Source organism: Schistocerca americana, chromosome 6 (genome assembly GCF_021461395.2).
Source record: "Schistocerca americana isolate TAMUIC-IGC-003095 chromosome 6, iqSchAmer2.1, whole genome shotgun sequence".
NCBI classification, from domain to species: domain Eukaryota; kingdom Metazoa; phylum Arthropoda; class Insecta; order Orthoptera; family Acrididae; genus Schistocerca; species Schistocerca americana.
In genome coordinates this window covers 302,561,156-303,137,871 of record NC_060124.1, presented here as the reverse complement: position 1 = coordinate 303,137,871, position 576,716 = coordinate 302,561,156, and the positions used below count along the sequence as shown (strand labels likewise).

Below are 576,716 nucleotides of genomic sequence, written 5' to 3'. Positions count from 1 at the left end.
ATGAATTTATAGGTACCCGACCATATCGAAGAATTCGTAATGTCTAAGTCTTGATTATATCACAAGAGACGCTATTCAGAAACAATTTGCTACATGAACCAACGGTTGACAGGAGGTCGAACTACATTTCTTTCCAAAATCACATCTTTACAATTACACATCTAAGTTTCCATTCAAACAGTCCAGAGATAATAGGAGTGGACACAGAGACAAAGTTGCAAATATGCTATCACAAAAAATGTAATATTTTGGTGGTAGTTATCTGGCAGAAAATCAGAAATCTGAAGATATTCAAAACAAACTTAAAGAGTATCTTGCTAGTCACAACAGTCATTTATTAGAATACTGGGACCACCACATGTATATACAACTTCTAGGTAATACTAATGCTAAAATGATTTTTAGCTATTCCAAAGTACAGGCAGATGAGAATGTTCTCCAAGATGAGTTAAATTACTTAAATGTTCAGCAAAAATTAGCTGTTGAAAACAGCAGTGACTTTTCTCCTGTCATCATTTGTTATTAGTATACTTTACAGGTGAAACCTGCATTGGCTCCTTGTGACTGTTAATATACATCTTGACTTTATCAGCAGAATGGAATTTATGGAAGATAAAGTATGAATGAATGAATAAAGGCAAAAATAAGCAAAGCACACAGAGAAGTATTTGAAACACAGAAATACAAGACAGTGAATCAAGGAAACCAACCCTTCCTCCCCTAGTTTGTTAGCAGTTTGTAGCAACACTTTTGACAGGTGTCAGGCCTGTAGCAGCACTATTGGAAGTGTCAGATTAAAAAGAATTGCCACTCTTTTTCAGTAATATTTAGAACTTTCTCTTCTAGCTACCTTTAGACTGCATGGCTGTTATTTTTCTTTTTTATTACAGTAGTTCCTTAACAATTACTTTTTTGCAACCCAGACAGTTCTTTTCAGAACGTTTTCAGTTGTATGATTGCCACATAGATCAAGCTTCTGAGAATTTGATGACATGTTATGTAGTATCGAACTTGTAGCTTGTTGTTTTCTATTTTATTCCCACAGGAAGTGTTTTTCATATTCAGGATTAAAAACCTTAGACACAGCTGCATAACCGAACTTCCAGCATGCTGGAGTAACTTGGGTCAGCAACTTCTGTTAATCAGTAGAACGAAAAACCAGTCAAATGTTGCAAATTTTTTACTTTTTATTCACTCATTGACTAGTTTCGGTGCGATGCACCCAGTTACAATGGGTAGAGATAACTTTGCATTGTTACTGTTCACTGCTCAATTTTGACATCTTCGGAAATGTCATTTTCGACTATGTTACGATGATTTGATAATGGGTTCGGCCTTAAACTAGTCAGAGTGCCTGTAAGGTAAAAAATTTGCAACTTTGGAGTGGTTTTCGTTCTACTGATGGGTGTATATGACAACATTAATGACGAATTGACATGGCTAGAGCAAGTCTTCACAATCAGTTTCTTATAAATTTGAAAGACTCCTCATAATATTTGACTTTGCAAAGAAACAAAGTATCGTTGAGTACATCACATTTCAATTTTATTGTGCTACCAAGGTGTGCTACTAATGGCCAGCAACTGGTGACACCACTAATGTCAGAATCTGACACAGAGAGATAACCAAAGTTATAAGAAAGTTGTGTATGTTTTGCATTACATTAATTCAATAGTTCAAAAACACTCAAATTGATCCATCTGTTCCATATTTTGAAGAAATCCTTAAAAACATAGAAAACTGTAATTTTTATCTCCACTCCAAAAATTTGACAGATTGTTTTGTACACATCCATGTTGTCTGTACTTTTCAAACTGGTCCTCAAGAAGTTCAGTTAGAATTTCTCCAGGCAAAATTTATTTTAAAGAAAGTCCACCCACATGGTAATTTGTAATCATAACAATGGAATGTGTAGACGACTTAAAAACAGATAATTTTTTTTGTCAGGTTTCCTATACCTTTTGCCAGCTCTTCCCATTTAACTAGTCAAGACTAAATGTGGTTTAAGGGGATGAATCACTCATTTGTGTTTGAATTAGTTAGAGGTTAGTGCGTTTGATCCCGCTTCAATTCAGTTACACTCCTGGAAATTGAAATAAGAACACCGTGAATTCATTGTCCCAGGAAGGGGAAACTTTATTGACACATTCCTGGGGTCAGATACATCACATGATCACACTGACAGAACCACAGGCACATAGACACAGGCAACAGAGCATGCACAATGTCGGCACTAGTACAGTGTATATCCACCTTTCGCAGCAATGCAGGCTGCTATTCTCCCATGGAGACGATCGTAGAGATGCTGGATGTAGTCCTGTGGAACGGCTTGCCATGCCATTTCCACCTGGCGCCTCAGTTGGACCAGCGTTCGTGCTGGACGTGCAGACCGCGTGAGACGACGCTTCATCCACTCCCAAACATGTTCAATGGGGGACAGATCCGGAGATCTTGCTGGCCAGGGTAGTTGACTTACACCTTCTAGAGCACGTTGGGTGGCACGGGATACATGCGGACGTGCATTTTCCTGTTGGAACAGCAAGTTCCCTTGCCGGTCTAGGAATGGTAGAACGATGGGTTCGATGACGGTTTGGATGTACCGTGCACTATTCAGTGTCCCCTCGACGATCACCAGTGGTGTACGGCCAGTGTAGGAGATCGCTCCCCACACCATGATGCCGGGTGTTGGCCCTGTGTGCCTCGGTCGTATGCAGTCCTGATTGTGGCGCTTACCTGCACGGCGCCAAACACGCATACGACCATCATTGGCACCAAGGCAGAAGCGACTCTCATCGCTGAAGACGACACGTCTCCATTCGTCCCTCCATTCACGCCTGTCGCGACACCACTGGAGGCGGGCTGCACGATGTTGGGGCGTGAGCGGAAGACGGCCTAACGGTGTGCGGGACCGTAGCCCAGCTTCATGGAGACGGTTGCGAATGGTCCTCGTCGATACCCCAGGAGCCACAGTGTCCCTAATTTGCTGGGAAGTGGCGGTGCGGTCCCCTACGGCACTGCGTAGGATCCTACGGTCTTGGCGTGCATCCGTGCGTCGCTGCGGTCCGGTCCCAGGTCGACGGGCACGTGCACCTTCCGCCGACCACTGGCGACAACATCGATGTACTGTGGAGACCTCACGCCCCACGTGTTGAGCAATTCGGCGGTACGTCCACCCGGCCTCCCGCATGCCCACTATACGCCCTCGCTCAAAGTCCGTCAACTGCACATACAGTTCACGTCCACGCTGTCACGGCATGCTACCAGTGTTAAAGACTGCGATGGAGCTCCGTATGCCACGGCAAACTGGCTGACACTGACGGCGGCGGTGCACAAATGCTGCGCAGCTAGCGCCATTCGACGGCCAACACCGCGGTTCCTGGTGTGTCCGCTGTGCCGTGCGTGTGATCATTGCTTGTACAGCCCTCTCGCAGTGTCCGGAGCAAGTATGGTGGGTCTGACACACCGGTGTCAATGTGTTCTTTTTTCCATTTCCAGGAGTGTATATTGTATTGTGTTTTATTGAATCAAGAACTCACGAAATTGTACAGTTTATGCACATGACATTGGACAAAATAAGAAAAAAATTATAAAGTAAGTAGCTGTTGACAAATGATATAATAGTGTAGATGTAAACAGGACACAGAGCCTCCAGTTACATTCCCTGCATGGTTCGTTACGCCTCCTTTTCACATCATACAATCTATCTTTCTTTGCATTCTAAAGATATCTCTATTGTGGGGTGAGTTTCTCAAAAGATGATTCTGTAATGTAACACAGAGTGAAAGCAACATTAATATAGCTGCAGCAGAAATAAGTTGGTGACTGATTTTTTGGATACCCACAGAAAATAACATACAGCTGACAGCTTATTTGAAATATAATCGAAGTTAGTATTGTAAGGTGGCGTGGTCTCCTGACCTTCATTTCCTACATATTCCGTCCTCACAATCGTATTCTGCACATCAAGACGCTTCTTTCGCACCCAAACTCGATAAGGTGGAGTCAATTTTGTATGAATTTATGTAAGCGATATGCAGATCTAATAAGTAAATCGGAAGTGCGCACCGAGGTTGAAAAAGACGAGGCTGGTGTACATAACATGATGCCCACAGGAATTTTCACTCTAAAGAGGCAACCAGCCCGCTGGGAGGGTCATCCCTTCAGAGGGGTGAGTCAACACACACCTAATTCGGCCGGAGCGACCGCCCAGAGAGAGGACAGCTTTTTCCAGAGCGAAGGGACAACGACCCCCATGTCCGACTTAAAAGCAGATTCCGCTATATTGTGTGGGAGCATCCAGAAGACGCATTTTTTGACGGACTGACTGCGTAGTTAAGTTCTCACAGGAGGACAGTACATGCCTAATGGAGATGCTACATATTTCCACATTGGTCGACTTAAACGACACGTCATTCTCCCATTTAAAATAGTAACGCTGATTGGCGGAATATTTCTGTCACAAAAAGACAGAGGAGTGAGGGAAGACAGCGAATGATATACCCTTGCAATTTTTCCAGAAAAAGAGGCCATTCCGTTGTCGCTCTTGGAGCAGGAAGACGTAATGAGAGCGAGTGCACTCGTATGTGTATGCAAAGAATGAGGAACAAAGTCTCTCCTCAGTACTTCACTGGGAGAGCACCTCTGTTGTTAGCGAATCAGAGTGATACTCTGTACTGAGTCGCTCAAGAAAGAGATACTTGTGTTATTTACCAGCATCGAATGACGCAGGAACCAGTCATCGTAGCTCACAGTATTGTGCACTACAGTGTATGCGAGCCCCATCTGTCCTCCATAACAGTACACTCCATTACATTTCTCACGCAACAGCCTTGACCATACCTAGAAAAGTTATTCAAGTTGAGTAGGCGTGCCCCTCAGCCATTCTGCTGAATAAATAACATTCTTAAAGAAAAGGGAAAAAAGAACCTTTCCATACTTTGTAAAGTAATAGCATTCTTATCCATAAGAGGCAATCTACTGTTCCAAAAAGAACCTGGAAATTTATTAATTTATAAGAAAAAGTTTCACTTGATTTCTCAGAATTTTTTTTTGCAATAAATAATATTTTTCGTACGTTTAATGTTTTTCTTACACTAACTAGCAATACTCCAGTATGCAAGTATTCCATTAGTTATGTAAGAATATAGAACATTTTTGTGTCTTTTCTTCACAGCGGAAGACTCCAGAAGATATTTGTTGCTGAATGTTTTTCAAGCAGTTCTTGTTGGTACATTAGGAGCGTCTGTCTGACTTCTGTAATAGTGTGAGGTGTAAATTGTTTCTTGCAGGAGCCAAAGGGTACTTGTTGGATCAATCCATAGAGGAACTTGACAAAATAAAACATACACTCTCATAGTATTCCAGTTAAGATTTTCTTTCAGCCATATACCAAGCAACTTAACAGTACTTATGTTAGAGGGCTCCTACTTGTTTAGGAGTATGCTGGAGATTTCTCGATTTTGATGTCAAGTGCTGAAAGTGATGTGAGCTGTTTCTTGTACATCTACGATAATATTGTTCTTACTGATCCTTTCACTCAGTGATTAAATTTGCTGTACCCACATATATGGTCAAGTTATTAGATGCTCCCAATGTCCTTAATGCTTCCATTGAAAATATTAAATACTAATTTCACATTTTGATTTTCTAGAGAAAAAAGATAAAGTACATTCAGTGACAACCTATAACGATGTTGCAGCAATACATCAGATTCTAAATCATACAGTACCCGTATTTGCGAAAATGAAGCTTCCAAAACAGACTCTGAGCTTCCAACAATTGGATGAAATATGAGAGATTGTCCTCCAGTTGTCTGATTGAACCAATTATTTCTAATATATTTCACTATGTGCGACAGGGTCAACTACAAGAAAGAGAAGTCTTGTGTTACTTGCAAGATGTTGATAAACAGCACTCAATATTGATTTATATGAGAAATATTTCACATCCATCTCATTTACAAAACTGTTGTCACTTTGAACCCTAGGAACTCTGACACAGAACTATCTTCTTCAAAACTGTGTGCAATAGTTGAGCAGCTAGAGTCTGAACAGACAAAATATGTATGAGAACTTTTAATGGAGACGTTATGCCACTTATCATAGATGTGTGAGCAGTAGTAGCTAACTAATGAGAATCAAAGGCATTTCCAAAAATATATCCATCTTTATTACTAGATGCTGTTTAATGTAGATCTCATTAACCATTAATATTATGATCATATCATGGACTGCAAGTGGGGAATCTTGTACATTATGCAAAATAACAAATTGCTGTCAAAATTTTCTTATTCTGGATCAACATTAAAAACAGAACGAAGCTCTGATGTTGAGCTTTGATGGGGAATTAACAAGTTTCTAGATTGTCCCATGAACTTATAGGCAGCTGGAAAAATAATTTGTACAAGAGGAAAGAAAAAGTTCAAAAAATGGTTCAAATGGCTCTGGGCACTATGACTGAGAACTACTTAAGCTTAACTAACCTAAGGACATCGCACACATCCATGCCCGAGGCTGGATTCGAACCTGCGACCGTAGCAGTCGCGCGGCTCCAGACTGAAGCGCCTAGAACCGCTCGGTCACACAGGCCGGCGGAAAGAACAAGTCCTCTGTATTTGAGACGTTAAGAATTGTAAAGCACTTTAATAAGTAGAATCTCCCAATAAGAACATCTAAAATACCTTCTATGATCTCTATTAGGTGCTGGAGATGTATAGTTTTAGATGCACTTCACTGTACTTTCAATATGATGGAAATAATTTATTCTCATAGGAAACTTGTATCTGTTCCGCACGTTATTTACTAAAATTCTTTTATAAAAAACCGGAATTTCCAACTGTTTATTAATACTCACAGAATCAGAACAACTGAGGTACAGATCCTGGTGTCTCAATGTTAACAAAAATTACGCTTTATGTCTTGGTGATGATGGTCGTCAAAGAAGAAAAGTTGATTTTATGCCCTCCCTTTGACTGAGATAGGCTATACTTGTAATTCTGTTTTCACTTTCGTATTGATCAGCTGAATTAAGACTTTCATTCGTGGCTTTCTGAAGGTAACCAGGAAATGCCTGTTGACATAAATCCTTTTATCCATGGTCGTTCGAGATTTACTGTTTAAACCAATGCTATCCAAACAATACTCACCACTTGGAAGTATTTGTAAAAAATCTGCAACAGAACAACGCCAAATCTTTCTCAAAATACACTCCTGGAAATGGAAAAAGAACACATTGACACCGGTGTGTCAGACCCACCATACTTGCTCCGGACACTGCGAGAGGGCTGTACAAGCAATGATCACACGCACGGCACAGCGGACACACCAGGAACCGCGGTGTTGGCCGTCGAATGGCGCTAGCTGCGCAGCATTTGTGCACCGCCGCCGTCAGTGTCAGCCAGTTTGCCGTGGCATACGGAGCTCCATCGCAGCCTTTAACACTGGTAGCATGCCGCGACAGCGTGGACGTGAACCGTATGTGCAGTTGACGGACTTTGAGCGAGGGCGTATAGTGGGCATGCGGGAGGCCGGGTGGACGTACCGCCGAATTGCTCAACACGTGGGGCGTGAGGTCTCCACAGTACATCGATGTTGTCGCCAGTGGTCGGCGGAAGGTGCACGTGCCCGTCGACCTGGGACCGGACGGCAGCGACGCACGGATGCACGCCAAGACCGTAGGATCCTACGCAGTGCCGTAGGGGACCGCACCGCCACTTCCCAGCAAATTAGGGACACTGTTGCTCCTGGGGTATCGGCGAGGACCATTCGCAACCGTCTCCATGAAGCTGGGCTACGGTCCCACACACCGTTAGGCCGTCTTCCGCTCACGCCCCAACATCGTGCAGCCCGCCTCCAGTGGTGTCGCAACAGGCGTGAATGGAGGGACGAATGGAGACGTGTCGTCTTCAGCGATGAGAGTCGCTTCTGCCTTGGTGCCAATGATGGTCGTATGCGTGTTTGGCGCCGTGCAGGTGAGCGCCACAATCAGGACTGCATACGACCGAGGCACACAGGGCCAACACCCGGCATCATGGAGTGGGGAGCGATCTCCTACACTGGCCGTACACCACTGGTGATCGTCGAGGGGACACTGAATAGTGCACGGTACATCCAAACCGTCATCGAACCCATCGTTCTACCATTCCTAGACCGGCAATGGAACTTGCTGTTCCAACAGGACAATGCACGTCCACATGTATCCCGTGCCACCTAACGTGCTATAGAAGGTGTAAGTCAACTACCCTGGCCAGCAAGATCTCCGGATCTGTCCCCCATTGAGCATGTTTGGGACTGGATGAAGCGTCGTCTCACGCGGTCTGCACGTCCAGCACGAACGCTGGTCCAACTGAGGCGCCAGGTGGAAATGGCATGGCAAGCCGTTCCACAGGAGTACATCCAGCATCTCTACGATCGTCTCCATGGGAGAATAGCAGCCTGCATTGCTGCGAAAGGTGGATATACACCGTACTAGTGCCGACATTGTGCATGCTCTGTTGCCTGTGTCTATGTGCCTGTGGTTCTGTCAGTGTGATCATGTGATGTATCTGACCCCAGGAATGTGTCAATAAAGTTTCCCCTTCCTGGGACAATGAATTCACGGTGTTCTTATTTCAATTTCCAGGAGTGTAGTTAAGTTAATGACAAACGTTCCATAAGCCAGCTTTGTAGTAATCTTGTCGAAAAGGGTGTCGAATTAAGATAACATGATCTTGGTACAATATACCTAACTGCTTCTAAAAGCAAATAACAATTATGGAACAATGGGGATAAATAACACATTAAATATTTACTAATACTTGAGTAATACATAAGCACAAAATCATTTCAGGAGGTTGAAGCAATCGAGCAATTTGTCAGCTCCTCTTATTTGGGAAATAGTAACACGTGTACCTTCATTCTTTGTTGAGATTTATAATTTCCCTCGCAGCGGGGACCGCAGAGATTTGTAGCCAGTAGTTTGAACAAGAACAACAAGGCGTATACTATATGAATTATAACACAGTAAAGTGGCAAATACTTTCAACGCAGTTCAAAAATGGTTCAAATGGCTCTGAGTACTATGGGACTCAACTGCTGAGCTCATTAGTCCCCTAGAACTTAGAACTAGTTAAACCTAACTAACCTAAGAACATCACAAACATCCATGCCCGAGGCAGGATTCGAACCTGCGACCGTAGCGGTCTTGCGGTTCCAGACTGTAGCGCCTTTAACCGCACGGCCACCATAAAAATGGTATAGTAGGCATAGAAAACGCACTTGGAAGTTGGAATCACCTCCCGAAACGCGTCGTGTAAAATATGAATAAGAAAAAATCGTGAGTTGCAGCAGAAAAGTGTGTTTGCCACAACCGCAGGCTTTCAAAAAACCATTTATAATAGACATAAGCAGATACATACATCTTACTGCACTGTTATTAGAGGGTTGCACGCTTTGGCTAAAGATGGAGACACTAGTTCGAGAAGTACTTTTTAGTGGGTCGTATTCATTGTGGTCCTTTATTCTGAACAACATTATGCAGCCAATAACGTTAATCAATGTGCAAAAGCGATTTCTGCTCGAGAGAAATGATTGTGGCTTGTGGAACTAACTGCTTCCGAACGCTCCGCCTATAGCTTTTTGTATGTCACCAGAGTGATCTGGCTGCAACCAACCATTTGGTTTCATATGCACTGGAAACTGCGACCTTTGTTTACAACGACAATGGTAGTGTGAGACCAACAGGAATGGAGATTTTAATATAATTATGTGACCGTCAAGTAGACTTATTTAAACTGAAGTGCCGTATCTTGTTTAGCGTATAAGATATTAATTGATAATCATCACAATTTGTAAAATGGTTTCCAAAAGCGCAGAGAATACAAAGACTGAATTTAAATAAAGCTTTTCGTTATCTATGTAAATATCTATGTATGATTTTAATGTTTGGACCATCCAAGAACCTTTATCGATTCCTGCTGCTCTGGCAAAACGTATTTGGCCCGTTGCCTGGTAACAGCGGGTCGGACGTTCGGCAATGGGACAGCGACGTAGTGCTTCATGGGGATAAAGGCTCGCACGTGAGCTACGGCGAGTAGGCTGGTTGAGCGTCGACTGCAGTAGTGTGACTTGTGGGCGACATTTTACTGACGGTTTCGTGTAATGGCCGAGGCACTGATTTGGCTGGCGCGTCCTCAGAGTATCTAGGCGGACATGTTGACAATTAACAGAATGGCCTCGCTGTTGGAAGGAAGTGTCCACTTTCTGCTTAAGGGGCGGCGAGTCTGGGTTGGAGTTTCAGTCCCTGAGTACGCTGCCTTGCCTGGTGGACTGGCGGCTTCTCGTGGTTTTAATTACATCCACGAACAGTCTGGAAACTATGGTAAGCAACTGTTTTATAGCTATTAGGTACGAAGGAGGGGAATTTTAGAAAATTACTGTCTTCTGACGCAGGGTTCCGCCACCCTGATTACAGAAATACAATGTGCTGTAACATTGTGCGGTCCCTACATATGTGGGCGCGTTGGTTATCCTTTGCTCTTGTAATAAGCAGGTCAGTTACTTCCTTTTTAAATTTGTGCCTCACATTTGGTGGTGGTTTGGCTTGTCAGTATATATGCATTAGGCTGGCGAACGGATATTGTCCGTATGTAATTTATTTTGTTTGTGTTTACACTGTGTATGAAATTGCGTGTGGTCTGTGGCACTAACAGAAGTACTGCTCACACTTACCATGACTTGGCTTTCGATTTGTTATGTGCGGCTTCGGCGTTACCTGGTATTTATATTTTGATTCTTGTGGCCCCTCATGCTGCCGGGCATTTGGCGATTTCTCTTTGGTGTATTCTTAATTTTTGTTTTACAGTCTGAAGACTATGTTTTTGATCTGCTTTGGGTATTTTAAGTTCCGGTTTAATTCTGTGCACTAGCCGAAGTAATAATTAAAGGTTTAAAAAAGTTTTGTGTTATTCAGGCAGCATCTTACTGTTCAGGATTCTTGACATTGTAAGAGATTTAAAATCTTGAAAGACAGCCCAGTGGTGGGTGTTGTTTCCTGAAGTTTTCTGTCCAAGAACTGCTTTCAAAGTTTTGAAAACTCATTTGAAACGTAGTTGGCTACCTGAGGCGTACGGTTAAACTTTGATTTTTTTCGTTTTGCTAATATAATCTGACAGCTGTCACAGCTAATTGCGAAATGCTACTTCTTTTATTTTGGTTATATTGGTTGCCGACTAAGATGAGCTTCAAATTGTAATTGTTTTTTAAAGTTGTATTTAAACACATTGCTCACCGTGAAGGCGGTTAGTCAACTACTGTGTTTCTTTCTTTTATTGCCTTTAAAGGCGCGTAATAATTGCAATTGATTTCCATATTTTATTGCTTGTGTCCTCATTATTCTGAGTGTTTACCAGAGCGGAAAAGCTAATAGGATATAAATTGCTCTTCTGAAGTGTGTGCCTGGAACATTAAGAAAGCTTAAAACTGATTGTTGGTTTTGTAGTTTAATCCTATTGTTAAATAAACTAACTGTAACTGTATCAGTTTATTTGATCCAATACGTTAGCATTTACCAACCTCGTTTCCTGTGGTTTCAATTTTAGTGTAACTGCGTGAAAGTGTGAAGGAAAGAACGGAACAATGTTATTATGCAATAGTTACGTGCGGAACACAGCAGTTAAAGCTCTGCCTTCGTAAGGAACTCGGCGGCAGTCGATGATTTGAAACTCGCACGTATTATGATTGCATTGCTACTTGCTACAAAATGAAAAGAAAGAGGAAGTGGTGATGGGCGAAAAAGTGCCTTCGAAGGCGTTATACACTTTGTCGTGCTAACATGCTAAGAGAACTTGCAGCAGAGCCAGATGGCTACCGTAGATTTTTTAAGTACAAATAACGAATCTTTCAACGAGTTAATGAACGTCGTTGCATCTTACGCACACAGAAAAGATACAACTAATACACTCATCTTATTCCACTTTCTACAATGCTGGAAGCGATCCATGAACCAGAAAAGTATTGTAGACAAACGCTATGTAGTTCTGTTATACATTTCTGCAGTAAATAAGACAGGCCTCTCTAACGAACAAATGATCAATTGGAACGCTATTTCCCTACACTTAAACACTTCTGTCGAATGTTTCCACAGCTAATTGTTGCATAAATATTACATATGTATTCAAACTACTCACCTGAATGCACTTCGACAGATGATTTCTTTCATCTGTCTTTCCTGACGGCATATGGCGTCACTGCATCAGTTGTTTGTATGGACGTGTATCACGAAGTCTCAGCAGGGGCTGCTGTGTATTGAACGATAGCTCCTGTACACGGAGCAATAAACTGCGCAATATATCGAGGGAACGTCAATACTTTTAAAGCTCAGCAATGTCCTTCAGTATATTGCTCAAACTGTCAATTCTGCTCTCAGATGGTCAATATTATTTTTCAGTACTGAATATTGCACAATGAATGTTGAGTGTCGGAGGGACACCTAATTAAGTAGCTGGAATAATCTGTATCATACTGTAGCGTTGACTGGAAACTACCGGCAGCTAGACTAGGGAATTAACCGTTCTATGCACTGGCTGCCCATAAGACCATAGAATAACGGCTGCGATTATAGAGGTCTCGTGACCGGGAAACATGGACTGCTGATGATTGTCGTCGCATTGTGTTCACCGATAAATCACGGTTCGGCATTGCCTCGGATGACCATCGTATGTCGGTGACCTGAGGAAATGTACCATCTTCCACTGTTCCCATAGGCACAGCAGTGTTAACCCTGGCGTCATGCAGCGTGGGTGCATCGGGTATGACTTCAGGCCACGGCTGGAACTGATCGATGGGAATCTGACAGTGCAACGGTACGTCAGGACATTCTGCATATGTTACCTTTCGTGCGACAGTATCGTGGTGCCATTTTCCATCAGGACAATGCTCGACCACACCCGGCTCGTGTCTCAATGCACTGTCTCCTTGCTGTCGAGGCACGCATGTGGACAGCAAGATCCCCAGATCTGACCCCGATAGGACACGTGTGATACATTTAATGAAAGTGTCACATATCCCTACAGGAGGTAGCGTTGGTCGAAGCCAGAAGAAAAGTTTCTATAATTATATATCCGGAAGCGAATACCCTTTGAGATATGTGTCGTGCACTTGTTACTTGTGACGAATAACGTGTTTTATTCGATGATTTAGGTCGTCATACTAGATAGCATAGTAAACTACCACAACATGTACACGTGAGCAAATGCCATTCTTGAACAGTCGTGGAGGCGAGACATTAAGTTAGCTTCAGCATCAGTGAATGGGCAGCAATTGGCCTCGGACTCATGGAGCCATACTCTTTATCAAACAGTTTAACAGGCGTCGTGTATCACAGGTTTGTGCTCAGTGAATTAACAGCGTTATTAAAGAGTGTTACCTTACCAGAAAGAGAACGACTGTGGTTTATGTACAAATGGGGCACCACTCCATTTTCTATGGACCGTGCGACACTACCCCACCGCAACGTTGCATCCTCGATCAACTGGTCGTGGAGATCCGGTATCGCGGCATTCCCCGTTCACAAGACTCGAATCTGTATGCAGCTATACAACTCTTTGACATTCTACCCATGGAAATAAAATGTCTAACAGATACAAGTGGTAGTCTCCTTGAACGCTTTCATTTTTGAAATGATGAAAGTAAAAAGACATTTAATATGTGCAAATGTTCTTTTGAACTACGAATTATGGGTCAACGAGACAATTGGTACTGCTTATTTCTAATAACTTTTTTTCATAGAATCATCAAGCAATTCTCACTGCATCGCCAGTGCTATCTACAAAACCTTCTTAGAAAAGAAAGCTAAGTATCCGCTTGTTACAAAACATGCTTTCTTTCCATCACTCCTCTCCAACGCAGCGCTTGCTTCACCCATACCTTGGACTCCAATTTAAAATCATTAAAAGCCAAGGAGGGCTATACAGCAACTGATATATTGGTTTATATGAAGAGGTGAAAGCTTTCTAGTTTCTCTGCAGACCTGCACCTCCAGCTTAAGTGAGGGTGGACTGGGACTACAGGAATTCAACGCAAAATGTGCGGCACTACTCATCAACAGAACTAAATGTGTAGTACAAAGGAACCGCACTAGTCAACTGCTGTACTGTTTCACAAATATGTAGACAAGTGTAAAGTGCTGCGAATACATAGAAAGAAAGATCCTTTATCATTTAGCTACAATATAGCAGGTCAGTAAAAGGAAGCAGTTAATTCCATAAATTATCTGGGAGTCGGTATTAGGAGTGATCTAAAATGGAATGAACATATAAAATTAATCGTCGATAAAGCAGATGCCAGACTGAGATTCATTGGAAGAATCCTAAGGAAATTCAGTCCGAAAACATAGGAAGTAGGTTACAGTACACTTGATCGCCCACTGCTTGAATACTGCTCACCGGTGTGGGATCCGTACCAGATAGGGTTGATAGAAGAAATAGAGAGAATCCAACGGCGAGCAGCGCGCTTTGTTACAGGATTGTTTAGTAATCGCGAATGCGTTACGGAGATGATAGATAGACTCCAGTGGAAGACTCTGCAACAGAGATCCTCAGTGGCTCGGTACGGGCTTTTGTTGAAGTTTCGAGAACATACCTTCACCGAGGAGACAAGCAGTATATTTCTCCCTCCTGCGTATATCTCGCGAAGAGACCGTGAGGATAAAATCAGAGAGGTTAGAGCCCACACAGAGGCATACCGACAATCTTTCTTTCCACGAAGAATACGAGACTGGAATAGAAGGGAGAATCGATAGAGGTACTCAAGGTACCCTCCACCACACACCGTCAGGTGGCTTGCGGAGTATGGATGTAGATGTAGATGTAGGATGATCCCCCGAAATCAGAGCTAGCGCCGGTTAATACTGCCAGTAACAACACTCACAGGGATGCCTCCTAATATCGTGTCGGACCCTCTTTTCCTCGATGTAGTACGGTGGCATGGAGTCAAGTTGTAGGAAGTCCCCTGCAGAAATACTGAGCCATGCTGCCTCTATAGGCGCCCATAACTGCGAAAGTGTTGACGGTGTACGATTTCGTGAAAGAAATGGCCTCTATATTATGTCCCATAAATGTTCAGTGGGTAGCCAATCATTCGCTCGAATCGTCCGGAATGTTCTTAAAACCAGTCGCCAACAATTGTGCCCGGTAACATGTCATCGTTTTTTGGTAGTATCAAGCCCATGAGTGGCTGCAGATGGTCTCCAAGTAGCCGAACATAAACATTTCCAGTCAATAATCGAATCAATCGGTCCAGAGGACCCACGTCATTCCATGTAATCACAGCCCACACCATTATGGAGCCACCACCAGCTTGTCTTGTTGATAACTTGGACTCATGGCTTCATGGGGCCTGCGCTACACTTCAACCCCATCATCAGCTCTTACCAATTGAAATCGGGACAGCTGATCTGGCCAAACGATATGTTTACGAGCCCAAGAGAGGCACTGCGGGTGATGTCATGAAGTCAGCTAAGGCACTGGTGTCGGTCGTCTGCTGCCATAGCCCATTAACGCCAGATTTAGCCGCGCTGTCCTAAAAGATACGCTCATCGTACTTCCAACCCTTATTTTTGCGGTTATTTCACGCAGTGTTGCTTGGCTGGTACCGCTGAGAACTATAGGCAAACGCCACTGCTCTCAGTTCTTAAGTGAAAGCTGTCAGCTACAGCGTTGTCCATGATGAGAGGCAACGCCTGCAATTTGGTATTCTCTTGAAACTGTGGATTTCGGAATATTAAATTCCCTAACGATTTCCGAAATGGAATCTCCCATGCGTCTAGCTCAAACTACCATTCCGCGTTCCAGGTCTGTTAATTCCCGACGTGCGTCCATAATCGCGTCGGAAACCTTTTCACGTGAATCAGCTGACTACAAGTGACAGTTGCGCCAATACACAGCAGTTGTGTACTCTCTGTATGCGATACTACCGCCATCTGTATATGTGCGTATCATTTTTGTCGCCTCAGTTATTCGTTCAATTGACACTCCTACATATTAACCGTTATCGTGAATATGACTATGGAAAATATAACTCACTATGTTATGGACTCTGGCTAATAAGCACAAGAACTTTTTTTTTCAGATATTCTGAATATTCCCTAAATGCATAACTTCTCTTATAAGCAGTGGGAAATGCAGTTCCTTTACAAATGTCGTAACTGTGTCGGAGTACAGAAAGCTTTAGACGACGTGGCTTCCGCATCTCCCTTTAACGCCTCTACCGCTCAACCACTAGCGGTTACCATCGGGCACAACTTCGGATGAGCCTCTAATGCGATTACGAAACGGATTTCCTCGCTGCTAACTCACTTGTTGAAATGAGTTAATGCTCTGTTCCTGTCTCGTCAGGAGAAATTGGGAAATGATTTTTTTCCATCACGGAATTCGTTTCAGCTCAGAACGAAAGTAAAATATGTTGTACTAAACCTACGTGATGTGTGGGTTACATTTAATTTGCTATCAGTAAACTACATGAGGCAGTAACCACACAAAATTCATAACCTTAAATTTACAGAAAACTGATCACAGTTATGATCTCTAGACTCTCAGTTGCCTTTTAAATACGGGCATGATAGTAGTGGGAAAAGGTGGAAATGATACCACTCTACAAAGTTGTCAAATTTATTCAAAATGGCCGTTGTCCATCCACCTCCTCTCCCTGTACGGTAGATGTAGCAATATCATATGATGTCATGACCCCGACTCCGCCCCCCCCTACACCCACCTCACCTCTCCATCCACCACTTTCCCTCTCCCCTCTCCGCCTTCCCCTCCCCTGCCACAGGTGGAAACTGGTGAGAAGAGAGTCTGTGCTGAGCTGCTGGAGTGGAAAGACACAATGTACTGTCTGTGTTCACTTGTGTATTACCCTCTTGTCCTGCAGCTGCCTCCACTTCCCACTGCCATCACCCCAGCTTGGAAAGTGGTGGGGAAACTGCCAATCTGTACTGGAGAGGAAGAACGTAAGGTATCTATTTATTTATTTGTTTTTGACAGGAAATATGGTCAGTTGATGAGATGTTGGTATTGGACAGAGAGGACTTTAGTAGGTGTATTACCTGAAAGTATACAGCAAAGGACTGCACCCATAGCCTCCTACATGGTGAATGGAAGGAGGTAATAATGGACTATCATAGGGGAATACTTTTCAGCAAGTAATGGTGATGCAGTGGGATTGACTGCAGATACATTTGCAACTCATAGAGACTATTGCCTGTGCTGGAGCTGTTTGTGTTTTTCGAAATGGTCAATGAATCCACAGTGCGGGAGAGAGCTTTTCTCTATTCCACAACCCCTGACTGAATGAACCAGAGGTGCTCGCCTTGGTGCATGGGACTGAAATGAGAACACTCGGAATTGGTCTTGCTCCCCTTTCCAACCACGTGTGGGTATATGTTCACCTCAAATTTTGAAGACCGACTGCTCAAGTTCACAGTACCGCCACTAGAGACTGCTCCAGTGCATGATAGAAGCAGAAGTCGTTTTTTTATTTTTGTTTTTTGTTTTTTGCAGTGCATGGTCTTGATGAGACTGAGGCTGGTCGAGAAGAATCACAATGAACAGCCTCCTTGGCGACCATCATGTAAGTACAAGAAAAGTTTTGTTTCATAGTATATTTAGAAAAAAAGAATCCAGTTCTTATTGTTTCTAGTGTTCTGCTGACTGAACTCCAGTCCCCCATCCTGGACTGGGTGCACAGAATGGCGCTTAAGTAGGGGTGTTACGAACCACAGTCCAACATGTCTGACTTGGTGGAGTATGTCCCAAATGATACAGACATCTGGGATAAGATATTGCCTTAGGGAGAGTGGGAATTATGTAATTACTTTTCATAGCAGTAGAGTGTGAATATATTTATTCTCTTTCTCATACACACACTCATACACACACACACACACACACACACACACACACACACACACATCTTTTCACAGCTGTACCATCACAGTATGTTGTGGTGTGTGTCAAACGCAGGTGGTAAAACAATCACAATGGAGTCCCATCCATCATGCCTCACCTGGCATGACAAGACTTGCAGCTGCACATCTAGCTGCACCCGCCACCCTCGCTGAGGATGTTGCCCCCACTACCCTCATAGCTCCACTCTGGCATCCACAAATGACACCGCCATCACCAAAAAAGCCATCTGGAACAGGGGTCGCCGCTCCTGGTACAGTGTGCCAGTCTGCATCCCCTCAGCCAGAATGTGACAGCACACCACCATCTGGAGAAGATGCTGATGATACAGCTTGCTATCCTGCTTCACATCGGCCTGGGTGCTCACACTGGAGCAATGAAGACTGACAGTACCCAGCAACTAGTCATAGTCTTTCTGTAGTTGGCAGCAGTATCTTCTGAGATGCAAGTTACAGGCTTAGGTAAAGTGCTCAGCCAAGTAATACACCCCGACACCTATACACATGTACATTATCCAGTCAATGGTGAGCCCAGCTATATCAAGCTTCCTGATGATGTGTTAGACACTGGGGATGTATTAATGTCAAAAATGAGGATCAGTGTTCCTGTGCTTGGTCACTGCTGGTTTGCAAAAGCAATTACAGTTATAGGGATGATCCATAGCATACATCTCGATACAGCATGGATATTGGTGTTTGTGGGTCTTGTAATTTCGACAGTATCGAATATCCCATAAACTCCAGGATATACCTATTTTTGAGACACAGAATACCTATATATTGATTCATGTTTATACCATAGATAAGTGAAACTCAGATCACGGTAAAGCTTCGTCCATTTCTCGGAATTTGCAGGTCACCATAAGATGCATGTGAGCATGCTGTTATTCTCAGATGAGAAAAATGGGAGGAAAGTAAATTATTATTATTGTTGGATCATGGACATATTTCAGCTCCTATAGACCCTGCTGAGTAAACACAACTGTAAAAACATTTTAAGTGAATAGCTTTTATTTGTGAGAGTTTAATCGTGAATACAAACCTGGGAATGTCAACTGGCAACCTAAATGTACTACTGAGCTCAAAGCCACATCACTTACATGAAAGTGAAAAGAATCGTGTTTCTGTGTGAAACAAGATATTCGTAGGCAAATAAATAAGCAAGTCAATAATTTCACTCTCAGTAGACTTGGTGAGTGCGAACTGTTTGAAAAAAAAACTAACTGCATAAAACAAACTGTAATGTCGACCTGTATGAGAATGTAACCTGAATCACACGAAAATTTCTGCAATGAAATATGGTCCTAGTACAAAAAGAAACCGAGAGAACCTATACTGTGGAAAGGAAACGAAACAATTACGTATTATCAATCTCACCTGCAAAATGAAGGACTGACAGAAACAGCAACGCAGCAGGACTCCGCAACTTCTACAAAAAATAGTGCTAAGAACGAATTACAGTTGGTCCAGGGAAGTTGGGTTAACAATCTTGACACAGAATGCCAATGAAACACATGAATCAACCTTTAAGTACTGAAATTTCAGTTAGGAAAGAACTAATCAAAGAAAACAATTGTAGACTCTAATATGAAAATTCATTTAATCTAAAAATTTCCATGGTACAGTAAATTAACTCAGAAGATAAATCAACAGAATAATGATCAAAAACTTGACTGTGACGAGATTGAAGTGGACCAAAAATACTAGCCTACAAAAATGAAAATAAACTTTTTACCTCATGAAATAATACCTTGTTCTTCATTTAAAAACCTTTTTTATGTCTATATGCTACCCAACCATTGTTCTGAGTCATCATTCCTCCTTTCAACAAATCGACAACTCACATGGCTCCGAAAGTGCGCCCATGCAATATACTGTATACTTAACAAACCGCTGCCTGCTGTGCACCGCAGCTATCCACTATGACTGTCAAGAGATTCTAATGTTGCCATCGTAGACACAAATACTGTTGCCTAACAACTGGTTCTCCGACCACAATTCTTCAAATATATCATTCTCCTTCACAAATATTAACTCATTCAATAACACCATAAGAAACAGCGATCTTACAGCATACTTGCTTAAATGTCTGAATTCCCTTTCCACAAGCGACGTATTAGCAAACCACCAAGTCGATTGTTCTTCAGGAAATTATTACATGTTATAATACTTACGAAGGAAAACAAATACTTAAAGTTTAAGAACGCCAACCACCAGGAGCAAAGCCCGTTCACAGTTCAAGCTGATTTTGAATGCCTTCTCGCTCCTGTGACGTGTTACAAAGGCAACCCCACAACGCCACATACAACCTTCATAGTGCTACCGTTTTCATTAGCTTATCAAGGTCTACGATCGTATGATTCAACTCTTAACCATGACAAATCATACATCAGAGACGATCCTGCAATTTGGTTGCTCACTGAGCATGAGAAATTTTCATGAGAGGTTGAAAAGCTTTACAGCACCAACATTCCCATGACCAAGTCAAAGGAGAAAATGATTTGTACAACAATCCAGTTGACTGTCAGATCTGTAGGCAGCCATTAGACTACAAAGCGGAATCTCCTTGCAAGGAACCTTGTCACCTAACTGGGAAATTCCTTGGTGCTGCACATAACACATTCAAATTGAAGTACGAACTACCACGACACATATCTGTCTTTCTCGACAATCTAAGCGGTTATGATGCGCAGTTTATCACCAAGCATTTGGCTAATTTCGGTATGAATAATGATCATGTCAGTGTCCTGCCTGAGAGTTCCGAACGGAGAAATATATCTCATTCGCTAAATGAATGACTCCAAGAGTAAAGCTCCACTTCCTCGACTTTATATAGACACCACTTTAGAAATTTGTTGAAATATAGCCTCTGGGCGTATGCACATCACCCGAGGTGCACATTCAAATGACGCAAAGTTTCAGCTCGTGACAGGGAAGAAGGTATTTCCACATGAGTATCTGGACTGTAAGGAGATATTCAACAAAACCACATTACCTGCCATGACTCACTTCTCCAGTAACATTACATGAAATGCCATATTAAATGCAGAGTGTGACCATGCTGTTGATGTTTTGCAAGAGTTTAACAACCCAAATTTTGGCAAGTATGCAAGACTGTATATGGACACAGATGTAGGTTTGATAGTGGATTTTTTCGAGAAATTCCGGCGTGTATGCATGACCACATGTTCTCCGGACCCTGCCTTCTATTATACAGCCTTCAGACGCCATTCTCAAGAAAACGAAAGTCAACATTGAGCTTTCGTCAGTTGCTGGCATACTTCTGTCTTTGAGCGAGAGAGGACTTCGCCAACATTTGCATTGACATGCCACGGCGAATAACCCGTGTAAGGGTGAGAGGCTAGCGCATCCACTGACTTGAGCTACATCATGCATCTAGTTGTGATTAACTTGTACAGGCATGTCATCCAACAGTCGCTGCCGATTGGCGGGTTTTGATGGCTCTCCAAAGCTGTATGCAGAGGATTGGGTGAAACTATAAATAGCGTGGCGGCTAATTCTGGTGTAGGTTATGTTGTGGTTGCAGACCTCGCATATCCTAATGGTTTGAATGATGTGCAAAGCGATTTGTAGTTATATCCAGGGCAACTCGTTCCACAGGGTGGGTCCATCCCCAATTTGATGACAACGCTGGGGTACAAGAATTGGTATATCATGCATTATGGAAACCTCCAGCAATGTCTCAGTTTAAGGATGGAGGTAATTGAAGCAGTCATCCTGCTTGAAGGAATATATTGATTTAGATAACGGAAAGAGGGCATCTACGAAAAATGATTTCGAAAAAAACTTATATAAATTGATTATTAATGCAATTTTCGGCAAGACAATGGAAAATTCGAGCAAACTTTCCGAAACTCTTATTAGGTCAAGTCGGAATGGGTTTTATGGCGTAAGGAAGTGTATCACTAGTCCAAATTCCAGATGGGCCACTATCTTCAACAAGAACTTAGCTCCTGTGGAGATGTCTAAGATTGCAGGAGAGTTCATGACACCTGTCTATGTGGGTATGTGCATATTAGGCCTGTCCAAATTTCACTAGTACCGATTCCGCTATGACTCTCCAAAACTTCATTTTGCTGATCCTAAGTTACTTTATATGTATACAGATAGCTTCACTTATTGGGTGGAGAACTGTGATCTGTATAAAGTGATGAAGTGCCACAGTGAAGAGTTCGACACATCTTTACGTACACCTGATAATCCTTGGAGTATTGTCCCACAGAACAAGATGACTATTATCCTAATGAAAGACAACACCAGGTGGGTCACTGATTGTGCAGTGTTTGGGTATAAGATCAAGAGTTATGCATATTGCACATTGCATCTGTGTATGTATACGCTTATGTATGTAGAATGTGCAAGACATGAATAACATTAGTTTTACATTAATTTTGTACGTGAGTACTACTAAGGAGGTGAAATTTAAGATGGATAATAACAAAATGTATGTAATGGTTGCATGGGATTATGCCTATCATGTACTGCACGTTTCACTATGGGAGCAGGTAGCACATGAAAGTGTCCACTTCCAGGGACATATAGCAAACATGTCTAAAATTATTTCTTCTGTGCTTGAGGAGAACCACAAATGTGGTATCTGGGTATAGTTACACACTAACAAATGTGAAAGGAAAGTATATAGATTGTGAGGGAAAAATTCATTTATTTTACTGCTAACTTAAAAGTAGTTTTACATTTTCATAAACAGACACAACGCTATTTTCACATTCTTCTTCTTCAGTCGATGTAGAGGGTGACACCCATGGAATTCCTGGTCTTAAATGGCCACTCACTTGAAGATTCGACATATCCTAGTGATGATCTCCTTGCCTTTGACAAAGATCATGCTATCCTTGTGGTTGAATAATCGAAGTGACATCACCATACCTTTATACGGTATAAGACGATCATCCCGCTAGTTCCAGGGTAAAAATACGTTGAAAACTACCCTGTATTCTGGCATACTTCCATCCTTGAAAAGTATCAGTGATGTAATGTTTGCTGAGAATGTCTCCAATATATGGGCATCTTCTGTGTATTTTATGAATGCAACATCTTCAAATATGAACCATCTACATTCATCATCATAGAAACCCTGAGCATCTGCTATGGTGTTCACACCTTGGGATGCCATTGTGAAATGCTCTACGTAAATTGCAGCACTTGTTCATCTATTGAACTTATTTCACAACATTAGTGAGTGGACAATAGATAATCATGCCATCATGTAGAACTAAAGCATATGCTGCATTGCGTTCAGGAAAATTTGCAAAAGATTCAACTTCAATTTGATCCGTGCATCTATAGGTCCAGGTTTAATCATCTCGTTCTGTTTTGAACAGTTTATTACAATGATTGGCGTCAGCTCTTTGAATTTCTGTGGGTTGAGTAACCATGCTACACTGTATACATCTTCATTCCACTGCAGGTAGAATTCAGATTTCAGGTAGATCCTGGTATTAGATAATCTGCAACTGTAAAATTTGGTGAAGTCATTCCTTCTTCTATTGGTATGATAAGCAAGTATGGTGAACCTTGGCGTCTCCAGTTGAGAAGAGGTTCTAATAGCCCACATTTGTCTGCTTGCAATCGGTAACACTGGGTACTCGAAAACCTCCCATGAATGGAAAGATAATTATACAAAAGCACCAGCATAAAGAACTTTTAAAAGCTTGAATGTATGAGTTGTTATCTGTTGCACACCATATCAGAATAATATCCTGCTTAGCATTTGAAACAATTCGTATCATCCCATAAGCAGTTTTAGTGATATACATGTAGTAAACCTCTTGTACTCTCCTACTGTTCTACCGACTGGCTCGTCCGTGAAGCATCCAGTGTTATCTAAATTGTTCAAATCCGAGAGAGAAGCGAAGATACGTGCTTTAAGAGTTGACGCTATGCCTGCGTTGTGTGCATGGTCAGTCTCAACGCTGTTAAGTTCATATCGTATCTTATGTAACATGAAGACTAAAGCACTATGTGTAAAATTCCATGCCACTCTATAAGTGCCATCCCTTTTCGTAAATAATGTATCAAGGTATACGAAACTCCTGCATGGGAGGCCTAAAGCATCTTGGTGTTGGATGACTTCATCGTTCTTGTTGTGATGTTTAAATATGATGTTGTTAAATATGATGGATGCATGGAGATTATACAAGAAGTATTCCTGATGTATAGCCCGTTCATCATATTCCACCCGGGTACTTATATCGAACATCATCACTCTGAGGTTTCGGATGACTGATTGAAGAAACTCATAGCTATCACCTTGCTGTTCTGTTGTGCTGTGCTGCACTGTGTTGTGCAAGTAAAAAAATGTAAATGACATGTGACTAGGGCGTCCCGTCGGGTAGACCATTCGCCAGGTGCAAGTATTTCGATATGACGCCACTTCGGCGACTTGCGCGTCGATGGGGATGAAATGATGATGATTAGGACAACACAACACCCAGTCCCTGGGCGGAGAAAATCTCCGACTCAGCCAGTAATCGAACCCGGGCCCTTAGGATTGACCTTCTGTCGCGCCGACCACTGAGCTACTGGGGGTTGTGCAAGTTGGTTTTATATCATACCCCCATCCTGTCTTCGTTGACAATACAAGGACACTGGGAAGCTGCTTTGTGTCCCAGATGGTTGATGTACAACGCCGCTGTTTCCGGTCTCCAATCAACGTGGGTTCTTTGTTTTCTCTGAGAGGTTGGGGTGCGTCCACCACAGGTCCTGGCTGGTTGAAGATCGCCGCTACTTATTGGTCTCTACACGGCAAGGGTCACTGCTGATCCTGCTTCAGATGTAGTTGTAGAATGATTTCCTCACCACAAAAATCAATGAGTTGGTATCCTGCTCCATAATACACAACTCCAGACAGACAATGTCTTCACTGTTACTGGGAGATAAATAACGTTGGTTAGGGGTCTCAACGATCTTACACCCTCTTCCAACTGATGGGAAGAATCCGCGAATTGTATGAATCAATCTACTGTTGAGATAAGAGTTTGTTGCACTGTTACACTGCAAATGGATTCCACTTCAGAAAATACATCCACTGACTGGTAAGATCTGTAAAATTTATTTGGGCCCTTCCTTAAAACCGGTCCTTTTGTGAAACGCAGTAGCCATCCTATTGAACCTTACTGGTTAAAGTTAATCATAGCATTTGGTGTCTCTATTTCAGATTTAACTATATTGGTATTTGCACGTAAAACAAACTCTTTCGCAGGCCGTTTTAAAACGTCATTTAAATCGTCAATATCGTATGCACCAGTTTCTATTTCCACTATTTCTTTTCTACCATTAATATCCAGACAAAGTTTCTTGTGAACTTCTGTGATATTCGGAATGCTGTTGTATGTCTCCAGTCCAATCAACGCAATAGTCCACTCCCTATTGCTTAAGCCAAACGGTAAGCAGTAATTCACGTGTAATACTAATGATCGGTCTTTTAATGTCAGAGAATACGACATTGTATCTTAACCTCAACTGGTGCGTGATTGTTTAATGCATCTCCTTGTATATCCTTCGTAAACGTTAGAAAGAATATGATGCACAGATGCCCACACAAGAGCATATTAAAGTCATGGTAGCGACAAAAATTGTCGAACACACGTCTTCTGTCAGTGAGGTATGGTTGTTATTCTTTTGGTGGCTCCAGGTCTCCAAATGACTCAAAATAGTTGACGTTATTTGTATTTTCCTTAACATATGTCACTGGGTTGGTTCCTGGTCACCCAGCAACACCTTAAGTCACAATTTGATAGTCTCTGGATTTGCACATAATGTTTGGATATGTATCTTGCATAAACATACCACAGATTTCCCAACAATCTTGAGCAGATCCATTTTGTAAGTAATCTGTCCAGTAGGACAACTAATAAGCTTTATTTTTATTTATGAAGAGACCTAGTCCTTTCTTGTACAGTTTCATGTATATTCCTTTCCCAATGGCTGCTGCCTTCCATGCAGCTTTGTCTTCTTCCTTCCTCTTTCTGCTCTTGGGTGTTCTGTGCGTTCTTGACCTTTCTGGCAGTAGCCACAGAACCACCAGCCAAGGAACCGCTTCACAGAGAGACCTGTGAGCGCAGGAAGAAGGAAGGGGATAATTCCGCGTGATATGTTGGGTATTGGTAGAACCTGGGATGTTTTAACCAGTCCCTCATGCTTCAGGGGCAACGGCCTTGCCGCAGTTGATACACCGGGTCCGACCATATCACCAAAGTTAAGCACTGTCGGGCGTGGTCTGCACTTGGATGGGTGACCATCCGGGCCGCCATGCGCTGTTGCAATTTCTCCTGGTGCACTCAGCCCCGTGATGCCAATTGAGGAGCTACTCGACCGAATAGTAGCAGCTCCAGTCGAAGAAAAGCATCATAACGATTGGGAGACCCATGTGCTGGCCGCACGCCCCTCCCGCCGAGGATGACACAGTGGTCGAATGGTCCCGATGGGCCACTTGTGGCCTGAAGATGGAGTGCTTCAGCATGCTTTTAGACGCATACATTGCTGCCAGGATACTATTTTTTTAAACACTTCTGCTCTGGCTTCTTCTTCTTCTTCATTTACTTCTTCTTCTTCAGCACACGACCTACATCATTCATAACTGGCTTGAAATTCACACCCAAACCCAACTTAATTTTACCTGACATGGTTTTATCAACTACAAATGCTGCAATGCGTTGACCTATACAAATATCCTTTCTCACACATATTGCCTTGACTTTATCCATAAAATTCGAGCTGCAGCGTGATGTCCTGGGAGATTTTTATGTTTTATGTATGCAAACAAGTTTCATGTTCCAAACACTTCTCATCGTGTAGGTTAATTCCCTTATCACCACAAGCCAAACGTTTTTGAACCTTTGTACCCCAGGATGTGCAATTCAGCTGGAAGTTTGTCAAGAAGATCACCACCTATAATGTTTCTCCTACCGTGAATGTTATGCTGCTGTACTGGTTGTGCTCTGTACACCCCATTGTATGGCAAATCGTCAGCATCAGTTCAGCTGTTTTGTGTTGCACGAAGACGAAGCCATTTAACTAGTGCGCTAATCTCTCGACATCTTGTGACATGCTATATGAGAAACACACGTGGTACTGAGCTATTCTGCATTTTCTGTGTAAAAGCATCCTGAAATTTCAGTGCCACTGCTATTCTTTAAGACTTAAACTCTGGGATTTGTTCTCTGAACTCTGGAAACAGTGAATATCTCACTTGGCCAGTACAGGAGGTACGACTTTCCACGTGCTGTCTTGTGTTTTGAGGTAGGCATCAAATCATCCACATTACATTTCTGTCCATGTGAATCCAACATTTTAATACACATTGTTCTCGTCAGATACTCCACAATACTCGCCTTTACGTGGGTGTATGTTGAGTAGTAATGGCATACTGCTCCATCACTGTCTTCAAATACCTGTTGTATAACTCTCTACTGTGATGGGTTTGGATGTTTTCTGGGAATCGATTCATCCCTGTCTGCAACAAATACTCAAACACCTCTGCAATATACACTCCTGGAAATGGAAAAAAGAACACATTGACACCGGTGTGTCAGACCCACCATACTTGCTCCGGACACTGCGAGAGGGCTGTACAAGCAATGATCACACGCACGGCACAGCGGACACACCAGGAACCGCGGTGTTGGCCGTCGAATGGCGCTAGCTGCGCAGCATTTGTGCACCGCCGCCGTCAGTGTCAGCCAGTTTGCCGTGGCATACGGAGCTCCATCGCAGTCTTTAACACTGGTAGCATGCCGCGACAGCGTGGACGTGAACCGTATGTGCAGTTGACGGACTTTGAGCGAGGGCGTATAGTGGGCATGCGGGAGGCCGGGTGGACGTACCGCCGAATTGCTCAACACGTGGGGCGTGAGGTCTCCACAGTACATCGATGTTGTCGCCAGTGGTCGGCGGAAGGTGCACGTGCCCGTCGACCTGGGACCGGACGGCAGCGACGCACGGATGCACGCCAAGACCGTAGGATCCTACGCAGTGCCGTAGGGGACCGCACCGCCACTTCCCAGCAAATTAGGGACACTGTTGCTCCTGGGGTATCGGCGAGGACCATTCGCAACCGTCTCCATGAAGCTGGGCTACGGTCCCGCACACCGTTAGGCCGTCTTCCGCTCCCGCCCCAACATCGTGCAGCCCACCTCCAGTGGTGTCGCGACAGGCGTGAATGGAGGGACGAATGGAGACGTGTCGTCTTCAGCGATGAGAGTCGCTTCTGCCTTGGTGCCAATGATGGTCGTATGGGTGTTTGGCGCCGTGCAGGTGAGCGCCACAATCAGGACTGCATACGATCGAGGCACACAGGGCCAACACCCGGCATCATGGTGTGGGGAGCGATCTCCTACACTGGCCGTACACCACCGGTGATCGGCGAGGGGACACTGAATAGTGCACGGTACATCCAAACCGTCATCGAACCCATCGTTCTACCATTCCTAGACCGGCAAGGGAACTTGCTGTTCCAACAGGACAAAGCACGTCCGCATGTATCCCGTGCCACCCAACGTGCTCTAGAAGGTGTAAGTCAACTACCCTGGCCAGCAAGATCTCCGGATCTGTCCCCCATTCAGCATGTTTGGGACTGGATGAAGCGTCGTCTCACGCGGTCTGCACGTCCAGCACGAACGCTGGTCCAACTGAGGCGCCAGGTGGAAATGGCATGGCAAGCCGTTCCACAGGACTACATCCAGCATCTCTACGATCGTCTCCATGGGAGAATAGCAGCCTGCATTGCTGCGGAAGGTGGATATACACTGTACTAGTGCCGACATTGTGCATGCTCTGTTGCCTGTGTCTATGTGCCTGTGGTTCTGTCAGTGTGATCATGTGATGTATCTGACCCAAGGAATGTGTCAATAAAGTTTCCCCTTCCTGGGACAATGAATTCACGGTGTTCTTATTTCAATTTCCAGGAGTGTATCTCCACATTTTCCAAGCAAATTTTAAGTATGTATAAATGACCATTAGAAAATATTTGAATCCATTATTCACATGCGAATATTCGTGAATATCTAAACAGCGCCTGTCATAAGTCATCCAAACCCTTAATCATAACATACCTAAAGGGATACGTTCTGTGTGCTGATCTGTGCAGTTCTCCAACTACTGTTGCCATAATTATACGATTATAACTCTCTCTCTAAGCTCAGACGTTACTGAAACAACCTTATTCAAATAAGCACTATTACCGCCAGCAGCTGATGCCATGAGCAGTTCTATCAGCTCCCTGGGATCATCGTAGTGTACATACTGTGGGGGTCCATTGCTGACTCTTTCATACTGGATGTCAATACCATTAACAATGCTATATTCAGCATCTAATATAGGTTTTGTAATGGTTCTGTATTTCGCACTGCAGTGGTTCCCCACATTTCTATGTACACCAGTCTGTTACAGCATTTCACAATATACCTCCAGATCTTCGGGTGAATAATTTACAGTTTTCGTGGGATTTAAGAAACTGAAGTTCGTCAGAACAGTTGTTCTTTGACATTCCCTATCACCTACCTGTATTATTTTTTTCTTTTAAACTTACAGACTGCATGCCCAACATGTGTGGTTTCTCACCACTGACACTGAATATTATGTCTATCCTAGCATCACTGCGACACTTAATGAAATCAGTAATTCCGCCAATCATTGCATAATTTCGCTGAGAGTTATCGAGAGATTCTGTAACTCATTTACAGGTTTCTCTCAGTGTCTGCTCTTGATCCAAATGTCCTAACCTTAACAGCCATAACTTCTATCGAACAGCCTTCCATGCTGCAATGACCTTATGCTTAGTTGACATCTTGTTATATACTAAGCGGACTCTTTTGCAGGATGCACATTATACACATTCCATGCAGTTCTATCAAACTTTAAATTTAAGTCATGTACATTCATTTCAGCTCCATCAACTTTTACGGTTAATTTTTCGGCTTTGTTTCTCAGAATGATCTAGGTATATGTCTCCAGTTCCTTAACCCTTGAGTATAAGTCATTGATCTTTCTCAGAAGGATCTGGGCATAAGCCTCTCGGTCCTTCGTTTTATGTGTAAGAGGCTGAAATTTTGCATGTATTTATAGACGTATTCTGTGTCCATGCACAACTATCCTCAGAGGCTGAGAGCCTGACATATGTGCAAATTTGTCCATGGCGCAACATAAACTTACTTACTCATCGCTTTTTTCATAGCTATATATAAAGAAAGACCTGGAAGTTCTGTCTATACTTACCATCATCAACATCATACTCAACAAGCCACCTAATGGTGTGTGGCGGAGTGAACTTCTGTACCACTAGCCATGTCCTCCAATCCTGTTCCACTCACGAATAGCATGTGGGAAGAATAGTTGTGAAATGTTGCAGCCGGCCGAAGTGGCCGTGCGGTTAAAGGCGCTGCAGTCTGGAACCGCAAGACCGCTACGGTCGCAGGTTCGAATCCTGCCGCGGGCATCGATGTTTGTGATGTCCTTAGGTTAGTTAGGTTTAACTAGTTCTAAGTTCTAGGGGACTGATGACCTCAGCAGTTGAGTCCCATAGTGCTCAGAGCCATTTTTTTGAAATGTTGCAGTGGACAGGTGTACATAGAAAAATGGGAAGCCAGTGCAGTGCGAAATATAGAACCATTATAAAACCTTTATTAAATGCTAGATATAGCATTGATGCTAGATACAGCATTGCTGATGGAACTGGCACCCGGTATGAAAGAGTCACCAATGGAACCACACAGCATGTACACTGCGATGATCACAATGTCTAATAGATCGATTGGGACTCCTCATGGCATCAGCTGCTGCTGACCAGAACAGAAATATCGTAGAATTTTATAGTGGTTTCCCATGAGCAACGTCATCAAATATAAATATGTTGTTTGGCTTTACTTTTTCTGGTGGAGGGAATTCACTGCTTTCACTGAAAGTCATGTACGTTACACCATCTTTTGGAACAGCTGGTACTAGGATTGAAACAGTGTCTTTCAAAATACACACATATGCTCAAAGCAGACACCGTCTGGGTGTGTTAGCAATGACATGACAAACATTCGTTTTCCTGCAGCTGGATATCTGCAATTATATGTTATATATTATTGGGATGGAGTATCCTATTCTTCTTATTCTTCCAGTCTCCTTCAGCACCATCACAGGACCAGCCACAACAAAGTCGTTTTGTTAAGGATACTTTACCAACCCACCATGATATGGCCATATCAGGTTTTGGTGTGCAAGGAGCTTTTATAGAAAATATGTATGTTGCCAGTTGGGCTGCAGTGCTCACATGGTATGTATACACATGAAATGATTCAATGATTCAAATTAACAACGACTGAAGATGTTGACTGTGGTGAAGAGGTGATCCAGAAAGCTTGCTGCAGCTGTGGCATTCTAGGCATTGCAGTGAAAATGCTAGTAGCAGTAACGTTCTTGTGAGACGCATGAACAAAATAAAGACACAGTTTGCAGTAATATACATATTTCATATTCAACAGCCATATATTTGAGTGCACTACAGCAAAAAATCAACCGGTTCTTTCTTTATCTTCACGCTTGCACAGAATTTAGCACATAAAACTCTCTTGTACGCATAGAATTCATAGTGTATTTCTCTCAATCTGATGGGTGTTCCGTTAGCGTCTTCTTTTGACACCATATTTATGCAGTGTTCTAAGTCATCTGCATGTACACTATACATACAGGGATAGTTCACCAAGTCTTTCTACTTAGTTTGAACATACATCAGCCCATGTCTCAGTCTTTCCAACACAAGAGAGAGCAGCGTCTGTAGGCAGAGCAAGTTTGTAATGGCGGAGTGTTGCAATAAATGAATCAGTCTCCAGATCTCACCCTGAGTGTTGCATCATCACACAATGATGTTATAGATAACATCATACTGGCACAGAAAATCTCTGGGAATGGACGATATGGACAACACTTGGAGGTCATCTGTTGATGGATGTAAAGTTCTGCGCAACACATTTCATCCCATTCCAACTCTGTAAGCTGTGCTTTAACATTTTTGATGCAGTCGCAGTCTGTAGCACAACATACCAAACATTGTCCACTGATCCTTCTATACTAATATTTAAGCACTTTTAACCACTAGCAGTTAAATTATAAGTTGAAGTAAAGAGCACTAGAGCACTGGCACAACCTGGGAGCTTCTCATCGACCGCATCATTGCTCTGTTCTTTCAGTAACACCGGAATCTCTGGGATAGCGTGTATGCCAGAGATCAGCACTGACCTGCACCATGTGGTGTAGGAGCCCCAGCACAATTATTTCAAGACTGGCTGCGTGTCTTCTGTACAGAAACTGATGAGTGAAGTGGATAATAGCAGTTTGTTGTCCTGCTTCAACATGCTGGGCAGGTACGCTATAGGATCCCAAGTTGCCAGTCCCAACAGGCCACAGATCGCTGCAGCTTCTGACAAGCCAATGGTGGCTGCTGCTGGCCTGGAACGCTGGAGGTCGTTTCAGGTGCAGAAATGCTGGGGGTTGCTGTCAGTCTGCACATGCCGGAGGTCACTGAACAAAGAGGAGGAATCAATAAGCATTCACAGACAAAGACATGGAGTTGAACAAAGAGATCGAATTAAACAACATGTAAAGCACTTTTGTGCTTCTTCTGTGAAGTGGAGGGAGATGATCTCAGCTGCTGCGGCACTTCATGGATCTTCCACTTACTGACTACAACTGAGAGCGCATCCATCTTATATCCCCTGACCTCAGAATCATGTGACATGTTATAGTGTTCCTGCATTCCTATTGGCCCCCACCAATTTTCAGATATGGGAGGGGGCAAAGTTGCTTTCCTATTGGTTCCCACCAATTTTTAGCCCATTATGTCACACTTTTTAGCACCCTCTGGTGTCAGAATTGTCAACTAGGCCAGTTGGTCTAGGACTGCTGAAGAGGACAAGTCACTGCAGACCACACTGTTTGGCTGCAGGTGGAACTGTTATTAGTTCAGCATATTACTACTATCTGTGTGATGTCCACTACAAAAATGTAGCACATAGGAATAACATCACTTACCTTCTGGACTGGGGGCATTCGCTTCCAAGAGGAAGAGGCAGGTTGATAAGCCAATTCAATGGAGGTGGTCGGCAGTTTGAGCACCAGCAACTGACTGTATGAGTTGCAAACATAACTTGACCCCATCCCACCATATAACCACTATTTGCCAAAAAGTATTCGTTTTTGCTCCTCCATTAACTCATCCTTCCATCCATCAAGGACACTACGGACACAGTCATTGATTATATGTTTACCTGAAATACATTAATTAAACTCCTCTCTGCTTGATGTCCACAGTTCTTCAATAGTACACAATTGTACACACAGGACCTTCCTAAACAACAGCTCAGTGGAAACTGAGCTTTTTCCAGCAGTTCACAAGTAGGGCAGAGGAGGGAGCTATAGGACAATCCACAGTAAATACACTCCTGGAAATTGAAATAAGAACACCGTGAATTCATTGTCCCAGGAAGGGGAAACTTTATTGACACATTCCTGGGGTCAGATACATCACATGATCACACTGACAGAACCACAGGCACATAGACACAGGCAACAGAGCATGCACAATGTCGGCACTAGTACAGTGTATATCCACCTTTCGCAGCAATGCAGGCTGCTATTCTCCCATGGAGACGATCGTAGAGATGCTGTATGTAGTCCTGTGGAACGGCTTGCCGTGCCATTTCCACCTGGCGCCTCAGTTGGACCAGCGTTGGTGCTGGACGTGCAGATCGCGTGAGACGACGCTTCATCCAGTCCCAAACATGCTCTATGGGGGACAGATCCGGAGATCTTGCTGGCCAGGGTAGTTGACTTACACCTTCTAGAGCACGTTAGGTGGCACGGGATACATGCGGACGTGCATTGTCCTGTTGGAACAGCAAGTTCCCTTGCCGGTCTAGGAATGGTAGAACGATGGGTTCGATGACGGTTTGGATGTACCGTGCACTATTCAGTGTCCCCTCGACGATCACCAGTGGTGTACGGCCAGTGTAGGAGATCGCTCCCTACACCATGATGCCGGGTGTTGGCCCTTTGTGCCTCGGTCGTATGCAGTCCTGATTGTGGCGCTCACCTCCACGGCGCCAAACACGCATACGACCATCATTGGCACCAAGGCAGAAGCGACTCTCATCGCTGAAGACGACACGTCTCCATTCGTCCCTCCATTCACGCCTGTCGCGACACCACTGGAGGCGGGCTGCACGATGTTGGGGCGTGAGCGGAAGACGGCCTAACGGTGTGCGGGACCGTAGCCCAGCTTCGTGGAGACGGTTGCGAATGGTCCTCGCCGATACCCCAGGAGCAACAGTGTCCCTAATTTGCTGGGAAGTGGCGGTGCGGCCCCCTACGGCACTGCGTAGGATCCTACGGTCTTGGCGTGCATCCGTGCGTCGCTGCGGTCCGGTCCCAGGTCGACAGGCACGTGCACCTTCCGCCGACCACTGGCGACAACATCGATGTACTGTGGAGACCTCACGCCCCACGTGTTGAGCAATTCGGCGGTACGTCCACCCGGCCTCCCGCATGCCCACTATACGCCCTCGCTCAAAGTCCGTCAACTGCACATACGGTTCACTTCCACGCTGTCGTGGCATGCTACCAGTGTTAAAGACTGCGATGGAGCTCCGTATGCCACGGCAAACTGGCTGACACTGACGGCGGCGGTGCACAAATGCTGCGCAGCTAGCGCCATTCGACGGCCAACACCGCGGTTCCTGGTGTGTCCGCTGTGCTGTGCGTGTGATCATTGCTTGTACAGCCCTCTCGCAGTGTCCGGAGCAAGTATGGTGGGTCTGACACACCGGTGTCAATGTGTTCTTTTTTCCATTTCCAGGAGTGTAAATAAAGGCAGTACCTTATGTGCTCCACCTCTAGGAGCTCAGTGCACACAAGTGGAGGAGGGGAAGGGAGAAGCAGTGCTGGAGGGGGCAGTGGGGGAAGGGGTGAAGTTGGAGAGAGGGAAGGGTGGGCATGGTGATGCCATGTGATGTGGCCACATCTACCCCCCAGGGGGAGGAGATGGAGGACAGTCACCATCTTGAATAATTGCGCAACAATGCAAAGTGGCACAACTGTCCCCTTGTCCCACCACTCCTGTTAACAACTTGATACTCTTAGTGTATCTGTGCAACTGCCCATTTCATCGCACTGAATTTTTTTATCTTAGTTTAAGTACCCTATTCAATGTACATTTTTGCCTATCAAACACTTGAGGCACCATTGAACTGCTTTATTTTGCAACACGGCCATCATTTTCTTAACGTACATACATCTCTGTCTAAAGTGTTAATCTATAATTGCCTGCTCATAATATTTGTCATGAAAAACAATATGCAAACATGTACTTATATTTCAAGGGTGAATGGAAATGAGTTACATGTAGATGTATTTCAAGAGTATATGGAACTGTAATACGTATAGTTCGGTGACAGACAAAGCCAAAACAGTCTACTCTAGAACAGAAGAGAAAGTGACTACGTTTCGAGGATGTGAATAAAATTAGCCATGTCCTTCCAAATGAGCTATCCTGATACTTGCCTGGATCGACTTATGTAAATCACAGAAATACTAAACCAGGATGACCAGATGTACGTTTGAACCATCGTCCTTTCGAATGCAAGTCCAATGTCCTAACCACTATGCTATGTTACTTGGTGGTGGCATGTCTTACAGTCATTGTTATTTTTCAGATACAGCCAGTGAGGGTATACTTGTCTCATCTGGCACAATTACATTATTGAAAACATTGAGCTGATTATTTATTGAAAACGAAATAATGAATGTACATTTTATTTCACTGAACGTTAATGACATCTGCACGTTCACAGCCTGACCTAACCTAAACCTTGAGCTGTACTACGTATCAGTCTGTCATCATACGTAGATTTTTGGCTTTTACATTCATGGGGCTTACCAAGTCACAACCAGACTTCCACATTCCAACTTAAACTAGACCTTAGCTGAAACTACAGTTCAGTCTGTCATCGCAATAATGTTGTTTGCTCTCACATTCATTGGCTTCACCATCCCGCAACCCAAGTATCACATTCACTTTCTGCTAAACTAAACTTTCTGTTTTGCTTTTACATTAGTTGACTTCGCCAACTCACAAACGGACTGGCTGTGAAAAGCTGCTTATCACTGCAAAAGCCACGGGGTCCACAGTAATGTCCCTCTGCAGAGTTGTCACTCCGTGTAGGCATTCCAGCGTCAGTAGGCAAACTTCTAGGTTCTAGTACCGATCCAAAAATTGCTATTAAGCCATCAGGAAGTCTCAACCAATACACAAGCCACTGCAGAGCGAAAAAGATTCATTCTGGAAACTGACTGGTTTGATGCAGCTCGCCACGAATTCCTCTCTGGTGCCAACCGCTTCATCTCAGAGTAGCAGCTGCATCCTATGTCCTCAGTTGTTTGAATGATGTATTCCAATTATGTCTTCCTCTACAGTTTATACCCTCTACAGCTCCCTTTAGTCCCATATATGTTATTCCCTGATATCTTCAGAGATGTTCTATCATCCTGTCCATTCTTCTTGACAGTGTTATCCACATATTCCTTTCCTCGCTCTGTGGAGAACCTCCTCATTCGTTACCTTATCAATCCACGTAGTGTTCAATCCCGTCTCCGGCCATCGCGATTTAGGTTTTCCGTGATTTCCCTAAATCGTTTCAGGCAAATGCCGGGATGGTTCCTTTGAAAGGGCACGGCCGATTTCCTTCCCAATCCTTCCCTAACCCGAGCTTGCGCTCCGTCTCTAATGACCTCGTTGTCGACGGGACGTTAAACACTAACCACCACCACCACCACCACCGTAGTGTTCATCGTTCTGCTGTAGCTCCACATCCTAAATGCTTCGATTCTCTTCTGTTCCGATTTTCCCACAGTCATATTTCCCACAGTTATTACCGCACAAAGCTGTGCTCCAAACGTAGCTTCTCAGAAATTTCTTCCACACACTAAGACCTATGTTTGGTTCTGGTAAACTTCCCTCGGCTAGGAACAACCTTCTTGCCAGTGCTATTCTGCTTTTTATGTCAGCCTTGCACAATCCGACATGTGTTATATAATAAGTTCTTAGACTTTTCCGGTGATTCATTGTCATTTCATTGAACTGGATATATTGGCAATGGTCTGCATCGTCCCACCATGATACTTGGAAACCATAACTCGGCATCTTCATCAGATGTTTCCTGAGCCTGGAAGAGACGGACCACCGGCCGTACATCCGATTCTACGAGATAGCGTGAATTACTTTGGTGCCTATGTAGCGGAATTCCTTAACTTTGTCTACTTTGTGATCCTCAGTTGTGTTTCCTCGTTGTTCTTATTTCTACTGCTTCTCATCACTTTCGTCTTTCTTTGGCTTTCTCTCATTTCGTATTCTATACCCACTAGACATTCAACAGATTCTGTAATTCTTCTTTACTTTCACTTAGGGTAGCAATGTCATCAATAAATCCTATCACTGATATCCATTCACTTTGAATTTTAATGTCACTCTTGGTCCTATCCTTTATTTCAGCCATTGGTTCTTCGATGTACAGATTAAACATCAGAGGCAAGGCCACATCTCTGTCTTACACGCTTCTTAATCCCAGCCCTTCCTTCTTTGTCTTCCAGCCTTAGTGCACCCTCTGGGTTCGTGTACATATTGTACGTTACCCACTTTTCCCCCATTGCTTACCCCTATGTTTCTTACAATTTCGAACCGCTTGCACGTTTTGCATTGTTGAACGCTTCTTCCATGCCCACAAATCCTAGAGGAGAACCTGGATTGGCTGGCCTTTGATTAACTGACTCTTCGGAGTATCCAACCATCGGTCCAACACTTCTTGTGCACTCTTTGCCGAGTAATGTGCCATCGTTATTTGCAGGTGTTCGTCTGAGTTATGCTCCTCGCACATATTCACTTGTCAGACTACTGTAATTCTGGAATTTTCGCTTTGCTGCAGGCTTTAATCTGCCGCTTTATCTGTGAGATTTTTAAGTTTATTATTGTGTTCCTTTTAATTTCAATGTTACAATATAGTTTTATACAGTTTCTTACATTGCGATTACGAAGTGTAAGGGATTTTGAAAGACTAAAAATAGTTAAAAATCAAAAAAAGGGAACTTTTTGTGAGCGTAATCGAACAGAAATTAAATGTTCTGCAAAGAATTGATAAAGGTGAGTCAGTTATTAATTTAGCCTCTGAAATCTGTGTTGGACTGACAAGCATTAAAAACGGGAAATAGAACCGAAATATCTTGAAGATTTTTTGTTAACTGTTGACGGTGAAAATTATTTTAAAATTAGAAAGGCGTGAAAAAACCAAAACTTAAGGTCTTGAATGACGCTGTGTGGGTTTGGATTTGTCAGGAAAAACGTAAGGGGATTCCACATTCAAAGCCCTGTGATAAAAGAAAGAGCTGTTCATATGAACCGGAAACTGGGTCATGAAGAGGATTAACCACAAAAATGTGATGGTTGGCTTCACTGTTGGAAAAATCGTCAGCTATGGACATATTGTGGGCATCGAAGTAACGTGACGCAGCCGCAAATGCAAGGTTTAAGAAATTTAAACAAAATACATTTTCAGAATGAGACTTTCACTCTGCAGCGGAGTGTGCGCTGATATGAAACTTCCTGGCAGATTAAAACTGTTTGCCGGACCGAGACTCGAACTCGGGACCTTTGTCTCTCTCGGGCAAGTGCTCTACCAACTGAGCTACCCAAGCACGACTCACGCCTCCTCCTCACAGCTTTACTTCTGCTAGTACCTCGCCTCCTATCTTCCAAACTTTACAGAAGCTCTCCTGCGAACCATGCAGAACTAGCACTCCTGAAAGAAAGGATATTGCGGATACATGGCTTAGCCACAGCCTGGGGGATGTTTCCAGAATAAGACTTTCACTTTGCAGCGGAGTGTGTGCTGATATGAAACTTCCTGGCAGTTCGCCGAGTTCGAGGCTCGGTCCGGCATGCACACAGTTTTAATCTGCCAGGAAGTTTCAAAATACATTTTACATAATTTTAAATAGATTAACAGTGTGTAAAATTTTCTGTTTCTCTTTAATATAAATGTATTTTTTTTTACTTAATATTGATTTGCAACATCGGTTCGAGCTCTGAAAATGACTTGTTTCATTCTTCTCTGACTATCGGACCTTTCTATCGTTCAGACTACCGCATGGTCCCAAAAGTGACGGTTGATCGAGGTTCTACGGTATGAACGTGTCTAGAGTTTTCTTCAGTCTTGCTTCCATTATCAAGCGCAATGTCAGAACTGCCTCTCTTGTGCCTTTACCTTTGCTATCAGACTTGTACTCGAGAAGTGATTGATTGTTGCTGTGCACGGTAACGAGACCACACGCCGCTTCTCCGACCACAGGCGGTCGGGCGTGGAGTGTGGTAGCGGTGCAAGTGTGGGGGTGGAGGTGGGGGAGGGGGAGGGGGAAACGAACAGTGGCGCACACAGCCAGGCTGATGAATGTGGAGGGGCGAGCGGCAGAGACAAAAGAGCGTGGCTTCCGGTGGCAGCGCGCCCGCCTCAGCTGAATGCGACGCCCGGCGGCCGGCGATCGATGGCACGCTACGTGCCGCCTAGGGCCGCTTTCACTGCCGCCTGCTCGGCTCGGTGCACGCGCACCCGGCCCGCACCTGACAAGGCTGCAGCTGGAGTGGGAAGCCGGGAGAAGAAACGAGCCAGGCTGGGGGGGACCGCGGAGCGCGCAGCCAGCCGTGCCGAGTGTCGGGAAGAAAGGCGGACTCTGAGCGACTCGGCAGGAGCTCTAAATATTCCCAGGACCCCCAGAGTACGACGCGTTAAGGTTCCGCTGCTGACATTTCTCGACAGCATGCATTTGGTAACGCAACCGCTGAGTCGACAGCATTTCGCTCGCGGACTGGAAGCGTACAACTGCCTGCATTCCCAGGCTAGGATTACATGGTGGAGGGTGTGGGAGGGGTGGGGAGTGGCACAGGGGATGATGAGAGGGTGGTTACCATGGCAAACAAAACAACATTTCACTAAAAGCGTATATACAGGGCACGCCAAAAAAATGTATACACACCATGAAGCATCAGAGAAAATTTATTTCCCGTTCTACAATGTTAAATTCCTGGAAATGAAAAGCTTAAAGTCCAATTCGAAAAATAGATGTACTTTGCAAATGTGATTAATGTTCAAACTGGTGGCCTTCAGCATCAATACATTTCTGAGTACGAGTCACCACTGGTTCCGTACATCGTACAAAGGTGTTCAATGAGATTTCTGCGCACAGTGCCTGAATCTCATTCCAAAGTGTGTCCAGGTTACGTGGTTTACGTTTGTACACCTCATATTTTACTATGCCCCATAAGAAGAAATCCAGTGGCGTGAGGCCTGGAGAGCGTGCAGGAAACTCGATTGGTCCCCTGCGTCCTATCCACTGACCTGGCGCATTGTGATCCAGGTATGCTCGTACATCTCTATGATAGTGCGGCGGGACGCCATCTTGTTGGAAGTAAAACTCTTCATTACTGTATAATGCACGAATGACAGGGAATATGGAGTCAGCAAGTATTGTTAGGTACGTTTCTCCAGCAACAGTACCTTCAAAGCGGGAAGGCCCAATGAGTGCCCCTGCAGACAAACCACACCACACATTCACACCAGGCAAATTCACAGCCTTTTCAACTGTAATGTGAGGATTATCTTCAGCCCAGAACACACAATTGTGCCTATTGACAGTTCCATTGAGTTTGAATTGGGCTTCATCCGACCAAATTACGCTACCCATAAATCCCGGTTCGATCTCACCATCTCCTTAACCCATTCACAAAATTCTAACCTTCGATCTGGATCGTCGTCACTTAGCTGTTGGACCAGCCTTGGAATGTACACACGAAGCTTGCCTTTCTTCAGAATGCGTAGCACACTACTAGCACTTACATTACTCTCACGTGCCGCTTGCCTTGAAGATTTTTGAGGCGAACGCTGAAACAGTTGCAAGACCACAGTTGTGGAATCATCACTTGTAGCTGTATGAGGTCGCCCCGATCGACCTTTATGCACATCACACATTGTTCCATGAATTTCGAATTTGTCTCGTAGACGTGTAATTGTTAACCTTGAAGGTGGTTCTGTACCATACTCACTTCTCCACTGTCTTTGAACCGCAGCGACATTTTCAAACTTCCAGTACCACTTATCTGCTTCCGCGCTTCAAAGCTCAAACGCACGTCCGCCATGTTGCAGTTACTTCCTTGCCATTGCTGCCACCTGTTGAAGAAACGTAACATTGCTTTCTCACAGATATTTAACCTTGTAGAACGGGAAACAAATTGTCTATGACAGTTCAAAGTGTGTATACATTTTTTTGACGCACCCTGTACTTTTACATACCGTACAACATTATTCACATTCTTTTACAGTTATATTATACACGACCCAATAATAAGCCTGAATAACCATCTTCTGTAGCGCGAAAATGGAGGAAGAGAGTCGGTGAGGTTCTGGAATGTACTGGTAGGGAAATGGAGCCATGGCGAAACCAGTGGCGTGGCCAGCTCCACTAGGTTTCTCGGGTTGAGGATATATGGCCCGTACAGCACGAACGAGGTGATACCACAAATTCTCGATTGGGTTTTAATGTGGGGAGTTTGGTGCCCAGGGGAATACAGTCATGCCGGTACTCTTAGAACCTCGCACGTACACTGCGAGCTATGTGATACGTTGCATTCTCCTGCTAGTAGATCTGATTGTGCCAAGCATAGATAAACTACATGTATGAGTGGATATGGTCCCCAGAGACAGACGCATACTTGTGTTGAGATTTTGTGTCCTCTAGAATGACAAGACCACCCAGGGAGTGCGACGACAACATTCACCAGACCATAAATATTCCTCCTGGTTCCAGGGAGTTTGCTCTCATAAGTCGATGACCAACTGTCCGATAGAGCATAAGACGTGATTCATCTGAAAAGGCCACCTGTCGACACTCAGTGGATGTCCACTGAGGTACTGGTGTGCCAATTCCAGCCTTCGTCACTGCTGAACAATAGTCAGCGGGTTTGCATAAACAAGGCGCCTGTTGCAGCGGTCCATTCCCAGCAACGTTCGCTGCACGGTCGTTGAGCAGATGCTGTCTGTAGCCCCATGGTTCATCTGGACGGTCAGTTACTCAATAGTTGCTCGTCTGTTCGCCCGTACGCATCTCTGCAGCCGTCGTTCACCCCTGTCATCTATGTCCCGTGCTGCACCACAGTTGCCTCGGCGAGAGTTTCAATTAGCGCCGTTTTGCCACACACCATATACTTTAAGCAGAGTGGCACGAGAACATTTTACAAAATTAGCCATTTCGGAAATGTTTGCAACTGGGCCCAAAGCCAATGATCATGTCGTTTTGGACGTCAGATAAATCGCTCTGTTTTTGCATTAAAACGACGACTGTACACTTTTCCTCATCTTCACCCCCCCTCCCCCCCCCCCCCCCATCACCTCAGAATAAAATGGCTCTGAGCACTATGGGACTTAACAGCTGCGGTCATCAGTCCCCTAGAACTACTTAAACCTAACTAACCTAAGGACATCACACACATCCATGCCCGAAGCAGGATTCGAACCTGCGACCGTAGCGGTCGCCCGGTTCCAGACTGAAGCGCCTAGAACCGCTCGGCCACTCCTGGCCGGCGCCACCTCAACGACACGCTTAATGTACCCTGCGATGCGTGTGCTACCACCTGCCGACGGTGAATGGTCTTGCATGTTGAAGTCGAACACTGCCGGTGGTTACATTAATGTGACTACACTGTGTACTACATTTCTTACAATCACATTTTTTTTCTCTTTGAAATGAAATCTTCCTGTCTCCTGAAGATCAATTTGCATTGCGATAATATTGTAAAGTAAGTTTTTCTTTTGCACTACCTTTACAGAATTAAGTGTGGTCTTTCTGTACTAGTGCGACATCCCTATCTTGAAATGTGAAGCGTTTTGTGTTACCTTTGGCCGCTACGTTTATTAAGGCATCCTATTTACCGTATTCCTGGAAGGAGCACCACAATGGTAGATAAAGTTTAGGAGGTGAGAAAAATTTCCCGTATGTAAAGGCTGTTGTGGCCGTTAGATGCTGCAAATGTGAGGTGTTAAAATAGATTTACTGCATATTTTTAAAGGTGGTGCTATGACCAAAACAAGGAGAAATGTCCGGCAAAAAATGGGCTCTAAAGCCCGTACCTTAACAGCTCTGAGCACTTGTTCGTTGTAACTGCTGTGAAACAGATGTGTTCTGCTGCAAGTTCTTTTGCTAATGTCAAGGACCAAAAGTATGCAGTAAACAAATGACATCACATTATTTTGTTACTGCGAAACAGCAGAGTTTCTAATGTAATCTGCCCGCTACTACGTGTGACCTGTGAGTCATCGCTTGGTGAATTCAGTATGGTGTCCATTCATTGTAAGGCATGACTTTGGCCGTGTGCTAGGGAATTACGCACTTCTGACACTGATGAGGCGTTCCTGTAGTGTGTCTACTTCATCAATAGGGCGTACATCAAAGACTTCACCTGTCCCCATACGCTAAAAAATCCAAAGTTTTGAGATGGGGGAACGACCTACCCAACCTGCTGGACCTTTCCGACCAAGTCATTGACGATAAAATGTCTATGGGGGATATTTTAGGATATACCGAAGAAAATGGACTAGTACTCCATCATAAATGAACCACATCTGCAGCCGTTGTTGGAATGAAACCTCCTGTTGCAAACAGGAAAGACGTTGGGTAACTGAAGATAACTTGTAGCAATCAATCTGTCTTTTAAATGTGTAATATCTTATTAGTCTACTGCCATTAGTTCCTGTCCATACGTTAACAAAAAAATTTGCGGTGATGCCTTGCTTCTTCAACTGCGTGTGGATTCGCATCAGCCACACATGATGGTTATGGAAATTGAATATCCCATCTCGCGTGGAACCAGCCTCGTATTTGAGTGGTATGTTAGTTGTCAAAACTGGATCTTTTCACATCTATGCAATACTCATTGGCAGAACTGCCTTCTGGCAGGCTGAACTTTCAGCCTGATGTTGTAGCCGAAAGGCATGGACCAGGGCCTCTCACAGGGCCTCTCACACACGAAAAATAGCGTACGTGCAGAGCGAGCTGCAGCGAGTGTTTGCAGGGTGCATCGGCCCAACTCTGCTTAATTCGTTTCAGCTCGGCTTAAATGATGAAGCCGCCTAGATGCGCTGCGGTGTGTATCGGTAGACGGCTTATTCAGCACTGAAATAAATAAGCGCAAGACAGTTACTAGAAAAATTGACAACTTTCTCAGAAAAAAAGAAGTTTTCTGAAAATCCATTTAAACTGGAGTGGGAAATTTCTTATCTTTTCGTTAATTGTGAGTATAAACCCAAAACTCTAATATGTGGTACAGTAATTACGTGTGTAAGAAAATCTTTTATTGAAAGGCACTACAGCATATTGCATTCAGAAAAGTATAGTGACATCATAGGAGACGTCAAAGAAGCAGAATTAAAATGTATTGTATTGACCCGGGGACCTAGAAACGAAGGAGAGGCTTCGTCCCGCCGTAGCCCTCAGTGCTTCACAACCCCATCACAGGCCACTGCTGTCAACCCACCCCACCGCCGTCCCACACCGAACCCAGGGTTATTGTGCGGTTCGGCCTCCAGTGGACCCCTCCGGGAACGTCTAATACCAGACGAGTGTAACCCCCTATGTTTGCGTGGTAGGGTAATATGGTGTACACGTACGTGGAGACAGTGTTTGTGCAGTAATCGCCGACATAGTGTAACTGAGGCGGAATAAGGGGAACCAGCCCGTATTCGCCGAGGTTGATGGAAAACCGCCATAAAAACCATCCACAGGCTGGCCGGCACACCGGACCTCGACACTAATCTGCAGGGCGGATGACTGCCGGGGACCGGCACGCCTTCTCCCTCGGGAAGCAGCGCATGAGACCGCGTGGCTAGCCGGGCGGGCAGAATTACGGTAGTTGCAGAAGAGAATTCTGCATTCCCAAATGAGGATTGCACCAGTACCTTAGCATGTTTATTTTGGTTAAGGGTCTTACGAAACGAAATAAAGTTTATTTTACACTCCTCTCAAATGTGCATCCGATTTCGTTTTCGCTTGTATTATTCCTAACACAATCTTTCTTCCCTAAGTTAGGGTGAAGAAGATGAAGAGGGCTCCGAAAGCACTCTTAGAGCTCGTTATAAAGTTACCTTTAGCAAGAGCTGGGAAGCCATTTACGGAAGGACCATTAATTACTTTGTGGGCATACTGGAGACAATGTTATCACACATTAGCGCCCGCGTACAGCTGTATACCTCTTTCCCGTATTACAATTTCTCAGCGATTCAGCGATATTGCTGAGAATATGCATGAACAATTGGAAGCCAAAATTGAAAAGCTGCAAGAGCGCTCAATCGCACTTGATGAGTCCACAGGCATTAGCGACACGGCTCAGCTAGCCTTTTTTTATTATAATTTTAGCGCAGTGTGGACGACAACCTACATGTAACGTAAGAGCTCCTGGATATGAGTTCGATGAAGAAAACTGCTTCTGGAGCGGAAATTTTACAAGCGGTGGTAATGGAAGCTGAAGGAATGGAATTCAGTTGGAAAAAGCTGTTTTCTTTAACGACAAACGGGGCGTGGGAACATGCGATAAAGTAAAAGGATTTATAGGCCTACTGCATAAAAAGTTAAACATGCCGAATTTATACTTTCCGTTCATTGTTTTGCACACCAAGAGGCTCTTTGCGCAAAGGTATCGGTCTTCAAGATGTGGTGCATGTAGTGATGGGTATCGTGAACCATATTCGTTCTCACGGATTCATTCATCATCAGTTCAAAGAATTTTTTATTTCATTTGAAAAAGAGTATCCAGATATCCCCTGCCATGATAAGGTACGACTGTTGAACAAAGGGATTTCCGGAGTTTTTTGACTGCGTCTCATCACGACTCAGTTTCTAGAAGACAAAGGATGTCTGGTGCCACTTTTGCCTGACCCTGAATGGGTAGCTGATTTCAGATTTTTAGAAGACTTTATGGCTTTCCTAAATGATGTAAGTCTGAAACACCAAAAAGGAAATAACTTCATTAACGATAAGTTTGGTAAAATAAAATTTTCCAACGTAAACGTCAGCTCCTCAAAAATAAACTTCCAGTGAAAAATACGCTACATTTCCTGTAGCCAAGTACGCGACATAAAAATTATACCTTCAATAAGGTATCCGGAATTTTAAAAGTACATTATTCAAAACGCTACTATGCTTTTGCCTGACGGCATCTGTGGGGGAAGGAGCGCGCTTTGGAAAATACATAGAGGTGGTACAATCACTTAAAAATGAGTTTGGTGACCGATTCCAGGTAACGTACCGGTGTATCACTAACAGCAAAATAAAGTCGATTTTGTTTAAGGCACAAGTGTACCAATATCGCTTTTAGTACTTCTGAACAATTTGATACATTACCTGCGTTTACTAAAGTTTAGTTATGTTTTTGTTACAGGAAATTACTAACTTGGAGACAAAACTTCATGCATTTATAAAGCCCCTTTAGATAGCTATTGAAAGAGTGTCTCCCAAATTTACATTTCGAACTAATGGACTTGTAAACTGATGATCACGGAAAGAATTTATTTTACAGTACTAAAGATTTGCTCTAATCCTACCAAAATTTGTCGAAGGGAGCATTTCCTAGGCTTTAGAGAGAAGCAACAAAGATTATTTGTATGTTTGATTCCACTTATGTATGTGAACGGTTAGTTTTTGTTCTGTCTTGTAAAAAAACTAGATTATGTGTAGGTATTTTTGATTCTACATCTACATCTACATGGACACTCTGCAAATGTCACTTAAGCGACTGGAAGAGGGTTCATCGAACCAACTTTACAATAATTCTCTATTATTCCACTCTCGAATAGAGCGGTAAAAAAAAAAAAACGAACCCCTATATCTTTCGAGCTCTGATTTTCCATATTTTATTAGGATGATCGTTTATCTCTGCGTAGGTCAGCGTCAATAAAATATTTTCGCATTCAGAGGAGAAAGTTGGTTGAAATTTCATGAGAAGATACCGCCGCAACGAAAAACGCCGTTGTTGTAATGGTGTCCATCCCACATTGTTTCATGACCGACACACTCTCTCCCCCGTTTCGCGAAAATACAAAATGTGCTGCTCTTCTTTTCTCGATGTACTCTGTTAATCCTGTCTGGTAAGCATCCCAGATCGCGCTGCAGTACTCCAAAAGAGGACAGACAAGCATAGTTTAGGTGGTCTCTTTAGTAGATCTGTTACATTTTCTAAGTGTTCTGTTAATGAAACGCAGTCTTTCGTTTGCCTTCCCCACATCATTTTCTCTGTGTTCTTTCCAATTTAAATTGTTCATAACTGTAATTTCTAGGTATTCAGTAGAATTTGCTGCCTTTAGATTAGACTGATTTATCGTGTAATCGAAGTTTAAATGACTCCTTTTAGCACTCGTGTCGATTAGCTCACACTTTTCATTATTTAGTGCCAATTGCCGATTTTCTCGGCATTTGATACCTTTTCTACATCGTTTTGCAATTTGTTTCGAACTTCTGATGAGTTTACTAGACGACAGACGACAGCATCATCTGCATATAACCTAAGACGGCTGTTCAAATTGTCTCCTAAATCGTTTACATGGGTCAGGAACAGCAAAGGGCCTGTTACACTACCATGGGGAACGCCAAAAATCACCTCCGTCGAATACTATGAACGGTGACCTCTCTGGCAGGAAATCACGAATCCAGTCACATAACTGAGACGATATTCCATAAGCACGCAACTTCACTACACGCCGCTTGTGTGGTATAATGTCAAAGGCCTTTTGGAAATTTAGAAATGCAGAATCAATTTGGAATCCCTTGTCAATAGCATTCAACACTTCGTGTGAGTAAAGAGCTAGTGGTGTTTCACAAGATCGATGTTTTCTATGTCCATGTTGACTGCATGTCAATACACCGTTTTGTTCGAGGTAATTCATAATGTTCGAACGCAATATGTGTTCCAAATTCCATCTGCATGTCGACGTTAATGAAATGGGCCTATAATTTAGTGGAGCTGTTGCGTCAGCATACATTTAAAAGAAACTATTTCGTATACAGCCTGAACCAGAAGACTTGCTTTTATGAAGTGATTTAAGTTGCTTCACTACTCCGAAGAAATTTACTTCTAAGTTACTCATGTTGGCAGCTGTTCTTGGTTCGAGTTCTGGAATATTTACTTCGTCTTCTTTGGTGAAGGAATTTCCAAAGCCTGTGTTTAGTTACTCTGTTTTCGCAGCACTGTCACCGATAGTATTTCCATTGCTATCGCACAGAGAATGCATTGACTGCGTCTTGTCTAGGTGTACTTCGCATACGAACAGGATCTTTTTGGATTTTCTGCCAGGTTTCGAGACAAGACATCTCGCACTGAAGTCCGCGCTAAATTTCGAGCTTCTGTAAAATATCGCCAATCTTGGAGATTTTGCTTTCGTTTGAACTTGGAATGCTGTTTTCATTGTTTCTGCAACAGTGTTATGATCCGTTTTGTGTAGCAAGGGAGATCAGTTCCGTCGTTTTTTTTTAAATTTATTTTGGTATAAATCTCCCAATTGTTGTCGATACTATTTCTTTTAATTCAAGCCACACCTGGTCTACACTTACATTGTTAATTTCGGAAGAGTGGAGATCGTCTCTTAGGAAGGTGTCAAATGAAGTTTTATGTGTTTTTTTGAATATCTATATTTTTCGTTTATTTCTCGAGGATTTTGTGGTTACAATATTCATTCTCGCTACAACACTTTGTTCACTAATATCTGATCCACTTTGACGCTCGTTATAGCTCAAGATTATTTGTCGGTCGGAGGTCAAATGTGGTTTCACCATCGATTGTAGTTTAGAAAATGCTCTAAGAATTACTGTCAGTCAGATCTTAGTAGCACAATCACAAATTTTAAAAAAGGTGAAAATAGAAAAGATAATTTCCCGCTGAAACCAGAGATAAAATTATTATTATTATCATTGTTATTATTATTATTTCTTTTGGACCGGTAATCTTGTCTTATCAAAGTAAACACTCCGCTCAATGCACATAAATGTTTCGCAATGACGAAGAAAACAGAGGTGAAGTTTGATAGACGGAAACTGGTGGAGCGAGGGATGCACGCCTAAGGAAAGAGACGGAGAGAGCTATTGCGCTAAGCCGAGCAGTGGGGATTTGCACCGTCGTCAACACAGCGAAGCCGTCTCCTGCAGTGCGCGATGTGCTGGTGGAGACACCATGAGAGGCGCTGGTTTGGACGCTTTGTACATGACATGGGTACAGCAGCTAGAATGGAGGATGATTAACCGGATAGACGATAAAATCCTACGTACACTATTTCCAGGATCTTATATTTGCTGCAATACTCATACCACGAAAAGTCGACTGAATAAAAGGGACTTTCAATAAGTAATACAACACTTTCCTCCTCAGCCAGTTTCGGTTGAAAAAATGCGGAATTTGTAGTCGGACATTGTAGAATATTCCCGCTTCAGTAGTTTCATGAAGTTCCGATAGGTGTTGGTGCTGAGCCTAGCTTTCAGAATGGCGTCTGGAAAATAGGTGCGTTTCAAGTAAAGAGCTGTCATTGAGTTTCTTTTGACGGAAAACCAGAGCATCGCAATAGCCCTAGGAGACCTGGCAGTGAACAAAAGCATGGTGAGTCGTTGGGCTGGCGTCTGCCATCATCAACACGGTCGCGTGAATCTCTCCGATCTCCCTGCTATGTTGGAAAGTGCAGACACTCTCATTCGATGTGATGGGCGGATCGTTGTTCAAGCGGACGTCTCTGTTTGGTAATGTTTACACATTCGTCCACTAATTAGGATACTCAAAGATGTACGTCTCCTGGGTTCCTCGCTGTCTAGCAGAAGACCATAAAGAGCAACGAAGTACCATGTGCGTGGAATTGCTTGCACGTAACGTGGCTCATCCGTTCCAATTTTTGTCGAATATCGTCACAGGTGATGAAACATGGATTCACCACTTCTAATTGGAAACAAAGCGGCAGTCAATGGAGTGGCACCACACCATCTCTCCGATGAAAAAGTTCAAAGCGCACACTCATCCGATAAAGTCATGACAACAGTTTTCTGAGACTCTGAAGGGGTTATTCTGTTCGATGTCCTTCCTCATGGTGCAACGATCAACTATGAAGTGTATTGTGGTACCCTCAGGAAAGTAAAGAAACGACTTCAGCGTGTTTGTCACCACAAAAAGGCAAACGAGCTTCTTCTTCTCGATGACAACGCTAGGCCTCACACAAGTCCGTGCGCTCGAGAGGAGCTCACAAAACTGCGTTGGACTGTCCTACCCCACCCACCCCACTGCCCTGATCTTGAACCTTACGACTTCCATCTGTTTGGCTCAATGAAGGGTGTACTCCGTGGGAAGCGGTATGTGGATCATGGAGAGATTGTTGATGCAACAAGACGTTGGCTCTGACGTCGACCAATAGAGTGGTACCATGCCGGGATGATGGCCTTCCCAGTGAGGTGGCTTAAGGTCGTCACATTGAACAGAGATTATGTTGAAAAATAGAGGTTCGTAGTGAAAAGACTGGAAACCGGATGAAACCATCCTGCTTTCAGAATAAAAAATGAGTTATTACTTCTTGCACCCCCTCGTAATTGTGCAGAAGATACCCTACGTTCTCAGAATGAGATTTTCACTCTGCAGCGGAGTGTGCGCTGATCTGAAACTTCCTGTCAGGAAGTTTCACCCCACGTTCTGCATATTTTTCAGCATATGGGACGGCTAGATGGTTGCTTCCAATTAGCAGATCATAACAGAAGATTACGTCTGCCACTTCCTGTGTGAAATAATGGGTTCCCATTACGCCAGTAAGTCAACGAAAAAACGACCTGTTAAAGAATTCCACAAACTCGTCAAAGCACAAGCTGATTTCATTGGAAATAATGTATGCACTGTGCCTACGTGGACCTGTGAATATGGTTTACAGTAACTATGCTAATAGAGTTTACTGTATGCTGTATCCATGGACAATTGCAGATAAATGTGTTCTAATTTGTTTACTGCGTTCTGCAGGTTGTTCGTGCTAGCAGAGTGCTTGCAGTAGGAGACACATGTTCGATCGTAGTGAGGATGAATGAGTGCTCATAACCCTTACGGTAAGTATTTTGGAGCCCATGGTACAAATGGCTCTGAGCACTATGGGACTTAACTTCTAAGGTCATCAATCCCCTAGAACTTAAAACTACTTAAACCTAACTAACCTAAGGACATCACACACATCCATGCCCGAGGCAGGATTCGAACCTGCGACCGTAGCAGCCTCGCGGTTCCAGACTGTAGCGCCTAGAACCGCACGGCCACCCAGGCCAGGTGGAGCCCATGTTTGCTGGACATTTTGTTATTGTTTTGTTGACCTATAGCACCACCTTTTAAAATGGTAATAAGCTATGATGGGAAGAGATTGGGAACGATATGAAACCACTGTAAAGAAAACTGAAAGTAAGCAGTTCTTATCTGCTGAATTTGATTAGTGGGGAGCGAGTGTGTTATGATGTGTGTTTGCTTCTCTTATCGACAGTAATCATGAGTGAAAGTAACACAGTGTAAATGCCATATATATATATATATATATATATATATATATATATATAGTCCATTTGTTCATTTGTTTCAGGGCCACACACTGCAACACTGCAGTACTTGTGTGTGCATGTACCCGTATATGAAAACAATAATGCTGAAAGATTCAAGTTAGGTTATTTTCTATTTTCTTGTATTCACATTTGTAGTTTTTTCCTTAACCTGAAATGAAGCTGCCCAACTCAGATATAAAGTATATAAAACACAGGATGTGACAGACAGAGCAAGGTTCCCAGAAGCTTGAATGTGAAGTTCAGAGAATGAAATTGCAAGAAAAGTATAACACACATAATGAATTTGGCAGTTTTTTTAACTCAGATACTGTTACAAAAAATTAACTTTAGTGCTTTTTTCTTTCTCAGAAAAGAATTTTCAGATCACAGTAGGTTCGTATAACTCGTCATTAATTCCTTACCATTTTACAGCCTCTGTGTATCACAATGTGTGATATACTTCTTACATATTACACCGTGAAATTATGAAATCATTTCTTTCCTTTCTGAAATTCAAACAGTAAACATGTGTCACAGGGCACTGTCGTTCCTGCATGCAGCACAGTGAACACTCATATCTAAAAACCATTGCATCAATGCATGTTTCTTGAAAGTCGATGTCAGATTTTAACAAAATATAATTTTGTTACTGCAAGACGACAGGTTTACTATTTTCTTGCCATTGTTTAAAAAAACATTACGATAAAGCATGTACAATTAACTCAATCAACAGCCAGAAAATCAAATTAAAACATCAGTCAAGTCACAATATCTGGAGAATGCAAATGCAGCATTTCATATCGAGGTGAAATATCTTTTTTCTAGGTGTTTGTTTGGGGAATGGAATTCAGCAGACTATTCGCTGACGAATCCACCAGACTGCATCAACTGGAGATGACGATTTCCAGTACTTGCCACCTTTTCCCATGCACGAGGTCTTAATGTCCTCCTCATGGGTTAACACAACAGGACTACCTGTTAGTTAACAACAACACGATCACCGATTTTTACGACGACATTTTCATTGTTTTGAGAGGACAGACTACCATTACTCGTGTTTTCACTCAGTTCATTTGCATCGGCCTGTCTGTCACTTGGTTTGCAAAGTTCTTCAACTAAAATTTCAGCTCAGCAGGTGTATTAAAGTAACACCACTAATTTACAGCTTTAAAGCTGTAGTAAAATAAAGTAAAATAAAATGAAATATGATATAAAGGGTGTTAACTAACGTGTAGAAAACCTCTGAGGAATGGACAGACGACTTAAAAAGAAGCAAAACAGTCCAGATATACTCTATTTTGGTCATTTTTTATTTTCTTAGATACAGACATTTTTTGTTGTTGCGAGCTTGCTTCGTTTCTGCCTTTTTATTATTAAATTTCCAGCTTGGTTCTACGGATATTTTTCTTTTCTTCTTGCCTTCTGATGACTACATTAAATGCACAAATATCTACCATTATTCATAACACAAGTTTCTAAATCCTGCATCATGGAATGTCTTACTCACTCCTATATTATAGATCTTTGCTGTATCTGATGAAATACTTCTTGAATACGATGGTGAAGAATTCAACGTTCGCAGTAGGTCTTAAATATACCCTGTCTTTAAAATACCCCCAAAATAAAAAGCCAGTGTACCGAGACAGAGAGATCAATCAGGCCAAGATGTTGCTGCCCCAGAACCTATCCATTAATTAGTAAAACGCTAATTCAGAATTGTTCTAGCTTGCAGAGCAGAATGAGGTCATGCCCTCTCGTGTATGAACTACATATCCCGACGTAAGTGTAGTCCAACGTCTTTCAGTAAAGCATTTAAATATTCCATCACTCTAAGATGTTCCAGTCAATGTTCCATGGAAAATGAAAGGTCCTCTTAATCTGTCTCCAAATAGGCCAGCCCATATATTAACCAGTTGTTGATGGCATGTTTCAGAAACTACGTAAGGATTAAGAGAAACCAACGACAACTGCCACATTCAGGCTTTGAAATAAATCCAAAGACGACAAGATGAAAATTTGTGCTGAACTTGGACTCGAACCCGAATTTCCTTTCTTTCCAAATAGCATTGGCGATCCAACAAAATTCCATGCAAATACACGAGTTTCCTCAATACATCACACTTCAAATGACAGATATGCGAAATACTATGACCAGAGTTGAAAAAACTATACCTTTAAAGAAATGAGCGAGGCTCAATCCAGCGATTCAGCCACTAATGACGTTGAATACTAACCACTTCCTGCTCCCTCCCCCCCTTTTAATCGCAAGACGCGTGTGAACCATTATTTTTTAGGCTAATGCATTAGCAACTTTTTCATAATTATCGAATGTAAAAAAACGCAGCCATTTATCGAACGAAGACTAGCGGTTTCGTAGTCTAACACCTCGATCACTTAAAAAAGAAAAAAAATGTCCAAAGAAATGAAATAAACTGGGAAACAACATGAATGAAAAGGAGCCATAACCACAAAACCACAAGGACCATTTAACTCAACCGATACCTTGACAACGAAATACAAGGCTCAACACATCGGCGAGTAAGTCGTGATACCGGGGCAGGCGCAAACACTTCCAATATTCAATGGTCATATATTGGCGGGAGGCGAGTGGGTCCGTATCGTCCCCTCCGTCTACTATGTAATGAACATAGGGGCTCAACAACCATGGAATTGTGTTTGACTTTGCCGTTGGAAAGTACGAGGATTCTGGACGCAACATGATATCAGCCGTAAACGCAGTCTCAACTGATAGAATTAGAAATACTAAGTGTCTTCTGACAGCTATGTAGCGTGTCTACGGAGCAGCAACGAAGATGCATTGATCCATGATAGTAAGTCCAATAGTAAACAGGCGCTCATTGGTGGATAACAGGTTGTAGACCACTTGATGCCTTGAAGACGCTACTGCCGTTGGTAGAACAGGCTCTATGCAGTCAGTTCCTCCCCAGCGGCCGCCCGCTGTGGCCGAGCGGTTCAGTCTGGAACCGTGCGACTGCTACGGTTGCAGGTTCGAATCCTGCCTCGAGCATGGATGTGTGTGATGTCCTTAGGTTAGTTAGGTTTTAGTATTTCTAGGTTCTAGGGGACTGATGACCTCAGATGTCAAGTCCCATAGTGCTCAGGGCCATTTTTCAACCTCCCCAGCGTATTAACAAAAATGTGGTAGTTAGATGCGCCCTCTTTAGAATATCAATCCCCAAATAACTGACAGCAATATAATTCAGGGACATGTTTTAACTGAAAATTTAATGGGCCGACTCGTCAGGTGGATCAAGACTGCCGGGCTACAGACAATAAAACAATAGAGACGTGAATGCGTGGATTGCGTGAGAGATAGTCAACATGGTGCGCCGAACAAATGACACAGACAATTTCTTTTGTATAACGGGAAGTCCCAAGCCCCCGAGGGAACGCGCACGTGCAGCCATTGGAAAACGTAATGCCTCCATAAAAAACGTCTGGATGGGTGTTTCAGTTTCCGAGCCATCGTCGAGGGAAGGGGAAAGACCTGAGCGTTGTTGAGTGCTTTGCACAAGACGTAGATATCCAGAAGCAGAACTTTCTGAAGTAGGTTAAGAGAACGCCGTTCATCTCCCGGGACTGCAACTTGTGTCTTCCCAGTAACCGACTTCCAATTAAGTGTAGTCATCTTAATTGGAGAACTAACAATTATGACTCCTAATGAAATGACAGAATTATCAAACCTCGTAAATTCATCAACCGATATTTGCCTTCGTTGATGCGGGCACAAGATAGAAGACAAAAGGCATCCAAGGTAACCTTGAGCAACGGAACCTCGGTGGGAGAACGGAGTAGCACCACCACAGCATCCGCGTATGCGTGCGTCGAGGTCGTCTCGCCCAATGATGTCCACCCTTGGAAATGAGAGACGAAACAAAAAGCCACACTGAAAACGGATTTCCCTGAGGAAAACCCCTACAGATGTTAGTCGCGGGTGTCAGCTGACCATTGGTACCGGTTAGATACCCATAAACAGATTAGAGAAAACCCTTCGCGCATCAGTAGTGAACCCAACAGATCCCAGTACCTGCAACAAGAAGACGGGGATGAACAATCGAACGTCTTTTCAAATTGCAAAAACTCCAGAGCACTAGGAACAGAAGTAACAGCGGCCACCGATGCAACATCACAACATTCAGCTACCAGGGTCAGAACAGTCCGATCAAGCAACTTTGATGCTCAGTAACCAAGGCAACAGGCTATTTTCAGTCCTCGCCAAAGTCATACAACCAAAATTTAATAAGTTAATCAGGCAAAATTTACCAGTTGCTGCCTAACCAGATCTTTTAGGAACGAACACAGTTTTGCCGACCTTAAAAGAGCAGGGCAACAAACCTTCTTTCAACAGTTTGTTCAAAAGAAACGTAAAAGTAGTACCCACCAAAGGCCGAAAACACACGTATTACTCTTTTGGTAGACTATCTCCGACGACTCACGAGAAGGCCATACAAGTCGTCTCATTGAAAAACTTCTAAAAATGCAGCATTATGTGCAGGTGCAAGTCTACTCTCCAGAGTCCGAACAAGCAAGTCGGATGACGTATCGGCACCTCATGCAGCCCAACATAGAATTGATGGAAGGCATGCTATATGTCCTATGCCATCACAACATGACTTCCTCGGTCTGCCTTCCTCGTTATTGAGATACGTGATACAAGCACGTCGACGACGAGTATGGTGTCGAACCAGACCATACAGAGATGTTAGTTCATTCACCACCAAGGAACGAGGTTTGGGTCGAATCCTTAACCCTTCCATTTGACGCTGCTTCAACTGTAACAACTGCATCTTTATACGCCTGACGTCCAGAATTCCTACGGGAGACTGATGAATACTATCATAAAGTAGTAAAATTCTTGCATCCTCCGAAATCCCCGTGCTGTATCTGCACAGAATCGTATCAACGTTTTTCGGAGCCTCGGTTTTACCAGTTCAATCCACCATTCCAACGTGGAGGCGTATCGCACAGATGAACGGAGACTACGGTCCCACATTTCCCGGGTCACCTCATCTAGTGAGCGCTTCTCCAACAGCATCATATTCATCATCCAAGGTGATAGCAGTAATTTCACGAACTATCATGCGTGTTTTAAAGTAATAGCCACTACACAGCGGTTAATGAAGCTGGAGGCGATGTTATCGACAGCCGAAATTCTATCACACACCCAATAGATAAATAAACTCTGTCAAGCCCACTGTTAGAAAGCAGCGGTATAATGGGTATATTTGACAAGAATCGGATATTTACAGACCCAAACGTCTTGTAGTCTCAAGAAACGAACTAAATATTGCAATTCCGACCATAAATTAAAATTGGGCGACTGATCCAAAGGACGTAACACACAGTTAAAATCACCAACTATCAAAATTCTCTGTGAACTTTTTCGTAACAAATACACTACCTCTTCCTTATGAAATTGGGAATCGTCCAGAGTGCGTCCGGAACTGGACGATGCATAAAGGAGAATCAACGGGAGGTGAATAAAATACCTCCTACTTCTCTACCATTATCAAGAACTTCACCTCCTTCAATGGGAATGCCCTTCGTAAAATACAAGACAGTACCCGTGGAATATTCGGGACCCACATTAGACGCAATGCCAAAGCAAAAAAAGTAGAAAAGCGAGTGAACTGAACTTCTTGCAAGGACATGACATCCGCACAGGAATCACAAATAAATTGATTCAACGAGGCGATCTGTAGTTCCGATACCACTTGATTAACATTCAAAGAAATAAATTTATAAGCAATACTTTAACAAGGAAGAAAGATTGGGTTTAACATCCTGCCGACATCGAGGTCATTAGAGGCGGAGCGCAAGCTCGGATTGTGTCGAAGATGGGGCAGGAAAGCGGCCGTGCCTGTCAAAGGAACCATCCCGGCATTCGCCTCGTGTGATTTAGGAAAATCACGGGAAACATAAATCCAGATGGCCGGACGCGTATTTGAACCATCTTCCTCCCGACTGCGAGTACAGTGTGGTAACCACTGCGCCACCTCGCTCCCTGCATATTTTAATAAGAAAATCCGAATTCAACAGAATGGGGGGCAGATTATATTCCGAAAGAACGAAAACTATCGGTTCGAATGAATATATATTTTTGACTGCGTTTTGGAAACTCGGAGAGGAAACGGATTACCAGACAGCCACTACAGTAATGATGCACAGGCGCAGCCGTACCGAAGGACAGGAAGTAAGGCATATACTGAACGAAATTGGAGGGGCTCTAAATGTTCCCACGACATCCTGAGTATCACACATGAATTCCCTTCCTATCATATTTGCTATAGAATCCCTTTAGAAAGGCAACTATTGAGTCGGTTGTAGCTGGACTGTGAACTGAATGCGGACCACTGAAAACGCAACTACCTTCAAAGAAACAGGAGAGCGAAGCTGACATAGACATACCTCAAGGTTGTGCGAAAGCGCTGTTCCTGTTCTAAACATAAATTGCAATAAACTGGTAAAAATGGTTTGCACCATCCTGTTTAACTTTTTTCTCCGGAGACCTATATCTCAACACTCTTACGATCGTAGTAACCCGCCATGTACAGCAAGTTGTGTAGTGGAGGTGAAAATAAACCTGCATTTTCAGTACAGTTCAGTAGAGTGCGCAATGTTTCTAGTCATGAACGGGAAACTGGGGCCTTTGCACGCTGGAGAGTCTGTTAACGTATATCGAACGGTCATCTCACTTTATGGTTTAGCGTTGCACTCCAGCTTTTAGCTAAAATAATGAGAAGCATTGAGAAAGTCTCATCGAAGCATTGCATTAGCAGACGTAGGTTGGTTGCCACGAGTGTGGTGGCATTTGGGTCAGAATAAAACATACGTAAGGGGATTGTAAGACGAGGCTAGCGACTCTCAGGGGAAAACTGCACTGCACAATGACAATGCGCATTGCAGGTCGGGCGATGTCACCACACTATGGTAAGTCTCTTCTTATAGGAGCCTTGATTAGTGGCCAAGCTCGCCTTGGAGCGATAAGAATGTGTGTGACTGTTGAGGCAGAGTCAATCTTATCTCTGGGGCCCAGCAGTACCACAACGACACCTGGGCACTATCAGACAGATAGACCACTGGGAATTGCCAGCTGCAGCCATGGGTTCGAGACTAGGCTGTGCCAGCCGCCATTCACACTAACTTCCTCACGGGAGGCGGCGCCACTGCGCCGCCGACGTACCGTCCATACCTTCTGCCGGCAGCACTGAGTTGTTAGTGGACTTGGTGCCTCAGCGGCAGCTTTCGTCCGACTCCTGTCAGAGGCAGAGAGTGGAATCCCACCCACAGCTGTCTCCACTCGCCCCCGCCGAAGACATAGGCAGAGCCGAGAGGTTGCCAGGAATCCACGCCGCTGACGACACGGCCTTGACTTTCGAGAGGCCGAAGGGCTGTCACGGGCTTTCCGTCAACATCGCATGGTGCCTGCTCAGCAGACAAGCCGGAAGTCGCCACACACGCGTCGGAGACATTTAGGGACAACAGTGAGCACGTTTGCCTCATTGAGCCGCGATATGTCACGTGTTGGAATTGAATAAAGGCATTCATTGCTGCCAGCCAACGGCGTTGCACCAGTGATCACACTGGTCCAAGTCAGATCACCGACGTTATGCGCTGTCGGGCTTGGCAAGTAGGGGCTCTGGTCAAGAAAACTTACAACGGACAGGAAAGTGGTGTGATGACCATATCCCTCCATGTCCATATCTAGTGATGTCTGTGGACTGAGGACGACACGGCGGTTGGTCGATACCACTGGGTCTTAAAGGCCTGTTCGGGATGAAGTTTAGTTTAGTTTATTACTGTCAGCAGTGTTTCCAGGTCTAGCAACCTGTCACCACCATCCAGTCAATCCTCTGAGTGCAACTGCTCTCTTCAGAGGGTGTCCGAGTGGTCTTCATCTCCAGGCTATCTTCAGTGACAAGAACGGTTGACGGCACAATAAGCTTCCCGTCAAATATGGGTGCAACACAACGACGTCACTGGAACTATTAGGGTTTAGTCTGATGAGCTCGATTCATTTGGTAGAATTTTATAAACACGTTCTAATGCGACATCAGCAAATTTTTCCTATGTAGGTTCCTGTATAGCACAATCACATTTTAACCGAAACATGATCTACAGCCGTTTCTACTCTTGTTTGCATACAAGTGTACCCCTGCAGATGGGGCTCTAACGCCGCAAATCTAATTGGATTAGTAATAAATATTTATCATTCTGCTCAATTGGTCTTATTTATCACGGTTCAGTTGGCGAGATACTACTGGAAAAATACACTGAAGAGCCAAAGAAACTGGTACACCTGCCTAATATCACGTAGCCCCCCCCTCCCCAAAAGCACGCAGAAGTGCCGCAACACGACGTGGAATGTGCTCAACTAATGTCTGTAGTAGTGCTGGAGGGAATTGACACCATGAATCCTCCAGACCTGTCGATAAATCCGGAAGAGTACAAGGGAGTGGAGGGAACAGCACGTTGCAAGGCATCCCAGACATGCTCAATAATGTTCATGTCTGGGGAGTTTGGTAGCAATTCTGGACGTGCGGCGTGTCGCGTTGTTCTGTTGGAATTGTCCAAGGCCGTCTGAATGCACAACGGACATGAATGGATGAAAGTGATCGAACAGGATGCTTCCGTGCGTGTCACCTGTCAGAGTAATATCTAGACGTATCAGGGGCCCCATATGACTCCAACTGCGCACGCCCCACACCATTACGAAGCCTCCATCACCTTGAACACAACAGCTGACAGTCACGGTCCATGGATTCTTGAGGCTGTCTCCATTCCCGTACACGTCCATCCGTTCGATACAATTTGAAACGAGACTCGTCCGACCAGACAACACGTTTCCAGTCTCCAACAGTACAGTGACGCTGTTGATGTGTCTAGGCGAGGCATAAATCTTTGTGGCCCTTCAGCTCCAAAAGCCCATACTGATGATCTTTCATTGAATGGTTCGCACGCTGACTCTTGTTGATGACGCGGCACTGAAATCTGCAGCAATTTGCAAAAAGATTGCACTTCTGTCACGTTGTACGCTTCTCTTCAGTTGTCGTTGGTCCCATTCTTGCAGGATCTTTTTCCGGCCGCAGCGATGTCGGAGACTTGATGTTTTACCGGATTCCTGATGTTCACGGTACATCCGTGAAATAGTCACGCTGCAAAATCCCCACTTCATGGCTACCTCGGAGATGCTGTGTCACATCGCTCGTGCGAACATCACGTTCAAACTCAAATCTTGGTAATCTGCCGTTGTAGCTGCAGTAACGGACCTAACAACTGAAACAGACACTTGTTGCCTTACGAGGGTCACTCCAAAAGAAATGCACACTATTTTTGTAAAAATACAGTCTTCATTCTGCGTGCGTGAAACTTTTACAGTGTGTAGATACATCCTTTCGGCTTGTTTTCAAACTTAGTTCAACCTGTTCCCGTGAGTGGAGCCGTCACAGCATGTCTTCAAGATGGCTGCTACACTTGATGTTCTTCAGAAGCAACGTGCTGTCGTAGAGTTCCTGTGCTGTGAAAATGGGACAGGGGGGAAACATCCACAACAGGTTGACAAAGGTGTGTGGAGATGCTGCTGTCGATCGCAGTACAGTTAGTCGGTGGGCAAGCAGGTTACGTGATGAAAGCGGGCACGGCAATATTGAGGATTGTCCTCGCAGCGGCAGGCCTCGTACTGCACACACTCCAGACAAAGTGCAGAAAGTTAACGAATTGGTGACAGCTGACAGACGCATCACAGTGAACGAATTGTCACGCTACGATGGGATAGGGGAAGGAAGTGTTTGCAGAATACTGAAAGTGTTGGCGTTAAAAAAGGCTTGTGCCAGGTGAGTTCCCAGGATGTTGACAGTGGTTCACAAAGAAACAAGAAAAACGGTATGCAGCTAACTTTGGAACAGTACGAGAATGGTGGAGATGAATTTCTTGGAAGAATTGTGGCAGGTGATGAAACACGTCTCCATCATTTTTCACCAGAGACAAAGAGGCAATCAATGGAGTGTCATCATGCAAATTCACCAAAGAAATCATGCAAATTCACACAAGAAAAAAAATTCAAAACCACACTTTCTGCTGGAAAAGTAATGGCTCCGGTGTTTTTCGATTCCGAAGGACTTTTGCTTGTGGACATCATGCCAAGTGGAACCACCATGAATTCTTATGCATATGTGACGACACTGAAGAAACTTCAAGCTCGACTGAGTCGTGTTCGACCACATCGGCAAAAGCTGGATGTTTTGCTGTTGCACGACAATGCACTGCCATATGTCAGTCAAAAAACCATGGAAGCGATCACAAAACTCGGATGGACAACACTGAAGCACCCACCTTACAGTCCTGACCTGACTCCATGTGACTATCATCTGTTTGGGAAACTGAAAGACTCTCTTCGTGGGACAAGGTTTGAAGATGATGACTCCCTTGTGCACGCTGCCAAACAGTGGCTTCAACAGGTTGGTCCAGAATTTTACCGTGCGGGTATACAGGCGCTGGTTGCAAGATGGCGTAAGGCAGTTGAGAGGGATGGAAATTATGTGGAGAAATGAAAATATTGTTCCAAAGGATGTATCTACACACTGTAAAACTTTCAAACATGTAGAATAAATGATGGATTTTAAGAAAAATAGTGTGCATTTCTTTTGGAGTGACCCTCGTATATAGGCGTTGCCGACCGCAGCGCCGTATTCTGCCTGTATACATATCTCTGTACCTGAATACGTATGTCCATACCAGTTTCCTTGGTGCTTCAGTGTAGTATCAATCGGACTTCGCCTACGTTGCGTCCTACCACAGGTCCTGTCAGCGGGTAGGAGGGAGATGTGGCCTGTGTGGTCATTCACGATGTCGACAGTACTTTTATCGTAGGCTTAGATCTAATGAGCAACCTTTTCGGAAATACAGGGAGAAAGTCTCCTAGGATGCTTAGCACAGTAATTCTGGAATCCAGAGGAGAAGTTGTGATTCGTAGGACGTGAATAAGGGTGTAAACACTGAAGGTTCAATTAAAAAAAACTATTTTTCCTGCAGTTGAATCTTATTCAGAGAGATGTCTGTATATCTTTGATAATGACTGGGTACACTTTACCACTCGATGTGTTAGTTGTTTCCAGCAGCTCCAAGTTCCTGAGTTCCACATTCAGCTGTCAGAGACAAGCAGTCTCTTTGCAACACGTTCCGACAATAACCACACAAATACCTTAACAACTGGAGACAAGTGCGAGGCAGCACTTGTTCCTCTTCATATTCTAACAGACAGAAAATTGTAACTGTTACTCATTGTGTCCATATGCAGTCAGATACGTTATTAGCAATTGGAGCCAAGTGCGAGACTGTGCTTTTTCTTCTTCTAACAGAAATAAAAATAGTAAATACTACTCGTTGCTGCTAGAGACCAATTCTAAGGTGCTCTTTCTTCCATAAGAGGCAGATAATAACTGTTACCGGGGACTTAATGGAAACACAATTGTCCTCACGGACTATGGGCAGTCTTCTCGATGACTTACTGCAGCAGCGTCAAAGTGTTGTTCTGTAGCAACTTAAATGCTCTGCAGTGGTCCTGCTCCAGGCGACTCGTCTACGTGTACTGCTTCTAACTGCTTCAGCTTCGACTAAACTAAAAATCCTCCCGAACAAGCCATGAAGGCCCAACGGTACCGACCGGCCGCCGTGTCATCGTCAACCTACAGGCGTCTCTGGATGCGGATATGCAGGGGCATGTGGTCAGCACACTGCTCTCCCTGCCGTATGTCAGTTTCTGAGACCGGAGCAGCTACTTCTCAATCAAGTAGCTCCTCAGTTTGCCTCACAAGCGCTGAGTGCACCCCGCTTGCCAACAGCGCTCGGCAGACCTGATGGTCACCCATCCTAGTGTTAGCCCAGCTCGACAGCTCTTAATTTCGGTGATCTGACGGGAACCGGTGTTACCTCTGCTGCAAGGCCGTTGACCTTCAGCTTTGACTGCTTGCTGGTAATGACTAACTTGGCTATCTGCCCATGCCACTTATATACTGATGTTTATGGGCTCTTTGCCGAGTTTCTCTATACTGTCGCTTTCCCTTTACTCTCTTCTATGTTGTGGAAACGTCCAGTCTTTGTCAGAACGATTCTCAAACACATGCAGCCCTACTAAAACCTCCTCATTTACGTCGGCCAACAGGCCACTGTTACTGCTGTTGCATACAAATGTGCAGCGGCCGTGGCTGTGTGAACGCACCACTTTCGCCTCTTTGTGTTGACCTGTCATGGCCCACTCTACATTCTGCCGGCCCCGCATCTTTATGCATCGTGTCTTACAAACATGACATCCGTGCATTGTTTTGACAATTCTGTTAAGTAAAGTTTCTTTCTCTTGCTACCAGCCATGATACTAGCTTCCTTCCCTAGTTTCAGATAGGTAATCTCTAACCTTAAGAGAAATTTTTGTCATCATGACTGTGGCAATGTTCGAGTTTGCGTCGTACTACAGATGTTTCTGCCCAAACTTGCTGCATGAATTTAATTAGGACTGGTCAGACGATTGCAGGTAAGATTCAGTTGGAGTGAATTTCAAAGCAATATAGCTCTATTGTTCAAAGCACGAGAGAAATTTTAGGCAGCGTTTCCATTATGGGAGGCACTACTCCACAATTCTGGATTGTCAGTAGTGGAAATTTCCCTTGTGTATCGGGGCTAAGATGTAACGTGAAAATTACTGAGATGATAAAAGCAGTTGGCTTACTGCAGCCCGCAGCATTTTAGAACAGAATGGCAAGTTGGGAGAAGACATACACAGTCCAGTCACAGTACTGTGGCCACTGATTATGTTCGACGTTAACGTGCAATTCCGCTAGCAGACCACACGTGGCAGCATTAGCAGTGAAGCGTGTAGAGAGGGGGGAGGGGGGGGATGCAGAAAACTGTCGTGTTGAAGAAACGGAGTGCTTTGTCTCATCTCCAAAACTGCATCATCTCTGGCTTTCGGGTCAAAAGTGGAAGCATTTGCGACACGGTTAAATTTGTAAAGTGTTCGCATGCCGTCGTGATGGAAGTACACAGCGAATGGCAAAAGGAAGTTATCCAAAACCGGCGCCTAGGTAACTGTGGTGCACTACAGGGCATAAATGACTGGTGAATGACGGCTACGGAAATTTGTACAGGCAAATAAAAGTGCAACATGTTGAGCAATTGATCACCCAGATGAAACAAGAGGCTTGAAACATTGTCTCCTCAACGTCCGTTCAGCGAATGTTGCTTCCTGTGTGCCAGCACAGTAGGAGCATGGTTCATTCAGCCATGCTAAGTGCCGTTCATTGGTAGCGAAAGCTGGACTCTGGACGTCACTACCGCAAATGGACTCCACAGTTGGCCTTTTCAGATGAGTCACGTACTATGCTTCATCTGACAAACGGACGTTGGCATGTAGAGCGTGAAACATCTGAAAGCAGCACCCTGCAACAAGGAGATAGCGTTGTGGTCTGAGGAATGTTTTCGTGGGACTCTGGAAGGGGAATGGATCAACACAAGCATCCGTCTGCCCTTGAGGACCATTACCATCCCTACATGAAGTTTGTTTTCTTCGGCACGATGGCGTCTACCAGCAGGATAATGCAACGTGACACAGAGCTCGCAGTATATCCGTGGTTTGCAGAGCTCCAGGATGAGTTCAGCGTACTCCCATGGCCACCAAACTCACGGATTTAAACCCAGTCGAGAACCTGTGGGCCGCGCGGGATTAGCCGAACGGGCTAAGGCGCTGCAGACATGGACTGTGCGGCTGGTCCCGGCGGAGGTTCGAGTCCTTCCTCGGGCATGGGTGTGTGTGTGTTTGTCATTAGGATAATTTCGGTTAAGTAGTGTGTAAGCTTAGGGACTGATGACCTTAGCAATTAAGTCCCATAAGATTTCGCACACATTTTTTTTTTTTAAACCTGTGGGACCACCTCGATCAGGCTGTTCCTTCCGTGGATCCTCAACGGAGAAAGCCAGCGCAGCTGGCCACCGCGCTGAAGTCGGCGTGACTCCTCAGCCATGTCGGCACCTTCCACAACCTCAGGGACTCTTTTCGTGCCGCAAAATTTTGTTATTCTGGCCTTCGACAAGTGGTCACATTAATGTTACTGGACAGTGTATTGTGATTGCATAGAAAGCAAAGAAAAATGATTCGAATTCCGAATGCCTTCTGTGGAAAGCTATAGAGAGAGAGAGCTTGGGAGTTGTTAACTATCCGTGAGAGCTGTAGAGATTCGTTTCAAGGGACGACATAGGCTGTAGCGGTTACTAGTTTAGCGACACAATGTAGGTGACTGGCAAATCGTAGTGTCGATGCCAGGAGTGCAAGTCCTCAACCCTTTCGGCCGCCGGTACAATATTCATGAGACGCGACGGAAGTAACTTCAAGGCTGGACTCTGCAAACCTGACTAGACGTCATGGAGGTCAGAGCATGGTGGCAGATTGCAGCGTCAATCTTCACATTACCACAGAACTAATGACCCGAATAGTAACAATTGAGGAACGAATATTTATAGTGGGGAGGGACAATTTTCGAGCGTTGAGGTTGTCTCTCTGCCCATAAGGCGCGAATACGAGGGCTTCTACAAAAAATCTCCATCCGCGACCGCGTAGAACACGAGCAACATCAGCACGGGAACAGCTTCTGCTCGTATTGTGATCTTTAATAAATGTGATTTACGGTACTCAGATAATTTTTCGGACCAAACTGCCTGATGGTCATTCCACAATATATTGGTAGTGTCAAAATTTTGCGCTTAATAAATATATCAGGAGGAATTTGAATGTCTAGTTTATGGACTTGCGAACTGTATGCATGAAATCGACCCATGACTGCGATCATTCGGTTCCTAATTCGATAAACTGTTTCAATCTGACATCGGAATTTAGGTTAATTAATTAATAGCACGCTCTTTCTTTCTGTAGGCTGGAGTAATAGTCAACTTAGCTTCGCCAAAGTAAAAATTAATTGCTATGCAATAGCCTGGGACGTACAGACCATTTAACTGTTATCGAGAAACACAAAACATTGTAGATCGTCCTCGTAGCGGTTGCCGGCTAACGACCGCTACTTACTAACTGTGCGCTTTTAGATACACTGAGGAGATTTCTGCACTGTCGTTTTAGAGACAGCTGGGAGGAATATTTCGACTCACACAGGACGCAACAATCTCCACACAGACATACTTATCACGGCCGCCGACCGTTGTGGCCTAGCGGTTCTAGGCACTTCAGTCCGGAACCGTGCTGCTGCTACGGTCGCAGGTTCGAATCCTGCCTCGGATATCGATGTGTCTGATGTCCTTAGGTTAGTTAGGTTTAAGTAGTTCTAAGTCTAGGGGACTGATGACCTCAGATGTTAAGTCCCATAGTGCTCAGAGCCATTTGAACCATATTCACGGCCGTGGTACGATATGTAGCAATTCCGCCAAGGACCGTATATGCACTACATGACCAAAAGTATCTGCAGACCTATTAATGGACATTAGTATTGAGATGTCAACCCTTCGGCTTGAAAGCTGCTGGGAGCAATTTCAATGATGTGTCTCAATGTCCATGGAAGAGGGGCAGCCCGTTCTTCCTCAAGAGCCGACAACAGAAGTTAGTGATGTTGGACCCTGTGGTCTGCAGCGAAGTCACCTTCTAACTCATACCAAAGTTTCAAGACGGAACTACCATACCATTTCCGAGATGTTATTGTCCACGAATCATTCTCTCACATATGCTGCTTATAGTGCCCATACAAAAACTCATCGTCTCCGAACAGTTTCTCCACTGCTCGAAGTAAACAATGGTGCAAAATGTTCTCGTATTCTTCCGCATTTAGCGTTGTCTTAAGCGCAATAACGGGACCACTCACTAACAACAAAAGCAACTTCCACAGCATAACACAACCTTCTCCGTACTTCACTGTTGGCACTACACATGACAGCAGGTAAATTACCTTGGATTGCCATAGGATGTAACACGATTCATCATTTGAGATAATTCGTTTCCAGTGATCCATTTTCCAGTGGCGTAGTTCTTTCACCACTTCAAGCGTTGCTGAACACTGCCTACGGAAATGTATGGCTTATGAGGAGCTGCTCCACCATTTTTAACACCCTTCGCAGAGTCACTGTGCTAGATGGATTCCTGATACCGTTTTGAATCCTTCCGCTGATTTCATGCGAGATTTTGACGACCCTCCCCTCCAGACGCCTCCTCCTCCCCTTCCTCCCCGCTATGGTCGACGGTCCCTCCCGTCTGTCAAACAGTGAGGATTTTCTTGCTTGGTTGTTACTTAGTGTACGTAGTATTTCTCCTTCACAACCACATCACCAGCACGTGAACGTGGGCAGTTTTAGGACTGAAATGCCTCTGATGAAATTTTAACACAGGTGACATAGAGTTACTCCACGTTCGAAGTCAATGACCTGCTGTAACCGATCCATTCTGCTGTTGCTGCTTCACTACTGACAACAAAACACTCCCCACCTCCTTTTATAATGTTGGTTCCGCCTCTCTAGACGTCTAAGGGTCGATTCCGCTTACATGGGTGAATGCCGATACCTTTGGTCGGATACCGTATACTCTATTAGCAGCAGGGAACACATGCGACGGCTGTTCTTAGCCCAGCCTCTGTTAGACTCCTATCAATTATGCCGATTACTTGTGACCAGATCGAAGCTGTAGATGTACAAATATGAAGATGAAACTTCCTGGCAGATCAAAACTGTGTGCCGGACCGAGACTCGAACTCGGAACCTTTGCCTTTCGCGGGCAAGTGCTCTACCAACTGAGCTACCCAAGCACGACTCACGCCCCGTCCCCACAGCTTTACTTCTGCCAGTTCCTCGTCTCCTACCTTCCAAACTTAATAGAAGCTCTCCTGCGAACCTTGCAGAACTAGCATTCCTGAAAGAAAGGATATTACGAAGACATGGCTTAGCCACAGCCTGGGGGATGTTTCCAGAATGAGATTTTCACTCTACAGGGGATTGTGCGCTGATATGAAACAGAGCACTTGCCCGCGAATGGCAAAGGTCCCGAGTTCGAGTCTCGGTCCGGCACACAGTTTTGATCTGCCAGGAAGTTTCATATCAGCGCACAATCCGCTGTAGAGTGAAAATTTCATTCTAAATATGAAGATGTTACAATGTGTCTGTGGCACAACATAACTATTTTCCCTTTGTGTGGTTATACTTGTTCGTGTGGAATCTAAAGGACACGTGTGGTTTCCATAATGTTTCTCTTCACTCTAACATTGGGACACGGCTGTTCGAAAAATGGCTCTGAGCACTATGGGGCTTAACATGTGTGGTCATCAGTCCCTTAGAACTTAGAACTACTTAAACCTAACTAACCTAAGGGCATCACACACATCCATGTCCGAGGCAGGATTCGAACCTGCGACCGTAGCGGTCCCGCGGTTCCAGACTGTAGCGCCTAGAACTTCTCGGCCACCAGCTGCCGGCGACACGGCTGTATCCAGGCGCATGACATGATTGTATTTTATCCTAACCGACCGACTGGCCACATGGAGACTCTCAGTGCGTGCCTGTCAAACTCTGTCAAGTATTGCTAACTTTGGCTAACATCAAAACACCTGACACTTCTCCACAGCATTTTCCTCTTCATAACATCGTTTATAGCTGTACGTAATTGTGCCTGCTTGGGGCCATTCCTTCCAGGTGATTTTTTTTTTTTTTTTCGTTCTGTGTACTTGGACCAAGCCGAATTTTGGCTGTACATTCAAATATTGTTACAATAAGATTTGGACTGAATAATACTCAACTATCTGTTTAATTATTCACGACTGCAAGATAGTGCCAGAAATTATTCACAGAAGAATGGAACAAAACAAGTAGAGGTCGATCTCGGGGAAAACCAGTTTGGGTAGCAAAGAAATTTATGAACATGTGACTCAGTCCTCCCATAGCGTATCCTCAACGTTTTTCAATCTGAATACTGGGGAAGCTCATATGAAGGAAACCAAGGAAAAGTTTGGAAAGGGAGCTGAAATTCAGGGAGTTTCAGTTTTAGTGATGACACTGAAAATGTGTCAAAGACGGCAAATAACTTGGAAAAGCAGCTGAACAGAATAGATAGCGCTTTCAAAACAGGCTATAATATGAACACAACCAAATGTAAAACGAGAGTACTGGAATGTAGTCGATTTAAATTAGGTAATGCTGAGGGAGCCTAGACTAGTAAGATTAGCACAAGGTTATTATAAATGACTGAAGCGGTTTTATATATTTACTGTAGCTTCATTAATTCAAATATTGTAACAAAATGCAAAACTCATAGAAAATAACTCAAGTAGTTTAATAGAGTGTCAACAGCGAGCAATTAGGCAAAATGGCAACAGGAGCAGTGAAAGTGCATGTTGTGCTTAAAATTCATTCTCATCAGTCTGCCGTAACAGTGCGGCTACACTGCAGGACGAAATTTATCAAAGGTCTGCCAACTGGCAACTCCAGTCAGCAATTGCAAACGCCGTTTAGGGCTTCCCATGCTGCCTCTGGACGGGGAAGCCAACGGGCGAGGAAGAGCGATTGAGCACGTGGGGGTGAGTTTCGTACATAGCCCACAGAAATCGATGAGCAGAGCAAGCAGAGAGCTGAACACATCACAACCGACCGTTCGAAACGTCTTTACGAACCGACTGTAGCTGAAGCCTTACCTCTTGCTACAAGCCTCGACTGTCGACGACAGACGCTTTGAATTTTCCGCACGGCTGCAAAAGCTTATGGAAGAGGATGGGTTTTGTGAGGAAGTCATCTTCAGTGAGGAAGCGACGTTTTCTGTGAATCTCAATGATACCGTACGTATCTGGGAACGGAGAATTCCCAATATATCATGCATCATATTCGACATTCATCAAAAGGTAATGTGTTATGTGCGGTCTCACGGTTTAAGGTTTATGGTCCCTTTTCCTTCTAAGACCAGTACATTACGTGTGTATCTCGACATGAAGGGAAACTGGCTCATACAGTACTACAGCAGGAGACGGACAGTGTGGAATTCGTCTACCAACAGGATGGTGCTTCACCCCTCTTCAATTATAATGTTCATGAATGCTTAAACAGAAAACTGACAGACAGATGGATCGGTCTTGATGGGGTTAATGATCAGCAATTCGTGTCATGCTCTCTACGCTCTCCCAACCGAACCACTTTGCAAATTTTTTTTTGTATGGTGTTTTGTGAAAGATTCAGTGTTTACGCTTCCTCTACCAGCGAACCTACCAAAGCTGCGACTTCGCATCGACAGTGCTTTTGAGCATACTGACAGGGACATGCTGCACCGAACATTGGAGGAACTAGGATTATCGACTTAATATCTGTAGAATCAGCAGGCGGCACATTAGAGCACTTGTATTGTGTGTGTGCAAAACCCTGTGACAATATTTTAAATAACATCAAATGGTTCAAATGGCTCTGAGCACTATGGGACTTAACATCTAAGGTCAAAAGTCCCCTAGAACTTTGAACTACTTAAACCTAACTAACCTAAGGACATCACACTCATCCATCCCCGAGGCAGGATTCGAATCTGCGACCGTAGCGGTCACGCGGTTCCAGACTGAAGCGCCTTGAACCGCTCGGCCACACCGGCCGGCTAAATAATATCGCCACACCATATCTATTAAATACCTTCAATCTTTTATAATACGTTTGTATGTGAGTTTTGTTAATTGGACAGCAAAAAACTGAATATGACTGATGCACAGAGGATATAAGATTCACAAAGGCGATAGCAAGAACAGCATTTGTGAAAAATAGGAAGTCTTCATCATCAAATATAAATTTACGTGACAGGAGCTATTTTGTGAACAGTACTTGTTACATTACAATAAAACGCGGACGATAATCGATATAAAGAAATGTGATGCTACAGAATGTTGCAAGATTGGATAAGTAGATCGAGTAACTAGTGAAAGGGCTTGTGACCTTGACAGAAAGAAGGCTTCAGTTGATAGGACCCATCGTGAAGCATCAACAGTCAGTTTGTTACTGGAGTGACGTTTCTGTGTGTGCGTGTGTGTGTGTTTGTGTGTGTGTGTGTGTGTGTGTGTGTGTGTCTGTGTGTGTCTGTGCCTGTGTGATTTGTTGGGGGGGTTAAAGTTGTAGAGAGACAGACCAAGGATTGACTACAATAAGCAGCTGCACACGGGTGTAGGTTACGATAGTAATGCACAGATGAAGAGGCTTGCACAGGATGGGCTACTGTGGCGAGCGGCATCAAACCAGTCCTCGGACTCAACAACACAACAACGACGCTTCGAACTGTTGCGGTATCATTATTTAGTAATAATGTCGTACCACGGGCAGTAACAACCAAAATCTGATCGAAGAGTGCGGTTTGACCATAAGCAAACTCTGAATACTAACCCGTTTGATTCTTAGTGCATTGGGTATTCAGTAAAATATTTTTGTAAGATTATGGATATAATTCAGAATTGAATTGCGTGACAAGGTCACGGGCGTAACAATTTTCTTTATAGTTGAGATGGATAAGATGAAAAGTTATCCGATACTTCTCGCCTCGTCATATTCTATCACTTATTTCCTTATTAATTATTTAGCATGATCTGAATAGGGCCATTAGGTCCTCTCTTACATCTGAACAGGTTCTCACCAAACATTACCTTTTTACATCACAGTTACCTAACAAATTAGCAATGATAATATAATAAATAATATTAAAATAATTTGGGTGTCTATAATGACAATGTGAGGAAGTTTAAAGAAATTGAAACTGGGGGGGAGGGGGTGGGGGCCGAAAGGAAAAGAAAGGGGGGAAACTAATGTTATCAGCTCCATAAGGACTTTATCCGAAATCAGCGCCGACGTGTGAAAATTTGTGCCGGACCGGCACTTACTAGGCTGACTGCAAATTAGCTATCATGGAGAACACGGGCAGCGGCTGCGGACAGGCGGCACTGGGTAAGGCTGTGGTTCGGCCAGGGAGCGTGCCGAGGTACTCCACGCATTTGCTATGCACACTTCGACCGGGTGGCGCAGTCGTTAACGCAGCTGTGTATTGAGCAGGAGATCCTGGGTTCGAGTCCTCATCCTACACACATTATCACTGATCGCTACTGATTCTGCATAAAGTGTTCCTCCTTCCCTTTCCCTTCTGCCCCGTCAAACTTCAATTTACATAATACGTATCACAGCTGCAGGCTCCATGTGGTGTCTGTTCTTTTGGTCATGTCCGAAAGGACAGACACCACACATTCAAATAATTGATTCACGTGATGGGTAATTAACCCACTGCCTTCAGTGAGGATGTACATTTACATTAGACATCCAACGGGAATCTAAAATTAACGAGCACGAGTGAAATGGACGGGGAGTGTGGATAGGTGGCGATGGGTGGGACTGTGGGTCAGCGTGACGAGACAGTCCGCGCATTTGCGATAAAACCGTGTCAGGGTGGCGCATTTGTTAATGAGACTGCCTAGTAAGCAGGAGCTCCCAAGTCGAGTTCTAGTCCAGCACAGACTTCCACACGTTGCCGTCGATTTCGCATGAGGTCCCCGTGCAGTTGGTATAATTAGTTCCCTCCCTTTTGCTTCCTTTCGCTTGGCCTCCTTCCAACTCAGTTTACATAATACATATCAAAGCTGTGGTATCTGCATGGTGTCTGTTCTTTCAGACGTGTCCAAAAGAACAGACACCATGCTGTCATATAATATTTGAGTAAGTTGTACTGATTATGAACTAATAAAGTTAACAACGTCAGTAATTTTATTATTGCTGCTGGAACTAATAATCATAATAATAATAAAGATAGTGTCAGATATAAAAAGAATTTATAGGTATACAAATGGATCGAGATCTGGGGAAAGGAAATTAAGGAGACTGCACCACCTAAGAACACGGGGAACTGAGGAAGAACTGGTTGGAAAGAAGGAAGTAGAAGTGTAACGAAAACGTACAGGAGCAATGGTAATCATATTGTTGCTTTAGTAGATATGTCATTAACTGCCTTCTGAAGCTCGAGATGTTATTAGTTGTCTAACACAATGCGGAAGGTTATTTCAGATTAGGGTTCCTGCTACTGATATGGAATTCGAGAAAGTGACTGACCTACGGAGTGAGACAGAGAGATTTTTGCTGTGACGGGGACGGTTGTTTCCGCCAAGTTGTTCAGACAAGAGCGTTAAGGTCATCGAGAGACGTCCAGATGACAGTGGAGAAGACACAAACTGTGCAAATCTCTGTACTTGTCTTGCATGCAGCCAATGTAGCTGTGCTCATGATGTTGAAATACGATGAAAGAGTCGAACATCACAGATATAACAAACACAGGCATTCACAGACAGTTCCAAGCGCTCTGAGTTTTCCTGAGAACATCGCTGAAATCAATAATAGAAAGTATTAGTGTTTATGCAAGTTTATATTGCAGATTGCAGTTACTTGTTCAGACCAATTTAGATTTTTATCTCGTATTACTTCTAGACTGTTTTCTGAAGGAGAGAAGTTGGTATTTGTCCCATTCAGGTTTAAATATGGTAGAAATTACTGATAATTTGGGGTTATGACCCTACGATGACCAGTCAGTATCGATTGGATTTTGAATGGATTGAGCTTTAACCCTATATCCTGCGTCCATTTTGGTAGTGCACACAGGTCGCTACTGAGATTCTTGATAGCTTGCTTCAGGTTTATTGGTTTTGCACTTAGATACAACTGGAGGTCATCAACGCACATGCGATATTTGCAATAGGACAAAACTGATGACGCATGATCGACACACAATGAAAAGAGTCTAGGAACTAATACTGAGCCCTGGGGGTTGGGGGGGGGGGGGGACTAACACTACCTTCTTCCATTGTCACTTAATAGTGTTTTACAGAACGATTGCTGGCGAGACGTAAGGTATGCGCGAAACTATTGCACTGCTCTTGGCGAGAAATGTAGGCTGCTGAATTTGTCAAGAAAAAGGTCGAAGTCGACCGTATGAAAGGCTTTGCTGAAATCTAAGATGCACGTAATAGTCGCCTGTTGTACTTGCATGGAAAGTTTCAGGTCATGTTTCAGGTCATCTGCCACATTTATTGAAGCAGAAGTTACGCTGCGATTTTTACGAGAAAGTCATTGGTATTTGTCTAGTAGCTTGTGTATGGTTGAGTTGTTTGCTAGTTGGTTGTGAACCGTATATTCTTAGACCTTGAACAGTGCAGGAAGAATACAAACAGGTTAGTAATCAGAGGTTGCTGTGGCAATGCCCTTTTCATGTAGTGCTTTAACTAGCCAGTGTTTCAAAGCGTCAGGGAAAACACATGTGGTTGAGGACTGGTTGAAGATATTTCAGAATCAGAATATGCCTGATTTCAATATAGAAGTGAGCAGATCCACTACTGGATTCGTTTCATTACTTCTCGAGGACGCTCATTTCGCTGGTAATATTGCAGTTAACGGATACTACAGCTAACGCGGTAGGATACTCACAAGTGTGCAAAACTAAAGTACCGTAGCTCGGACATTCCCTGTGCAGTGCACCTACAGGGAGCGGAAAAGGAAATTGCCAGCACAGCTGGAAGCAGCGCAGTAACAGCAGCTTTCGCGGTGGCTGTGAAGGCATCGACCTTCACGGTTCTCAGCTGCTGCAAGTAATAATGCGTTGTCTGTGGGAAAGCTTCCGGCGCAGTCCGCTAGCGCTCGCGGTGGTGCCACATTTGGCTGCAGTTATCGTAAAGAAAAGGCATTTAAGGAACTTGTTTACACCGTAGTATAATATCTTTAAGGGAAATATAACTATCCGGTAAAGAATGTCTTCCTGAAAATGACAGAGAATTTGCCTGTTAAGCAGCTCTGTCCTGGCGTTCTCCTGAAGTGGTTTGTGGAAATACGGAAAGAGTACTTTTCTTTAATTTTGGTTTTGATGCTGCCCGCCACGAATTTCTCTCCTGTGCCAAAATTTTCGCCCTACTAGCAATTGCAAGCTGCGTCTTCAATTATTTGCTGGATGTGTTCCATCTCCCTCTTCAGTTTGTATCTTATGCAGCTCCCTGTAGTACCATGGAAGTTATTCCCTTGAGTCATAAGAGATTTCCGTTTGTCCTGCATCTTCAGCTCGTCAGTGTTTTGTTATACGTATTCCTTTCCTCACCGATTCTGCGGAGAACTTTCCCATTACTTACCTTATCAGTACAGTTAATTTTCAACATTCGTCGGTAGCACCACATCTCAGATGCTTCGAATCTCTTCTTTTCCGGTTTTCCCAGAATCCATGTTTCACTACGATACAATCCTATTCTCCAAACGTGGTTTCTCAGACATTTCTTTCTTAAACTAAGGCCTGTGTTTGATAGTAGCAGACTTCTCCTGGTCAGGAATGGCCTTCTCGCCATTGCTAGTCTGCTTTTTATGCTGCCTATGTAGCATAATTCCTAAACTTCGGCCAATTCCCAGTTCTGATGTTAAGTTTCACGCTGTTCTCATTCTGCTACTTCTCATTACTTTCGTCTCTTCAGTTTACTCTCAGTCCACATTCTGCACTCATTAGATTATTCATTTCATTCAACAGATAATGTAATTCTTCTTCAGTTTCACTGAGGATAGAAATGTTATCAGCGAATCCTTTCATTGATACGTTTTCACGCTGAAATTGAATCCCATTCTTTAGACTTTTTTTCTTTTCACTATTGTTTTTTCCATATGTAGACTGCACAGTAAGGGCGAAAGCCTAAATCCTTGTCTTACGCCCATTTTAATCCGAGCACTTTGTTGTTGGCCTCCCAGGCTAATTTTTCACCTTTGGTTCTTGTACATATTGTGTACTTCCCGTCTTTCCCTACCGCTATTCGCGTAGCTTAAGTCTGAGAAGGACTCCTCCCCAACAGGTGTCGAGTGGCGCATCCACAGTATTATATCGGTCTGTTGATCAAAGCGTCAATACATAACGACAGTGTGTAATGGTCAACTCCTACTACTCAATGGTCAAATTTCTTAGCAGAACAAGTTGATGTGTATACGTTATCAGTAATATCAAATAATTCGAGCATTACGTACAATCTGACTTCTGCACAACTTCGGTACAGTAATGTGATCAATGTAAACAAGTATTGTAAAATGACTTTTCTAATTGATGATGCATGACTACAGTAGCCTCAAATTATAGTATGCACCTTACAGTATTGAATATATACGTTTTGTGTCAAGTGTGTTATTTCTTTTTAAATGAAAATACATTTAAGATTTTTGACTTAATCTACATCCTTCAGGATTACTTCACTTGGGATCTGTGAAAATATTTACTGCATATTCTCATTTTCTGACGAGTTCTATATCCTGAAGGATCTCCTTAATATGGATCTGCTGGAACGGAAAGTTCATCCAATCTACTCTTCCTAACTTACTGTTCACTTACCCCAGTAAGATCCGCAAACCCCTGCCTGATCTAGGAAGACAAAAGATGTAACTAAGTCGAAACAAGTTGTTAAAAGTTGGCATAATGAGACTCTCGCTACATTCCATCCTGTTGACTTTTAATCTACACATCAGCGGTGTTTCGTGCTGTTTGTGACGAAATAACGATTTAACAAACTTATCGAAACGTTCGCTCGCTGTATTTTTTAGAGTTTTCTGCGCGTTGAAGTCGTTTAGTAAATTTCGTGCTTTAGTTTTCAGCTGACGTTTCTTATTGTTTCTAGTGAAATATTTCGGCAAAATTTTCATTCAGTGTTTTAACTTCGTTGAGTTTTCTAGTGGCCGCTTAAATTCTAGGTTTCAGCTAATAATTTTGTGAAGTTTTGTTGGTAACGGTATTAGTTGTGGTTTAGTAGTATTAATACAAGTAGTTGCTTTCTTAGTAGAGAGGGAATTACGAGATCGCATTGTTAGTTCTATAAATGGTTAACTGAACTTAGGTAACGTAGACGTATAGTTTTTGTCAGTAACTGTAAACTTTAACCATGAGTGAGAAGTGTGGGCTCCGTCGTAGGTTCGTGAGTAATGGATTACGGTGTGGGATTTGTTCAAAGTATTTTCATTGGGATGAATGCAGTGGGGAAGATAGTGGGCATTCTAGCGAGATCCTCCCCTGGGAATGCAGAATTTGTAGGAGATAAAGTTGATAGAGGAACAGGAGCGAAAGATCTGTGCCCTTCAGGTGCAGTCACAATACGCAAAGGGGGAACTAGATAGGTTGAGGAGGGTGAAGGTTGCTGGGGAATGGGAACTAGCAGTTGGCAAGAAGGCAGCTAGGATGAGGAGGTATTCAGACAGTTATACTTTGCCTTTATCCAATAGATTTGACCAACTGTCAGAGATGAGTGGAGAGGAGCCTCTTGCAGCTGTAGGTGTAGGGAACACGCAGCAGTCCTCAGCAGTTAGGAGGCCTAGGTCAGTTTGAAACTCTAACAGAAAGAGGAAGGTTCTGCTGCTAGGAAATACGCACGGTAGAGGTGTGGGCCAGCAGTTGCAGGAAGTGTTGGGAGTGAGAACCAGGTCACCAGCATTGTGAAGCCTAGTGCAGGGATGGCTCAGGTGACTGAGAGCATAGGAATTTTACGAAAGAGAATCAGGTAGTGATAGTGGGTGCAGCAGGAAACAGTCTTGATAGAGACGGGGAATATGATGTAGATGGTTACATGGTAAAGATAACAACTCAAACTGGGGGCACTAATGTGCATTTCGTGCAGCTGATTCAGCGTCATGATCGGCCTCACCTTAATGCGGCTGTTAGCCGCGTTAACATGAGGCTGTAGAAGACGCTGATGACAGAGGGCATGGGTCACATTTCATTGGTGACAGTTGAGTCTATCAGTTGATAGGGTTTAACTAGACAAGGCCTGCACCTCAATAGGTATGGGAAGGGAAGGCTGGCAAAGCTTATAGGTGACAGTGTGGTGAGTGGTGTTGGGATCACTCATGGAAAAATTCCTGTAGAAGATGGTGTTAGAGCTGCACCATTTTTAGATTGAAGTTAGCTTATAGGTATACCTGCTTAAAGGAAGTCTCTCTAAGGATTCTCCTTCAGAGGACGTCATGTTTCCAAATAGGGAATGAGCATATTTCATCATAATATGAGATATTAGAGATAAGGTTAGTGAACTGCTTATTGATGTTGACTCTGAAATTATTGATATATCGGAGAACCACTTAAATAATTTGACAATTCAGAGGCCTCCTTTACTAGGATACAGATTAGCTGGCTGTTTTTCTAGGAGTTCCTTGCGGGGTGGGGGAGTGGCCATGTACGTAAAACACAGCATTCCATTTGAGTCCATAGACGTATCATGGCACTGCACTGAACAGGAATTTGATTGTTGTGCAAGGGCAGTAAAATTTAGTGAAACTAAATTTCTAATTGTTGTTGTTTATAGGTTCCCTAAATCTGACTTCAGAGCATTTCTGCTCAAGCTAGAGAGGTTTCTTGATTCACTTCACAGGTAGTACGAGAAATTAGTTATATATGGTGACTTCAGTATAAATTTCCTATATGATGGTGCAAGAAAAAGGATGTTGGTAGATCTCCTAAATTCATATGGTCCGATGCAGACTGTGTTTTTTTTCAACTATGGTGCAGGGGAACAGTAGCACACCCATAGACAATAGTTTTATTCATTCTTTATTATTAGATAGGCATTCTGTCAGTAAAAGGATGAATGGCCTTTCAGACCATGATGCACAAATTTCAACACTAAAAGATTTTTGTACCCAAGCAAATGCCACATATAATTACAAACTATGTACGAAAGTTAATTCAACAGCAATAGAGAGTTTGTTAAACCTCGTCAAGGAACAAGAGTGGCAGGAGGTTTATAGTTCCGATAACATAGATGGCAAATATAATGCTTTCCTTAACACATTTATCATGCTCTTTGAGAGTTTCTTTCCATTACAACGTTCTAAATGGGGTACTAGCAGTAAAAGGCAGCCCAGATGGCTGACTAATGGGATAAGGATATCATGAGAACAAAGGGGTAATTATATCAAAATGTTAGAAGTAGTCACAATCAAGCTACAGTAGCCCATTACAAACAATACTGTAAAGTGCTCAAAAATGTTATTAGGAAGGCAAAGAGTATGTGGTACGAAAATAGAATAGCTAATTCACTGCATAAAATTAAAACCATAAGGTCAGTTGTGAAAGAAGTGTCTGGTCAGCAGCACAGAGTTGACAATATAGTGTCAGTTCGTAGAAAAACTATTTCTGTTACTGATAAATCAGGTACATCTACAGTATTTAACAATCATTTTCTGACCACTGCTGGTGAATTAAATAAAAATTTAATCCCCACAGCGAATCATATAACTCCCTTGGCAAATGCCTTTCCGAGACTGATGTCTCAAATACTCCTCTGTGATACAGACAAGGGGGAGATAGGGTCATTAATTAAATCACTGAAGACTAAGGACTCCCATGGATATGATAGAGTGCCTAGTAGAATATTAAAGTACTATGCTGCACATGTTAGCCATGTATTTAGCCATATTTGTAATTTTTCCTTTAAGAATAGTCAGTTTCCTGAACGATTAAAGTACTTAGTAGTAAAGCCGCTTCATAAAAAGGGAGAAAGGGATAATGTAGACAATTTTAGACCTATTTCTATGCCATCAGTGTTCGCTAAAGTTATTGAAAAGTCTGTGTATGTAAGGATCATTGGTCATTTTGTATCACACGATTTGCTACCAAATGTACAGTTCGGCTTTAGAAGTCGTTTAACAACTGAAAATGCTATATTCTCTTGTCTCTGTGAGGTACTGGATAGGTTAAAGAACAGATTTCGAACGCTAGGCATATTTTTTGATTTAACTAAGGCGTTTGATTGCGTTGATCACAAAATATTGCTCCAGAAGTTGGACCATTACAGAATATGAGGAGTAGCTCACAATTGGTTCACCTCTTACTTTAGCAGCAGACAGCAAAAGGTCATTATTCACAGTGTTGAGAATGGCTGTGATGTGGAGACTGAGTGGGGTATGGTCAAGTGGGGGGTGCCCCAGGGATCAGTGTTAGAGCCACTCCTGTTCCTTATTTATATAAATCATATGTCCTCTATTATTACGGGTAACCCTAAAATATTTCTGTTTGCTGTAGACACTAGCCTGGTAGTAAATGATGTTGTGTGCAACAGTGGCTCGGTTTTAAATAGTGCAGTTCTGACATAAGTTCATAGCTTGTAGAAAATAAACTAACGCTAAATCACAGTAAGACTGAGTTATACAGTATCTGACACATAACTCAACAAAACCTGACATTTTAATTTCACAGAAAGGGCATATGATTAGTGAAACTGAACAGTTCAAATTTCTAGGTGTTCAGGTAGATAGTAAACCGTCGTAGGAAGGCCACGTTCAGGATCTTGTTCAAAGACTTAATACTGCCATTTTATTATTCGCATGCTATCTGAAGTGAGTGATCGTTCGACACGAAAATTAGTCTACTTTGCTTATATTCATTCGCTTATGTCGTATGGTAATATTTTTTGGAGTAACTCTTCCCATTCTAAAGGGATATTTTTGGCTCTGAAATGGGCGGTTCATATAACAAGTGGCGTAAGTTTACGAACTTGTTGTCGACCCCTGTTCACGAGTCTGGTATTCTGACATTGGACTCTCAGTATATATATTCCTTACTGTCATTTCTTGTTAACAGTATTAGCTTATTCCCAAGAATGAGCAGCATTGACTCAGTTAATACTCGGCAGAAATCAAACCTGTATTTGGATCGGACTACCTTAACTCTTGTGCAGAAAGGTGTGCAGTATACTGCTGCATCGATTTTCAATAAGTTACCACTCGAATTCAAAAATCCTAGCAGTACTCCACGCGCTTTCAAATCTAAACTGAAGAGTTTCCTCATGGGTCACTCCACCTATTCTGCCGAGGAGTTCCGTGAAAAATTAAGCTGATTCTTGTTGTATTGTTGACTGCGTTTACTTAAACTTATGGCTTGACTTTTTTGGGTTCATAAACATTCTATTTTTATCTGTTATTACTTTTATGTTGTAATTTCATGTACTGACACGTTCCATGACCTAGGATATTTGCTTCTCAATTTGTTCCTACGGAACTTGACGTGTACATAAAAAAATAAAAAATCAGGTTTAAGTACCCTAACTAAATGAGGTAAGTGCTTTGATAAGTAGCTGTCCTGTATTTTTAAATAGGAAAGCCACACAGATCTGCAATCATGTGCGTATGAAACGACCAGTACACGTTTCCAGAATACAGTTCATAGTACAAACTATCTTCTTTATTTATGTCTTCTCTATTTAGTTCATTCATACGAAACACTCTCACTGACAGCAGTATCCACATCGAATCAACAGTCCTTATATTAGAAAACAGGACAAACTCAGTTTACGAATGACCATATGTTCAAACATCATTCAGTGATTAGTTTTTTTCTCGGCGAAATATTACACAGCTTGTGAATAGGAGACATTTCTAGCTCTAACAATCGTGGAGAAACCGCAACGACAGTTTCGTCCAGCGTCTGAATCCAAGCACCGAATCGAACTGTCGGAGAGATTACTAATGGTTCAAATGGCTGTGAGCAGTATGGGACTTAATTTCTGAGTTCATCAGTCCCCTAGAACTTAGAAGTGCATAAACCTAACCAACCTAAGGACATCACACACATCCATGCCCGGGGCAGGATTCGAACCTGCGACCGTAGCGGTCACACGGTTCCAGACTGAAGCGCCTAGAAGCGCTCGGCCACTCCGGCCGGCTAGAGATTACTAATCAAATGACAACAACTGCTTGCATAATTAAAGAGTTCGTAAATATGATAGACAAATTTTCCATAGATAAGCAAATTTCCCCGCAAACTCGAACCGACAAAAATGTTGTCTAGGACAGGATGAGATTCTACGAACAGTTTTTAGATTACCTGAAGCTAAAATACTAAAATAGTGCCAAGATGATATGTTCATTAAGAACTCACTTCCAGGCCACACTGTCACGAAAGAGCACTCTTTTCATCATGTCTCTTTATTGGCCTATCCAACGTCACCAGACTTAATTCTTCCCTGCCAGTCAGCAGCAGAACAGCAAGGGAGGTCGGCGCGCTATCTAAGGCTGTCGGCGCGGACTGTGTTTTGCACAGTAGGCACACTAATAAGGAAATAAAACCAAAGTAGATGCACCCTCGAGTCCCCACCGCCCTATGAAATAGTATGTAGTCGCGGTCGGTCGGTATCGGTTCATCGAGAGGGCTGGCGTGTAAGTCTACTGCCGTATTAGTTGCAACATGCTTGAAGTCAGACGTGTACAGGAAAGACACGATAGGAACCCAGTCCCACCTCAAGAACACGCACGCAATTTTCGCTGTCGCAGTAAGAACAGGCGCTAGCATCCGGTTCTGGCGGCAGCATGCCACCAGCACGCCGTTCCGTCTGTCGCAAGCAACTCGCACATATATGTGTCTGCGGCCTCGTTCTCGTCTCTACTACTCTCATGGATCGTTAACTTCTTACATATTTCCTTCTGACTGGTCCTCTCTCAATACACGTGGAACGAACTCCCACCATTATTTTCTCTGTGTCTCTTTACACAAGGTGTGAAGAAATTCAGTGCCCAAAAGAACGGGGATGGCAACAGAGACAGAAACCGATGTATTTCTTAAGCCACGTGTCGGAAACGGAGCGCTGAGTATGCAGAAGGTTATTGTGTGTGATTAAGAATAAAACGGCATTAAAGGTTTTTCATTGTTTTGTCGTTCTGTTCGCTGCTACATAATAATAAATTTTCATAATGAGCACCAATAACCTGAGCGTGGAACCGGCATCATCGTCGCAGGGAATCCCATGTTCGCTGGAAAAGGCGTTGTGAGATCTGTATTTGTGTGGCTGCTGCAATAATTCTCGCAACCAATTCCGCCTCTGAATCAACGAGCGTAGTATACACCTCGGCTTCCATGTAGCCCGAAACTTGTCTGATGGCAAGATGTCCGGGGATCTTGCAGACCAATGTAAAGGCCTTCCGTGTTCGAACCACCGGTTGCCAACAGTATTGGTTATTGTTGCTCGGGCTGTCTCTGCTAAGTGCTCTCGTCCCCATCATGCTAAAACCACGTCCTCCCTCTACTATCTAAGAGTACTTTCTCAAACAGAGTTGGCAGGTGAACTTCCAAGAACTCTCTGTACACTGCCCACCTGACTGTCGAGTACGTAACATGTAAGGCCCAAGGAAGTAGTCGCCTACGATACCAGTCCACGTATTTACTCATAACATCTCTGATGACATTGTGAAAATGTAATACATGAGTTTTCACCCGACCGTACATGTGAATTACACTGAAGCTCCAAAGAAACTAGTACAGGCATGCGTATTCAAATACAAAGATACGTAAACAAGCAGAATACGGCCCTACGGTCGGCAACGCCTATATTAGACAATAAGTGTCTGGCGCAGTTGGTAGATTGGTTTCTGCTGCTACAACGGCAGGTTATCAAAATTTAAATGAGTTTGAACCTGGTGTTATAATCGGCGCACGAGCGTAGGAACACAGCACCTCCGAGGTAGTGATGAGATAGGGATCTTCCCGTACGACCATTTCACGCGCGTATCAGGAAACCGATAAAACATCAAATCTCTGGCATCGCTGCGACCGGAAAAAGATCCTGCAAAAACGGGACAACGACTACTGAAGGGAATCGTTCACCGTGACGGAAGTGCAACCCTTCCGCAAATTGCTGCAGATTTCAATGCTGGGCCATCAAAAAGTGTTAGCGTGCGAACCACCCGACGAAACTTCATCGATGTGGTCTTTCGGAGTCGATGGCCCAGTAGTGTAACCTTGATGACTGCACGACACAAAGCTTTATGGCTCGCCTAGAGACGTCAACACCGTCATTGAACTGTTGAAGACTGGAACCATGTTGTTTGGACGGACAAGTCTCGTTTCAAATTGTATCGAAGCGGATGGACGTGTACGGGTATGCAGACAATCTCATGAATCCATGGACGCTGCATGTCAGCAGAGGACTGTTCAAGTTGGTGGAGGCTCTGAAATGGTGTGGGACATGTGCCTTTGGAGTGATATGGCGCCCTTGATACGTCTATACGCGACTCTGACTGGTGAGACGTACGTAAGCATACTGTCTCATCACCTGCAGCCATTCAAGCCCATTGTGCATTCCGACGGACTTGGGCCATTCGGCAGTACAATGTGACACCCCACACTACGAGAATTGCTACAGAGTGGCTACAGGAACGCTATTATGAGTTTAAACACTTCCGCTGGCCGCCAGACTCCCCAGACATGAACGTTATTGAGCGTATCTGGGCTGCCTTGCATCGTGCTGTTCAGAAGAGATCTCCACCCTCTCGTACTCTTAAGGATTTATGGACAGCTCTGCAGGATTCATGGTGTCAGTTCTCTCCATCGCTACTTCAGACATTAGTCGAGTCCATGCCACGTCGTGCTGCGGCACTGATGCGTGATCACGGTGGCTCTACACGATATTAGGCAGGTGTACCAGTTTCTTTGGCTCTTCAGTGTATATGTACAGCAAATGACTGGAGCCTCATCTTTAAACATAACAGCTTCAGGAGAACGTCCGTGTTACTTAGCCTGTTGCAGGAATCAGCGCATATGATCCAGACGAGGTGGATAGTCATTTGGTCCTATAGCCTGTACTCTCATAGGGCGATAAGGATGACGTACCTGTTCACGCAACACATCCCATACTAAACTGTGGTGAATACCAAGCACAGCAGCAGCTACTCGTGTGCTTGTCTCGGGACTGATCTCGAAGTGTAACAGGACTTCTTCCTCAATGTTAGGTGTACTCCCTGTCCTTGGGGTGCCCGCACTAGCCCTGCTTGCTACCAATGTGCCGGTATTTCCAGTCGTTTGCAACAAATGTGCGATAATGCGGACATTTGCGCGCGTGGAAACGTTCGCGGTACGTTCACTGGGCTCTTCGACTATTGTCTTCAGCAGCACCGTAAAGACAGTGTATGTCTCTCAGTTGTCCCCACGCGTAGTGCTGCATGTTAGCACTGCAGCTGCCCTGCAGGCGCTGGTCCTACCCGCTGTTTACTGACTCAGGTGTCGAAGAGCATGACATCACAACATACTAAGTATCTCAAACTAACATCTGATGCAGCAACGTTAAACACAACAACTTTTACCTGCAACACTCGTGTATTACCTAAGCATGCTCGTACTCACGCATTGTGAGTTTCAGAAACATGGTCGCTGTAGGATACCGACAATCCTTCTTTCCACGAACAATACGAGACTGAAATAGAAGCGAGAACCGATAGAGGTACTCAGGGTACCCTCCGCCACACACTGTCAGGTGGCTTGCGGAGTATGGATGTAGATGTAGATGTAGATGTAGGATATATATTTGTTTTTGTCTCCTGAGTCATCCATGATAGTTGGTACACTGAAGTTTTGAACACGATGTACATTCTTTTTACATTGATTGCTTTTGCCAATACTAGTCCAGAAACGTGAATTCATAACCTCCCCACACTCGGGAGGCTGCCTCCGCTTTTCCCAGTTGTCTGAGTTTAATATACGGATTTTGGATTCAACTGTAGCATCTCTTTTATTCGTCCGTAGCCCTTCCCACTGTCCATAGAACAGAAAAGAACATTACTCACACACTTACAGTAGGTTGCGAGCTCCGATGGTGAACAGTCAAGGGGACGGACCGTTTATGCAGTTAAGCCCTAATTCATCTGAAAAATTGGAGAAATGACTGACTCTTGCGATCGTAGATTGTAATCAACCTTCCATTTAATTTAGAAATTCGTTATCAAGCGATCGTACCCCACCTACTTTGTTTATTAGTCTCGTCACGTGTGGTGAATAAGCAACGCCATAAATCTTTCCAAGACTTCACAGACCTGGAACATATACAAGTGCATGTTACAAAATTTTCACTTATCAGCGAGCTAGTGTCCCTAGACTGAGCCTGCGTAATATGTCACGCACTCACGCGGTATTACGATATGTAGCAAGGAAGTCTCATAAAAATCATCCAAATATGATATTAGCACTGCTGTCCGCTTCATACTCTCCTCTAGCATACTGCTGCATTATTGATTATATTACCGAGCCACTGGAGAGACAACCTTACTCTACGAGCACTAGCTCCTGACTCGTCGATACTCTGACCCGTCCAACCAAATCACAGGGGTGCCAAACGCGAGTCTGCTCTCTTCTCTGGTTGGCTGAGGTACACTGCTGCCAATGAGAGTCCAACTGGCCTCGTATAGCCAGGTACTTTACCTACTCGACCAATCAATTACGCCAAAATACATACACAGACTTAAAATGATGATGTCTGTACTTGTCTAAACGACTGGAGTAAACATATTACTTTTTCAATACACATTATTATTATTATTATTATTACTATTATTATTATTATTATTATTATTACATGATTAATCAATAAGAGATTACTTAATAACAATATTTTGCTTAATTTCGGTTATCCTCTGCCAAACCTCTTTATTCAGCGCATCCTCCTTGTGTACACCGCATGCTCCATTATTTCGTCCTTGTGATCTTGCCAAAAACGTCGTAAGCTGCTGCGTTAACGTATGTCCACTTGTTCATATCTTTTCTTCCATCTTCGGAGAGCCACTTCCAAGTATAAACTGAAACAGAGGGGTGATATAGTGCAGCCTCGCCCTATCCCTTTTGTGAAATAACGGGTTCTGATAATTTTGACACTTTTTTAATCTCTACCTTATAGTTTCAGTATTAATGCGTAAAAATGTGGTCAACCATATCTACACTCCTGGAAATAGAAATAAGAACACCGTGAATTCATTGTCCCAGGAAGGGTAAACTTTATTGACACATTCCTGGGGTCAGATACATCACATGATCACACTGACAGAACCACAGGCACATAGACACAGGTAACAGAGCATGCACAATGTCGGCACTAGTACAGTGTATATCCACCTTTCGCAGCAATGCAGGCTGCTATTCTCCCATGGAGACGATCGTAGAGATGCTGGATGTAGTCCTGTGGAACGGCTTGCCATGCCATTTCCACCTGGCGCTTCAGTTGGACCAGCGTTCGTGCTGGACGTGCAGACCGCGTGAGACGACGCTTCATCCAGTCCCAAACATGCTCAATGGGGAACAGATCCGGAGATCTTGCTGGCCAGGGTAGTTGACTTACACCTTCTAGAGCACGTTGGGTGGCACGGGATACATGCGGACGTGCATTGTCCTGTTGGAACAGCAAGTTCCCTTGCCGGTCTAGGAATGGTAGAACGATGGGTTCGATGACGGTTTGGATGTACCGTGCACTATTCAGTGTCCCCTCGACGATCACCAGTGGTGTACGGCCAGTGTAGGAGATCGCTCCCCACACCGTGATGCCGGGTGTTGGCCCTGTGTGCCTCGGTCGTATGCAGTCCTGATTGTGGCGCTCACCTGCACGGCGCCAAACACGCATACGACCATCATTGGCACCAAGGCAGAAGCGACTCTCATCGCTGAAGACGACACGTCTCCATTCGTCCCTCCATTCACGCCTGTCGCGACACCACTGGAGGCGGGCTGCACGATGTTGGGGCGTGATCGGAAGACGGCCTAACGGTGTGCGGGACCGTAGCCCAGCTTCATGGAGACGGTTGCGAATGGTCCTCGCCGATACCCCCAGGAGCAACAGTGTCCCTAATTTGCTGGGAAGTGGCGGTGCGGTCCCCTACGGCACTGCGTAGGATCCTACGGTCTTGGCGTGCATCCGTGCGTCGCTGCGGTCCGGTCCCAGGTCGACGGGCACGTGCACCTTCCGCCGACCACTGGCGACAACATCGATGTACTGTGGAGACCTCACGCCCCACGTGTTGAGCAATTCGGCGGTACGTCCACCCGGCCTCCCGCATGCCCACTATACGCCCTCGCTCAAAGTCCGTCAACTGCACATACGGTTCACGTCCACGCTGTCGCGGCATGCTACCAGTGTTAAAGACTGCGATGGAGCTCCGTATGCCACGGCAAACTGGCTGACACTGACGGCGGCGGTGCACAAATGCTGCGCAGCTAGCGCCATTCGACGGCCAACACCGCGGTTCCTGGTGTGTCCGCTGTGCCGTGCGTGTGATCATTGCTTGTACAGCCCTCTCGCAGTGTCCGGAGCAAGTATGGTGGGTCTGACACACCGGTGTCAATGTGTTCTTTTTTCCATTTCCAGGAGTGTATTTCATACCTTCCCATAGGTTTGCTCTAAGAAGCGTCTCACAATCGTCTGCTAAAACTACTAAGGCTATCTGCTTTCTCTACTGCTATCATTATTGTTGTAAAACAGAGAAATCTCTGTACATAATCTGTTTTGTCTAATAAACATACCAGATGATTTTGCATAATGCCTTTCGTACAGTGTACGACATTCATTTCATTGTTATACCACTTTTGGTACAGGTAAATAAATGCTTAATCATTTACAATTTCAAGATGCATTCCTCACATACCTGCCTCATTCAGTTCACCACACACTCTGACTTCATGAAACTGTACACTATTAACCAAAAACAGTTTGAAATCAAAAAGAATATTCCGAAAATATTTGTTACAGCGTATCTCTTATTTTTGTCATTAAAGACTCTGTCCTGACTATGTAATGTTAAGCGGATTATCTAGATTCCTTCTATGATATGTATACAATGTGATATCAGTCTGTCAGGAAGCTAATGTATGTGCAATACCGAATATTTTGCGTGTTAACTAAATTTCTGGATCTCAGCAATTATTAAAGTTATAATACTTATATTTTATGTGCAAAATTATAGGAATTGTACAAATCAGTGCAGTATTATTTAAAATTCAAACTACAAAAAATGATCAAAACTTCTACTTCCAGAATATTGCATAAGAGGTTTTCACTAATCAAGTATGTAAAGTTACAAAAAAATTACCAAATGTTTACAAAACTGACATTTTGTTATAAAAAATATGAAGTTTCTTTAAAAAACTGAGGATACGGACGTCAGATTCTTCTTTCCTCTCTGCACTGGCACCCATTAGTCTGTAAATTTTTCAGTGGTTCGTCGTCATGGCGAGTTTTCTGTTCTGTCGATCTGATTAATTTTAGTCATACCTTTCAGAAGGCACTTCTGTTGTGTCCTTCTGCTGTCTAATCATTTCTTTTACCCTCATAAGAACTTTGTGTCGTGTCTTGTCTGTAATACCACCTCATTAGCCAAGGCGTATGTCTCTTATTCATTTTTTCTGCAAATTCAATGTCGCCTAAGACTACAAATAATAACCTTACAAATTGTAAAGTAAAGGCAAATACATGTTTCTTTTCTTTACAGTTCTTGGAATAAAAAATTTACGAACACTACTCTTTTCTCTCAGAAATGTTGAAGTAACAGGGAATCTCATTCACTGATACTCCCAGATAGCACTCAGAATCGAATTTTTTAAAAGTTATTTGAAACTGAGGACGAAAAACAAAAATTTCAGCAAAATTCCGTTGCTCATGAAAGCATTTAGATTCTTTTTTTAATAACTCAAAACATGTATATTTTTCGGTAACAAGCGAAAAATCCGGGTTAGAGTCCCGGCCTGAAACAAATTTTCCAGAGTCACCAATAAGTAATATCCTCATACCTAACGCAGTTAATGTCAAAAATATTCCGCAATTGCGAACAAATTTCATAAATTTGGTAGAGTTGAAAGATTATCACCAGTTTCTTTTCGTCAGGTAAAGTTAAAAATACAAATTTTTATGTTTTGACCCAAAAATGTAACACATAATATCTTCGAAGCATTATTTCTCAAACAACCAAGAAAATTAAAAATGAAATACAGAGCTCAAATACAAATTTTTACGTTTTCACGGCAAAATGTAGAACATAACATCTTCCAAGCATTATTTCTCAAATAGCAAAGAAAATTAAAAATGAAATACAAAGTTCAAATGGACTGATGAATAAGATCCAGAACGCAAGAAGAAAATGAGGTAACCAAGTAGTACTGTCAGCAACTTGAGCATCTGGTTTCGTCGGTCACCTGAAGCTGCAAAGACTGAATGACCACTGAGGCCTGTCCATATTCCAACCATTTCATCATCATATCCATTATAGCCCTCGATGTTCCCTTGCTTCCAGCAGTAACGCACAGACATTTTTTTTTTCCTGCAATGTCAATTCCTTTGTTTCTAGAAATCGTTCAACAAAATTCCTCTCATCCGCTTGTAATGTTACTGAATTCGTACTAAAATTTACCTACCCTTTGTATTTACTGAGGAAGTCTACCCTTACCTGCATGATTTCACTCAGACCATGTGTAATCAGAAAATTATGATGCCATTGAACATCACTGATTCCTTGTTTTAGTGCTTGATTTTTACTTTTCCTGTTTGTATTATTATGTAGATTCCAGGAACTAAAAGTCACGCTCAAATCACTGTCGCTTTATACGAAGCACTACATCTTCTTATTTTGCACGAGCACATTTATCATTGAGTTTTCACCTTGACATTGATAAGCAACACAATGCTTGAGTCTTTCAAAACCTTCTTTGTCACTAGAGATTACACACACATAAGTTAAGTACCCTATGTTTTTCACTTCTCTCTATTGTTAATTATTTTACACAGAATTACGTTTACACAGACACTACTATATTGTTCAAATGGCTCTAAGCACTATGGGACTTACATTTGATGTCATCAGTCCCCTAGGACTTAGAACTAATCTAAGGACATCACACACACATCCATGCCCGAGGCAGGATTCGAACCTGCGACCGTAACAGCAGCGTGGTTCTTGACTGAAGCGCCGAGAACCGCTCGGCGGCACAGACACTATACATAATTAATTTGTTGTTGCACTTTCTTTACATTGTCACTTATTTCACCAAACGTCTGTTTGCTTTCATGAGAAACCCATTCAGTTCACTCTGTTAATTCGTTTTTCACAGCTTCTGATGATGGTTTTTGCGATTTTCTTCAAATTTATAAGTTCCTTATTGAATTTCATTAGCAAATGGGAGGGGCACTCACTAAGTAATGCAATACCTATTTCTGTGGGCTGGTTTCCTCAGTATCTTCTAGCGTAATCTAGTAAATGCTTAAAGTCTCCATTTTGCGCTGGTACATGGTCTTTTCCAAAATGGTTTCCCCATTTCGTTCCTGTAATATATTCCCTACTGTTTTGGCTACAAAACCCTACTTTTTCAACATAATCTCCGTTCAATGTGACGGCCTTACGACACCTTACTGGAAGTGCTTCTATGACCGCATGGTACTACTCTAGTTGTCGACGTCGGAGCCAATGTCTTGCTGCATCAACAACTTATCCATTAATCATGTACTGCTTCCCGCGGAATGCTTCCGTCATTGAGCCAAACAGATGGAAGTCGGAAGGTGCTAGATGAGTGTTGTAGGTTGGAAGAGGAAGAACAGTCCAGTGAGGTTTTCTGAGCTCCTCTTGGATGCGCAGACTTGTGTGAGGCCTTACTTTGTTATGCAGAAGTCACGCTGAAGTCGTTTCTTCAATTACCTGAGGGTAGCACAATACACTTCAGAGTTGATCGTTGCCCATGAGGGAGGACATCAAACAAAATAACCTCTTCAGAGTCCTAAAAGATGGTCGCCTTTACTTCACCGGCTGAGGGGGTGGTTTTGAACTTTTTCTTCGGAAGAGTGAGGGTGTAGCGCTACGCCATGGATTGCCGTTTTGTTTCCGATTCGAAGAGGTCAACACCCGTTTCATCGCCTGCGAAGATATTCGAGAAAAAATAGTCACGGACGAGCCTCGTAACGCGCAAGCAATTCCGCACAGATGGTCCTTCCTTTCTCGTTATGATCTTCCTTTGGACGGTGAGGAAACCAGCGGGCATACAACTTTGAGTATGTCAACTAGTGGATGAGTGAGTTAGGTGTACGACCAGACACGTACAGCTGAGTAGCGACGTCTTTGATTGTGATCCGTCGACCCCTTCGAATGAGAGTGTCCGCACGTTCCAGCACTGCAAGAATATGCGACCGGCAGCAACGTGGGAGATCAGACAGGCTGGAGCGACCTTGTTTGTGTTGATGACAGACACATGACCCACCAACTCACCGTGATTTTGTTCACTGCGCGCGTCTCTGTAGACATTCTGCTAGCTCGTATGAATACTCTAACGTAGAAGCGGGAATATTCCACAATGTTCCACAAAAACTTCCACATTTTCAACTGAAATTGGATGATAAAAAAAAGGTATTGTATACGTATTGAATGACTCTCGTAAATGTAGCGCCAAAGGCATCAGCTTCTATCCGTCTCTGGATGGCTTTTGCAGTCTTGTTTTAGGTCAGCGTCATGATCAAAGGTTAATTATTTATTCGTATATAGCAGGTAAATGTGCTATTGAAATGACCTCCATTGGGCGACGATAGAAAGTCCAAAACAGATATGTAAGCTCGCTGCGACCTTAATTCATATGTGCTTTTATATGGGTTTCAGTATTTTTTGACTGTAACTGGCTCGCTTTTAAGTCAGGCACTCCGCTTGCAGAGCTTCGATTTCCTGTGTGAAGGGAGATAACGCGCCTCTCCCACACGGAGGGGGATTCCGGCCGTCATTTCCGGAGGGTGAGGGTGCTCATCACACGCTCGCAGTTCCTGCTGCAGCCCAAACCCTGCACGGTAGAGCCATTTGAGTTTTATAATCCCTATGTCATAAATCAGTCTCCCATTAGCACTAAAGACTTCATTACGAGCGGGGAATGTCAAGGACCCAATCAAGTTAGAATCGTCTGGGAAATTAGACGTTTGACTCTCTAATCATCGCGGTCGTGTGACGTTTGATAAAACGTCAATAACACCACAAGCGCCTTTAGCAGCGAATTGATCGTTCTCCTGTATCCGGCGATCCCATTTTCTTTACTTCGAGCTGTTTCGAGAAAATGGAAAACAAATGCGAACTTCGATCTCTTGTGATTTCTTCTGGTACAGCTGAAACATCAATGAATTTGCCCATCAAGATGTAAATTTGCATCCTTCCAGTTTGCGGGTACGAACAGGAACTCCCGTGTTGTGGTTGCTGATGAATACATGTTCACTCACTGCACGCAATGCGAACACGTTGGGATCTATGCAGTAGTAAAAGCTTTTATAGTTTGGCTGTGAACTCCTTGCTCTGTAATAGCTTGGCCACTACTAATTTTTGTAGTTGACATATTGTCATTTGGAATGCTGAGACAATAATTTATTAAATCGTGATCGTCACTAATAACTATAAATATTCACATTACTGCTTTCGATGTATTAACTACCACCTTCAGGTGTGACAATAGTCTACAAATAGTATCGTCGTAATCAACGCACAATGAACATCATGAAAAATGGAACAAAAAATTCGATTTCCGGTATCATTAACAAAATTTATACAAATTATACCAAGCCGTTATTTTATCTGTTTAATTAGTTTCTATTCATTTCAAACCTTCGTTCATCGTCAAGTGGCCATTCAGAATAACATCGATATTTTCGCCTGTTACTAGCATTGAGAAAGATCCTGTTCTACGACTACACATTCTGTTCAACCCATCCAAAATATAATTACCCAGGATCCCCCCTTCCTCGGAATTGAAACTGAAGTCCTATACGTGGTAGCACATTCTCTGGTATCTTAATACTGCGCCGGTGCTGTTTACGTTGGTACGTCGATGCCATTTATTCTGTACGTCATTACTTACTTAAATTTTCCATTTCTCATTGTGTCCTCAAATTAATACCACTAAATATGTCTGATTTGTGTGCTATTCATTCCGATTAAAACATTTTGTCTAAGAATCACATCGATTTAGAATAGCCAGTTTTGATATGCAATTCTGAAATTTTATTTCCTTACGTGTTTTCCAAACTTCCTTTTTGATATTCCACTTGATTTTTAATACTTTGTGAAATATGTTGCACAGACATATGAAGTGTGTTATCCGTTTGTTATTAGTATTATTATTATTGTCATCTGTGTAAGGACTATGTTCAGCCATAAAGATCGGTTAGATTATGTTGTGTCTAGGCAAGACAGCCTAGACACAATGAGAGGAAGCCGAAAGGCACGCGCTTAAACTCACGCAGGCTGGCGTGAGGTCTGAAACAGGATACGTAATGAATGCTATAAAGAAAAGTACGCAGCTTCTGGAATACTTAACTTTAATCCATGATTGTAGAACATCGCTCTTGATGATACATGCTTCATATAATAAATATCAATTGAATACGGCGCCTTGTTAGGTCGCAGCAAATGTAGCTGAAGGCTATGCTTACTATCGTCTCGGCAATTGAGAGCGTATTTGTCAGTGAACCTTTCCTTGCAAAGTCGGCTGTACAACTGGGGCGAGTGCTAATACGTCTCTCTAGACCTGCCGTGTGGTGGCGCTCGGTCTGCGATCACTGACAGTGGCGACACGCGGGTCCGACGTATACTACCGGACCGCGGCCGATTTAAAAGCTACCACCTAGCAAGTGTGGTGTCTGGCGGTGACACCACAGATTATTTTTTTAATATTCTGATATCCCATTGCCTCTACATAGACCACTTTTCTTTGGTTTCTGTTTTTTTCCTCATTCTTTGGCTGTATTACCTAACGGTTCACATTCTGACTGAACAGGTTCCAGTCTAACACGTGGGCTTCCTCAAGGTGTTGTGAACTTTTTGGATCCATGATATATTCTTTAATTTCCCGATGTATGTCATAATGTTCTACGCTAACCTCATTTTTCTAATATCTGATACCAAGTTTGATAAGTTCTCTCTTCCTTTGCGGGACATAAGCTTTCGTCTGTCCTCCGTTTCATCCTGGCCAAGAATCTTGTCCATGACCCTTCAATCTTCCTTCAAGATGTTTCCCATATCTCCTTTTGTGTCGAGAGTTAAAGTTTCGCTCACGTACAGAGCTTCAAGTTTGATCACCGTATCGTAATTCTAACTTTTGTATGTATGGACATGCACTTTTGTCATGTGTTCTACCACACCCTCTCCTGAACTTCTGAAATCGACTTCTTTGTGCTGCCATTTCTAGACCATAGGTTTCTACGATATCACCGAGATACTTAAAGTGTCTGACCATATAGTATGCTTGTACTTCTTGTTTCATTTGTATAAGTTAAATTTAGAGCTTTGGGACTGATTTTTCCAAAAGAGATTTGTAGATCTGCTTTTTCAGATCCTTCTTTGAGGGTACATCCGTTTGATTACTGTGATTTCACTGTCCACTAGTATCGCTAAATCATCCGCGAAAAAGATATCTTAGTTCCATCTTTCGTACGTCCAAACTAAGTAGGCTTTCATTACACATAGAAATTTTCGCTGTTAAAAAACTTTCTAGTTACAGCCATTTTCTTTGTTTTACTTTCCGAATATTTCATGCTCCATTATGATTGGAGGGGGTCATATGTGATTCTTTTCCTCCAAATTTCAATCACTGCATCGGCATTTCATCAATTCTACCGACTTTTCTGTTTTTCGTGTTCTTTATTAAGACCATATAGTGTGACGGCATTACATTCATCATACCTCTTTCTTGGTTGTACTGCGCTAATTCCATAAAAACCTACCATGTGGGTCGAGCTTCGTATCTTGCTGATTGGTAAGCGGCGAATCTGTGACGAGGGATGCAACCGCTGTTCGAAGTGGGGCGGTTAACTTCTTCGGACTTGTGGACTATCTGGACGGTAGTAGCGGCACGGGGAGAATTCTGAGGACGGCGAAACTGGCTTAAGAGGTAACTTCTTCTCTCGGGATTAATAGAAGAAGAACTTCTGCCTTTCGGAGAAGACGAGACTTCATAGGATGAGGGGGCCACCGCCTTTAGGGATCAGAGGGATTGTAGCGAGTAGTAGTGTTCCAGAAAACCTTTGGCTGGCACTGCTACCCTTGCTGTGTTAGGGGACTTACATCAATTACGTGAGCCTAGAACGAGGGGAGAGATCCGGCAAATCTCACCAACCGTCACTAGGATTAGGGAGCGAGGGGGGGAGGGAGGAGGGTGAAGGACAATGAAAATCTCATGTCAACTTTTTTAATTCTAAAAATACATGTCATTATTATTATGGTTTACATTATGTTTTTTTTTTAGTTACTCCCGAGCAAACACAGTATTAAAGTGCCCACATTCTTTATGGCCTTTCTAAACTGAATACTTTACACATGTGCATGCCAGTGATTCTCTGATGAATTTGTATCAACACTTTTAAAATGCGTATGTTAAGCGATATCCCGAAAATCGAGACGAACGCACCAACTACAAGTGTATTGTTTGTGGAAGGAAGTTATGCTGAAGTTCACCGACAAGAATTCTCGTAGTGATCGCATAAATCAAGAGCTTGTAACGTAATCATCCGGTTCAAAGGAAGGTACAGACAATGATGTATTTCATTTGCAAAGTAAGTAGAGGGTCAGTGATATGTAATGTATATGATATATCAATTAAAGGACAGTTTTTTTAGTGATCCGTCAAAACGGTTAAGACTATTCTGCGGAGCATTTTTATATGTCTGTCTCTGTCTGTCTGTCCATCCGAATGCTACTCGGGGTTGGAATGTTTAAATTAAAGTGTTTTTACTCACGTGTTAAAAACATTGTTCAATGGATTTTCTAAATCTATGTACTACACATTTTCTCTGAAATTAGAGCTTAAAATGATAACTACGCTTAAAGTGCACTACAACGAGTTTAACTGAATGACCTCTCCGTAAAGTTGCCATATGGAAGAACATGCCCACAGAAATCCCACTTTGTTTTACAACATCAATTCCAAGCAACCTAACAGATATTTTTAGTGATATGAAGTAAAACCATGAACATATCAAATAAATTAAATTATTTAGATATTGTAGAGTAAACTTCACGTGAGGGGGCGTGAATGGGACCCACCAACATTCAATCATTTCTCATCATGGGTGGGTCGCGGGAGGAAGGGTAGCAAATAAAAAAAAATACATGTAGTTAACGGATGTCCTCTTATCAACTGTAGGTAAAGCTAATTTTGAGGTTACAATGTTGTTTAACTTGTATTTGAATTTGAATCTCGTCTTTTAATTTTCTGCTCAACAAAGGGGGATCAACTGATTGTCTATGAGTCACGATTGAGGGAAAAATTCCACCAGAGCCAGTACATTGCCGATGTGATATCACCGACGTCGCCGGCTGTTAATAACATTTTCAGAGCCTAAACGTTTATTTCATGCTAAAGTGCATGGACAATTTAAAAAAAAATACTATTCAGCCATTAAAAACGCTTGTACAGGCGAGTGACTAAAAACATCTTCCACAGAAAGAGTGCCTAAGTCTCTAACAGCCCATGTCTATGTGTATGAAGCCTGAAAAATTTACGATGGAATGGGAAGGTGGGGGGAGTCTAGCTGAGGTGTTTTTCTCTGTAACTGAAGAGAATGTTTATTTAGATCGGTAAACGCAAGAAACCTTACTCCTTATGCGGAGTTATAAATATTATTCCAGAGAGTTACAATGTTTTAAATAGAATTTTTTAACTACCTTGTAGACGATGTATTCAAATAAGCTTTGTACAAAAAATTTAAACAAAATATCTACCTATCTTAATTAGGAATCTAGAAACGTTCAAGGTCTTATGGATGTATACAATATGCTGTACATAACTGGCTGCGTTCAGGTGTGTGTTCTGGTAGCGGGGTACTCATCTATGCGACGCTTTCAAACGACTTCCCATTTCCTTGAATTCGCAACTCAGTGCGCCTTCTATACGACGGGGCGACAGGCTTCCTCGATGCGCTGCTCGGAGTCATGTTCAGTTTCATTATACGAGGGTTGTCCAAAAAGTAAGTTCCGATCGGTCTCTAAATGGGAACGACAGTGAAAATCAGAAACATTTTGTTTGCAAGAGTTATCTACACTTTCCAGATACTTCGCTACATACTCGCCTCTCTGACTTAGAAATTTGTCGGAACGTTACACCAAATTTCCAACACCATCGTCATAGAAGGCAGCCGCCTTTGCTTTCCGATAGTTCTCTATCCTGGTTTATAGCGCGTAGCCTGCGCCCAAGTGTTCGTAGCCAGCGTTTCATGTGAACGGAGATGATACTCAGGACGAGACAATTAGGGCTGTGTTGTGGGTGATCGAACACTTCCCATCGGAAAGACTGCAGAGGCGTCTTCACTGCCCCTGCAGAGTGCGGCTGAGAATTGCCATGAAGAAGGAAGTGGGTGACAGTTGTGTTAGGTGGGCTGCATTCATTAAGGCAAAGCCTCTCAGCGGACCCTCCTTCTTGGCGGGAGACATCGTTGTTCTAGGCACCTTTACTCGCTCACAGTGTGCTCCCAGCTGAAAAGAGCGTCTTTATGCCATCGACGGTCATATTAGAGACACTACCCAACCCATCTGTGCAAAGCTTCATCGGGTTTCCACTGTGGATTCCATTTCGCGATCGATCGGAACTTACTTTCTGGACAACCCTCGTAGGATGTATCCTTACACTGACATGTACAAGGCACGTCGGGATGCACCAACAAACGAAGCTTTGACAGACGTGCAATAAGTATGGTACACATATCTAACGAATGCCAAAAATACACCAACAGTGTAACCATGACTTCCTTAAGGAAATATCATGATCGAAAAGCTCGACAAACCATTACGTACCTACATGCTAGACAGCGATTTCGAGAAACAAGTAGTTTGTGATGGCGTGGGGACAAAAGACGAATACCATCGAAAAGTAAGAAATGAAAGCGATTTTTTTAGATGAAATGCACAACGATCTTCGTGTCACCTTAGGAGAAGTTCTTGCGGGCACTGGTTTCAGCCTTATATCAATGTGGCAAATAGTACACGATCACAAGTTTCACCTGTGCCACCTGTCACTGACACAGGAGCTGCAAGGGAGAGATTTCACTGACACAGGAGCTACATATAAAAGATTTAAATTGCACAGTTACTTTCTGCGAAGAGACCTTAAATGTTTTCATTGTGGGCGGCTTAGAAAGTGCTATGTTCTCAGATGAACCGACGGTCACAATGTTTCACCACGCCCTAGTCTTGAACATTCAAGAGACCTGGTGCCAATGCAGGAAAACTTCGTCCTAGGGAAAAAAGAGATACGCTTTAAGTTCTCTGAGGCTATAGAAGCTACGATAATTAATAGTTCAGTAGGAAGATCAGTTGAAGTGGAATGGACATCACTCACAAGGGCAATTATAGAAGTTGGAAAGGAAAACGTAGGTACAAAGAAGGTAACTGCAAATAAACCATGGATAACAGAAGAAATGCTTCAGTTAATCGAGTAAAGAAGAAAGTACATAAATGTTCAGGGAAATTCAGGAATACAGAAACACAAGGCATTTAGGAATGATTTAGACAAGATATCTGTATGCTGCAAAAAATGGCAATTGAGTCTAAGTCATGAAAAGTGTGAAGTCATTCACATGAGCATTAAAAAGAATCCGCTAAATTTCAGCTAAACGATACATCATGCGCATCTAAAGGCTGTAACCTGAACTAAATCTAAATGTTTAGGGATTACAGTTACGAATAACGTAATTTGGAACGATCTCAGATATAACATTGTGGGTTTACAAAACCAAAGACTACAATTTATTGGCAGCACACCTAGGAAACGTAACAGGTCTACAAAATATACTGCTTACACCACACCAGTCCGCCCACTTCTAGAGTATTTCTATGCGGTGTGAGATCCACATAAGATAGGATTGACAGACGACATCGACAAAGTTCAAAGAAGCGCAGCTCGTTTTTTATTATCAGAAATAGGGGAGAGAGTGCCACGGATATAACACAGGAAGACAAGGCGTTTTTAGTTGCAGCAGGATCTTCTCATGAAATTTCAATCCCCTACTTTCCCATCAGAGTGCGAAAATATTTTTTTGACACCCATTTACAGAGGGCGAGATGATCATCATAAAAAATAAGAAAAATCTGAGCTCGCGTTCTTCGAGAGTGGGTCGGTTGAGATGTAGCTTAAAGGTGGTTCGATAAACTCTCTGCCAGGCACTTAATTCTGAAATACACAGTAACCATTTAGATGTAAATGTAGGAATGAAACAAATAAGAAATGCAGGGACGCTAAAGCGAAATGGCTGCATGAAAAATGCAAAGAAATCGAAAATGAAATTATTGTCGGAAGGACAGACTCAGCATTTAAAAGATTCAGGACAACCTTCGGAAAAATTAAAATCAAGGGTGGTAACATTAAGAGTGCAATGGGAATTCCGCTGTTAAATGTAGTGAATAGAGCGGATAAGTGAAAAGAGCACACTGAAGACCTCTACGATGAAGAGGACTTGCCTGAAGACGTGATGGACGAAGAAACAGGAATCGACAGGGAAGAATCAGAGTTTGAAAGAGCTTTGGATGATTTAAGATCAAATAAGGTAGAAGGGATAGACGACATTCCATCAGAATTCCTAAAATCATTGAAGCCGGTGACAACAAAACGGCTCTCCATGTTGGTTTGTACAGTGTATAAGTCTAGTGATATATCATCATACATTCGGAAAAACATCATCCACAGTATTTAGAAGATTGCAGAAGCCGACACTTGGAAGAATTATCGCACAATCAGCTTAACAGCTCACACATCCAAGGCGTTGACGAGAATAATATACAGTAGAATGGAAAAGAAAACTTAGGCTGTGTTGGATCAGTTTGGTTTTAGCAAAGGAAAAGGCACCAGAGGGGAAGTTCTGACGTTGCGGTTGATCATGAAAGAAAGACTAACGAAAAATTAAGTGACATTCATCCCCTTCGTCGACATCGAGAAAGCGTTCGACAATGTCAAATTGTAGAAGTTGTTTGAAATTCTGAGAAAATTGGAGATAAGCTACAGGGAAAGTCGGGTGTGCAATATGTAACGGAAGCAGGAACGAACAATAAGATTGGAAGACCAAGAACGAAGTGCCCGGACTAAAAAGAGAGGGATGTAGTCTTTCGCCACTGCTGAGCAATCTTTACATGTAAGAAGCAATATCAGAATTAAAAGAAAGGTTCTACAATGGAATTAAAATTCAAGCTGAAGGGATATCAATGATAAGATTCGCTGATGATAATGGTATCGTCAGGGAAAGTGAAGAAGTGTTATAGTATCCGTTGACCGGAATGACTAGTCTAATGAGTACAGAGTATGGATTAAGAGTAAATCGAAGAAAGAAGAAAGGAATGACAGAGAGAAACTTAACATCACGATTGGCGATGCCGAAGCACAGGGTCGCGCAAATAAAAGTGGCCCGAAGAACAGAGTTCCAGGGTACAAAGAAACACAGCAGAGAAAAGGAAATGCAGTAGAAACATGACTATAGCAGATGTTGAAAGTGACTACCATTCACGTCTTGGCACTTTTGAGCGCTGGTCAGCTGAGGATTGCTGAGGTCTCATCCGATATGTTGTGCTGCAGGTCTTGAAGACTATGAGGGTTGTTACGATACACTTTAGACGTGAGGTCTTCCCCGCAGAAAGTAATTGCACATTGACAGATAAGGTGACCTTGATGGCCGCGACCAGACTGGCCTCTGCTGACAATCTTGTCAGGCGTGAAGATTGTGTAAATGTACTCCAAGGTTCGACTGGCTGTACGGTCAGTTGTTTCATCCTGTTGGAAGTAACTGTGGGTCTTTTCCACCTCGTAAAATGCTGCTACATATCCTATCCACTCGTCCGAGTCACTTTTGCTTTCCCCACCCCGTACATGAAGTTACGGAATTCTGCTACCTAGGCAGTAATACAATACACGACAGACGTAGCAAGGAGGACGTAAAAAGCAGACTAGTACTGACAAAAAGAGAGTTACTGGCCAGGAACAGTCTTTTTGGCATCAAACACAGGCCTTACTTTGAGGCAGAAAATTCTGAGAACTTACGTTTGGAGCCCAACATTTTATGGCATAGAGACATGGACTGTGGGAAAACTGAAACAGAGAGAGTCGGAGCATTTGCGATGTGGTGCTACAGAAGAATGCTGAAAATTCAGTGGACTGACAAGGCAAGGAATGAGGAGGTTCACCGCAGAATTAACGAGAAAAGGGATGTATGGAAACACTGACAAAACGAAGGGACAGGATGGTAGGAAATCTATTAAGACATCACGGAATAGCTTCCATGGTACTAGATGGAGCCGTAGAGGGTAAGAACTGTAGAGGAAGACAGAGAATGGAACACGTCCAGCAAATAATTGAGGACATAGGTAGCATATTCTATTCTGAAATTTAAAAAAAAGGAGAGAGGTGTCGTCACTGTGGTGACCGCACACTATGAAGAAAGTGACGTATTCAGAGTAGAAGATATCTTATTCAGGAAGACGATATAGCGAAAGAAGATAGCCAGCGTCTCTGAAGTAAAGTTGTGCAATACTGCGGCTCCAGCTAGGTTCCGTTAGCAGCCTACTAAACAAGAAGAGCAGAACGAATGAAGTCATCGCCATTCACTGGCGACACCCAGCTACTACGGCCTGATGTCTCTTCCGGAACTTGGCTGTTGCTGTTGGCAATTACTGGCCAGCAGACTCTCATAAATACACCCCACCCTCAAACCAGACCCTAATTCTCGGATATACCCATTTGTTCTGAGATTCTTACTTCGAGGTGAACACTTGTGCAGACCCAGTTGAAGTATCCAGTAGGGCAGGCGAATGGAAGTGCTGGGGACTTACGCAGGCGACTTAGCGAATTTCGATCTCTGGGTCTCCTTCTGGGTGACTATCTCCTACTGGCGGCCACCTCTTTAGTGCGACGTATGTTCGAGACCGCGCAAGGGACGACTCAATCTCTCTGTCGCTGTGCACCAGTTCCTGAAGATACATTTAATTATCGACACTGATCATTGCCCAGTTTGGGAACATGCTTTCAGTATCCATCATGCTGGGAGCTACGGTTTTGAATATCGTCGTATCCTGTGCTGTAGTGATCGGCTCGAGGTGGGGCAGCCGTCTGGAATAATGTCATACATCGGCCAAGGTGTGCGGCCCTGCCAACTACGGCCTTCTTAAGACTGCAGCAGGTGACGCAGTTTATGCACTCCGATGCCCCGCCATATCTGGCGACGAGGTCTCACTGAACTCTGCAACCCACTGTGTCATCCCGAGCTCAACGGCCTCTCGTGGCAACCACACCTCTGTACCTAACATGAATAAAACTCTAATTCAACCGGGATGTCTTACCCGCGGTCCCCCGCTCGGTTGCTGTCACCACCACCACTCTCAATCCATGTTCTGGAGGAGGCTGCATTATTTCCTGACATTCGCATAACCGTTTCCTGTCTACCACAGAAAAAGGCCATACCTCCGGCCTCTACAACAAGTTATGGTGCAGTGAATCATTGTAATACGCATTACTGGGCCACAGAAGATTTTACGTCGGTACAGCACGTCGGTCGTCAAAGGAGGTGGATCAGTGCGTGGTGTGGAATCCTCTGACAAGAAATCAGCAGTTCATACTGCTTCACAGGTATTATTAATGGGTAAGATGTACCAGGTTGTCTGTTTATAATCTCCCTTTGAAAATGCCAGTCTAAACTTAGAGGGCGTACGTGCCTGCAGCACAGTGGTCACTCAGAGCACTCTTCGTGCGATGTTCTGCGAGAACTGAACAATACATTTTATGGAAGATGGTTAGGACATCGTGGTCCTCTGGAATGGCAAGCACTGTCGCGCGATTAAACAGTAACAGATTTTTTTGTGGTGATATCTGAAGCACTATTTTTATGCCACTGAACCCACAACTCCAGATAACATCAAAACAACAAACAGGCCATCGACGACTCTTATTTCTCCATGATACCAGCAACCTGACATCTCGCTTAGAAGGTGGACTGTGTCGAGCATTAGGGGAAACGGGCCCTCGTTTGAATACCTCATTCAGATGAACAGTCCGGCACTGGAACATCAATTGGAACAAAGTGTGTACATCGTGTTACAACAACCCACTAAATTTTTAAGCTTGTAGCTCCGTAACTAAAACTGATAAAAATTCTCATTTAAATTGCTTTTAACCTATCTTATTACTTTGTAAGCTACGGAAAAAACCGTGCCTGAAGCAGCCTGTATAGTAGTGAAATGCTATAGATTTGCGACGATATATTTGACCTGAACTGGAAAAACATATGCAGTTTTTGACTCAATTTCCCTTTATTCCAAGCACTAATTCCTGATTTGGAGTTTTCTGGAACTCAGTTTACATTGAATGACTTTTTATGGGTATACGCTACAACCTTGTCTAGCTTGAGGATCCAAATCCTTCCATGACGTTATGTTAAATTACTACTTTGTTTAGCACTACTGACTAATTATTTAAGAGTGTAAGTAGATTACAGCAGCAGTCACATGCGATTTAATACACAGTCGCCAGTTTACGCAACCTAGAGTTTTAAACTTTTCCTCGCACTCCACTGGGCATGCGGTGGAGCTGGTAACAGATGCGTATGCGTGGTTTGTGGATCTCTACTGCGAGCTCGCCTCCATTGACGGCCAAGACGTGCCTAAGGATGAAAGTGGGGACACCCCTGTGTAATGAGGAATTCACCATCAGATGTTACGAGAAGTGGACCCGCCCATATAAGTGGAGGCGGGAAGTACTGTGTTGTCAGCAGAGAAGCAGTAATAGCAGAATGGGTCTGTCAGGCTGAAATTGCCTAAGTCGACTGGTGCTTACTGCTTAGTGGAAATGAGAAGTAGCAGTCGGAGCTACACCAACACCAGCCAGACCTCATGTAGTGGAGGTCAGGGACCGCAAACTATTGTCGGAGGTGGTTGTAAGGAATTGCGTGAAATCGGCGGAAGAAATCTGTGAGTTCCAAAATGCTACCAGCAGTCCAGGTACCACAACGACCATGCGTAGAGAGATGAAAAGACTGAGCAAATAGCTTCTCATCAGCCATGCATTTCTGTAACCAGTGCCGAGCGATGCTTCAAGTGGTGGGTGACTGGAAACGAGTGATTGGGAGAGCTCAACCACGCTATACCCTGTGCAATCCGAGAATTGAGTTTGGCGAATGCATGGAGAAAGTTACCTGCCGTCATTGGTGTTCTCAACTGTCAAGTACATAGGAGTGGTGCAGTGCACCCTGTCATGGAGAAACATCTTTGAGGCAATGGTTTGTGAATAACTGCATTCCTTGAATAGACCGAACTGCCCAAAGTCCAAACTATAACCCTCTAGAACACTCTGGGATGAGTTAGAACGTTAACTTCGCACCAGATTTCTGCGTTCAGCATAACTACCGTCTCTGGTTGGTGCTCTTGAGGAAGAATGGGTTGTCATTCCTCCATAGATATGCAGACACATCACAGACATGCAGAGTTCAAGATATCATAAAGGCGAAGGTTCGACACCCTCTACGATACAATCCATTAAGAGATATCCGTATACACTTGACTAGATTGTGTAAATGCGACATGTTTTTCAGCCCAAGAACGTTGAGTAAGGCATGACAAAGATGGAAAACTCTACCACTAAGGCAATAATAACAGAAAGATCGACCTTATAGGAACGCAGGCGTCAATTAGCAAACTAAAAAAGATTTTCCCCATTTACACGTTTGAAATAGTGGTAATGGCCAGTCCACAAATCGATTTTATATCATGGAAGATACGATGTTTATAATGTTGTGAACGAGTTTCTCGTCCTGAAATTAAAATTAGGCTACCATCCTCCGATTTCAAAAAACGTATGCGGAAACTGGCCGAGGAATATGGGCTGTGGGTATGCGCTTCTTCATGTGCCATGAAGATCAACATTATGATGCGTTCCAATCCGTAATTAGAAGCTCCCTTCGGTTTAAAATACGTCAGATGATCAGGAAGCTAATAACCATCATAGTACGAATGTGTATCATCCATGTCCAATTCCTTTTCACTTAATTTGGACAGATGTCAAGGATAAGCTTTTCTGCAACAGTCAAAAGAATGGAGCAGAAGATGTAAAGCACTTGTTACTTTCTTGTAGTCTCTTCGAACCACATCAATAACTTTTACTACGGCAGGTTGTGAAATTAAAGGCGCCCCTTTCAGCAAGTGGCACTCTTTCTTTGTGTCATAAAGATTCTCAAAAATGGAAAGGCTTTTCCTTACTTTGTACGAGACAGTAACGTGTGTATATGAAATTGATATACTGTTTCTGTTCGCATAAACACTCTAATCCCCAGGTGAATCCTTCCCAATCTCTGTTGAGTTCTTTCTTATTTTATATTTCTTCTGTACTTGATGCGTCAACTTTCATTAGATGTGTACGTTGTAAAATAATTCTAAATCTTACTGAAGCCATTCATATTGTGAGTTCTCTGTAATTATGATTTTATGTATTGTTAGCTGTTGACTGTATGGTTGAATAAAACGAAACCAATACAAAAAATCAGAAAAAAAGTTTGTGAAAGTTTGTTTCTGTCCAAGTTCATAGGCGTTCTCTACATTTCTCAATTAATCATTTGTGTTCTGTCTTTCGCGGTCCATAATCCTTTCCTTAGGCCCATCGCCTCCTACCCTTGTTGATATCATCCAACCACCATGTCCATGTCGTTCCTCGATCCCTTCTGCCCTCGATGGATTCTAAAAATGCTACTCATGGTAGTCCTTCCTCTTCCATCCAAATTAGTTGTCCTCCCCACGTCAGTCTTCTTTTCTTGACCATTTTTGCTGTTGTAGTTTTTAAACATTTATGACACATGTTGTTGTTGTTGTTGTGGTCTTCAGTCCTGAGACTGGTTTGATGCAGCTCTCCATGCTACTCTATCATGTGCAAGCTTCTTCATCTCCCAGTACCTACTGCAACCTACATCCTTCTGAATCTGCTTAGTATATTCATCTCTTGGTCTCCCTCTACGATTTTTACCCTCCACGCTGCCCTCCAATGCTAAATTTGTGATCCCTTGATGCCTCAAAACATGTCCTACCAACCGATCCCTTCTTCTAGTCAAGTTGTGCCACAAACTTCTCTTCTCCCCAATCCTATTCAGTACCTCCTCATTAGTTACGTGATCTACCCACCTTATCTTCAGCATTCTTCTGTAGCACCACATTTCGAAAGCTTCTATTCTCTTCTTGTCCAAACTAGTTATCGTCCATGTTTCACTTCCATACATGGCTACACTCCATACAAATACTTTCAGAAACGATTCCTGACACTTAAATCTATACTCGATGTTAACAAATTTCTCTTCTTCAGAAACGATTTCCTTGCCATTGCCAGTCTACATTTTATATCCTCTCTACTTCGACCAACATCAGTTATTTTACTCCCTAAATAGCAAAACTCCTTTACTACTTTAAGTGTCTCATTTCCTAATCTAATTCCCCCAGCATCACCAGATTTAATTTGACTACATTCCATTATCCTCGTTTTGCTTTTGTTGATGTTCATCTTATATCCTCCTTTCAAGACACTGTCCACTCCGTTCAACTGCTCTTTCAAGTCCTTTGCTGTCTCTGATAGAATTACAATGTCATCGGCAAACCTCAAAGTTTTTACTTCTTCTCCATGAATTTTAATACCTACTCCGAATTTTTCATTTGTTTCCTTTATTGCTTGCTCAATATACAGATTCAATAACATCGGGGAGAGGCTACAACCCTGTCTCACTACTTTCCCAACCACTGCTTCCCTTTCATGCCCCTCGACTCTTATAACTGTCATCTGGTTTCTGTACAAATTGTAAATAGCCCTCCGCTCCCTGTATTTTACCCCTGCCACCTTCAGAATTTGAAAGAGAGTATTCCAGTTAACATTGTCAAAAGCTTTCTCTAAGTCTACAAATGCTAGAAACGTAGGTTTGCCTTTTCTTAATCTTTCTTCTAAGATAAGTCGTAAGGTTAGTATTGCCTCACGTGTTCCAACATTTCTACGGAATCCAAACTGATCTTCCCCGAGGTCCGCTTTTACCAGTTTTTCCATTCGTCTGTAAAGAATTCGCGTTAGTATTTTGCAACTGTGACTTATTAAACTGATAGTTTGGTAATTTTCACATCTGTCAACACCTGCTTTCTTTGGGATTGGAATTATTATATTCTTCTTGAAGTCTGAAGGTATTTCGCCTGTCTCATACATTTTGCTCAGCAGATGGTAGAGTTTTGTCATGATTGGCTCTCCCAAGGCCATCAGTAGTTCTAATGGAATGTTGTCTACTCCCGGGGCCTTGTTTCGACTCAGGTCTTTCAGTGCTCTGTCAAACCCTTCACGCAGTATCTTATCTCCCATTTCGTCTTCATCTACATCCTCTTCCATTTCCATAATATTGTCCTCAAGTACATCGCCCTTGTATAAACCCTCTATATACTCCTTCCACCTTTCTGCCTTCCGTTCTTTGCTTAGAACTGGGTTGCCATCTGAGCTCTTGATATTCATACAAGTGGTCCTCTTCTCTCCAAAGGTCTCTTTAATTTTCCTGTAGGCAGTATCTATCTTACCCCTAGTGAGACAAGCCTCTACATCCTTACATTTGTCCTCTAGCCATCCCTGCTTAGCCATTTTGCACTTCCTGTCGATCTCATTTTTGAGATGTTTTTATTCCTTTTTGCCTGCTTCATTTACTGCATTTTTATATTTTCTCCTTTCATCAATTAAATTCAATATTTCTTCTGTTACCCAAGGATTTCTATTAGCCCTCGTCTTTTTACCTATTTAATCCTCTGCTGCATTCACTACTGTATCCTTCAAAGCTACCCATTCTTCTTCTACTGTATTTCTTTCCCCCATTCCTGTCAATTGTTCCCTTATGCTCTCCCTGAAACTCTCTACAACTTCTGGTTCTTTCAGTTTATCCAGGTCCCATCTCCTTAAATTCTCACCTTTTTGCAGTTTCTTCAGTTTCAATCTGCAGTTCATAACCAATAGATTGTGGTCAGAATCCACATCTGCCCCTGGAAATGTCTTACAATTTAAAACCTGGTTCCTAAATCTCTGTCTTACCATTATATAATCTGTCTGATACCTTTTAGTATCTCCAGGATTCTTCCAGGTATACAACCTTCTTTTATGATTCTTGAACCAAGTGTTAGCTATGATTAAGTTATGCTCTGTGCAAAATTCTACAAGGCGGCTTCCTCTTTCATTTCTTCCCCCCAATCCACATTCACCTACTATGTTTCCTTCTCTCCCTTTTCCTACTGACGAATTCCAGTCACCCATGACTATTAAATTTTCGTCTCCCTTCACTACCTGAATAATTTCTTTTATCTCGTCATACATTTCATCAATTTCTTCATCATCTGCAGAGCTAGTTGGCATATAAACTTGTACTACTGTAGTAGGCATGGGCTTTGTGTCTATCTTGGCCACAATAATGCGTTCACTATGCTGTTTGTAGTAGCTAACCCGCACTCCTATTTTTTATTCATTATTAAACCTACTCCTGCATTACCCCTATTTGATTTTGTATTTATAACCCTGTAATCACCTGACCAAAAGTCTTGTTCCTCCTGCCACCGAACTTCACTAATTCCCACTATATCTAACTTTAACCTATCCATTTCCGTGTTTAGATTTTCTAATCTACCTGCCCGATTAAGGGATCTGACATTCCACGCTCCGATCCGTAGAACGCCAGTTTTCTTTCTCCTGATAACGACGTCCTCTTGAGTAGTCCCCACCCGGAGATCCGAATGGGGGACTATTTTACCTCCGGAATATTTTACCCAAGAGGACGCCATCATCATTTAATCATACAGTAAAGCTGCATGTCCTCGGGATAAATTACGGCTGTAGTTTCCCCTTGCTTTCAGCCCTTCGCAGTACCAGCACAGCAAGGCTGTTTTGGTTAATGTAACAAGGCCAGATCAGTCAATCATCCAGACTGTTGCCCCTGCAACTACTGAAAAGGCTGCTGCCCCTCTTCAGGAACCACATGTTTGTCTGGCCTCTCAACAGATACCCCTCTGTTGTGGTTGCACCTACGGTACGGCTATCTGTATCGCTGAGGCACGCAAGCCTCCCCACCAACGGCAAGGTCCATGGTTCATGGGGGGATGACACATGTATATATCAAAATTTGTAACGAGCACCTTTTCACTAAATTATATATTTTTTAAATTACATTGTACCATGTACTAGATCTGGTGCTCTAGAGGTGAAGCACATACCAGGAAATCGAGATGTCGCAACATTGAATGCAGTTGCATTGTGGAAATTTTCAGTCTGCCTTTAATCTAGCTTTCTCATCAAACAGGGAGCGAAGTCGTCAAGAGCTGCATGTGGTTCCAATTCCATGTTAACTGTACATCTCTTTTCCCCAGTTGGTAACACGAATAGGTTGGGAGCATGCAAGTTGTTAAAGTGGTGTCTAACTGAAAGGCTTGTACCTGGCTATTGAGCCACACGAAACAGCTACTATGAGCAGTGATGGAAGTAAGTTGTTATATTAAGATATGTCCCATGTTTTATTATTACTGTTCTTACTAGCCTTCCCCCTCCCCCACTGCTTTGCCCAATAAGTGTTCAACACTCTAACCATATCTTCCTCCTTCCCTCTAATCGTATTCTTCCTCCCTCTCTTTTTCCATCTCTGCCTCTTCCTCTTCCTTTTCCACCTGCCCACTACCACTCTACACCTTCCACCTGTCTAATGTCCATCCCTGATAGCTGTCAGTGTGAAGGTGGGTGGACCTGCCCCCGCAAAGGGGCTTCCCAGCCAATGACGCCAAATGCTCATTTCCATTTTTACCTGCCTAATGCATCTCCCATCCTCCCTTCTCTTTGTCCATTCCCTGCTACCCCTCGCTCTGTCCATCCCCTTCTCTGTCCCCTCTCAACCTATCCCCAGTCATCCACAATCGCACATGTAGCCCTTGCAATACAGTTCTGTAAAGCAGGCTAATACTACTCCGGCAACACGTCTGTTGCACAGGGCAGGTTGGAAATCAGGGACTTGAAAAATCAATATTTGCCCCTGTTGTATAGGCTGCCATTCAAAGCAGGTCGATAAAGCGGGCCGATACTACTTCAATACAACATGCCTGTTAGGCTGGGCAGTTTATGTATCGGGGCCCAGAAAACAGTTTCTTGCCCCTGACATAACGCTGCAAAGTAGGTTGATTTGGCAGGCCAATACCGTTCCCTCACAACATACCTGTTGTGCAGGGCAGCATACACACCATAGGCTCGAAAAAAGACGTTTTTCCCCTATCTCCACTCGTAATGGAGCTAGAAGGTTGATACTAATGAGACCTGCTCTTCCTCTGCCTAATTTGGTTGAAATCAATTCAGGGGTTTAGAAGGATACCCCAGGCATATGTACATACTTTCTGCTTTATATACAGTGTATGTAAAAGAAGATTAAAATCTTAGGCATCTGTGGAATGTTAAAACAAGTAGAATTTGCAGCTTATACAGGGTGGACCAAATGTCACAAAGTGATTATAACTGTGAATTGCTTTCTTATCTACCCTTAGCTTTGATTGATATTTCAGACTTGAAGACCAAGGCTGGTGAATTTACTGTCCTTACCTTGTCAGAACCTGATACAAATGAAACGAAAAAGAAACAATAAAATGTTGTTCATAGTTATAACCATTTTGTAACTTTTGGTCCTACCTAAGTAGGAAAGAGGAGAGCTGGGAGACAGAAAATGTCAACATGGATAATCTAGTGGAGTGGTTCCCAGCCTGGGAGAGAAATTACCCACGAAGGGTAAATTGAAATTTTCTGAGGGGTAAAAGCAGGGTTCCATTGTGATTCACTCATGAAAGTAAATTATTTTCAAAATATTATTACGATTTTCATTATTTCATAAGACTGTAATACTAATTAGATAAATTACGAATAGTTATTTTTTTCAAACTGCTTGTGATATGAATGTATTAACATCTTCGCCATGACAATAAAATTGGGACATATACGACATGTGTTTAAATATCTCATGAAAATGCATCCTTCAAGTTCCAACAATAGTCCAGAAATGGCTTCGCAACACTAAACACAATAACTGACAATACAATACAACAGAAGGTATTGTTATATTATTATTATTATTATTATCATTATTATTATTAGTGGCAGTGGTTAGTCACAAAGCTTTGGCAGTCTGAAATCTTCTAATTACTGCCATTTAGGAAACAGCAAGTCCATCATTCACGTGATTTCCAAACAGTAAGTCTAATGCATATACGTGAAATTGGATGATTTCAAATATGGGTGCAATGTGTGGGTCAAGCAAGAACCGGTAGGGGGAGGAGTGTTGCAGAGGAAGCATCTCTACCATGAATGTGGATAGTTAGCTTTCCTTTCTGAGGCGGAGTTATAGATAGCACTGGCGATGTACCAAGAATTTCTTCTTCAATGTCTAAAAAAGGACTGTTAGAAATAAGCATTACCAATTGCCTTGTTGGCTCACAGTTTGTCGTTTAATAAAAAACCTACAAAAACCAAATGTTACTTACTTTTCGTTATTTTGAAAATAAAAGTCTTTAAATAAAAAACGTGCTAATGTTGATAATGGTAGGAACAACTGGAGTGGGTACTAGCTAATATCTGATTGAACTCAGGAGTAATGCTGATGATGGTTGAGGAGAGGGTGTTACAGCTTATATCTGATTCTACTCGGGGGTAATTGTCTCAGAAAGGTAGGGAACCAATGATATAGTGGGAGTATCTACAGTTACATCTATACTCTGCAAACTACCGTGAAGTGTATGGCGGAAGGTACGTCCAATTATATCTGTTTCTTCCCATTCTATTCACATAGAGAGTGCGGGAAGAATGATTGTCTGAATGCTTCTGTGTGGGCTGTAATTATTCTAATCTTGCCCTAAGGTTCCTTATGTGAGCGAAACATAGGAGGTAATAGTATATTCCTAGAGTCTTCACTTAAAGCCTGCGGTGATCCATCACAGACGGTGGGACAGCAGCTGGACATGAAGTACTTGAATAAGGAAATTTGAAAATTTGTGTTAAGTCCCTATGGGACCAAGCTGATAAGGTTATCGGTCCCTAGACTTACACGCTACTTAATCTAACTTAAACTCACAAAGGCTAAGGACAACACACACACCCAAGCCTGAGGGAGGACTCGAACCTCCGACGGGGATAGTCGCGCGAACGGTGGCAAGGCGCCTCAGACCGCTCGGCTACCCCTCGCGGCCCTTGAATAAGGGTAACAATGACTAAAAAGAGGGACAAATCACATAATAAAAACATTATATTGCTATGCATACAAAACAAAATTCAGCATGTAACTTGTATTGCATTTTTTAGAAATCCAATAGAAACATACATCAATGACGTAATGGACCCGAGAGCAATCCACACATACAAAGAGCTATACTAGCAAAGTGATGGAAGTGATATATATCCCTCACCGGAACACTTACAGATATGAAATATACAAACAAACATGTGCTCCACTGATATTATTCTACAGCAACCCAGTCACATTGCTAAGATCCACGAGATTAGTTTAGCAAATGTGAAATTTGTGTATGTAAGAGACCCTGGACGCAGTATCTCCAAAGAAACAACGAAGCATGTCATCAAAGTTCCTACTAATTCCAAGAAATCTACAGGACGTAAAACAATGTTTCCATCATTAGTATAACATCCACACTCAGTATGTAGCCATAGTGTTAAAGGTAGCATATATGATACATGTCGACGAACTACTGCCGAAGAACATCTCGTGTGAAAATTTGATGTTTACATGCAACAATTGGCGCTCTGCACGGAGCACGTTTTGGGCGCACAGTTTGATTTTGCACTGGTGTACAGCTGCCGCAGTGTAGTTTAGGTGTGTAGAGTTTTAAGATATGAATTATGCGTTTCTTCTAGGTATATGAATCCTCTCGATGTTTGCCACGTTTGCGTAAGCCATTGCCTGGGTTCCCATTCTTATGGAATCTTCGGAGTTCATAGTCTTGTCCTTGTGTGTTAGTACGTACATGTTTTTGGTTTTATGCTGCTGGATTTCCAGATGGACGTTTCTAAGTTCATGGTCCGGTATGTGTAGTTGTACATATGTGGCTACTGGTTTTACTGATTGACTCGGACTAGGTTACTCTTTATAGCCAATTGTTACATGTAAATAGCAGATTTGCCACACTAGATGTCCTTCAGCAATAGTTCGTCGACATGTATCATGTATGCTACTATTAAAGCTGTGGCTATATATTGACGGCAGATGTTATTAATGTCGGCAACATTGCTTTACTTCCAGTAGATTTCTTGGAATTAGTAGAAACTTTGGCGAATTGCGTGGTTGTTTCGGTTGGAGATATTGCGTCCAGAGTCTCTAACATACACAAGTGCACATTTCCTAAGCTGGTCTCGTGGACCTTAAGAATATGACTGGAGTGTTGTAAAGTAGCATCAGTGGAGCACGCGCCTATTCCTATATTTCATACTTGTAGACGTCCGGGTAAGGGATATATGTGACATCGATCGCTTTGCTGGTGTAACTCTTTGCATGTGAGGGCTACCCTCAGGTCCATTACGTCATTGGTGTATGTTTCCATTGGATTATCAAAAAACAAAAAAATGTAACATCATTTATATGATGAATTTTGTTTTGTTTATATCACAATAGTAAATTTTTATGATGTGATATATCCCAACTTTTAGTTAAAAACTGTGATTTATATTGTGTGTGCTCTCATACTCTTCAACCACGTAGGAACCTGAAGATGGCACCCTCTGGTGTCTAAACTGGCCGCATGTGTTAAAAAGAACTAACAACGTTGGATTCCGGTATAGCTGTTGGTTCTGTAATCATTATTCAAGTACTTCTTGAAACCAGTTCTTATCACATACTCCAGTAATGTTCTGGAATGGATCGTATGAGCGATTTGTAAGCGGTCTCTTTGGAGACTGACTGCACTTCCCCGGTATTCTGCGAGTAAACTGAGGTCTACCACCTGCTTTACACACAGCTGAGCCTTTGTGATCATTCCATTCGCATCCCCGCAGAGTGCTTCACCAAGGTATTCGTACGAGTTGGTTGATTCCAGTTGTTATCCATTGATACAGTCATAAGATACTAGGATTTTTGCTTTTGTGAAGTGCGCAATTTTACATTTCTGAACAATTAAATCAAGATTCCAGTCTTTGCCCACTTTGAAATCTTTTCAAGCCTTCACTGAATATTTATGCATATAAAGTGCAGCATCTACATCTCCATCTACATACATACTCCGCAATCCACCATACGGTGCGTGGTGGAGGGAACCTCGTACCACAACTAGCTTCTTGTCTCCCTCTTGCACTCCCAAACAGAACGAGGGAAAATTGACTGCCTATATGCCTCTGTACGAGCCCTAATCTCTCTTATCTTATCTTTGTGGTCTTTCGGCGAAATATTAGTTGGCAGTAAAATTGAACTGTAGTCAGCCTCAAATGCTGGTTCTCTAAATTTCCTCAGTAGCGGTTCACGAAAATAACGCCTCCTTTCCCCTAGAGACTCCCACCCGAGTTCCTGAAGCATTTTCACAACACTCGCGTGATGATCAAACCTACCAGTAACAAATCTAGCAGCCCGCCTCTGAATTACTTCTATGTCCTCCCTCAATCCGACCTGATAGGGATCCCAAACGCTCGAGCAGTACTCAAGAATAGGTCGTATTAGTGTTTTATAAACGGTCTCCTTTACAGGTGAACCACATCTTCCCAAAATTCTACCAATGAACCGAAGACGACTATCCGCCTTCCCCACAACTGCCATTACATGCTTGTCCCACTCTGCAGTGTTACGCCCAAATATTTAATCGACGTGACTGTGTCAAGCACTAAACTACTAATGGAGTATTCAAACATTACGGGAGTCTTTTTCCTGTTCATCTGCATTAAATTAGCCAGCCGAAGAGGCCGCGCGGTTCTGGCGCTGCAGTCTGGAACCGCGAGACCGCTACGGTCGCAGGTTCGAATCCTGCCTCGGGCATGGATGTGTGTGATGTCCTTAGGTTAGTTGGGTTTAACTAGTTCTAAGTTCTAGGGGACTAATGACCTCAGCAGTTGAGTCCCATAGTGCTCAGAGCCATTTGAACCATTTTTTTGCATTAAATTACATTTATCTATATTTAGAGTTAGCTGCCATTCTTTACACCAATCACAAATCCTGTCCAAGTCATCTTGTATCCTCCTACAGTCACTCAACGACGATACCTTCCCGTACACCACAGCATCACCAGTAAACAGCCGCACATTGCTATCCACTCTATCCAAAAGATAATTTATGTAGATAGAAAACAACAGCGGACCTACCAGACTTCCCTGGGGCACTTCAGATGATACCCTCACCTCCGATGAACACTCACCATCGAGGACAAGGTACTGGGTTCTATTACTTAAGACGTCATCTGCAAGAAAACTGAGGTTGGTGTTAATACTGTCTGCTGGGTCATTAATACACAACATTAATAGTAAGGGTTCCAACACACTTCTCTGGGGCACATCAGAAGATAACTCTAAATCTGACGATGACTCTCCGTCCAAGATGACATGCTGCGTCCTCCCTACCAAAAAGTACTCAACCCAGTAATAAATTTCAGTTGATATCCCATATAATCGATATTTTGACAATAAGCATAGGCGTGGTACTGAGTCAAATGCTTTTCGGAAATCAACAAGTATTCATCTACCTCAATGCGCCTCTATTCTAGATAGCAAAAGAAAAATTTGAAAGGCGTGTAGGAGTCACTCTCACCACTCGCTCTAGCTTCCCCCTCCTCCACCCCGTTCTCAAAAAATGGCTCTGAGCACTATGGGACCGTAGCGGTTGCGCGGTTCCAGGCTGCAGCACCTAGAACCGCTCGGCCACTCCGGCTGGCACCCCGTTCTCTCTCTCTCTCTCTCCTCCTCCTCCTCCCTCCCTCTCTCTTCCCTCGAAGAGAGACGCCAGAGTTGTAATTTTTTTTTTTTTAACGAATCTAAAGCACTAACACACTGTGACACTCCACACGAGAATCGAACGTTTGATCCGGCGCCTGGCCCAGCACCTACTCATTGCACGCCACGACGGGCGGAACTACCTTGCGCGAGCGTCGGCCCCTGCCATAGCCGAGTGCGCGTGCACCGGCGCGACCCCACCGTGAGTCACGGCGAGCAGGAACGCGGCGTGTCTGCACCGAAGGCCGAGCCGCCGCCGAAGATCTGCATGGAGCGCGCCGGCCGGGAGTGGGGGGCGGTGGTGGGTGTCTATTGCGCAGGCGCGCGGGCCCGCCGCACAAAGAACTTGCGCGTCCATGTTGGCAGCTGCCAGGTGAGCCGGCAGTGTGTAACTGGCGGCCGGCTGTCGCGTTTGCCGTGGCGGAGTTGCTGTGGTGCGCGCGTGCTCGCTGTCCGCGCCGGCGGCTGACAGCGCACAGTGGTGACAAGTGAGTCGCGATAGACGAGTGTCGTGAACGCGCCGCGGTGCAGTCGCAGCTTCCGCGTTGCCACTGGGCGAGTGCGCCTCTTCCTGGCTCCCCAGCTGCGGGCCGAGCGGGCCCCTTTGGTGAGTGGCAGGCCCTTCAGCTGATGCAGTGCCGTGCGGGCAGCACGCTGACAGCACCTGATCGCTCCACAAGTGAAGCTCTCGCCCCAATTGTTTCCGTTAAGTGACCGCAGTCTGTTCACCGCAGGCATCCACTCACAGTGCAATAAAAAAAGAAAATGTCCTAATAGAGTTTTCTCCTCCTCACAGTGTGTGACAGCTGTGTCGAAAGGATTTATATTGAGTGTACTCAAGGAATTCGCATGGGCTAGTTGAATCTCTAAAGCATATGCGGGCGATATTCGTTTCCGCTTACAGCGAAAGTGATGAAGCATCTCTAGGAAGTGAGCTGTTCTTTGTTCGAAATCGTTGACTTATTCATTAGTGATTCAGATACACTGAATAAGAACCTCCGTTGGCTGTTAACATATGCTCCTTACAGAAGAAGGACAAGCACTTATTTGTTCCGTAAAGTGACAGCAGCATATTCGTCGCATTTATGCATTCAATATTAATAGCAGCAAAAGTCATGAAATAGTGTGGGGTATATGATTCTTTAAACCATATAAAGAGGCGATGTTCTTTTTAACTCCCACACAGAAAACGGCGTGAATTGCTCTTAAACGGCATGAGTTGCTCTTTTTTGTTCAAAACAGTTGACGTATTCATTAACGGTACACTGAATCCGTATGCTATCAATTTCAACATTGACCTGTTCATATGTACACTTACTACAATACAAAAGTCCTGTCAACTGCCAAATTCTGCTTCTGTTTTAAATGACAAGTGAAGCACACACATGCTATTTGTTTCTGTAAAGTGAGGAGAGTATATTCGCCACAGCTATCTACTCTATACTCGTGCCAATAGCAACAAAATATTATTGGAAATGGTTTTCATCCCCTGCGAAAAGTGCGCACTCTCTACATGGTGTATATCTGCAGAGTGTAGCCACAAATTCTCTCGGTGTTTACAAATATCTAATGAAGAAAAAAGTACTGTTCATTTTGACGCACAACGGAAGTCATCAGTGGAGATGTCACTAGGAGGTGGGCGCAGAATGAGCTACATTTCGTTGTGCAAAACAGTTGTCAAATTCAATAATGATTCAGATACACTGATCGCGTATCACGTACGGAACTCGACATTGATGTATTATACAAAACTCTACTCCGTTACGAGGCATCCGTCAGCTGATATCAGCTGATATCATCTCCTTGTGATCTAAATGAAGCATAAGCAGCAACTGTTTCCATATGGTGACAAAAATACTCAACACTCGTCGCAACAGAAGTCACAAAAGGGTATATAAAGACGATGTTTATTTTAACTAGCAACGAAAGAGATCAGTGAGAACATCTCTAGGAACTGAGCTCTCAACGGCTGCCTTTCTTTGTTCAGAGTAGTTGACAAATTCATTAATTATTTAGATGTACTGATGCCGTATGCTATGAAGACCTCAATGCTGAAACATGATACGGCAGAACCAGGCTTCTGTCGGCTGCCAACTTATGCTCGTGGTCGTAATTTTTTCTCTAAACTGACGATAGTATGTGCATCTCAAGTAACTGTTCACTGTAAGCCGCATGTGAAGTCACAAGCTCGCACCGTGTAACTGTATCTCTACTATCCATTAAATGCCTTGCTAACGTGACAGTGCGCTGTTCCTCACGACTCACTACCAAGTTGCTCTTGTTGTGGTCTTCAGTCCAGAGGCTGGTTTGATGCAGCTCTCCATGCTACTCTATCCTGTGCAAGCTTCTTCATCTCCCAGTACCTACTGCAACCTACATCCTTCTGAATCTGCTTAGTGTGTTCATCTCTCGGTCTCCCTCTACGATTTTTACCCTCCACGCTGCCCTCCAGTACTAAATTGGTGGTCCCTTGATGCCTCAGAATGTGTCCTACCAACCGATCCCTTCTTCTAGTCAAGTTGTGCCACAAACTTCTCTTCTCCCCAATTCTATTCAATACCTCCTCATTAGCTATGTGATCTATGCATCTAATCTTCAGCATTCTTCTGTAGCACCACATTTCAAAAGCTTCTATTCTCTTCTTGTCTAATCTATTTATCGTCCACGTCTCACTTCCATACATGGCTACGCTCTATACAAATACTTTCAGAAACGACTTCCTGACACTTAAATCTATACTCAATGTTAACAAATTTCTCTTCTTCAGAAACGCTTTCCTTGCCATTGTCAGTCTACATATTACATCTTCTCTACTTCGACCATCAGTTATTTTGCTCCCCAAATAGCAAAACTCATTTATTACTTTAAGCGTCTCATTTCCTAATCTAATTCCCTCAGCATCACCCGATTTAATTCGACTACATTCCATTATCCTCTGTTTGCTTTTGTTGATGTTCACTACAAAGTAATAACTCAAAAAATATCCGGAAGCCGTCACAAGAGGAGGCGCTGTTATTTCTCAACATTAATTGGGAAACACGTCACAGATTTGGATATATTTGATATGTATATTATAAAGACATGAATACTGAAGCTTAGTAATGTGCACCATTATGAGATCAGTCTCTTTAAATGGCTACATTTAAATTACAAGCCAACTCAGTTTTTAAAGTCGGGCACCACAGTCTCAGTAAATTCCACGGACAACATCATTTTCAGAAAGGCTGTTCAGCTGAAATAGATATTTTTTTGTTGGTTCTGCACTAGCGATCGGTTTCGACATTTGGGCCATCGTCAAGGGTCCACAGGTTAGAAAATCTTTACATGAAGTGTACATCAAATATAAAATCATAAGGAACTATGTTGTAACATTTTATGACTTTCTTTTTGATGCACACCAGCCTAATGATTTCTAGTACAAAATAAAGTGAAATAAAAATATTCATTGACACAGAACACCCTTTTATAGTAACAATGAAGTCTTCATTGGAAGAGCTACTTATATAATACCCAAACTTATCGGTCATTTCGCTCTTCAACAGGTGAATTAAACATTGAGAACATCGTGCTGTAATAAACGCAATTTACAGCATAACAATTACCATTATCTCCGAAAAGGCCATCAACATATTTACATCCTATGCCAGATCGCAAGTTGATTTTATGTACAGTGTTTGAGCAAAAGTATCCAGACATACATTCTTCGCGTTTATAAAGAATTGAACACTGCCGAGGGCACTCTCAGCGAAATTTCAGAGTGTCTGCAGAGGAATGGAACCCTATTTTTCCTCGAGAGCCGAGAAAAGAGAAGAAAGTGATTCTGAAACTGGAGTGTGGAGTGTAGTAGGCGATTTAACTCTTTCCAAAGGTGTTCCACTGGGTCCAGGACGGAACTCTGGGATAGTCAGTTCATTTTAGGAATGTTACTGTCGACAAACAATTGCCTCACAGATGCTGCTTTATGACATTGGTCACCATCAAACTGGAACAATCATCGTCTCCGACGTGTTCCTCTACAGTAAGCAGTCCACAACGCTGTAAATTGTGTTGATAGTCTTCACCATACAGCGTTTTCCTAAGTGCAATAAGGGGACCACGTGCTGAACACGAAAAACACCCCATACCGTAACTCCAACCCCTCTGAACTTCACTGTTGGTGGTGCATTTGATAGCAGCTAACGTTCTATAGGCATTCGGCAAACCCAAACCCTTCCATCGGACTGTGGCCAGGATATAGCACGATTCATCACTCGAAGCCACTCGTTTTCAGTCATGCACAGCGGAATGGCGCTGCTCTTTACAACACCTACAGCAACGCTTAGCACTGAATACAGATACGTGTGGCTTATACTTTCTGAATATTGTCATTGTGCTAACTGGACTCCTGCTAGCACTTTGGAACTCATGAGTGATTTCTTCCAACTGATTTCATGTGATTTCTTATAACCATTTTCTGCAGTTCTCGATGGTCGCTGTCTGTCAGTACATGAGTTTTGCCTGATCCTGTTTTATCTACAATTGTTCCTTCACATTTCTACTTCACAGTCACACCACCAACACAGTCAGCTTGGGTCACTTTACAACCCTGTAATGTCTCCAGCGGATTTGTTACTCGGGTGACATCCAATGACTAGTTCACGTTCGAAGTCACTGGGCTCTCCTGTCTAAAGCATTCTGCTGCTGCTGCTTTTCCATGGACAACGCTACTCGCTTCTATTTACACAATACTGGCAGGGACGCCTCTCGTGACATCTAGTGGCCTTTTCCGGATCAAGTGGGCGTGTCTGGATACTTTGAACAGATGGTGTACATAATATTTTATTTACAACATTCATATGGTTACAGGCATAATATTCGGAGAAAATTAGACTTCTGAAATGGTAAAGAAAACACGCATGCTAGTTATTTTGTTGGTGATGATCGTTATGCAGTAAATGGCTGCATAGTTGACAGACACCAAATCTAAAGTTTTGTCACTTGAACATTCTCGGTCCTAGGCATTTTTCTGCCTATTAACACTGCTTCTTCCTTGGGTTACTTTCTTTATCGGTCCTTGGATTTTTTCTAACACCTTTGTGTTCTTTTACACGTGGCAGTGTCATTGTGACAATTGTCAAGTTGCAACTTGGTCCGGAATCCACTTTAGGAACCCCTATAACTGTCTGAGTAAGTCAGTTCAAAGGTAGGAGGAAGGCAAGAGCATGTAGGACATGTCTATTAAAGCACTCTTGTTTAAAAATAACCACTGACTTCTTTTAGTGATACTTTTACTAGTGGTGCACGATAATAAATGCAGTATCACAGTGTGGTTCGCATTATATGCAAAACTACGAGCTGTCTCATAACTGACCAGGTGCACTTGATCTCAAAGTGGAGGGAGAAGAGTGCAGTACGCCTCCACTAGAACCACACACAATGTGGACTGGTAGTACCGTCAGTTTACGTGCTGATGACGGCTTTACTTTTTTACCCTGGACATTACAAACAGGACACGGTTCTGAATAGGCGTGTTATCATCACGGACGGCAGCGTATCCTCTGCAAAGTTTTCCCGTGCTGGCCAAAAGGTTCGTGAGTAGTTCTTCTGACAGGGTGTTCCATTCCTTCACCAGAACTGTCAACAACTGCTGGACGGCCGTTGGTACATGTGGCCGTGTTGCTGTACGTGTCCTCAACGCATACCACGCTTTCTCGACCGGATTTAAGTCGGAGGCCACTCATTCGCTGAATATCCACTCGTGCCAAGAGCTGGTCCACCTGCACTATTCGATGCGGTCGTGCATTGTCACCCACCCCTCGAATGACGCATTTGGAGAAGGAGTACAGCGCCACAATAACCGATGAATGCACCGCGCTAAAGATTTGGAGGTCAGTACGTCCACGAAGCATTAAGACTGCCCACGCCATAACATCTGGACCACCAAAATCACTTTGTTCGACAATGTTCCTGGGTGCATTACGTGTTCCCACCTCACGCCGTATGCGGATGCGAAATGCATCGGGAATTCTTTACGAGTTGCCTATAATACAATCATCTGAAGACATATTCTGAGTTTCTTTGCAGTTGTGTACTTCCAAAAGAAATATTTCCCTCCATTTTCTATTCATTCATCGTGATCTTGATTTTGTGATAGATCATTTTTAGACCAACTTCAGTGCAAACTAACGCAAGTTTGCTAAACCAGAAGTTTTTGTGTATCATTTGCAAATGGAACACTATCGTCATCAAATCTCTTTCCCAGATGTTGGCTTCTTTTTGTTTTCCAATGGAATGTGTAATTATCTAATGGGCTGTTTGTCTGTTATGAGATCAGTTAGTGTAAACAATGAGTGGTTAGCCATATTCACTTGCTCATTTAGTAGTAGTTATCTTTGTGCCTTTATTATATGCATCTTTTACTATAAAAAACTGTCACAGCATAGGCCATAACCGATGTAGTTGACAGCTATATCAATAACTGGAATCGGTAGACCTCATTTGTCGAATGCTTCCCACGACTGTAATAATCGACAAATGGTTCAAATGGCTCTGAGCACTATGGGACTTAACATCAGAGGTCATCAGTCCCCTAGAACTAAGAACTACTTAAACGTAACGAACCTAAGGACATCACACACATCCGTGCCCGAGGCAGGATTCGAACCTGCGACCGTATCGGTCACGCGGTTCCAGACTGAAGTGCCTAGAACCGCTCGGCCACACCGGCCGGCAATAATCGACATCTGATGTTTTCTGTGCTTTGGCCACCCTGCATAGTCTTTCTTCCTAGGTAGGAGAAGTCTTACGCTACCACGTCGTACCCCATTCCCGATGGATTCTTATATATGTGCTTTTAAACAGCTTGAAAACAGAATCATCAGAACCATTTTCGCCACCACCAAATACTTTAGGTAAGTGACACCTCATTACCATTTGAGATAAGCTTATAGGACAAAGAATTAGTATATCCTAGAGGAATATTACGTGTGTCATCTAATACCTGTAATTCGGACCCTGGACTCGATAACCATGTGGATTCAATTATGAAGTCGGTCCACAAAGTTGTACAGGTACATCACATGGGGTTAAAGCCGCTCACTAAGGATTTGATTCCGCATTTCCACCGGCGTTTTATCCACTGTTCCAACATGCCAATAGATATCCTGTGGGGTTGAAATTAAGTGATTTTGCTGGACAATCAAGATGTAATGGCGTAGGGAAGTGTTCAGAAAACCAGTCAAATATTATTGCAGCCCTATGAACTTCCCAGCTGTCGTCTTTACGTGCCTGGGTGTCTTTCGATATGAGCGACTCAAAATGTTCGTTAGATGCAAATCCTGTGGCAATGTTCTCTCGCAAACAGTTATGGATGGACCTTCATTCATTACCTGCAGCAATTCGTATCTGCTTTGGAAGCGATTTTGTCTCACAAGCGATGAAACGCGTCTCCAGTCCCTCTAGTCAGAATCTTTTTCAAACCATAATTCTTACGTTGTGTTGCGTGGCCACGTGTGTTACACCACTGTTGCAAACACTTTGAATAGTCCGCCGCGTAACAAGAACAAATCCAGCAACTTCATACACCGTATGGCCGTGTGTACAGCCAAACAGGATTGCCTCTTTTTGACTCGCTGTCACTATATCACTAAGCAACTATTCCAGAACCTGGTACCAGTGGCACGTTTCCTATCTAACGGCTTCCAGGGCCAACAAAATTTTGACTTTCAGTATTTCACCTGATTATCAACAGAATAAAAAATTTAAAACGCTGTCGTAATGTATTCATTAAGTACGTCTACTCTTGTTTACGTACAATGCCCGCTTGAAACGTATGCTCGATCGCTGTGCCATACGCAAAGGCTTAGCGATTCACCTGTGCGTACACACTGTGGCGATTTTTTTTTCGGATAGCTTATTTATATTCATTCGTTTTTATGTTGGCATTTTTGCCTGATGATATGGTTATACCTCGAAAAAATGTTACAACGTAAGACGACTGAAGCAAGATACCAACAAAATGTGACGTAGGAGGCTCTGCAATATCTCCTCATAAATTTTAAAACACTGTCACCGGCGAAGAACACAGAGTGTAGCTCTAAAAAGTTTGTGCTACAGTGATAGCAGTTACGTTGAGCAGGCCTAGTATCTAAATGTCGTCCGCTCGACAAGACAAACTGTGTCAGCCAAGAAATGAACTGATATTAGAACGCAGTGCAGCACGGCGTATTGAGCGAATGGCGAGCGCCGTTCCGGACTGGCGCCAGTCGCGAAGCATGATTCCGGGACCTGAGCACCCTCTGTCGGCATTTCCGGGGGAATTCGCGCAGATGACTCTTGCACTTTTTCAACAGTTCATGTAAACACTCTGGCCGTAGACGGTCTACTGCATTACTGAGTAAGTGCTATCAGTAGAGCAGCTGGTTTGTACCCATCTATCATCATCACCATGGTTATTCTGAAGTTCACAATTAAGTGCCTGGCAGAGGGTTCATCGAACAGCGTGTGGGAGAAATAAATCTTTCGGCGTGAGCACTGATTTATTTTATTTTATTACGGTGATTATTTCTCCCTATGTCGATGAGCGGTGATTGAAGTTTTACTGCCGGCCGAAGTGGCCGTGCGGTTAAAGGCGCTGCAGTCTGGAACCGCAAGGCCGCTACGGTCGCAGGTTCGAATCCTGCCTCGGGCATGGATGTTTTTGATGTCCTTAGGTTAGTTAGGTTTAACTAGTTCTAAGTTCTAGGGGACTAATGACCTCAGCAGTTGAGTCCCATAGTGCTCAGAGCCATTTGAACCATTTGAAGTTTTACTAGAAAATCTCCCGCAACAAAAAACGCCTTTGTTTTAATGATTGCCACCTCAATTTTTGTATCACGTCCGTAGCACTCCCTCCCCTATTTCGGGATAATACGAAACATGCTGCCCTTCTTTGAACTTTTTTGCATCCTCCATTAATACTGTCTGATGTCGATCAAACACCGCGCAGCAATACTGCAGAAAATGAGGGGCAAACGTAGTGCAGGCAGTCGCTTTGGTCGACCTGTTGCATTTTCTAAGTGCTCTGCCAATAAATCGCAGTCCTCGGTTCGCCCTCCCCGCAACATTATCTATGTCATCGTTCCAGTTTAAGTTATTCTTTGTTGTAATCATAAGTATTTATTCGAAGTCATAGCCTTTAGTTTTGAGCGATTTATCGCGTAAAGCTGTGGAAAAAAGCACTCCGCGTTGTTCATAAATACTGTGAATTGTATATATTCGTTTTCTTTTGTACTTTTGCTCCTCACTTTTGAGCGGTATCGTGTAATGATGTTGGACTTCACCGCTCTCGAGGGTAATCTGAAGGCTGTACAGGTCGGGGCAGGATCGTTCACGTATTGTCCAGTCCTTACGATGGAGCAATACGTTACTGAATGTTACTCAACAATAGATTTTTATTTAACAGTTGTCAATATATACAGTGTCTCGGGTAGCCAAGTGTGTGCTAAAGCTCCGCTTCTAAGAGGGGGAGATGCGCCGGCCTCAGATCCAGTCCACGCTGTGCCGTCAAGCCTGGTTGTGGCTTTTAGGCGGTTTGCCACACTCGCTAGGTGAATACCGGGATACTACCCAAATCTTGCCCCAGTTACACGATTTGCTCACTTTCACATGACTAACACTACACGCGAACGCATATTCCGTCCCGAGGAGTAATGAGGTGACGGTAAGAGAAGCATCCGAGCACCCTTAAGTTAGCCATGCTACATCCGTTACTGAACTTCGGCCCTACGCCGATACGGGACACAGACACAGAAAAATAAGAATATGTGCAAGTTCTCCCAATTATCTTGACCAGCCAAAATGAATTTAGCCCAGAAGCAGAATAGAAAATGTATCAAACAAATGTCGTTTGGCTACCAGGGGTAAATTAACCAGCATGACTGCCTTTCTTGTAACTTTGTTCGCTACGCCATTATTAACAGCTGTACGCCTTTTTTTTTTTAATAACACCCCATATTTTTGGACAGTGCAGCATTCAGATAAACATACAGTTATTAAAAACCCAAACAAAATTGATTTTGAATCTTCTGAACTAGTACACAGTGTATATTGTGTACAACAAAGACGGTCCTCGATTGAAAACTGCATCGGAATTACTTTTGTTGAGGTTGAAGGCAGGCCTGATGATACTCAGGCAGAGGGATTCTACAGAGAGCGGTTTACAGACAACGACCAGCCTTTCAGACGGATATTTTCTTGTCTTCTTGTGACTCTTCAGGAAACGGGAACTGTAGACCCAAATTTACACTGTCCATGGATGAGTAGAATTTCTACCTTCCGTTCCTCAGTGTACACTGTACTCACACAAAACTTCAGCTGGAGGCGGTTGACTGAGTGCTGGTGTTCATTATATTTGTGTTTCCCTTTGTTTCCGTCAACTGCAATTAACGAACGAGACACGTTACCCCGAGAATCGGCACTGCGTGCTTATACAGGACAGTCAAAGTTAGTTTTGTGTCACATTTATAATGGCTCTGAGGACTATGGGACTTAACATCTGAGGTCATCAGTCCCCTAGACTTAGAACTATTTAAACCTAACTAACCTAAGGACAGCACACACATCCATGCCCGAAGCAGGATTCGAACCTGCGACCGTAACAGCAGCGCAGTTCCTGACTGAAGCGCCTAGAACCGCTCGGGCACAACGGCCGGCCCACATTTATAATAACACAATGTTTAGGAGAACAGTATATAAAGTGGCACTGTCCGAATGCACACTCTTCCACGACGGTCATTAGAGAAACCCTGCATTCGTCTATGTACAGGACCACACGGCAATGATCCAAGTTCCATTCCATGTGTTGCGTTTCCTACGTTCTTTGCGCATGGTCCTACTGGGGTTTGTACCATTATCCGCGGTTGACGCCTCGAGACCAAATGGGTCGCGTGGATGCGGATGCGTTCTGCCTGGGTCAATATGGTCCTTCCAGTTAAAAAACGGAAGCGTGCAGTAATATTGCGTTGTCCTCGGGGGAGCTCGTGTTTTTGACCATAGACGACTACTGCAAGATGTTTATTCAATGTTTTGTGTTTCAGGACAGTGGTTGAATATTACAACGATGTCGCTGCGCTGTATATAAACTCATCGAGAAACTTCCCACGCTGACCGCCCTTTGTGCAGCAATGTGGCAATGTGCGCATGGTATATGCCTAAAACGTCCCTCCGAGCCATCTTCACAGACTGAATCAAGAGTACAAGCAAGCCGCATCGTCCTCTTCACGTTTGCAAACATACTGTGCTCTACCAAACTGCAAAACAGGCACGAGACTGTATCTTAGGCCTTCCTATAGTCAAGAGAGTATTGAGAAAGAGGTTTACAAACAAAGAAATAATTATGCAAGTATTGAGTGTTGCGTAAACAGTTTTTGAGCATATAAAACTGTATCTAGGATGCTGACTGGCGGGATAAATCCTCACGTTTTATATTTCGTGTGAGACTGAGATGAGGGCGCCATTCCACGTTGTAATATCAGTTTAAGTATATGCTTTGGCTGGCTCTGAGCACTATGGGACTTAACTTCTGAGGTCATCAGTCGCCTAGAACTTAGAGCTACTTAAACCAAACTAACCTAAGGACATCACACACATCCATGCTCTAGGCAGGATTCGAACCTGCGACCGTAGCGGTCACGCGGTTCCAGACTGTAGCGCCTAGAACCGCTCGGCCACTCCGGCCGGCCACATATATGCTTTGTTCGTATGTAGTGTTTGTTAGTAGAGACATATCTGAGCAAACGATGACAACTCTGTCTTTGCGTCTCCATTGTTTACAACACTTGATTTTACAAACTGCGCGTACATTCTGAGCCAAAAAAAAAGACGCACTGTTATGGTATTACTAGAAAACGACGGACATCTGTAAATGTGAAGTACATGCACAGACAAATAAATGATTACAGTTTCAGAAAAACTGGGTGATTTGTTCAAGAGAAGGAGCCTCATAAACTGAGGAAGTCAGTAAACCGTTGGTGGACCTCTGGCCCTTATACAAGCAAGTGTTTAGCTTGGCATTGATTAACAGAGTTGTTGGATGGCCTCCTGAGGGATATCGTGCCACATTCTGTCCCACTGGTACGCTACATCGTCAAAATCTCGAAACGGTTGAAGGGCCCTGCCGTAATCCTCCACTCGTTCTCAACTGGGGACAGAACCGGGGACGTTGCTGATCAAGATGGGAATCGGCAAGCTCAAGCATTAGAAACTATCGCCGTTACCGGCAGGGTATTATTTTGCTGAAATGCAAACTCAGTACGGTTGCCACCAAGGCCAAAACGGGGAGTAGAATATCGTCGACGTACTGCTGTAACGGTGCCACGGATGACAACCAAAGAGGTCCTGTTATGGATAAAGAAAAAAAAAAGCAGCCCATACCGTGACTTGTGGTTGTCGGATCCTACGGCGGGCGACTATGAGGTTGGCATTCCACCGCCGTTCGTGGCGTTTCCAGACACGTCTTCGTTAGCCATCTGGGCTCAGGCACGACAAGTAAACAACAATCCACCAGCGACTCTGTAGTGCTGCATGCTTGGCGGTAGCAGTCAGCGCGTGCCACGGCATTGCTTCGCTGCTCGAGTACTGGTTATTCTTGGAGTATTACTGTCCTTGTTAACACATATTGATAAAACAAATGTCGTACTGGACAAATCTGGGACTGTTCTATCGAATGGGCACGAAAAATTCCACTTTAAAATCATTTTGTTTGCAACGCTAAACAAGTCGATGCTTCGCCCGCATCTCGTGGTCGTGCGGTAGCGTTCTCGCTTCCCACGCCCGGGTTCCCGGGTTCGATTCCCGGCGGGGTCAGGGATTTTCTCTGCCTCGTGATGGCTGGGTGTTGTGTGCTGTCCTTAGGTTAGTTAGGTTTAAGTAGTTCTAAGTTCTAGGGGACTGATGACCATAGATGTTAAGTCCCATAGTGCTCAGAGCCAGCCAGCCAAGTCGATGCTTCCTGTGGAGCCGGCCGCTGTGGCCGGGCGGTTCTAGGCACTTCAGTCCGGAACCGCGCTTCTGCTACGGTCGCAGGTTCGAATCCTGCCTCGGGCATGAATGTGTGTGATGTCCTCAGGTTAGTTAGGTTTAAGTAGTTCTAAGTTCTAGGGTACTGATCACCTCAGATATAAAGTCCCATACTGCTCAGAGCCATTTCAACCATTGCTGCCTGTGGAAACTAGGCGTCGCGTGAAAGACGTGATGAGTACTATTTGTCTGGACTGACTCTAGCTTGACAACGCAAAAGCGACGTTGCAATTATATATTTGTTTACAAATCATCTACATTTTATGGTAACACAGAATTTAATTATTATTCTCCATTTTCGTCGATCTACCCACAAAATTTCTTCAACACTTTTCCTTCCAATTAATGTCTGAATACCTTCTATTCACGTGGCCCGTGGTCTCGTCTTTTATTCATTCCCCGTGATTCTCATTCCATGATTCGTCATGGCAATCACTCGTTTGACATTCTTTTCGTATATCCGCACCAAATGATTTCTTTTTCTTACACAAAACAAGAAATCGAATTTTTGATAGCCGTTTCTTCCTGACGAAATCATTTCGCATTCTTTTCCTTCCGGGTAACCCTGCAGGCCGTCTCCAATAGTCCATCTCAGTTGTCATCATTAATTGATATTTAACTGTCCATATCTCTGGCACGGGATCCCGGGTTCGATTCCCGGTGGGGCCAGGGATTTTCACCTGCCTCGTGATGACTGGGTGTGTGTGTTGTCCTCGTCATTTCATCATCATTCCTGAAAATGGCGACATTGTACTGAGCACAGGTTGGGAATTTGTATGGGCGCTGATAACCGTGCAATTGAGCGCCCCAAAAACCAAACATCATCATCATCATCATCATCCATACCTCTGACTCTTATGTCATAATGCTTGTAGTAATTGTTTTTTAAAGTATTTTTTCGTTTCCTTTCTAGTCTGTCGACCCAATACAATACCATTTAATGTTCCAAAAGTGAATTTTTCAGTATTTATTCTTGAATTAACTTTCCTATCCTTTTCACCCCATTCTCTGAGTTTTTTCTCCTAGATATTTGCACTCTTCAGCATGTGTAATCGTTTCCAACCCTTCTTCCTTAGTCGAATTTCGATTTCTTCTTCCTGTTACCATGTATTTTGTTTCATTTATGTTGAATGAAGTCTCCATTTCTCATATTAGTCTATTAATTTCCTAATTATATATTCACTGTCTTCTTCATCTTATGCTAGAATTAGCTGCTCATAAAAAAAGTGTGAGTATATAAGGTGATTCAACTGCCCCTACTGACAGGTGTTAAGCAACCCACAACGTCATCAAAAACAACACACGACGTTTTCATATTCTCTAAGTCGCTATGTGAACGAGCTTTAGTCACACACACAGAATAATCATAACATTTTCGAAGGAAATTTAATGTAGAGAAACTTTGTTCTGGGATAAGTTTCCACTAGAGGCCACAGTTTTCGTTTAATTCAAGGAAAATGTGTTTGAAGTTCACTTTTGTACGTTTGCCTTGAATAATTCAAAAATTGTGGCCTCTAGCGAAAATGTATCCCAGTACAAACTTTAACTTCATTAAATTTCCTGCAAAATTCTCATGTTCATTACTTCTCTTGGAATAATAGTTTGCACATAGTGCGATATTGAAAGTGCTGCAGGATGTATAAAACCCATAGGTAGGGGCAGCTGAATCACCCTATCATTTATTGGAATTCCCATGTCCTTGCAATTTTCCAACGCTATCGCTGGGTATATTTCATAAATTGTTGGTGACCGGCATTTCCGTGATGTAACTTTAAATCCAGGCGAGAGAAATTATCGTTGTTTATTGTCAGTGTTGCGCATACCTAGGTACAGATACAACACAAGGAAAACCTGCGAAAAAAAATGGCTCTAAGCACTATGCGACTTAACATCTGTGGTCATCAGTCCCCTAGAACTTAGAACTACTTAAACCTATCTAACCTAAGGACATCACACACATCCAGGATTCGAACCTGCAACCGTAGCGGTCACACGGTTCCAGACTGTAGCGCCTAGAACCGCATGGCCACCCCGGTCGGCACCTGCGAAAAATTAGATAGAGCGTTCCTTGTTGCGGCCTCAGTACACAAAGCCACGCACATTTTTTGCTAAGCTAGCCGCCTCAATAAACATGAGACGCGTCACAGGTTGCGTAGCGCTGACGTCGGTAGTGTTGTTCGTGCTGGTTGCGCCTCCGCCACTGTGTTATCAAACAGAGCCTTGTTTATCAGCTGCCGAGGCAACCAGGCTGCCGCATGACACAGTCTAGACATGAACAAACGAGTGTCGCTGGTGGTGAAAGTGGGCAAGCAGCCGGCGCAAGTCACAGCTTGCAAACATTGTTAATGTGCGGTTTTATCTGCGATTCCCTCTGTTTCCTAAGCAGACAATCGTACTTTACTGGCTATCTTATTCAGGCGAATGTTCTTCACAACTACAGACAGTTGTCATTTTTTGGCACTGACTCATAGTCACAGCAGTTTTCTGTAAGGGAAGAAGGTAAAGCAAATATTTATAGGCATATTCAGCAGCATTCTCAGAATCTACACAGACGATAATCTTGTTGAGTCGAACCGCGCGACCGCTACGTTCGCAGGTTCAAATCCTGTCTCGGGCATGGATGTGTGTGATGTCCTTAGGCTAATTAGGTTTAAGTAGTACTAAGGTTTTGGGGACTGATGACTTCAGATGTTAAGTCCCATAGTGCTCAGAGCCATTTGAACCATTTTTCGATAATCTTGTCTACAGCTAAGTATCGTCCCTCAATGGCTGTAAGAAAATCGTAAACAGCTTAGACATTCGTTTTGTTGTGCTTCATCTTTATGCATGGTACCTTAGGGATGTTCAGCTGTATTTCATTAATGTATATTTACTGAATAACCCATTGTGCTATTTTATTGTTGGTATTTAATTCACATGATTGCTTTGGAAATCATCGTAAGACTTGCGTGTGGCAGTCCAACTGAAGCGAAACATGGAAATAGGCCGTTACATAAAGATTTCCAAAACGCAATGACATCGAAAATCGGTACTGCTATCTAGAAAGGAAAACTTTTCTTTTCGGCAGCTCAGGTGATATCAAAGTCAGTTCTTAGGTTTACAGCCACAAAACTATCATCCAACGTACAGCAGGTTAACAGTGCTATGTGTTTATGCTTATGTACTGACTTCGGAAACAGCGCAATTAGTGGGAGAGAATTTTGTAATAATTTGTTGCTTCGTAGATGGCACTACTGATGTTTTATGTTTTACGATATGGATCATCTTATATACTTCAATACTTCAATATTTATGTTGCGTTGGACCGTCGCAGGCACGTCTAAAGATGAAATTGTATGATTTAGAAATCGGTCATGTGAATTAATACCGTCAATAAAACATCTGAATAGCTTATGAAGCAACAACATACTAGCTTAGACACTGTCTCCACCTGGTGTACTTACCCCACATTTATTGAGTTTAGCTCTAGGCAGGCGGACAGACCACAACGGGTGTTTTTGGTGTTGAGTGGTGAGTATAAATGAAGAGCTTATGTAGAAGACATTGCACAGCTGAACTAGAACTTGGATGAGCTGGGAAATACGGCAGAATTCATCATGAAACAGGCGAAGAATGTGTACAGGTCGATGAAAGTAAGAAACAATACATCCTGATCTCAAGGTCTTAGGACCAAATCGCGCTATCTGTAGGTGTATTTAAATCACCTAATAAATTTGTTTGTCTAGAAGTAGTTTACCATAGTGAATTAGAGTTTTATATGGAGTAAAAAACCAAGTGGCTGTGAAATGCACCGTAATTTAAACTCCCTTATATCGGACTAAGATCAAGGTACGTGGCACCATTGCTGGACCAGTTTTTCTGTGTGGCGCAGGAACAATAAACAGCCAAGAAGACTAGTGGTAAGAAGGTCATTATCTGTAAGAGAATGATAATGAGCCAAATGGTGGTAGGAATGCAGAGTTCCAACAGTTGAATATGACAAGATGGGAGGTAAGGGAATTACAAATATGTTGAGTAACAAACAAATCCAGTGCGCTGGCCAAAGTTTTAAAGTAAGGACTACCGCAGCACTGCCCACTTGGCAGGTCAAGGCTACCTTGGTGGGAAGAGTTCGAAAACCACTTAAACGAGTTTCACAATAATTAAGGAGTGTGCAAAAAGAAATCTTAAAATCAGTAGACAATAGTATGATTTGCTGAGGCGCAGCGTGATCTTCACGATTAGTGATGAGTGACTGACAGTGGTGGTGGCGATTTTGAGCTGAATGACAGCTTTCTTTGAATAAGGACACGAGTAAGGTAAAGCACATAATCAAGAGGACGTGACATATTATAGCACTGTAGAAGTCTTGACCTTGTTTCAGTGTTAAATACCCAGGGGTAATGCAGCGAATCGATATAAAATGAACGAAAGAGTGAAATTAGCATTTGTAAATGAGAATGGGAGAGGAATGAGACGATTCTGAGAACGTTCAGGGCATCTCTTTAGGAAAGCACGTACAAGAATGTACTACGAACCGTTCTGAAGTACCACTACTACAGTAACTGATGCACCCATCAGGTGAACCTAACAGAAGACGCCGAAGGAGTTCCTACGAACACTTGCAGAACTGTAACGGGTTGGGTATAGCCCATACGAGCATTCATGAGTCTCAGATAACTTCTTTAGAGGTTATTGGAAGAATGGAAATGTTTTCCGAGACCCTATTGGTTCCACTTAACGGAGGCATAGGTCCTTATGCCTCCGCACTTGAGGCATAAGGACGGTCGTTTCCCCCTTCCCGTCCCTTCCCTTACATCAAACCTTCCTTATGGAACAAAGCTCACTTTACTCAAGCACGATATCTTGCAAATACTGGATGTTCCCCAAGGAAGAATAATAGGGCCGCCCATGTTCTCAACATAGGGAAACGATTTATCAGAGAGTGTCAAATGCACTATCAGATTTTCGCTGACGATACTGTTATCATCAGGAAAGTATTGTCGTTGAATAATCGTACTGAAATTTCGACGAAGTTTCCACTCAGAGTAATAAACGGCAGCTCTCTTTAAACGAAGGTAAATGCAAAACCATGTCTATAATAAAGAGAAAGGGCCATATTAACTATTTAGAGGTAATACTAGGAATCGTATGCACTCGGACGAACACGAAAATCTTACGAAACGTCGACTCTGCAAATTGATGTGAGGGCCAATTTAACATTTCAGGACCACAACCAAACTAACGCAACGACAGTGAAATTTCTGTCTCACTGTCACGATGCGTGCGTTGTGTATACAAATGTGTCCAAGTGTAATGACGGCGCTGGTAGTGCGTATTGGGTACTCCGAGGCAAACGACAAGGCCTGTACAAGTTGGATCCACATCCCGCGGCTATGACAGCTGAGCTAATTACCATTTTGAAGCCTTGCAATTTGTGTAGACGACCACATCAGAGTCAATAGTCATAATCTCAGACAGAATGTTAGCGCTATAACTGATTATTAACCATAATAATAGTTGTACCGAGTCCATAGTTGCAGCATTTATTGGCGTTATGTGTCGGGCGCGGAGCAACTATCCCAACATCGTAATGATATGGATAAAAGGCCACTCTGGGATACGCGGAAACGAACAAGTGGATACCCTAACAAAGTAAACATCTCTACATGGAGCTATTAAATATGAGAAATCCCCTCTCACAGATATGATACCCACACTCAGAAAGCTGTCGTCGTCGTCGTCCTGGAAAGGGAAGTGACTGAGGACACTTAAAATCAGGAGCAGTCACTACACAATAATTGAGCCCACGATTCCAAGAGTACCGTGGTATGACAAACCCCAAACGTCGAGGAGCTTCACGACAGTTATGGCATGGCTGAAATTTAATAGTTGGAAGCTCAACGCCAGCCGTTGAGACTGAGCGCTTCTAGGCGCTTCAGTCCGGAACCGCACTGCTGCTACGGTCGCAGGTTCGAATCCTGCCTCGGGCATGGATGTGTGTGATGTCCTTAGGTTAGTTAGTTTTAAGTACTTCTAAGTCTATGGGACTGATGACCTCAGATGTTAAGTTACATAGTGCTTAGAGCCATTTGAACCATTTGGAAGCTCAACAAATACCTCCATCGAATCAAGTCAAGCGTCGCCTCTCTATGTGTTCGCGGAGAGGAAGAAGATACAAACTATATATCCCTACAATGTCTTCGGAACACGTATCACATAAATGTACTTGCAAGTAATCTTCAGACATCTGGTTATTAGTTCCATGGAGCCTCCGAGCCTTGTTAGCGTCCAACGATATAGCGACGAATAAAACACTGTACGAGATCGTCAACAGTGCCAACATCCCTATATAGTTTCCCCCGCTGCTAATCTAATGCTCATAGTAATTAGAATTCAAGTAAGCACAATAACGACTATCTTCGCATGAGCTACTCAGCAGGATATGGAACGCTACTAAGCAGGATGTGGAACATACGTTTATGATTATGTCACTATATGTCTCGTTTATGAATACCTGTGTCTGAACACTCGTGTACGTATGGCTGTTCTAGTACACTGTTCTCATGTCCTGCATAGATTTTTCTTACAGCCCTGCACAAACATTCAATCCTCTGCCTGCAGTTTTTGAAACAATTATTACAGAACGTGGAAAAGAACATTTTATTGCTAACATAGATGTATTTTCGTTAATATGGATTGAAATGGGAATATCCCGAATGTGTTCCAACAGCGATTTGTTATTGCTTATTGCGTTATAAGTAGCATTTTTATAACATACTACCTCTGTGAATCCTGTGTTATATTTTCGTCTTGTTTACTCGTTTCAGTATACTGTGAATGTAAATGTTGTTCTCTGTTACAATCTGTCCTTTGTTAAGGATATATAATCTCATACAAGGGTACGACTGAAACTATTACATAATCTGAATTGTCACAACAAACTGTAGGGTAAGAGTTACTATGCTGAGATAGCTGTATGTGTACGTCCCGAAAGCCAAAAAAAATAAAATCTGTGGTTGGAAAGACGGATACCATCGCGGTCCGTATGGAAATATTGGTTTCTAGATTCTTCACGTAATACTGGTTCTCGAGAGATTTTAACTGGGCTTTCGCATGATAAATGGCGTCTATATTCAGGCGCCTACCAGCTTACTATGTGTTTCGTTCCCACATACCTGAAAAATATTAAAAGATGGGGCGCACAAGTTATTTGTAAGCAGTATCCTTTGTAGACTGACATTATTCTCTTATTATTCTTCCGGTGAACCGAAGTCTGCCACCTGCTTTACCTACGACTGAGCCTTATGTGATCTTTCCATTTCATGTCGCCACAGACTATTACATACAGGCATATTTTTGTGATACTTTTGTAACTCATTGACGTTGTAGTCATAGGAGACATCATTTCTATGTTTTGAGAAGTGCCCAAGTTTACATTTCTGAACATTTAAAACATACTGCTTTGCCCCAGTGCGAGGCCCCTCCCGCCGAAGGTTCGAGTCTTCCCTTGGGCATGGGTATGTGTGTTGTTCTTAGCATAAGTTTAAGTAGTGTGTAAGTCTAGGGACCGATGCCCTCAGCAGTAGCCGCGGTGGTCTAGTAGTTTTAGGCGCGCAGTCCGGAACCGCGGGACTGCTACGGTCGCAGGTTCGAATCCTGCCTCGGGCATGGATGTGTGTGATGTCCTTAGGTTAGTTAGGTTTAATTAGTTCTAAGTTCTAGTGGACTGATGACCACAGATGTTAAGTCCCATAGTCCTCAGTGCCATTTGAACCATTTGAACCTCAGCAGTATGGTCCCTTAGAACTTCAAACACATTTGAACATTTATTTGCCCCAAATTGAAGTCAAGATCTGAGTAGAATTTTTTTTCTTTTTTTGAGCAGCTGTTTTCAAATAGTACTCATTATAGACAGTTTAGTCACTTCAATGTCGCCTATGTTCGACGACAATGTGCAATAACCACTCACAGGCGACAGTTGGCAGCACTTGTGAAGGGTATAGAAAGTATATCAGGGGGACGCGGAAAACAGTTTGTTACGTCTGTAACTCTCCCTGTTCCTCTGTTTGGCGGCAAACCAACACATCAAAATATCACTGTGTGTTGTTCATCTTCAGGTGTATCTGTTATATATATATATATTTCCGAGTTAATGCTTCAGTGCAAACAGTACAAACGTTACGTCGGTATCCATGGAATGACCTGTACATCACCCAACTCTGCAGTGCTGCGAGATTAATGTGGAGAAGTACTCGTCGATCTTCCTGTGTAGAGGCACATTTCAGCGTTTCCGATTTCGCTCTGCTGCGCCAACTATTTGTCGCTATGCCATTGATAACTGTCTGGACCTAACTTTGGTGCCACCGACAGTCTGTACGCAAGACAAGAATCTGTTGTGGTTTTGTGGGCGATGTTCTGTAAGATTCTTCTTCGGAAGTCAGTGAGGGCTTCATGCGTTGCCCTCTTGACAGCGAAACGTCCTTCACGCAAAATCTCTCATTCCACTACCTCTCTGCTATGTTGTACACCGATATTGCGGTAGTCACAGTTTTAGAAATTTCTGTATACTCACTGTATACCAGAGAGGTAATCACCTCAGGCAAAGAAACGTGAACACCGTAAACAAGATGCGCAGTAGGCCCCGCTCAGTCTAGAGCTGCCATCGAGTCAGGCGGAGCGTTCCACTAGCAAATGCTCTGGGGGAACGCAATCGGTGTTTAATATGCCACTAGTACAAATCAAGTTAAAGGGCAAACATTTTAATAGTCAACACGAGAAGTGACTCCAGTTTATGAGGAAAGAGAATAAATATATTCTCAATTGCGAATACTATTCGACTTCAGCTGCACGATATATTTCTGTTGATACATCGTGGACACGAGACAGCAGCTGGTCAAATATTTACCAAAGAAAAGTCGCCAAACAGTGATGTGTTTTCAGAAGCTATTTTATTTAGACGACCAGTTCGGCGTGTCATTAGTGCCACCTTTCGACTGCATGTATAGAGAATCGGACACATCGATACTGGCATAACCAGAGCCATCAGTATCTGGATTCCATGAATTCGTTTTTGAATTGTTTATTTGGAAGACTTGACAACAACTTGTTAACTGGTCGTCTAAATAAAATGACTTCCGAAAACATACGACTGTTTGACGATTCTTCTTTGGTAAGCACAATATATTGGTGACATACGAAAACTTGTACCGAACCGTTATTCGAACCCGGAAATCCCACTTTACGCGAGCATTCGGCTTAATCACTTCGGTTACCCGAGCACGCCTCCCAGACTACCCAAAATCCCCTTTATGTCATGCTATGTCCACGTCCGGCACCCCACAGTCGCTGCGATTCCCGCGCAGGGAGAGACTGACTTATTGTTGCGGCTTGTCTACACATGTAATACTATTTTTGCAGTTTCTATGTGTTACGATGTACTATGCAATGCAGGAAACTGCATACTACACCATAAAACACAGACACTGCAAAAACAGTATGAATAAAGAAGCTGCGCTTGGTGCTCCATTGAAAGTAAAATCCACATTGAAACGAGTGGCCTAAACAACTGGTCTATTGTTTGCTTCCGTTCAATGAGTAAAGATAGACCTGCAAAGGCTGCAGGCAAGTGATTGTTCGACATCTTCAACACCTCATTAGAAAACACACAGAGGATATCGGAAGGCCCCTTTAGACCATTTTAATGGGCAAGTCTTTCACCGCACGGTGAATAATTTCTGCATTACAAATATAAGAAGGCACATTTTCAAGGAAATTCATAAAAGAGATACAGAGTTTAATAGTTTCTGGAGGATGAACAAACACACTTCGATAAATTCTTCGCATTCTAGGGGATTTGGGTGGAAGAAGACGGTGAACAATCGAAAAGTTCTCCAGGAACAAAGTAGTGTCAGGGCGCAACAAATGCTTATTTAAAAGTATCCGAAAGTGTGCTGTCATTAATATTGTCTAGTCGTCTGTATGGACGAGACATTTGTTCAAACTTGTCACACAGCATCGTATGCTTGGATTAAGAATTTACTGCAGGATCTGTTGAAAACCGTTTCGAAAGGAAGCAAGGTAATCGTTATCCACGCTGGCAGGGAGAACGGTTTTGACCCGATTGCCTACGTAAGGTTTAAATCTGGCCAGAAAGCTGGGGATTATCGTACAACATTGTCTTCTCAAATTATGAAGAGTGTTTCAGGGAGACATTTATACGTAGTCTATTACGAACGGTACGAATCGAATAGTGATGAGTCATAGTAAGAAGAGCAACACTGACTCCACAGGTGAAGATGAAAGTGAATCAACTGACACTGCCAGTGGAAGTGAAACAGCCATGATTGCTGAAAATTAAATAAAATAGAATGGAGCATTTTCTACATGTGTTTTGTGTGTGGAAATAATGACAGTGAAAGATCCATAGTATTATACCAGACGATGAAGTTTATTATTTGTAATGGCCGATTCTGTCTGCGATTATTCTAAAGATCTGTGAACGTTTCCGTTACAGCGAAGCTACAGTCCACCACCGAACTGTACCTTTCACGTGGCTCCGCTCGTGAAACAAACGCGCTTCATTGCCTTATGTGTGTTCGTGCTGTCTCTAACCCCTTTGACCGTCCGCTACGTTGGGTTATCTCTTCCCTCCCCTGCATTTCCCATTCTGCTCGTATGAGTGTCCTCCGCTGTTTGCATTAAGTTGACAGCGAAATCAGCGAAGAACCACACGGAACTGAGGCTAATTCCAAGTCCGCTGTAGCGGATCGACTTTCCGAACCTCCGGCGTATTCCCGTCACCCGTTTTTTTTTTCATACGTCTGTTTTTTAAAGCTCAGAGAAAGCTCTGGGCTTCCTCATCCTAAAGGTCGCGATCGATAAGACAAGGTTATTTTTCCATTGTCAGTCTCTGTTCCAGCGGTTCACCCCGGACCTCACTTCAGCACTGCTGTTTATTATTCAAGCATACTGCACAAAGGATTGTGCCCGAAGCAAGAAAAGTATCAACAAATTCAGAATATTTGAAAGAATATACTGTCATTCCAGGTACCTGTAAGAGTGTTTTCTTAGAAAATTGTTCCTTCTTCCTTTATCTCTTACAGTATTTCGCCGATGAATTTTTTGCGACGACTTACCATACCTCACGATCATCTTTAACGTCGAATTTCAAAGGGAGTGTTATTTTCTGATTAAACATTTTTGAAAAAGAGTTTGAATGGGGCAAAAGAAAATGACTCCGTAAAAAAATGGAAAGGCTTTTCACTACCATCTAATTTCAGCAAGACGTGTTTTCGCTACTATTAACGTCAGCAAGTATCTTGTGTCTTGTATTCATAAGATAAGGAATGAGGAGGTTCTACGCAGAATCGGAGAGGAAAGGAATATGTGGAAAACACTGATAAGGAGAAGGGACAGGATGATAGGACATCTGCAAAGACATGAGGGAATGACTTCCATGGTACTAGAGGGAGCTGTAGAGGGCAAAAACTGTAGAGGAAGACAGAGATTGGAATACGTCAAGCAAATAATTGAGGACGTAGGTTGCAAGTGCTACTCTGAGATGAAGAGGTTAGCACAGGAAAGGAATTCGTGGCGGGCCGCATCAAACCAGTCAGTAGACTGATGACCAAAGAAAAAAAGTATCTTGTTATGACACTAAACGATAGAGGTAGCAGAGTAGTCATTGTAAACTGAAATTATTAGGTATAAAGTTATTTAGTCAATAGTTGTATTAAGGGTGCAGTGGGCTTATGGTGAGATAAGTGTTATTTCTGACACGATGAAATAAAAAATGGTTCAAATGGCTCTAAGCACTATGGGACTTAACACCTGAGGTCATCAGTCCCCTACACTTAGAACTACTTAAACCTAACTAACCTAAGGAAATCACACACATCTATCCGAGGCAGGATTCGAACCTGTGACTGTAGCAGCCGCGTGGTTCCGGAGTGAAACGCCTAGAACCGCTCGACCACGGTGGCCGGCCACGATGAAATCATTTATTTATCTGTGTCATAGGGGTTTCGAACAAAACATTTATTCTTCTTGGCAAACGAAAACTGTGTGCCTGACCGAGACACGAGGTCGGGACCATTTTCTTTTCGCAGGCAAGTGCTGCCGAGTTCGCGTCTCGGCCCGGCACACAGTTTTAATTTGCCAAGAATGTTCATAACAGCGCACACTCCGCTGCATATAGAAAACTTCATTCTGAAAACATTCAGTATTAGATGGCTCCAGGCTCATTAATGTACCACAGGAAGCGATGACGAACATTTTTATCGAAACCAGTAATGACATGGAACATTAAAACATTTAAAAGTATCATAAATTTATTGAATAACTCTTTTGATATAAAAAACTTTTACTAAATGGTTCAGATGGCCCTGAGCATTATGGGACTTAACATCTGAGGTCATCAGTCCCCTTGACTTAGAACTACTTAAACTTAACTAACCTAAGGACATCACACACATCCATGCCCGCGGCAGGATTCAAACCTGCGACCGAAGCAGCAGCGCGGTTCCGGACTAAAGCGCCTAGAACCGTTCGGCCACAGTGGCCGGCAAAACTTTAACTGCCTAGACTGCAGTTTAAATTATCCAATCAAAACATGATTACTGGTTTCGATTGCTTTCAACAAACATTTTAAGATCTTTCAAATCGTAAAAACAAGTTGAATATGAACTGAAAAACATCATGATCAGCAACAGTCACGCAATGACACGCATTCGTATTATAGATCTAGAAGACTAGGACAGTATGCTGTCAAAAGCATCAACGATGAGCGAACCAGATTATGAACTACAATCTCGGAAGATGCAGGTAATAAATAAGAAAAATAACCGGTTGCGTAAGTAAAAACTGCATAATTATTTACGCAACTGATCATTTACCTTCTTTATTACCTGCGCCTTTTGAGATTATGGTTTACACAACCTCGCTTGCTCCTCGATGATGCTTTTAACGGCATACTCTTCTAATCTTGTCGACCCATAATACGAATGCGTGTCATTGCATGACTGTTGCTATTGATGATGTTTCTCAGTTGTTTTTACGATTTGAACCATATTAAAATGTTTGTTGAAAGCAACCTAAACTAGTCGTCATGCAAACAACAGTGTAGGCAGTAAAAGTTTTTTATATTTAAAAAAAAATGTTATTCGATAAGCTGCGTTGAGACGGCTGTCTCCTTCCTGACAATGTTAGGCTTCACAAATGTCATAAATTTATTGGTTGGTAATTACTTTAAATTCTCTTTGCCAAGTTTCATAAATTCATGCAGAATGTCTAGTGAAAATGGTTCTGCCAAATTTGAGTGTGATCAGAGGAAGTGTGAATTTTGTTGCACTTAAAGTAACAATAGATGAGAAAACGATCAAAATTGCTTTAAATTACGCAAAACAAAGTGTGCATCGGTACTTACTTAGGCTAAAAATGTTGTTTTAAAGGATACTGTGTCGTAAAGTCTTTGACGTGAGCAAAGTAAATTACCGAAGTCACGTTCATTTTAAACTCTAGGAATAGCGTTGTGTATCCAACCTCTGCTTATCCGTCTGTACTAGCGATAGAAGAGGTCGATATTGACAGCCGCGTAAACACGTTTTGCAAGTCGTTAAGGCGTATAATTATGAAACAGCCTTGAAAGACACATAACGAAAAAAGGAAGTAATCTAGCAGTAATTAAAGCAGACGCGCTAGGGGCAAAGAGAGTTATATGGACTCTGCCAAAGGCGTCAGACACTGATAATGCCGGAAGGGCACCAGTACTTGCGCCTCAGTTGTTATTCGCACTCCCGTGTTGCTCGCATGCCGTTCAGTATTCGCGAAGAAACTGTTTCAACATTTAGAGTACTCTACGTCTGCTGCATAGGTGGCTAGCGCCGACACAGCCCTTTGGAATCCCGGTGTTGAAAATTTTTTTATTTCCTAACCTTAACCAGCAAGACAAAGAGAACAAAAAAATCGTAATTCTACGTACCAGATACTGCCAGCGATTAAAGAAGCACCAATGTTATCTAAAAACGTTAAAGCGTTAGATGGTCTGAATATTGAGCTACTAAAATACGGCGTCCTTTCCCTGTGAATACATGTAGATACAGGATGTGATAAAAAGTATCCAGACACTCCCAAAAACATACGTTTTTCATGTTAGTTGCACTGTGCTGCCACCTAATGCCACATACTCCATATCAGCCACCTCAGCATCGTGAGAGAGCAGAGTGGGGCGCTCCGCGGAACTCACGGATTTGGAACGTGGTTAGGTGATTGGGTGTCACTTGCGTCATACATATGTGCGCGACATTTTCACACTCCTAAATATCCCTAGGTCCACTGTTTCCGATGTGATAGTGAATTGGACACGTGAAGGGACACGTCCAACACAAAAACATACAGACCGACCTCGTCTGTTGACTGACAGAGACCGCCGACAGTTGAAGAGGCTCGTAATGTGTAATAGACAGACATCTATCCAGACCATCACACAGGAATTCAAAACTGCTCCAGGATCCACTGCAAGTGCTATGACAGGCGGGAGGTGAGAAAACTTGTATTCCATTGTCGAGCGGACGCTCATAAGCCACACATCACGCCAACAATGCCAAACGACGACTCGCTTGGTGTAAAGACCGTAAGCATTGAACGATTGAACAGTGGAAAAACATTGTGTGGAGTTACGAATGACGGTACACAATGTGTCGATCCGATGGCAGGGTGTCGTTATGGCGAATGCCCGGTGAACGTCATCTGCCAGCGTATGTAGGGCCAACAGTAAAATTCGGAGACGGTGGTGTTCTGGTGTGGTCGTGTTTTTCATGGAGGGGGCCTTGCACCCTTGTTGTTTTGCGAGTCACTATCACAGCACAGGCTTACATTGATGATTTGAGCACCTTCTTGCCTGCCACTGTTGAAGAGGAATTCGGGGATGGCGATTGCTTCTTTCAACACGATCGAGCACCTGTTCATAGTTCATGAACGGTGGCGGAGTGGCTACACGACAATAACATCCCTGTAATGGACTGGTCTGCACAGAGTTCTTACCTGAATCCTATAGAACACCTTTGAGATATTTTGGAACGCCGACTTCTGCCAGGCCTCACCGACCGACATCGATACCTCTCCTCAGTGCAGCACTCCGTGAAGAATGGGCAGCCATTCCTCAAGAAATCTTCCAGCACCTGATTGAACCTATGCTTGCGAGAGTGGAAGCTGTCATCAAGGCTAAGTGTGGGCCAACACCATAGAGAATTCCAGCATTACCGATGGAGGGCTCCACGAATTTATGTCATTTTTAGCCAGGTGTCCGGATACTTGTGATCACATAGTGTACATGTATGTTGACTGTGGAGCACCGTAACGCATTGCTTCGGGACAAATGATTTTCTGCGAAGCTGACATTCGGCTTTGGTGATTGTAACAAATTACCGTGTTTTTTATTTGGTTATGGTTCTCAGGTTTTCCCCCTGAGAAAAAGAAGCGCTGACATTTGCTTGGCACTATACGTAATGCCAACTTGAGTATGATTAGTGGCAGTGTAAGATTCCTGATGACGGGCTAATCCTGAACATCACTCGACTAATATCTAATTTCCAGACACTCTACAACGGAGTGTCTATTGATCTGAAACTTCCTGAGAGACTAAAACTGTATGTGGATCGAGACTCGAATCTGAGGCTTTGTGACTGATTTGTCCAAGCACGACCCTCGATTCTCCCCCCCCCCCCCCTCCCACCCTACATCTTCACTTCCGAATTAATTCTTCTCATACTCTCCAAAGAGGAAGGAAGGCAACGGTGGAAGTGAAGTCGTTAGGGCGACTAGTTAGCCGTGCTTTGCATGGCTTAGTCGGAGGACCTTGTCCAAGAAAGGTTAATGTCACAATTTCGCTGCCCGGTCTGGCACACAACAAATAATTTGTCTGCTACTTGAAAGGGTTACGTTTAATGTCATTTACAGTTCTTAATTTTTAATAAACGAATGTTGGTGGCAATGTAATATTTGTTCCTCATATCAAATAGGTACGGTCATTTCTATTTTTCAAAAGAACAAGCAAAAATGTAACATGTACGAATCAGTCAAGGGTATCTCTCAGAGAAACTTTAACAATATCCAAGCAGCAGAAATGAGATTTGTAAAAATGTCAGATATGCTCGATGTTGGACAGGATAATGTGAAATATCGTTTTGTTGTTTTTCATACGCATATGATGCTAAAGTCCTATCTGTGGTGACCTGACCGAGTAGGGAAGCATCCTACATGATTATACAAGTTAATTAAAAGAAATAATAATCCAGAATGAAACTTTCACTCTGCAGCGGAGTGTGCGCTGATGTGAAACTTCCTGGCAGATTAAAACTGTGTGCCGGACCGAGACTCGAACTCGGGACCTTTGCCTTTCGCGGGCAAGTGCTCTACCAACTGAGAAACCCAAGCACAACTCACGCCCCGTCCTCACAGCTTTACTTCCGCCAGTTCCTTGTCTCCTACCTTCCAAACTTTACAGAAGCTCTCCTGCCTTCGCTTTTGAACATTTTTTATAGTACTCAACTTCCAACTCTTCTTAATAGGATTCTTATCTATCGTTAGCCAGCACGTAAGCTCCCAATTGTGCAGCCCTATCGTCTTACTAACAAAAAAGGTAAACAGAAAACAATATAAGGTACTGTCACTTGAGGTACGGAATTTTGATTGCAGGTATTATATAGCATCAGTGATCGACTACTTATTCAAGGAAAATGAGTACGAAAATACTCTGAAATATTCTGGTGATAGTTTTAGAGGGAATTGGCCATCTAACTACAAGTAATCATACGCAGACAGAACTGAATGTTATTGAGTGTGGAAGGACAGAAAATATAAGAAAATAAGGTGAAATGGAAAGATCTTGTTAACAGAATTGACGAGAGAAGACTTCTTGAACTTACACAAGACTACAGATATATGGAACGAAAAGACAGCAGAAGACCCCAGAGGCCAGTTCTCTGAGCGAAGCTAAACCCGGCATTCCGCCTATACCGTGAAGTGAAAAAGAAGAATGAAATGAGGAGAAACGAGGGCATCCAGATTTCAGTATGATATTTTGTCCTACATAGCGACATTGTATTTCGAATGTAAGCCTTTCAATTAAATCTCCAGCTAATTGGACTCAAATTGACCCATGACCCATGGCTGAGGAATGTGGTTCATGTATGATGGGCAACGGACACATTTGGCTGAGGAATGTGGTTCATGTATGACGGGCAACGGACACATTTCTTTTTCTGAAGTAAGTCGTTATCCAACGTGCCAATATAGTAGGAGATGTGTAGGATGAGCAAAGATTGTACCTTGGTCTCCTATACCGGCTGACCTCAATCCTCTGCAATTTTGAACGCAGGATCAACTGGAAAAACACTCAACTGGAGCACTGACTTGTGCAGTCTTATCAAGATTTTCGACATGATCCGAAGGAAGAGTGCGAAACTCACTGACAAGTCGAGTGCAGTATTGCATCCATACACGAGAATGTCACGTGATACATCTCATTTGGCAGGTACAGTTATTTGCTACATGTAACATGCTGAAGTAGAATTGCATTTCTAGTTAAAGTAAGCCATTGGTGACACTTGAGCCCAATTAGTTTAGGTCTGAATCCAAAGTCCACATTTAAAACAAATTTGTACTAACTAGGACAATATTTGTTGCTGAAGTTGGTGGAAACTGGTAACCAAACATCGTATGCTTTCGTCCCTGTCAGTTTTTGTTGTTTATAATGATACAACAAGAATATTTAGAGAAAACATATTTACTCTCGTATTCCTCAAGTCACAGTACGCTGAATGGCGGACAGCACTTTGTACCCCTACTAGCGATTTCTCTTCTGTTCGACTCGCAAATGAAGTGACGGAAAAACAATCGTCTATATGCCTTCGTACGAGACCTAATTTCTCTTATGTTATCTTAGTGGTCCTTGAGCGAAATGTGTGTTGGCAGCAGAACCGTTCTGCAGTCAGCCTCAAATTCAGGTTCTCTAAATTTTCTCAATGGTTTTCCGCGAATCTCGTCTTCCCTCCAGGAATACCCACACAAAGCATCTCAGTAGTACCTGCGGATTGATAGAACCTACTGGAAACGCGCCGCTGACCTGCCTGTATGTCTTCCTTTAATCCAAGCTGGTGGGGATTCCAAACACACGTGCAGTATCAAGGATGGGTAACAGTAGTGTTCTATAAACAGCCTGCTTTATGGATGAACGACATTCCCCTAAAATTATGCCAATAAACCCTTCGTCTTCTCAACTACCGTCCACACGTACTCGTTCCATTTTATATCGCTTTACAACATTACTACTACATATTTAATCGTCCCGACTGTCTCAAGCAACACATTAGTAATGCTGTGTTCGAACATAGTGGATTGGTTTTCCTCCTTATCTTCATTAACTTATTTTTTTCTACATTTAGAGGTAGCTGCCACTCATCACACCAACTATTAATTTCACCAACTAGTGATTTTCTTTAAGTCATCTTGTATCCTGATAAAGTCATTCAACGACGATGCCTCCCTGCACACCAAAACATCATCAACTGTGTCCACTAGATAGTTTATGTGTGTAGGGTGGTCCTGTCACACATTCCAGGGCCACTCCTGATGATATCCTTCTCTCTTATGAAAACTCGCCATCGAGGAGAACGTTCTGCTTTCTATTATTGGCAAGTCTTTGAGCCACTCACATATCTAGGAAGGTAATCATTATGCTCGAAATTTCGTTAACATTCTGCCGTGGGGCACGATGTCAGACGCTTTCCGGAAATCTACCAATATGAAATCTGCCTTGTCCTTCATCCGTGGTTCGTGAGAAGAGGGGAAGTTGAGTTTCGCATGAACGATGCTTTCAAATCCCGTGCCGATTTGTGGACGGAAGCTATCAAAGCTGTCGACACTATATAGTTACTCATCAGACATAAGGTGAGGCGTTGAAGGCCTCTCAAAATCTAAACGCTTGACCCAGGTTCCGAGTCTCGAGAGATACGAGATAACATTCAGAACTCTGACAGTACTAAGAAACGGATATAACGAGACTCTTTCTTTCAGAATATGCATCGAAAGTAATACAGAACGTGTGAGAGGAAAGAATTTCCTCACTTTTTAATTTTACTCTAAGCAAGCGACAACCTATCAGTAGAGCGCAGCATATCGCTTTGCTTGCTACGACTTCGCTTACGAAGCGTTCCGACACGTGCTCCAAAATACTGCTCGTGTGCGTGGAATTTCTGCTGGACTGTGTTATCTGCTTGAATTTGTGAAAGAGCGATGGAACTGTTGAGCAGTTATCGCAGCGGAACTGAGAATTTTTCCATAGCGTTGCCTTAGAAGGGTTGCGCAAGCATTTTGTAGCATTTTCGCATGTTTTGTGTTGAACGTAACCATTTTTACCTGTCGCTGATGCACAACAGTGTGCGAATAATGAACAGAACTTATGACCCCTACCAGTAGTTATCCCGAACCTTTTTCTGACTTTTAATATCACTCTAAATTTCTGTATAGCTCAGAGATCATACCAAGATCCATGTTCTCTTTCGGGTGTTAACTGAAGTTAAAACTATCCCAGTAACTCCACAAAATTTCTATTTTGAAGTGAAAGATCTATATAAAGTTACTTCTCTTGGGTTAGTGTTTTTCTTCTTCTTCCCCATATTCTTCTTTTGTACTTCAAGACTTAGCCAATATGCCCGTTCCGACCTCACACGTTATTAACTCCATTTCTCGGCTCTTCTACATCTCTTCTCGCTGAGGGCGCGTACTTGTTTACAATGACTGGAATTCTATCTTCATCCATCAGCTTAATGTGCTGTCCCCATTTTTTCCTGTATTCTTCGTTCTTCTCAGTCAGATTGTAAATACCGAATTCTGCCCGAATGTCTTCATTTATTACGTGGTCCTTCCTTGAGCATCTTATAAGAGTTCTTATAAATCTCATTCCTACTGATTGTATATTATATTTAATTCTTTCTCTCTCAACCCAGGATTCGCTACCGTAAAATAGCACAGGTACTGTCATTGTTTTATACATTTTGAATTTTGTGGCTTTGTTAACATTCTTTTTAAAATATCGTTTGCAGTTACACTTTCACATATATCTTGAAATTTGTTGATTTTCTTTTCTCTGTCCAAACTTATGTAACTCCCCAAATAACTAAAATTGGAGTCTTGTTCAAGTACCTGGTTATGGATGACAATCCTAGGCCATCAAACTGGGAATTTTCCGTAGTTGCCCATAATTTCATTTTAGTAGAAGATATTTTTAGATTGTAAAGTTTTCTTCTCAGCTCACGTATCTTATGTACAGATTGTTGTAAGTCTACCTCTGTGTTTTGTAACACAATTATATCATCTACATATAGCATAGCATCTAGATCAGAGGTCGTCAAACTGCGAATGCAGCCCGAATCAAGTGTTGGTGCGACCAGCGGTTCTGAGCCATGTCTTACAATGCTAAGCATCTAGCAACTATCAGCCAAAAACGAAAATGTAAACTGACATTAAGAGCTTCTTAGAAGTGTAGTTTTCGTCCTCAGTAATAAGCAAAAATACAGGCAATAATATTTTAAGGTGTGTTGGATGTGAGAGGAAGAAACTTTTGTTGTTTGTATTTCGGTACTGACAACTCACGTGCGTGCGCGAATAACACGACACGGCTGCTATGGTATAAATTTTGGCACGGAAGTAATATGGATTCGTAAATGCGCAATATAGAGACGGCCGTATTCAAATGTACTACATATTTCTTACATGGAACATGAAATTGAAATACAACCCAAAGAATAGAAGAAAAATTTCATTCAAAACGTTTAGTAAACATTTGTAGCCGTGTCCCATATTCCAAAATGCATTTAAATACAATTACAATAAGTGTTATTAATAAATTGACCACCCGCTCACACAGACAACACAACAGCACTTCGTCAGTCAACTGCAGTGTCAAAACCTTGATGTCGCTGAGAGTGGCAGCAGTATAAAACTGAGAACACTCGAGACAAGAACAGTGGACACGAAGAGTTCCGAATGGTGTCGCCTTTTAACGATCAGTACTTAAGGTCGTCGCCCAACGTACGTGACCCTTGTTATAGCTACTCTTCTTTCGCATCATAACATATTAATTAATGTAAGTTACCAATTAATAATGAGACTGGTAAGTATGCAGTCCGAAGTGGCCCTCGACAATGTGAGTATTGGCTCTTGAGCTGATTTAGGTCGTAATTCCTCTTCAGCTGTATACATTCATGCATTTTCTTCTTCCAATTTTTTTGTGAGATCTTCATATAAACATTAAAAAGAGTCGGTGACATGCTACTTCCCTATTCTGAGTCTTTCACTGGTTATTATTATCCGTATTTGAAGTGCCTGCATTTATGATTGTTTTGGTATATTTAAACACGTTTCTCAAGTACCTGCATGAGACGGATGGAGTATCCCCACATGTTCATTATTGGCCACAATCTACTTTTAATAACGAAGTCAAAGGCTTTTGGGAATTGAATGAAAAAACAAATGTTTCTAAACTGACTTCTGATTGTTTTTCTAAAATTCTCTTGATGTTGCATGACCGTCCTTACCTAAACCAACCTTTTCTTTTCTTATTGTTATTTTAATTCTCACGGTGAATTGGTCTGACAACAGAACGAAATCTGCTCATCTGCTTACGTGTACATAGTTGTAAATCGAAACAATCAAACAAGATGCAGATTGGCCCCTACCTGGATGACACTTTCAAGGCTTAAAACATTTGATGAATTTTTCCTACAAGCTGGAGATATCAAACAGCGCTTAAAAAGCAGAGGAAGGATGTTTTTAGTGCTATAATGAGGTGGTCATGGTAGTAGTGATGGTGTTTGAGAGCAATTATGTTCGTAATGGAGATGAAAATGACCCATTCCATTACGTCGGAAGCTCCATGAGATTTCTCACAGATGATGCTGCTCTGTATAAAGAGGAAGTAGCGCCAGAAAAGATCGATGCTTGGGATAAGGGTTGGCGGATGATTTTCAGTATATAAAAATATATCATATATCATAAATTTAGACCACATTGTACGTGGACGCAGCGATCTGGTGCTATAATTTGCCGGCCGCGGTCGTCTCGCGGTTCTAGGCGCGCAGTCCGGAACCGTGCGACTGCTACGGTCGCAGGTTCGAATCCTGCCTCGGGCATGGATGTGTGTGATGTCCTTAGGTTAGTTAGGTTTAAGTAGTTCTAAGTTACAGGGGTCTGATGACCACAGCTGTTGAGTCCCATAGTGCTCAGAGCCATTTGAACCATTTGCTATAATTTGGTTTAAACAACAGTCGAGTTTGGAATAACATTTATTCATTATGGCCGGTTTCGGCTTATGTTAAAGGCATCCTCTGATTTGGCTGGTGCTGGCAGCACCTCGGTTTTTCGCGAGGTGCCACGATCTTACTAAGTATCATTTTATGTGTAGTAAGTAGGTAAATCCATTACTGTATGAATATACGACTGTCGAACAATCACTGGAAGCAGTATGAGTAAATGTTATTCCAAACTCGACTGTTGTTTAAACCAAATTATAGCACCAGATCGCTGCGTCCACGTACAATGTGGTCTAAATTTATGATATATGATATATTTGTATATACTGAAAATCATCCGCCAACCCTTATCCCAAGCATCGATCTTTTCTGGCGCTACTTCCTCTTTATACAGAGCAGCATCATCTGTGAGAAATCTCTGGGGTATGCGTACGGAGCGAGTTAGAGTTAAACCATATCGAACTAATCTCAGGAAAGGCAGATACCGTACTGAGATTCATTGGAAGAATCCTCAAGGAGTGTATAGGATTGCTAGAGGAAACAGAGAAGATCCAAAGAAGGACGGAACGTTTCATCACAGGTTCATTTAGCATGCGCGAAAGCCTCAGGTCACAATCAATACCACCCAACTCCTGTGACATACGCTACAGGAGAAGCGTTGTGCAGTGAATTACCCTTTCGTGTCTACCAACTGATAATTCATGCATTGAATTTAAGAGTTAGTTTGAAACAGAACTCTGTAGTTGGTTGACAAGTACAGATACAAAGTCAGTTTGAAAATGATGATCGTGTGAGCAAAATATTTTATTCTTCGGTCGGATCTCCTACGCAGAGTGCAATTCCCGTCAGATGCTGAAGCTGGAAGATCTCGCACAGATTCATGAAATTCTGTTGACCGTGCTGCAGGCTCGTCCGCGATCTACAGACGTTCTTATTGTATCCGTACCGGCGAGAAGTTGAAGTCGCGAGTACTTATTAAAGAAATACGTAGTTGAAGTAATTCAGTTGAAGCCTCACCAGCGGTCTCATGATGACGACGTTTATTCGATATTTTTCCATTGAAAATCCAGTTCCAATTGTACAACGTGGAATGGCGTAGTAGTTAGTAATTGCTCAGTTACACATCTCTCCACAACCACCAGACAAGAAGACCTAAGTCAAAAAACCTGGCTATTCTTCATTTCGACATGCAACAATACTGTGTTCCAAGGAATAAGTCGCTGACAAAGCGCGTTTTTCAGCTAAGTTGAAGAATAATATTTTTTTAAATATTATTTATTGTGCAGAAGTGGTACAAAGCTGTATCTCTTTTCAACATAATCTGCTCCACGCTCAATGCATGTCGTCCAGCGCTTTACAAAGTGCATAAATTCCTTTAGAAAAAAATTCATTTGGTAGTCCGCGCAACCACTCATGCACCGCGTGGAGTACCTCTTCATCAGCACTTAAGTTCCTTCCTCCCGTTGCGTCTTTGAGTGGTTCAAACCTGTGGAAATCACTTGGGGCTAGGTCTGGTGAGTATGGTGGATGAGGAAGACACTCAAAATGCAGGTCTGTGATTGTTCCAACTGTGGTACGGGCAGTGTGGAGCCTTGCCTTGTCATGTTGCAAAAGGACACATGCTGACACCAATCCACGTCGCTTTGATTTGATTGCAGGCCGCAGATGATTTTTTAGGGAATCCGTGTATGATGTACTGCTAACAGTGGTCCCTCTAGGCATGTAATGCTCCAAAATGACGCACTTTTGGTCCCAAAAGAGAGTCAGCATAACCTTCCCTGCTGATGGTTCTGTACGAAACTTCCTTGGTTTCGGTGATGAGGAATGCACCATTCCTTGCTCGCTCTCTTCGTTTCCGGTTGGCGGAAGTGAACCCAGATTTGTCCCCAATAACGATTCTTGCAAGGAAGCCATCACCTTCTCGTTCAAAGAGCCGAAGAAGTTCTTCACAAGCCTCAACACATCGTTCTCTCATTTCAGGAGTCAGCTGCCGTGGCACCCATCTTGCAGACACTTTGTGAAACTGGAGCACATCAATGTGATGTGTTGACCCATGACTAATCTGTAAACATGCTGCAATGTCATTCAGTGTCACTCGACGGTTTTTCTTCACTATGGCTTCAACTGCTGCAATGTTTTGTGGAGTCACAACTCGTTGTACCTGACCTGGACGAGGAGCATCTTCCACTGAAGTCACACTATTTGCAAACTTCCTACTCCATTCCTAGCCTTGCTGCTGTGACAAACATACGTCAACGTACTGAAACTTCATTTGTCGATGAATTTCAGTAGGTTTCACACGTTCCCTACGCAAAAACCGAATAACAGAACGCTGTTCTTCCCTGGTGCAAGTCGCAAGTGGGACGGCCAACTTTATACTGATACTGCGACGGTATGTGTGCATCTGCACTACGCTGCCACCTATATGCCATTCTGCACGCTATTTTTAGCACGCTTACCAACTTACATGATAAAGGCGCGAAATTTCGATTTGTTATTACAAATTTAAGGTTTTCATTTTACTGACCCTCGTACAATCGTTGGTCAGAAAAGTGACACACGGGCGTTACACTTAGTTACATGATTAACAGCTTGACAAGAGCATAATGAAACGCGAGATTATATAGAAAAGGAGATATTCTAGCATCAAAATGTGGTTTACTGTTGAAATTTCGATAAGGTGTATTTCTAGAACAGTTAACCGTATATTTCTAGAACAGTTAACCAATACACTTTTTCGTTCTATGTACATCTCCCTGAAACACTATAAAAGTAAGATTAGAGAGATTTGAGATCGTTTGTAATTTTGATAACAATCGTCCTTAACGTGCCCTGTTCGGGATTGAGCCAGGGAACGGGGCAAGTGACAGTCATACGAAAAGGACTCTCCGCCTCACACCGGAGGTAACATACTGCATGTAGATGTAGGAGCTGCAAAGGCTTGTAATTGGCTACGTGTGATAGGAAGTGAGTATTTTGGGACTGAGTTCATTGTCGCGCACTGGAAATTAAGGAACTCCTGGAGAAAGCAGACAAGAGGTGTATGTGCATACAAGGCAGGATGCAGGTGTAATAGCGCAGATTGGGACAGGGATTAGTGGTTTGAGGGTACTATTTTGGGTGCTGAGTCTGTTTTACGATAAATATGATAGATTCGAAGGTACTTCAGCAAGAGAATGTATGGGAGGTGGATTTTTGGCACATGACGCGGGACAGTCGAGGCGAAATTCTAGATCGAACGGAAGATTTCAACCTAGTTCCAAAAGTCTACTATTGGCGCAGTTTTATGGTACTGAAACCCATCGATGAGATACAATTGCCCAACATAATCTTCGGAATGCATAAACATTATGTTCTTGACACAGTTAGGCTGTAGTCGTTTTCAGTCAGAAAACAGGTTTGATAAAGGTATCCAGTCAAGTATATGCCGCGGCGCTAGGTAGCCGCGTGGTCAGGGGCGCCTTGTCACGGTTCGCGCGGCTCCCCCATCGTAAGTTCGAGTCCTGCGGTGGTGGTGGTGGTTAGTGTTTAACGTCCCGTCGACAACGAGGTCATTAGAGACGGAGCGCAAGCTCGGGTTAGGGAAGGATTGGGAAGGAAATCGGCCGTGCCCTTTCAAAGGAACCATTCCGGCATTTGCCTGAAACGATTTAGGGAAATCACGGAAAACCTAAATCAGGATGGCCGGAGACGGGATTGAACCGTCGTCCTCCCGAATGCGAGTCCAGTGTGCTAACCACTGCGCCACCTCGCTCGGTTCGAGTCCTGTCTCGGGCATGAGTGTGTGTGTTGTCCTTAGCGTAAGTTAGTTTAAGTAGTGTGTAAGCCTAGAGACCGAAGGCCTCAGCAGTTTGGTCCCATAGGAACTTACCACAAATTTCCAAAAAAATTTCCAGCATATGTCTTCTCATAAGTCGCTCTACCTGCTTACTTCATTGAGGAGAATTAGATGGCTTCACGCTATCGAAATACAGAAATGAACCAGACGCGGATCGAATCCAAGTATTTTACAACCGGTGGTTTGCTATAATGTCCTGCCCAGCTGTGGTTTTTCACTTATATTTTTGTAATAGGAATACATTTAGAACAAAGTTTACGTGTCTCAGTGTGACACCCAGTACTTAAACACTTCATAAAACTAAGAAAAAAAATCTTTCAATAGGAGCAAACGTTACTTTTCGCTAATAATGTGCCTAATGAGCACGTTCTTTTCTAACGTTACGAGATCGAAGATATTGTGAATCTATTGAATGCACATCAAGTATGAGCTACAGTCCTTACTTCCTAGTTGTAACCTGCAGTCCACGTGCGTAGTTCTACAGAAAACGTGATGGCAGAGGGAGTAAAATGTTGAATGAAAACTGTCAATTTTTAAGTAAAGTTGGACAGTTAATACGGGTTTATCCATAGCCCTAAATGTAGATCGTATGGTTGAGCAATGCTGCACTGTTACCAGTTTCATACGTGCGTGCAATAACAATTTAATCCGATAACAGTAATAGGATTAAATACTGATCAGCTACAGAGACATATTTTCAAGTATGTGAAGCGGACGCGATGATTTTCCATCACGTCAGATACTGGGAATTGATTGAGAAAGTGAGGTAACATCTGAATGTCGGACCTTAGCAACGAATGACACAACCGCTCGCTAGCACACTATTACCGCGACCTCTAACAGCCGTCCTCGAGAACAAGTAATGGCTACTTCCACCGACGTGCAGTTGTGTTCTGGTCTTAACAAAGTGCGCCGCAAGCGGAAGTTTCGTTCTGGGTGAAGGACGCTTCGTTACGTAACTGTAATGTCGGTCGATGTTGATTACAAACGGCATTCCATGAGTTCCGGAATCTGCTCTGTAGATGTTTGTTGTAACTGTACAACCAAAGACAAGTACGAAATAGCAAAACGAGCATTGTAAGAAACGTCAGAATACTGATACAGCCTACGGGGCCGATGTGTCACGCGAACAGTGCTTTGCTTACAACTTAATATGGCACGTTTGATAATTACCGATTTTTATTAATCATTTGGTTGACTGAGGTGATTTTTCACGATGCCATAGTTCCTAATGACACTACATCTGTGACAGCCGTGTCTGCTGAACTTGTCGGAGTTGCTTCACTGTTGTGTGTCCCATTTATCATATTCACGATAAACGCTATGATCTGGAACGTTCCAATAGAGCAAACACACACACACACACACACACACACACACACACACACACACATGTACACACACACACACGGGTATTACGAGCAACTTCTAAGAGTCGTCAGGTGCGTTTTCTCTGATGTTTCGGCACATATTTGCAGTTAAGGTTTGGCAAAGTGTAGCTGCAGTCAGCCCAACCAAGTACTGCTCATCACTTCTTTCATGTGACGCCCCATACCGGCGGAAAGCGTCGGTTTGTTTCCCATTACAAACAAAATGAGGTTTAAAGCGGAATTTGATCTAACCATTCGATAGAGCGCTTCTAAATTAGTCTAGTCCGGTGTTCGTTCTATCCATATGCATTAAAAGGGACAGTAAAACACGAAGATTAACGAATACTCCAGTAGCGACTGAGTAGCGCCCTGGCCTGCACCGACTGCTACCGCCATGCAGCAACACTCCTCAGTCGCTATTGGAGTACATCTACATCTACATCTACATCTATACTCCGCGAGCCACCTTACGGTGTGTGGCGGAGGGTACTTATTGTACCACTATCTGATCCCCCCTTCCCTGTTCCATTCACGAATTGTGCGTGGGAAGAACGACTGCTTGTAAGTCTCCGTATTTGCTCTAATTTCTCGGATCTTTTCGTTGTGATCATTACGCGAGATATATGTGGGCGGTAGTAATATGTTGCCCATCTCTTCCCGGAATGTGCTCTCTCGTAATTTCGATAATAAACCTCTCCGTATTGCGTAACGCCTTTCTTGAAGTGTCCGCCACTGGAGCTTGTTCAGCATCTCCGTAACGCTCTCGCGCTGACTAAATGTCCCCATGACGAATCGCGCTGCTTTTCGCTGGATCATGTCTATCTCTTCTATTAATCCAACCTGGTAAGGGTCCCATACTGATGTGCAATACTCAAGAATCGGACGAACAAGCGTTTTGTAAGCTACTTCTTTCGTCGATGAGTCACATTTTCTTAGAATTCTTCCTATGAATCTCAACCTGGCGCCTGCTTTTCCCACTATTTGTTTTATGTGATCATTCCACTTCAGATCGCTCCGGATAGTAACTCCTAAGTATTTTACGGTCGTTACCGCTTCCAATGATTTACCACCTATGGCATAATCGTACTGGAATGGATTTCTGCCCCTATGTATGCGCATTATATTACATTTATCTACGTTTAGGGAAAGCTGCCAGCTGTCGCACCATGCATTAATCCTCTGCAGGTCCTCCTGGAGTACGTACGAGTCTTCTGATGTTGCTACTTTCTTGTAGACAACCGTGTCATCTGCAAATAGCCTCACAGAGCTACCGATGTTGTCAACTAAGTCATTTATGTATATTGTAAACAATAAAGGTCCTATCACGCTTCCCTGCGGTACTCCCGAAATTACCTCTACATCTGCAGATTTTGAACCGTTAAGAATGACATGTTGTGTTCTTTCTTCTAGGAAATCCTGAATCCAATCACAAACCTGGTCCGATATTCCGTAAGCTCGTATTTTTTTCACTAAACGTAAGTGCGGAACCGTATCAAATGCCTTCCTGAAGTCCAGGAATACGGCATCAATCTGCTCGCCAGTGTCTACGGCACTGTGAATTTCTTGGGCAAATAGGGCGAGCTGAGTTTCACATGATCTCTGTTTGCGGAATCCATGTTGGTTATGATGAAGGAGATTTGTATTATCTAAGAACGTCATAATACGAGAACACAAAACATGTTCCATTATTCTACAACAGATTGACGTAAGCGAAATAGGCCTATAATTATTCGCATCTGATTTATGACCCTTCTTGAAAATGGGAACGACCTGCGCTTTCTTCCAGTCGCTAGGTACTTTACGTTCTTCCAGCGATCTACGATAAATTGCTGATAGAAAGGGGGCAAGTTCTTTAGCATAATCACTGTAGAGTCTTAAGGGTATCTCGTCTGGTCCGGATGCTTTTCCGCTACTAAGTGATAGCAGTTGTTTTTCAATTCCGATATCGTTTATTTCAATATTTTCCATTTTGGCGTCCGTGCGACGGCTGAAGTCAGGGACCGTGTTACGATTTTCCGCAGTGAAACAGTTTCGGAACACTGAATTCAGTATTTCTGCCTTTCTTCGGTCGTCCTCTGTTTCGGTGCCATCGTGGTCAACGAGTGACTGAATAGGGGATTTAGATCCGCTTACCGATTTTACATATGACCAAAACTTTTTAGGGTTCTTGTTTAGATTGTTTGCCAATGTTTTATGTTCGAATTCGTTGAATGCTTCTCTCATTGCTCTCTTTACGCTCTTTTTCGCTTCGTTCAGCTTTTCCTTATCAGCTATGATTCGACTACTCTTAAACCTATGATGAAGCTTTCTTTGTTTCCGTAGTACCTTTCGTACATGATTGTTATACCACGGTGGATCTTTCCCCTCGCTTTGGACCTTAGTCGGTACGAACTTATCTAAGGCGTACTGGACGATGTTTCTGAATTTTTTCCATTTTTGTTCCACATCCTCTTCCTCAGAAATGAACGTTTGATGGTGGTCACTCAGATATTCTGCGATTTGTGCCCAATCACTCTTGTTAAGCAAATATATTTTCCTTCCTTTCTTGGCATTTCTTATTACACTTGTAGTCATTGATGCAGCCACTGACTTATGATCACTGATACCCTCTTCTACATTCACGGAGTCGAAAAGTTCCGGTCTATTTGTTGCTATGAGGTCTAAAACGTTAGCTTCACGAGTTGGTTCTCTAACTATCTGCTCGAAGTAATTCTCGGACAAGGCAGTCAGGATAACGTCACAAGAGTCTCTGTCCCTGGCTCCAGTTCTGATTATGTGACTATCCCATTCTATATCTGGTAGATTGAAGTCTCCCCCTATTACAATAGTATGAACACGAAACTTCTTCACGACGTTCTGCAGGTTCTCTCTGAGGCGCTCAACTACTACGGTTGCTGATGCAGGTGGTCTATAGAAGCATCCGACTATCATATCTGACCCACCTTTGATACTTAACTTAACCCAGATTATTTCACATTCGCATTCGCTAATAACTTCACTGGATATTATTGAATTCTTTACTGCTATAAATACTCCTCCACCATTGGCGTTTATCCTATCCTTGCGGTATATATTCCATTCTGTGTCTAGGATTTCGTTACTGTTCACTTCCGGTTTTAACCAACTTTCCGTTCCTAATACCATATGCGCACTATTTCCTTCAATAAGAGATACTAATTCAGGAACCTTGCCCTGGATACTCCTGCAGTTTACCAATATTACGTTAACTTTTCCTGTTTTTGGTCTCTGAGGACGGACGTTCTTTATCAACGATGATAATGTCCTCTCTGGTAAGCCGTCAGGTATTTTAACGTTTCGCCCAAGGGGGGGTCCCTCTAACCTAAAAAACCCCCGTGTGCACGCCACACGTACTCTGCTACCCTAGTAGCTGCTTCCGGTGTGTAGTGCACGCCTGACCTGTCTAGGGGGGCCCTACAGTTCTCCACCCAATAACGGAGGTCGATGAATTTGCAACCATTATAGTCGCAGAGTCGTCTGAGCCTCTGGTTTAGACCCTCCACACGGCTCCAAACCAGAGGACCGCGATCGACTCTGGGCACTATGCTGCAGATATTAAGCTCAGCTTGCACTCCGCGTGCGATGCTGGTTGTCTTCACCAAATCAGCCAGCCGCCGGAAGGAACCAAGGATGGCCTCAGAACCCAAGCGGCAGGCGTCATTCGTTCCGACATGTGCTACTATCTGCAGCCGGTCACACCCAGTGCGTTCAATAGCTGCCGGAAGGGCCTCCTCCACATTACGGACGAGACCCCCCGGCAAGCACACCGAGTGCACACTGGCATTCTTCCCCGACCTACCCGCTATTTTCCTGAGGGGCTCCATAACCCGCCTAACGTTGGAGCTCCCTATAACTAATAGGCCCGCCCTCTGTGACTGTCGGGACCTTGCCGGAGAATCGGCCACTGGCCCAACAGGCGAGGCATCCTGTGGTGGCTCGGAAACGATGTCATCACTACTAGGAAGCACCCCGTACCTGTTGGAAAGGGGTAAGGCAGCTGCCACGCGGCCAGATCCCACCTTCGCCTTTCGGCCAGGCACGCGCGAGCCCACCACTGTCCGCCATTCACCCTGGAGTGATGGCTGACCGGTAAGATGCTCACTGCCGGAAGACGCAGCGACATCAGGGGTTCCATGTGATTCCAAGGCCACCGAAGTAGGCATAGGTCTCACCACAGTTGCCCCAACGCCACTACGAGCCGACGCCTGCGCCTCGAGCTCGATGAGCCTAACAGACAAAGCCTCCACCTGCCCCCGAAGAGTGGCCAATTCTCCTTGCGTCCGCTCACAACAACCACAGTCCCTACACATGATTATGTTTACCCTACTCTATACGGTGACAAATTCCCAAGATAATCTTCTGATGAGCTACTCTGATAATCAAGAAACACTCACTGAAATACGAGACGCGAAAACTACGCTAGGTTTTCCCAGAAAAACTATTTAAAAGCTAAGCGCAGCAAATAAGTACAAAAACGCTTTATACAAACAGTACTCGCTGCTGCTGGTGCTCTCGCTCTGGCTGTCACAAGACAACTGCTGATTCAAGTGACTAGTGGCTAACGGCCGCGAAACAAACAAAAGACGGTTTTAGGGCGCTTTCTGTTCTAAACGATCAAGAAAACACTAAGAAATCTAACACGAAAACTACGTAAAGTTTTATCAAGAACTGTTAGTTACTATGCAGAGCTGGTAAACACAAATAGAATCCCTTCCTTAGTGGAAGGTCGTAAACAAAATGCAAAATAAACGCTTTATACAAACAGTACTCGCTGCTGCTGGTGCTCTCGCTCTGGCTGTCACAAGAGTACTGGTTAGCCTTCGTGTTTTACTGTCCCTTTTAATGCATATGGATAGAACGAACATCGGACTAGACTATTAGAAGCGCTCTATCGAATCGTCGGTTAAAATTCCGCTTTAATAATCATTTTGGCCACAACCAGTAATCTCACAGGTTGAGGTCTGCGGACCAGGGAGGCCAAGCATGACGGCAGTGGCGGCTCAGCACGCAATCATCACCAAACCATGTGCGCAAGAAATATTTTACACTTGGCGTGGAGCACCGTATTGCATAAAAGTCGTACCTTCTAGCAGGTGTTTATCAGCCAGGCTAGGGATAGTGGGATTCTGTAACATATCGGCGTTACTCGCACTCGTCACATACTGAAAAGTAGCACCCCTGATTTTTTCGAAGAAAAAGGGTCTGATCACGATTGCTGTGGTAAATTCACATCACTCCGTAGCTTTGTCGTCATGCAATAGGGCTTCCACAACAGTTCTAGGATTTTTGGTAGCCCAAGTTCTTGTGTTGTAGGTATTGACAGACCTTCATAGTGTGAAATGAAAAGACAACTAATTGTCGTCTTCTGTGCCTTTTCTGGTAAAGTCCACATGTCGCGATTGCTGGCGCATGACCCATCCTCTCTCATTACAATTCATTTTATACACGATTCTCATGCGGCGTCACAAACGTGTTGTTGTCTAGAGCCATCTGTTGGGCATTTTTGCATTCGTTTTTAGTTTCACTAAAACCTCATGTCATTTCAGGCAGGTATGTCAAATTTTGCATCTCAACCTACATTATTCCATGAATTATTGGATTAACTAACCTTTGGATCACCCCGTATATACATACTAGTTGACAAACCTGGCATTACCCGGGTGTTCATTTAACAGTTTACTGTTAGACACGAGACGTTACATGCACTCCTGCAGTACACTCAGTGTGGGATGATCCCGGACGGTTTCTGTAAGCTTGGAGCAGCTGCTTGGCGCTTCTTCGCGCCATTTAGTAAACGTCTATATGGCAACACATATTCTTAGCTCTACAGACTTCTGTTTTCGCTTACTGCTGTCTGCGCTTGGCGGCAGAAAGCTGTCGAAAGGCTGTGAGAGGTCAGAGATTATTTAGCTAATTAATATTTACGTTAACTTAATATAAAGATAATTTCATATTAATAACATATAACATTAAATTACGTAATTATATTAAATATATTTATTATGTTATTTAATCTTTCTTTATTATTAGTGAAAAGAAAGATTAAATAGAAAGAATTTAATATAATACATTTATTGGTATACAGGTTCAATATCTATCTTTATTTATATATAATGGAGAAGTTGTTGTGGTCATAAAGGGGGGTGTGGTTCTTTTTTCTTTTATTTTCTTTAAATATTTGTGTGTCTTCTTTTTTCCTGTTTTAGTTAATTTTTAAATTTCTTATTTTTTGTTCCTATTAGTTTTATCATTGCTTGTTTATTTATTCACTTTTTCTTTGTATTATATGTAAGATTTGTTAAACTAAATGTTCTTTTTGCAGAAATTTGATTTAATTATCAGTTGACACGTCCGTGGCAGTGTGTTAGCAGTAATGAAAATGTATTAAAACTTCATGCAGGATGAAGCATTTGACGCATCTCAGTGTTTATGATGTCATATCTCTTGGTATGTGTCGTACAGCGATGTATTTGTGTAGGTACATTCAGTGGCATATGTAGATATTGTCTGCGAAACACGTTGCGAATAGAATTAGGTAGCAAAGAAGTATTAAATTGAAACGTCATGCATGATACGGTATTTTTTCGAGCATTTCAGTTTCTACTACGTCATATCTCCTTATCTAGATGCCATACAGTGATATAATTTTGTAGGTACATTCAGCGGTATGTGTGGATACTGTCTGCTTTATCACTTTCGTCCAGTTTCTTGTACGTGTTGCCGACAGCCGACAGCCTTTCAACACGGTGTTGAGGACAAGGGACGGCGGCGATGTAGTACAGGGTTAGCGGCTCGGTAACGGTGAGAGTAATTTACGACGGCGGCTGAGTCCGCTTAGCTGTGAAGTGCTGTGATTCGCAGAACTGGCGCGGTGCGTCGTGGCGTGTTTTCAACTGCTGTTCGGAGAAAGTCTGCCGTTGTGGTTTAGGAGTCAGGATTTTTTGCGTCTGAAGCAGAATTCCTGGATAATTCTCATTCTGGTCTTACATGAGTGACTGAACGTTAGGAATTGTATGGCACTTGAACTGTATAAAAGTTTATACTCCCATTGTTTTATCTACAGTACCTACATATTCAACATTGTTAAGACGCTTAATTAACAGGTAAGATATTTTCCCCTTTCATTTCGGCCAACTAGGGATAGGTCAACTGTTTCAGCGAAGCAAAAATAAGATTATCTATAGATTATGCAATGGAGTTTTGCCTGTATTTTCAAAGACAAAAGAGAATGGTAAATGGACAAATGGAGTATTAAATTGATCAGAGTGATGTCTAGTTTCACAATTTTTTTTTAATTTTTGAAAATAATCACTGCAATTAAGGCAAAAGTTAATTAGTGATTCGAGGAAAAACTTTTGCCCGAATTTTCATAATGAAACGAAAAATGGAAAATGGAAAAGTGAGGTGAAAATTGACCAGTGTGGAGTCTAGTTTCTCATCGTAAGATTTAATTGCTAAAGTAATCAGGGTAATTAAGAATAACGTAATTAGCTATTTGAAATATTTCACAAATAATTGGTTTCTGAATAAAACATAAAAATTTAAAAAAATTGTCAGCTGTTTCGTGAAATTATTTTTCGTGAAGTAAGAAATAATTTATATTAGAGAGATATTGGAGACGACTTCAAATGATGTTGAAACCATGTACAGAAAATGAGGTGCCTATTGAGAATTTATAACAATGGGAACTCCGTGGATAAAATTTTTAACCGCGTGATTACCCTAACAACGTTATCTCAACTGGGAAAACATTTCAGCGCTTGATTTCACATGGCATTACTATTTCGACGCTACACAATAGCACACTGCACAGTCTACATAACAAACCAGACAAATATTCTACAGTAGTCTTTGGAATTCCATGTTAAACATTGAACTTCTACGTTCTTAATCGGCGCCTCATTTGCTGTACATGATTTCTAGTATCATTCAAAGGTGCGCGAGATGTTTCTCTAACTTGCTTTACTTCTTACTTTTAGAAAAATCGTTTGACAAACATTTCAACAATTCTTTTTTCAGAATTTTTCTTTTTACAGACCACTTTTAAATCCTTATAAATTCAACACTCTTGCTCTGTAAATAATTATTTGTGCCGCTTCTGCTTTTTTGTTGCGCATTTGTATATCTTTTTAATGACCCGAATCAACATTTTTTTTTTTAATTTCCATTCCCAAATATATCTGTCGGCAGTGTATTGTTATTCATGCTGTAGAGATGTTCAGTCTTCTTTCCTTAACTGTTTCTGTTATTTTTTTCTATGTTGTTATACATGGTGTTAAACACTGTATTCCGTACTTTGAGCGGTGGTAGTGTGGACCAGAAGAAGAAGAAAATGTTCAGTAAATATGTGGTCTAAAATGCATGCCTTAAGGGCTATGATCACTTATTCATCTTCGCTTCTGTGAAACACATCTCTTCCGCTGCGAGTTCTTTTGCTGTTAACGACCTATAGAATGCAATAAAGAAGTGATCAAATGACAGCACATTGTTCTGTTAGTCTGGAACAGCAGAGCTTTCAATGCAATCTGCTTGCTTTTATATAGAACCTGCACTTGTGAGCTAACACCAACGGAGGTGCTCATATGGTGTTCATCCGTAGTAAGGCATGCTTCTGTATGACGTCGTAGGGAAACACACACTCCCTCAAAAACTCCAGGATGGTCACGAATGCCTCGTCAGGCATTGGTAAGGGATCCCTTGTACATCATTAACGGAGCTTGCATAAACCAAAGATCTCAGGTTTCCCCACAACCAAAAATCTAAGAACTAAGATGGGGGAGCGAGCTGGCCAACGTACTGGACCTCACCGACCACTCTATTGACCATTAAATGTCTGTGTGGGGTATTTTCGGACATTTCGGTGAAAATTATCTCTTGTTCAATCGAGCATGAAGTGCATCTCCAACAGATGTTGGAATGGTATCTCCACTAGCAGAACAGCCAATTCGTTTCACACGAACTGACGGTTCTTTTCATCAGTCGATCTGTGTGGTTGTATGTAGGATGTTAGTAGTATGTAGCCAATAATTCCTACTCCATACATTAACTGGAAATCGGCACTAATGGCTTGTCTCTTTAAATGCATGTGGATTTGCATCAGCCCACATATAATAATGAAAAGTAAAAATCTCGTCTCGCTTGAAACCAACCTCGTCTTGTGAATAGTGTCTGCGTTGGGAACAGCCTATCTTCACATGTTTGCAACAACAACTGAGCATTCGGGCAGGCTGATCTTGTGGCTGAAGGTCTTGCACACGTTTCAGGTATGGGTATGGGTACCTATAGCAGTCGTTCACGTGGGACCGCTCAGAAGAGAGGGTGATTACACTCAGTAGATGCTGAAATTCTACGCACTCTTGTTCCAGGATCTTCTTCCGTTCGTTACAGTACTCACTCCTTCACAACAGGAGTACGAATGGTGCGAACTTTGCCACTATCAGCCGTTGTTGGAGCTACAGAGCCACAGTCTGCTTATCATTGGAAAAAAAAGCTGAATAACTGTGCATATGGTACCCGGCGCTCTGCATATTTTTCAGCTTACAAAACATGCTCTCTACGGTTGCTTCCCTTCGCAGACTATAGTAGAAGATGATGTCTGCACGTTCCCCATGTGGTATAACAGGCTTCAGTTATACTCGTAAGTTCAAAGATACAACACTGTAAAAGCATTACACAAATTTATCAAAACGCTACCTGCTTCCTTTAGAGATAATATATGCGCTACACTTACCCAATACTGTGAATACGTTTTACAGCAACAACACTACTGATGTTTAATGCATGCGTTATTCATGTACAGTAACAGAGGGATCTTTCCTGGTATATTTACTGCATTCCGTATGTCGTTCGTAATACCAAGGAGTTTGCAGTAGAAGAACTGTGTTTCACAGTAGCGAAGATAGGAAAGTGTTCACAGCTCATAAACTGTGCGTTTTACTACCCATGATTACTGGACATTTTCTCTTGTTGGTTCATACTATCATCTCTGAAAATACGGAATATTCTTTTTGAACACCCTGTGTATTTCAGTGTTGTTTCTTAATTTCCAGGCTTTTCTTCTCGTTGGACCTAAAATTCGCGTATGATTCTGTTTTTTCTTTTATACATTGCAAATTTTATTCCATGGATCCCACAGAGAAGCGTCTGTGAGATGAGGAAAAGGTTAAATGCAACATAGTATCCTGACTTTATGGAATATGTTACAAGCAAACATATTAATTTTTAGGAACCCTGTGAATACGAGTGTAGAGCTACTCTTCAATGGAGTAGATGGAGTTGCTCAAGAAGAAGAACCTAATGGTTCAAATCGCTCTTAGCACTATGTGACTTAACATCTGAGGTCATCAGTCCCCTAGAACTTAGAACTACTTAAACCTAACTAACCTAAGGACATCACGCACATCCATGCCCGAGGCAGGATTCGAACCTGCGACCGCAGCGGTCGCGCGGCTCCAGACTGTAGCCCCTAGAACCGCTCGGCAACTCCGGCCGGCGAAGAACCTAATATCTCCTGGGAAGTTGCTGAATACATGCGTAATCTTGTACATGACTCCATTCTGTACCAATGTTCATCTATTCTAGTCTTTGTAATGATTGTTTTCGGATTTAGAATAAGAACTATGCACTTTCTGAAAAATGAAAAATCTTGACAGCGACAAATGTACACTCGTGAATATATGTTTTGTGAGCCAGTTGACAAAAGTGTTTTGGAGAGATCTTTGCAGAATGAGCTGGGGCTATGACGAGATGAAATACTCTTAAAAAATAACTGTAATTCCAATTCCCCAGTTAAACTTTCCGTGACTGTTTCGTCAGCGTAAACACGAAGAATAAGTTGGTTTTCGGTTCAAATGGCTCTGAACACTATGGGACTTAACATCTGAGGTCAGCAGTCCCGTAGAACTTAGAACTACTTAAACTTAACTAACCTAAGGACATCACACAAATCCATGCCCGAGGCAGGATTCGAACCTGCGACCGTAGCGGTCGCCCAGTTCCAGACTGAAGCGCCTAGAACCGCTCGGCCACATCGGCCGGCTTAAGTTGGTTTTTAAATGACCTGTAGTTGTAACTAAGCGTACTGCAAATGTAGGTGAAATAAGGTGCTTCATTAATACCTCAGTATCGGTATTCCAGTTCTCATTGTGGTCTGTTTGTTGTTACTACATATTTATTGTAAGTCGTTGACTGAATGGACTATAACTGCAGATTCTCGAGTTCTATAGAAGTACTAGATCATAACGTGTTCCGTCAAAATTTATTCACAGTCCATTTCACAATCTTGTAGTCTATTTGCCTTTAACCATCTGCTGTTGTTGCATAGCAGAAAGAACAAACGATCGAAAAGTGTTTTGCCTGTACAGATTTATCAAGATAGTTACTCCTACTGCTCCAATAACAGAAATAAATTTACTTACCAGCATCTAAAACCAAGCCACTACAGACTTTTGCTGACAACTTGTGCTGAGTTCTCATATGTCACAATTAGTTGGAGAAAATGAAAAATCGTATTCTTGACGGTGTGATTCGAAGGAAAATACCTTCCATGGTATTCTTTGAATTGTTCTAATGGAGGCAACCATTATTATGTATGTATGAAATACGTAGATGTACCACGGGAATCACTGAGGTAAGCGTTTTTGTTGAGTAATGTCGTTGGAAGGACTGGATGGTGGATAATTATGGACTAAAAATCAGCTAGTGATTGGCCTAAATGTCAGTGGATGGTCTAGACATCCCATAAACTGCTAAAGGCTGTCTGTGGTTGACCCACTCATCCGGCAGATGAGTAGGCTTATGGATCGGCCTAATAATCCGTTGCCGAGGGAGACTGCCGGTAACTGTTCCCAACTTTCTCGATAAACCAGATTTTCTGCGATTTGTTTCTCGATTAAAATTATTATGGGATATCAGTGAGCAAGCGCTGTTCCATACAAATCAGTGTAATCGCCCACGGAGGCGACAGCTACGATCTTTCACGAAAGAGAAGGCGAAGAAGGGCGAATTAGAGTGAGAAAGACGCTCGTAAAATCTTTGTAAATCATGCTACTAGATAGTAAGTTACATGTTCCACAAATTACGTGCGTGATACGTCGTAATAACATGAAACTAGTCAATTTACGGGTTGTTAACATTTATAAAAATATTATCTTATGGATAAAAAAAATATGTACTGAAGGAATTTTTTTACCTTACTTTCAAATTCAACTTTGCTATCTGTAGGGCATCAAGTAACATCGTCTAAGTGATGAAAGATTTTGGTGAAAACATTACTCAACCCAATGTTAATAGGTAATTTTTTTCTGCTAGTATTTCTCTTATAGAAGCTATTATTCCTTCTCAAATCTAGCAAATTATTCTTCAGTTAATTTAACGAGAAAATTATTTATTGTGATGTTGCAGTTGAAGTATCTTGTCGTCTACGAAACGATCGTTGGTGAGACAACACGCTATTCTTATGGCACGCATTTGCGCAGTGATTGCTTTCTTTGTTGCAAGTCTTACCAGTATCGTTTTAACCTACATCTCGAAGTGTGATGAATCCGTAAATGTTTCCATTACCAGATATCAGTCTTAAGTCACCGTCCTTACTTTTGTTAGGTTAAAAAATACGTAGAATCGAAGAAAATCGTTGGTTCATCCGGTACTATGGAACTACGTTACAACGATGAACTGATTACTAAACATAATAACATTTTATTTTTTTTATTTTTTATTATTCAAGCAATTGGTATCACAAAACATTCATCGCAGTGGAAAGTGTATCCTTTTGGAAACGAGAAGTATAAAAAAGTTGTCTTATGAATTTATGAGCTGGAAGAATTTATTTCTAAATTATTTGTGAGTCCGTCACAGTGGTATTTTATTCTGTTTGGGGTTGTCAAATGAAAAGGAGACAGATGGAAAGAAGTAAGTAAACTGCTTATTCCACAATGAAATTTTCACTCTGCAGCGGAGTGTGCGCTGATAAGAAACTTCCTGGTAGATTAAAATTGTGTTCCGGACCGAGACTCGAACTCGGGACCTTTGCCTGTATTGGGCAAGTGCTCTACCAACCATTTTTTTTTCATTTGGTTTTGTCCGTTGTTGATCGTTATGTTTGGTTGTTGCGGACGTCACACGCCATCCATTCAAGTTCATTTTGTCGATCCTTCCACTCAGTTTTTTATTACAGAGGCCAATCAGCTCTCTGACCGAACACGCTGAGCTACCGTGCCGGCACCAACTCAGCTACCCAAGCACGACTCACGCCCCGTGCTAACAGCTTTACTTCTGCCAGTACCTCGTCTCCTACCTTCCAAACTTTACAGAAGCTCTCCTGCGAACCTTGCAGAACTAGCACTCCTGAAAGAAAGGATATTGCGGAGACATGGCAAAAGTAAAGCTGTGAGCACGGGGGCTGAGTCGTGCTTGGGTAGCTCAGTTGGTAGAGCAGTTGCCCGCGCAAGGCAAAGGTTCCGAGTTCGAGTCTCGGTCCGGCACACAGTTTTAATCTGCCAGGAAGTTTCAAACTGTTTATTATTTGGAAAGTAATCGTAGTAACTGTTAATATATTCATCCCACTGTGAGACAGCATAGTCAACGCCTTAATGGAAAAAATGCTTGCGGTTACCTGTGGAAACAGGTTCCACCCAGTCGTGACTGTTTTATCCGAAGCAAAGAGACGACGACAAATTTGGTTCTTCAGGCCTCCAAAAATGTGTAAATCGCATGTGGAGAGATCGGGAATGGACGGAGGGTGTGTGAGGTCTTCCCAGCGAAACTTACGCAGTGTAGTCAAGAGAATGATGTCGGTCGTCAACATTCCTGTGCGTTATTATTTGACGGGTCGCTTGTGTTTCTGCAAAGTGCCCACATACCGCTCTGCGTTAATTGTGACGCTGTGTTCCAAGTCAATGAACAGCGGGCCCTTGCAGGCAAAGAAAAAGCTTATCATGGCTTTCCCGGAGATGGCGCGCCTGTTATTTCGACAATGCACATCCTCCATATAGTCCCAGTCTCTCCCCATGCCATTTCCACATTTTTGGACTCTGAAGAATTGATTTCCTTCGGACCAAGAGGCGCACACCTTCGTGCAATAACGTGAACATTTCTACATGAAGGCATTCAGCGTTGGTAGTGGGATAAATGTGTTAATAACTATGGTGTTATTTTTGAAACAGTAAACAGTTTACTCACTTTTATTCCAGCTGCCTCGTTTACATTTGACTGTGATTTATAGTAATGAAAGATTTATCTAGAATTTCAAACGCCTCATATTTCAATGGCCGTAATTTTATGGCCGCTAAACAGTCTGGTGATCCACTTGTGGCGCATATTGTCACTAATGATGGATGGCTGATCATTAAATTTTATTATATTTTGACATTATGTATTTCTTCAAATCTACTACAAACAGAAATTTCGTCAGGAATTCGTTTTGTGAGGTCACGCCCTGCACAATGGGTGTGCTTCCATGGTGACAATGCCATTCTGATCTATGAGACAGGCACAACCGTCAGTGTATGTGGTAATTACATATTAGTGGCCAAAACGCGCTGCACTCGTTTCGGCATTCGGGTCGTAAGTACCGAGGATGTAGAATGTGACCAAACCAATTCTCGGAAAACATTCAGCGTTATCCGAAAGAATGTTGTAGAGTTAAATGTCGGTTACTTTATTGTCCCAGAGCTGAAATTATAATTCTGTCCGTGTCGAGTAACAGTAATATAACCGCGGTGAACAGCGACTGAATGAATAATGTTTGTAATAAACCGTTATACGGGCAATACAAATTCGTGGATGAGTTCCGGGAGAATTGAAATGGATGTACGGACATATAAAAGAAATTCTCAGTATCCTTTGCGGATTTTTCTCTTGACTGGGAAACAGGCCATCATCTGATCCTGACGATCAATACCACCCATTCCCTTATTGTGTTCTAGGATGCATTTGGCTGTCATTGTTTTCCTAAACTGTTTGTGTATGTGTTCAACCATCTCTACACTTTCGTGTTTCATTGATGTTATATAGATGTCACTACTGTCATTCCAACAAATTACAGCTTCTCTATAAATATTCTCGTTTATTTAAAAATTGTTTTTCAATATTTTTGACACATTTTGCCTACTGTTGCATAGTGTGCCGTTAACATTTGTGTTTTTCTTGTATAGTTTTAAAAAGAAGCTGGTGAGGAGTCTCAGTTGTCGAGAAAGTATATCCCTTATTCAGTATGGATTTTGACAAGTCCACGACAACATTCTGATCCACTATTATTCCGATCAGTTTTGCGCTGGCCAGTATATACAAACAGGAACCAACTTAGTAAACGTTTCATCAAAATCTCGCTCTTTTGGGCGGATTAAATTATTTATATGCTAATGTCCTTTGTGTTTGATTAAAGATTTTTTATACTGGCATTTTCATTCGGTATGTAAATTTCTTTGAATTTCTTGTTCAAAGGTTGATGATGATAGGTCTTATCTTTCTAAGCCGGTCAGCAGTTCCATTACTGCGAAAATGTAAAAGTCTCAAAATTTCCTTAAACATCTTAAGGGGCACGACTTTTTCTAAATATTGACGTTTCAATTATTGGTCTTTTAGTTGAATACATTCGGATATTGGTTTCCTGTATTGAGCTATAAAAATGCCAAGTGCTCCCTTCATTTCTTCGAACATCACAGGTACCGTGTGTCATCGGCATTCCGTTTTTTCCACTTGTTGTCTATTATCTGATGTACGTAGAGATTTGTTTCTGAAACAAGCATCTCTCAAAATTTGTCATCTAACATAATGGAAATTAGTTCTAATAATCCTGAGTGTACACTTAAATGATTTGAAACAAATGCTTTTATGCCACGAGAACGAGAATATTTCCAAATTACTGTTTTTCGCTTCCTACCAAATCCGTCATAAACATGATTCAGGTATTCCTCTTCACTATAGTCATATATAATCACACGTTTTGCATCTTTCTGTTTCGTACAGTCAGCCGCTATCACTGAGTTCTTCATCACTATGTCCATGCAAACGATCTACTCATAACTTTATGAAAGGTTTCTTTAATTTGTCTTCGAAAACGAAAGCACAGAACCACTTGCACGCCTGCTTTCTTATATATGACTAACGAATTCGCGGCATAGAGATAAGAACTAAACCACGATCGTAACTGAGAAGTGCTTGTCTCATGAGTTAGACTCGCGTTGTTTACGTTTGGTCCGCATTTCTTTCCGTAAGTTTGACTCGACGTATTCACGTCTGGTCTAAAACTGTTTTCACAGGTCAGTCTTGTCAAGGGACGTCAAGGGGTTAATCCTTGGAGAGAAAGGAAGGAAGATTAAGGTTTAACGTCCCGTCGACATCGAGGTCATTAGAGACGGAGCACAAACTTGGATAGTGTCAAGGACGTGCAAAATATCGGCCGTACCCTTTGAAACGAGCCATTCCTGAATTTTCCTGCAGTGTTTTAGGAAAATCATGGAAAACCTAAATCTGGATGGCCGGACGCGGATTTTAACCGTCTTCCAGTGGTACAACTAGGTCCTTGGAAGAACTAGATCTACGCCCAGAGAAAAGGTTTCTTTTCACAAATTCCTTTCTTCTGCGAGTCTTCGAGGAATATGCTCATTTATTATCTTACCAGTCCACCTAATTTTCACCATTCCTATGTTATACTCCATCCCAAACGATGGAGAGATTCTGGAGTGCGCTTAGAGTTACTGAGATACTGTTAATAAGGAAGCCATTGAGGTTATACTATGAAGTGACCTTACAAAAAAATGGTTCAAATGGCTCTGAGCACTATGCAACTTAATTTCTGAGGTCATCAGTCGCCTAGAACTTAGAACTAATTAAACCTAACTAACCTAAGGACATCACACACATCAATGCCCGAGGCAGGACTCGAACCTGCTACCGTAGCGGTCCCCCGGCTCGAGACTATAGCGTCTAGAACCGCACGGCCACTCCGGCCGGCCTTACACATAGAGACGGGAGTTTTTCTGTAGTTCTGCCTGGTGTCCTGGTCAAACAATACAGGAACATTTAGTTGTACTTGTATTGGTAGTTTTCGCCTTTGCAGGTTTTTCACTCTGATGAATTTGTTTAACGCTAGAACATTAATGGGGGGGGGGCGAGGGGGGGGGGGGGGGGGGAATGTTAGATTATTACTAAACCATCTTACATTTTATTGCTTCTTTATTTCACTCAAAGAAAGTCATAATTTATTATATCTTCTGTGCGAATGCACAAACAGTGCCCGAACTCTTACGGGAATCGGCAACGCGCCGCGAGTAATAAGTATAATGGGCGGGGGCACTACGAATGTAGTGCAGGACAATACGTTGAGAATGTGGGTTTCGCGGGAGGCGTGCCAGAGATAAATCCCTGCAGTACCGCTATCCTCTGTGTCCTCGGTGTCTCAGATGGATAGAGCGTCTGCCATGTAAGCAGGAGATCCCGGGTTCGAGTCCCGGTCGGGGCACACATTTTCATCTGTCCCCGTTGACGTAAGTCAACGCCTGTAAGCAGCTAAGGGTGTTCATTTCATTGCAATCTCATAATTTATTGTTCATTCACTAGTTAATTACACTTGTACGGTTACCAATAGTATCTCACATACAAAATAGGTATAAAATATCCTGTTTTACGCCCTGTACTCACAATACCAGATTGAGGAGATCCGCGAATTGGTAATAAATGCAGTCGTTTTACAACGGTTTAGTAATCTAGGGTTAAGTAGTTTGCTGAACTGCAAAGACAGAACAATCATTTACCGGTTTTTTCCAAGCTACGAAACTGGGAGATAAATTGTTGCCTTACAGCGCACGGAAAATAAAGAACACGGTTTTCGTGTGTGCTGTACGAGATACTATTGTTAGATGTCGTCCGACTCAACACCGTAAACTGCGGCCCTGTGTCAATAGTTGCTGAGCCGAGATTAAATTTACTTTGGCAGCTTCTGCGCTTCTTGTTTATCGTGAGAACTTCCTCGTATGCTGTAGCGTGTGGAACCGGGCAGATAGCTGGCACAATCATCGGTCCCAGGAAAGTGCTGTCTGCTTAGTGGCTGCGCCGGGCCTTTGTTCTCTGCAGCACGCCGCGCAGAGGGGCCTAACGGTGCGCTTCACATCCGGCAGTGCGAACTTGTGATGCGCTGATGAAGAACTAACGGGCCCTCCCGTCATCGTTCGTCCCTGCCCCGCTAGATGGCCCTAAACACTCGTTAATTGCTGTTCGCAGCTCCACGCCTTCTACACAGGGTCGCTCAGCGCCAGTTCATTTACACGTATCGCTTTCTAAGCGAGCACTCCCTACGCCTGCAGCTATAAACGACACAACTTTCTCTAGAAAAAAATCTCTGCCCAATTACGTGTTAGTACTGAACCGATTTTGCTAGCCCTGTCATACACACATTCTGTGATCATAAATATCCCGACACCCCTGTATAATTCGGAAATGACAGATACCAGACACCGCTTTCCTCGCCCTAAATCCTAAATCCCAATGATCCCTCTAAATCCACCTCAATCAGTTTACCTCCTAATATAACCCCTCCCAAACCCAAGTAATAACTGTAGGACGCACCATCCGCCTCTTCCGGCTCCACGACATACCTCACCATTTACGACCTTCCTATTCAGCTAACTAAAACATTAAAGACCTTGGACCAACCTTCGATGGGCAACTAACGTGGAAACCTCACCTACAAATGTCCAGCACAAAGCAGACTAAGATTAGTAACTGGCCGAAAACGGAGATACGCTCTTCCACTGTCCTTCACACATACAAATCCCTGATCCACCCCATCCTTTTCTATGCACATAGTGCATGGATATCTGCCCCACCCAAGTTTTGTAAGTCCCTCCAGATCCTCGAACGCCATGCTTTCCGCCTCGCTTACCACATCTGCTTACCTTCCCCCACAACGCTCCTTTACCAACTCATCAAATTCAAACCCCTCCTCATTCACTCGAACACCTTCAAATGACCTACATTATCTGCAAAGTTGACTTCAACAATGCTATTGTGCGCCATCTGCTTTCCAAACCTAGTGCGCTACTGCGCCTCTACCTCCACATCCTACAACACTCCACATGCACACCCTCCATGTCTTCTCCCAAAGAAATTTCCATCGTCTCGCTCTCCTATACCATGACCTCCGCCCCGACATGTACCAATCGTACCAGCTCTGAATCCACTCCAACTTACCGCCGTCCCCCACCCGAAGACTCCATCCTTGTCCTTCCTCCATACCCCAACTCCTCCTTTTCTCCTTACCTGTCGCCCCTCCCCCGCCCCTTTTTCCTTTCAAATTTATAGATCCCAATAAAACTTCCCTCTATCTCTCCTTGTCTCCCAACAGCTACCCCTACCTTATCACCACCTCTTACCAGTCCACAGTCATAATCACCGCCACTCTCCTATTTCCCTCGAAAACTACCTATCCTCTCATAAACAATCTACCATCCCACGGCAGGTCCTTTCCAGATCAGTGAAGTGTACAGTGGCCCGTTTTTAATACGCGGAGTCTTCTGTGTCGTGTTCAGTGCTCTTCAATTGTTTTTAAGTGTTTTTAATTTTTTCGTCAAGTGATTTTTTTAACTGTGCTGTCTGTCCATAATTTTATCAGTGTTTTCAAACCTTTCATATAGACAACATTATTTCTTATATTCTCCCATTAACATCACTTTTAAAACGATTTTAAAAATTATGCGTCCTTGTTTTGCGTTCAGCATCTAAGTTATTAAATACTGTCTACTGACTGAAGTGCTGGTTGATTGTACCGCTGCCAGCCCATTCCCCGCCCAGATGAGGCACGTGGTGATGAAATAACAATTTGACTCAAGGGGAGTATTGTGTTGTCAGCAGAGGGGCAGTAACAGTAAAATGCGTTGACCAGCAGCTCTCAGTGACTTCAAACGTGGACTAGTCATTGGATGTCCCCTGAGCATCAAATCCGCTGGAGACATTACAGCTGTTCTAAAGCTGCTCAAGCCGACTGGTGGTGACGTGATGTTGAAGCGGAAAGCTAATTCAAAACCTGATAGACATCATGCACTGAGAGACTGGGACCGTTCAGCATTGCAGAAGGGGCATGAAATCAGAGGAAGGAATCACCCGTTAGTTCCAAAGTGCTACCAGCAGTCCAGCTGGCACGGCGAGTGTGCGGAGGGAGAGTGGATGACTGGAAACGAGTGATTCGGAGTGGTGGATCACACTGTAACCTGTGGCAGTCCGATGGAAGGGTTTGGTTTAGACGAATGTCTAGAGAATGTTATCTGGCCTTTTGTATAGGGCCAACAGTGAAGCACTGAGGAGGTTGTGTTGTAGTATGGTTAGTGTGTACTAAGGAAAACGCTAAATTCTTAAGGATATGAACACATTCTACATCAGTTTGTACTGAGCGCAGCATAGGAACAGTTTTGAGGGGATAATTGTATCAACATGACAATGCACCTTACCAAAATGCAGTATCTGTGAGGCAAAGGTTTGTGGACAGTAACATTACTGAAAGGGACCCCCCTGCCCAGAGTCCCGACCTGAAACCAGTGGAACGCTTTTGGGATGAGTTAGAACGTTGATTTTACTCCAGCATCCAACATCACGCCGGCCGGGGTGGCCGAGCGGTTCTAGGCGCTACAGTCTGGAACCGCGCGACCGCTACAGTGTCAGGTTCGAATCCTGCCTCAGGCCTGGATGTGTGTGATGTCCTTAGGTTAGTTAGGTTTAAGTAGGTCTAAGTTCTAGGGGACGGATGACCTCCGAAGTTAAGTCCAATAGTGCTCAGAGCCATTTTCCAACATCACTAACTTATCTAATTTCGGCTCTTGGGGAAGAATGGGCTGCCATTTCTCCACAGACATTAAGGCACCTCGCTGAATGTGTTCCCAGTAGACTCCAAACCGTCATAAAGGCGAACGGTCGACACTTCCCATTTTAATGATTAACGATAGGTGCGCAGTTGCTTCCTATCAGGTAATGTAGGTTCCCAAGCGTCGGTTGTTTACACGAATGACGTCTGCAAATTGGCTGTTCGGATTTACTCAGGACAGTGGAGTCATGTTAATAACGCTTTTGCAGCTAAGTCCGAGAAACCTGCTAAAGCTCAAAGGCGACGCGGGTGGGATTGTATTCTGTGGAGTAAACATCGCCAAGTCAAGACACTCGTGCTCAGTCGTTATATGCAACAGCAAGACAGGCCTACGCTACAAGATAAAACATATCCCGCTTGACCCTACTGTATACGATACAGATACAGAATAAACAACGACTGATGTCAATGGAATTATACCCTCTCTTCTAGCGTATAAGTAGTAGCTTAGGAAAACTTGTTCAAACGTGTATACGTACGCATGTTTAAGTAAGCAGCATTTGCGGAAACAAGTAAATAGTTGAAAGCCTCAAACAACGGCGGCCCGTTTTCAAAGTGTTTACGCCGCAGTAGCCATTCCGGCCACTGTGGAATTCAGTTTCGAAACTTTTCTCTTATATTTTTGGGAAAAGTCTCAAGACCAAAATTAACAAGCGTTACGTCACTGTTCTCGTCTTTTGAAAAGTTTTGGAATCTCAATACAAAAAGTTGCAATGCGTTCGGGAAGTCGCTGCGCGCTGGACTCTAGACTATGGATGTAGATTACGCCGGAAGCTCGAACGAATGTAGGCAGAACTGTATTTTCATAGATAGGCGATTGTTTTTTAATTCGTTCTACTGCTGCGTAATATTTAACTGTTCAGCTGAGTTGATGAAAGCTACTGAATACGATGTGTTGTGTTTAGATGCTAAATTTGTTTTTAAATTATTGTAGTTTCAATTCAGGAGCGTACGTTTCTTGGGGAATGGGTGTTTGCGATAAATACGCAGATTTAGTGCAGGAGGCATTTACTGGAAAATCCCGGAAACAGGGATACCTTCTCGTACTGTAGTTCGTCTACTTATTGGGAAATTTCGAGAGGCTGGCTCAGTGTCAGATGCCGAACCACCTAAACTAAATAAAACTAACAGAAACTGCTGGATATTTCAGAGCCTATGTAGCAGAGCATACCACTCTGCGCAAGTTGGCACAACAAACGGATACCGAAATTAGAATTAATTTAATACCTTCAGCTGCTAACGGGCGTTGATATATATCAACGGGGACAGGTGAAAATGTGTGCCCCGACCGGGACTCGAACCCGGGATCTCCTGCTTACAGAGCACACGCTCTATCCATTTCAATTCTTTTTTTGCGTTTTGTTCGTTGTTGATCGTTGTGTTTCGTCGTTGCGGACGTCACAATGACTTCCGTTCAAGTTCGTTTCTTGATCCTTCCACTCAGTTTTTTATTACAGAGGCCAACCAGTTCTCTGACCGAACACGTTGAGCTACTGTGCCGGCTTCCAGCTGAGCCACCGAGGGCACAGACGATAGCGCGACTGCAGGCACTATCTCGCGTACGCCTCCCGTGAGACCCACATTCTCACCTTGTATGTCCACACACTACAATCGTATTGTCCCACCCAACACATTCATTACGCGTGGAAGACATTCTTACCAAGTCCCGTAAGAGTTAGGGGAATACGTGTGCATCCGCACAGAAGAAGGAGGTCATGGCCGGTACTGGCAGAACTATATACTTATATGGACACCAGGTTCGTTACCGTGCAGAAGGCGGGTTGTCAAACACTGATATTGTTCCCCTATAAAGTGACAGCAATGCAAGAATTGAACAAAGCGGATCACAAAAAGCGAATCCATTACTAGAAACGTTTTACATCTTTTATTGAGAGCAATACCACTGATATTCTTGATATCAGATGAGGGCTGGTTCCATCTCTCTGGTCATGTTAACAGACGATTGTGGTCAACGGAGAACCCTGGTGCTGTGCTTGCAACGCCATTGCATAATCAGAAAATTGGAGTGTGCGTACCAATATCCAGATTGGACCTCTATTTTTGGAAGAAACAGTGAATACTGGACGTTATTGTTTAATGATCCATGTTTGCATCGGCCAGCTAAACGAAGACGAAATCAACTAGTCACCGCTTCAACAAGATGGCGCTATTGCGCACACGGCTTAACAACAATATTCGTCCTCTGGAAGAACTTTTTGAGGAACCTCACATCTCAGAAAACTTAGTTACATGTAATATTATGTCATATCAGTATGATAATGTTTTTAATACAACCCCATCAGAACTGTTGACGTCAAAAGAAGAAACAGATATACACTTTCAAGGGATGGTGTGTAAAATAAGAGAGTTCATTAATCACGGGTATCTGCTTGTTCTTTTGATATCAGCAGTGCTGATAGCTGTATGAATATCATTGCCATATTGATGTGACATGCAATGATACGTAAATAATTTATAAAGTATTATGTTGTGATGATTATGATTATCAACGGATAGAGATAGCAAAGGGCTTATGTACAGCTGCTTGCATGACGTCAGAAAGGGAGAGAAACTGCCATAACTGAAGCAGTGAAGATGGATCCTGAGTTGCGCCGGATAGGTCAGTCGTTAGGGGCATTTTTTACGACAGGCAAAGGTCCTCATTCGTGTTCTGTTCTGGCACACAGTACGAACATGTCATGAAATTTTGTTGATTCCCATGTCTTTTACATCCAAGAAATGTCTCTCGACCATTATGCGGAATATCGAGAAAGATAAAGTTTTGTTTGGAACCACCACATAAAATGTTAGCGTTCAGAAGTAGCGCCTCTTCATGACGCTACACGTGGCAATGGCATATACTTCTCCCTGCAAATCACGTACTTCAAACTACACACACAAAAAAGGTCGCAGACATTATTAGAAAAAAGATAAGGCTCTGCATGTCGAAAGATAGTTTCAGAAGGACGCAGCGAAATTACCACGACCAAGGACAGCAGCGAGTGGAAAGACCCACGAAAACACGACGCAAGCGAGAGATGCTGTTTCTTTGTGTCTCTCAGTTGACGTCGACAGCTGGTTCTTTCGACAATGATCTTGCTAACCTTACGTAACAGGTGACCCTGCATCCACTTACTGCCGAAGCGTATTATACGCATCATCATCCAAATTACAAGCCTTGTGAAGGACTTGCTACAGACAAAGAAGTCTTCTACTGCTAGTCAAACAAAACACATATGAGTACACACTAGCGAAACTTAAATAAAGAAATAGTTCCAAAGGAACCTTTAGAAAGCAACAGAGCAGCGATTCTAAGTGGCATGGATTAAAGAAGTGCCTGGTAAGCTTCAGGCGGTCTTTGGAAACAGATGACTACACACAGGCACGCCGTTCCCATAAAATACGGCCCTGGTGGTTTTTGGGTGCTGAGCTGGCCCTCTGTATCGTGCTAGATGTCTTCCATTAGGGCCAGATCAGCTCCAGTTGGTGCCCAAGACATCGAAGTGAATTCACTGCCTTGCTCCTGAAAGCACTGTAGTACGATACAGCCATGCAAAAGTATGCCCATATTGCTTTGACTCATCAACGTAGATGTACACTCCCGTCGCATTTCAGAAACAACAAACCACTTCTCAAAAATCAGTCATTAGCAGTATGCTGACCTGATGTCGTTACAAGACTGACGCTTGGAGAAGAGGCCACATCGTTCCGTCTCTCAAGGTATTTTCGTAAATGTCTGAGTAGTTCGTTTATATAGAACTGAATCCATTCGGTATGTGAATGTAGCATAGTTAAAGATTGGATAATGCAGATACAAAACTCAGCTGAAAAATGACGTTTGCTATGAGAACGTACTTTGATAAGGTGGCACAGTGGTTAAGGTTCTGGGCTTATATCCTAGAGAAGAGGATTGGATCCACTCATATTTATGAATTTCTGTGATTTCCCTAAATAACTGCTTTCATTTACCGTAACAGTTCTTTCAACGAAGATAATGGCGACCCCTTTCCCAACACTTGTCCAGCATAAACTCAAGCTTTTCTTTTGTATAGAGTATTATTTATTGTAAGGTATATTTCTGCTTTTTTTACAATCTGTTGTTACATTTGCTGCAGGAAAGTAGTTGCGTGAGACAAGTAGAGCATATTTTAACAAATTTTGTTGCGATTACGTAAATACTAATGTTCTGAAACTCTGTTTAAACACACCAGTAGTGAACTGCATTTGTGAATGTGCATATCTGTCCAACGAGTTGTAAGTAGTATCAGTAAGATACCTGTAAGATTACTTCTGCTTGTCGTCCAGCGGAAATAATTTGCTACCCCGTGGCCGTGCGGTTCTAGGCGCTACAGTCTGGAACCGAGCGACCGCTACGGTCGCAGGTCCGAATCCTGCCTCGGGCATGGATGTGCGTGATGTCCATAGGTTAGTTAGGTTTAATTAGTTCTAAGTTCTAGGCGACTGATGACCTCAGAAGTTAAGTCGCATAGTGCTCAGAGCCATTTTTTGAACCCTTTGTGATAATCACATGCTTGTTTCCTTGCAACTAAATTTTAATTTTATCGACGAATCTGAACTAAAATCTAATTCTGTTTCCCTTCCTGTCCCTTTGAGATTTGTAAAAAATGTTTATGCACTTCATTTCTACCGGTTGAAAAGCACAAAAAATGGGACTGTGTACGGTGTTTCTCGTAAGAGTGGCCAGGTGCCTTTTGTCTGGTGTTCTCGCAGGTATTTGAAATGTGCAGCTGGAGTCAACCCAAAGGAATAATGCACATTACGTCTTTCATGTGATGCCCACTGTCGACGGAAGCATTGGTATGTTTCCCGTTACAAATATAATAATTTTAAAGCAGATCTGTACGTGCCCATTCCATACAGAGGTCCCAATTAAAGTAGTGTGGCATTCCATTCATCGACATGTATCAACAGGGACAGTAAAACAGCAGGAATAACCAGCATTCAACCAATGACAGCACCAACCTATCGCCAGACTGCAGCGCTGCTCAGTCGCTGCTGGATTACTGATTATTCCTGCTGTTTTACTGTCCCTGTTAACATATTATGTCGATAAAACAAATATCGTATTTTATGTAATAGGAACTCCCTCTATACAACGCAGTATTAGTATACTCTTTTACATTTTTACCGTAATGTGCGACAATACAAATGTATACATCTTCTGTCTGTTCTGTAAGCGAGTCCCAAGGTCCAGTCAGCGCACTGGTGTCCCGGAACCTTACAGTGGTAGAGGCGCGCATGCCTCACACTCTCGTTATCATCCGCGCACAGCGTCGGTTTAGAGTGGTTAGTGGTCTCTTGTTAACTGGACTCCCTATGTTCGCCACGGAGGCTGTGCCGTCCTTTAACACAGGAATACAATTCTGACGGCCTAACTACTATGCGGAATGAATGTTCATTCCGCACGCACATGTATAGCGTCACATTCTGGTGAGGGCCATCCTTAATTCCCGTCTCCCTTGTTTTATTTGGAACAGTGAGAAATTTCGCCTCACATAGACTTTCATTTTAGGAACACACCTACCATTTCTGAGGATATATATATATGTGTCAAAACGGGAGCGGTGCACACAGGTGTATTCACTGCTGTCACTTCAAAATTCAGATATTCAACGGTCTAGACGGTTTCACGATATCACATGTGTGTTCGACTTCATTGTTTTAATCATTATTATTTCATTTGAGTCTACTTATAGCCCCTCTTGGACCTTCTTCATTATTACTTTTATATCATCTTTACTGCAACGACGTCTGACGCCCTCCGACCCGTAAATTGTTAGTGGCAACAGGCTTTATAGACTGTTGTTGGTGGTTGCGTCAGTTGGTGCTTCTCACTTTGGAACACGCATTAGGCGATCTAGATAACATAACACCTCGTAAGAAATTTTACAGTAGCGGCTCATCTCTCTTGTTATTAATTTGCGTGCCATGATTTTAATTGTGGTGCTTGAGTTTCTCCCGGCGTATTTGATAATCAAAATATCCACGGGTGTACTGCCGTGTCCAACGGGCACAATATTTCGGCGATCATACATGTCGCCATCATCAGGTGAACTGACGGACTGAGCTCCTGTGAACGTGCCGGCACGGAGATCCCTACGCTATGGCTGCTCAGAGGGAACTGGGTTCGGTCGCGGCGGCGGCCGATTTAAATACCCTCCGCCCGCGGCGCGCTCCCTCCGCTGTCCGCACCCCACGCCACCGTCGCGCGGTGGAACAGATTGCGACGGTGTATGAGATGACGTCGGTGTGATGGCTCTGTCCGCCGTGGTCGTCACAACTATACCTTTGCTCGATTTACTCTCGATTAACCCAATCGCTGGTTCCCAAGCCTTGTTAAGATTATAGCCACAGTCACGGTTGATGAGGTAGTCATTGGTGCGAATTTCGATGGCCTCTCTAACAACGCTGTCCCAGTATCTCGACGTCTGTACCAGAATCCTCGAGCGTTCACACTCCATAGCGTGATTTTCCGACAAACAATGTTCAGCGACCGCGGCAAATTGGACTATCTATCAGTTTTATCAGCATAAGATCATGTCAGTATATTTTAATTTGTTTGAGTGCTATCTTCATTACACACACTTTTAGCATCACTTTGTTATGCCTCTGTCTGTCCGCCCGTTAAGAGCCCTTTTTCTCAGGAGCGGTAGAGGTGTAACGCTGAAAGTCATGAGAACTACCAAGGTGTACAGTATTTCGACAATGGAAAATATTTAAGCTTCTAAGCCAATGCAATCAAAAGATACGGACATTTATAATACACATTTTGAGAGACAGAAACTCACTAATCAAAACCAACAGGATATTTCCCATAGACTTTCAGTCCTGAAATTTGGCCAAGAAGCCAAGTACAAGTCAGGGAAAAAGTCCGAAAATTGTTAGTTTGTAATTACATTACATAAAATATAATTTTTAGCCATTTGTTGTCTATCTATCCTTCTGTCTCTCTTTTTCTCAGGAACGGACAGGGGTATGAAAACTATGTCAAATACTAATGAATACGGCTTCTTGGCGGTGTAAAAAAGTTAAGCTTCTTAGTCAATGCAACCAAACGATACGGCCATTTGTGTTACATGTTTTGATATTCACAAACTTACTCATCAAAACCTACAGATGAACTGTTTGCTTCCTTGGATGGTTTCTCAGAGGTATTCAAATTATTAAACTTTTTTAATTTTTTGAAAATCTGTCTTCAACGAGTTGGGAGCACTCTAAGATATTTGTCATGTATTCCGTTTTGGATGTCGAGACTTGTAGACCTGATTTCTCTGATATTTTCCCGTGGAGGTTTACTTGGGTGACTACCGATTCCATATCTTTGGCAAAGACTGTAAGGTCATCAGAAAAACCCAGGTAGTTGATATTGATTCCTTTTGTTTCGCACTTACATAACTGTTGACACGAAGGTGACGTAATCCACAGCGAATCAAGTAGTTTGCAGAGAATTATCTACTGCCTAACTATTTCCTGCTGCAAACTCTAAATATGGTTACTCAGTCTCCTTAACTGTTTTTAATTTTATATTTATCACTAGTAAAAAAAACACTAAACGCTAAACTTTAATCCGTCCTGCAGTCTTTGTTGCAGTGAAGTAGTTGTAGCTCCTAGAACATTATTGGCAGCGTAATTTATGACCACCTGATAAAGTTCAAAGCTAAAAATGTTCGTTCGATATACGTACATGGGCCGCAGTGATGCATGATACCAGTAACAGGTGTGGTTTGGATAATTTCTACAGAAATATTAACAGTAAGCGTTTCACGCATTAAAATGCAGGTACAGCAGCAACAGTTCTTAGCAAAAGGAAAGGCCGGCCGTAAAAGGTCTAATTCAGTTAGAGGCATTAAAATATTTGTTCATTTATTTATCCTGGCAAGATTAGGCCCCTCTTCTTACACGTAATCAGGAATTCTACATATTTTGTGTTTCATTGGTTCAAATGGCTCTAAGCACTATGGGACTTAACATCTGAGGTCATCAGTCCCCTAGAACTTAGAACTACTTAAACCTAAATAACCTAAGGACATCACACATATCCATGCCCGAGGCGGGATTCGAACCTGCGACCGTAGCGGTCGCACGATTCCAGACTGAAGCTCCTAGAACCGCTCGGTCGGCTGCGTTTCATTCATTACGACATGTGTCTTATAGAAAGTCTTCTTTGTACTATAGCATCCAACACTTGCAATAGAAGTAACTGTGACATAAAAGTTGGAAATAGTCATATCAATAACAAAAAAAGAGTTGGAATCCACAGTTGCGTGTTATGCGAAAAAAGAAAAACGCTCACAGGCAGTACAGTATGATACTGAGAATAAGTTAGAGTGATTATCAAATAAATATTTGTAGAAAAATTCAAAAAGCTGATTTCTGCGTCCAGTTAAACAGAACTGGTAGCCCCGTTGTCAGCAATGGTAAAACTTGTGCCAGCTTTCGTGTGTGACCTTTAAATTAGGAGGGCAGGAGCCGGTAATTTCTTATTCGACGAACTGGATTCACTGTGAGCCTATCTCTGTTAGCAGATCGAATCGTAACTCAAAGACTTCATTGTAATTCGAATATCAACAAGTGGATACTCAACGGAAGTACAAAACCAACATTTACTGATAACTAAGTGTGCATAGCGAAGTGTTTGGGGAGACTGATATCCTACCACAAACGTTCCGTAATACTTTAAGCTTCACGATCTCTCCCACAACACGCATCACCCTGCTGTCGAATGTTTCTCTCCCTCTCTCTCTCTCCCTCTCTCTCTCTCTCTCTCTCTCTCTCACACACACACACACACACACACACACACACACACACACACACATAAACGCCCGCATATTTAGGCACAAGACAAATTAAAAGGCCTGCGCGGAGTGGCCACGCGGTTTGAGGCGCCATGTGACGGATTGCACGGCCCCTCCCGTCGGAGGTTCAAGTGCTTCCTCGAGCATGGGTGTGTGTGTTGTTCTTAGCATAAATTAGTTTAAGTAGTGTGTATGTCTAGGGACCGATGACCTCAGCAGTTTGGTCCCTTAGGAATTCACATACATTTGAACATTTGAACAAACTAAAAGGCAAAAATAACTTTACGCACGAACATGTTTTATACGCTGCTAACGTACCCACAAAACCTAACAGCGTATAGGAACATTATCCAGAGTGCGGTAACACTGCCTCTGTCGGTAGATGCACTTTCAACTAAAATCCGTATCATAAATCAGATAGCTAAGAAACAATTGCTACGAAATTCAAACTAACAACAGAATGAAAAAAAGCAAAGTTACGAAGACAGAGAGTAGTAGAGAAACTCAAGAAGAATTTAAAAAACAAAAGAATTGCCATAGCACAGCGTATTATGTATCGAATAGCAAGAACCCTAGAGAAGTATTGGACCAACATGAGATCCTCAAAGTAAATATGTTAGGAATAAGTCTACCACTAAAAGTCTCCGATACATTCAAGGAAACTGGTCTGTAGAATGTATTGTGTATTAGTGGAACATTCTATGTCGGACTGCCTGCGCCATTAGATTCTGTGAACAGATGGCAACCCTGCGACTGTGGATGTAAAGAATGTCAGCTGTTGCAACCATTCTTCTTTAAACAGGACACTAAATAGTAGGAACGAATGAAGCATTGACCATTTTGCGTGTAGGCCCAAAAGGCATAAAGATGAATATCTTGGAGACACTAGAAATATATAGAAACAAAAAGCTACAGCCAAATGTAATTCCCAGTTACGGTATTGACAACGAATACACGGAGGTAACACAGATTAATAGCGGGAGGTCTTCTTTCCTAGAAAGTACCTCACATGCCGTTGATCCAACGTAATTTTATTACAGACCTTCTTGTACTTACGGCAGCATCTATAGTTCTCCAGATCAGAACAAATTAAACCCATTTTAGTTAATATAATGAAATTAAAATAAAATATAAGTTATAAATATTTTTTGAAACCATACGGATGATAATTTTCAAAATAAAGTAAACACCAGCGTCATTTACTCGTATGTAGCAATGTTTAAAGCTAATATCGAGTGATATGCGATCATTACGGCACAAGTCGCCAAACACCTACACTATCTCTGTAAGCATGAAGACGCTAAATTCGTGTAACATCTCTGGTACTCTCTATAAACAGTGACAGGATGTGAAACTCAAACGCAAAGCTCTCGAGGAACGGGAATATATGCAACACAGATGCAAGGAATATCAGGCATGCAACAGTGGTTTCAACTTTCTTCTCAATAATCCACCCTAAAACGTTACAATCAAAATTATAGCTTTAAAACATTCCACATTTTTAAACATATCAGGAGAAATGCAGACGATCCAACTACCCAAGCTGTCACGTCTCGATGCAGTACAGCCTCTGTAACGCTTCATGATTAAAAAATTATAGTTTAATGTCTGATTACGTTGTGTTTGTTTATTTAAATTCAAAATCAGATTAAAAACCGCGGTGAAGAAAACACACACAATTCGAAAATCATCATTACAGGATGAGTAAATATGATTTTGTTAAAAGGTAAGAAACAGATGTTTTTGTTTACATTCTAACGCCAGTGTCTTCAAATGGTTCAAATGGCTCTAGGCACTATGGGACTTAACATCGGAGGTCATTAGTCCCCTAGACTTAGAACTACTTAAACCTAAGGACACCACACACATCCATGCCCGAGGCAGGATTCGAACCTGCGACCGTAGCAGCAGCGCGGTTCCGGGCTGAAGTGCCTAGAACCGCTCGGCCACAGCGGCCGGCGTACGCCAGTGCCTCTGAGCGCACATGCGCACTGTGATACTTGCTATCTCTCTTTATGTTTTTCTCTTTGTGATGTCTTCGTTACTGTTGTACTTTGTTAATCGGTCCGAATAGAGGGACGAGCTATGTAAAGTTCCATTTATTTATGAATTTGAGCCTTCAAGCCTTCTTTCACATTTAACCAGACATCCTTAGTGAGGCAACATATTACGTGAGTAACATATTACGTGAGTAACAATATACTAATAAGATCAATAATTCAAAGAATTATTTAACTGCCAAAAACAAACAAAAATATTCCCATCACAAGGACCTGAGAGCTCTAACCTAAACTCATTACCGCCAGATGAAGAATAAACTGCGAGACCTATCAAAAGACTTAAAAACAATAAAGTGTAAATGGGATCAGCAGAATAACCAGATTAGCAGGTTCCAAAACAATAAAACAAATCACCAAAATCATGCAAGACTTTCGGAAACGGAACAAATTCCAAGAGATTGTAAAAATACGTTAACACACCCCGTAGACAAGAAGGGCGACAGAACAGATGTAAATAATTGCAGGAAAATCTCATTAGTATCAGTTGCATACAAAATTATACCCCAGTATTTTCTTGATAGAGCACATAAACAACTTGAGCCGAAAATTTGAAAATATTAACCAGATTCAGACCACGCCGTTTGTTGTTGTTGTTGTGGTCTTCAGTCCTGAGACTGGTTTGATGCAGCTCTCCATGCTACTCTATCCTGTGCAAGCCTCTTCATCTCCCAGTACCTACTGCAACCTACATCCTTCTGAATCTGCTTAGTGTATTCATCTCTTGGTCTCCCTCTACGATTTTTACCTTCCACGGTGCCCTCAATGCTAAATTTGTGATCCCTTGATGCCTCAGAACATGTCCTACCAACCGATCCCTTCTTCTAGTCAAGTTGTGCCACAAACTTCTCTTCTCCCCAATTCTATTCAATACCTCCTCATTAGTTACGTGATCTACCCACCTTATCTTCAGCATTCTTCTGTAGCACCACATTTCGAAAGCTTCTATTCTCTTCTTGTCCAAACTATATATCGTCCATGTTTCACTTCCATACATGGCTACACTCCATACAAATACTTTCAGAAACGACTTCCTGACGCTTAAATCTATACTCGATGTTAACAAATTTCTCTTCTTCAGAAACGCTTTCCTTCCCATTGCCAGTCTACATTTTATATCCTCTCTACTTCAACCATCATCAGTTATTTTGCTCCCTAAATAGCAAAACTCCTTTACTACTTGAAGTGTCTCATTTCCTAATCTAATTCCCTCAGCATCACCTGATTTAATTCGACTACATTCCATTATCCTCGTTTTGCTTTTGTTGATGTTCATCTTATATCCTCCTTTCAAGACACTGTCCATTCCGTTCAACTGCTCTTCCAAGTCCTTTGCTGTCTCTGACAGAATTACAATGTCATCGGCGAACCTCAAAGTTTTTACTTCTTCTCCATGAATTTTAATACCTACTCCGAATTTCTCTTTTGTTTCCTTTACTGCTTGCTCAATATACAGATTGAATAACATCGGGGAGAGGCTACAACCCTGTCTCACTCCTTTCCCAACCACTGCTTCCCTTTCATGCCCCTCGACTCTTATAACTGCCATCTGGTTTCTGTACAAATTGTAAATAGTCTTTCGCTCCCTGTATTTCACCCCTGCCACCTTCAGAATTTGAAAGAGAGTATTCCAGTTAACATTGTCAAAAGCTTTCTCTAAGTCTACAAATGCTAGAAACGTAGGTTTGCCTTTTCTTAATCTTTCTTCTAAGATAAGTCGTAAGGTTAGTATTGCCTCACGTGTTCCAACATTTCTACGGAATCCAAACTGATCTTCCCCGAGGTCCGCTTCTACCAGTTTTTCCATTCGTCTGTAAATAATTCGCGTTAGTATTTTGCAGCTGTGACTTATTAAACTGATGGTTCGGTAATTTTCACATCTGTCAACACCTGCTTTCTTTGGGATTGGAATTATTATATTCTTCTTGAAGTCTGAGGGTATTTCGCCTGTCTCATACATCTTCCTCACCAGATGGTAGAGTTTTGTCATTTGTTTGTGTCTATTTGTGTACAGAGCATATCTTGGCTCTGGAGGTAATCCTAGGACACCAGTGAATTTGTAGCAAAAATTTAGTATACGCATTTGTTGATTTCAAAAAAGCCTATGACTCAGTTGACTACGAATCACTCTTTCAAATATTGAAAGAGCATGGACTAGTTGAGAAAACACTTGCAAACAAAAAACAGATACTGACAGAAGTAAAGTGTAAGGTTAAAGTTATAGAGAAAATCTCAGAACCTTTCGAAATCAAAACGGCTGTGTCCATAACTTTTAGACTGCGTCCCTCAGAAAGTGATTCAAGAATAGTGCAAACGAAAATCAATCCTCAAAATTAACCAACCAATCACTTTAGGCAGAGTTAAGTTATCTATAGACTGCCTAGCATTTACTGACAGTTTATCAGTCTTAACTCGAGACATTTCAACAGCCCAAAATCAGAATTAACCCAAAAGACACTGCAAAAAATGTTGGTCTCTAGCATCAAAATTCATGCAGACGAAATATGGCAAAACTACATGAGTTCCGAAATTTAAAAATCTCAGTGAAATCATTCAGGAAATTGGAATCGAAATAAAAGCAATAGAAATTAGATGCCAAGAGAGGGAAACTGCGTACCGACGTACCCGTATTATCTACAATAAGAAATGTATGTCCAGGCACACAACACTGAGACATTAAAGTAACTACAATCATTTAACCTGACTGTCACTATGGACCGAAACACTAATTCTGAATAGGAAAACAGCCACTGAAAACAATGAGAAAAAAGGAACGTCAATTAGTAAGAAAACGTTCTAGATCCAAAACTTGAAGAGGTAAATTACCGACACAGGCAAACACGATGTGAAACGATATACAAATATCCATAGTGACATTAGAAAACGCAAGTTAAGATTCTACTGCCACATTAAAAAAATGAAGCCAGACGGACTTACGAAACAAATCATTGAGTTGTTTGACAACAGAGGAAAAGCCAAAGTGGATACAACTAAATGTATTAGCGAGGTCAACACTGAAATGTATTGGGCAGTAATTGCAAAATCTTCATGTCTAGAATTCGCAAATGGTAATTTGCTTATTCTAAATATAAAAATATATCTATAGACAAGGCGTTGTTACCAAAAATATCGAAAAATACCTGAGCGGTTTACTTTAGTTTTTTCAGGGTACTCTAATGAACATTGGGAAACACACAGTCACACATTTTTTAAAGCTTCAGTACCACTAAGGATATATGTGAGTCATGTTTAAAACAGTGAGGTTTCTGACTGCCCAAGTATCCAAGGCTGTTACCAAACACAAAGATATCGGTGGAAAAATGGTTAACACGGGTGACTTTCCCTCTGAAGCAGATACCTTTAGTGGTGTTTAAACCTGATGAAGGTTTTTACAATAAACCAGTGGGTTGTATACTTCATTGATAATTTATTTATGGTTGCTGTTGAATCCAGGATTGTTACCAAGTAGAAAGACAACGGTAGAAAATTGCTTAACACAGATGACTTTCCCTCTGAAGCAGAGACCCCTAGTGGTACTGAAACCTAGTCAAGGTTTTTACAGTAAAATTACGCAACCGGTTGGATGTATACTTTATTTTTTGTGGTCAGTTTGAAATATGTCGAATGGCCGACTACGGTACACTGGGAAAATTCTGAGAATATGTGGTACAACTATGAAGGATCTAGTGCTACCCATTGTTGAGTACTGATCAAGTGTTTGGGATCACTATCTACTCGGATGAATTCAGAGACGTGCTACTAGATTTGTTACTGACCGGTTTGATGAACAGGAGAGTGAAATGCAAATGCCCCACGAACTGAGCTCTGAATCCTTGGAATTCTGTCACTTCACGAAACACATTTGCGACAAAATGCAAAACGATTCCACGGTCTCCAACGCTCATTACCTACCAAACTGAAGGAGACTGGGCCCATACAGAAATTTAGAGGCAGTTATGTTATCCTCGTTCCATTAATGAGTGGAACAGAAAAGCTGTTGTACAAGGGCACTTCGTCATGTACCGTGTAGTACATTGGTTTATGTAAGTTTAGAGCTTGTTAGTTAGTTCCATGTTCCAAGTATCGAGATGTTTTGGCGAAATAGTCCGTAAAGAGATTTTTTACAGTCTGTTTTTTTAAATAATAAATCGCCTAAGGAATGGGAGGAGTTGTCCAGAAGAAATCATTTTAGGTTACATTTAAAACCTGCTTTACTACCTGTCGCGCATTTTATGTCATAGGTCAAATGATCAAAAACTTTTGCTAGTGCCTACTGAACTCCTTCCTGAGGCACTGATAGTATCAGTAATAAGTAATAAAGCAGATTTTTTCTCTCGTGTCTTACTAGGTATGGACATGACTGTTCTTCTGGAATTGTGATAGATCATTATGATGATTTTCATTAGGGTGTTGCAGGGTAGATTGTGGTGAGAAATAATTGTTAAGAAACGAATCGATACATTGCACCGTTTCCTAATTCATTAACACTGAAATTAGCCAACTAGGCCGTTGCGCGCGCAAATTCAAGTGGCCCGCCATATAAAGGTAGTGCCAGTTGTTCTCATAGTGTACGTGATAGGACGCGATACTGCTCAGTCCTTACCCCGGTTTCGACCCTTACTACCGTCCCATGTCGAATTTTTGTATCGCTTTCTCGTTCGGTTTTAGGAAACAGAACGAAGATCCCGTTTGGCGCAAGGTATCGAATTTTTGTTCTTGGTAATTATTTCTTAGCACAGCCTAACCTGTAACACCCTTGCAATCTTTCTAGACTGTTTTCGACTATTTTGCATATGATACAAACTAGTTGTCTGTAAATTCATCAGTTCTAAACAATTCAAGTTTTTCCTTAGAGACTAACATGATCTGCACAGTTAGTTATTTTGGTTATTAGTGTTCTAAATAGGTCCGTTATACTGTTCGCGGTATCTACGGAAAGACTAGTTTCCGGTTTGCAGAACTATCCGTCGTACTCCATGGAAAGGAGTTATGGATCGCTGCATCGAAGTTCCCGAATGGCTGGTATGTCTGGTGGTGCGGCGTTGCGATCGAAGAGGGGAGGAAGTATATTTGGCAGCCTTCCAGGCAAATTATTGGGCTAAGCGAAGAGGACGAGAGATATGCCAGTTGTAACCTCTGCCCGAAGCCGCTTCATCGCATTAACTTTTGAGCACTGTGAATATTTTATCATTCTCACTGCTACCGAGTTCCCGAACGTTGTTGCGGACCATGGTAACGCTATGTGCGCTGCGTTAGTACTTTTTCTCGGATTTTAACAGTAGCATCGCCAGAAACAGTAACAGAAGCAGAATTGCTCTTTGTTGCTTTTGCGTTCCGACATTTTCATTTTTTCTTCGGGTCATTCATTATCTGAAAGTAACATTTGTTTGTTTTAGGCCGGGTCTTCCAATATAGCGGGTGCCGCAGTGAAACGGGCGATTGGCAACTCTGGGAACAGCACATTACTTTACGAATCAGGAAAAAGATTGGTGTCATCTGCGCAACAAACCTTTGCCATTTAGTCTGATATCGATGTAAAGTCAAGAGGGCGTTGTGAGCCTGTGAACATCGCGCTGTTGCCGTGAGGACGTTTCACAAAAACAAGGATAGCTACGTGGCCGCGGAGCGTGTATTTCGTGCTCATTACAATGTGGTACATGCTATCGAAGTGTGGGTACAGACCTTTTAGAAAACAAGAGACACGGTGTAAAAATTGGTACAAGTACAAAACGCGAGTACACACTAGAGAATGCAGCAAGAGGAAAAAGTCATCAGCCAAAGTCCCAGGCGTTCTGCACGCAAACATGTGCTGCAACTTGACATATCGGATCGCCGTGTACGGCGAATATTGCACAAGGAAATGCGTTACCAGCCATGCAAAATTCAAATAGCGGAAAACCTGAATGATGCATTTGCTAGAAACTATTGGAACACGTCGACAACCCAGGGCTGTGCGACACTCTCATCATGAGCAAGGACGTCAGTTTTCATGTGCGACGCTTTATTAACAAGCAAAACTATAGATACTTGTCACGTCCAATCCTGATGATTCATGAAACTCCACTTTACTATCAGAAAAAGCTAGTGTGGTGTGGCTTTTCATCGTTTGATATCATAGGACCTCATATTTTTAAGACGATGGCTGCAATGTGTTACTGAGAATACAGACCGTTATTTTCACATGTTGTACCATTTCCTAGTGCGACAGCTTAGTGATCTTCCTCTAACTGCAAACGCTTTCCTCCAATGGGATGGGGCCACATGCCATAACTCGCGGCATTCCACTAACGCGCTGTAGAACACCTTTCGTGCTTGTCTCATCTGCAATAACGGGAACATTTCCTGGTCTGCAAGATCCCCTGACATTTCAGAGTGTGATTTCTTCCTTTATGGTCATTTCATATCTCAGCTTTTCCGGTGCGAAACACCACAGACCATCCAGGATCTGAACGATCAAAAGTTCTGACTTCCAGTGTCAGTCGTGCAAGATGTGATGTCTTACTTCCGTAAAAGACTTGAAACGTGTGTGCAGGAAAATGGCAGCCAGCCACGAAATGTAATTTTCAAGTGATGCTCATTTTAAATTGCAAGCATTGTAAATGTATGTTGGGCTTCTATTATATCGCTATGAATAAATTTGTAGCCGGCCGCTGTGCTCGAACGGTTCTAGGCGCTTCAGTCCGGAACCACGCGGCTGCTCCGGTTGCAAGTTCGAATCCTGCCTCGGGCATGGATGTGTGTGAGTCCTTAGGTTAGTTAGGTTTGAGTAGTTCTCAGTCTAGGGGACTGATGACTGTCAACACGATATCGACCTTTTCCGCAATTGGTAAAGCGTCCATTTTAACACGGGTAATGTATCACGAAGCAAATACCGTCCGCACTGGCGGAATGTTACGTGATACCACGTACTTATACGTTTGTGACTATTACAGCGCAATCTATCACAAAGCGAAAAAAGTGGTCCAACTAAAACATTTATATTTGTTTACGTACTACACGAATATGTAATAAAAATGGGGGTTCCTATTTAAAAAAAAACGTAATTGATTCCGTTTGAACTATGGCAGCGCCATCTAGCGGGCCAACCATAGTGCCATCTGCTTTCCCCCTTCAAGCTAGACGAGTTTCGTCCTTTCTAGTTTTTTCGTTTGATGCTTATTTCGTGAGATATTTGGCCCGGTCACTATCAATGGATCACACTGTAGACTGTAAACACACTGACGGAAAAAAATCGCAACACCAAGAAGGAAGTGTACGACATAAAAGAAAGTTGGTAGGCATGTTTCTACATCCGAAGATGATGTATATTCGGATTTCGCACTAGTCGCATAAGAGTAGCCCCAGTAGGTCCACTATGAGAAAGCAAATCAGTTTTGCTTTAAACACACGCTGTAACCGTCGCGAGCGTTAGTTATCTTTGATATTTGAGGTGGTGAGTTGACGATATCAAAAATGCCTTTAAGGCGACAAAGACGCCGTTATCAGCATCTCACTGGATTTGAACGAGGCCGTGAGATAGGGCTACGAAAAGATGAATGTTTCTTCTGCACTATTGCGGAAAGACTCGGCAGGAATGTAGCCACTGTACTAGACTGTTGGCAACGGTGGTCACGAGAATGTACGGTGGCAAGATGACAGGGTGGCCACGTGGCATTACCGAGAGGGAAGATAATCGAGTTCGACGTACGGAGAAGACAACGAACTATTGCAAATCGGTTACCTCAAAGACAGTTACGAGCCAGACGTCCTGTAGCGTGCATTCCACTGGCCCCAAACCACCACCATTTGTGACATCAGTGGTGTCAAGCCAGAGGTCATTGGAGGGCAGGATGGAGATCTATTATCTTTTTCTGACTCTGGGACAGTGATGGCCATGTGTTGGTTAAAATGAGGTCAGTTGAGGGCCTGCAATCTGCGTTCTGGACACTGAACATACACCTGGAGTTATCGTCCGAGGTGCAGTTTCGTATGATCGCATGAGCGCTTTCGTGGTTATCCCAAGCACCATGACATCAAATTTTTACGTCAGTCTGATGATTCGACCTGTTATTCTGCCATTCACGAACAGCATTCCATTCCAGGTGGTGTTTACCAACAGGATAACGCTCACCCACTTACCGCTGTTGTAACCACTATGCTCTGCAGAGTGTTGACATGTTGGAACTGTCTCCAGTCGAGTGCATACAGGATATCATTCGACGACAACTCCAGCGACATCCGTAAATAGAATTAACCATCCCTGTATCGACCGATCAAATGGAACTCCATACCACAAACTGACATCCAGCACCTGTACAACACAGTGCATGCACGTTAGCATGCTTGCATTCAATATACTGGCCGTTACACCGGTTGCTAGTGTACCAGCAGTTCACATTTCCAATAGGCTTATCTTGCTCTTGCATTAACATGTGATCTTGGAATGTTACTTGGTCTACAACTTTGCTTCCGCCGCTTTTTCTCGAAGTTCGGGGCTTTATTGTGAAAAACTTACAAAAAAGTTATCATTCATAGTATTGCCCATCGCTGCCCACTACATTCTCCCAGCTTTCGGATAGCATACCAATCTCGTGGCGGAAGAACTGGGCGTCTTTTGTGGGGTTCCACGAATCGATCCAATTTTGTACTTGTTCATATGATCGGAAGTGCTGGTCAGCCAAACTGTATGCCACTGATCCTAAAAGGTGGTAGTCAGAGAGAGTAACGTATGGAGAATACGGCGGGAGGGATAGGACTTCTCCTTTCAACATTTCCACGTATATTTTGACGGGTTTTGCGACATGTGGTCGAGCACTGACCTGCTGCAGACTTACCTTTACGTGTCTATCGCTGTATTGTGGCCGTTTGCGTTTCAGCGCTGGGCTCGAACGCTTTCGATAATGATGTCCTGTGACTGTCTTCGTCTGCTTCAGTAGCAAAGAAAACGTTCTGTCTCCCGCCGCCATGCCGTTCTTCGACATCAAAATCACTGTTCTTAAGGCGTTGGAAACATTCTCTGCGTGTTATTCCACTAATAGTTCGCTCGCCATTGGTCTTACCCAGCATGGTAAAGAATCACAGACGCAGATTTCTTCATGTTAAAGCAGAAAATTAAAACTTCCCGCAAATGGCGGGAAATGGGTACTTAAGTTGACGTATTTAATCAAGAATAACCTTTTGATGCAATCACAAATCAAGTAATATTTTTATGGCATTATGTTTACAGATGCCTAAGCTTATTCAGGGAGAGCGTAAGGGAACAGATGGCAGGAATGGGGGAAAGAAATACAGTAGAAGAAGAATGGGTAGCTTTGAGGCATGAAATAGTGAAGGCAGCAGACGTTCAAGTAGGTAAAAAGACGAGGGCTAGTAGAAATCCTCGGGTTACAGAAGAAATATTGAATTTAATTGATGAAAGGAGAAAATATAAAAATGCAGTAAGTGGAGCAGGCAAAAAGGAATACAAACGTCTCAAAAATGAGATCGACAGGAAGTGCAAAATGGCTAAGCAGGCATGGCTAGAGGGCAAATGTAAGGATGTAGAGGCAGTTATAAGACTTGAGGGGCATGAAAGGGAAGCAGTGGTTGGGAAAGGAGTGAGACAGGGTTGTAGCCTCTCCCCGATTTTATTGAATCTGTATATAGAGCAAGCAGTGAAGGAAACCAATGAAAAATTCGGAGTAGGTATTAAAATCCATGAAGAAGAAATAAAAACTTTGAGGTTCGCCGATGACATTGTAATTCTGTCAGAGACAGCAAAGGACTTGGAAGAGCAGTTGAATGGAATGGATAGTGTCTTGAAAGGATGTAAGATGAACATCAACAAAAGCAAAACGAGGATAATGGAATGTAGTCGAGTTAAGTCGGGTGATGCTGAGGGTATTAGATTAGGAAATGAGACACTTAAAGTAGTAAAGGAGTTTTGCTATTTGGGGAGCAAAATAACTGATGATGGACGAAGTAGAGAGGATATAAAATGTAGACTGGCAATGGGAAGGAAAGTGTTTCTGAAGAAGAGAAATTTGTTTACATCGAGTATAGATTTAAGTGTCAGGAAGTCGTTTCTGAAAGTATTTGTATGGAGTGTAGCCATGTATGGAAGTGAAACATGGACGATAAATAGTTTAGACAAGAAGATAATAGAAGCTTTCGAAATGTGATGCTACAGAAGAATGCTGAAGATTAGATGGGTAGATCACATATCTAATGAGGAGGTGTTGAAGAGTATTGGGGAGAAGAGAAGTTTGTGGCACAAATTGACTAGAAGAAGGGACCGGTTGGTAGGACATGTTCTGAGGCATCAAGGGATCACAAATTTAGCATTGGAGGGCAGCGTTGAGGGTAAAAATCGTAGAGGGGGACCAAGAGATGAATACACCAAGCAGATTCAGAAGGGTGTAGGTTGCAGTAGGTACTGGGAGATGAAGAAGCTTGCACAGGATAGAGTAGCATGGAGAGCTGCATCAAACCAGTCTCAGGACTGAAGACCACAACAACAACAACAACAACAACAACAAGCTTATTGTATTACACCTATGACCAGCCACCCGAACCCCACTTGCCGCTACTGCCGTCTATTGCAAAACGGCGGAAGCAAAGTTGTAGACCTAATAATTACGTAAATATGTTACCTAGAAAAATATATTCGTGGAATTTCATTATTCTACATTAATTATCGTTTGTTGTTACGAATTTTTTCCGTCGTTGTATATCCCACTCACTTCTCCATACGTAAGTTTTATCAGGTAGATAAACGAATGGTGGAGTGACACACGGTGCGTGATGTCGTCTACGAGACATCGAAATCCCGGAAACGGTGTGCTCAGTGGGCGGCGGTTGAGGGCATAATGCCTACGCCAAGTGTAGTCACGGGCGCTGGGGATCTCGCTATCGCTAGTTGCTTGCCTTGGTCGCAACGGAAGCGCCTTGAGCGACTGCCGTAGTCTGTAAAAGGCGCTGAAGCGCTGTCACAGCACTTTGTGCTCCCAGCAGGCCGACGCTACGTAGTACTGCTATCCGAGCCGTGGTGTGGCAACGGCCGAGGGCGGGGCATTGTAACAACTGACGTGGCGCACATTCCGTTGTTGCCTGCTGAGACAATGGAGGAGGCTAGATTTTTAACATCCTGTCCACGTCGAGCTTTTATCACACGCGGTAGATTGCGGGGATGTCTGATTATTTAAATACTTAGTGATTTGCAAATCGTCCATTGTGCAGTACCCTCTTTTAAGACCAACATGTTCATTTTCCCGATTAAATTCCAATGTTATTTTATATTATCTTACGGCCGTGCTTCGCAACTGACGTTAAAAAAGAGGCATTTGCATACTGTCGCTTTTAGGGTTTCGGTCGGTGAAAACTTAACCTTTATAGGATCACTTTGTCAATAAATTTACTTCTCCTAGCCAAGAAGCGAAATATAAATGAGACCTATCGACTGAAGCAAAGCAATTATCTTTTAAATACATAAAGCAAAATCAGTAAACACGTATATTCTACCCCAGTAAATTCAGTGTTAGTTCGTACTCGTAAAAACAAAATTGCTGCGCTTAATTCTGTCACTGACGTAAACTTCCGAAAATACTTCTGCCACTGGCGTAAGAAACTAACAGCGCCATCTATTGGCCCTTTAGTGTATTATGGAACCAACAGCGCCATTTTTTGGTTCTTTGGACTACTATGCTATCACTATGGTAAACATCTGCACTACTAAGCTGAAGAGACTCCAAAAACTTTAAATTACGATACCGTTTTTTTCGCATTCTAATTTTGATAAAATTAAGCCTATACGGTTGTCTAAGCAACGCTAAAGTTACCTGTGAAAACGCCATGAAAACTCGTCAAGTAGTTTTGTAGATCAGCTTGTTCAAACACACAGACACAACAGTTTCAGTGAAAACTTTAAATCGCTATATCTTTATATCTTTTTTATTCGTAATCCGATTTTGATGAAATAAAGCTTATTTGTTGCCCCAAGCTATGCTCATGTTACATACCAAAATCCCATGCCGCACTGGTAGGGCTGTCAATACCGCAACACCGAACCCCTCCCCCCTCCACCCCCGGCCCTTTCCCCTACAAAACATAAAACTAACTTTCTGCAGTTTTTTTTCAGGCACATTTAGAAAATTTCGTCATATTGTAAGGATAAAAGTTAAGCATTACCAGAAAATGGTAGGACTTTGCTCCCTCTGAGGTTCATCGCTGCTCACATGAAAGACAGCATTCTAGCACAGTCAGCGAGTTCCATACAAGCCTAAGAAACGGAAAGCGCAGGCGGCTGCCTTCCACGACGAAGGTATTCGAAAATTGGTAAAACGCTACGAATGTCTAAGTCGCAGCGGCGACTAGGTAGAGAAGTAGCAGGAAGGTATAGTAACTGCTGCAAATAAAACTTTTTTTTTATTTTCACTGTGGTTTCAGTTTTGCGACTATGCAATGCACGAGAGGCGCTGCTGTCCTACAGAACATACAACCGCTCGCAGGTGACACGACTGCATTATTCTCAGTTCCTCTGCTGCCGGCAAAGATATGTCAGACAGGCAGTCGTTGGCAGCCTACGAGGTTCTGCATTAGGACCGCTGTTATCCTGGTGGCTCTGTTCTACCTTTACTGCCTCCAAGGGGCTGTTACTGCGCCAGATTATGGCCGTATAACGTAACGTTTCTTCCTCTGCTGTAAACGCTTGTCGCGGTCTTGAAACTTGTGGGCTCTTCGCACGTAACAGGAATTTATGTCCCAGATGTGCAAATACTACTTCAGGTAATAGTGAGCAAGTTCCACTCTTAACAGCGACATGTTAAGGGCAGCAATGCATAAAATCATACGAAGGTATGAGTGCAATATCTGACCTGTAATCGTGAATACACATAATTAACTCTGATTCTGTCTAAATCAAATACTTTTCAGTGAGGCAAGGCGGATGCTCTGATGGCGCCTTCAAAATGATCCATGTCGGTTCCCGAATGCGTCATTCCTCGTTTTAACTATAACTGCATTTCAAGCTTTCTCTTTTCATTGCTATGGAGATACTGGCAACATTGGGTACATAATATGGCACATATTATCTACGCGATCATTAATTGTTTGTCTTTCTCTAAATTCAAAAACGTAAATCTTGATGCAAATTTGAATATCTTACTGAACTCACAGTAATGTACTGCTTGTTGCGTGATGGTTTCGAATAATTTTCCCAAATACCTAAGTGATTTTCAGCCATATCTCAGATTTCGATACATCTGACATATTAAAATTTATTTTCTTCAACTTCGTCTGTCATAGTTTCGGAATGTTCAGATTCATTACAAGAAGCCTAATTAAGTGAATAAATCTTCATCAAAGTTACACAGTGCAGTGGTCGAATTCTCTCTAAAACTTATTGTGAAAGTTCTTCGTAGAATCTCGTATGTCTTTTATCAGTAATTTATTCTCCTTGTCTATATTTCCAACCATTTAGGTACCATTTTTAGCACTGTTGACGAAATAAACCATGCCAATGCTGTGATAGGTGTCTTTGGGAATAGTACTCATTTTATCTTTGATATATTTGTTTATATTTATATCTCCGCATAATACTGTTTAATTTTTGGGAGTTCAGATTTTGTCCAGTTAATTTATTTACCTTCATTGGCACTTGGTGACCAGCACACGCACAGAAAGAAAAAAAGACTAGAAATGCGAATTTTTGTCAGTTCAGTACTTGATATTCGAAGTGTTTACCACACTCACTGCGGCAAGCTCACATCTGACTTCCACTTAGGTGAGTGGAAGACTATCCGCCATTTAATGAATTCAAGCAATGATAGATTATTCTTTCGTAGGAGAATAGTACTACAGATTTTATTTATTTTTCTTTGCACTTACGTTACGCTATATATGGAATTGTGATGTTTAAACACCGGTGCTCACCTTTAAACTCTTCTATTCGATGTAGATACTATCTTTATAGGATTTCATATGTTTCTTGGTCCATTTTACCGTGCTACACTGATGCAAGGAACAGACAAAAAGACACTCTGTGACACAATGACTATCCACATGTCGGGGCATGTAGTTCCGTGCCCACGGAAAGCTCACAGCCAAAACAAGGGACACCAAGTAACTGATAATTCATCAGTATAATTCCATATTTTTTTACTCTTTCCTTGTGACCAACCCACGGGTGAATTCGTTAGAGAATTGTTAATTTTATTTTGAGCTTTCTTACACTTCAGGGGAAAATTATCCTCATAATAGAAATTCCAAGAGAAAGGAGAGCCGAGCGAAGAAGCCGCGTCGTCTCAGGCGCATTGCCACTTGCCACGGTTCATACGCCTCCCCCCCCCCCCCACCCCCGTAGGAGGTTCGAGTCCTCCCTCGGGAAAGGGTGTGTGTGTTGTCCTTAGCATAAGTTAGTTTAATTTAGATTAACTAGTTTAAGGCTAGGGATCGATGGCCTCAGCAGTTTGGTCCCATAGGAACTTACCACAATTTCCTAGAAAGGAGACCGTAATAAACAGATTCCTGAAGTACTGCGGAATTGAAAACCGGAATCGGAATTCGGCTGCGATTATTTTGAGAAAAGCTGATAACCTGCTTTGAATGGTGGCAAGCGATAAAAATACGCAAAGTTCAAATGGCTTCTTCTCTCTCGTCATTGAGGCGTTGGGACATAGAGACGGCTGTTCAAATGGCTCAAATGGCTCTGAGCACTATGGGACTTAACAGCTGTGGTCATCAGTCATCAGTAACCTAAGGACATCACACACATCCATGCCCGAGGCAGGATTCGAACCTGCGACCGTAGCAGTTGCGCGGTTCCGGACTGCGCGCCTAGAACCGCGAGACCACCGCGGCCGGCAGACGGCTGTTATTCGACGGTTGGATCTAAGACAGAACAGGAAGTGAGAGATGTGGTCAGTTACCATTGTCAAAGCAGGCAGTCCTTAGATTCTGTTACTCCCCGTAGTTGGCAACGGCTCTGTTTTTTGGAGTCGGGAGCTCACTAGAGAGCAGTTGTCTCTGATACGGAAAATTCAGCCACCTCACCCTGTCTTGGTTTGGTTCCCTGTGGACCGACGAATTCCGCCAGGCGACACCAGCGTAAATGAGCATTGTTCTTGGCACTTGCCGCCTTGCAGCTTGTCACAGTTAGCCTGTCCATCACTTGAGCAGAACGTCATAATGTCGCTCTTGTACAGACGTCACCGTTTTTACTTGGCGTGCGCGAGTACATCACGCCTCATCCGAACACCGGCAGAACCAGCCATGTGGTAGGCAATCACCGCAACCACGGATTTATTCATGCAATCTCTTCCATATATAGTACTAGTGCTGGTTTGGCTTAAACAACTATGTACCTTTTTCGTATGTTGATACTATTAAGCTACAGTTAACGTTTCCAGTAATATAACTTACGTTTCTCTGCACTGACACATCGTCAGTGAAGGCTGCTCGTGGTTGATGAACTGAACAAGTGGGTGCACCCGTACGATGCTATAAATATCAAATATAGTTCAGTTGTGATTTCTCGTGAGCTCTCCCAGCACGAACACAAATTCCACGAATTCTACAGGACGGTTGCAGACAGTTTCCACTGTTTTGCTATCAGAATATCCCTCGTTGTTTATCGCTAATTACTAACCTGTTTTTAAATTCGAGTTGTGAGCCATATACACCTCCCACATCCTTCTCGTTAATCAGGGACCCTGTGCAAATAGGTACAAAGATTTTACTTCCCTCACGTTCGACTGATGTGAGCAGGAAGTTAAAATATTTCCAGCTGTGTGGAAAGTAAGGCAGCCGAGAGATAGTACACGATGAGGCTGCTAGATGGGCGCCGCGCAAGAGACTCTTGCCGCCTGCTACAGCCTGCTGTGTGGAGTGCGGAACTGTCTTTTATTTCTGTTTTCCGTATGCTGCCGAACCTGGTTTTGAAAAGACACTGGTACTCGTCAGTTCATGATACTGCAGTGTGATTTTCTTCAGTCCATGCTCCTTTATGTCAGGAAACATTGCGACAGACATAAAAGAGGCATGAAAGCTAGATTCTTTTACTTCTGAACGAGCAGATCGAGGAAGCTGACAAGGACTCGTGAGAATTTTCCTTAGCACCATCGTCTTGACCCATTTCTTAACATTGTCTATCCGTATTCAGAGTTCACCTCCCTGGGCTGCACCATCGGTGATGACTGGTCTTTCTTCAAAACCAGCAACGTGTCTTCTGAGTACTCCTCAAGCTGAATCATTTACTACTTTGCGAAACTGAACAGATGTAAAAACAGTATCCTAGGTGTATTAATTTGTAGCTATTATGTACGAAACTGAATAAAGTACACTAGGTGGTCTTGCTGAAAGTTAACTTTCATAGCGACATTTTTAATGTTATTCAAACACTAGCACCAATTTACCTTTCTTAGAAGGACAACTAATAATTCGAAAACGTGTACCTACTTTGTCAAAGTAGCTGATAATTGCTCCAAAAAGTGCACACTGCCTAGACTGATTCTGTGGAGTTCTTTGACTGTGTGTTCATGGTGGGAGAGTTCACGAGAAAGGGAGAGATCACGAGAAACCACAGTTGAACTATGTTTCATATTTATAGCATTGCATGGGTGCGATCAGTACTTCCTTTTCTTGTTTAGTTTTTTGAGCTTTAAATAATGGTAAGCCACAATAACGTTCTCTTGAGCAGAGCTTATGATTACAGAATAAAATGAAATAGAAACGCCATTCGTGATATCTTGCTGCTTGTCATATGGTGAGTCGCATTGGGTATCGTGTTGCATATCGTATTACCCCCGTGAGAACATGAGTTGCGTTGTGCGATCTTTATTACAACATGTTGTATCGCATTGTCTCAGTGTGAACTGCACCTTACTTTTAAATCCCCCACGAAGCACGCGAAGCTCTTGGCTGGGGTGTGGTTGATAACAGTGGAAGGCTGATACACTTGGATGACGTGCACAGCATGCACATGCACGTTCCAGGCTCAGCTCTTGTTAGGCAGGCAGGTTGTGAGTGAATGAGTAATCTACCATGTGCTGTGTTGCACATGGTGTGAGACAGCACAATATGGACAACCTATGTAGCATGTATGTCAGTGTGCCAGGGATAGCTGTTGTTAAGTAGACAGGCCGTGACTGATGTGCAGCCCGTTTCCATATGGTGTGAGGTGGCACAGCTTGGACCTGTTCGGCGTCTACTTTTCTATGTACATGTGGCAGGTGTAACTGTTGTTGAGCATGTGTGCTGTGAGTGAGCGAGTCATGTGCAGTGTGCTATGTTCCAGATGGTGTGAGGCGGCACAGCTCGGATCTGTTCGGCGTGTACTTTTTAATCTGCATGTGGCAGGTGTAACTGTTGTTGAGCGGGTGGGCTGTGAATGAGTGAGCCATGTGCAGTGTGCTATGTTCCAGATGGTGTGAGGCGGCACAGGTTGGACTTGTTCGGCGTGTACTTTTTTTATCTGCATGTGGCAGGCATAACTGTTGTTGAGCAGGTGGGCTGTGAATGAGTGAGCCATGTGCGGTGTGCTATGTTCCAGATGGTGTGAGGCAGCACAGCTTGGACCTGTTCGGCGTGTACTTTTTTTATCTGCATGTGGCAGGTGTAACTGTTGTCGAGCAGGTGGGCTGTGAATGAGTGAGCCATGTGCGGTTTGCCGTGTTCCAGATGGTGTGAGGCGGCACAGCATGGACGACCTGCGCAGCGTGCACGTGCACGTTCCGGGCTCTGGGGGGTTGCCGTGCGTGCACCAGGCCGCCGCGCCCCTCACGCCCGGCGCCCACTACGTGCGGTCGCCGCCAGAGAGCCTCAACAATGGCGCCGCCTTGTTCAGGTGAGTAACACGTGCCCAGCAGCTCGCTGCAGACACCAAACATCCTCCGCCTGGGGATGAAACGGTTGTTTCTAACTCAGTATTTTAGCTGTTAACAGTCTTTGTATGAGAGAAAAAATATAATAATAAATTATATTCAAACTCTTCTAAAAACCTGGGCGAAATATCAGTAGTAATAGTCTCTACTGCAGCTGCGATTCGCTGCCACAGCTGTGGCAAGTACTGTGTCTTCATCTTTCACATAACACCATAAAAATTACAAGGAGTTTAACTTTGGTGATCATGGCAGCCATCAGCACCACACATCATCATTGGTACCTGCACGGCCGACCATCGTCTGGGCACACGTATGTTTGCATATTTCTGTACAGCTAAGTGGAAGTGAAGAGCTGAACCATCTTGTTGCAACTGAGACAGAAACCACAGAGAAAACGTGACGTGGTAGCAAATGTCTGCAACCGTTTTCTGCGTGAAAAAGAAGAGGCTGTGAGTCTTATCCTTCGACATTGTGTAAAACACACTGATCTTTGGCGAATATCGAAGTTCCACTGTGAAACGGGGGTTTTCTGTTCCCAAAACTAACATTGTGCCAGTTAACATCAGTATAAGTGTGAAACGTTGCTTCATCAGTAAAGCTCTTTGATGTGTCGTTGTCAGTCGCCATTCCAGCCAATTTCTTGGTGCAGAGGTCAGAGCCCAGAGTATAACCTCCTGGACCAAGTGCAGTCTGTACTGTTTCACCGCGAATTTTGGGAGCGGTTATTTGTGAGATATGAGACTCATGACTTGCTTGACATGTTGATTTCTGAGGGCTTCACTGGGACGCTGTTCGATTGTGATCAACATTTAGTTTGAAAATACAGCTCATGTCTTCAGACTGTTTGTACGTGACGAAAAAGGGGGCTCTGCTGGATGCCTTCTGTTGAAAATGCGTGAGAAATTCCCGTTCAACAGCAAATAGCAATTCTCTTTTTTTCAAACTGAAGAATGACACCATATCATCTTGTGTTGAGACGCAGTTGCCATTTTTTACACTCACACTTACTGGTGGCGGCAGCCTGAAACAAAATAATTGTGCTCATTCGCAAAAAAAAGTCATCCAGAGATATTCTATTCACAGGTTAAGGTTTCGAAGCGAGTAAGTTGCACTGTTTAGTTTCTATGATTTTTTGAAGGTGTAAAGTCCTCTTGTCCTCACCCTGTATAAGAGGAAAAGACCTTTCAGGTTGAAACTTCCTGGCAGATTAAAACAGTGTGCCGGACTGAGACTCGAACTCATTCTGGAAACATCTGCCAAGGTCTGGCTAAGCCATGTCTCCACAACATCCTTTCTTCCAGGAGTGTTAGTTCTTGCAAGGTTCGCAGGAGAGCTCCTGTGAACTTTGGAAAGTAGGAGACGAGGTACCGGCGGAAGTACAGCTGTGAGGACGGGGCGTGAGTCGTGCTTGGGTAGCTCTGATGGTAGAGCACTTGCCCGCGATAGGTGAAGGTCCCGAGCTCGAGTCTCGGTCTGGCACACAGTTTTAATCTGCCAGGAAGTTTCATATCAGCGCGCACTCCGCTGCAGAGTGAAAATCTCATTCTGGAAACCTCTCAGGTTCTTCAAATACGCTGTTTCTTCTGCATATGCGTGAAATTTCTAACAATTCAGGCAGTTGGCAGAGCCGTAAAAAACCATCAAAATGGCGTCTACGCCATTACGAGCAATGTGTTCACTGAATTCTTGATTGCGGGAAAAGAAACCGCCGTGAACATTCACAACCGTTTGTGTGCCGTGTATACTAAGAATACAGTTAATAGAAGTACGATTGGGCGGAGGGTAAAGAGGGTAAAAGCGTCAATATGTGCAGAAACTGAGTTCCATGGTCGGTAACGTTCTGGTCGTTGTGTAACAGCCACTGCTCACTACATGGTGAACACGCTCCCATTATTCCTGCTGACAGGCCCATCACAATTCGATGACTGGCTTTACAGCCATCGGTTAGAATTGGAAGTGTGTGTGCAATGACTGAGACTCTTGGATATTTAATGGTATGCTCAAGATGAGTTCCACGAATGCTCACAACAGACTTTAAGATTCAAAGAAAATTCATTTCATCTGTATGAGTCTAAGGCCAAATGAGACACCGTTTTGCAACGGACGGTTTCAGGTGACGAGACCTGGCTGCATCACTTTGAGCTGAAAACTAATAGTCACTGAAGCGTCACCACCTGCAACCAGCAAAAGAGAAGAAATGCGATGTAGCTCCCTCTCCAGAAAAAGTCAGGATTTTTTATGTGGGACACACTTTGAAAATGATGAGAGCGTAATTCTTGTCTAAACATTCTGCGTGGTGTGTCTTTGTTCTATATCGTGTCTCCCTACCACTTTCGCGCAACGACGCTCTGAGCGTGTTTTTTAGGGAATTGACTAGTTTGAACCTGGGACCCGTTGCTGGTAAGGAGACGTCAGACCACACATGACATGTAGAATTCAGAAGAGTTCAGTGAGACTAGCGATGATATAACCAAATACTTAATGATTTCAGCGTCAGCTCCACTGCACTCCCTGTAAAAGAATCGTAATACTAACTAAATTTAGTGGAAGGGGTTCAAGGCTTTCCTATTTTTAGCTAGCTGGTAAAATAACGTCGAAAAAGCAGTTAAGTTTACCATTGGAAATTGTATTCTACTCACAAAACATTGTTTATAAATTGCACTATTGATAAATGGAAATGTTTCAATACAGGATGGTAAAAACCAACTGCGTTCAACAAAAATGTGAACGAATATTCCCTGAATGGGTTTCCAAGTTCTACAGTGGATCGAAGGATGACCTATGCCATATCACAACTATCAAAATGGTCTACAGTGACCCTCAATTATCTTTAATTACTTATCTAACTTGTCGTAAATTACAGTGGCTGATGTGGCTTCTCAATAACTATATAACAGAAAAATCATCGCGTTTCAGATTTTTACTTCAAGTGGCAAATGTGAACACCATGAGCTTTAATTGACGATCGACACTAGTATTACGCAAAAAGGAGGTGTAACAGATGAGACTTCTGCAGTTCTGAGTGAAGCTTTATACGCTGTTATGCGGCATCGCGTGCGCTCATTACCTTGTCGGTGTTCGTCAGGAGGCGGCGGACAGCACAGCTCCTCTCACCTCGCCGTCTTCGAAGCAACTCCCTCTAACTTCTCCTTACTACAATTTACCGAAGTTGGTTTAAAAAAACTATCTGGCTGTGTTTTCATCTGACCAATCAGGGTCTCAATGTTAACCTTAAGCTCCGCCTACAAAAATTCTGTCTATCCAGTGAGAAACGTTATACTTTTCGTGGTGGGGCAATGTTTTTAAAGTTTGCAACGTAACAGAGAAGCGAGAAAGTCTCACGCTAAAACTTGCAGCTGGTGTGGTCCTTTTAGCGTTATGGTAAGATCTATACTGTTCTTCTGGAGGGCTCTATCTTTTAACATGGGCTGGGGGGTGGTCCTAACGTAACAGAGACGCGAAAAAAGTCTCACACTAAAAACTTGCGGGTGGTGTGGTCGTAGCGGTTAGCTGGCGACGTGGGTGTCCGTACCTTATCGTAGGGCCTTCTCGCTTAACACAGTTCTGCTCTCGGCTTCTGTTCTCGTTTTTCCCCTCGGAACTGCGTCTGTCTCATGGTGGGAAGGTGTGACTCGTTACTCGTATTGCTTTGGTTAATTTAATGTCACGATTTATTCGGAGCTATGTGACATACTACTGGATTTGCTTATCATGTCAGGGTTTTCATGGAAGGTGTTGGATTTGCCTGACACCTTACACTTGCAGCGAAAATATGACTACGAGCAAATAACAATACCAACAGGCAATACACGCAATTACACAATGCTGTCGTAAGCCGATATGGTGTGATGGAGTCTATGTAGAAAAACAGTACGTGTAAAAGAAATGTACAAAATTCTAACTCTTAAGGATAAATATAGTTGGAAAAAATTGTGAGGCATCACAACCCTTGTATTTTCCACTGACAAGCAAAAACATTATGACCAATATCAATTGGACTGAATGCTTCTTAGTGGAATTACGGGCACGTGAGACTCTAAGGAATGTATGTACATAAGCGGAGCAGAAGCGAAAGTAGAATCACTATAGCGTCAATTTTGACCGCAAGAGCAAATCACCTCGGGAACGGGGAAGCTTGTCAGCTGTTGGCATGCAACAGTCGTGAACGTCTATGGAAAGTAGTTGAAGGGTAAAATGTTGGACAAGCACACATCATGCAAAAAGCATAGAGATCACAGGCTTGTCCAGTTTGGAAATCAGGATAGGCGGTGACCTACGGCAGACCTGGTGTAGGCACAAGTGTTGCGAAGCCCACCGTTCAGTGCGCACTGTTGAAGTTGAGACACAACACCAGACGACGACTACCAGTTCTCATGTTAACCCAAAACATTGTCAATCACGATTGCACTGGGCACGGCATCATGGAGAACTGACTGTGGATAAATGGAAACTTATATATGCAGATTGAAGCGATCAAGGTTGGGATTCGAACCCGGGTGCTCTCTAGAGAGATACACTAACCACCAAGCCACTCTGGCGCAGTGGCTTTGACAACTGCACGGACTACACTAGCACGCCTCCGTCAATCCAAACTGTCATTCACGTCTCAGCCCACCTGATATTCCACCTAAACTCGAACACCATTGCAGAGGCTCACCAGCTGTGCTAGAATGGCAACTCAGAATCGAACGAAATGAGTCATACTGCTTGAACCTCAGGTGTAAGTGCTTTAATGAAATGAAACGATGTGGTTCCAGAGACATTTTCAAGTGTCTAACATCTGTGATGTATATATACAAGCTGAAGTGACGAATGAAAATTTGTATCAAGGCTGGGATTCGAACCCGTTACTAGGCAGACACACTAACCACTACACCACCCATGCCTGGGTGTCAGGCAGGATACCCTGTTTCGTTCGACACTGAGTTGGTATTCCAGTACAGTTGCAGAGACTCTGCAATGCTGTTCGTGTTTAGGTGGAACAGTAAGTAGGATGCGACGTAGATGGTAATTTGGATTGAGGAGGAAGGCGTGCTAGTGTAATCTGAGCAGTTGTGCTAAACGACTGAGCGAGTGTGGCATAGTGGTCAGTGGTTCTGAGCACTATGGGACTTAACATCTGTGGTCATCAGTCCCCTAGAACGTAGAACTACTTAAACCTAACTAACCTAAGGACATCACACACACCCACGCCCGAGGCAGGATTCGAACCTGCGACTGTAGCGGTCGCGCGGCTCCAGACTGTAGCGCCTAGAACCGCACGGCCACAACGGCCGGCAGTGGTCAGTGCATCTGTCTAGTGAGCAGGAGAGCTGGGTTCGAATCTTTCGTTGCTTCAGTCTGCACGTGGACATTATGGATGCTTGAGACTTGGAAAGGTCTCTGGAACCATGCAGTTTCGCTTAAAATAGAAACGTGTCGCCCGGTCGGATGAATCATATTTCTCATTACCTGAGGTATATGGCGTCATCGAGGCTGCTCGAATCTTACAACCGCACCACGGATGCAGGCTGATGGGTTCAGTATTATACTATGGGGGACATTCAACTTGGGTCCCATTGAGTGTGTGGTAATAAGACAACATGGTAGCTGTGGACTACGACAAGCGTTCCTTCATGTTTGACGTCTCTCCCTGAGGATAACTAATCGTGCCACAAGGCTATAGCCGTGGCACAGTGGTCTGAGCAATATGATTTTCCAATGTCGTTGAATCCTTGGTCACAAGGAGACCTGGGTTCGAATCCTAGGGGAAAGGTAGTGATTTATCTGACGGTCAATGGGGGCATGATCATTGGCTTTAGGGCCAAATGTGGAAGCAGTTCCGGAACGGCCAAGTCTGTAAACTGTTCGTGTGGCTCCTGTGGTTAAAGTATACCGTTCATGACAGAATAGCGATATATATAAAAAAAAATTGCTTCAAATGGCTCTGAGCACTAGAACTTAGAACTACTTAAACCTAACTAACCTAAGGACATCACACACATCCACGCCCGAGGCAGGATTCGAACCTGCGACCGTAGCGGTCACGCGGTTCCAGACTGAAGCGCCTAGAACCGCTCGTCCACTCCGGCAGGCCGCTTTCAAAAACTAGCTCCGATGTAACTGTGCTGCTCGACAGGGCACACATGACAGGGCTGAACGACGGCTGCTGCGATGTATACCGGCGAATAGACATGCAAGTGCTGCGCAACTGAGCGCCCAGACGAACCAAAGGTTTACCAACAGTGCCTCCTCAACGACCGTTCAGTGAAGGTTGATTGGTATGGGCCTTCGCAGCAAGCACCTGGTTCATGCAGCATGCTGACTGCTGTTCGTGAGCGAAGAAAGGTGGAATTTGCGCGCCACTACAACAACTGTACATCCGCTGAGTGGCCGCAGGTGGCTCTTTCAGGTGTACGGCGTGTACGAGGTGAAACATCTGAAAGCAAACGGCCTGCGGCAATAACTGTCGAAAGAATCCAGGCCGGAAGACGGAGCGTTACAGTGTGGGGAAAGCTATTATGGCATTCTCTGTGCGATCTCGTCATTCTGGAACGCACAATGGATCAACACAAATATGCATCTGTGCTTGGTGACCATGTCCATCCCTGTATGCGACTCGTTTTTCCTCGGCATGATGGCATCTACCCGCAGAGCAATGCAACGTGTCACACAACTCGCACTGTACGTACACGGTTCGAACAACTGCAGGATGAGCTAACCGTACTCACCTGGCCGTGAAACTCAACGAATTTAAACACAATCGAGACTCCGTAGGACAATCTCGATCAGACTGTCCGCAACACGGATTGTCAGTGGAGAAACCTCGTGCAGCTAGTCACGGTAGCTGGAGTCGGCACGGTTCCACATTCCTGTCGGTACCTTCCAGAACGCCATTAACTCTCTTTTTGCTCGTCTCGCAGTCGTCCACGCTGCAAAATGTGGCTATTCTAGTTTTTTTACAGGTGGGCACGTCACTGTGACTGGGCAGTGTATAATACTGTGGAGAAGAAGCGACTACTACTGCGAAAAATCCGGCAATGTGCATTGGTGCTGCCCCACTCTGTAAAGATTGACTGTAAAGACTGTCTCGGATTTCATTTCAGTACTCATAAAAATTAATTGATCTTTTTCCTCTCAGCTAAATGTGTGTGGCTTCCCCCTTTGTCCCTAATTCTGCACCACTTTTCGGCTAAAACATCTGGTCTGGCTTCCGACGCTGCCATGATCAGGGAGGTAGGAAGATGTTATCCAGAATGAGATTTTCACTCTGCAGCGGAGTGTGCGCTGATATGAAACTTCCTGGCAGATTAAAACTGTGTGCCGGACCGAGTCTCGAACTCGGGACCTTTGCCTTTCGCGGGCAAGTGCTCTACCAACTGAGGTACCCAAGCACGACTCCTCACAGCTCTACTTCCGCCAGTACCTCGTCTCCTACCTTCCAAATCTGCCAGGAAGTTTTATATCAGCGCACACTCCGCTGCAGAGTGAAAATCTCATTCTGGAAACATCCCCCAGGCTGTGGCTAAGCCATGTCTCCGCAATATCCTTTCTTTCAGGAGTGCTAGTTCTGCATGCTTCGCAGGAGAGCTTCTATAAAGTTTGGAAGGTAGGAGACGAGGTACTGGCGGAAGTAGAGCTGTGAGGGACGGGGCGTGAGTCGTGCTTGGGTAGCTCAGTTGGTAGAGCACTTGCCCGCGAAAGGCAAAGGTCCCGAGTTCGGGTCTCGGTCCGGCACACAGTTTTAATCTGCCAGGAAGTTTCAGGAAGATCTTATGTTAAGCTGTTATGTATCTGGAGACAGCGGAAGGAAGTTGCAGTTCCGACAGCAGGACTGTCACTATCGGTACTATTCCGACCTGTTGGCTATCTTTTGACGTAATTCTATTGAGAATAAAGTACCGAGCCTTCATTTAATACTCGCCTGTTGGGTTGCCTATTCAGTGGCGCAACTCATATAAATAGCCTACAAACGAAGGAGCCAGGCACTAGTTCGTACTGTAAGTGGCACCAGGCAGGAGACGTCAAAGCATGCAAAGCCCACAAAACCGTCGACAATGCACCGCAAGCCGGCTCCTTCTTTTTACGTTCGCCGTTAAAGGCACCGGTCGGCCGAGCCAAGGCCGGCGGGTGCAGGCGCACGCGGCGCGGCCGGGGGATTCGCGCAGCGGCCGCTTTCGGCAGCAACCGGTTCACGGCGCACCACTGCTTGGCAGGCGTCCCGCGCCGCTCGCGATCTTGGCATTAACCACTGTGCCGCGGATGCCGCAGTCTCCGCCCTATAAAAGCATTAAAATTATCCACGCTCGCAACTGCACTGCTCCTACCATTCCCAAAATACACTCTTAGACAAAGAAAACGGTGAAGGAATTATCCGAAAGGGACGGAAATCGTGATGTATTAGGTTGGTGCATAAGTTCGTTGAGTTTTTTCGTAGGTTTAACAAACGCAACAGATACACGTAACAGACGTTCATCATCAATAATACACTACTGGCCATTAAAATTGCTACACCAAAACGATGAGTGCTACAGACGCGAAATTTAACCGACAGGAAGAAGATGCTGTGTTATGCAAATGATCAGTTTTTCAGAGCATTCACACAAGGGTGGCGCCGGTGGCGACACCTACAACGTGCTGATATGAGGAAAGTTTCCAACCGATTTCTCATACACAAACAGCAGTTGACTTGCGTTGCCTGGTGAAACGTTGTTGTGATCCCTCGTGTAAGGAGGAGAAATGTGTATCATCACGTTTCCGACTTTGATAAAGGTCGGATTGCAGCCTATCGCGATTGCGCTTTATCGTATCGCGACGTTGCTGCTCGCGTTGGTCGAGATCCAATGACTGTTAGCAGAATATGGAATCGGTGGGTTCATGAGGGTAATACGGAACGCCGTGCTGGATCCCAAAGGCCTCGTATCACTAGCAGTCGAGATGACAGGCATCTTATCCGCATGGCTGCAACGGATCGTACAGCCACGTCTCGATCACTGAGCCAACAGATGGGGACGTTTGCAAGATAACAACCACCTGCACGAACAGTTCGACGACGTTTTAGCAGCATGGACTATCAGCTCGGAGACCATGGCTGCGGTTACCCTTGATGCTGCATCACAGACAGGAGCGCCTGCGATGGTGTACTCAACGACGAACCTGGGTGCACGAATGGCAAAACGTCATTTTTTCGGATGAATCCAGGTTCTGTTTATAGCATCATGATGGTCGCATCCGTGTCTGGCGACATCGTGGTGAACGCGCATTGGAAGCGTGTATTCGTCATCGCCATACTGGCGTATCACCCGGGGTGATGGTATGGGATGCTATTGGTTACACGTCTCGGTCACCTCTTGTTCGCATTGACGGCACTTTCAACAGTGGACATTACATTTCAGATGTGTTACGACCCGTGGCTCTACCCTTCATTCGATCCCTGCGAAACCCTACATTTCAGCAGGATAATGCACGACCGCACGTTGCAGGTCCTGTACAGGCCTTCCTGGATACAGGAAATGTCCGGCTGCTGACCTGGCCAGCACATTCTCCACATCTCTCACCAATTGAAATCGTCTGGTCAATGGTGGCCGAGCAACTGGTTCGTCACAATACGCCAGTTACTATTCTTGATGAACTGTGGTATCGTGTTGAAGCTGGATGGGCAGTTGTACCTGTACACGCCATCCAAGCTCTGTTTGACTCAATGCCCAGGCGTATCAAGGCCTTTATTACGGCCAGAGGTGGTTGTTCTGGGTACTGATTTCTCAGGATCTATGCACCCAAACTGCGTGAAAATGTAAACACATGCCAGTTCTGGTATAATATACTTGTCGAATGAATACTCGTTTATCACCTGCATTTCTTCTTGGTGTGGCAATTTTAATGGCCAGTAGTGTATATTCTCATTCACTATTTACAACAGTATGCCAACGTTGGGGTACCTTTTCGATTCCGCGAAACACATCGTAACCGTAGTTTCATACGAAAAGGAAGATCCTAGAAGGTCGTTCGATAGAGAGTGGAAAAGGTGAAAATTTGTGGGCGCAAGATTAGATAAATAAGGTGAGTACGGAATGACTTCCCAACCCAACTCCTATACAGCGTCTTTTGTTATTCTGATAGAATGCGAGTGGGCGTTATCGTGGAGGAGCTTGTCGTCACGCCGTCTTGCTGGTCGTTGTTCTTGGATTACGTCTGCATGTCGTCACAGTTGTTGACAATAAATGTCAGCAGTGATGGTTACATCACACCATCGCTATTCAACCACATGCATAACATTATGTTTTGTGAATGGCGCAGTTCTTAGTACGGGAAGTTGATGCGTTGTTTGGGCTCAGCCATACGTTCTTTTCGTTGTGTTACCTTAAAAACACCATTTTTCGTTGCCAGTAACGATACACGATAGTAATGGCCGGTTTTGTTCACGAGCCAACTGAGGACGAGCAAGCAGAGGTGCACATTTGGCCACCTGCTGGTTTTTGTGACTTTGGCTTAGAGTACGCGGTACCCATTCATCCGATTTTCGAGCCTTCCCCATTGCATTCAAAGTTCGCTCTATGGTATAATGATGACAGTTCACCACATTCGCCAATTCTAGAGTACATTGACATGGATCATTGTGGATGAATGTGTTTAAACGAACTTCATCAAACCCCTAACGCCTTCCTGAAAGTGGAGAGTCAGTATTGTCAAAATGATCCTCCTAAAACAAGAAAAACCATTTTCTTGTCCTGCTCTGTCCAGTAGCATTATCCCCACACACGGCACAAATGTTTCGTGGTACCTCTGCTGCTGCAGCCCCTCTATTAAACTCAAACGGAAGAATACGTCGGAGATGTTCCAATTTCTCCACTTGGCACCCTACTTTGTAACGTCCACAACTCCACTAACTACCTCCGACTGACAAAATGACCATAAGTAAACTCAGATATCAACAGTGAACTATAACTAAAAAATGAAAATCGGAAAATAAACCCGTTGCAACCGGAGTATCAACATGCGAAACAAAAACGCTACAGACTTACGCACCAACCCAATAATGTACAGACAAATAAATTATTACAATTTCAGAAAAAATTAAATGATTTGGCATCACAAATTGAACAAGTCATTAAAGCGTTGGTCCACCTCCGGCCAATATGCAAGCAGTTATTTGGCTTGGCATTGACTGATAGTGTTTTAGGGTGTACTCCTTAGGGAAACCGTGCCAAATTCTGTCCAACTGCCTCGTTAGATCGTCAAAATCCAGAGATGGTTGGAGGACTTTGCCCACAGTGTTCCTAACGTTTTCAATCGGAGAGAAATCCGAGGACCTTGGTGGCCAAGGTAGGGTTTGTCATGCACGAAGACAAGCAGTAAAAACTCTCGCCGTGAAAGGAAGGGAACTAACTTGCTGAAATGTAAGCCCAGGATGGCATCCCATGTATTTGATTGTATTTGCCTTTGTTTTTATGTATTTATATTGTAACCAAAGATGAACACGACGCATGTTGCATGGTTAGGAAATTAGTCCAGGAGTATGACGAGTGGGGTATCGAGACAAATGTTGGAAAAAGGCAGCTTATGTTCATAGGAGTTGAAGGGCGTGGTTAAAAAAACGAGAAGGGAATTATTAAAATTATGATCTAAGATAAGTGTTTGGGCGTGGACTGAAAGTATGTTCAAAATGCACAGGGTAAAGTAACAGAGCAACAGACCGACGTCAAGGCTATAAGCCTAAAGTTGTGTACGTCTTAACATGACCCTTTTCGAAAACGAGAACGACCTGCGGTTTTTCAGATCACTTGAAACGCACCGCTTCTGTAGCATCCTTCATTACGCTGCTGCGAGAACACGAGTAAGTTCTTTGGTGCACTTTATATACAGTAGAATCATATTTTTCCTCTGTCGGGGGATTTTAGTTGCGCTTCTGTTGTGTTGTCACTTATCTCAAAACCTGTCAGTTTGACGTTCTTGCGACGATTTAAAGGAGGACCTGGCTAATAGCCAGCGCCTTCTACCGTGGCAACGATGCATTTCCGGGCACATATTCATAGAACTTTCTTTCCTTCGTCAGGAATTCGTCCATGCAGTTTGTCGATATTATCAATATTCTCCCTGCATAAATTTGTTAGGAAGTCCTTTCTGAAGGTATTTGTTTCGCGTGCCACTTTGCGCGGGTGCGAAACTTCAACGAGAAGCAGTTCAGACTAGAAGAGAGTATTGCTGTGCTGTTTCTAGGACAGTGCGTTTACGATCAACAGGCGCATTCAATTAAGAATAAACTCGCAAACTGAAGTCATGGTTCAGCATCAGCTGTAGACTATTTCAGAACAAATGAAAATTTGTGCCGGACCACGACTCGAAGCAGGATTTTCCGCTTTGTTGCGAGCGGGAAATCCGGGTTCAAGTCCCGGTGCGGCACAAATTTTCATTTTCCTGAAATATTGTACAGCTGATACGGATCCATAACTGAAGTTTGAGAACTTGTTCTTAACGAAGAGAATAGGAGCTTTTGAAATGTGGTCATACAGATGTATGTTGAAGATTAGATGGGTGGATCGCTTAACTAATGAGGAACTACGTAATCAAACTGGGAAAAAGGAAATTTGTGGCCCCGACTAAATCTATGGATCAGTTGGTAACACACGTTCTGACACGTGAAGGAATTGTCAGTTGGCGGCCGGGATGGCCGAGCGGTTCTAGGCGCTACAGTCTGAAGCCACGCGACCGCTACGGTCGCAGGTACGAATCCTGCCTCGGGCATGGGTGTGTGTGATGTCCTTAGGTTAGTTAGGTTTAAGTAGTTTTAAGTTCTAGGGGACTGAGGTCCTCAGAAGTTAAGTCCCGTAGTGCACAGAGCCATTTGAACCAATATAACAGTCGCTGAGTGCAACAGCTTTCTGAATGGAAGGTTACCTGATGAAGAATGTAGATTTTTCGGAGAGCCAGATGTTTGCACAGGATACAGTAGCATGCAGAGCTACGTCGAACCAGCCTTCGGAATGAGGACCAAAATAACAACAACAACAGCAACAATAACGACAGAAATCCGTCCCTTTGTCACGAAGCCGTTGGAGAATCGCTGTGTGAAAGTACTTATCGTTCGAAAATTTGCTGTTGCTGCGAATCAGTTTCTCGTTTGCCAGGACCTTGTATTTTGCCGCTGCCGGTGGCGTTCCTCTCTGATCAGCATCATCCCCTACTATGCGGCCTTTGTAAAATCGTTAACACCACTCCAGTACGGCTGGGCTCTGAGCACTATGGGACTTAACATCTGAGGTCATCATTCCCCTAGGACTTAGAACTCCTTAACCCTAACTAACCTAAGGACATCACACACATCCATACCCGAGGCAGGATTCGAACCTGCGACCGTAGCGGTCGCGCGGTTGCAGACTGAAGCGCCTAAAACCGCTCGGCCACCACGGCCGGCGGTACGTTTCCAGTTCCCGCACCATTTCACTTGCACACTGTTATCCATACCGCAGCATTACTGTCTGCAAGAAACCCATAACATCTCTTCTGACAATGGTCTTAGTACGAGACGACATAGCTTCCTTTCAAGTCCCGTCGATGTCTCTCGATCCAAGATAACATACGGCGCGGCGTCCCTTCTACCAAGAAATTCTCAGTCTAGTTAGAAACCGCGCTTGAAAACACCGCGCGACCGTAGTTTGGACACAGTAAGGAAGTGACGAGTGGAGCCGCAGCAGCGGGCTGGAGCGACGCTGCAGCGCCTGCAGCCTGCAACGTGAGAGCAGATCCGCACTCGCGCGACCTCGGTGCGCGCCCGTATCGACCGGCAGGCCGCGCCTTTCCGCTTTTACGTGCCTCTCAAGGCTCGCCGTTGTGCTGCTTTGCGGATATTGCTCATGAAACGTTTCTGTGCAGTGCTGCGATACAGCGTAATCGTGTCCGGCGGCGAAATAATTTCCCTGCGGAAACTTTCTGTGCGCCCTAACTTCGGCGTTTTATCGCCACGGCCAATACTCGTGGAGTGCTCGAAATTAATGGCGAGAATGCGTAATGTACTGTTTTAACATTTAGGTTAGCACAGCTTTTTGCATATTCGGTGGATAAAATTTGTGACAACTTGCTGTAATGTGGCTCGCGTCAAGGGGTTTACATATGCAGAGAGGTCCAGAAAAATGTAGACACTTTTTGATATCAATGGAACAAAATGACAACCCGTTTCAGTTCTTGCACGGGGCAAGGTCATTCCATGTCTTGAAAGTGACCCCGTCTGGCTGCCAAACAATGTCGATGTCTCTGAACTTTTGACCGAAGTACGGCTGTCAGTGTTGCCGGTGTACCGTTTTCAAGGTCCCCCAATAGGTAGAACTCAAGAAGTGTAAGGTCTGGAGACCGTGCTGGGCGCTCAACAGCTTCTCTTCAACCTATCCATTGTCCAAGTACACTCATGCTCATAAATTAAGGATAATGCTGATACTTGGTGAAACAACTCTCAGGTGGACGGTTTGCGGGTTTAAATCACCTCGGGGTATGAGTCGCACGGTGTCGCTGGCAGCTTTCCACATACGCAGAGGTGTGTTGGTGCATGTCAGAGTACGGTGCAGCGAGTATGTGTGCAGACGTTTTCAGACATGCTAATGGTGACTGTGTGTTGAAAATGGCTCAAAGAACACATATTGATGACGTTATGAGAAGTGGAATACTAGGGCGACTGGAGGCTGGTCAGACACAGCAGGTCGTAGCACGGGCCCTCCGTGTGCCACAAAGTGTGATCTCAACATTATGGCAACGATTCCAGCAGACAGGAAACGTGTCCTGGAGCCACAGTACGGGACGGCCGCAGTGTACAACGCCACAAGAAGACCGATATCTCACCATCAGTGCCCGCAGACGGCCACGGAGTACTGCAGGTATCCTCTCTCGGGACCTTACCGCAGCCACTGGAACAGTTGTCTCCAGACACACCGTCTACAGACGACTGAACAGACATCGTTAATTTTGCCGGAGACCTGCAAGGTGCATTCCACTGACCCCTGGTCACAGGAGAGCCCGTAAAGCCTGGTGTCAAGAACACAGTACATGGTCATTGGAACAGTGGTTCCAGGTTATGTTCACGGACTAGTCCAGGTATAGTTTTAACAGTGATTCTCGCCGGATTTTCATCTGGCATGAACCAGGAACCAGATACTAACCCCTTAATGTCCTTGAAAGGGACTTGTATGGAGGTCGTGCTTTGATGGTGGGGGGTGGCATTATGATTGGTGCACGTACACCCCTGCATGTCTTTGACAGAGGAACTGTAACAGGTCAGGTGTATTGGGACGTCATTTTGCACCAGTATGTCCGCCTTTTCAAGGGTGCAGTGGGTCCCACCTTTCTCCTGGTGGATGATAACGCACGGCCCCACCGAGCTGCCAACGTTGGGGAGTACCTTGAAACAGAAGATATCAGGCGAACGGAGTGGCCTGCCTGTTCTCCAGACCTAAACTCCACCGAGCACAACTGAGATGCTCTCGGTCGACGTATCGCTGCACGTCTTCAAACCCCTACGACACTTCAGGAGCTCCGACAGGCACTGGTTCAAGAATGGGAGGCTATACCCCAGCAGTTGCTCGACTGCTTGATCCAGAGTGTGCCAACCCGTTGTGCGGCCTGTGTACGAGTGCATGGTGATCATATCCCATTTTGATGTTGGGGCACATGCGCAGGAAACAGTGGCGTTATGTAGCAAATGTGTTTCGGGGCGGTTTTCTCTACTTATCACCAATACCGTGGACTTACAGATCTGTGTCTGTGTTCCCTATGTGCCTATGCTATTAACGCCAGTTTTGTGTAGTGCCACGTTTTGTGGCACCACATTCTGCAATTATCCTTAATTTATGAGCATGAGTGTAGATTTTCGTCCGAGTTGGCTCTGACATCTCTGTGGTAGTGAGCCGGAGCGCCATCTTGTTGTGAGTAGAATCTTTCATTTCCAAGCACTTCTCAGACGGAGGTAAAATCGACGCTTGGAGCATATGAAGATACACCTCACCAGTTACGGTACCTTCAAACAAGACTGGGCCCACATCGCACATTAACACCCAGTAGATTGACATTTTTGTCCACGTGAACGTGAGGATTTTAAGGAGTCCAGACCTGATCAGACCTGATAATCATCCCTGCGAACCGTTCATCCTCACGAAGCATGCCTTCACACTACTCGTAGTAGTCCATCCTTCGATCCGGATCGTCCTCCTTCATAGCGCGCAGCGATCTTGGAATTTCCGCTTCAGAATTCGTCGTACGCTTGATCGGCTTCCCTGTATTCACGTGTCATCCTGCTTTACAGACTTTTGGTATGATCTAGAAAAATGTTGCAACACAGCAGCACTGGAAGCTGGAGTCGTTGATGTTTTTCATCGGCCAGATCTTTCCTCATGCATATCCTAAACAGTGCCATCGACTTCAGATTTATCCCGAATACGATTAATCATTGTTCGTGTTGATGGCTGAATTTTGCACACATTACGCAATTGCCATTGTACCTCCATCATGTTTTCGTATTCCCAATACCACTTCAACAGGGCCTTACGTTGCTCCAACGACGATCTTACTTCATTCACTGCTGCACTGTCATCTGCTGAAGACCTGTTAAGAAAACAATGGACTCCGCTACCGCGCAAAATTGCAACGATAGTCATTTTGTTACAAAGATATTAACTGTCAAAGAGTGTCAACAATTTTCTGGACCCCTCTGTACACATATTATTATAACTGGCCTAGCGCCTGCCGCTTCGCTCACGTGGGTTGTATAGTCGATACATATTATTTTTATTTTTCTTTAATCGAATTTGTATGTTGTTACGCCCACTGCTCATGTGTTAATTATACACTGTGCAAGCAGCTATAACATTTGCACATTTCTGAAAAATTAATTGAATTTATGTTTATTCTTGCGCACGTTGTCACGTACAAATCAACAATCTAGAAACCATGTACTTGGTCATCTCAAATGGTTATTACCGTACTTGGAATTGTATTTAAACGCTGTATCTATTTTATCATCAGTACTGATTAGTTTGCGTAGTAATTGCAACAAAATAAGGCGTACTGAAAAATTTATGTATTAATGATCCGTTTGTTTTTCTATACTCTTCTGATCAAGCCGTTCTGTCGTGGAGATTTACTTAGTTCACATATTGCAGCGATGCCGAAACACGTATTTTTTTTATTTCTGATCGAAAACCCACATATCAGTTTTCCGTAGTTATAGCTTCGAAATTGCTTTGGTAGCAACTTATTTTCAAAAAATTTTTCATCCCCTATTCCAGTCCCTTAGGGGTGGAATTTCGAAAAATCCCACTTGAAACGATATCCGCAGAATAAGATCATCACTCTCTCCAAGTTTCAAGCCGGCCGCCGTGACCGAGCGGTTCTAAGCGCTTCAGTTCGGAACTGCGCTGCTGCTACGGTCGCAGGTTCGAATCCTGCCTCGGCCATGGATGCGTGTGATGTCCTTAGGTTAGTTAGGTTTAAGTAGTTCGAAGTCTAGGGACTGATGATCTCAGATGTTAAGTCCCATAGTACTTAGAGCCATTTGCACCAAATTTCAAATTTCAAGTTTCTATCCTTATCGTCTTGGGCTGAGGGATGGTAAGTCGATCAGTCAGTGCATTTCGTTTTATAGATGGTGTTCCGAAACTATTCGTTCAAATTAATAGAGGAGATACGGAAAATCAAAACAAATACACTCTGAAGAGCCAAAGAAACTAGTATATTTGACTAATATCGTGTAGGACCCCCGTGAACACGACGAAGTCCCACAACACGACGTGGCATGGACTCAACTAATGTCTGAAGTAGTGCTGGAGGGAACTGACACCATGAATCCTGCACGGCTGTCCATAAATCCGTAAGAGTATGGGGGGGGGGGGGGGGGGTGGAGATCTCTTCTGGACATCCCAGATGTTAGCAAAGCATCCAATATGTGATCAATGATGTTCATGTCTGTAGATTTTGGTGGCCAGTGAAAGTGTTTAAACTCAGAAGAGTGTACCTGGAGCCACTCTGTAGCAATTCGGGACGTGTGGGGTGCTGCGTTGTCCTGCTGGAATTGTCCATGTCCGTCGGAATGCACAGTCTACATGAATGGATGCAGGTGATCAGACAGGATGCTTACAGACGTGTCACCTGTCAGAGTCGTATCTAGACATGTCAGGGGTCCCATATTACTCCAGCTACACACGCCCCACACAATTACAGAGCCTCCATCAGCTTGAACAGCCCCTGCTAACATGCTGGGTCCATGGATCCATGCTGTCTCCATAACCGTACACGTCCACCCACTCGATACAATTTGTAACGAGACTCGTCAAATCAGGCAATGTGTTTCCGGGCATCAATAGTCCAATGACGGTGTTGACCGGCCCAGGCTAGGCGTAAAGCTTTGTGTCGTGCAATCATCAACAGTACATGAGTGGGCCTTCGGCTCCGAGAACCCATATCGATGATATTTCGTTGAATGTTTCGCACGCTGAGACTTTTTAATGGCCTAGCATTGAAATCTGCAGCAATTTGCGGAAGGGTTGCACTTCTGTCACGTTGAAAGATTCTCTTCTGTTGTCGTTGGTCCCGTTCACCCCAGGATCTTTTTCCGGCTGCAGCGATGTCGGAGATTTGAGGTTTTACCGGATTCCTGTTATTCACGATACACTCGTGAAATGGTCCTACGGAAAATCCCCACTTCGTCGCTACCTCGGAGACGCTGTGTCCCATCGCTCGTGCGCCGACTGTAACACCAAACTCACTAAAATCTTGATAACCGTCCGCCTCCGTAGCGCAGCGGTAGCGTTATCGCCTACCACGCCAAGGGGCCTGGTTCGATTCCCGGCAGTGGACTGGGTGTTGTGTGTCCTTCATCATCATTTTAATCATCATTGACATGCAATTCACCGAAGTGGCGTCACCTAAAAAGACTTGCAATTCGGCAGCCGAACCCCGAATGTCATACGATCATTTCATTTCATCTTGATAACCTGCCATTGTAGCAGCAGTAACCGATCTAACAACTGTCCTATATAGGCGTTTTCGACCGCAGTGCCGTATTCTGCCCCTTTACTAATCTCTGTATCTGAATACCCATCCCTATACCAGTTTCTTTGGCGCTTCAGTGTATTTAGTTCTCGTACAGATGATTCGTGACGGCAGTTAATGATGTTAAGAACGAGGTACACATAAAGTAGTTTAAAAGCTAATTACAACAGTGGTATTCACAGGAACTGCTCGAATGCGCGACCATTGGCCTGTATGCACGCATTACATCGACGGACCATTGGCTGCTGTGTCCGTTGGAAGGTTCCGATCACGTGCGCAGTGGTCCCAGCAGCGACGGCAATTCTAGCGACGAGGATTTCTTCTGTTTCCACAACGGTTTCTGACACTAACTGCTTCAAATGCCCCCAGAGGAAAAAAATCTAGTCACGTGAGGCCACGTGACCTGAATGACCAGGCCACATAGCCACCTCAGCGGATCCACCGATTCGCGAAAGTGGCTCTCAGCTGATACCTCACAGCAGTGCTGAAAAGGGCTGTCGACCCATTGTGCTGGACATAGTCGTACGTCCTTTGTCTAACATTCAGCACTGGCTCTGAGCACTATGGGACTTAACTTCTGAGGTCATCAGTCCCCTAGAACTTAGAACTACTTAAACTTAATTAACCTAAGGACATCACACACATCCATGACCGAGGCAGGATTCGAACCTGCGACCGTAGCGGTCGCGCGGTTCCAGGCTGTAGCGCCTAGAACCGCTCGGCCACTCGGCCGGCTCAGAAGTACACCCTCCAGCAGTTGTCTGAACAAATGTTCCACGAAGATATGATATCTCCGACCGTTGAGGTAAAATGGAAGAAAGTATGGTCTAGTCAACCTATCGCCGAGAACGCCGGTATACTCGTTATCACCGAATCGCGTTGATCCACAGGTGCCAGAACATGCGAAATGTGGTTATTGGGCTGCCGCTGTGGCCGAGAGGTTCTAGGCTCTTCAGTCCGGAACCGCGGGCCTGTTACGGTCGCAGGTTCGAATCCTGCCTAGGGCACGGATGTGGTTCAAAAAATGGTTCAAATGGCTCTGAGCACTTTGGGACTTAACTTCTGAGGTCATCAGTCCCCTGGAACTTAGGACTACTTAAACCTAACTAACCTAAGGACATCACACACATCCATGCCCGAGGCAGGATTCGAACGTGCGAGCGTAGCGGTCGCGCGGCTCCAGACTGTAGCCCCTAGAACCGCTCGGTCACTTCAGCCGGCTAAGCACGGATGTGTGTGATGTCCTTAGGTTAGTTAGGTTTACGTAGTTCTACGTCTAGGGAACTGATAACCTCAGACGTTAAGTCCCATAGTGCATAGAGCCATTTGAACCATTTTTTGGATATTGAAATAGCCGTCAGGAGTAAACAAAGCCTCGTCGGTGTACTGGACGTCGGCCAGAAATAAGGAGTGCAGGGCAGTCCGTTGTAAAACCCACTGTGCGAGCCGCACTCATTGGAGAAAATCTGCAGTTGCTACTGATTCTATACACTGAAGATGGAAAGAATGAAGCTGCTGGACATGTAACACATTCGCCGCATGGCTATGTCTGACCCCAAGAAAGTATGCAGTACGTCGTGTACTTGTAGATGGAGTGTCTTCAGCCTGTCGCACAATCTTGTCTTATATGTCGGGAGTTTGCACTATTCTATTCCGACTTGTATCACGCATACTTGCACGGATAGTGTCTGTTTCACTTAGCAGGCGATGCAGAAGTCCGAGTGTTTGGGGTTGTGGTGGAATTAGTCGGTTGGCAAAGCGCTGTCGATGCTCTCTCGCAGCATTACGTCCAATTCCATTACTAGACCTGTATACCAGATGCATATCAGTCATTTCAGCTTACGTAAACCGCTCTGTGTTCAGTGTGGTCACAAGGCGGTGAGGCTTGCGAATGAATCGGTATGTTTCCAAGCAGACCTCAGAGCGAGCCATCTGTGCACAGAGCAGCTTTGAACGTCAGTACACATTCCCAATCAGCGATACCGACAAAACAGCTTACGTGAGCACCACTGAAAGGATGTTCCGTCAAGATTACAAGTTGACTTCAGAGATCATATCGAAATATATTTGGTTTGATGTTTCCTGCCTCTTGCATTAGTTTGAACGAATAGTTTCGGAACGCTCTGTATACAGAGATGGAAGTACCACGCCGCGTTTTCCTGCATGTGTTTTGAAGCTGATCTGAGAAATTGCTGTCGGGATTTCGATATGGTTTACAGTAATAAATAGACCAAGTCAAGAGCTATTTAGTCGGGAGACTGGTTTGATGCAGCTTAGTCTGTCCTACACGGTTCTCTTCATCTCTACATAATTAGTGCAATCTGCGTCCACTTGTAGCTGTCTACTTTAGTCAAGTCCTTGTAACCCTCTCCGAGTTTAATCCTCACTCTTCCTTTCGTTCCTATGTAGTATGGCGGCAAAATTTACCGGGAAATTATGCTGTTGTTTTTGCTGTAAGGGAAAGGTTGGCCGCTTCTGTTCGGAGCGTTTTACAAAATGGTTCAAATGGCTCTGAACACTATGGGACTTAACTTCTGAGGTCATCAGTCCTCTAGAACTTAGAACTACTTAAACATAACTAACCTAAGGACATCACACACATCCATGCCCGAGGCAGGATTCGAACCTGCGACCGTAGCGGTCGCGCGGTTCCAGACTGTAGCGCCTAGAACCGCTCGGCCACTCCGGCCGGCTCAGTTTTACACTGCTAACAAAGCTTGGTTTTTAATGCACTGCTATGCGTTCTCCAACTCTTACGGTTTTCTTGAAAGATGCAGTGTTTTCGAATGACCTTCACGTTTTCTGTACAGAAGTACCAAAAGTGGCGTGATAACAATATGTATATGGCTAACTGTATTGCCTAGCACTGAAATCTGCATGGACAGACAGTGTTGTCAGTTGTTTCATTCCAACTATTGACTAGCTGTGCAAAATGTATACGAATGTTACTTCGAAACTTCGTGGTTGTTCGCATTTTCAGTAAATTTTAGTCCTCAGTACAACGATAGTACAGAGAGCACCTTCTCGAAGGCACTCTACTATTACAGATACTTCGTGGTTCTATATGAATTTTTATGAAATTATAAAACTAAAATTTTGTAACAACCTCACATGAAACGTAGCAATACCGAGGGGGTTGGGAGGTACTTTACGCCCATCTTTTGAAAATGTAGTAACTTCGCCACGTGCGTTATATTTGAAAATTGTAAATAAATATTTATTGTTCTTAATGAAATCTTCAATCACATTCCATAAATGTTTTAAATTTTTCAGTTAAATTTAACACAAAAATTTCAGTCTTAGTAGTAGATATGATTTCCCACGTTGAATGTCATGTTGAACATTTTCAAGTTCAGGACCCTACTTGCAAAAAAATTGTTCAAATGGCTCTGAGCACTATGCGACTTAACTTCTGAGGTCATCAGTCGCCTAGAACTTAGAACTAATTAAACCTAACTCACCTAAAGACATCACACACATCCATGCCCGAAGCAGGATTCGAACCTGTGCCCTACTTGCAGATGAGTATCTCTTTAAAAAGCAACTTCTGAGTTAAGGTCAACAATAATTAATGAAATTCCCATTTTTAAAATTCTATCATTACGAACCGAAAGAAAGAAGCTTACGTAACAAGGCAATAGTAAACCACCTTTTCTTCAAGATCTTTACGCAGAATCGGAGGTATGCCTCTTTGTTTTAGTGCTTTCACAGGTGTACTGTACTTCCTACTGTACAACGTCGTAAGTGTTGTTTATGGAGTATTAAACTTTTCACTAGCCTTCTTACAACCTATCTACTTTTTCCGAACTGCATAAACGGCTTCAGTCATTTTAGATTGGCTCCACTTTAAGAATGAGCTTTTTACCAATGACATTGCCCGCTTACGCTCATTTCACATATATTTAACATATCTGACAGGTATTTGTACACATATTTTGATCTGTTTCTCTAGCGAATTTCGTCCTGCAGCATTGCAGCTCATTGTTTTTGACGTCATATCTCCTGAACTATGTGCTGAACAATGATATAATTTTGCAGGTACATCCAATACACTGACCAGCCAGAACATTACGACCACCTACCTAATAGTCGGTATGTCCACCTGTGGCACGGACAACAGCGGTGATATCTCATGGAATGAAGCAATGAGGCCATAGTAGGTCACTGAAGAGAGTTGGCAGCACACCTACACATACAGGTTACATAATTCCCTTAAATGCCGGGGAGGGGGACGATGAGCTGTGACATCACGTTGAATAACATCCGATATGTGTTCCACCTGGTTCAGATCTGGTAAGTTTGTGGGCCAGCGCATCAACTGGAACTCGTTACTGTGTCCTTCGAACCACACCATCAGCCTCCTCGCCTTGTGACATGGTGTATTATCTTGATGAAAAGTGCCACTGCCGTCGGGAAACATGACCGTCATGAGGGGTGTACGTGGTCTGCAACCAGTGTACGATACTCCTTGGCCGTCATGATGACTTCTACGAGCCCCACTGGATCCATGGACGCCCACGTAACGTTCCTCAGAGCAGTTGCCGCCAGCTTGTCTCCGTCCGGCAGTACAGGTGTCAGGGAGTTGTCCTCCTGAAAGACGATGGATTCGCGTTCTCCCATCGGCATGATGAAAGTATCGGAATTCATCAGATCATGCAACGCTCTCTCACTGCGCCATCGTCCAGTGTCGATGATCACATGCCCATTTCAGTCGTAGTTGCCGATGTCGTGGCGCATGCACGGGTCGTCGGCTGCGGAGGCCCATCGTTAGGAGTGTTCGGTGCACTGTGTGTTCAGATACACTTGCACTCTGCCTAGCATTGAAGTCTGATGTTAGTTCCGCCACAGTTCGCTACCTGTCCTGTTTTAGAAGTCTGACCAACCGCCGAACTCCAACTTCTGTAATGAGTGGCCGCCCATCTCCAAGACGTCTGTACGTGGTTTCACCTTGGTTTCGGCACCTGCTGAAGACCCTTACTACAGCACTCTTCGAACACCCGACAAGTCGTACAGTTTCCGAAATCCTCATGCCTAGCCTTCGGACCATCACAATCTTTCCTCGGTCAAACTCAGATAGACGCGCGCATTGTACACACGGACAGCACGCTCACTGATGCTACTCGTATGTGCTCCGTGCGTGTGTCTGACGAGCAACCACTGCTCGCCAGGTGACGCTGCTATCGCCTGGACGTGTTTATGTCGATAGTAGGTCGACGGTCATAATGTACGGACTGATCAGTGTTTATGAAATGTGAATGAGTAATAAATTAAAACGTCATGCATGATGCGATAGTTTTTCAGGCATCTCGATGTTTGACGTCATATCTCTTGAACTATGAGTTGTACAATGATATAATTTTTCTTCTGAATTCAGAGGTCCCTACGGTCTGCAAAATGTGTCACATCGCCGTGAAATATGGTCCTTGAGAAGGTACTTTTACAATCATACGGTATGCGTCAGCTTCAATAGACTCGCAGCACGCTTAAATTTGTTTTGGTCTCCACATACTAGCCGCCTGTAGTCAAAATCACGCGTGTTCGAAGTATGTAGACCTGTTGAATATTTCATCTTTCTTTTAATGTGATATCAAAAATGGCTCTGAGCACTATGGGACTTAACATCTTAGGTCATCAGTCCCCTAGAACTTAGAACTACTTAAACCTAACTAACCTAAGGACATCACACACATCCATGTCCGAGGCAGGATTCGAACCTGCGACCGTAGCAGTCCCGCGGTTCCAGACTGTAGCGCCTAGAATCATACGGCCACCGCGGCCGCCTAATGTGATATCAACAGAACGTATGCAGACGTTTAATGCTATTTATAAGGAAGATGCCAAAACTTTGTACACTCGGCCAAAGGCCATCTGATCAAAAATACACATGTCTGAATTTTTAAATTTTGAGATGTGCTCAAGTACGAAATTATTCATGTGTTCCGCATGACAACGTAAAAGTAAAACTGAAATAGCGGATTTTAAAAATAAATAATTTATAAAGGATTTTTTAATATTCATAGCTGACACTAACATCTTTTAAATATATAATGCGAAAGTGATGAGCATAAAGCGAGTGACAGGTTTGCAACAAGACAAGCCCTAGACACAGATATACCGCGTACTTAAAATAGTGCTTGCAGCGATTCATAGCGAAATAATGTATGCAGACGTGGATAAAAATAGCAGCAGTTCTTTTCCTGCGTTGGACTTGGAGATAAATCGCTATGGAAATTAACGACCGTTATTAGGGGAGAATCGTATCTTAGCAGAGATTCTGCACATTTGCAATTATGAACAGCAGAATTATCTCGTATAAACTTACGTTTCTGTGCTTTTGTAGATACTCTAATGCCCCTTATCCTCCGCTTGTGGCTGTTACATGAAATATACTACGGATGCAGTACAGTGCTTTAATTATCTATCTAATAGCTGGTGCTCTAAAATTTATGTTGCAGTCTTCCGTGCGGAAAAACCTTTGTCTTCGTGTCAGTGGTGACTACGTACTGGTCCCTGTAGAGAAGATGACGACAGTCTTTCTTAATTTTGTCAATAGTGTTGTCACTTTGCAACACAGATTTCTTGGTTTATTTAATCATGTCGTCACAAACTTACCTACCTATTCCCATCTTGGTAAATTTTGTTGAGCTACAGCCCATCAAATGGCGCTCGAGGAATAGTAGCCGAAATTTTTTGGGGAGATCCTTGACTGCTCTGAATTCCTTAGTAGCTGCAGGCAAACCGACACGAATATCCAGTGCATTAATTAGCGGAGATGACACGCGACACTATACTTCTACAAAGGCAGGCATAGGCGGGTGTATGCTGCTAAGTCACTAGACGATTGGAAGTCGAGGGAACGGAGATAGGTAAAAGACAGCGAAAACAGCTTGCTATTGGAAGATGATTGTTGACTGTGCATGTACACTATTTGATCAAAAATATCCGGACGCCCCTATGTAGGGTAAGGTGGCTCAAGTCTTAGCCCTTAAGGGAAAATTACCATATTTCTTAGGGTAAATTAACGAGGAAGTAAGGCATTTTGTTTTGCGTACATTCAATTTTTATTTCTTAAGCTATCAACCACTTCAACACAAATACAAAAATCTTTTCGAAAAATGAGTTTCTAACGTTTTTCAAATTTCCAACTTCGGTACGGTTTAGTAGCCTGGTTCCCTAATCCGTACCCCTTTAGCCTAAGTCGTAATTAACCTCCACTATGAGCTGTCCAGATAGATTTGTTCAGATAGTGTATATCTACATCTGCACTCTGCGAATTACTGTAAAGAGGATGGCAGGGGTACTTTTTATTGTTCCACATATTAAAGTTTATCTAATGTTGTGGAAGCAAAACTTAACAAAATTCACAGAACTGGCGATTTGTAAAAAGCTTTCGACAAAGTAAGGTGCTCGGGTTAGAAATAATATAAAACAGGAATGTAGGCACTCACCTTTAACGTTCAGTCTGTATATGGAAGAAGTAACGATGGAAATAAAAGCAAGGTTCCATTGAGGAATTAAAATTCGCCAGCCGGAGTGGCAAAGCGGTTCTATGCGTTACAGTCTGGAACCACGCGATCGTTCCGGTCGCAGGTTCGAATCCTGCCTCGGTCATGGATGTGTGTGACGTTCTTAGGTTAGTTGGGTTTCAGTAGTTCTAAGTTCTAGTGGACTGATGACCTCAGAAGTTTAAGTCCCATAGTGCTCAGAGCCATTTGAACCAATTAAAATTCAAGATGAAAGAATATCAACGATAAGACTCCTGAAAGTGAGTAAGAATTACTGGACTTGTTGAACGGAATGAACAGTCCACTGAGCACAAAATAGGTTGAGAGTAAATCAAATAAAGACGATAGTACGGAAAATCAGCAGGAATGAGATCAGCAACAAAATGATCAACGTACTTCGGGGCCACGCAGCAGTCGAAATGAATTTCTTCTACATCGCATGACAGGTAGAGCAAGGCTGATACAAGGAGGAGACTAAATAGATTTCTCAACTGAGGATCCATGGTGCTTACAGCTCAATCAAGGTGGTCCCACAGCTTCTCGATTGGTTTTAAATCCAGGGAATTTTGGGGGGTGTGGGAGGGGGCGGCAGGAGCGTAATGCAAACTCATTCTGGTGTTCCCAGAATGAGATTTTCACTCTGCAGCGCAGTGAGCGCTGATATGAAACTTCCTGGCAGATTAAAACTGTGTGCCGGACCGAGACTCAAACTCGGGACCTTTGTCTTTCGCGGGCAAGTGCTCTACCAACTGAGCTACCCAAACACGACTCACACCCCGTCCTCACTGCTTTACTTCTGCCAGTACCTCGTCTCCTACCTTCCAAACTTTTCAGAAGCTCTCCTGCGAACCATGCGGAACTAGCACTCCTGAAAGAAAGGGTATTGCGGAGACATGGGTTAGCCACAGCCTGGGGGATGTTTCCAGAATAAGATTTTCGCTCTGCAGCGGAGTGTGCGCTCATTCTGTAAACATTCCCCAGGCTGTGGCTAAGCCATGTCTCCGCAATATCTTTTCTTTCAGAAGTGCTATTTCTGCAGGGTTCGCAGGAGAGCTTTTGTAAAATTTGGAAGGTAGGAGACGAGATACTGGCAGAAGTAAAGCTGTGACGACGGGGCGTGAGTCGTGCTTGGGTAGCTCAGTTGGTAGATCACTTGCCCGCGAAAGGCAAAGGTCCCGAGTTCGAGTCTCGGTCCGGCACACAGTTTTAATCTGCCAGGAAGTTTCATTCTGGTGTTTTTCGAACCATGCACGAACACGGCAAGCTATGGGGCACGTTGCATTATCCTACTAGTAGATGCCACCGTGTCGAGGAAATATAAACTGTATGTAGGTTTGGACATGGTCCCCAAGGAATGACACATCCCAGGAAACTCCAAGAAAAAATCCCAAGACCATAACACTCTCTCCTCAGGCCTCGACCCTTCCGACGACAACTGCAGTGTTTGCTTTCAGATGTTTCACGCCGTACTTACCAGCAACCATCTGTCCGATGGAGCATTACACGTGGGTTGATTAAAAAGGCCACCTGCCGCCATTTAATGGACGTCCAGTTGTAGTACTGGCGAGCAAATTCCAGCCTTCGTCGCTGATGAACAGCAGCGATCATGGGTACATGAACCAAGCACCCACTGCGAAGACCCATACTAGCATTTTTCGCTGGAGACAATGTTGGTAACGCCTTGTTAAACTGGACAGTCAGTAACCCAACAGTTGAACGTCTATTCGTCCGTACACATCTCCGTATCCGTCGTCCATCACTCTCATCGCCGGCCGCTGTGACCGAGTCGTTCTAGGCGCTTCAGTCTGGAACCACACTGCTGCTACGGTCGCATGGATGTGTGTGATGTCCTTAGGTTAGTTAGGCTTAAGTAGTTCTAAGTCTAGGGGACTGATGACCTCACATATTAAGCGCCATAGTGCTTAGAACCATTTGAACCATTATCATCTATGGCTCGTGGTGCACCACAGTTGGCTCGACGCCAGTTTAAGATAGTGCAATTTTGCCATTCACGGTATACTTTATGCGGTGGCGCGCGAATAGCTTACAAACTTAGCAGTTTCGGAAATGCTTCCACTCCGGGCCCGAACGCCAATGATCACGCCCTTTTAGACGTGAAATAAATGGCTACGTTTCTGCATTACGACAAGTACTGCACTGTTTACCGCGTCCTCCGGAAGTGCCTTCTATATACTCCACTGTTAGTGTTGGCACCTGTCGTCTGTGAGTGTTTATTGCATGTTGACGTGGAACATAGGCGGTGATTGCATTAATGTGACAAGACCGTTTATTATGTCGTGATTGCAAAATACCGTCACGAATTATTTACAGAAGAAGGGAAAATCTGGGAAGACCACACTGGATTCCGAAGAAATGTGGGAACAACCGAGGCATTACTGACGCTGCGATTTATCGTAGAATATATAGCCAAGAAAGGTAAACTTCCTTTTATAGCATTTATAGGTTTAGACAAAGCTTTTGACATTGGTTGTTTGGAATACATTTTGAAGCTCCTAAAGTTGCAGGGATAAAGTAACGGGAATGAAAGGTTATCTACAAATTTCATAAAAATGAAAGTGCAACTATAAGAATCGAAGGATATCAGAGGGAAGCGATTGTTGAAAAGAGAGGGAGCCAGAGTTGTCGCCTATCCACGAAGTTATTCAATTTGGACATTTGCAAGGAATAACGCAAAACAAAGAGAAATTTGCTAAGTGATTTAAAGTTGAGGAAGAGGAAGTAAAGACTTTTCGGAGCACCGGCGATATATAATTCTATTAAAGAAGCTAAGAACTTGGAAGAGCAATTGAACATATGGCACGGTACTTGGGAAATAGTCGAAAGAAGTGGACAGAATTTTGGAAAGAGAAATTAAAGAAGTACATCAACAGTAGTGTAACAATGGCGATGGAATGCAATGGAATTCAGTCAGACGATAATGAGGGAACTGAAGTAGGAAATGAGGCATTGAAAGACGTAAAGAAGTTTATCTATTTGACCAGCATGGAGCGGATGTAGAGATCAGCAATAGCAAGAAAATTATTTTTCAAAAAGTCAAATTTGTAAACATCGAATTCACGCTATCCAGTTACGTTAATATAACCACGTGTCAAAAGCTTGGACACCCACCGTTTCTTGCAGGAAGAAAGTCAATGAGTTTCTGCAAGGTACCAACAGGGATTTCTGGCCATGCCGACTACACTGCCTTGGACAACTGCGCTACGCTTCTCGGTTGAGAATCCACAGCGCGCACAGGCTGATCGCGGTGGTGCACAGATTCTCGATTGGGTTTAAAGCCGTGGAGTTCGGTGGCCAGTGGAATACGGTAAACTTATCCTTCTAGAATCAGGCTCGTACACTGCGAGCCGCGTGATAGCTTGCATTGTCATGGTCGTACATGCCATCGTCCCGAGGAAAACAAAGTACGTGTAGGGATGGACATGAATGCATACTTTTGTTGATCATCGTGCCTTCCAGAATGGCCACAGCACTCTGGGAACGCCACGAAAACATTCCCCAGATTATAGGGCTTTCTCCACCGGTCTGAACACTTGTTTTAGGGCGTTTGCTTTCAGACGTTTCACACCGTACACGCTAACGGCCATCTGTCCGGTGGAACATCAACGTGATTCATCTGGAAAGGCCACCTGTCGCCACTCACCATTTGCGATACTGGAATGCAAATTCCAGCCTTCTTCACCAATGAACAGCAGTCAGCATGGGCGCATGAACCAGTCGCCTGTTGCGATGGCCCCTAGGCAGCAACGTTCGCTCAACGGTTGTTGAGGAGAAACTTTTGGTAGCCCCTTTTTTCATGTGAGAGGTCAGTTCCTAAACAGTTACACGTCTATTCGCCATTACACATCTCCGCAATCGTCGTTCACCCCTGTTATATATGGCACCTGGTGTAACGCAGTTGCCTCGGTACCGGTTTTGCATAGCGCCATTTAGCCACGCACGGTAATCTTTCACCACGGTGGAACTTGAACACTATACAGATTTAGCCGTTTCTAAATTGATTCCACCCTTAGCTCGAATGCCAATGAACATGCTCTTTTTGACGTCAGATAATTGCTCCGTGCCGGCCGCTGTGGCCGAGCGATTCTAGGCGCTTCAATCTAGAACCGAGCAACCGCTACGGTCGAAGGTTCGAATTCTGCCTCGGGCATGGATGTAAGTGATGTCCTTAGGTCAGTTAGGTTTAAGTAGTTCTAAGTTCTAGGGGACTGATGACTTCAGATGTTAAGTCCCATTGTGCTTAGATCCATTTCAACCATTTAACTGCTCCGTTTCCGCATGATGATGACTACACTGTGTTCCGCGTCCCCTTGGCTCATGGTTCAAATGGCTCTGAGCACTATGGGACTTAACATCTGAGGTCATCAGTCCCCTAGAACTTAGAACTACTTAAACCTAACTAAGGTAAGGACATCACACACATCCAAGCCCGAGACAGGACTCGAACCTGCGACCGTTGCGGTCGCGCGGTTCCAGACTGAAGCACCTAGAACCTCTCGGCCACAACGGACGGCTGGTAATCACAGTCGCCTTCGAACACAGACGGTGGTTACCTCAATGCGACTGGACTGTTTACATTTAAGTGTTATTAAGTCGTTCATGGAGGTATGTCTCTGGAGTGCAGCCTTCTACGGAAGTGGAGCGTGGACGATGAATTGTTCAGAAAAGGAAAGAATAGCTGCTTGTGAAATTTGGTGCTGTAGAAGAACATCTAATTCAGAAGAAAGATTCTTATAGCATAACTAGGCTAAAAGAAGGGATCGATCAATATGACATATCCAGATGCGTCAAGGAATCGTCAATTTTATTAGGAGGGAAGTGTGCGTGTGGTACTGTGGGGGAGGGGGGGGGGAGGCAAAAACCGTAGAGGGAGACGTTGGCTTAAATATAATGAGCAGATTCAAAATTGGTGTACGTTGCAATAGTTATGCAAAGATGAAGAGGCTTTTACAAGGTAGAATAGCATATAGCGCACCATGAAACCAGTCTTCGGACTCAAGACCACAACAAGAAGTAATAGACGAGGTTGGGCCGTACTATGAGATGAAGCGGTTAGCACAAGAAAGAGAATTGTGGCGGGCCATAACGAAGTAGCCAGAAGAGTGACGACAGAAAACGAGGGAGAAAAAAATGGTTCAAATGGCTCTGAGCACTATGGGACTTAACAGCTATGGTCATCAGTCCCCTACGACTTAGAACTACTTAAACCTAACTAACCTGAGGACATCACACAACACCCAACCATCATGAGGCAGAGAAAATCCCTGACCCCGCCGGGAATCGAACCCCGAGGGAGAAAAAAATGGATTTGCGTGGGCGTTCCTTTGTTCCGATGAGTGCTGGACAGAAAGTGTGTGCTGGAGGTATGTATGGCTGCTTCCCCACACGACGGCGCGGCGTAGCCTTGCCCTTGGCGTGACGCAGATTTCCCTGGGTGGTCCATGACCCGCAGCAGGTGTCTGGGGCTCCTAACAGGTACGACTCCAGTCGCTAGCTGCCAATTCCACGGACTGTGCTCCTGCTGCAGTACTCTGAGAAGGCGAACATCAACAAAAGTAAAACCTGGGTAATGGACGCTGACAGAATCCATCTAGGAAATGAGACTCTAAACGTAGTAGATAAGGTCGACTATTTTGGCAGCAAAATAAATGACGTTGGACAAATTAGAGAGGATGTAAGAGGCAGACTACAAATGGCAAGGAAAATATTTCTCAAAAACAGAAATAAGTTAATAGAGAATACAAATTTGTGTTAGGAAGTCTCCCTTGAATTTATTTGTCTCAATTGTACCCTTTTGCGGAAGTGAAACGTGGACATAAGCAGCTCAGACAAAACAGGCTAGAAACTTCTAAAATAAATCGCCTACACTGTTATCTGGAACTCGTATTACAAGAAATCCCTGTCCATCAAAGCCAAACTTTGTCACTACCTTACAGTCGTTTTTACAGTCCTACTCTATCCAAAGGAGACGTCATGATAAACTACTGACGTCAAAGACATCAATAAATTAGAACAATAAGTATCGAGAAAAATATTTGTACCCAAAACCCAAGCTCATACCTGGATGCTCAAAAGGTCACAAGAACTATATTCGTTGACTGAGCGGTTCAATTCACTTGCACGGAAAAGTCGTACGACACTGCACGGTGTGTAGCACAAACGGACGACTATCCCTTGACCAAGAAAAATAAAATGTTCCACATCGTCAACGGAACTCGACAGTCGGAAATACGTTGGCTGATAAGACACCCAAAATGACCTGACAGAAACCGGTATCCACCCACGGACAACATACGGGCAGAAAATCAACACACAGAACTTCATACCCGACAGCCCAACAGGAATGAATCTGAAACCTAAAAACTCATGGACGTAAGAAAGAAGACTGACACAAAGCGAAAGGAAGAGGAAGTTTTGGGAAGATAAGAAGTACAAGAATGCCAGTCCTAAGTAACGGTTCCACCTGCTCCCTAGATGGGGAAACGATATAAATGTAGTGCTGCAGGTAAGACGGATAGACCCCATAACAGCTGAGAAGGTAATGAATGGAACTGGGAAGAAAGCAACTTTTGGCAGAGCTTGAGTAGAAGAAGGAATTGGTTCACAGGAAACACCCAGAGGCATCAAGAGGCTTTGTAATGTAGGGAAGTTGGAGAATGGGGTTAATTGTAAAAGAGACGACGTCCGCCAATTGCATGCTGTTCGACCCCTCTCCAGGATGAGAACGCAACGGCAGCGCCCTCTATGAGAAGAGGTTCGCCGAGTTCTACAGCAGCGAGTTCAAGAATAGCATCAAGAGTAGTCATTTCGCTTCTGCTACGATAGCATTGCCTGTGCTGAAAAGATTACTTATTCTGTCTGTAGTCCTTTGCTTTCTACACCATCTGTTAAGTATTGTAATCATTTCCTTTTGTAATAAGACTCTTTAATGCGATTTGCTTGAATTGTTATCTAGCGATCCCAGATAGCAGGTTTCCTGGGCACCCCACATCTGACAAATAGGCAGATTACATCTGTAGGTTCGAAGTGACACAGATGATTAGAGGTTGCTAAAATGAATACCTTGAGATCAGGTGTACAGTAGATATGGGAGTGTTGTCGTGATTTAACAGACGGTCAAGAGGAAGTGTGTTGTTTATGTATGATGGAGCTCCAGACAGACAGAGTTTGAAGCATTTTACGTAAACAAACTCTGCTATCAATTCAAAAGCATTGTTCTAGTGTCGGGGATCAGTACCAAGAACGTATTGGCAAGAGAAAAATGATCACTGAACATAAACACACGCGCCGTAAGGCTACACAAAAAAGCTATAATGTTAAAGCTATGTGGTTTCCGAAATATTAATCATGCGGAGGGCAAAGCTCTTAACAGTCTAATGTAGGAGACATACTGTTATGTCGAACATCTGACATACAACCACCCTGCAAGTTGTCTATACCACTTACTACGGTGACAAACTTTAAGAAGATAAAACTACTTTATTCTACTAAAAATAAAAACATAGACTCTTTGTGATACATCCAGAATGTAGCTTTCCGGAGGTGTGTGGCGTCCCTGCCGGCGTCGGACGGCGCGAACGCAGCTCCGGCCAGTCGTCGGACAGCGCACTCTTCGCTATCGCGAGTATGGTTCAAATGGCTCTGAGCACTATGGGACTTAACTTCTGGGGTCATCAGTCCCCTAGAACTAACCTAAGGACATCACACACATCCATGCCCGAGGCAGGATTCGAACCTGAGACCGTAGCGGTCGCATGGTCCCAGACTGTAGCGCCTAGAACCACTCGGCCATCCCGGCCGGCTGCTATCGTGAGTATGATCGGTTGGATCTTCTAACCAGGTATGTCTAGTGAAAACGTTGTGGTGGATGAGGGTGCTTGTGTTCTCAAACGTCGGTGCATATTAGACCTCTCATATAAAGCGCTACGATCTACTTGTGGCATAAACTTAATTACTTGATTCCCATAATGTTTGCCTGTGATGTTTCAAATGGCTCTGAGAACTATGGGACTTAATATCTGAAGTCATCAGTCCCCTAGAACTTAGAATTACTTCAATATAACTAACCTAAGGACATCACACACATCTATGCCCGAGGTAGGATTCGAACCTGCGACCGTAGCGGTCGCGCGGTTCCAGACTGAAGTGCCTAGAACCGCTCGGCCACTTCAGCCGGCCCTGCCTGTGATACTCAAACTTGATAATATGTTTTTATTACGAAGAAGTTTAATCGTAAGGTGATAGTGAGTGTTTTAAGCGATCTGTTTGACTTGTGTATATTGTTAAACAATTAATTTGATGGGGCAGCACAAATGGACTATTTCCCTCTATTTTTGATATCGAAATTGTGTCGGCTCTCCCTTTGTCCCCAGCACTGGCCAATAGGAGCACAGTATTCTGAGGAGAGATTAAAACCCCCGTCTGTGTGTTTGGAGACGTTGGTTCACACACACAAACAGGAAGTGGCCTCTTAGAGAAACAGAGACAAGAAACGAGTCTGTAATTTGCCGATCAACAGAATGCCGCCACTTGATGCTTTGTTTAGGACCTCAGTATCAAAGGAGGCCGATATCCGCTCCGTAGTCGATGGTACTTACTGTCGACATTTGTAATCAGCACATGAGCCGTTTTTGCCCTCTGTGGCGGAGCCCGGACGATAGAGACACACGCGAGAGACCACAAACGGTGGCTACTATACCGCACCATTCCATTCCTCGGTGCTCACAGTCACTGCGTTAGATGAAGGGGGTGGGGCGGGTAGCACACATGAGCTCTATCCAAGTGGGAGAGCCCTGTCTCCCGTAAACGGATTAAATAAAGAAAATGCGTCAATATATTATTGACATCCATTTGAATTTCGTGTCATGAGATCCTTCCTCTCGAGCACAGATTGAGTCTTTTTTCCGCCAATTTTTCTAAGAGGGATGGGGAGGACGGGACGTCCTTTGGTGGTGGCATTGTGCACTAGCTCTGTCGATCCCAGAATGACAAAATGAGTACGCACACGAAAATTTTCCAACAAGAGAACACCTCCAATCTGCAACAGTGTAATTACATAATTAGGACATGTAGCTGCTCGATGTGAGATTTTCCAGCCGGCCGATAATTTGTCGCATTGAACGATGATTATGTAGATTAGGACTTGATTTTTTTCGAGGTAATCGAAACCTTACAACTACGCTTCATACTTCCTTCAGTACGCCATGCACTGCCTTGAGTATGATTAACTGCAGTATGTTCCGTGCTACATTCTACTCCGAGATATTTCTGACAATCTGGCTGAGACGTCGTCAGTCATTTGCTCTCGCCTCTGCACAGTTACCTGAAGTGAAGAAACGCGAGGAAGTGCTGTTACGTAACAGAGGTCGGAAGCAGGATCGGGTGTTTCCGGCAGTGTTCGGGCGTGGCAGACAGCCGGCCAACTGGCTTGTCCTGGGCCTCGCGCAAGAGTCAAGGGCGGCCGCTCTCGCTGTGACGTCACGCAGCGTAGCAACGAGGCCCACAGGCCGCGCCGCGTACGTCACGAAGGTAGTCCTGAAATCTCTCGCTGGCTCAGCTCAGCAGACAAAATGCGTTTCTAACCGTGTTAGCTCGCAGCTGGGCGTGTACGTACTAACGAGAATTGCATCTTCCGCTGGAATCTGCTATTATGAAGTCTTGCTGATTAACAATACTACAGGAAAATTTAATTTTAGACCAATACTCGATACAAATGGTATAATGGCTTGTTCATAGTATTTAGTCTCTTCTGATTTACAGTACTTATTACATGCTGGAAGTAGTGCCTTATGCAAGTGATAATCATTTCAACACGATTTTATTTTATTGTCCGCCAGTACAGCCGTAACAAATTATAAGTAGGCCCATGGACTTCCCATCATTATAGGACTAATAGTAGTAACATTCCATAATAGCTGATTCCAGTAGAGTATTCCGTTTTCGTTTGTACGGACACGCCCAGTTACGGGTTAACAGGTGTAGAAACGTAGTTTATCTGCTGATTTAAGCGAGCGAGAGAGCGCAGGACTACCTTCGTGACGTACGCGCCGCGGCCTGCCTTTCTCTTAGGCCTCGGCAAAGCAATGCCCTTCTTCTGCGTCTCCACCCCTCCTTGTCACCAACACTCTTCCTCCGTCACCCACCTTTCCACGATCCCGAACAGCATGCTGTTCTGCAGCGTCTTAAGATCTGCCGCACACTGACCAACAGTCACCCAGTGGTGGTATTTTTTGCACGCCAAGGTAAGTCTTTATTGCCACGGTCACAAAATGGTGTGCAGTCGACCCTTGCTAATTCGAATTTCAATAAACCGATTTACCGATATGTCGAAATAGTTGACGGTTCCTTAAAAATCCTCGATAATGGCAAGAAATAGTGTGTGTATCGGTACACTCGATAAATCGAAGCGATTTCGTAATGACAGACCGTAAGCACACTCTCTCTACCGTAGAAGTTCTGACGGAGCAGAAGAAGAAGAAAACAAAGGCAAAGCCCATTCCACCTGTGATTCCAAAAGAGGCAAAGTCATCATTGGAAATGCACATCCTTAGAATGAAATTTGACGGTAATTTATTTTCGACATTGGTTACAATAGAAAATGCACTTTACCAAGCTCGCCAGAGATCATTGAAAGAGAAAAAGGTCACTGATTTCTTCTCAAAATAAAATTTCGGAAACCTATAAACGCCTTTCGTTTAAAACGCTAAAATATATGAAAAATAATAAAACTGGTAACAAACTTTGTTTTGAGTTGGCTTTTTACAGAAATACGAATGTTATTTTAAATACAGTAAAAAAACTTTATTTTATAAGGGGATGCCATTATTTCGACTTTTTCATGATTTCTCTTTCATCAGCTTCGTCAAACTGAACTGTCTATCTTTCAAACTTTTAGTACGGTCTCTTGAATTTCGAACGATCGAGAGTCGACAATAGCATAGTGCCACACTCAAACGGTTCAAATGGCTCTGAGCACTATGGGACTTCATAACTGAGGTCATCAATCCCCTAGAACTTAAAACTACTTAAACCTAACCTAACGACATCACACACATCCTTGCCCGAGGCAGGATTCGAACCTGCGACCGTAGCGGTCGCGCGGCTCCAGACTGAAGAGCCTAGAACCGTTCAGCCACACCAGCCGGCGTGCCACACTCAGTGAGCGCCCATCTCTTGTTATATGACACTATCTGTATATAGTACAAGCGCAGCGAAATTATGAATCCTTGAATTTATTACAGGACCAGTATTCGTTAAGCTTCAGTATAGCCTTGTAATTTCTTTCATCCATTTTCTATACATATCCCACTCCCCCTACACATATGCGTATAATCAGTTTTCAGAGTGTCTTAATACCGTCTACCATCTTTGTTTTTTTATTTAATATTATTTCACCCTCATCGTTCATGACCGCTAATAGTAGGCAGTCACTGATCCGCTAATTAGCCAGAGACATTTAAAAAAAGCTATAAAGTTCATTTAAAAATACTCAAAGATATTAAGTTCCATAGAGTTTTTTGTTTCTGAAGAATCGACACCTCATATGCTCTAAGTGATTTCAAGACGTTTCAAATATTTCTGTAATGTATTTTATATCTTACTTTCAGATAAATCATTTCACAAACCGTCTGACCGTCATTTCTTTTTATTTTTTTTATTGTCTACTTTTGTTTACAAAAGACGAAATAAAATACATCTAAATATAGATCGATATTCTGTTATTAATAAGAGATTAACAGACATAAGAGAAATTTCAATAATTTACGTTGCGTTTTGATATTTATTTTATTTTTCCAAAATTTGTTAATTTCCCACTCTTCCTTTGGATGTGAGAACTCGGAAAAAGTCCATTGCGTAGTTTCTAGGCAGTTTACAAACATCATACCAGTGTAACTTGCTACGTGCAAGATAGCTAGACCTTGAAGAGAAGACCATGTTCACACTACATTTACATAGCTCTTCGCAAAATATTTCAATTTTTCCTGAATTCGCTAATTATGTTTTTTTTCAAATTACCCTAATTACTTTCAGGCAATGAACTCTTTTTGCAAACTACAACTCACGATAGTCAGTTTGATATCCAGTTTGCCTAGTTCCCACTCTTAGTCTGAATATGACCTTCGGACAAAAACTCTTAGTGTAATTTCTAAGGAGTCTTGTTTTCGCTCCACTCAAACGTTTGATCATGACGACTCATTCTCTTGTCTTTAAAAATTCATCGTATCTTAAAAAGAACTCTGGGTCTCTAAAGAAGCCGATGTAGTGATGTGTTCAAACCTTGAAGTAAGTAATCGCAGAATAGAAAACTCTCAAATCAGAGTAGAGGAAAGTTTCCTAATGAGATACCTCTACGATTCTAGGTAAACTACTGGAAATAACTTCCAGCAGTTGTTCGTAAGTGGCTGGAGCAACGAAGCATTCGTTGCAATTCGGAAACGATGCATATCATTCGCATGAAAAGTTGTTTTAGTTGCTCGTTAGCGTAACAAAGATGCTTATGAAACTCCAACACCGCGCGAAGTAACCACGACGATAAAAATCAGAGAAATTCGAGCTCATTTTAAATGTTACCGACAGCCGTTCTTCCCATGAACTTTTCGTGGATGGAACAAGAAATGAGAGGATGGGGGGGGGGGGGGGGTAAATAAATGACAGTCGTATCGTAAGTAGTTTCTATGACACATCATGTGGTGGCTTGCCAAATATAAACACACATGTAGGTACTGAGGTAACTACGTAATATTCCGTCATACAACAGCAGGTGGACGACTCGTGGACCTGAGCATGCCATTTTAACAGGCATCTGTAAATATAAGAGTGGAAGGCTATAGCGGAGAGCAGTAAATGAGAAGGGAGTGACTCTGGGTTGCAAGCTACCTCTCATGTTTTTCAATTCGTACATTGAAGAAACAGTACAAGACAGCGAAGAGAAATTTGGAAAGGGAATTAAAGTTCATAGAGAAGGTTTGCTGATGACATTGTAATTTTGTCAGTAAGTGTCAGGTACTTGAAAGATCATTATAACGGTGTGGATAGTTTCTTGAAAGTGGTTTATAAAATTAACATAAACAGAATTAAATCAACTGTAATGGTGCGTAGCCGAATTAAGTTAGGCGATGCTGAAGGAATTATTATCTCCTATAAATCGAAGTGTTAGAAAGTAAAATAAAAAAAATTGAAAATCGGTATATGTGATGTACAGTACAGATAAACAAATGATTACAATTTTTAAAAAAATAAATTCAGTGATTTCTTCAGGAGAAACAGCGTCCAAATAGAGCAAGTCAACAACGCGTTGGTCCACCTCTGGCCCTTATGCAGGCGGTACTTCAACTTCGCATTGATTGATAAAGTTACCTAATGTCTTCCTGAGGGATATCGTGCCAAATTCTGTCCAAGTGGTGCGTTAGACCGTAAAAATCCCGAGCATGTTGGATGGCCCTGCCCATAAAGCTCCAAACGATGTCAACTGCGGAGAGATCCGGCCACCTTGCTGGCCGCGGCCGGGTTTGGCGAGCACTAAAACGAGCAGTAGAAACGCTCACTGATTGGGGGCAGGCATTATCTTGCTGAAATGTAACCGCAGGATGGCTTTCCATGAAGGACATCGAAACAAGGCGTAGAATATCGTCAACGTATCGCTGTGTCGTAAAGGTGCCACCGATGGCAACCAAAAGGCGTCTTCGCTGTTCATCGCGGATCAGTTCGAAACGAGACCCATCACTGAAGAAAATTCTACTCAGTTCAATGACTTTCCAGGCTGAAGATGTGTTTGTAGACCCCTCGGACAACCGTGGGACGTCAACTTGACTGTCACCTGTCACCCGCCATACCGCCCCACAACAAGGACTGATGGTGTGGAATGCCATTTCCTTTCATAGAGGGCTCTTTAGTTGTCATCTGTGGTGCCCTTACAGCACAGCACTACGTCGACGATATTCTACGCCCCATTTTGTTCCCATTCATAGCTAGCCATCGTTGGTTTACATTTCAGCAAGATAATGCCCGCTCATACTTGTCGAGGATTTCTATTGCTCATCCTCGTGCATGCCAGACCCTGCCTTGGCCAGCAAGATTGTCGGATCTTTCTGCAGTTGATAAAATTTTGACCATTATGGGCAGGGCCCTCCAATCATCTCGAGATTTTGACGATCTAACAAGCCATTTGGACAGAATTTGGTTCCATATCGCCCAGGAGGACATCCAACAACTCTGTCGATCAGTGCCAAGCTGACTAACTGCTTGCATAAGGGCCATAGGTGGACCAACGCGCTATTGACTTGATAAATTTGAGACACTCTCTTGAATAAGCCACCCAATTTGTCTGAAATTGTAATCTGTTTGTTTGTACATGTGCATCGCTCCTATCGATTTCCGTCCCCTTCGGATTTCTCCTTCGTGGTGCATCGCTTTTTTCCCTTAAATTGTAGTTTATGAAGATATTTGTTTGGAGTACAGACTTGTATATGTGCGATGAACAATACAGAAAAAAGAGAAGGGAAGCTTTCGAACGTCTTCCTACGGAATATTGCTGAAAATTGGATTGACAGATGGCGATAGTGAGGATGTGGTAATGAATAAAATCGGGGAGTAAATAAATCTGTGGCTCTTTTGATAGGGCACATCGTAATATAACAGTTTGGTAACAGATGCAAGTACGGGGTGCAAAAATTGTAGAGGGAGACCAAGACTTGACTACAGTAAACAGGCTCAAGTTGATGTCTGTTGCAATAGTTACGCAGGGTAACAGACGCTTGCACAGGATAGGCTAGCGTGGAAAGCAGTGTCGACCCGTCTTCGGACTTCACTCCACAACAGCAACGACGACATCAACTACGTAGATATTTCATATCAGGTCTTTTAGACACCTTGAATCATGTGAAAATTATATGAAATGTAGATATAAGTACAAAATCGTGTAAGTGTGTCCGAGTGGTATTGTGACCTCAAACGTGGTGAACCTTTACCTCTGGTGCAAGATATTTCAACCTATACATCTTCATCTACATACACACTCCGCAAGCCACCGTGTAGTACATGGCGGTATGTAACTTGTACTGTTACTAGTTATTTCCTTTCCCGTTCGACCCTCAAACAGAGCGAGGGAAAATCAACTGCTTATATGCTTCCGTATGAGCCCTAATTTCTCCCATCTTATCTTCGTTGTCCTTATACGAAATGTGCGTTCGTGGCAGTAGAATCGTTCTGCTATCAGCTTCAGATTTTGGTTCTCTAAATTTTTTCTGTAGTGTATCGCGATAATAACATCGTCCTCCTTCCGAGGACACAGTAATACTCTCGTGTGTTTCGAACCTCCCGGGAACAAATACATCTGCAGGCTTCTCAGTTACTTCGACGTCTTCCTTTAATCCAGCCTGGTGCCAATCCCAGGAACTCGGGCAGAGCTCCAGAATGCGCGTCCCACTGATGATCCACACACGGTCTCCATTATACACTTACCTAGAATTCTCCTAATTAATCCAAGTCAGAGCGTTTGCCTTCCCTAGTACCATCTCTACGTGCTCGTTCAATTTCATATTGTTTTGCAACTTTAGGCTTAGACGTGTAATCGGCGTGACTGTGGTAAACAGCACACTGCAAATTCGAAAAGCAACACACTACAAATTCCAACATACAGGATTGTTTTTCCTGCTCATCTGTTAACGTACATTTTTCTACATGTACAGCAGGCTACCAAGAACAGCACAGCTTAGAAATTTGTCTGTCCTGTATATTTATGCAGTTAATGAACGGCACGATCTTCCAGCACAACACAGCATCGTCGGCAAACAGCCGCAGATTGCTATTAACCCTGTCCGTGAGTCATCGTACGTTGTCTCGCACACAAGTTATTCCTCAAAAAAATGGTTCAGATGGCTCTGAGCACTATGGGACTTAACATCTGAGGTCATCAGTCCCCTAGACTTAGAACTACTTAAACCTAACTAACTTAAGGACATCACACACATCCATGCCCGGGGCAGGATTCGTAACTGCGACAGTAGCGGTCGCGCGGTTCCAGACTGAAGCGCCTAGAACCGTTTGGCCACACCGGCCGGCATTAATCCTCAAATTTTCCTTCAGTTTAATACTCTCTTTTGAGTACCTGTCTCATAACAAAATAGTTTTTACGATTATACAAAAGCATGTATTCCCCGATAGTAAGAAATTTATCGCCGTTTCCTGTAATTGATACTGTGAATTATTTCCAGTGCACTTGAGCGGCTAATGTGTTAATTCTGAATTATACTGCCATTTCTGTTACTAATTGTGATTGTTGAAAGTGAAATCACTTAAGTTATGTTGTCACAGCATTTCTCTCTTTTTCTACCCTCCGTTTGTGAATCGTGCAAAATGTACTAATGATACGCAGACACATCGCAAGTTCCCTCAAAGGAAACAGTATTATTCTTTCTAAGTGAGGCACTTATCGCAGTTTGTCGATTCCTACTTCATTTGAAGTTAAAAATCTCTGGCAGTTCCAAATAGAAACAGATTAGAAGATCGATTATCTTTTCAACAGTCACATGGATGAACAGGACACAGCACGAAAAGCTATTTGATTCCTTCCTTAGCGTCCCTCGAACAACAGCAGTAAGCAGATGCTAAAACCGGAAGTATTACAAGACTCTACCTGTATTAAGAAATTGTAGCAAAAATTATTGGGACTCATATTTCGGAATTAAAATTCGGAATTACGACGCAGAGCCAACTGCCAAAGACAAATGTTACTGATAGTGTCCGCTTGTATGATAAAGAGACTCCTACGTCGACACAGACTGTACCTGTTTTAAAACAAAATCCTGGGAATATTCGGGTTTTAAATCTTTTTTAGACATCAACGCTCTAAGAAAGAGTAAATAGGCCATCTCAAATCTATAGATGTAAGCGTTTGCTCCAACACTGTATCTGGCACTACAGTGAAATGGACTTTGAATATGATTGATATGTAAGAAGATACCGTCAGTTTGTGATAAGTAATGATTCACGAATTAATGAAGCACCTGCAGTCATAAAATACTTGAAGTCATTATTAATGACGTAACTCTATGGCAGAGGTCGATCGCACAGACTGATAAAATAATTCGCGGTACTCCGATTAGACAAGACGCTCTCCATCCGTCAAAATACAAGCAGCTGAGCATCAAGTCTGACAATGATAGTCTTAATCTAGCGCTGCTGCTCAATCTGTCGTGCTTTTCTTACTCAGGTAAGGAGTAGCTTCCTTGCTACTCTGGTGTATTGAATACGAAAGAGACATCCAAAATAAGGATACAACAATCTTGGAACATTAGATGTTTTCTTCATAATCTGAGGTATCCATGATCGTTTTCCTCAAATTGACTTTTTATTGTTGATGCTGCTTTCCACACATTCCTTTGGTTCGCAGCTATAACCGAAACTGCGATCGTCATTTAACGGCGTCTTTTCTTCCAGTTCTGTTGAATTGCCGATACAAATTTCCTAGTAGCGTTATTAGTAATTGCTAATAAATAGCAGTATATTTGTACATACATTTCATAATTACTACGATTTAGCTTGGAACGTAATTGTTACAGAGTGTTTTCAGAATTTTTATCAACTAACTATATCCGATGTTGTAGTGTAATCTATGATTCCAAACAATGTTTCAAAATTATATTCTCGGTGTCCTCAATCAAATTACATAGATTAGATATACGATTTGTTCAGCAGATCCTCAAGAGTACATAATATATATTTACAAGAAGTGGCAACTACTAATTTCACACCTACATGTTCTAAGTTATGTAAGTAATCCTCATGGATGTAAAATTTATACTTATTTTCATGTGAGAGGTAATAACAAATTTGTCACAAAACATATGAATGTAAAATACACCGAGGTATGTATGATACTTCTTAGACCATTACAGCCACGCATCATAAAACAGAAAATCAGTTTAAAACACTTGATCACATTATTGCACTGAAGATGAACAGAAGTCAGATTTTATATAGCATTTACGTTGTGTGATTCTATTTATAACATATACATCACTTAGTTCTACTGGGAAATTTGTCAATGATCTGTTGCAAACTGAGTACAGAGTCGAAAACAGAGCTATAAAATCATAGTGGTGTCGAAAGCCAGAAGTTGAAGGAAACAATAAAATCATCAAAATTATTTTGAGTAAACTCATTATTAAAATAAATCAAAGGCGTAACCTTTCAGTGGATACCGTTCCATATTGGGATTCATAGTGATTAGGTGGCAGAACAATGAAATTGAAAAGTTATTTAAGACAAGATACCAAACGTGATACCACTTTTCACAAAACTAAGGAAAGGTAAATTCAACTCATAAATGAAATTTCAACGCATAAAGTATTGCTCCATAACTGAGCTTGTTGTTGTTGTCTTCAGTCCTGAGACTGGTTTGATGGAGCTGTCCATGCTACCCTATTCTGTGCAAGCTTCTTCATCTGCCAGTACTTACTACAACCTACATCCTTCTGAATCTGTTTAGCGTATTCATCTCTTGGTCTCCCTCTACCCTCCATGCTGCCCTCCAATGCTAAATTTGTGATCCCTTGCTGCCTCAGAACATGTCCTACCAACCGATCCCTTCTTCTGGTCAAGTTGTGCCACAAACTTCTCTTCTCCCCAATCCTATTCAATACTTCCTCATTAGTTATGTGATCTACCCATCTAATCTTCAGCATTCTTCTGTAGCACCACATTTCGAAAGCTTCTATTCTCTTCTTGTCCAAACTATTTATCGTCCATGTTTCACTTCCATACATGGCTACACTCCATACGAATACTGGATGTTAACAAATTTCTCTTCTTCAGAAACGCTTTCCTTGCCATTGCCAGCCTACATTTTATATCCTCTCTACTTCGACCATCATCAGTTATTTTGCTCCCCAAATAGCAAAACTCCTTTACTACTTTAAGTGCCTCATTTCCTAATCTAATTCCCTCAGCATCACCCGACTTAATTCGACTACATTCCATTATCCTTGTTTTGCTTTTGTTGATGTTCATCTTATATCCTCCTTTCAAGACACTGTCCATTCCATTCAACTGCTCTTCCAAGTCCTTTGCTGTCTCTGACAGAATTACAATGTCATCGGCGAACCTCAAACTTTTTATTTCTTCTCCATGAATTTTAATACCTACTCCGAATTTTTCTTTTGTTTCCTTTACTGCTTGCTCAATATACAGATTGAACAACATCGGGGAGAGGCTACATCCCTGTCTCACTCCCTTCCCAACCACTGCTTCCCTTTCATTTCCCTCGTCTCTTATAACTGCCATCTGGTTTCTGTACAAATTGTAAATAGCCTTTCGCTCCCTGTATTTTACCCCTGCCACCTTTAGAAATTGAAAGAGAGTAATCCAGTCAACATTGTCAAAAGCTTTCTCTAAGTCTACAAATGCTAAAAACGTAGGTTTGCCTTTCCTTAATCTTTATTCCAAGATATGTCGTAAGGTCAGTATTGCTTCACGCGTTCCAATATTTCCACGAAATCCAAACTGATCTTCCCCGAGGTCAGCTTCTACCAGTTTTTCCATCCGTCTGTAAAGAATTCGTGTTAGTATTTTGCAGCTGTGACTTATTAAACTGATAGTTTGGTAATTTTCACATCTGTCAACACATGCTTTCTTTGGGATGGAATTATTATATTCTTCTTGAAGTCTGAGGGTATTTCGCCTGTCTCATACATCTTGCTCACCAGATGGTAGAGTTTTGTCAGGGCTGGCTCTCCCAAGGCCGTCAGTAGTTCTAATGGAATGTTGTCTACACCCGGGGTATTGTTTCGACACCGGTCTTTCAGTGTTCTGTCAAACTCTTCACGCAGTACCATATCTCCCATTTCATCTTCATCTACATTCTCTTCCATTTCCATAATATTGTCCTCAAGTACATTGCCCTTGTATAGACCCCCTATATACTCCTTCCACCTTCCTGCTTTCCCTTCTTTGCTTAGAACTGGGTTTCCATCTGAACTCTTGATATTCATACAAGTGGTTCTCTTTTCTCCTAAGGTCTCTCTAATTTTCCCGTAGACAGTATCTATCTTAACCCTAGTGAGATAAGCCTCTACTTCCTTACATTTGTCCTCTAGCCATCCCTGCTTAGCCATTTTGCAGTTCCTGTCGGCCTCATTTTTGAGACGTTTGTACTCCTTTTTGCCTGCTTCATTTACTGCATTTTTATATTTTCTCCTTTCATCAATTAAATTCAGTATTTCTTCTGTAACCCGAGGATTTCTACTAGCCCTCGTCTTTTTACCTACTTGAACGTCTGCTGCCTTCACTATTTCATGCCTCAAAGCTACCCATTCTTCTTCTACTGTATTTCTTTCCCCAATTCCAGTCAATTGTTCCCTTATGCTCTCCCTGAAACTCTGTACGACCTCTGGTTCTTTCAGTTTGTCCAGGTCCCATCTCCTTAAATTTCCACCTTTTTGCAGATTCTTCAGTTTTAATCTACAGTTCATAACCAATAGATTGTGGTCAGAGTCCACATCTGGCCCTGTAAATGTCTTGCAATTGAAAACCTGGTTCCTAAATCTCTGTCTTACCATTATATAATCTATCTGAAACCTGTCAGTATCTCCAGGGTTCTTCCATGTATACAATCTTCTTTTATGATTCTTGAACCAAGTGTTAGCTATGAGCTTACAGACAAAAATTCTTGCCAGCCGTAACCGAGGTGTCGAACGTAATAAAGAGTTCCGTAGAACTGGAAGGTAACAGCCAGAGAAGCGAAAACTACTAAAGCGTGTAATGGGTACCTAACTTAGGCATATTCAGTGAACAGAAAAAAACTCACACAGTGGGTAGTCTAACACATCTTCGGCAAATGACACGGCACTAATAAGAATAAAGGCACAACTAAGAAAAATTACTACTAAAAATATGAAGCCACGAAGCCATAAGCAACGCTAAACTGGAACACTAACTGTAACGATGATAACTTACCCATGATGAGATCCTCCCACGAACACAAATATGGGCTGTTTACATTTCTGTGAGTATGCGATGTCATGCCGGCATCGAGACTGTCAAGCAAGTGTGAAGGCGCCGTGGAGCCGTAGTGAAAAAGCTCACAATGGTGATGATACCTAGAACAGACGAAACGCGTCACATTTGAAGACTGAATAAAACTGTCTTATGTAGCAAAGACTGTGGTTTATGTTCTTAAGACATCGTTTTTTGTTCAACTAATATTAATTTGACCTGTTTTCGCCATCTTGGGCCGTCTTCAGAAAACAACTGACTAGTGTTCACAAGAGACACTAATGCGGAGGAGACCAAACATTAGAAACAAAGATACTCTGAACGCACACAGAATTCTTGGTCATGACATTAGGTGAGCTCTCATCACTCGTATCATAAGCCAAACACGTTAAATTACGATTTACAAGGTGAGTATTATCAAACACAGAACATAACGAAAACACGCAATATTAAAATATACCTACTGTATGAATGTAATTCTAAAGGTTGTAAAAAAGTGTGCGCCTATAACAGATCACTTAGAAGAAGATGGGGATTTTCTTCCTAAGTAGTTATGCACCTCACAAGCTGGGAACAGGCTGTTTTTCCCTTTGTTTGCTTTACATAGCACTCCTGTTTTAACTCATTGTCGACGACCTACCTTCAGCACAAGTTCAGCAAAAGCTGAGTCTGACTTTTTTAATCTCCAACTACATTTGTGCTCAGTCAGTCTAGCTGAGTGGCTCCCAACATTTCTGAGACCATTACCCCGGAGCACGATCAGATATCAGCTAATACCCCACCCCCTCCCCCAGTCATCAGCATTAGCGGCTAAGTAAACTGTAGAAAGCAAAATTTTCTCTGAACACTTACATTTTTCAAATGACAAAAGGTAAACGATATTTAGTTCCCGTAGTTGTTTTATTAAATGACTCAGTGATACAACTGATACTGATTATTTCTAACAACCTTTTTTCGTGGAAAGATGAAGCGGTTCTCAGTGCATCGCGAGTGCATCTTACAACTCCTTCTCAGAAATGAAAGCTAACTATCCACATTGAGGGTTGACACTTGTTACAAAGCGAGGTTCTACTGCACCACTCCTCTCCCTAGTGACACTTGCTTGACCCAGCTAAGTTAAAACTTTGCAGTATAGTTAGACGTACTGTACGTAAATTACTTTATTGCTTACTTGGGATCTGACAGAAACTGAAAGATTTCAGGCTGTCGATGTTTTGTCTGACAGTGCCACTAATAATAATAATTATTATTATTGTTGTTGTTAATACTATACAATGTAGGCCTTACAGCAGGGTAGTAGCCATTACACAAGTACTGTTAATTATTGAAGCAATTATTTCTGCTCTATTTGGAAACCCTATTTTGACACTAGAATACGTGTGAGACGATGGACGAAATAGTCATCAAATTAAGGAAATACAGTTCTCTAGATCTACATCTACAGAGTTGCAAATCATATTTAAGTGCCTGGCAGAGGGTTCATCGAGCCACCTTCATAATTCTCTAGTATTCCAGCCTCGTATAGCCCGGAAAGAACGAACACCCATACCTTTCCGCAAAAGTTCTGATTTCCCTTATTTTATGATGGTGATCGCTTCTCCCTATGTAGATCGGTGTCAACAAAATATTTTCGCATTCGGAGGAAAAAGTTGGTGATTGGAATTTCGTGAGAAGATTCCGCCGCAACGAAAAGTGACTTTGTTTTAATGATGTCCATCGCAAATCCTGTATCATTTCAGTGATACTCTCTCCTCTATTTCGCGATAATACAAAACGTGCTGCCCTTCTTTGAACTTTTTCCATGTACTCCGTCAGTCCTATCTGGTAAGGATCCCACACCGCGCAGCAGTATTCTATAGGAGGACGGACAAGCGTAGTGTAGGCAGTCTCCCTAGCAGATCTGTTACATTTTCTAAGTGACGTGCCAATAAAATGCAGTCTTTGGTTAGCCTTCCTCACAACATTTTCTGTGTGTTCCTTCCAATTTAAGTTGTTCGTAATTGTAATTCCTGGGTATTTAGTTGAAATTTACAGCCTTTAGATTTGACTGATTTATCGTGAAACCGAAGTTTAATGGATTCCTTTTAGCATTCATGTGGATGACCTCACACTTTTAGTTATTCGCGGTCGGTTCCCAATTTTGCACCATGCAGATATCCGTTCCAAATCGTTTTGCAATTTGTTTTGATCTTCTGATGAATTTATTAGTCGATAAACGACAGCTTCATCTGCAAAAAACCTAAGCGGCTGCTCATATTGTCTCCCAAATGGTTTACATACATAAGAAACAGCAAGGGGCCTGTAACATTACCTTGGGGAATGCCGGAAATTACTTCTGTTTTACTCGATGACTTTCCATCTCTTACTACGAACTGTGACCTCTCTGGTAGGAAATCACAAATCCAGTCACATAACTGAGACGGTATTCAATAAGCACGCAATTTCACTACAAGGCGCTTGTGTGGTACAGTGTCAAAGCCTTCAGGAAATCCAGTAATACGGAATCAATCTGAAATCTCTTGTCAGTAGCACTCAACACTTCATGCGAGTAAAGAGCTAGTTGTGTTTCACAAGAACGACGTTTCCTAAATGCATGTTGACTGTGTTTCGATAGACTGTTTTCTTCGAGGTAATTCATAATGTTCGGACATAATATATGTTCCAAAATCCTGCTGCATATCGACGTTAATGTTATGGCCCTGTAAGTTAGTGGATCACTGCTACAGTTACAGAGTTTAACAAATTCAGTAAGGGGCATTGAGAAACATTTGCCTTTTCAGTTGCTCCGACATACTGTTATTACCGCTGTCACCACATATTTTTAGGAGGAGGGATGTGAAATAGGAATGCATTTAAATGGCGCCACGAATAAACTTAATTACTGTTTCTTTTGTACGTGCTGTGCTTTTCTCTAAGGCAAAACCTCTTGCAAATTAAACACTGTGTTCTAAATGTGTGTAATTAGCACTCACGAACCCTATAGACATTCTGCGGCGCTTGCGCAGTCTGAATGCGGTGTCATTTCTTTTCTATTGTGTGGGTGAAGCTTTTCAGCGTCGGCCAAGCAGCTGGGACTCCAGGCAAAACTAGGAAAGCGTCGCGTGCATTTTCGTCGGCGCTCATTGCATTCATTAGAACCGGCTTGAGGCTACTCGAAAGCCACGCGGCGTGCAACACTACTGGCCTATCATTATTTCAATAGGAAGCTTTCTCGAGCGAAGCTTATTACAGGGCTGTTCTGATAATTTTCCGTGTAGCTGTATATCCCCCCCCTCCCCCACCACCGGGATTTTCTAGTACCTAGGGTAGAAATAAAGTTTTAATTATCACCTCGGGAAACCCAACCTGCATCCATGAAACTGGGTGAGGAAGTTAGTCCTTCTCTATACGTTTACCCTTCAGTGACACACAGTTTCTCCAACGATGGATTACTGGTCAAGGACCTTGGTTGTAGAAGTTTGCAGTTTGGCTGCCCAGGAAAGTAATCTCGTTGTCATTCTGAAAATGGCTCCCAGGCAATGGTTTCTGGATCCGAGGAAAGAGGAGTGAGTCACTGACTGCCATAACAGCAGAATACAGGTAGTGACACAAAATTTGATAACGTAAAGAAACAGCAAGCGTTTCTGAGTCCTGCGGAGAGACACATCCTGTTAGTCCCCTAGGATTAGGCCGGAACGTCCATTGGGGCCGTATTCGTGCGACTAACAGGTTGTCCGTATGGTCCCACAACTACGGCTGACTGATGAAACTCATCCACTACAGTTGAGTAACATCCGACGCATGGCCGGCAAACAGTCTCGAAGCAACTGAATACTTAAATGATGAGACCATTCATTCCCAATGTCTAAGTGTCGGCCGATGCAAACGACTTTCGATAGACGTCCTTCTACGACTCGACAAGTGATAGAGTGTGCCTTTGGAATAATGGCTAGCAAATAGAAATTGCTGCGAAAAATGTATTGAAACTGATAACCCTCATAATGCTGACCTGTGTATGCTGGGTGTGCAACATCGTAATTGAGAAGGAGGGGTAAGAAGCAGCAGATGCTGTCACTTGGCAGACAACACAATTGATGACATCGCTTTTGTTTGCGAGAACCGTAACGTCAGAGCAGCGTCTTCCATGAGAGATATGTTTACGACTTTCTTTTATTCAGGAGAAGTGCACGAATGAAAGCCGTTTCAGTACTTTAGAGAATACTAGCTGCATAGGATGAATGTAAGGTTGAAGATATTCATCTCACTTTTTGATTTTAATGGAGTTTCTAGAATTTATGAAACAGTCTTTTCAAATGGAGTTCTTCCAAGCGGTCTTTAATGTACAAAAGCAGCCGAGGATTCAATAGAAAAATGTCACAACATGTGCTTTATGGAATATTTGTACACTTTCTGTCACCACTCCATGCTAAGACGATCTGGCTGATGTAGCAAGACAGGATTTTGGAACTTCTTCAGGTTCTTCTCAGTTTTGTTTTGGAACACAGTTTGTAGAAGAGGCAGTTAAATTTGAACCGAAGACCTGGTACAGAGAGACCATGGAATGGTTCCATTCATAAGTAATCACCACACACGTTAAGCCATTTATTCTACTGGGAAATCAGACGATCTATTTCCGCTCCGTAGAACGCGGTCGGCCATTGACGGATCCATAACCGAACCCACTTCATCGTATCACCGAAACGGGCGTCCACGCATGCTTTCTTTAGGTCGACAAAGATGTGAAAATCCCACGGTGAAAGATCCGGGCTGTACGGAGGATGTTGCAGTGTTTCCCAGCCTCACCGCTGAATATGATATTGCAGTGTCTAACCAACCTACCACAACAAAGGTCAAAAATTAATTATGATTGTAGTGTTGCTCACGCTGCTAAATATTGCATTTTCGGGCAACAACAAAGTTATATTATGTGGCAGGTATCATTAGAGCACAGTTAATAAAGTCATTTCTTGAAATAATGGATAAACTAGGCACTCATCTTTTCGTGTTTCCCACGCTGGTCTCGTTGTGAACTCATGGCTCAATCGTAGAACATCTAGGTAGTGATGATTCCAAGCTCGGATCCAAAGAGGCCTAGGTGTCATTCTGCGATATTCAAAAGTTTTAGGGATGTGTTTTATAAATCATTCTTGAAGATTAAACTTTTGCAAGTTAGGACAATGATGATGTAAAAAAGTAATCACCTCTCCGAATTTATTTACACTCTTTTTTATTACTTTTGTTGCAATATCACGTAACTCGTTCCAAAACATCACTTCACAATACAGAACATACTTGAAAATGTGTTCCTCACTGTTAAAGTTCACATTTCATAAACTGACTACAATTTGCGTCTTTATAACATGACGACCAAAGCTTGACTCTATAATAACCGCTTACGCGCCCAAAAATCAGAGTTACAAGTACGTCAAAATTCATAGTGACAAAAGAAAGAATACATATAAGAATAATATAATTGCAATATATACATATCGATGTATAAAGTACCTCTACATTAATGAATAACCGAGCGAGGTGGCGCAGTGGTTAGCACACTGGACTCGCATTCGGGAGGACGACGGTTCAATCCCGTCTCCGGCCATCCTGATTTAGGTTTTCCGTGATTTCCCTAAATCGCTTCAGGCAAATGCCGGGATGGTTCCTTTGAAAGGGCACGGCCGATTTCCTTCCCCATCCTTCCCTCACCCGAGCTTGCGCTCCGTCTCTAATGACCTCGTTGTCGACGGGACGTTAAACACTAATATCCTCCTCCTCCCATTAATGAAATCAAATCTGAATGTTGTCACAGAAATATGTTAACTATTTTACAGAAACACAGTAGAATATTGCTGATATCGAGAGGTTGAGGAGAGGTGCCGTAATGGTTACGTAATTCAAGTACCATTTCAAGTGCCAGGCGAGGGGAGAGGACGGGGGATTGCGAATTTCAATTGAAAAAAGTCCTCCGCCACTTTAAGAGAATTACGTAATGTGTACGAGTGCAGTTGTGACGCATGAAAGAAGACACATGGATGTTTGGGTCGTGTATGGGCAGCCAGAGTGGTGAAGGCGATCGCTCGCAGAAAGCGGAAAATCCGGTTTCGAATCCGGGTCCGGTACGAATTTCCACTGTCGTCACTCCATTATTCAGTTGATGGTAGTCCGTATTCGCAACTGCGAACACATTTCACGAATTTCATGATGGCTGTAGTTGCAGAAGTGCGTTGTCGATTGGAGTCAGACGAGACTGTGCAAGAGTGGGTGCGGCTGTGGATCCGTCAGTGGCCGAACGCGTTCTGTGAGACAGGGACCGAGCGTGTCGTCTCCTGGTGGCGCGAGTGTCTTAGGGGGACCGTACCCTGCCTACCTTACCCATGTTAATTTGGCCAATTGTTTGACCCATTTCTGAAAAAACTATTTGATGCAGGACCTTAATGTTGTTACTCTATGTTGTTGTTGTTGTTGTGGTCTTCAGTCCTGAGACTGGTTTGATGCAGCTCTCCATGCTACTCTATCCTGTGCAAGCTTTTTCATCTCCCAGTACCTACTGCAACCTACATCCTTCTGAATCTGCTTAGTGTATTCATCTCTTGGTCTCCCTCTACGATTTTTACCCTCCACGCTGCCCTCCAATGCTAAATTGGTGATCCCTTGATGCCTCAGAACATGTCCTACCAACCGATCCCTTCTTCTGGTCAAGTTGTGCCACAAACTTCTCTTCTCCCCAATCCTATTCAATACTTCCTCATTAGTTATGTGATCTACCCACCTAATCTTCAGCATTCTTCTGTAGCACCACATTTCGAAAGCTTCTATTCTCTTCTTGTCCAAACTATTTATCGTCCATGTTTCACTTCCATACATGGCTACACTCCATACGAATACTGGATGTTAACAAATTTCTCTTCTTCAGAAACGCTTTCCTTGCCATTGCCAGCCTACATTTTATATCCTCTCTACTTCGACCATCATCAGTTATTTTGCTCCCCAAATAGCAAAACTCCTTTACTACTTGAAGTGTCTCATTTCCTAATCTAATTCCCTCAGCATCACCTGATTTAATTCGACTACATTCCATTATCCTCGTTTTGCTTTTGTTGATGTTCATCTTATATCCTCCTTTCAAGACACTGTCCATTCCGTTCAACTGCTCTTCCAAGTCCTTTGCTGTCTCTGACAGAATTACAATGTCATCGGCGAACCTCAAAGTTTTTATTTCTTCTCCATGAATTTTAATACCTAGTCCGAATTTTTCTTTTGTTTCCTTTACTGCTTGCTCAATATACAGATTGAACAACATCGGGGAGAGGCTACAACCCTGTCTTACTCCCTTCCCAACCACTGCTTCCCTTTCATGTCCCTCGACTCTCATAACTGCCATCTGCTTTCTGTACAAATTGTAAATAGCCTTTCGCTCCCTGTATTTTACCCCTGCCACCTTTGTTACATGTTGCTAATAGAGTGAACTGTACTAAAATGTACTTTATCTATTTTATAGTTTTTAAGAAATACTTTTTTAAATTTATTAACAAATAATATCAATTTTTTCTGCAGAAAATATTTTTTTGTGAACTTCCTAATGGGGGAATAGTAATGAATGTAGTACCAGAGGTGGCTTTTTATGTTATGCAGAGTGTCTTAAAATTTCATTCATTTATCTGTGATAGTTTCTGATAAAATGGGGCGAATGTACTGACAAATTTTAGGTCGCGGGAAATTGACTTTAAAGAATAACTTTCGAAATTTGTTACTTACAGTTAATTAAAACTGTCCTGCTGCTTATGATTGCCCTTCTTTGGCCTCTAGCAGGTCTTCCAGCTTCTTTTTCACCTTACTGGATGTTTGTCTTGCTTTCTTGGCCATATTAGATGCAGACCTGTCCACTTAGCTTCTTCACTCACGTACTCTGCAACTTTCAGCCATAGTTTCCTCTGTAAGTTGCGGTGGTAATACCTCCTGTCTAGCACATTCCACAATGATCTGTTCTCATTCACAAGATTTATAAGCTTCTCTACGTTCGTAGTTGGTAATTAAGTGCGAAATATACCCAGTCACAAGCAAAAACAGGCTCTAGCTTGTCCCGACTACGTCCGACCGATCTCATCTCGCTGGGATCCGTCCGTGTTTAGCAGACATGTGCCGATGTCGCCCTACGTCTTGGGACTAGTCGGCCGCGTGCCATCATATGCGGCCGTCCAAATAATAGGACGAATACGGTTCCAGTGGACGCTGAGCTTAAAGGGCGGAATCGGTTGACTGAATTTGGGTTACGAGTACAATACGTATACATTTATTGAGAACATGAATCAATAGTATCGTACAGATACACATTTAACTTGGTCACACCAACTGGCTACAACCACCAGATTCACAAACAGAATGATTCCAAGACCAAATTTTAATACAGCAGTAAATTAGTCATAAAGACGCGAATTAAATAAAATTTAAAAGAATTTAGCATCATAACTGTCCCCTCCCGGAGCGAACCAAAGAACCCACTGTTGTACCATCGAGAATATTTTCGTCCGGCATAACAGTTATGATGCTGCATAATCGTTAGACGTGGCCGCATGTCTTTTTCTCTGTTCCCAAAAACAGAAAACCCTAAAGGGCTGACAAATGGTTCAAATGGCTCTGAACACTATGGGACTTAACTTCTGAGGTAATGAGTCCCCTAGAACTTATAACTACTTAAATCTAACTAACCTAAGCACATCACACGCATCCATGCCCGAGGCAGAATTCGAACCTGCGACCGTAGCAGTCGCGCGGTTCCGGACTGAAGCGCCTAGAACCGCTCGGCCACAACGGCCAGCAAGGGGCTGACATTTTGCAAGCATAGATGAAATTAAAAATGCACTGCTGGCAGACCTACAAGCTGTCCGAAATATCGAGTTCCAGAAGTGTTCCGAAAATTGGAAAACGCGCTGGCGTAAGTATGTAATATCATGTGGGGAATATTTTCGAGAGAACAGCACCGATTTAAATGAATAAATAAAATTCTTTCTAAAAAAATTAAGGGTAATTTTTGGGCTCATTTCGTATCTTTGGTCACATACAATGCAAGTTAGATTTCTATAAAATCACATTTAAATTAAACGTGGGTGAGAGTCATAAACGGTGGATTCTCTCCTAGAAGTCGTCAGCCGCATTTTCTCTGTTGTTTCGGCAGATATTAGTAATTTCTTTCGTGCAGTGTGTAGTTGGAACCAGCCCAGACAAATAATGCCCGTCGTGTCGACGAAAACCGTTCAAATCGTCCAAATGGCTCTAAGCACTTGGGACTTAACATCTCAGGTCATCAGTCCCCTAGACTAAGAACTACTTAAACCTAACTAACCTAATGACATCACACATATCCATGCCCGAGGCAGGATTCGAACCTGCGACCGTAGCAGCAGCGAGGTTCCGGACTGAAGCGCCTAGAACCGCTCGGCCACAGTGGCCGGCCGCAAAAAGTCGTCAGTTTGTTTCCCGTTACAAACAAAATTATTTTAAAGCGGAATTTTACACGCCCATTCGGTAGAACGGTCCATAATTAACATACCACGACATTAATTTTATCCATCTGTATGAATAGGTACGGTAAAACACGAAGAATATACAGGGCTCCAGCAGCAAGTGAGCATCGCTGCTGCAAGCCTATAACAGCCAGCGTGGGCCGGGGCGGTGATATCGCTGTTGGAAAACTGGTCATTCTTCGTGTTTTACTCTCCGTGTTAATACGTACAGGTACAAGGAATATCGGGCAAGACTAATGTAGCAGCGCTGTATCGAATGGACATGTAAAAATCCACTTTAAAAATTATATTGTCTGCAACAGGGAAAAAAATTGACGCTTTCCGCTGACACTGAGCGTCGCATAAAAGACGTGATGAGCAGTATTTATTTGGGCTGATACCGGCTATACATTGCGAAATTACAAATGTCTGCTAAGTCCCCAGAGAAAATGCTCCAGACGACTCTTTAGGAGAGACGCTCTGTATAACAATGGCTTGGTTAGACACAAATACCCTTGCTTAATAGGCAGGAAAACATCAGACGCAGAACCACCTACATTGTTTACCAGTTCTTGTACACAGTCCCTTCCAAGAACCTCATCCGTATTTGTTAACGCCATATCATGTAAGAGTACCGGTACACATTTAAAAAAGAAACAACTGAAACGAGCTGTAGCTTTTGCAGCCTGAGATGGCTTAAGAATGGCACAGAGAAGCAAGAGAGCTACGCTGTATAATATCGTGTGCTCCAACTTGTAGTCTTTCATTTAAACGAGGATTTCAGGGAAGCCAAAACCCACCTGAGCAGCAAGCAAACTAAGTCTCTTGTTTGAGATCAACAATCCTTTGTTATTTAACTTTCCAATTACATTCGTTTCTTTCCTTACACAGAGACACAATACTGGAAATTTTATTGCATTACGGGTTATTTATATTTACGTACTCTTCACACACAATTCTTTCGTTCTCCTGTTGAGCATCCCATTCATGTATAGTGCTTACTTTTTATGTCATAAATATTACTATCAGCTCCCATTATGAATCTTTCTGACGGCTTTAAGCAGCATTCTCGAATGTATTTTTCAGTTTCTTTTGATTTCTTTGACTGCTCTAATGTGCTGATGCACTTTTCGTCCTGAATCTGTTACTGCTTAAGTTTGATTGTTGTTGTCAGGGACATTTTTTGCTTCCCTTGATTAAGATCATTTATTTCTTCCTGAATAATAAATATGGGATCTAAAATACATGCCTTAAGAGCCATGAGCACTATTGTCCATTTTCGAAACTGTGAAATACATCTCTTCTTCTGAACAAGTGTTCATAGCTCTTAAAATAAGCAGTGTAGAGCGCATGTTTATTAGACATTGTTTTCTTGTTTTGGTCCACGCTATCACCTCTTAAAGTTGCCTACCCAACAGTCTTTGCAACAGTACCTGTACAGGTATTCCACTCTCAGAGGTGCCAGAATGACTTTTTCTTGCAAATTTCGACTCAGTCGTTTCCGGACACGGTCTCCTTACCCCAGAAAGATAGGTTTACCCCTCTACATCATCCCCGAAAGCTGGTAACATTATCATGGAGTCATCCAGTGTAAGTTATAAAGAGTGGAAACACTCTGGAAAGCTTTGAAGGGTGTTGCAGAGGAGGTTGTGTTGAGAAATAACTGATAAGAAAAAAAATCGATACGTTGCGCCGTTTCAGAGCTATTTAGCATTGAAGTTAGCCAATCAGATCGTTGCGCGCGCAAATTGAAGCACTTGCACAAACTACAATGAGATAATGGACAGATATCTGTACGCCTGTCAATTATAATTTGTTCAGATGCTCATTATCAGTTAAAATGTACCTTTTTCATAAGCGAGAAATTTAAGCCAGGACAGCGAAAGCTACGTTTGTTCGGTTTGAGGAAACCAAACGAAGAACACGTTTGGCGATAGAGTTTCTGGCAGGCTGCTTGAATTTACGCGTGCTACGATCTGATTGGCTAACTTTAATGCTAAATAACTTGGAAATGGCGCAACGTATCGAATTTTTTTCTTAACAGTTATTTCTCAGTATAACATCCCTCCAACACTAGTACAAGCTTTCCACACCGTTTATGACCCCCCTGTACATCGTCTATTCTGACTGTAATAAGTCTTATTTATACCATACACGTTTCGCTTCACTCAAAAGCTTCCCTATTTCTCAAATCTTTTGTTTCTGTTTTATTCATAATGTTCTTCTGCACATAAGCATTCGATTTTAGTACACTGCACTTCACTGACACACAGTTTGTTTTCGTTTGATGTTGTGTGGATTCAATTACACTTTGTGTAGATTACTTTTATGTTGTGGTCAACATCGAAACAAAGTACACGAGGTGTAAGTGAATCTACACAAGATATGAACATAAAAAAAAATCCTGAAGCCTGTGTAAGATGATGGAGTCCTCAGAACGGCAGGAATATGAAGTGTGGGCGTGGGCAGTTACGCAATGGACTGACTGTGCGCACTTCAGCAGCACTGTATAGAAGATGAGAGGTCATTCCGCCTACGATATCCTGGGAAATCACAAACAGAAGACCATGTTCTGGAAAACGAGCATCGAGTTGCATTCGACGAAGCATTTATCATTAAATGGAGAAATGGCTTCTGGGATAGCATCGTAAAAGAAGCGAAAGAGATAAAAATTTCTGAAAACACCCTCACTGAAGACGGCAGTCTGCAATTAAGCACAGCTTGGGAACCGGCCATCGGAAGACTGAAACGGGCGCGGTTATTTCGCAACCAGGTTATTACCTTACATGGCGCGGGACTGGGTAACAGTTACCACTTAAAAATGGTCAAGGAAATCTGTATCAAAAGCTTGTGGATTTTAAACTTCTTGACGTGGCTGGAAGCCAGAGAGAATTTATCAATGACATTGAGCACCTGTCGCTTATAAATGCATCCATTACCTTATACAGTTTTCTGTTAGTCACTCAGTGCACAAAACGACAATCCATTGCACTGTCCAGCACACTATCTCATCAATGACGTGTGGTGAACTAAAGATGCGCTTTAGCTGATATTTCCTTTTCATTCAGTCGTCTGTACACGACACGACTTTGGCGAGACAGTATACTCAATCAGTCAATGGGTCCGAGGTTTTTGAGTACTTAGTGACTAATAGCAAAATGTGTAACATAATGGATGCACATGTAAGTGACACACGTTAAATTGTGTACATCTATAATGTGTACACATGCGTGTACTATTTTCTTTAATTTCATTAAGCATATTGTTATTTTAACTATTTCATTTGGGTCAGGGACGAGCTTGGATACCACGCAGTGCTCGAGCACGCACGGCTGCCTCTCTCATCCGACTGCAAACCCGCCCTCTACCACGCCACACTGACTGAGCCTGAAGAGGCCGAAGGGAGGGGGGACCAAGGAAGCGCCGCATGGGCACGCGGCTTTATTTCATATTTCTCAACAGTAAGATAACAAGGAAAACAAATTTCTAGAATCATTTAATTATTTTTGGTGTGCTGAAGATATAATAAAATGTGTGTCTAGCGCAAGCTGTCGGCAAACGTACAGTTTCGCAGATTTTCGTCACTCAGATTGCCACGTAATCGTGACTTATTTGGTTTCATAGTAGAAAAAAACCTTTCACTCACATATGTTGATCAAAACATTGATACCACGTTTGCAACCTCATTATGGAGACGTGGAAACTCTTCCTGCGGAAAACAACGTAGATCCCTGGACAGTCTCAACGTAAAAGAATCATCCTTTAAACGAAAATTACATTTCAGACCGATCAGTTCCATCTGCAGATGCACAAGGGTGCTTTCGACTGAAATGACAACGTTCTTCAAGACAGCACAAAAACAGATCCAATGTTGGTAGTGTGCTGGAGCGTTTAGAAAGCTATTCCTGGAATTCTTTAAACGCCACAATTGGATTGTTCAAAACATTTTAACGCCGGTGAGCTTAGGAAAATCTATGGAGTTTCTTGTCATAAGTTGTTCCCGGATCAGAATAACTAAGTGATTGACAGCTAGTTGTTTACAAAAGAGCTACCATAGCAACAACTAACCAGATAATGAGCTTTGCCGTGCCTATCTTTTCTCATCCACCGTTCCCATATCGTGCATTGGACGACGTTTACCACTACTAAGATTACTGTTGCCTTTCGTTTTCATAATGTGCTTTCCTTCTTCTTCCTGATTCATCATTTCTATAATACGCAAAAGAACGTCCGTAGCTGATTGTGCAAGTGAGTAGCAGAGTGATAAGGCTATTACGGTCCTGCAAGGCGAACTGAGTACTGCAGGTTATCGGGAAACGTACGAAAGCACTGAACTACACTCCTGGAAATTGAAATAAGAACACCGTGAATTCATTGTCCCAGGAAGGGGAAACTTTATTGACACATTCCTGGGGTCAGATACATCACATGATCACACTGACAGAACCACAGGCACATAGACACAGGCAACAGAGCATGCACAATGTCGGCACTAGTACAGTGTATATCCACCTTTCGCAGCAATGCAGGCTGCTATTCTCCCATGGAGACGATCGTAGAGATGCTGGATGTAGTCCTGTGGAACGGCTTGCCATGCCATTTCCACCTGGCGCCTCAGTTGGACCAGCGTTCGTGCTGGACGTGCAGACCGCGTGAGACGACGCTTCATCCAGTCCCAAACATGCTCAATGGGGGACAGATCCGGAGATCTTGCTGGCCAGGGTAGTTGACTTACACCTTCTAGAGCACGTTGGGTGGCACGGGATACATGCGGGCGTGCATTGTCCTGTTGGAACAGCAAGTTCCCTTGCCGGTCTAGGAATGGTAGAACGATGGGTTCGATGACGGTTTGGATGTACCGTGCACTATTCAGTGTCCCCTCGACGATCACCAGTGGTGTACGGCCAGTGTAGGAGATCGCTCCCCACACCATGATGCCGGGTGTTGGCCCTGTGTGCCTCGGTCGTATGCAGTCCTGATTGTGGCGCTCACCTGCACGGCGCCAAACACGCATACGACCATCATTGGAACCAAGGCAGAAGCGACTCTCATCGCTGAAGACGACACGTCTCCATTCGTCCCTCCATTCACGCCTGTCGCGACACCACTGGAGGCGGGCTGCACGATGTTGGGGTGTGAGCGGAAGACGGCCTAACGGTGTGCGGGTCCGTAGCCCAGCTTCATGGAGACGGTTGCGAATGGTCCTCGCCGATACCCCAGGAGCAACAGTGTCCCTAATTTGCTGGGAAGTGGCGGTGCGGTCCCCTACGGCACTGCGTAGGATCCTACGGTCTTGGCGTGCATCCGTGCGTCGCTGCGGTCCGGTCCCAGGTCGACGGGCACGTGCACCTTCCACCGACCACTGGCGACAACATCGATGTACTGTGGAGACCTCACGCCCCACGTGTTGAGCAATTCGGCGGTACGTCCACCCGGCCTCCCGCATGCCCACTATACGCCCTCGCTCAAAGTCCGTCAACTGCACATACGGTTCACGTCCACGCTGTCGCGGCATGCTACCAGTGTTAAAGACTGCGATGGAGCTCCGTATGCCACTGCAAACTGGCTGACACTGACGGCGGCGGTGCACAAATGCTGCGCAGCTAGCGCCATTCGACGGCCAACACCGCAGTTCCTGGTGTGTCCGCTGTGCCGTGCGTGTGATCATTGCTTGTACAGCCCTCTCGCAGTGTCCGGAGCAAGTATGGTGGGTCTGACACACCGGTGTCAATGTGTTCTTTTTTCCATTTCCAGGAGTGTATAAACAGCTCTTTCTGCCCCCGACACTTTGTGTGTGTGTGTGTGTGTGTGTGTGTGTGTGTGTTTAATAGCTAAGCGACAATGTCGACCCTTTTCCGTGCCTAAAAGTCAATCACTTTGTTATTATGATCCAAGTATACAACTTGGCTCCACGACAACTGAAAATTTACGATTTTTCTGGGTCCATCCTGTAGTGCAAGGTAAGGAAATTTCGCAGTACAGGTAATTTTGCAGTATTTTGTTATAAGCTAGCTGCGATGAACCCCTACAGTATAGTGTTTCCTGGTCTTGCCAACAGATGGGATGGCATAGTGTTCTACATCTGCGCTCTCCCGCGGTCGAAAGTATGCACTGACTAAACATTTCACTGTCGCGTGGCCCATTTCACTGTGAAAGTAGCGTTGTTATTTTCTTTCAAGTTCTATTTCCAATTTAGGTCTGATATAAGCAATCGATACAAATCATATTTAAATACAACCTATGAGACCTATAGCGTGTGAAATGTGTGATGACAGGTACATTACGAAGTGAAAGGTTACTGTTATAACAATCTGACTCCGTCTTGGTTACTTATTTGCAGACAAGTATATCACACACATAACTTCAAAACGGTTCAAATGGCTCTAAGCACTATGGGACTTAACATCTGAGGTCATCAGTCCCCTAGACTTAGGATTACTTAAACCTAACCTAGGGACATCACACACATCCATGCCCGAGGCTGGATTCGAACCTCCGACCGCAGCAGCTGCGCGGTTCCGGACTGAAGCACCTAGAACCGCTCGGTCACAACGGCCGGCACACACATAACTGATGTGAAGAAAAATACAGATGCATCATGGACGCAATGCTCTTTTTGCTTCATACCCTTCCATGATAGCCGCAAAGAACTAACATAGGTGTCTATATGTATCATAACTGTTGTGAACAATCAAATTCTGAAGATGAGGACTGATGCAGTAAGGTGAATGAAACTTTGTGTTGCGAAGTTATCTTACTGCTACTGCACCTACTAGAAAATTACGTTCCTGCATAGGCTTCAATGTTATGTACAGTTATGAATAGTGTCAATAATAAGAGTGTAATACGTTTGGCTGACAAATGTAGTTACTTAATAAAATTAACTGCAACATTTTTTGTTATTTTTCTTTAATAAAACAATACGTTTCTTTGAAAATACTACCAAATTACCTCGTCTTACCCTGTATACGAAGAATTTCAGAATAAACAAAGAGTTCATTTGTGATGTACAAAAAACAGTTAATCAATTATGAAATTTATTAGCACGTGTGGTTCAGCATCATGGTATTTACTGTTCAGGTAGTGTGAATCGAACAAAAAACTGCGACAAAGTGATTACGTATGACAAAAGGTCTGTTCCTTTATTACGCAAATGGTCCACATTTTCTTTCCTTCCCAGTTCGTGTGTAACACATAGTGCTTAGGAAATGTTGTTGTAATAGAGAGCTCCCTCTGCAAAAACCGGGCGAGGTGGTAAGAAACTAGACTCGCATTCAGGAAAGTGGCGTTCAAGTCTCCGTCAGTCCATTCAGATTTAGGTTCTCCATGGTTTCCTTAAATCTTCTCAGGCAAATGCCGAGATGGTTCCTTTCAACAGGACACGCCCGTTATCCCGCACTCCTAGTCCCCAGTCCGAGCTTGTGCCCCATCCGTAATGATTCCGTTTATATAGGACCTTAAACCCAATCTTTCATCTTCCTTTTTCTTTTTAAAAGTGAAAGGAAAACGCTCTTTTATTATTGTAGTCTGACTCTTACTCAACGAAACTTTGTAGGTTACGATAAAGGAACGCGCTGAGGAAATGCCCAGAACTGACCGATAGCAATATAACTACGCCGGGGATAAAATTAAGCTTTACAGGCCTCTATAACGGCCTGTGGTAGCCATAAAGAAGAAAACCGAGGCCGCTGACTGCAAGGAATCCAATATCGCGTGTGTTTCGAGCATTCTCTTCCTTTCTCGCTGCCTACGGCAGCCGTTGCCTTTGCAAACTAATCGCGTCGCCCTTAAAAGTTCAAACTGTCGCTGCACTTCACGAAGACACTAAAAGTGCAGTACGCGCTCTAGGATACATTAACGCCACGCCAGGAGAAAACTAGGAACTTGGTATAATTAAGAATATTTGGGATTGCGTATAGTCTCGATTCGAAAGAACTGCTTCGTTTCCCTTCCCCAGAATTGGCGAAATGCTTTGTCGTTTATTACTCACAAATCCTATCTCTCTCCACAACATCATCTGTACAGTACGTTCGCAGGTCGTTTTGAAGGCACACTGAGTTGCGCAGTCAGGAAAATGTGCACTCATTTGAAAGCTATTTCGCCTCAAGAAGATCCATCTCAACACAACGAATTACGTACGCCATGTTATACAGCCTTCCTCAAAACTCTGAACGTTTCTCACTAAAATTCGTAGAAATTTGATTTACACTGATTTGTAGACCATTGGTTTAAGCAGATCGGCTCCATGACAGAAAAAAAATCGTGTTCTTACTTAAAAAATACAACTCATTGCTGTAACTCTCCGAAAAATATCTAATAATCTTTGCTCATAATTGCTCAGGAAGAGTAATGTTTCTTATGTTTACCTGTCTAAATACATACAGGGCTACTACAAATGGCTCTTTAGTCTTCAAAGTTCTATATTTTCCAAAGGATCACAAGCACAAATGTAACTGATGCATGAATAGTGAGTAAGTTCATCGGGTTTACATTTTGCAGTCTACAAATGTCCAATGAGTGCTCCTATGTTCGAACGACAACAGCACACATCCAAGCGGTAGTCAAGTTCTACGCGCTACACTCTGGAACCGAGCGACCGCTACGGTCGCAGGTCCGAATCCTGCCTCGGGCATGGATGTGTGTGATGTCCTTAGGTTAGTTAAATTTAATTAGTTCTAAGTTCTAGGCGACTGATGACCTCAGAAGTTAAGTCGCAAAGTGCTCAGACCCATGTGAACCATTTGGTAGTCAAGTTCGTTCCACGCCTTGTCAGTGGTCATCACAGGAGCATTGTTCCGTTCTCCGAGCAGGTCCAGTGTTGTTGGCAGTATAGGCACGTAAATACAGTCCTTAATGTACCCGCGAAAGAAAAACGCGTTAGGTCAGGCGACATGGGTAGCCGAGAGAACAAAGCCACTTCATCTTTATCACTACACTCAAACCAGCGATGCGGAAGTTCTTCGTTTAGGTGGCGACGAACATCGATGCCCGGTCTTGTTGTGAGATGAAATTCTCGGAATCAGTTGTTAGTTATGGAAGCAAGCTCAATTGCACCATACCAAGGTAAAAGGTATATGTTACAGTCTTCTCACAGAAGAAAAACGGCCCATGCAACTTCGTCTGCAACGCTGCACAGGAAACATTAACTGATGAAATACATTTTTATGTACTTGAAATGTATTCTCAGTTATGTATATGGACAATCATCAGGTGTATAATGGAATGATGATAATGAAAATTTGCGTTGGACTGGGATTCGAACCCAGGTCTCGTGCTTATAGCGAGCAGTAGCCTTACCACTTTTTTTTGTTGGCCTCATTTTGTTCTACATTGTTCCATTCACTCAGGTCATTTTTTATTTTATTTTATTTTTTTTATTTACAGAGGGTAGCTAACTCTCATACCGAACACGCTGAGCTACTGTGCCGGCACCACTAGGCCATCCGAGCACGACTCACGACCAGGTCCGAAACATGCATATGACGGCAAGCGCGTGTCTACAACTTGCACTCGTACATCCATTATATATATTCCCGTACAGAGAGGACATTCTAACTGGAAGTCGCTTCCGTGGTGTCGGCGGATAAATACGACACTGAAGTGCCTGTGTTATTCAGAAGTGCGAAGCAATGTTCCTTCGAACATGCATGCAAGTCCGAAGGAACATGGCATCTTAACAGCGCAGGCAGTGCAGTATCGTATTTATCCGCTGATACCAGGCAGCGACTTTCAGTTAAAATGTCCTCCGCCTGTACGGGAATTACGTAATATGTACGAGTGCAAATTGTAACGCTTGAACGTTGATGACAAGTAGAAGTCTGGGTTGGCTGTGAGTCATGTATGGTTTCCTGCCGCGGTTAAGGCGGCCGCTCGCGTAGTGCGGGAAATCCGGGTTCGAGTCCCGGTCCGTAACAAATTTTCAAAGGACCATTGCATCGTGCTTCTAAACAATACAAGCATGCAAAGCCGTAGAGACATTTTTATTCACACGCAGCGTGGTCAGAAACACGATATTGCAGTGCCGGTGTTATTCGGATGACTATGCACTGCGGCGACCACATCTGTTGCTAAACATGTCAGACGAATTCGCAGTTGCGAATAGTGGCTACCACCGGCTGTAGAGTGGAATGATGACAGTGAAAATTTGCGCCGTTGCGCTCGAAAATTCAAGCGGCCCGCCAGAGGCGGTGTCGCCAAAGGTGTTTGGCTTCCTAAAACCGAACAACAGAGATATATAAAAACTGGACATACGACGGTAGAAAGGATCGAACACGAGCCAAAGACCGAACAACCTCATGTGTTGTCATCTACGAATTGTATCTGGCGGACCGCTTGAATTCGCGCAAGCCTGACTGGCTAACTTCAATGCAAATTAACTCGGGAAGGGCGCAACGTATCGAATTTTTTTCTTAACGCTTATTTATCAGCACAACCAACCCAGAAACGCCCTCACAAACTTTTCAGACTGTTTCTGGACAACGCATGACCGCGAATGCGTTGCCTGCCGGCAGTCGCGATGTATCCAAGGCGGCCCTCAAGCTCGGTGGTAGCGCGCCAGCCTTCCATTCTGGAGGCCTTGGGGTGAATCCGCTAGGGCCTGACACATCCATTGTCGTTTCACGATAATACGTACGGGGAAGAAACCCATCAACAGCAACTAGTTCGCGTAGAGGAAGTCTTCTACAAATTGTGTCAGCCCTGAAAAGGGCATTTTTTGTAGCTAGGACATTGTTTTCTTAAAGCAGTTGCTCGAACTGGTGACCCTCTTGACGCGACACAAGCTTGGTAATGTCAAACGGTGTTTTGCCGGACTCTTTCAAAGATTCCTGGCTTTGCCCTGATGTGACTGGCAGCATGTTGAATGCGATCCATTAATTCCTCTTCTTTTCTAGGTGATACGTGTCCGGGTGGGTGAACTAGAACCTTGAAGAATCACCACAGGAAAAAGTCCAGTGGCATGAGGCATGAGGTCTGAGGATGGCGGGGGCCATGTCCTATGAGCACCTCTGCCAACTACCCGACCGTTGAAGAGTCCATTTAAATATCCACGCACAGTACAACTGTTATGTGCAAGCCATCATGCTGCAACCATATTCGTAACCGTAGGTCCAGGGGAACATCTTCCAGCATGCTGGGTAGAGTTTCTTGCAAAAAGTGAATGTAATTTGCCCGGGTAAGTCGAGGATGTAGACGGACCGGCCTAATCAGATGGTCAGCCACTACGCCTTCCCAAATATTGAGCGATAATCGTTCCTCTCCGTGGACGTATGTGACGTGGGGATTTCCCCTTGCCCAGTAATGAATGTTTCGAGTGTTGTGAAGGCCATCCCGTTGGAAGGTGCCCTCTTCAGTAAACAACACAATGGCGGGGAAGCCGGGATCTCGTGCGATGCGTTGCAGAAATGGTTCAAATGGCTCTGAGCTCTATGGGACTTAACATCTGAGGTCATCAGTCCCCTAGAACTTAGAACTACTTGAACCTAACTAACCTAAGGACATCACACACATCCATACTCGAGGCAGGATTCGAACCGGCGACCGTAGCGGTCGGGCGGTTCCAGACTGAAGCGCCTAGAACCGCTCGGCCACACGGGCCGTCCGTTGCAGAAACGACCGGCAAAATCCTAGTCTGTGTCCGTAATCCGCCACAGGATTTAGGCCTTGGACCCGGTGGAACCGAAATGGATGCTGGCCGTCATCCCTCAAAACCTCCCAGACTAACCGATGAGTGACCCCCGTGTCATGTTCAACTGCTCGAGTACTTGTCGTAGGTGCTTCCTCGAAGCGCTCGAGAACAGGCCCTTGAAATGCAGCACCCCGTCGTGTTCGAGGTATTCCAGCATAACCTTCATATCCCGCTAACGAGCCTGTTTCACCAAGCCGCCGGTGATTTGCTGTAAACGTTTGCGGGTGTGGGCGGCGTCTTGCTGGGTACCGTTCTTCATACAACTGTCGAGCTTCATGAGCGGTACCGTCGGCTAGGCCATAAACAAAAACCGTATCTCGTTGTTCTTCAAACGAATATTGTGCCGTCATGCTTACTGGATGACTAAATCGCAGGTGATGTGTGTGTGCTCCGAAGCGAAGTTTACGTGTGAATGCCTCTGACTTAGAGGTGGAGACAAACAGAAAGATCTATTCGACACGTGTGCGTATTGCAGATAAATGGAAGTTTTCTTCTCTGCTGAATATGAGCTTGGGGGGCGAAATGTTCACCCTCAAGTACGTCATATATTTTATCAACGCACTGAACTCGTCACGCCAACTGGTGGTATTTGTCATATTTGTAAATGCAGTACTTTGGAAAGTATAGAACTTTGAAAAGGAATAGCCGGCCGGAGTGGCCGAGCTGTTCTAGGCGCCATAGTCTGGAACCACGCCACCGCTACGGTCGCAGGTTCGAATCCTGCCTCGGGCATGGGTGTATGTGATGTCCTTAGGTTAGTTAGGTTTAAGTAGTTCTAAGTTCTAGGGGACTGATGACCTCAGCAGTTAAGCCCCATAGTGCTCAGAGCCATTTGAACCATTTTGAAAAGGAATAAATCGTTTACAGTAGCCCTGTATTTCTCTGTAACTTACCGAGAAAAATACCTTATCTGCAACACCGTGAGACAGTCATGCACCTTTCTGTTCATACACGAATGGAATTGGACAGAAAATGAATAACATTTTTCTCCGCTGTGCACCCTGCGGCGCATCTCGAAGTATAAGGGTACATGTAGATGTAAACGTAGCAGCATCTAATAGCCGCGTGATTCCGTACAAACCGCTTTCACCGCACATTGTTGCTGCCCGGATGTACGAAGACTTTCTCCGCGCGTCACGCCATCGACGTTAAGGAGACAAATTACTCTTTCCTGGTTCAGTAACCGCCCTGACTTTCCTTTGAAACCCACATCAAGTCTCCAATAACGCAGACTGTAGAATACGACTGTCTCACTGGAAATAACGTAGTTTTCGGCGTACGTTGATCATTGAATTACAGCCAGTCAATGCTTTGGACCCTTTTGTTTCCTTTTTTTTTTCCTTTTTTGTGAGCAGTATCGCAAACCTTCATGTCACCACCAATTCATAAGGTTTCCGTTTGACCTAGGAAACTGCTCTTCCGGTTTATTACACTACTATCTGCCTCGCTTGCGCAGATTGTATGATCTGCACAGATTTTATTCTGCTTTTCTTTAATCAAATTTTGATGTTGTTTACAAATTGGTAAACCTCAGCTTTTCGTGCCAATTAAGGCCCTAGGAGCATGGTCTCTTCCGAATTTACTTCTGACCAAAAAGCGATCCTGGTAGCAGTAGGCCAAGGTTTTTGTTAATCATGCCTTTTTCGTTCTTGTGATGATATTCCCGTAGCAGCACTCATCCCCTAACACATATATCTTTCCATCTAACCGAGAAGTGAAATGCCAGTTTTCATAGATTTAGCTTTAAAAACTTTTTAATGTAACGAAATACCTTCTTAAAAAATTTTCTCTCCTTATTTCATCCCCTAAGGGACTGAATTGCCAAAAACATTGAAACACGTATTTTTAAATTTCTAACCGAAAAGCCAAATGCAAATTTTCAAAGATTTAGCTTTGAAAATATTTTCATAACAAAATAATTTCATAAAACTTTTCACCCTCGCTTAAACTCCCGTTATGGGCTGAATTCCCCAAAACACTGAAACACGTATTTTTTTTTATTTCTAGCCGAGAAGTCAAATACTGATTCTCATAGATCCGCTTTAAAAATATTTCAGCTGTTCATTAATAATTCATCGACAAAAAAAGTTTCAGTCACTGCGTTATCTCCTCCATCACTGAATATCCAAAACTGCTGAAACACATACTTTTTTATTTATGACTTGGAAACTGAAAACAACTTTTCGTTGTTCTGTCTTCAAAATTGCCTTAATAGTGACGTATTTTTAAAATGCCTCTGACCCATATTTCAACCGCTGAGGAGTGAAATTTCGAATAATTCCATCATAAATATTACCTACAGTATAAAATACACACCCTCTCCAAAGTTTCTATTCTTAACAGTTTCGGATGGGAGATAACGAGTCACTGAATCAGTCTGGCCCTACTTCTCCCATTAGACAAATATTCTATTGACGCGCCATACCCGAAATGCCTTAATTAAAAATGTCTAGACTGTAATTGACCTCTTGTTACTGAAGACGTAAGACGTTGATAAGGACATGCTCAGTTATACGAGCACCGAAAGAATTCAGACTAAAAGTCTATGGGCACATTAAGACAATGGTAAACTTAGTCTTATCTCTGGGGATTCCCACAAGACTTGATGAAGCATTTACGTATTACGTATTAATCGCGTGTCGATCGAACCTTCCGGTAACAAATCTAGCAATTTAGTCAAATGGTTCAAATGGCTCTGAGCACTATGGGACTTAACTTCTGAGGTCATCAGTCCCCTAGAACTTAGAAGTACTTAAAGCTAACCAGCCTAAGGACATCACACACTTCCATGCCCGAGGCAGGATTCGAACCTGCGACCGTAGTAGTCGCGTGGTTCCGGACTGTAGCGCCTAGAACCGCTCGGCCACCCCGGCCGGCTGCCAATTTAATCAACTAGATTAAATTAGAGAAGTTGTGGAGTACCACCCAAGTTAATTATGTACATAAATAATAATGATAACAATTTGTTGCGCTCAGTGGCCCGATGCAACATTCTCTTGTGGGCGTCACTTCGGCGATTTGCGTCTACGAAACCTGCCCCGGTTAACCAACCGAGCCAACTTCACATCGTTGACGGGTGAAGGTTTGGTTAAAACGAAGAGTGAGAAATCCATGGGACGATTGAGATCTATAGACGGTATGAATTGCTATACCGGAGACTGTATGTGAAATGCTTTATGACTGTGGCTGTAGTTTATGGTCTTTGCTGTTAGCTTTAACAAGAGTAGCTCCTCCTCAATCAGTCCCAGACCTTAAAAAAGGACATTGATGACCAAGCTGTTAAGCGGCCAACCATTAGCTATTCATCATAACCGTCATCATCATCATCATCATCACGACACATGCACAATGGTATAACACTGTTAACGTCTGAGTTTACGTTTGCCTAGAAACACCTGTTAAGTGAGGCATAAATTGCAAAGTGATAACCATCCGTCATTTGATTTTACCATCGTTCCGCGTACGGGTGAATAGCGTTTCGACAAGTGTATCGGTCGTGGCTTGCCAGTACTCTGGTGTCCCAAGGTCTCCCACTTGATCAGGATGGATTTTTCTATGTACAGATAGTAAGAAGTATTGGTGTATTGTACGCTGCATTGCAAATAAACTGGTATAGGCATGCGTATGCAAATACAGAGATATGTAAACAGGCAGAATACGGCGCTGCAATCGGCAAAGCCTGAATAAAACAACAAGTGTCCGGCGCAATTGTTAGATCGGTTACTGATGCTACAATAGTAGGTTATTAAGATTTAAGTGAGTTTGAACGTTGCGTTATAGTCGGCGCACGAGCGATGCGACACAGCATCTCCCACGTAGCAATGAAGTGGGGATTTTCCCATACGACCATTTCACTAGTGTACCATGAATAGCAGGAATACGGCAGAACATCAAAACTCCGACATCGCTGCGGTCGGAAAAAGATCCTGCAAGAACAGGACCAACGACGACAGAAGAGAATTGTTTAACGTGACAGAGGTGTAATCCTTCAACAAATTGCTGCAGATTTCAATGCCGGGCCATCAACAAGTGTCAGCGTGCAAACCGTTCAACGAACATCATCTGGTCGAGCGGTTCTAGGCGCTTCAGTCGGGAGCCACGCGGCTGCTACGGTCGCAGGTTCGAATCCTGTCTTGGGCATGGATGTGTGTGATGTCCTTAGGTTAGTTAGGTTTAAATAGCTCTAGGGGACTGATGACCTCAGATGTTAAGTCCCATAGTGCTTAGAGCCATTTGAACCATTTTTGAAACTTCATCGATATGGACTTTCGGAGCCGAAGGCCCACTCGTGTAATCTTGATAACCGCACGACACAAAGGTTTACGCCTCCCCTGGGCCCGTTAAGACTGTCACTGGACTGCTGATGACAGGAACATGTTGCCTGGTCGGACGAGCCACGTTTCAAATTGTATCGAGTGGATGGACGTGTACGGGTATGAAGACAACCTCATGAATCCATGGAACCTGCATATCAGCCGGAGCTGTTCATGCTGGTAGAGGCTCTGTAATGGTGTGGGGAGCGTGCAGTTGGAGCGATAGGGGACTCCTGATACGTCTGGATACGACTCTGACATGTGACATGTATGTAAGCATCCTGTCTGATCACCTGCCTCCATTCGTATCCATTGTGCATTCCGACGGACTTGGGCAATTGCAGCCGGACAATGCGACACCCCATACGTCCACAATTGCTACAGATTGGCTCCAGGAACACTCTTCTGGGTTTAAACACTCCCGCCGGCCACCACACTCGCCAGGCATGAACATTATTGAGCATATGGTTCAAATGGCTCTGAGCACTATGGGACTTAACATCTACGGTCATCAGCCCCCTAGAAGTTAGAACTACTTAAACCTAACTAACCTAAGGACATCACACAACACCCAGTCATCACGAGGCAGAGAAAATCCCTGACGCCGCCGGGAATCGAACCCAGGAACACGGGCGCGGGAAGCGAGAACGCTACCGCACGACCACGAGCTGCGGACTATTGAGCATATCTGGGATGCCTTGCAACGTACTTTTCAGAAGAGATTTCCACTTCCTCGTACTCTCACGGATTGATAGACAGCCATGCGAAATTTGTTGTGCAATTCCCTCCAAAACTATTTCAGACATTAGTCGAGTCCATGGCACGTGGTTTTGCGGCAGTTCTGCGTGCTCTTGAGGGCCATACATGATGTTAGGCATGTGTACCAGTTTCTTTGGCTCTTCAGTGTATATCTGTTCAAAGTTTCGATGAATTCTTGGAACGCAATGAGGACTGTTATTGCATTCGCAACACGGCTGGGATATTTGAAGGCGTGCAGGCATATGCAGGCTGGATCGTCGGGGGCTCTGTTATAAGGTGTTCGTGTACTCAGTCGTCATATGTCTATCGGAGCAAACCCTTGATTTCCAGGCCTACCTTTATCAACATTATTAACGGAGAAACCTGGCGTGGCCAAAGTATTTATTTATAGGTGTGCCCGAGACTTTGTACAAGTGGAATTTGATTTTGACTGACAAAGCTTCTTTATAAATAACGTTTGAAGCAGTAAGATTGGGGATGCAAACGAACAGCTTGTTTGCTTCATTAACTTGGAAGAGAGTCATATACAGTTGGCAGTGAGGAACTGACACTTTGAAAGTCCACGCGTGAAACATGCAGCGTCTGGGCTTGTGCTTTGTTTATAGTGATGGTACAAAATAAGCTCACAAGGAATTGCACACGTTTAAAGTGTGGAATCCTACATCCCTTGTAAAAGTTGGTCTGTCAGAAAAACACATGGGGACTGGAACTATTTACGCTGACGGTAGGAAAAGTGTCAGTTGTGAGAGAATGAAACTAATGTCCTGACAAAAAAAGCCTCAATGCAAAGTCTGAGATATCCTTTTTCTGTACATCTCATGGCCCAGTTAACTCGCCAAACGCGAGAAAGAATGAGAAGTCATAATCCAGAGGGAGAGGTACGCAGGATCTACTTCTGTAATGGTGAAACTAAACGCATTTGTGTCAGCTGTTGTGACGGTGGCGGTAACGCTGCAGGGAGGCGGCAATGGTAGTGGCATTCGTGGTGGCAGTCGTTTTGCCACTGCAGAGGCGACATCGTCGGGCCAGCGAGCTGTCTCGAAATGTAGTCCACCGCGATTGCGCCGTGTTGCTCCCTAGCTTGCATGTAAAGTGTCGCTAATCGCAGACGGCGGCAACAGCTCCGGCCTTAATGCGGCTGTCTGCGTCCTCGTTGGGAGAGCAGAGTGGCTGTCTGCTGTCTGTGGCTCAAAGTGCGGCCACGCCGCAGCAGACGGCTTGGAGATACTCCTTGGCGCAGTGCGCATGCGCGGTCGATACGGGCGCGAATCCGACACAACTGTGTTTCTGGAGCAACCGCCACCGCCAGCGCAAATCCCAATGCGCCCTCCCACTCGCATTTCGCTGATGTCAGACGAGTGACCGCCACTAATCCCATCAGTAAGTGAAAGTTTTCGTTTAACAGCTCGTGATGCGTATGCGCGTAGTTTCAGGAGGACTACTAATTGCAGGTTACGCCGCAAGTCATTTTCCACTATACTTGAGTGGGCGTATGTTGACGTCCTACAGTTGCCGTAAGCTAGGCGCGACAGCTTAGCGCGGCTACCTCAATCAATGACGCTTCAGTGTTGTGACGAATCTCTAGATAGCTCAACGAGTTTAAATTTCATAGAATGGCTAACACACGAGCTACAGCGCTCCTTGTGGCAACCATCGTAAACTCGACCGCCATATCGATGGTTGTCTAGTCTGTCTCTACATACTTACATAGCCGGCACGGTAGCTCAGCGTGTTCCGTCAGAGAGTTGGTTGGCCTCTGTAATAGAAAAAGGGCCAACAAACGAGATTGAACGGATGTCATATGAGGTCCGCAACGACCAAAGACAACGAACAAAATGAAAAAAAAAGGATGGTTAGAGGGTCTGCCATGTAAGCAGGAGATCCCGGGTACGAGTCCCGGTCGGGGCACACATTTTCGCCTGTCCCCGTTGATATATATCAACGCCTCAACGCCCGCTAGCAGCTGAAGGTATTAATATCATCCTAATTTTGTCTCTCTCTCGTTTGTCTATGTGGAAAGCGAACTGCAATATTTGGTGAATGGTTTAATTTTTCTTTGCAATTTGTTTAGGGAAATATAAATTAAACACTCCTAAAGGGTGTTCAATTAGCATTCACTTTCACGAATAGACGTGACAGAAGCTAACGTAGAGATGGGCAGCAAATGTGAAATGGTGCAAACCGTTTCCAACTACAGCGAGCTACAGCAGCTCAGATCACTTTGAAGATAAATGTACGTACGACACAAAATCAGAGGCACCTTTTGTCCAAAGCAATCGCAACTGTCTTTAATTTTCCACACATTTACGAAAAAAAGATGAAATCGCACATCCAGGACCCAGATAACGAACTTACGACAACACAGCTATCATATAAACAAAAATGCCGTGTCTTTTAGCTAACCACAATTCTTTCAGAAATTTGCTCGATAATATTCAGGTGCTACTTGCACATTGATTTACGTTCAGCTTGCGAGCAGCAAGAAGTTACTGTGGTTGGGCGAAAATGTTTTGAGTCGTCTTGCAATTTTATCCATATCGTAAAATTTACCCATATTTAGAGTAAAACTTTCCTTGTTGCTGCAAGTGTACACAGAAATCTGCGCTGTTTACTGTTTCTTGAGCCGCGCGGGATTAGCCGAGCGGTCTCAGGCGCTGCAGTCATGGACTGTGCGGCTTGTCCCGGCGGAGGTTCGAGTCCTCCCTCGGGCATGGGTGTGTGTGTTTGTCCTGAGGATAATTTAGGTTAAGTAGTGTGTAAGCTTAGGGACTGACGACCTTAGCAGTTAAGTCCCATAAGATTTCACACACATTTGAACATTTTTTTAACTGTTTCTTGAGTAAACAATAATGCTAGCATGAGCTATTTGAAGATATTCAAGTGAATTTGAGGGGAGCGTACACAGCAGATGACGCCTTTGATTTCAGATAAAATGGCGGACGGGAATTCAATTTGCTTCAAACATGGTGGACATACAGCCACTCTATGAAATTTAAACTCGTTGAGATAGCTACTGTTTCCGCCTCCAACCGTTAGCGTTTCGCAGTTGAAGCTGGCAACAACGCTGCAAGCTGTCGGGGGGATCTTCTTACGCCGTCTCACTATTCCTATGCTGAGAGTTCACTTTCGCCTAGCGTACTTGTAGTCAGTTGTGGACTTGACTAGTGCATCACACTAGCAGCTTGAGGTTTGTTGTTTGTTGTCAGTGAATAGAAATTTAACTACAGAACAAATGGCTCTGAGCACTATGGGACTTCATCTGTGGTCATCAGTCCCCTAGAACTTACAACTACTTAAACCTAACTAACCTAAGGACATCACACACATCCATGCCCGAGGCAGGATTCGAACCTGCGACCTTAGCGGTCACGCGGTTCCAGACTGCAGCGCCTTTAACCGCACGGCCACTGCGGCCGGCTTTCCAAATATCTGCTGCCAGAACTGGAAGAGTGTGCACTCATCCTCTTGAGGCCATTTAAGAAACTACTAGAAATAGGTGTACTGGTCAGCTTACGGACCTCATGGCACTCCATACCGCATTAAATGACGCCAGGTGGCAAAGGATGACATGCGTCCCTTACTATGAAAATATCGCCCGGTCGCATGTCAGTTAATAGCACACACTGTGACTGCAATGAGGGGCACTACAAATGATTAACAGGCTGCTTGGCTGTTTGAAATGAGTACTCAAACATTTTTTACCTTATCATAACACTTTTTTTTTTATTGTGAGAGCTATCCTAGTGGTATCTGTGCCACTCGTGTTCGCAGTCACCTTTAATTACAATCACACGTGCACACACACACACACACACACACACACACACACACACACACAGAGAGAGAGAGAGAGAGAGAGAGAGAGAGAGTTAAAATAACATGTTTAAAATTCCTCCTTTTTACGGCATACGTTTGCACTATGTACTGTTTTCTCCGTACACCTTCAGCTTTAGACTGGCTTGCCACTCCGCTTCAGGCCGTTCGGGAGTCTTTGATCTCGAATGGTAGCCAATGAGAGGCCAGAGAAGTTAACGGTTCCTTGTAAAGGAATGCTTTGGACAAACTGGAGAAGACGAGAAACGTATTTTCAGTCATGTCACGTGTTCGCCTATACCACCGAGTGCGTCATTACGACGCAATAGACGTCACCCAATTGAGTTTATCCCAGATTGCGCAACATTACAGTTCGCATGTCTCAAATTATTTGTCTGGAGTGACTGTCTCCCAATAAAGTCATATCGTGATTTGGCAGGTCACAATGTAGATCCCATTAGCCAAAACTTTTACGTCTCTATCCTCTCCTCAAATAAGATGACCTACAATTATTGCAGCTGGCCCTTGACATCTTGGGAATTGACACAGGGGAGGAGTTACTTGAGAACTGGTTCAAAATGGCTCTGAGCACTATGGGACTTAACTTCTGAGGTCATCAGTCCCCTAGAACTTAGAACTACTTAAACCTAACTAACCTAAGGACATCACACACATCCATGTCCGAGGCAGGACTCGAACCTGCGACCGTAGCGGTCGCGCGGTTCCAGACTGAAGAGCGTAGAACCGCTCGGCCACTCCAGCCGGCTTGAGAACTGGTCCCACACATGATCTGACAGGGACAAGAAGCAGTTCTAAAGATACATACCATGTGTTGACAATCGTTGTACTGCTGAATAATGACGCAAAAGTACTATCTCAGACACGACACATGGTGACCCACGATAACACAGATGCACTGCTGTGCAGAAAAGGTTGAATCACTATGAGAGGTGACCAAAAGTCGCATCCCATGGCTACCTGCACTACGAAGCTAATGATAACACAGGCTTGTCTCTCCAAAGCATTGGCGGAATGTGTCCTCCCGCCTCAGAGTTGTCACAGTCGTCAAACAACCGAGTCCTGAGGCTCATCACTGAAAATCATACGAAGTCACTCGTCAGGAGTCCATGATTGTAGGATATGTCACCACCATAGACGCAATCGTCTGTGTTGTAGTGTCAACGACAGACAATCCACAGGGCTGCAGTTCAGCACCCCGTTGCTACTCTCCTAGCAAAGGTTCACTGTGACACGTGGTATTGTAGTGCCCGAATGGCAGATATGGATATGAACGGGTTACCGCGTGCTTGGTGCGCAGTAGGGCAATCCTTTGGTGTGGTCACACTTGGTTCACCAGAACTTTGACGTTGCTTGCAGTTTATATTACATTTCCATTCAGTCCACCGTCAGGCCACTGTCGTATCCAAACGCCCAATATGCCTCGGTATTGCACAGTTCCAACAATGACGCCCCTTTCAAGTTCTGGTTACTGCTGGTGACATTGTTTCCCAGGAGCGTGCAGTATTCTCCAGGACACTACATAACGCTCACCAACATTTGGCACATTATACGTCGATTATACACGGTCCAGCCACATTAATGTGGCCTTTGCCTGTGATCGACCACAACGTGCAATAACCACTCACATACGTCAGATCGCAGTGTTAGGAGTGTAGGGCGTATAAAACATGTCGGGGGAGGGGCGTAAAATAGTGCATTCGTTGTCGTAATGTGGCAACAGAGCAATTTATCTCACGTCCAAAACGGCACGATCATTGGCTTTCGGGCCAAGGGTGGAAGCATTTCCGAAACGTCTACGTGCTGCAGTGGTTAAAGTGTACCATGCATGGCAAAGTGGCTAATCCAAAACCGGCGCCAAGGCAACTGCGGTGCACCTTGGGCCGTAGATAACAAGAGTAAATGACGGGTGTGGAGGTGTGTACGGGCGAATAGATGTGCAACTGTTGAGCAATCTAGATGTACGAAGGTGTTACCAAAATCTCTCCTCAATGGCCATTCAGTGAACTTTGCAGCGTATGGGCCTCCGCAGCGGACACCTGGTTCACGTTCTCTTCTTGGTAACTGTTCATCGGCGCCGAAGGCTCGAATTTGCTAATACCGGAACTGGTGGCCTCTTCAGATGAATCACTTTTTATGCTCCATTGGAGGTGGTCGTTGCCGTGTACGGGGTGGATCGTCTGAGAACAAATACCCTGTAACAGTTGTCGGAAGGGTGCATGCCGCAGGAGGGAACGTCATGGCCTGGGGAATGCTTTCGTGGCATTCCCTGAGTGGTCTCGTCAGTCTGGTAGGGACAATGGATCAACAAAATTATAAATCTGTCCTTGGGGACCATGTACACCCCTCTGTGCAGTTTGTTTCTCCTTGAGAATTTGGCATCTACCAGCGGAACAATGCAAAGTGTCACACAGCGCGCATTGTGCGTGCGTGGTTCGAAGGTCACCAGGATGAGTTTACCGTACTCCCCTCGCCACCAAACTCACCGGATTTAAACGCAGTAGAGTATCTGCGGGCCCACCTCGATCAAGCTGTTTGCGTCATGGATTGCCTACCGAGAATCATAGCGCAGCTGGGCAATGGAGTCACCATGGTTCTACGTCTCTTTTCAGTACCTTCGAGATTCTCTTTGACTCATCTCCTGCACGTCCGCACAAAAAGAGATGGCTACTTAGGTTATTGGCAGGTGGTCACATTATTGAGAATGGACAGTGTATATCGTGTCGGTCTTGACGTGATCATCTGGTGAAAAGACTAATCCATTCTGGTGGACATTCTAGTTGTCAAAATTAAAAAAACCGCATTAATATTACCGTCTTTACTGTACACAAAATATCGTTTAAAAGTGCGACTGTAATGTACTACATATATCAGTATTGTGTTTAAAAATACGTTTTACCTCGCATTCTCCAGAGATGACTAGTATTTTTACATTCTCTTAGTTGGTGTATTTGTACTCGCACGAACCTTCAACACAAGACGGTTAACTGAATGACCGGTTGCGTTTTCCTTTTGTTTCCATTTGTTTAATGTCAACTCTAGCATGTGGACGAGTTACATTACCACAGATCCCCGAGTTTTGTGATAATACAAGAAAGTTAAAGTTAATTTTCGATACGTCTCTAATAACGTCATGTTTACGTGATGGTGCCCTTTGTCATGTTTTTGAACGGGTGTTGAGGACCGCAAGTAGATTGCCAAATAAAAAATATAGCTTGATACTTAAAAAGACATACAGCTGTCCATATCATCGTAACGAACGAAAAAGTAATTATTATATGTCTCCCAGGTAGCTAAACAACATTTTCTTGATATGCTTTTTATTTTGCTTCTGGATAGAAAAGTTATTTCTAGTTTCATCCTTGTCAGCACAAAGTCTCTTCATTTCCACTTACTCTGAAATCTCGCATTTTCGTAATGTTTTTACAGATAATGTCCTGCTTCTATTTTCCAGGTAAGGAGATGAGTGTGACATTCCTCTAAATACCAGAAGATGTGGGTACTAATTTCACTTTAACATTGTCATTCGCTATTTTAGAATAATATTCTTCTTTTGTTATGTATATGTTTTCTTAACGACACAGATAAGCAACCAGTACACTGAAAGTCAGGAAAACATTTTCATAACAATCGAGAGTCGACCACTGTGTTCGCGTCGGAGATCCCTTTATGTACATTATCCTTTTCTTTCTTCACAATAACTGGTCAAAATGCTGTTCGGCATCGCATTTAATAGCGCACGGCACGGCTGAATGGACTCAGCTAATTAGCTATTAACACAATATTTTAAGGATGAAAGGATGATTTTCAGATTTTTCCCAAACACAATGCCGCGTACTTTGTTTGCTTTTATGAGGCACACACTTAAAAACTACCGAGAGTTGTAGCACATACACTGCTCTTCATATCAGCCGTTGATTCATTCGTATCGGATAAATAGACTCTTGAGATACGATCTCGTTTATGCACGATCTTTGAAGTCCAAAATTTTATGTCACTTTGTGAATGCTCAGATGACGAAGTATGGCCGCCAGGCAATTTTTTAAGTGTACTGGCACAAGCTCTGAATCTTCTCCTTTAAAACGATGCCAAAACAATAACATCATGTACATTTTTATCAGGGCTATTGCAGTTTTAAATTACGTTATGAGGAAAATTCGATCATTTTATTGCAAGTCTCCCCGTGTGCGGCATCGAATTTGAAGACATTAGGCGGAATGATTTGTAACGCTGGACAAAATGAAACTGATTCGAAAACTATTCCAAACATGTTAAGATTGGCAAAGTTACCAAGGGAAAATAATGTAACATGCATTTTCTACCTTAAAGTGCATGGAATTCTCTCTAAGACAAAAAATTTTAAAAAGATAAAAAATGACGCACCACAACGGATTTATCCAAATGGGACGGAAATCGGTACATGTGACATACATGTAAACCCAAACAAATGATTAAAATGTCAGAAAAAATGTGTGATTTATTCAAAAGGAAGAGCTTCAAATATTGAGCAAGTCGATAACGCGTTTGTCCAACTCTGGCCTTATGCAAGCAGTTGTTTGCCTTGCCACTGACTGATAGAATTGTTGGATGTCCCGAGGAATATCGTGCAAATTCTGTCCAATTGGCGCGTTACATAGTCAAAATCTCGAGCTGGTTGCACGTCCCTGCCCATAATTCTTCCTGAAACGTACGCCCAAGATGGCTTGCCATGAATGGCAAAAAACGGGGCGTGGAATATCGTCGACGTTCCGCTGTGCTGGAAGGGTGCAGCGGATGACAACAAAAGGGATCCTGCTGCGAAATGGCACCCCATACCATCCCTGCTGCTTATCGGGCTGCAAGGCGGGCCGCAGTCAGGTTGGTCTCTCATTACTGCCTGGGACGTCTCTAGAAACGTCTTCGGCATGGAATCTCCTTGACTGGAACATAATTGTCTCCAGTGACGAATTCCTCTACGAACTGAGCCCCTCGACATGAGAAGACGCGTCTGGAGATGCCCTGGACAGCAGTGGGATACCAATCTAATCGCCGCCCGCCAAACGGCCTGACAACGGGACCTATGGTCTGGCGTGCCATTTCGTAGCAGGATCTCTCTTGTTGTTATCCGCTGCACCCTCACAGCACAGCGCACGGCGTGAGTTTATACTGCATATCTTCGCGCTTGCCAAACCCTACGTTGGCCAGCAAGGACGAAGGATCTCACCTAAATGGAAGAGGTTTCGAGCTTTACGGGCAGGACCCTCCAACAGCTCAGGATTTTGACGGTCTAGTGCGACAACTGGACAGAATCTGGCGTGATATCCCTTAGGAGGACATCTAACAACCCTATAAATCAATGCCAAGCCGAATAACTGCTTGCATGACGACCAGACATGAACCAACGAATTACTGATTCGCTCAATCTGTGAAGCTCGTCTCCTAAATAATTCATACAATTCGTCTGAAATCGTAATCATTTGTTTGCCTCTGCATGTACATTACATCTATCGGTGTACATCCCATTCGGATACTTCCTTCATGTTGCGTCGCCTTCTTTTCCTTAGAATGTATTTTTCAGGGCAGTTTTACAGTGTTGAGTTCACTCTGTACTCTCTCTCTCTCTCTCTCTCTCTCTCTCTCTCTCTCTGTCTCTCTCTCGCTCTCTCTCTCTCTCCCTCCCTCCTTCTCTGCGCTCTTAGTTTTACCATCAAAGTGCGGTGAAGCAACAAAGCGATCATCTTCCTTCACACTGGCATTCGGTGCTTTCTTCTTATTGGCGTTCAGGAAAAGCAAACCCTGTTGGGGAGGAGGGTGGGGGAATATCGAAAAGCGACGTCACGGGAACAAAGGACGACAGTAGAGAGTCGATCCGTCTGACTGAATCGGTTCTTCCCCCCACCGCTTCTCCAGAGGAATTACAGTGAAAACCAACTGTCATTTCAAGCAGCGTTGTGATGAATAGCACGTGACACAAATCCATTTGCTCGATGCATAGATCCCGTACACTAGAGAGAGGCTGACTACGCAGTGCACGAGCTTCCTCTTTCATACGAACACAGTCCATTAGCAGCTGATGAAAGAACAAGTAAACTGGTATATATAAATTAAAACGTTAAACAAATGTTCCAACAACTTACTGGAATACCGGGTGACGCCTTCGACAGTCGTTGATACGTCAACAGGTGAACACACCGGTATATTCAGGGCATAACTGCAACGAGATTGTGTAGGGAAACGTAAACCCTCGGCAGACGGGCCTCGCCGACTAAGAATACAGCATAAACAGCTAGCCTTGTCACACAATCTAAGATGACGATGTCAGAAGCTACTGTAGCTTGCTTGTTTCTTTTGGCTTCAGAGGGATCGAAATGAAAAAAATAAATTAATTTTGCCTGTCACTGTCTTCCCTACCATCAGATTAGGAGAATCTCATCTGATAATATGCTGCACTCTAAGCGGTGCTAGCGTCGGATTGTTTCTCATGCACTGCAGGGATCTGGACTGCTGATTTAACTGGTTAATGAAGAGCACAGGGGGAGACTACAGGCCAGTAATAGACAGCTAACAGAAAAGCTGATATAGTCTCGTAAAAAAATTGAAATGAGAGGCAATCTCGATACACATAGACGATGACTAGCCACGAAATGAGAGGCAGTCTAAATACATGTAGATGGTAACTAGCCAGTCTACTGTTTCGAACTAACAGGCAATCCGCAGACTTGCTTTGGGGAAAGCCAGAAGTACATGGAAAGATATAAAATACAAATAAAGATAACGGCAACTATTCTAGTTCCTAGAGACAGTTCTGACGCAGCATAACAAAGATGAACGCCAGGATACGAATCACATGAGTGGAAAAACGATGCGAGCACACGGGCCGAAGCAGTACGACAAAGATTACCAAACTGGCATCGGTAGAACTAACTGTGAGGCTGATGTCTCGAGATGCAAACCGCGTATTTGTATCTTAAACACGGTCGGCTTTCCTATAAGCCTTCTGCAGCGAATGACTGAACGTTGCTGTGCCTGGCTGCTTCCCCGGAGTTGGAAACGAACACATGAAACGCAAAATGGCGGATGGCGGATACTAACGCGCGACTGCTGGTCACCAAGAGATGTTGCAGGACGATTGATTCACGGATCCAGTTATATGGCTCCTTCCGTGTATAGTGATTTTACGACTATGACGAGTGGGGCCTGAAGATGGCATCAATGTAATGCCGAAACTGGTAGCAAACAGAAGTTCATAAAATGAAATAAACATCTACAAATAATACGGCTGTTGGTAAATTATTGCATCAAGAAGTTCATGGCAGCCGTCGTCTCACGATCCATAATGGATCAACGAAGAAAAGAAAAAAAAAAAAAAAAACGCCCGATTTAAGGTTGATCGATAACACAGCGTGCGGCTGATGTGTCTCTCGCGGTAGCCGGTTCTGACGAAAGGGTACTTCAAAGATGGGCTAACTCAGCCCGTAAACCTCGCGATCTGAGATGGTGTGCGCCCTATGAATCAAGGTTCGAAGTACCCTTTCACCAAAGTTCTCGCCAATTGGCTTAGCGTGAAGGGGTAACTCCAAGATTTAAAATTTCCGTGTGCAGCGCATTCGTGACTTGAAAATGGCGGGGCGTTCACCTGTCGAAATATCAACGATTGTCGAAGACGTCACCCGGCGGCAGTCCCGTAAGCTGTTTGAGCATTTTATATGCCGGAGAAACTCAAGTTTCGTGTTAAAAGCCATTTGCCCGACACGGCACAGATCCTTATTTCGTATTACCATTCTTACTGACAGCATTGTGTTTGACATGTCCTTGATGCTAGCGAAACATCTTAACATGTTGAAGTGACAGCGTGAAACACATCTGGTACCCTTATCTACTTGAGACGTATTTATTTTTATTTTCGTCAAGTACTCGAGCTCTCATTAGTACAGCATGCAGATACCAGACCACACACGAGTGCTGCAACGTGGGGAACAATCCGACCCCTTGTTTCAGGGTCATACAGATCCGACTTTGTCTCTTCCCATTTTCATTTGTTTGTAGAAGTTAAAGAACACCTTCGAGGACTTCAGTGTCATACAGACCCGACCTGGCCCCTTCCGATTTTCATTTGTTTGCAGAAGTTAAGGAACAGCTTCGAGGACTTCAGTTTGACAGTAATGAAGCGGTGCAAGAAGAGGTAAGGTTATGGCTCTCTCAACCAAGTCAAACATTCTGCAGTGTCCGTATCAGCAAACTGCTCTCTCGTTGGGAGAAATCTGTTCGTCACAGGCGGTTTATGTTGAGAAATAAATATGTAGACATTAAGAATAAAGATGCAGAATTTTAATCATGTCTGTTTTGTGTAGAAAGCTTAAAGAGTTTTCACGTAAAGCATCGAGATGTATTGCTTTTCAGCACACCCTCGTAGATACACAAATCCACATTTTTCATGGATATATACTTTTGTCCAGAGCTATAGGTCCAATGCTTCATTTGGTGTGTGAGGTAAAACTGTTGTTTGAGCTATAAACAGAAACTTGGCGGAAGGTATATTTATTCTCTTAACTGCCGACATAAATAGAAACATATGCATGAATCATACCAATTTGATTACCATTGGTATTGCCACTAGACAGTTATTTAAAAAGAGAATTGAGCCCATTTTAAATAAGCAAACACTATCAAAAGTATCAAGAAAGGACCACTACGCCGGCTGCGGTGGCCGAGCGGTTCAAGGCGCTTCAGTCTGGAACCACGTGGCTGCTACGGTCGCAAGTTCGAATCCTGCCTTGGGCATGGATGTGTGTGATGTCCTCAGGTTAGTTAGGTTTAAGTAGCTCTAAGTCTAGGGGACTGATGACCTCAGATGTTGTGTGTGTGTGTGTTGGGGTTTATGGGCGCTCAACATCGAGGTCAACCTCAGATGTTAAGTCCCACAGTGCTCAGAGCCATTTGAACCATTTTTGAATGGACCACTAGATGTCACGAGAGGTGGCCACCCATGGGTGTGGAGTATTGTGTTGCCAGAAGAGAAACAGCAACAGCAGACCTGGTCTGCCTGGAGAGCTCAGTGACTTCGAACGAGGACTAGCCATTGCACGTCACCTGAGTAACAGATGCATCAGGGACATTTGAACCCATGTAAAGCTGCCCATGTCGACTGCTGATGATATGACTGTGAAGTGGAACCATGAAGGAACACCCACATCTGCACCAAGGCTACGCTGACCTCACGTACTGCGAACAGGGGCCGTCGAGCACTGCGGAGGGTGTCGGCAAAAATTCGAATGCGATCGGCAGAAGAGTCACTCGTGAATTCCAAAGTGCTACTAATAGTCCAGGTTGGATGAGGAATGTTTGTAGGGAGTTAAAATAATGAGGTAGAATGATCGACAAACTACTTGTAAATCACACATGTCTGTAGTCAGTACTAAATAACGCTTCTGTTGGTGTAAACAGAATCGCCACTGGACGGTGCATGATTGGAGACGAGTGATTTGGAGTCATGATCACGCTATATCCTGACTCAATCCGATGGAGGCGTTTATGGTTGGCGGACGTCAGAAGAATATTATCTGTTGTCATGTGAATGGCAGTGAAGTACGGAAAGGCTGGTGTTAAGTTATGCGGGTGTTTTTCTTGATTGTTGCGATTAAGACAATTCTTAATTTGGAAGGAAATGAACACATTTTACAGGATTGTGTTCTGTGTGCAATAGAGGAACAGTTCGGAAACGACGACTGCATCAGCATGGCAATGGACCTTGTCATAAAGCAGCGTGTGTGAGGCAACGGTTTGTGGATAATAACAGTCCTGAAATGTGCTGGCCTGCCCAGAGTCCCGAGCTGAATATAACGGAACAACTTTGGGATGAATTAGAAAGTCGACGTAGCTCCAGAACCCATCATACAACATCTCGGTGTTCTCTGGTTTCTATTCTTGAGGAAGTATGGTCTGCGATTTCTCGAGGGACACAGACATTCAGACATCTGACTGAAAGTGTCACAAGCATTGTTCAAACTGTCATAAAGCAAATTATATATCAATGTACAATAATAGGCGTCCGGGTACTCGCGATCAGGCAGTGTATTCATCAAAGTTGTGCAGGGGATACATCCTCAGACATCCGTCGGCAGATCCCACAGCAGAAACCGTTGGGACACTCGTCCATCAAGTTTTCTTGCAGATTGCGAGGCCCAATGAAACGATCTCCGAATACCCCTAACCACCCATTCAGTGAGAAACATTGCTGGTTTGGTGCGTCATTAAAAGCCTGTGGATTTGTACTAAATTTGAACCTAATTATATTTCAAAAGTAATCACATGGAGTCTTTTTCGAAGTGGCTACATTTCAAATACATTTGTACCATCTAGGATAATATCTCATTCTGAAATCAATGGTGGCTTGCAACTATATGTTGGAAATCATCTCGCAAATGGCTCCATTTCGAACCCATATTTACTCGAACGTTTTTTCTTCCATTATTATGCACTTTTCGCTGTGATAGACTCTGTATAATTTGCAGTATCTACTGTACTTGTTTCTCTCTTACAATATCGTGGAATTTAACTATGCTCGCAAGGCAGCAAAGCAGTATGGGTGCTAACGATTCAGATGAGAACTTGCGAGACTGACGCAGTGACTCGAGCAGACGCGAAATGCAGCGAATTGTGACGAATTGCGCGAACACTCAGTTGAGGTCGTTGTCTCAATTGTAGGACCAGCCTACGAGGCAGCTGCTTCCGAGACTATGAAGTTGTTTAGGCCACAACATGACTACACTTAATTCCTCGTAACGCTCTCTCGGTTAATTCTCCTCGTGGGCGCAGCTTAAGAAGCCGTGACACCCTGTCAGCTCAGGTTTCAGATATATGGCACCGTCCGGCGTTGTCGTCCTGTGCTGGGTCATTTGCAGAGTGACGGTTCGAAGAAGCCGTTATCGCCAGTGTTTCTGAGTCAAAATATAGATGCCTTCTCAGAAATACTAAATACTACGAGGCCATTCATCAATGCTGTGTAATGCGAGGGTCACTCCAAAAGAAATGCACACTATTTTTTTTAAATCCATCTTTTATTCCACATGTTTGAAAGTTTTACAGTGTTCCGGACTGAAGCGCCTAGAACCGCCGTGGCCGGCGACCTCTCTTTGGATACAACGTGCCACAACGTAAGATAAGGAGAAAACAAATCAAACAGCCATTTTATTATTCTTCAGAGGCAGATTCAGACTTCTCACATCATGACACTAGCTCAGATAAAGAAATGGACTTACTATTTGGCGAATAAGTATGCTAAGAAGAAAAACAAGAAGACGAGGAAGAGCCTGCGACTGCAAGGAAGAATGAGACGACCTAACAAAGTACGCTGCTTACTGAGTACCTAGATAGACTAGATTCAGTAACCGAAATCTTTCAGGTTACCCTGCTAACCCTCCTTCGTGGAGAGGAATTACTTTTGTAAAAGTATTTTTAAGCATTATGTTCAAATTTACGAGACATTTCCCTTCTGTATTGTGTTGGGTAACTTCGCTGCAACACAACAATGTTACAAAGGGTTATTTCAAACGTTTTTATTATGCGGTCATCCATTTTTATCCATGTTTATCTTTAATGGTGCCAAGACCCGCACTGCGGAACTTTGCCCCATTTTGTGATATAAAACTTCGCTATTTTCGTTTTAGCTAAATTGTAAATTTCTCTGTCCTTAATAATCAGACGGAGATGGAATTTGGGTAGGTTATATCTAACAACTCAACCTATGACTTCAATTTGAAAGCGCGAGAGCCGGCCGGAGTGGCCGAGCGGTTCTAGGCGCTACTGTCTGGAACAGCGCGACCGCTACGGTCGCATGTTGAAATCCTGCCTCGGGCAGGCTGTCCTTGTGATGTCCTTAGGTTAGTTAGGTTTAAGTGGTTCTAAGTTCTAGGGGACTGATGACCTCAGCAGTTAAGTCCCATAGTGCTGAGAGCCATTTGAAAGCGCGAGAAAATCTAGCCTTCATTGACCACAATACTAGAAAAACTGAAATTTCTGGGCTTAACCTCCACCTACTCTAACAGTTGCCTTGGTCCTGCAAACGTTTGCGTGAACCGTGCTGAGAAAGTATGTGACGTACAGTACGTATCATGGCCGTAACAAGTCGCCGGAAATCCCCTGCAGAAATAGAGAGTCTCTGTAGTCATATATAATTGCAAAAGCGTTGCCGGTGTTGGACTTTTTTCACGAACTGACCCTTCGATTATGTCCCAAAATCTTCGATGGGATAAATGTCGGGCGATCTGCGTGGCCAAACAATTCACTGAGAATGTCCATAATGTTCTTCAAACCAGTCACGAACAACTGTGGCCTTATGACATGGCACATTGTCACCCATTGCAGTTCCATCTTTGTTTGGGAACATGACGTCCATGAATGGCTGCAAATGTTCTCCAAGTAGGCTAACTTCCAGAGGATCCAGTCCATTCCGTGTAAACGCAATCGACATCGTTATGGAGCCAGCAGCAGCTTGCATAGTGCCTTCTCGAGAATTTGAGTCCATGGCTTCGTGGGTTGTGCACCGCGCTGAACTCTACCATCATCTCTTACCAACTGAATTCGGGACTTAAGTCGTCTAAGGTCGAACCGATATGGTCCGGAGCACAGGAGAGGTTCAAATGGTTCAAATGGCTCTGAGCACTATGGGACTCTACTGCTGAGGTCATTAGTCCCCTAGAACTTAGAACTAGTTAAACCTAACTAACCTTAGGACATTACAAACATCCATGCCCGAGGCAGGATTCGAACCTGCGACCGTAGCGGTCTTGCGGTTCCAGACTGCAGCGCCTTTAACCGCTCGGCCACGTCGGCCGGCGGCACAGGAGAGGCGCTGCAGGCGATGTCGTGCTGTTAGCAAACACGTCTCCTGGTGGCAAAGCCCATTACCGCCAAATTTCACCACACTGTCCTAACGGATATGATCGGCGAACTTCACACACTGATTTCTGCGGTTACTTCACGCAGTATTGCTTGTCTGTTAGCAACGAGAACTCTACGCAAACGCATCTGCTCTCGGTCATTAAGTGAAGGTCGTCGGCCACTTTGTTGTCTGTGGTGAGAGGTAATGCCTGAAATTTGGTATTATCGGTACGCTGTTGACACTGTGGATCTCGTCATACTGAATTCCCTAACGATTTCCGGAACAGAATAGCCCACTCGTCTAGCTCCAACTACCGTTCCGCGTTCAAAGTCTGTTAATTTCCGTTGTGCGGCCACAACCGCGTCAGAAACGTTTTGACAGGAATCGCCTGCGTAGAAATGACCTCTGCTAATGCCCTGCCGTTTCATGCCCTGTGGACGCGATACGCTGCCAGATGTATATGTGCGTATATCTGTCCCATGACTTTTGTCACCTCATTGTATGTGGTCGCAATTCTAGCTGTAACCGCCAAGCGTAAGAGAAAAATGTTCAATAGTAGAAGGTGAAAACTAAACGATTTTATGAGTATGATCGCCAAGTATAATGTTCCATACGTATTTTCTCATTTACAGCCTACGTTGGTAGGTATTTAAGCAAAAAAACGTATTGAACTGTCCGATACCATACCTGTTCCGCCAACCATGCGTACGTATCAACCAGGTTTCGTGTTATCCGCGGCACTGAAGACTTAGTACGATGGGAACAGCGGTGCCTGGGATGAAAAGGGAGCCCCCGTATCCTTCACATAGCGCGCGGGTGTCCGGTTGCGCGCGTGGCTTGAGCACGCGCTGTCAGCGGTCGTGGCCGTGGCGTAGCGTAGCAAGACGCAAACGTCGCTACGTCAGCGCAGGGCGGCGGTTCTGCGCTATTCTGGGAGCCGCCTGTTGCTAGCAGCCGGCCCACCGCACAGGCAGGCCTCTCTCCACCACCGCCTTCTACTACTGCAGCTTTCTCCCTCAGCTGTTGCTGACTGCGGCAGAATCGTGGATAGTGCTGCGCTGGCTACTACTTCGTAGAGCGAAAGAAGCGGCGGCTCCTTGCCACTGTCACGACCAGTCACGTGGAGCGATATTGTTTACGTTCCTGTGGAAACGTCTTTGTCTCTCCGCAGTGTTAAGGGCCCCACGTAGACCGACGGATCGTTGGCGATAGCGATAGCGATATCGCCTGCAGTCTCTCACCCGCTTCGGCCCCACCAAATGCAAGTGATTTACCATGCAATTTCAACCAGTATTTCGAGCGCCACTGAATGATGTAATTCAGTTATGGAAAACGAGCAGCTGCTTTTAGCAGCAGTGCCAGTGAGTCGTCGTATGTCAACTATTACTCGTAAAATTTACATCTTAATCTACATCCTTACTGTGCAAACCAGTGTGAAGTGCATGATTAGGTGAGCTCCCGACGTACCAGTTATTGTGTCCCTTCAATGTTCCATTTAAGATGAAGCGTAGAAGGATAATTGTTTAAATGCCTGTGTGCATGCTGTAATTAACCTGATCTTGTCCTCGTCACCAATATGTGAGCGATACGTAGGGGGTTGTAGTATACTCCTAGAGTCGTAATTCAAAATAAGCTCTTGAAACTTTCTAAGTAGGGGCTTTCTCGTGATAGTTTACGTCTATCTTCAGTAGTCTGCCCGTTCAGTTTCTCAACAACTCTGTGACACTCTACCTCGGTTCAAACAAACCTGTGACCATTCGTGGGGTCCTTTTCTGTTTATGTTCAATGCTCCTGTATTTCCTTTTTGGTGCCAGTCGCCGGCCGCTGGTGGCCGAGCGCTTCGACCGCTACGGTCGCAGGTTCGCATCCTGCCTCGGGCATGGATGTGTGTGATGTCCTTAGATTAGTTAGGTTTCAATAGTTCTAAGTTCTAGGGGACTAATGACCTCAGCAGTTGAGTCCCATAGTGCTCAGAGCCATTTGAACCATTTGGTGCCAGCCCCATACACTTGAAAATACGGAATATATGGAACACAGACACCAAGTAGAGAAATGCTTGGAGTTAAAATAGATCTGCTCACATGCGAAGATTAAAAGTACAGATAAATTCAAATACTTTGCAGAATCGGTCACACTAAATGGACTGGATTAAGAGGTAAAGAAAGAGCAATGAATTATACTCTGCTTACAAACCAACACTGAACAGATACAACAAACTAATCGTATCCCACAAGGCCTAAATCAGCCACTATAATCCTTTTATAAGACCAGAAAGACTCTATGACTCGGAGTGTCCCATTTTAAATAAAAAGGGAACAGTCGGGAGAACTTGAAAAGAAGGGCTGGAAGATTTTAGAAAAATTTTGGACTCAAAATACTACTAATGGACTTGGAAGAATAACAAAGTCGAGGAGCTCCACAAGTACACAGAGAACATCACTAACACAATGGGGAAACCGACTGAGCAATAAGAAAAAAATGGCCATGGGACTTAACTTCTACGGTCATCAGTCCCCTACAACTTAGAACTACTTAACCTACCTAACCAAAGGATATCACACACAACCATGCCCGAGGCAGGATTCGAATCTGCGACCGTAGCGGTCGCGCGGTTCCAGACTGTAGCGCCTAAAATCGCTCGGCCACTCCGGCCGGCAGCAAGAAGAACTTCCGTTACATCATATCATTGATGTCCACCTCTAAAGTGGGTAGTAGAGGTCAAAACAGACGCACAAGAAACAGATATTACACTAGAGATGATCGAAAACTGTGAAAAATTAGAAGCAAGGCCAATAGCATAAAATCATTTGGAGTGGTACCGCTAAAAATGAGTCCACGCAAAGCGTTTCCGGAAAGGAGAGAAAGAAAAATGAAAGAAATGAGAGGTTCTGGGAAAAGAGGGAAAGAAAGCCGAGAAGTCTTCAGTTCTACGAATTTCACCCGCTCCTGATGTCAACTACAGGTTTCCTGCAACTAATTATTTATTTCTTGTATAGTTGATGTGGCCGAATGTCGCCACGCCGCAGGTGCACAGTGGTAATCTAACCAGGAACATCAATCTTCTCTCGAGTCCAATTCATCAGTACGAGACCCTTTTCGCTAACAAGAATCAGGAATATTTTGGATGTGTGACGTTGAATTCCGTTCGTAAATAAAAAGTTTCCAATTTTGTGAAACAATAAAAGTCTGAATAAATCGACGTCCACGCAGTTCATTAGTCTCTGGTTGCAATTTCTCCTTTCACGTACTTTTTACGATGATAATTTCTTCCGATAAGCCTCTCCAGGGCACAGAAGCATTTAAATACTGCCTGCATTTAATTTCACCCTCAGAACCTCGTTCATATAGCTTAAATGACGCTGTTCGAACCAAATATGAAGGCCTTCAGAGATAACACGCTTACCAAGAATTGTTATAATGCGTACTAAAACATTAGGTCTGCAATTGTCATAGATGACTTGCAAGACAGCAGCAAATCTATAAAATTCACAATTCAGTCATGCAAGTCCTTTGCCAGAATTTAACTGCCACTAATTAGCCAACTCAGATCACTGGGCGTAAATTCATAAACTTTCGTAATGTTATTCTTTGGTCCCCTGTCAATAGCTAATCATTACTAGAGATTGCTAAACGAGCTTTAAGAGTTCATAAAGCTTCTCTTAAAGTTCAATAGGTGATTTGAACACTGAAGTGCCAGTTAATCATTCAAGACCTTCGACTATTAATACACAGACATCCACAGAAATATTGTACATTTTACACTGGCAATAACGTATACAGTATCATTAGTGTCACTGAACCCAGCACTTTACAACTGCAATACGGCGGCGAGCGCAAAGGACGTGCAAACAGCTGTTTATTTACTGTGAAAAAATTCGTAAGAAACGGGTATATAGTGATCCATGTCTGAATGCAACTAGAAACAGTTCACGTAATTTTGCTTTTGTGCTGTATATAAACCTAAATTACTACATTACAGTCGATCTTTCTGTAATATCAACAGTATTTAAATGTTTTATGTATATCTTGAGCGGTTTAATAAATCTAGAATCAACAGATGTAGCATGATGATCGTCTTCGGCTTTTCTTCGAATTCTCGTTAAGAAAATGCTCCTATTAGTAGAAGTTGATATTTGTCGTTGATAATAAGTGTCTTCATCCATTTGAGTGTTCTTACGAAAACTGCAACCTGTTTTAAATACGTGTATGCGTAGCTTGATGTTTTTCTCATGACACGATTTCATAATGTATGCGATAAACTCAACTAGTACGCAAATATTTGTTTGATTGCAGAAACTGTTTGGACCGTTTCGTAGAGCTCACAACGTCATTTCATTTCAGAAAATCGTTGTAACGCAACACACAAACTTTCTGATGTCGCCACCTTACTTCACCAGAAATCAGACTTCACTAAAGGATATGCCTTTGCCAGTCTAGTAATTTGTGCCTGTGTTCCGATCACAAGCTATGTGTAATAGTGTTTATTTGGTCATTAGTCTTCAATTAAAATTATCATAGGCTTCATCTGGGCTCTAAGGAATTGTCTTAAAGAAACTTAACAAGTCTTCCTTCGAATAGATTCTCTCAAAACTATATATCTAAGTACTACATATTTGTGTCATCTGAGCTGTTTCAATAGGCGCTACTGCGTCAGAAGAATTACTCCTTATTATGAATCACCAGTAGGCACGTGTCTGACACAACAAAACTTCTAATGTTCACAGTTTGACACCAGGTATAATAGTGAGTGCAAATTCAGCATTTCATTTTACTAGGAAGACATTTTAGCAATCAAGTAGGTCTCGACAATGTCTTCCAGGTCGGCTGTTACCCGCTGGCCGACTGTTGGATTCCAATTGCGCTCACGACACTCGTGCCACGTCATCAGCACAGCACTGTAACGTCTTTTCTGGATCCGATGGTAGAGCATGAAGCAAATGGAAAACACAGCATTTCTAATTAAAAAATTCATGTAAAATTTATAATATAAAATTATGATATATATATTCCTGCCTGGCGTCGCACAACTGAACATATCAGTGTTCATCACAATCATCGTAAACCTGCAAGCTAGCCTATGGTGGCGGTAGATCTCCGTCTGCCAAACGACTAAAAAGTCGTAGCCACTATACCCAAGAGGTGCCGCGTTTGTCAACAGCGCAAAGAAATCTGACTGGTGGCCCCAGTGTCGATCACCCCTGAGTTGGCTAACTTGACATAAAATTAATTTAATTGCTTCAAACCCACAACAAAGTAAATGATATCGTAGGGAATGAGAATGGGTGTCATTGAGAAATTAATAACAAGGACTTGCGGTATCACAAACAGATTTATTAACTAATATCAAGGTCAAGAGAGAATAAGCATATAAACAGATACTTCAGCTATATAACATTTTATTAACACGAACTCCGGTTGGCCGGCAATAGACTTTGGGAGAGACTGGCTCTGGCTACTGCGAGTGGAAGGATGCCAATCTAGGCAAGCAGACACTGCTGTATCGTTCCACTGATTTGTCCCTCATTTCAAAATATAATGCAGCATTCAATGGGCACTGGGAGTGACTACTGCATCTACAAGGCTGCTATGAAGAAAGGTGGTCATGAAAACGATTGATAGTCTTCTGAATTTGCCGAAGCTGCGCAACGTTAGCGATATAGCCGGTGGAAGACGAAATGCAGTCGTCTGTGTGCGGGTGTTGCTTAAGTGTCGTACTGCGGGAGATGACACCACGTCCGCCGGTGATCGTCTCACGTCCGCGAAAATATAAAGTTTCGTCCAGGTGTCCGAACATATTTACAGCTAACAGCTCTCTCCGTAGAAATGAAAGAGCTCTAGCGACTGTACTCCGTGACGGTAGAGGAGCAAGTCCTCATCTCTCCTGTTGACTACAACCTTCCGAAAAACAGCCATTCCCATTTCTTTAATAAACCTACCATGGCCCAGCAGTGGTTACCGTGCCACTCATGTTTCCTAGCAAGGAGACCCGATCTTCCTCAACCAATCACTGCAGTGCAGTACACATTCTGTTCTCCGAAAAAACAGCACACAATGCCTGGAGATCCTGCAGCCAAATCCCCAGCGCATTTCACAAGATAAGGAAAGTTTCCTAGTGAAAACAAGCTCCGTCTCCTCCATAAAACTTTAAGTGCTTCTGTGTTGGCAGCGCTGTGTAGCGCTTTGCATTGGATCTCTGACTGCGCTTTCTTTGTAAGAGACTCTGTAGTTGGTCGGATTCGTTGTTGGAAATTAATCGCCTGTAGTGTCGGGCAGTTGGAAGTTAGTCGCCAGCAATGATGGAAGTACTGTTGGGCAGTTGGACGTGAACAGCCAGCAGAGATGGATGTTAGATGTGAGAAGTTAGCATTGATGGAGGGTAGAGGTCTGAAGTGTTAGCGTAGGCCAACGACCTGGAAGTATCCGACTTGGAGATTGAAAATTATTCATGATTATATATCTTTGTACTGGATGTCAATGACGATTTAGATTCAGGAGCGCCCACGGCGGTGTACTCAACGACGAACCTCGGTGCACGAATGGCAAAACGTCATTTTTTGCGATGAATCCAGGTTCTGTTTACAGCATCATGATGGTCGCATCCCTGTTTGGCGACATCGCGGTGAACGCACATTGGAATCGTGTATTCGTCATCACCATACTGGCGTATCACCCGGCGTGATGGTATGGGGTGCCATTGGTTACACGTCTCGGTCACCTCTTGTTCGCATTGACGGCACTTTGAACAGTGGACGTTAGATTTCAGATGTGTTACGACCCGTGGCTCTACCCTTCATTCGATCCCTGCGATACCCTACATTTCAGCAGGATAATGCACGACCGCATGGTGCAGGTCCTGTACGGGCCTTTCTCGATACAGAAAATGTTCGACTGCTGCCCTGGCCAGCACATTCTCCAGATCTATCACCAATTGAAAACGTCTGGCCAATGGTGGCCGAACAACTGGCTCGTGACAATACGACAGTCACTACTCTTGATGAACTGTGGTATCGTGTTGAAGCTGCATGGGCAGCTGTACCTGTACACGCCATCCAAGCTCTGTCTGATCAGTGCCCAGGCGTATCAAGGCTGTTATTACGGCCAGAGGTGTTTGTTCTGGGTACTGATTCCTCAGGATCTATGCACCCAAATTGTGTGAAAATGTAATCACATGTCAGTTCTAGTATAATGTATTTGTCCAATGAATACCCGTTTATCATCTGCATTTCATATTGGTGTAGCATTTTTAACGGCCAGTAGTGTACATTATTAGTTTTGCAACAAAATCTTTCCTTTGCTAACCACATGCATACTAGTAGTTAGTGGCTTTAGTAGTTAGAATCTATTATTTAGCTGGCAGTATTGACACTCGCTGTATTGCAGTAGTTCGCGTAATGAAGATTTTGTGAAGTAAGTGCGTAATGAAATGTACAGTTTATTGTTAAGATTTCTTTTTAGTTAGGGCCATTCTTTTGAATGAATTATTTGAAGTCAGGCTGTAATTTTTTTGGGCAGTAAGATTGCGTTGCGCTAGAATATTGTGGGCCAGTGTTGACATGTTTACAAAAAGTAAAGAGAAAGTAGGCTCAGTACGTTCAGTTTTACACAGCTGTTTCAGAACCAAATAACGTAGAAGTTTCATCTTCTCAGTCATTCAGCAATTTAAGTACAGGCACAGTTAAATAAAGAAGTTTTAAAACGATTTAATTGGCACCATTTTGGCGGAGCGCGGCGGCATCTAAGAAGTGCGACATCCAGAGGTACGCTTTCTTGTAAGAAATACATTAGCCGGGCGCCAGCCCAACGCCACTTTACGTGGACTTACACACTAGATAAGGAGACCAGACTCCCACGCCACGTACATTCGCTAATAAAGCGGTTAAGCCAGCGCCAGGATGACCGGCGTTGCCAGTTTCTGAAGAAGTGTCATTTCGCATTCAGCCACAGCGTTCCCATCCTCTTGCTTGGCCGCTAGCGGAACAAGGCGGGCCGACAGAATGGCAGCCATAAACCACTGCCCTGCAAGGGCCCTCGGCCAGTTTCGGTGACTACAAAAGGAACACTGGCAATGAAAAGGCTCCGCGAACTTGCTTGCTGCTCGGGGAAAGTTCTAAAGCTGCCATTAATGCAATGGTCACCTCCAGCGTCCAAAAATCTGTCTCTACAGCCGAGTTCAGTGCTACTACTGCTACTCAAGTCATGTAAGTACTGTGAGATCAATCAGTGGTTTACCCTAACCCTAATAGTCCATCAGATAACTATCAATCAGGGAAAATTTAGATACACCAAAAGCGAATGAAATTGTATGATAATCACCGAAACAAAGGTGCCTGACGGGTATTACCACGGCAGTGGCCTGCTCCAAGGCACCGCCATCTTTCAAATCCTACAACACTTGGCCAGATTCGGAAGGAAAAACATGAGAAAAATAACAGAAAATATATTTTTGTTGAAGGTAGAACAATACAATAAGTATAGTTATTACTGCTTTCACTGAAAGGTTTCAAAGACCTCAGGAAGTACCCTGCATATAAATTAATTGTTCCTTCTTTTAAGGGGGACGTTCATGAAACAGACCGAAAAGGTCAATTTTGAATTTATGTTTTGTTTACTAGAACAGCTCTTGGACAATAAGCTCCCAAAGTTTCAATAAACAAATAGCATCCGAAGTTCCGGAAAAATATTTAAATGTGTGATGCAACCTTCCTACCACGCCCCCTTTTTGAAACTACGCTTCAGTACTAGCTCGGTTAACAACAATTCTGTGGATTACATTCACAAGGAGACGCTTCCAAATTTTATCCTGAATGCTGTCAAAGCAACTTTAGGTTTCTGGAAGATCATGATCTTCCAAAGAAGTGTGTTCACCGCAAAACCCAAAATCCAAATGAGTCTCTAAATTTGCTCAATTGGAAACGATGTCCTAAAACCAGATTTTCATCTGTTACAGTTGTCAAAATTGCAACTTATTATGCAGTTCTTGTATTTAATGATGGGGACATAGGAGGGCGAATGTATTAGAGAGAATAGACTTTCAAGAAAGGAAATTTCGCTCAAGACATCTTGAGCAAAATAGATTTCAGCGCCTCCCTACAGCTGAAAAGTCAGTTGCAGATGTGGTAAAGGAAAGAAGGTAGAAAATAAGAAACCAGAAGAGAACACTTGAAGGGAAAGAGAACGATCAGTGCAAATCTGGGACCTTCTGAGGACGTTACATAAGAAATAACGTTAGGTTGAACTTTAAATTGCATTTCCTGAAAATTATGTTTTTTAAAGTTTACAATCATTTTTCTCAGACTCCATGAACGCTAGAAATGAAAATTTGTACGCTTAATTCTATAACCTCAGTAAACTTTGTCTCAAGAATAAATTTTGAAATTCTGAATATAAGCTAAGATATTGGGCAAAGTGCTTGGAATTTTGCATGAATTTTATATTATACTTACAGAATTATAACTGAAAATTATTAAAATTGTCATATTCGAGAGATTCAAAAAACCTCATATAAGGCACTATGTTCAGAGAGATTAAAGAGAGAAAATTTGGAAAACTCTATTTGAGAACAAAGTACATATATCATTTTTTGAAAATAAAATTTTTAAATTCTGCAAAAACAGTTAAATATGTATGTAATCCAACGAACTTAACAGCAAATATAATAAATTCACGTTAAGCATGATACAAGATGTCATTGCAGTAGCTTCGAAATTGTGGATTTGATACATCTTTTTAAATAGTGCGTGTTTTTCATGAAAGTTCTCCCCTTAATACTTATGACTGAAACATGATTAAAAAATTTATTTTTGCCTCAAAGGAATGCCCATGATTTTAAAAGAAACAATTTATACTCGTGATCAGTAAATGTAGATTATATGAATGTGCTGTATCTCTTGTTTCAGACAAAAGAATAGAGAGCACTCGGAATCCACTGCTGTAATACATATTATGTAAAGTGAAGATGGAGGTCGGAGAAAGGAAAGGAAGGGATTGAACTATTGGTAATATACGAAGATGGTAACTGTTCTCGAAAGAACAGATACCATTGCTGACCGTGCAGCTTCTCTAGCATAAATAATAATTAATTGAAACCCTCAGCTGCCGCCGGCCGAAGTGGCTGTGCGGTTAAAGGCGCTGCAGTCTGGAACCGCAAGACCGCTACGGTCGCAGGTTCGAATCCTGCCTCGGGCATGGATGTTTGTGATGTACTTAGGTTAGTTAGGTTTAACTAGTTCTAAGTTCTAGGGGACTAATGACCTCAGCAGTTGAGTCCCATAGTGCTCAGAGCCATTTGAACCATTTTGAACCCTCAGCTGCCGACAGGTGTTGTAGATATACCTCGATGGGGACAGCTGAAAATGTATGCCCCGACCGGGACGCAAACCCGGGAGCTTCTGCTTACATGGCAGATGCTCTATCGATCTGAGCCACCGAGGACACAGATGAAGAGCGCGACTGAAGGGACTTATTCCTTGCACGCTTCCCATGAGAGACACATTCCACACTGTCCACAATCTACATACGTAATGTACGTAATACACTCCTGGAAATTGAAATAAGAACACCGTGAATTCATTGTCCCAGGAAGGGGAAACTTTATTGACACATTCCTGGGGTCAGATACATCACATGATCACACTGACAGAACCACAGGCACATAGACACAGGCAACAGAGCATGCACAATGTCGGCACTAGTACAGTGTATATCCACCTTTCGCAGCAATTCAGGCTGCTATTCTCCCATGGAGACGATCGTAGGGATGCTGGATGTAGTCCTGTGGAACGGCTTGCCATGCCATTTCCACCTGGCGCCTCAGTTGGAACAGCGTTCGTGCTGGACGTGCAGACCGCGTGAGACGACGCTTCATCCAGTCCCAAACATGCTCAATGGGGGACAGATCCGGAGATCTTGCTGGCCAGGGTAGTTGACTTACACCTTCTAGAGCACGTTGGGTGGCACGGGATACATGCGGACGTGCATTGTCCTGTTGGAACAGCAAGTTTCCTTGCCGGTCTAGGAATGGTAGAACGATGGGTTCGATGACGGTTTGGATGTACCGTGCACTATTCAGTGTCCCCTCGACGATCACCAGTGGTGTACGGCCAGTGTAGGAGATCGCTCCCCACACCATGATGCCGGGTGTTGGCCCTGTGTGCCTCGGTCGTATGCAGTCCTGATTGTGGCGCTCACCTGCACGGCGCCATACACGCATACGACCTTCATTGGCACCAAGGCAGAAGCGACTCTCATCGCTGAAGACGACACGTCTCCATTCGTCCCTCCATTCATGCCTGTCGCGACACCACTGGAGGCGGGCTGCACGATGTTGGGGCGTGAGCGGAAGACGGCCTAACGGTGTGCGGGACCGTAGCCCAGCTTCATGGAGACGGTTGCGAATGGTCCTCGCCGATACCCCAGGAGCAACAGTGTCCCTAATTTGCTGGGAAGTGGCGGTGCGGTCCCCTACGGCACTGCGTAGGATCCTACGGTCTTGGCGTGCATCCGTGCGTCGCTGCGGTCCGGTCCCAGGTCGACGGGCACGTGCACCTTCCGCCGACCACTGGCGACAACATCGATGTACTGTGGAGACCTCACGCCCCACGTGTTGAGCAATTCGGCGGTACGTCCACCCGGCCTCCCGCATGCCCACTATACGCCCTCGCTCCAAGTCCGTCAACTGCACATACAGTTCACGTCCACGCTGTCGCGGCGTGCTACCAGTGTTAAAGACTGCGATGGAGCTCCGTATGCCACTGCAAACTGGCTGACACTGACGGCGGCGGTGCACAAATGCTGCGCAGCTAGCGCCATTCGACGGCCAACACCGCGGTTCCTGGTGTGTCCGCTGTGCCGTGCGTGTGATCATTGCTCGTACAGCCCTCTCGCAGTGTCCGGAACAAGTATGGTGGGTCTGACACACCGGTGTCAATGTGTTCTTTTTTCCATTTCCAGGAGTGTACATATTTGCCCATCCATTCATTACTCGCGCACACTAAGTTGACGATTCCCGTAAGAGTTAGGGCAACCTGTGCGCATTCACGCAGACGAAGGTCAATGGCTGGGTAGCCTTTAACCACATATATGAAGATAGTAACTGTTCTTGAAAGAACAGATACCATTGATGACCGTGCATCTTATCTAGAATAAATGATAATTAATTGAAACCCTCAGCTGCCGACAGGTGTTGTTGATATACCTCGATTGGTAATAGTTACTTATTGGTAATAGTTACATCAGGATTTTATGCGGAATCAACGACGGTGAGTGAAAATGAGTGCCAGACTGTGACACGAACCCAAGAGCTCCGGCATACTATTCAGCTGCGTTAACCACAGCGCCATCCGGACACAGTATTTATCGCAGATGCGGCACGCTCCCAGTCGACTTACATTCCCACCTAGTACCACCTATACACAGTCTCCTTCCAAGTCTTTCATGCTAGCTAATTTTAGATTCCCGATTCCCACTGGAGGTCGAACAATAACGTGCATCCGCACTGGAGTCTGTGGATTCATTTCCTGTCAAGACGAATCAGTTATATGGATGCATGGTGTCTGTTTTTTCAGACATGTCTAGTTCGGCACCCATTTTCACTCGTCCCCACAGAGTCTTCATAAAATCTCAATGCAGGTGATATCATTGGATCCTTCTCTTCCGCTCGTTTCTCTCCCCACCAGCTTCAGTTTACTTAATATGTATCACAGTTGTGCATTCCGTGCGGACATTTCCGGAAGAATGGACACCACACATTCACATAATTGACTCGCCTCGATGGACAATGAATCAACAACCTTCAGTGCGGATGCATATTTACGCTCGACCTCCAGCGGTAATATAAAATTAGCGTGGAGGACATGGACGTGGACAGTGGATAGGTGACACAAGGTGGGAGTGTGGGTAGGCCAGGTAGTGTGTCGAGATAGTCGGCGCATTTGCGATAAATACTGTTTCCGCGTGGCGTAGAGGTTACGGCAACTGCCTACTAAGCAGGAGATCCTGGAGGGTTCGACTCCGGTTAGACACACATTTTCACTCGTCGCTGCTGATTTCGTATAAAGTTCCGATACAGCTGATATCGTAAGTTTCGTCTTTTCCTTCCCCTCACTCCCTCTCCACCTTCAGTTTACATAAGACGTCAAGAATCTCATAAAAGGAATTTGCTGGGTTGAAGGGGGGGGGGGGGGGTCGCAATATGATATTTCGCTTGTGTAGAGAAATGTTCTCGATCCACCTTTACCCTTACACGTTGTTCAAATCTGCTGAAACGTGGCCACGTTGAACTTCGTGTACTTGTGGAGAACTTTGCAGCGGGGTTGAGCGTCCGGCGGGCAGTTTAATCCCAGCCAAGGCGCCTTAACACAGCGGCCTCGCCGCTCCTCCGGCGGTGGAGACGTAGGCCGATGCAAAATTCACGACGCACGTCCCGGGACACACGTTCCGCCTCCCAGGGGCGCCGCTGAACCAGCAGGAAGATCCTCCCCGCATCCTGGCCGACCGACGAAGCCCGGGGAGGTACGAGGGGAGGCGGGACTGCACACACTGCCGGCCTTGACACACTTCCGAGACGCTACCTTCGCGAGAAGTACACGAAAAGAGGGAAAGATATCGCCTCCGCACGGCCGTCTTGCAAAGGAAATCCGCGTGGCGATTACGGCCAGGTTTACTACTCCATTCACAGTTTACGAGGAGAACACGGCGAGTTCCATAACTTGATTTCCCAGAAAATTCCCTCCTTGGGAGAGGGTTAGAAATAACCGACCACATTTCTCGGCCGTTTCTGAGAAAACGGCAGTCAAAGTTTTCGCCGCACCGTAGATGCATTTTAGCGCACGATTAGTTCATTGAAAGTGGTGGCACACTGGACAGCGTTGCGGCATTACACTTTCGCACCCCGTGTTCTAAAACTGATTGTTGTTTCCATTTTTTATTTATTTATTTCATTTTTGTACCTATATCAATAGAAGGTAACTAAATGAATGTTTATCAATTGAGGCGACACAAAGGCGTTATGTTAATTATAAAATTACAACTTGCATCCATTTATTATATGACATATATCGGTATGGTATTTTCAGGGACTGCAATATTTTTAAATTCTAATATTATTACATGAATTCTTATATTAATTCCTTATATTTTATTCTTATTTTTATTATTTAGGAAGATTTGGTGTGTTCCATGGATGATATCAATTGTTGAAACATTTCAAACATAGAAATTCCGAAACGGCTCAAATGGCTCTGAGCACTATGGGACTTAACATCTGTGGTCATCAGTCCCCTAGAACTTAGAACTACTTAAACCTAACTAACCTAAGGACATCACATACATCCATGCCCGAGACAGGATTCGAACCTGCGACCGTAGCGGTCACGCGGTTCCAGACAGAAGCGCCTGTAACCGCACGGCCACACCGGCCGGCAGAAATTCCGAGCACCACGAGCATTGCTCGAAGACATGTTTGAGACAGTTATATTTCTTCGTATGAATCTCACTCGGGAAAGAAACGTGCTGAAGGCTTAACAAGGTGGCAATAATTTCACGGCAAACCACGCATAAAAGATCATTTTTCCGAAAACTGGCACGTGCAATCGTTTATGAAACACTAAACCGTAAACAATTTCAAATAATTTTCTCATTTTTTAAATTCATTTTACAGATAGCCAATTAGCAGACAAAATGTTTCTTCAACATTAAGTTGGGAAACATTCGTTCAGTAACCTCCTACGGGCATGGGTAGCTAAATGAAAAACAAAAACAAAACCAAGCGAGGTGGCGCAATGGTAATCACACTGGATTTACATTCGGGAGGGCGAGGGCTCAATCCCGCGTCTTTGATTTCCCTAAATCGTTTCGGGCAAATGCCGGGATGGTTCCCTTGAAAGAGCACTCGCGACTTCCTAACCCGGCCTTCCCTAATTCGGTGGGACCGATGACCTTGCTTATTGGTCCCCAAATCGATCAAACAACAAAAAGCAAAAATAAAAGGAATAATCGGGTTACGAAAACAGGTCGCGAGTCTAGCCACTGCGCCACCATTTCGGCTGAATTTGTTACTCGAAAGCATTGGCAGTCGTTTTCTCAAAAACGGTCCAGCATCTACGGATAGACCGAGACAAGTGTTCGATAATGTTGACCCTTTTTCCACTGAGGGAAGTTTCTGAGAAATCGGGTTATGGCACTTGCCGTGTTCTCCTCGTTAGTGCCAGGCAGAGAGCGCATTGCGATGTCGATGGCGTGTTACATCGGATTTTGTTGGTATTTAAATTACTTATGAGCTCTAAGTTTTATTGTACATTGTGTTTGTCCTATGGTTGCCAACCGCAATCAGCCACAGATCTAAGTTAGTACAGCATGTCATCTGCAAACATAAATATGTTAGGATATCGTCTGCATTGAATTTTTGTTTTAATCCAACCTTTAAAATATATATTCCGGTAAAAATCGTGGTATGTGACCCTTCTTGTCCTTACCATTATTGTATCTTAATTGTCTTGACCTGCGGCTGGTCTGTATTTATGTAACAAATTTATTTCTGTTGTTTTTGTGTAATTGGACTGATCTCTGAACATCGGTAAAAATTTCGTGGAGCTTTGGTATAGATAACTGTTCGATGTGGTTTGTTGCTACTGGATTACATTTCGTGTTTTATAACAGTTTCCTCTCTTACTAATTTGTGAAAACTGTGTCTTGTTATGAACTGCTACGTTTCTTATGCACTTTTGACAGTCGTTTGTTTCACTGTTTTGTTTTGGTGTGTGTGTGTGTGTGTGTGTGAGTGTGTGCACGCGTTTTGTTTTTTGTTGTCTAATAGTTCGTTCAAAGTTTTGAATAGTGTGTTTTTTGCAGAGTATTGTCCGCAGCTCGTGGTCTTGCGGTAGCGTTCTCGCTTCCCGCGCACGTGGTCCCGGGTTCGATTCCCGGCGGGGCCAGGGATTTTCTCTGCCTCGTGATGACTAAGTGACTCGAAAGATTTGCACCAGGCGAACGGTCTACCCGCCGGGAGGCCCTAGCCACACGGCATTTCCATTTTCATTTGCAGAGTATAGTTTGATAATTGATGCCTTTCTTGCCCTATGTGACAACTTTTTGGACGTGATAGTTTTCTGCTATTGTTAAAAAATGTTACAGAAGGTTACTGTGTTTTAGGATTTGCATATCTGTTTTTATGATACTGGGTTGGCGGTTGGTTTTCATAAGGCGGTCTGCACATGCGGAATGTATGCTGTAACGTTTGAGTGCTCTTAAATGTTCAGAATATCTTATCCTGAAATTCTACGTGTCTGCACGGTGTTTATTGAACCACAGTCTTCGCGGATTAACTACTATACATCAGCTTTGTTGGATTTATCTGTGGTGATGTTGGATGATTTTAATCTTTTCTGCAGTGTGACGTTTGTTTTATATGCCACATGTATCCCTTGTTTTCTCACAATGTCTACTGCTGTTGTTCTCAAATGTCAGTGTGTGCCATGTTTTCTTATTGTTTGTGGTTCCTTCAACTTCTGTACTTTGCGTGTTCTCTGTGATGTGGGTGTTGCTGGTGTGTTGTGCTGTGGTACTGTTCTGAGGGTTCTGTGTCAGTTTTATTTCCTGGTTCATTTTGTCAACAGGGTTGATCTTGTAATCATTTTCCGTCGCAATCCGTCCGATTATGTTCAGTTTTTGTTCACAGCTATCTTTGTCCTCTGGAATTCTGTTCAGTCTGTCTAGGAGGTATCTGAGCTTGTGGGCTATTGGGTGGTTTGCCCGGTTGTGAATAACAGTATTGGTTGATATAGGGTTTCTGTATATTAAGAACCGGTGTCTGTGGTTTTTGTTTTCTATTGTCACGTCTTGGAAATTTATTTTTTCGTCTGTTTCTGTTTGAAAGGTGAAATGTATTTTTGGGTAGACAGGACTGATGTCTCTGTGTAACTGTAGTATCCACAAACGTGCTTCATCTACCAGACAAATTATGTCGTCAACGTAGCGGTACCAGTGTGTTCTTTATACCGTTCTAGTTTTACTATTTCTTCAAAGATTTTGTTTTCAAGGTGATTAAGGAAGATTTTGGTCGGTGGGCCACTTATGGGTGATCCCATGGGGAATCCTTTCCGTTGGGTATAGAATTTATTTTTAAATTTGAAATAATTTTGTCCTGTAATTGCTTTCAAAGGGGTTGAGAATTCTCTTGTTTGTGTTTGTGGGATAAAATTGGTCTGTCTTAGTTGTGTTTACATTATATTGATGTTGATATGTGGGTGTCCATTGATGTGATGTCAGGTGAGAGTAGTTTAATGTTGGCACTGAAAGTTTTGGCAAAGACAACCGAGAAAAGGGCTTCAGTTGAACCGCGTGGCTCTCGGTATCGGCTATTGACGTGTGAACACCGCCATATACGGCTGCACAGAACGTACTTAATCGCCCACGGTTCTCGCCCCACGCATTTCCTGCTGGAGGCTAATTGCTCCTGTGGAGAAAGAGGGACCCGGAACATATGCTTCTATACTGTGACTGTTGGTCACAGAAAAGTCGACTAGCAGCAGAGAGGATTAGTTAAGTCTATTCCCGTAATATTATCAATATTTCCATACAGCTGTATTTAGTTTTGTGTTCAATATATGTACCATCGATCTACCGTTTGTTTAGTCACATCACCAGACATCAAACTTGACTCACAAATGGAGTGCCGTAGTATCACGGGCGTTCGCTCAGAAAATGATGGGACCATAAGCAAACTAGTCAGAGTGTCCAATTCTACGTGGCATGCGTTATACACACCACCATCTACTTGCAACAGCAGGAAGTACAGTGTGAGTTTGGTACAGAAATCATTTGCGCAGCTGGTAAATTTACGTGCGTTTTTGTACTAAATACTTACACTGATTGCGGTGACGTGAATAATGATCTATTGCAGTTTTCCACTATTTTATATTTAGGCTGTGTCATTGCCAGTTCAACGCAGTATCTGTTCTCTGACTGCATAAAACGGATGGACAAATAGGGAAAGAACGCAAGAAGTGCGTGCCTGAATATAAATGGAGATGATAGTCAAGCCTGCAGGTTGCGCTGTTGTATTTGGCCACGGACGGCAGCTGTACAGCGTCCTCAATACGTTGCAAGTGTCACTCGTCGTCAGAGCAGTGTTGTGTGTAGTTGCGTTATACTGGAGCTAAGTGAACGCGAAAATGGGCAAACTGGGGCAAAATGCTGGCACTCGTATGGTGGGTTATTCCGTAAGTAAGGTATCCGAATGTTTGGTGTTTCATCAGGCATCGTTAGGAAGATTTATATCGCACACAGGGAAAGTGCGAAACATCGTCCGCTAAGTCACAACCTGGACGAAAGTTTGTGTTCTGTGACTGTGGTAGATGTTCATTGAAGAGGATTATGACGACAAATAAGAGGACGACAGCTAGAAAAGTCAGTGCAGAACTGAATGTCGTACTGGCGAACACTGACAGCACCAAAACAAAACGAAAGAAGCTCCAGAAGCAGAGCGAGCTGAAATTCCAAAACAACTCATCAGTGATGGACACCCCTATAACAGGAAAAGCAGGTGCCAAAGACATTAAATCTGGACTATGGAGCAATGGAAGAAAGTCATTTGGTCAGATGAGAGTTGTTTCACGCTGATGCCAACTTCTGGTCTAGTTTAAATCCCAGGAGTGAAACATGGGTGGGGTTCTGTCATATTTTGGACAGCCATATAGTGCTATTCCATGGGCCGCAAGACCGCGCTACTGCCAAGGTTTCTGTGACCATTTCGGCTGACCAGGTCTATCCAGTGGTACAATTTGTGTTTCCCAATGACGACGCTGTGTTCCTAGGCTAGAGTGCCCAGGGTGACACAGCTCGCACTGTTCAGGATTGGTTCTGTGAGCATGGGTGTGAATTCTCTCCCCTAGCCACTACTGTCATCAGATCTGAGTATTATTGAGCCTTTCTGGTCTGTTTTGGAAAGAAGGCTCCTATCCACATCCATCTCGTTACCTGAACTTGCCACTGTTTTGCAAAAATAATGGTGTAAGATTGCCTTGAAAACCATACAGGACCTGTATTTATTCATTCCGAGGCGTCTGGAAGCTGTTTTGCTAGTCCATGTTACGCATGATGATGTTTCCATATTTTTGTACCCCCTGTCTTTCATAGCTGCACATGAGTGTGTTTCAAAAGGCTGCACAGGACTGAATGAGCTAATAGAGGATTCGAAATACAAGAGCTTTGGAGTAATAACTTATGGTCTTGGAAGTAATTCTGCACCAGTGAAAGCTTTGGAATGTCAGGAGCAACAAGAACAATCATTGTACAGGTATCTTAAGTTCAGAAAAGATAATGTACTGTTTACTCAGCAAATTGTATATTACATAAGGTGTTCAAAATAGCGACCATCACACTCATCTACATCTACATAAACGTAGATGATGGTGCGTAGGGCAGGGTACCCTGTACCAATATTAGCAATATAGGCATAATATCTTCGTCGAAAGTTCTAACGCACTCTACCAAGTACACCACGCTTCGTACGAACTTCATCAGACGCTGCAATATCCTGGCGCGAAGTGTTTCTTCATCGGCAAATGGTTCACATACGCGAGGCTCTTGATATACCTTAAAAAAATAAAAAATAAAAAAATAAACCAGAGGTGTCAGATGACAGGGAGAAGGTGACAATGCAATTGAAATTGGCCCCCTCTTCCGATCTCAAGAGCGCACGAATGAAAAACAGCAACTGATACACAAGACCTTAAAGGCATGACTAGAGGGGGAACGCACCTGTATTGTACATACACAGAAAGAGTACGTCATCTTTGCTGAAATCACGCCTCGACATTCCATTGTTTTCATTTGCACAGTGTTACTTCTAATGATAAAGCACACATTCGTGCGACTAATTGTTCCTTTTCGATTATGTTATTATATTTACATGAATTTGTATTCTGAATGTTGTGTTTATCATCATGTTTTATGTTGCAGGTGAGAGACCAAATGTGATGGATATAAGCCTAAATACAGTTTGTGAGTACAATTTCAATCTTCACTTCATAGTTGAAAAGTAAACGATTAATTCATGCTCGTTTACGTAATAATAGAGAATTCTTGAGACACCACACACAAAACGTATGATATTTTCTTCTTCATCAAACTTAAGATGATATATGCGTTTTCTGCTCTGATTTTGTGTCACTTAAAGCGATTTGTCCGGACGAATCTCCGTTCATCTTATTTTACTAAATATGTAACACGTAATCGGCAGAGTATGGAAACAACAGCTGCGTTGCTGATACCAGTAATCAGTGGCAGGCTATAATACTTTATCTGTGCCACATTTGTCGCTCGCGGAAGAGTGCGGAGCCCACTCCCCACAGCACTTAACAGCGTATTGCAATATTGTTCCACCATTTGCAGGCGGCAAATATGTTTCAGCAACGGAAACGCACGCATTTGCAACCTTTGTGTTATGCTAGTAAAGATAAAGTTTGACACGTGTCGCTATTTTGTTGAACATCAGGTCGCTGACGCATGCTACTCTTTGGTCCCTTATAGAACCAGCTGAACAATGAAAGCGGAACGAGAAAACTTTAGACTGCCTCGCGGCCCTGGGCGCTGCGATAAGAGCTCCAGTAACGAGGTCGTGCATTCACAGTCGCAGAAAAGGAAAACATGTCATAAACTTGAACGGATGCTAATCATGTACTACTGCTTTCCAAACCCGTCTGCAGAGATTCGCGATATGCGATATTATACGATTGTTGGTGACGTTTTCAGTTTCGAAATCAAAATTCACCTGATAGCAAAGGATGCCAATTTAATTCCTGTGACCCACCCTAAGCAACAACTGCATGTCAGTATTCATTCACAGTGTTATATAAATCGTTATTTAAAGAAATACCTTCAGGACTCGACAAAAAGTCCAAATATACACTCCTGGAAATGGAAAAAAGAACACATTGACACCGGTGTGTCAGACCCACCATACTTGCTCCGGACACTGCGAGAGTGCTGTACAAGCAATGATCACACGCACGGCACAGCGGACACACCAGGAACCGCGGTGTTGGCCGTCGAATGGCGCTAGCTGCGCAGCATTTGTGCACCGCCGCCGTCAGTGTCAGCCAGTTTGCCGTGGCATACGGAGCTCCATCGCAGTCTTTAACACTGGTAGCATGCCGCGACAGCGTGGACGTGAACCGTATGTGCAGTTGACGGACTTTGAGCGAGGGCGTATAGTGGGCATGCGGGAGGCCGGGTGGACGTACCGCCGAATTGCTCAACACGTGGGGCGTGAGGTCTCCACAGTACATCGATGTTGTCGCCAGTGGTCGGCGGAAGGTGCACGTGCCCGTCGACCTGGGACCGGACCGCAGCGACGCACGGATGCACGCCAAGACCGTAGGATCCTACGCAGTGCCGTAGGGGACCGCACCGCCACTTCCCAGCAAATTAGGGACACTATTGCTCCTGGGGTATCGGCGAGGACCATTCGCAACCGTCTCCATGAAGCTGGGCTACGGTCCCGCACACCGTTAGGCCGTCTTCCGCTCACGCCCTAACATCGTGCAGCCCGCCTCCAGTGGTGTCGCGACAGGCGTGAATGGAGGGACGAATGGAGACGTGTCGTCTTCAGCGATGAGAGTCGCTTCTGCCTTGGTGCCAATGATGGTCGTATGCGTGTTTGGCGCCGTGCAGGTGAGCGCCACAATCAGGACTGCATACGACCTAGGCACACAGGGCCAACACCCGGCATCATGGTGTGGGGAGCGATCTCCTACACTGGCCGTACACCACTGGTGATCGTCAAGGGGACACTGAATAGTGCACGGTACATCCAAACCGTCATCGAACCCATCGTTCTACCATTCCTAGACCGGCAAGGGAACTTGCTGCTCCAACAGGACAATGCACGTCCGCATGTATCCCGTGCCACCCAACGTGCTCTAGAAGGTGTAAGTCAACTACCCTGGCCAGCAAGATCTCCGGATCTGTCCCCCATTGAGCATGTTTGGGACTGGATGAAGCGTCGTCTCACGCGGTCTGCACGTCCAGCACGAACGCTGGTCCAACTGAGGCGCCAGGTGGAAATGGCATGGCAAGCCGTTCCACAGGACTACATCCAGCATCTCTACGATCGTCTCCATGGGAGAATAGCAGCCTGCATTGCTGCGAAAGGTGGATATACACTGTACAAGTGCCGACATTGTGCATGCTCTGTTGCCTGTGTCTATGTGCCTGTGGTTCTGTCAGTGTGATCATGTGATGTATCTGACCCCAGGAATGTGTCAATAAAGTTTCCCCTTCCTGGGACAATGAATTCACGGTGTTCTTATTTCAATTTCCAGGAGTGTAGAATAACAAAAGGTAAACAATTGTACACTGTGTGCATTATGGACTATCACCAGACTGCTGTAAACTATTTATGCTTACATGCGCCAAATTAGTACAGTAAAATTTGGAGAAAAAAATGCTACATTTAACAAAATAGTTCCTTCTGCCTCATTTGTTTTAAAGTACTGATTTTTATCTCTAAAATATTTCCTCCTCCTACGTACAGAAATTGTATTGCTACTTTTTATCTTTTATTACTAGCTTAATTTTTGCACAACCACATTTATAAAAACATCAAAGCAAAATAAGATCTATATTGTTAGCAATGACACATTTACAACGAACATTCGAAAGCGTCACGCAGCTAAGCGTACGTCTTATATTCTTGGATCTGTGGATCAAAATAATATGTAGACATTCACAGCTCTTTTTCTTTTCCGGTGGGCAAACCGCAGCATGCATTAACTCGGTAAATGGCATTGTGTATATTTTTCAAGTTTCACCTGCATGGGCTGTTGTGCCAGTTTAAAACGATTCTCCAGTATTAATGAGCGTAATTTTTTGTATAAAATTATACAGGGTGCTCTAAAATACTCCTTGCACACTTGTAAGACTTCTAGGAGGAAATGAGTAGACAATATTTTGATTTGGAAATCACATCGGGAAATGTACCGTTTACAGCTGTTAGAAAATGTGTTTGCTAGGTAGGTATGCAACGGGGTAGTCAAGGAGGGGGGAAGATGCTTACGTCAGATCGGCTGATGTCATTTGACGTCTGTGTTAGCTCTCTAGCCTGGTTCGAGCATCATTCACATGTCTGCGAGTGTTACAGCAACATGGTTGAGTTCGCGTTTGCAGAGCACACCGACATGATCCTTGTCTATGGCGAAGCTCACGGTAATGGAAGAGGTCCTCGTCGCCTTTATCTGGATCGTCATCCAGTATGTCCGACTCCACAGAAAGCTCTTTTCGCGACGAATACGCAACGACTTCGTTAAAGGGGTACCTTCACCGTGAGTAGGTGTGACTATTGTGCTCCAAGGAGTCGCCGCGCACCCGAACTGGAAGAGGCCGTACTGTAAACAACAGTACTTGTGAAACTGTGTTTCCTTTTCTGCTTCACGCCTAATACATAACTTGTGAAAGTGGTCTCGTTACTAACATGTTTTCAGATGGTTGTAGTACGGAAACGGTACGTTTCCAGAAGACATCGACTCCAATTCAGAATATTATCTACTCAGCCCCCTCCCTACCATCCCTGGAATTCAGAGCACCCTGTAGAAGCTTATGTAGGACTGCTTATTTTTATTTTTATTGGTTCAAATGGCTCTGAGCACTATGCGACTTAACATCTGTGGCCATCAGTCCCATAGAACTTAGAACTACTTAAACCTAACTAACCTAAGGCCATCACACACATCCATGCCCGAGGCAGGATTCGAACCTGCGAACGCAGCGGTCACGCGGTTCCAGACTGAAGCGCCTAGAACCGCACGGCCACACCGGCCGGCTTTTATTTTGATTTTTATTTCCCTTACGTTTCTTACGTTGCAATATAGCATCCTAGAGTTCTTTGCTAAGATTATTTCTCAATCCTTGGTGCTTTTGGAATCCATAAGAGATTAACGTATGGTGCTCACTTTGGTATTTGCTGCTATGTTTACTTGAAAGTAGAGCTTAGCCATTGACGCATACACGCTTAAAATGAGTTTACATTCGCGGAAAATCAGTTGTGATAGCTACGTTATAAGTATTGTATTGCTATATGTTTTCGTGTAGCTTGTAAACACATTACTATGCAGAAAATTCTATTGTTTTAAAATTTATTTCCTCTTGTCGTGAGGGGTTAACATTTTTTTTTTCTTTTGGGAAGTCAGTACAGTTTAATGAATACTGTCTGTGTTTCAATTCCGTTCGTTGATTAAGAATGTTGTCTGGATACGCGTCTGCGTGGATCCAGATATCGAGGTTCTTTCTTTCTTTTCCTCAAGATGTTCGTCGTGGTTCCTATGGGTAGACTATGTAGAATTTTCATTGCATTTTCTATTCGTTTGGCTGTCTGCTTTTGGTTGTGTAAATGCATGTAAAATATGGATTAATTACTTTCACAATTTGGAACATGTTCTGTGAATCTAACTGCGGACTTCTTCGTTTGCAACCAGTTCCTTACTTTTCCCTATATGTTGGTTATTATTGAGTTCTGTGCTTTCCCTTATCTCTTGGGCACATTCGGAATAAAACATAAATAGCACTGTACCGGAAGATATTTTTGTATCTGTTAAATTAATATATAAGATTCTACAACAGAAATTGCATTGATCTTAGAAGGAAAAGTCTGATTTTGAAATTTCATACTTTTCAAATGTATTATAGTGTCGTCTGTTAACCAAGGATTCAATCCCATAAGAGGGAGAAATTTCTGAAAACGTACGTCATCTGTCCAGTAGAATATGGAGGTAAAGTGTGAATACTGGAAAAAACAAGTAGGAAGAAATTGGAAGCAGTTAAAAATGATGCCAAAGACGAGTGTGAAATATCAACTGGACAGCGTAAGTCGATTTAAAGCGCTGGAAAGAGGGCTTTTCGTCGCTGATGCAGTTGTAACCAGAGAAGCAGAGAAGTTGGAAAATTGTAGTTATATTCAGGAACACGAGCAGAGATTCTACGCTTAGTATATGGGCTGGCAGTTGATCCTGACCATAAACAAATCTGAAGTACTACGCACAAATAGACAGGAAAACCCGTTCTTGTATGATTACAGAACTGCAGAATAATCACTGGCAGCCGTCTTATCCATAAAATATCTAGAAGTATGAGTATGGAACGGTTTAAAATGGAGCGATCACATAAAACTAATCGAAGGGAAGGCAGAAGCTACGCTGACATTCACTGGACGAATCCTCTGGAAACGCTGTCCACCCACAAAGAGGCTACTGGAGACTCCGAAGAAGACCACTGTAACTGTTGCCGAAACGTTGGTTTCTTCAGTACAGATTTTTACATTACGGCGTGGTACCATAGTCAGAAAACGTTGGTGTCAACTGCCTCTGGCCGCGGAAACATATTTAATTATATTTTGAGAACTAATGGTATCTTCACATTTTACATGTGCGGCTGTCCCAAAATGATGAAAAACTTGGAGATATTTTGGGTGTAGTGTTTGTGAAGTGATTGGATTAACTTAGAAGATGTGGACCCCACGAAAGATTTTATTTTGTTTCAAGGTATAAGAGTTGATGCCAAAGCGAAGAAATCGCCAACATATTGAAAGCACAATTTGAAAATAATGAGCCATTTACAGGCGGTAAATGCATGCAATAGGGAAAACGTAATCGGAGGCGTGTACTTACTTTGCATTAACGACGGTGGAGATATTTCAGTCGGCGATTTCAAAGAAATAATATCATTAGGCTGTGATTTGCTGTATTATACACAATAATATCGCGAAACACCTGATTATCACAATGAGATACAGATAAGGTAACAGAGTAGCGGTCGGGTGATTACACACAGACCCAGCTGATACCTGTCGAGTGGCAGATTAGCTGTCGATACGTAATCTAGATGCCTCGCAGATGTTTCAGAACGAGAAGTAGCCAAAAAATCGTGTACAGCTGACTGAGAAGATGGCAGTGCTCTATAATGCCTGTTTTCGTAGCATTTTAGTTTGCTCTTCGCAGAAATTGGATGTGTGTTTGTACATGGGTGAAGCCCAAGTGTTTTCCACTTATAAGAAAAGAGCTACTTCAGTAGCAGACATCTTTTTTTTTTTTTTTTTTTTTTTTTTTTAATCACCAGTATTAGTTTTCTGACCTGATGTGGCCCGCCACGAATTCCTCTCCTATGTCAAGCATTTTATCTCAGAGTACTACATGCCATCTACGTTCTTAGTTATTTGCAGTATGTATTCCATTCTCTGCCTTCCCTTCAGCTTTTGCTCTCTACAGCGCCATCTAGTACTGCGGAAGTTATACCTTGGTGTCTTTCCACATGTCCTATCATCCTGCTTCTTCTTCTGTCAGTGTTTCCCATATATTCCTCTCCTCGCCTATTCTGCAGATAACCTCCTCATTTCTTACCCTATTAATCCACTTAATTTGCAACATTATTCTGTAGCACCGCATCTCAAGTGCTTCGACTCTCTTTTGTTCCCGTTTTCCCACAGTCCATGTTCCACTACCGACAATGCCATGCTCCAGACCTACATTCTCATAAATTTCTTCCTCAAATTAAGGCCTAGCAGATTTCTCTTGACCAGGAGTGCCCTTTCTGCAGTGCTAGCCAGCTTTTTATGTCCTCCTTGCTCCGTCCATTGCGCGTTATTTTGCTCCCTATGTAGCAGAATTCCTTAACGTCAGCTACTTCATGAGTCCCAGTTCTGATTTTAAGATTCTCACTGTTCTCATTTCCGCTAGTTCTCATTACTTTCGTCTTTCTTCGATTTACTCTCAATCCATATTCTGTACGTACACTCACGTTCAGAAAAAACAGAACACCTTGAACACCTAGAGATAGGACTTTCATATTCACAGGATATGTACATTAATTAGTATGTTCCGCAGAAATGATTAGCATTTGGACCATGTCGGCCAGAGGGTTCAAGGTCGACACTGATATCGCGGCGCAACACCACCCACCGGTAAAATGCGCCTGCCGCTCTCGTTGTCGTTATAAGCCGATAGTAATGGATCAGTGTTGTTTGAGCAGACGTGAATTGTGACTCGCAGACGTATGCGCTAAACGTACCTTCATATCAGTGAGGCTGAATGAGGGCGCGTTATTGGCATGAAAAAATGTGATGCATCCATCCGGGAAATGTTCCGGCAGTGCAACGGATGTGTCGCGCGGGGTAGCCGCGCGGTTTTGGGCGTCTTGTCACGGTTCACGAGCTTCGGAGGTTCGAGTCCTCCCTCGGCCATGGGTGTGTGTGTTGTCCTTAGCGTAAGTTAGATTAAGTTAGATTAATTAGTGTGTAAGACTAGGGACCGATGACCTCAGCAGTTTGGTAACATAGTCCTTGCTACAAATTTCCAATTTGCAACGGATGTGTGCAAAATGGCTCACGGAAGGCCGTAGAACGCGACGAGATGGGTCAGATAGCAGCATCCAGACCACTCCCTGAGATGATCTGCATTTCATCCGAATTGCATGTCAGGATGGATCTGTGTCCTGGGCTCTGGCTCAACAACGGAACAGTGGAACACATCGTACACTACCAGGGATTACAGTCCGTGGGTTAGGTGCGCGACGTCCACTTCTCCGCTACCTTTGGCGAATGTGCAGAAACCTGCTAGACGGCAATGGTGTATGTAACAATGTCACAGTGGACAGGAATGGCATCATACAGTGTTTTCGGACAAGTCCAGGTTCTGTTTGTTTGAAAATGGTGGCCGCATTTTGGTTCGCAGCATGCAAGGGGAGCTGCATCACCGTAACTACACTCCTGGAAATGGAAAAAAGAACACATTGACACCGGTGTGTCAGACCTACCATACTTGCTCCGGACACTGCGAGAGGGCTGTACAAGCAATGATCACACGCACGGCACAGTGGACACACCAGGAACCGCGGTGTTGGCCGTCGAATGGCGCTAGCTGCGCAGCGTTTGTGCACCGCCGCCGTCAGTGTCAGCCAGTTTGCCGTGGCATACGGAGCTCCATCGCAGTCTTTAACACTGGTAGCATGCCGCGACAGCGTGGACGTGAACCGTATGTGCAGTTGACGGACTTTGAGTGAGGGCGTATAGTGGGCATGCGGGAGGCCGGGTGGACGTACCGCCGAATTGCTGAACACGTGGGGCGTGAGGTCTCCACAGTACATCGATGTTGTCGCCAGTGGTCGGCGGAAGGTGCACGTGCCCGTCGACCTGGGACCGGACCGCAGCGACGCACAGATGCACGCCAAGACCGTAGGATCCTACGCAGTGCCGTAGGGGACCGCACCGCCACTTCCCAGCAAATTAGGGACACTGTTGCTCCTGGGGTATTGGCGAGGACCATTCGCAACCGTCTCCATGAAGCTGGGCTACGGTCCCGCACACCGTTAGGCCGCCTTCCGCTCACGCCCCAACATCATGCAGCCCGCCTCCAGTGGTGTCGCGACAGGCGTGAATGGAGGGACGAATGGAGACGTGTCGTCTTCAGCGATGAGAGTCGCTTCTGTCTTGGTGCCAATGATGGTCGTATGCGTGTTTGGCGCCGTGCAGGTGAGCGCCACAATCAGGACTGCATACGACCGAGGCACACAGGGCCAACACCCGGCATCATGGTGTGGGGAGCGATCTCCTACACTGGCCGTACACCACTGGTGATCGTCGAGGGGACACTGAATAGTGCACGGTACATCCAAACCGTCATCGAACCCATCGTTCTACCATTCCTAGACCGGCAAGGGAACTTGCTGTTCCAACAGGACAATGCACGTCCGCACGTATCCCGTGCCACCCAACGTGCTCTAGAAGGTGTAAGTCAACTACCCTGGCCAGCAAGATCTCCGGATCTGTCCCCCATTGAGCATGTTTGGGACTGGATGAAGCGTCGTCTCACGCGGTCTGCACGTCCAGCACGAACGCTGGTCCAACTGAGGCGCCAGGTGGAAATGGCATGGCAAGCCGTTCCACAGGACTACATCCAGCATCTCTACGATCGTCTCCATGGGAGAATAGCAGCCTGCATTGCTGCGAAAGGTGGATATACACTGTACTAGTGCCGACATTGTGCATGCTCTGTTGCCTGTGTCTATGTGCCTGTGGTTCTGTCAGTGTGATCATGTGATGTATCTGACCCCAGGAATGTGTCAATAAAGTTTCCCCTTCCTGGGACAATGAATTCACGGTGTTCTTATTTCAATTTCCAGGAGTGTACATTCGTACAATATATAAAACACCAACTCGAGGCATTGTGGTGCGGGGTCCTATTGGGTACAACCACAAATCACATTGCGTGTCCACGGCCCTGCGACAAGTGTGACCTTCGTGAATGACCGGTAGCCATACAATTTCTGCACAGCACCCTATACGCCATTTTCAGCCAGTCAAAGCACGACCACATGTTGCTGCACGAACACGTGCCTTCTTGGTGTCGCAGGATGTCAGCGTTTTGCCCTGGACCCCAGATCACCAGACTTGTCACCAATCGAAAAAGTGTGGTATGTGGTTAAACGATGGATGCATCGCTGTCACACAATGCCGCCCACCGCGGATGAACTTTGGAATCAGGTGAATGTAGCGTGGATGGCTACACCACAGGAGGTCATTACGCCTCATATGTGTCGATGCCATCACACATGGAAAAAGTTATGAGGACCCATGGCAGACCCTGTGCCTACTACGCAAAAGGACAAATTCTGAAGAGAGGTGACTGGAACGCTAATCGTTTCTGCAGAACATAGTAATGTACATCCTGTTGAATGCGAATGTCCTATCTCTACTCATTCAAGGTCTTCTCTTCTTTCTGAACATGAGTGTATTAGATTGTTCATTCCCTTCAACAGGCCGTGTAATTCTTCTCCACTGTCACAGAGAATAGCAGTGTCATCAGTGAATCTTATCATTGAAATCCTTTCACCTTGGATTTCAGTTTCAATATGGAACGTTTCTTTGAGTAGCGTCATTGCTTCTTCGATTTATAGACTGAACAGTAGGGACGGAAGCCTACACTCGTGCCTTACTCCGTTTTTAATCCAAGCACTTCGTTCTTGTTCTTCCAGTCTCATTGTTCCCTCTTTGTTCTTGAACATGTTCTATGTTACTCGTCTTCCCCTACAGCTTACCCCTATTTTTCTCAGTATTTCGTACATTTTACATCATTTTACATTATCGAAAGATTTTTCCAGGTCAACGAATGCTATGAAAGTGTCTTGATTTTTACCTAGTCTTCCTTCCATTATTAACCGCAACGTCGTAAATGTCTCTGGGGTGCGTTTACCGTTCCTAAAGTCTAACTGATCGCCATCTATCAACAGATTCTCAGTTTTCTTTTCGATTCTTCTGTATATTACTCTTGTCAGCAACTTAGCTGCATGATGTATTATGCTGACTGTGCGAAAGTCCTCGCACTTTACTGCTTTACTATTTTTGGAATTGTGTGGATGATGTTTTCTAGAATACTGGATCGCCTATCTCTTCCCTGTCGATTCTTGTTTCTTCTTATGTCATGTCATTAGACAACTCCTCCCCCTCATATAGGCTTTCGATGTACTCTTTCCGCCTATCCTCTGTCTCCTACGCGGTTAGGATTGGGATTCCCATTACACTCTTACCGCCCTTGATAACTTCACCGAAGGTTGTTTTCACTTTACTGTAAGCGGAGCAGTCCTTTCGACATTTCCGAAATTCCTCAAGACGACATTAGGTAACTGTTTGTTTCCATGCTACAACGAACATAGAAGTATATTCGTGCCCCATCTCATGTTGATGTTGGGGAAGAACATAAATTCCAGCTAGAACGAAAGTTTAATTATTTGATATCTGTTACATGAAGAAACTAAGACTTCTGCTAGATGGTGTAACACTATCCTTTTCTGTGAGTGTGTAACTGCTTACCTGTTTGAAATTAACTAGCAGATCGGACCAATTACATCACATTGTTTTGCACCCTCTGGCATCGAAGAATACTGAAACTATCTTTCTTGTTTGCAGTTCATTTGACGTCTCTACTGTGTCTGAACTTGGCGTAAATCTAACCTTTCCAGTTGCTCAATAGCTGACCCTACTGTATCTGCTTGTATGCCACGTCTCTGGAGTCTCAATTAGTTTGTGCACTGTTTTACATAATCAAGGTATTCGTATAGATGGTTCTTTCGGATTATGCAATTTATCACTAATGTCAGCGCAGTTAAGTGCACTGGTGGGAGATTGGCGGTCGTTGCGTGTCAGCAGTTCATTCGCTGCGGCGATTTGAAATCGCGTGGATACGACGGTCAGCTGAGGCCACCAGCCCGAGGTGACGTGTCCAGGGAGAGACGGACTGCCCTGCAGTGCTGAGAGACTTTTCGTTTCTTTTTCTCTTTTTCCTCACTGGCGGAACGGCGGCGACTGGACGACCACTGCAGTTCCCCCTGCCGCCTGCAGAGGCGCCCTCGTCTCATCGATCCCCCCCCCCCTCCCCCCCCCCACTCCCTGTGACCCACCCTCTCCACCCTGGCATGTTGTTGTTGGACCGGCGACAAACTTCCGCTGCGACACACACCACGCACACACACACAGAGAGAGAGAGAGAGAGATGGGGAATGAAGGGACCTAACATTTCACGACTACATGATGCGTGTTAAAGAGAGCGAGCCACAGACAGTGGAAGCATCAGCCAGCGTTGTTTTTATTTTCTTACGGCTATACTCATAACTAAACAACGTTGCTATATTTTTGAGGACTGCTGGAAAACCGCAAAAGAAGAGAACCGGACAGAATATTGACGATTAGGAAAATCTATGACTTTTGTCAATTGGAACTAAATATCACATTCACGTTTATTGTATAATACTTTGTATAAGCATTTCAGAGGAGTACAGTTCCATCATCAGGTTGCTTTATATCAGGTACAGAGTGACAATTACTGAACTACATGAAATAAACTCGTTATAACTTCTGAACGGTTTGCATTAGGACGTTCAAACCGCACGGTTGAAGGCGGAGCATGGTGGGAATTAGTATGGTTTGGTTTAGCGACGAAGCCCATTTTCTTTTGGATGGGTTTGCCAATAAGCAAAACTGGCCCATTTGGGGGACTGAGAATACTCATTTCCCGATCGAGACTTTTAACCCTCAACGGGTGACTATGTGGTGTGCAATGCCCAATCACGGAATAATCGATGCGGTATTCCTTGATGGCACGATGACTATCGAACGATACGTGAAGATTTTGGAAGATGATTTCATCCTCATTATGCAAAGTTACCTTGATTTCGACAAGATGTGTTCATGCAAGACGGAGCTCGGCCCCACCGAAGCAGGAGTGTTTAATGTCGTGGAGGAGCACTTTGGGGACCGCATTCTGGCTCTGGGGTACCGAGAAACCACTAGCACGGGCCTCGATTGGCCGTCATATTCTCCGGATCTGAACACATGCGACTCCTTTTTGCGGGGCTGTATCAAAAACAAGGTGCACAGCAATAACCCTAAGATCATTGCTGAGCGGAACACAGACATTCAGGAGGTCATCGGCACCATCGATATTCCGACACTTCAGCGGGTCATGCAGAATTTCGCTATTCGTCTGCGCCACATCATTACTAATTATGTCAGGGATATAACCGAAATCCGAATATCTATAGTGACTTTTACATGTCCAATAAAGTGCGTGCACGCCGTAGTTTGTAACTAGTTTACTTTTTTTCTCATATAGTTCAGTAATTTTCGTCCCGTATTTATTGTGTGTACCGCGTCTGGATGACACGATATTTCTGCGATAACATGCCCTTTCTCCAACACTATTGACATCACGTACTATACAGCACTATTGGAATCACATGTTATATGCTGAACTAAGCACACTTCAGCGTACAAGAACGAAACATCTCTATAAACATAAACAATACTGAAACTTCCTGGCAGATTAAAACTGTGCGCCCGACCGAGACTCGAACTCGGGACCTTTGCCTTTCGCGGGCAAGTGCTCTATCATCTGAGCTACCGAAGCACGACTCACGCCCGGTACTCACAGCTTTATTTCTGCCAGTATCTCGTCTCCTACCTTCCAATCGTTACAGAAGCTCTCCTGCGAATACTTTGCTTCGAAAGGATGCAAGAATAGTTATTTCTTACATCATAAGCGATACGAATCGTGTGCTTTTGCGGATTACTTACTATAGAGAAATCATCTTCCAGAAGTTCTGTGGAAGTATGAGCATTTTTAGAGGCATTTCGTTGTTTAGCAATCTGAGTTGTCGGTATTCAGTGACGTCTTTTTCAGTGTTTTATTGTACATGCTTGCCTTTTGTTTCTTCTCTTTTTACTGGAGATAGAGACTTAATTTATGTCTATTTCCTGAGAAATGAAGAGGGAAATTAACTCATTAGGTGAAAGCAGATTGTATTTTCTCATTTATGAGGATAGCTGGAGAGCTGTTTCTTCAAAGAAGAAATTCAGAATCTACATCTACATCTACATCTATACTCCGCGAGCCACCTTACGGTGTGTGGCGGAGGGTACTTATTGTACCACTATCTGATCCCCCCTTCCCTGTTCCATTCACGAATTGTGCGTGGGAAGAACGACTGCTTGTAAGTCTCCGTATTTGCTCTAATTTCTCGGATCTTTTCGTTGTGATCATTACGCGAGACATATGTGGGCGGTAGTGATATGTTGCCCATCTCTTCCCGGAATGTGCTCTCTCGTAATTTCGATAATAAACCTCTCCGTATTGCGTAACGCCTTTCTTGAAGTGTCCGGCACTGGAGCTTGTTCAGCATCTCCGTAACGCTCTCGCGCTGACTAAATGTCCCCATGACGAATCGCGCTGCTTTTCGCTGGATCATGTCTATCTCTTCTATTAATCCAACCTGGTAAGGGTCCCATACTGATGAGCAATACTCAAGAATCGGACGAACAAGCGTTTTGTAAGCTACTTCTTTCGTCGATGAGTCACATTTTCTTAGAATTCTTCCTATGAATCTCAACCTGGCGCCTGCTTTTCCCACTATTTGTTTTATGTGATCATTCCACTTCAGATCGCTCCGGATAGTAACTCCTAAGTATTTTACGGTCGTTACCGCTTCCAATGATTTACCACCTATGGCATAATCGTACTGGAATGGATTTCTGCCCCTATGTATGCGCATTATATTACATTTATCTACGTTTAGGGAAAGCTGCCAGCTGTCGCACCATGCATTAATCCTCTGCAGGTCCTCCTGGAGTACGTACGAGTCTTCTGATGTTGCTACTTTCTTGTAGACAACCGTGTCATCTGCAAATAGCCTCACGGAGCTACCGATGTTGTCAACTAAGTCATTTATGTATATTGTAAACAATAAAGGTCCTATCACGCTTCCCTGCGGTACTCCCGAAATTACCTCTACATCTGCAGATTTTGAACCGTTAAGAATGACATGTTGTGTTCTTTCTTCTAGGAAATCCTGAATCCAATCACAAACCTGGTCCGATATTCCGTAAGCTCGTATTTTTTTCACTAAACGTAAGTGCGGAACCGTATCAAATGCCTTCCTGAAGTCCAGGAATACGGCATCAATCTGCTCGCCAGTGTCTACGGCACTGTGAATTTCTTGGGCAAATAGGGCGAGCTGAGTTTCACATGATCTCTGTTTGCGGAATCCATGTTGGTTATGATGAAGGAGATTTGTATTATCTAAGAACGTCATAATACGAGAACACAAAACATGTTCCATTATTCTACAACAGATTGACGTAAGCGAAATAGGCCTATAATTATTCGCATCTGATTTATGACCCTTCTTGAAAATGGGAACGACCTGCGCTTTCTTCCAGTCGCTAGGTACTTTACGTTCTTCCAGCGATCTACGATAAATTGCTGGTAGAAATGGGGCAAGTTCTTTAGCATAATCACTGTAGAATCTTAAGGGTATCTCGTCTGGTCCGGATGCTTTTCCGCTACTAAGTGATAGCAGTTGTTTTTCAATTCCGATATCGTTTATTTCAATATTTTCCATTTTGGCGTCCGTGCGACGGCTGAAGTCAGGGACCGTGTTACGATTTTCCGCAGTGAAATCCTGTAATGTTTAATGCATCGAGCGCAGTAATATGTGCTTTATGTCCTTTGCAAACCCATTATTTGTTTTGTATGCACGGTGAATTGGTCATAGATGCACATTTTTCTATTGGTGTCTGAGTGGAGCGTAGTAAACAGTATTACATCAGCATTTACGTCATTTGCTGTTAATTCTAGCTATTACGAGTAGCGTGTTTTTAGGTTGGTTAGTACCCCCTCGACAAGACTAACCCTTCCCCCTTGGCAGCGGGTAAGGTGTTGAAATTTGGAAGCGTGGACCCAAAACGGCTAGTCTACACTGCCAGGCGTTGTTCACTTCATTGTCCAGGTGCTGTATGGTTATGCAGGAAATATGTGCTCGCAAAGTTCATGATGAGTTTATGGGAAGACTGTTCGTCCAGAGGTAAAACAATCAACACTCTCATGTGTGAGACAAATTAACGTACCTCATACAATAATATTTGCGATTATACCCATTACACCCTGTATATACTTTAATCGAAGGCTTATCCGACAGTGACTGGTCTCTACTGCTGTTTCTAGTGCCAAGGCACTTATTGGTTGATGCATTAATGCATGAAGTTGACGTTTTTCACATACCGTATTTTATACCCCGCCGATTATGCCGAGAACACCCTCATTTTTTACTCTGATAGTCTATTTAAGTTTCAGCATACTTTTGTGTTACTGCTTTTCAACTCCTTCGGTTCTCTCCTTTTCCGGTTTTCCCACAATCCATGATTCTGTTCCATAAATGCTGAAATCCACACAAAAATAACAGAAGCAAAAAAGCAAAGAAATTTCATTCTTAAATTACGGCAGTTCCCGTCAAACTGCGGCCTAAGTATTCCTGCAACCCATGATACTCAGCCGTATTTCATAATAATATGCATCCGCCAACTAACAGATGAATCTAAAAAACCGTAAACTAACTTTAAGAGCGTCTTAGTAGTGCATTTTTCTACTCAGTAACAAACAAAATCACTTACAGGAACAGCAATATTTTAAGACGTACTTAATTTTAACTGATGTTGTTGGGTTCTGTGGTTATTTTTTGACTCTTATCTCAGGGACAGAGGGGTAAGTAGAGCGGCCACAGCGGGGTTAGGGTACGTGAAAAAAAGGAAAGTTTCAATGTCTTCCAGTACTGACAACTCACGGACGTACCCTACTCGTACCGATAAGTGGCTACAATATTAATTTTGACACGGAAGTAATATGTTTTCGTGAAAGTGCATTACAGAGACGGTCATCTTCAAATGCGACACATTTTTGTAACAAGTAATGTAAAATTAAATTAAGGCTATTGTAATGCGAAGTAATGAATAGGAGAAGAATAACATTCAAAATATATAGTAACCAGTTGTAATAGTGTCTCAAACTGCACAATTCATTTAATTATGAATTCATTTATTGTTTTTAATCAAGTAACCATCCGCTCACAAAGACAACATAACAAAACTTCATCAGGTAATTGCAGTGTCACAACTTTGGGAACGTTGAGGTTGGTGGTAATCTGAAACAGAGAAAAGTCGACACGAAGTGTGCCGAATGGTGGCGACTTTTAACAATCAGTACTTGGAGGCTGGCGGCAGACCTAACGCGCTCTTACTACAACTTGTCTATTGGGGGCTCACAACACACTAATTTATGTAGGTTACCAGTTAATAATGAGACAGGTACAATGGGCCCGATTTGCCGCGTCACAATGTCAGTGTTGCCTCTTCAGCAAAAATGTTATTCAAGGCCTATGTTTGATACTGGTGAACCTCTTTTGGCCAGGAATTTCCTCTTTGCCTGTGCCAGCCTGCTTCTTACGTCGTCCTTGCTTGAAATACTAAAAATAGCGAACGTAGTCGTTAACTGCTAAAATATGTTAAGTTACTGACTACGTGTCATCTGTTTAGCTGCCTTATAAGATCTGATGGTGTCTAAGAAGTCGGAGACGCTTGTCTCTTCAGATAAAACAATTTTGTGAATTCCACAGTTTAATTAGTTATCAAAGTCACTGGCCTCCTTCAAAGGCCAAAGCGCCCTCATTTTTGCTTTAGGCTATTTCTAAGAAATCAAAATTCGTTCACTAATCTACGCTGTGTCCGTAATTTTATATTAACTTTGTTGTTATTCTCAATTTTACTGCTTCTCAATACTTCCGTCCTTCGATTTACTCTCAAATTCATATTCTGTGCTCAATAGATTCTCCATTCTATTCAACGGGTCCTGTAATTCTTCTTTTGCAGATAACAGTTATATCATCAGTAGATCTTGTCATTGATACATCTCCACCCTGAATGTTAATCCTACTTATGGGTGCTTCTTGTATCTCCTTTTTTTTATTCCTTGTAGCTCGACCAAGGCACTCAGAGAAAAGCACCTTGCTTTTTGTTCTTTCTGTTTAAAATGCTACTTGGTTTGGTAGTGTGTTCTGTAAGGATGGGCAGTAGTTATTCAACTTCCTGTTGGACAGCCATTTTACAATACACCTTTGTTGCTGTATTTCCCACCTCCCTCCCCCCCCCCCCCCCCCCCCCCGCCCCACCAAGCCACTTCGTAGCCAATTTAACGCTACCTCTATGCAACCAAACTTGCAAGAGAGCGATGCGGGTAGCGGACTGCGCACCGGACAGGGGCATCAGTCTACAACGATATCGTGTATTAACTTCGTCGCTATGTGTAATCCTACTGCTCCTCAATTCTTTCGTTCTCCTTTGATCTATTCTCAAATTCAGATCGTCCATTCTATTGAATGGATCCTATAATTCTTCCATACTGTCACAGGTAGTGGGAATCCCATCAGCAAGTCTTAACCCTGAATTTTAATGCCACTTCTGAGTGTTTGTTTTAATTTATTTCTTTCATTCATATGGCATACTATAAAAAATTATTTTCTCTGCAAAGATAAAATTCTATAATACCACTACAATTTTTACAGCCATTTTTGGCGTTATTTTTTATGTTCATCCTGCAGAATAAGACAGGCACAAATCACCTCCTACAGTAGCTGCCGTCTGTCTTCTTTTGCTTGTTCGTAGTATGTTTCAAATAATAAATTGAAATTCTGATTATTTCGTTTATCAGAAATGATACTACTACCTTTCAGTAAAGACGTGTTGAGTTTCGTTTTGATTCAGTGTTAATTAGGTTGGAAGGAGATGAGATTGGTGTGTCCATTTGCACGCTAATAAGTGCAGATTTGCTAGATATAGAAAAAGTCGAACATTGCAGTCTAAATTTCTTTAAGGAACTCCAATTCACGTTTTCTAGTGTGACGCAAATTACTTTGTTGTATTACACTTCATAGAATCACGGTCCGCAGCCACCAAACTTATCTGCTTGCCAGCAAAGAATCTGAACCTGACGACTGTTAACGCAGGTAACCAAATTAACTTAAATTGGCCACTCGCACTAATGTAACCGAACATTGATATCATTACTTATTAATTATGCTTTCCATCTTCTGTTACTGCTGTGGTCATGGTGATGTGCCCCGACTTCTGAACAATTAGACTTCGGAAGAATGTAACATTCGCATTTCAATATAAACTCCAAAAAATGGTTCAAATGGCTCTGAGCACTATGGGACTTAACTACTGTGGTCATCAGTCCCCTAGAACTTAGAACTACTTAAACCTAACTAACCTAAGGACATCACACACATCCAAGCCCGAGGCAGGATTCGAACCTGCGACCGTAGCAGTCGCGCGGTTCCGGACTGCGCGCCTAGAACCGCTAGACCACCGCGGCCGGCTATAAACTCCAAAATATTTCCTTTCTGGTAGGGATATATTACAATGTCCAAGTCTGAGCTGTCCAGAGAAAAATCAAGTTCTTTTTTGATAAAAACGACATCTCGCTTATGGTGACGGTGACTGACTTGTTGTGAAGTCTTTATTATTGTCGCAATCACTTTTTCTGATTTTATCACAACCGCCTCGTCCTATAATGTCCATCTTCAGATGATATGGACGGCATTTGGTGAAAAAATATTCAAGCGTTGACGAAGCATGAGCATCTGTTCACCACATGCTCCCTGTACCATCTGAAGACGTCCACCGTGGGCCATAACAGGTTATGATTGTGTGAAAAAAAGTGAGTGTGTCAGGAATAAACAAAACTTTTTATGTTCCGTTTTGTTTTTGCTCTTAAAATGCAACTGAGTTTGGTAACGGAGATTCAACTGCCTATTGGACAACAATTTTGCCACACACCATCCTGCCACCGATTTCCCCCGCACTTCGTAGCGCCTTCACCACTACAGTTACGCAATCACACTTTAAGGAGAGCTATGCGGGTAGCGGAGTGCACGCCTCACAGGAGCATCAGTCTACAGCAGTGGACGTGAATCTGCGGGCCGAGAGCTGCATGCGACCCGGCTCAAAGACTGTGCGGCTCGCGGTCCATGGCCATATTTCATGGTAATATAGATTACATCAGGCAGCTGGCAGTCGAATCCAAAAACGTCTACTAACGTTACGAGCGTTTTACGTTTGTAGATTTCCTGCTCAGTAACAAACAAAAATACTTACTTATTTTAAGAAGTGCTTAACTTTAATTGAGGTTGGTGAGTTATGCCGCTCACCACAGGAGCATAGGGAAACTATTGCGACCACTGCGGGGTTTGAACTTATGAAAGGGGGAATATTTTATTGTTTGTGTTCTTGTGCTCCACACTCGTACTGATCAGCCACGATAGTATAAACTTCAAACGGAAGTAACACAGATTTGTGAATACACATTATAAAGACGGTAATTTTCAAGTGAGGTACATACAGGGTGCCTGTGTAACGGTGTTAGATACTTCTAGGGATGATGGAGAAGGGTAAATGTATCAATCTGAGGTGAGAGCCCGAGGTCCAGAGGCGAACGAATCGAAGATTATAAACGAAAATCGTTCTCATATCTCTGACAGTGGACTGCACGTACCAGTACTATTGTTGTTAAGATTTTATGGCTGGCAGCTTTCAGAGGTTGTGTGGTATTGACCAGAAAAGAGAGTTAATGGGCTCAAAAATGCGTACCTGACAAGTTATGAGCACTTCTTCGTCTTCGATACTGCAAAACAAATCTCTTCTACTGCTAGCTCTTTGATTTCTATATTCTGGGTGGAGGTACTACGGACCAGAGCAAGAACAAAGTCCAGTAAACATGGATTCTAAAATTGAGACCTTACGAGCTATGAGCACTAGTTCAGTAGACGAGATACCTTTCCAGTAGCGAAGCTGAACAAATCCTCTTAGCTCTTAAGGTGTGCACTTTTAAGACCATCTTTATTAGACATTTTTTCTGGTTTTGGTCCATACTACCACCTCTAATGGTGGCCAACCCTACAGTCATAGTAACAATAGTATTTGCACAAGTATTCTAGTGTCAGAGGTAACAGAATAATTTTGGCTTTAACCTTCCACTCGGTCTTATCCGGGCCAGTGTCTGTTACTTCAGATTGATACACTTACCCTTCTCCATTATCCCTGAAAGTCCGTAATATAGTCACGGAATCACCCTGTATTTGCAGCGAGAAATCTAAAATTGCATTAAGGCTATTTTAACCCGACACAATGAGAAGAGGAAAAATGGCATTCAGAACGTTGATTTTGGTAGATAATTGTAATCGTGCCTCATATTGCATTATGCATTTAAATATAATTATTGTCATTAATTAGTTAATCATCCATTCACACAGAGGACACAAAAATACTTCTTCAGGCCTTTACGGTGTAACATCTTTGATGCTGCTGAGGCGGTGTAACATCTTTGATGCTGCTGAGGTTCGTAGAAATCTGAAACGGAGCAGTCGACAAGAAGTATTCCGAATGGTGCCGAATTTTAACGATCAGTACTTGGTAGCTGGCGACTAACGTATCACTCGCTTAGTGGAGCTAATCTGTTGGGGCTCACAACATACTAATTTATGTACGTTATCAATTAATCCCAAGATCCGTGCACATGAGGCCCGAGGTGTTGCCACAGAACGTCAGCATTAGCTTTTGCACAAAAACATTTGACGACCACTTGTCTAAAGTCGTATCGTATGGGAGATAAACACACTAGGAGAGACCTGTGATAGGATCGCTCCAGTTCCCCACGTACAGTAACTGCTTGTCGGATGGGGTGGGCAGCAATTTGAGAAAGAGACGGTACAGACTGGTCTTCTTCTATTTCCTTCGCACTTATACGATTTGACATTGACACCAGTACGACGCAACTTGTAAAAAAAATTACCTTTGAAGATATTAGAGTACAAAATATTTCGTGCTCTTTGAAGTAGCAGCCGATAGCTGAAAGCAACCATATACGGGAAGCATTCAACGAAATCGAAATTAATTTCTGTCCACCGATACGGTATAAAATCCAAAAAAAAGGTTATGGTCTTTGCACCAAACAGATCGAAGCCTCCTGTCAAAACACTCAATGACTGTAATATCTTCGAAACGCAGGATGAGAGAGAGAGAGAATACGGAATAATTAAGTTCCTTTTCACAAAAGTGATTGACTGACAGAGATCGTACTAGACTTCTCTAACTTGTCGCACGAACGCTAAGATGAGAGGAATCGAAATAAGTGATGGCAGGCCATGAAAACATCTAAAATCACTTAACGGTGGGAAGACCACCGATCCTGATGCGACACCTATACGATTCTGCGTAATCCGTGCGAAAGAACTTGTACTTCTGGTATAAACCGTCTACCGTAGGTGGTTGGAGCAAGGAAGCGATCCCGGTGATTAGGAAAATGTGGGTTCATTCCCGTTTTCAAGAAAGGCCGTCGAAGAGACGATTAATACCATATGCCTTTATCGCTGCAGAATTTTGGAAGTAGTTTTATGGTCGCGTATTATGATCTTCCTGGAGAACGAAAATTTCTTCTGTAGGAGTCAACACGGACTCCGCAATCAACGATTGTATGAAGCTCAGTTCGCTCTGTTTGTTCACGAGACCCAGAGGGCGGTTGATACAAGCGCCGAGATAGATGCTGTATTCCTTCACTACCGGAAGATCGTCGATAGAGTTCCACATTGTCACCTAGTGAACAAAGTACGAGCGTACGGAATAACATGCCAGATTTGTGATTGGTTCGAAGAGCTCCTTACAGACACGAGGACTATTCGATTACTTAAGGCCGATTGGTCGCGAAGTGGAAACCACAGCGAAAATCAAAAATGCTTTATTTGCAACAATTAGCTACACCTTCCAGCTACTTCTCTACATAGTAAATGCTCCAATTGAGACACTTGTCATAGCGTTGTACTAACTTTCCAATACCTTCGTCATAGAAATCAGCCGCCTGTGCTTTCTGCCAAACGTGCTGGTTTCCAGCGCGTTGTCTGTGCCAAAATGTTGTCTTCATAGCAAGTGGTTCTTGTGAGCAGAAATGAACCTGAGGGGGAGCCAAGTTCGGGCTGTATGGTACGTGATCAAATACGTCCCATCGGAAACGCTGCAGGAGCGTCTTCATTGCCCCTATAGTTTGTGGCCAAGAATTGTCATGAAGAAGGAATGGCATGACAGATACGTTGTGTGGGCTGCATGAAATCGGTCGCAATGTCTCAGCAGGCAGTCATGCATGGCGACAGACACGGTTTTCGAGGCATCTTTACATGCTCACTGTGCGCTCAGAACTGATGAGGACAACGTGACGTAATCGATGAACATATTAGAGACACTGCCCAACATATCTGTACAAAACTTCATCGGATTTTCAGTGAGGTTTCCATTTCGCGGCCGATCAGACATTAATGAACGAATATCCCTCGTAGAATGCAGCATGTCATTCTTAACGGAGATGAATCCTCAAAAATAAAAGGAACTCTGGTTGTACCCCATTTGAGTGTTGTAGCACCATCATTGTTTGCAGTATATAGCATATAAATGACCAAGTGGATAATGTAGGTAGCTTCGTAAGGAAGGTCGCGGTTGATGCTGTTGAACATAGAGAAGTTTCAACGCTATGAAGTACACGGAAATGATGAAAGAACTGCAAACAATCGATAACTGGTGCAGGGATTAACGTGGTTAACAGCTGAAAATCAACGAACGAAACGTACTGTGCATACATCGGCTGATGATTGTCGAACAGTCATTGGAAGCAGTCATGCCGATTAAATATCTGGGAGTATGCTTAGGGAGAGATATGAAGTGGAATAACCACATAAAATCAATTGCAGGAAGGGTAGATGGGGATTTGTTCTGGCGTAAACACAAGCGCCGGCACGAAGACGAAGAACGGAAAACCAGAGAAGTCGGTGAGGAAACGTGAGCCAACAGCTGCTGACAACGACCGAGCCGCGCCAGGGGCGCCCCCTGCAAGAAGTGAATATAAGCCCCGCTCCTGCGAGCTTCGGCGTCTCAGTCGGCTCAATACGGACAATAGTGCGGATTCGAGCATTATTAGTGACGTGTGTCAACTTCCAGGAACACTACATATAGCCAAGGACTCTAAATTATATTGCATGTCGCCCCTCGTTTGCGACTACTATTTGTAAATCTCAAACTTAAGTATTGTCAACTGTTTTATAGAAATGTTATTTTTTTCGACTGTTGTATAGCATTCCGTGAACGCAGCACCCTTTAGGCACCCTGTAAGCGACGAGTGGGCAAGATCCAAAAAGATTCATTGGAAGAACCCTCATGAATCTCAAAAAGACCTGCAGAGGACTGAAACTTGGTGTAAGGAGTAACAGTTGACCCTCAACATTAACAAATGTAACGTTTTGAATGTACACAGAAAGATCCTTTATTTTATGATTGCAGAATTGCAGAACAATAATTCTAAGCAATTACTTCTGTAACATATGTAGGAATATGCATTCGCAGCGATTTGAAATGGGACGAACGCATAAAACTAATCGCGAGGAAGCCACATGCCAGACTGAGAAGCATGGGAAGACCCCTCAAGAAATGTAGTCCATCACCAAAGGAGGTAGCCTGCAACACACTCGTTCCACCAGTAGTTGAATATTGCTGGTCAGTGTCGAATACCTAGCAGGTAGGTCTGATAGAGGAAAAGCAGATGATCCAAAGAAGAACAGCGCGTTTTGTTACAGGTTCACATGGTAATCACGGAAGCGTCGCACTGATGATCAACGAACTCCAGTGTCAAACGCTGCAAGGGATGCGTCCCTTATCGCTGTGTGGTTTATTGTTAAAGTTCCGAGAACGTACATTCCTACAAGAGTCAACAAATATATCGCTTCCTTCTGCTTGTATGTAGCGCAAAGACCACGACGAGATTAGATCCCACACAGGGGCTTACCGGCAATCGCTCTTCCCGCGAAGTACTCGCTACTGGGCGGAAGTGACAGTGGTACCCAAAGTACCCTCCACCATACACCGCAAGGTGGCTTGCGGAATATAGATGTAGATGTAGTCCAAAGAAAGTAGCATACAAAACCCTCGTTTGACCGATACTTAACTATTGTTCGGCAATTTGGAACCCTTACCAGAAGAAATTGATGGATTAAATAGAGAAGATAAGAAGAGGAGCAGCGCGTTTTGTTACAAGTTCATGTATGAAGCGTGAATGCGCCATGTAGATGCTCACCAAATTCTCGTGACAGACACTACAAGAGAGGCACTGTGCATCAAGATGTAGATTTTCGTTTTAATTCCGAGAGCGCACATTTCTAGAAGAACCAACCAACACATTAGGTGTAAAGCCTGTGAAGTAAAATTACAGAAATTCGAGCTCATACAGAGGCTTGCCAATAACCGTTTCTCCCAAGCACCATTCGCAACTAGAACAGGGAAGGGGGCATGTGAGAGAGGGACATAGAGATCCCTCCACCACATACTTTAAGGTGGCTTGGCGAATACATGATAAAGGCACTTCCATTTTCCATTTCGCCAGTATTATGATCATAATATTTTATTTCACACGATCATCTGAATTCGGTGCTGTGCCATTTTCATGCATTTACCCATATCTTCGTAATTTGATGAAGTCACCCTCTGTGGGAGTATATTATGTACGATTGTTAATTAAGTACACACGGTAATTCAAAACTGGGTAGTTTCAGTTCGCTATATTTACCCAGCCATGCAGGGCGATTCAGCTGTCCCCACCTGCAAGCTTTATGCAACCCGTAACACCTTAAAAAACCACGCACGAGATTTTCAGATTCTCTCGGTCGCTAAGCGTAAACCATTAGCCCAACAGAAAAATTGAACTGGATCTTTTTGTAGGAAATTTTACGTAGTTAAATTTTGTACTGGATTACGTTTCTGCTGGAGTTAAATTTTGTACTGGATTCCGTTTCCGCTGGAGGCCACAGTTTTCGAGACATTCAAGAAAAACGCGTTTGAATTTCAGTTTAGTACGTTTCTCTTGAATAATTCGAAACCTACAGACTCTACAGGAATCGTCTCCCAGAACAAAATTTACTTACATTAAATTTCCTACATCTCATATGTGTTGGTAGCCGCTTGGTTCACCTGGTCAGTCAGTTGCTCAACAGCTGTACTTCTATTCGCCCGTACACATCTCTGTAAGCCATCATTCACACCTGTCATCGACACAGCTGCCTCGGCGACGCTTTTGGACACAGTCATTTTGCTATGCACAGTATACCGTGTGATCAAAAAGTCAGTATAAATTTGAAAACTTAATAAACCACGGAATAATGTAGATAGAGAGGTAAAAATTCACACACATGCTTGAAATGACATGGGGTTTTATTAGAACCACCCCATATTGCTAGACGCATAAAAGATCTCTTGCGCGCGTCGTTTGGTGATGGTCGTGTGCTCAGCCGCCACTTTCGTCATGCTTGGCCTCGCAGGTCTCTAGACCTCAGTCCGTGCGATTATTGGCTTTGGGGTTACCTGAAGTCGCAGGTGTATCGTGATCGACCGACATCTCTAGGGATGCTGAAAGACAACATTCGACGCCAATGCCTCACCATAATTCCGGACATGCTTTACAGTGCTGTTCACAACATTATCCCTCGACTACAGCTATTGTTGAGGAATGATGGTGGACATATTGAGCATTTCCTGTAAAGAACTTCATCTTTGTTTTGTCTTACTTTGTTATGCTAATTATTGCTATTCTGATCAGATGAAGCGCCATCTGTCGGACATTTTTTGAACTTTTGTATTTTTTTGGTTCTAATAAAACCCCATGTCATTCCATGCATGTTTGTCAATTTGTACCTCTCTATCTACATTATTCCGTAATTTATTCAGTTTTCAATTTTATACTGACTTTTTGATCACCCGGTACTTCAACCATGGCGACACGCGAACAGTTTACGAGCTTAACCGTTTTGGAAATGCTTCCACCATTGGTGCGAAAGCCAATGATCATGCGCTTTTGGACGTCAGATGAACACCTGTGTTTCCGCATTACGACAAGTACTGCACTGTTTTCGGCGTCCATTCCCCCCTCCCCCCCCCAATACTCTTTCTTTATCCTACACTGCTAGAGCTAACCTTCCTTTTGTGAGGGGGTACAGCACGTTGACGTCGAACATAGGTGGTGGCACATTAATGTGACTGGGTCGTGTATTTCATTGATATAGTGAGTACAAAATTTTGCCACTTAAAAGAGATAAATCGCGTTGTTTCGCCCGACCTCCGCTCATCATTGCAGTGCAGAGAAGGAAGTACCACTCTGGCGACGGAGAGCCCACCTGCAGTGAATGCACGCACGTGGCGCTGCAGGCCGCCCACCGCGACGCGTGACGCTGTGCACGGCCGGCGCGCAGCCGTTGGCGTCAGGCGCGGTCGTTGACACGGGGGGCAATGCGCAGCCCTCCACGTGCCTCAGGGCTTCCCCCGCTTGGCGGCGGTGTCGCGCACGCTACAAGACACCGCCGTTGCAGTTCAACTGGCCTTCTTATTGTTGTCTGCAAGGGTAACCTGGAATATTGCTTGTCTATCTCTACCGTGTCAGACTTACCCGTCAGGAGGAAGGACGGGGTGGCGGTGGGGGGTGGGCAGTACAGTCCTACATTTATCAAAATTCGTTGAATTTTTCACCACACGACTAACAGTAAATGATTAAAATTTCGACTCACATCTGATGCCCGTTATCTGCATAGGTATCATGTATGAACTTATAACATCTCATCTTTCCAGACAAGCTACATTTATCGTAACTTCTTTGTCAGGTTTTAGCGTCATTTACAGCTCTTTAAGCTCATCATCACATTGAATGGAAAGTGAGAGTTACAACAATAGCGGATCATAATACTTTTCTTCGGTGTTTCCAGCTCGAAGTTCATTTACAGGTTCAACCACGATGTGGACATCTAGTGTTTCCTGAGCTTTTAATTGTGCTAAATCAAAAACTAACTGCCTTTAATTCCGTAATTTATTCTTCATGTGTTCACATCTCGTAGATGACACACTTCAGTGATTACGCGTTTTTTTTACAAATAACGCAGCAAAGATACTTCTTACGCGTCACATAAGAAAAAACATACAGTTTATGCATCTAAACTTGCAGGCCTTGTGGTTAGGGACGCCGAGTTATGAAATCGAAGCATGAATGTTTGCATCTTGCTGTACACTATTTTTCTGTCCATCTTTGCGTTTGTAACAGATTCAGGGACCAGCAATGACATTTGTATTCCTACTTGTCAGAAATATATGGACTTCTTTTTTCGAATATGCCGCGATTTCCGATGGTGTGGTTAGGCAGGAACCTAACAGGTAAGCTTCAATTGCTGCAAGTGAAACGAGCGCCAATGATAATTACATTCTTTCTTGTGACAAATATTAAGCTGTTTATTTCAGACTATGTTGCGATTTCCGAGGCTTCACACACACACACGCACGCACGCACGCGCGCGCGCCCACACACACACACACACACACACACACACACACACACACACACACACACTTGCACGCAAGCACGAGAGAACCTGGTGTCAGTGTCACGCTTGGCTCACTCTAAATATGCTGCTGGACACGTTCACGTCATTTTGACGTCACTTCCGAGTAAGCCACGTGTGTCACGGTCGCGCCCCCGCACTCTCATTGGCCCGCACTGGTCGCAGTTCCTGAACTGACTAAGATATGACGCTTGAAACGGTGCAGAGATATCTATCACTGACCTATCTACTCGCAAGGGACGCTGTTAGAGACGAGCTCTACCAAAACTGCTGTTCGATAGTTTTGGTACAGAACATAAATTGCGCAGTAAATGATGGGATTACCGGTACTTTTGGTAGCATACGTAGGGAAAGAAACATAAACGAATGTGTACGAGGGAAACTGGGAGCCGACGACTTCTCTTTGTTTGTTTGTTTGTTGGTTGGTTTTGCACATAATTAGCACCGCACAACGTTCAGTGGTAGTTCATTATGTATTTTATAGCCTTAAAAAATAAATTGCATTCTACAAGTAATGAAAATTAATTCATCGCTTAACTTCAACGCTTTTTGTAACAAAAAGCAATCACTTCTGATCTAAGTAAAAGGTGACAATTATTGAACTATACTGAAGGGCCAGAGAAACTGATATAAGCACCCGTATTCAAATACAGTGATACGTAAACAGGCAGAATACGGCGGTGCAGTGAGCAACGTCTATATAAACGATTGTCTGGGACTGTTGTTAGAGTGGCTGCTACTAGTACAACGGCAGGTTATCAAGATTTAAGTGAATTTGAACATGGTGCTATACTCGGTGCACGAGTAATGGAACACAGCATCTCCGAGGTTGCAATGAAGTGGGTATTTTCATGTACGACCATTTCACGAATATATCGTGAATATCAGGAATCGGGTAAAACATCAAATCTCCGACATCGCCGCGGCCGGAAAAAGATCCTACAAAACCGAGACCAACGTCGACTGAAGAGAATCGTTCAACGAGACAGAAGTACAAAGCTTCCGCAAATTGCTACTGATTTCAATGCGGCCGGCAACAGCGTGAGAACCATTCAACGAAACATCATCGATATTGGCTTTCGGAGCCGAAGGGCCACTCGTGTACCCTTGATGACTGCATGACACAAAGGTTTACGCCTCCCCTGGGTCCGTCAACACCGACATTGGACTATTGGTGACTGTTGCCTGGTCGGACGAGTCACGTTTCAAATTGTTTCGAGCGGATGGACGTGTACTGATATGGGGACAACCTCAAGAATCCATGGACCCTGCATGTCAGCAGGGGACTGTACAAGCTGGTGGAGGGTCTGTAATGTTGTGGGTCGTGTGCAGTTGGAGTGATATATGACCCCTGACACGTCTAGATACGACTCTGACAAGTGACACGTACATAAGCATCCTATCTGATCACCTGCATCCATTCATGTCCATTGCACATTACTCCTGACTTGGGCAGTTCCAGCAGAATAATTCGACACACCATACGTCCACAATTGATACAGAGTGGCTCCAGAAACACTTCCACTGGCCACCAAATTCCCCAGACATGAACATTATTGAGCATATCTGGGATGCCTTGTAACGTGCAGTTCAGAAGAGACCTCCAACCCCTCGTACTCTTATGGATTTATTGAAATCCCTGCAGGATTCACGGTGTCAATTCTCTCCAGCACTACTTCAGACATTAGTCGAGTTCATGCCACGTTCTGTTGCAGCACTTATGCATGCTCGCAGGGGACTTACACGATATTAGGCAGGCGTACCAGTTTGCTTGGCTCTTCAGTGTATATGATATAAAATCGTCATTATTACTGAACGGTTTCCGTTATGACGTTCAAACTGCATGGTAGGCCGCGGGGCCTGATGGGAATTAGTATGCGCAGCATCGTTTGGTTTAGCGACGAAGACCACTTTCATCTGGATGAGTTCGGCGATAAGGTAAATTGGCCCATTTAGGGTACTGATAATCAGCATTTCGCGGTCGTGAAGTCTCTTCACGCTCAGTTGTGAGGCGCGCAACGTCCAATCACGGAATAATCGGTCCTATATGCTTTGATGGCACGTTGACTGCCGAACAGTACGTGAAGGTTTTGAAAGATGATTTCATCCCCATCCCTTGATTTCGACAAGGTGAGGTTCGTACTGGACGGAGCTCAATCTCATAGAAGCAGGAGAGTGTTTGATGTCCTGGAGGAGCACTTTGGGGACCCAATTCTAGGTCTGAGGTAACCAGAAACCACTGCCATGGGCCTCGATTGGCCGCCATATTCTCCGGATCTGAACACATGTGACTCCTTTTTGTGGGGCTGTATCAAAGACAACCAATAACCCCAAGATCATTGCTGAGCGGAAAACAGTCATCCACGAGGTCACTGGCAGCATCGATGTTCCGACACTATTCGTCTGCGCCACATCATCACTAATTATGGCAGGCATATCGAACATGTCATAACCTAAACCCGAATATCTGTAGTGACGTTTATATGTTGAATAAAGAGTGTGAACGCTGTTGTTTGTAACTAATTTACGTTTTTTTCATATAGTTCAACAATTGTGAACCTGTACATTTTACATACATAAACATAAAAAATCTGTATAATTATTGTTAATCGATTGGCCGCCATATTCTCCGGATCTGAACACATGTGACTCCTTTTTGTGGGGCTATATCAAAGACAAGCAATAACCCCAAGATCATTGCTGAGCGGAAAACAGTCATCCACGAGGTCACCGGCAGCATCGATGTTCCGACACTATTCGTCTGCGCCACATCATCACTAATTATGGCAGGCATATCGAACATGTCATAACCTAAACCCGAATATCTGTAGTGACGTTTATATGTTGAATAAAGGGTGTGAACGCTGTTGTTTGTAACTAATTTACGTTTTTTTTCATATAGTTCAACAATTGTGACCCTGTACATTTTACATACATAAACATAAAAAATCTGTATAATTATTGTTATTATTTTCTACTCAGTACAACGTTCCGCGCCATGACTAAAGGCAAGCTTTTGCTGTTATTTTTTATAAACGCTAACGTTCTTTAAGAATAACAGAAATATATTTTAACAAGTTCGATGAAGTATTGAAGCGATGTTTCATATATTTTTCTGTGACAGTTGTTTTTTAATTTTACCTTCTATTGAGGGAATGTGCATTTTCTAATGATATATGAGAAGTGTGCTGCACTATCCATTTTATTTTTGCTACATTGTTCATCTGTTTTACGTTACAAATCAAACATTTTCGAATAAACCTGAATTAAACATTTACAATTTGAATTTTGCCGTACATACTGCCTGTTTTTAAGTAACAGACAGGAGGGCAACTATCTTGAACAAAAATGTTCCATAGGTTGTGTGACTCTTTACGTGACCTCTCTCAGTGTCTAAATAATTCACCACTTCTGGTTTCTAGGGTAGTCGAACAAGAGAATCGAAATGAGCAACGACCAATAGGCATCCACAAAAACACCTAACATACAGGTAATGTGGGTAGTATCTTAACTGACCAAGGCTTCTAGGAAACGTACTGTAGTCAACATTTACAAAAAAGTCTGTGGTAATTTAGGGTAGTTTCCAACTTTACACCCTATGCTTTGTGTTGTATATGACTTCATACACAACAGTAACGAGATGTGGGTAATGAATGCTTTGGTAACTGTTGTCGTAGGAAATCTGGACAGGAGCAGGAATGATTAGAGAACAAGTTGACACAGTGAACATGAGATTTACTTAATGCATTTCTTCAAGTGTGCGAAGACCTGTTACAAATAATGCAGAAAGATAAGGCTCACTGTACTAAGCACGAATGGTGGTTCCATAGCAAAGAGACTGCAAATGAAAGTGGATTGAGTGGCTACCTACCGGGCGGCGTGGCCGAGCGGTTCTAGGCGCTACAGTCTGGAGCCGCGGGACCGCTCCGGTCGCAGGTTCGAATCCTGCCTCGGGCATGAATGTGTGTGATGCCCGTAGGTTAGTCAGGTTTAAGTAGTTCTAAGTTCTAGGGGGACTGATGACCTGAGAAGTTGAGTTCCATAGTGCTTTTTTTTTTTTTTTTTTTTTTTTTTTTTTTTTTTTTTTTTTTTTTAGTGGCTACCACCGGCCATCCTACACTGTGGCAGCAGAGGGCGCTCATGATACCAAGCCACTGGAGGCGTGGCTCAGCAGGCGCGCACCAATGGGTCCACCAGATCCGTCGCGACCGCTATCGGCGCCTAAGAGCAACTTCCAGTTCCGTTGTCAGCGTCGCGACGCCCGTGGGGTGGTATCAGTATGAGATACTCTTTGCAAACGCGTGACCCGAGTTGGGCGCGCTTGCACAGAGTACACGAAAACATGAAACAGTTCGGAGGATACGGCGTCCATCACTAGCTCCAGGCGACGTGAGATTTCCTGAGGAAGACCCTGTTAGTCGGTCGGTACCCGTCAGTGATCCGCTCGAGCTGAGTAACGTGCGCAAGGCAGCCAGAATTGATGGCGGGGTCGGCAGCAGGTCGGGCGTTCGCGTTACAGAGCGAGCGGCGGACCAGCGAGTGGCGAGGCGGCTGGACGACTAATGAGCCCTGGTCGCGGCCTGCCAGTAATTAGTCGGGCCCTTGTCTGCAGCCCGCCCGCCCTCTGTCACTGGCGGCGCGCCCCGCTACCGTCGCACTGCGGCCGGCTCAGCTTAGTTACTGCGCCAGGGCGGAGCCCGGGTCGCTCGCAATGGCGGGAGGTTCGCTGCAGCTCAAATTGGATTACTTACTCTGTCGTCCAACTTCTTCCCCGTCTCAGCTCCTCTTACTGTTACAAGTGTTCCTTCACTCGCATCCATACGACCTATTCTTGAATACTGCGTTTGACTCGGTGCCCCACTGCAGACTCCTACCTAAGGTACGAGCATATGGGATTGGTTCCCAAATATGTGAGTGGCTCGAAGACTTCTTAAGTAATACAACCCTGTACGTTGTCCTCGATGGTGAGTGTTCATCGGAGGTGAGGGTATCATCTGGAGTGCCCCAGGGAAGTGTGGTAGGTCCGCTGTTGTTTCCTGTCAAAATAAATGATCTTCTGGATAGGGTGGATAGCAATGTGCGGCTGTTTGCTGATGATGCTGTGGTGTACGGGAAGGTGTCGTCGTTGAGTGAATGTAGCAGGATACAAGATGACTTGGACAGGATTTGTGATTGGTGTAAAGAATGGCAGCTAACTCTAAATTTAGATAAATGTAAATTAATGCAGATGAATAGAAAAAAGATCCCGTAATGTTTGAATACTCCATTAGTAGTGTAGCGCTTGACACAGTCACGTCGATTAAATATTAGGGCGTAACATTGCAGAGCGATATGAAGTGGGACAAGCATGTAATGGCAGTCGTGGGGAAGGCGGATAGTCGTCTTCGGTTCATTGGTAGAATTTTGTGAAGATATGGTTCATCTGTAAAGGAGACCGCTAATAAAACACTAATACGACCTATTCTTGAGTACTACTCGAGCGTTTGGGATCCCTATCAGGTCGGATTGCGGGAGGACATAGAAGCAATTCAGAGGCGGGCTGCTAGATTTGTTACTGGTAGGTTTGATCATCACACGAGTGTTACGGAAATGCTTCAGAACCTCGGGTGGGAGTCTCTGGAGGAAAGGAGGCGTTCTTTTCGTGAATCGCTACTGAGGAAATTTAGAGAACCGGCATTTGAGGCTGACTGAAGTACAATTTTACTGCCGCCAACTTATATTTCGCGGAAAGACCACAATGATAAGAGAGATTAGGGCTCGTATAGAGGCATATAGGCAGTCATTTTTTCCCTCGTTCTGTTTGGGAATGGAACAGGGAGAGAAGATGCTAGTTGTGGTACGAGGTACCCTCTACCACACACCGTATGGTGGATTGCGGAGTATGTATGTAGATATAGATGTAGATGTAGATTTGAGTCCACCTAATGCATTTGGCGTCGAATATACAGTGTCCAGTCACATTAACATGATCACCTGTCAGAAGCCCAAATAACCACCTGTTGACGTGCTTGAAGAGACGCAGTGATATCAAAAAGAACCGACAAGGATGTGGAGCCATGCCAACTCCAGTGCCTTGACTAGCTTTGACAGATTTCTCGGTTGAGGATCCATGGCACGAACAGCCCGATCGAGTTGGTCCCACAGATACGCGACTAAGTTTAAATTCTCTGAGTTTCGTGGCCATCAGAGTACAGTAAACTTATCTAAGTGCTCTTAGAATCGTGCACATCCACTGCGAGCTGTGTGACACGTTGCTTTGTTGCGCTGGTAGATGCCGTGGTGCTGAGGAAAAGCAAAATACTTGTATGGTCCCCGAGGATAGATATGCACCTGTGGTGATCCATTGTGCCTTCCAGAGTAACGATATCACAAAGGGAATGCCACGAACACATTCCTAAGACCACTATGCTCCTTCCTCCAGTCTGGAACCTTCTGGTGCTTACTGCATGGTGTTTGTTTCCAGATGTTTCGCTCTGTACACGCCAACGGCCATGTTTCCTATGGAGCATAAAACGTGATTCATCTGAAAAGACCACCTGTCGCCACTCATTAGACGTAAAGTTGCAGTATCAGGGTGCAAATTTCAGCTTTCAACTCCTACGAACAGCAGTTAGCATGGATGCATGAATGAGATACCAGCTGCGGAGGCCAATATGCAGCAGCGTTCGCTGAATGATCGTTGAGGAGACACTATTGGTAGCCGCTTGGCTCATCTAGGTGGTCAGATATTGACATCTCTGCGGCCTGTATTTACCCCTGTTATCTATGGCCCGCTCCCTCCTCCAGTCTGGACCCCTCTGCTGATTATTGCAGGTGTTCGCTTGCAGTTGCCTCAGTCATGGACTGTGTGGTTGGTCCCGGCGGAGGTTCGAGTCCTCCCTCGGGCATGGATGTGTGTAAGCTTAGGGACTGATGACCTTAGCAGTTAAGTCCCATAAGATTTCACACACATTTGAATATTATTTTTTCACTTGCCTCAGCACCGGTTTTGGACAGCGCTATTTTACCATGCACGGTATACTTCCATCACTGCACAACGTGAACAGTATACAAACCTGGCCGTTTCGGAAATGCTTCTACCCTGAAAGTGAATGATAATAGCTGTTTGGACGTCAAATTAATCACTCCATTTCCGCATTATGACAACGACTGCACTATTTTCCGTGTCCCCCGACAACTTTTATCCATCCCCCACTGCTACTACTGCTACCTGCCATCTGTGAGTGGTTACTGCACATTGACGTCGAACATAGGAGGTGGCCACATTAATGTTACTGGATCGTGTATAAATGATACACTAAAATACCTTCGTGCTAATACTCGACTGGCATCTAAGAGGTAAACCTAATGATGGTCCAACAAAAAGTCAACAATAAACTAAAACTACTAACAGCCCCACCCATCCACTACCTTTCATAAATGTAAAATCTCCTATACAAAATGCTGCATGGATATCCACCCCACCAAAATTCTGTAAGTCCCTCCAAGTGCTGCCTTGTTTTCTGCATCCGTTTACCTTTCCTCATATGAATCCTCTAATATTTCATCAAATTTGCAACCCTCCACAGCCACAATTAAGACCTTCGCATATCCGATTCTAATAACCTGGATTCTAATAACCCTATTATTTTCCCTCTGATACCGAACATAGGAGTGCTTCGGTACCCTTTATAAACACATCCCGCTGTCCCTACACCTACATACACTCCATATCCTATTATAATGCAACTTCCACTGAGTACATCTGCCGGACAACGACATCCTCCCCAATATTCACCTGTCATACCTGTCCTACTCCCCCTCTCCTTATTCCTCGACATCCCTACCCAACCCTTTCCTCTAGAGAGTATTGCACCACACACACACAAGATTCCCCACTTTCAGATTTGAAATTATCCACTCCAGCAACTGCCCCCATCTCCGTAGTATCGTACCTCATAGACCATTACACTTTGCTACCCACAGCTCTCAACCCCTTAGAAGCTAGCTTCTCCCCAAATCTTTCTGTTCCAGGGCACGTTCTTCAGCTTTAAAATGAAAGTGAAGAGCTGTTTCTTAGAAGATGTCATCTGTCCGACAAAGTATGGAAGTTCTTTTATGTAAACGCCAATAAAATTCATACTTTTTATAATCCTTAAACCATCTGTGAACTTTTCACCCTTTTGTAATATTTGTTTTCGTCTATCTTATAGTTTTCAACTCTTGACTGAAGAGGGGGGTTGGGTTGTTTGGGGGAGGAGACCAGACAGCGAGGTCATCGGTCTCATAGTGGTAGGGAAGGACAGAGAAGGAAGTCGGCCGTACCCTATCAAAGGATGTATGTGATGTCCTTAGGTTAGTTAGGTTTACTTAGTTCTAAGTATAGGGGACTGTTAAGTCTCATAGTGCTTAGAGCCATTTGAACCATTTTTTTGTCAAAAACAACAGCATTTATAGAGGAACTGCTATAAGGGGCGATCAAAAACCTTCCTTTTGAGGCCGTTGCAACAGCGTATACAACCCAGCGCGACTCTGATGCAGATATACAAGCACAGACATGTAGACAAGACGTTAGTGCGGCCTTCGAATGCAAAATTTTTATCGCCCCATATATCTCAGTTAACACTTATGACCTACGAACAGTAACGAAACTCACACATGTGGCTTAAAGTGAAAACGGTTGTCTCTCCCAAGTTTTGCTCCTACTATCCAGAAGGGCAGTATTGATTTACCTTTTCCTTTGTTCCACTGAGTAATTTAGGCAAACATCAGAATAAGTCCCAAATAATACCTCGGTTCATTCTCCTCCGAGTCATTGCCCAAAGATATCTAGCGGTCCATCTCCAGCAACCACGACGTCGACGCGACGTTAAACACCAGTGTGCTAGCCATCGAGTTCGGTTGGACTTTGCATGTGGATGTGATGACGCATAATCGCATTCGTGACGCAGTAAGCTTCCACTGGGCAACACCTCGTGCTATCCGATCCGTCAGGACGGAGTGCCTGCTATGGTTCTCCCGAAATGACACGACAGACGATCGATGTGGTAAATACGCGCTGGTAGCGCGTTCGGCAGAACGTCCACTCCACTGCGTCATTCTCAGTGCGTCAGCTATAGAACTTTTTATAGCCAATATGAAAATAGCCGGTGGCCTTTGATTAAAGAAATTTTCACACGCCTTTGAAATGTGTCACACGTTGGCGAGGCAGAGCAGCGTTACTGCCAACTGTTTCGCTAACTCGTGATTCTTGCTCCACAGAAGAGTGCATAGAGGCAGAGTGTTCATCTTTAGTTCTGCAAGTGTTCATCTTTACTTCTGCAATTGCTGACTATTATTTTCCAACCATATCAAGTTTACATCTGTACCGTTACTGAAGCGCAGCCATGTTTACAATTTTAATATATACACACAAAGATGCATACTCCGCAAGCTACCGTGTGGTGCATGACGGAGCGTGCCTTGTACCATTGCTATATACTCCTTTTCCTGTTCCAGTCGCACATACAGCGAGGTAAAACTACTTTCTATACGCTTCTGTACGAGCCCTTATTTCTCTGTCTTATCTTAGTGGACCTTACGTGAAATATACGTTGGCGGTAGTAGACTCGTTCTGCAGTCAGGTTCAAATGCCGGTTCTTTAAATTTTTTCAACAGTGTTCCGCGAAAAGAACGTCATCTTCCCTCCAGACATTCCCATTTCAATTCGCGAAGCGTGTCAATAATACTGTGTGTTGATCGAACCAACCGATAAGAAATCCGCAACCTTGCTCTGAATTGCTGCTATGTCTTCCTTCAATGCGACCTAGTGGGGATCTCAAACACTCGAGCAGTATTAAAGATTGGATTGCACTAGTGTTATGTGTTCGAACCCCTCTACAGATGAACCACACTTTCGTAAAATTATTCCCCTAAACCGAAGTCGACCATTCCCCTTCCCTATATCGTCGTTACGTGGTCGTTCCAGTTCGTATCGCTTTGCAATGTTATACCTACATACAAGGTACGGGAAAATAATTTGACCAAAAGTGTAGGGCAGAAAGACAACATAAAACGAAATAATTTGAGTATAGGAACTATGGGCTGCGGTTGCATGTTTACGGCGCTACGTGAACGTAATTGAAATATTACATATGGATGTCTTTGCTCAAAATGAAAACTTGTTCACAGAAAATGTGTACGTAAACAAAATGGCTGGACTAACTGATAGTCACGATGGGAACAAAAAAAATTAAAGCACTACGTACATGTCTATCGTACTTAGCTGACGGACCATACAGTAATTCTGTAGAAATGAAAACAATTACGTAGTCAGTTTTCATATAACATGTTTCAACAAATGAAAAATATATATTCTCTTGTACACAGACTAGCTGCCACTTAATTACTATGACTGCTTCGTAGCAAAAGTTTAAATTGACCATAGTTTTCATGATGGCATATAACATAGCGGCGATGCAGGGATTGGCTTGTGCTCTGAAGAACAGCAGGAGTAGTCTCAATTACTTCTGCTGCAGCGATAACGCGAGCCATCAAGCCCTGTTCATCTCAACTTGTGTAGCGTATGCGTTGTCTTTCAGGGATGCCCCAGATGAAAAAAATCTGGCTGTGTCAAGTGTGGCGAACGTGGAGGCCACCGCGCTGATCAACCGCGTCCGAGCCATGTGTCAGCAAAAGTCCTGTCTAGGTGATCTCGGATAGCACGTGCAAAATATGGAGTTGTGCCGTCATGTTAGAACCAAAGGCCCTGCCTAACTCAAGCGGTTCATCCCCCAGGAGTGCATGTTGCAAAAACACAAGGTACACGTGGGCATTCAACCTTTGCAGTAACATGTACGATCCGATGAAAGAGTGACTTACAATTGCCGCCCACATCTTTACAGCGAATCGCCCTCGATGTCCATCGACGTACGTTGCCTCAGAATTCTGTAGTGCCCGAACGCGGCTGTTGTGTGAAGTGAAAATGCCTTCTCGGATAAAGCAAGCATCGTCCGTAAAGAATACACGTTCGGAGAAATGGGGTTGTCTTGATACTCGTTGTGGGAACCAGTCAACAAATTCAAGACGCCTAGTGAAATCGTCCGGACGTGTCGCCGTTCCACGCCAACGAACGCCAATGAACGATTCGTATAGTATTTGTTATTGGATTTTGCTATACGCGATGGAACACAGTGTCGTCAAACTAAACTGTTTGAACAGTGTGTCTCTGCCTGTATCATGCTTATTTACCCACATAAGTTTTCCAACTGAAACAAAAGTATTTTTCTGTGGCCGCCTGCGATGTGGATTACGTACCTACCAAATCCTACGAGGTATGAGCACGTTCTGCACTGCACATCATTGGCACCTAGCGACAGTGTCCTGAGTGTAGTTTATTTACATCCAGAAAACACAAAAAAGTTTCAGACCTAAAGACCGTCACACAGCCCGAGTTGATGTTGATGCATATAGCGCCATAAATATGCAACCGTGACCCCTAGCTCCTATTTTCCAATTCCTTCGTTTGATGCAGCCTTTCTGCGCTACAGTTTTGATCAAATTGTTGTTCCTGCCCTATATTTAACTGAAGTGACTGTGCCAAGCAGCACGCTACTAATGCTGTATTCGAATACAACGGGACTGTTTTTTTAATCATCAGCATTAACGTAAATTTGTCTACATTTACAAAAAGCTGTCAAACATCATAATTATCCAAAAATTGTGTGTAAGCCATCTTGCATCCTCCTACACTGTTGACGACAACATCCTGTACACCATGGCATCATCAGCAATCGGCCATAGATTGGTACTCTTCTTGCACGTCATATCATGTATGTATACACACAATAACAGCCGTACTATCACACATTCCTGGGGCACCCCTGACGATGGCCTTGCTATGCTGTCTGGCTGTCTGTGGGAACAAAGAGGAGGGAAAGAATATGCAGGGCACATGTTGCACTAGACACTGGCTGTAGTCACTTTTATTGCTACAAGTGTTGATTCATTCACTGTCACGCGTACTTTATTTTATCGTCGTTGGGTGTCGAGTTCTTAGAGGGAAAATAGGGTCAGTTCCACTTAAACTGGGATACATAGCAAACCTGCCCTCAACAAACAGGATGGGAGGCGCTCCACTTAAGAAATTATTCCCCCCCTGTCTCGGTCTCCTATACCGAAATTCAGAGATTTCTGATAATAGAACAGAAGTGTCCCAAGGGCAGAGCTTATCACTTCAGTATTCACACACGTGCCGATACGAATGGCATCCTATCGCGCATGAAATTGACCTTTTCTCGCACAGATATTTCGACAGTAACCTGATAACTGGACAGCTGTGACCCAAATCTGTGTTATGACGGCGAAAACGTCATTGAAACCTTGACGCTGTGTGTGCTTCTACCAAAGTGTGACAACTCTTCGGGCAATTGAAACTAAGGAGTTGTGTATGAATGGTGTATTGGTAGCGCGTGACAAAGTTACGTAAGAATGGGTCATACACATTCTAAGGCATAAAATAAAAAAAAAGACGCACTGCAAAGGAATTATCCGAATGGGACGGAAATCAGTTGATGTGATACACATTTACAGACAAAAAAATCACAATTTCAGAAAAATTGGATGATTTATCCAAGAGAAAGAGTTTCACAAATCGAGCAACCTAGTGACTCGTCGGTTTACATCTCGTCCTTACGAAAGCAGTTATTCGGATTGGCACTGATTGATAGAGTTGTTGGATGCCCTCCAGAGCTATATCGTGCTAAATTATGTCCAACTGGAGCCTGAAATCTTCAAAATCCCGAGGTAGTTGGAAGGTCCCTCTCCATAAAACTCTACTCTGGCGACCTCAGGCCGAGGTAGAGTTTGGCAAGGACGAAGACAAGCAGTGGAAACTGTCGCCATGTGCGCATTATCTTGCTGAAATGCAACCCCAGAATGGTAATAAAACAAGGCGAACAATATCGTCAACGTGCCGCTGCACTGTAACGGTACTGCGGATGACTACCAAAGTAGGCACCCCAGAGCATCACTCCTGGTTGTGGGGCCGCACGGTGGGCTGCTGACATGTTGATATGCCACCGATCTCATCGGAGCAGATCACTAAAGACAGTTATAGTCCAGTCAATGAGATTCCAGGGCGAAGACGTGTCTGGAGACGCTCCAGACATCTTTTAGTTACCAACCTGATTGTTGCCCGCCATACGTCCCAACAACTAGGAGTGATGGTCTGGAGTGTAGTTTCTTGGCACTGCAGGATCCCTTTGGTATGACCCACGGCACCCTTAAAGCGCAGTGGTACGTCGGCGATATTCAACGACCCGTTTTGCTGCCCTTCACGGCAATCCATCCCGGAGTTACATTGCAGCAAGATAATGCCTGCCCGCATACAACGAACGTTTTTACTGCTTGTCTTCATGGTTTCAAAACACTATCTTGGTCAGCGAGGTCGCCGAATCTCTCGCCAATTGAGAACGTTTGAAGCTTCCTGGGCAGGACCCTCCAAGATGCTCGAGAGTTTGTTGATCTAACGCGCCAGTTGGACAGAACTTGGCCCGATACCCCTCAGGAGGACATTCAACAACTCTGTCAATGAGTGCCAAGCCAAATAAGTACTTGCATATGGGGCCAGAGGTGGACCAACGTATTATTGACTTGTTCAGTTCGTGAAGTTCTTTCTCTTGAATAAACCATCCTATTTTTCTGAAGTTGTAATCATTTAAGTGTCTGTAGGTCACGTCTACTTATTTCCGTCCTATTTGGGTAATTCCTTCATAGTGTGTTGCTTTGTTTTAGAGTGTATTTCTCTTTTCAAGCTTTTACCACATTGTACAGGATCCATTGTTTTTCATGATTTCGCATATTTTATTTCGGTTTCTCTTTGCGGCCGGATGCCCCTACTGTTCCCATAGTCATTAGGAAGAAAGACGTGTGGGCTATGTGTGTGTGTGTGTGTGTGTGTGTGTGTGTGTGTGTGTGTGTGTGTGTGTGTGTGTGAATACTGTAAACATTTTTATGTGTGTCATATTTTATAAGGCGGAGATTGGAGACCAGCCCAGTATTTATCTAAACGAGCGTGGAAAACTGCTGGCCAACGCACCAGCCCAGTCATCAGGCCGCGGCGTGGAGTGGGTCGGAGTCTGGATCACCTCACTCGGAGAATACACCAACCTCGATTAAAAGTTAACCGTGGTAATAGCGGCATGAAAGCCTGTTCAACCCAAAGTTTGGTGCACCGACCTCTACCGAAGTTAAATGAGGAAGTTGACCACTGTTAAATTTGACATTAGCTCACGCCCAGATTTCCCGAGACGACCAGGATTTTATAAGCGGACGGTAGTGATATGGCTGCCCATTTAATGGTACTGAAACTGATTCAAGGTATTGTATACGAGTACTTACCATGAACGCAGGAAGTTTATTATGTTTATTATTTTATGAATCAGACTTACCAGGAGTAGAATTAAATTGTATCTCCACATGTGACTACACTGCCTGTTTCTCTCTAAAAAGAGACCACACGACAATCGGATTTCAGTAATTTATTTGTAGTACGTCAAGTTGAAAATTCAAATATTGCTCCCCCAAAGTAGTTGAAAGGAACTATCAAAAATTCTCCAGAAAATCGACTTCTAAGTTTTCTGACCATTTTCAGTATGCTAAAACAAAGCAGTATGGCTCTCTGGTAGGGTGCTTGCTTGCTGCGTGGGGGTTATGTGTTCGATTACAGATGGATTCTTTAACAAAGGTGCATATTCTATAACACTTTACGTAAAGCGTAAAATACAAAACGAAAGAAAAAATTTAATTCGTAGTTTTTTTTTTCAAATATGCAATCATGATTAACAGACGTTTATAAAAGATTAGCAATTAAGAATTTTTGTATTGCAATCTTCTCTTGAAAACTACACTCCTGGAAATGGAAAAAAGAACACATTGACACCGGTGTGTCAGACCCACCATACTTGCTCCGGACACTGCGAGAGGGCTGTACAAGCAATGATTACACGCACGGCACAGCGGACACACCAGGAACCGCCGTGTTGGCCGTCGAATGGCGCTAGCTGCGCAGCATTTGTGCACCGCCGCCGTCAGTGTCAGCCAGTTTGCCGTGGCATACGGAGCTCCATCGCAGTCTTTAACACTGGTAGCATGCCGCGACAGCGTGGACGTGAACCGTATGTGCAGTTGACGGACTTTGAGCGAGGGCGTATAGTGGGCATGCGGGAGGCCGGGTGGACGTACCGCCGAATTGCTCAACACGTGGGGCGTGAGGTCTCCACAGTACATCGATGTTGTCGCCAGTGGTCGGCGGAAGGTGCACGTGCCCGTCGACCTGGGACCGGACCGCAGCGGCGCACGGATGCACGCCAAGACCGTAGGATCCTACGCAGTGCCGTAGGGGACCGCACCGCCACTTCCCAGCAAATTAGGGACACTGTTGCTCCTGGGGTATCGGCGAGGACCATTCGCAACCGTCTCCATGAAGTTGGGCTACGGTCCCGCACACCGTTAGGCCGTCTTCCGCTCACGTCCCAACATCGTGCAGCCCGCCTCCAGTGGTGTCGCGACAGGCGTGAATGGAGGGACGAATGGAGACGTGTCGTCTTCAGCGATGAGAGTCGCTTCTGCCTTGGTGCCAATGATGGTCGTATGCGTGTTTGGCGCCGTGCAGGTGAGCGCCACAATCAGGACTGCATACGACCGAGGCACACAGGGCCAACACCCGGCATCATGGTGTGGGGAGCGATCTCCTACACTGGCCGTACACCACTGGTGATCGTCTAGGGGACACTGAATAGTGCACGGTACATCCAAACCGTCATCGAACCCATCGTTCTACCATTCCTAGACCGGCAAGGGAACTTGCTGTTCCAACAGGACAATGCACGTCCGCATGTATCCCGTGCCACCCAACGTGCTCTAGAAGGTGTAAGTCAACTACCCTGGCCAGCAAGATCTCCGGATCTGTCCCCCATTGAGCATGTTTGGGACTGGATGAAGCGTCGTCTCACGCGGTCTGCACGTCCAGCACGAACGCTGGTCCAACTGAGGCGCCAGGTGGAAATGGCATGGCAAGCCGTTCCACAGGACTACATCCAGCATCTCTACGATCGTCTCCATGGGAGAATAGCAGCATGCATTGCTGCGAAAGGTGGATATACACTGTACTAGTGCCGACATTGTGCATGCTCTGTTGCCTGTGTCTATGTGCCTATGGTTCTGTCAGTGTGATCATGTGATGTATCTGACCCCAGGAATGTGTCAATAAAGTTTCCCCTTCCTGGGACAATGAATTCACGGTGTTCTTATTTCAATTTCCAGGAGTGTAATTCACTTTCCAAGACCGCTATTTTAACACAATTACTGTATTACTAGCTCCGACAATGTCTGTTGCCATCCTCAGATCCACAAAACCAGGGAGTGGTACTTGGATCGTGAGCACTATACAATATGGATAAAAAAAAACTCCAGGTGTTAGAGTGACGTCATACACTTGTGTTACATAGCGATCTTGGCAAATGAATTTATTTTCAGAAGAACATTACCATACAAAATTGTAGATAGCGTCCTGCACTGAATGATCATGTCAGGAAATATAAGAATTTTTGTTTACAATGAAAATTGGATTTCTGCGTGCAGTATATATTTACAAATAAAAATACGTACATTTTTCATAAGAAGAAGCAATTTGATGTGTTAATTGGCGTGCATTTAATGAATTTTAAATTTAAATGAAATAGGTATTCGAACTGTACGAAAAAAGACTAAAAAAATTATGGTCGAAATGAAACTCTGTACATTTCTTTTTATACTGCAGCTGTAAGTTATTTTATTTTCGAGAACTGATGCATTCGCACCGGCCAGTTCGAGAAGTATATCCATCTCGCACTTGGAAAAATTTGGAATACTCCTTTTGATTTCCATTTCTTCAGAAATGAACGAACAGACTAGTAGTGAGGTGTACTTCTTCTTGTTGATGAAAGTGAGGGCATCTGACAGTGACGTCACTCACTAGCGAATGTCTAGAAAACTTATCTATATATATGGCCGCGTGCATATTAATGTCTCAGATAACATCCTTCCATCTCCAGGGCACCTTCCATTGCAATACACGGAATTAACCGCCATGAAATGCACATCTGGATGATGACCGTTTGCTGACAGGCGATTAACGCTGGTGCAGCGCAGAAACGTTTTAAACGCGGTTCACTTTAACCCTGATCGCGGTACGTTGGTTATGTTACCCTTTGACCGAAGTTGGTGCACTGGACCAACAGTCTCACAAGATAAGAGAGCTACGCGATATGCTGCGCAACGAGATCAGGAATGTGCACACATGAAACGGAAAAACGAAACGTAAAATAAAGATAGGAGGCTATTAACTATTTGGTGCGAAATTGTAGCGAGTCAATATTTAGAGGGATTCCATTAGGTATGTTACCATCATCTTACTTTCAAGGGTTAGGCTACTGCCTGTTCCGAGCTCACAAACAAAATCAATCTCATCTTTTCCAAGGTGTTCCAGATTTTCTTATTCCAGTCGGTTAGTAGTTCAGAATCTTGTAGGGATTTCTGTGAGCTGGCATTCTTATGTGTTTCTAACCTTAATTTTGATGATAATTTTTTTTTCATTCATGTTCAAAATATTTAATTCTGTTCCAATATTGTCGTTTCTAATAACGTATATTCTTGTACTGTCCTTCGTTCTCCTTAGGAACCTCACCTCTGCTCTCTGAATATCATTTTTTTTTTTTTTTGTGGTAACTCAGCTTTCGCTTCCATGGGATAACACTGGAACCGCCATTACTTTGTAGTATTTCAAGGTGGTCTGTTTTTGTGCTTAGTCTGTGTATTTTATTTCCAATACCAGAGTCAGAATCAGACCGTGAGATCTCAGAGAGTTGTTCTAGAACTGAAAGGGATTTGGATTAGTTCGTAATCTGGGGATAGCCATGGAAACAGTGTCAGAAAGCAAATTTCTGCTCCTCGTCGTGAATTGGCCCTTTTAAATGTACTGAACTCATTATTACAGACCGAAGGCACAGAGAATATGGATGAAAAAGATCTTGAAAACATCTTGATAGATTTACTTCAATTTTTTTTTACACGATAAAAGTCTGTACATTGTTTTTAAACAACAATGTACAGCTTTGCTGTTGAGAAATAAAATGGTGTGCTGCGAAAGTGTGCGTGTTCGTTTTCCTTATCGCTGTCGATTTCGTCCACGATGGAAAGGTATTTAAACCATTGCACAATATATATATTGTATCTGCGTGCATACCAATTTAAACAAAAATTGTATGCACAACAATACGCTGTTTTATTTGCTTCCTCGCAATCGGTTTTCACAGATAGTCTGTATATTACAAAAGGTGTAGCTCTAGCTTGTGATTAGGATACTACTACAAATATTGAATCGACCGACACTTCAGGGCGATCCCCATTTTCAGAGTAAACTTACATAAAAAATGTCACTGGCAGCTTGTGATTAGAACACTGTTACAAATTATGAGTCGACCGACATTTTATGATGCTCCCCATTTGCAAAGTAAACCTGCCCGAAAAAAAATCATTGCAGTTAACATGTCAGTTATTAATCAGTTAAGTTTAAGCTATCATAGTCAAAACTGACTGAAACAAAAAAACCAAACCGCACTTTTCACAACACAGCACAGCATTCTGTTTGTCGCATTCGGTTTTAACGGTAAAGCAATATGGTACTGTTTAAAAATTATATTGCCTATACAGGGTGGTCGGAAATTCCCGTTACAAACTTGTAGGACATGTAGAGGGTAGTGAGTACATAACTTTTTGAATAGGAACCCATGTCCGGAAACGTATCGTTTCCGTTCTACGACAGTTTCAATGCAGATGATTATCTCATCCACACCGACGTGAGGAATGTACTTAGGCGTGACCCAGTACAATTGTTGCAATCCATTTCAAAAGAATACTGACTCAATCCGTTATTATTTACGCATTTGCATTACAACTTACACCGTATGATTTACATTACTCGACAAAAGAACCCAGCAACTACGGCACCAGCCGTAACGTACCGATTCATTACAATAGCTTCTCGATGGGGCGACCACCAAAGTCGTTACACACATTGTACCTCCGCAGCATGTTCTGGTACACTCTCTCCACCCCACCTGGTGTCTCTACAATGTGTTGTGCAGCGGCCAGAACTCGTGCCAGCAGATCTTCCTCTGTCTCTACAGGTGTCTCATAAATTAGGCTCTTCATACGACCCCACAAGAAGTAGTCCATAGGGGTTAAATCCGGCGATCGTGGCGGCCTATCCATCTTTCACCATACCGTCTGTTGAGATGTCTCCAGACAGCCAGTTAAAAGTGAAGTGGTGCTCCATCATGCTGAAACCACATTTCCTGACGGACATTCAATGGCACAGCTTCCAAGAACGGGTCCATTACGTGTCATAGGAAGACTAAGTATGCGGGACCCGTGAGCCTGGATGGAAGGAGGTATGCTCCAATCACATGGCCGTCCATAATACCTGCCCACACGTTAATTCCAAACCTGTCTTGAAATCCCTGAAGATGCGTGGCATGAGAGTTTTCGTCCGCCCAGACATGGCTATTTCTAGCATTCAGAACACAATCCCTTGTGAACCTACATTCATCTGTGAAGAAAACTCGACGTGGAAGCAGGGGAGCGTCGATGCAACGGTGCAGGAACCATATGCAGAAGGCGACGCGTTGTGGGAAGTCTGCTGGACTCATAGCGTGTACCCTTTGTAAGTGGTACGTATGTAATTGTTGCTCATGCAGGATGTCCAATACGGTACTGTGACCAACAGCCATTGCACGCGCAATTGTTCGCGAACTCGCTGACGAGCTATCTTCAATGCGACGCAGTACACCTTCTTGAAATTCGGGAGTGCGGCGTCGCCGTGGAGCACCACAGTCCTGCCTCCTCACGGTGAAGGTACGCGTTTCTCGTAGCCGTTGTGTAACCTGGGCAAACAATTTGTGCGGTGGAGTGTGACGGTGTGGAAAACGTTCGTGATACAGCCGACTATCAGCTCTTCCGTTACCTCCAGCTTCGCCGTACACAAGGAGCATGTTTGTGTATTCCGCAAATGTGTATTGCACCATGTTTCCTCTACCGGTGATGCACAGGTATTGACTCGGTCTCACAGCAAAGCGGACAATAAGTCACATCTGGGGATCGTTTGACGTAGTAAACGTCATAGTGTCTACCCTGTTGCATACCAGGACAGGGAACTCTGAGACGTTTCTCTTGCCATAAGCAAACGTTGACGAGGTACACATCTGAACTGAAACTGTCGTAGAACGGAAACGTTACGCTTCCGGACATGGGTTCCTATTCAAAATGTTCTGTGCTGACTACCCTCTACATGTCCTAGACGTTTTTATCGGGAATTTCCAATCACCTTGAATACGTCTGAATGTCATCCTACTACACTAATAGAGGTTTCCAGTTCTCTCAAGATTTTGTTGTTACAGCATGGCATATGGAGTACATGAAATTATTACGTTTATAGAGCAATAGCGTAAGTGGTTCTGACGTACCAGGTATCGATGCATGCTGAAACACCCATACTGGTACGTGATGTGGCCTCTACGGGCGCCAATGCAGGCGCTGACCCTGGCATCCAGTCGATCGGACAGATGGCGAGTCCTGTCCTGAGGTACGTTATTCCACGCCTGCTCGACCTGTTCACGTAATTCTGTAAGAGTTGTCGGTTGACGAGTTGCAGAGTCACTTCTCGTTCCATCATATTCTACACGTGCTCCATTGAAGATAAGTTCGAAGATTGTGCTGGCCAGCGAAGTTGCTGCTCGTCTTGCACAGCACCTTGAGTCTCACGGGCTCTGTGTGGGCGAGTATTATCCTGTTGCAGCAACACATTTTCTTCCTGTTGCAAGACCGACAAAAGAACAGGTGTAATTACATTCTGCGCCTACCGAGCGCTGGTTAGCGCTTCCTCCAGAAACGGCACAGGTGAACGAGAGTCGTAGCTTGCCATACCCCAGGCCATAAGGCCTGTGGTGGGGTCGGTGTGTTTTGTACAAATGCTATTTACGAGACGGCGCTCACCAGATCTGTTTCGCACGCACAAATTTTGGAAATTTGTGGTAAATTCCAGTGGGAACAAACCGCTGAGGTCATCGGTCCCTAGGTTTACACACTACTTAATCTAACTTAAACTAACTTAACGAAATGATAATTAACTGGACGCCCTAGCTGCAAACAGGCGTTGACATACATCATTGGGGATATGTTGAAAATGTGTGCCCCAACCGGGACCCGATCCCGGGATCTCCTCCTTACATGGCAGACGCTCTATACATCTGAGCCACCGAGGACACAGAGGATAGCGCGCCTGCAGGGACTTATCCCTTGCACGGTCCCCGTGAGACCCACGTTCCCAACATGTCCACACCACTACATTCGTAGTGCGACTAATAGATGTTTGCCCATCACACTCATTACTCGTGGCAGATTAATCTACCAAGTCCCGTAGGAGTTGGGGCATAGAATGTGCGTTCGCACAAGAAGGTCAATGGCCGGGTAGCCATATTTTAACCATATATGTAAGTATTGAAAGTCTTTTCGGGTTTGCTGCCGGATCCTAAAATCAACTTGACTCGATATTTCGGCGATCCAACTGTTCGCCATCTTCAGGGAATGCTGCTTCTGCTGATGAGTCCCGCTGAGAACTGACGCAAGATTGCAATTCGACGTCCTATATAGGCCACCGTTCAGTACACGGCGCATGCGCCGCCCATCACGGTTTCTGACTTCCAAAACAGGGAGGTGGCGCCGCCCTTAGTGAAACACTGCTGGCAACGATATATCGCAATTAAGGCCGCACCGAAGAACGTTCAGTTTTGATGCGAGATAATACAGGATTCCACGTTTTGCTAAGAGGAAACCCATTGTCTCTGTTGATTAAATTATCAGCCAACCGACACACACAGATTGGTATCTGCATCCTAAGAGTTGTCATCCACCACACCAACGTAGTGGCGTCCTTAGGACTTTGGTACGGAGAGCATATGCCATATCCGACGCAGACAGCTTAACCCAAGAACTTGAGCATTTGATGACTGTTTTTAAGGAAAATGGATACACTGAGAATCAGATTCGTCGGGCTATGGAATTTGGACCGTCTCCGGAGGTGTCCGAAGAGGAACATAGATCTGTGGCCTTTCTTCCTTATGCTGGAGGCTTATCGTTTAAGATTGGACGACTTTTAGGGAGTTTTAACATTAAGAGTGTGTTCCGTCCACCCTCTAAGATTAGGGCTCTGCTCGGCTCTGTGAAGGATGATTTGGGACTTAGAAAACCCGGGGTGTACAAAATCCCGTGTCAATGTGGGAAAGCTTACGTTGGTCGTTCTATTCGCGCAGTGAATGACAGGTGTGTGGAACATCGCCGTCACACGAGGCTACAACAGCCGGAAAAATCGGCCGTAGCAGAACACTGTCTGAATGAGAAACACAAAATGAAATTTGAGGAAACTGTTGTAATTGCCAACATTTCCGGTTTTTGGAATAGTGTGTATAAAGAGGCGATCGAAATTAGGTTGGCTGATAATTTAATCAACAGGGACAATGGGTTTCCTCTTAGCAAAACGTGGAATCCTGTATTATCTCGTATCAAAACAGAACGTTCTTCGGTGCGGCCTTGATTGCGATATATCGTTGCCAGCAGTGTTTCACTAAGGGCGGCGCCACCTCCCTGTTTTGGAAGTCAGACACCGTGATGGGCGGCGCATGCGCCGTGTACTGAACGGTGGCCTATATAGGACGTCGAATTGCAATCTTGCGTCAGTTCTCAGCGGGACTCATCAGCAGAAGCAGCATTCCCTGAAGATGGCGAACAGTTGGATCGCCGAAATATCGAGTCAAGTTGATTTTAGGATCTGGCAGCAAACCCGAAAAGACTTTCAATACTTACATATATGGTTAAAATATGTCTACCCGGCCATTGACCTTCTTGTGCGAAAGCACATGCTATGCCCCAACTCCTACGGGACTTGGTAGATTAATCTGCCACGAGTAATGAGTGTGATGGGCAAACATCTATTAGTCGCACTACGAATGTAGTGGTGTGGACATGTTGGGAACGTGGGTCTCACGGGGAGCGCGCAAGGGAAAAGTCCCTGCAGGCGCGCTATCCTCTGTGTCCTCGGTGGCTCAGATGTATAGAGCGTCTGCCATGTAAGGAGGAGATCCCGGGGTCGTGTCCCGGTTGGGGCACACATTTTCAACATGTCCCCAATGATGTATATCAACGCCTTTTTGCAGATAGGGTGTCGAGTTAATCATCATTTCAGTCTAGAGAAGCTGCACCGTCATCAATTGTATCTGTTCATTCGGAAACAGATACTACCTTCATATAAAGTAACTTACGTTAAGAACAATACACTCACCCATGCCCGAGGGAGGACTCGAACCTCCGACGGGGGGAGCCGCGCGAACCGTGGCAAAATGCGTCAGATCGCGCAGCTACCCCGCGTGGCCGTACTCACAAACGGCCATCACTTCGTGCAGGCAGAACCTTCTTTCATCGCTGAAGACCACGGCGCGCCATTCTGTCTTCCAATGAACCTCTGACGGCAACCAGTCGAGCCGCGCACGTCGATGTTGCAGCACGAGTGGAAGACGAGCTTGAGGGTACGTGCCCACAGTCCCAGTCCTGATAACAGGTTCGCAACAGTTCGTGTTGACATGTCTGGGCTCACAAGCCCTGTTATCTGCGCGGTGGTGGCTATAATATTACTCCTTTCTGGCCTTACAATACGACGATCCTGGCAGGGGTCTGTGCTGCGTGGGCGTCTATGGGTGTGAGATTGCTCATCTGACCATCGATATCAACATGACTGCATAACTGAAGCAGCGCGTCCAACTTGGGCGAAAATTCTCCGAAAGGACCGTCCCGCCACTTGGAAGGCCATTATCTGACCCCTTTCAAACTCACTCAGTTGGCTGCAGGAAGCACGAGGGCACCTCCGTGGCGTGGTTGCCAGTTTGCTTCATACTGAGCCTCCTGGCTGTGAGCATTCCCTATTAAAGGTAAGTGGTTATTAATGGGTGAAAGTGATTTGTAAACAGAAACTGGGGAAGTTAGCCAATTTTAAATTCTCCAGTCTACTGTAAGTTTCGCGTGCCACAAAATTTTTCTGCGTCGCCACCCAGTTTAATAGAAATTGCCAAAATTCAATATAAGGACTGAATTAATCAGTGGATTGACAAGCATAACTAACGTGTTAATATTAATAAAAAGATCCCAGTGAATATATGGAATGAGCATATGGGAACAATTTAAGCACAAACGATAAACCAAATAATTCACAGCAAGCAGAAGCTTAAGAGTGAACAAAAAATAAGGTAATCAGACAAAAGTCTACAAATATAAGGCCTGCCCTTTGCGCTTCAGAAACGCAGGTGGTATGTATTAAAAAAGTCTTACAAAAGGAGTCATACAGTTTAACATAGTTCATTAAAATAAAACTTCATATTAAAAATTCGGTGTCTGGTTTTTAATTAATTAACTCATTTATATTGTTATTATACTGAGTTATGAGGTACATTGCGGTGATAAATACAAAGGAAATGTTAGGCGTGCATGAGAAAAGTTCACACTAACATACTGGATTCACATATTCAAGAATTAAGATAAAAGGTTTGTCTCGTCACAATAAGTCAAAGTCTCAGTGGTACAACCCTATCTCTACGATTGAATTATTGTGAATAAAAATACCATGGAACACTGTCCGATAAAGAAATGTATCTGCATCACCTTGCGTATCAAACTAACCAAGTTGGTGTGAAACACTGGCAAATGCCGTGAGTATTCATGAACAAAGCAAAATTATTAAGACTCGTGAAAACTTCAAGAACACAAATGTAAACCGTATAGAGACAAATATCAATAAAATATCACACGGAATTAAGAATACTTATTCAAAATGGTACTGAATTTACATACGGTCAAATTACCACCACGTGGTATGAAAAAAATACACTACCTTAAAATTTAAACGAAATCAAAAGTAGAAGAAGTAAAACACATACACAGGAGAAAAGTTCACAAATACATTTCAGTTAAAAGAGAAGTGAGACAGCTGAATTTAAAACTGTGCTGGAGTAACGAACTTCCTAAACCACGTGTTCTGCTTTCACAAAACAAGAACCGGTAAAACTCACTGCACACAGAGAAAGATGCTCCTGACCACACTCTGCTACCAAAATTTAAGAATTTGATTATCTAACTTCAAAATGAAATGGCTCTGAGCACTCTGGGACTTCTGAGGTTGCCAGTCCCCTAGAACTTAGAACTACTTAAACCTAACTAACCTAAGGACATCACACACATCCATGCCCGAGACAGGGTTCGAACCTGCGACCGTAGCGGTCACGCGGTTCCAGACTGAAGCGCCTAGAACCGCACGGCCACACCGGCCGGTTCTAACTTCAAAATGAACTATCAGATCAAACGTGTACATCAGTTGTAATAGGTACACACCATCATAAATTAACACACTCACCAGCGCCAAACCGCTCTTAAGAGTACCGTCTTCACTGAAGGAGTTCCAGCCCCGAATGCCCAGAGCAAGCTTTCCCTGCAACAAACAAACCCCAGGTAGCCGGAGAGGCCAGAGGCGTGCTTTCCGCCACCAACTACTGTCGAATGTCTACAGAAATGATACAAATCTCTTTGTCTTGACTCAGAAAGCTCCGTTGGCTACACTGTTGCTACCACAGCAGATAAGCAGATATAAGAGACAAATTCAACATACATACTCACCCATTCATTCATACAGATGGCCGGCCGATGTGGCCGAGCAGTTCTAGGCGCTTCAGTCTGGAACCGCACGATCGCAGGTTCGAATCCTGCCTCGGACATGGCTGTGTGCGATGTCCTTAGGTTAGTTAGGTTTAAGTAGTTCTAAGTTCTAGGGGACTGATGACCTCAGATGTTAAGTCCCATAGTGCTAAGAGCCATTTGAATCATCATTCATACAGATGATAAAGAGGGAAAGGAAATTTGGGAGCACGACAGGTAGGTAATATACAAGGATTAGATGCTTACTGGAAAAATTGATACTTTAATGTGATTGCGTACCACTGAATGGGGACGAACACGAAGTACAGAACTAAATTATAAATAATTGAGCATGATAGCACGAAACACAAGTTAAACAGTATTCAACGAATTTAACAGAGACGTTTCAAGAAGTGATGGGCGCTACGCTAGTTATCCCTCTACACTATCCGTTGGTGGATGACACTGAAACTATTACCAGTGTATCTATTATCGCCCAGGTGGCATATGCCGTCATCGGATCAAATTCGACGTCCTTTTTCCTGGTGTGTTTTTTTTCCGGTAGTGTAACTCGGTCTCGTTTTTTTTCTAATTTATTGCGAACAACGTTTCCACTTTATAATAAATGTATTTACATGTTATTTACATTAATAAATGACATACTATATACATTAAATAATATCTATAGCCTATGTCCGTCAATACCGATTCCCCTTTATGGAGTGTAGATTCACTGCGATCGCTGTTTCTCCACAATGATACCACGAATTACCCGTGCCCTTTCGAAGGTACCATCCTGGCATTCGCTCTAAACGACTTAGGGAAACCGAATGGCTGGACGAGTATTTGAACCAACCAACTTCCAAACACACATCCAGTGATTCACTAGTGCGTCAACTTGGCTGGACGAGAGATTGCCGGAAAATGTACGAAAGTGGCTAATTCCGCAACGTAAGTGATGCCAAATTTAATAGAAATTCCTTCATTGTCTGGAGCCTGAAATTCCTTGAGTAGGGTTAGTTGTTTTTTCCGGTAGCCCGGTTGCTTATTTCGTTGTGTGCGCCGTTCAGATATCCATATGATATTACCGTTCTCATACATTGATGATCAAACGGTAGCTGCTACAGACTTCACGTACATGTGTGGCCGAGATAGTATCCTGAAGCCAGTACTACAGAGGATCAGATCAGATGGTATCAGTTCGATCTAGAATACTGAAATGTACCTTCAATTAATTTGAATTGCATCAAAAGAAAAATCCTCCAGTTATACGACATTTGAAGATGCGAGTAATTCGGAAGTTTTGGGTACACATTATGTCCCGTCATGAAAGCACATTCCAACAGTGATGAGACTGATTCTCATTATAATTATTAATATATTAAATAGCTTGAATCCATTTATCCCATCGCTGGCTGTTCCAGCCAATACGTAATGGATGGCTTCCGTCATTGCTCATTGACTCTTTTCACTGTGAAATTTCGACATAGTTCCCACGCCGTAAACATGTAAGAAAACGAAGACAAATTATTGGACTTCGCCTCTACGGGGATAGGTTCTTTCTTTGACGAAAAATCTTTAACGAAAGAGCTAAGATGAAGTTGAATTCATTTAGCCATTGAACAATCACGCCCGCAGTCCCTGTTGATATGGGCCTCCTGAGACCCGCAGCTCGTGGTCGTGCGGTAGTGTTCTCGCTTCCCGCGCCCGGGTTCCCGGGTTCGATTCCCGGCGGGGGGAGGGATTTTCTCTGCCTCGTGATGGCTGGGTGTTGTGTGATGTCCTTAGGTTAGTTAGGTTTAAGTAGTTCTAAGTTCTAGGGGACTGATGACCTCAGATGTTAAGTCCCATAGTGCTCAGAGCCATTTGAACCATTTTAGCCTCCTGAGAAATGATAACTTCAGGTTTTGATTAGCTGACGATGTACAAAAATGTGTGCTGTAAATATGCTTACAAATGAAACAGCCCTACACAATTAGTTAACTACGATATTGCAGTGCCTGCGTTATTCTGAATTACGATGCAAAGTCCCTTTGGACATGAGTACATGTTTTAGACGCATGGCTAACATAGCAATGAAGTACATTGCTTTATTCGCTTTAGGAGATTAAAGATTTATCTTTCATGTCTATGAAATAATAAAAGAGGAAGGAAATCACCGTAACACTAATAAATTAAAAACTTAACGACAGTTCATTCATAGCATACAATAAAAATAGAAAGTAGTTGATCTGCCGCCTGTGTCTACATAATATAATTTTATTTGATTGTATCCATAGACAATGGTCAACACAACACGAAAAATAGAATTCTTTAGTTTAGTGGTCACCCTTTAGCTTAAAATGGTTCAAATGGCTCCAAGCACCATGGGACTTAACATATGAGGTCATCAGTCCCCTAGACCTAGAACTACTTCAACCTAACCTAAGGACACTACACACATCCATGCCCGAGGCAGGATTCGAACCTGCGACCGGAGCAACAGTGCGGTTCCGGACTGAAGCGTCTAGAACCGCTCGGTCACACAGGCCGGCCACCCTTTAGCACTGGCTATTCGTAATGCCCGCTTTCCCCTGCTTCTTGAAGAACTGAGCAACAATTCTGGCTCATCACAATGGCAACAGCAATCCCTCGTCGTAGAGTATTTAGAGAGCAGAGAGGAGAGGACAGTGAACTTGTAGTCTGAGCGCTTTGTTCCACGCCGTCGTGGGGAAAGCGTCATCTCTGAGTGCCGTTTGCTGGTGCTCGGCGCACACTACCTGTTTAAGGGAATGTAAGTAGCGAAACTGCGATAGCGCGATCTATATTCTGTGCATTTCTTTACTTCTACCTGCCTCGAAACTTCGGTTGCTTGTTTAGGTTTTATAAGGAGTGTTCAAATGAAAAGGTAACAAACGCCATGACAACCAAACCAGTTGAAATTTGCATATGCCACTTTGGGATAACGTGGTGCGACATGCAGGGACGCGAATGTAGTGTCCGGCGTGGTTGTGTGGATTTGTCACCTCCCCCTAAAATATTCAGAGCTGTACCCTCATCTGGCAAAGTGGTGCTGACCATCTTTCTCGACGTCCAAGATCCGATAATCATCGTATTCCCCAAGCACGGGAAAACCATTAACAGTGACGTCCACTGCGGGACACTCCGAATCCTACCCAAGTCCTTCAAGAGCAAACGGCCAAGGTTTCTGAGGGAGTGATTCTGCTCCGTTATGACGTGTGTCCGCAAGTCTCCAAGGTCACAAGAAGTGTAATGGCCAAGTTCAAGTGGGAGTAGCAGCCCGGTCATGCCACCTTCCGACTTCCTTGTGTCTGGTCAGCTAAAAACAAGAATCTCAAATGGAAGCGATTCAACTGGGACAACAATATGAAGGACACAGTTAATGACTTGTTCCTGTTACAGTCACAAAAATTCTGGTAACAGGTAACCCTTTGGCTCGTGAAACGGTGGGATAGTTGTGCTAAGGTCTCAAGTGACTGCTCAAGTGCTCATTTTGTAATTTAATTTTGACTATAAAGAACCTTGCCTCTGTTAATATCTTTGCGATTTCGTTAGACCAAGTAAATAACTGATGAACCCAGAATTGGCTTACATTTCACAACCTTTTAACTTCACCACAAGTTGTCTTTGTTAGGCAGCCCTTTAAAAACGGTTATAACCGGTTGTAATCTCAATTGTTTCACTTCACTGTTTCGGCGTTGCTCTTGTGCACAGTGGTCTATTACGAGGATAACTTACTTATTACGTTGTCAAAGCAATGAGCATTGAACACACTCGTCCTGCACCAGAACTCTTTTCCCTTTGAGTCTCAACAATATAAAAAAATAATTTTATAATTTTTCAGAGCAACGAAGACAAGAAAAAATGGCAAAATATAAACGATCAATAATGTTAAGGAAGTCGTTCCACTTTGGAATACAATTTCAAGATCTAAAAATGGTTTAAATGGCTCTGAGCACTATGGGACTTAACTGCTGTGGTCATCAGTCCCCTAGAACTTAGAACTACTTAAACCTAACTAACCTAAGGACATCACACACATTCATGCCCGAGGCAGGATTCGAAACCTGCGACCGTAGTGGTCACGCGGCTCCAGCATGTAGCGCCTAGAACCGCACGGCCACTCCGGCCGGCAATTTCAAGATCTCTGAGAGACTTAAACATTGTATCTTAGTAAGTAACGACTGCAAAAAAAGTTTTAAAGTTATGGTTTCAATTTGAAACCACTAGGACACAGAGTTTTCAGCCACCCATTATTTCATGAAATATATTTGAAAACAATTCCGCATTTTTCATACACACAGTCACACATTTCACAACTTCCATGTACTCATAATTCATGAAATAAATCATAGTCATTATATATAAGTAAAAATGGGGCTAAAATTTAATAAATTTAGATCAAACGTACACTCTGCTACTGTGGTTTCATTTGGAAACACTCATAAATGCAGTAGTACAGACTCAAATTTATGTCACAACAACTTTATACTTACGCTCATTGCAGTGATTTCCTCAATATGATCGTCCGCAGCTCGTGGTCTACTGGCTGGCGCTGCTGCCTCTGGATCACGGGGTCCCGGGTTCGATTCCCGGCCGGGTTGAGAATTTTCTCTGCCCGGGGACTGGGTGTTTGTGTTGTCCTCATCATTTCATCATCATCATCAGCGGCAGCAGCATAATCATAATTCGTGACAGTGACTCGACTGGACTGTGTAAAAATGGGACTTTGTACGGGCGCTGATGACCGCGCAGTTGAGCGCCCCGCAAAACCAAACGTCATCATCATGAATATGATCACTCTAAAAAAAAAAAAAAAACACATGTCACAACTCCTACTATCACGCAGCTCAATCGCCGCGGCGACTGTTGCTTTGAACTCTCTTAGTGATTGATACAGCGCGCTGCATTAGTAGAAGTACCTCAGTGTATCACTGGATGTCTGTGTCTTGCAGTAGCATCAGTCGGTTCAAGCGAAAGGCATTGGTACTTAAAAGAAAAGAAAAGAATGGGGAAGAAACCGTTGGTACTCAAAGGGTTAAGAGTTGTGTAAAAGCAACAAGCATTGCACGAGCACAACTTGCATCACTAGACACACAGGGATGACGTTTCACAACTCATACCTAGGGATTACAGTTACTAACAACTAAATTTTGAACGTAGAAAATATAGTGGGGAAGGCAAACCAAAGATAACGTTTTATTGGCAAAACAGAAGATGAAACAACTTTATTATAATGACTACTTACTCTACGCTTGTCCATTCTCTTGTGGAGTATTGATGCGCAGTATGGGATCCTTAAGAGACAGGATAGGCGGAGGACATCTAAAAATTCAAAGAATGGCGCTCGCTTGATATTGTCGCGAAATAATGGAGAGATGTGATAAGCGATTTAGTTGGCAATGAGTAAAATAAAGCCTTTTCCCTCAGCCTAGATCTGTATTCGAAACATGAATCAACAACGTTCTCCTCCGAATGGGAAAATATTTCGCTGAGTTCCACCTGCGTAGGGAGAAATGAAATAAGAAAACTCTAAACTAACATGGAAAGAGTTAAGTGTTCATTTTCCCCCATGCTATTACAGAGTGTAACGGTCGCGAAATAGTCTGACAGTGGTTCGTTGAACTTTCTGCCAAATACTTAAATCTGAACTGCAGAATACTCATGTATATGTAGGTGGCCAGTTGGCTAAAGCTGTTTCCTCGTCGTTTCATGCGACACAATAGCCACTGTCCGTGCTTGCTGACAACGATGGATAGCTGACAGCGTGCATTTCCCTCTCCTCGTCACAGCGACGCGACGCAACGCAACGCGTGGCTGGCGGTCCCACACATTATTGAGCGCCCGCTCAGACCGCATACTCGGTGCTGCGGCTGACAGCTGTACGCTGTATTCGCGTGGTGCTTGTATAGCGTGAGCTCGCGGCAAAAACCGAAACCCATTTAGTGCACCGGCGGCCGCGCGATACTACACCAGCGCTGCCTGGGGGCGCATTTGCATAAACACGGCCACCACAGCCGTTCCCTTGTCTAACTTAAATTCTTTGTTTAGAACACCAAAGGACTACAAGGAAACGAAGGTGTAGCACAGTGCGGCTTATTTCTATTGCAGAGCTCGCCTTATTTCGCTGTTGAACGTAGTGGAAATATAGGCTACGTATTTAATTTAGCGCAGTTCATCTCTCTCTTCTCCAGATTGTTCATAACGTCCAGCTTCGAGCAATCACACTTGCTGAATTAGCTAATATTTCGAGTTCACCTTCCTGAAGCTCCAACAAAACTATTTTGCGATTAATTCAGGCCTGTGACAAAGGGTAGTGTTACCAGTTAGTATACCAGTTCAACCTTTTAATAAATAAATATAAAGTAAAACAAAATAAAAAATCGCTTTATTGTTTCTCAGAATATTTGCTTTCCAAATTTATACACCTCTACATACGTTCGAATCAATTCTGGAAACATTTTGTTCCTCACTTTTGTTGGTACGCTAAAAACATAGCTTATTGAGATGATGCAGTCGATTCTTGTTTGCCATTTTTGTGTCATTTCTTTTCTGGTTGGTTTTTTGCGTCCCACTACGAATCCCTCTCTGTGTCCAGATCTTCATCTCAGACTACCACTTGCTCTTGACTTCTTCAACTATTTGTTGCGCGTATTGCAGTTTCTGTCTTCTCCTATACATTTTACCCTCTACAGCTCCATCAAGTACCATGGAAGCTATTTCTTGAAATCTTAAAACATATCCTACCATCCTGTCCTTCTTGTCAATGCGTTCCGTGCTTTCCTCTCCACGCCGATTCTGTCGAGCAGTTCCTACATTATCTTATCAGTCACCTAATTTTCAACTTCTATAGCGACACTCTCCCTCAAACGCTTCGATTCTCTTCTTTTGCAGTTTTTTCCAGGCCCATGAGTATTACATCTATGCCAGTCCTGGCCCACTATTTACTTAAATTTTCTATTCAACCTTGTGATACCATTGATTTGATGCACAAAGTTATTGTGCCTCTATCCTTGGGAAGCATTTCAGCCCCTAAAGCACTTTGTTTTTCCTCGGCACGGTGGCCACTAAGAGTAGGAAATGCAAGTTGTCACACATCTCGCAGTGTAGGTGCGTGGTTCGAAAAGCCCCAGGATGAGTTTCCCGCACTTTCTTGGCCACCAGGCTCTCCGGATTTAAGCCAGTCGAGAATTTGTGGGACTAATTTCTATTGGGCTATTTGCGCCATCGACCCTCAACCGAAAGGCCTAGTGCAGCAGGCCACGGCTCTGGAGTCAGCATGTCTCCACATACCTGTCAATATCTTCAAGAAACTCATAAACTCTCTTCCGGGGTGTCTAGCAGCGGTCCGCGCTCCAAAAGTTGATTATTCAGGCTTTTGACAGTAGGCGCTCACATTAAAGTGACTGGTCAGTGTATGTGTCACGAATCCTTTCCATTTCAAGATTACGAGTTGCATCCATGATGGTGGTTTCCAAAATGGCAGCCATGTTGGCAACAAAGCACACAGGTAATAATTTTTTCATACGGAGCCACGGTCATAATATAATATTTCTTCAAAGTCAGTCCGGCCATTAGACTGTTGTTTATTTACAGTGCTACATTTACACTTACACAATCTTGATTTCGGCTTGAAAGTGCCATTCTCAAGTGTTTTAAGTGTTATAAATTACCTAAGATGGGACACTGCCGTATTAAAATACACTATTAGACACATTGTCTAAGAGTCGATATTTCTGTTCTCATGTTTTAATCTGTCTGCCAGTATCTATCCTTCCTTTTCGTTTAGAGTTCTTTATCTGACATGGTAGCCCTTCTGGATTCATTCATTGCAGATGTTCATTCCATTTCTTTTTGTTTTCATTCCACTTTTAATTTCATTCCAAATTTGCAGTCCTCCTGGAAACCTTCATTTCGTATTTTATCTAATCCTATACATTTCTTCACGGCTCTATTAAATCTCATTTCTACTCCTTGTGTTCGTTTTTCTTTACGTGTATTCAACACCCAGCATTCACTTCCATACACTAATCTTGGCAGTGAGACTGTGCTGTAAAATTTCAGCTGAATTTCTTTCCGTATTTATGCGTTAAAGTTCTATTAGTTGTTCCACAGATACTTCCAAATCTTAATCCGTCACAACTTTTTCGTATTTTACATCCATAAATAAAAAATAAAAACAAAAATAAGTAAATAATGAAATAAAAAGTAAAAAGAGTGCACAAACCCACACACAAACACAAACACAATCAAAACTTACTTCAAATTACATATAGTCAAACAAAAAACAACTGAAAGCAGAAAATGTGAAATTTGGTAACACTTACAGAAACGAATGACACAATACACACACATAGAGAGAGATAGAGTGAGATTTCGTGTGACGAGGGCCTCCCGTCAGGTAGAGCGCTCGCCTGGTGCAAGTCTTTCGATTTGACGCCACTTCGGCGACTTGCGCGTCGATGCGAATGAAATGATGATGATTAGGACAACACAACACCCAGTCCCTGAGCGGAGAAAATCTCCGACCCAGCCGGGAATCGAACCCGGGCCCTTTGGATTGACATTCCGTCGCGCTGACCACTTTTTTTTTTTTTTTTTTTTTTTTTTTTTTTTTTTTTTTTTTTTTTTTTGTTCGTTATTGATCGTTATGATTGGTCGTTGCGGACGTCGCAAGACATCCTGTTCAAGTTCGGTGGTTGATCCTTCCACTCAGTTTTTTATTACAGAGGCCAACCGGCTCTCTGACCGAACACGCTGAGCTACCGTGCCGGCGACCACTCAGCTACCGGAGGTGAACAACACACACATAAAATGTCAGATACAATGCTATATTCGAAAACAGAGTGACCACAAGGGAAACTCAGGCTTTCAATCAGTTTTCCCCATCAGAGGAAGCTGTTTGGCCTACAAAAAAGAATAAATCTGACGCTGATCATTAATTGCTTTTACATTTTATTGCAAAAATTTCAATGAACTGCTTTAGGTCTATAAACCAGATATGCTAACGTTAACCTATATGTGCAAATGAAAAAATTACGTAATATTTCAGGGTACCCACTGAAGATTCCATGTAAATAGGTGAAACGCATCTGGGTGCAAGAGTTAAATAAATAAAACAAATGTGCAGCAGACAAAAAGACGCTTCTCGTTGAATCTACAGCAATTTCAGGAATAAAGTTTATATTCTGTTTCAAGTAGTCTATGCTTATCTGTATGTAGTTTCCAAATAAATTTTTTCTTCTTTATACGGCGATATTACTTTCCTCTTTCTGCCGATTTCGTGGTACATCTTTTTGCTTCTATCGCATGTTAAACAGATTTAACAATTTAAGGTATGGGGCTATTCCTCCATATTTATACATAAAATAAGTAATGCAACCTATTTTTCTCTCAGCCAGTTTCGGTAGAAAAAATGCGAAATTTGTTGTGGGATCGGAGGTGTTTATAGGTATCAGAGGTATTTATAGGTGCTTGCAGAATGTCTACGGATACCTGGTGGTGAGCAAAAACTCGGGCGAGATGTCTATCATAATCGCTAATGGATTGCGCGCACCTATCACATATCCCGCGTGGGATCCGGCTGTACACAGCTCCGACTCCTGCAATGCTGAAACGTGCGGGCACTCTCTTTCCAGGCTATCGACGGATCACAATGAAACACGTCGCTGCTCAGCTGTACGTCTCACGCAAGTCTGCGCAGTCGAGAGGAGCTTACAAAACTTCATTGGACTGTTCTCGTTCCTCCACCTTACAGCACGGATCCCGCAACGTCCGACTTCCATCATTTTGGCTACATGAAGGACGCACTCGGCGGGAAGCGGTACGTGGATGATGGGGAGGTTATTAATGCAGCGAGACGTTGGCTGCGACATTGACCAGCCGAGTGATACCGTACGGGCATACAGGCTCTCCCAGTAATGTGACGTAGGGCTGCGAAGTATTGAACGAAGACTATGTTGTAAAATACGCTTTTGTAACTAACACAGTGAGGTCTAATCTGGTGTATTGGAACTCTGAATTAAACCAACGTCCTTTCAGGAAAATTTTGTTGTATTACTTATTGAATGCCCCTTCCAATTATCTCAGCATTAGTTGTATCTAAAACTGTCGCTTTTCAGTTTTTTGTGATTTTCAAAGCTGATATGAAATTTTTATTGTAAAATCATAAATCAAACTGCAGCCAAACTAATTAATATCGTTGCCAGCCTCAAGAAGTCCTTAATCTCGAAATCTTTTAATTCTGACGTGGCGTAGTTTGTCCCCACTGTAGAGTATGATATCACACCATCTCACACGTATGTCGTCTAATCAGGATGCCTGGACAGTGGCTTTAGTTGCTTTTCTATTCCACTATCAGCTACCTCAGTATCTGCCAATTCGGAATTAGGAATGGCAGTTATCGCTGAAGCAATCGCTTTTCAGTTGCATCAGTTTTTTTTTCCACGCCAGTTTACTCTGACTATGGAAACAGCTCAAAATAACAGGATTCTGAAGTAACCAATTTGCGGTTTTTTATTCTTGTTATTTTCTGTAATAGACGTAGAAATCCAGCAAAGACTGAAAAATTTTGACTCTCTTATATTCAAGACACAAAGAATCAAAATATTAAATGAATCAGGGAAATAAAAGGATACTTAGTCCTCCCACCGTTCACTGATATTCTGAAAAAGCAATCAGTGGTTGAATGCTACAATAGTAACCAATATTCCAGAATTTCAATAACGAATATTCTCCAGCTCTGCTCAACAATTATTTTATAATCCATCGAATACCACTATTTGAGTTTTACAAATAATTAACGCTAAAGGGTGAAAACTGAGGTTGATGAACTCTGCTTTTCCTGTTATTTCACCGTTTTGAAGGGCTACAAGCTAATAGACATGTTATGCATACACAGGCTCCAGACCAGCTACTTTCTATTTTTTTACATACTGCGAATGAATTATTGGTAACTTTTTAATTTATTACTGTTACGATAATTTTCTTCCTCTTTTATTATTTCATGGAAATGCAGAACAATTCTTTAATCTTTTAAAGCAAACGGAGCGTTGTACTTCGTTGCTACGTCACTTCGTATAAATATTTCCCGACATTGTTGGTGCCATTCTGTTGTACAACGGATGTCCGTCCACGACAGCGAGAGACTACCGTACAGACCAGGTGGAGGCAAGTCTTACACTCTCCACGTATCCGCGTACCTCCAGTTACTCGCGACACACTGTAACAGGAACATTATTGTCTCAGAAAAGCTGTACCACTTCTTATGTCATGTGTTTTACGCTCCTTTCTGTCGTCATTGTTAATAAAATAGCACTGACAGCTTTTCCCGTTTTCTATGATAAAGTAATATTTCAAATCAATGCAATTTTACGAATAAAAATTACTCATTTTACAAATTTTTAGTAGAGCTGCTTTGGCTAATTGATATTTCGGTTTTTTACTCAGTTATTTTTACAAAATAAATACCACCTTTTATAACCGGACCAAACAAATACATAAAAATACTAGTTATTCAGATCCAAACTACCGCTATCGGTTTTCAACCGGTCGGTTTTTCCCATCCTCATTCTGCATTCGTGCGACGACTGGAAGGAGGAACAGTACCGCGGTTTTTCGCGGTTTCGTGGACTCGTAACTTGTGCCTTGGGACTGCCGGTGGCGGTTGCGCCCCTTGAAACGTGTGCGCAGTCCAGCAGAGCAGCGCAGTGCATTGGCGCCGCCTCATTAGTTGGGTGCCGTGCTAAGTGCTGCGTGTACATTACGCCGTTGGCCGAGGGCCTTTGTCTCTGTCCTCACATTACGTGCAGCTTGCGGCTAAGCCAGCCGAGCTGCCGCATAGCGTCTTGCCCAAATTACGCGGATTTCACGGCTGCTGTAGTGGAACTGCGCACCGGCTACCGTTATTTTAAACTTAGGAGACGTGTCTCTACAGAGATTTTTGCTGGACGGAATGGTAAGTCATTTCTATTTTGGTGGGACGCTTTACTTTTCTGAGTAGTCTGGAATTTTTTACAGTGTGTGACACATAAAACCGTTAATTCTCATGTATCGATTAATCATCTCTAGTAGAATTGATTGTGAAGTGGCAACACTGTCTCGAAAATTGGCTGCACTGCAGTTTATCGTAAAGTTGAGCGCAACTTTGTGTTCGTGCGTCAGTTGTGAGAAGCTCATATTGTTCAGATGTTACAGAATTGGGGCAGTGTGCGTTAAAACAGCGAATTGATATTGTGAGCCGGCCGCTGGTGGCCGATCGGTTTTAGGTGCTTCAGTCCGGAACCGTGCGACTGCTACGGTCGCAGGTTCGAATCCTGCCTTGGGCATTGATGTGTGTGATGTCCTTAGGTTAGTTAGGTTTAAGTAATTCTAAGTCCTAGGGGACTGATGACCTCAGAAGTCCCATAGTGCTCAGAGCCATTTGAACCATTTTTTTGATATTGTGGAGTGTTACATAATGACAGGGTGCGCCAAGGAATATAAAGATATGTTTCAAGCGAAGTCTCCTGATAGGAAACTCCTCACGACCAGCACTAATCGAAATCAGTAAAAGAAATAAAGGGCTGTCGGATCCGTTCAGAATGTGGAGAGGAATAGACGACCGATAGTGAGGACCCCTGAGACTGTATACAGTATTCACATGGACTTTACGAGAAATCACTGAAAGTCAGTAAGGATATTACTGCAGCAGGTTGCTCTATCTCGTAAATCGTGTCGTCGTGCACTAAAATACATGAAATTAATGGCCAGTTGTGTGAGTGTGGTCTAACAGTTGAAATTTGAGTATCAAGAGAAAAGAGTTCATTATTGCAACTGACCGTAACATCAGCTGCTAACCGTTACTTGGACCCCTTGCATACTTCATATTAGTTGAGGACTGGTTCCATTTATCAGATTATGTAAATTCCGGAATTGCAGTTACTGATCTCAGGACACCACACATACTCTGCGTGAAGAACCTCTCCACTCAGAGAAGATAGATGTCTGGTGTGCGTTGTCGGGCATGAGCATTATTGGCCCCAAATTTTTCAATTACACCTTAAACGGTGCCAGATATATAGAGATCTGAAACTTCTTGAGAGATTAAAACTGTGTGCCGGACCGAGACTCGAACTCTGGACCTTGAGCTACCCACGCACGACTCATGACCCCTCCTCACAGCTTCAATTCTGGAAGATAGGAGAAGAGGTAGTGACAGAATTGAAGCTGTGAGGACGGGTCGTGAGTCGTGCGTGTGTAGCTCAGTCGGGAGAGCTCTCGATCCCGAAAGGCGAAGGTCCAGATTTCGAGTCTCGGTCCGGCACACAGTTTTAATCTGCCAGGAAATTTCATATCAGCGCATACTCCGCTGCAGAGTGAAAATCACAAACTAGAGATCATTTATTCTTTCTGTGCACAATTAATAGAGGCATAGAAGCTTTATACAGTATTACTGTAAGATGGAGTAACTGGTCACACATCCGACCAAAGCATGGAAGTCTGGAAATTTGTCGTAAGTTCCTATGGAACCAAACTGCTGAGGTCATCGGTCGCTAGGCTTACACACTACTTAAACTAACTTACGCTAAGGACAACACACACATCCATGCCCGAGGGAGGACTCGAACCACCGACGGGGGGACCAAAGTATGACCAACATCATCCGTGTTCCCTGAAGACAGATTTGTCAGTAGAGGCCTTTAGCTCCCAGATCCCCGGACTTAACATCGTGTGATTTTTATTTATCGAGCACACTAAAAATAAAAGTGAATGCTGACAATCCTCGCGCAATAGATGATCTTAAACGGAACATTCATAGAGAAATTAACAACATCACGACTGCAGAATTGCAGCGTGTTGCCGGTAACGTCACCACACGAAGTCAGCGATGCCTGGATTCCCATGGCTACCATTCCAGCACCTGTTATAAACAGGTAACTATACATTTTTAACGTCACTATTATCCACTCTTTTTTAGTTAGTTCATTGTTGCTTGAATCTAGGACAACGAGCTAACGGGTTTTATGTGGGACACCCTGCACTAACATTTCGCGTCATTATTCACTGACAAGAACTGTTAATATCGTAATTTGCAGTACATACAAAGGGCGTTTCAGGAGGAATACTAAATGCTTGAGGAGGTGGTATTGAAACTTACTTCCAATAAAACATTCATACACGTACGCTGCCTGACCCGGATGGGGAGGAGAAACTAAATTTGTTGCTGGATCACAGTCTCGTAGAATATTTTAAATGGCGAAATTTGTCATCGTCAGCGCTGTAATACCAAAGGATTAACTAATTAAGTTGTAACTGCTTGATAATGACCTGGGTCGAAATTTCAATACTGGATGTTGCAATAAGGGATACAGTCGATGACGAGTATGAAGGTACTGAAAAAATTCTACGAGACGGTGAACCCAGAACAAATACAGTTGCCTAATTATGGATATATCGTCCATCTGTTATGCAAAACACTATGTTTTGCAGAAGTAAAAAGTAATTATTAGCGGCACAACAAAATTCTGCAAAGTATGTCTAGCATTTGTGTGTGCTTCTCAATAACCCATGGGGACGCAAACTAAAATCGATCTGCGAAGGCAAAGCGTGAGCATGATAATGTACAAATGGTCCTGAAGAAGTGTATAATGTAAAATTAAGATTTTAATAAAGAAAAACCATTAATGATGGCACAGAGGGGCTGAAACATGTTTGTGTCTCCCGGAAAAACAATGTTTTGCTTAATTTTAAATGAACACACGGCAAATACAAGAGCAGCAAGTCCACATGATGAACCAATGTCTACACTTTATTGTTAGGCAGCTGTAGAGTCATCTGGACGAAATCACCTGATGGTGCATTGAATGGAAGGCGAAAATAAACATTACCAACGGCCGATACCTTCTTCACAACCAAACCTAATGTGTTCAAAGAATGGTTCAAATTTGTCTAAGCACTATGGGACTTAACATCCGAGGTTACCATTCCCCTAGACTTACAACTACTTAAATCTAACTAACCTAAGGACATTACACACATCCATGCGCCAGGCAGGATTCGAACCTGAGACTGTAGCAGTTGCGCGGTTACGGACCGAAGCTCCTAGAACCGCTCGGCCACAGCGGCCGTCAAACCTAATGTTTGTGTTGGGTTTTTGCTTGTGCCGTATTCCAATCTCTGGTCAGCGTAGCGGCTCCTGACGAGGCTTTCAATTTCCTCGCACAGCACTCTCTCTATTGTACCACACCCGTAAGATATTTCTGTTCTAAATAAAATGTGGTGTCTCTAAAAAGCGTTTCACAATTTATTCCATACGCTTCCAGCGTCTGAAGAGAAATAAGTTGATAGAGTTTCACGAGGCAAGACTTGTCCGTTAGCGACTGCTGTTGTGGATTAGCGGCGTCGAGTCTATTACACGTGACCTAACTTGGGGTGATGATGATGATGATTAGTGTTTTAGGGCGCACAACAGCCTAACTTGGGAGTTAACACTGATGAGCTTTCCATCCTTTCCTCTGCAAGGCCATCTCGTACTGGGAGCTCTTGTCCGTCTACGTGATGTTCCCAGTGGACGTGACCCCAAAATACATGGGGAAGAAGCGGCGAGGATTTAACGTGCGACCCCAAGCTAAAGTCCACTTGGCACTGCAGCAATGGTCGCCGGCCCTGTCCGCATGTAAACAGCCCGCTCTCTCACCGCATGTTAACTTGAGTACAGCGGAGAATTTACGTTGAGAGCGAAGCTGCCCCGTACGCCGGAATCCATACCAGGCATTAGCATTTCACGGAGACACGAGAGGTGCGACGCAGGTCCTCCAGTGTATTATTACTGGGGCCGCGAATTGCATAATTGGTACTCCCACAAAAACTTAAAAAGAGAAAGCAGGTTTAGGCGTACCGTAACAACAAAAAGAAATGGAATTTCTTACTTACGTAAAAAACGCTCCCAAAATGTTTAGTAACAGACGCAACAGAAAATGTTAAAATGTTGAACCACTGGGTGGTCATAATTAACCTATCTGTGTTCCGACTGCTGCAGTGCGCACTGTTTACAACGTAGGATGCTGAAACGCTGTGTGTACATTAATTAATCGGTGCGCTCGCGGAGTATGCTGAAATAAAATAATACACTACTGACCATTAAAATTGCTACACCATAAAGATGACGTGCTACAGACGCGAAATTTAACCGACAGGTAGAAGATGCTGTGGTATGCAAATGATTAGCTTTTCAGAGCATTCACACAAGGTTGGCGCCGGTGGCGACACCTACAACGTGCTGACATGAGGTAAGTTTCCAACCGATTTCTCATACACAAACAGCAGTTGACGGGCGTTGCCTGGTGAAACGTTGTTGTGATGCCTCGTGTAAGGAGGAGAATGCGTACCATCACGTTTCCGACTTTGATAATGGTCGGATTGTAGCCTATCACGATTGCGGTTTATCATATCGCGACATTCCAGCTCGCGTTGGTCAAGATCCAACAACTGTTAGCAGAATACGGTATCGGTGGGTTCAGGAGGGTAATAGGGAACGCCGTGCTGGATCCCAACGGCCTCATATCGCTAGCAGTCGAGATGACAGGCATCTTATCCGCATCGCTGTAACTGGTCGTGCAGCCACATCTCGATTCCTGAGTCAACAGATTGGGACGTTTGCAAGACAACAACCATCTGCACGAACATTTCGACGACGTTTGCAGCAGCTTGGACTATCAGCTCGAAGACCATGGCTGCGGTTACCCTTGACGCTGGAGCGCCTGCGATGGTGTACTCAACGACGAACCTGGGTGCACGAGTGGCAAAACGTCATTTTTTCGAATGAATCCAGGTTCTGTTTGCAGCATCATGATGGTCGCATCCGTGTTTGGCGGTATCGCGGTGAACGCACATTGGAAGCGTGTATTCGTCATCGCCATACTGGCGCTTCACCCGGCGTGATGGTATGGGGTGCCATTGCTTACACGTCTCGGTCACCTCTTGTTCGCATTGACGGCACTTTGAACAGTGGACGTTACATTTCAGATGTGCTACGACCCGTGGCTCTACCCTTCATTCGATCCCTGCGAAACCCTACATTTCAGCATGATAATGCACGACCGCATGCTGCAGGTCCTGTGCGGGCCTTTCTGGATGCAGAAAATTTTCTGCTGCTGCCCTGACCAGAACATTCTCCAGATCTCTCACCAACTGAAAACGTCTGGTCAATGGTGGCCGAGCAACTTGCTCGTCACAATACGCCAGTCACTACACGCCATCCAAGCTCTGTTTGACTCAATGCTCAGGCGTATCAAGGCCGTTATTACGGCCAGAGGTGGTTGTTCTGGGTACTGATTTCTCAGGATCTATGCACCCAAATTGCGTGAAAATGTAATCACATGTCAGTTCTAGTATAATATATTTGTCCAATGAATGCCCGTAAATCATCTGCTCTTCGTCTTGGTGTAGCAATTTTAGTGGCCAGTAATGTAGTTACATCTTCTTCCACCAGGTGAAAATATGGCGCTTTAGAGAGGTACAATGCGAAATGTTTCTTGTTTTGACATGAGTAACCTTTTTTGTCGCTTGGCGATGCGTGTTGATTTCTTTTAGCGAAGGGTTAAAAAAAGTTGAAGTTTTCCGTAACGAAATGGCTACCGAGATGGAAGTTCGTGCACTGCAGGTACAGCACTGTTTTATCAGAACGGCAGCAACAGGAGCGCTGCATTGCGAGAATATCGCAAACAGGAACAGCTACGAAGAGGCCATACGTCAGTAAATGGACTAAGGATTGTGATCAAGAAATCTGAAGAGACAGGTGAATTAGGCGGTACAGCAGGGAGAGGGAGACGGCCCATTCCCATGGCAGTTGTTGAAGTTCCTGTAGCAATAGCCGACCGTGCAGCACACGCCTCAAAATCAGCAGAAAATGCTCGAGTTGTGTCACGGTAATTGTCAATCGCTTGGTCAACAGTTCAAAATATTTTGCGACACGTTTTTACATTGTTATATGTATAAGATTCAGAATGTGCACGAAGTGAAGCCCCAAGATAGGCTACAATGCCGTGACATTGCTCTTCTTTTTTGGCACGCATGGAATTGGATGACATATGTTGTTGTTGTTGTGGCCTTCAGTCCTGAGACTGGTTTGATGCAGCTCTCCATGCTACTCTATCCTGTGCAAGCTTCTTCATCTCCCAGTACCTACTGCAGCCTACATCCTTCTGAATTTGCTTAGTGTATTCATCTCTTGGTCTCCCTCTACGATTTTTACCCTCCACGCTGCCCTCCAGTACTAAATTGGTGATCCCTTGATGCCTCAGAACATGCCCTACCAACCGATCCCTTCTTCTTGTCAAGTTGTGCCACAAACTCTTCTTCTCCCCAATTCTATTCAATACCTCCTCGTTAGTTATGTGATCTACCCACCTAATCTTCAGCATTCTTCTGTAGCACCACATTTCAAAAGCTTCTATTCTCTTCTTGTCTAAACTATTTATCGTCCATGTTTCACTTCCATACATGGCTACAATCCATACAAATACTTTCATAAACGACTTCCTGACACTTAAATCAATACTAGATGTTAACAAATTTCTCTTCTTCAGAAACTCTTTCCTTGCCATTGCCAGTCTACATTTTATATCCTCTCTACTTCGACCATCATCAGTTATTGTGCTCCCCAAACAGCAAAACTCCTTTACTACTTTAAGTGTCTCAACTCCTAATCTAATTCCCTCAGCATCACCCGACTTAATTTGACTACATTCCTGCCATCTGATTTCTGTACAAATTGTAAATAGCCTTTCGCTCCCTGTATTTTACCCATGCCATCTTCAGAATTTGAAAGAGAGTATTCCAGTCAACATTGTCAAAAGCTTTCTCTAAGTCTACAAACGCTAGAAATGTAGGTTTGCCTTTCCTTAATCTTCCCTTTAAGATAAGTCGTAGGGTCAGTATTGCCTCACGTGTTCCAACATTTCTGCGGAATCCAAACTGATCTTCCCCGAGGTCGGCGTCTACCAGTTCTTACATTCATCTGTAAAAAATTCGCGTTAGTATTTTGCAGCTGTGACTTATTAAACTGATAGTTCGGTAATTTTCACATCTGCCAACACCTGCTTTCTTTGGGTTTGGAATTATTATATTCTTCATGAAGTCTGAGGGAATTTCGCCTGTCTCGTACATCTTGCTCACCAGATGGTAGAGTTTTGTCAGGACTGGCTCCCCCAGGGCTGTCAGTAGTTCTAATGGAATGTTGTCTACTCCCGGGGCCTTGTTTCGACTTAGGTCTTTCAGTGCTCTGTCAAACTCTTCACGCAGTATCATATCTCCCATTTCACCTTCGTCTACATCCTCTTCCATTTCCATAATATTGTCCTCAAGAACATCGCCGCTGTTCGCCTTAGAACTGGGTTTCCATCTGAGTTCTTGATATTCATGCAAGTGGTTCTCTTTTCTCCAAAGGTCTCTTTAATTTTCCTGTAGGCAGTATCTATCTTACCCCTCGTGAGATAAGCCTCTACATCCTTACATTTGTCCTCTAGCCATCCCTGGTCAACCATATGACATATAGCTGGAAAATACTGTTTGAACGGACGAGGCACTTTCTGCTCTGTACGGTGCCGTGAATATACAAAATGTTGTGCAGGAACATCTACTGAAGTCAGATTATGTGACTGTACGGTCTGGTTTCACAAACTCCTTCATTCTCGGTCCGTTTTTCTTCGAGAAGACACGTCGTGGGTCTGTTAGGTGCACGGTGACATCTGCACGCTGTAAGGATCTGTTTATGCAAGACATGATTCCAACTTTGCAAGAACGTAATCGCGTCCATATCACTATTTTCATGCATGACGGAGCGACACCACTCGTCGCTATCCAGGTGAAAAATCTGCTTCGAGAAACTTTTGGTAACCATCGCATTATTTCTAGGCAATTTCAAGGTTTGTGGCCTTCCAGATTCCCCGACCTAGATCCGCGCGACTTCTGGTACTGGAGATATCCGAAAGTTAGCGTCTACCAGGAATATATCCTGATCTGAAGGACACCGTACGACGATACATCACTCTGACCTGGATGTGTTGCGAGCAACTGTCGACCAGGCTGTGGTACAAATACAGCAAGGTTGCTGAGTCGGGAGACCGCGTTGAACACGTGACGTAACTTGTGGCTGCATATAAATACACGTGACAGAACCACTGTTATCATGTGTTTGGTCGTTTCTCCCGGTTTCCTGCACCCGCACCACATTATGAATGCTTACAGCGCCATATTTTTACTTGGTGGCACGATGTGAAATTATTATTTTCCAGCATACTCTGCGAACGCACCGATTAACGAACATACCTACTATATCTCAGCGTCCTGCGATGTACAGCAGCGCTTTGTACACAGTGATTTTAATTATAGCCACCCGGTATCTAAGAAAGGCAGTTCAAGAAAACCGGCTGTTGTGCCGAAGATGAACACACGTAATGGGAACATCGGATAACCAATGCGTTCATCATGAGAGAACTTCGCAGTTTCTTAAAAATGGAGACAACTCCTAGAAGCCGCTGAAAATTTTAACGATTCCTCTTTTTCAAAGAGGTGCCTTGATACAGAAAACGCCCGCCTTCGCGTCGGTTGGCGCTAGGCAGAGTGGGAAACCTCCGAGTAGCAAAAGGATTATCTCTTTTCTGCGCCAGGATACCTCTTTCTTTATGTTGAAAGCTTACTGACGACAGGTCACTCCTGCACTATGAAACTCCAAAACACGACCGTCGCGGCTCCATTTCTTGTTAGGACGTCGGTGGTTGCACGTTTGGAAATGACCACGGTTATCGCTTTCAGATCCAGGCATTTGGCGCCTAGGGTCTGTTATACATTACCTTGGACCTTGGGCGTCCGCAGAGATTTTGCCAAGGGGGGGGGGCAATATCTTAAAATTGTTAGTCTTGATATAACTTATTATGTGAGTTTTGTGCGGGAAAAAATAAATTTGATAAGTTGAACACAAAAATGATTATATCTTAAACGACAGATATTCCTTTAGCATTTTTAATGTAGTAGACTTGGCCGTCCGCAGAAATGACTGTGCATGACTGCAAAACTTTTATTTCTTTGATACAATCAATTAGCTGAGTTTGAGAATAGGTCATGCCTAAAGAAACTAATTTGACGTGCATATACAAAACACAAGAAAAATTCGGAATAGGTATTAAAATCCATGAAGAAGAAACAAAAACTTTGAGGTTCGCCGATGACATTGTAATTTTGTCAGAGAGAGCAAAGGACCTGGAAGAGCAGTTGAACGGAATGGAGAGTGTCTTGAAAGGTGGATATAAGATGAACATCAACAAAAGCAAAACGAGGATAATGGAATGTAGTCGAATTAAGTCGGGTGATGCTGTGGGAATTAGATTAGGAAATGAGACACTTAAAGTAGTAAAGGAGTTTTTCTATTTGGGGAGCAAATTAACTGATGATGGTGGAAGTAGAGTTGATACAAAATGTAGACTGGCAATGGCAAGGAAAGCATTTCTGAAGACGAGAAATTTGTTAACATCGAGTATAGAATTAAGTGTCAGGAAGTCGTTTCTGAAAGTATTTGTATGGAGTGTAGCCACATATGGAAGTGAAACATGAAGGATAAATAGTTTGGACGAGAAGAGAATAGAAGCTTTCGAAATGTGGTGCTACAGAAGAATGCTGAAGATTAGATGGGTAAATCACATAACTAATGAGGAGTTATTGAATAGAATTGGGGAGAAGAGGAGTTTGTGGCACAACTTGACTAGGAGAAGGGATCGGTTGGTAGGGAATGTTCTGAGGCATCAAGGGATCACCAATTTAGTATTGGAGTGCAGCGTTAGTGTATTCATCTCTTGGTCTCCCTCTATGATTTTTGATTCAGAAGGATGTAGGTTGCAGTGGGTACTGGGAGATGAAGAAGCTTGTAGAGGATAGAGTAACATGGAGAGCTGCATCAAACCAGTCTCTGGACTGATGACCACAACAACAACTTACAAAACTTATTGTAGGTTCGATGCTTATGCAGCCACTACTTCTTTTGAAGGTAGATAAATCTTTTTCTATTATTAGAACGAATACGAATGTAAGAAACCATCGTCAGCAACCATCAACGGACGTTCAGAGGACGTTGTTGGGTACAGTTCTCGGCAGCAGGCGTCTGGTTCGTGTACCCAGGCTGGCTGCCGTTCATCAGCAACGAAGGCTGAAATTTGCACTCCAGCACTTCAACCAGACGTCCACTGAGTGGCAACAGGTGGCCCTTTCAGGCGACTCACGTTTTATGCTCCATTCGACTAAAAGCAAAAGCACTGCGGCAATCACCGGAAGGGTCCTGCCCAGAAGAGGGAGCCTTATGGTCTGGGGATTGTTTTCGTGGCATCCCCTCGGAGATCTCGTCATTCTGGAAGGTACAGTGGACCAACAATAGCATGCATCTATCCTTTGGGATCATGCCCACCCCTACATCCAGTTTGTGTTTCCTCTGTAAAATGGCACTTACTAGCAAGATATGTAACGTGTCACACAGCTCTCAGTGCACGTGCGTGGTTCGTAGAGCAGCAGAACTACCCTGGCCACGAAACTCCCCGCGCGTAAACTCAATGGAGCATATACCTATCTCGGGCTGTCCGTCCCATGGATCCTCAGCCGAGAAACCCAGCGCAGCTGACCAAAGCACTGCAGTCGGCATGGCCACACATCCATGTCGGTGGCGTCCAGAATCTCACTGATTCCCTTCCTTCATGTCTCGCAGCGGTCCGCGCTGCAAAACGTGGTTATAGAGCTTTTAACAGGTGTTCACATTAATGTCACCGGACAGTATAACTCCACGACCCACCTCGCCTTAAACTGCTGGTATTTCCAGCAGTCGAGCCGTTCCACGACGTGGAGGCTTGGCGGAGGTACAACGCATCCATTCAGTAGCTCCCGGTTAAAAGTATTCACGCGATAAATAAAGATGCACAACCTAATGAACTTTAATGTTTGGATTACAGCGCATTTCGGAGCTTTGCTTCGTCGTCATGCGACAGTTTCGATTTTGATCTTACCAGCATTGCTCGCAGAATAGCGTCGAAATTTCCGGAAATGTTTTAAATTTATATCTTTGAGCAATTAGTAAGGCAAAACATCTGTCGAACTGGTGTTTCTACAGTCCTGTGCACGCGCGTTGCGTATTTCCTGCGATACTTTTACATTTGAGATTCGCATTCTTTCACTATTTACAAACAGTGTAAAGGTGTAGCTGGTCAATTGAAACTGCAGCGTGTGACAGATCATTTACGTTGGCCATCTTAACTTACAATACCCACAGATCGCGCGGCATAGGCTCGTCATGATGGGAAGCTACATAGACAACTGAGAGGAGAAATAACTGTCAAGACAAGTGGAATTTTCAGTGTTTTAATAAAAACTAATAATTTTTGCATAAAGTATAGCTTAAGTTATGGGGCGCCGCTGCTAGTAAAACGATCGGGGAACCGCGCAACTGGTCGATAGCACCGGGCAGCCGACAGCCGGGCGAGAACGAAACAGCCGCTAAGGAGTCCATAACCTGGGCGGCGAAGGTTGAAATTATGAGAAATGATAGAAAGACATTGCTGTTCCAGCTTGTAAGTGACTTTGCGATTAAGTGTGTCGCTCCTAGCAGGATACTGCATTTATTCTTGAATCCTGTGATTGACTTCAAAGGCTAGTTAGAGATTCTAAGCTACGCCTGACTGCTTATATTACTAGAAAATACAGCGGCCTCGATTTTAATTTCTGTTGAAAGTGATTTGTAGTTTGGCTCTTTAGTGTTTTACTCGGCTGAGCTGTAATGGCGTCCTACGATTAGGTTTAAAATTTGGTTTAATTAGAGTGAGTCTGGATAGAGATTTGAATGCATTTTTCATTTTTTTTTTTTTTTTTTTTTTTTTTTTTTTGCAGATAACAGTTCATTTATTCAATGTAAATGAACTGTTTTAAGAAAGTTGTGATTTTTACTCAGGAATCGTAAGAGGTTCGCTTTCAGCAAATTCTGAGCAATCAGACTAAGTTATTAATCCAGGGCTGGATTACTATCGTCAGATAGTAAATATTATGGGGATAATTTTAAAGGCCCCATATTCGTGTGGTACGTCCCTAGGTCGATAACTTGCACCTGGTGCGCCCAGGTTCCTGCTGACCAACTAGTCAACGAAATAAGTCCTCCCAAGAGTAGTAAGCGCCTGAAGGATATGCTCGTACGAGGGCCGCCAAAGACTTAGTGTAACCAGTAACCACTGACTTACAGAAATATCATACCTTCTTTGTTTCATCTGGCGTTCTGAGATTATTACAAATGTATAATTCAGTCGAGTATGTTTTTACATATAATATCAAACAGTATTTCTAAACGAATAAGATATGTACTTAAAGTGATGGTCAGAACATTATGACCCTTAGTTACTAGGCTATTGGGCCACCATTGCAACGAAACACAACAGTGATTCAGTGTGGCGTGGATTCGACAAGCAGTGGCCGGTTTCAGACGGTGCGGGACACTCGGTGTTCATGCACAGGTCACGCAGTTCTTATGAACTACGGACGTCACCCGTGGGGGCGGAGCTGGCGCCCGACAGTGTCCGAGATGTGTTCCAAGACAATTACTTCATTATCATGCTTCTCAAACCATTGTACCATGATCCTAGCTTTGTGACAGTCACGGTTATGCTACTGAAAGCCGTCGGAGAATACATCAAGCGCGAAGGAATGCTTATGGGCAGGCTTTCCCGGTGATCTAGAGGTGTCGGTTGTTCGTCCGGGTATCAGTATCATGGATACAGAATATTTCAACGGGTCACGTGATTCTTAATTGAAATATTGTGAATGGAAGACACTGATAATCGGCAGAACACCCGACACCTCAAGATGTCAACAAAAAATTGATTTTTTGGCGTTTCATATCATTACTAATCAAATGCAAACGTTTAAAATGTTCTTATGTAATCTAATGTTACAGGTTTAACACAGTAAGTCAAGTAAAAAAATTACAAATTGTGTACACGCCTTTAGGCAACATAGCCCTCGGCGCACAAATTACGTAGACTATACTCGTCCATTTTGCCAAAAAGGTCTTACATGAACATATTAAACGCATTATCACTTTCTTGGTTTACAGGTTTTGGCTTTGACCATTTTTTTTTTTTTTTTGTCTATGGGTAAATAAGACGAAAGTAATAAAAGTAACGTAATTAGAGGTTTGCGTCTTGCACCGTAAAGGCATTACTTGCATAACGTCAAATATTTAAGATGTTAACTGATGTATAAAGTGATCGGACATCTGTAGTTGTTTTAAACAAAGGAGTTCGTTTCTTTAAAGAACTGCGCGTTGGGGGCGGGGTTTTAGTGGTGTGTGCTAAACAGCGTGCCGCCAAACACTTGTGCCTCTAGCACCATTGTACGCTGCCGTCAGATCTGTCACAGACCGCTTAACCTGATTTACAGGGCGGGGAGTTCTCCACGTTCTGTGATAAGACGTGGGCGACCAAATCCTTGTCGCCTATCCGTCGTTTCACCGTCCTTCAACCATTTTCCGCAGATGCTCACGAAAGCAACACGTGAGGGAATGTTTCAAATGGCTCTGAGCACTATGGGACTTAACAGCTGAGGTCATCAGTCCCCTAGAACTTAGAACAACTTAAACCTAACTAACCTGAGGACATCACACACACCCATGCGCGAGGCAGGATTTGAACCTGCGACCGTAGCGGTCGCGCGGTTACAGACTGAAACGCCTAGAACCGCTCGGCCACTTCGGCCGGCTATCACGTGAACGGCAAACCTGCTTCGTCGTCTCCGAACTGCTCGTTCACAGGCACCGGGACATTGCAATCTGCCCTTTGTCAAAGTCGCTTCCGCTGTTGATTCTCCCATTTTACGGTCCGTATCTTCGCCAGAATGATCCCCATTCGTCTCTGTTCGCAGCCTTAGAGTCGCGGTAACTGCTCTGAAGTTACGAACTCGGTTGCTTCCGTTTAACCTAATGGTACGAAAATAGCCACAATTTTGGCACTGTGCAGGACGCATGTTGAACAATAGCGGCACTCGTCCCCGAGTCAAAGACAAACGGTCAGAGGTTAACTGCATCGTGAGCAGGGTTAATCATTTCCAATAGCGGCGGGATCTGCGGCGTGTTATGTAACGTCTGTCAAGGCGGTTCGGTCACTGACTGCGGTATTTATAGAATTCAGGAATACAGTCTTGCAACGTGTTAGACAATACCCTCAGCTTAACTCTCCTTCCATGGTGAAAATCTCATACCTACCCATCCTTAAAACGCAAAATCTCTTACCGTATTTACCCTTTATAATCATTGTCCAGCAGTAAAATACTTGGTACAGTCATCCCATTCCTGCTATTGTCATCAAAATCAAAAATATGTACGACAGACACGATGTATCACGTCAGGTTATGATTATTATGTTGGCGTTAGGCGAAACGCCTTAATTGTATAAGGCGAAAATATACCCTATCGGAATGAATCTGTCATGGACACCATGATCCAATGCAGTGTATTTTAAAACATAATAATCATTTCGTTTCGTACATATTTCGTCATATTAAATGATGCTTTCGACAGTACCACTACCCTGTCCAGCAAACAATTTTCCTGTAACAGCTGCATCTGATGATGATGAGGTTCTGTGCACTATGGGATTTAACTTCTGTGGTCATCAGTCCATTAGAACTTAGAACTGCTTAAACCTAACTAACCTAAGGACATCACACACATCCATGCCCGAGGCAGGATTCGAACCTGCGACCGTAGCGGTCGCGCGGTTCCAGACTGAAGAACCTAGAACCTCTCGGCCACACGGGCCGGCACTGATGATGAGCCTGCAGTGGCTCGAGAACTAGTTAATGGTACAATAAATCGTACCGAGCACAAGAAGTCACAGTTTTCATATCACAAATACATAAACTGTCAATTAAAATCATCGTTGTAGTTTGTCTCTCGCTGTGGATACAATGAAAGTCCTGTAATCAGTTTATAAAATATTCAAATGTGTGTGAAATCTTATGGGACGTAACTGCTAAGGTCATCAGTCCCTAAGCTTACACACTACTTAACCTAAATTATCTTAAGGACAAACACATACACCTATGCCAGAGGGAGGACTCACACCTCCCCCGGGACCAGCCGCACAGCCCATGACTGCAGCGCCTGAAACCGCTCGGCTAATCCCGCGCGGCTAATTAGTTTATAACTTTCATAAAAGAGTTCACCTTAATTCATATCCAAAGGCACCTACTCCTTTATTTTCATGCATAGCCTGGCCACAGAAAGCAACTGGGCTGATCCTGGCAGGTGACTGGCAATCAAGTTCTTGCGGCAGCCTCTGGCTAAGTACACGGGAGACTGTTGGTTAACTGCAGCTCTCCCTGGTGCACTAGTTTACACAGCGTACATCGTATGGTATGTTGCATGAACGAAAGCTGTTATTCCCATATCATGTCCTAAGGACATACATTGTTTCCCTGAAATGGCAAAGTTTAGAGTTACTCATTTCGTTATGATAAACCTGTAATACCGGCAGTTAGTGAAAAAATATTTATATATGGTGTAACAGGTATGAGTGCAGATATTTCTATGGGTGATTGAGAATGGTATACTGAACAACATTATATCAGTTTTTACGCCATTTCCAAACTAATAATTGCAGTTGTTATCAATTGCATGTTTTTAGGTTGGATAACACCACCCAAGAACGTGTGGCAAGAACAAGCTATTAATGCTAATTTTCCTCTGCGCAGCAGACCAGGTGGTGAAATGTGACACGTGGATGCAAAACAGTCATTCTATATTGACAGGCGTAGTCCACTTAGTGGTGCAGTTACGACCATGTAGAAAATAACAGATCGTAAATTTTGTGACGACGTGTTTGTGGAAGACTGTTCGACACAGAGAACATGTGTACATATGTATTAAGGTACCACATATAGAAATATCAGCACTTTTCTTCGTTATACCCTGTATCAACTTCGCTTATTTTCCTGATCGTTGACTAGATGTCTTTCTTAATTATAAACAGTTATTTCAACTTCCGTGCTTATTATCTTCAACTCTGTTCGTTGCTACTTACCCTGAAACGGATTTTACAGATTGTGGTTATTAATCTATGTTCCAGGTAAGGAGACGAGTGACACTGACATTCATCTAAACATCAGAAGTTGTGAGTACTAATGTCACTTTTACCTTATTCATTATATTTGTCATTCGCTGTTGCAGAATACCACTTTGCTACAGTTAGGCTTTTGTTTTCTTGGGTACGCGGATATGCTACCAGTTAAGAGTAAGCTGCAGTTTTGGATACCATTCTATACAGCACTCTTCTTTCCTCACAATAACTAGTGCGTCAAAATGCTGTTATATACCGCATCTAATTGCACGCCACGCGGTTGAACGGATTCAGTCTGACAAACTTGCTAACACTTTGTATGCTCCCAAGAGTTGAAGAGCAAAGTAATATTCATGATGGGTAGGAAAGCTGTGGTAATGCTGTTTCTGCAGCGTGCAAAGCTCTTAAACTATCTCGTTAATGACTTTTCTAGTTTATTTTAGCGACTGTTGAACTATCTGACTCAAATATGGGAACTTCACATAGAAATCACGCTTCATTACGAAAAAGCCCGACCATGTGCCTAATATGAATACATGTATCTTATACTTTTCACATATTAAAGTTATTCATCTAAAGACTGAGAAATGTCACGCTAAAATGATAATACAAGTCAAATTACCTTCGTTTACTATCCCTGTTGCACGTAACACACTTCCCTAACAAGGCCTACGCTCGTCCAGTCTCGCTTAACAGTTATGTTTGTTTCACATTCTCACTGAAGTAACAACTGCCACATTGCGTTTCCACATCCATGGAACAGGTAACGACTGATCACGACAGCCTTTTCATCTATGTTCTAAATATCAATATGTTTATTCACGACAACTACTGATTCTCGAACCGGAGACTGTTGATACCGACCGGTTAAAACCTATACCGGTATTTTAGTTCTGAATAATCGGTATTTTTCGATACTGGCTTCGTCTCGGTTATAAAAGGCGTTTTTATATTTTTTTCTAATAACCTGAATATCAATTGGCCACAGCAGCAGCGCTAGGTTTTTTCGTTTTTAAATGATGGAGTAATTTTTGCTCGTAAAATTTGCATTGGTTTGAAATATTACGTTATTATAGAAAATGAGAAAAGCGATCAGCGCTACTTTAATAACAATGCCGACAGAAACACAAACACTTGGAATAAGAATTGACACGACAATGTGCAGTGTGTAGTGTACAGCGTGCAAGACTTGCCCCTACCTGGTCTATGCGGCTGTTTCTCGCCGTTACCTTCGAACATCCGTTGTATTGCAGAATGGCACCAACCCTAGCCTGGAAACATTTTTGCGAAGTGTTATAGCAGTGACATACAAAGCTAAGACGAAATGGCTGCAGGAAAAATTTGAAGACGTCGAAAATTAAATGATTGTCGGATGGACAAACTCAGCATACAGGAAAGTCAATACAACCTTCGGTGACAGTAAAAGCAAAGGTGATAACATTAAAGAGTGCAACGGGAATTCCACTGTTAAACGCAGAGGAGAGAGCGGATAGGTGCAAAGAATACACTGAAAGCCTCTATGAGGGGAAGATCTGTATAATGTGATAGAAGAAGAAACAAGAATCAATTTAGAAGATACTGGCAATCCAGCACTAGAATCAGAATTTAAAAGAGCTTTGGAGGACTTCAGGTCAAATAAGGCAGAATGGATGGATGACATTCCATCAGAATTTCTAAAATGGTTGGAAGAAGTAGCAACAAAACGACTATTCACGTTGGTGTGTAGAATGTGTGACTCTGGCGACATACCATCTGACTTTCGGAAAAGCATCATCCACACAATTCCGAATACGGCAAGAGCTGACAAGTCCGATAATTATCGCACAATCAGCTTGACAGCTCATGCATCCAAGCTACTTACAATAATAATATACAGAAGAAAGGAAAAGAAAATTAAGGATGCGCTAGATGACGGTCAGTTTGGCTTTAGGAAAGGTAAAGGCACGAGAGAGGCAATTCCGACGTTGCGGTTAATAATGGAAGCAAGGCTAAAGAAAAATCAAGACTCGTTCACAGGATTTGTCGACCTGGAAAAAGCGTTCGACAATGTAAAATGGTGCAATATGTTCGAAATTCTGAAAAAGTAGGGGTAAGCTATAGGGAGAGGTGGGTAATATACAATATGTACAACAGCCTAGAGGGAGTAAGAAGAGTGAACGACCAAGAACGAAGTGCTTGTATTAAAAAGGGTGTAAGACAAGGGTGTAGCCTTTCGCCCTTACTGTTCAGTCTGTACATCGAGGAAGCAGTAATGGAAATAAAAGAAAGGTTAAGGATTGGAATTAAAATTCAAGGCCGGCCGGAGTGGCCGAGCGGTTAAAGGCGCTACAGTCTGGAACCGCACGACCGCTACGGTCGCAGGTTCGAATCCTGCCTCGGGCATGGATGTGTGTGACGTCCTTAGGTTAGTTAGGTTTAAGTAGTTCTAAGTTCTAGGGGACTTATGACCACAGCAGTTGAGTCCCATAGTGCTCAGAGCCATTTCTTTTTTTAATTCAAAGTGAAAGGATGTCAGTGATATGATTCGCTGATGACATTGCTATACAGAGTGAAAGTGAAGAATAATTACATGATCTGCTGAACGGAATGAACAGTCTAACGAGTACAGAGTATGGATTGAGATCAAATCGAAAAAAGACGAAGGTAATGAGAAGTAGTAGGAACGAGAACAGCGAGGAACTTAACATCAGGATTGATGGTCATGAGGTAGATGAAGTTAAGGAATTTGCTACCTAGGCAGTAAAATAACCGATGACGGACGGAGCAAGGAGGACATCAAAAGCAGACTCGCTATGGCAAAAAAGGCATTTCTGGCCAAGAGAAGTCTACTAATATCAAATACCGGCCTTAATTTGAGGAATAAATTTCTGAGAATGTACGTCTGGAGTAGAGCTTTGTATGGTAGAGAAACATTGACAGTGGGAAAACCGGAATAGAAGAGAATCGAAGCGTTTGAGATTTGGTGCTACAGAAGAATGTTGAAAAATAGGTACACTGATAGGAAAAGGAATGAGGAGGTTCTCCCCAGAATCAGACAGGAAAGGAATATGTGGAAAACACTGATAAGGAGAAGGGCAGGATGACAGGACATCTGTTAAGACATCAGGGGATGATTTCCACGGTACTAGAGGGAGCTGTAGTGGACAAAAAACTGTAGAAGAAGACAGAGATTGGAATTCATCCAGCAAATAATTCAGGACATAGTTTACAAATGCTTCTCTGAGATGAAGAGGTTAGCACAGGAGAGGTATTCGTGGCGGGCCGCATCAAAACAGTCAGAAGACTGATGACCAAAAAATAAATAAGTAAATAAATAAGTTAAAAAATGCAAGAAATAACAGGAATAAAAAACCGACAATCAGTTGTTTCAGAAACCGGTTATTTTCGGTCGTTTTAACATTCATGTTTACTGGCGTGGAAAGGAACCGATAAAACAGAAAACCGGTTGTTTCAACGATGACCGTCATCCCTACACTATATCCACCATAAATTCCGTAATTAATGCCAAGCACCTTTCCGCAAAATAACTGATATACTTTTCTTCTACTGTTAATTCCAATTCGTACAAAATTCTGGACGCTACTTATTCGCGGCGCGGCAGTACACAACAGACTCAACACCGAGCCTTCTTCTCACACCAGTGTTTCCAGATTGAGTTTTTTAGATTCCCCCATAAAGATGAAAAATTGTCCAAGATGATATCATTTCGGCAAATTTTCCCCAAACATTTGAAAGCTATGTGTTCTTTTAACATACTGTTCGTTATCAGTGTAGGCAGGTGAAATTTTGTGTTCAGGGCTGTAAAATTCACCTCGGTAAACGTCTACCTTTAAGAAACATGTTACCAACGGTGCGAACAAAGCACATAGTGTAGTAGTAATAGTAGTAGTAGAAGCAGCCACGTATCCCTTAACAGACAGACATTCATCTGTAAAGCAGAAAAACAGTCTCCTGCTTTATTAATCGCTAATACGGCCAGTCATATGGGGACATGCCACGTCTACACATCTCCAAAAACGGCATGTTGTTCAAAGTAAGGCATTGCTCATTATAACAAATGCTCCATGATTCATTAGGAAGACCACGATTCACAATTACTTAAAAATAACACTGTTCCAGAGGATATCTGATACATATCTGAAAGCTTTTAGACCAAACTTCCTTCCCCCACCAATACACTCATTCAACTATTCAGATATGATCTCAATGACCAGCACAAGTATAAACGTCCTAATCCGGTACTGTTGCCGCGTCTGTAATCCAAACTAACATCTATCACGCAATGTCCTCACTATTGCTCTCACATATTTATGTATGTTGCCAGTCACACATCATTGTACATAATGTTTTGTAATATTGTAAACCGCATTGCTGTAAATGTAATATTGTACATCGTAAATAATGTCTTGCCCTTTTTTTATTTCACATTGTATGTTGTCCAGTACTTATGTATAAGATACCTGTAAATTTTACTTTATCTGTACTTACTGAATTACCTAGCCCTAAACACAAAATCTGAATCCACGTTCTCTTCTAATCTGTACCTCGTCAGGCTGCGGGATGTTAATTGGTTCCAAGGCAAACGTTTATATTCTGGTGGATATACGAAAAATTATGTAGTTTTGTCTAAGGACCTTCGGGTGGGAAACCTACAAAAAATAAAAATAAAATAAGAAAAAGCAGTAAACTGAGACTCGTTAGAAATTGGAGCGTGCATGCGCTTTAAATATTACCGAGCGAGGCGGCGCTGTGATTAGCACACTGCACTCGCATCGTCTGGCCATCAAGATTTAGGTATTCCATGATTTCCCTAAAATCGGTTCCTTTGAAAGGGCACAGCCGATTTTCTTCTCCATCCTTGACACAATACTAGCTTTTTCTCCGCCTTTAATGACTATATCTCGACGGGACGTTAAACGTAATCTTCCTTACTTCCGCTTTAAATATCTTGTGAGCTATATTTAAGTCTTAATTGTATTTGTGGGTTTTCAACTGGATTGTTACTGGTCAGAGACCAATTAGAGCTATTGCTTTTCCACGCAACATGTTGCTGTCACCAGCGGGTTGCGAGTGCCGGTTTCTTGACTGGCTTTTCAAAGTTAGTCTCCTGGCAGTCTGTTGACCCAGAATCCCAGCGGCGGCCGAGCAGAAAGGGCGGAGAGCTATAGGGCGGGGACCTATAGGGCGGTCCGCAGAACGCCACAGACTGCTGCGCCAAAAACAGCCGGCAGGCAGCAGCACGCGATTTATTCCTGGTCGCACGCGAGCCGCCCCCACATCGATCCGCTCCCGGCTTCCTTACCGGCCGCCGTCTTTTCCCGTCACATTTATCTCCTGCCTCTTCCCAGCCCCCTCCCATATTCCCTGCTTCCTCAACCCCCCTTTCTGTTTTCGAGATTTCCTTCCACAATTCAATGCCGCTGTTAGAGTGTTCTCCTTACAGAACGTTTCCACTCACCTTCCTTTGATTTCTTCTTCTGCAGTGCAGTCCTGTCCGTACGTCTGCCCTGTTAGAAAACAAATAATGTTTCTGTACTACATAAACTGTAGAAGAACCAGTAAGGCTACATGTATCTAAACGATAAAACTTTTTCTATATTCTGGTCCAGTTAGCTATTGAGTAAAAGGAAAGTCTTACAATGAAAATTCTGCCGTATCCTCATTTCTTTGTAACAAACCAATCGCAAAGTGCGTCTAAAGTTACAGTTTCGTGATACACACGCAGTCACAGTCACTCGTAACAGTCAGCTATGGTATTTAACCGAGCCTGTTACCAGAAAGATAGCAAAACGGACGGTCTGTAACGGAATGCTCCCTCTAACATTATCCGAATCAGTCTCTTCGGCCGATGAGTTCTCGACCACGACTTGCCTTTTTTAGTTAATTCAGAAGTCACACCTTACACAAAAAATCCTGAATTTCGTAGTTCGTCTTTCTCACTCTTTCGCGATTACTTTGCGGGACTCCACCGTCAAGTTTGACTTATCATTCCGCAAAATTATTACTTGTAGCCAGAGCTCCTAATGTGTACTTCCTACCGCCCGGGTGGCTGATCTCCGAATTTAATCTAGTGTCCCCGAAGCAATTCTTTACCTCATAAAATACACTCGAGCATACTCTTTTCGCACTGGCTGTGAAACATTATAGCCAATCCGGTATATGTGTTAAATCACGCAATCCCGCATCTTTTACATTGGACCAGCTACAACTTAATAGCATTTCCGAGCAATTTATTAAATAAACAATTTTATAAATCCCACAAATAACAAAATAACTACTCCTTGAAATGATTGAACTATTGTGAAATGTTTCTTATTGCCCTAGTACCATAAATTGGCGAATTACACATTACAGATTTCCCCGCAGAGTATGATTCATTCTCTTTGTACAGACGTTATTCCCATGCAATTAACAGACATAACAATATTCATTTACTATGTTACTTCGCATTCACAGCTTTATTCCCACCAATATCGAAATACACTCCTGGAAATGGAAAAAAGAACACATTGACACCGGTGTGTCAGACCCACCATACTTGCTCCGGACACTGCGAGAGGGCTGTACAAGCAATGATCACACGCACGGCACAGCGGACACACCAGGAACCGCGGTGTTGGCCGTCGAATGGCGCTAGCTGCGCAGCATTTGTGCACCGCCGCCGTCAGTGTCAGCCAGTTTGCCGTGGCATACGGAGCTCCATCGCAGTCTTTAACACTGGTAGCACGCCGCGACGGCGTGGACGTGAACCGTATGTGCAGTTGACGGACTTTGAGCGAGGGCGTATAGTGGGCATGCGGGAGGCTGGGTGGACGTACCGCCGAATTGCTCAACACGTGGGCCGTGAGGTCTCCACAGTACATCGATGTTGTCGCCAGTGATCGGCGGAAGGTGCACGTGCCCGTCGACCTGGGACCGGACCGCAGCGACGCACGGATGCACGCCAAGACCGTAGGATCCTACGCAGTGCCGTAGGGGACCGCACCGCCACTTCCCAGCAAATTAGGGACACTGTTGCTCCTGGGGTATCGGCGAGGACCATTCGCAACCGTCTCCATGAAGCTGGGCTACGGTCCCGGACACCGTTAGGCCGTCTTCCGCTCACGCCCCAACATCGTGCAGCCCGCCTCCAGTGGTGTCGCGACAGGCGTGAATGGAGGGACGAATGGAGACGTGTCGTCTTCAGCGATGAGAGTCGCTTCTGCCTTGGTGCCAATGATGGTCGTATGCGTGTTTGGCGCCGTGCAGATGAGCGCCACAATCAGGACTGCATACGACCGAGGCACACAGGGCCAACACCCGGCATCATGGTGTGGGGAGCGATCTCCTACACTGGCCGTACACCACTGGTGATCGTCGAGGGGACACTGAATAGTGCACGGTACATACAAACCGTCATCAAACCCATCGTTCTACCATTCCTAGACCGGCAAGGGAACTTGCTGTTCCAACAGGACAATGCACGTCCGCATGTATCCCGTGCCACCCAACGTGCTCTAGAAGGTGTAAGTCAACTATCCTGGCCAGCAAGATCTCCGGATCTGTCCCCCATTGAGCATGTTTGGGACTGGATGAAGCGTCGTCTCACGCGGTCTGCACGTCCAGCACGAACGCTGGTCCAACTGAGGCGCCAGGTGGAAATGGCATGGCAAGCCGTTCCACAGGACTACATCCAGCATCTCTACGATCGTCTCCATGGGAGAATAGCAGCCTGCATTGCTGCGAAAGGTGGATATACACTGTACTAGTGCCGACATTGTGCATGCTCTGTTGCCTGTGTCTATGTGCCTGTGGTTCTGTCAGTGTGATCATGTGATGTATCCGACCCCAGGAATGTGTCAATAAAGTTTCCCCTTCCTGGGACAATGAATTCACGGTGTTCTTATTTCAATTTCCAGGAGTGTATATTAAAACAGCGAAAATTAACAAAACACATAATATTCACAGAAGATAAAGTTTCATTTCCAAATTATGTTGTTTTTACTTCTTAGGATTTCATAGTCTGTAGTCCTACCCACATTTATTGAGAATTTTAAAAATGTGTCTTTAAAGAAGTAACCTTCGAAGCAGCGCTAGGCAACTGCAGGAAGGCAACTGGTACTGGTGTGTGACGTGGTTGCCTACCTACAGGCATGTAGCACTACTTCGAAAGTCTTCTCCGTAAAGTCACATTTTTAAAATTTTCTATGAATCTGAGAGGGTGTCACTGAGATTATTGCCAAACTGAGGCGAGAGAGGAAGGGGGACTAGAGGGATTCTTTGCCGTTCTGTTCACGAATGTGTCAACATAGCGTCCCATCAAGATCGCGCCACAGAAGGGCATGAAACAGGAGCACTGGAAAAGTATAGGAAACTTTTGGTGCTTCGGATTACGTTCAGATTTCGTCGAATGGTTTTGAACTGTTCCTAGTGGTTCCATCCTGTACACCAGAGGAAATATTGCGGTAGCATTGAACTCCAAAGGGGTGAGCTCACGTTCATTGTGTTTTCTAGCCCACTTTGTCTTAGAGAAGAGTTGAAGCGTCAGGGAGATGCTGCCAGTATTAAAGATTGCGAAGAGCGTATTCGTGTTGCTCACCGCACTGCAAACTGTCGTTTTCAGCCGCGAGATATGTGGGAATCGACGTCCCAAGGAAAGGGATGATCTCACTGACGTCCTTTATGCCAACCTCGGAGGGAATTTCCTGGCGATTCTGTGCGGCGATGTGTCTGAAATGTTTACTTCGGCCACTCATAAGAAAACCGCGTGATTTCAGTGCTGAAGGCCGCGGTTCTGACCTCCATCGCAGATGTGTCAGAGGAGGGGTGAGATGTGGGTAAGAGGGGCTGTGACGACCTTCCTATCGTGTGACAGGCCCACGGTGGGGTTGGGCAGATTATGGTGAAATTTGTGCAAATGTGGCATTATTAACCCACCATACGGCTCAGATGAACTTTTGAGCTGTGGCCTTTTTTTCGCATACGTCGACACGTTACTGTTTGAAGCGTCGATGAGCCGGCGTGTGACATCGCAGGACGCCAAGCTTTTGCACCGTGATGGAGGAAAGTTGTACGCACCTTTGAGCTAAATCTCAAACTTATGGGTCGCAATGGGAGACAATTACGGGTGATCCTTTAACTCTGTTTGCGCAGTGTACTTGTATCTGTTCCACCGTAAGCGTATATCTACCGCGCTAGAGCCGTGACGTATCGTCATAAGAAGCTCTCTCCTCTCGTCTGACATCCACAGGCGCGATGCAACGGCGCTATGCCTCAACATCACTCGCTAACATGTAGGCACAAAATCCCTCTACTCGCAGTAAGACTGGACATTAAAAAAGTACATTACTGTTTTTTCGATACAACATTTCGCATGGCTATATCGATTCATTCAAAAATATCTCCAGTACATCGATTGTTTTGTACAATTGAAATAGTTTCGAAACAAATTGACTCCATTCATCTTTTCGTTAACGTTTAACTCCATGTAGGACGGGCTCCTATGTACTTAAGTATTGGAAAATTCATTTTTTATTCAATTGAGCTGCCGTACGCCATTACTGACTCCAAAATCATCAAGGTAACGTTAGGTAGGGAAGTTTTGTGCCCTATCTGTCAGTCATGTAAACTTTTTTAAATAAATAAATAACTTCAGTCGTGAAAGACTTATTCATCTCCTGTTGGTTCACAACTAATTTCGTGACTATTGACTATGAAGTCACAACCTCAGGTGCCAAACAATTGACCTAAAGAAGATGCGAAACAACCTGTTGCTAACCTACATGGGGTAAACTACGTGACAAAAGTTTTAATTACATTATAAATAACAGAGGAAAGACTACGGCCCTTTTTAGGCACGAAAGCCATCCCTCATCGAAACATGGCGTAAAAACGCAACCGTCAAAAAACTTGACAGTGGACTACAGTATTTCACAATTCCTTCCAGAGGCTATAGCGATGAAACCATGTCCGGAAACGTACTGTTTGGATGCAAAATAAGTTTGAAGGTCGATTCATTTTCAAATTTTGCGTTTCACAGTAGCACACACATCGGAGGCAACAAGCTTTGGTCTGTGTGCTCTACAGCAACTCATGACATGGACAAAGCTTCGCGTACTCGTCGTCGGCTACGTGGCGAAGCAAGTCATCTTTAAAATCGAGAATACGGCGCCCCAGTGGAGATCTGCGGTCGACCCTCCTAACTGTGAACGTTTCAGTTTCTCGTAGCCGTTGTTGTAGTGGAACGAAAATTGTAGGTGATGTCGTAATCGCAACAGGGATTGTCGACGGCTCCCTCATATTTATTTATTTAACCTTATGTGATTAGGGCCATCAGGCCCTCCCTTATATCGCCTCAGAGTTTCACACATACAGTACCTTTTTTACATCACTGTTACCCAAGAAATAATTTTAAAATGACAAATAGTATTAAAATGATATGTGTGTCTGTAGACATAGTGGGAGTAAATAATACTCACTACGAACTTACAAAGTTAACGCTGGCAGTTCTTCTACCAGTGATGCTGCAGCTGCTGCCACCAACGGCAGTACTAATAATAATAATCGTTGTGGCAGACATAATAAGAAGTTATCAGTGTACAAAAATATATGTTTTCTGTTATAGAGAGTTTTGTGGAAAGGAAATTTAAGGAGACTGCAAGAACTACGAATACTTGAAAATGAGGATGGTCTCATTGGAAAAAAGGATGTACAAGGGTTTGAATGCGTACAGGGACAATGGTAGTCATTATTGTTGCTTCAGTAGACGTGTCATTAGCTGTTTTCTGAAGCTGGAGATGTTATTCATTTCTCTAATATAACGCGGGAGGTTATTCCATAATCGGATTCCTGCTACTGAGAAGGACTTCGAGAAAGGGGCTGAACGATGGAGTGGGACAGAAAGGACTTTGCTTTCATGTGAACGGGTTATTCTACTACGTTGTTCATAAAAGAGAGTTAAAGTCGAGGGGAGATGTGAGGGGCAGTGTGCGTTGATAGACAGTAGAGAAGATGGTATGAAATCCCCTGCACTTATTTGCACGCGGCCAAGATAACTGTGCATGCGATGGTGGAACGTGATCAGAGAGTCAAACATCACAGATATAGCGAACACAGGCATTCATAATCAGTTCCAATCACCGTGAGCTTTCCTAAGAAAGACCTTGCAGGATAACATCATTGTAATCAATAATTGGAAGTATAAGTCTTTGTACAAATTTTTATGGGGACCAAGAGGGAACCAGCTTTTTATATTTTTGTAAGGCATGAAAGGATGCTAATGCCTTCTTAATCATTACCGTTACGTGCCCAGTCCAATTTAGATTTTCATCTATTACTGTTCTTAGACTCTTTGCTGAAGGAGAGAAGTTGATATTTGTCGCATTCAGGATTAACGATGGTAGGGATTCCCTGGCTTCGATTGCTCACATTCCCAGGGGCTTCTCCTTCGTACGAAGACTGGAACCGGATGCGCTCAGGCTCGTTAAAGAGCTGCTAGACCGAGTACTTGCAGCTCCACTTTTGTAACCTGACAGTGGCCGGGAGTGTGGTGGGCTGTGCCGACAGTGCCCTCCTCCACACCGCATCCATATTACCCCGTAGGCTAATGGCTGACACGGCAGTTTGTCGGCCCGTATTGACCCATCAATGGCCACAACGGCTGCACTTATTTCATCTCATTATACAATCTAAAACAAAAAAAGAAAAAAACGACGCTCCACGAAGGGATTATCCGTGTGGGACGAAAATTGGTAGAGGTAATGCACTGGTACAGAAAAAAAATGACTACAATTTCAGAAAAATTGGATGATTCATACAAGAGTAGCAGCTTCACGAAGAAGTAATTAAGTTAATAACGCGTTGCCCCCCCCCCCCCTCTGGTCCTTATGCAAGAAGTTATTCGCCTTGGCGTTGGTTGATTCTACGAGTATTTTTGGATAGCTACTGAGAGATTTCGTGCAAAATTCTGTCCAATTTGCGCGTTAGTTCGTCCAGATCCCGATCTGGTTTGAAGTCCCAACCCACAATGCTCCAAATGTTCTCAAATGGCGAGTGACCCGGCATCTTGCTGGCAAAGATACGGTTTGCCGCGTCCAGGAGGACATAACATTGCTTAAACGTAAACCCAGGATGACTTGCCATGAAGGGCAACAAAACGGGGCATAGAATATCATTGACGTATAGCCGTGCTGTATAACTGTTGCAAATGACAAGCAAAGGGGTCCTACTACGAAAAGAAATGGCATCCCGGACCATCAGTTCTGGTTGTCGTGTCCTGTGAACCCTGCGGGGAAGCGCAATGCTTAGCACACTGGACTCGCATTGTAGAGGATGACGGTTCAAACCCGATCATGATTTTGGTTTTCCGTGATTTGCTTAAATCGCTTAAGGCAAATGCGGGATGGTTCCTTCGAAAGGGTACGGCCGCTTTCCTTCCTCGTCCTTTCCTGATCGAGCTGTGTTCCGTCTCTAATGACCTCGCTGTCGTCGGGACGTTAAACACACATATTCTCCTCCTCGGGCCGAATGGCTGGCAACAGTCTGGTTGATAATCCAGCGCTGTCCGAAGCATCTCCAGACACGTTTTTGGTCTGCAATCTCATTGGCTGGAACAGAATTGTCTTCAGTGATGAGTCCAGCTTCGTGGCACCCTCACAGCACAGCGGTACGTCGGCAATAGTCTCCGCCCCATTTTGTAGTCTTTCAGGGCAAGTCATCCTGGCTTACATTTCAGCAAGATAATGCCCACCCGCACACGGCGACGTTTCGACTGCTTGTCTTCGTGATTACTAAGCCCCATCTTGGTCAACAAGCTCGGTGGATCTCTCTCCACCTGAGAACGTTCGGTGCCTTATAGACAGCGCCCTGAAACTGTCTGACGCGCCCTTGGACAGCATTTTTCATAATATCGCTTAGGAGGAGACCCAAACACTCTGTCAAGCCGAATACCTGCTTACATGATGGCCAGAAGTGGACAAAAGCGTTATTGACTTAATCAACTTCTGAAGCTCATTCTCTCGAATAAATCATCCACTTTTTCTGAAACTTCTAATCATTTGTTTGCACAAGTACATCACGTTTACTGATTTCCGTTCAGTTAGGTTTTTTCTTGGAGCGTATGTGCTTTGCTTTTTTGTCGGTAAGTGAGCATTACGTTTAAGACAGGTCTTTTTCGGAGCGAGAGGAAGAGGAAGTAAAGCCCAAATACACGTCATGATTCAGTTGAGGTGAATACACTGCAAATTTGTCAGCACGTATGATTGCACAACATTCCGCACAGAAGCTTTCGTGCAGACTTACTCCTCGGCCTATCCAGTAACGGTTCACTTTAGCAAATTCGTATACTCCTAACACACCTCGAGTACTCCGTTCGAAATGATGATGGACAAGTTAGATTGTCCGACAAATATTAACTTGCTGCGGGGAGCGTGTAAGGTCAATAAGCAGCTATAGCCCTCGCTAAGCATTCCATGAATTGATGGTACCGCCGCTACACAAACATTTTGTCAAGTTTCTCCGAACCTGATAATCTGCTGGGCTGTAGATAGCGCCACTGGTCTTCAAACGTTGTTCTTCATATCCGACTAGGCAGCTCGGGGTGGCCGCCCGGTCTGAGGCGTCTTGTCACGGTCCGTGCGGCTTCCTCGGTCGGAGGTTCGAGTCCTTCCTCGGGCATGGGTGTGTCTGTCGTCCTTAGCGTAAGTTAGATTAAGTTAGGTTAAGAAGTGTGTAAGCTTAGGGACCGAATTCAGCAGTTTGGTCCCATAAGACCTTACCACAGCGGCTGCTCCCGTCGGAGGTTCAAGTCCTCCCTCGGGCATGGGTGTGTGTGTTGTCCTCAGTGTAAGTTAGTTTAAGCTAGATTAAGTAGTGTGTGAGCTTAGGGACCGATGACGTCAGCAGTTTGGTCCCATAAGATCTTACCACAAATTTCCATTTTACCTTACCACAGATTCAAATTCATGTCTGACTAGGGCAAAATAGAACTACGCATCTGGTATGTGGTAGCAATATCAAATACGCTGGTAAACGTCCGAAGTCGTCGATAATGAATGCAAACGGCGCTCTAGTCACTACTCACATACGTGTCTAACATCGAAGAAGTAGTGAGGAAAACAATAAATGTTCACAAGGGGGAGTAAAATTCAGGGTGGAAGGATACCAGAAGATAAGATTCTCTGTTGACAAGGGAGGAAGAACTACAGAATCTGTTGAGTGTTATAAACAGCTTGCTGAGTGCGATATGTGGAATTTGAGGAACCGAAAGATAGACGAAAGTATGTGCGCAGACTGAAGCGAAGAACGAAAATTTGTACCAAGGCCGTTATTCGAACATGGCTCACCTCCTCACTGGGCAGATGCGCTCAATTCAAATTCCCATTCATGCCCTGGTACAAATTTCCACTCTTCTCCCGTCTGCATATATACAGCATAGATGTCTGAGGCTTGAAAAGGTCTCTGGAACCATATAGTTTCTTTTTGCTGAAGCACCTATGTCTAGGATTCCCCGTTTCGTTCGATACTGAGGTGTTATTCCAGTGCAGTTTGAGAGCCTCTGCAATGCTGTTCGAATTTAGGGAGAATATCAAGTGGGTTGAGATGTGAATGGGAGCCCGCATCTCGTGGTCGTGCGGTAGCGTTCTCGCTTCACACGCCCGGGTTCCCGGGTTCGATTCCCGGCGGGCTCAGGGATTTTCTCTGCCTCGTGATGGCTGGGTGTTGTGTGCTGTCCTTAGGTTAGTTAGGTTTAAGTAGTTCTAAGTTATAGGGGACTGATGACCATAGATGTTAAGTCCCATAGTGCTCAGAGCCATTTGAACCATTTTTATGAATGGGAATTTGGATTGAAGAGTGAAGCGTGCTAGGGTAATTCATGCGGTTATGCGGAGGAATTGTGCCAGGGTGGCGCAGTGGTTAACGCACCTGCCTAGTGATTAGGAGACGTGGGTTTTATTCCTAACCTTGATATAAATTTTCCTTCTTCGCTTCAGTTTGCATACATACATCTGAGGCTTGAAAAGGCCTCTGGAACCGCATAGTTTCATTTGAGAGACGAAAGTATTGAAGAGCAGCAGAAATGAAATTATCGACGAAGTTGACATCAAAAGTAGGAACCACGTATCAAACGGAGTAAGGAACGATACTCTTCGTAAACAAAATACCTCAGTAGGTATTGGAAGTGGAGGCTGGCAAAGCTTATAGGTGACAATGTAGTGGGTGGTGGTGGGATCACTCATGCAAAAATTCCTGTAGTAGTTGGTGTTAGAGATGCACCTCTTTCAGATTGATGTCAGCTGATAGGTGTGCCTGCTTAAAGGAAGTCCCTCTAACTAAGGGCTCACCTTCAGAGGACGTGATGTTTCCAAGTAGAGAAGTAATTAGCATATTTCATCAAAATATAAGAGGTATTAGAGATAAAGTTAGTGAACTCCTTATAGATGTTGATTCTGAAATTATTGGTATATCGGAGCATTACTTAAATAATTTTACTATTCAGAGGCTTCCTTTACCAGGATACATACTATCTCGCTGTTTGTCAAGGAGTTCCTTGCGGGGTGGGGGAGTGGCTATGTACGTAAAAAGCAATATTCCATTTGAGTCTATAGACGTATCACGGCACTGCACTGAACAGACATTTGAATGTTGTGCAGGGGCAGTTGAGTTTAGTGAAACTAAACTTCTAATTGTTGTAGTTTATAGGTCCCATAACTCTGACTTCAGAGCATTTCTGCGCAAGCTAGAGAGGGTTTTTGATTCACTTTGTAGGAAATACCAGAAATTAGTTACGTGTGGTGACTTCAGTATAAATTTTCTATGAGATGGTGCAAGAAAAACGATGTTGGTAGATCTCCTAAATTTATATGATCTGATGCAGACTGTGCTTTTTTTTTCAACTCAGGTACAGGGGAACAGTAGCACAGCCATAGACAATATTTTTATTCATTCTTCATTACTACATGGGAATTCTATTACTAAAAGGGTGGATGGCCTTTCATACCATAATGCACAAATTTTAACACTAAAGGCTTTTGTACTCAATGTCACATATAATTACAAACTATCTAGGAAAGCTAATCCAACAGCAATAGAGAGTTTTTTAAACCTTGTCAAGGAGCAAGAGTGGCAGGATGTTTATACCGCCGATAATATGGGTATAAATATAATACTTTCTTTAACACATTTCTCCTGCTCTTTGAATGTTACCTTACATTAGAACGTTCTAAACGAGGTACTACTAGTAACAGGCAGCCCTGGTGACTGACTAATGGGATAAGGATATCATGTAGAACAAAGCGGGAATTATATCACAATGTTAGAAGTAGTCACAATCAAGCTACAGTAGCCCATTACGAACAGTACTGTAAGGTGCTTAAAAATTTTATTACGAAGGCAAAGTGTATGTGGTATGCAAATAGAATAGCTAATTCACAGAATAAAATTAAAACCATATGGTCAGTTGTGAAGGAAGTGTCTGGTCAGCAGCACAAGGTCGATGATATAAAGTCAGTTCGTAGTAAAAATATTTCTGTTACTGATAAATCGGGTATATGTACAGTATTTAACAATCATTTTCTGAGCATTACTGGTGGATTAAATAAAAATTTATTTACAGGGTATCATATAACTTTCTTGGCAAATGCCTTTCCGAGATTGATGTCTGAAATGCTCCTCTGTGATACGGACAAGGGGGACATTGAGCCAATAATTAAATCATGGATATGATGGAGTGCCTAGCAGAATATTAAAGTACTGTTCTGCACATGTTGGCGCTGTATTTAGTTGTATTTGTAATTTTTCCTTTAGGAATGGTCAGTTTCCTGAACGATTAAAGCACCCAGTAGTAAAGCCGCTTTATAAAAAGGGGGACAAGGATAATGTAGACAGTTTTAGGCTTATTTCTATGCCATCAGTGTTAGCTAAAGTTATTGGAAAGGCTGTGTATGTAAGGATAATTGATCATTTTAAAATCACATGATTTGCTATCAAATGTACAGTTTGGCTTTAGTAGTCGTTTAAGAACTGAAAATGCTATATTCTCTTTTCTCTGTGAGCTTTTCTAACGCTAGGCATATTTTTTTAATTTAACGTTTGATTGTGGTGATCACAAAATATTGCTCCCGAGGTTGGACCATTATGGAATACGGGGAGTAGCTCACAGTTGGTTCATCTCTTACTTTAGCAACAGACAGAAAAAGGTCATTATTTAAAATGTTGAGAGTGGCTGTGATGTGGGGTCTGAGTGAGGTACAACCAATTGTGGGGTGCCCCAGGGAACAGTGTTGGGGCCCCTCCTGTTCATTATTTATATAAATGATATGTTGTCTAGTATTACAGGTAACTCTAAAATAGTTATGGTTGCTGATGACACTAGTTTGGTAGTAAATGATGTTGTGTGCAACATTGGCCCGGTTTCAATAGTCCAGTTCATGACCTAAGTTCATGGGTTGCAGAAAATAAAATAACACTACATCACAGTAAGACCCAGTTTCTGCAGTTCCTAACACACAATTCAACAAAACCTGACGTTTTAATTTCTCAGAATGGGCATACGATTAGTGAAACAGGACAGTTCAAATTTCTAGGTGTCCAGATAGATAGTAAACTGTCGTGGAAGCCCACGTTCAGGATCTTGTTCAAAGACTTAATGCTGCCATTTTTACTATTCGAACGGTATCTGAAGTGAGTGATCGTTCGACAAGAAAATTAATCTATTTTGCTTATTTACATTCGCTTATGTCGTATGGTATTATATTTTGGGGTATTTCTTCCCATTCTGAAAGGATATTTTTGGCTCAGAAACGGGCGGTTCGGGCAGTAAGTGGTGTAAGTTCGCGAACCTCTTGTCGACCCCTGTTGACGAGTCTGTGTATTTTGACATTGGCCTCTCAACATATACCTTCCTTGTTATCATTTCTTGTTAACAATATCAGCTTATTTCCAAGAATAAGCAGCTTTCATTCAGTGAATACTCGGCAGAAATCAAACCTACATTTGGATCGGACTTCCTTAACTCTTGTGCGAAAGGTGTGCGGTATACTGCTGGATCCATTTTCAATAAGCTACCACTCGAATTCAAAAATCTTAGAAGTAATCCACGCCCTTTCAAATAGAAAATGAAGAGCTTTCTCGTGGGTCACTCCCATTCTATCGAGGAGTTCCTTGAAAAATTAAGCTGATTCTTGTTGCATTGTTGATTGCATTTACTTAAACTTATGGATTGGCTTTTTTCGGGTTCATAAACATTTTATTTTCATCTGTTATTCCTTTTTTATTGTAATTTCGTGTTCCATGACCTTGGAGATTTGTTCCTCAATTTGTTGCTACGGATCTTGATGTGTAAATAAAAAATAAAATAAAAAAGCAAGGACATACGATATCACAGACAAAGCAAGAAATCCTCGCCCAACGCCGTCCATTAGTTTCAAACACAAGCCATAGTTTGAGAAACGAATTTCTGGGACTGTACGTCTTGAACAAAGCATTGTATGGACGTTAGCGGCCTGGCTGTTCGTACTTCGCGGGGTGGGGGCTTACGTTTTATGACCGTGCCCCATCCCAATATACCTGCCAAATACAGGAAGAGACTGTTCCTTCCTCCGTAACTCCATGATTACAATAATGATGAAACGCTCACTTAGTACAGGGTTCAATAAGGAGGGAATTAGTCGATGCTATACTACCAAATAAATGGACACAGCTAGAACGAAATAATCATTATCCTCGCAAACAAGCTCGTCAGAAGTACGCACTTTCACGCGCTGCTTTTTACACATTGATGTGAATCACTCTCGCCACAAGCCATTCCAATTTACTGATACAGTGTTCGTGAGCATTTCGTGAGCATAGTGGTTATCTCACTGGTTCTGTCCTCGTGGCACGGCAGATGTACACGGCTTTGAAACTATATCGCGCACGATTCAATTTAAGCTTTTACATTTCACGAACTATCGGCGCTACTACGCGACCTACGCGCATGAAATGCACACCAATAAGTACTTTACACACAAATTTCAGCCTCTGGGTGTCGCACTCCGCTCCGTTGGCTCCGGCGATCGACCCAGTCAGCAGCATTCCATAGGGGAAAGACCTAACTCTTTCTACATGGAGCGATCGAAAAGTTTCCGTTTCAGTCCGTTGCTGCAACGTATATGCAACCCAGCGCTGCGCCGTGGTGGGTCTACAAGCACCGACTAGGAGGCAAGAGGTTAGTGTGACCTTCGAACGGAAAATTTTTGATCGTTCCTTACACTTTATGGTACACGTCAATTTCAACTGCTTGTGCACCAAAACGAAAAAAACGCTAAAGACGCTGGACGACTATCGATATCATTGATAAGATACGTAATCTTAAACCCCCCCCCCCCCACCCTTACTTACTTCATTTTATTAATGCCAGTTCACTCAAGTGACAGTCGGTTGGCCATTACATCACATACAGAGATGGCTACTGAAATTTATCGTGTGCCTAAACTAACCTACGGACTGCTTCCTATGCACCTATCCCGCGAGCTGTGTGACTCGCAGCGTACTGCTGGTAGGTGCATCTGGTTCCAAGGATAGATGGGCACTTGTGTTGGTCCACTGTGCCATCCAGACTGACGAGATCACCAAGGGAATGACAGTCAATAACGATTAGCTCCCGGGTCTGGACCGTTCCGACGATTGTTTCAGGGTGTTTTCTCTCAGACCGACGGAGCATAAAACTTGATTCATCTCAAAAGGCCACCTGTTGCCACTCAGTTACGGTACGGGCGTGTAAATTCTAGCCTTAATCACCGACGAACACCAGTCAGCATTGGTACATGAACCCGGAGCTGGCTACAGAGGCCCATAAGTAGCAACGTTTGCTGAACGGTTGTTGAGGATGCACTGTTGGTAACCTCTTGGTTCATCTGGGCAGTCAATTTCTCAGCAGTTGCAAGTCTATTCGCCCATACGTATCTCTGCTGCCGCCGTTCACCCTTGTCATCTATGGCTTGCGGTGCATCAATTGCCTTGGCGCTGGTTTTGGATAGCGCCATTTTGCAGTGCACGGTATTCTTTTACCACGTCGGCATGAAAACAGTTTACAAACTTTGCTGTGTCGGAAATGTTTCCCCTCTTGGACTGAAAGTAGATGATCGCACCCTTTTGGACGTCAGGTAAATCTCTCTGTTTCCGTATTACGACAGAGACTGCACTGTTTTCCACGTCCTCCCGATGCGGCTTATATAACCTGCATTGCTTGTGCTGCCACCTACCGTCTGTAATTGATTACTGCACGTTGCCCTCGAACATAGACTATTTGCACATTAATGTGATTGGGCCTTGAGCTTGGAAAATATACACTACTGCTCATTAAAATTGCTACACCAAGAAGAAATGCAGGTGATAAACGGGTATTGATTGACAAATATATTATACTAAAACTGACATGCGATTACATTTTCACGCAATTTGGGTGCATAGATCCTGAGAAATCAGTACCCAGAACAACCACCTCTGGCCGTAATAACGGCCTTGATACTCATGGACATTGGGTCAAACAGATCTTGGATGGCGTGTACAGGTACAGCTGCCGATGCAGCTTCAGCACGATACCACAGTTCATCAAGAGTAGTGACTGGCGTATTGTGGCGAACCAGTTGCTCGGCCACCATTGACCAGACGTTTTCAATTGGTGCTGGCCAGGGCAGCAGTCGAACATTTTCTGTATCCAGAAAGGCCCGTACAGGACCTGCAACATGCGGTCGTGCATTAACCTGCTGAAATGTAGCGTTTCGCAGGGATCGAATGAAGGGTAGAGCCACGGGTCGTAACACATCTGAAATGTAACGTCCACTGTTCAAAGTGCCGTCAATGCGAACAAGAGGTGACCGCGACGTGTAACCAGTGGTACCCTATACCATCACGCCGGGTGATACGCCAGTATGGCGATGACGAATACACGCTTCCAATGTGCATTCACCGCGATGTCGCCAAACACGGATGCGATCATCATGGTGCTGTAAACAAAATCTGGATTCACCCGAAAAAATTACGTTTTGCCATTCGTGCACCCAGGTTCGTCGTTGAGTACACCATCGCAGTCGTTCCTGTCTGTTAAGCAGCGTCAAGGGTACCCGCAGCCATGGTCTCCGAGCTGATAGTCCATGCTGCTGCAAACGTCGTCGAACTGTTCGTGCAGATGGTTGTTGTCTTGCAAACGTCCCCATCTATTGACTCAGGGATCGAGACGTGGCTGCACGATCCGTTACAGCCATGCGGATAAGATGCATGTCATCTCGACTGCTAGTGATACGAGGCCGTTGGGATCCAGCACGGCGTTCCGTATTACCCTCCTGAACCCACCGATTCCATATTCTGCTAACAGTCGCCGGATCTCGACCAGCGCGAGCAGCAATGTCGCGATACGATAAACCGCAATCGCGATAGGCTACAATCCGACCTGTATCAAAGTCGGAAACGTGATGGGACGCAATTCTCCTCCTTACACGAGGCGTGACAACAACGTTTCACCAGGCAACGCCGGTCAACTTGTTTGTGTATGAGAAATCGGTTGGAAACTTTCCTCATGTCAGCACGTTGTAGGTGTCGCCACCGGCGCCAACCTTGTGTGAATGCTCTGAAAAGCTAATCATTTGCATATCGCAGCATCTTCCTCCTGTCGGTTAAATTTCGCGTCAGTAGCACGTCATCTTCGTGGTGTTGCAATTTTAATGTCCAGTAGTATATAATAGGCTAGTAGCTTTGTATGAACTTAAATTCAGGGCTGTGGTTCGAAGGCTCCTCCTGTAGTGCAGCCAAAGCTACTGGTGGAGTAGTTAGGATTGTGACCGCCCGACCTCTGACGCGTCGGTTGGTGCGTCAGGTCGTGCGCGCGCTACCGACGGTGTGACCCAGCGGGGCTGTAAATTCAGGCGGCGCCGTGTTAGGAGGGAAGCTGGCGCGATGCGGGGGCGGGCTCATTGATCGGCCGGTGGGTCCTCGAGAGACCCTCCGCTGTCAAGGCCGTATGTGCTCACCGGCCGGCAGCGCCGGCTCCAGAGGCCGAGCATAACCGTCTGGACGGCTGCCAGCGGCGCTGTGCCGCACCGCGGAGCGTAATCGATGCGCGCGAATTCGGCTAAGCGTCACGGTTGACAGCGAAAATCCGAAAAGTCTTTCACATTCGTAGACGCTTTGTAGCAGTGCCGGGACTCTTGGAAAAAAAGGAAAAATTTTGCCCCGACATATGACTTGCATCTGAATATGCTACCTCCATAACCTGTTCCCAGTCTTAAGTAGCTTATGGATGACTACGACGGACAAACTCAGAAACTAAACTGTAAAGGTTCGTACTCGGAAGTTCGCTAGCTGCTGAAGAGGATCCCTACTTACCTAATGTTTTCTAAAGATGCTCGTTGCACTCATAATTGGATCTCACTGCGACGCGTAAGTTTTAAATTTGGCTCCAAGGGGCCTACATCCTTTTTCTGTAGTGGTGCAAAAGCCTGGCACCCTGCAGCGTCGCTCTCGGGCTCGGCGAATCTTCAAGGTCTCGAAACATTCCAACGAAGTAAGGCCAGAGCTCAATAGTTCACTTGGAGTGTAAGGTGGGTTAATGGTCTTACATTGGCTCAGATTTCACCACAATTCTGCTCAAAGCCATGGTCGACGTGTCGCGCAATCGGTAGGTCGTCACAACCACTCTTACCCACATTTCACCTCTTCTATTGACGCCTCTGCGATGGACGTCAGAACACCAAAGCACAGAATTTAATCACGCTATCTTTATATACGTTACCGAGGAAAACAATTCAGAGACAACATCGTCGCTCAGAATCGACGCGAAAAGACTTTAGGAGGTGGCATAAAGAGCATCATCGATGAAATCACCAGTTTCCTTGTGGTCTAAAGCGACAATTCACAAATCGTTAAAATGGCTCTGAGCACTATGGGACTTAACTGCTGAGATAATCAGTCCCCTAGAACTTAGAACTACTTAAACCTAACGAAGGACATCACACACATCCATGCCCGAAGCAGGGTTCGAACCTGCGACCGTAGTGGTCGCGCGGTTGCAGACTGTAGCGCCTAGAACCCCTCGGCCACTCCGGCAGGCGACAATTCACAGTGTGATGAGCAACAGGATGGTGTTCTTGACAAACTTCTCCACAGCCATCAGCACCTGTGTTATTCAGTCCTTTCCCAGTCTCACTGAACATGACCTGACCGCTTTAGGGTGTAGCGCGACTGAAATTTTTGCTCCGATATAGTGGAGCAACTAGAGACCATTCAAAACCATTAGACGAAATTTGAACGTGATCCTAAGCAGAAAAGGATCTTTATGCTTCATCACCCCTCCTTTTTCGATCCTTTCTGTGACGTCACATGCGTGAATAAAATGGCATGGGGTCCCTCTAAGATCCCTCAGTTCGGCAACGCCCGCCGTGTCAACCTCACACCTTCGCTGCACACTTTAAAAATTTACTTACGCCTGACTCGACAGCTCTAAAACGTGAAGGCAGGCATTTCGTTGGAATAGGTTGCCTGCCGCAAGGAGCCAGCACAGCTGCGGGGTACCACTCAGGTGAATAGGTGTCGAAGTGTCTGTTTGCTGACAACTGCACATTGCCTTTTCTGTCTCGAGTTCTTCAGCCGATGTTTCTTTGATGAATTTTGTGACGTTTCGCCAGCAGGAGTGGCCCGCATTTTCAAAGCTTCACCCTCAAGTGCTGCTGGTGGACTGGAGTCGAGCAGATGATACATACCGGGCGCGTATGTCCACGGGCTTTTCAGTGACTATTTTTCCCCTTGCTACCTGGAACGGTCGTTGCTGCAGCACGAGAATCCCGGAACCATTCACCTTGAGGTTTTCTCCTTTCCTATTGAACCTGTTCTCATGTTTGTGTATTTCTACAGCTTGTCTGAACAAGCGGATGTGATAGCTCTTGTCTACAGCAAGAACTTCCGTGTCGGCGAATTTTACTATTTGGTTGGGCTCATGCAGCGCGTGCCCCATCACGGCCGATTTCTCCACCTGCCCCAACCCGCAGTGCCACTTATATTGAGTGTTCCTGATGTTGAGTGATCGTCCAATAATTGCATACTCTTGCGCATGTCGACGGAATGCAGTATATTCCCGACACTGCAAGTGGTTCCGTTTCCCCTTCGTCGTTCTTGAACACAGCATCACAATTAACGCACAGTGGTGCCCAATTTCCATATTTTTGGAGTACTGGAGAAACACATTCTGTTGTCGTCGATTTGCTTCGGACGACCAAGTGCAGATTTGGGTGCAATCATGGTACAGTAGGCAACCGCAAAGATTTCCCCATGATGGCGGTGACATTAGTATCTGACATTGACGTAAATGGATAAACAGCTGTGGAAATTTCTTTTGGAATAATGAATAGTTTATTTACTTTTTCCTTCTGTCTCGTTTTCATTGCAGTACGCCTTATAAAAGTGATAGAGATTTGATCTAAACTGATTTGTACCCAGTTGGTTCAAATACGTCATCCACGTGACAGTAAAAGATTTCTATTTAAGAAATTATAACTCATTGCTGTAACTCTCTGGAAAATAACTAAATAACCTATGTTCATAGCTCTGCAGAAAGAGCAACGGGAATGGAAATTTGTGAGTTCTATGGGACCAAGTTGCTGAGCTCATCATTCCCTAGGCTTACGCACTACTTAATCCAACTTAAACTAGCTTACGCTAAGGGCAACACAAACACCGATGCCGAAGGGAGGACTCGAACCTGCGACGGAGGCAGCCACGCGACGTGGCAAGGCACCTGAGACCGCACGGCTACCCCACGAGGCAAAGAGCAACGCTTTCCACGTTTGCCTACCTACATAAATATTCTTTTAACATATTATTTGGTAAGTTGCACAGAAAACCATGTTATCTGAAATAGGTTGTATATCATGAACTGCAACCACTGTGTAACAGTACCTTACAGCACACTTCAAGCTCTTTTAGGTACGTTTATGTACCAAGAAATAAAAATATCTAAATTTAATTGAAGGTTGGCAGGCACAGATCAAGATATAACAATGTTCTATCACAGTTTTTAGATTGACCCGGGCAAACGTTATGGTTAGCCAAACGCTTACGGCAATAGCCCAACTGGAGACCGAATGTCGCTTGGTGGTGTTGCGGACACGTGACGCGGTGGGGAAAGTACATAGGAGGAGCAGGGAGGAATGGGGAGTGAAATAAAAGGAAAATGAAAAAAAATTAAAGAAACAATAAAATGTAAAAATCCTATGGCTGAAAAGGATAGGTAGCGTGCCCTCAAAAATCCCACTCTTCTTCCTTAGGTTCAAATGGTTCAAATGGCTCTGAGCACTATGGGACCTAACATCTGTGGTCATCAGTCCCCTAGAACTTAGAACTACTTAAACCTAACTAACCTAAGGACATCACACACAGCCATGCCCGAGGCAGGATTCGAACCTGCGACCGCAGCAGTCACGCGGTTCCGGACTGAGCGCCTAGAAACGCACGGCCACCGCGGTCGGCTCTTCCTTAGGGAGAGCACGATATGGAAAAGAAGAGAGGAATGGGGGAGGAGGGGAGGGGGGTCATTCTGACGAATTTAGGGTGGCGAATGGGGAAAACTACTGACGTACGCGGCTATGGCGAAGGGCAGATTGCTATGGTCCGGCGCCCGCCTGTCGTAAGCATCAAATGGACAGTGGTTGAAGGCCGGTGAAACCACAAGTTCGTGACTTGGTGTTGATATCCACGCCTTATCACAGAACTTGAAGTCGTAGGCTTTCCCGCTCTGTACTTGTATAGTACCATAGGCGCCGATATGTGGTCCGTAGCTCGTGGTCGTGCGGTAGCGTTGTCGCTTCCCGCGCCCGGGTTCCCGGGTTCGATTCCCGGCGGGGTCAGGGATTTTCTCTGCCTCGTGATGACTGGGTGTTTTGTGATGTCCTTAGGTTAGTTAGGTTTAAGTAGTTCTAAGTTCTAGGGGACTGATGACCATAGATGTTAAGTCCCATAGTGCTCAGAGCCCTCATCAGCCGATTTGTGGTAGATCTGACAAACAGAGCACAATGCTTGTGTAGGCACACGTATTTCGGAGTACTCCCCTCAGCGCACATTGTTGAACGAGGGGCTACCCAAAAGGCCACTTCTAGGTGTTCCCACGGTGACCCGACGACCGAGCGGGGTGGCGCAATGGTTAGCACAGTGGACCCGCATTCGGGAGGACGACGGTTCAATACCGCGTCCGGCCATCCTGAATTAGGTTTCCCGTGATTTCCCCAAATCGCTCTAGGCAAATGTCGGGCTGGTTCCTTTGAAAGGGCACGGCCGACTTCCTTCTCCGTCTTTCCCTACTCCGATGAGACCGATGACCCCAACTCCCTGACCTGACGACATCGTCGGTTACGATTGCAGTCCCCAAAATTCGTGCTGTGATTCCGTCACGATGAGCTGATTCAAACGAACTACCTTCCGTTATACTCGTTTTACTTTTGTGAACGTTCGCCTCATAACAAGTACAAAATGAGACTGCAAAGACAGAAGGGAAAACAATGGCGCATACATACGGAAACGTTTTGCGAAGCCGCTCGTGTACTTCATTCAGATCTGTTGCGGCCGTCTAAGGACGGCGTGAGGAAAGACAGGGTCCTCAACTTTGCGCTACCGCCTCGTCGCATTTAGCGCTTCCATCTGCGCCTCCCACGCAGAGACCGCTCCGCCGCTCTCGTGGTCCCGCCCGGCGTGAAGACCGCTGCGGTATCGAACGCGGGGACGTTCACCGGATAATTAAATAGTGGCAAACGGGCGGGAACGGGGGTGGCGGCGGCGGCGGGGACGGCACAATGGGGGTGGAATAGGGGCAGGTGCCGAGGGCTTGGCAAGCGCGGGGGCGGACGCGGGCTTAAAGCCGATGGCTGGCGCCTGGCGCGTGGAACGGTCCACCAGCGTGCGGGGCGGGTCCAACTGCAACAGCCGAGCTCGCAGAGGGGGCGTACTGAGTCACGAAAACTCTCCGACACTTTCCACAAAGCGCGATCTAAAACACTGTAGTCTCGAAGGAGAGCTTCACCGATTCCACAGTTTTTAAGTCAGATTCACCTCACAGTCGACCTTGGAGGTAGAGAGTGATCTCCTGTTTCTAGATATATCGGTGTGTAAGAGGCCTCACAACACTCTACGACGCAGAGTATATACAAGGGCGTTCAATAGGAAACGTGACACTTTTTTTCTGAAAGCAGGTTGGTTTATTCACGATACCCATATACCACGTTATTCCCCGCTCTTTTCCTTTGAATGTGAAGGTTTTACGCCATCTTACTGGTAGAAGCTGTATGGCCGCATGGTACCACTCTATTGGTCGACGTTAGAGCTAACGTCGTGCTGCATCAATAACCTCCCCAGCCGGCCGCTGTGGCCGAGCGGTTCTAGGCGCTTCAGTCCGGAACCGCACTGCTGCTACGGTCGCAGGTTCGAATCCTGCCTCGGGCATGGATGGGTGTGTTGTCCTTAGGTTAGTTAGGTTTAAGTAGTTCTAAGTCTAGGGGACTGATGACCTCAGATGTTAAGTCCCATAGTGCTCAGAGGCATTTGAACCAATAACCTCCCCATCACGTACGTACTGCTTCCTGCAGAGTGCAACCTTCATTGGGCCAAACTGATGAACGTCGGAAATTGCGAAATCCTGGCTGTAGAGCGGATGAGGAAAAACAGTCCAGGGACGTTTTGTGAGCTCCTCACGGTTGCGCAGACTTGTGTGAAGCCTTGCGTAGTAATGGAGAAGTTCGTCTGCATTTTCGTGGCGACGAACATGCTTAAGTCGTTTCTTCAATTTCATGAGCATAGTACTCTACATTTCAGAGATTATCTTTGCACCATGGGGGAAGACATCAAACAGAATAACCCTTCAGTCCCAGAAGTCCGTCGCCATGATTTTACCAGCTGAGGATGCGGCTTTGAACGTTTTCTTCGGAGAAGAAGTGGTGTGACATCATTCCACGGATTACCGTTTTGTTTGCAGTTCGAAATGATGAATCCGTGTTCCGTCGCATGTGACAATGTTCGACAAAAATTATCACGATCAGCCTCTTAACACGCAAGTAATTCCGCTCAGATAGCTCATCGTTGCTCTTTATGGTCTTCTCAAAATGGTTCAAATGGTTGTAAGCACTGTGGGACTTAACATCTGAGGTCAACAGTCCCCTAGACTTAGAACTAGTTAAACCTAACTAACCTAAGTACATTACACGCATCCATGCCCGAGGCAGGATTCGAACATGTGACCGTAGCAGCAGCGCGGTTCCGGACTGAAGCGCCTAGAACTACTCGGCCACAACGGCCGGCTATAGTCTTATGTTAGGCTTCGAGTAACCCAGCGGGCATACGCCTTTGAGTACCCCAGCTGGTGGACGAGTGTGTCACCGCTACCAACAGAGACAGCCAGTTGAGCAGCGAGATATTTGATCGTGATCCGTCCATAACCTCGGCTGAGAGTTTCCGCACGTTCCAGCACTGCAGGAGGTACAGCTGTGTGCGTCCGGCCGGCACACAGGACATCAGACCGTCTTGCACGACTCTGTTGCTATGATGACAGACGCCTTGCCCAACGACTGACCGGGTTTTTGTTCACTGCCAGGTTTCCGCAGACGCTCTGCAAGCACCTACGAATACCTGCGATGCTCTTCTTTTCCTCAAAAACAAACTCAATGACAGCTCTCTACCTGAAACGCACCTCGCTTATAAAAGCCATTTTGAAGGATACGTGTTGCGCCGCCATATACCGGAATTTCATGAAAGTATAGCAGCTGAAGCGGGGATATTCCACAAGGTCCCACAACAAATTCCACATTTTCTGAAGCAAAACTGGCCGAGAGCAAAATTTACTACGTTGCTGATTGAAAGATCCTCATAAAAAGTCTGCAAACACAGGTAGGTATTTAGATGTCACTTCGCACCACCATCCACCAGTAAGCAGTGCCCAGCACTCTGTCCTTACGTACCTTCCCTAACGGCAGCAATAACAGTTTGAAATCCGAGTTCTGTTTCTTAAGGAAAAAGACTGAAGACCTGTCTGTAAACCACAGTAAGGAACAGTCGATGAGAAACTGTGTTACTGTCCCTAAAACATGGTGCGTGCTGTGCTTTATTCATATTAGTTGACAGATCGACGATAAACCGAGAAATGACAGTTCTCTCCCTAATCTCAGATTCTCTCTACCGGCAACTTTGTCTGGATGTGTCCGTGTAAACAGTGGTAAGTGTCGTAGATGTGGCTGCTAGTAGTGGTAGCTACGAGTTCGGTGTTCGTGAAAGAAACGGCTTTTCAGAGACGATTTGAACAAATCCGAAAATGATGTGGATGACTACAACTCACATAAAGATGCTGAACATGTCCGTGAACGCAAGTGCGCTTCTTAAATTTCTGCTAATCAGGTAAATAAGAATAATTATTTAAGGAAATAAACAATGATAATTTGTGTCCCTAACGATGTTTTGCCTGACGATGTGATTGGAGAAATGTTAAGTGCATTCTGTAAGGCAGTTTGTATGTAGTAGTACAGGGCCAGAAAAATTAATTTTATATTCTGCTAAATCATAGATTAACTTTTGTGGTTGTTATGCTTTATTATTGCAAAAATGGGTCATGCAAATCTTAGTACCATCAGTTGAAACAATGCAAATCTTACTACCACAAAATGAAACAGTTTGGTCCTTTTAAATTTTTATTTTTTGAACTTTCGCAGTAGTGTTTCGTTAGCTGGCCCAACAAATAAATAGTGGTATATCAGTTTTAATCAATGTTACGGGCACCCAGTTTACAAGTAAACAATGTTAAGTACCTATTCATGTACTTTTGCCGAATAAAATTCTGGATAGAACCCATGATTTAAAAAATTTGTCGTTACTCTAGAAACATTTGGAAAAAAATTACTTATCTGAATAAAAGAATCACAATGGATGTACTTGAAATGTCTTATTTATCAGATTTTATTGAAAATTTGCTGCCCAGTTTCTCAAAACAGCCATTGCGTCCCTTATCATTGTTTACAGCCGAAGACTTTAACTGAGGCAATGGATATCATGGTCTGTTTCGAACAGAACACTAATACACAGAATACTACTAAATATGCCGTTAAGAAGGACAGTGATCGGCTTCCCACTACGTTAGGCTACCGTCAACAAAATAAAGGACTTTATTCAACACAAATCCGACACACCTGATTAACTTCAAACTGCGGGAGTCTATGAAGTTGACGTGTGGTTGTGGCAAGGTCTATACAGGGTGTTCGGAAATTCCCGTTACGAACTTCTAAGACATGTAGAGGAGAGTAACCATATAATATCTTGAATAGGAACCCATGCCCGGAAACGTACCGTTTCCATTCTGCGACGGTTTCATTTCAGGTGTTTAACTCATCCACTTCTGCTTGAGGGATTGAATTATGGCTGATGCAGTATAATATCAGGTAACAATTCGAAGGGAAACATAACGAAACATCGACTTATCACTTAAGCATATTTGTTTGTATTAACACTTAAAAATTTCGTGTTTACATTACTCCAAAATAAAAAAGAACCCACCGTACTGTTCGTACAGAACAGAGCTGATGTATCACAACCGCTGGTCGATGTGGCGATCGGCAACGTTGTTGCCTACGAAGCACGTTCTGCTACGCACTCTCCATCCCACCTGGTATCTTCTCAGTTCCTAGTGCACCGGCCAGAACTTGGGCCAGGCGATCTGTATCGGAGACGCACAGGCATTGAATAGGTCTCGCAGCAAGGCAGGGGTTATATGACGTCAGGTGACCGCGTGACAATTTACACGTCATCCTGTCTACCCTATTGCATACCAGGGCAAGCAACTCTGCGACCTTTCTCTTTCCCTCAGCAAACGTGGACGCGTAACACATCTGGATTGAAAACGTCGTAGAACTGAAATGGCACATTTCAATACATTGGGTTCCTATTCAAAATATTATGTATTCACTCCCATCTACGAGTTCTAGAAGTATGTAACGGGAATTTCCGAACACCCTGTATAGGGGCAACGGGAAGAACAGTAAAAGAACATATTAAGGAGCACAATACCTTATGATGTTTAAACAACGTGTTGAAATCTGCGGTAACGCAACACCAGGAGAACCGCGTAAAGGAAATTGATTTCAGCAGCTTACGTGATCTGTCCAAGTGAACCAAAATTCATCGGAGCAAAGTCCGAGAAGCGATCGCGATTTTTTTAATTTATTGGCTTTCGGGACGTGCCAGTACAACTATCTGAAAAATGGATTTTCCGTTATGACGATAAAAATGTGAAGACAAGACCCAGTCCCGAGCGGAGAAAATCTCCGACCGGACTGAGAATCGAACCCGGGCTCATTCGGTTAGCAATCCGCCGCGCTGACCGCACAGCTACCGAGGCGGAAAATTCAAATGTCCGAAAACGAATATAAGTTCAATAGAGAGACGGTTATGGGCATCCTCTTCGGTGGCTTCCAACAATTAACAAAGTAAATACGCAGCAATGGTCCGTGAGGAACGATCAGGAGGAGACTTCTGCAGCATAACAATAATGTTTTTTTTTTATAAAAATTGTCACTCTGTTGCTCTGCCTGCTTCGCTTCTATCCAATGACGATGACCTACCAATAGCACCCAGAATAATTTCACCTAGTTCTTTCTTACCCCACTAATTCGGTATAAGCGCGGGAATACTCCCTTTTATAACAGAAACTGGCCTTCCGCAGCGTTCACCTAACCATGACCACCACGCTATCCTGAAGGATAAAAATTGTCCCTCTGTTGCTCTGCCTGCTTCGCTTCTATCCAATGACGATGGCCTACCAATAGCACCCAGAATAATTTCACCTAGTTCCTTCTTACCCCACTAATTCGGCATAAGCGTGGGAATACTCCCTTTTATAACAGAAACTGGTCTTCCGCAGCGTTCACCTAACCATGACCACCACCCTATTCTGAAGGCGACGCCAACAGTGGGGTCGAAACTTCGATCGTGCAACAGAAACTGAAGAGGAACATGACGCGGGCTGACAAAGTAGAAGGATTCAATATATTCACCCTCTGACAGTCAGTAGCTCTGGTTATATTTCTTATGCCATTTTATTGTCATCACTTTGCAGTGATAAGAATACTCCGATAGGTCAACATTGAGCTCGACGTGTGATATTGAGGCACTGTCAGGTTTTTGCAGATACATGTACTGTAATTTTGAACTGTTAATGAGATGAGCGAGGAAGATAGCAGAGAAACATGGAGGCGTATTCAGGGGGTGGATGAAGATGTTGAAACATGAGAAATACAACGCATTTCCATGTCTAGTACAGTTTTGGGAAACCTTTGGCAGTCGGAACAGCTTCCGGTCGTCTCGCGAAACAGATAAATATAGGTCCTTTGTGGTTTCAAGGGAATCTTGTACCATTCTTTCTGCAAAATAGTTGCAAGTTCAGTTAGCTATATGGAGGTGGATTGCGATTTCGCGCCCTTCTTTCCAAAGTAGATCTAGTGACCGTGGTGGTCAGGGCAGGTGCAACAGTTCATCCTCGTGCTCACAAAACCAGCTCTGGACGATGCGATCTGTGTGAACAGAGATCATGTTGTCTTGGAACACAGCCTCATCATTGGAGAACGAACACTGTACCACCGGATGGACGTGATCGGCCAAAATGGTCACATAATCCTTGGCAGCAATGCGGCCTTTCACAGTAACCATGAGGTCTACGGTAGTACGCTACGGCTGCCCAAATAATCATCGAACCATCACCGTGCTTCGTTCTTTGGACTTTAAACTTGCTCAGAAGCTGGAAACTGTGTGTAGATATTCTTCTATTGCTCCATCGTCCAGTTTTTACGCCTTCGACATCACGTTTTCGTGTTAAGGGCGTTTGCAACACTGACTGGTGGTTTTGGAAATCCATCTCCCTTCGTGTTGTTTTGCTGCTAGCGGGTTCCGCGACTTCGACGCTCAGTTCTGCTGTGCCTTTCGCAGCTGTTGTCCTCTTATTTTTCGGCACAACTCTCTTCAGTGACCGTCTGTCTCGATCACTCAGCACACACTTTCGTCCGCGTTGTAGCTTAACGAACGATATTTTTCCGCTTTCCTTGTATGGAATATAAATCTTCGCGCATCAACAATTTTCCCACGTTCGAAGTCACTTAGCTGCGACATGAGGTGCCCACAACTACAGAGAACGCTGTTCTGACCACGAATGACACTTGCAACGTATGGAGGACCTGTACGGCGCCTTTCGTGATCAAATGCAACAACACGACCAGAAGGCTTGGCTAGCATCTGCATTTATGTCGAATCACGAATTTCTCACGGTGTTTCCACATTTTTGTCAAACCTCCACACTTGGCTACAGTTGGCTCTTGGTTGCATATCGGGAGGAATTTTGTGCAATGGCCGCGTCTTGGGATAGGAAGAGACAAAATGGGTTAAAAAGCGTCTTAACTTTCCAGAGAATCTTAAAAAAACTTAAAATGACTGCCAAAAACTATGTAAAACTGGAAATATTGCAGATTCAGTAAAATATTTCAAGTAACATTTTGATCCTTTTAATTTGAAAATCATAGTCCAGACGTTTTCGATGAATTGCGATCGATGAACAAGGTATCCAGGAAAAATACAAAGCAACCGATTTTGTGTTAACCTTATATTATGTGTACTTACATGTTGTTTATATGCCTCGAAGAATATAAATGTGTCGAAGTATATAAATAAACTGTAATTCCAATTATATAAGCAGCACGCTATGCTGTACCAAGGAGAAGAAAGGAACCAGCGGAAAGTGTTCGCTTGCAAAAATTTTTGCTCAGGAAAGCGGAAGGAGGATTGAGGCATCTTCTCTATTTTCTGTCAGTCTTTTAAAAGAGGACATATTTGCCTTTTTGTGCTCTGACACTAGCATTTTTATTAATTATTAAAGTATAAAACAGTCCGCTTGGATGGGTCAATCGTGTTATGAAAGTGGCAATAAAAAGATATAGGGGATATCTATTATCCATGTGCAGATCTACTAAGGAGACTGCCTACATTACGCTTGTCCGTCCTCTTTTAGAATACTGCTGCGCGGTCAGATAAGACTGACGGACTACATCGAAAAAGTTCAAAGAAGAGCAGCACCAACTCCCTCCTCCGAATGCGAAAATATTTTGTTGACACCGACCTACATAGGGAGAGATGATCACCATGAAAAAATAAGGGAAATCGGAGCTCGTACGGAAAGATTCGTTCTTTTCCGTGCGCTATACGAGACTGGAATAATAGAGAATTGTGAAGATGGTTCGATGAATCCTCTGCCAGGCACTTAAATGTTATTTGCAGAGTATCCATATAGATGTAGATGTACAAAAACAAATTGTATGAGATAAGCAAAGCCACGATGACAAACTGTAACAACCTCTGAATTAAATTGACAAAATGTTCAATTACACAGAAGTGGGGCATATAAACTCACCATTTAGTAGCAGCAGTTGCTGAGCCAAGGGGGAAACTCATTAGAATATAAAACGAAAAAGTCATTGATAACTGTTTGTAGTTTTCCAATTCTGAGAGTCCGCAGCTCGTGGTCTTGCGGCAGCGTTCTCGCTTCCCCTCGCACGGGGTCCCGGGTTCGATTCTCGGCGGGGTCAGGCATTTTCCCTGCCTCGAGATGACTGGATGTTGTTGTGTCGTTTTCATCATCATCATTCATCCTCATTGCGGTCGGAGGAAGTCAATGGCAAACGACCTCCGCTAGGACCTCGCCTAGTACGGCATCATTACCTACGCTCCTCGGAGTATGGGACCTAACCGTTCAGACGTAATAATATTCCCTTATTAAAAACAACTGCGATAATAATGCAACTCAGCCGCGCGGGATTAGCCGAGCGGTCTCAGACGCTGCAGTCGTGGACTGTGCGGCTGGTCCCGGCGGAGGTTCGAGTCCTCTCTCGGGCATGGGTGTATGTGTTTTTGTCCGTAGGATAATTTAGGTTAAGTAGTGTGTAAGCTTAGAACTGATGCCCTTAGCAGTTAAGTCCCATAAGATTTCACACACATTTTGAACAATAATTCAGCTCCCGTTTGGTTTCATCAAAAAAATTTCCTTAGTGAATTTTAAGATAGTGGCTAGCAACTTATAAACGTATTAGGGAATAGCAAACTAGGTAAATAACTAGAAAAATGATTAGAGACCACATCTCTGAGAAAGAGGCGAATATATCAAGGCTCACCAAAACAAAATGGGATACCACATAATCGAAGGTTTCTTCGATAAACGATCAGTTTAAATTAGGCCAAGATCGAACATTGCGTGTCATTTATTGTGCTACACGCAACATAACACACCATTCGGGAAAACAAAGACCTGCCAAAACAATTAAAAGTCAAAGAAAGGATGGTACTAAGGAAATCCGGGTCCCATTTGAGTAGAATGGGAAGTCAAGAAGAAGCCGCAGCCCTTTGTCATACTCACACGCAGAGAAGGAAACGCCACATGAAAGAGGACAGAGAAGTTTCTTCTTTTTGAAGGTTTCAACTTAGGATCTGGTTCACAGAGATGGAATAATGCTTGCAAGAGCTGTTCGTCACAATATGACGCAGTGAAGAAAATTTGTGGACAAATAAAACATGAACTGAAAAACTGAAGGTAGCTCAGCAAAGAAGAATGCCTGGATTATTGTCAAACCTTACGCATGAAAACTGTAGAAATACGTTGACCGTAGCTTGTCACAACGCAAATAGTAAATAAATTCCCCGTAAACTTGACACAGTTTCTTAGCTTCACTAAAGAGGAACTTTGTATGGTACATGAATTGTTTCTGGGATAAGTACATTTCTTCTATCGCATTGTTCCGTTGCTTCTCGTTCGAAATACGTGTGGTTTCATGGAACGGCCCGTTTACCAGCCACCACCGACAAAATAACGTGAACTGCCTCGTAGTTTGGGTGATATACTGCCACCACTTCGCCGTTACAACAACACTGGCGTTTACGTTGGACAGCATGGCTATTAGCGCCTTAATATAATTTGCGCAACCCGCTCTCGTCAGAACGCTGTGGCAGCTTAACACAATTTAGTCCTCTCGTTTCTTTTTCACTTATAAGTCCCACTGAAGCACTCACCTACACAAGGTATTTTTTTAGCACGGCCAATATTCGTGGAAAGGTGCTTTCGAGCGTATCAATGTATAATAAATTTGCTTCGCACAGAAAAGAACAAAATTTGATAACATAATTTGTCATTATTCGGACTGAAAAGCTTTAGATTACTTTAGCCAGTATCGACAGTAAAGTAATTGAGAACCCAAAAGAAAATTTACAGTCTGTCAGGTTTATTTTTACAATGATAGGACACGTTTCGGAGTATTTATCACGCTATATATTTATAAATAATTACTGTTGTCGCATAACGCAAAAGGTTTTTGTACATTATTTTGGGTGTGATATTACGTCAAAACGGAAGACAAAAGTATTGAAAACGAGCAGAAACTCGATTAACAACAAATTAACATCAGACTCGGATGCACGCAGCAAGTACGGTGAACCATTCTGCTGTTTTGGAAGAAAAATAATACATGAAGGACGGAGCAAAGAGCTTGTAAGGAGTACACTCGCAGTCAAGTAGAATATATGAATAACTCTACATAGAGGAAGCAGGACCCCAAGGAATAACTTTTACGGTTCTATTGCTTCAGAGGACAAAAGTTGTAGTGGAAGACAGCGATTGGAGTACGTACAGAAAATAATTGAGGGTACTAGGTGTATGTGGTACTCTGGGCTGAATCTATTATCACTGAAGCATCGTGATAGGCCTCGTCAAACTGGCCAGGTGAGTGACGGCCTATTGCATTAAGAGTCAAAGTACTAAGCCAGCTTCCAGCAGTAGTTGAAGTGTAGAACATTCAGACCCTGTAAAGAATGATCACACTAGCAGTACCACTCTCAGTTTACGCTTGGCATGTCCTTTCAAATCAGCAGCTCAGAGTCTCCGTCTCACCAGTCGAAGTATTTGCCAGCAACTTTTGTTGATCCTGTGTGACATGGCTTTTCCCCACATATATTGTTAAATGGCTAAGTGGATTGGAGGTTCTCTATCGAACGAATTCCAGGGGGCAGCAAAAATTTGATTTTGAGTACTTCGTATTATTATTGATCGAACGTAAAAATTTAAATTGCTGTCAGAGTCAGCTCATCTAGAGGTAAAGTCTTACGTTAAAGATTTAACGCAGCAACTCAACCATTCAAGTTAGAGCTGTGTGTACGTATTGATACAGTGTAACTCATGGCGCGCAAAACCCAGACTATATTCATCCAGTATTTGAGAGCCAGAGCACTTGGCGACAAAACTGAAAACCTTTTTGAAACGAGTTGTTAACCATTGTGATTTAGGGACCTTAGTTACAGAAGACGACAAATACGCTAGAGAAATCATAAAAGGAGCTGCAACGCCAAAATGTATTTCCCGTGAAAAGAGGCAAATATTAGTGCACAAGTGGTCTGTAAACAAACAAGTAATTTATCAACGCAAACCATCTGGAGTGTCGTCCTGTATGACTGCGAAAACTGGAAACTTAGAAACAATGGAAGTGCGACTTTGAAGAAGAAATGGTTGGGCAGAAAAAAAACCAGTGAAGGCGTTTCGAAAGAAACTAATGAACAAAGGGGCGCCAAAAAATATTTATTGCACGTAAAAGTATCAAAATTAAAAATAAAGAGGGCAGCACAAAACAGAGAAGAAAAGTGGGTGCACCGACAAGGCAGAGTTTTTTTAAATTGGCTGACTGTTTGATTGATGTGCCCTGGTTGTTAAATTTACGTTTACAGGGTGGGAAAAGTACATGGGCCAGTCCCATTAATGTGACCGTCGCCAGAGTAAATGTCAACACGCAGTAACCACTAATAGACGACTGGTGGAAGCATTAGCAGTGTAGGGTTTATAAAGAGTGTCAGGGGGACGCGAAAATAATGCGTTCGTTGTCGGTACCTTCCATAACTCTCTTCCCGCACCTCTTACAACAGACCGCGCTGCAAAAGTTGGTTATTCGGGCTCTTGACAGGAGGTCACATTGATGTGACTGGGCCGTGTAAAACCGACCCGGAAAACTTTTTATTCACCTTAAGAGAGGCAACCAAACTGGGACCACCAGCAAACGGGGCATACATAGTAAGTTAGGCTGTCCTTTTTAAAGTGGGTAAAATATTTTTGGGCAGTTTCATTTTGCCCACCTTCAGATAAAGAGTTTCCTCATTAGAAGCCCCCATGTGCACGTGTTTTCATAATTGATGCTATTCACGTATTTATTTTTTATTACGCCGTCTGGTACTGAATGCGGCGTAAGTCGAGCAGTATTGAGGCTCCAGTTCACAGCGCCGTGCCAGCACATGAGATGCCTCCTCCCTCTCTGGGGCGAGCAGTAATCAGTCTTGACAGAATACGGCTTGCGTGACGCCGACACACACTATTTCGGGAGCAGTAACGTGCTGCTACAGGCAGCGGCCAAGGGGCGGCGTAATTAAAAGAAGCCGTAGAAATTCTGACACGGAAAGCTCTCGTCAACATTAATATGTCTTATCAGACAGACTGGGGCAACGCGTTTGCCTGCATGCAACAGTTTCCGCATGGAAAGCTAAGGACAACCGAGAGCTGCGAGGCGTCACAGAAGTGGGCCACGCTCGTTTGTTGTATGACGCTGTAGCCAGTCTAACAGAACACGCTGCTGGAACATGGTACGCTACGCATTTTTATAAGGGTCTGATGTTTCTCTGTTTCCAAAAGCCGTGTATTTCACAAATTTCCTTTTATTTTGCGTATGGTAGATGTGTGTTTCTCGAACACCAATGACACTAGGCACTGATACTGACTTCCACACGGTCTAATCACATTAATGTAACCCCTCCAACATGTTCGACGCCAGCGTTCAATAACAACTCACAGACGCCAGGTGACAGCAGTAGAGGGTATATAAAGCGTGTCGGGGGGGGGGGGGGGGGGGGCGACGTGGAAAAACAGTACAGTCGTTGTCTTGATGTGGATCTGGATCGATTTATCTGACGTCCAAAAGTACATCATCATTGGCTTTCAGACCCAAGGTGAAAGCATTTCCGAGACAGCTAAGTATATAAAATGTTCGTGTGCCGCCATGGTTAATGTATTCGGTTTGTGCATAAGTTCGTAGCGTTTTTGTTTTGCATGCTGGTATTCAGGTTGCTATGGTTTATATAGGGATTATCATTTTTTATTTGTGTTTCACTGTTGATGTTTGAGTTTACATATTGTCATTTTGTCATTTGGAGGAAGTGAGTGGAGCTGGGGACGCTGAAAAATGCAGTGTTAAGTGGAGAAATTGGAACAGTACCGACATATTCTTCCGGCTGAGATAAACAGAGGGGTGACAGCAGCGGAGGGAGCCAAGAACATTTGCGCCGTGTGTGGTGACAGGGTTTGACGAAAAACGTTTAAGCATATTAATCCACAATGACCCACGTCAGCAGGTTCAAAAATCGGGCGTGTGGGTACCGCATGCACTTAAGCCAAAATCATAAAACTCTGATAGTGGCAATGTGTGAATCCCTGTTTGCTCGTCATCAGTTGGCTTGTGAATAAGTGAACAACACCGACCATTCCTATCCTATATCGTTACTGGTGACGAGAAATGGTGTATTGTGCTAACATAAGGGATAGTTGAGCCCAAACAAAGCAGCAACTGCGCGTACAAAGACCTACGTGCATCCACAAAAGACAACGTTTCGCATTTGATGGAACAGCCACAGTGTGATGTACAACGGACTGCTTCCCCCAAGTGTAACCATCGCTGTTGACATTTATTATTAACAACCGAGACGTCTTGCAGACGCAGTCCAAGCACAACGACCAAGAAGAGTTCGTGAAGTGATGTTATTATACGATAACCCCCCCCCCCTTGCCCCTCCGCCCCCCTACCCCCTTCTGATAGAAAAGGGGACCACCGACAACTGTAAACACGGTCTAATACCTCACGTGCTTCAGTTGCGTAATGCCAAGGTGACGGTCAGACTGAAACCACATACGATGTCGAACGTCCAGGGCAATATCCTGCCGTAGTACCGGTAGTTGCTGTTCCAAAAACGTCCGATACTTGCGTTCTTTCAAAGTGCCGTCGATAAAATATGGACTAATTATTTTCTTCCTTATAATGCCACACTATACGTTAACCGACCATAGACGTTGATGGTCAACTTACCGTAACCAGTGGGGGATTGTCTGCACTCCGGTAATGCATGTAATGCCGGTTAGCGCATGTTGTTTGTGAATGTACAGTCATCGGAAAGCAATACCTCATCAAATAACATGGGGGTTGTTTGCGTCTGTTTACGTGCCCATTCGCAAAATGCTACCCGGTTATGGAAATAGGCGCCATGAAGTTCTTGATGAAGTGATGCGTGGTATGGATGATGCTTATGACGATGCAGTATTGTGACAGTACTACCCATGGACATACCGGAATCACGGTGTAATTGCCGGGTAGTTACCAGTGGGTTGTGGTGCACTGCCGCTAGTACAGTTATTCCATTAGCTTCTCCTGTCACACGTTTGCTTCGTTTCCTTTTGCCGGTCTGTACGCTGCCATCAGACACAAAGGCGTTCACAACATTGCAAAAGAACGAACAAGAGCTAACTTTTTCTGGAAAACGCTCGGCATACAAGCCAACAACAGCCTCAACATTTCTCCTGCATTCTCTATAAATAAGGATCATTTCCGTTTTTTCTCCTGTAGCTACAAAATTCATCGTCCACTTACACGTTTATTCTCCAAATGATAAGTAGATGTGCAGGCAATAAACACTGCGCAAGTATTGTAACATTTAGAGTCGCTATCTGTTCTACGTCTGCACAATACGTGAGCTCCGGACGCAGTGCTCTGCCTGGTTTGATACATCGTAGTTCGCTACACGGCCACGATGGTTCGATACGTCGGAGGAATATGACGTTCCGAATGGGGTTGCCAATTGGAAGTTATGAAACACTGATCTGTCCTACCCCCGCAGAGTGGAGGTGGGGTTCTCTGTGTCATTGGATATTCAAAGGTCATTGAACAGCATGTCGTAAATTACGATTGTGTACCCATTTCTATTACTCCGATCTCAGTGCCATCTGTGTGGAAACAAGAAAAGGCATCAGACAAAATGTATGTACATTTTGCCGTAGAATCGTAATCTGCAATAAGAAACGGGTGTTCGCACTGAAGATTTCAAAGTTACCCCCCACCACCCAGGCAGGGTGGGGTGCGGTTCGAGTGTGTTCCCCTCAGAGACCAAGATATTGAAATTACAATTTCTTTTGATCCGGTACGTTTTTTTTTCGAGATATTTCGATGTCTTTAGTTAAAATAAACGCCCTGCATAGAACTTCATCATTTACGAAAAGTCTGAGATTACTATTAAAATTGTCAGCTCATTAATAAACAACATGAACAGCAAGTGTCCGAACACACGTCCCTGCGGCACACGAGAAGATACTTGTACATATGTAGCTCCCTCCCTACCCAATCCTCACTCCACTGTCAAATTTCGTTTGGTCCTCATATGATTGTACTTTCGCTAACAAGTGTTCGCAGGACTATGATTCTGGCATGACACGTACCAGGGTACAGGCTACATAATCTCTTTCTTTGGGTTCTGCTTGACTGAGGAACTGGTGCGAAAGACACAGGTACCGTCAGAAACTGCTGAACGTAACTTGAACATTTCAACTTGTGCTGCTGTTTTAGGTCAGACACCATTGACGCAGTTTTCTTCCATAAACCTGACACGTGCCGCCGGGTGGGTATTGATTGCGTGCGAAAACCTTTGCTGTTTGCCAAAATGCGCGAGAGCAGTTTCAGCATTACCTAAGCAAACAGATCGACTGCGCGCGTGTGTTATTTACTACTTGGTAGTGTTCGTACTGAACTGTTTTTAGCGTTGTTACCATTAGTCGCTTTCTCCGAACGTGCCAGTTCCGAAACCTCGTATGTGAATAGTAAGTTAGAAATAGATTGTATAGCTGCAGTGTAGCATATGGCACGTGAAGGAAACTGTATGTCGATCATTGTTGAAAGAAATAAATTTCGAGAGGATAGAGAAACACAACGTGTAGTAGCGTGATGGTGCACCGTAGAAAGAAAGGTATTTACTTGAACAATTCTCAACCCATATTCTCTTTACTAAAGAAGTCAGTCACAACCACGAAGACATTGATAATTTAAACAGACGAATAACTTTCAATAGTGTAAAACGTAAGGCTGTTACTGAATTGTGTGAGAGAAATTTAAAATTAATCATCTGACGCAGGCCTGGTGGAGGAAAATTCAAGCGTTGTAGCTACCTTCAGATTATAGTCAAAATAACACTGATGTAGGTAGGGTTACACAAGGCGTTTGGCATGGCTTTACTCTTTCCCTACGAAGATGGGGGTGCTTTCGTTGAAGTTTTAATGAGTATTAAACCCGAAAGTGAAAATTTTAGCCGGCCTAAGTGGCCCAACGGTTCTAGGCGCTTCAGTCTGGACCGCACGACCGCAGGTTCGAATCCTGCCTCGGGCATGGATGTGTGTGATGTCCTTAGGTTAGTTACGTTTAAGTAGTTCTAAGTTCTAGGGGACTAATGACCTCAGCTCACAGCCATTTGAACCATTTTTTAAAATTTTACATTTTAATCATACCCATGAATGGTCTAGCTTAGCGGTCATAGAGAGGCTAAGTCGTGATTTTCTAAAAACGCTGCAGTGCCAACTTAACTTGCGGTTTCCTCAGCGCACAGTTGACTCAAAAATCGACCATCACGCGCAGTTGACCGATTTCCAAAAGTGACCGCACGCGCACTTGACCGCTTCAAGAGCAGATAAAATTTTGGGTCTGCGGGCAATCAGTATTACCCGGTGCCGGTTACCTTCGAATATCGCATCGCCGCACCGACGTGAATAAATGACGTCTTCAGTGGTGGTCGGTTAATTGCTTGTGTGCTGTACACGGATGTGACGTTTTGTATAATGAGAGTGAAACGTCCCCTTTGAACAATTTTACAATGACTGTGCTTAACCTGACACACAATATTTTTAGCGCAACGCAATCTGACTTTCAAAACTCCCTACTAAAGAATGGCCCTGACAAACATTAAACTATACCTTTCACAAATCACTTACCTCACAAAAATCTTCGCTGCTCAAGCTACTGCAATACAGCGAGCGCCACTACTGCCAGCTAAATAAAAGATTCAAACTACTGAAGGCACTAACTACTGATAGGGGTAGTTAGCAAATGAAAGATATTAATAGAGAGCAAACAATGTATTTACCTTAATATCATCACAAATCATAATATATATATATCAGTTCATGACAAACTGCAAACCTCCGCCATCTCTCTCCCCACATCCACCACTGCTGGCGGCTCACCTCCAACTGCGCAACGCTACGCGCTGTTCACAGCCAGCTGCCTAACACTACAATGGCGAGTATTACAACAATGCAAAGCAGCCACAGACTGCACACAGCACAGCCAGTGATTTTCATATTGAGCGCTACGTAACGTTGCCAATAAGAAAACATAAACAGCCTACTTACATAGAGAAAACATAAACAGCCTACTTACAAGAGGTCACAGCAGCTATTACGTTACACGCAATTACTTGCTAATGTGTACCTGACGCTATACATATAACGTTCGTATGGTAATACAAGTGTAAGCACTCTATAGCGCGTATGATTAACTAGAAATGGGTATCTTTAACGTATATTACTAGAGAAAGCAGTTACTCGGCTGGATAGCTTATTGGCAATCTTCCTCTTCTGTCATTCTGAACTACACACATCAGAAATGTTTTGCATAACCCCGATTCCCATAATTCCTTAAGACAGACGTTGACTGTGAATGTTGTATCACAGACACAGTCCCTTTGACTGTTGAGAGATGTCACTAGACCCGGCCAAAAATGTAAACAACCATGCATGAGCAGCGCCTGTTAGACGGACGGGTCTGACAGCCGATCAGTTCAAGCCATTCCACCAGGAAGGAGGTACACGGCTAGTGTTGTCTGTAGTTCAACCATGCCTAGACGGTGAGTACCGAGGTTCGATCACGTCCGCATTGTTACTTTGCGCCAGGAAGGTCTCTCAACAAGGGAAGTGTCCAGGTGTCTTGGAGTGAACCAAAGCGATGTTGTTCGGACATGGAAGAGACACAGAGAGACAGTAACCGTAGATGACATGCCTCGCTCAGGTCGATAAAGGGCTACTATTGCAGTGGATGACCGCTACCTACGGATTATGGCTAGGAGGAACGCTGCAGCAACCCCACCATGTTGAATAATGTTTTTCGTGCAGCCACAGGACGTCGTGTTACGACTCAAACTGTGCGCAATAGGCTGAATGATGGGCAACTTCACTTCCGACGTCCAAGGCGAGGTCCATCTCTGCAACCACGACACCATGCAGCGCGGTACAGACTGGCCCAATAACATGCCGAATGGACCGCTCAGGATTAGCGTCACGTTCTCTTCACTGATGAGTGTCGCATATGTCTTCAACCAGACAATCATCTGGGACGTATTTGGAAGCAACTCGGTCAGGCTGAACTTCTTAGACACACTATACAGCGAGTGCCGTAAGGTGGAGGTTCCCTGCTGTTTTGGGGTGGCATTATGTGGAGCCGACGTACGCCGCTGGTGGGCATGGAAGACGCTGTAAAGACTGTACGATACGTGAATGCCATCCTCCGACCGATTGCGCAACCATATCGGCAGCATATTGGCGAGGCATTCTTCTTCATGGACGACAATTCGCACCCCCATCGTGCACACCTTGGGAATGACTGACTTCCTTCAGGATAACGGCAGTGCTCTACTAGAGTGGCCAGCATGTTCGCCAGACATGAAACCTATGGAACATGCCTGAGATAGATCTAAAAGTGTTGTTTATGGGTGACGTGACCAACCAACCACTCAGAGGGATCTACGCCGGATCGCCGTTGAGGAGTGGGACAATCTGGACCAACAGTGCCCTGATGAACTTGTGAATAGTATGCCACGGCGAATACAGGCATGCATCAATGCAAGAGGACGTGCTGCTGGGTATTAGAGATACCAGTGTGTACAGCAGTCTGGACCACCATCTCTGAAGATCTCGCTGTGTGGTGGTACAACATTCAATGTGTGGTTTTCATGAGCAATAAAGAGGATGGAAATGGTGTTTATGTTGATCTCTATTCCAATTTTCTGTACATATACCGGAACTCTCGGAACCGAGGTGATGCAAAACTTTTTTTATGTGTGTTTTTCTGTCATCTTTAAACATCTTTATTATCTAAAGGAGATCAGAAGGCTGGAGGTATTAGGTAGTGCTCTCATGCTGACGTTATCTGGAGAGGTTGTAACGTAATTCAAGGGAAAGAGAAAGTGTTTATCGATGTTGAACAATACATATAACGAATGTGATTGGTGAAAAAATAATTATTGAGGAAGTAAGGTGACTAGTTGCAGAAGGGTGTGTTGTGTTGGAAACTAAACTATGAATATTGAAGTAAAAAATAATTGGCAGCCTCAGTTACACACTACGCAAACGCTAGGAAAAGTTATCCCACTTTACCGTGCAACCTACACTAGACACAGGCACATAGACTCGTTCTCTGGGGAAGTTGTGGCTCAAGGAAAGGCATCGGCTCACCAGCAGTAGTGTGGTTACCACGCATCCAGACGCATCCCTGAGTCGTTCTTCACAGTATATCAGGCACTCTTTCAAATACAGCAGGTTCCATTCGGATTGTATCATAAGCATTGGTCACACGCTCCTGGAACACATGCGCATTGTCGATGGATCTAAATGTACACTCACGCTCATAAATTAAGTATAATGCTGATACGTGGTGAAACAACGCTCTGGTGGGCGGTTTGCGGGTTTAAATCACCTCGGGGTATGACCATGCGGTGCATTTGACCTGCGGTCGTCGCACGGTGGAGCTGGCAGCTCAAAGAACACATATTGATGACTTTATAAGGGGTAGAATACTAGGGCGACTGGAGGCTGGTCAGACACAGCAGGTCGTAGCACCAAGTGTGATCTCAAGATTATGGCAACGATTCCAGCAGACAGAAAATGTGTCCAGGTGCTACACTATGGGACGTCAACAGCGTACAACACCACAAGAAGACCGTTGTCACACCATTAGTGCACGCAGACGGCCACGGAGTACTGCAGGTAGGCTTGCTAGGGACCTTACAGCAGCCACTGGAACAATTGTCTCAAGACACACAGTCTACAGACGACGGAACAGTTATGGTTTATTTGCCCGGAGACGTGCAAGGTGCATTCCACTGACCCCTGGTCACAGAAGAGCCCGTAAAGCTTGGTGTCGCCGCGGTGGCCGAGCGGTTCTAGGCGCTTCAGTCCGGAACCGCGTGACTGCTACGGTCGCAGGTTCGAATCCTGCTTCCGGCATGGATGTGTGTGATGTCCTTAGCTTAGTTAGGTTTAAGTATTTCTAACTTCTAGGGGATTGATGACCTCAGATGTTAAGTCCCATAGTGCTCAGAGCCATTTGAACCATTTGAAAGCCTGGTGTCAAGAACACAGTATATGGTCATTGGAACAGTGGTCCCAGGTTATGTTCACGGACGAGTCCAGGTATAGTCTGAACAGTGATTCTCGCCGGGTTTTCATCTGGCGTGAGCCAGGAACCAGATAACACCCCCTTAATGTCCTTGAAAGGGACCTGTATGGAGGTCGTCGTTTGATGGTGTGGGGTTGGATTATGACTAGTGGTCGTACACCCCTGCATGTCTTTGACAGAGGAACTGTAACAGATAAGGTGTACCGGGACGTCATTTTGTACCAGTATGTCCGCCTTTTCAGGGGTGCAGTAGGTCCCACATTCCTCCTGATGGATGATAACGCACAGCCCCACCGAACTGCCCTCATGGAGGAGTACATTGAAACAGAAGACATCAGGCGAATGGAGTGGCCTGCCTGTTCTCCAGACCTAAAGCCCATCGAGCACGTTTGGGATGCTCTCAGTCGACATGTCGCTGCACGTCTTCAAACCCCATCGACACTTTAGGAGCTACGACAGGCACTGGTTCGACATTGGGAGGCTATACCGGAGCAGTTGCTCGACCACCTGATCCCTAGTATGCCAAACCGTTGTGCGGCATGTGTGCGTGTGCATGGTGATCATATCCCACATTAGTGTGGGGGTACATTCGCAGGGAACAGTGGCGTCTTGTAGCACATGTGTTTCGGGAATCGAGAATCTATGAACCACGTCGGTGCCGGAGGCGTCTGAGGGAGGATGTTCTTAATAGCGGCCTCTTCCAATGAACACTGTCTTAAGACCTCTGATTTCTTCCTAACCATTCTACGCACGTTCAATCTGTCTATCACTATAACCATTTTGACGAAACGTAACTTCAAGATGGGACAGCTCAGCTGGCAAAGTCTCAGCGTCAGAAACTACATGTGCCATGTGCCCTGTGGACCAAGATACTAAGCACCCCTTCATGCTGATCCGGATGGTGACAAGTATTAGCCTGTAAGTACAAGTCGGTGTAAGTATGTTTCCTGTAGACTGCATGTCCCAATGATCCATCATCCTTCCTCCTAACCACTAATTAGTGAGTTTCGATGTGGCCCCTCTCTTCACTCGTGTTCCTCTGTCTGATTCGTTGCGGTTAATTGAAGCTAGGTTTGGTGTTGAATTAACTAATCTCTTTCGGCATGTGTTGTCTTCCACTTAGTTTTTATTCAATTGCCAGTACTATGAGAAGACAGATGGAGTTGCGATGGGTAGTCCGTAGTCTCCTGTGATCGCAAATTTGTTTATGGAAAGCTTCGAGGAACGTGCATTGGAGTCGGCGCCTTTGAAACCCGCCTATTTCTTTAGATGTCTTGACGATACCTTTGTTTGGCCTCATGGTAGGGAGAATTTGAATGCCTTTCTAGAACATCTGAACTCGACCCACCTGAAATTCGTTTTACGATGGAGGTAGAAGAGGATGGTTGCCTTCCCTTTCCTGACGTGTTGGTTAGGAGGAAGGATGATGGATTATTGGGACATGCAGTCTACAGGAAACGTACTCACGCCGACTTGTACTTACAGGCTAATAGTTGTCACCATCCGGCTCAGCGTGAAGGGGTGCTTCGTACCTTGGTACACAGGGCACATGTCAATTCTGACGCTGAGACTTTACCAGCTGAGCAGTCCCATCCTGAAGTTACGTTTCGTCAAAATAGTTATAATGATAGACAGATTGAACGTGCGTTGCACTATCGACCAACTGTACATCGGGTTATTGATGATAATTCTGCATTGACACCTAAGTCTACTGTCTTTTTGCCTTACATAGGAAACACTTCCAACAAGATCGGTCGTGTTTTACGGAAATACGATGTGAAATGTGTTTTCCGACCTCCATCTAAAATTAGAGCACTTTTGAGTTCTGTTAAGGATGCTCTTGGTTTGCGTAAGGTGGGTGTATATCGGATTCCTTGCAGCAACGGCATGGCATATATTGGTCAAATTATCAGGACCGTGGAGGACCGATGTACTGAGCATAAATGGCACGCACGATTACAGCAGCCAAGTAGATCTGCTATTGCCGAACATTGCTTGGATACTGGTCACCCCATGTTATGTAATAACACCGAGATATTGGGATGCACGTCCAGCTATTGGGACAGTGTTATTAAGGAGGCAGTTGAGACTAAATTAGCGAGCAACCTCGTTAACAGTGATGGAGGTTTTTGTTTAAACTCTGTTTGGAATCCGGCTCTCTCCCTTGTCAAAAAACAGAGGGACAGAGTCAATGTTACCTCACATGCGAGTTCGTAGTCTCACTATCGACAGCTCTGAGTTTGGTCATCTTTGGTGGCACTACTGTTCAGTGTGTGTGCTATCTTTCCTGCATCAGTCCGAGAACCGAGGTTTTAAATTTGCATGTACGTCGCCTGTCCGTTGCAGTTTGCCTTGAAAATGGCGGGGTGTTCTCCCGCCGAAATATCGGCGGTCGCTGAAAGTGATACCTGGCTGAATTCCCGGAAGTTATTTGAAAATCCATGGTATATTTTAACCACGGCGGCACGCGAGCAGTTTACAAACTTATTCGATTAGGAAATGCTTCCACTCTTGGACCGGAAGCTAATGAGTGTGCCCTTTGGACGTCAGAAAATCGCTCCGTCTCCGCATTACAACGACTGCACTGCCTACCGGCCCCCCCCCCCCTCCCCCTCGACATGCTTTATATACCGTGCACTGCTAATGGTGCTACCTGCCGTATGTGAGTGGTTATTGCATGTGTTGACATCGAACATTGACGGTGGCCACATTAATATGATTGTACCGTATACAAAGGTTTTCCTTTTCTTAATCTATCTTCTAACAGAAGTCCCAAAATCAGTATTACCTCACGTGTTCCAAAATTTCTGCTGAATCCGAACTGATCCTCCTAGCATTCCGTAAAAATTGGTGTCAGCTTTTTGCAACTATTACTTACTAAACTAATGGTTCCGCAATATTCACACCTGTCAACACCTGCTTTCCTTGGAATTGGAAGCAATATATTCTTCTTGAAGTCTGAGGGTATTTCGCCTGTCTCGTTCGTCCTGCACACCATGTGGAATAGTTTCGTCATGGCTGGCTCTCCCAAGGATATTAGTAGTTAAGACGGAATGTCGTCTACTGCAAGAGCCATGTTTCGATTTAGGCCTTTCAGTGTTCCGTCAAATTCTTCCTGCAGTATCGTATCTCCCTTCTCATCTTCTTCTAAGTCCTCTTCCTTTGCTCTAACATTTTTCCTTTTATGGTCCCTCTATAAACGTTTTACATTATTCAGTTTTCCCTTCTTTGCTTAATACTGGTTTTCTGTCTCTCAACAAAATAATAGAAGACGGCATGTTGGCCATGCTGTCCTGACTCACATCCAGACAGACGGTATTTGACAGCTGCCCTAGCCAGCACATTCTCCATCCACAAAAACATCAGGCCATAGGTTCCCCAGATACTTCCATGGCACTACCCGACAGTCACTATGGTTGATGAACTCTGGCACAGAGATGAAATCGCATGGAATGACGTACCTGTATCTGTCATTCATGCTGAATCCGACAAGTTGTCCACGAGAATGGAAGTCATTATTGCCAGAAGTGACAGCTCTCTGTACTAAATTTAGCATTTGCAAATTGAATGGAGGATTCTTCACAGCGTAGCGCAAAGCGCCTTATTATTGGGTACCGTTTCTGAATTTAAGATTACCGGTAAACGAGCAGTTTTTAAAGAATGGAAAAATACTACCCCTGCAAAAATCTCCCTAATGTTTTCTCATTCTGTAATAGCAGGACAAAGAATTGGAACATGTATTTTTTAGCATCGGAAAGTATCGTTCCTGGTTTCGGGTTTCCGGGTTTCCTAATTACGGATTCTAAATAAACACTAAATTTTAATGAATTAGTAGTGACGCATTTATTCGCATCAAATGTCGCTTCAAAAGGGAAGAGCGCTGCACAACTGCCGATTACTCTGCAGACATTTCAGCCATTACTAGAAAATGTTCATTCTTTGTGCTTTTTTATACAGAAGTCACGTTTAAACTCTTTCCAAATATCACCGTCGACACCTGCACAAAGCTCATGACAACAGCGAAAGCAACCAAAGCCCTTAGCAGTTGACCACAGTTGCTCGTGGTACATACACTCCTCGTCTTCACATTCAGACAATGAGGCTTTCAACACTATTTCATCAACGCATCACCGTGATTCTGCTGCTTCGTAGCTCTCTGGTTCTTCCTTTCAATGAGCTTCCGTTTGGTAGCCCAAAATGTTGAAGGTCTATCAGATACACTGATTTAAGCCTCTGCAATGGGTCCTGTTGAAGGTAGCGCCTTTCTCATAGTCTTGGTACTTGCTTTGTTTTCCCATTTACTTAGGGACTGAGCCAAAGCATTTTTAAAAGGAGATTACATCAATACTACTGCTTTTCCTGTTCTTGGTTTTGGGTTTGATGGTGAAAGTAAAGGAGGCGAGCTGGTTTAAAAAGAAGAGCTCTGTTTCTTCCATTAACTGCAGTCGATAATCGTCCAGCTGTAGCTTCTGAGGTTATATCATGATTTACTGCGGATTGTCAGGGAGAAAAACAACAGATGAAAAAACCAGGGGTCACAAGGACATATCCCAAGGACATATCCCACGTTTTTTCAAACTACATATAGCCACTTCTATTGTTGCGGCTGTTTAGTGTGCCCTACTCATCAATGACCCAATGTCTTTGTCTCTCAAACACTGGGAGGGAGACATCCGGGATAAAAGTTAGAACATCTGTTTGTATAAACTGACGCCAAACATCAGGTACCATAAATAAAGCAACCTATCAGGACCCGCTATTTGATACCAACCCTTACTTTCATTTAGGCACAAACCAACCCTTACATGAACGGTGGACGACACTTACATCAGTTAGATAAGAAAGATCATGCTTCAAGACAAAAATGGTTCAAATGGCTCTGAGCACTATGGGACTTAACTGCTGTGGTCATCAGTCCCCTAGAACTTAGAACTACTTAAACCTAACTAACCTAGGGACATCACATACATCCATGCCCGAAGCAGGATTCGAACCTGCGACCGTAGCGGTCGCGCGGTTCCAGAATGTAGCGCCTAAAACCGCTCGGCCACTCTGGCCGGCGCTTCAAGACACAAGAAACCAAAACTACCTTCTCAACCCACGAGAAGTAGGCATAGTCAACATGTATTTTTTTTTTTTTTATGTAGATCGCACTCCATCCCAAACTGTAGTTTATTACTTATTAGAAATGCCATTAAGTTTTATATATAGTGAAAAGTGATTGTAACGATTCTAGTATATTGGAAGACGTATTTGCAAGATCCTCGATTATCTAGTTTCTGTAATACTGCCATTCCTCGCTTTTGACTCCGGACGCGAGTTCCTCTACTATATGCGTTCCCCAAAACACCCTCTACAACCCTTCGAAGTTTGTCGCAACATTTCTTGGACACCCTGTACATCCTCAAAGGATAATTATACAGGGTTAACATTAATAAAATCGACAAACTGGAGGAACGGATTTCTGACTGGGAATGGAGGAAAACATGTCCTCAGTACATGTGTCCGGAAATGGACGGTGTACTTGCAACGATAACAAATCGTCCAGAGGAGAGGAATAACAAATCGTACAGAGCTGCATCGCACCCACGTCACAGCATATATTCAGCGTGGCCTCCTTGGGACTGCAGGTGATATGGGTAGTAGCGATCGTCGTGCAGGATACACATAATAGTACTTTGGCTTACACCACGCTGGCAGACCACTTGCCTAGAACTTGCTCTAGGGCTCGTCTCAATATCCTGCAGAACCTGGTCCTCCAAATCTGGTGCACGTTCAGTCCGCCGCCTCCTTATACGTTTGTCTGAAAGGACCCATGATCACACAAACGCCCAAAAAGCGCTTGAAATGTTGTGTGATGTGGTTGATGCCTATGAGGATACTTATTTTATTATAGCCATGCTGCCTCTCGACTGTTTCCATCTTCTTGGCCGTAGACAAACACCCTCTTTGCTTGCTTCCGACATGAATATGGGTCCATTCTGTTGCTTACAGTTCAAATGGTTCAAATGGCTCTGAGCACTATGGGACTTAACATCTGAGGTCATCAGTCCCCTAGAACTCAGAACTACTTAAACCTAACTAACCTAAGGACATCACACACATCCATGCCCGAGGCAGGATTCGAACCTGCGACCGTAGCGGTCACGCGGTTCCAGACTGAAGCGCCTAGAACCGCATGGTCACACCGGCCGGTTTTGCTTACAGTACGCTCCGTCAATGACACAGCCCCCAGCTCACAAGGAACCCACGGCACGTGGTCAGAGGAACTTTCATTCGTTAGTGCCATTTACCGTGGGGAAGATGCATTTCCTGACTTACGTTCATAGGACCTTTTTTCCCTCCATTTCCAGTCAGGAATCCGTCCCTGCACTCTATTGGTTATATTTATGTTCACCCTGTTCAAAAATGGTTCCAATGGCTCTGAGCACTATGGGAATTAACTTCTAAGGTCATCCGTCCCCTAGAACTTAGAACTACTTAAACCTAACTAACCTAAGGACATCACACACATCCATGCCCGAGGCAGGATTCGAACCTGCGACCGTAGCGGTCACGCGGTTCCAGACTGAAGCGCCTAGAACCGCTCCGCCACCCCGGCCTGTTCACCATGTACAACGCAGTATAGAACGAAAGTAATATATGTGCTATAATTTAGTTTTGCGTATCATCGAGTGAAGGTTACATCTATGAGCAAACCATGCTGAACTTAGTTTCTTGATCATCTTACACGTCTGATAAGACAATGTATTTAGCTCAAGAAAATATGAAACATGGTGAGTTACAAATGATTTCCTATACACTTAACACTGTACCGAAACATTTTAACATTTTAATGTTCGAATAATAAGTTGCCATCTCTTTAATCTAAGAATAGATGATCAATGCAGCTAGACGCTATCTCTGTGTAATGTCTTGTCTGTATAGACGTGTATCTGTTGTCTTTAAGATCCCTTCACCTTCACACATAAGTCTATACAGTAAAGTAAGGCCCTCCCACTTCTTGGCTGATCCGTGATAAGACAGGCGAAAAATTAGACTAATGGAGGATTATTAGTATTATCTCTATTTTTATTCGCTCTCTCTCTCTTTCTCTCCTTTATCTATGTATAGTTTTTAATATAAGATTTCATTACGTGATATACTGATAAAAAGATTCAGCCAAATAGAATCTTTGGTGGAGTCCTTCGTCTTGGTAATCAGCGGCTGGTTTGCTGTAAGAGATCTTTACATTTATTATTACTGTTAAACAGTGCAGTCAGTCGGGAGAATCAATCGTTTGGACAATTTGTTCCTTTTACGAAAGATTGCGAATTCCAGATGTGTACGAAGCCTTTTTGGACGATTTAACACAGACTCAGTGATTGCAGGCTCTCTTCGACACAGCTGAAACTTCCCCACTAATTACGGGGCCAACGTGATCAACAAATGATTCAGAAAAAACTCATTCGTTCATTCACTCCAGAACAAAAAGTCACAAACCTTATTTATGGAGGAAATCGTGTATTAAATCCATCTCCATTACATGTCCAGATCTCCGGTGATTCCACGCCTTAATTATTTTCCTTTTACAATCTCTTTCTCTTCAAAACAAACCGCTAGCGGCACAAATGTTAATTGGCTCGCTTTAGCGAGAAGAAAAGCAGAATATGTATCTCTCAGAAACACGTCAATCCCTCCACAGATACTCCAGAAGCTGTCCTAGTTCCCACTCTAACAACCATGTATAATGCATATATGCATCTCTGTTATTTCAAAGAATAAATGCACTAGAAAATACTTTGGCGTCGACGAGCTGTCGCCGCATATATTACGAGAAAATCAGGTCAGATAACGTTTCCAAAGTGAATGAATGTGGATGGTTTGATTGAAAATGATTAATTGGTGCGTGGTAGAGGGTATTTGCTGTCGGGACATTACAACATGCAGGCCCTTTTATAATGTACAGACGTCGTGGCAGTTGTAGAAAGGTCTACTGCTCATTAAAAGTGTCGTCAAAACAGAGATCGCACATCGCCAATAATTTCCCCATGACCGATTCACCGAAATACAGTTCTAATTATTATTGGCTCCTCTCGAGACACTGATACGCTGGAATTCTGACTCATCGCTCATGTTTACCTCTCGTAATGAATCCGAAAAGCCATTGCGTGTATCGATATCCACATTAAAACGGAGCTCCGCGGAATTAATTCGTTACCGTGGATTATATGTCACTCCAAATTAGAAAATCACGTTTTACTTTGGGAGGTATTAAATGGATTGAAATTCGAGCCAATATCACAGCCGTAGGGACGTAACAATGGCAGCGCCAAATTAAAATATTATTTTTTCGGTGTACTTGAATATGAGTGAGTATATTCTTCAGCAGCTATTAGAGCTTAGTCTTAACGATAATGTTATGAAATGAAACTCCCATGTGTGAAACAACTTAGAATGTGTGATAAAAAGTTAGTTAAAGTGTTTAATATTTCACGTTAATCGTTTAAAACTTTTATGGTTGAGGACGCAAAGCCTTAGTTACGTTGGTTTTATTAGTTTCGGATTATTCATTCAAACATGGACAAACTGTCGTACAGCGATTCAATTTTGCAGCTACATTCAGTGATGTATATAGGTACCATCTGCAAAATGGTTTGCGAATAGGGTCAGTAGGAAAGAAGTAATAAATTAAAACGTCAAGTCTGATGCTTGAGTTTTACTGCATGAACAGTGAAAATGTAGCACGCGATATATTTTTCCCATTCATTGTTTTGTGGGTGTCGTCCGGGAGAAAAAAAGTCGAAAAAGTTTGAAATTATGAGTAAAATTTATTAGAAGTTGCGAACTGCTCTCATTCCTAAACACTGGCTGAATATAATCTAGGTAATTTACACTCTCCTAAGACATAGACACAGTTTTTAACTTAAACGCTTGTCTTAATGTATTAAACCTTTAACCTAAGATTAAACTTCTTAACGGGTAGATTGCGACGGCACCTCTGATTTTTAAATTCCGTCAATAATTACATGAAATTCTGAAAATAAAACTTTTGGTACCCCTGCAAGCCATTAGATATGCAACCTGCAAGTAAAACCGGATGACTGTTTTAATCGTTCAGTAATTTGGGTATTCGTTAATGTTAGAAATGCCTCAATGTCTGTCTATACAATAGCTGAAAATACTTACTTTATTCTCTGTGCGTTGTCTCGCAAAAACCAGTCTACTGGTTCGCTATTTCAAAGTTAGTGAATTTATTTGATGTCGACTCATTAACGGAAAAAGAAATTCTGTGAATTTAGTACTACCTGCTAAGGTGAAATGAAGACCCAGTGCCAATACCGTAGTTTTTACACCCGAGAAACAATGAGGGGGGGGGGGGGGCAGTAATGGCGTATTCCCCAGTGTTCTTACAAGTGGAGCACTGACACATGATTCACATTAGTACATCAGTGCACTGCATAATACAACATATCACTCCCTGCCACTTTTGCTTGCAGACATTACACTACGACAACATTTATTCACTGTCCCTTGTGTCTGAATAAACCATAGGATCTTTTAATTTTGATGCTTTATTTTTCTTTCATATAAAACGTAATGTACAGGGTGACATAAATAAAAATGGACAAGAAAATACTTCATGCACCTCAAGATAGGCAACCCAGCTCCCATCCTCGGCTGTGCGTTCAGATGATGTAAGTTGTGTTGGCTAACATAAAATGCAAGAAATACACTCTTTTACAAAACTTGAGGACGAGTAGATAATATACAGTGAAGAGCCAAGGAAACTGATACACCTGCCTAATATTGTGTAGGGTTCCCGCGAGTACGCAGTAGCGCCGCAACACGACATGGCATGGACTGGACTAACGTCTGAACTAGTGCTGTAGGGAACTGACACCATGAATCCTGCAGGGTTTTCCATAAATCTGTAAGAATACGAGGGGGTGGAGATCTCTTCTGAAAAACACATTGCAAGATATCGCAAATATGCTCAATAACGTTCTTGTCTGTGGAGATTGGTGGCCAGTGGAAGTGTTTAAACTCAGAATAGTGTCCCTAAAGCCACTCTGTAGCAATTCTGGATATGTGGGGTATTGCACTGCCTTGCTGGAATTGCCCAAGTCTGTCGGAATGCATAATGAACATGAATGGATGCAGGTGATCATACAGGATGCTTACGTACGTGTCACCTGACACAGTCGTATCTCGACGTATCAGGGGTCCCATAACACTCCAAATGCACATGCCCCACACAATTACAGCTTGAACAGTCTCCTGCTGACATGCAGGGTCCATTGATTCATGATGTTATCTTCATACCTGTACACGTCCAAACGCTCGATACGATTTGAAACAAGACTCATCCGACCAGGCAACACGTTTCCAGTCATCAACAGTCCAATGTTGATGTTGACGGGCCCAGGCGAGGCGTAAAGCTCTGTGTCGTGCAGTCATCAAGGGTATACAAGTGGGTCTTCGGCTCTGAAAGCTCATATCGATGATGTTTCGTTGAATGGTTCGCACGATGACACTTGTTGATGGCCCAGCATTGAAATCTGCTGCAATCTGCGGAAGGGTTGCACTTCTGTCATGTTGAACGATTCTCTTCAGTCGTTGTTGGTCCCATTCTTGTAGCATTTTTTCCTGTCTCAGCAATGTTGGAGATTTGATGTTTTACCGGAGATGCTGTATCTCACCGTTCGTGCGCTGACTATAACACCACGTTCAAACTTAAATCTTGATAACCTGCCGTTGTAGCACCGGTAACCAATCTAACAACTGCACCAGACACTTGTTGTCGTATATAGGCCTTGATGATCGCAGCGCCGTATTGTGCCTGTTTACATATCTCTGTATTTTAATACGCATGACTATACCAGTTTCTTTGGCATTTCAGTGTATTATGTTACTTTAACCACTTGACAGAAATGAATGACAGTGCTGGAACGTGTTGCCAGAGGTCTCTCTGTCGTGCTCAGACAGTTGCTCGTCTCATGGCGTGAGGTCAGCGTGACTACAGTTCCAGTTGGGGCTGGCCCCGCAACACAAGACGGTTGAAGGAAATGGAAAAGACAGTGTGTGTTAATCGTCGAGCAGTTATGGCGCAGTGTGGTGGTGTTCTACATTACAAAAAGGCACGGGGACAACATCTGGATGACCTCACACATGGAAAAGTCGTCGGGAAGGTGGAAAATGGGCGAAGAGTGACAAGTGAATCCCAGAAGTTTGGTACTGCTCACAGTATTGTTGTACGTGTATCGGGAGCGTTCCGAGCGGCGGGCATACTGTCCGGAAGAAAGAAGGTGGTCGACCACGGCCAGCTACAGCAGCAGATGACCGCTGCATTGTGCAACGGGAAAGAGCGGACCCACGTCAAACAGCGGGAGCGGTCGCAAGCACATTCGACTGGACTGTAAAGCCGCCGGCACACGGACAGTGCTTCCGAACGTTGAGCGTTGAGCGTGCAGACTTTCTGATGTCAAAGCGTGGAATAGCACGTTCGGCAGTCTTTCCGAACGTGCAGAGCAATGTCTGGCATGTCAGATATTCTGAGCGTGCGTGTGAGCTTTGACCAATGAGATGGCACAACGGCACCTACGTCACACGCACGCCGTCTCCCTTCAGTACAGAGTTGTGAGGCGCCATATTGGCATTCATTTCAAGCCTATATGTATATATGCCGCTTCTGAGCACCAGAAAATTGAGAATCACTGGAAAACCCGTTGTTAACTGTGTTATTCGTTCCGATAAAATAATGAGAAACATCATATTCGTAGCAAAAGAATTATTGTAACTTGCGTGTTATGACAGTAGGCTATTTGAAGGCAGCGACACACTGAAGATCCACCCAAAACGCATTGTTCTCGGTACAATTTGTTATAATTAAATTTCAATTAATAACATAATTATCCACGATTAACATTTTTAGCAAGGGTTAAGATACTATGATTAGATACCAAGCGTGTGTTGTTGGTTTAGCGTAATGAGTAGCGTCAGTCTCAACTAATGTATTGGTAATTGTGGCGGTGGTTCGTGTCCAAACACTATCACATTTTTTCCCCAAAATTCGCGTTTTTATTAGGTTCTGATATTTTATTATTAGTTTAATATAAGTATAGGCTATAATATTTGATGTTATGTAAATATAAGTTCACCTTTTTTGAGGGGTGACTTTGTTCGATAGGCATAATTTACAGGACAGCTTGCGCTACTTGTATAAAGATATTTTGCTCCTTTTTCTTTTACGCTTCGTAATTCACATGTTGCAAAGATTCTGCTACTGGGTAGGAACAGTGATCAAGTAAGACTGACCTTCGGGTTTTACGAAAATGTGGGAATGATGAAATAATCTTTATCTTATGCGGAGAAGTATTACAAATTCGTACCGCACTGTTTGTAGTGGAACTTTTATTAGCCTGTGTCCTCATTGATTGGACATGTTACTTTCCTTTTCGTGGACGATGGAGGAAATGTCCGTTTTAATAGAGCTAACGTGGGAATTTTACGCGCGCCCCTTGAGTAAACAGTGTGATTTACGAACTAGAAACATTCCTCAACTGCCGCTGGAGTGCGCTGCGATCGCGTATACCACGTTGGGACCCACGTACCGTATGCACAAGTCGCATCGCTCCTGGGCGTTCAGCAGCACGTTGAACTTGGCACGCTCCACGTTAACGTTCGACAGCACGGTCCGTGTGGCGATGGCTTAAGGCAGGTAATATCATGCTCCACTGTGGCACTGTGGCACGAGGATCAGTACGTTGTCTCCCATTGGCGGCCACACGATGGTGCCAAGAGCGTATGGACCGGATCAGCGAGGAGTGGTGAGAGCATTGTCAGCGTGAGGTGCGATTCTAGACGTATCCTCATATGGTGGGACATGCTAAGACGTACCGCGTCCAAGACTATCGTTCAACTTGATCAGCTTGATAGTCCAGGTGTTATGATGTCGTGAGGCATAATGTTGCAAGGGAGTACTGACTTCCAAATCTCTTAACACGTTATGCTCACCGGTCAAGTGACTGTGACACTGTACTCCTTCCTCGTGTTCGTCATTTCAGGTGCATATTGCGCTCTGGCGCCATTTTTATGAATGATAATGAGCGACCGCATCAAACTGTGAAGGTGGAGGATTTTTGGCGAATGTCCGTTCCCTCGAACTAAATGCGGTTGAGCACGCGTAGGTTGCGCTGGGGAGACACGCTGCAGCACGTCCATATGCACCGATGACCATCCAACATCTTTTGTCAGCCCCGCTACAAACGCTGTGGCTAGCGTGAAACCATGTTGCAGAGCATGCATTGCCATCCGTGGTGATCTAACATGCTGTTAAGAAGCACGTTCCGTCATTTGTAATGTCCAGAGGACCGTCAGAAATCGCCGTGGCTTCAAAGTAAATAATGTCCTTGAATAAAAATGTCATTTCCGTTCGGCTCATTACGTCATTGCGTCTTTCTTTCAGTTACCTTCTGTACTATACTGCAGCAATTCTTTCTACATACGGTCCAAGTTCCATCGAGCTACACTGAAGTGCCAAAGAAACTTGTATAGGTATCGTATTCAAATACAGAGATATGTAAACAGGCAGAATACGGCGCTACGGTCGGCAAAGCCTGTATAAAACAACAAATGTCTGGCGCAGTTGTTACGTCGGTTACTGCTGCTACAGAGGCAGGTTATGAAGATTTAAGTGAGTTTCAACTTGGTTTTAAAATCGGCGCACAAGCGATGGGACATAGCATCTCCGAGGTGGCGATGAAATGGGAATTTTCCCGTACGACCATTTCACGATTGTATCGTGAATATCATGAATCCGGTAAAACATCAAATCTCCGACATCGCTGCGGCCGGAAATAGATCCTGCAAGAACGGGACCAACGACGACTGAAGAGAATCGTTCAACGTGACAGAAGTGCAACCCTTCCTCAAATTGCTGCAGATTTTAGTGCTGGGCCATCAAAAAGTGTCTGCGTGCGAACCATTCAACGAAACATCATCGATATGGGCTGTCGGAGCCGAAGGACCACTCTGACAGGTGACACGTACGTAAGCAACCTGCCTGATCACCTGCATCCATTCATGTCCATTGTGCATTCCGGCTCAGTTGGGCAATTCCAGCACGGCAGTGCGACACCCCAGACGTCCAGAATTGCTACAGAGAGGCTCCAGAAACACTCTTCAGAGTTTAAACACTTCCGCTGACTTCCCAGACATGAACATTGTTGAGCATATCTGGGATGCCTTGCAACATGCTGTACAGAAGAGATCTCCACTCTCTCGTGCTCTTACGCATTTATGGACAGCCCTGCATGATTCATGGTGTCAGTTCCCACCAGCACTACTTCAGACATTAGTCGAGTCCATGCCAAGTCGTGTTGCGGAACTTCTGGGTACCCGTCGGAGCTCTACATGATATTAGGCAGGTGTACCAGTTTTTTTGGCTCTTCAGTGTATATTACTTTGCAGTGACACATCATGCCAGAGTTACTTTGTTCCTTAAGTTTTGCATGCCAATGTACTTTCTGGGTCAGTTTTATTTTTCCCAGGCTGCAGTATGGCGTTTTCGAAATTATCTTGTTTCATTCGCATATGATGACTCTTTTATTCCGACTCCTTTTAAAACAAAATCCCCAAACAGCACAATATTCTCAGTTTTCGTACAGGTCTTGAAAACAAATTCTGAGCAACAAAAGTTGTGGAGTTCGATGTTTCTTTGTATTTTTCACGATATCGCAGAAACAGCTTTCTTAAAATACATTTATCAATGTAGTCAGAGAGATTTTTAGTGTGTGCACTTTTTTCTTCTTCTTCGTGACACTTAAACGTCTCACTCCCCGCAGTATTGTATCCCTGGTGTCGTAGTTTGCACGTCTTTGACTTAAGGCATGTCCACATTGTGGCTCTTTCCTCCTGCTCAATAGATGACGCCCGCGAACAAAAGCGCTTGCAAATAAATTAATAGGAAAAACGCTCGTGCGCATGCGTATTCTCGTGTACACACATTGTCTCACTGTGCAAGCAGTCTGTTATACATTCTTTTCTTACACTGCAATTTGTTCTGCGTTTATTGTGATGAAAGAGGACAGAAAAAGAAAACCCAAGGCCACTATGGGCGAAACAGTGCGTAAATAACAAGAGTTGCGAGACACACAAAGCGACAGCGACGCTTTGTTTGCAAATTTCGGAAGGAAGTCACAGTTAGATTTAAGATTATCTGCTAGTCAAACTACAGCGGTAAGGCTAGCAACACATTTCGTTAATGTAACGTAGTGTTGTCTGACTGTCGCACATGTTCCTTCCTCTATTTCAGAAAATGAAGTACAGAAAGCAACATCCCGAACGTCCAACAGAACAAACACTCATTTAAATCAATATAATAGAGCGCGACTGCTCTATCAAATATGTTTCGGTGCAGGTGCACAAATTTCGTTCGAACCCCTACAGGAATCAAGGATTTGCGAGTAGGTCTATTGCAACAATTGGACGAGAGACACTGCAGCGCGGCGTGCGTTAAGTTGCGAATTAGAGTCGGATGCGAAGCTTGCCTGGGTGGCCGATAGGGTTAAGGCAACTGTTGTAGAGAAGCGGAACATCGGTGTTCGAGTCCCGGTCCGATACAAATAATGAACTTCCGCCAGTGCAACACCTCAGTGCCCTACTAATTTCCCTTTCTTTCCCCTTGCTCTGCTCCAGAAAACATTTCGTTAGCTGGGTAACAACGACATAAACTGTGGTAACATAAGTCATGGGATAGCGATATGCTCATATACAGATGGCGGTAGTATCGCGTAAACAAGGTATAAAAGGACAGTGCACTGGCGGAGCTTCAAAATGGTTCAAATGGCTCTGAGCACTATGGGACTTAACATCTATGGGCATCAGTCCCCTAGAACTTAGAACTACTTAAACCTAACTAACCTAAGGACATCACACAACACCCAGCCATCACGAGGCAGAGAAAATCCCTGGCCCCGCTGGGAATCGAACCCGGGAACCCGGGCGTGGGAAGCGAGAACGCTACCGCACGACCACGAGATGCGGGCTGGCGGAGTTGTCATTGGTACTCAAGTGATTCATGTGAAAAGGTTTCCTACTTGGTAATGGCTTCACGACGGGAATGAACAGACTCTGAACGCGGGAAAGTAGTTGGATCCAAATAAGGTTTCCAAGTCATTTTTCCTATCTAAATCCCTTAAAACGTCTGCATTGAAGATACCGCAGACTATTTACTGTTTGCTGCCTTCTGACAGATAGCACAGTAAGGAATCCAGATTGCTCATGAATTGTTCAAAATTTCCCAGTAGGGCCGATATAGTTACAATTAATAGGAAACTGTTTTCCAGCATTAAATCACAAGCACACACTTCTGTGTGCTGATCACTACAAAATCTATTTGTCTCAGTGTTTTTCAAAAGCTAGAGAGGAAGTGGTATCTGTCGGCAAAAGCAGTAAACAGGCGCCCTAACTACCCTAACTCCAGAGAACAGCGAAGTCTGACCAGAATCTATACACATTATAAATGAAATACAAGAAATTTACTTGCAGTTGCGTATATGGATCGAGAGCGCTCTCCTTACCCTTTTTTTTAACCATTTGGCTATGCGAGCACGATCCACGGCCCGACACAAAGTTCCGTATGTCGTCAACCATGTGTCTACATGCTGTACTCGTGCACCCATCATGTATATCCCCGTACAGGGAGACATTTCATTTGAAAGTCTCTTGCCCGGTGTCGGCGGATAAGTACGATGTTGCAGTGCCTATGTTATTTAGAATTACGGTGCGAAGTTCCTTCGGAATAACACAGGCACAGCAATATCATGTTATAAATTAAAGTTCACTGCTGATTTATAGTATCTGTAAGTGAAAACTAATTTCATGAACTACTGTACAGATGCTGATGTTGTTTCCATTTGTGGATAGACTGATTCACAAGGAGGTTTGTGTATATCTATATACGTGCATCTATGCACACAAAATCTGAAGCCCCTTCCGCATTCTTCTGTTTGTATACTAAGGCTAATCTCAAGAGCTACCGTACGGATTTTGATACAGTTCCCCTAATACATAGGTAAACTGATGTATAATTACAACAATGAAGATTCCAGATATATTACTGTATTACAATTACATGTATTTTTCTCATTTTTAGGTAATAAAGACGTTTGTGGAGCACAAGCCTCGTTAGGTTACATTAATGTTTGGTCTACTTACGATTTTGTGATCTTAGTTGTAGTTAGTTGGCCTGCGTTCACCAGGATATTCAATTTTTGGCGTTTTAGAACACATTTCAATTCAACACTTCACTTTGACTGTGTGGTGTCGTGCTTGCTGTGTATACTGTTACCAAATGGGAATGTTCGTTTTCGTTCCCGTTTTATTTGTTTTATTTGCGTTGTGGTGTCTGAATGTAGTTTCATACACGTCTTTTTGTTATGTGTGTGCTTGTGTTACGTACTGTGCTTGGGCTTGGTCTGGAAAATGGGAGAATTTTGGGTACATAGTACCGCAATAAAATTTATTTCTTATTTTATTTCATTTTTATGGTCAATGATAGGGAGATTAAGCTATTATTTAGTCTGGTTATGTTCCATGTTTTCGTTACTGTTTTAATGAAGAACACGGTCAGTGATTTGTTAGTAATATTGATTTGGTCATTTATTATTTTTTGTTCATTGCAAAGGCTCTTTGTATTAAAAGTTCCAGAGTAATGTTAGGAGTTTTGTATTGTAATTGTTTGTTCTTATAATTTTCCCATCTTGCTCCAACTTACATGGTTCACGCTCATGCTTTGTTAGGTGTTCAGCAAAGACAGAATGGCTATTTTGATAGATCAAGCGACTTATGCGTTGTTTATATATATTTTTGAAATTCCTACCCGCATCTCTAGGTATACTGCTTTGTAATATTGACATTCTAACTCCGTGGCATCTGTTTCTTTCTAATGCTGTTTGCAAATATGACAGAAATGGGCTCACTGTTTTCTGTTATGTATGTAGATGCGTAACATAAGAATACTAAATAATAAGTTAACCTCACCACCACAGACACTTTAAAAATATATATTTCTGTATTTCACTTCAGTCAAAATTCTCCCATTTTCCTTGATCAGTGTCCACCATACACAATGATACATGCGCACACATAACAATCGAGCGAGTATCAAATTACAAACAGACACCAAAGCACAAACCAAACAGGAACAAAAACCAAACAGCTGCAACTGGTAACACAATAGATACTAAGCACACACGACGAACACTCAGTGAATGTGAAGTGCTCAGCTTAAATGGGTTGGAAATCGCCGGAAATCGGACATCCTGGTGTACACAGGTCAACTAAGAACAACTCTAGGACGACAGATATGGAATAATAAGGTCATAACATCGTTAGTACGAGGAGCAGTCAAACTGAAAACAGAACACCCGCCACAACGAGGCCATTGAATAGTTCCATTCAAAAGTAATCACGACACACGTTCAGACTTTTGTGCCACAGAGACAAGAGACGGTCGCCCGCTGACAGATCCACAACCGCAGCCACTCTTGCACTTCCTCGTTCGACTGAAACCGACGTCCACTCTTGTGTTTCGTCAGGTCAAAGCATGTGTAAACCACACCGTGAAAGATCCAGGCTGTGCGGAGGATGCTGCAGTGTTTCCCAACCAAATCGCTGAAGTGTAGCCTTCGTCCCATTGGCCATGCGGGGGCGGACGTTGACATGCAACAGGACGATTCCGTCCGACAGCATTCCGACACCGCGAGGGCATACGGCAAAGCCAGCAGTGGAAACATCCCACATCTCCACCGCTAAATAAATTCAGACCAGTTCACACAAGTTCTGGTAACGTCATGACATTCTCCTTCGACAGCAGGGGCCCTCTGCTCGTCGAGTTCTTCAGCGTGGTTCAAAAAATGGTTCAAATGGCTCTGAGCACTATGGGACTCAACTGCTGAGGTCATTAGTCCCCTAGAACTTGGAACTAGTTAAACCTAACTAATCTAAGGACATCACGCACATTCATGCCCGAGGCAGGATTCGAACCTGCGACCGTAGCGGTCTCGCGGTTCCAGACTGCAGCGCCGAGAACCGCACGGCCACTTCGGCCGGCTCTTCAAGCGTGGAACCACATTCAAGGCACAGCGCTATGAAGACTGCAAAAACTGCGGCGCGCCATAAAGTCAAAACGCCCAGGAACGCTCCTCGTACATACTATACCGTACATCGCATTTTACCATTCATCTTGTAGGCGGCGAAATACTCAGTGGTGGAGCACAAAACCTGTATACTACAAAAGAAGACATCTAACGCATTCAAAGTTGTGCTGCTAAATTTCTTTCCCGTCGATTTGATCAGTGCGAGAATGTTACGCAAGTCGTCCGTTAGTTTAGATGAGTATCCTTGGACGCAAGAAGGCTATATTTCCGCGAAACGCTGATGAGGAAGTTTAGAGAAACACAGTTTGCGACAAGACTGCAAAACTGTTCTACTGCCTGCAACGTTCACCTCGACTAAGGACCGTAAGAACAAAATACGAGAGATTGTGGCTCGCAAAAAAGAGTAAACTATGCTTTAATGGTGGACGACAGTTACTTTTATCACATTCTGGATATCTGTCAATGTCTTGTGAAATGAAGTGGGTCGCGACCCGCTGAACTATTTCTGACCGTCGCTACCGAAAAGCGTCTATCGACCCACCCGTTTACGGGCGACTCGTGTCTATTCAGCGCCCCATTCACATTTCATGGTGACTCTAGCGTGCATCCCATACAGGACGGCATGACATCGTCGTCTGAAATATAGAGTTTGAGCAGAGCGTGGCGTGAATGGAGGATCTCACTCCAAACCAAAGCTCTTACATTCACCCGAAGCGGCGGTGAGTGACACGCGCACACACACACACACACATACACACACACACACACACACACACTGAACTTCTCATCTGCTGCAAGGAAGTCATTTACACAATAGAAGGAGTGCGCCACTTTCAGTTTAGATTTGAATACGTGGGATTTATCATTCATTTTTTTTTTCAGTTCTGCTGGAAACCTATTCAAAATAAAAACCTGTTGTGCAGTGCACATCTTTCTGTGCTTTACTTAAGGAAGTTTTGTGTAAGTGTGTGTCGTTTTTCCATCCACTGTCCACTGAATGAATGGTGCAGATTCTTCGTAATCATTTAATATTGCCAACAACAAATCCGGAGCAAAAAAAAAAAAAAAAAAAAAAAAACCATTCCGTCTACAGGCCACAAGTGGCCCATCGGGACCATCCGACCGCCGTGTCATCCTCAGGGGAGGATGCGGATAGGAGGAGCGTGGTATTCTTGACCGAAGCCGCTACTGTTCGTTCGAGTAGCTCCTCAATTGGCATCCCGAGGCTGAGTGCACTCCGAAAAATGGCAACAGCGCATGGCGGCCTGGATAGTCACCCATCCAAGTGCCGACCAAGGCCGGCAGCGGTTAACTTCGGTTATCTCACGGGACCCGGAATCCGCAACAACAACTGACGGAAAATTCCAACACCAAGAAATATTTAACAAATTTCGAAAATACATTTTTATAGGTAATGTAAGTAAGTGATTACAGTTGCAAGTTCACTGCTTAACGTAAGCGCGAGACAAGCCATTGCAAATGTGAAATGTTGGTACACAAACAACCGGCGTAACCGCCAGAATATAGAAGGCAAGCAAGCAAACGTGCATGATTGTGTCGTACATGTGCCAGAAGTCAGTTTGTCGGATAGAGTTGCATGCCTGATGCAGTTGGTCGTTCAATACAAAGACGATTAATGCTGGCTGTGGATGACGCTGGAGTTGTCCTATGATGTCCCATACGCACTCAATGTAGACAGATCCGGTGATCCAGCAAAGCAAGGCAACAAGTCGACACGCAGTGGAGCATGTTGGGTTACAACTGCGATATGTGCGTCATGGTTATTGTGTTGGAAAACACCTCGTGAAATGCTGTCCGTGAATGGCAGCACGGCAGGTGGAATCACTAGACGTACAAATTTGAGATAAGGGTATGTGGGACAACCACGAGAGTGCTCCTGCTGTCGTACTAAATCGCACCCCAGATCACAACTCCAGTTATAGGTCCGGTGAGTCTAGGCCGCAGATAGATTGGATGCAGTCCCTCAACTGGCCTCCTTCTAACCAACATACGGCCATCACTCGCACAGTGGCAGAACCGACTTTCATCAGAAAACACAGTAGACCTTCACCCTAATCTCCAGTGAGCTTTCGCTTGAAGTCGCAAACGGTGGAGGTTTGGGGTTAGTGCAATACGTGCTGCAGAACGTCTCGCTCGGACCTCTCGTTGAAGTAAACGGTTTGCAACAGTTCGCTGTGTCACTGTGGTTCCAAACAGCTGTTCGAACTGCTGCTGCACGAACACGACAGTTTTCCCTCTCGATAGTGCCACGTGGCCGTCCGGAGCACTATCTTCTTGTGACCGTATATTCTCGTGACCACCGGTGTCACCAATCACGTACAGTGGCTACGTTCTTGCCAAGTCTCTCTGCAGTATCACGGAAGGTACATCCAGCTTCTCGTAGCCCTTTAACACGACCTCGTTGAAACTGAGTGAGCTGTTGATAACAGCGTCTTCGTCGTCTTAAATGCATTCTTGCCTAACATGGACTCACTACGTCCAATCTCAAAGGTAACTGAACCTGACGGCCGCTATGGGGCGTATTTAAAGCAAACCCGATCTGCATCCCCATAGTGGCGCTACTAGCTCCACTCTTATGCGACTGGCGCGAAATCTGAACAGACGTCGTCTTTCGAATGTAGAAACAGGTCTACCAACTTTAGTTTATGTTGCGCATCTCCTTCTTGGTGCTGGGATTTTTTTCCGATATTTTATGTACAGGAACGGCACAATTCCTAAACACTTGCACAGCGGTCTACACGAAGGATGCGAACTGACTCTCCAGATCAGTTTGACCTCCCGTTTCTAAGCCGAGAATGTTCCCGATGACTGCACAGAGTTGTCCGAGAATATGGCAACATACGAGGTAACAGAGTGAAAATAACCAAACTAAACAGTTCTTCATGCGTACAGTATCAGAGATGATGGAGATTATTCTTGTACTGAGGATAGCAGTAGCATTCAATTCCTGCACGAGCTCTCGAAACTGATTCTTACAAAGAAAGCCTTGCATCTACCCTCAGTGCTAGCATTTAAAATGATAACCTTCACTCTTCGATCATTTCTGGACAATATAATTTCGCTTTCACAGGAGTTCCATATTTACATCTACACTACATACATACTCCGCAAGCCAAATACGGTGCCTAGCAGAGGGTTCGTTGTCCCACTACTAAACATTTCCCCCTATTCCGCTCGCATATCTATATGACTCCTTGCGAGCCCTAATTCCTCTTATCTTACGTTCGTGGTCCTTCCACGAAATTTTCGTTGATGGCAGGAGGATAGTTCTACAGTCAGCTTCAAATGCCGGTTCTCTAAATTTTCCCAATAGCGTTCTTCCAAAAAAAAAGAGTCACATTTCCTCCACGGATTCCCATTTCAACTCCCGACACATCTCCGTAATAATTTCTTGATGCTCAAACATACCAGTAACAAGTCTTGCAGCCCGGCTTTGTATTGCTTCTATGCCTTCCTTTAATCCGACATCCCAGATACTTGAGCAGAACTCAGGAATGGGCAGCACTATTGTTCTACACTATGTGATCAAAAGTATCCGGACGTACGATTTTCATATTAGGTGCATTGTGCTGCTGCCTACTGCCAGTTACTCCACATCAGCGACCTCAGTAGTCATGAGACATCGTGAGAGAGCAAATGGGACGCTCCGCGGAACTCACGGACTTCGAACGTGGTCAGGCGATTGGGTGTCACATGTGTCATACGTCAGTATGCGATGTTTCCACACTCCTAAACATTCCTAGGTCCTCTGTTTCCGATGTGATAGTGAAGTGCAAATGTGAAAGGACACGTACATTACAAAATCGTACAGGCCGACCTCGTCTGTTGACTGACAGAGACCGCCGACAGTTGAAGAGCGCCGTAATTTGTAATAGGCAGACATCTATCCAGACCATCACACAGGAATTCCACACTGCATCAGGATCCACTGCAAGTACTATGACAGTTAAGTGGGAGGTAAGAAAACTTGGATTTCTTGGTCGAGCGGCTGCTCATAAGCCACACATCACACCGGTAAATGCCAAACGACGCCTCGCTTGGTGTGAGGAGCGTAAACATTGAACGATTGAACAGTGGAAAAACGTTGTGTGGAGTGACGAATGACGGTACACAATGTGGCGATCCAATTGCAGGGTGTGGGTATGGCGAATGCCCGGTGAACGTTATCTGCCAGCATGTGTAGTGCCAACAGTAATATTCGGAGGCGGCGGTGTTGGGTTGTGGTCATGTTTTTCATGGAGGGGGCTTGCACCCCTTGCTGTTTTGCGTGGCACTATCACACCACAGGTCTACTTTGATGTTTTAAGCACCTTCTTGCCTCCCACTATTGAAGAGCAATTCGGGGATAGCGATTGCATCCTTCAACACGATCGAGCACCTGTTCATATTGCAAGGCCTGTGGCGGAGTGGTTACATGACGATAACATCCCTGTAATGGACTGGCCTGCACAGAGTCCTGACCTAAATCCTATAGAACACCTTTGGGATGTTTTGGAACGCCGACTTGGAGCCAGGCCTACGGACCGACATCGATACCTCTCCTCAGTACAACAATCCCCAAGAAACCTTCCAGCACCTGATTGAACGTATGCCTGCGAGAATGGAAACTGTCATCAGGGCTAAGGGTGGGCCAACACCATATTGAATTCCAGCATTACCGGTGGAGGACGCCACGAACATGTAAGTAGTTTTCAGCCAGGTGTCCGGATATTTTTGATCACGTAGTGTGTATGTGGTCTCCTTTATATACAAACCACACTTTCCTAAAACTCTCCCAATAAACCGAAGTAGACCAGTCACCCTCCTCATTACAATCTTTAACATGCTCGTTCCAGTTCATATCGCTTTGCAACGCTACGCCCAGATTTTTAATCAGCTCGACTGTGGCAAGTACCACACTATCAATGCTATATTCGATTTCTGCAGGATTCTTTTTTCCTACTCATCTGCAGTAACGTACATTTTTCTACACTTAGACCTAACTGCCATTCATCACACCAACTAGAAATTTTGTCTATGTTATCTTATATCTCACTGTAGCCATTCAAGGATGACTCCTTCCAGCACACCACAGCATCATCGGCAAACAATCACAGACTGCTGCTCACCCTGTCCGTCAGATCACTTACGTATGCAGAGAATAATAGTGATCCTCTCACACCTTCTTGGGGCGCTCCTGACGGTACTCTTATCTCTTATGAACATTCGCCGTCAAAGACAACGTACTGGACCCTGTTACTTAAGAAGTCTATTCCGTAACAGTCTGCAGAGCGGCACCGTATCAAACGCTTTCCAGAAATCTAGCATGTCATATCGGCCTGTTGCGCTTCATCCATGGCTTGCAAGGGCAGTACTTTCCAAATTAGTGCTGATTTGTGGACAGAACCTCTTACCATCTCAGGGAACTTTATTACATTCGAACTTAGAATATGTTCAAGAATCTCAAAGGTAACTAACGCTCACGACCGGTACAGCGTGTATTTAAAGCAAACTTGATTTGCATCCTCTTAGTGGCTCTACTATGAACAATCTTCATCTTTCTGGTGTAGAAAGAGGTCTACCAACTTTCGTCTAAGTCGCACAACTCCATGTCGTTGCGATTTTTTCCGTCATTGTATATTTGCAACTAAACGACTGCATTTGATTCTGAAAAATATATAATATACATCTAATATCGAGAGGGGAAACGTTGCTAGCAAAAATTTCGAAAAGATCTTGACCGATTTACTTCAAATTTTTTACAAGACAAACCAATAAACATTCAGATGGACATCGGTTATGTATTTTTCAACGACAGTTTGCAGATTTTCTTTTAGAACCGACTGCGAGTAAGAAAATTCTGTGTTGTGTTTTGAAAATGCGCGCATTTGTTTTGTTTCTTGCAGTCAGTTTGAACTACAATAGCAAGGCATGTACATCATTGGACGAATTGTTTCTCACGTATATGTTCTCTCTCCTTGTATATAATTTCAGACTAAAACTGTATATACAACAATGAGTTTTTTTGTTTTCTTCGTTGTCGTCCGAAAGAGCACAGAGAGGGGACCGGATGAAATGGACATAGGGGGAAGAAGGATGTGGGCAGAGAGGGGATGGAGGAGGTGATGCACAGAGAGAGGAAGGAAATGAGAAGGAGATTGTCAAAGAGAGGGGAGGAGGAGGTGATGGGCAGAGACCGGGGGGGGGGGGGAGTTTAGTATGTATATGGAATTCCCATATTTATTTAGCATTTGCGATGAATTCCCGTGTTCGCTAATCGTTAATAGATTATATAGACCACAGAGTAACCAGAGTCGATTATTTTGAAAGCTAATGAGAATTAGATCTCACAGAAATAGATTTAAGTGTTCGTTTAGCCGGCGCGCTGTTCGATAGCAGAAATGTGGAAAACTAGAATGAAATTAGTTCGATGGTCCCTCAGCCGGGCACTAGAATGAAAATTTCAGAACTGCCATGTAGATGTACACTCCTGGAAATGGAAAAAAGAACACATTGACACCGGTGTGTCAGACCCACCATACTTGCTCCGGACACTGCGAGAGGGCTGTACAAGCAATGATCACACGCACGGCACAGCGGACACACCAGGAACCGCGGTGTTGGCCGTCGAATGGCGCTAGCTGCGCAGCATTTGTGCACCGCCGCCGTCAGTGTCAGCCAGTTTGCCGTGGCATACGGAGCTCCATCGCAGTCTTTAACACTGGTAGCATGCCGCGACACCGTGGACGTGAACCGTATGTGCAGTTGACGGACTTTGAGCGAGGGCGTATAGTGGGCATGCGGGAGGCCGGGTGGACGTACCGCCGAATTGCTCAACACGTGGGGCGTGAGGTCTCCACAGTACATCGATGTTGTCGCCAGTGGTCGGCGGAAGGTGCACGTGCCCGTCGACCTGGGACCGGACCGCAGCGACGCACGGATGCACGCCAAGACCGTAGGATCCTACGCAGTGCCGTAGGGGACCGCACCGCCACTTCCCAACAAATTAGGGACACTGTTGCTCCTGGGGTATCGGCGAGGACCATTCGCAACCGTCTCCATGAAGCTGGGCTACGGTCCCGCACACCGTTAGGCCGTCTTCCGCTCACGCCCCAACATCGTGCAGCCCGCCTCCAGTGGTGTCGCGACAGGCGTGAATGGAGGGACGAATGGAGACGTGTCGTCTTCAGCGATGAGAGTCGCTTCTGCCTTGGTGCCAATGATGGTCGTATGCGTGTTTGGCGCCGTGCAGGTGAGCGCCACAATCAGGACTGCATACGACCGAGGCACACAGGGCCAACACCCGGCATCATGGTGTGGGGAGCGATCTCCTACACTGGCCGTACACCACTGGTGATCGTCAAGGGGACACTGAATAGTGCACGGTACATCCAAACCGTCATCGAACCCATCGTTCTACCATTCCTAGACCGGCAAGGGAACTTGCTGTTCCAACAGGATAATGCACGTCCGCATGTATCCCGTGCCACCCAACGTGCTCTAGAAGGTGTAAGTCAACTACCCTGGCCAGCAAGATCTCCGGATCTGTCCCCCATTGAGCATGTTTGGGACTGGATGAAGCGTCGTCTCACGCGGTCTGCACGTCCAGCACGAACGCTGGTCCAACTGAGGCGCCAGGTGGAAATGGCATGGCAAGCCGTTCCACAGGACTACATCCAGCATCTCTACGATCGTCTCCATGGGAGAATAGCAGCCTGCATTGCTGCGAAAGGTGGATATCCACTGTACTAGTGGCGACATTGTGCATGCTCTGTTGCCTGTGTCTATGTGCCTGTGGTTCTGTCAGTGTGATCATGTGATGTATCTGACCCCAGGAATGTGTCAATAAAGTTTCCCCTTCCTGGGACAATGAATTCACGGTGTTCTTATTTCAATTTCCAGGAGTGTATATGTAATGATAAAATATGAGTATTTAGGTTTTTTCTTGACTCCTGATACGAAGAACTGAAGCTTGTTTCAATAGTTCAAACCCAGACCACCAGTATCGGTGCTGAACAATGCATTGACTAGAGCTAGACTTTTAGTTCAAAGTGATTTGGCTCCACTGTTTTTACTCTCTGCAAATCTGGTAGAACGAAAAGATGCTTTTCATACGATTGTGGTGAACAAAACGTACTTTTTTTTGTTGCAGGTAAGCGAGAGCGCTGTCGCAAGAACTGATGGCCGACATTTATCGAGTAAGTGCCTTCTCAATCTTCCAATTGGCGGTCGATCGTTGTTCAGGAAGTACGAGTAGCGACTTTCTCTTGCTGAGGCGGGCAAGCAGACTGCAATACACGGCATTGAGTTCCTCGCTGAGACATTTCGATAGACTATTTTTGCTAAGGAACAAAACATTTTTATCTTGTCGTTTAAGTCAAGCACACGACTGATTGAGTCATGCGCACGAGAGAGGGGACTAGGCCACTCTACATACAACCAACTGGTAATTAGTCGTTGTTGTTCCAAGCCTTCGATGTTTCTCATCGCTGGTTGTTTGCATATGGATTCGAGCCTTCGATGCCATCCAACGGCTGTGAGCCGTGACGTAGTATTGTTGTGGTCAGTGATGTTATTAGCTGATGAGATTACGCTCGTAATCGAGCAGAGGTTAAACATTACATTTGGTCGCGCTAGTATTTTATAAAGTATACCTCAGATCTTATTATCTAGACTGCTAATCACCCTCCCAATAGTACATTATCAGCCACCTACTTCAGAATTCATTTTTATAGCAACTTTCAGTAACATCAGACTAACGATATTCAGACGAAGCGCCTGGTGTATCTTAGGCTCCCGCCAAAATTGCGCACCGAGCGAAGTGTTTCGTGTTGGCTACTTCAGACCGTTAAAAAATGCTCAAATGTGTGTAAAATCTTATGGGACTTAACTGCAAAGGTCATCAGTCCCTAAGCTTACACACTAGTTAACCTAAATTATACTAAGGACAAACACATACATCCATGCCCGAGGGAGGACTCGAACCTCCGCCGGGACCAACCGCACAGTCCAGGGCTGCAGCGCCCTAGACCGGTCGGCTAATCCCGCGCGGCACTTCAGACTGTTAGGAGGGTCCATGCGATACATATTGTTCGATTTACGGACCGCTCGATTAAGCTTTGTTGCTCATCGTACAGCCTGATCTTAAATGTCGTCTGTCTCTGCAGTGCAGAGAAGACCAGAGTAGACAACATGTAACTTAAATATAAATGTAATTTCTGCAATGCATTCAAACTTCGAAAATTATAAGCGTTGCATACATGAACTGTGATGCGTGTGACTATATAGACGTGTGTTTCGAGAGTGCTTTGTTAGTACTTTATGGCTTTGTTTGCTATTTTATTCGTGCGGTAGTTAAAGAAAAGCCTCTGGTATCACTGATCGAAATTTTATTAGCAATTTTGTAGTGTTGAAAGCCTTCGCTTACTTACTAGTAAATTGTCTCACCTCAAGAACAACGGACTAGCGACCTTAGTGATATGTCTGCACAGTGATAACGTCAGGTGGGTGAACCATTTGCAGAATCTCGGTGTTCTGCTTTCACGAGGCAGAGTACAAACAACCCCTTGCATGTCCTACATTTCCAGTATAAATGGGAGCAGCTACATGTTATCAGTGTAGCACAGAGGAGGAACGAATGAATTCGTACGGCACTTACTGCGCTGAACACTGTAGTCGTCATATTCGAACGCTATAAGTGTTTCGGTCACTTCGATTGCCGATTTCACTCTTTTTCTTATCGCCATAAGATCATCAAACTGAAGAAACAGATATTTTCGTTTCTTCTGCAGAGAGAATGAAGCTTTCACTTTGTTGCAGGAGCACTTACAATGCGCCTTGCCACTAACACCGCTGCCATCTCCTGGAACTGAACGCTTGGCTACTTGCGTTTTTTATGGCACTGCTGCGTCATCCTTGCGTCAATATTGACAGTGTCACCAGCTGGAAGAAAGTAATACCGTTGCTGCGGTGTTTGGTGTTGAAGGGGCAGGAGGGAGGAGGCGGAGCGGATGTGTAGCAGTGGAGGGGAACGGTAAACGGACTCCACTTTCACTGCACTTTCATCTCGCCCAACTGCAACAGAACGTGACGAAGGCAGCGACGTCTGCTGACACCATCACCATCAATTTTTATCGTATGACTAGATCGCTGTGCCTCTGATTACGAATCATTTCTCTTCTGCCGGATCCAAGAATAAACCCGATGAGGCCGGAAAAAGTGGCCGAACGGTTCTAGGCGCCGCAGTCTGGAGCCGCGCGACCGCTACGGTCGCAGGTTCGAATCCCGCCTCGGGCATCGATGTGTGTGATGTCCTTAGGTTAGTTGGGTTTATGTAGTTCTAAGTTCTACGGGACTGATGACCTCAGCAGTTAAGTCCCATAGTGCTCATAGCCATTTGAACCATTTTTGAAACTCGATGAAGCAAATGAATGATTATTAGAGACTGAGGGACTGGTGGCTTTTACGAAAAAAAAAAGTAATTCTTCCACGATACGAAACCAGACGATATTCTTTTTGCAGCTCGAATAAATCTCTACCTTTAGGGGGGAAAATCCATGTCAACAGTGGGCAAAATCCTTACAGGCAGAAATTTATTCACTGGAAAGCAGTGTTTTCCTCTGGTTATACAAATGATTCAGTAATCTTGGGAACCTGTCGTGCCTCAAGAGCTAGAGTTTCCAATAAGAACTCAAAATTTATCGTATGTCAAACTACTAATAATTAAGCAGTTAAAATTTTTTAATTAGTCGGTCAATGATGCAGCCAGCTACAAATACTTTTGAAATTTTTTATTTTGGTGCCATAACCGCTTTCGGGCAACAATGCCCATCTTCAGATGGCTAAAATCTTTAGTTACACACATGTTTTGACCAACAGCATGTCGTCTGCTCCCACTGTTCAACTGTATGTGAAACCTTATGGGACTTAACTGCTAAGGTCATCAGTCCCTAAGCTTACACACTACTTAACTTAAATTATCCTAAGGACAAACACACACACCCATGCCCGAGGGAGGACTCGAACCTCCGCTGGGACCAGCCGCACAGTCCATGACTGCAGCGCCTTAGACCGTCTGCTCCCACTTTATAAGCTGTTTCATTAATAAAAATACGCTAAAGTACTTTCATTTTTTTATATATGATGCAAAATAGTTGTGTTTACTTACATTGTTATTATTTATTTACAGGAATTGGCCAACTAAGGACAGCGTTACAAATTTTATTTCATGTTCACATTTTTATTTCTCTTCTCTCGGGCTGCTCTTCTGCCTGCTGCCATTTTTGCCAGATGTTCAGCTGTGTTAGTTTCCTGTTGGTCTTCGGTTTTGGAGCCTCCTGAAAAACCTCAAATTCCGATATTGTCTTTCTGTACTTGTCCCTATTCATTGCGTCCATTTCTGTGAGTCCAAGTTCACCGAGGTCTTTCTTTATTCCTTACAACCAAGAGTTGGGTGTTTTCCTCTGTTGAATTATACTGAAGATTTTATTCGTTAATCTGCCATCATCCATTCTCACCGGATGACCAAAGAAGATCAGCCTTCTCTTTCTCATTTCCGTTGTGACTGGTTTAATAAATTGGTAGATCTTCTCACTGCTCATCTTTACCCATCTCTCACCACTTTCTTGGTGTCCACCAAGAATCTTCCTCAGAATTACTATTTCCTTCTTCTCGAGCTCATCTATTAGTCAAAAATGGTTCAAATGTCTATGAGCACTATAGGACTTAACATCTGAGGTCATCAGTCCCCTAGAACTTAGAACTACTTAAACCTAAGTAACCTAAGGACATCACATACATCCACGCCCGAGGCAGGAATCGAACCTGTGACCGTAGCAGTCGCGCGGTTCTGGACTGCAGCGCGTAGAACCGCTCGGTCACCGCGGCTGGCTATCTATTAGTCCTTTGTTCTTTAGGGAGAGTGTTTCTGCTGCATATTGAACTTCAGTTCTCGTCACTGTATTGTAGTCTAATAACTACGCATTTCAAGATAGGCATTTTTTGTTGTACAGCTTCTATGTTAAAATGTGTGCCCTCCTAACATTAACTACTCGAAGCTTGACAGCTTCTTTTTCTATGGCACTAACCGTCATTGTTTCTCCCAAATATTTAATTTACATTATATATACCCGTAAATAAATACAAGTAATTTAGCGTAGTTTTATTGATGAAACAGGTTATTTTTTAGTATTTAGTACCATTTCATTCGTGTGCATCGTAGAGCAGAAAATATGCAGTTGATCAAAACATGTGTAACTAAAAATATTAGCCATCTGAAGATCATTAGCCATATGAAAATCTTTAACGGCCAGGTAGTTCACAAGATCCAACATGGATAAAATAACATTTTTATATTGCTTTGATTTTCAAATGATAGGCATGCATTCATCAGTCAGAACATTAAGACCATCGACCTAGTGTCGATATAAACCCTTCCAGGCAATAGCAGCCTCACAGGTCGAGGAATGGCTGCTAGTGGGACACAGGCACGGTGCTTGTAGTATCAGTGAGTGTGCTGTCCATGTGTAGAATGGGTAAGGCGCGCGATCTATCTGAGTTTGACCGACGGCAAATTGTGATGGCCCCGAGGCTCGTCACGAGCATTTCGTAAACTCCACGACTTGTTGGGTGTGGCTCAAATGGCTCTGAGCACTATGGGACTTAACTCCTGATGTCATCAGTCCCCTAGAACTTAGAACTACTTAACCCTAACTAACCTAAGGACATCACACACATCCATGCCCGAGGCAGGAGGCGACCGTATCGGTCGCGCGGTTCCAGACTTCAGCGCCTAGAACCACTTGGCCACCAGGGCCGGCTTGTCGGGTGTTCGAGGAGTGCAGTGGTGAGTGTCTTCAACTAGTGGCGAAAGTAAAACAACGACCAGACGTCGTGGGTTTGGCCGGCCACCCCTCACTACAGATGCCGGATGCCGAAGACTGGGCACACTCTTAAAACAGGATGAGCGGCGAAATCTGGTGGAACTAACATCGGACTTTAACGCAGGCGAAGTACAAGTGTGTCTGAACACACACTCCGAACACTCCTAATGACGGGCCTCCGCAGCCGACGACCCATGCATGTGCCACCACATCGTTAACTACCGTTGAAATGGGCACCTGACCATCGGCACTGTGGACGTTGGCGCAGCGGCAGAGCTTTGTATGGTCTGACGAATCCCGATACCTTCTTCATCAAGCTGACGGGAGGGCGTGAACCCATCGTCTTCAAGGGGAGCAGTCCTTGACACCAGTACTGTGGGACGAAGACAAGATAGCGCTGGCTCCATTATTCTCTGAAGAACATTCATGTAGGCATCCACGGGCTCTGTGGAGATCGTGTAAGGCACCATGACGGCCGAGGAACATCGTATACTGTTTGCAGTCCACGTACATTCCTTGTGACGATCATGTTTCCCGACGGCAGTGGCATTTTTCAGCAAGATAATGCGCCATCTCACAAGGCCAGGAGTGTGATGGAGTAGTTCGAGGAACACAGTGGCGAATTCCAATTGATGTGCTGGGCCCCCAACTCGCCAAATCCGAATCTGATCGAACGCACATGGGATGTGATTGAACGTGGCGTCAGAGTTCATCTCCCCCCCCCCCCCCCCTTTCCCCTGCCTCCTCGGAATTCCCTGGGATTATGTGACTTGTGTGTACACATTACAGATATGCCAACTTCCTCCAGCGATTCATCAAGGCCTCGTTGTTTCCATGCCACACGCGTCGCCGCTGTTATCCGTGCCAAAAACGGACATAGCGGCTATTAGATAGTGTTCTGGCAGTCTGGTGTACTTAAATAAATATGCATAGTACAGTTTTTATGTTGTTAATGTGAGTATGGATGCCACCTTTTCTATTCAAAAAACTGAAATTACATCTTCATACGATAAAAATCCAGATAATCAAACGAGTTATGAAATAAAGGGAGAAAATTCTCGTGTTCTAATATCAGGTTGCAACTGAAATATAAAAGTCGATAAAAATCAGAATTGTTAATAAACTCCAGTTCGATATCAACAAACACAGCCAAAAAACATGTTACATTAACATTTCTTGAGTGGGGAACGAGGAATACCGTTTTAAAAGACGGCTGTTCACCTTTGATATTGTCTGTCTCCTTATAAAACTTGACATCTGACCACGTTCATGGATACATTGCGTTGCTTTCATGTTCTTTGTTTTTAATGGCGTTATTGTTGACTGCTACACCTAAAGTTGAGAAAACGGTTTAGGATGGTATGTAAACTGCAACCCAAGGCCACTAGACGACTAGATAAACGTGGGAAATCTTGCAAAACCATTATAAAGTGGCCAGTAGAATCGACTCTTAACATCCTAGGAGTGAACTAAAGCGGTTCTCGTCCCATCAGTTTGACTCATTACCGTGCAGCCATGCCAAATGAACTGCATGATTCGTACCTTTATGACTGAATATGGCACTTTGTTATATGCCACAGAGTTTGAGGCGATTCCATTTCCTGGAGAGAACATCTTTTCGAGTCTGAAATTTCACACTTTCTTCCCCCTGTTCTAGTCCAGAAAACGTCACTTTCTTTCTACGATTGGTGCATTTTGGTCCATAGATGAGTACAGATGAACACTAATGTAAGTTCGCAGGCTTCCATGCGCTGTGTCAATGTGAGTAAAATCACCCTGGGTGTTAAGCCGCGACATTATGAAACGTAAAATGCCGACGTTTCGCCCGAGTTTGCAAGTATCTTCTTCAGGGCGACTAACTGCTGATTTTATTTCTTTTCCTTTATTGTTATTTCATCCCCCTCGCCTTATAAAAAAGAAAAAACTGGACGCATGACATTGATGTTAAGAAGCAGCACTTCACTAGCACTAAAACTAGAAGAACCTGTCCTGAGATAAGTGATCTGTTCTAGAAGGGAACGTTCGTCGTTGAGGAGGGTAAAAGGGAGGTGGTACATGGATGGGGGACTGTTGCGGATATATCGATGGGGGAGGAATAGTTATTGGGATACAAAAGGTGTTGGAGTAGACTGGGTTTAGTGAGGTTAAAGATTGATGAGTAAAATGGGCTAGTCAAAGAAGGGTGGAAGGGGAAAAGGGGGTAGGTAAAACTTGGGTAAGGGAGAGAGAGGGAGACCTGACAAGGTGGAACAGGTGGGGTTGGTTTAAATTTGGTAGGAGGGATAAATGTCGGGATGGATTTCATTATGTGGAGTGGGGAGACGGTTGAAGTTCCTTTGGACAGTATGTGAATGGTGTATAGGTGAAGGTTGGTGGGCTGTGTTGGTAGAGACATGGCAGTTTACTAAGGTTGAATAGAAAGAAACCATAGGATTATTAGAATTGAGTTCGCTTAAGGTGTACGTTGTTTGGAGGTGTTCAGTATGAGTAAGGAGTGATGGAAATTTGATGAGTTTTTAAAGGACCCATAAGGGGAAGGTAGTAAGATGCAGAAGGCGAGGCAAAATGCACGGCGTTCAAGGATCTGGAGGGACTTACAGAACTTAGGGGACGGGAGGGGCGAGCAGATATCCATGAAACATATGCTTAGCAAAGGATGGGTCACATCAGGGATTGGTAGGTCTAGAGAACAGTGGATAGGAGCAATCCCTAAGTTCAGTCAGTAAGCAGTTTTAATCTGTTGTGACTTTCTGTTGGATCGGTAGTAGATAAGGTTTGCACATTAGTTGCTGGTCGTTGGTTTGTCCAAGATATTTTAGTGTGTTAGTTAAATGGATAGCACGATAGCAAATGGTGATGAAGAGGTCACAGAGACACAAGATGTGGGTCGTGCGTCTAATAATTATTTCCTGAGTTTTGGAAGGATTTAACTTCAGGGGCTATTGGTTGTACCAGGAGGTAAACTGACTGAGATGAGTCTGGAGGGATCGTTGGGATTTCTGGAGCGTAGGATAGAGGTTGGAGAAAGCCGTGTCATCAGTATGCTGAAGGACGCGGATGGATTGTGTTCCCCTCTTTATTGTTTTATTTCGGCTTTCAGGGGGCTACCGACGTCACATTCCGGCATGCCACTGCACAATTATAAGGAAAATTTTGCTATGGAGGGGTGGCTGTACGGTACACCACTGTCTGTGACACTCTGGCTGGTAATTGGATGGCAACAGCGAATCAGCAGCTTGTACCCAGAGATTGTACTGTCTTACAGTGGCGAGACGTGGATGCAGCACGACATTTCTCTTGTGGCCTCTTGTTTATGTTGTTGAACCCGGGTCGAGTGAAACTGCTAGCTGGCGAAGAAACGCGGCCGATGGACATAGGTCTTTGGCAGCCAGGTCGTCGGTGGCTAGTAGCAAATGGTTCAAAAGGCTCTGAGCACTAGAGGACTCAACATCTTAGGTCATAAGTCCCCTAGAACTTAGAACTACTTAAACCTAACTAACCTAAGCACATCACACACACCCATGCCCGAGGCAGGATTCGAACCTGCGACCGTAGCAGTCCCGCGGTTCCAGACTGCAGCGCCAGAACCGCACGGCCACCGCGGCCGGCGCTAGTAGCCATCCTCCATGTACTTGCTGTTATGACATTTAATTTCTTGAAAATTAATAGTTCGGTGGCAATCCTGGTGGTGTACGGGTACAGGTGATTAGCTGTGGTGCCTCAGTCTTGAGAAATGATCATGCTGCGACACGAGAGCGCTAATCCGTTTCCCCAACGTAGACTTCGCCACATTCACACAGAATGCGCGTGCAGTGCATTATAGTGTACATCTACGGGATCTTTAGTGTGCCTCAACAGGTCTCGAATCTTGCGATCGCTCTGTAGTATACATTTAATTCCTCCGCATCACATCACCTGGCCTACACGTTCGCTGATTGCTCTGATGTAAATGAGCAAAACAAAGAGGTTCTTTCCCAATCAGTTCTGTTGATATGGAGTATTGTCCAGAGCTCGTTCAGCTCGTGTTGGAGGTTGTCAGTATGGATAATCTGATGAGCTGGGACTGCCAGCGCATTTAGCACAGGATTCTTTTGTGCTAGATGGTGGTGCGACTCCGCATGGTTGGTGTGCGACGGTTTACTGTACGCTTTATGTTCTAGTTTGTCGCTCCATTTTTTTCTGTTTCTAAGGAGAACTGTACGTTTTTATTTTTCTTGTAAGCTGTTGAGGAGCTGATGAAATCTGCGTAGCTCTGATTCCCCACGCGCCCATATGACGAACGTATCGCTAACGTAGCTAGGCCAACAACGTGGGCGCAGAGGCGTGGAACAACGCTGGCTGCGCGAATGCTTCCAAGAACACGTCAGCTGCTACAGGTGAAAGAGGGGTGCCCAGTGCCGCTGTCTGTCTTCTCACAAAATTTCCCCAGCCAACTAAAATATTTAGATGACAAGCACAATTGTACCAAGCTGAACATATCTGAGGGTATTTGCTCGTGTAGGATGTTAAAGGTTTCAGACATAAGCAAGTTGGTAAATATAGATTTTATTTCGAAGCTGACCATTAGATCTGTAGCTAGCACTTGCTGCTCGCGTCTGATCTGGGTTAAACGTGTAGAATCATTCACGTAAGACTCCGTGAGGCTAACCAGACTGCGTAATACGCGTGTCAGAGTTTTCGCCAGGTAACATATACGTGAGTTTATCCCATTGACGATCAGCGTTAAAAGACCGCCTTTCTTAGGCAGCTTTGGTACTCCAGATAATGTTTGCGGAACTGGAATTTTCGACATGATCCCGTTGCCTGTATCAGCATCGATTCTGAAGTCTTTACTTAAGGCTTTCATCTGTCTCACTATCTTCGATGTAGAAGAGTCGCGAAGGTAATAGCCATCCCTCCATAGCAACCTCTACTTCGAACTGATCAATGGCATTCCAGAACGTGACGGCTGCAGCCACCTGACAACCTAAATAAGACAGTATAAATGCTAACGCCAGCAGCAGCATCCAACAGTCGTGTGATTAGGGCCTCCCGTCGGGTAGACCGTTCGCCGGGGGAAAGTCTTTCGATTTGACGCCACTTCGGAGACTATCCAGCAGTTAATCGCTCTGAAAAGGACCACAGCAAACGGGGCCCAAACGTCGGCATTTTAGTTGTTAGTTCATAATCACGCCGATTAACACCCAAAATTGTTTTATTCAAATATAGACGAACATATCTACAGTATAGCAAGATCATGTTCTTCAGAATTTAATACAATAGCTCTGTCGTGAAGAGCCAGCAAATCATCATAGGTGTTCTTTGTCCACAGATAAGACTTAAACTACAGTTTTGAGTCCGGTGTGCAACAAAAGAAGGGGCGTTGGAAACGGATGGCGGGCACGTATATTGATGCCATCTTTACGCTGAGTCGGGAATCTGCGTGTTAGAGTGCTGCTTCGAGGAAGCAACAGAAAAAAGACTGGGAGCACTGTTCTGTCAAGGTGGCTGCACAGCAACACCGAAACCATGATGAGCAGCGTGACAACCAAAAACCACAAGATATTAAGCTTATCCATTACGGATGTTCAAGAACCCGTGACCTTTTATTCACTGTAAATACAGGAAACGGCAACCAGTCACTTTTTAGCAATAGTTATTTATTCATTCATAAGTCTGCTTTTGAACCTTTTCAGGCTCATCTTCAGATGGTGTACAGGAAGTTACATAGCTATTTCAAGCATAAGGCTGGCTGCTGGTTCTGTGACAAGAAGACGGAACATGCTTTAATGCATCGCCATGAGCATTGTTTGTCTGACGATTTTGAGCCAAAATTTAGTTTTGTACTTACTAAATTTTGGATCCAAATCTGCAGATAAACGGTATTCATGGAGTTGCATTAAAGCATGTTCCATCTTTCTGTCATAGGGCCAGCACCCAGCATTAGGCCTGAAATAGCTGTGGAACTTCCTGTACACCAGCAGAAGATGAGCCTGAAAACGTTCTAAAACCGGTTCATGGAATAAATAAATAACTATTTCAAAAAAGATGACGTTGCAGTTTTATGTATTTACATAAAACACAAGCTATATAATGATTACAGTATCGAAGCATTTCCCACTGCGCTCGGCAATGAAAGTTCTGTAGTCCAGTAAAGTCGAAGCCTATTTCTACCACAAAGGTGTGACAGAACTGTAATAAATAAAACTCCTCTACCCAAATCCCAAGAGGGGGCAAGCGCCCCGTCTGCATCCTATCACTTTTGGGTGCATTTGTTTCTAGCCCTACTTCAGAAAGGCTCCTCTATACGCTCAAAACTTTTTTGTCAGATTCACTGATTGCTTTCCATGGGTTTTTGAAACAAGCACGCAGACGTACAAACTAAGGTTAGTTAACTTAACTTTTGGTCCATCTCTTGCGTTGTGTTTTTATAACAACTAGAGGTGTTTTGCCATAAATGAAGAACAGATAGAGAATTTCTTAAAGTGACTTCAGCGCTGCGTATAAAGGAAAAGACAACAAAACTCTAGTCCAGGTGGTGATGGAAAGTTCCTATGGGACGAAATTGCTGAGGTTATCGGTCCCTAGGCTTACACACGACTTAAACTAAGCTAAGGACTCGAACCTCCGACAGAGGGAGCTGCGCGAACCGTAGCAAGGCGCCCTAAACCGCGCGGCTACCATGCGCGGCCCGCTGGTCCAGTGGAGGGTTGAAACAGAGATAAATATGACCACGAAAAGATGATAGAAAAAATACTAGGCCGGAAATTAATGATTATATCAACTTTCTCCGAATAGACAGCCAAACTCTCATTATCTTGCAAGGATTACTTCGCCCTCGTATAGAAAAAGATGTAGTTATGCGAGAATCTATTATAGTTTCTCTAAGATTATCGATAAATATGAGATATTTCGCAACTTTAGCGCATTTGGAAGGTTTAAAATTTGTATCCTCCATTGCATCTCGATCACTGATGACATTATTATCAAAATACGTGAAGCAATAAATGAAGTATTCGAAAGGTTCTCGCTTGTAAGTCGAGAGTAGAACATTAATTATTTTTGTTTACGTCTTTCGATGTTATATTACGACTGAAAGTCGTAACAACATTATTGTTTGCGTATGACCTGTGGTCTTTTATTCTTATCTGATCTTAGCTTCCACAACAGTGGGAATTCACGATACAACATAAGTTTGTTTTCGCTCAAGATGCTCGGCAAAATATCAGCAATTATACCGTTCACCATCTTGGAAGTCTGTCACGTATAGTGCTTTTTGTTTGGCAAATTCGAGCGTAAACCGTCAAATTTGTTTGTCAAATGGGCCCTCAATCCAAATGCCCTTCAAAAACGTGAACTCATTGTATGACAAGCACATGAAACAAAGCAGTACACTGACATATAATATTACAAACGCGCGAAATTTGACAACTGTTTGATCCTCTGTGGGAGCCTTAAGTGTACCTTACGAGCTGTGTGTTGTAGGTATCGCCCGTAGGAGTTGTACGTGGTAACTGGAGTAGACAGCGTGTAAAACGGGCCATTTGCGAGGCTGTAGTCAATGCGGCGCCGACATCGGACGATTGGGCTGACCTTTTAAAAACTGCATGGTAGCACGGGCACAGTGTGAGTGCCACCGACTTTATCGACTGACATTTGGGACATCGGGCGGTAGTCGGCCGAATGCGAATCTGTTTTCTTCGGTCGATTCGGGCACCAGTGACATGAAGATCTCCTATTAAAAGGTTATCACTGGCATAGCCGCAAGAAAGAATAAGTTAAATAAAGTGCATTTGACCCCCAGTAACAAATGGAAAACTTGTGACGTGATAGAACCTGGTATAAAAAATTGTAAGCGGAGATATATTGAACTTTTTAGCCATAATGCAAAAAAGATCATAAGATACAGGCGGTGTTATAATCAGAAGATACGTTTTATCTTAACGTAAAAAACAGTGCAACAATTTGGTCAAGAGCAAAAATGCTAAATTAGACAGTTAAAACAGGGAAAGAAACGCTCATCACAGGATTTCCGAATTGTAAGAAGGAGGAACTCAGAAGGTTATTATATTACTCAGAATACCAAATCAAACTCAAAAATTCTCTGGACATTACGTGTTCTGAAGATTACGAGAAGGCAGAGAAAGAAGTTCCCGAAATGTCTCCTCGGTATGCACAGGGTCCTGCGTTCACTTACGAACAACCTGCATGAGAAGTAGACAGCATGCTCCAACAATTGCAGTGTGAACGTGTAACAGTCTACACAATTACTTATAAACTGAGTTTCTTTTCTGTTCTGGTGCTGTCATCGCGTGAAAAGTTATAATGTGTTAAATAAAAAATTGCAAAAAAATAATTCGGGCTTTTCCTTGCGGCAGCAAATGGCTTGTGGAAAAATTGTTGCTGTGAAAACATTAATTAGAAAATATGGATTATTCCGTTTTCTTTTACTTGCCACAATGTTCCTTGCCCGAAAAGTATTCACTGAAATATGCGAATATTTTATATATGTCCACGGAGGAATTTTCAGTATTCGGGGATATTACAGGAATGATCGTTTGAAGCAAAAAACTTCGTGTGAACATATATCCTATTGTCCCTGATTTCCGAGGTAGAACACATTTAACGCACATTGTGATATTCAATAGACTGTCAGGTCTGTACATGAGCACATCTACAAGAGTTAGTCAACATTACAATATGCGTTTTACCAAGTATCAATTGATAAAAAAATCTCGAAGCATTATCGTATACGTCACATTGCAGCTGTCGTACAGTTCACAATAGATGTTCGAATATCAGTCAGTCAATTCCAGTGAATTTGTGTACTCTTGGAAGAAGATATTGCTTTGCTTGTCTGAGTGCCCCTACACGTTCACTAATGAGGACAGTCACGTTCATGATGCAACCAGGCGGTTCATTCGTGTATTCACTTTTCGTTTCTACACCTCAGAATTCATCTAATCCCATAAACAAAAATCTAATGGCCCAAGGTCTTTCGATCTTAGTGGCCAGTTAATTGTGCTACCACGACTAACCCAGCGATTAAGGCAAGTGCGGTTGAGATGTTCCCTATACGTCTCGTAAATGTGGAGGAGCTTCATCACGCTAGAAGTACATTGTTCACGTGGCCAAAGCAATGTCCTCAAGGTGTTCAACAAACGAAATTTCCAAAACATGCAAGTAATTCTGTTCCGCTTATTGCTCAAGTAAAATGATTGGACCAGTCAACATGTTACCGATCATGCCGCACCAAACACTGATCGAAAAACGAGACTGAAAATTGGTTTCTAATGTAGTGTGTGGCTTTTCCTGTCGTCATCGATGATTAATACGCGTTATGCTGATTCCATTCCGTGTGAACGCAGCTTCATCGCCAATATGAAAATTATGAACACGCTGTATGTGAAATTGGTAAAAGTTTTCCGCATGCAATGTTCGCGATACACGTGTACGTGGGACACATGGAGAAAGTCGCCTTGTGCTGGTAGTCGGACTACGCTGCACTGTTTCAACAATATGTTGCTATTCCAGCGCAGGACATTGAACTACACGTTCAGAATAAAAATTGGAACTTGAAATAATATCTGTTACACGCAATGTGGAGAAAATTACGGTAAGCAGTCTGCGACCACGAATTTGACGAGTCGGAATGCGACGACGGTTGCCTCAGACAGCAGGAGCACTATCCCTGCACAAGCCGTAAATATACATCATATTTGCGTGTGCTTCATTGGAGTTCAGATGGTTCAAATGGCTCTGAGCACTATGAGACTTAACTTCTGAGGTCATCAGTCACCCAGAACTTAGAACTACTTGAACCTAACTAACCTAAGGACATCACACATCCATGCCCGAGGAAGGATTCGAACCTGCGACCGTAGCGGTCACGCAGTTCCAGACTGTAGCGCCTAGAACCGCTCGGCCACTTCGGCCGGCTTCTTTGGAGTAGATGAGTGGCATTTTAGCCAGCGGTTTTATAAACACAGTACAGTTAACCGATGCTTCTCAATGATACACCCTCTTGTGCCTTTCAAAATAACTAAATCACCTAGTAACTGCCAGTAAAACATTTCTCAGGGCATAACGCTCCGTCCTACGTCCTGGACCCTTCCGGTGATTGTTGCAAGAGCCACCTGTCCGACGGAGCATACATCGTGATTCACCTGAAATAGCAATTTGTCAGCACGCAGTGCACGTCCGGTTCCGTTATTGGCGTCCAAATTCCAGTCTACGTCGCCGATAAACTGCTGTGCGCCTGGATGTATGAACCAGGCGCTATCTGCAGGGGCCCATACACAGCAAACTTTCGCTGAACTGTCGTTGGGGAGGCACTGTTGACAGCGCCTTGGTTCATCTGGGCGTTCAGTTCCTCAACAGTTGCACGTATATTCGGCCGTACACATCGCCACAGCCCTTGTTCACCCGTGTCGTCTATGGCCCGTGATGCACCACAGTTTCCTCGGAACCTGTTTTGGATAGCGTCATTTTGCCATGCATGATATACTTCAACCACGGTGGCATGCGAACAGTTTACAGACTGACCTGTTTCGGAAATGATTCCATCCTGGACCGGAAAGCCAATAATCCTGCCCTTTTGGACGTCAGATAAATCGCTCTGTTTTCGTATGACGGCAACGACTGCACTGTTTTCCGAGTCCTACCCCACCACAACACTCTTTATATACCCCCCCCCTCCCCCCCCCCCCCCCCCCACTGCTAGAGCCGTCACCTGCCTTCTGTGTGTGGCTATTGCACGTTGATGTCAGACATTGGCAATGGGCACATTAATGAGACTGGACTGTCTGCACGCGTTTGCGGCCGTTGTCACAGGAGGTAAAACCTTGAAGGTTGCTAGGCCGCACCTTGTTTCTGTTGAACTCCGATGTTTGAGCTCCTATGTTGGGCTCTACTTCAGAAGCTTTTGGTGACCATTGGGTTACCCGAGGACATTACAAGGTCGCAAAAGAGAGGGCGAAACGTCAGGTGTGCAAGAAGAAACTGAAGAGGCAGGTGAGGTGACCTAACAACGTATTGATTTTATGTTCTATGTAATAGATCGCTTTCTTCTTTATTATGTGTTCGAAGAATTATTCAGGTTGTTCAAATAATTCAAGAAAGAGCGTATTTTTTATGAGAAACATAATTTTTTTGTATATGAATTCGTCGCCTTTTTAACAAAAAACAAAACACAAAATGCAGTGCAGGTCTAATCTCTAGCTAGAGGACTGTTAGGGGGAACATTCCACTGGCAACCGGCCAAGGAAAGCGAATGCATTTTGACCAAGTCATCTGACGATGGCTCTGGCAAGCAGCGTCTTTATACACGCAAAGCTGCGTTATAACAGTACAGGTATAGGCATCGCAAGACAGTCGTGTGATGCAGCCGTAATCGGAATGTGCTGCGCGAGGCTGTCTCACGTCGAGCCAGGCCCCTGTCGCTTCCTGGGCGCGAAACTGTCTCGCTTCTCTCGTTCCGCGTACGTGGAACGCACCGTACTGAAGTAGCGGCTTTACGGTGCGCTAGTAGCCGGGCGGCTACGTCATCCTGGTCTGTCCGATGTTGCGGCGCCAATGTTTTCCAGGAACACGACGACCCTGACTCACTGGAAACCAGCGACTACGTAATGTCTGTCTCTGGACGATGTGTGAACTGAAGCTCGTATTCTCTTAGACAAACACACACACACACACACACACAAAACACATATACATAAAATTCCTACGTTGATTTTCCAAGAAACAACTCCAGCGTTCGCCTTAAAAGATGCATGGGCTAGTACGTTCTTACATTTTGCAACCCATTACATTTTAACAATCTATATTCCCAAGCAACTAAAACGGTCATCCAATCCCAATGACAGTTTGCCCATCTTACGGTTTCCAGAGGCAACAAACACTTGATTATCCGTATTTCATATAACTGTAGTCTGATTAAAGTTACTTGATAGTTGACACTTGACATATTGGAGCTGGTTTCCTCCAATTACAACGCTCAACGTCACGCTCGAAGGGTTCGCCTTTGTCAAACCGCTACAACAATTCCTCGGTTCCCTTCCAATCTTTTGACCGGCATTCGTTTTTGGTGTCTTTGGATCCTGAGTTCTGTCACTTTTATTTCGTATTTCATCACCCCTGTTAACTACACAAAAAACACGCACACGTGCGCGTTTCATACACAGCACTAATCGAACGCTGCAAGATACTTCCGCACAAGGCTCAGTTCAGCGTCTTATATACGGTTATCGTAACCACACAGGTTGGCTTGCATTAGATAAGCTTTTCCCGACAATGCGTGAAAAAAAATGGGACTTAACTTCTGAGGTCAACAGTCCCCTAGAACTTAGAACTACTAACCTAACTAACCTAAGGACATCACACACACCCATGCCCGATGCACGACTCGAACCTGCGACCGTAGCTATCGCGCGGTTCCAGACTGTAGCGCCTAGAACCGCTCGGCCACTCCGGCCGGTGTTGCGATTGGAGGCACAGTCATAAAAATAAGTGTATAACGAAGTGTTGTGCCGTAGAGTAATGATTAGCACATAAATATTTTGTGTAGGCGGTCGTGGGTTCGAATCTCCTGATGTGTAGAGGATTATTTTTATTCCTAAACCTAACCAAAAGAGTTTGATTATCTTTTCATTCAGTTAATTGGTTGAAATGTATTTTTTATCTGTAATTCTTTTCGGTATCATGTTCATCATCGTGTTGACTTTATTTCCTTTTATTTTTCTTCCTGTCGTTCTTCTTCATTAGGGATCTGCCTGTCTCGTCTGTAGTCTGCAACCAAGTGCCAACGAGAACTGCTCATCGGTTGGTAACTGCAACAGCACGTGTGAGGATAGTTTCAGGTAACCAATTACAGCAAGAAATTACAATAGCGAGAAATTACGATAGCGAGAAATTATAGTTTGCTTTTAGGGCTGAAACTGAATTTTTGATGTGTCGAGTTTTTCTCACAGAGGCTAGCTTTAATCAAAGTGATCGTGATTTTAGATCTGCCACAGATTGTTGAGCGCCGTTTTCTCGAATAAATTGTAAATCACGATTTTTTGGCTACCTTAGGACATGAGTTTAAATTCAGGGCCTCAAAAAGTGACGTCTGACGCAATTCAGTCATTGGCCAGTTAAAATCAGTTGTCGTCAGAGCACCTCGCATTCTCGACATACCTCGCAGGCATTTATGAATGACCCGCCGTGTGTGTGTGTGTGTGTGTGTGTGTGTGTGTGTGTATGTGACCTATAACCGAGCGGTAACCGGGAGCCGATGTGGCAACGTTGTAGCGTCAAATGACAGACGTCAGCTATCAAGTAATTTTAATCGGACTATAGTTAACCCGTGTGAATAATTCGCACTTTGTCCTGATCAGTCGCTGATAGGTAACATAGTAACGCAGAACTAAGTAAATGCAACTATTTATTAACAATAATATTATAAACAGTACAGCAGTAACAAATGTTAGTCTCAATGAAAAAAAAACGATATCATTATATAGAATATTGTTAACTGTAAAACAAGCCGATATTGTCTTTGTCAGATTAATTTCAATTTTTAAAATTTCTTTATTTCACAAAACTTCTTCGAAAATATGTTCGCAGTTGTCATCAACCTTTGCTTTTTGGCAGTACGTGTCTTTAACACAAACATCACTATCACTGTATGAGTGAACTTGTGAAAAAGCCGCAAACCTGCCCTTTGAAGCATCTGATCTTGCGCTTTATTAATAGTCATATCGCAGACTACTTTTCTTGAGAGCTGTTTTCTAATTATTTGAAAAGATATGTTTCAATCAGAAGGTGTGAGCTTAATGTGGGGTATCAGCACAATTCTGTTGGAATTAATAAATTTAGCGGTGATGATGTAATCGTCTAAGTGAGTTACCATTAATCTTCCTCTGTTAATTAATTCCTGATAAGCGTTGATTTCTAATTAGCATGATAATAGCATTTTTCTTTAAAAGTAATGCAAGCGGTGGTAGTCGGCCGGTTTTGAAAGGTCAAGAATTCTACAGGGTACAGTTGAACGTCGTTTATTTCTTCAAGTTGGACAGAATCAGAATTGAGATAAGGCTTTTGTCTCTCCAAGTAACAAACTGGGAATGCTATATCCATTAATTGTTGTACAGTCGTCATTTTTTGCACATAGAAAGGCCGTTGAATAGAAATGAGAAACTTTTGTTCATTGATTTCTGTGGCATTAAATGTGGTGATAATAAAACTATCGTAATTGCGGTAAATATGCTTTGGAGTTTTGATCGCTTCGTTGAGTTACTAAACCACCGCCTCACAACTTAACTAACCATTCAGTGAAAACTTAATCACCATTTGCCCTCATATTTTAAGTCAACTTATGAATTTTAACGCGACATCATAAGAGTATACCACACATACCCGCAAAATTATGACATTGCACGACACACAGTTCAGCAAATACGTCGTGAACAGTGAGACACGTGGAAAAGTAGCTTTTCTTAAACCTAAACGGAAACTGCTCAGACAACACTCATCCAGTGTTTGATAATGCGAGCACTTAGCGACAACTAACAAACTTCAAACAAAATGTCGAACCTTTACTAAACCTTTTTTGTCACTTTCGGATCCACAAAATAATGAAAGGAAAATAGTTTATCGTTTACTAAATGTTTGTTCTTCAAGCGGCAAGACTTCAAAAATGGTTCAAATGGCTCTGAGCACTATGGGACTAAACATCTATGGTCATCAGTCCCCTAGAACTTAGAACTACTTAAACCTAACTAACCTAAGGACAGCACACAACACCCAGCCATCACGAGGCAGAGAAAATCCCTGACCCCGCCGGGAATCGAACCCGGGAACCCGGGCGTGGGAAGCGAGAACGCTACCGCACGACCACGAGATGCGGGCGGCAAGACTTCAGCATCAATGCTGTATATAAATGAAAATAACATTTTAAGTTTTCAAACCTACACTTTGTGCTTTTTTAACCTTTTTCACTTATATTGAAAGTGCAGTTAAATGCATTTTTATCTTTTTTACGTACCCATCACGTAAATTACAAAATTGATACCATATTTGCACCAAATGATATTGCTAAATTGCACTTTAATGTCTTTGCTATGATCAAACCAAAAATAAACGGCTCGACACTATGCACTATTTTCCAAAACTATCTTACGTGAGCATATAAGGGGTTATCACTGTTTTTAGTCAGATCTAAAAGTAATCACAGATAATGGTCAAGCAACACCTCATAAGCCAGATATTTTTGTAGCCAGTGATAAGCAATGCTTGAGTTGGTGTAAAGGGCGACGCCGCTATGTCGTGGTTGACAGGAAACGGGTGGTTTGGAGCGGCAAATCACGCCATACCCTGTGGCAATCCGATGGAAGGGTTTGGGCTTGGCGAACGCCTCTAGAGCGTTACCTGCCATCGTGTGTAGAATAATGAACTATGGAAGATGTGGACTTACGCTGTGGGATTGTTTTCCATGGTTACCGTGTAGTACCAGTAATACGCCGAAGAAAATGTTTATGGGAAAGGATATGGACACATGTTACAGCATTTTGTACACAGTACAGTACAAAAATGGTACGGAGACGGTGACTATTTGTATCCGAACGATGAGCGAACTGTCACAAAGCAGCCTCTATGAGGTAATGATCTGTGGACAATAACATGTCTAGAATGGACTGGCATGCCCAGAGTCACGACCTCAAGTCAATGGAAGACCTTCGGCTGAGTAAGAACTTTGACTTCACTCCAGTGTCCAACTTCAGTAGCTTCTTTGCTTCGGCTCTTCAGGCAGAATGGGTTGCTATTCCTCCACAGACATCAGACACCTCGCTGAAAGTGCCCCCAGCAGAGCTCGTAAAGGTTGAGGATGGACATACCCAATAATAATGTTCACTACTAGATGTACGGATGCTTATGATCAGGTAACATACTGCTCTCCCCCCCCCCCCCCCTACCACCACCACCACCCCCGTCCCAGTGGCGCCCACCCCACATACTCTGTATGAAAACATCTGGTTCCAGCGGTCGCTCAGCGCGGGTGAAAACATCGGTAACAATGAACGTTTGAGTCACTGCTCACGAACACAAGGATAACCGAGTTCGAGTCCCGCTCTGGCACAAATATTCAATTGTTACGACGTACTGAAACAATTTCTTTTGCGATGAGACTTCAGCAGCAGCACATTTTTAAGTGGTAGATGGAAGAGAGCAAACGTGACGCGATGAGCACGTGAGTCGGAACTGAAACAGGCAGACCAGGCGACAGAGATGAGCCCTCGCGGGACGGACTGGTGACGTTTGCAAATGTCGCCCGGGGACGTGTGCCCGTCTGAATACTGCATGAGCTACGGGGCGTCGACCCTTAGCAGCGAAGCGTGGGTGGCTCATCTGCATCTTCCTCCGGCCCGTACAATTTACAGTCAACACTCAGCCAAGTAGGTCGTACGAACGCGATAGCAAAAACTTAGCCGGAGATTGTTTGTGAAATCTCCCTCATAGATAACACGTTCTCATGCTGACTGAATATTACTGCAAAGTTGACTGTACGGGAAGTCTCATCAAATAAACACTCACATACACAAAATGTTATGTAAAATTTATGAGTGAACTATCGGAGTTCGGAGAACATTTTTGTACTGACATCCTACACCGATTTTTTTTAATGTTCATTTTTCAGTGCATTTTAGTTACAAACGTGTGTATCAAAACACGCAAAGTAGAATAATATAGGGATAAAAAACAGATTAGATTTGTTAAAAATAAGAGTAGGGAAACTGTTGTGAAAAAAAACTGGAATTTTTCCTTTGTTTTCTGGTATGGCAATATATGCATGAGATTCGCAGAACCATATGACCAGCGGAGAGCCCATATGACTCAGTTAACTTTCAGCAGACGGAAGCGCGGTCTTGTAACATTGCGAGGTAACCAGCGAGAGCGACGTAGTTATCTTCAGGACTACAGAGGGTAGCACCTCAGCGCTACAACACGCATCTGCTCCAAACGGAAGTGACTCGATGCGACAGACGCCGTATTTATTTTGGCATATTTAAATTATATTATACCTTGCAGTACACCTTTTCAAGGTAAGAGGGCACTGAAGATTTATCACAAACACGTCACTCTCATCATTAAATGTGTATTAACGACGGATAAAACACATAAGCCTTCAAGAGAGACTATGATACCCAAGAGAACAGACGAAAGCGGAATGACTCTGGTGTAGGGTAATGGACAATGAGGTGGATTACATTACCAAAGAAATTACGGCTGTGGGTTTGTGCCCTGCTAGGTGGTAATATTTTTCTTCCATTTTAGTGTTGTAAACACGGGCTGTGACTTTCTTATTAACGTAATGTAAATATGTTCTGCTATATTCTGTGTTATTCACATTTCTGTCTGACTAGAAAATGAACAGTGAAATATATATTTGGCTCCTTATTTCCGAGAATACGGCGATTTCCGAGAGTGTGGTTAGTTAGGAACCTAATAGAACAGTTTAAATTACCGTGTGTGAAACGAGCGGCAATGACATTTAAATTCTTCGGTATGACATATGTTTAACTGGTTGAGAATAGGAAGAAAAGCAGACTTTGCGCATGCCCAATGTAAGGTGCTTCTTACGTCACTTCTGTTTGGAGCAGATGCGTATTGTACTCGTATTTATTATGATTTTGAAAGCGAAATTTTTAAAGAATGGCGGTTTCGTTTCTCAGTGCGAATATAATGATATGTCGAGGATCATCTGTGTAAACAATAAGATAATCATGAACTGTGGAACGTTGGTAATAACTGGTCTGTTACTGAACCAGTAATTTGATAGACTTATCTTTTAAATTAGGTCCCAGAAACGAAGTTGCTAACAAAGAATATATGGGAACCAATTTTCTGCACAATGGCTATCTCAAAATTTCTGCTGTAACATTTGCGGGTAATACAGCAGTTCTGACAGACTGTATAGAGACAGAAGAGAAACGGACAGAAATACGTTAAAAAGTAGCAGAAATGTAGGATTGCAAATCTGCTCTGACAGTCAGTAGTTATGACTCAAACTGCGACTGCACTGCCGAAACTAAATTCAGAGTGTGGAAAAATCAGAGAAACAGATAGATTTAAGTATCTAGTAGATATCATTCAGTCTGGTGGAAAGCGGAGGAGAAATCAAATGTGAAACTGAAAAATATAGTCTCTGTTGCGATAAGAAGTGAACCGTGAACTACCTTTTGAAACTGAAAAGGTGTGTGAATTCTTCGCTATTAGAGTAGGTCATTCTAGGATGCGTTCCGGATACAGAGAACGATTTTAAAACATCGTGTGCCATAGAGTGGGACTGGTTTTGGTACAGTGGTAACAAGTATCTCTACTGCGCTGCACATACAGTAATATTGAAGTTGAAGACAAATAGAAAATGAATTGTTCAACAATTAACGGCTCAGCGAAAAAAAGCCTAAATATGTCACATGCAGCATTAAGATATAATTGAAGGTCGATGTAATTAATGTTGCGAATCAGCAACTACTGCAGTTCCGGTGTTCTGCATTGTGATCTGCATGTCGGGAAATCGTTTACAAACTGCCGCAGTGGCGACACCACTGAAATTCAGTCTGAAGGTCTCCCTTTTCTTGGGTGCAATTTCAAACTCCGTACTCTCATTAGGTGTTACACAGACGACTGTACAAGTGAATAAGAGCTCAGTTTGGCCATCTTGATTGTGACCGCGTTACCAGCGAGCTATCACGCAATGTTCATTTGTCTAATTGTACAATTCGGTACTCAGCAATCAGGTCAAGAATACAGGTCACCGGTTTGCGTTATTGTCGGACTAAGGGCCTTAGCTGTATGTGTGATGCGTTATTTCTGTCATAGCACAACAAAAGAAGGTCAGCGTCCGTAGCTGAGTAGCTAGAGGGGCTGATTAGTATGTGGAGGACCCGGGTTCGATCCCCGGCACTGCGAGGGATTTTTCCTCGATAGGGCGACTGGAATGGGGTGCACTCAACCTCCTGATGCGAACTGAGGAGCTACTTGACCGAGTAAAGGTCCAGGTCACGAAAGTTGACAATGGCCGAGAAAGCTGGTGCTGACTGTACGTCTGTCCGTACTACATCCAGTGACGACATTGGCAGAAGATGACACGGTGGTCGGTCAGTAGCGATGGGCCCGCCAGGGCCTATGGACGGAGTTTACGTTACGATAAAAGAATTCCCGACTTTCCTTCCTCGAACATTACTATGAAGACCGTTAACGAATAACAACATGAAAATGTGGAGTACGTTTTGGACATTTAGTTTCCCAAACACGAAAGTTGACTAACCCTCTTTTGGGAAGCAATGAGGTGACGTGAACAGAAACCGTACAGGATACATTTATTCCTAACTGTTTGGTGACTTAACCAATTGCTTTTCAAGATATGCTGTTCGGAACTGTTTTTTCATGAAAAATATTTTGCCATCATTTGCTAATATTCTTTTGATGGTGGAAAGATCCTCCCTTAATTTTCAACACTGCAAATGTTAATTTTAAGTGGCATTGCTTTTAAGAGGAAATCACTTCATGTGCAATGTCCGTAGAAAAAGTAGAGGTGAAGAATCTTCACACATATACTTAATTATTTACTCAAGTTATAAAATGTGTCAGTGTCCAGGGGCACCGATAAGTGCGAAGTCTTAATACAACTCATAAGGTCTTTGGCTGTTGAAATGAGACAGATGAAGCTTAATAACTTGTTTCCAGATTATCATTTTGTGTTTACATTTAACATTAACCAATCCAGAGTCATAACACTGTCTAAAATCGTAAGGCAAATATAAACTCGGAATGCACATAACAGATCCATTTTTCTAACCACAAAAAATCAAAGACCTTCTCGTCGTGTTCACTTTCACCGATGCAGGACGAGTCTGACGCAATTGGCGTCAAACAACAATAGTATATGCCTCGCTGATTGTTCCAGAAGAATCCAGAAAGTTCTATAGATCAAATTAGTATCTAGGTAACTTTCGTTTTTAAGCTTTATAAGATTTTCAATTTTAAGTTTACGTTTCCTAGATGTAAATTCTTTTTAAATATTTATGAAATTAATAAGTAATAACACTATTGTAAAGTGAGAGTAAATGTTTATAAAGTTACTAGCTGTATGTCAAGTTGATATTAATCAGATATCTCTTGTAAATCAGTAAGAATGTAAATAAAGAGAATTGTCCTGAACGATGTAAAATGACTTTGCAAAAAGTCATAATATTCTGTTTTATACGCTTCCTCTAACATATACTGCAAAACGAATTTTCATGGTATAGCACCGTAGTATAGTATCGATCGATATATACAAGGAAAACTATGTAGCGTGTGTGAAAAAGATTCGCCCAACTGCTACAAAAATTCATAAATGTCCAAAATCATAAATTAAATATTTTACAAACGAGAATAAATCGAAATGCGGCCTAGAATCGGGTGGTACCGTATGTTTCTGTCGGGGGAGAGGGAGAGAGAAAATTCGACAGGGCTTGATTTATTACAGTGGTTACCTAATCTAGGATTCGCCTAGACGAGTGTGAGAAAATTGTGTGAAACTACTCTCGGGTTGGATGGCAGAAACTACAGAAAGAGTACAGGCTTGCCTTACTGGAAAAGAAAGACTGAATAAATCAGTGAATATGCAAAACTACAATGGACTGCAACCATTGCTTTAGTTCAGTTGCTCCCACAGAACGGCTTCACTCGAAAAGAGTGAATGGACTGTTATGTAAAACTAATAACGACTAGACCTATTAGTTTTCAGTGTGTTGTTAATATCACTAAGTTTCTAGTTAATGGAAGCCGTCATAATGGCATCTGGGCCACCAGTCCATCCCGCAGCGGCTGACGTAGAATCGAAATGTTCACACCAACCGTAGTGCTTCAAATGGTTCAAATGGCTCTAAGCACTATGGGACTTAACATCTGAGGTCATCAGTCCCCTAGACTTAGAACTACTTAAACCTAACTAACCTTAGGACATCACACACATCCATACCCGAGGCAGGATTCGAACCTGCGACCATAGCAGCAGCGCGGTTCCGGACTGAAGCGCCTAGAACCGCTCGGACACAGGGGCCGGCCGTAGTGCTTCAACTTCGAGTTAACACTGCGAACGAAGCTGTTCCGTCAATTATGGTCATGCTGCGGTCATCCTATGCTGTGGTCACATTGTTATGGTCCAGTACCCGCACATTACTGTGTACAACCCTCTTCCATCTGCTGGTACCGTACACACATCACTGCCATACCAGTGCGTCCTGTACGAGCAGCAGGACCACAGTCCATCAAATCGTTTGCAAGAGACCAAGCACTCCGTCCCGTTCGAAGTCACTCACACGCTGATAGTGCGTCATTTGACGTCGACGAGGCATACTGGCACTATATTCCACGTTCCACTGCATCTGAAAGCTCTATATCTATAGAGCGTTGCATAGCTGACGTGTCCGGACACACAAGGGCGGGCGCTGATAGGACCACGTACTCGCCACCTCTCTGCAAACTACTGTCGTACACATCTTTCAGTTTGGAAGTGATTCATAACATTCCTCCTAGAACTGCAATTTTCATAAATAAGCTCACCTGACAAAAAATTATTCACTCCATTGCGCATGCACAGGTGAATCAAGCCTTTACATATGGCACAGCGAGCGAGTCATGTGCTTAACCAGTAGCGTGCTACCTGTACGTGAGACATTTATGTTTCAAGTTAGACATTGTACGTAAACGTGGGTAAATGTAAGGACCTGACACAGTATCAAAAAGAGGAATCGTGTTTGGCCGTGCCCATGGTCATATGGTGTGTGAAGTAGCTGGATTTGTTGGTGTTTGGATACGTACTGCTAAACGTCTTTACAAGCAGTAGGTTTAGACGCGTGGCCACAATAGGCAACGTTAGAACTGTGGTCGGGAAAATATCCTGGCTGAGATATACCGGAAACGTATTTCGCGGCTTGCGAATCTAAATCGTTTCCCAATCTGACAGGAATTGCTACGGGCAGTGAATGAACGTCTATACCAACCTGTCGAGTATATTGGTACAGGAACTGCATACGTTGAACATTAGGGGGAGTCGGTCACCTCGCAAGAGGCCATTGCTCACACAGGCGCATAACGGTGACAACGCCAAAGTTCATGGGGCTGGAAGAATATGTGACTAGTTTTATAAACACTCTTCTACTCTGTTAGATCTCAACTGGCCTGCAAAATCATCTGACGTGAACCCCACAGAAAACCTGTGGGACATGTTGCAACTGCAGATAAAAAGCCGACGTCAGCATCCCAGCGATTTGGTTGAACTGCGCGACCAAATCCTTAGTGAGTGGTTTAACCTGGATGTTATGTACCTGCACAACCTTGTGGACTCTCTTCCTAACTGAATCCAGGAGGTTATGAAGTCCACAGGCAGAGTTACGCGGTATTAAATGATGCTTATAACGATTTCTCAGGGAGTGACTAATTATTTGGCCAGTGGTATTGTCCAAAGATCGCAGCGCCAGACCAAAGTCAGCAACATACTTCGATACCACAGACAGTGGCGATGTCTCGCTGCAATTCACAATGGCGAATGGGAGAGGCTGAAGAGTACACGTCCTCTCTCAGCTTAGCAGCATCCTCACATTGAGGTCAGTATACAGGGTGTTCGAAAATTCCCATTGAAAACTTGTAGGATATGTAGAATGATTGACTAAACAATGTTTTGAATTGGAAAGTACCGCGTGTGAAACCTTATAGGACTTAACTGCTAAGGTTATCAGTCCCTAAGCTTACACACTACTGTAACCTCCCCGCAAAAATTATTCAATTAAAAATGAGAATGGAGCCAAGTGTAACCTCCCAGCACAAAAATTAAGGAATGAAAATTGACCATGAACCCACAATAATATTAATTAAATAATGAACCATGAACCAAATCTAACACCTCAACAGAAATAATAATATCTGGTAAATTTTATAAGGGCAGCAGCGCTGACCTTCGGCCCTGTATTCTGAATAAAAAAGCAAAAATTCTTATCTCAATAAAAACTGCATCTATATCTGCTCGCAATTATACATTCCTCGACACAGCTTCGTGCAATGCTGGCATATATATATATATATATATATATATATATATATATATATATATATATATATATATATATATATATATATATAATTCTTGGAGGGAATGCATAGGAAATATTCTTTAAATTGAAATGAATGTTTTTCTTTAAAACAGTTACATTATAAAAAAATTATTATTGGGGCATTTTTCTGAACAAATTAAATTACAATTAACATACATTATTAATTATGCGCAAGGCTGCTTCTTTACCTTCTACAACAATACTCATCCTCCAGAATCCTGACCAGAGTCGCGAGCAGAGCACACAGCCGACGCATTCCGACTCCCGCAGACTACAACCGTCCACTCGCTACTAAAGCCGACCGACTACCACTGCAGACTCGCGCAGACTCGCGACAAGCAACAACTAGCAATAAACTACTCTCTGGTCAGAGATTCTGTCATGCCTCGCCCATCGCCGGCGAAGCATACGCCTTACACTACTTAACCTAAATTATCCTAAGGACGAACACATACACCCATGCCCGAGGGAGGACTCGAACCTCCGCCGGGACCAGCCGCATGGAAAGTACCGTTTCCATCCTACGACCCTATGAGAATGTGATGGTAATACGACCACTTTTACAAGTAATTTATTAGGTGTGATCCAGTACATTACTTGTTTTACAGTTCCACTCATTACTCGTTGCTGGGTTCTCTTCAACCTGACGCAGTACGGTCTCTTCCAATTCGGGTATGCGGCGTCTCATTGCAGCACCACAGTCTCCCCTACTGACAGTGAAGGTACCCTTTCTCGAAACCATTGTGGATCTGTGGCGAAAAGCGTATGCGATTGAGTCGGATGTTGTGGAGATCGACCTTCATAAAGGCGACGATTAGCTCTTCCATTACCTTGAGCTTAACCATTCAGAAGGATCATGCCAGTGTATTCTGCGTACGTGTACTCAAACCTGCCACTCTTAGCACTCACTGACTCGTGAATGAGGCTCTAACCAGGCCAGAGATGTAGGACAGACGTCAAATGACATCAGCCGATCCGACGTAAGCACCCGCCACCATGACTACCCTGTTGTATGCATACCTAGCAAACATGTTTTCAAACGCCATTAGCACGGAAACGGTACGTTTCCGGACATTGACTTCTATTCGAAATGTTATGTACCCACTCCCCTATAGAAGTTTGTAAAGGTAATTTTAGAAGGCCCTGTACAGTCGAGCGTGGAAATGCTCTGCCCAGTCTGTGACCTCAGCTGAAGCAATCAACATCTCAGATGGAAATGTTCTTTTGTGAATGCTATATATTGCACATCAAGAGAACAGTTCGTTAGTTAGGACATTAAGTGATGCTTTAATAGTCAGTGACAGTTGTAAATATTGTACTAACTGCTATGGCTAAGGATTGAATCAGGTTAACTAAATCTTTTATTCATTCACGTAAGAATTAACTTATACTTGCAGTTTCGATTAACCATCTCCCAGGGCAATCAAAGAACCCTTAGAATCCATAGACGATGGTAGTTTCGTCTGGTCGTAACAATAGTATTTTATAAAACAAAAGATAGCCCAAACCGGAGGACTGATCTGAAGAGAGTCAGTCCCCGGGATTTTTTCCAACCATCGCCCCCGTGTTAGCTCCCGGCGGACTCGCCGTCTGCAGTGCCGCAGAGAATGTTCCTTTGTCCCTGACCCGGGGGGCCCGCGCACTTAGCTAATGACTGCAGCTCCTGATGGCCCAGAGTCTGTGTCGCCTGCGGTCACGGAGGCGGCTCACTTGGCACGCTCCGCAACTGGGACGCTGTCGGCCATGTTGGCGTGCCTTTGAATCATGTGCAGTTTTCAGATGACCCTTTACATTTATTTAGGTCATGACTCGTCCGCAAATCAGAGTAAGTGATGTATCAAGTGGTTGAACACCACTGCTCAGAGGAAGCACCTGCTGACGGGATACAAATTCCTAATGGCGTACCTCAGGGTCTGTTGCCGTGAAAATGACTCGGTTTTTGCTACGTAATGTGGGAGTTCCTAACAGCTTACAATCGCTAAAAGATATCGAAACAACGGATTGGTGCACAAAGGAAGGAGAGTATTTCGCTGCAAGATAAATAATTGAACATTTTCAAAAATTTTCTCTATCGTCTAACGTACATTTGCAGAAATGAAATTAATATTTTCATCCCATTTACCACGTAATAGATTACAGGGTCACAGGTGTGTAAAAAAAGGAGCGATAACATTTTTATCATTTATTAAGATCAAATTTCACGGCCACAAAGGCAATTTTCAGTACAATTATCCGTTAGGACGGCAGTCTGTATTTTTTTCTTTTGTCTCCTAATTTGAAAAGAGCAATTATAAACTACTTCAAAATGAAACTACTTTCTTAAGAAAAACATTCAAGACAATTCCAGCCATACCAATAATGATAATAAAATACACAGTTTAACATCTAAAATTCAACCCTTCATGCCAGTTTGTAATACTATTCCCCTTTTTGACATTTCAGTTTCGTTCACCTTAAGTAAACTAGTAATGAAATGCGTCGTTCCACACTGACTTAATGGAGCACAAATAAGCATAACAAACCAAAGATAAAAATTATGAACATTACAAAGAATACCATGACTAGCTAGTTATAGTGAATAGACAAGAAACTTGTTTCACATTTTGCAGGGGAATAAGCGGCAATTAGAAGACGTTCATGCCTGCAGAATTTACATTTGTACATACACTGAAGCGCCAAAGAAACTGGTATAGGCATGCTTATTCAAATGCAGATATATGTAAACAGGCAAAATACGGCTCTGCGGCCGGCAACACCTATATAAGACAACTAGTGTTTGGCGCAGTTGTTAGATCGGTTACGGCTGCTACAGTGGTAGGTTATCAAGATTTAAGTGAATTTGAAGGTGGTGTTACAGTCGGTGCACGCGCAATGGGACACAGCATCTCCGAGGTAGCAATGTTGTGTGGATTTTCCCGTGCGACCATTTCACGAGTGTACTGTGAACATCAGGAAGCCGGAAAAACATCAAATCTCCGACATCGCTGCAGCCGGGAAAAGATCCTGCAAGAACGGGACCAACGACGACTTGAGAGCATCGTTTATCGTGACAGAAGTGCAACTTTTCCGCAAATTGCTGAAGATTTCAATGCTGGGCCATCAACAAGTGCCAGCGTGCGAACCATTCAACGAAACATCATCGATATGGGCTTTCAGAGCCGAAGGCCCACTCGTGTACCCTTGATGACTGCGCGACTGGGCGACTGGGCCCGTCAACGCCGACAATGGACTATTGATGACTGGAAACATGTTCCCTGGTCGCACGAGTCTCGTTTCAAATTGTATCGAGCGGATGGACGTGTACGGGTATGGAGACGGCCTCATGAATCCATGGACCCTGCATGTCAGCAGGAGACTGTTCAAGCTGGTGGAGGCTCTGTAATGGTGTGGGTCGTATGCAGTTGGAGTGATATTGGACTCCTGATACGTCTAGATACGACTCTGACAGTTGACACGTACGTAAGCACCCTGTCTGATCACCTGCATCCATTCATGACCATTGTGCATTCCGACGGACTTTGGGCAATTCCAACAGGATTATGCGACACCTCACACGTCCAGAATTGCTACAGAGTGGCTCCAGGATCATTCTTCTGAGTTCACATATTTCCGCTGGCCACCAAACTCCCCAGACAATAACTATTATTGAGCATATCTGGGATGCCTTGCAACGTTGTGTTCAGAAGAGATCTCCACTTCCTCGTACTCTTACGGATTTGTGGACAGCCCTGCAGGACTCATGGTCTCAGTTCCCTCCAGCACTACTTCAGACATTAGTCGAGCCCATACCAAGTCGTATTGCAGCACATCTGCGTGCTCACGGAGGCCTTACACGATATTACGCAGGTGTACCAGTTTCTTTGGCTCTTCAGCGTAATTAGAAACGGAACATAGCTTCTCTTTTAGTAGTATCTGGTCGTGTCCCAGCTGCTGCTTCATCACTTAATGTGTCCTTCGGTACCCTGCGTCCGTCTGCCTCAGTCCACAGAAATGCAAGACAGTACCAACTATTTACACCTGTTGCAAACCTTCCTATCAGCATTTTGTCAGTAGATGTATCCTGATGATGCTGCTCTTTCTTTATTCAAGCAGCTCCTCATTTGATCTCACAAGGGCTGAGTGGAATCCCCGTACCAGACTCCCCCACCTCAGTAAAAATTTGAGGTGATACCGGGATTTGCCCCCCCTCCCCCCCCCCCCCCCGCCCCACCCCTCCATGAACCATGGACCATGCCGTTGGTGGGGAGGCTTGCGTGCCTCAGCGATACAGATTGCCGTACCGTAGGTGCAACCACAACGGAGGGGTATCTGTTGAGAGGCCAGACAAACGTGTGGTTCCTGAAGAGGGGCAGCAGCCTTTTCAGTAGTTGCAGGGGCAACAGTCTGGATGATTGACTGATCTGGCCTTGTAACACTAACCAAAACGGCCTTGCTGTGCTGGTACTGCGAACGACTGAAAGCAAGGGGAAACTACAGCCGTAATTTTTCCCGCGGGCATGCAGCTTTACTGTATGGCATGGAGAGCTGCATCAAACCAGTCTCAGGACTGAAGACCAGAACAACAACAACAACCGGGATTTGAACCCGTATCGTGGAATCCGAGCCACGTTTCGTTTGTAGGGAATCTCCATAACACTGAGAGGAAAAAATTGACGTGGCCGGGATTCGATCCTGCAACCTTTCAGTTCCTAGCCAAATGCACTACCACTTTTTTTCGTAAGAAATGAACATTTCAACAAAAGTTTCTACTCATTGATTACACATAGATTCAATCTCATGAACCTCGTTTGTTTAATTCCAAATTACACTCCCTAATCCAAAAAGAATAAAACGAAATCGGAGTTAATCCTACATTGCACTGCCACTTTCACACTTACCAAAAAAAAGTGGTCTAATCTCTCGGCTACAGGTGCGGTCATCACAATAATATCATCGTGTAAACAGTCACTGCATGAGTAAACTAGCTAAATGCTGATAGCTAACTATCTAGTGCTGCTATACAAGCATTACAGGAAGATAGATGAGGGATGCCAGTGCTAACGATGGAATGATCATTCACCAGAAACGGAACACCACAAAGAGCTTTTTAAATTGTTGCTTATTTCTTTGGCTATCACAAACAGATAAGCCATTGACGTGTTTCTCGAACTGGGTCATAAATTTCGTGAAAATTAAAACTAGTTTGCAAATAATAGTGATACAGCTAAAGAATAAACAACTTACGAGGCGATAGTCCAGGTCATTCAGTGGTTAGTACATTTTGACGAACTGTATACTGACTGACATCTATGTCAATTAATTCAGAGACATATCTTAATATGTGTAAATTTGGTTTCAATATCGTTCGCGTGGGAAAAGGAGTTGACTGAAAATATCTCACAGAAGATAGAACACAGTCTGTGCCAAAGATAACACTCGACCAAAGATACAAGATACACTAGAACAAGATTTCGCGCGTGCCACTCATCACCGCTGATCCACAGCTTTCGTCGGCTATAAACGTACTCCATATTTTCAGGTAAGCTCCCAGATATGAGAATCCTAGTTCATTACTTTATCCTGCGTCGTGATAACATTACGTTTGTGAATGACGCCATTCGTGTGGAGTCTTGTACGCATTGAGATTTGACAGCTCAGAAGCGACCAAATTTAAGACAGCTCTCGTAGAGCATAGCTCAAATGCGTAAATCGTGTCTCGGAAGCGAAGATTTGATTTCGTTAAAAACTTGGGAACTTGGATGTTGTAGAAGGAACTGTCACTACTGTCCCCCAACACAATCTTACCTGTTTCTTGGTTCATTTTGGGAATGAGTAAACTCAAAAATGACAGGTGTGACAAGATCTCGATTTAATTCATTGATCCATTCCATGATTTCATTGTTTACTACGTGTCAGTGAAATGTCACAATTTATAGTCTGTGCACTAATCACATTCGGTATTAAAACATTAACTCTTGGTGTGGAAGACCATCACTTCTAGGACGATTTTTTACTCTGCAGTGGAGTGTACACATTCGGGTCCCAGTACGACAGACAGTTTTAATATCCCAGGAATTTTCAGAATTACCAATGCAGCCAAAATTCTTCTTTCTTGGTCTCTACAAAGGCAACCAACTTGTTTCAGCCCGCAAGGACATTTTCTAGCATCTTTGCTTACAAAAATAAGAAACTGGAGAGTTCATTGTAATACTTATTGTCAAGTGACTAACCAAAGCTTATAACCGAAACAAATGGTTAGAGAGATCAACCTCAACTGAACTTTCAACTCGAAAAGCAAGTCGAATGAGAAAGTCGCGCAAGAATTAACCAGTTTAAATGAAATAACGTGAAATATGCCATCCTTCCACTAGCTGCATTGTAGCACCAGAGTGTAATTTACACGAGGCAATAAAATTAAACAGCTGATGGTTAATCATCTATATTTTATGTTCCCCCACTTTACTTTGGTCGTTATTAAAGGCGTTTGTGAAACAAACAGTAAACCCCAAAATCCGCTTATTTAAAAAATCGAACTGCCACGTATGTAACATAAAATATCGCGAACTATGTGTCGTACAATGATATAATTCTACCAGTACATTCAGAAGCATGCGTGGACACTGTCTGTGAAATTTGTAGTAGTAAAGGAGTAACACATTAACACGTCGTGCATAATACTGAAGTTTCACTGCATGAACAGCGAAAATATAGTAAACGATACAGATTTCGCCGTTCATCTTTATGCAGTGATGTCAGCAAGAAAAAGTTTGTAAAGGTTTAAAATTATGTGTAAAGTGATTAGTGCTGCTCATTCTCAAATTCTGGATGAATATTGTTTGGATAATTTGTGCGCCTGAGTTACTCCTCCTGAAGACATACACACACAGTTTCTATCGCTAATATTTATTGCGTTAAATCTTTAACGTAGGTTTATAGTTCTTAACGAGTAGATTATGACAGCATATTAATTTTTCAGATTCGGTCATTAACTCTATGAAATAATGAAAACCAAATTTTTGTTTCACTGGAAGCCATTAGATAGGCAATATACAACTGGTTGCGTGCTCCGGGTTAGCCGCTTAGTAAGACAGATATACTCCGGAACAATTTTTTTTCCAAAATCATTACGTCTTGTGACATCGTATCTCCTGAACTATGAATAGTACAATAATATAATTCTGGAGGTATATTCAATGGTACATGTGGATACTATGGGCAAAATGTGTTGCGAATAGAGCTAGCAATAAAGAAGTAATAAATTAAAATGTCGTGCATCACGTTGAAGTTTTACTGCATGAACAGCGAAAATTTTGTAAGAGATATTTGCTTGGGGGGGGGGGGGGGGGGTGTAATACCAACAAAAATTCTGAAAAGGTTTTTAATTTAGGGGCGCGGGGTTATGATCCACAAAAGTTCTGAAAAGGTTTTAAATTAAGTATAAAGTTTATTCGAAGTCAGTTATTTGCGCCATAAGTTACACTGTCTCAGGACACACAGGATATCCCAGGAGGAATGGTCAGTATTCAGGAATATGACAGGAACGATCATTCGAAGCAAAATGTCCAGTAAACATCGGCTCTAAAATGTATACCCTGGGAGCCATGAACACTTGTCCAGTAAAAAAGACGTGTTTCAGAGTAGTAAACATGAACACGTGTTCGCAGCTCTTAAGGTACACATTTTACTAGGATTTTTTGCTTCGGATGATCGTTCCTATCACATCTCTGAATACTGATCATTCCTTCTGGGACAACCTCTATACACTGTTTCTAACTATAATACTTGACTTATTATGATCAACATTACAGTTAAGATTATACCTCTTAATGAGTGGCTTATGACAGCATTTTAAATTTTTACGTTCGGTCAATAATTATATGAAACACTGAAAATCAAATTTTTGTTGCATCTGGAAGCTCTTAGACTGACAGCTTGCGACTGGGACTGCGTGACCATTTTACCCGTTTAGTGGTATACTGCTGTGGCTTGGGTCATTTTGGAATACGAGCTCTGGGAATTTCGTAACTCTCTCCGCAGTCTACAACGTTTCTCTTACAAAATTCTTCACTGCAGTTCGTTGACCACTTCCGTGTCACTCTCAAGCTAACAGTCCGCAGCTCGTGGTCTCGCGGTCGCGTTCTCGCTTCCAGAGCACAGGGTCCCGGGTTCGATTCACGGCGGGGTCAGGGATTTTCACCTGCCTCGAGATGACTGGGTGTTTGTGTTGTCCTCATTATTTCATCATCATTCATGAAAGTGGCGAGATTGGACTCAGCAAAGGCTGAGAATTTGTACGGGCGCTGATAACTACGCAGTTGAGCGCCCAACAAACGAATCATCATCATCATCGAGCTAACAAAACAGAAGCTGGTCGAAAAAGGGTTTTTTAAGCAATCTCTTTGTGCGTAAATTGACCATCTTCTGGTTTGTCCAGTGAATCTGAGTCTGATATCTACTTCCCCATGGTTAAATTTAAGCGTTCGCTCCATCTTAAATCGCTCCTGAAAGAGACTCTTAGCTACATGAAGATTTTAGTTAGTTCCAGTGATAGAGCGCCCATCGTGTAGCCAACTGATGTATGACTTTTCACCTGTTTACGACCTTTGCATTACTTTTAATTATGCTCACGTTCAACTGTCAGTCCTTCAATCAGGCACAGATCGTCTGAGAGTGTCACAAGGAACTCCTTGACTGCGAGGACGCAAAAGGACAATGATATTTACGGCATTCGACGTCCCACAAGTTGAATACCATGCAACCAGAATATTGACTGTTAATGCCAACAGTGAGTGGGACTGGAAGTATCCAATGGTGAGCACAGCATGAGACTGCGGATCGTGGTTGAACTGCTTAGTCGACGAGTAACTCATGCTAATAGTGTTAATACAATGTAGAGCAATGGCAACGATAAACAAAGCAAACGTTGCATTATATCTAAAACAACAGTTGCAGAAGTTGACATTTCATCACAAAGAAACCCAAAGAATTTCGAGAAGTGAGGAAGAAGACGTAAAGTGTCAACTTGATGATGAATAGTAAACTGCGAAATAGGTCCGAAAATTTGTAGATGAGATAAACAAACTTACCCTATCGTTCAGCAAGGAACTTGTTTTCAACGCCGGTCAATCAGGATTTGAAGAGAAAAAGCACATGAAAGAAAACCTGGAAATTAGAGGTACCAAGACAGTTGTATCAAGATCAACTAACATCAATGTCTTAGCGCATTCTTATTCAGTTATGTACTTGGATGGTAAATTGGATGGAAAGTTATCCACTGTGCTGCGAGAAGTTGAAGGTGTTCTGTCCCCTACGATTCTTTTTCGTGTGCGTGATCTTGCAAAGGCAGTAGGTTCAAATGGCTCTGAGCACTATGGGACTTAACATCTGAGGTCATCAGTCCCCTAGAACTTAGAACTACTTAAACCTAACTAACCTAATGACATCACACACATCCATGCCCGAGGCAGGATTCGAACCTGCGACGTAGCGGTCGCGCGGTTCTAGACTGTAGCGCCTAGAGCCGCTCGGCCACACCGGCCGGCAAAGGCAGTAGGAAATATTTACATAACAGCAAGCAAGAGTGGGAAAATGGGCGTAAGAGAACTATAACTATGATATGAGCACTGATTTTGCCCAATGGCTAGTCAAAATAACTTGCCTTTGATTGATTCCTGGTCTGCAAATAAAAATCACGCACGCTTAGAGCAACCGAGCCCTCCTGAAAAGTGTGTGACATTGCAATTCATACCACCTGGAACTACTGGACAAATTCAGTCTCTCGATGTTTTTTTTCCGTGCTTATAAAAAATATCGCATTATCTGCAGCCACGACTTAAAGGATAGCAAGTTTCACGATAAGCTCCACCACAGACTGTTTGAATTTAGTTGCATGCCATCACATTCCATCAGTTCTCATTACCCTGTTACACCAATATGATCCTATATGCATTCTTTAAGAGTGGGTACCTAGCTGAGCGTCCTGCATGGTTTGTAACGCCCAAAAAGTTCGCTTTCGATCGCAATGTTGCGAACCTTTGCGATCATAGTGGAGTACCATTTTTCATTCTATGTTCATAGTGCAAGTTACTGGTTTGTTTTGAACACTTCTTGAATGTCGACGATGTCCATTTTGTGAAGTGTAATAGACATATCCCATAGAAGGTTGATCTGTGCACCTCCCGGACACTCATTTTCTGTCGCTCTCCTGATGCACATGGTGATTCACTATCAGCTAATATATTTCCTGTCATAATAATTGTTAACACAACATTTTCAAATGATTGAACTTGCGCTATCGTACTCAAGGGGTTCCGTGTCAGTGCATTTGGACAAAATCCGCACTTGATGTAGTGAATGTAAGATAATGTCGTCATTCACATAAACCTCCTAGAAGGGAGGGCCAGCAGAACAGAGCTGAGTGGCTCCGTAGAAAAGACGAAATCCATGATGAATGACAAACAAGGATCGAAATTCTTTAAAACAGAGTTTGGCCAGATTAATTGAAGTACCTCGGTCAGACTACAGAAGAAAATGGTCTAGAAAAGCTGCAATAAGCGATCGGATATCAAAAATGGAGATAGCATATGTGCTGAGTAAGAAATGTTTGCATCAAAAAGTGCATATCCTGGATTACAAAACTAAGATACTATAATACTGCGGACAAAATAAAATGCATGTACGCCAGTAAATGCCTCTCAATGAAGCACAAGCTAGAGAGTTGGAGAGCTTGGAAAGGAGAATACCACTAAAAGTCATGTGTGCAGTCTACACGGAGGCCGGCTGGAAACTTTGGAGCAAAAAGAAGTCTACCAGAATGCCGACAGCACCTCGGTAGCCGTCAGAAAGAGGAGGATATTTTTTTGGGTATTTGTTCAAAATGGAGAAGAATAGAAATACAAACGAATATTAGATTACATCTCCAAAAATAAAATCACCGCAACGTGTATAAAGAAGCTCGGAGAGCTTGAAAGATTCAAGACTTTATATTAGAACGGAACCTGCTTCCAGACAGAATACAAATTTGTGAAGAAAAACTACAAAGACCGGAAGGGCATGGACGTGAGAACAAAAGCAACAGCTTACCGACCGTATGAAGTAGTGCTGGAACAGAGGAAACACCGAACAAAGAGGACAAAATGAAGTTGTAGCGTGATCATAGGTTGTCATTCATTCTAAATGCTTTGTTGCTGATATTCTTGAGCTAATAGACTGGCGATCCGTTTTGACATTTGAACATCTGTGAGCTATTGAGATACCGGATAGAACGATACCGTATTCTTCCGGGGTCGTAAGATTTCCTTCTGCAGCTCCGGCGCGCCGCTGGATGTTCCCCTAGTCGGCAGTTGAAATGTCTGCTGTGGCGTGTTCTCCGACATCCTCTTGCGCGATAGGCGTGTACCTGAAATTCAAGATTCTGGCTGGCTCTGAGCACTATGGGACTTAACAGCTGTGGTCATCAGTCCCCTAGAACTTAGAACTACTTAAACCAAACTAACCTAAGGACATCACACACATCCATACCCGAGGCAGGATTCGAACCTGCGACCGTAGCAGTCGCGCGGTTCCGGACTGCGCGCCTAGAACCGCGAGACCACCGCGTTCAAGATTCTGTCAATGTTTTTCTTTACAAGCTAGCCATACAGGTTGGCTTTAAACAACTTTTGCCCACGGAGCTTTGTAGCGAAACTGCAGGGTGAATTATTCACTCCGCAACTGTTTTATTGATTATCAAAAACATTTGATAGAGTACATTACAAGATGGTCGAGGTGGAAAAAAATGGTAGGATACATGGCAATAACCGCTGGATCACAATAATATTGGAATCAATATGCTGTTCTGGTAGTAGAAAATAAGAAATCTGACACGTTAAAGGTTCAGTATATCGATGAGTGAGACAAGACGGCATTTTGTCATCAATGATATTTAATCATTATTGGAATACATCGTCAAATAAGCCCTTGAAAATGTCAAAGAAGGAATCGTCCTGAAAAAAAGAGAAGCTGAACAATATCGACCACCCTGAAGATACTTCATTGCTTGCTGACAGCGTAAATGGTCTTCATTACCTTGTATCCAGAGTTGACGAATGTAGAGAGCATTGTGGACTCTAAATCAACCTAAATAAAACAAAATTAGTAGTCATCAGCAATAAAGACATATCAAACTGTTATTTAAACATCAATGGTAAACATATTGAAAATGTAAACAGATACACTCAGTTTGCTTCAAAACTTGACGGCACAATTTCAGGAATGGATTCCTTATATAACAAGAAGAAAAAAGTCTAGTAAACATGGCCTCTAAAATGCGTAAGTTACGAGCTATGAGCACCTCTTCATCAACGATACAGTGAAGCAAATATCTTCTACTACAAGCTTTTTGCATTCTGTGTTTTGGGAGGAGGTAGTGTGGACAGAAACAAGAAGTCCAGTAAATGTAGGTTGTAAAATACACTCCTGGAAATTGAAATAAGAACACCGTGAATTCATTGTCCCAGGAAGGGGAAACTTTATTGACACATTCCTGGGGTCAGATACATCACATGATCACACTGACAGAACCACAGGCACATAGACACAGGCAACAGAGCATGCACAATGTCGGCACTAGTACAGTGTATATCCACCTTTCGCAGCAATGCAGGCTGCTATTCTCCCATGGAGACGATCGTAGAGATGCTGGATGTAGTCCTTTGGAACGGCTTGCCATGCCATTTCCACCTGGCGCCTCAGTTGGACCAGCGTTCGTGATGGACGTGCAGACCGCGTGAGACGACGCTTCATCCAGTCCCAAACATGCTCAATGGGGGACAGATCCGGAGATCTTGCTGGCCAGCGTAGTTGACTTACACCTTCTAGAGCACGTTGGGTGGCACGGGATACATGCGGACGTGCATTGTCCTGTTGGAACAGCAAGTTCCCTTGCCGGTCTAGGAATGGTAGAACGATGGGTTCGATGACGGTTTGGATGTACCGTGCACTATTCAGTGTCCCCTCGACGATCACCAGTGGTGTACGGCCAGTGTAGGAGATCGCTCCCCACACCATGATGCCGGGTGTTGGCCCTGTGTGCCTCGGTCGTATGCAGTCCTGATTGTGGCGCTCACCTGCACGGCGCCAAACACGCATACGACCATCATTGGCACCAAGGCAGAAGCGACTCTCATCGCTGAAGACGACACGTCTCCATTCGTCCCTCCATTCACGCCTGTCGCGACACCGCTGGAGGCGGGCTGCACGATGTTGGGGCGTGAGCGGAAGACGGCCTAACGGTGTGCGGGACCGTAGCCCAGCTTCATGGAGACGGTTGCGAATGGTCCTCGCCGATACCCCAGGAGCAACAGTGTCCCTAATTTGCTGGGAAGTGGCGGTGCGGTCCCCTACGGCACTGCGTAGGATCCTACGGTCTTGGCGTGCATCCGTGCGTCGCTGCGGTCCGGTCCCAGGTCGACGGGCACGCGCACCTTCCGCCGACCACTGGCGACAACATCGATGTACTGTGGAGACCTCACGCCCCACGTGTTGAGCAATTCGGCGGTACGTCCACCCGGCCTCCCGCATGCCCACTATACGCCCTCGCTCAAAGTCCGTCAGCTGCACATACGGTTCACGTCCACGCTGTCGCGGCATGCTACCAGTGTTAAAGACTGCGATGGAGCTCCGTATGCCACGGCAAACTGGCTGACACTGACGGCGGCGGTGCACAAATGCTGCGCAGCTAGCGCCATTCGACGGCCAACACCGCGGTTCCTGGTGTGTCCGCTGTGCCGTGCGTGTGATCATTGCTTGTACAGCCCTCTCGCAGTGTCCGGAGCAAGTATGGTGGGTCTGACACACCGGTGTCAATGTGTTCTTTTTTCCATTTCCAGGAGTGTATATACTGTAAGAAGTATGGGCTTGTTTATCTCCGCTACTGTCAATCACACATCTTCTTTATTGAACAAGTGGTCATAACTCTTAAGGTACGCATTTTAGAGTAAATGTGTACTACAATTTTATCTTCTTGTTATATGAGGAACCAGTTCCTGAAGTTTTATCGTCGAGGTTTGAAACACCCTCTATATCTGGGAACTAACATTAACAACTAATGGCGTAACTCACATGAAAAAGTCCGTATAGAGAAAGCCAGGGCCGCGTTTTGTAAAATGACTACTGTGTTCAAGAGTTATCACCTCTCAAGCGAAACAAAATCAACGTTTCTGCTCTCCTACATATTTCCCATTGTTTTCTATGGAGATCAGACCTTTACTTTGTCGGTGACGGTGGGACAACGACTTGAGGCATTTGATACGTGGCTATACAGGAGAATGTTAAGAGTACCGTGTGTAATCCGGGCGGGAAGGAGCGCCTAGTCTCCGGCACGAATCCGCCCGGCGGACTTGTGTCGAGGTCCGGTGAACCAGCCAGTCTGTGGATGGTTTTTAGGCGGTTTTCCATCTGCCTAGGCGAATGCGGGCTGGTTCCTCTTATTCCGCTTCAGTTACACTATGTCGGCGATTGCTGCGCAAACAAGTTCTCCACGTACGCGTACACCACCATTACTTTACCACGCAAACATAGGGGTTACACTCGTCTGGTGTGAGACGTTCCCTGGGGAGTCCACCGGGGGCTGAACCGCACAATAACCCTGGGTTCGGTGTGAGGCGGTGGAGGGTGAAGTGGACTGCGGTAGTCGTCGTGGGGTAGTGGACCACTGCGGCTGCGGCGGGGACGGAGCCTCTCCGTCGTTTCTAGGTCCCCGGTTAACATACAATACAATACATACAATACCGTGTGTGAACAGATAAAATTACTAACAACGACATTTTCCGCAAAATGAAGAAAGAAAAAGAATACCTAAATCCTTTAAAATACAGATAATACAATATATCGTCCATGAAATGAGGCATGGAAACAGTTCTAAACTGCTACAGAACATTCTGCAAGGAAAGATACCCGGTGAAAGAGGACTGGGTGGTAGAAGAAACTAGTCAAGAAGTTAATGTAATAAAAATTTGTACAGCTGACGACTGATTATTTCTATTCTTAAAACGTGCTTCACAGCTGCTGATTGACAGCCACGAATAAAATTTTAAACTTACGGACGTGGACTTCACACACAAGCAAAAGTGGTATAGCTGTGATGATGTCCAACATTCGGAGTGGCTACGCACTAAAATAAGAAGCAGTTGAGTGCTGCTGTTTTGAAATTTCCTGATGGATTAAAATTGTGTATCGGACTGGGAGTCAAACTAGCAATCTTGCCTTTCACAATCCGGTAAACAGGTGTCATCTGCCAGGAAGTTTCAAAAGAAGTGCACACTTCTCTACAGAGGTGAAAGATTCATTCTTTGAGAAGGTATTTTTGTAGTTTGTGCAGTTCTATGAGAAGTACTGAGTTGCAGCTGTTGAGCCTTTTCATAATTTAATGATTATTTGCTGTCATTTAGAAACATTTTGGTAGTTGCCTTCTCAGATACTACTTTTTATTTCTTTACTTCTATCACCCGTTAAATGGAGAAAGTTTTAATCTTCTGACAATGCAACTGCAAGATCATTTATGTATATCAGAAATAACAGTGGACTCAGACTCGAACCCTGCCGGACACGGTATCCGATTGCTTCAGTGAGTCATACAGACACCAGTGGAAAAATGCCCCTACCAGAGCACAGAAAAGCTAAGATGCTACTGTTTTAAAAAACTCTCACTGAAAAGTGGGGTACCAGCTGCCTCACTCTACCTTTCTCCGCCAATCTAAAAATTTTCATAAAAATTGTGGCGTGCGAACACATTCGCGATGTTTTTAATATGCAGCTCAAACGGTTCAAATGGCTCTGAGCACTATGGGACTTAACATCTGAGGTCATCAGTCCCCTAGAACTTGGAACTACTTAAACCTAACTAACCTAAGGACATCACACACATCCATGCCCGAGGTAGGATTCGAACCTGCAATCGTAGCAACAGCGCGGTTCCGGACTGAAGCGCCTAGAACCGATCGGCCACTCCGGCCGGCAATATGCAGCTCACTATCATTTCCACCAGCTCCCCTTATTGTAACTCGTTCAGACCTACTAGTCCATCGCTATAAGTCGCTCATACGCATCCTGTCTACTTGACCATTCTTACTCACTCATTCAGCTCAACACATAGACATTATGTGTTTGTGTCTCTATGTCACCATCCTCTGTCTCACAGCCTGCGTGTCTTTCGTTCTGTCCTACTAATGCTGTCTCCTCTCACTGTTTTTAGAAAACAGAACACAGCACGTTATTCTCAATGGAGAGACGTCTACAGACGTTAAAGTAACCTCTGGCGTAGCACAGGGGAGTGTTATGGGACCATTGCTTTTCACAATATATATAAATGACCTAGTAGATAGTGTCGGAAGTTCCATGAGGCTTTTCGCGGATGATGCTGTAGTATACAGAGAAGTTGCAGCATTAGAAAATTGCAGCGAAATGCAGGAAGATCTGCAGCGGATAGGCACTCGGTGCAGGGAGTGGCAACTGATCCTTAACATAGACAAATGTAATGTATTGCGAATACATAGAAAGAAGGATCCTTTATTGTATGATTATATGATAGCGGAACAAACACTGGTAGCACTTAGTTCTGTAAAATATCTGGGAGTATGCGTACGGAGCGATTTGAAGTGGAATGATAATAAAAAATTAATTGTTGGTAAGGCGGGTACCAGGTTGAGATTCATTGGGAGAGTCCTTAGAAAATGTAGTCCATCAACAAATGAGGTGGCTTACAAAACACTCGTTCGGCCTATACTTGAGTATTGCTCATCAGTGTGGGATCCGTATCAGGTCAGGTTGACAGAGGAGACAGAGAAGATCAAAAGAAGAGCGGCGCGTTTCGTCACAGGGTTATTTGGTAAGCGTTACGGAGATGTTTAGCAAACTCAAGTGGCAGACTCTTCAAGAGAGGCGCTCTTGCTGTCCAGGTTTCGAGAGGGTGCGTTTCTGGATGAGGTATCGAATATATTGCTTCCCCCTAAGTATACCTCCCGAGGAGGTCACGAATGTAAAATTAGAGAGATTCGAGCGCGCACGGAGGCTTTCCGGCAGTCGTTCTTCCCGCGAACCACACGCGAGTGGAACAGGAAAAGGATGTAATGACAGTGGCACGTAAAGTGCCCTACGCCACACACCGTTGGGTGGCTTGCGGAATATAAATGTAGATGTTGATGTAGATGTGTCCCTGTCTCTCTCTTGATCTCTCTTACTGTTACAATCTTATTCATTCTTTGCTCACTGTCACTATCTCTTCGGCGTTGTCATTGACTCTCTTTCTCATTATCACTGGCTCCCATCCACTTCCACTTTCTCCTTGCCTTTATTCATCCTCCACTGGTGCTGTCTCCTTGAATTTTGTTAACGTCAACCACGTTGGACTGGCACTGTGTGCTTCTCTTTCTCTCACGATGCCATTATCTGCTTCGCTTTTTGTGTACCGCAACCACTGTCTACTATCTTCCTGTATTTACTACTTCTCCGTCTCTTACTCACTTCCACGCTCGCCTACTCTCTCAGCATAAAAAAGCGCGGATATGTTCGCATGCTAAAACATTCGGAAAAAATTTTTAAGGTGCTGAGAAAGGTATGAATAGAATAAAGCAGCTGGTACCCTACTTTTCAGTGAGCATGTTTTAATAAATAGGAGCATATTGGCCATTTGTGAGCTTCGAAAGCAGCATTTTTTCGCTGGTTCCTTTCTTTTCCCTGCTACAGCGGGGTATGTCACCCATATGAAATGAACTTTATTGGTCAGTAAAACTGCAGACAAATTTTGCATTTGCTTCAGTATTACAACATAGCGGATCTCAGATCCATTATAATGATAACGGAGACACTTTGCACCATCTTTCTCCGTGCTACGTCACTTATAAACTACACTACTGGCCATTGAAATTGCTACACCAAGAATAAATGCAGATGATAAACGGGTATTCATTGGGCAAATATATTATGCTAGAACTGACATGTGATTACATTTCCACGCTATTTGGCTGCATAGATCCTGAGAAATCAGTACCCAGAACAACCACCTCTGGCCGTAATAACGGCCTTGATGCGCCTGGGCAATGAGTCAAACAGAGCTTGGATGGCGTGCACAGGTACAGCTGCCCATGCAGCTTCAACACAATACCTCAGTTCTTCAAGAGTAGTGACTGGCGTATTGTGACGAGCCAGTTGCTCGGCCACCATTGACCAGACGTTTACAGTTGGTAAGAGATCTGGAGAATGTGCTGGCCAGGGCAGCAGTCGAACATTTTCTGATTCCAGAAAGGCCCGTAAAGGACCTGCGGTCGTGCATTATCCTGCTGAAATGTAGGGTTTCGCAGGGATCGAATGAAGGGTAGAGCCATCTGAAATGTAACGTTCACTGTTCAAAGTGCCGTCAATGCGAACAAGAGGTGACCGAGACGTGTAAGCAATGGTACCCCATACCTTCACGCCGGGTGATACGCCAGTATGGCGATGACGAATACACGCTACCAATGTGCGTTCACCGCGATGTCGCCAAACACGGATGCGACCACCGTGAAGCTGTAAACAGAACCTGGATTCATCCGAAAAAATGACGTTTCGTCATTCGTGCACCCAGGTTCGTCGTTGAGTACACCATCGCAGGCGCTCCTGGCTGTGATGCAGCGTCAAGGCTAACCGCAGCCATGCTGCTGCAAACGTCGTCGAATTGTCTGGCAGATGGTTGTTGTCTTGCAAACGTCCCCATCTGTTGACTCAGGGATCGAGACGTAGCTGCACGATCCGTTTCAGTCATGCGGATAAGGTGCCTATTATCTCGACTGCTAGTGATACGAGGCCATTGGGATCCAGCACGGCGTTCCGTATTACCCTCCTGAACCCACTAATTCCATATTTTGCTAGCAGTCATTGGATCTCGACATCCGCGAGCAACAATGTCGCGATACGATAAACCGCAATCACGATAGGCTACAATCCGACCTTTATCAAAGTCGATAACGTGATGTACGCATTTCTCTTCCTTACACGAGGCATCACAACAACGTTTCACCAGGCAACGCCGGTCAACTGCTGTTTATGTATGAGAAATCGGTAGGAACCTTTCCTCATGTCAGCACGTTGTAGGTGTCGCCACCGGCGCCAACCTTGTGTGAATGCTCTGAAAAGCTAATCATTTGTATATGAAAGCATCTTCTTCCTGTCGGTTAAATTTCGCGTCTGTAGCATGTCATCTTCGTGGTGTAGCAATTTTAATGGCCAGTAGTGTATGTTTCGCCTCACACCGTAGTTTACGCGCATATTTTGTTTGTACAAGTAAGGTAACTTGGAATCTCAGTGCCTCGGAAACGGACAAAGACATCACGACAATTTTCAACATTGTTTGAGGTCAGGACTTTAGGAATATATCGTAAAAATTTTAGCCATGTGCTGCTCATAACTATCTTCAATTTTGCGGCCCGGTTTTGTGACACACAAAAAAAGAAAAAAATAACATTTTTTTCGGTTTTCTCAAGAACCGCCCATGAACTAAACGATGCCCTCATAAGCTTCTTACGCCGCCCCATAGACCACATATAATACAAAAGAACCGAACGATTTATTCCATTTGCCTTTGCTGGAGGTTCGAACGGCTCTAAGCACTATGGGACTTAACATCTGAGGTCATCAGTCTCCTACACTTAGAACTACTTAAACCTAACTAACCTAAGGACATCACACACATCCATACCCGAGGCAGGATTCGAACCTGCGACAGTAGCAGCAGCGCGGTTCCGAACTGAAGCGCCTAGAACCGCTCGGCCACAGCGGCCGGCTTTGCTGGAGGAAGTGCATAATATTCAAACTTTGACCCCATGCTGTAGAATAATTACAGTAAGACCATCTGTGTGCTGGGCATCAGCCGGCCGGAGTGGACGTGCGGTTCTAGGCGCTGCAGCCTGGAGCCGAGCGACCGCTACGGTCGCAGATTCGAATCCTGCCTCGGGCATGGATGTGTGTGATGTCCTTAGGTTAGTTAGGTTTAAGTAGTTCTAAGTTCTAGGCGACTGATGACCTCAGAAGTTAAGTCGCATAGTGCTCAGAGCCATTTGAACCAAGCCATTGCTGGGCATCCAAATAGTCGCTAGCCCAAGGGCTATCTGAAACACTAGACCCTACCTTCCTGTCACCAATATACCACTAAGTATGATCGCCAGAAAAGCTATTTATATGTGCTGCGTTTTGGAACTCATCATTAATCATAGTGTCTCATGCGTGCCGATAACGCCGGACCCAAAATCGAACCCTCCGCTACATTACGTTTAATTGCTTCAGTAAGTCACGCAGTCATAATACATCCTTGACAATGTTGTGTTTGTTACACATCGGGTGAAATTACCGTGCACATTTAGTACGACGCTATTACTTCCGCTCGCGAAGCGGAAACTTGTTTCAACGGTAGCGGGCAATGGCGCACACGTGTGCTGACGCGCCGCTCTCTGTACTCCGGTCTGTCTGGCCGGCAATGGCCGTGGGAGTTGGTCCGGCAGGCGGCGCGCCAATCATTAAGAGCATGACCCCGTTGTCGGGGCGGCGAGTGCGCCCAGCTGTAGCCGCAGTCTGAGGCCCGGCGCGGCGGTAACCACTGCTCCACCTCCATCCGCAGACCTCGCGCTGGACGTGTTGCCGCGACGAGAACAACCACTCTCTGTGGTGCTTCGTACTGTTCGGTCAGCTCTTGACAGTCACACGTTTCGCCTCTATCTCTGCGGTTCCGCTTTGAACGTCCGCAGTGGCGAACCAGCGGTTGTTGGTGATTTATCGAGAATATTGCTATTTTAGTTTACCGTGTACAAATCGCGGGAGGATAAGTCAGGATTAGTGACAGTTCTCTTTCATAACAGGGTACATATATCCTGCAGTGTGAGCGTCGATACCTGTTCCAATAGTAGACTGCCTCGCAGGGGAGAAAAGAATGAAAGTGGGTCAGACAGCTGAAACAAGCTGCTGATATTGTTCCACTGAAAACTAGCAAGTGCCTATTGAGATGTGTTTCCAAAATCCAGTAAAATCATGTTAGTAGTTTCTAACAAGAAACGGCAACAGGCCAGGCATTGTGTGTTGCTAAACTTTGCGCAGTGTAATGGAAAGGCTTCTGTTTCGAAATGTTTCCAACAGTCTTGACTGGTGGTTGAAAACGAACCTATGTAAGTGCATGAACTAGGGATAAACAGTGGACTGGTGAACCAGTCAACTTCCCCATAACGCAGTCGTTAGTTTGGGCTTCCGAACTTCATCGGTGTGGTTCTGTTTGATCCACCCTGTTAAATACATCTCAACAATCGGCGCAGTGAATTTGGTGGGGGAAAAACTGGTATTTGGTGAGTGGAGGTCTCTGGTGGGACTGGTATATTGAGGGGCAGGTAACGACGACGCAGCAAGACTGTTTTGTGCCCGTCGAACTCGTCGCCAAAATGCGTGGTAGGTTCGTGAGCCTGGAGAGCGTTCTGACGGCGCCGGTGCACCGTACCCCATCCACGTGCTGCTCCTCCGTCAGCAGCGTTCTCAGCCAAGCAGAGCTCCTGGCCAGCGCTGTCTCCAGTCGGTGGCCCTCCGATGTCTACCGAATCAGGTTCGCTCATCATCTCATGGACGTCTCCCAGGTGTAGCGGCCCCTCTTATCTCTCTCTTTCCCTCTACCTGTCTCTCTCTCTTTTATCAGTCTATCTATCTATCTACCTGTCTCTCGATTGCACGCAAGATCGCAGTGTAATTTGTTCTGCTCGATCTACATGTACAACTGGTCAAATACGGACGCAAAACCCACCCACAGACCTCGCTCACATACTTTTTGATTTTTGTCTGACACAAGGGACAGCGTTGCCTCACAGATAAATTAAAAGGAAGTTCAGTCTACCAGTTCCGATCATGGTTTGCGGGAGGTTTCCTTTAGTCATCAGCCAAATGTTAGAACTGGAAATCCCCTCCCAAATATTCCCAATTGGGACCTCTTCTGCCGCACAGAATATTTGCCCGGAAAACTATCCACCCAAATCTTACGAGTAGTGAATGACAGATGGCACATATGCAGATATTAATTTTTGTCTGGGGTAATGGCCAACATTGTTCAGGAGTAATATGAAATCATTCCAGTCCCTCAGTTCTGGCCAAGACATTTGGAATTTCCGCATTTGAGAACCTCTTCTTTGTAAGAGATTGGTCCATTTCTGTCTGTTATTTAATATTTTATTATGTACTTATTCTACATTTAATTCTTCCCTGATATCTTCATTTCGCATCCTATCCATCGTCGTACATCCTCTAACACTCTTTAAAAATCCCATTTCTGCCGACTGTATTTTACTAACAAGGGGACGGCACAATCTTCCCTTCAGTGATTTGATTCATTTTCACGGGGTGTGTGGGGCATGACTAGGACTTAAACATTTGTAAACAGGACCGTTGTCGACAAAACTGAGATTGAAAATTTTAAGCATGCATATATAGAACCCTACGTTGTATGGGCGGTATAATTCAAGACGCGCATAGCCAAGTGAGTAAGCGCTTAGTTTCATAAGAGAGAGGTCTATGTATCGATTCCCGTTGCCCATACTGCTTTTGTTTTTCATATAGTCTCAAACTGTTCAAGATAGAGATGTTCTGCCAAATACAGAATTAAAGTAATTCCTCCAAAATGTACTCCGCTGTGTAGCCTTGCGGCGTTTATTTTCACAGACATATGAAGAACCTTATAAAACGATGGCGGCCACTCGGTAGCGAATGGCTGTTGAGAACTTGTGTACCCTAGTATTTGACTCCCTTTTATATGGGTGTTAACCCCTCAAGGTCTCTGTAGAGGAGTTGTTACTGGTTGTTTGATTAACAAGTTCAGAGTAATGGAAGGAATAGCCTCTTAAGTTCCGGTCTCAATTCTGGCAAATCTTTAGGTATTGGCAGAACGTTGACACGATCTTTCATAAAAACCCAAAGAAAAAGATCGTGTGCCGTGAGGTGAGGCGAGCGTGGAGGCCAGCGCAAAAGAGCATTGCGGGCAGTCGAACGATTAGGGACTTTGACGTTAAACCACACTCGTGGAAACAGTTGCCAATGGGGAGGCACTCCATCTTGTTGCCAAAGGAAATTTTCCAGCACAACTTATAATTGGAGAAAGAGCCATTCTTGTAACGTATCCAGATAAGCAACTCCTTTTACAGTAGCATCAGCGCACTTGACGTCGGTACACAGCGAAGAAAGCGTTTAATTTTGGGGACTCTGTTTGATATCGTACAGTTTGATGAGGCTGTTCTGACACCCAGATATAATATTATAGGTATTTACATCCCCACTAAGATGAAAAGTTGCCTCATCACTGACCGAGCGAGGTGGCGCATTGGTTAGCACACTGTACTCGCATTCACGATGACGACAGTTCAAACCCGCGTCCGGACATCCTGATTTAGGTTTTCCGTGATTTCCCTAAATTGATTCAGATAAATACCGGTACGGTTCCTTTGAAAGAGCATGGCCGATTTCTTTCCCCATCCTTCCCTAATCCGATGGGACCGATGACCTCGCTGTTTGGTCCCTTTCCCCCAAAGCAACCAACCACCCTACCTTGCCTCTTCACTGAACACCAGACGATCAACAAAGTCATCTTCCTAATGCAACACTTCACCTACAAAGTTGTAAAGTACGTAACAGTCACCTGGGTTCAAAGCACGAACCAACTGTAACCGCTATGGATGTATGTGTACACATTTCCTTAAAACCTTTCACACTGTCATCTTTGTCAACTGAAAAGCAACACTTGCACTCCGAGTAGACTTCTTATTTTAGGTCATCCCGTCCTTTTCGCTTTACATGCACATCCAGGCGTTTCGAATTGACTGTAATCATCGGCAGGTGTTTTTACCACATGGAAGATAACAGTTAAACTTTAAACAAAAAGCACTTTGAACTGGAATTACAAATTCACTCTTAGCAAACAGCAGAACACAAAACAGTTCATGCTCAGGAGTAACCATTTCCCGCCTGTGCCACTGCGACCGAGGAAACGACAAATCAGCACTAGTGCACGCGCTTACATCTATATCTGCATCTACATCTACATTCTGAGTACAATTATGAAGCATATGGCAGGGGGTACGTCTCACTACACCAGTTATTGGATCTTTTCCCTTTGTATTTACATATGGAGCGTGGGAAAAATGAAATGTTTCTGCTTGCTGTAATCAGTCTAACCTTGCCCCCACGAACTCTACGGGAGCGAAATGTAGGGTATTATAATATGTTCCTAGAGTCATCATTTAAAGTGGGTTCTTGAAACTTTGATAGTAGACTTTCTCAGGATGGTTTCCGTTAAGAGTCTACCAGTTCTATTATTTCGACATGTAAGTGAGACTCTTCCGTTTGCTTCTATCTTCAGGTGTCTCCCACTTTACGTTTTTCAGCATCTCTGCGACGCTCTCCCATGAGCCAACCAGACTTTTCACCATTCGTGCTGCCTTTTTCTGTATACGTTATGTATACCCCTTGCCAATCCTATTTGATATGGGTCCCACACCCTTGAGCAATATTCTAGGATGGGTCGCACGAGTGATTTGTAAGCAATCTCCTTTACAGGCTGATTGTTTTTTCCTATTATTCTACCAATAAAAGGAAGCCTGCTACCTCTTTTAACGACGACTGAGACTATGTGATATTTCCGTTTCATGTTCCTACTAAGCGTTACACCAAGGTATTTGTGTAAGTTTACAGATTCCATCTGTCACCCACTTATAGTATATTCATAGGATACTATCTGTTTTCGTTTTGTGAAGTGCATAATTTTGAATTTTTGAACATTTAAAGCAAGTTGCGAATCTTTGCAGCACTTTCAAATCTTATCAAGGTGTGACTAAATATTTGCACAGTTTCGCTGCAGATAACTGCATCATCTGCGAGAAGTCTGAAGTTACTATTAATAGGTGGAACCGAGTCAAATGCTTTTCGGTAATGGACGAATACTACATCGACCCGACTGTCTTGATCCATGGCTTTCAAGATGTCATGTGAGAAAAGTGCGATTTGGGTTTCACTTGATCTTTGTTTTCGAAACCCTTGCTGATTGGTACGAGGGAGGGCATTCTGTTCGAAACACCACACTATTCAAATGGCTCCAAGCACTATGGGACTTAACATCTGAGGTCGTCAGTCTTCTAGACTTAGAATTACTTAAACATAACCAATCTAAGGACATCACACACATCCATGCCCAAGGCAGGATTCGAACCTGCGACCGTAGCAGAAGCGCGGTTCCGGACTTTAGCGTCTAGAATCGCTCGGCCTACCACACAATGTTTTAGCTCAAAATACGAAATGTTCTAAAATATTACAACATATCGATGTCAAGAATATTCAAATGCAGTTTTGTGGATCAGTTTTGTTTACATCTACAGCCATATTCCGAAAACCAGCTTACGGTGTGTGACGCAGGATGCTTTTACCAATGTCACTTCTTCCTTTTTCTTTTCGACTCGCGTGTGGCTCATGGAAAGAACGATTGCCGTGGGGTTGATTCTCTCTAATTTTATGTTCATTGTCTTTTCGCGAGATATACGCAGGAGGAAGCAATAAACTGATTGTCTCTTCTAGGAATGTATGCTCTTGGGAATTTAACAGATGATAACGTGATGCAGAACGCCTCTCTTGCAGCGTCTGCCACTAGAGTTGGCTGAGCATCTCCGCGACGCTTTCGCGCGTACTAAATGAATGTGTGCTGCCCTTCTTTGGATCTTTTCTGTTTCCTCTATCATTCCCGTCTGATACGGATCCCATATTGCAGAGCAATATTCAAGTATTGGTCGAGCGAGTGTTTTGTAAGCTAATTCCTATGCTGGTGTACTACAATTCCTGAGGTTCGTTCCAATCAATCTCAGTCTGGTATCTGCCTTACTCGTGATGAAGTTTATGTGGTCGTTCCGGTTCAAATAGCTCTGTACGCATACTCCTAGATATTTTATGAAAGTAACTGCTTCCACTGATTCTTCTACAGTTTTGTAATCAAACAGTAACAATCTTTTTGTGTGTGGATTCTCAATAAGTCACATTTGTTTTTGTTGAGCATCAGTTGCCACTACCCGCACCGAAAGGCGATCCTCTGCAGGGGGTCCTGCATTTCGTTTGGATTTTCTAGCGACACGATTTCTCTGTGTACAACAGCATCATCCACGAAAAGGATCATGGAACTCCTGACTTTATCTATTGGGTCATTTATCTATAGGTATTTGGGTTGCTCTATAATTGTAACCTTGAACCAACACTCAACACTCAACAACTCTTACAGTTGATAATACACAGAGGGACAAAAGTCGTGGGATATATCTCCGTACCGTGTCGCATCTCCTTTTCCCGGTGTAGTGCAGCAAATCGATGTGGCAGGGACTGAACAAATCGTTGCTAGTCCCCTGTGGAAATATTGAGCTGTGCTGCCTCTATAGTCGCCCATAACAGCGTAAGTGTTGCCGGTGGAGGATTTTGTGCGCGAACTGACCTCCTCTATTAAGTCCCGTAAATGGTGGAAGGGATTCATGTTGGGTGATCTAGGTGGCCAAATCATTCGTTCGAATTGTCCAGAATGTTCTTCGAACCAATCGCGAACAATTGTAGCCCGGTAACATGGCGCGTTGTTATCCATAAAAATTCCATCGTTATTTGGGGTCACGAAGTTTATGAGAGGCTGCAAATGGTCTCCAAGGAACCGAACATAACCGGAGGACCCAGTCCATTCCATGTAAACAGGCCAACACCATTATGGAACCACAGTGCTTTGTTGACAACCTGAGTCCATGGCTTCGTGGGGTCTGCGCCACACTCGAAACCCACCATCAGTTCTTACCAAACTGAAATCGAGACTCATCTGACCAGGCCACGGTTTTCCAGTCATCTAGGCTCCAACCGATATCGGCACGAGCCCAGGGAAGGTGCTGCAGGCGATGTCGTGGAGTTAGCAAAGGCACTCGCTGCCATAGCCCATTAACGCCAGATTTCGTCGCACTGTCCCAACGGATACGTTCGCCGTACGTCCCACATTGATTTCTGGGTTGTTTGGCGCAGTGTTGCGCTGCTCTCGTTGAGGAAAGCTCGTCCGACACTTCGTTGTCCGTGGCAATGCCTGAAATTTTGTATTCTCAGCACACTGTTGACGCTGTGGCTCGCGGAATGTCGAATTCTTCGACGATTTCCGAAATGGGATGTCTTAAAATCTGTTAATTCCCTTCGTGTGGCCACAATCACGTCTGAAATCTTTTCACATGAATCATCTAAGTACCGGGTGATCAAAAAGACAGTATAAATTTGAAAACTGAATAAATCACGGAATAATGTAGATAGAGAGGTACAAACTGTCACACATACTTGGACCGACATGGGGTTTTATTAGAACCAAAAAAATACAAAAGCTCAAAAAATGTCTGACAGATGGCGCTTCATCTGATCACAATAGCAATAATTAGCATAACAAAGTAAGACAAAGCAAAGATGATGTTCTTTACAGGAAATGCTCAATATCTCCACCATCATTCCTCAACAATAGCTGTAGTCCAGGAATAATGTTGTGAACAGCACTGTAAAGCATGTCCGGAGTTATGATGAGTTATTGGCGTCGGGTGTTGCCCTTCAACATCCCTAGAGATTTCGGCCGATCACGATACACTTGCGACTTCAGGTAACCCCAAAGCCAATAATCGCACGGACTGAGGACCTGGGAGGCCAAGCATGACGAAAGTGGCGGCTGAGCACACGATCATCACCAAACGACGCGCGCAAGAAATCTTTCACGCGTCTAGCAATATGGGGTGGAGCCCTCGGTCGGCCACTACGGGGTCTATCGTCTAAACAACCCGAGGCTTCGAACTTCGAAATTATTCTCGCCACAGCTTCATTTGCCAACGGACCTTTACCCGTTCGCATCCCCTTCCTATGGCGATAGGATCGTAACGCTGAACTAGCACATTCCCCAGTCTGATAATACAGCTTCACTAAAAGCGCCTTTTCAGGTAACGTCAACATGCTGCGACTGCTGGTGCATCTGATTCTCTCTCTCATTACAGCTCCTTTTATACACGATTGTCATGCGCAGTCACTGACATTTTGCTGCCCAGCGCCATCTGTCGGACATTTCGTTAATCTTTTTTTTTTTTTTTTTTTGTTCTAATGAAACGACGCGCACAAGAGATATTTCACGCGTCTAACAATACTTTGTTTTTTTGTTTTTTTTTGGGTCTAATAAAACCCCATGTCATTCCAAGCATGTGCGTCAATTTTTACCTCTCTATCTACATTATTCCGTGGTTTATTAAGTTTTCAAATTTATACTGACTTTTTGATCATCCGGTAGATATGACAGCTCCGCCAAGGCACCGCCCTTTTATATCCTGTGTAAGCGAGACTACCGCCATTTGTACACGTGCATATCGCTGTCCTATGACTCGTCAGGGCATTGTAATACCATGACTGGGACATTCTTTTAGGGACACTTTATGTACTTTGCTAACTGCGTCACCTGCATACTGTGCCAGCAGGTGACGTTCAGTGTTGCCATAAGTTTCAGCTCATTATCGAGCGTTTCCCTTAAATGAAAAGTGTTTGCTACAGAGACGGTGCTTTTGTCGGCAGCCGGGGCGGTTCGGCGCCGTCGCTGGACTCGCCGCTGCAGCACATGCTGGGGGCGGGCGCGTGCGGGGGCGGAGGCGCGTGCCCCAGCGCGGCCCCCGGCGTGCTGGCCAAGAAGGTGCCCAACAAGGAGGGCGCGCCCCCGCCGCCACCAGACGCCGCCAACGGACGCCGGCCCATGGTGCTCAGTCACCTGCCCAGCCGGCCGCCCGTCGACATCGAGTTCACCAACCTCTCCTACTCCGTGCCCGAGGGCCGCAAGAGAGGTAACTGCCGCACCCTACTCACTGCATTTCTTGTTTTCCTTTGGTATTTATTATGCAGACACTTAAATGTGCCAGTTTTAGGTAGAGGGTGTCCCTGATTTGTCGTTGCGTAAGATATCGGTAGAGATCGGAGGTTAGTGTACTGCTTGAGCATGACTCGAATTGCTCGAGCAGTAACAACTCTTTAGATTTCGGGTCTTGAGCCTTCGATCGGCCCACGATCTAGTGACCTTCGTTAGTAGAGGAAAGTACCCAAACTGGACTCCCAGGATTTGGCAAAAACAGTACACTCAATATGGCAAAAAAAGGACACATAAGTTAGCAAAAAAGTTACACTGCATTTGGAAAAGGAATAACACCAGATTTGGCAAAAAGTAACGCAGAATTTGGGAAAAAATAACACCAAATTTGGCAAAAATACAAGGAATTTGCCATAAAAACAAAGAATTTGGAAAATAACGACAGAATTTGGCAAAAAACAGCGAATTTGGCAAAAAATAACGTCGATTTTGGCAAAAAACAACTTCGAATTTGTCCATAAAAGAATGAAATTTTCCTTTCTGTAGCTGGGGCCCTTGCTGATATGTCTGTGAACTTCGCTTTGATTTGTATTGTGTGTAGTTTGTTTTCTTATTCTGAAATCAATTAAGAGACTAAACCCTGTCCAGGCCCTGCTTTTACATGAGCACAGAACAGAATGCGGACGTAGTCTGACAGCGGTGTGAGTGCATGGAGGTGCTTCCGCCCCGATCTGGCCCTCTCCCTTGGACGGCCTGCTACTCGCACTGTTAGTGAACTGCTTGAGGACGACATGAAAAAACGGTATATCAGTGTGCTCCATGCTTGGAGAACTCCTCAGAACCTGCAGAAAACAGGTTCCACATTTGTTCAGCACTGTCTGAAGACCATATATAGTTATGCAGCAGGTACAGAAATACTGTACTATATACACAATAAGCAGAAACTACCACTGCTTGAAATACTGGAGATATGTGATCCTGGCAGAATGCTCCTGAACAACTACTGAATGAACATACAAACATCAGCTACTCTCCATTTTATGTTACTGCAAAATCTAGTTGATTAACAGTTAAAATTTTGTTAAATTTGACCCCACTGTAGATCCATATGCTAATTAGTTATTTTAGCATCCTTTGATTATGAGTGAACTATCCTGTACATTTAGTATTGACAATTAATTTTTTAAAAATTCTTTATAGTTTGTGTGGACAACAACACCTTGGCAAGTATTGCTACACAACAGACTAATAACACCCAAGAACAAGAATGTAAAAATAAACAATTCGTAAAGCAAGTGTCTTTTTCCCCATAAAAAATTGTTGTATTGATTTTATATGATTGTACGAAGGATAGCTTCAGAAAAAGAAATGAAAGACATGCTAAAGCCATAAATTAAAGTTGTCACTTCTGCTTTAGCTTCATTATTCTGCCTACTGCAGAGAAGCTTCATTGTTATGGAACCTTTGTTTCCAGGGTACAACACAATTCTGAAGTGTGTTAATGGCAAGTTCCGCTCTGGTGAACTGACAGCCATCATGGGGCCTTCAGGGGCAGGCAAGAGTACACTTATGAACAGCCTTGCAGGCTACAAGTAAGTAACATATTTCTGAGTCACCTTAGGTCTGCTATATATCATTCACCAACAATGTGCCTACCTTTTACCCTGAGCATTCTACAGAAATAAGAAAGTAATTTTTCCCATGTGAAAAGCTTGTCTATTATCATTAAGCATGTTGCTCCTAGTTATTCTATGTTTTATGTATGCATTTCAATTGCATTAATAGTTACTACTACACCCCACAGTTCATGTTCTAACATTCAGAACTTTTAATTAGTTTTTGATTAGAAGCCAGCCTGGGTGGCCGAGTGGTTCTAGGCACTGAAGTCTGGAACCGCGCGACCGCTACGGTCACAGGTTCGAATTCTGCCTTGGGCATGGATGTGTGTGATGCCCTTAGGTTAGTTAGGTTTAAGTAGTTCTAAGTTCTAGGGGACTGGTGACCTCAGCTGTTAAGTCCCATAGTGCTCAGAGTCATTTGAACCATATTTTTTTATTAGAAAAAAAGAGATAGATAAGGAACAGGAAAAAAAAAAGAACAGCATTCACAGATACTAAATAAGAAAAAGTTGCTTCAAAATGTGTGGCTAATGAGGCACTAAGTGAAGGAAAACAGTTGGAAGCATTTTTTTTTTTCATCAATTAACCGTGACACAAAATTTTTCTTTCCCTGGAAAAGCAGTTATTTAAAACTCAGAAGTTTGAGATTAAGTTATATTTTCTGTATTGTGTGTGTATGTGTCAGACCTGCCTCATTTTCTCCTATTAAAGACACTTCTCTTGTGTCTGAGACAAAGTGGCATTACATCATTACGCAAGTATGACACTGTTATTTGTACTATTACTTTGAGCATTCCATGTTGTCATTTTGTTTTTTAAAGGTCAAGAATTTCTCAATAACACATTCACTACAGGTGACAAGGCTGCCATGTTCAATAAGTGTTCCCAGTCTTAAGTTTCTCATCTGTTCTGACTCCCTGAGTGCCCTTCAGACCATGCAACACTTGTACCCAGCGGATGCGGTCGTCCAGAACATCCATGATGCCCTACTCCACCTGCAACGGCAGGGGAAGGAGGTTTCGTTTTGCTGGGTGCCGGGGCATGTGGGTATTAGGGGAGACGAACTGGTGGATGTGGCTGCCAAAGATACATTTTCCCTCCCTCACATTGTTGAATGTGCCGTCCCCCTCCATGCTGTTACCACCCTTTTGCGTTTTCGTGTTATGCGTCAATGGGAAGAGGAGTGGCTGGCAGTTGGTGAAAATAAGCTGCGTCTGGTCAAGGCCACCACACGGCTATGAGGTACGTCCTACCAGTCATGCAGGCGGGATGAGGTTCTCTTCACTCGCCTCCGAATCGGGCACAGTCCCTTAATGCATGGTTTTTTACTCCGGCGGGAGGACCCCCAATCTGCAGTTCTTGTGGCATCCAGATTACGGTCCGCCTCATTTTATGTGACTGTCTTTTATTCTCTGACCAGAGGGTGGTGGTTTCCTTGCCACCGGATTTGCCCTCTATTTTGCAAGATGACACGGCGACTGTGGTTAAGGTCTTACGGTTTTGTGTCCTGTCCAATTTGTTGCCTCGGATTTTAGGGAGAGGATTTTAATGTGCTGCTGGGTGACTGGCACACCCAGGTTTTAGGTAAGAGGTCCACCAGTCACAATTACCTACTTGTTTCACTTTGATTTCTGTTCTCTTTTCCTTGTGTTTCCTTTCCTTTTTTAGTGTGTTTCTTCTCCTCTTGTTTTGCCTCTGTACATGAGGATTTGGAACTGCGTCAGGTCTGCATCTTTTAGACGTTCTCCTTGTTCACTGTCCATCTTCGTCCCTTCACCGCATGTGTTCCTGTTTCTATGCGTTTGGACGCTGATGACCATGCTGTTTAGTGCCCAAAAACCTCAAACCACACACACACACCATAAGTGTGTGGAATGATTTCATACTCAGTTTTGGATCTCCTGTATCATTTTCAAAAATAATGAAAAAAATGCCCTGATGGTACAACTAAAACCTGTACACTCTTAGATTACTAATCAAACATGATACAAATTGGGAAATATGTTATCAGACTGCCTCATATTTTGGAATCTCTGATTTTGAGTTTCAGTAAAACACATTTTTCCTTTTCCTTACTTTTTATGCACATCATCTTTCTGATATTGGGTATAATTACATTAATCAGTCACTACTTTTCTGTAAACTTTTGGTAGGCTCAGATATCACTTGATCAAAAATACATTATGGAATAAGTTAGTAAATTTGCTCAATACTAGTAGGCCCTAATTATGATTATAAAATGCAGGTCTTTTTTGTAAGATAGGAAGTTCACATAACCAATATTTTATTTTATATAAGCTTAAAAATGTTCCTAGAAGTTTCATGTAAAACTGGAAACTCAATTTGATCCATTCTCTTGTGCATCTTCCCAAACATATGCACTAGTGTTCAATCATTGAATTAAATTTACAATTCAAAATGAAATTTACCATTAGTTTCTTATCATAGACATATCATTCATTTTGTTTCTGTTGTTCTCTTCACAGGACATCCCACTTGACAGGCTCAGTGAGGATTAATGGGAAAGAAAGGCAGCTGCGGCGTTTCAGGAAAATGTCGTGCTACATAATGCAGGATGACCAGTTGCTGCCACATCTGACAGTCATGGAGGCCATGAACATCTCTGCAAACCTCAAATTGGGAAAGGATGTTTCACGCAGTGCTAAGAAAGTTGTGGTATGTCATTAGAAAAATAAAAACAAAATAAATAAAGTGGTGCACTATAATTATTGTAACAAACTAAAGGAAACAAGTTTAACAAAAGTAAGAATATATTCAGAGGTCTTACATTTATAGCTAATCTGATACTTCACAAGCCATTGTCTTGTAATATTTCTCAATCTCTTACATTGCTTTCATTTATCCCTTGAAACTTGTATGTGAGCTATACCATTAAGGCTGTGTTGTGACAGATATAGATAACTATTTTTATTTGATTATTGACGCAAATTTTAAGCCATAAGTAGATGATAAACAGTAACCATTTAATAAAACTGAGTAAAAAACAGTTTTTCCCCCAAAACAGGCTGCATTTATTTGTGGTAAACACCAACAACATCACAAAGTATAGTGGTAGTTTATTGTCAATAATATTTACAAATTATAAATATTTCTTCTCTTTGGTTAATGTAAACTTGGATCTTTGCATATCCCTAAAGTTTCTCATTCTTGATGAGATCCATGGGACACAAAAAATTAATGAATTAGTAGAAGAAACAACTTTTTTATTGTCATGTATATTGTAAGTCCTGGAATTCGATCATTGTGGTTACTGAGCTCCATTTTTATTTTGGAGGATAAGTTGACAGGAGTAATATAGTCTTAGATCAGTATGAAGAAAGTCTCAGGATTTACAAAATGGTATGAACGGGTAACATTATGTCTTACTTTCACAGTCTCCCTGTGGTGTCCTTTAAACATGTCAGAATTTCTCCTTGTTAACCAAATGAAGATGTCATGAATGATAAGGCTCTTCTTTGTGCCATTTATCTTACTTAATAAACATCTAAACATGTATGTCACAAGAATGTCTCACAAATGAATCCTCTTGTACAGAAGCATCATTTCCTTAGAATTGTGCTGATGCACCAGTGTTTATTTTCCACATTATGAGTTTTACATGATTTTAAAATCTTATATCATGAATTTAAAGTTGACAAAAATATAAAACATATAGCCAGGAACATCAGTGGGATATTTGGATCTAACAATATCCATGAACAATATTTAAGGAAATTTCTTGTCATACTGTAGCCTGAGAAGTTAAATTTGTGAACATATATGAAAAGCCAATAGTAACAGGAATGAGCTCTACTGGAGTGTAGCACTTGCATACTTGTAAGTGATGCCATTATGAATAAGGAGTTTACATTAATATAAAATTTTCTTTCATACACAAGAAATCAAGCAACTGAGTTCTACATGTTACTACTCAACACCAAAAGATACATTCAATTCAAAAAGTGGCCTCCTATATTCTCCCTGCACAGAAGTTTCATTTTTTGTAAATGTCAGTGATATACAGATAACTTTCTTTCCACAATGACCGATTTATTCATTTATTCACCATGTTCCACAAACTTCATTTTGAAGGAGAGTTTTTAAGTCTTTGGAATAAATCATGTACACACAACCATCTTTAAACACTAAATACAGCTGTATTCACAATATGGATTTGCAGAAATTTGATATTTTTAGTTTTCTATTCAGTGGTTGTTTGTTGAGAAAAAGTGCATGCTGGCAGTGTATGTTTGAGTGAAATGTGTAAGAATGTCCCTGAGGAGTTTCTCCAATACAAACATAATGTTTATGTGGAAACAGATTTATATATTGTTATATGATTCAGACAAATGAATCATATTAAATGGGGCCTACTTTGATAAAGTTCCACTTCAAAACCATAACTTCATATGCAACAAACTTCAGTTAGGAAATAGTAGCCATGAATATACCACGTAGTTACAATTAAAGTGCAGCTACCCAGGGAGGGCCAATGTGGGCTACAATTATCCTATGGCAGTGAAACTTGGTAGAGATGCTAATGTGTTAATGTGAAACTAATATATGCTGGCACAAAATTAGTTCCAGTTGTGGCCACAAGGTGCAAATCCGGTGTTGTACACTGTTTTTATGTTGGTATGACAACCATGTTGCCATTAAACAAGCCATAATGTGAGTTCATGCTATAGCTAAAGAGAAGAGAGATTTGCACTGTTAGAGAAACTATTTTATGATGATGGCACCAATTACAGTGCTGCACTGAGAGAATATCACCAACTGAAAGGTCTGAGGTGAGGCCTGATGTCATTAAATAGTTTAAAGAAGATGACACTGAAATTCAAAAACATGGGTGAGCTTGGTGTGGCACATGGAAGAGGAAGGCATCCTGTACCATTGGAAGTTGTTGACAAGGTTGCTGCGACTGACCATGCAACACATGCCCCAAATAGTGCTAGTGTTCATGCAGTGTCACAAGAATTGTCCATCCTATGGTCAACAGCATGTAAAGTTTTACAGTCTGTTCTGTACTGGTACCTGTAAAACATCCAGATGATGCAGCAACTGAAACCTCGTGGTTCACAGCAAAGTTCTGAATTTGCTCAGCATGACTTGTGGCCGACCAATATTCTATGGAGCGATGAGGCACATTTTACACTATAGGGTGCAGTGAATATGCAGAACTGCTGAATTTGGGATACTGTTAAACTGTATGTTGTGCACAAAGAGCCATTGCACACATCATATGTGAGTGTGTGGTGTAGATTCACAAGCATCTTTATTTGCGGTCTGTTTTTCTTTGACGACAACACACACAGATGTGGCCTATCAGGTGTACCATGTGGTCTGAATGTTATCCTCATAAAGCATGTGGTTTCTGCTTTGGAAGAGTTCAACTGTGTGGAAACCATTGTGTTCATGCAAGATGGAGAACACCCCATAATGCTCGCCCAGTGTGATTTGCTTCATACAACCTTCGACAAATGTGTTATCTCCAGAGGTTTTCCAGATGCATGATCACATGATCTGAATCTGTGTGACTTTTGGGTCTGGAGATATCTAAAAGAACGGATTTACAAGGGACATGTTTGGTCTCAGACTGACCTGAATGGGCATGTATAGGAACAAACTGGTCAGGTTCCACTGGGACTGCTACAAGCAACTGTTGATCACATTATTTTACAGATGCAGCATATTGTTGATATTTTCAGTGCTCATATTGAACAAACTGTGTAAGCAGCAGTTAATAATAAAATCAACATTATGCCTTTCTCATTTATTTGAACTTTTCTGCCAATGACCCATTCCAAATCCATTACATATGGAAACATTTCTATGCATTTTTCTTGCATTCGCAGTTCAGATTTTCTCCTGGTGGCCAAAATTGGAACTATTTTTCTTCCAGTGAGAATTGTTTTTGCATTAATGCTGTAGAATATCTACCATATTTTGTTGCCATATGATAATAACAGCTGGCAGTGGACCTCTGTCAGTGGCTGCACTTTAATTATAACCACCCATCATATTTCTTAAGCATGAATAGGTTTAGAAGGCAACAGGAAAATGATTGATTGTGTCGATAATCTAAATGCCTATGAATTATTTTCTTGTTTGTGAGGAGACACATAGATAGTACTAGGGTGTTTTGAGAGCATAGGTCTATAAGGACAACTATGAAAGTAAGAAGGATTGAAACATGGTTCTGTCTTTCAGGGAAGAACATAACACAGGTACCATATAAGGGATAATTGTAGCAATAGGTGGCACATCTGGTAACAGTCTTAAGATAACTATCATAAATGGCTTCTTCTGGCTATATCTATTTTATTTATAAGTCAACAGTTCTCTGACTGGCTTGATGTGGTCCATCAGCTCTGCCAATACCTTCATCTCAGAGTAGCACTTGCACCCTATGTGCTCAATTATTTGTTGGAGGTATTTCAGTCTCCATTTCCCCTATAGTTTTTACTCTCCACAGCTACTTCTATTACCATGGAAGTTATTCCCTGATGATTTATCACATGTTTATAATCATTTCCTTTTTTCTTGTCAGTGTTTTCTGTATGTTCCTTTCTTCAGCAGTTCTGCAGAGTATGCCCTTATTTTTTTTATCTGCATTACTATATTTGCTATTATATACATTAATGTTAATCTGTTTCACTCTGCCTGTACTTAATTATGATGTAAACAAATTTCTTGTAGAATTAGCAGACAAGCAGCTACTTTAAGAAAACCGCTACCTTTATGGCTCTATTAATCAGTTGTTAATCTAAAATTGCTTGATTCACGTGAGTGTATAGATAACTGCCAAAGGATGACAATTATCTAGATCTACAGGAGTGACAGTCTATAATGATGAGCATTATTAAGTACATTATCTGAAAATGGAAAATCTGTTGAGAAAAGCTACAAAATTATAAGACAGAATCATTGGGCAGTTCTTACTCCAGAAGGTGAAATATCTGTAATGCTAACAGGCACACAATGTGTTAACTGTAAGCCATGTTTTGTCACCTGTTATAACATACCTTAGAAGTTCTGGACTGTTTTCGACTACATTCAGCAATTCCTCAGCAGTGCCTATGTGATGTGATTTTTGGTCGAAATTCAACAGTCTCAGAACAAGCTTTGCTACAGGTTTCATGCCCAAAACATCTGAAAGAAGAGCTTGGTCTGAGTCAAACAATATTCCAACATCATCAGCAACCTCTCTGATGGTGTGCAATTTTCCAGAGCCATTTTCTTTACTTCTTCCATTTTGTCAACAGTAATTGATGTGATAGGGCATCAAAGGCAGTTGTCATGTTCAACATCTTCTTAAACCTCTTTGAAATGATTGTGCCACTCATAAATATGCAACATCCATGGTCAACATTTCAAATGTGGTGCTGCACTTTATTCCATTTTTCAAACAATGTTTAATGCACACTCTTTGTCCATCTTTTTTGAAAGTAAAAATTTGCTAAGCAGTCAAAAACATGTATAACCTTTTCAACTGTCAACAATAAACTAAATACTCAAAACAGTGGAAAATTCAAAGACATGTGAGGAACGCATATACCAACTAGACAAAAAAATAGAAAATCTGATATATGAAGGCCATGAAATTAATAAATTCTTGTTACTATTTGATCATGTAATTTTCAAATGTTATTGCTGCAGTTGAGATCTTTATTAAACATGTTAGTGCATAAGACAGTCATTTTTGATTTCAAACAACTTTTGAATGATCTTTACCTCCATGCTCACACAGAAGCATGAACAACAGATTAAGATGCCTGTCTGTGTGTGGGTTATTTCCCAACACCCTCCCCCCACACATCCTCCCTCCCCCCCTCCCCTGTGATGGTCTGTTTGGAGGCTGAGCTTGCCTCCTCCATTACAAGCACCTCCCCCCCCCCCCCCCCACCCTTTCTGGCAAAAGGCCAACTTACAGTTAACACATTGTGTATAAAAATTAACAACCATGTTCTAGCTTAAGGTATAAAAAGTACTTCCTTCAGAGGAGAAGGGAACAGAGTGGGGAAAGTTAATTGGGAGGGCAGGTCACTCAGACCCTAGGATGAGAGGGACCCATCTATTGTCAGAACAAAAGAAGACTAAGATCTTTATATCCCATCATCCTGGGATCTGAGTGACTTTCCCACTATTAAGTGAAACTTCCTGGCAGATTAAAACTGTGTGCCAGACTGAGACTTGAACTTAGGACCTTTGCCTTTCACAGGCAAGTGCACGCAAAAGGCAAAGGTCCCAAGTTCGAGTCTCGGTCCGCACACAGTTTTAATCTATCAGGAAGTTTCATATCAGCGCACATTCTGCTGCAGAGTGAGAATTTCACTCATTCCACTATTAAGTGTTCTACTAGTAATCTGGATTTGCGATCCCAAACAACGTAGTTAGCATAAGGATAGACAGTAAGTTATTCTTTTAATTTATTCTGCATAGATACTTGGTACTTTTCTCTATGCCTGTGGAAAGCTAAGGATACAAGCTCTAGGTGACAAATATTTCTGTGCCTTGCAATGTAAATCTCTGTCTTACAGTTCATGTACAGCCAATTTTTATTATCAGCAATCAGTTCCATTAAAGTAATGCTATATATAATTACCAACATAAACATTTTCTTCAGAAACATTTCCTAACTAAATTCATCTTTTAGTGTAGTCGTATGGCAATACAGCATTGCCTTGTTCAGTTGTTACTGCAAGCAGAGGGCAGTAATCTGGAAAATTGCAAGTGCTATAAACATGAAATTTATTGACTTTACATGTTACAGGTGGAAGAAATCCTTGAGATGTTGGGCCTGGTGGAATGCAGTAATACTAGGACAGCTAATCTCTCAGGAGGCCAACGCAAGAGGTTGTCTATTGCCCTTGAACTTGTCAATAACCCACCAGTGATGTTTTTTGATGAACCTACCAGGTACAGACACTTCCAATCATACGTGAAGGTAGCATTCATAAGTGAAGATAGAATAATTAGTTACTGTTTTATATGTACATAGTACAGTAAGCCTAAAAATATTTTTACCTGCCCGTGAAGTGCAAAGTTAGTGTGCAGGCTCCCTAGTTGTGTAGCTGAGCCAAGCTTGGATTCTGCTTGAGCACTAGGTTAATGGACTTTAGAAGATATGTGCATTTTTAACTTAAAAATTTCAGCTTTAAGCTGTTTAGGAAAAGGGGAAGGGGCAACATGAAATCACACTTCTGTTTCCAACTATTTTCTATTTCTACATAAAATAAGGGAGATGCAACCACTCACCTACAGTGGATTGATGTGTGGTACATAGACACATGAAACAGAAAACAGTATTTACACAAGCTTTCCACGTCTTGGCTCATACTCTGTAGCAAAAGTACACATGTTCAGACACACAACCAGCCAAATACACACTCCCATGGCAAGACTGATTATCGATTATCAATTACTAAAATTAGTTACTGAGCTGAGGGATGTGAGGAGGCTGTCACTCATTCCACATTGAAAAGTCTCTTCCTTACAGCCTTTCCAATGGTGAATGTGACATCTGTTATGGAAAGCAAGAGTTGCCAAAATATACTGACAATCTTGCCAAAGCCTTGACTGACACACAATATCCTGTCCATCTCATCCATAAAAAGATCTCCTGTGCCATCTCCACCTCTGACAACAGTAAATCTGTTAAGCAGCCACTCAGCAGCATTCCTCTGATGATGCAGTATCACTATGGCCTTGAAAAGTTCAACCACATCCTTCACTACAGCTTTGACCTCCTTTCTCCCTGAGGTGAAGGATGTCCTACCCACATCACACAAAGTATTGTTCAGCCATCCTCTCAACATACTGTCCCTAACCCAATCCTGTACTCCATGATAATTCCATTGTGGTTGGTCTGGGCACAAGAACCATTCCATATATCAGCTCCCGGCATTTCCTACTCAACAAAAGGCAGGGCCATGTGTGAAAGCAGCCATTTTGTATATACACTATGCTGTAATTACTGCACAGCATTCTCTGTGTGTACAATAAGTAACCACCTGTCTGCTCGCATGAATGGCAACTGCCGAACTGTGGAAAACCAAAAACCTGACCATCTAGTTGCTGAATATGCTGTGCCCCACAATGCAAATGACCTCAACAGCTGCTTTATTCTACGTGCCATTTTAATACTCTCTTCCAGCACAAGTGTCTCTGAATTACGCAGGCAGGAAATACCTGTCCAACTTACCCTGCACCCTCACAAACCCCTGGTCTTGACCTCTGCTAACCTGTTTCCCACTGTCCTTCCATACCTTTAACCTTCCATCTTCTGTTCACACCACTCCATTGCTGTCCAGATTACGTGCTGTACTGCCTTCCCCCACCACTTCTCCTTCTCCCCCATGACCCGGGTATTCATTCTCTCTCTCTCTCTCTCTCTCTCCCCCTCCTTCCGTCCCCCTCTCTCTCCCTCTCTCTCTCTCCCCCCTCCTTGCCTCTCTGTCCCCCTTTTCCACCCCTCTCCCTTATCCCTTACTCTCCCCCCTCCCTGTCTGCCTCTTCATCTCAGCCTGCCTCATTTTCCCACCCTCCCCCCTCTCCCACTATACCTTTTATTGGCTCTACCCACTCTATTCCTTCCATCTTGTGCAGTCACTGAATCATCTGTCAGAAGACTTGCCTCACACTTCACACTACCCCACTGCCAACCTATTGCTTCCTCCATCCTTCTCTACTCCTTCCCATCTCCATCAGCACAAGCAACTGCTCTCAATAATCAATAACCAATAATTAGCCTCACCATTGTCATATGAGTGTGTTTTTGGATGTCTGAATGGTTTTGTTTGCCTTATTTAACTTATTGTTCGATTAGGAATTTATATTATTTCTACGAATCTCTGTCATAGACAAAATTGTTGAAGTTTTACTTCTAGATAAGAACTGTTTTTATATACCATTAACTTCATGTGACTGTTAATGGACAATTAAGATCATGTTTTACCTTCCACGTATTATTGCGTATAACTGAAATGTATAAACTGAAATGTTCTATTGAATTTCATGTATGTTGAAGGGAGCAGTTGATGTTTGCCCAGTATCAGGTACATGCAGCTTTTTGCTGTGTTTCTTTAACAAAAGCAGATGTATTCAGTTTTTATTATTTATGTTGTATATGTAGAATATAGGATGAACTTCTAGAAGTGATTTTTCTTCATCAAAGCTCAATATTTGAACCTATATTTGCTTAAGCAATAATTTTTTTTTAAATATTCTGCCTAGAGCAAAATCAAATTAATTGTTTTTGCTTCTCTGATACTTTTATTTGGTGATATCTAATAATGAGAGCTCAATACTTGTGCCCAAATTTGCTTAAACAATAAATGTTTTATAAAGATTCTGCCTAGAGCAAAATCCAATTTATTGTTTTTGCTTCTGTGATACTTATATTGGAGTTATCTAATCATCAGTGGATTTCCCTTTATTTTTCTTAACATTATATTCAGTTCTTCAGGATTAACAGCTGCATCTGGCACAACTGCAACACTAATGACCAAATAAAGCTTTCTTAAATAGCTTCAGACCACCAAAGAGTTATTAATGTGAGAGTTGTTTAAGATATATCTACAGCAGATGATTAAATAGAAGTACACTGATATTAGCACTGTGACTCTAATATATATGATGGTCATAATAAAAAATTAACTTATATTTTTGTATATTATCTTCCATTCCCAATTATGTTAGTGTGAATCAAAAACGGCAAGTCATCATACTAAGGTCACGAAAACTAGAAACAGCTACTAGAGCAATGTGATGACCCCACATCTCTCCCTACTGCATCCACTGACACCATTGGCAGTGGATGACATGGCAGTAAATCAGTACTGATGTGCCTATCAGGGCCTAAGAACAGATTTTACATTTATGTTTATGAAAGTAATAAAGAACAAATGAAATTCAATTTTATAACTTCTTTTGAAAAATGACAACATTAACGGGAATAATAACTATTGCACAACTCTGTTTCAGTGGACTCGACAGTGCTTCATGTTTCCAGTGCCTTTCGCTGCTCAAATCACTGGCACGTGGTGGGCGCACCATCATCTGTACTATTCACCAACCGAGTGCAAGACTGTTTGAAATGTTTGACCATCTGTACATTCTGACTGATGGACAATGTATTTATCAAGGAAGTGTTCAAGGCCTTGTTCCTTTTCTCTCTTCTCACGGCCTCCACTGTCCCAGTTACCACAACCCAGCAGATTTTGGTAAGTGACTTTATGCCAGTATGGATTATGAGTAGCAAACTGTAATAAAGAAAATGACATATGTCAATTTTTATGCTTGTACACTTTCTTCCATTCACCTTGACACTGTATCTCATGACATCTGATCCTGTGTGTGTGTGTGTGTGTGTGTGTGTGTGTGTGTGAGTGTGTGTGTGTGTTTGTTTGTTTTTCATACATTTTGTTATATTAGCTCTGATAACCAGCAGTACTTAACCACAGAAAAAAAATTGTTGACAAATCATATGCTCACTCTTGACCATTGTGCATTTATCACTTTAGATAGATTTTTAATTGTTAAAACATTCTTCTTGAAATTAGAATAGCTCAGATCACTAAACCACCAATTATTCCATTATTATGCTAAATCAGCTATATTGGCAGGTGAAGTATTAATTTTTAGGGACCTAATTTTTTTCTAATCTTTTTTCTGATTGTACCCTTGAAATGGAAGTTCCTAAAAGATTTCTTGCAGTCTCTGCCTGAGTATTTCTAAGGGATCTCTAGTTGACTTTTACCATCCATCCCCTCTCCATTTTATTTTTTATTGTTAAAACAGTTAACTGAAACTGGAAAATAATTTCATACTGTGTTCATCTAATTCATTCCTAATAACAACTAAATATAACTGTATTTATTTGTTTCCTATTTAATAATGCTCCAGGGAACTCATTTGCTAATGTATTATTGTTTTTACTTATGTGCTGGAGGCAGATATTTCCCTTTCATGACAATACAGGTTAGGACTGTCTTCTGCAGTGTATATCCAGCTGTTGGTTATATATAGTTCTCTGAAATAAGTGAAATCATCACTTTTTGGTACACAATATCTTAATCACACATGGTTAATCATCTCTTTTTCTTCCATTTATAAATTTTCTGACATCTGTCATTTTAAAACTGTGTTTTATAAATAACTGGAAAGTAAACTCAATGCTTTACCTATGATGGTTGCTTATTAGATCTCTTCTCTCTACTGTTTGTAAATTCTCTTTCAATGTTATGAGAAATTATTTGTGATTCTGTCACACAGTAGCATAAAATAACTGAAATTTTTACTGTTATCATTTAGACACTGGTCCGAATCAAACCATTTATTGTTGCTTTTCCTTGTAACCCACAGAAACAAATAGAACAAAATACATTTTGTCCCTCAGTCCTTTATTCTGTTACAAAAGTCCCCGATACATTTCTAGAGGTTTGTGGCATCAGATGTCTATGCACAAGTCCCCTTCTCCATAAATTAGGAGCTGGTGGTTTTTGGGCATGGAAATGGTGTCTGCATCCCAGATATGTTCCAACGAGGTTAGTTCAGGTGCATTTGATGGCTAATAAATCAACATGAATTCACTGGCATGCTCCTTAAATCACTGTAGCACAATCTGGGAACTGTGACATGCACACTTATCCTGCTGGATGATGCCATAACCATCATGGAAGACATCAAGCATGAATGGGTACAAATGGTCTGTAATTAATGTCCACTTAGTTCACAGCTGTTGTATTGTAATCAATTATTACTACAGTCCTATGGAAACCCAGGTAAGTGTCGTCCCCACCTCCCCACCTCCCCCTCCCCCCCCTCTCCCAGCACAATACTGTCTTGAATGGACTTCATCCATGGTGAGGTGCATGTCTTGAGCAGCTGTTTGCCTGGATGAGGGCATACCCAGATCCATCCATCCACTGGTGTAGCAATAAATATGATTCATCAGATCAGGTGACAAGTTTCCATTTACACACCGTCCAATCTCAATGAAACATTGCCCACTACAAACATAATTAACAATGTTGTTGAGTCAATATAGAGATTGTCTGCTCCAGAGCATCGTGTTCAACTATGTGTGAACAGTGTGCTCCGAAATGCTTTTTCCTGCTCCAGCACTGTACTCTGTTGTCATATCTGCTACAGATTATGTCTATACTGCTTTACCGAGCAGCCAATTCTCTGAACTTCACATACAGTGATGAGGTGTGAATGTCCAACATATTGTAGCCTTCTCATGGTTTCACTGTCCTTCAACACTTGCCATAGGTACTCAGGACACTAGTATATGAACAGCTAACCATCTTCCGCCTTTCTGAAATACTCATTCTTCTGTGCCACACCATCACAATCAGCCTCCTGTGAGGTCAATTATTTCAGTGGACTTCATAATTTGAAGCTCATATCATTTTTTTATTCTTTGCTTCACTTATATGATTTACTTAATGCATCCCAAAGTGGCATTAAATCTCTTGGAGCGCAGTGATATAATATTTTGTCTCATCAGTGCACGATAGGGTGTACATTCTCTACACAAACTTCTGCCCTGACAGAAAAAACATTTAGACATAGAAGTTTTTATTCTGCACATTACTAGTTGACTGTGTATTGGAGTATCCATATAGCATAAGCAAAAACAGCACTAATATTTCTCTCCCCCCCCCCCCCCCCCCTCTTCTCTCTCTCTCTCTCTCTCTCTCTGTGTGTGTGTGTGTGTGTGTGTGTGTGTGTGTGTTTGAGGGAGGAAAGGGTGTATTGAAGTAAGATTCATTACATTTTGAGTGAGCGTGACACTTATCAAAAGTTTCAAAAAAACAATTTGTGAAATATGCTGAAGAAATCTAAAAGGCCATAACAATACCCTTATTGTCTGAAGCAACTCATAAACCTTGATTACACACACATTTAAACCACCGTGAGGGAATAATTCAAGATGAAAAACATGTTTTTGGGCCAATTCCGCAGTTTGCTGTGCACTGACAAGTTGATGCCTTGTTTGAAATTTCTGTATCTTACATCTTCCAATTCTACAGCACTGTTTGAAGTAATGCAATCATCCACTGCTGTCTTGAAATCACTGTAATCTATGTTGCACACTATTTGATGTGCGTAACATAGTAGTTCACTCTCATGCACATCCTGTAAATTGTATCGAGAATCCTTGAAACATGCAAACACCAGTTTTTGACAATATGATGTAAATGGATAGATAAATAATCTACTCACCAAGCAGCAACGGGAGAACACACACACAAATAGGTTTCACTCTTACAAGCTTTCAGAGCCAAGGGATCCTTCTGGCAGAAGAGCTGAAGGGGCAGGAGGAGGGGTGAAGACAAAGGACCAGACTGGTTTTTGTCACAAGGGCACCTTGTCCTCCCTTGGAAACATCCAAAGTTTTTCTTATGGATTACAGAGTTATTGCTGTGGTCTTATTCAAAATCTGTTCATAATTCATTTTTTACTATGCTGTGGATGATCTTCCACATACATAATTATAATTAGTACCTGTTCTTTGAACAGTGATTGCCCTTTACTATGTTTCACTGGAGATTGGATCTGTGGCTTCCCATCTGGCAAGGATGATGAACTACAAGGCTCAACACCTGTCTGCTTCAATATCACTTTCACTTGCTAAGCACATATCATCATCAATGTACTCCTCATGTACCCACAGTCAAGTATATATCACACCACACGTTCCACTAATTCATTTTGCAGAAACACTAATGTTTCATCAACCACTTCTTTCTCAATCTGTGAAATTCCTTGGGTTCCTTTCTGATGAAATGTCAACTTCAGCAACTGTTGTTGTGGACATAATACAGTGTTTGCTTAGCTTATCATTGTCATTGCTCTACTCTGTATCAATACCACTACCACTGCAGCACTGTTGTGAGTTACACATTGACTAAGTAGTTTGACTATGCTCCATAGCCTCTTGCTGTGCTCACCACTGGATACCAATATTGGGGTTGCATGGTAGATAATATGCTGGGTGTTGAATGCTGCAAACATCATCAGCCTTTTGCAAACTCACACTTAAGGGGTACCTTGCGAGACTCTTTCAATCTCGAAAGTTTCTGATGTGAACCCTCTGAAAAACACTGCTGCCCTTGTCCCTTGCATACAAGTTTGCACTATTCTCACTAGCTCCTTGGGGATTTCAAAGTCACATGGTGAACTGTTCAAACAGTTCAAATGGCTCTGAGCACTATGCAACTTTACTTCTGAGGTCATCAGTCACCTAGAACTCAGAACTAATTAAACCTAACTAACCTCAGGACATCACACACAGCCACGCCTGAGGCAGGATTCGAAACTGTGACCGTAGCGGTTGCTCGGCTCCAGACTGCAGCGCCTAGAACCGCACGGCCACTCCGGCCGGCTGTTGAACTGTACAGGCTATTTCTGTAGATGCTGTCATACGCATGTTGAAAATCAATGAACACACTATGTATATCTTTATCATATTCCCACTGTCTTTCAAACAATTGTCTTAGAATGAAGATGTGGCCTAATGTTGATCAATTTGGTTTAAAACTAGCTTAGTATTTTTGTATGCTATCTTCTATAAATGTTGTAATTTTCTGAGGACAATGATAGACAGTACCTTCTAGGTTACATTCAGCAAGTTGATGCCTTTGTAATTACCACATTCCATTTTGCTTCCCTTCTTGTATATCAAGCATATTATGGCCAGTTTCCATTCTTGTGGCATGTCTCATCCTTCCATATCAACTGGGTCAGTTTATATACTTTTAAGTGCAAGCTCTCACCTCAATCTTTAATTAACTCATATGTTATTCTGTCCTTCCCTGGGTCCTCATTGTTTCTGAGTCTTTTGGCTAAAATCTTCACATCTTCTTCAGGTTCTTCCCTCTCTTCTACATGTTTCCTTTCCTCTGTGGTGTTTCCAGGCAGCATTTCATCTGCATCTGGGCAATTCAAGACTTCTGAGGAGTATTCTCTCCATCTTTCTGTAATTCTTTCCTTGTCACTTATCAAGTTGCCATTCTTATCTGTAATGAAATAGTTTGGGCTCTGAAAGCCATGTTTCCAGTTTTTGATGCATTGGAATTCTTGTTGTGGCTCTCCTCCTCAACTTGTTGTAATAACCTGGTTAGGTATATTCTCTTCTATTTTCGCAGGATTTGTTTTGTCTCCCTTCTGACATTGAGAATATGATCCCTTTTCTGCTTATTCTCCCTGACAGCTAGCCACTTCTCCCTCATCTTCCTTCTCTTTTCTGTAGCTTTCTAGTACATATAATTGAACCATTTTTGCTGTTCCTTCAACAGATTCTAAATGAGACAGGCCTCAAACGTGGAATAGCTAAACCTTTTTTCTTTCAGTTCCACGTAATTAAAAAGCTTATCACAAATATTTAAATGTACAGAGAGTAAAGTGCATAAATCAGTTCCAAGGCTGTTGTAGCGAAGTATCATCAAAAACAAAAACAATTTGTAAGGCTCCCCAAAACATTGAGAGTGTACTGAAACTAGGTATTACATAATATTCTTATTATATGATACAGATAATAGTTGAGTACATCAACTGATTCTGCTAAATAGACCATAAGTGGAGTGGAAATAAATGGTCACCAATGAATGTTTTTAGGCTCCTCTTACATTTACTTTCTTAACACTGGTAGCTAAATGTTTTACAGTTGCTGACAAGCTAATAAAAATGTGTGTACCTGAATAACGGGCACCTATCTGGGCCAAAGTAAATGATTTGAAATCTTATAAAGCTTATTGTTATTTATTGTACTTATTCTGAGAACAGAGCTATTAGTTTCAAAAAGATATATATGACTTATAATAAATTTCATTAAGGAATAAATATACTGAGAAGCATTTATTGATATATTCAGTTCTTTGATCAGATTTCTTCAAGACTTTTTTTCAATTCACATCACAAATAATTAATATTACTTGCTTCTCGACTGGTATAATTTTGGCATAGATTGGTTGCTGAAGAAATATTTAGGAGTCTTATTCAAAATAATTTAGCATTATTACATTTTTGCAGTTATTTAGAAGCAAAGTTCTGCTCCAAATACAACAAGTGCTGATCCTGTTCTATTTAAACACTATTTTTTATTAACTTTGTGAGGAGAGGGAGAGGGGAAGAGAGCAGGAGAGGATGAGGGAGCAAAGGCGAGAGGGAGAAAAAGGAACAGGGAGAAAAGGAGAGAGGGAGAAAAGGGGAGAGTGAGAAAAGGAGAGAGGGAGAAATGGGTAGAGAGGACGGAGTGGGAGAGGGGAGGGAGAGGGAGGTAGAGAGAGAGAGAGAGAGAGAGAGAGAGAGAGAGAGAGAGAAAGAGAGAGAGAGAGAGAGAGAGAGAGATATCTGCACTCTGTTATAATAAGTAGTTCTGTTCCATAGATTCTCATATAAAATGATTATAGATGACATAAAAACTGATTTTAGAACTGTACAGCTGCATTATTTTTCTATAATTGTAGCTTCTGTATAGCACAAAGCATTGACTTCTACATGTCTTTATGCTGCATTCTTCATTTCAATAGTCAGTTATCAAATCTAGTGTGTGAATGTAGTGATGAAGTCTGATTTTTCATTGCTGCTGTATTCTACATTTACTTGGAAATAAACGTAATGTAATAAATGAATATTTCTTGTTTTCAAATATTTGGAACAGAAAGTGCTTGTATTTCCTCTGCAAGTATTCTTAGTGCTTGAACTGTGGAGATTGTTGAAGTTTCTGAACAAGGTTTTTATTCAGAAACTATAAATTGCAACCAATTTTTCCTGAGCTTTGTGGTATTCATTGTATCTAAATACAATATGTGTCTTCAGTATTAATAACAAATAGCAATTTTGCTAGGCCTTCACTTGTGACAAAATCTATATTCAGCACCAAAGAAAAAATTGTGCCCTCTAATATATTGAATTTTGTTATTTTCAGTGATGGAAGTGGCTTGTGGAGAACATGGAGACTGTGTACATAAGTTGGTGTTGGCTGTAAATAATAGAAAATGTAATAATCTTGATCAACAACAACTGACAGCAAATGGATCTGCACCTTGCATCGCAAATGATATTGTGAAAGACAGTTCAGAAGGTATGAGGGAGACCTTTACTGTTCATTGGGTATTAAGGAATTGCTTTCTATTTTCACTTCACAATAAATCAAGTAATTGCTTTCATAAAAAGATATATTTATAGTTACAGCTTATTCGCATACATTTCTTCGAGTTTGTGTACTATTCTGACAATCACTCTGTGACCAGTTTTTACTTATTGTTTTCAGTTGATATCAGTACGTCACCAAAAGCACCATAAATACACTTTGCCGTACAGCTGCAGTGTTTAAAAAAAGAGAGAGAGAGAGAATTATATATTCCAGTTAAAACAGCAACCAACACATTCAAATATTTTAATTTATTTATTTATCTTCTTTTTGCCTTCTGGCTACCTCTTTTGGCACAAGTACCATCATCAGGCCACCTCCTGGCACACAGTCACAATGCTTACTTTCCAGCATCTACTTGGGAAGTGAACATGACAGCTGTATGCCAGAGGTGGCCTGATGGTGGTATCTGGTACTGTATCTGTTTGCCACGAGGCAAAATAAAAGTTGTGACTATAGACCAATGCAAATAATTTTTCTTATCAGCTTATATTCACAACTGCCAAATTAAAAAAAGTGGTAATAATTTTTTAGAAACTGCCAGTCACAGCACAATTCTGAAAATGAAATGATTTACAAATCTTCGCTAAAAACAAAATTTAAATCCCAGACTAAAATATTAATTCTGCAGTGTAATTGCACTGTAATGATTCTTCCTGAAACTGCAAGAAGGACTGGGACTCAAACCTAGATGGTTGCTTTTTGTGAGTAGTGCTTCACAAAGAAGGCCATTATGAGCTGACATTGTACGATGTGTTCAAGCCTGTGCTAGTGCTACAGTTTTGCCTCTGGATGATAAAAATCCATCACCTATTATTAGTTTTAACACGTCAGGAGCACAATGAAACTGCAATTGCTATCATTCCATGTTATCATGATAAAGCTAACTCTCACAACCAGTAATGTTACTGAAATGTCACCTTTTTCACAGTGACATAGGGACACCTAACTGTAACATTGCACTTCACTAATAGTTCCTGAAACTCATTTTCCTTTGCTCACAAAAATATTAACCTATTAACAGCCAAAGCAGCCATTATTTGTCAAATTGCTTCTTGTGAAAACAAGTAACCAAAGTGATGAACACTCTCCCGTGAGGAAACCTAGAAACATCACTGCCAGTGTATCTAGCACCATTCAACAGTTGCCTCTTAGAGTACCCGCTGACTTTTCTTCGCTAATGTGGTTTGCAGTAATGTTTCATTTCTGCGATGTTTATTTATGGCAACAAGCAAAATGTATAAGTCATATACTGCTCTGGTGTAAACCAACACGATTTTTCATTAAGCTTTGTTATAACATGCATAAGGGGGATAAAACCCATTTTTATACTTAACTGACTCATTAATGTACATAGGCATAAGAAGGGACATTCAAGGGCCATATGCAAAATGAAAAAGTGTGGTGGAATTCAGTAAACAAATCCTACAGTTGTTGCAAAGAGGTTAATGTGGGATGGTTAAAAAGATGAGTGGAACATAATGGAAGAGTAAAAACTAGAGAAGAAAATCTTCTAATCTGAGTTCCTGTCTGAGAAGCTCATTCAATTGTTTTCTACATCTACATTAATTCACAGTGTTCCACAAATTTCATCAAGAAGGAGAACCTTCACGGACATGGAACTATTAAATGCAAAGTCAAAGAAGGAACTAAATAAAATGCTTAAGGTCATAAATCAAGAGAAAACTAAACTAAATCTAAAAATAAACATTAAGAACACAAAAGTAATGGTTATAAATAAGATAGGAGGTGGAGGTAAAACTGACATAAGTATAGACAGTGGGCAACTTGAGGTAGTAAAACAAATTTCACTATCAGAAATCAATAATAGATGTCTTAAGGAAATCACCAGAAGAATAGCACTGGCCAAAGTACATGCCAAAATATGAAGAACCTTCTATTGAATACGCCAATAAGCATATGATTTGAAAAGACCTCTGTATCAAGTGCCCTGACATACAGATGTGAAGCAGGGAAAAGCTCACTTAAAAGTTGTGAAAATGTTATTCTGGAGGAGAGTTGCAAGAACTAGTTGGACTGACAGAAAAATGTAAAAAAAAAAAAAAAAAAAAATAGGAGAGAAGGAAGAATTACTAAAAAGTATAGACTAGAACAAAGCAAAGCAGATTGACCACTTAATTATACATGATATTTCCTTGCAGAAAATGTTCAAAGGCAACATCATATGGAAGGAAATGAGAGGATGCTCCTCATACACGGAGATGAAGAGGATTGATAAAGAGAGAAAGCTGTGGCTGCAGAAACAAATTGTAGCCTCGACAAAAAAGTTGCTTCCTCAGTTATATAAAACAGTTCCTATTTATCCTGTCTTGGTAGCTTAATATTTACTTGATTACATTAGATCAAACAATGGAAAATCCAGGATGTAATGGAACAATATTATGACAAAGAAAGTTGCTACTCACCATACAGTGGAGATGCTGAGTCACAGATAGGCACAGCAAAAAGATTTTCACTTAAAGCTTTCGGCCAATGGCATTTGTCAACAATAGACACAAATACCCACACACACAAATGTAACTAACACACACATGACCAAGTGTGAAAATCTTTTTGTTGTGCCTATCTGCAACTCAGCATCACCACTATATGATGAATAGCAACTAGATTAGGCCTACATTAGTATTTTTGAAAGAAACAGTTACCTATATCTGTCACAACAGAGGCCCTCTTACAATATACTACTTCTTCTTCTCATAAAGTTTTCATAAACACCCTCCCCCCCCCCCCCCTGCCTCCCTCATAAAGCTTTACAATGAACACTACTGCTTGATATGTGGCTAACAGGAAATTTCAGTCCTTTAATTTATATAAACAGATAATAATTTTTTAGGTGTGACTAATGAAGTATATTTTAATTGATCCTAGCAATTCCCAATTTCTTGCATTATGTTGGTTGAGAATTTGCTAAATATCTTTGGAGCACAGTATGTAACTTCACCCTGAAGCCTAGACCTGTGCCTTGTACTTCCATTAAGAGGTAAACTTATTGTGAAATGAACATATGAATTCCAAGAACCTTAAAAACACTTCTACAAGAATGGGAAATTTTTTTTAACTTTACAGAATATTCTTACTGCTTAGTAAATGCTTTATCTGCTTTAGTACATTGCTCCAAAACATAATTCCAAATGAAGACAGAGATAAAAATAAGCCAGCATCCTATTATTTAGGTTAATACAATGAGAGATGTTTCTTAGAGAAGAAGATGCTGAACTGAGCATCATTTATCAGTGTGTTGACTTCATTTTAATTTGCTATCCAGCTATCACAAGGAATTTTACACACAGTGTTTCATTTAGTGTTGACCATTAATGTTTGCTTTTTGTTTGACTGAAACTGCATAACATGTATCCTAGAGAGATTAAGAATTAAACTGATTGCTGTCAACCATTTGCAGACCTGTTCAAGTATCAACTGAGCTGCATCTAGTAATGCTCATTTTGGACCCTTGATTAGTATTCATGTGTCATCAACAAACATTACATTTTTTTAAACTGTCCTTGAAAATCAATGGAAGATTATGTACGTGGGGGTTAAGGTGACTAAGTGGAAGCAGTACTGATACTTATGGAATTATTATTGTCATTCCTGTGACACAGTTTGACAATAAAACCCTTTTTTTGGTCTGTTATAAAATAAGAGTCCATGCATATAAAGAGAGATATCTTTAATTCCATAGCATTTAGTTCCCCATGTAGAAATTTATCATCTGCACAATCAAAGAAATTAAGGTCACCTAAAATACAAAAAGGAAAATTCTTCCTTTTCGGCTCTCCTAAGACATTATTTGTGATGTCTAGAAATGAAACTGTAGATAGAACATGCCATGTTACCTACTGTGGAACACTAGGTAATAGACTATAATGTAGAAGAAACAAAGAAGTTGAGTCTCATTATTATTGTCCATTCATTTGTTTATGTTGTATTTCTTGATTAATACATGGTTCTGAGAAATTTAACCTCTTTACAAGATTGATAACTTTGTGGTTAGGAAACTGGATTTCCATTAGACAGGACTATGGTTTAAAAATCTTTTTGTCTAGCCATGGAAGTTACTTTTGCAGTTTCTGATGTTTAACCTGTCTGTATCTACGTATAGATTGGTGGTGAGGTGCCTTGTTTTCCACCATTTAGAAAGAAATGGGTTAATATGATCTTTTGGTTTTTCAAACTACTTTATCTTCTTTGCAGCTGAACCACTTTGTAATTTCTGAAAAGTAACTGTTAACTGAACAGTCATCAGTACTGCACTAAACACCTCATCCATGTAACTTATCTTTTCTTGAAGAATACTTTCCTCGGAAGTTTTACTGTAAAATCAAAAAAGTATTTTGCTCCATATAACCAATTAAAACTTATATTAAAGAAGATATCTGAGAAAAGGAGTAACAACAAGTGTACCTCATTTCAGTAGAAGCATCCAGTCCTTGGCTAAAAGGTTTTTAAAGACAGATCTTATACATGGTAAACATGAATAAACTGAATCCCTTTGTTTAGTGTTGTAACAAACATTTTTTAAATAATATAATACCACTATTTTAACTTGTTTACTATCTTCCAGGTGTCCATGCAAATGGAGTAGTAAAGCCAGGGACAACTAGCGTAACTGTGACGACATCATTATTGGACTCGGATGAAAGTTTCCCAATAGGCCATAGTCCAGGTTTCCCAACATCTGGATATCTGCAGTTTTATATACTGCTGAAAAGAACGTTCCTATCAACTTTCAGAGATAAGGTACTAAAATAATACAATAATAGCAACACTCAGTTTCTTGCTTTCAAGACAGTTCTAGATTTTTTCTGAATTAATCAGTTTATATTAAAAATTGAAACTGTCTGCAGAGACTAACAAAACGTCTTTTGTTCCAGACACTCACATTAATGAGGTTACTGTCACATGCTGGCCTTGGAATTCTTATAGGAATGATTTATTTTGGCATTGGAAATGAAGCTTCAAAAGTTATTAGCAATGCAGGGTGCATATTTGCATCTGTTCTTTTCCTTACTTTTAATGCAATGATGCCAACTATTCTAACATGTAAGAAACAGTTTCTTTCTTAATTTTTTAATACATTTTCAGTATTCACATACTAATTAATGTACTAAATTCCTCAATTATTTATTTTTTTTCTAGTTCCTGTTGAAATGGGAGTCTTTGTGAAGGAGCATTTGAATTACTGGTATTCACTGAAGTCATTTTATTTTGCAAAAACCATGGCTGATCTCCCATTGCAGGTAAGAGATATAATTATAAGTTAAGACAATTTGAAATTACCATACTTTTATGAGCTCTTTGATTAGTTTGTCACCACTCATACCTTTCCTACCGTTCACTTCCATTAACACCTGTGATAGCTATTCTGTACATTGTTCCCATATTGTTCTTCTACATAATCTATGTCTATCTACTTAAAGTTTCTGTAATGTTCCATGTCTACCATATTTAAATTGATTATATCATTTTCTGTTGTTGTTGTGGTCTTCAGTCTGCAGACTCATTTGGTGCAGCTCTCCAAGCTGTTCTGCTCTGTAAAAATCTCCTCATCTGTACATAATAACTGGAAACTACATACATTTGAACTTGCATACTGTGTTCAAGCTTTGGCCTTCCTCTGCAATTTTTATCTTCTGCACTTCCCTCCATTACCATATTGATGATTCCTTGAGGCTTCAGGATGTTTCCTATCAGCCAGTATCTTCTTCTTCTCAAGTTGTGCATAAATTGATTTTTTTTCTCTTATTTAATTCACTACCTCTTCATTAGTTATTCGTTCCACCTGTCTAATCTTCAGCATTATTCTGTGGCACTACATTTAAAAAGTTTCTGTTGTCTTCTCGTATGAACCATTTATTATCAGTGTTTCACTTCTGTACAAGGCTACACTCCATACACATACCTTCAGTTAAGATTTCATAATATTTAAATTTATATTTGATGTTAAAAATTTCAGAACGCATTTCTTGCTATTACCAATCTCTATTTGTATCCTGTCTACTTTGACCATCATCATTTATTTTGCTACCAAAATATCAAAACTCGTCTACCAGTTTTAGTGTCTCATTTCTTCATCAATTCCCTCAGAACTATCTGATTTAATGGTCATACATTATGTTACCATTGTTTTGGTTTTGTTGATATTTATCCTGTAACCTTTCTTCAAGCCACTATCCACTCCTCAAGAGAAAACATTGTCCATTATGAGCTGTAGAGTTTTTAGTTGGTTGGGTTGTTTGGGGGAAGAGACCAGACAGTGAGGTCATCAGTCGCATCGGATTAGGGAAGGATGGGGAAGGAAGTCGGCCATGCCCTTTCAAAGGAACCATCCCGGCATTTGCCTGGAGCGATTTAGGGAAATCATGGAAAACCTAAATCAGGATGGCCGGATGCAGGATTAAACTGGTGTCATCCCAAATGCGAGTCCAGTGTGCTAGTTTTTAGTTCTCTGTATGTCACAACAGATGTGACATACAAATCAGTCTACTAGACCATATGTGCAACCACTTATAAACATTTACATGAACTGTATCAAATAGGAACAGAATGTTTATATTACATGTGAGAGAACAACTTAAAACATGACTTAAGTATATATGTAACATCCAACCACTGCGTACCCACATCATTCCATACAAGAACATCAGCTTATTTTCTTGATATATATGCATGCAGGCAGAAGTCTGAAACAGTTGCCATAGGCTTGAATGAAATGTGGTGAAAATTATTTACTCAAAAAAGCATTTTTCAGCTATTTACCTCCATTTCATCCAACATGTGGTAAGACTACAATAGCCACATTTGTGTGTCTGTGGTCCATCTCTTTGATCAGTGCAGTTATGATACTTTATTTTCATCCTTTCATCACTGTCTCCCTTCTTAGTATGCAATTAAACTAAATGTATGGGAATCATTTCATATACAATGGCTAGAAAAACAGTAGCAAAAAGTATCTAAGTTGCAGCTGTAAGGATGAGCCATTTTGTTTCATCCATAGTCAAACTGTCCAGACTGCCCTTTTGAAATGTGAGCTCAATATTGAGTCTGCTGTGACTGTTTAAGATAACATTTTGTACATCAAGTGCAACATGTGCTGTAAGTGAAGTTTGCAACATGTTAACAGTAGATCATAATATAATTTCTCATTAATCTAACCACTATACAAATATTATGTAAAATACCAATTCAGATGCAAATCTTTTATTGTACCACAGTTAGTTTCAGACTTTAAAGTTTATTTTTAAGTGGTGTAGAAGAAAATGCACAAGCTGCCATACATAAGTGAGAGTCTTAAATGAAACAGAGGAGCGTCTGTAGTATCAGAAAGCAACAGTGAACTGCCATAGCATTCTTTCTTTACCAGCTGAAGTGACATCACAAGAGTAAAGGGACAGAGTTATGAAACATAGAGATGAAGCATTGACAGGTCATTCAGGACCCTAGATCAGGGTAGTCAAATAAAAGGAACTGAGGATAACTTAGAAGCAAGATTTAAAAATCAAATCTACATCTGCATCTACACCCATACTCTGCAAACCACTATAAAGTGCTTGGCAGAGGGGACTTCAAACTAAAGCATTTATTAAGATTTCTCCCATTCCATTCATATATGCAGTGTGGAATGAATGACTGTTTAAACATGCATTGTAATTAATCAAATATTGTGCTCATGATTCATATGAGATCAATACATAAGGAGTGTTGTATGCCCCTAGACTCATCATTTGAAATGCAACTTCTTGAAAATTTCTAAGTAGGCTTAGTCAGGATGGTTTGTAGCTGCCTTCAGGTGTCTGCCATTTTGGTTTCTTCAGCATCTCTGTGACACTATCCCATGGGTCAAACCAACCTGTGACCATTTGTGCTGCTCTTCTATGTATAAGTTCAATATCCCGCATTAGTACAACATGGTTTGGGTCCCACACACTTGAACAATATTATAGGATGGGTCACCCAAGTGTTTTATAAGCAATCATCTTTGTAGACTGCATGCATTTCCTTAGTATTCTATCAATGAACTGCAGTCTGCCAACTGCTTTAGCTACAACTGAGCCTATGTGTTCAATTTCATATCCCTACAAATTTCTACACCAAGCGTATTGATATTGTAGTCATATGATACCACTTTTTTTCAGTTTGTGAAGCACATACTTTTATATTTCTGAACATTTAAAGCCAGCTGCTAATCTTTGCATCACTTTGAAATCTTATCGAGATCCAACAGAGTATTTGTGCAGCTCTTTTCAGACAGTTCTTCATTACACACTAAAGTAACAAAAGCCATAGGACAGTGATATGCACATATGCATATGGCAGCAGTACCACATATACAAGGTGTAAAAGGGCAGTGCAGTGGTGGAGCTGCCATTTGTACTCAGGTGATCCACATGAAAAGGTTTCCACCGTGATGATGGTTGCATAGTGCGAAATAACAGAGTCTGAATATGGAATGGCAGGTGGAGCTAGACACGTGGGACAGTCCATTTCAGAAATCATTAGAAAAATCAATATTCTATGATCCACAGTGTCAATATTGTGCCAAAGACACCAAATTTCAGGCACTACCTATCAGCAGAGACAACAAAGTGGCTGATGGCTTCATGTAACAACCAGGAGCAGCGACATTTGTGTAGAGCTGTCGGTGCTAACAGACAAGCAACAATGCGTGAAATAACTGCGGAAGTCAATGTCGAATGTATGACAAATATATCCACTAGGACAGTGCAGTGCAATTTGTGATTAATGGGCTATGGCAGCAGACACTCTACATGAGTGCTTTTGCTAACAGCATGACATTGGCTGCAGTGCCTCTCCTGGGCTCATGACCATATCAGTCGGATCATAGATGACTGGAAAACCATAGTCTGGTCAGATGAGTTCCAATTTCAGTTGGTAACAGCTGACGGTAGGGTTCGAGTGTGGCACAGACCCCACAAAGCCATGGACTCAAGTTGTCAACAAGGCACTGTGCAAGCTGATAGTGGCTTCATAATGCTGTGAGCTGTGTTACAAAGAATGGACTGCGTCTTTGGTCAAAATGAACTGACCATTGACTGTAAATGGTTCTGTGCAGGTACTTTGAGACATTCTGCAGCCAAACATGGACTTCTTGTTCCCAAACAATGATGGAAGCTGGTGATGGTTCCATAATGCTGTGGGCTGTGATTACATGGAATGGACAGGTTCCTCTGGTCTAACAAAACTGATCATTGATATCAATATAATGGAAGGAAACATTCCACGTGGGAAAAATTATATATAAAAACAAAGATGAGGTGACTTACCGAACAAAAGCGCTGGCAGGTCGATAGATACACAAACAAACACAAACACACACACAAAATTCAAGCTTTCGCAACAAACTGTTGCCTCATCAGGAAAGAGGGAAGGAGAGGGGAAGACGAAAGGAAGTGGGTTTTAAGGGAGAGGGTAAGGAGTCATTCCAATCCCGGGAGCGGAAAGACTTACCTTAGGGGGAAAAAAGGACAGGTATACACTCGCACACACGCACATATCCATCCCATATGTGCGTGTGTGCGAGTGTATACCTGTCCTTTTTTCCCCCTAAGGTAAGTCTTTCCGCTCCCGGGATTGGAATGACTCCTTACCCTCTCCCTTAAAACCCACTTCCTTTCGTCTTCCCCTCTCCTTCCCTCTTTCCTGATGAGGCAACAGTTTGTTGCGAAAGCTTGAATTTTGTGTGTGTGTTTGTGTTTGTTTGTGTATCTATCGACCTGCCAGCGCTTTTGTTCGGTAAGTCACCTCATCTTTGTTTTTATATATAAAAACTGATCATTGAGTGGAAATGGTTGTTTTCAGCAGCTTGAAGACCATTTGCAGCCATTTGTGATGGGAGTTTTGTGGATGAAAACATACCATGTCACCGGAACACAATCTTTCTTAACTGGTTAGAAGAACATTCTGTACAGTTCAAGCAAATGATTTGGCCACCCAGATTGCCCAACATGAATCCCATCAAACATTTATAGGATATAATCGAGAGTTCAGTTCATGTGCAAAATCCTGCACCAGAAACACTTTTGCAATTATTAATAGCTCTAGGGTCAGCATGGCTCAATATTTCTGCAGGGGACTTCCTATGACTTGTTGGATCCATGCCACGTTGAGTTGCCACACTACACTGAGCAAAATGAGGTCCAACATGATATTAGGAGATATCTTGTAACTTTTGTCACCTCGGTGTAGATAACTACACCATGAGTGAAAATTCTGAACTTACAGTTAATATTGTCTGAAAATTCATTAATATACAACATAAATCCCAACACACTTCCCTGGACCACACCTGACTATCTTGATCCATGGTCTTCAGGATGTCTTGTGAGAAAATTGGGAGTTACACATGATCGATGTTTTTGGAATCCATGCTGGTTGTCAAGGAAAAGATCATTCTGTTCAAGATATATAATTTCATTTGCATTCAGAATATATTCTGATAATACAACAAATGGATGCCAAGGATTTCAGACATTAGTTTCATGGTGTACTTCTGCTACCCTTCTTGTAGATGGTGTGACCTGTGGTTTCTTTTGAACACTGGACATGGTTTTTTATTCAATGGTTCTTTAGTAGATTATGCTTAAAATAGGGTCTAACTCAGCTGCAAATTTGACATAGAATCTGATAGACATTTTGTTGAGCCCTGGAGTTTTGTTTAATGTTTCTGACTGCAGCTGTTTCTCAACACCACCGACATTCTATCGGTATCACCCATCTTTGCAGTGGTGTGAAAATGAAATAAGGCAACACTGCTGAAACTTTCTTTGTGAACAAACATTTGGAAATGAAGTTCAGTATTTGTGTTTTTGCAATGAGTGTCTGGAAACTAACTTTGTTGCCAATAACAGCCTTTGTATATGACTGGAACTGCTTAGAATTTTATGAGAGATACTTCAATGATATTCTGCTATGATAGTCATTGAAGGCTTCATGACTTGCCCCCTTGACAGTTACACACATTTAATTCAGTAACTCCTTATCTATAGCTGCTTGCGTTGTTTTACATCTTTTACACTGTAGTCTTTGTTTCTATAGAACTTTCTTTATAGTGACTGCTTACGATGGAGGGTTTTTCCCATCATGTGCTGATCTATGCAGTACATTTCTATCAAATGCATAGTCACTTGTGAGGTCTGTTGTTTTTCCAAATGTCAACCAAAGTTCTTCTATATGTTCCTCTTCAGAGCTTAAAGTTTTGGTTGCCCTTTGTACTTTGGTAATCATTGTTGCTACAATGGCCTTATGGTCTTTGATATCAGTTTCAATGTTGATATGCTCAAAGAGGTCTGGTCTGTTTGTTGCTGTCAAATCCAATATATTTCCACCACGTGTGAGCCTCCAAACAATCTGTACTTGACAGTTGTTAAAGAAGGAATTTATTAATGTGTTGTAGGATGTTTGTCATGCCCACCACTTATAAAGCTGTAATTTTACCAACTGACTGTTGGATGAGTAAAATCTGATTCAATGATGACAGTATGATTAGGAAACCTATATCCTTGTGAAATTATGTTTCCTCTAGATTTCTTGGTTACATCTAGAGGCAAGTTTGGATATCAGTAGAAAGAACTGATTATAAGTTTGTGTTCACCCTTGATGCTGTGTCTTGTTCAGATAGTCTTGCAAGCGGTTTCAATTTCTTTCTTAATGGATTTGCAGTTTTGTCTGATGCAACAAATACTCCACCTCCATTTCCCATTTGCCTATCCTTTCTGTATACACTTAAATTTTCCTCAAAAATCTCACTGGCATCAATTTTAGGTTTTAATCAGCTTCCTGTGCCTAGTATTATGTGAGCTGCACTGCTCTTTAGGAGTGCTTCAAATTATGACACTTTTTTTTAGGAATGCTTGAGCAGTTAATCTCTAGGATGTTAATACTCTTAGCACAAGGGACATTTCTCTGGATCTTATAATGAACTTCAAGATCTGGTACATCTTTTATTATCTACACTGGGTGGAGAGTTATCTAATGTAGAAAACCCTTGTGTGGACACACACAGTCAGTTACCTGTCTCTCATGTGTACACCTGACCCATTTAAGGAGACCCTACAGGTTTCAACCCTGCGATACAATTCCACACAGTCAGTGGTCCACAAACAAGAATAAGAACTTAGCTGGCTTTGCACAAATACTACTTCAGAGCTTGTAGAGTACAAATACACAAAAATACACCTGCTTGGTTACATTGTCCTGGCTGACTTCACTGTTCTGGCAACTTATCAAATTACTGAAGTTGATCAAACAGTTTTATACTGGCACTGATAAAACCAGAGTCACAAAGATAGCCCTGATGGGTAAACAGAAACAAACTCTATGAACAAATATGAAAATGTAGACAAGAAGAGGAAAAGAGTGAAACATAGAAACCTCACAAAAGTGAGCCAGAGGTACAGTGAGCAAGTGGAGGAAACTGACGTGATAATTGGAAGTACAAATACAGAATAATTTTTTTTATTAAGCTCAGTAAGTTATTGACTTCTATTGAAGTAGTTTTTTAAGTTTGTTATTAACTGTATGTGTAAAGCTGTAAGGCTAATTCTATATTATTTCTCTTTTTCCAGTCTTTGTGTTCTGTTGTGTATGTTACGATAGTTTACTTCATGACATCACAGCCACATGAAACAAAGAGGTTTTTTATGGTGCTGAGCATGTGTGTACTTACATCATTAGTGGCACAGAGTCTGGGTCTGCTTGTGGGAGCCTCCATGAGCATAGAGGTATTGTGGAAGATTTTTTTTTTCCAGAATTACTATAATTTGAAATTTTGAGTACTTATCAAAAATGAACGAATTTACCTAATATAAAGTGTAAAGCTTTTTAATCAGTTGTATATATATCTATTCTATTTCTGTTTCAGAATGGCATATTCTTTGGCCCAGCATCTTCTGTGCCAATAATATTATTTTCAGGCTTCTTTGTGACGTTTAGCGCACTTCCAAAATATTTGCAATGGGTTCCATACATAAGTTATGTTCGATATGGCTTTGAAGGAACCATGGTTGCACTGTACGGTCATGGGCGCCCAAAACTGAAATGTTCGGAGATGTATTGCCATTTCAAAAATCCCAAGAAATATCTGGAAGAACTCGACATGGGGGAAGCTGTGTACTGGATTGATGCAGTGGCACTTGTTGGGTTCTTTATCCTTATAAGATTTGTAACATACTGGGTATTTCGCTGGAAGCTTCATATGAAGCGCTGAAGCAAAGTGGCTGTGATCTGAAGCTGGTGGTACCATTAATCTGCCTTCTCATACATGACAGTGCTGCGTAATATGAAGTCTTGCTTAGAAGTATGGCTTTCTGCTGCAAGGTGAATCTGCATAAAAATGTCATTTTATGCATAAACATAAATGTATGAGGTACTTTTTATGGACTTGGACAACTTTTTTATTGTCACATGACGTACTGCTTTTGTAATTAAATCTCATTTTAGTGAATGAAAAAGAACTAGTATTGCTGATTCTACAGCATACTGTAAATAGTTTTACATTACTTATGCTACTGACTGTATTTGTTTCATGACGTGAAATACACATCACAGTAATATCAAGTACTTGCTTATATAACTTACCAGTGGTTAATGAAGTCAAATATATACAGTAAATACTGTTTAAATATCTGAAGAACTGAATTTCTCAATAATCTCGTCCATGATCTTATGAATAGAAATATTTCCCACATAAATTTAAAGATCTTGAGTAAATTCAAAACTGTGATACAGAATCTGCATCTGACGTAGAACTGTCTTTTAAGTGCAGTACAGATAGAACTCTGTGGCGAGACAAAGTACTGCATAAGAACAATAGAGAAATTTTTTACCTTTTAATTCCATTGGAATTCACTATTTTTGTGCTGAATGGGTAGTATTCAAATTCAATTAAACAAACTTAATACATTTCTAGTTCTACTTAAACTTTCGTGGAGCGACTGTAAATGTTTTAATTTTTGACATTGTAATACATTTACAATAACAAAAAGTTAATTTAAAAGAAATACTTCCTTTTGTGATATACATGTCTCAACATTGACAGGTATGTTGAGACAGGATCGCACAAAAGAGAAGCTCATTCACAATATTGAAAACAATAACGGATTTGAATTTTTGTTAAGGACTTTTCTTTTCCCTGAGAAGAGAGGCCTATGAAAATTAGCATGATGATAACAATTAATGAAATAAATAAACTTTAAGGCCTGAAAAAATGCAGTGTTGAACTTAGTGATAGTAGTAAGCCATCACAAAAACAAAAAATTTAGTTTCTGTCATCTGTCAGCAAGCTGATCTTTTTTTTCAGTAATTACTTTGATATGCTTCATATTTTTGTCAGTCATTTAATTTACATCACTGTTGCTTGCATTAGTATAAATAATAATAGCATCCAATTGCAAAAAGTAGCTTTGTAAATTATTCAGGAACTACACAAAAAAGCATTACCTGGCAGGTCTTTTTTTTTAACTTTAGCTATTTTGTATGAGAATATATACCACTTTGAGTTAAAAAATGCAAGTCTCACAAAAAAATAGTGCAAGAAACTGTTTCATCAGAAAAAGTTGCTATGCACATTGACACTTAAATATTTACATCTTGTAATTTTAAGCTAATAGTACAAAAAATTTGTATCTCAAAAGTAATCCAAATTGTAAACTGTATATCTAAAATTTCCAGCTCTAAAACTTTGTTTCATTTCTTTCTTAGTTTATTGAGAGAGTATATTTAGCAGTGATAAAGCCACTTTATGGTGTCTTCATTTAAAACCAGTGAATGTTTACTTGTCATAAGCAATAACAACTTTGTGTCGAAATTTTAAAAGTGAACTTTCAAAGCTTGGAACTACAAATACTCTGCATAATGTGATAAACTGAATTTGCAGTTTTGTATGGTACTATATGTGAATAATGATACATAAACTTTGTATAAATTATATTTGGGACCATACAATAGACAATTATGTGTTACGTGTAATAAATTGTGTGTACTTTGTTTATTTATTTATTTATTTGTGTGCATCTTTTTTGTGAAGTCATTCCTTAATTAAATATATCCAGAAGAATGACAGTCTTTACAACATATTCCTGTTTATCTTTGAAAACTCTATGTTTTCACTGCTTAAGATGCAGAGAAAGAGGTTCAAACTATTTGAAGCAATTTCATATTTGTTTTACATGTTGACGTACTTGTAAGTCAGATAGCTGGCACATTTATCCTATAGAGGTATAATGAGAGTGAAGCCTAATTGGCATGTTTATTATCTTATGAAATAGATTTTATATTATGTATTTTTTTAGAATGTAAAAACACTTAAATAATTCTTCTAAAAGTTCCAGATATTGCAGTTATCACCATTTCCTATTCACTGTGTATCACAGACTTCTATACAATAAAATTTATCATTTTAAGAAGATGCTTGAAATGATCTTTGCATATTCTTTCAATCTGGACCTTTTCTCCCAATCATTTTCAGGTATAAATGAAAACAGTGTACATATTACACAAATATTTTCTTTGCTTTTGTGAATGCAAACATTCCTTTCACACAGGAAGAAAGGCTTAGATGAAACACATATATACTGGTACTACGGCAGGCTGTACTCTTCACAGGGAAATTTGTATGCCTAGGGAAGAATGATGTAGTAAGTCACAGATAAACCTAAAAGAAATGCTTCCACATAGGAGTGTGGGCTCAAAAGTAATGCCTCTGAATTTTTTAACTGAAAACTCTTGAAGATTTTTCAATAAAACAAACTTTATTAACATTCTACATCTTTATTCTTCATGGCAACATTATTTCTCAACACTGTCAGCCTGTCGATGAACACGTTTCTCCCAACAAAAGACCAACTTGTTGATACCATCACTGGAGACAGAGCCATAACCTTACCTATGCTTGCACTGCTTCATCACTATCAAAGTGAAGTCCTCAAAGATGTTCTTTAAGTTTAGGAAACAGATGAAAATCGGATGGAGCCAAGTTGGGACTGTATGCGGGATGACTGATGACAGTGAACCCAAGGCATCAGATTAAACAATGGAAAATCCAGGATGAAATAATGACAATATTATGAAAGGGACAGATTGCTACTCACCATATAAAAGAGATGTTGAGTCACAAACGGGTACAATAAAAATACTTTAAAAATCTTTTGTTATGCCTGTCTGTGACTTGGCATATGGTGAGTAGCAATCTATCCTTTTCATAATCTTGTTAAAGCACCAGATTGTTGCAGGTTTCACAGCCCTCACGTGTGCTCTGGCATTGTCATGCTGAATGAAAGGGTTCTCTGTGTGTGCATGAAATTTTCTACAGCCAAACACTCGATTACAGCATGCAGTTTTTTCATGCACTGACATAGTTATGTTACACACTCCCATGTTACACATTACAATTCAGAGTCCTCTAGCTACATCAGAAGGAAGGGCAACTGAGTAATATGCATGCCATGTAATACCTCAACTGATATTGAACTGATACTGAGTACAGAATAAAAATTCAGAAGTGTTACTTTTCAGCACACCTTCATACTACATTGACTATTTAGTCATACTGATTATATTCTGCTTGTTTGCACATCTATCTGCTGTGACAGCTGTTGTTATCATTTTTAGCTTACTGCAATTAAAAGAATAGTTCTTCCAGAAGTATTTTGCTTTTATTTATTTATAACACATTTTCTGTGGACATTCTGGAAATTGCAACTCTCTCTATCTGCTTGTACTACTGGTCATCAAATAAAAAGTAGGTGGAAGTCATATGACGGTCGGTCATCTGTGGTTTGTGTGATGGTGCTAGTGCTTACAGAGTAAGTGTGTGTGTGTGTATGTGTGTGTGTGTGTGTGTGAGAGAGAGAGAGAGAGAGAGAGAGAGAGAGAGAGAGAGAGAGAGATAGTTTCTCTGCAAACCCAGGCTTTAAATTCCCTTGCACAGTGTTTACTTGCTGCAGTTATGCCTTGAAAATGGCAGGGTGTGCTCTCGGCAGTTGTCAATGATGTCACCAGCTGCATTCCAATAAGTTATTTGAACACTGTATACTCCAGGAGTGTATAAGCAGGAGCGGGTTGTGTCTGTTGGATGCTGGGGTCTGGAGACAAATCAACATTCTAACTCATCCCAAAGGAGTTCCACTGGTTTCAAGTTTGGACCCTGGGCAGACCAGTCTGTTTCAGAAGTGATATTGCCTACAAATCTTTGCCTAACAGATGCTGCTTTATGAGAGGGTACAATGCCATGTTGATACAAACAGTAACCATCTCTGAACTGTTGCTCTACCTTACACTGTACATAATACTGTAAAATTTCTTCTCATCCTTCTGCATTTACCATTTTCCTAAGTGCAATAAGGTGATCATTCCATGACCGCAAAAAAACAGCTCTCAAGCCATAAAACCATCTCCTCCGCACTTCACTGTTGACACTTCATATGCCAGCTGGTAAAGTTCTCAAGAGCATTTGCCAAACCCAAACCTATTCTTTTCAACTCCCTACTCAGTCATTGTGCTAGGTAGTCTGCTGGTAGCACTCTGGAATTCACAAGTGATTCCTTCTGCTGATTTCATTTGATTTTTTACAGCCACCCTTGGCAGTGTTCAATGATTCTTGTTTAACAATACATGAGGTCTACCAGATCTTGGTTTATTAGCTATGGTTGTACTTTCACATTTCCTGTTCACAGTCACATCACCAACAGTTAGTTGATTTGGTCAGCTTTAGAAGAGCTGAAATGTTCCTGATGAATATATTACTCAGCTAATGTTTGAAGTCACAGAGCTCTCCTGATCTATTGGTTCTGCTGTTATTGTTTTTCTATTGACAATGCAACATTCCCCACCTCCACTTCATGTGACATTTAGTGGTTAATTCAGCATTACATAGGGATGTCAGGATACTTTTGATAACACAGTGCATATATCAGGCAACTTAATAAAATGTTGGAAAGTTCCACATGCAGAGAATGTTGCAAAAACAGATATTGTGTTACATTACAGAGTGGAACATTACCAACCTGGATTTACCTCAGTGGTCTCACTGCTACTTCCCAGTGTCTGGTTACTTTGCTGGAAACTGTTTGTATAATAAGTTTTAAATGACAGGTACAACACTGCATTAGTTACAGTCACATGAAAACTATTAAGTTTACATTATTGACTGACTGCATAACTGGAGCAGAACTGTTCATTTTTTGAGGAAAACTCTTATTGACTCATAACACAGGTGACTATATGATGTTACTAAAATGATTACCAAATGCAGACCAACTGAGGCATTGTTCATTACTCACATTTATAGATGTGCATTAGATTAAATTTCAAAATATGGAGATACATGTTGTTTATTGACAAAAATGAGACCAATTTAGAGGATACAGTATTAAGCTGGGTACAATAACAAGTCTGTCTAACTTGAAGTGTTACAGCTCAAGTTATGAGATGTAACTGAGTCAACAACTTCACTACTGATCTGCCACCTAATTTTCTGAAGCTGTAGACCCGCTATTCAGTGCCATTCGTTGTACCATGTGACACCTTCTCCACCTGCAGAGGATCAAGGGCTGTAGTTTTTACAGTATTCTTCTGTAATTTGTTGTTTTTATAAAACAATTACAACACTGGGTCACAGACTCTTATTAATCAGAACAACATCTCCAACAAAAATCTCAGAATAGAAAGAATGTAATGGCATTTGACTTCAAGTTTTTTCATCTCTTTCTGAGTATTGTCACTGTAGGCAATGCCTCTTGTTCTCTACCTTCCAAAACACTGCCCAGCCATGACACAAAAGCTAAGCAGACCTTCACAGCACATGGAGAAGCTCAGTCACTGTTGTACCTTGGTGATGTTCTGCGCTCACACCTCACTCCAACTCTGTGCAACAATGAAACTAACACACACACAATATGAAGTCCTCCCCATACTAACTAACTAAATAACATTTTATACACTATTACTTTTTATCTGATTCTGAGGAAGAGGTGAAACATGTATTTCTAAATGAAAAATGTATATCACCACAAACTATAGGTTGGATAATGACAGAATTAACAAAATTATAAGAACTATGTTATGAAAACAATGCATACTTCAATGGAGATTCACACTTCCTGTACATGATATTTTCTGAATCCAATAATTAGCAAACTTACATGTTATACTAGCACAGGTGAGCATTTTTGTAATCAACAGAGCTTTAACACTATGTCTGAAGTGGATTTTACAAATTATCACCAGATATAAATCAAAGGTTCTGCAAAACAAAAATTTTAATTATTAAAAACTTTTGAAATAAGAAATTTTTGTAAAAGTAAGATGTTTACTGGAAAGAGGAACAAAATGTTCCATAGAGATAAAAAATGCTTAATAATATTTTAACTAAACTAACATTATTATGAAAAGGATAGATGGGTATTTACCATAAAGATGACATGATGAGCACAACAAAAAGAAATATATTAAGCTTTCAGCCAAAGCCTTCTTCAGAAAAGAAAGAACATGTGTGTGTGTGCTCTCTCTCTCTCTCTCTCTCTCTCTCTCTCTCTCTCTCACACACACACACACACACACACACACACACACACAAGGAAGCAAACCTCATGCACACAAATGACCGCTACCTGCAGCCACTCCAGCCAGAACGCAACAGGTGCATCAAATGAAAGCAGCAGTTTGGAGTGGGGAAGGGGGCCACATAGCAGGGTACAATTGGGGGGAGAAGTCAACGCTGTCTAGCAGAGCATGCAGGGTCTAGATGGCAACATGTCAAGAATGTCAAGTGCACCGTCAAGAGGCTGTGGGAAGAGAAGAGGAGAAATGAGGAGTGGAGAATGGGCAAAGAAGAGCAAAAGCCAAGTGGGTGCTTTGGCAGCGAGCGGCACACAATGAGGGTGAGGGAACATTACTGAGAGGAGGTGATGGGATGGTTGGGTAGAGGGTATGAGGACATTAAGTTACTATAGGCTGAGACCAGGATAATTTAGGGAGCAGAGAATATTTGGTAAGGATAACTCCTACTACATGATTCAGAAAAGAATTATCCTTAAAGCACATTCTCCAATTCCAAAGTAATCTCGCCCTCAAACTATGGCAACCTACTGTCCTCACACCCTCCACCCATCAGTTTCCACCCCCTCTGTCCTATCACCTTCTCGAATTTCACATCCCCTCACCCTCATTGTGCACTGCTCACTGCCGATGCACCCAGCAGTCTTTTCCCCTTTCCTGCTCAGTTGCCCCCCTCTCACCTCCTTCCCCACAGCCTCTCAGCACTGTGCCTGACACCCTTGCCCTACCATCATCTAGTTCCTACACACCCCACCAGACAGTGCTGATTTATCCCTCCCCCCCCCCCCCCCCCCTCCCCCCGTCATACCCAGCTATCCCTCCCCATTCCCTGCCTCATTCCTGGTGGCAGCTTTCATTCAACATGACAGTTGCATTCCGGCCAGAGTGGCTGGAGATAGTGGTCAGTCATATATGCTTGCTTGTGTGAACATGGGTGTTTTTTCTTTGCTGAAGAAGGCTTTGTCAAAAGCTCAATGTGTCATAGATTTTTTGTTGTGCCTATCTGCAACTCAACATGACATCTCTACAATGAGTAGCACTCTATAATTTTCATAATGTTGTTGATACTCCAGCCTATACTTTCCATTATTTTATATAAATTATATTTTGATAAACTAATTATTCTGTTGTTTCAAATTATGAAATTACTTAGTGAATAACGAAGTTTTGTGAACATCAGCTTGAACAAGAAACTGGATATTTCACATAACTACAGCATATTTATTATACACATAGCGGAAAAAAGAAAAAAATAGATACTGAAGCAGTTGGATTGTAGTAAATGGAGCTAACCCCACATAGCTACATTTCACAAGGAGAATATATAGAAGTTGATGAAGATAAATTAATAGCAACTCCTGCATTCGTAAGAAAGGTTTGCATGAACACTAGATCAAACAGTGACTATACTGCAGAAAAATTCCATTACTCACATCATTTTTTTATATTATCTTGCATAATTAATAGTACTGTGTGCCTGGAAAAGAATGTACACTGTTTTTGTTAGTTAGTCAGTTAATTAGTTACATGTTTAACAGACAAACAGTTTGGAAAGTACTTTTGTATATGTTTTCCGAAAACTGTCTTGAGCAGCCAGTTCAGTAGCCCATACAAAATGGAAATATTTCAGACCTTGTAACTACAGGCAGGCTTGCCCTAATCAACAGTGTCAGTAAAGAGACAGGTGTAAGTGACCATGATGTCATCATAGTGACTTTGGTACTTAAAAATAATAAAACAGTCAATAAGGACAGGAGTGTATTTTTGCTAGGAAGAGCTGATAGACAGTTGTTAACAAACCACTTAGACAATGAATTGATATAATTTCCAATATGTTGGACGTATAGAAACTATGGGCAAAGTATAAATTCGTAAATCACACTCTAAAGAAGTATGTACTGAGCAGGTGGATTCAAGGATGAAAAAGACCCACTGTGGTTTAACAAAAAAATTCAAAGAATGCTGAGGAAGCAAAGACTGTTGCACCCTTAGTTCAAAATAGTGCCCACAAATGATGACAGGCAAAAGTTAATAGAAATTTGTGTGTCCGTAAAAAGAACAATGAGCAAAGCTTGCAACAACTACCACTATCATACCTTACCAAAAGATCTTGCCAAGAACCCGAGGAAATTATGGTCCTAAGTAAAATTGCTAAGTGGGTCTAAGACTTCTATCCAGTTACTCATTAACCAGTCTGGGGTGGCAGTAGAAAATAACAAACATAAAGCCAGTTTTAAATTTCACACTTCGGGAAAAGTTCAAGCAGGAGAATCGTACAAACATACTATTGTTTGACCATCACACAGACTCCCATATGAAGGATATAGTAGTAAACATCCCTGGCATAAAGAAACAACTGAAATAGTTGAAAGGAAATAAGTCACCAGGTCCTTATAGAATCCCAGTTCAGTTTTACAAAGAGTACTCTACAGCACTGGCTGCTTACTTAGCTGGCATTTATTGTGAATCCCTCACCCAGCACAAAGTTCCAAGTTATTGGAAAGAAGCTCCAGTGACTCCTGTATATAAGAAGGATAAAAGAACTGACTTGCAAAATTAAGGAACAATATCCTTAACATTGGTTTGCTGCAGAATCCCTGGACACATTGTCAGTCTGAATACAATAAACTTCCTTGAGAGGGAAAATTTTATGTCCACAAATCAGCATGGTATTAGAATGCATCACACTGAACTATGGATGAAGGGCAATAGGTGGATTCCACATTTGCGGATTTACGTACAGCATTTGACATGATGCAAGCCACACTGCTGACTGTAAATGAAGAAGTAAGCATACAGAATAGGTTCCCAGATATGTGAGTGGCTCAAAGACTTCTTAAGTAATAGGATCCAGTAAGTTGTCCTCGATGACGAGTGTTCATCAGAGACAAGGACATTGTCTGAAGGGCCACAGGGAAGTGTGATAGGAGTAATATTATTGTCTATATACACAAAGATGTGATGGACAGGGTGAGGAGCAATCTGCAGCTGTATACTGCTGTCACTGTGGTGTATAGGAAGCTGTCATTGTTGAGTGACTGTACAAGGTTACTAGGTGACTTAAACAAAATTTATAATTGGTTTGATGAGTGGCATCTAGCAATGAATGTAAAAAACATAAGTTAATGTAGATGAGTAGGAATAACAAACCCAAAATGCATGAATAAATCATCAGTAATGTGCTGCTTGACACAGTCACACTGTATAAGTATCAAGGCATAAACTGCAAAGCAATATGAAATAGAATCAGGATGCAAGAACAGTAGTAGGGAAGGTGAATGGTCTACTTTGGTTAATTTGGAGAATTTTGGGGAAAGTGTGGTTCATCTGTAAAGGAGACTGCATATAGGACACCAAATGCTTGGCATCTGCACCACATCATATTAAAGGAAGACACCGAAATTATTCCGAGGCAGGGTGACGGAGGTGCTTCGGGAACTCAAATGGAAGTTGCTGGAAGCAAGGTGACATTCTTTTTGAGGAACATTATTGTGAAAATTTAGAGAATCAGCATTTGAGAACGACTGCAGAATAATTCTGCTGCCACCAACATACATTTTGCCTAAGAACCATGAAGGTAAGAATAGAGGGATTAGAGCTTATACAGTTGCATATAGACAGCCATTTTTCCCTTGCTCTATCTGTGTGTGGAATGAGAAAGGAAATGATTAGTAGTGGTGCACAGTATCCTCTCTGCATGCACCATATGGTGCCTTGCGAAGTACGTACATAGATGTAGATTATATTCACAATAAATGTTATGATATGGAATGAGTTAGTTGAACAAACAATTGCACTGATGATTAAAAATAATATTTGTATGATTACAGATGGCCATTTATAACTAACTATTTATTTCTATTTAAGAATCCCTCTGTTGTAAAGATGAAGTTATTCAGCAGAAACAACATTAATCCACATGTGGACACACAAAAGAGAAAAAGAATTCACAAATTGAACTCACTTCTTGCCCTATCAGATAGACATATCAATTCCATATCAGTCTGCAATAAGCTAGAACATGTAATGGTTAGAGACTAGTGGCAAGTACACCCAGAGCCATTTGTAATGAAATTTCAAAACTGTTTTGTCATTCATCACATACTTAACATGAGTCGTTCCCAGCCTCTGCATAGGTCAGATCCTGAGAATACTTAGGATTGTATTTGTGAATATCTCTATTGCTCTCACTGGAATGCTGACCATAAATTTCATGAGTGAATAAATGTACTTGAGGCAAATGCCTGGAAGATGGTGTAAGTGTGCGAATGTCACATGTTGTTCTAATCAGTTTCATTTATGCAATGAATATAAAATACTTTTTGTCTAAGTGATACATTAACTCTGAATATTACACTATAGGACTCAGTAAATATAAATACACAGATTTATGTGACCTAAAAGTTGACAATTATTCTTATGCCAAAGTAGCTGAACCTAAACATTTTAGCAGGACTGCAATGTGGTTTTTCTGCTTTGAGTTTTCATCAGTATGTACACAGAAGAACTCAGAACTTCACACTGTAATATTTTTTTTTGTTGGTCTACACTGCATCAGATTTGCTAAAGACGTTGCAGCAGTGGCGGACTCATAAAAGGAAATAAATATAATGCTTGTGGTCATAAATTAAGAGAAAACAAAACTGAAAATAAAAATAAATCCCTGGAAGACAAAAGTCATGGTTACAGACAAGAAATGAGGCGGACGTAAGATTGACATAAGAATGGTCAGTAACTCGAGGAAGTAACTGAATTTCATTATCTTGGTAGCAATGCGAGGCAAACAATGGACATCTCAAGAAAATCAAGAGAAGCAAGCACTGACCAAGAGTGCCACTGAAATAAGAACCATCTCCAACTGAACACGCACATCGGCTTCCACTCTAAGAAAAGATTAATATACCTTTGTGTTGAGTGGCCTGACATTCAGCAGCAATAGCTGGACACTGGTAAAGCAGGACAAAGCTCATCACAAAGCTGCAGAAATGTGGTCCTGGAGGAGAATTACAAGAACTTGTTGGAAAAAGAGAACTGAATAAGAAGGTTCTGCAAGAAATAGGAGAGACAAAAAAACTACTTAAAATTATAGGCTAATGTGAAGCAAAAGTCACTGGACGCTGAATTAGTGATGATAATCTTTTATAAAATATTTTCAAAGGCAAGATCATAGGCAAGAAAATGATAGGCTGACCAAGCGTATCTTACTTAAAAAGTATGATCAGTGAGCTGAGATGTTGTTCATACATGAAGCTGAATAAGACCACTGAAGAGAGGAAGCTGTGGCTGCAGAGACAAGACTTAGCCTTTTGAAAGAAGAAGAAAGAAGACACACTACATTTACTGGAAGTGGGATGTTTATAAAGAGATTAAAATATGCATGCTCATTAACACAGTATCTCTTGGATGCAGGATGTGAGCTCAAACATTATGATTTCCTGGAGGAAAAGAAGAGCCTCTCAAGAAGTCAGCATGGGTTCAGTAAACTCCAGCAACATCAAAAACAACACCTTTTTGTAAATATGGTACCTTGCTAATAGGAGATGCAAATGAAAATGAACATTCTGTTTACCTGAATTTCATCAGGTTCCAAAATCTGCACCACATTGTTCACCAACAGAACTTGGTACAGTGTACTAGATGGCAAATGTTCAACAGACACGAAATTAAAATGAGGTGTGCCCTAAGCAACTGGTTGGGGCTGTTAATGTTCTCAGTATACATACAGAATTTATCAGATAAAGTCAGCAGTTGTATCAGATAGTTTGCTGATGATGCTATTGTCTACAGAAAAATATAGCTGCTAGATGACTGTAAAAAATCATACACTCACTTGGACCGTGTACACACTAAATGTATTACGTATCCCATCTCTTCAAATATGGATAATTGCAAAATAATACCTCTACTTCAGAAATAGAAGCTGATAATATCTAATTATAAGATTGGTTGTAAGCCTCTGGAGCCTGCCACATTTACTTATTATTTTTCATCCTTTTGATCACTGTCGATAGTAGTGTTAGATATAGGATATAAGTGGCATTTACAACACAGACAGTGGGCCATTTTAAAATTAAAAATGATTTCAAGTTAACAAGATGAAAATATAAACATCATTAATCAAAGTTAATA

General features: G+C 43.2%; 1 protein-coding gene across 2 annotated transcripts; it reads left to right on the top strand.

Moving 5' to 3' along the window:
* Positions 1–117,733: 117,733 nt before the first annotated feature.
* Positions 117,734–566,437, top strand: LOC124619401 (ATP-binding cassette sub-family G member 4-like). 2 transcript variants are annotated; one of them, XM_047145757.1, is made up of 13 exons: positions 117,734–117,965; positions 207,267–207,432; positions 529,928–530,190; positions 531,685–531,802; positions 534,316–534,505; positions 540,603–540,748; positions 543,815–544,053; positions 550,770–550,925; positions 555,580–555,755; positions 555,890–556,058; positions 556,155–556,255; positions 563,600–563,755; positions 563,896–566,437. In XM_047145757.1, the coding sequence occupies exons 2-13, from the start codon at positions 207,287–207,289 to the stop codon at positions 564,238–564,240; spliced, it is 2,205 nt and encodes a 734-aa protein (XP_047001713.1). In that variant the 5' UTR covers positions 117,734–117,965; positions 207,267–207,286; the 3' UTR covers positions 564,241–566,437. The 2 variants fall into 2 exon arrangements, with proteins under 2 accessions (XP_047001713.1, XP_047001712.1); XM_047145756.1 differs by lacking the exons at positions 117,734–117,965; positions 207,267–207,432 and adding an exon at positions 521,932–522,905.
* The last annotated feature ends 10,279 nt before the right edge of the window (positions 566,438–576,716 follow it).

Bases quoted from the DNA above. Each gene is read 5' to 3' on its own strand.
- LOC124619401 (XM_047145756.1), top strand. From the start codon at position 522,748: ATGCGTGGTAGGTTCGTGAGCCTGGAGAGCGTTCTGACGGCGCCGGTG. The intron at 522,906-529,927 runs GTTCGCTCATCA...TTTTGTCGGCAG, and splicing joins TCCGATGTCTACCGAATCAG to CCGGGGCGGTTCGGCGCCGT. The intron at 555,756-555,889 runs GTACTAAAATAA...CTTTTGTTCCAG, and splicing joins TATCAACTTTCAGAGATAAG to ACACTCACATTAATGAGGTT.